The sequence below is a fragment of the Ammospiza caudacuta genome, chromosome 19 (genome assembly GCF_027887145.1).
Source record: "Ammospiza caudacuta isolate bAmmCau1 chromosome 19, bAmmCau1.pri, whole genome shotgun sequence".
NCBI classification, from domain to species: Eukaryota; Metazoa; Chordata; class Aves; order Passeriformes; family Passerellidae; genus Ammospiza; species Ammospiza caudacuta.
Window position 1 is genome coordinate 6,430,130 of NC_080611.1, and position 541,135 is coordinate 6,971,264.

Genomic DNA, 541,135 nt, shown 5'->3' on the forward strand with positions numbered 1-541,135 from the left:
TTTTCAATAAATAAAATTATATATATGTGTAGTTATATATAAATTTATATATATGTGTGTGTGTGTGTGTGTGTGTGTGTGTGTGCACATGCTAAATGCTTCAGGAATCTTTGCTCCTGCTATTTTACTTTTTTTCCTAAGAAGATGAAAATCACTTGAAACAATGTAGTCTTAGTCCATAAAAAAAATGCATACTTCTCATTGCAAGAGAAAAAAAATGCATATAATTATTACCATTCTTCATGTATTTTTTAAAATGCAAATGTAAAAATGCTTTGCTGTTTGATATAATTTTGAATGTGAAGATGAACTGTGTACATGTACTTCAAAAGTAATGAATACTAGAATAAATGAATAAATAAAACATCATAGTCACTGTTCATATGCAAGGGTCTCTAATCTCTTTATTACCTAGACATAAATGATAATTACTAAAGAAAGCAACACAGAGGTTTACACTTTATGCATGCCTCAGGTCACTTTTTAATCTTGGGAACTTCATTCCTCTTCTTCTATCTTCTTATGAATCTCGCGGCTCTTGGCTCGGAGCTTGTTGACCTGTGACTCTGCAATGTCAGCCCGCTCCTCGGCCTCCTCCAGCTCGTGCTGGATCTTGCGGAACTTGGACAGGTTCACATTGGACAGCTCCTCCTGTGTGGGGAAAGGGAGTTGGGAAAACAACAGGCAGCGTGTTGGATGTTTATTACCATAAAACTGGGTCAGCAAAAATTCAAAAGCCACAGCTGGGATAGCAGAGCAGATTCAGAACCAAGATGAGAAGCTGCTCAGGGTGTTATGGGTGTCAGAAGAGAAAAGAATATTGGAATGTCAAAAACATATTATACACAGCATGGTGTATTCAGAGTTCCTGTAATAGTCCTGAATATACAGACTGACTGTACTGTTTCTGGCATCCAGGGCAAGGCAGAAGCAAAGAAATAGCTGGGAAATGAGGCCTACAGCAAAACATATAGGGCTGGGGAAGTGTACTTCCTCCCATACCCGGCAAGTCTTATTCTCACAAACCCCATTGTATCAAAATATCACCATGTTACATCAAAACAGTCAAGGTTTCAAAAAGCTGTGAAAAGAAAAACATGACTACAGAATTCCACCTCCACCAGAAGAAAGTCTGGTTTGGACAAATAGGTACTTACAGCCTCCTCAGCTTGTCTCTTGTAGGATTTCACTTTCATTTGCAGCTTGTCCACCAGATCCTGAAGCCTCAGCACATTTTTCCTGTCTTCCTCAGACTAAAGCAGTTGGTAAACAGATTAGAGAGTCAATTCTTGGTTCTGCATCATGTGAGGTTAACAATTCCCCTTGGGGATGGATTGTGCAAAATGTGACTCACTGTGAGAAAGCCCGGTGAGAGCAGGAGAGCTCCTGCCTTACCTGGTAGGTGAGTTCCTTCACCCTGCGCTCGTACTTGCGCACACCCTTCACGGCTTCAGCGCTGCGCTTCTGCTCAGCATCAACCTCCCCTTCCAGCTCCCGCACCTGCAAGGACAAGCCCAGCCCTGCAGCTGCCCTGCCAATGTCTCTCCAAGGAGGGACACGCTCCCTCAGGCACAGCCCCAGCCCTACACACCCTGGCCTCCAGCTTCTGGATCTGCTTCTTCCCTCCCTTCAGGGCCAGCTGCTCGGCCTCTTCCAAACGGTGCTGCAGGTCCTTCACTGTCTGGTCCAGGTTCTTCTTCATCCTCTCCAGGTGGGCACTGGTGTCCTGCTCCTTCTTCAGCTCTTCTGCCATCATGGCCGCCTGATCAGAACAAAAGGTCAAAGCCATTTTGGGGCTGGAGATATTTTGGGCAGAGTACATTCACCATCAGCAATGCCAGGAGCGCCCAACTCACATCTGTGATGGCCTTCTTGGCCTTCTCCTCAGCATTGCGGGCTTCCTGGATGGTATCCTCCATTTCACTCTGGATCTGGGAAATGTCCGTTTCCAGCTTCTTCTTGGTGTTGATCAAACTGGTGTTCTGTTGAAGAGCATGAACATGACTTTTTGTTTTGTTAGCTTGCAGTATCATATCAAGTACAGCATAAGTATTTCTTTTTAATGTAGATTGTGCCATCAGGTCACATTGGATTCCAAGAGAACTACTGTTGTAGCTATTAATTTCTCAGGTATGATGTATTTCATGAGCATCCTCTAAGAAGTCTTTTCTCAGACAACAAAGAAGGAATTTACGCTGAAAAATGAAAAATAATGTTTTCCTTACCATTTTCACTGTAGTGACCATAAAACTTTGAGACGGTTCTATAGAATACTGATAGTGACATTGTAAAATTACAATAATGACAGAGTTAGTGTAGTCCTATTTTGTTCATGATCAGCCTACATTTGCCTTTAAAGTCCCAAATGGAAATGTGAAAGGTGTTGAACTCAAGTAAAAGAGTAAGAACTTTACAAACTTCTCCGGATTTATTAAGGTATCTATACTGTAGTCTACTTGGAATTCATATTCTATCTACATCTGAAAAAAAAATCTTGATATTATCTATCATCTATCATCTATTACTTCTTATTTACTGTGAAAGATCCTGTATTTAACAAGATACTGTTATAGCTCTTCCAGTCGTAAGTTCATTTATATGTATGGAGCAATACTATAAATATTAACTATGCTTATTAACTGACCTGACTATGGAGGAGCTGAACTCTCTCACTTGCATCCAGAAGCTCCTGCTCAGCCAATTTCCTCGATCGCTCTGTCTGCTCCAGGGCTGCCCGGAGCTCCTCAACTTCAGCCTGCAGCAGGTTTGCTCTGCGCTCCACCATGGCCACCTGCTCCTTCAGGTCATCCTGTGCTCTCACAGCATCATCCAGGTGCAGCTGGGTGTCCTGGAAAGAGAGACACAACAGACTGGGAGGTGTGTGCTTTCTATTTTTGTATTTCATATTTTCCCATCAACTTAGAACTGAAAGACTTGTAACAGAGGAAAAAAAATTAGCTCTGTCAAAAATCAGCACATTGTGCCATACCTTCAGCACTGCCTGAGTGTTTCTCAGGTTCTTCTGTGCCTCTGCAGCCTGGCGGTTGGCATGGCTCAGTTGGATCTCCATTTCATTCAGGTCTCCCTCCATCTTCTTCTTCAGCCTCAGGGCTTCATTCCTGCTCCTGATCTCAGCATCCAGGGTGCTCTGCATCGAGTCCACAACTCGTAGGTGGTTTCTCTTCATCTGGTCAATCTCCTCATCTTTCTCTGCTATCTTCCTGTCAATCTCAGACTTCACTTGGTTGAGCTCAAGCTGCAGGCGCAGGATCTTCCCCTCCTCATGTTCCAGGGAGGCCTGGAAAAGTGGACACAAACATTGTTAAATTGATGAAAGTTCTTCTTACATTCTAGGGAATTACAAAATATTTTGTGAGATTTTAGTTGTCTGCACTCCCCAGAAAGAAGAGAGGCCAACCAGGCCTTGCTAGCCCTATCTCCTCATTTCTTTCCTGCAGACACCAGTGTACGGTCATGTACCTCAGCTTCCTCCAGGGAGGCTTGCAGTTCAGATTTCTCCTGCTCAATCTGCTTCTTCACTTTCTCCAGCTCATGAACTGCCTTTCCTCCCTCTGCAATCTGCTCAGTGAGGTCGGAAATCTCCTCTGCAAGGAAGGGAGAAAAGCGCCATGGTCAGGCACAGAGCTGAATGGAGAAAGGCTCTGGCCTACCAAGGTGCCAGGCAAGATCTTATTCCTGCAGGCCCAGAGCTGTTAAGTGTGGCAGACAGACAAGCTTGTGAGAAAGGCCAGGGAGGAGCAGAGGGCCAGGGACTTACGCTGCAAGTTCTTGTTCTCCCGCTTCATTGTTTCCAGGTGGTCCAAGGACTCCTCATAGGCATTCTTCATCTTGAACAGCTCCGTGCTCAGAGAGCGCGACTCCTTCTGCGAGGCCTCCAGCTCAGCCTGCGTTTCCTCATACTTCTGCTTCCATTCTGCCAGGACCTGTAGAGAAATGGGGGGTGAGTAGGGCTGTGGCCATCACAGGGCCCTGCTCTGGCCAGGAGTGCTGGTGCTGGAGGCCAAAAGACCTTGTCAAAGTTCTTCTGCTTCTTATCCAGAGCAGCACAGGCAGCATTGGATCTCTCCACATCAATCATCAGGTCCTCCACTTCATTCTGCAGCCTCTGCTTTGTCTTTTCCAGGGAGGCACATTTGGAATTGACAGCCTCAACATGTTCCTCTGCATCCTGCAGGCGCTGGGCCAGTTTCTTCCTGGAAAGCAGTAATCATAAGTAAGACTGTGGCATGAAGCATCACATTTTTCACAAGGCTAAACTTAGCCTCTTGGTATTGTGTGATCCACATTCACAGAGAGGTGTAAGACTTTTCCCAGACAGCCACTGTATTTCCATGGCTGAATTCAGGAACAATCTTGCAGCAGTTCCCTCTCTGCTGGCCTCTCTCTGCTATTCTGGATCTTTCTGCTTTTCCCCAATGTGTCCCTGCTTTCTGTCATATTTTGTCTCTTTGTGACAGCACTCAAAGCAGAACACTGATTTCTTCCTGACAATGCCATGGTGGGCTCCTCAAATTTCTATCCTTACTCTTTGCCAGTGTTCTCCACATTCCCCACGTACTTGGCCTCCTCAAGCTCCTCCGTGCGCTGAATTGCGTCCGTCTCGTATTTGGTTCTCCACTGGGCCACTTCACCATTTGCCTTGGACAGGGCTCGCTGAAGCTCTGCCTTGGCCTCCTGCTCCTCCTCATATTGTTCCCGGAGCAAGTCACAGTCATGGCGAGCGGACTGCAGGCCATGGGCAAGGGCGTTCTTGGCCTTGGTGAGAAGAAAATACAGAGGGAAAATGAATGGAAATATCTTGGGAAATCTTAATGAGAAGATCTTAGAAAGATCTTTGATGGGTAAGATGTGTGAATTTGCAAAAGAATTAACATATAGACTGCACGGAAAGAGAAGCAAGGCTTCGATGGGAAAATTTGAACTCTGTTATCTAAGGGGTAATTTTTGTCCCTTTCATCGTTTTGATTAACCGATTTAATATATTTAGGAAAAAGCCTTCTCACCTTTATCTCTTCCTCCAGATGCCTCTTGAGTTCCTCAATCTGCTGGGTGAAAGCCTGTTTGCCTCTTGACAGCTGAGAAACCAAAGCATCCTTCTCTTCCACTTGACGTGAATATTCACCTGAGAAAATTTGCAGATACACAACAGTTTTAAGGCCATTGATGGTGACACTGTAAACATTTGGAGATGTAAAACCAGATAGTTTTCAGTCCATGCTGAAACTTATGATCTCATTTCAAGCACTTCACAGTAGATGTGCTACAAAGTGTGCTGAAAAAACCACTTGCCCAGAAGAGTACTTTTTGCAAAAACTCTGTTACATTATTGATCTTCATACGTAGATGAGGGTGTCTCACCTGACTCTGTCTGCAGACGAGCTCTTTGAGCATTGAGGTCATTGATCATGCGCTGATGCTCCTCTTCCTTGGACTTAATCTCACTCAGCTGATCTTCCAGAGTGCGGCACATCTTCTCCAGGTTGGCCTGTGTTTTAGAATATGGAAAACGATGCATTAATAATCCACACTTAAAAGAAAGCAAGGAGCAAGAGTTGTGCTGTATTCCACTGGGTCAATGAACCAATAAAATAATTGTGTACCTTGGCTTTGGAGACAGACTCCATGTTGCTGGCCAAGTCATCAATCTCCATCTTCAGCTCACTCTTCTCCTTCTCCAGCTTCTGCTTCACGCGTTGCAGGTTGTCGATCTGCTCGCCCAGCTCAGCTGTGCTGTCCGCGTGCTTCTTGCGCAGGGCGGCAGCCGTGGCTTCATGCTGCAGCGTGGCCTCTTCCAGATCACGGCGCATCTTCTGGAATTCTGCCTCACGCTTCTTGTTCATATCAATTTGAGCGGCTGTGGCCCCTCCTGCTTCTTCCAGGCGCTCACTGATCTCCTCCAGCTCCCTGGACAGGTCAGCGCGATGCTTCTCTGCTTTAGCGCGAGAGGTTCGCTCTGCCTCAATCTCCTCCTCCAGCTCCTCAATGCGGGCCTGCAGAACAGCAGGGACCCTTCACAGCCGTGCCCTCCTCCTGCCTGAGCCTGAGCAAGGCAGGGCAAAAGGAACAGAGACTTGCCTGCAGCTCCTTGATCTTCTTCTGAAGTTGCATGCCCAGGGCTTGTTCATCCTCGGTTTTACTCTGGATCTGGCTGATTTCAAAGTCTTTCCTTTGGGACAAGTGAACCGTGTTAGAGCACAAAGAAACAAGACAAGTGCTGCAGCCCAGCACTCAGGTGCCCCAGATCCACACTTACTTCTTCAGTTTCTCATCCAGCTGCTGCTTATCATTCTCCAAATCCATGATGCTGTCCTGGGCCAGCTTCAGGTCTCCTTCCAGCTTCCTCTTTGCTCTCTCCAGGTCCATGCGCAGTTTCTTCTCTTGCTCCAGGGACCCTTCCAGCTAAACACAGCAAGACCATCAGGGCTCTGCCAGCCAGCTTGGGCTCCATACCTGTCCTCTTCCTGTTCTATATCTGTGTGCTTACATCATCCACTTGCTGTTCCAGCTTGGTCTTGGATTTGGTCAGAGTATTGACTTTGTCCTCCTCTGCCTGCAGGTCATCCAGGGTCTGCTGATGCGCCTCTTGGAGGGCTTTCTTCTCCTTTGTCAGCTTGGCAATGGTCTCGTCCAGAGCTGCCATCTCCTCAGTCAGGTTTTTCACCTTTGAGGAGAAGGGAGCAAATATAAATAAAGGAAGTAGCTACAGAAGTCCAGTTATAGCACATGGCTCTTTTCTGGAGTGCGAGTGACAGGTTCTACCTCATACCTTGTTTTCAGTGGCATGTTTTTCCTTTTCCACCTTGGCCAGTGTTAGCTCAAGGTCATCAATATCTTTCTTCAGCTCTGAACATTCATCCTCCAGTTTCCTCTTCTTGGCTGTCAACTCAGCATTAATTTCTTCTTCATCCTCTGCCCTTTCAGTCACTTCCTTAATTTTGGCTTCCAGCTGGATTTTGGTTTTGATGAGCTGGTCGCACCTTTCCTCAGCATCGGCCAAAGCATCCGCTTCCTAGTAGAGAAATGTTCATTTGTTTAATAATCACAACTGTTTGCAAAATGTGAATAGAGAAATGGTATTTCTCACTGAGGAAAAGAAACATGGAAGTATTCTTATTTGTTTTCTTCTAGGAAGTTGGTTCTTGCATAGACTCTTTTAAATCAGAGTAGGGTTTCATTCTATTTCATTTTTTTGCTCTGATCCATTATTCCCTCCTATTTTTCTTATGGATAATATGATAAAATCGAGTAGTACTTTTATTTTCAAGAGTTTTGATTACTTTCTCTGAAAGTTAAATTCTGTATAAAAATGTGGAGAAATTTTTTTTCTTTATTTTTTCATAAGCTTTTCTTGACAAGACTGACATTGAATTAATTTTCTTTGAGTGAGATAAGTTGATATATAGTCAAGGTGCAATTAGAGATTTCAATTTAAACCTGAGTTTATTTTGAATCTGTGTAGCAAACATCTAAATACAAAAGGTAATCTTTAAATATTGAACAATGCCCTGATCTCCCAAAGGACTTAGGAGGTACATATAGGGTTGGGACAGAATGCAGAGGGTTTTTGCATCCTCCTAGAAAAGTGATTGCAGAAAGACAAGTGACATAAAATGTATCATAAAAAATGGCATAGAGGTCTTTAGGCAACTAACTGAAACAGAGAAAGTTGTCAAATAATTGTTCCACAGACTACTAACTGTAAATTCTAACTCTCCAGTAACCACACTTGTATTGCATGCCTGGAGAAACAGCCCCATGTGCATACATGCTTCAAAAGCCATTTCCAAGCTAGAACTCCTATTATAATGGTGACACTGAATTGTCTGAACTCTATCTTCCATTATTCATATTAAAATATTTTATCAGATAATTTATTGTGTAACATGAGATTTGTGTGCTGTGAGAGTACCCAGAAAAATACACTAATGATACTTACAGATTGCACTTGGAGCTGCAGGTCATTCTTCTCCTGCATCAGAGAGGCCATTTTCTCCTCCAGCTCCTTCCGCTTTGCCTCAGACTTTGCAAGCTCCTCCTTGGTTTTCTCAAACTCTCCCTTCATGTTGGCCATCTCCTTCTCAGACTCTGCACTTTTCAGCAAGGGCTTGATCTTGAAGAACAGCTTCATCCATGGCCAGTGTTTGACATTCATGAATGAGCGAACGTTGTACTGGATGCAGAAGATGGACTCTCTGAGGCAAAATTAAAATGTACAATCAATATTCTCAGTCTGATGAGTGTCAATACTTCGGCCCCAAGCAGAATGACACTTCAAGTGAAGAAGGGGAAGGTGTACCTGCGCTCCACCATTCTGCGGTATTCCACCCTCATCAGGAAGCCCCTGCACCTGGCCTGGGTGCGGGTGATGAGCTCTGCCAGCTTCTCATCTCTCATCTCCTCCAGGAGCCCCAGCAGCCCAGCTTTGAAGAACACCTTGAGAGAGACAATATTGCAGCACATCACTGTCAGGTAGAGAGAGCAAAGCCCAGGCAGGCAGTGAATGGGGGGGTTGTACCTTGGTGTGTCCAAATTTATACTGGGTGTGATCCACATCGATTGACCCAAGGAGCTTCTCAGAAGCCTTCTTGCTATCGATGAACTGTCCCTCAGGGATGGCACTGGCATTAAGCACCTTGTATCTGTGGAATTGGAGCAAATAGGAGGAAGACAATGTCCAGTGATAAGAACATTCTCTTCACTGAAACCAAGAGCAGTGTTTGCAGCAGAACCAGGCTGAGGAAACTGGAATTTCATCCCTTTGTTAGAGATACCATTCTTATGAAGTCTTAACCTGGTAACAAAATTTAAGGAAACTTTTCCAGTCTTTAGGTGACCAGCCACAATGAAGAAGACATTGATTTCCAGTGAGTTCAATCCTTATCCTTTTACTGAAACTATTCTCTAGAAAATTGCTTGAGAGAATCATTACCACTTTCCTATACCCTCTGTACTGGAGAAAAACCTCTTCCCCTGAAACTTGCAGCTGATACAATGGCCAAGGAACTCATGGTTTGTAATTTTTCCTGAGTACCTTTTGCTACCAATCCCAGCCTACATTTTATAATCTTGTAATCGCTGGCTCTTGCAGCTCTACTGTGCTTCCATACTCAGATGCTCCTGCAGTCAGTGAGGACACCTGACACTCTTCATTTCTCAACAATTTTTCTTTTCTAAGCAATATATGGTGCCTTTTGTTATGCACCTCAAAATTACCTTTTCTTCTAATTGTAGCCAGAAAGAGCTAGTGTTAAAAAATAGTTGGCCGGAAAGACAGAATGGAAATCAAAAGGGAAACTGACCTCTGTTTGAAATCAGCATAGAGGATTCTGCTGGGGAACCCTTTCCTGCAGATCCTGATCCCTTCCAGCACGCCGTTACAGCGCAGCTGGTGCAGCACCAGCTCGTGCTCCATGGCACCTAAGCAACAAGGCAATTATTTGTTAATTCATGCTAAAACATAGAGAATAATAGGAGCATCACACTGTTTTTTATTTCTGCTTACCAGGTGTTTTAGACTCGTTGGGGATGATGCAGCGCACAAAATGTGGATGGGTGCTCCGCAGATTGGTCATCAGCTTGTTCAGATTCTCCTGTGGGTTCATGAATAAAGGTTTTCAGTTAACACATAGTACCTCCTCAGTTACTCTTTCAGATGTGAGAAAAGTCTTGTAAAACATTAACAGAATTGTAATTCCTAACTATAGCCTATATTAATGTGAGTTTTCTTCCGTCTTTCACTCTTCAGCAGGAGAGAAAGCAACAAAACCTCGCAATGTGCTTTAATGATACTGGGGAATATATCTATGCCTTCCTCAGCTGGCCTCAGCTGACTTGTTGTCAGCTCATTTATGAATAACTAAATAATTATTCTTGATACAGAAAAATGTTAACACCTGCAGTTGAATGGCCTTATTGCAGCTAGAGTGTGGATTTACGATCTTCAACTCATAACAAACAAAAAAAAACCAAACCAGGAAAGAAGCAGAGAGAATGACTTTGGTACTCACCCTGAAAAGAGCTGAGACAGTCTGGAAAGAAGAACCCTTCTTCTTGCCTCCCTTCTTGCCACCACCACCACCTCCACTAGCCTCTGAAGAACACCAAAAGAAAACCAAAAAGATGGCTTTACAACTTGTAAAGACCAAGTTTTTTGTATATACCAGTCATGATAGGAATGGAACAAGGAAAAGAACAATAGCTGATGTTCATGGCTCTGGTAGAGTCAATAGATAAACATGGAAATATGAATTTCAGAGAACTGACCTGCCTCTCCTCCAGCAGAGGCAAAGAGTAAGGCCAGGGTCTTCAGAGATGACTTCTGATACAGCCCCACAACAGTTTCATTCAGAGGGTCCTTGTTCTTGTCAAGCCACCCAGAGATGTTGTAATCCACTGTGCCAGCATAGTGCACCAGGGAGAAGTGGGCCTCAGCCTTGCCTTTGCCTGGCTTGGGCTTCTGGAAGTTGTTGGACTTGCCCAGGTGCTGGTCATAGAGCTTGTTCTTGAAAGAGGTGTCAGTTGCCTTGGGGAACATGCACTCCTCTTCCAGGATGGAGAAGATGCCCATGGGCTGGGAGAAATCACAAGGAAAGAGGGAGGACAAGGTGAAAAGGTTGAAAGACTCAGAGATGAAAAAACTTCCTGAGTGGGACAATATTGCTGCTCTCAGGGATTGTTCTGTTCAGCAAATCATAAAATGATACAAACTGATGGGTCTGCAGTATCATATTTACCATTTCAAGCTGCATTTAGAAATAGATATAAAATAAATGCATTCTGAAAATACCTGACATTGTGAATTACAGAAATACCTTCTCAATGAGCTCAATGCAGGCAGCCAGGTCCATGCCAAAGTCAATGAACTCCCATTCAATGCCCTCCTTCTTGTACTCCTCCTGCTCCAGCACGAACATGTGGTGGTTGAAGAACTGTTGCAGTTTCTCATTGGTGAAGTTGATACACAGCTGCTCCAGGCTGTTGAACTGCACAATTACAAACCAAGATTATTATGAATGTAAATTAAGAAAGTTAGGGATAAAGAACAGTGCTGCCTATTTGTACCAAACACAGGAAGATCTCTAAAAGCTCCATCTTAATTGATCCAGAAGTTTGGAATTTCTGTCCGTGTTCGTCAACCTGAATTTTATTCATATATTCATTACTCTAGAAGCTTAGATAATTGTTATAACTCAGATTTTATCAGCTTTGATATCTACTAGACTGCACTAATTCAGTTACAGGAGAGTCCACAGCACAACACAACCCAACATTCACAAATGTTGATTTCTAATCATGTGCCAAGCCTTCAGCAGAAAATCTGCACTTAGGGATTTCATTGGCCTATGTATAAAACAAAAACCTATTTCCAATTAGAACCCTGTGAGAATCAGAATGCTCTAGATACACTATAAAAGGTAAAACCATTTATTAAAAAAACTAAAACAAAAAATGAAAACAAAAAAACACCAACAAATCAGCATCATTCCTTCTGATGAAATTTGTCATATAGCAATGTGATTTTTACAAGCATGCTAATAAACCCCTGCTCCTTACATCAAAGATCTCAAAGCCAGCAATGTCCAGGACACCAATGAAGTACTGCCTGGGCTGCTTCGTGTCCAGCTGTTGGTTGATACGAACAACCATCCACAGGAACATCTTCTCAAACACTGCTTTTGCCAGGGCACCCACAGAATTGTATACCTAAAATGTAAAACAGAAAGAGTGTAGTTATCATGCAGGACAAAAGAGAAAGTCCAGAGAACCTATCCACAAAACAGGGGGTTGTTGTTACCTGCTGCACAGTTTGGCCTTTGGTCACGTATTCATTCCCCACCTTGACTCGGGGGTAGCAGAGAGCCTTGAGCAGGTCTGCTGAGTTCAGACCCATCAGGTAGGCAGCCTTGTCAGCAACTGAACATCAAAACAATTGGTTGTTAAAGTAGACATTACTATTCCTTTAAAAAATATATCAAAAGGGCAATTCCAGTAAAAAACAAAATATTATTAAAGATAAAAAAAGGATAGGCAATAACGGCAGCACTCTTTGGAAGACACTGGACCTTACAATATGCGTTATTCAAAATAATCTGATTTGGGTTCCTCCAGAGAAGTCCTCTGGGTAGGACCCACTGCTATTCTACAATACTGGCACTGGGGAAATGCACAGGCTGAGTCAATCATTCTGACCCTCACATGCTGCCTTCAACTCAGTGAGTGTTCACTATCTCCTGTGCTCTGGGATGGGTTGTGCTGGTACCTTCGGTGCCATCAGGCTCTGCCTGCTCCTCTCGTTGCTTCTGCTTGAACTTCAGGTTCCCATAGTGCATGACAGCCCCTGTCAGCTTGTAGATGGCTGTTTTCTCATCAGCACTGAAGCCCAGGATGTCTATGGCACTCTGACAAAAGAGTTATTAAGGTGAGTACCCCAGCTGTTAAAGGACAGAGAAATGAAACTTCACATGAGAAAACTTCTGCTACTCACATCAGTGGCCATCAGCTCTTCCTGGTCGTTAATGCTGGGAACTGTGATCTCACCTTGACTCACGTACAAGTAGTCATAGGGGTTGGTGGTGATCAGTAACATCTCTGAAAAGAAGAACAAAACCGAGCCATGTCAAATGTAATTGTCACAGAAAAGAATTCAAAGTTGTTCCATGACATTTGCATGGAGGAGTTAGTGATCTTTCCTACCAATCAGCTCTGGCTTCTTGTTGGACATGATCTGATAAAAGATGTGGTAGCTCCTTTCCGCCTTGAGCTGGAAAGTGACTCTGGACTTCTCCAGCAGATCTGGCAAGGAAGGTAGGACACAGTCAAGCACAAGAAGTGGGGAAGGCTGGAGGGAAGGGGGATCAGGCCAGAAAGGTGTCTTACATGTTTCAATATCAGCAGAAGCCAGTTTGCCTGTGGCACCAAAATGGATTCTGATGAATTTACCCTGAAAGCAGCAGGAAAGTCAAATGAGATTTATTTTACCAATCTGGACAGCAAGAATATTCCAATTGGTGTTGACAGTTGTACCAATTAATAACTCACAAAGCGTGAGGAGTTGTCGTTCCTCACAGTCTTGGCATTTCCAAAGGCCTCCAGCAGTGGGTTAGCACTGATGATTTGATCCTCAAGTGTCCCCTAGAATAGAAGTCTTCTCGTCATGATCTAGTTCATCAAGAAATTGAGTAGTTGCAGGCTTCTAGCCCTGGGACCGCACCTGCATTTTGCCTGAGGGCTGCTCCTCCTTTTTCTTGTCTCCACTGGCTGCAATTGTTGCAAAGTACTGGATGACACGCTTGGTGTTCACAGTCTTCCCGGCCCCGGATTCTCCGCTGCCAAAGCCAAGAGAGAAGCAGAGGGTGCGTGGTCAGGCAGGAGGGGCCCTGGCACCGGGCAGCCCTGTGGGGACCCGCGCAGGGGGGTACCTACGTGATCAGGATGGACTGGTTCTCCCGATCTGTGAACAAGGCAGAAACAAGTAGACTTTGTAAATGAAGAACTCAAAAATACTGAAAATAATGTAAGTTATGTCAAAAAAAAACCTGCATTTTTTTCTCTGTTTACTCCTAAGTAATTTTTGCCATTTCAATTCCTTTCAAAGTTATTTGCACTTGCACTCTTTCTTGAAACATATTCACAAATGTTCCTCCAAATATCATAGGGAAGGCCCATGACATTTTTAAAAATCCCTTCCAGAACAAAACATTCTGCTATTCTATAAGTCTTTGCCATGGACATAGAAAACCCTTGAAGAGCCATATGCTGCTCCTCTATTTTGGTTTATAGTGTTTTCCTTCTCCTGCATACAGGAAATCATTTTAATTTTCTGCTACACAGACTGTTTTTACAGCAGCAGAGAAAGAGAGAATAAAGACCTATGACAAAGGAATCCTGCTCATGGATAACACTTTGGAACTCAACAGCACAGAGGAAGAAAGAAATGAAAAAGGCAGAAGCAAAAGAAGCCACTCTACACAATCCTATTTCATTTTTCATGAGAGGGTTTTTCCAAGACAAAGCAGAAGAGTTGTGCTTATGATGAGAGCCACTCACCAGTCAGCATGAACTGATAGGCGTTGTCAGAGATGGAGAAGATGTGTGGAGGGGCCTCCTGGCGCTTCTTGCCTCGGTAGGCCAACACCACCTCGGGGTTGTACACCGGCAGCCACTTGTAGGGGTTGACAGTGACGCAGAAGAGACCCGAGTAGGTCTGCAAGGAAGGGACACAGCACGTTGCCTTGCCCTGAGCCTGGCCCAGCAGCTCCTGAGGCTGCCCAGAGGAAGCTGCTGCTGCCACTTACGTAGATCATCCAGGCTGCGTAACGCTCTTTGAGGTTGTACAGCACAGCGGGTTCGTGCAGGTGGGTCATCATGGCCATGTCCTCGATTTTGTCATACTTGGGAGGGTTCATGGAGAAGATTTGATCTTCTTTCACAGTCAGGGTCTGTCAGAGTGCAGGAAGATACATGTATGTCAGCTAAGAGCTAGAGTGAGAATGAACTGCTCTTCATAAATTTTGTATTTTACGCACCTCTCCCCCTTCAGTCTTGACCGTGACTTTGCCCGATTCCCTGCTCGTGATAGTGCTCTTCACATAGGACTCCTTTGCATGTACCACGAAGACAGATGACTTGGCATCGAAAGGTTTGTTCTGGGCCTCAATTCTCTCCTTCTCTGACTTTCGGAGGTAAGGAGCCGCCTCCCCAAAGATGGCCATCTCAGCGTCCGAAGACATGGCTGCGGTTTACCGCGTGCTGCAAGGCACAGCGCTGAAATGGAGAGGCGGTTCTGAGTGAAGGGGGAAATTTGTTTTTAGCAGCAACCTTAGGCTGTGCAGTGTTCTGCTGTGCCTGTAATTATAGTCTTCCTGCTTTACCTGCTGTTTACCTTAGATACTTTTCCTTCACTTTAATCTTAAAGAAGCTAGGTGTGTTTGATTGAGGTCAAGTTTTTTCCCCTTTTTCCAGTTTACAGTTTCAGTTAATTAGATCTCATTGTGTTTTAGAAGGCTATGTAGAAAATTAGATTGATTGGCAGATTCAGTGGTAATCAAATATGCAGCAGAAACACCAAGCAGAATCAGAAGAGATAGCAAGAGAAGTCATGTTATCAAAATTATGAAAGCCCACTTCTATTCTTTCTCTCTCTCTCATTTCAGCCCTTGTAATTTGTGCCAATTATAGAGATGGAGTATCATCAGGGAACAGATGTGGAGTAAGCAGAAACAGAGGTCTGAGTTGTCTATGTAAACCTTTTCCCTCTGTAGAGAAATCAGAGTTTTGTTTTCTCCAATTGTTCTGCCTTTTCCTGTTCAAGCTCACCCTTTAATATGAACTTGTATAGAAAAATGAAAACTTCTCAATATAAAGCATTTGGAGGGATTTGACAAAATCTTAACTATATACATGCTCCTCATTCACCTTTTCTTTCCTGGGTTCCTGTTCACAGTCAATCTCCTTTTAAGAGTTCTGTGTGTAAGTGGTCAATTATTTCCCAGCAGGCTCCAAACAAATCATCCAGCACAGTTATAAAAGGAAATTTGCCCTTTTAGACAGCACAGCTCAGGTAGAATTGCACTGCTTTAGCGTGCACAGATGTAAAGGGTTATGGGAAGTGGCCTTAGAAATCATTTAAAAGGCAAACCTGGAGTCTGTTCCTATGGAGTAAGTAAATCAGTCTTACCTCTTGTATCACCAGTAGACTCTAAGCCTGGAAGCTGGTCAATACTGAAAAAGAGAAGTGACAACTTCTTTCTTATCTTTGAACAAACTCCCAAGAATAAGCCACAGGGCAAAAACGTGCCAGTGACTTCAACAGAGAGGGAACATGCCTATTGACACAGACAGTGCTTTGAGGAAAGCAGTTCCACAGGCAGCAGGAATGCTGTGGGGTTCTGCCAGCACCCTACTGTCCCTATTCTTACCTTTAATCCTTCCACAGAGGCAGAACAGGCTTGTCCTACCAGCACTTTTATAGGTTCTGGTTTGCACATTCAATTCCCTCCTCCTCTTTCTTAGGTCAAAAAATTTTTGGCAAAGCATTGTTTGGCAAACTTGACTGAGTGCTTGTGGATATATTTAGAAATATTTGAGGTCTTCCTAGCTATGTGAATAAATCTCCTATAAATATTATGACTAGGAATCTAGGAAGGAGGAAGTGCAGCCCAGCAAAAAGAGCACGACACTGGATCTTGGAATTGTTGGCTTCTCTTCTCCTGTTAATTGCTCTTTGACATATAAGATTTGTGTGTTTCAGGACTCAGCAGAAGTTAGAAGGATTACTATTTCATGAGCTTTGGAGGGAACCTATTCTAAAATATTCTGGAAATAAAGAATAGAAGTAATCTGGTATAATCTAATTCCAAGACTGGATGACCAAGTCCTGCTTGTGTAACTGTACTTATTTACAACTCCTTAGCTTTTTGGTGGGTACTTTCAAAATATCAGACAAGACAGATTATTCCCCTTGATTCATATGTTTAATTACATCTTTTCCCTTTTTCTGAAGTATTACTGAGTGGCTATGATTTGAAATTCAATTTTAAAGGTATTATTTTGTCATTCTCCATCTCTGGCTGTGCTGGTTTGCTCTGATGTGTGTCCATCAGAAATTGCAGTGAGATCACATTAACAGGAATTCCTAAGGATGCATTTTATAACTTTCATCTTTTAGATTTATTGGCAGTTTTAACTCACCAATGTCTATTTTAGAAACCTTGGACAGTGGCTGTGGTTAACAAATGCAAGAATGGGATTAAGATCCCAAGCTGTCCTCCTCCAGCCTTCCCAAGCACCAACAAAAATGCCACTGAAATATAGAGAATTCCTGGAAGGTTTTGCATTTCCTTTGCAAAGAATTAGGAAAGATCTGCTGTTCAAAGTTCTTCCATGGAGCTGGGATATGGTGTTTATCTATCATATTGTGAAGACTTGCATTTTCTCTCAAACATCAGGAAACTGAAACAATGTGAGAACGATGACCAGCCTTCTCAACTCACTTCTTTAAAGAACATTTGTATGCTTATAACACTGCATGCATGACTGAAATATCTGAGATCATGTATTCTTTTAAGAGATTGCCAATGCCTTTCTGAAAAATATATGTGGAGATAATTTCTGTTTGAAAAATAATATTGTGTGTTTGTAGAACTGTCACTGAAGAAAACATCAGCCTCCGGCACACAAAAAATACCTTAACAAAGAATAGACTTGACTGTTCTTTATGTGTCACATGAAATTAAGATGAATTTGCAGGTTTTTGATAAACTTGTCTCTTACTGCTGACTCCTGAGTTGTGGGGACTTAAAGCTCTCCAGCTGAGAGCCATACAGCCATAGGAAAGCTCCCATCCAATATCTCCTTTTACAGTTATTACTGTGTTTAGGTGTCTAGTTGCAGCTGCAAAATGATTCCTCATAATTCAATTTCCTTCCTGGGTTCTCTACACATGTCAGTTAAAGAGGATGACATGGATTCCAGTGCACTGGTTCAAAGGTTACATTTGTAGTATATCATCCTTTCTGTCAGTTTGATATCTTGCATTTTGTTTCACCTCCTAGAGTAATGGGAATCATCTGGGAAGGCAACAGATTCAAGAAGGAATGACAGATGACTTGTTTTTCTGTTTCTTCCAAACCTAGAAGCCTGAGATTAAAGGACTACTGATTTTCATCTGCCTTGTTCAGGAAATAGCGCCTCATCTATTTTTTTTCCTGCAATGAGTACAACATCTGGCCCAAAGCCATTCTAGGACTCTGAGTTTCTCATAGATTGTCTTGCCTCTTCATGTTCATTGAATTTTCTGAATATTTTTCCATCTTTGTGACATCTCATGAGCCCATAATATTTCAGACTTTTACAGAGTATTTTTAACTAGGATGAAATAGTGTCAACTTGTGCTTAAGCTATTTTCTGCTGTTTTTTAATTTTGGAAAGGATTGCATAAAGGTTTTTCATTTGTGGATGGAAAAAAGATTCATAAATACAGAGAAGTGAGGGTTCTACTTCTGTGATTATACAGATGGACTTCATGCTACTGGAAAAGTTATTGACCTCAATCTTCAACTCATCATTTTCCTTTGACAGCTTCTGATTGATGCTTTGCAGGTTTTTACTCACTAAATCCCTCTGTCTTCAGCAGTTAGTTTGTGAAACAAATATTAAAACAACATGTTTTCCCCAAGATTTCTGATACTCCACTTCTTCATTCCTGATCCCTCTGCCTCCAGCTCCAAGCAGTCCAGTTAGGTAGGGAATGGGAAGGAGAAGTGATTCCATGACAGCTTCTCTCTGCTTCTTCTTCCTCTGCATACTTCTCCCTTACTCCAGCATGGGCTCTCCATGGGCTGCAATTCCTCCAGGAAATTTCCACCTCCTCCAGTCCTTGAGCTGCATGTGGGAATTTTGTCTACAGTGGTCCTCTCCATAGGCTGCAAGGAAGTCTCTGCCCCAGTGCCTGGATCACCTTCTGCTCCTTTTTATTTGACAAGATAGAACACAGGATCAAAAGAAGAAAAACACTCACTAAGGTCAAACTCATCAACAGATACTGCTCTTTTCCTATTCACTAAAATGGTAATTTCATCACAGAAAGCTTGATCAGGTAATATTTCTTCTGTTAAGGACTCCCAATGATCTTTTTCTCAGTCAGTGTAGATGAAATAAGTTTCCGTGAAGATTTTGCCTCCACTGAATAAGTCTGGCAAGTTAATTCAGAAACTTGAGTAATATACCACAAAAGCAGATAATGAGGGTAGAGCAGAAGGTAGGAAATGTTGATGGACATTTTACACCTCTTGAGAGATCTAAGGATGATGGAATTGGAAACTGGAATATTGGATGTTGTAGGCTGGATGAGGCCTTCTGCAGCTTGTGAAGATATGACCACCCGTCCCATGTACTGATGTATTTTTCTAGGGATACATGGGATATATCATTCCCCATATGTTTTTTTGGATTTCCTGGCTCACTGGCTGCTTCCCAGATTCAAATGAGCTGTTACAAAACTTTTTTTTTTCTTACACACTATTCTTCACATTAATATTAGGCTTAGGGGTATAATAATGTTGATTTTATCACATTACAAAAATTATTTATACTGCAAAGATGTGTGAATTTGTTGATTTTCATAGTCCTCAGTTACAATTCATTTTCAATGAAAATTTCGTGTTTGATCTGTGCTAGGGATTTGATGCGAGGCTATAGGTGGAAAAATAACTCTTATTAGAGACCATTTGTCTTTGGCGTCTTGTGTAAGGCAAATGTACTCAAGGAGCTGGTGATACCTACTTGGCTGGTCCTTGCACTGTGGACTTTAGAATTCCATATGTTATTAAGGTAAGCTTTAAATTAAATATCTATGAGAAAGGCAAATTTTGTCTGTATCAAGGGGTAGAATGTCTCAGTCCTGGTCAGGAGACCAGTGTCCGTGGAGAAGTCAAGGACCTGCATCCCAGTTAACCTCAGAGTGCCCAGGCCCAGCCTGAGCTCTGCTGCCCATCCTGCACCACCTTAGGGCTCTGCTGTGCACTTCTGTGTGAATCACCTCTTTTCTTGTACGCTCTGTCATTAGCATCACTGATGTTACTGTTGTTTTTCTTATCTCATTGCTATTTCCAGTAAATTGTCCTTATCTCAGCCTGTGATCTTTGCTTTTTCTGCCTCTCCTGTGTGCTGCAGAAGAGGGAGAGGGGGGAAGGGCCCATGGTTTTAGAGGGAGTACTAATCTGTAGAATACATTCACAACACTATCTCAACACTATCTTATTCAACTGGCTGTTTTATTAAACCAGATTTTCTTGGACCTTTCTTATTGAGATCCACAAAAAAACCTGCATTGTCCATCTCCTCCTCCCTGCCGGCTCCCATCCGCCTGCAAATCTGCAGCTTGTTCACACCTTCTCACTTCAAGCCACGATTTCATCTTGAGTTACTGTGAAAATCCTTCTTTGCGGGCGAATTGGAAAGAGCACATCTTCCTCAAAGACAAAAATAACTATCTAACTAGGTGTGCTGGGACAATTGGACAATCTGCTTAACTGCCTTCCCTACCTCTTGTGCAAGCTGGGTAGTGTATCAGGCACTGGGAGCAGGATGAAATTATTTAGATTTGCCAATTTAAATGCAGTTAGAAAAGGGGCTGTGACCTTTCTTGGCTGCTTTATGGTTTGTTGAAGATAAATCCAGATAAAATGAACTGATGTGCTGATGTGATCAGCATTTGTCATGACATTCTTTGGAAAACAGAGCTTTAGAATTCTTGGCTTTCAGTCGAGTTCTTATTAATTCTTTCTCACTCTTCCCTGCTTATATGAGTTTCCAGGGGGATTTGCCTCCCATACAGATACAGCAATGTCATTAGCTCTTCTGTAAAAGTCAGCCCAGAGCCCAATTCCTTTTTATCTGCTGTGAGAAGCATCCGACTCTCACCCACCTCCCTCAACAAATCCATGTGTGAGCACCTCCTAGGAGATTATGACAGGGACCAGGTTGGTCCTTTTAGATATTCCACATGGGGAGGGTTTTTAATGCTTAACACCAAATTTACTTATTTGAAGATGTTTGATTCCTGTTGTTGCATGCAATTTTGCTTCAGCACAATGGCACAGCAGTGTGATGGAGCCACAATGCAAACACAGCAGAGTGATTGCAATATTGAGTGGGGTCACAAATCACACCTGAGTCCTGCTCCACACACCCACCATCACTGAGGGGCCCCAGGAAGGAATGTCCCTCCCTTGCTGCTGACAGAGTTGTCTTTCCACTCTGTAATGGCTGTGAGGGCAACACACAAATGGGTTAAAAGCCCGTCTGGGCAGCCACCTCTGCACAAAAAGAGGCTTAAGCTGGAACTGGTGCATGAAAAAAGTGATTTAGAAACCACTGACTTAAGAAATAGCAAAACCCAGTTTATAAGTGAAGGGTAGTGAATACCAAAGCTGTCAGTGAAAAAACATACATGAAAAACACTTTTCCAGTACAGGAAAGAGTGTGCAGTCTAAAGAACTGTTAAAAAGAAGCACTGTAAACTACCAAGAACAAAACATGGTCACAAACAACTCTGGGTGAGAATTTGGTTTCTTGAGACTGTTTTGTGGCCTTTGGGCCACCAAGAAGGTCAGGGGGCACATCATTGGAGCACATGATGTGCAAGGAAAAGCCAAAAGAAGTGTGTTTATGCAATCTGATGAAGAAGAGGATAAAGGGAGATATTATTTACAGGTATCTGATACAGTGAGAGAGAGTGAAGCACAAGCTGGAATGTGGGAAATTCAGATTAGATCTAAGGAAAATTGTTTTTATCCTGACAGTGATCCAAATCAGAGAGTTTCCATGTTTAGAGGTGTTCAGGATGTGGCTGGACAAATCCTGAGCAACCTGAAGTAATTTGGCTTGCTTTGAATAGGGTGTTGATTAGGTGACCTTTGAAGAGCCTTGAAATCTCAGCTATTCTGGATGATTTCATGATCCCAGCTAAGCAGCACAGCAAGGCTCTTCTACTGAGGGAAGAAGCAGCACACGTCTGGTTCAGGCATTGCTGCCTGGCTTTGCAGACTGTGGTACAGATGTGCAATAACAGCATGAATCACTAAATTAGCTTGTAATCTCATCAGACAGCATTAACACTGAGGTTAAGGGCCAGGCACTGAAGAAGAAACCCAGGATCTATGATAAACTTCAGCAGCTTTGCTGAAGCCCTGCTGGTGTGTCCCACTGCCCATAGCAGCCCAGGTCTGGGCTTGGCTCAGCTGTGAGCAGCCCCAGCTGTGCTGTGGTCATACATTGGCCCCTGAACCCAGTGGGCATCTGAGACTGTGGCTCCAGCCCCGTGGGATGGGCGCAAGGAGCTTTTCCCCTGCCAGGAGTGTGCTCTGCCCAGAGGCACAAGCAGTGCTAACAGAGGCTGTCCTGGCTGCCGAGCAGCAGCACCTGGGCTCCAGGCTCTCCATGGCCTCTTGGCAAGGGGGACATCTCTGCCCTGCTGCTGCCTGCTGGCTTCTTGTGACAGACATGCCAGGGCACAAAGGCCAGCCCAGAGCATTGTCCTGGCAGTGGCTTGGTGGTGGCTGAGGCTGGGCAGTGTGGGAAGCATGAACAGACAGATGTGCTGAGGCTGTCCCTAAACACTGCCCCATTCCTCAAGTGCTCCTGGCTCAGGCACGTGCCAGTCTTGGCGTCTTTGTTCTGTTTGGGATCTGGAGTCTGCACCTGGTTCTGCTCCCTTGCATTTGTGTGGCAGATCTTTGAATTAATGAAAACCTTCACCACCACTGGGTTGGTGGTGATGATCTGATATAACAATGGCTGGTTTGAAGTCTCCTGTCCCTCCCTGCCATTCACCTGATGGCCCTTCTTCTGGTAGAGGGAAGATCAGCAATCCATCCACTCCCTTTCATTGTCCTATCTAGGTTTTACAGACCTTATCTTACATCTGCTGGCTGCCTCTTCTTCAGCTTGAGGGGCACAGGGCTGACGGAGCATTTTCAAGAGCTGACATTTCAGACGCCTGTGTCGGATGACACTGGATGCTGTTTTCAGTGAGAGTGCAGGATGCCTGAAAATATCCCTCATTCTGGTTCATGTTAGTGTTGGAGAGTTGAAAAAGTTGTCTGTCTGCAGTGTGCATAAAGCCTGTGAGATTCTCAAAATGAACCTGCCTATGCTGGGGAAACCACTGGAGCATGATTTGGTATGAAAATTTCTTGGCTTAGCAAATCCAATACAAACACATCTCTGATGACCCCAGCTGATGGGCCTATTTTTAAGACTATTGATATCAGTGCTCTCAGGGGTCAGGTTTCAGAAGAAAGAATCTAATTTTTCGCTGACATTGTAAATTTGAGGGGGAGGTTAGAGGTCTCTGAAGCATTTGACTCCACCAGCTGCAAAGGGAATATGATCTGGGCCAAATATAAGAACTCAGGGATTTATACATTTGCTTTAGACGATAGAATTTTATTTAAAGTGATAGTTCTCCTCACAACCATAGCCACATATGTCTGTCCCACACCATATATGGTATTCTAATGTTTCTGATCTGTATTTGCTTTGCTGTTGCTGTGCAGAGTCTGAAGCACTCCAGGGAGTGAATCTCTGTGTAACTGTGTAGGTGGATTGGTTTTTCCTCATGAAAAAATGTCCTCCATGTTCCTTCCAGAGAACTATGGACACTGTTGAATGTGGCCATACTTGCTCCCTTTTTTTGTTTAGTCATCCCAATTCTCACCTAAGTATTTGCAACAGCATTCATAGCTGTCTCTGATAACAAAAGAGGTTCTTGTGTGTCACAGAGGAAATTTTTTCCTCTTATTAGGTCATAAAATTGCTCAAGAGAGAGCAATATCTCCACTTTTGCATTGGGAATTGGAATTATTTCCTCCTTTGGCAGTAGAAGTGTGGCTGTGGAACTGCAGAAAAAGGGTCTTTGTGTCCTGTTGGACTAACTCCTACCTGTGTTATGCAACAGGAGGGGGGTATCCTATGTGGCATCAGATTTCCACAGGGAACCAGGATCATCATGTGTTAGGCTCATGAGAAGGGTTTGCAGCATCATCTCTGTTCTCTGAGCCTTCAATATCAGGAGTCTCCAGAGGCACTAACTCAGAAAAAAAACAGAGGAAAGTTGTAGACTGCATATCTGAATGTCATGGAAGATTTCACTTAGCAACCTATTTCATGCTCAAATGAGTTCTAATCTCCTTCTGTTCAGCCAGGAATGACACATCAGTGCCAGAGGAAACAGCATGTGCTCCCTGGTCACAGAAGTATTGCAGAAAAGGGAGTCCTGTTATTGGGAACTTGACAATGTCCCACAGAGACTGGACTGTTGGGAAGGATGAAAGTTTGACAAGAAAGTCTCACAGATGTGTGTGTGCTTAGCAGAAAGATTTTTGGATGTAGAATCTGAAGAAGGAATAGAGATGGAAGCAAGTTTTGATATAGAAGAAAAGAATTGCTGAGCCAATCTCACTGGATAACCAAGGAGGCAAAGGGTGTGTTAGTTAGAAGGGGTTTTTATGGCTTAGAGCAAAGGATAAACCCACCTCAAACAAGATGTTTTTACCAAGCAGAAAGATAGCACAGGCAAACAAGGCAGCAAATGTTGCAAGAAGAAAAAAGGTCTCAGAATTTTCCACTGCAAGAAAACTGAAAAACAACTCCTAGCTTAAACTGTAATGTACTGACTTTTAGTGATTGGAGAACAGTAACATGAATATGGTAATTATAGCAGTTATGATAAGCTAGAGATAAAAGTTAAGGGATAGATTGGTTCTACTGTATTAAGATGCTCAGCAAAGAAAAGTATAAAATGCACTGTAACCAAAACCAAAGGGTCTCCCGGCCTGCCTGCAGCTGGAACTGAGAGCTGTGGGCACAGCTCTGTCACCCACGACCCTGGCCTGCTGTGACATCCTGGGTACAATAAACTGCATTTTGGAGAGCTGCCTGAAGTCCCACATCCCTTATTTCAGCTCTTACACTCGACAACATTGGGCTGTGGTTGCCAATGACTTGAATTTAGCTACAGGGAAGGTGCTGGGCTTTGTGCAGTTTGCTGTTGCCAAAGCAGCAGTTCCCTCATGTCCTCACCTGAGATGTCCATGCAGCAATCCTGCCAGTGCCAAGGGGCAGTTAACATGCCCAGGAAATAATCCCATTTATGCAATGGCTGCTTGGGTTGTTTGGGAGCAGGCTGTGGCATGGCATCCATTAATCTGCATAACAAGGAAGATTGGCTTCCACATCATGCAAAGCATTCAGGGCGCTTCCAGCACAGGCAGTGTGTTAGCAGGGAGGCATGCACAGAGCAAGGAGTTCAGAGCAAGGACAGGCACAGGCTGGCTGCTGATAGTGGCACAGCTTTGTCCTCTCAGAAAGGAAACGGGAAATTAAAGGTTTGTCTGTGAGACTCAGAGAAGAAAATGCTGGAAATATGTTCCTTGAATTGCAATGGTCAAATTGCAGGTGATGAGGGAAGCATTTTTGGGCTATATAATTGTGCAGGAGAGTGTTTGTATGTCCGAGAGTTTGTGTCTGTGGAAATGAACAGGGGCTCACACACACCTGCATTCACACACACCTGCATTTTCCATTGCCTTGAACCGAATTCTCTGCCATCTCTTCTACCAGGAAAGATCACAAATAAACAACCCTGGTTTGCCTGTGGCAAAATGCTTTTACTGATGATTCTCTGAGGCCATATTGGGCTGGACACTTTGATCACAAACCCATCATTCTGGTGTTTCTCTCCCTTTTATTTTGATCTATTTGCTTCCCATTAAGCAAATATTTGCTCAGTGCTTCCTCCCTGTCAGCACTGAGCAAGTAACACGTGTGGCTAATGCAGAAAAGAAATAGGGAGGTTGGTGCCTTCCAGCCAGGGCAGCCAGAGGAACTTGCTAAATATGTTTGTCATTCACTTGTTGTCTCAGACACTGCCAGAATATTTTGAGCAGCAAAAGCCCCTGCAGCCCTGCTAGCTGAAGGGCATCAGCTGGCAGAATGGCTGTCTGGTGGGAAGTGCTCCTTTCCCAGTCTCCCAGTGCTCAGTGCCTGCCTGGTTTCCAGCTTTACAGCAGTTTCTATGCAGGATCTGTTCCCCAGGTTTTCTTGTCAGACAGCAAGGCTGAGTCTGGCACTGTGACACAGACAAGACTGCCACAGATCCAGGTCCAACCAAGCAGTGAGGCTGAGCAAGAACTCCCCGAAGGCACAGGCACATGGAGAACACAAATGTACACAATAAACAGCCAACCACATGTCCGAGCAGGTGAACACACAATTGCGAGAATTCCCACAAATAAGAGAGCACAGAGATCTCACCTCATTCCCCTTGGGCAGTTCAGCGTGAAGTCCCAGCAGAGATGCTCATAAGTACAAGGGGAACCTTCTGGAGTCTGTCTGGGCATAGGCACTCCATGTGCCCAAGAGCTGTCCCTGGAGCCCAGTCTCCTCAGGCTACATGGTGTGCTCCTCATGACTTGCACAAAGGCAGCTCTGACAGGTGTTGGATATCTGAAGGAATCAGAGGACTTTCCCACTTCTTCAGGTAACCTACTGCCATTTTACAGAACAAGATTTATGGATATAATTTATACAATTTTTAGAGTGTACTTCAATGTTTTCCTGTTTTCTTTAATGGTCTGTTAACAACAATTGCTCTTTTTTTTTTTTTTTTTTTTTTTTTTTTTTTTTTTTTTTTTTGGTGAAAATACTGTCTTCCCAAGCTCCTGAGTTTCATCTGGTTGAAACATGCAGAAACCTGCAACCTGTGATTTTTTCCAGAAGTGTTTGTATGCCTGGGCTCCAGCAGCTCCAGTTCTCTGATAACAATAATTCTTTTGCAGTTGTCACCAGATTTGTTCTGGGCTTGCCTTTCCAGAGCAAAAGACAAGTGTGCTGCTGCTTAACTGCACTGCATGATGTATCAGCTGCTGTCACATATGGATAAAACTCTTCCACATTGTGCAGCAAGGGCTAAATGGCTGGATAATAAAAAGGATGAAATGAACTGGGGTTACATATTCCTTCCCTTGTGTAGGACTGGACTTCAGTGTATAAATTCCTAATGGGAGACCCCCAAAAATACTATGGCATTGCACATTTCCTCAGCTGAGAAAAGTAATTGGTCCACTTTGACCCTGCTCCATTCCCACATCTGTGAGACGGAAACCAGAGCCATGCCTATATGGGTATCTCGATGGATTTTCTTCCCCAAAGCTTTTGAGATAATGTTATCTGCTTGCAGAAATTTCATAGCAAATTCATGCTGTGGCTGCACTGTGCCCAGTCTTGGTGTCAGAAAGTCAGAAAAGCCCTGCATGCCTATGCTGCTATTCAGCTCTGTACTACAACCTGTACTGTAGTACAGTACTGTGCTTCAGACTGTACTACAGCCACTGATTTCTGTTACATTCAATTTCATAGAGAGTCCTATTCACTATTCTTTTTTTATTTATACATTTTCTTTTTTAAATTCTTTCTTTAGATGAAGTTAATTTTCTTACTCTAATCCACAGTTTGGAACTCTGCCTTCTTTTTTTTATTCAATTTCTTTCTCACTGGCCTACTTATACCTCCATCCTGTCTGGGGTTGTTCTGCTGGGAACCCATTCGTGCCAATCATTCCCATGGGCTAATCAGGATAGAATACCTGATAATGTTTGTAACATTAATTTGAAGATATTTGAAGCTGATCCACACCCAACATTTTGATGTTTCTGATAATGTCTGCAAGAGGGTTTGGTAACAATATTGGTTAAGCAAATTCTTATCTCAAACTTCTTCCCTCCTGTGTGAGAAGGACAAATATTTATGAATCTGTACCTGAACTGAATAAAGGAACAAAGTTAAAAGTAACTATGCCAAAAAGAGGGCATCTCATAGTCTCTCATGTCTCTTCCACTTCAACCTTTCTTCACAAATGAACTGCCTACAGTGAATTCTATCTTCCTAGGAAAGATCTTAGGCCTGGGATAAAACTAACAATGTTGTGGACAAATCTTTGTGATTTAAATAGAGAAATGAGCTACCATCAATGGAAAATTCTGTTTTCCTTGATAACATTTTAAGTATCTTTTTAGCTGTAATTGAGCACAGCTCTGCGCTGGGGCGGTTCTGGCCTCAGCCAGGGGGGCTGGCAGGAAACTTCTGCTGCTGCCACTGAATTTCTCTGCTCCAGCCTGAGCCCTGGAGTGCACAGCACTGATCACAACACCTTTTTGAACATACTTTGGTTTTACTCTACAAAAGCTGTATTGGTAATTTCAGTATGTTTTCCTCCCTAGTGTTTATTGATACATAAATTACAAATGCTGGGATATATTCTAAGGTTCACTCCTGAGTCCCTCTTAAAGCCTGATATTTTGTTCGCAATTTCCATTTCCCTGGCATTGATTTGAGCACTGTTCATACTCACCAGAAAGTAATTCAGTTTCTTCAGATTTTAATTCATTTAGCAATATTGGGTGAGTACCCTCTATTCTTGGTGCATTGCTACTCCTCTATTTATTCCAAAACCTATTGCATTAAAAAAAAAAATAAATAAAAAAGCAGGAACATTCTTAATTGCTCTCTAGTGAAAAATTAGCTTTTCTGTGCTCTTTTTATACCTTGATCATCTGTTGGCTTTTTAGATACTCTTGAAACATTCATTGCTACCAAAAAACTCACAAGCAACTCCCATGGGATTTTTTTGTAATCAAGAGTTAGCTCCACAAACAGCTTTCAGTTAAAAATAATTTTTCTCTTAATCACATTGATAAAAATTATTCTTGGTGTAGCCCTGTTGCTATTACAGCCAGTCTTTGAGTGGTCAACAATAGGACAATTATGTCCCCAGACTGCCATTGCTAATCTTATCATGGAAGCAATTTTATTCTCCTGCTATAAACAGTATTTTTTTTCTTCTTTACACTCAGCTGTGCCAGATGCGAATCTTGTCAAACAAAAAACTAAACTATGATTCACAAGTGCTGAAAACTATGAAGATATCCAGAAAAAAAAAAAAAAAAAAAAAAAAAGAAAAAAAAAAAAGAAAAAAAAGACAGGAAAAAAGGTGGTCAGATTTTATAAATCTGTGGATTATTCAGTGCAACACTATTTGAAAAGCATTCCCCATGGGATTTTCAGCTTGCCTGTGCTGTTGTCAGCCATGCTGTCAGTATGACAGGGCTTGCTGGAGGCATCAGCGTGCTCTGTGAGCCCTCTGACAGGGAATGCTCAGCTCCTGCTGCAGCAGCACTTCTGCTGCCTTCTGTGTAAAATGAGAGCTGCCAGGAATGTTAGCACCAACCAAAGAAACAGAATTGCTGAAACACTGATCATTCAGAGCAAGGCTTCTCATCCCAACACTTCCCAGTTTTAAGATGCAGCTGGGCACTGGACTCTGGAGATGGTAGGACACACTTTCCTTAATCTAACATCTCTTTCTCCTGTTGGAAAATGAAGTGCATGGGTTTGGTGAAATGCATGCTTCCCTGCAGGAAGTGTCCAGTCCAAAGTGGTGCTGTAGTGCTGTGTGGTTCAGAGATTCCATATCAGGTAAGACTGGAAGGGTTAATTGATTTTTGAGTAAAACAGGTTGATAAACAGAACCCTTAGAATCTTATAAATATTCAGGGGGAGAGATACAGAATAGGTACAGGGAAATTTTGGCCATGGCAAAGTTAAGTTAGTATTTCTGGGGTAGAACTTACTTGTGAAGATTGCTCTGTCCCATGCACCAAAACATGGAGGGACTTTGAAGATCCATCTGTCTCCTCATTCTACTCTCTTGAGACTGCTTCAAGGTTAATTTTTCAATTTACTTATGGTAAAGCTTAATGGTATACCATAATATGCCACATAAACCCGTACGATATTTCACACTTGCGTATTTCAGAAAAGAGAGAAGGAAGAGAGAAACTCCAAAGATATCTCAGCATCACTTGACTGTGAAGTGCATCAGAAGGTAAAAACAGAACACCTGGGCAGGTGCTGAGTGAGTATCAAAGCTGCACAGTTACTTAGGCTTCTCCTGTCTTTCCAGGAAGCATCCATGGAAGAGAGCAGGAGAGTGGGTCCTGGATGAGGACACGACCTTCAGGATGGCCTTTCCATCTCTCAGCAAAGCAGCTGAGGAGCTCCTGTTACAGAACAGGTGTGTGGGGTGAGCAGCCTGGGTGGTGCTGGGTGGAACAGTCAAGAAGAAAGGCAACAGGTGGTAGAAGGGGTTGATGGTGGAGAAGGATCTGGATCAGAAGGGAATCAGGGTTACTGAAATTGTGCAATTTTGAAAAGGTGACTGCTCCTCCCAGAAAACATCGGAGAACATGTTGAGCAGTTGAAATCACTGAGAAATAACAGACGCCATGAAGGCATCTGTTTTTGATAACCTTCCTTTAAACGCCATTATTTGAAGAAGCATACATATTATCCTTATCTCAGATGTAGCTATACTTTTCTTAAGAATTGTCACATGCTACTTATGATATAAAAACCAGTTTTAACACCCATAATACCTCCTGCAACAAAGTTCAGGCAGTTACACACAGAACTATTGTGAGTTATGTTGTATTGTGGTTTTCATGCCAGTTTTCCTCCCACTTCCACAAGGGCTCATTCACAATCTCAAATCACTCCTAGGAAAACCAGATTTTTCTCTCTGTTAGTTCTAAGCATCTCCTAGTTTGATTTCAGAAGTTCTGTATTGCAATGTGGATATAGTCCATTCTTCATTAAGGCCAGATTTTTGGCTAACTGAGGCAGGTATTTTTCAGGATGTCACAAACATTAAAAAGTGTTTTGGAATACCAAAAGAGGAGGAAATTATGAACATTTCCAAGAGCATCTAAGGCTGGGAAAGCTTCCTGCCTAGCTTAAATTCTAATATTCTGTAACCTGGCTCGTGTGTCTGCCATGAACACCATCACATTTAGACTCTGTGTCTAGAAGTATTACCAGCTTGCAAAGTAGTTGGATGTCATGCAAAGCCTGCAGTGTGAACCCATTCTCTCCTCTCTCCAATGAGTGTCCCACATTCTCCTCATCCTTCCCAGTCCCTATGAGCACTTCTGCTTTCTCAAGCTGCCCCACTTCAGTGTTTTCAGCCTTTTCTTTTAGCATCACTGCTCACAAGGCCTTGGGAAGTGAGGAGGCTCCAGACACAACCTGCCTGCCCCTCCTGCAGTGCCAGGACAGAGCAGAGATTCAGAGAATAGATTTGTTTATTAAGGCACACTCTTACTCCTCTTAGCAAGGTACCCATTGTAGGGTGTTGTGTGTGATAGGGGTCAGTGAACAGGAGGTTCCCAAGAGCAGTGATCAAAAGCAGCAGAGTTAAGTCCAGTGTCAGTTTGTCAGGTACCAAAACCCAAACAATGCTAAATTGTTTCCTCTCTTCCTTTCTCTTTTTCTTCCTTCCACCTCTATTTTCTGTCTCTTTCTCCCCTGATCTTCATGAATTTTCTTGCTCCCCATCTCAATATTATTTTCTCAATCTTGCTTTCTTTCTCATCTTTCTCAGTATCTTCCTACCTTCCTCTTCTTTCTCTGACATTTTCTGTGCTTCACTCTTTTTCCATTTCTTTCTCACAGTATCTCCCCAACACACTTCTCCTCTACTCTCCCTCTCCTGCTCAACCTGACTCTCCCTCTTTTGCTTCTCTCTTCCTTTCTGTCATTCACTCGCTAGTCCCTTTGTTTTCTGCTGTTGGGGAAGAAAATACTTTGGGGTCAAGGCAATGTTGTTGTGGGCAGAGGGCATAAAAATTCAGTACTTGGAGAACTGGAAAGCTGAGTCGATGGCAAGAAGCCTCTGTGAGGAACCTGTGTCTTCAGGTCAGAAATACTTTCTCAATGTCTTAGTGCCTCCTAAAGTGCTGATGCTTTGGTGCACAGAGGACACAGTTGTCCATGCCCAAGCTGTTGAAGGTCAGAGAACTCCATAGTCCCCATGGGGCAGCAGCTCTGGTGGAGCTCATCAGCTGCATCTATTTTAAAACCCCTCTGAGATTTGTTTCTTCAGGCCACTTATGGGCCCATGTTTCTTCCAAGATCAGTTACCTGTGCATCAGCACATTTCCTATCACACGCAGCCTGTCTCCAGAAATAGTGTGTTGATGCAAAATGACTCCTTGTCCTCCAGCCAAGGCAGCAAATCAAAAGTGAAGAGAAATTGGTTTTCCTTACTCATCCCTTTAATATTCCAGTCTGATTCCAGCAAGACTCCAGCCCTGCTTTCCAGATTGGCTGGTGGCAAGGCCAGCTCAGCACAGTGCAATGTGTGTGATTCCTCTCCCTCTCCCACCTGTGCAGTTGGAAGTCTGGCCCCAGGTGTTGTCTCTAAAGGAACCTGCAATGTTACCTTTCATCAGCTGAGCATTAGCAAGAAATCCTGAGGCTGGAATTTCTTACAGGTGAGAGACAGAAGAGCCCCAAGAGTCTCAGGTGCTTCAAGTGCATCCTGATTCTTCCACGGTCAGAGCAGCTTGTACAATTTGGAGAGTGATTATGATATTGTCCAAAGGGAACAGGGAGTTTTGGCATTGAAACATGGTCCCCAAAGTTGTTGTGATATTAACTACTCTGTCAGCAGGTCTATAAAGGTACCCAGGGTATCTTTTCCTTGTTGCCCATATATCACTGGCACTGATGAAGTTTTCACAGCTTCACACATAGAGATGATGTCTCTGAAGAGCATCACTTACAGTGACACAAGAGTCAACCCGGGGCATCATCTTTTCCTTAAATATATTTAGCTGCTGCCTAGCCAGCTACTTCCATATTTGGTTGTAACATGGAAGGATTCTGTGGGTGTAAACCTCAGTGTGGTTGGGAGGAGGAGGACCTCCCAGTTCTGAACATTGCTGCAAACACACTGAGTGCTGTGGTCAGTGCAAAAGGCTCTGCAGTACGTCCAGCTCCCTTCCCCAGCCATTTCACAGCTCTTTGGAGTGCTCCCTGTAAATGGAGAGGTGTAGACATAGACAGGGACCTGGAGAGACCGCTAAGTGTCCCTGCAGTCAAAGCCATGTCTCATTTACAATTCCCCACATCTGCCTGTAGAATCTTCCCTCAGCAGCTTCCTGATGTGCCAGGCTCTGGTGAATGGTGTGCAGGTTGCCTCTAAACACCTATTCCAGACAAAGGAAGCTCCAATGTCAGAGTCAGTGTGATGTCCCAGTGGGCACTGATCTCTTTGCTTCAGGGTGGAGGTACCTGTGCTCTCCAGACTTACCACCTGCTCAGCCCCCACTGGGACACTGAATGAGAATGCCTGGGAATGGGAAACATCCTTTCTACCTTGCTTTTCCTCATGGTCAGCTTTTCCTCATTTTTGTCCTGCTCATGCATTATATTCTGCAGTGTTACCCAATGTGGGGTTAATAAAGAAAGCCAGGGTCTATCAGCTACTTTTTCCATCCAGTTTTCCATTTCCTTTTACAACAAAGCTCATGCACTGCTGCAAAAGGAAGACAGGAAGCACTGTTTGGCAATGTGGAAACACCATGTTAAGAACTTCTCTGTATTCTCAGGGTGCCAGACTTGGAGATTTCTTCATGGGGTTAACAGACTTGCTCTCAATTCCAGTGTTAAAAAATAAAACCAGTTCGTTTTGATATCTATGCTTGTAAATTTGTAAAACACAGGCTTAAAATTTCTCTTCCTAAAAAGCATTATTTATTTAATATTTATTTATTCTAACTTTAAATCACAATTCCATTTCTGGGAAACACTCTAGTACAGTGTAAAATTTTTTGTTTGCTCTCATGCATATTACTTTTGCTGTAGTTGGAGTTTCTAAATCTTACTCCAGAAAATTCAGGAGTTTACTACTGAATATTGTTTGAATATTGTTTGAACAAAATCAGCACCTAAATAACTGCAAAACTAAAATGTAGCTACTGCTTTTCATGCAAAGGAATCTACGGTCTTTGTCTTTAGACACTGACTAATTCATAAAGCCTTGTTGCAGAAAGAAGTGACAGAGGGCTCACATTTTGTGCAGCCCTCAGGTCACTTTGCTACCTCCTGCAATTTTCACTCTTCCTCTCCTATTTTCTTGCTGTGAAACTCGCGGCTCTTCACTCGGAGCTTGTTGACCTGTGACTCTGCAATGTCAGCCCGCTCCTCGGCCTCCTCCAGCTCGTGCTGGATCTTGCGGAACTTGGACAGGTTCACATTGGACAGCTCCTCCTGTGAGAGCAGAGGCAATCAGGGCTCAGGAGCACAGGGCAGGGGTTTCACTCCTGCTGCAAGTCAGCCTTGTGGGGCTGCAAATCTCCATTCCCCTCCCACCACTGCTCACACATCAGCCTCACACAGAGCTCCTCATCCTCCCCTTCACAGGACCCTACTGGGGCAAGTTTCACCAGGATGATATCCTAGTATTCTTGCTCCAGGTGAGGAGCAGTTTCATAATTTCAATTTGTCATTTCTCTACTTATTCTCCCACTTATTTAATGCTCATGTGCTGGGGGGTATATCTGGATGACACAGTTCCTCTCCTCAGCAGGATACTTGTGTGAAACTCAGAGAAAGCAATGATTTTATTTCCCTGAGCAATACTCACAGCTTCCTCAGCTTGTCTCTTGTAGGATTTCACTTTCATTTGCAGCTTGTCCACCAGATCCTGCAGCCTCAGCACATTCTTCCTGTCTTCCTCAGACTTGAGTGTTAGCAGATTGGAAAGAATGAATTATTGCTTTCTGCACACACCAATATAGCATTTATCCTTGCAGTCCATGAAAATCTTTTTTGATTGATGGAATAAGGGTGCATCAGCCCAAGGAGAGCTCCTGCCTTACCTGGTAGGTGAGTTCCTTCACCCTGCGCTCGTACTTGCGCACACCCTTCACGGCTTCAGCGCTGCGCTTCTGCTCAGCATCAACCTCCCCTTCCAGCTCCCGCACCTGCAAGGACAAGCCCAGCCCTGCAGCTGCCCTGCCAATGTCTCTCCAAGGAGGGACACGCTCCCTCAGGCACAGCCCCAGCCCTACACACCCTGGCCTCCAGCTTCTGGATCTGCTTCTTCCCTCCCTTCAGTGCCAGCTGCTCGGCCTCTTCCAGACGGTGCTGCAGGTCCTTCACTGTCTGGTCCAGGTTCTTCTTCATCCTCTCCAGGTGGGCACTGGTGTCCTGCTCCTTCTTCAGCTCTTCTGCCATCATGGCCGCCTGATCAGAACAAAAGGTCAAAGCCATTTTGGGGCTGGAGATATTTTGGGCAGAGTACATTCACCATCAGCAATGCCAGGAGCGCCCAACTCACATCTGTGATGGCCTTCTTGGCCTTCTCCTCAGCATTGCGGGCTTCCTGGATGGTATCCTCCATTTCACTCTGGATCTGGGCAATGTCTGTTTCCAGCTTCTTCTTGGTGTTGATCAGGCTGGTGTTCTGTTGAAGGAAAAAAGCATGTTTTTTTTCTCCAGTTCCTTCACACTATCCTTAGAAAAATCAAATTACCTATTTTTATTTCTGTTTTTATTACAGTTGCATATGAAGAATACAAATAACTGATAAATGAAAATGGTAGACTGCTGAAGACTATTGTATTTCAATTAAAAAAGGAAAACAGACCTATTGTGAACTTTAATTCTCTAAATACTGTCGGTGCTATATGTCTTCAATTCTAGAATTTACCTGAGTGTGGAGGAGCTGTACTCTCTCACTTGCATCCAGAAGCTCCTGCTCAGCCAATTTCCTCGACCGCTCCGTCTGCTCCAGGGCTGCCCGGAGCTCCTCAACTTCAGCCTGCAGCAGGTTTGCTCTGCGCTCCACCATGGCCACCTGCTCCTTCAGGTCCTCCTGTGTCCTGAGAGCATCGTCCAGGTGCAGCTGGGTGTCCTGAAAGAAAGGTAAGAGAGATTGGAAGGCATATCCTTCCTCTTTACTTTTTTTTTCCATTTTCATATCAACAGGGAAAACATGGAACAGTAGAAGAGAAATATTTGCAGCTGTGTAAGAAACCCATGAGCACCTGGTCTGTAATGCCATACCTTGAGGACAGCCTGGGTGTTTCTTAGGTTCTTCTGTGCCTCTGCAGCCATGCGATTGGCATGGCTCAGCTGGATCTCCATTTCATTCAGGTCTCCCTCCATCTTCTTCTTCAGTCTCAGGGCTTCATTCCTGCTCCTGATTTCAGCATCCAGGGTGCTCTGCATCGAGTCCACAATTCTGAGGTGGTTTCTTTTCATCTGATCAATCTCCTCATCTTTCTCTGCTATCTTCCTGTCAATCTCAGCCTTCACTTGGTTAAGCTCAAGCTGCAGGCGCAGGATCTTCCCCTCCTCATGTTCCAGGGAGGCCTGGAAAAAGCATAAAATCCTGTTAATTATAAAAAATCGCAATGTCAAAAACTTTACATGAATTGCTATTTCAAAGAATAATGTATAACCAGAGGACTGAGATTGAAAGAAAGGAAAGAAAAAAGCATACCTGTGGTTTCAAAGATTTTACTGGTGTGAAGAAAACCTGCTTCCTATGCCTCCACTCAATTCTCAGTGCATAGAATTATTTAAATGTTACCTGAAGTTGCAGAGCAGTGTGGTAACTTATCAGGTAAAAACAGAAGGCTTTACCTCAGCTTCCTCCAGGGACGCTTGCAGTTCAGATTTCTCCTGCTCAATCTGCTTCTTGACTTTCTCCAGTTCATGAATCGCCTTTCCTCCCTCCGCAATCTGCTCCGTGAGGTCGGAAATCTCCTCTGCAAGGAAGGGAGAAAAGCGCCATGGTCAGGCACAGAGCTGAATGGAGAAAGGCTCTGGCCTACCAAGGTGCCAGGCAAGATCTTATTCCTGCAGGCCCAGAGCTGTTAAGTGTGGCAGACAGACAAGCTTGTGAGAAAGGCCAGGGAGGAGCAGAGGGCCAGGGACTTACGCTGCAAGTTCTTGTTCTCCCGCTTCATTGTTTCCAGGTGGTCCAAGGACTCCTCATAGGCATTCTTCATCTTGAACAGCTCCGTGCTCAGAGAGCGCGACTCCTTCTGCGAGGCCTCCAGCTCAGCCTGCGTTTCCTCATACTTCTGCTTCCATTCTGCCAGGATCTGAAGAGAAATGGGGGGTGAGTAGGGCTGTGGCCATCACAGGGCCCTGCTCTGGCCAGGAGTGCTGGTGCTGGAGGCCAAAAGACCTTGTCAAAGTTCTTCTGCTTCTTATCCAGAGCAGCACAGGCAGCATTGGATCTCTCCACGTCAATCATCAGGTCCTCCACTTCATTCTGCAGCCTCTGCTTTGTCTTTTCCAGGGAGGCACATTTGGCATTGACAGCCTCAACATGCTCCTCTGCATCCTGCAGGCGCTGGGCCAGCTTCTTCCTGTGTTAAATGTATCTCATGGTTTAAGAGAAAAGGGAAAGTTGGGGCATGTGGTTAATGGGCTTTTCCCTGTCTTTCTGCCAGTCCCTGTCTTCTACAGATTTGCCTGTGACTTTTTTCCAACACTACTTGCATTATATTTGCTATTCTCCTTTTGCCCCAATACCAAGAGGAACACAAATGTCTTCCCAATAATGTCACAGTGGTCTCCAAGAATTACTGATCTTAATCTCTGCTAATCTTCCTCACTTTCCCCACGTACTTGGCCTCCTCGAGCTCCTCCGTGCGCTGAATCGCGTCCGTCTCGTATTTGGTTCTCCACTGGGCCACTTCACTGTTGGCCTTGGACAGGGCTCGCTGCAGCTCCCCCTTGGCCTCCTGCTCCTCCTCATATTGTTCCCGCAGCAAGTCACAGTCGTGGCGAGCGGACTGCAGGGCATGGGCCAGGGCGTTCTTGGCCTGGAGCAACAAGGGCGTTGGATCATGGAACAGAATTATCTCAGAAAATCTGACTGAAAATAAAGGGACATTGGATCATGCTTCTATGCAAACGGACAACCATTCAATCAATGAGGAAAGAAATTGGGACTGAAAAAAAGGAATAGTGGATAAACTTGAGGTAAAAATTAGCATGAGACGACTTGCACCAAATAACATAAGATTTTTTTTCTCTGTCTCGTCATATAGTTCAGTATTCACATAAGTGTTTGGAGCACCTCTGAGAGCAGGATTCACCTTTATCTCTTCCTCCAGATGCCTCTTGAGTTCCTCAATCTGCTGCGTGAAAGCCTGCTTGCCTCTTGACAGCTGAGAAACCATAGCATCTTTCTCTTCCACTTGACGTGAATATTCACCTGAGAAAATTTGCAGATACACAACAGTTTTAAGGCCACTGATGGTGACACTGCAAATATTTGGAGATATAAAGCCAGATAGTTGTCAGTGCAAACCAAAATTTATTATCCCATTGCAAACATTTAGCATTGGATATGACACAAAGTGTGCTGAAAAATCCACATGCCCAGAAGTGTAATTTTTTCTATAACTCCGAGACATTATTTATCTGCATGTGTAGATGTGAGTATCTCACCTGACTCTGTCTGCAGACGAGCTCTTTGAGCAGTGAGGTCATTGATCATGCGCTGATGCTCCTCTTCCTTGGTTTTAATCTCACTCAGCTGATCTTCCAGAGTGCGGCACATCTTCTCCAGGTTGGCCTGTGTTTTAGAATATGGAAAACGATGCATTAATAATCCACACTTAAAAGAAAGCAAGGAGCAAGAGTTGTGCTGTATTCCACTGGGTCAATGAACCAATAAAATAATTGTGTACCTTGGCTTTGGAGACAGACTCCATGTTGCTGGCCAAGTCATCAATCTCCATCTTCAGCTCACTCTTCTCCTTCTCCAGCTTCTGCTTCACGCGTTGCAGGTTGTCGATCTGCTCGCCCAGCTCAGCTGTGCTGTCCGCGTGCTTCTTGCGCAGGGCGGCAGCCGTGGCTTCGTGCTGCAGCGTGGCCTCTTCCAGGTCACGGCGCATCTTCTGGAACTCTGCCTCACGCTTCTTGTTCATCTCAATCTGAGCTGATGTGGCCCCTCCTGCTTCTTCCAGGCGCTCGCTGATCTCCTCCAGCTCCCTGGACAGGTCAGCGCGATGCTTCTCTGCTTTAGCGCGAGAGGTTCGCTCTGCCTCAATCTCCTCCTCCAGCTCCTCAATGCGGGCCTGCAGAACAGCAGGGACCCTTCACAGCCATGCCCTCCTCCTGCCTGAGCTGAGCCTGAGCAAGGCAGGGCAAAAGGCACAGAGACTTGCCTGCAGCTCCTTGATCTTCTTCTGAAATTGCATAGCCACTGCTTGCTCATCCTCGATCTTGCCCTGGATCTGGCTGATTTCAAAGTCTTTCCTTTGGGACAAGTGAACTGTGTTAGAGCACAAAGAAACAAGACAAGTGCTGCAGTCCAGCAGTCAGGTGCCCCAGAGCCACACTTACTTCTTCAGTTTCTCATCCAGCTGCTGCTTATCATTCTCCAAATCCATGATGCTGTCCTGGGCCAGCTTCAGGTCTCCTTCCAGTTTCCTCTTTGCTCTCTCCAGGTCCATGCGCAGTTTCTTCTCTTGCTCCAGGGACCCTTCCAGCTAAACACAACAAGACCATCAGGGCTCTGCCAGCCAGCTTGGACTCCATACCTGTCCTCTTCCTGCTCTATATCTGTGTGCTTACATCATCCACTTGCTGTTCCAGCTTGGTCTTGGCTTTGGTCAGAGTATTGACTTTGTCTTCCTCTGCCTGCAGGTCATCCAGGGTCTGCTGATGCGCCTCTTGGAGGGCTTTCTTCTCCTTTGTCAGCTTGGCAATGGTCTCGTCCAGAGCTGCCATCTCCTCAGTCAGGTTTTTCACCTTTGAGAAGAAGGGAGCAAATATAAATAAAGGAACTAGCTACAGAAGTCCAGTTATAGCACATGGCTCTTTTCTGGAGTGCGAGTGACAGGTTCTACCTCATACCTTGTTTTCAGTGGCATGTTTTTCCTTTTCCACCTTGGCCAGTGTTAGCTCAAGGTCATCAATATCTTTCTTCAGCTCTGAACATTCATCCTCCAGTTTCCTCTTCTTGGCTGTCAACTCAGCATTAATTTCTTCTTCATCCTCTGCCCTTTCAGTCACTTCCTTAATTTTGGCTTCCAGCTGGATTTTGGTTTTGATGAGCTGGTCGCACCTTTCCTCAGCATCGGCCAAAGCATCTGCTTCCTAGCAGAGAAACACAGATTTGTTTGCAAATCACAACTGTTTGCAAAATGTGAATAGAGAAATGGTATTTCTCACCGAGGAAAAGAAACATGGAATTACTCTTCTTTGTTGTCTTCTAGGAAGTTGGTTTTTGCATAGGCTCTTTTAAACTCTTATCTTTGAGTGAGATAAGTTGATACATAGTCAAGGTGCAATTAGAGATTTCAATTTGAACCAGAGTTTATTTTGAATATGTGTAGCAAACATCTAAATACAAAAGGTAATCTTTAAATATTGACCAATGCCCTGATCTCCCAAAGGACTTTGGAGGTATATATAGGGTTGGGAAAGAATGCAGAGGGTTTTTGTTTCCTCCTGGAAAAGTGGTTGCAGAAAGACAGGTGACATAACATGTAGGTCCTTGGGTAACTGACTGAAACCAGAGAAAATTGTCAAATGAATTGCTCCGCAGACACTGCTAACTAAATTCTAAATCTCCAGTGACTACACTGGATGTTGTATTTTTAGCCTGGATAAACAGACCTATGCACATACATGCTTCAAAACCCATTCCCAAGCTAGAACTCCTATTATAATGGTGACACTGAATGGCCTGAAATAATATTAAAATATTTTCTCAGACAATTGTCTAACATTAGAGTAATGTGCTGTGAGGATACCCGGAAGAAATACACTAACGATACTTACAGATTGCACTTGGAGCTGCAGGTCATTCTTCTCCTTCATCAGAGAGGCCATTTTCTCTTCAATCTCCTTCCGCTTTGCTTCAGACTTTGCAAGCTCCTCCTTGGTTTTCTCAAATTCTTCCTTCATGTTGGCCATCTCCTTCTCAGACTCTGCACTCTTCAGCAAGGGCTTGATCTTGAAGAACAGCTTCATCCATGGCCAGTGTTTGACATTCATGAATGAGCGAACGTTGTACTGGATGCAGAAGATGGATTCCCTGAGGCAAAATTAAAATGTACAATGAATATTCTCAGTCGGACAAGTGTCAACACTTTTCCATGAGCAAAATGATTTTAACTGAAGAAGGGGAAGGTGTACCTTCTCTCCACCCTTCTCTGGTACTCCACCCTTGCCAAGTAGCCCCTACACATGGCCTGGGTGCGGGTGATGAGCTGTGCCAGCTTCTCATCTCTCATCTCCTCCAGGACCCCTATCAGCCCAGCTTTGAAGAACACCTTGAGAGAGGAAACGTTGCAGCACATCACTGTCAGGTAGAGAGAGAAAAGCCCAGGCAGGCAGTGAAGGTGGGAGTTTGTACCTTGGTGTGTCCAAATTTATACTGGGTGTGATCCACATCGATTGAACTAAGAAGCTTCTCAGAAGCCTTCTTGCTATCGATGAACTGTCCCTCAGGGATGGCACTGGCATTAAGCACCTTGTATCTGTGGAATTGGAGCAAATAGGAGGAAGACAATGTCCAGTCATAAGAACGTTCTCTTCACTGAAACCAAGAGCAGTGTTTGCAGCAGAACCAGGCTGAGGAAGTTGGAATTTCATCTCTCCATACTTTTTAAAGTAAAGCCCGGTTGTGTGATGGAGAGCAGTTGGTGAGGACACCTGACTTATCTCTCCATTTCATAGCTCTCACCTCTGTTTGAAGTCAGCATAGAGGACTCTGCTGGGGAACCCTTTCCTGCAGATCCTGATCCCTTCCAGCACGCCGTTGCAGCGCAGCTGGTGCAGCACCAGCTCGTGCTCCATGGCACCTGGCAATGCAGAGCACAAATGAGGGGCACAGATTGCATTGCAGAGGGGAATGGATGTATCAGAGCAAGGATCTTTTAGCTTGGGCTTCTTACCAGGTGTTTTAGTCTCATTGGGGATGATGCAGCGCACAAAATGGGGGTGGGTGCTCCGCAGATTGGTCATCAGCTTGTTGAGATTCTCCTGTGGGATCATGATTTAGTGTGCATTTATAAGAGAAATGGCAAAAATAACCCAGTGCATTCCTTGAATTTAATATAAAAGACCGATCAAAGGAGATACACTTGGCTGAACATTGTCAGCTGAGCACGCCTCAATTGCTCTGTTTCTTCTGATTCCCAGCATTAAACCTCACCTTGTAGGTCAAGAAAAAACTTACCATCAACCTAATAAAGGCTAGAAAGTGGGCATGTTTTATGACAAAATTTTATGTTTATATTAATTGTAAGTTTAGCTTTTTAAAGTGCTATTTTTCATTCCATAAGATTTGATTTTAATTGTGGACTAAAGACAAGTTATACGTAAAATATTTTCTTGTTGGTTGGTTGGTTGATTTGTTGATTGTTGGGGGTGTTTTTTGCCATTTTTTTCTGTGTCTGAGGCAGCTAAAAATACAGAATAACTCTCTGCAGAAATGAAAATTTGTTTACATACCCGGAAAAGAGCTGAGACAGTCTGGAAAGAAGAGCCCTTCTTCTTGCCTCCCTTCTTGCCACCGCCACCACCACTAGCCTCTGATAAAGTAAAGATAATGAGACACCTGTTGCTTTGGGGACCAACCACCATGCATCAAAGAGATGAATTTCAGAGAACTGACCTGCCTCTCCTCCAGCAGAGGCAAAGAGTAAAGCCAGGGTCTTCACAGATGATTTCTGGTACAGCCCAATGACAGTTTCATTCAGAGGGTCCTTGTTCTTCTCCAGCCACCCAGTGATGTTGTAATCCACTGTGCCAGCATAGTGCACCAGGGAGAAGTGGGCCTCAGCCTTGCCTTTGCCTGGCTTGGGCTTCTGGAAGTTGTTGGACTTGCCCAGGTGCTGGTCATAGAGCTTGTTCTTGAAAGAGGTGTCAGTTGCCTTGGGGAACATGCACTCCTCTTCCAGGATGGAGAAGATGCCCATGGGCTGGGAGAAATCACAAGGAAAGAGGGAGGACAAGGTGAAAAGGTCGAAAGACTCAGAGATGAAAAAACTTCCTGAGTGGGACAATATTGCTGCTCTCAGGGATTGTTCTGTTCAGCAAATCATAAAATGATACAAACTGATGGGTCTGCAGTATCATATTTACCATTACAAGCAGCATTTAGAAACAGATATAAAATGAATGCATTTCTGAAAATACCTGACATTGTGAATTACAGAAATACCTTCTCAATGAGCTCAATGCAGGCAGCCAAGTCCATGCCAAAGTCAATGAACTCCCATTCAATGCCCTCCTTCTTGTACTCCTCCTGCTCCAGCACGAACATGTGGTGGTTGAAGAACTGTTGCAGTTTCTCATTGGTGAAGTTGATGCACAGCTGCTCCAGGCTGTTGAACTGCTCAGTGGAAAAAAACAGAACAATCAACCCTTATCAATATGCCCACTTAATCATTCTTCTCCAACCTTTATAAATCTCCTCAGTAAAAACACAACTGTATTACCAGGACCTATGCATAAGAGAACCTATATGCAACTCCAGACAGAAATATCTACTTAATGTGAATGAGGGATTTTTTTTGGCCAGATTTTTTTAGTGAATCTGATAAAATAATACAATACTTTGGGGTTTTTTTATTCAGCAAACAAGATGAGTGAATGCTCTTGTCTCCAAATTGAAAACTCTTGATATCTCTGATTAAAGACATAGCTAATGATTTCTAGGTTCTTTAAACATTTAGAACATCCTTAACTCATTATATATTTGCCAATGCATCTCCTAGCTCTTCTCCTTGAGCTCTTTAAAAATTTAATCAAAATATTTTGTGTTCTTTAATCCTTAACATTAAGCTCAAACAGTTGTAATATTACAACATATAAAATTCTATTTGCTGCCCCTGCACAATCAAAATGACTCTGTGCTTGTACCGATGGAGCTTTTGAGGATTTTGTTTTCTCCTAGAGAAGAAAATGACTGGGGTTTTTCCTACATAAAATCACAAATGACTAGCCTGTTACTTACAAGTCCTCTAATATAATAATCTTTCCCTTCAAGAGAAGCCCTCAAACCTGAAATCCTTACATCAAAGATCTCAAAGCCAGCAATGTCCAGGACACCAATGAAGTACTGCCTGGGCTGCTTCGTGTCCAGCTGTTCGTTGATGCGAACAACCATCCACAGGAACATCTTCTCATAGACAGCCTTTGCCAGGGCACCCACTGAATTGTATACCTAAACCAAAGGAGAATGGAGCAGAAGAAATACAATTTCCAGAGCAAATAGTGATTCAAGTCAGAGGTTCCCAGTCACCAAGTGGTTGTTGTTACCTGCTGCACATTTTGGCCTTTGGTCACGTATTCATTCCCCACCTTGACTCGGGGGTAGCAGAGAGCCTTGAGCAGGTCTGCTGAGTTCAGACCCATCAGGTAGGCAGCCTTGTCAGCAACTATGTACAAAGAGAGAGGGAGGAAGTAGCAGAGAAGAAGTGATAATTGAAAGGGGATACCCTCTAAGATGTAGCCGTTGGTCTCAGTATTGAAATTTTGTGATATCTTGAGGTGAAATTTAGAAACATGAATCCTCTGGAAGCTGAGATTTATGCATTTTTGATACTAAACAGAGGGAAAATACATGATTGCCAACTTCCACCTATTCATATCTGTGATTAGGAGTTCTACAAGGCTTTAATACCTTCGGTGCCATCAGGCTCTGCCTGCTCCTCTCGTTGTTTCTGCTTGAACTTCAGGTTCCCATAGTGCATGACAGCCCCTGTCAGCTTGTAGATGGCCGCCCTCTCATCAGCAGTGAAGCCCAGGATGTCAATGGCACTCTGGCAACAGAAGCACTCAAATAAACCTCCAGGCCACTACAAGGAAATTTCACCAAACCAATATGCTCAGTGACACTTACATCTGTAGCCATCAGCTCCTCCTGGTCGTTAATGCTGGCAACAGTGATCTCACCTTGACTCACAAACTGGTAGTCATAGGGGTTGGTGGTGATGAGGAGCATGTCTGTACAGAGGAATAGGATGTATCTGGATGTGAGAATGAAGATAAATACTTAGCACATTCAGATTTTATCAAACCATTCATAATACTTCATACCAATTAGCTCTGGCTTCTTGTTGGACATGATCTGATAAAAGATGTGGTAGCTCCTCTCCGCCTTGAGCTGGAAAGTGACTCTGGACTTCTCCAGCAGATCTGGCAAGGATGGTAGAAAGAGTTAGACACTTGTGGGAATGTACATAGAAATGGGAATTTGGGAAGGGATGGGAGCAGTCCAGAAGAATCTCTTACAAGTTTCAATGTCAGCAGAAGCCAGTTTGCCTGTGGCACCAAAATGGATTCTGATGAATTTGCCCTGTGAAGCAGAAGCAGCAGCAGGTCAGCCTGGATGTGTTCTGCTGATGTCTCCTCTGCATGAAGAACTCTTCAGGCATCAAGTGTGTTGCCATGAAGGGGCAGATATTATACAAAGCAAGAACTCACAAAGCGTGAGGAGTTGTCGTTCCTCACGGTCTTGGCGTTTCCAAAGGCCTCCAGCAGTGGGTTGGCGCTGATGATTTGATCCTCAAGCGTTCCCTGCAGGGACATCATTATTCAGTCACTGTGTTGGGTTGACAGGGCAATGACAGGCCAAGCATTCAGTCTGTCCTTCCTGACTCACCTGCATTTTGCCTGATGACTTCTCCTCCTTTTTCTTGTCTCCACTGGCTGCAATTGTTGCAAAGTACTGGATGACACGCTTGGTGTTCACAGTCTTCCCGGCCCCGGATTCTCCGCTGCCAAAGCCAAGAGAGAAGCAGAGGGTGCGTGGTCAGGCAGGAGGGGCCCTGGCACCGGGCAGCCCCGCAGGGACCCGCGCAGGGGGGTACCTACGTGATCAGGATGGACTGGTTCTCACGATCTGTGAACAAGGCAGAAAAATGGTATTTAAAACTCAGCGAACAACAGAGGAAGAATGAGACATTGTCAGGTAAGTCTAATGTTTTGCCTGATGTCAGCTGCAATCAATCAAGCAAACCTTTCCAAAGCACATCCCTGATTTTAGAGGAGCCTTTAATTTAAGAGTAGAAACAATGCTATGACGATAGTAAACTCCAACAGATGTGTGTGTGAAATCCAAGAAAGGTTTGAAAAAGCCTCTTCACTTTGCTGAGACAGTGGATCTCTTCAGAGCATTTAATGACCCAATGGCCCAAAATGCTAGACAGAGCCACTCACCAGTCAGCATGAACTGATAGGCATTGTCAGAGATGGAGAAGATGTGTGGAGGGGCCTCCTGGCGCTTCTTGCCTCGGTAGGCCAACACCACCTCGGGGTTGTACACCGGCAGCCACTTGTAGGGGTTGACAGTGACGCAGAAGAGACCCGAGTAGGTCTGCAAGGAAGGGACACAGCACGTTGCCTTGCCCTGAGCCTGGCCCAGCAGCTCCTGAGGCTGCCCAGAGGAAGCTGCTGCTGCCACTTACGTAGATCATCCAGGCTGCGTAACGCTCTTTGAGGTTGTACAGCACAGCGGGTTCGTGCAGGTGGGTCATCATGGCCATGTCCTCGATTTTGTCATACTTGGGAGGGTTCATGGAGAAGATTTGATCTTCTTTCACAGTCAGGGTCTTTCAAGGAAACAAAAGATCCACATGTGTCTCTGAAAAGCTCAGTGTTCAGATAATATTTACCTTCGGCCTTGTTTTTGACTCACCTCTCCCCCTTCAGTCTTGACAGTGACTTTGCCCGATTCCCTGCTCGTGATTGTCCCTTTCACAAAGGATTCCTTTGCATGTACCACAAAGACTGATGTCTTGGCATCGAAAGGTTTGTTCTGGGCCTCAATTCTCTCCTTCTCCGATTTTCGGAGGTAAGGAGCCGCCTCCCCAAAGATGGCCATCTCAGCGTCCGAAGACATGGCTGCACTTTGTGGAGGGGCTTGTCCACAGAGAGCACTGTGGAAGAGCAGATATGTTGCCCAAATTAGTCATTATTTTTTTCCCTGCCGCACACTTTATTGATAGACCCTAAAAGTGTAATAGAAAGTATGATTTGGGAAGAATCTAAGTAGTTCTTAGGTTCACCTTCTTGTGCAACCAGGGCAAATGTTAGAAGCAGGTTTCCACTGCTTTTTCCAGAGAAGTTTTTATTATGTCAAAGAACAGATATTTCTAGTCTCTTTTCATCCCAGTTTCATTTCTGATGACCCTGATGGTGATTTTTTTCCTCTGTTTATTGCCTAATCAAAATTTCTGTGGCTGAAACCTGTACTTTTTATTCCTCAGCCTTTCACTCTTCCCATTTGAGAAGTCTATCTCTTTCTATGATATAACCATCTTCTTTTTGTTGAACATAACTATAAGATAACCACTTTTTAATTTCATCCCAGTGTAGACAAATCTCACCTTTGCAGCCTCTTCTCATGCATCATTTTTTCCTACTGATTTTGAACGTTCTCGCCTGGATTCCATTCAAAATATCATTGTTTGGTCACCAGAAAGCACCAAAATTAATGTAGTGCCCCAGATATCAGAGCTGAATGCAGCGAAAGAATCACTTGTCTTTTCCTGCTGACCATGCTTTCATGAGTATCTGACAATGTGCTGCTGATCTTCCTTCCCACAAAGGCACACAGTGACACTTGCACCCAAATTCATGACCCATTTCTGCAAAGAGATTCTCCAGCCAAAATGAAGTACCACATACTCTTGTCTGGGACTATTCTTTCTCATATGCAGGATTTTTGAGGTTCTTATCAGCTACAGCATGAAGCTTTCTGAGGATCTTTTCCAGGGTAACATTTCTCTTTAGCATAATTGCAAGTTTCTGTTTGTTGTCAACTATAATTCCTGAGGATGCATTCCATGCATCATTTGGGTTGCTAATGGTCCAGAAGGTGTTCTGAGGACTATCATAACATCTTTTGCTGATGCTCTGCATCATTCACTACAGCTGTTTGCTTCTCATCCAAAATTATTTCAGTAGTATGTGAGCAAGTGGCATGTAAGGACACATAATTCATCAGGTTAAAATACTGCACAACCAACTGTTTCTTCTTATGTTAATTGTTTGTGGAAATAACTATAGGCAAAGCTAGAAACCTCAGTTGAAGAATTTATAAATCAAAGCCAGATATCTAAATCCAGTACTGCACATCCAAAGAAATACCACATAGCCAGTAATAGAAAATATCTGAATTCAAAGGAAGTTAGACAGGCAGCTTGGTAAGATGTCATGTCATAACTTTTAGTTAGGTAAATATCCAAAATGTTAACAAACATTTGCAGCTACTCCTAATAGCATGCAGATCTTCCATTTTACTCAGTCTTCTTTCAGAGGAATAGGAGCAGTACCTCCCCCTTTTTTGTTGTTTGGATAGTTAGATAGCTATTTTTGCATTTTTATCAAGTTTACTAGTATGAGACCTACATTATAACCCTGGAGTATCATTTGGAAAGCATTTTCATAACATTTATTGGCCAGTTTCTTATGCAGTAATAATTACAATTCACAAGTCTGTAAGGTTTTGCAACATTCTGTTCTGTTGGCTAGCTCTGTCTGTCTGTCTGGACTTCATGCCAGAATGGATCATTTACCTCAGTGTTCTATAATTAAACATAAGGAATCCCCAAGAAGCATTTCCTGGCATTACACAGTGGCTGTGTCTTCAAGCACAGTCACTAATGAAAACTTGCTAGCTGTGAGCAGCCTGCCCAGCCATCAGCATGCTTTATTAGTTACAGCAGAGCACTGGCCACAAAAACATACAGCAATTGCCTACAACATTTTACAGGGATTTGTCACCATGAAGTAATCTGTTCTACAGAAATCTTCCATCTTTTTCTATCCCTTGAATGCAAGCAAATGTGGCTCTTACCTCTTATGCTATGAGAATATGCCTTGCAGGCTAGGAGGTGATCAGTGCTGTAAAGCAGAATCATGAGATCGTTCATTATTGTTGCACACAGTTCCACAGACAGATCACAAAGTGAAAATGCCAACATGCTTTATGATACAAATATCAAATCCTTGCAAGTACATGTACATACATCAGGACAGCAGGGCTGGAGAGGGACTGCAGGGACAGTGTCCCTTTCTGCCCACCAGAGACGTGCACTTACCATGAATTTCCTCTGCAGACAGAGCAGCCCAGATTCAAGGACTCTTTTATAAGGTCTGGTCAGCGCATGCTGCAGATGCCTCCTCTGTCTTTGGGCAAAGCATTTCTGGCAAACCTTGTTTTTGGCAAAGCATTGTCTGGCAAACTGAATGTACTGAAAACTGGAAAGTGATGTTACTAGATATAATTAGAAAATTTTGGTGTCTTCCTAGCTATGTGAATAAATCGCCTATAAATAATACGAGAAGATTCCTAAGGGGGGAAATACAGCTAATGATGACTAGAGGAATGAAGGTAACCACTAATAACTGTAAGGCCATGGATGCTCCATGAATCTGAGCTAAGGGAGCAAGGCAAAACCATTCCCTGGGCGAGCATAGTGACATTTGGATGCATACTTCAGCTAATTCTGAGGACATCATATGTCTGATGACAGTTGTCCTTTCACAGAGCTCTCTACTTACAGATCTTGGATCTGATACGTGGATTTCACTGTTGTCTGCCTTGCTTACCTTAGTCAGATTATTATATAATTACTCTGTATTCATATTGTTCTGTATACACATATCTCTGCAGGGCTGGATTCTATCAGTGCCAGAAGCAAAACACAGCCCAGCTGAACAAGACAGGGCAGAATGAAGGATGTCTATGGGAACAGTCTGTTTTCCCCAAAATGCAGCTTGGACAAAGCACTGCAGTGCTGATATTCTCCATTGAGGAAACGGGATTCAGGCATCCAGAAGACAGGGTCTTCTTGAGAAGAAGGTCACAGAATGACAGAACCTGGTCCAACTCCTCTTGAACAGGGAAATTTCTTTAATAAATGAGAATATCTGTATCCAGATCTTCGTAGCTCCTTCCTCAGACCCTTGCCAAGAGAGGGTTCCCCATTAGAATATGTAAATGTAACACGCATGTAGTGATCTTGCTGAGAATGCTTCCACAGCCTCTCTGATGTGTTGCTTAGAGATTTGTCTGAGTCAGTGAAAATGTCTTGTTGTATTTTACGTCTAAACCTAAGTTTTATACTATGAATTTGCCCATTGCCTGGCATCAAGTAGTTTTACACCAGAGGGACATGCACATCACTTTGGTGCAAAACCTCATGTATTCCATAGAAATTCAATTATTTATCCAAGTCTGAGGCCTACAGACATGTCTTAATAAATAAAAATATATATATAAAAAGAAAGAAAGAAATAAAAGGGAGCCTGTATTGCTGTTGAAGACCTATAAGTGAGCTTCCTGCTCTCATTGACAGAAAAATCCATAGAGATAAAGGTTGCAGATGGATGAAAAATAGTCATTATTTAGCGCGAGAAATGAATGGAATTTGTCATAAATGTAAACATTACAGATTCAGAGAATGCAACACTGAGGTTGTATTTGCAAAAAAAAAACTGGAACAAGTTAATATCAAGAAATTTGGACTCCCAGGCAATGGCACATTGCCTCCAGCTTGAAATGAGGACATGTAAAAACTGGGTTGATTGGATGTAAATGTGGCTGCAAACTGAGTATGCATTTTTTTATATTTCCTAGGGAGTGGAATGTTAACAATCACCATGCCTGTAAAGTATGCTGGCATGAATAAGGCACAAATCACTTCCTAGAAGCAAAATTCTGGTTTTCCTGAAGTATGTGTGTACGGAAGGCTAAAATGAGAGCACAGATGATAACTTGATGTTGAATCCATATAAGCTCTATGACAATGGGGTAAATATAAATTGCATATAAATTTATAATATAAATGTATAATATAAATTTTATATATGATATATAATTTATATATTATTATATTATATACTAAATAGTATAAATTTATAATACATTTATATGCTAGCTACATAAATTCTGAGGTGGGATGAGAACTTGTTAGAAAAATGGATGGGAGAGAATTCAGATCATCAGATATTGGTTTCTCAAGTCAGGATAGAAGGCACTTGAGACACTAGTTCATGTTGGGACTCAGGTGTTTATTATTTCTTATCAGTAAAACAGCCTCAAAACCATGAGTTCGGTGCCTTTTATTAGCAAGGAACAAAATGGATAACAATCTTGTTACAAGGCCTTTTAAGACTAAACTATCCAATTAAGAAATGACACCCAGATTATTTTCTCTTTTAACCCTATACCTGGTCCCTTGAAGACCGTAATGCAGACGTTTCTGCCCAATTACAAGACATCACCTAAATCTACGAAGAAGAAGGAAGAAGAAGGTCAAGAAGAAGGAAGAAAAAGATTAAGAAGAAGATAAAGTAGAACAACCTGCCTCCACCCTAAAACCTCCATCTTCTTTCACATTTATTACTATGTTCTACAATACCAAACTCTGAGTTTTCCACCCTGTGATATTACACACTTCTAAACAACTACACACCTACAATCCTAGTGCTATTAATCAATTTTGAAAGCCTTCTCCACAGGCTCAAGTCAATTGCAGTGTTTACTGTGGGTCTGTGCCTTTGAGCACAGAACAATTAAAAGTCTCGGCATCCAGGGTTCCAACAATCAGAGGAAGTCACAAGAGTGCTGTAAGACTTCATCAAGAGGCAAGATAATGCTGAGTTCATGAGCTAACACAGTACTGGCATCGGGGAAAGATCCTGATGACACAGAAATACCCTGCACAGTCTCAGCCAAGTCTCTGTAGGGGCAAGACATTCTTGAGCTTCAGCTCACCCAATGCACCAAAGCTTTGCTCTGCTCCTGACCTGAGACAATCTGCTTCAGGGTCACCATGTCTGCCCAGCTGCCACACATTTCTGCCACCCTATTTGCTCTATTTTCTGATATGGCACCTTGCTGGCCCCTCAAAAACCCCAAAGGCAGCTGAAGGTGTTTGAGGCCTGCCATGAGGCCCAGTCATTTGGCTTCTTCCCTCTCCAAAATGTGCCAGGCCTCATGTTCTTCCTTCAGAACTCCTCCTCCCTCTGCCCCTGGCCAGCACCCAAGGGACACCAGTGAGCCACCCACTTGCTTTGAGGTGGGACAGACCTGCCAGGACCTACAGGCCAGCCCAGAGCCTTGTCCTGGCAGTGGCTCAGCCATGATGCTGTCTGAGGCTGTGGGGCAGCAGTGTCTGCCCACACCTTCTCCTGCCTTGAACCAAATGCCCTCCCACCTCTCCTGCCACCTGAGGGTGAGCTCTGTGTGCAAACACATCGTCATTTCGCTCAGGAAAGAACACTTTTCTGTGGTTTGCCCTTTGACAGCCTGTTCTCTTCATTTGGACCTGGGAAATGTCCCAGAGAAACAGATTTGGCTTCCCTGTGCCAAACATTTTACCGATATTTCTCTGAGAACATTCTGAGCTGGACACTTTGATACCAACCCCACCATTCTCATTGGTTACTCTCCCTTTTATTTTGATTTCTTTTCTTTCCATCAAACTTCCTCTCTGTCAGCACTGAGCAAGTAACAAGTGTGGCTAATACAGAAAAGAAATAGGGAAGTTGGTGCCTTCCAGCAGGTCAGGCAGAGGAATTTACCAAATATGTTTGTCATTCACTCGTTGTCTCAGACACTTCCAGATTATTTTGAGCAGCAAAAGCCCCTGCAGCCCTGCTAGCTGAAGGGCATCAGCTGGCAGATTGGCTGTCTGATGGGAAGTGCTCCTTGCCCTGTTTCCCAGTGCTCAGTGCCTGCCTGGTTTCCAGCTTTACAGAATTTTTCCTGCTGGATTTTTTCCAAATCCTGGCTGTTCTGATCCAGCTAGATCAGGAATGCCACAGCTCCTTTGCCTGGACAGTCTCATATGCTGAAGATGACACATTGATCTGTCTTGGCCTGCTTTTGACAAACTGCCTTTATCCACTCTTCCTTGTAGTGTGGACTCTGTTGCAGGTCTTGCAGAAGGTCACAGCCCTTTGGACAGTCATTCCTTCCCCAGACTTTGTCATTCCCAGTCCTCACTGTAGTCCATGCATGGTGTGTGCATGGTGTATGAAGGCAGGTCTGGAAATCCCTCCTGAAGGGGAACTGAGCAGGTATGGTCCCAGTAGAAGAGAAATTCTCCCCAGCTTGTGACCTGATCCCACCAAATGTTGAACTATGTTCTGGTCTCTGAAATGGCCACAGGAGCACTCCATGGCAGCCACTCCAGAATGAGCTTTCAGTGGGCAGAAAACTGGAATCTCATGATTCACAGAGGCATTCAGGGCTGGCATGACTGATGGGAGAAACTTCCCCAGCCTCACTGAAAATTCCTCACCATTCTGGATCATTTAGTCAGTCTCTTATAAATTTGAAACACAATGGCCTTCAGAGAGAATAGGGGATATAGATGAACTTCAGCTTTTTGCTTACAGGCAGGCAATGAAAAGGAACTGCCTTTGTTATCATGAGAGTTTACTTACATTTTTGATAGAGGGCTTTCACTACATGTGCCTGAGCCTTGAACTACCTAAATATAAATCCCAGTCCCGAGGAAACTCCAAAAAGTAGAATGGGATTAATCTTGAAGGTTTCAGGGATTGGTGAGCAGTTATGTTCTCTTTTGATGGTGAGTAGATTTTGTCTTGCCAGAGGAGACCCATCCATGTGTAAGTGAGGGGATATGTGGTGGAAGGATTAGGGTGTTTAGTGTGGATGTGCCCTGAAGGAAGATGAAGAATGTTCCCCCCACCTTGCTCCCCACAGCCCCCACATTGTCAGAAGGACCTGCAGGAGCCTCATGGCCCTTGATGGACTTTTCTACCAGAAATTCACTGGTTTCTCCATTTTTTTTTCTGAGCTTTCCTAAAACATCGCATGTAACACAGACAAACCTACTGCTATTTACAATTACTACTTTAGATTATCTAATCCATTAGGTATTTTATTCAAAAACCTTCCCCATGGGATCTGCAGCTAGCCAGTGCTGTAGTCAGCCATGCTGTCATATGAACAGGGTGTACTGGAGGAATCAGTGCACCCTGTGGACCCTGATTAACTGTCTGGCAGGGAATATTCACACTGCTGCAGCAGCATTTCTGCTGCCACTGGGTAAAACGAGAGCACATGCTGAAAACAAATACTGATGCTCTGATCTGCTGGAGCAAAACTTCTCATCCCTACTCTTCTACTAAGACCTAGCTGAGCACTGGACCATTGCAATGGTAAGGACATACTTTGTATATAAAAACCAGTAAGAATCAGATTAGACTAAAGTAAAGTGTATTTCTTGCAGGCTGTTTGTGTGTCATACTGTGGCTGGCATAATGAGTTGCCCAGCAAAGAAACATGGTTTGGAGATCTATTAGGCATCCCTAATCCATGCTGGTGCAGGGAATGAAAAAAAAAAGTAAGAAACGTGAACTGACCTTGAAGAAAGTTGTTAATTTTCATAATGTAATGACAGACTTGAATGCATCCTTTGGGATGAGAAGCAGTTGAGGATGTTCACTGTATGGGCTGTGAGAGATGAGAGCTAAAATCCAGGATAGTAGAGCACAAAGCCCTTGGTAATGCTGCTGGTGGAATTTGGGGGCAGAGGCAGCTGTTTAGGTGGGGATTTTTTAGAGGGGGGAGAGGGGAGTGAGGCTGGTTTTTTCTGTTTGTTAATTTGTATGAATTGGTGTCTTTTCTCTTTCAAGTTCTTTTCCTCTAGTCTTACTGGTGGCTATGCTTGTGATCTTGCACATGGAAATCAAAGTGGTACTTTTCGTGGTATGGACTGTTGAAATTTACATGTTCGTAAAGGTGATGGCATCCTTTTTCAGTGGGGACTCCAAGTGGCTTCCTGCAAAACTGCAGTGGCAGATTATCTGCTGTTAAGAGGAAGGTGTAATTTCACTGAGCAGAGGAAGGTAAAAGCTGTGACCTGGAATGTCAGGATAAACAGTTCTTGAAATTGCATCACAGTTAGCTAATCATTCTCCTTCTACCAGCAAACATGAGAAGATGATATCTGAGCAGTGTTCTAAATAATATCAGAGTGATGTAGGGGATACTTTTTTCCCCACACACTGGAGCTTCAGTTACAGAGAAGATGAACAGGGTGGAAGGACTGATAAGCCAATGGGAGGAAGATTAGTGCCTCGAAATGTCAGAGATGTTGGAAAGTGAAGCAGAAATGACAGAAATCAGTGTTCAAAGTTCAGTATTAGAAAGTAAAAAAGGCCAGCTTGTACTGAGAAAGGAAAAGGGAAGGATGATGAGGTATAACTCACATATAATGTCTTAGTGCCTCCTAAAGTGCTGATGCTTTGGTGCACAGAGGACACAGTTGTCCATGCCCAAGCTGTTGAAGGTCAGAGAACTCCATAGTCCCCATGGGGCAGCAGCTCTGGTGGAGCTGCATCTATTTTAAAACTTCTCTGGGATTGTTTCTTTAGGCCACTTATGGGCCCATATTTCTTCCAAGATCAGTTACCTGTGCATCAGCACATTTTTTATCACACGCAGCCTGACTCCAGAAATAGTGTGTTGATGCAAAATGACTCCTTGTCCTCCAGCCAAGGCAGCAAATCAAAAGTGAAGAGAAATTGGTTTTCCTTACTCATCCCTTTAATATTCCAGTCTGATTCCAGCAAGACTCCAGCCCTGCTTTCCAGATTGGCTGGTGGCAAGGCCAGCTCAGCACAGTGCAATGTGTGTGATTTCTCTCCCTCTCCCACCTGTGCAGTTGGAAGTCTGGCCCCAGGTGTTGTCTCTAAAGGAACCTGCAATGTTACCTTTCATCAGCTGAGCATTAGCAAGAAATCCTGAGGCTGGAATTTCTTACAGGTGAGAGACAGAAGAGCCCCAAGAGTCTCAGGTGCTTCAAGTGCATCCTGATTCTTCCACGGTCAGAGCAGCTTGTACATTTTTGAGAGTGATTATGATATTGTCCAAAGGGAACAGGGAGTTTTGGCATTGAAACATGGTCCCCAAAGTTGTTGTGATATTAACTACTCTGTCAGCAGGTCTATAAAGGTACCCAGGGTATCTTTTCCTTGTTGCCCATATATCACTGGCACTGATGAAGTTTTCACAGCTTCACACATAGAGATGATGTCTCTGAAGAGCATCACTTACAGTGACACAAGAGTCAACCCGGGGCATCATCTTTTCCTTAAATATATTTAGCTGCTGCCTAGCCAGCTACTTCCATATTTGGTTGTAACATGGAAGGATTCTGTGGGTGTAAACCTCAGTGTGGTTGGGAGGAGGAGGACCTCCCAGTTCTGAACATTGCTGCAAACACACTGAGTGCTGTGGTCAGTGCAAAAGGCTCTGCAGTACGTCCAGCTCCCTTCCCCAGCCATTTCACAGCTCTTTGGAGTGCTCCCTGTAAATGGAGAGGTGTAGACATAGACAGGGACCTGGAGAGACCGCTAAGTGTCCCTGCAGTCAAAGCCATGTCTCATTTACAATTCCCCACATCTGCCTGTAGAATCTTCCCTCAGCAGCTTCCTGATGTGCCAGGCTCTGGTGAATGGTGTGTTAAACTGCCTCTTGTGTGCAGGTTGCCTCTAAACACCTATTCCAGACAAAGGAAGCTCCAATGTCAGAGTCAGTGTGATGTCCCAGTGGGCACTGATCTCTTTGCTTCAGGGTGGAGGTACCTGTGCTCTCCAGACTTACCACCTGCTCAGCCCCCACTGGGGCACTGAATGAGAATGCCTGGGAATGGGAAACATCCTTTCTACCTTGCTTTTCCTCATGGTCAGCTTTTCCTCATTTTTGTCCTGCTCATGCATTATATTCTGCAGTGTTACCCAATGTGGGGTTAATAAAGAAAGCCAGGGTCTATCAGCTACTTTTTCCATCCAGTTTTCCATTTCCTTTTACAACAAAGCTCATGCACTGCTGCAAAAGGAAGACAGGAAGCACTGTTTGGCAATGTGGAAACACCATGTTAAGAACTTCTCTGTATTCTCAGGGTGCCAGACTTGGAGATTTCTTCATGGTGTTAACAGAGTTGCTCTCAATTCCAGTGTTAAAAAAAAAAAAAACAGGTCCTTTTTATACATATGCTTGTAAATTTGTAAAACATAGGCTTAAAATTTCTCTTCCTAAAAAGCATTATTTATTTAATATTTATTTATTCTAACTTTAAATCACAATTCCATTTCTGGGAAACATTCTAGTACAGTGTAAAAATTTTTGTTTGCTCTCATGCATCTTACTTTTTCTGTAGTTGGAGTACTGCAGTTTCTGAATCTTACTCCAGAAAATTCAGGAGTTTACTCCTAAATATTAATTGTTAGAACAAAATCTAAATAACTGCAAAACTAAAATGTAGCTACTGCTTTTCATGCAAAGGAATCTATGGTCTTTGTCCTTAGACATTGACTAATTTATAAAGCCTCGTTCTAGAAAGAATGACAGAGGGCTCACATTTTGTACAGCCCTCAGGTCACTTTGATGCCTCATGCAATTTTCACTCTTCCTCTCCTATTTTCTTGACATGAATCTCACGGCTCTTGGCTCGGAGCTTGTTGACCTGTGACTCTGCAATGTCAGCCCGCTCCTCGGCCTCCTCCAGCTCGTGCTGGATCTTGCGGAACTTGGACAGGTTCACATTGGACAGCTCCTCCTGTGAGAGCAGAGGCAATCAGGGCTCAGGAGCACAGGTCAAGGGTTTCACTCCTGCTGCAAGTCAGCCTTGTGGGGCTGCAAATCTCCATTCCCCTCCCACCACTGCTCACACATCAGCCTCACACAGAGCTCCTCATCCTCCCCTTCACAGGACCCTACTGGGGCAAGTTTCACCAGGATGATATCCTGGTGTTCTTGCTCCAGGTGAGGAGCAATTTCATAATTTCAATTTGTCATTTCTGTACTTATTCTCCCACTTGTTTAGTGCTCATGTGCTGGGGGGTATATCTGGATGACACAGTTCCTCTCCTCAGCAGATGATTTTTGACAATTTAAAAACTTCTGTAATTTCTCTCCTGGACACTTGTGTGACACTCAGAGGAAGCAATGCTTTTTATTTCCCTCAGCAATACTCACAGCTTCCTCAGCTTGTCTCTTGTAGGATTTCAATTTCATTTGCAGCTTGTCCACCAGATCCTGCAGCCTCAGCACATTCTTCCTGTCCTCCTCAGACTAGAGTGTTGGCAAATTGGAAAGAGTGAATTATTGCTTTCTGCATACCACAATAGAGCATTTACCCTTGCAGTCCATGAAAATCTCTTGCGACTGATGGAATAAGGATGCATCAGCCCAAGGAGAGCTCCTGCCTTACCTGGTAGGTGAGTTCCTTCACCCTGCGCTCGTACTTGCGCACACCCTTCACGGCTTCAGCGCTGCGCTTCTGCTCAGCATCAACCTCCCCTTCCAGCTCCCGCACCTGCAAGGACAAGCCCAGCCCTGCAGCTGCCCTGCCAATGTCTCTCCAAGGAGGGACACGCTCCCTCAGGCACAGCCCCAGCCCTACACACCCTGGCCTCCAGCTTCTGGATCTGCTTCTTCCCTCCCTTCAGTGCCAGCTGCTCGGCCTCATCAAGACGAAACTGCAGGTCCTTCACCGTCTGGTCCAGGTTCTTCTTCATCCTCTCCAGGTGGGCACTGGTGTCCTGCTCCTTCTTCAGCTCTTCTGCCATCATGGCCGCCTGATCAGAACAAAAGGTCAAAGCCATTTTGGGGCTGGAGATATTTTGGGCAGAGTACATTCACCATCTGCAATGCCAGGAGCGCCCAACTCACATCTGTGATGGCCTTCTTGGCCTTCTCCTCAGCATTGCGGGCTTCCTGGATGGTATCCTCCATTTCACTCTGGATCTGGGCAATGTCTGTTTCCAGCTTCTTCTTGGTGTTGATCAGGCTGGTGTTCTGTTGAAGGAAAAAAGCATAATTTTTTTTCTCCAGTCACTTCTCACTATTCTTAGAAAAAGCAAATTACCTATTTTTATTTCTGTTTTTATTACAGTTGCATATGAAGAATACAAATAACTGATAAATGAAAATGGTAGACTACTGAAGACTAATTGTTGTACTTCAATTAAAAAAGGAAAACAGACCTATTATGAACTTTAATTCTCTAAATACTGTTGGTGCTATATGTCTTCAATTCTAGAATTTACCTGAGTGTGGAGGAGCTGTACTCTCTCACTTGCATCCAGAAGCTCCTGCTCAGCCAATTTCCTCGACCGCTCTGTCTGCTCCAGGGCTGCCCGGAGCTCCTCAACTTCAGCCTGCAGCAGGTTTGCTCTGCGCTCCACCATGGCCACCTGCTCCTTCAGGTCCTCCTGTGTCCTGAGAGCCTCATCCAGATGGATCTGGGTGTCCTGCAAAGAAAGGTAAGAGAGATTGGAAGGCATATCCTACCTATTTAATTTTTTTTACATTTTCATATTAATATAGAAAAGATAGAACAGTAGAAGAGAAGTATTTGCAGCTGTGTAAGAAACCCATGAGCACCTGGTCTGTAATGCCATACCTTGAGGACAGCCTGGGTGTTTCTCAGATTCTTCTGTGCCTCTGAAGCCACACGATTGGCATGGCTCAGCTGGATCTCCATTTCATTCAGGTCTCCCTCCATCTTCTTCTTCAGTCTCAGGGCTTCATTCCTGCTCCTGATCTCAGCATCCAGGGTGGCCTGCATGGACTCCACAATTCGCAGGTTGTTTCTCTTCATCTGGTCAATCTCCTCATCTTTCTCTGCTATCTTCCTGTCAATCTCAGCCTTCACTTGGTTGAGCTCAAGCTGCAGGCGCAGGATCTTCCCCTCCTCATGTTCCAGGGAGGCCTGGAAAAAGCATGAAATCCTGTTAATTATAAAAAATCGCAATGTCAAAAACTTTACATGAATTGCTATTTCAAAGAATAATGTATAACCAGAGGACTGAGATTGAAAGAAAGGAAAGAAAAAAGCATACCCATGGATTCCAAGATTTTACCGGTGTGAAGAAAACCTGCTTCCTATGCTTCCACTCAATTCTCAGTGCATAGAATTATTTAAATGTTACCTGATGTTGCTGAGCTGCGTTGTAACTTATCAGGTAAAAACAGAAGGCTTTACCTCAGCTTCCTCCAGGGACACTTGCAGTTCAGATTTCTCCTGCTCAATCTGCTTCTTGACTTTCTCCAGTTCATGAATCGCCTTTCCTCCCTCCGCAATCTGCTCCGTGAGGTCGGAAATCTCCTCTGCAAGGAAGGGAGAAAAGCGCCATGGTCAGGCACAGAGCTGAATGGAGAAAGGCTCTGGCCTACCAAGGTGCCAGGCAAGATCTTATTCCTGCAGGCCCAGAGCTGTTAAGTGTGGCAGACAGACAAGCTTGTGAGAAAGGCCAGGGAGGAGCAGAGGGCCAAGGACTTACGCTGCAAGTTCTTGTTCTCCCGCTTCATTGTTTCCAGGTGGTCCAAGGACTCCTCATAGGCATTCTTCATCTTGAACAGCTCCGTGCTCAGAGAGCGCGACTCCTTCTGCGAGGCCTCCAGCTCAGCCTGCGTTTCCTCATACTTCTGCTTCCATTCTGCCAGGATCTGAAGAGAAATGGGGGGTGAGTAGGGCTGTGGCCATCACAGGGCCCTGCTCTGGCCAGGAGTGCTGGTGCTGGAGGCCAAAAGACCTTGTCAAAGTTCTTCTGCTTCTTATCCAGAGCAGCACAGGCAGCATTGGATCTCTCCAAGTCAATCATCAGGTCCTCCACTTCATTCTGCAGCCTCTGCTTTGTCTTTTCCAGAGAGGCACATTTGGCATTGACAGCCTCAACATGTTCCTCTGCATCCTGCAGGCGCTGGGCCAGCTTCTTCCTGTGTTAAACGTATCTCATGGTTTAAGAGAAAAGGGAAAGGCAGGGCATGTGGTTAATGGGCTTTTCCCTCTCTCTCTGCCAGTCCCTGTCTTCTACTGGTTTGCCTGTGATTTTTTCTCCACACCACATACGTTATAGAATTTATTTGCGATTCTCCTTTTGCCCCAACCCCAAGAGGAACACAAATGTCTTCCTAATAATGTCACAGTGGTCTCCAGGCATTTCTGGTCTTAATCTCTGCTAATCTTCCTCACTTTCCCCACGTACTTGGCCTCCTCGAGCTCCTCCGTGCGCTGAATTGCGTCCGTCTCGTATTTGGTTCTCCAGTGGGCCACTTCACTGTTGGCCTTGGACAGGGCTCGCTGCAGCTCCCCCTTGGCCTCCTGCTCCTCCTCATATTGTTCCCGGAGCAAGTCACAGTCGTGGCGAGCAGACTGCAGGGCATGGGCCAAGGAACTCTTGGCCTGGAGCAAAAAGTGCATTGGGACATGGAGCATCAAGATCCCAGGAAATCTGACTGAATATTAGTGGGACATGGGATCATGCTTCTATGCAAACGGGCAACCATGCAATCAATGAGGAAAGAAGTTGGGACTGAAAAAAAGGAATAGTGGATAAACTTGAGATAAAAGTTAGCATGAGACAACTTGAACCAAATTACATGAGATATTTTTCCCTGTCTCATCCTATTGTTCAGTAGTCACATAAGTGTTTGGAGCAACTCTGAGAGGAGGAATCACCTTTATCTCTTCATCCAGACGCCTCTTGAGTTCCTCAATCTGCTGGGTGAAAGCCTGTTTGCCTCTTGACAGCTGGGAAACCATAGCATCTTTCTCTTCCACCTGACGTGAATATTGACCTGAGAAAATTTGCAGATACACAACAGTTGTAATGCTATTCATGCTGACGTTAAAAAAATTTGGATATATAAAGCCAGATAGTTTTTAGTCCATGCTGAAATTTATGATCCCATTTCAAGCATTTTGCAGTGCATGTGATACAAAGTGTGTTGAAAAGATCCTGTGCCCAAGAGAGTAAATTTTGCAATAACCCTGAGAGGTTATTGATCTGCACATTTAGATGAGGGTGTCTCACCTGACTCTGTCTGCAGACGAGCTCTTTGAGCATTGAGGTCGTTGATCATGTGCTGATGTTCTTCTTCCTTGGTTTTAATCTCACTCAGCTGATCTTCCAGAGTACGGCACATCTTCTCCAGGTTGGCCTGTGTTTATGCAGATGGAAAGTGATGAGTTAACCATCCATGTGTTAAAGAAGGCAAGGAGAAAGGATTGTCTTGTATTCCTCTGTGTCAACGAGCCAATAATTGTGTACCTTGGCTTTGGAGACAGACTCCATGTTGCTGGCCAAGTCATCAATCTCCATCTTCAGCTCACTCTTCTCCTTCTCCAGCTTCTGCTTCACGCGTTGCAGGTTGTCGATCTGCTCGCCCAGCTCAGCTGTGCTGTCCGCGTGCTTCTTGCGCAGGGCGGCAGCCGTGGCTTCGTGCTGCAGCGTGGCCTCTTCCAGGTCACGGCGCATCTTCTGGAACTCTGCCTCACGCTTCTTGTTCATCTCCACCTGAGCTGCTGTGGCCCCTCCTGCTTCTTCCAGGCGCTCGCTGATCTCCTCCAGCTCCCTGGACAGGTCAGCGCGATGCTTCTCTGCTTTAGCGCGAGAGGTTCGCTCTGCCTCAATCTCCTCCTCCAGCTCCTCAATGCGGGCCTGCAGAACAGCAGGGACCCTTCACAGCCGTGCCCTCCTCCTGCCTGAGCTGAGCCTGAGCAAGGCAGGGCAAAAGGCACAGAGACTTGCCTGCAGCTCCTTGATTTTCTTCTGAAACTGCATGCCTAGAAGTTGCTCATCCTCGATCTTGCCCTGGATCTGGCTGATTTCAAAGTCTTTCCTTTGGGACAAGTGAACTGTGTTAGAGTTCAAAGAAACAAGACAAGTGCTGCAGCCCAGCACTCAGGTGCCCCAGAGCCACACTTACTTCTTCAGTTTCTCATCCAGCTGCTGCTTATCATTCTCCAAATCCATGATGCTGTCCTGGGCCATCTTCAGGTCACCTTCCAGTTTCCTCTTTGCTCTCTCCAGGTCCATACGCAGTTTCTTCTCTTGCTCCAGGGACCCTTCCAACTAAACACAACAAGACCATCAGGGCTCTGCCAGCCAGCTTGGACTCCATACCTGTCCTCTTCCTGTTCTATATCTGTGTGCTTACATCATCCACTTGCTGTTCCAGCTTGGTCTTGGCTTTGGTCAGAGTATTGACTTTGTCCTCCTCTGCCTGCAGGTCATCCAGGGTCTGCTGATGCGCCTCTTGGAGGGCTTTCTTCTCCTTTGTCAGCTTGGCAATGGTCTCGTCCAGAGCTGCCATCTCCTCAGTCAGGTTTTTCACCTTTGAGAAGAAGGGAGCAAATATAAATAAAGGAACTAGCTACAGAAGTCCAGTTATAGCACATGGCTCTTTTCTGGAGTGCGAGTGACAGGTTCTACCTCATACCTTGTTTTCAGTGGCATATTTTTCCTTTTCCACCTTGGCCAGTGTTAGCTCAAGGTCATCAATATCTTTCTTCAGCTCTGAACATTCATCCTCCAGCTTCCTCTTCTTGGCTGTCAACTCAGCATTAATTTCTTCTTCATCCTCTGCCCTTTCAGTCACTTCCTTAACTTTGGCTTCCAGCTGGATTTTGGTTTTGATGAGCTGGTCGCACCTTTCCTCTGCATCGGCCAAAGCATCTGCTTCCTAGTAGAGAAACATGATTTTTTTTGCAAATCACAACTGTTTGCAAAATGTGAATAGAGAAATGGTATTTCTCACTGAGGAAAATAAACATGGAATTATTCTTTTTTTTTCCTAGGAATTTTTTTTTTGCACAGACTCTTTTAAATCAGAGTAGATTTTTATTCTATTTCATTTTTTGCTCTCATGAATTATTCCCTATTATTCCCTCTTATTTTTCTTATGGATAAGACTCTAATATCCAGCATAACTTTTATTTTCAAGAGTTTAGATTCTTTTCTCTGAAAGTTAAGTACTGTATATAAATGTTAGGGTTTTTTTCCTTTATCTTTTTATAAGCTTTTCTTGGCAAGACTGACATTGAACTAATTTTCTCTGAGCGAGGTAAGTTGATATATAGTCTAGGTGAAAACAGGGGTTTCAATTTGAGCCTGAGTTTCTTTTGAATCTGTGTAGCAAACATCTAAATACAAAAGGTAATCTTTAAATATTGACCAATCCCCTGATCTCCCAAAGGACTTAGGAGGTACATATAGGGATGGGACAGAATGCAGAGGGTTTTTGTGTCCTCCTGGAAAAGTGGTTGCAGAAAGACAAGTGACATAACATGTATCATAAAAAATGGCATAGAGGTCTTTAGGCAACTGACTGAAACCAGAGAAAGTTGTCAAATAATTGTTCCACAGACTACTAACTGTAAATTCTAAATCTCCAGTGACTACACTGGATGTTATACTGCGAGCCTGGATAAACAGACCTATGCCCATACATGCTTCAAAAGTCATTCCCATGCTAGAACCTCCTATTATAATGGTTACACTGAATGGTCTGAACTCTACCTTCCATTATTCATAATAAAATATTTTATCAGACAATGTGTAACATGAGAGTTTTGTGCTGTGAGAATACCCAGAAGAAATACACTAACGATACTTACAGATTGCACTTGGAGCTGCAGGTCATTTTTCTCCTTCATCAGAGAGGCCATTTTTTCTTCAATCTCCTTCCGCTTTGATTCAGACTTTGCAAGCTCTTCCTTGGTTTTCTCAAATTCTTCCTTCATGTTGGCCATCTCCTTCTCAGACTCTGCACTCTTCAGCAAGGGCTTGATCTTGAAGAACAGCTTCATCCATGACCAGTGTTTGACATTCATGAATGCACGAATGTTGAACTGGATGGAGAAGATGGATTCCCTGATGCATAATTAAAATGTACAATGAATATTCTCAGTCGGACAAGTGTCAACACTTTTCCATGAGAAAAATGACTTTAACTGAAGAAGGGGAAGGTGTACCTGCGCTCCACCATCCTCTGGTACTCTACCCTCCTCAGGTAGCCCCTACATATGGCCTGAGTGCGGGTGATGAGCTGTGCCAGCTTCTCATCTCTCATCTCTTCCAGGAGCCCTATCAGCCCAGCTTTGAAGAACACCTTGAGAAAGACAATATTGCAGCACATCACTGTCAGATGGAGATAGAAAAGCCCAGGCAGGCAGTGAAGGTGGGGTGGGGAGTTGTACCTTGGTGTTTCCAAATTTATACTGGGTGTGATCCACATCGATTGAACTAAGAAGCTTCTCAGAAGCCTTCTTGCTATCGATGAACTGTCCCTCAGGGATGGCACTGGCATTAAGCACCTTGTATCTATGGAATTGGAGCAAATAGGAGGAAGACAATGTCCAGTCATAAGAACGTTCTCTTTACTGAAAACAAGAGCAGTGTTTGCAGCAGAACCAGGCTGAGGAAGTTGGAATTTCATCTCTCCATACTTAAAGACCCTGGCAAAGCTCGGTTGTGTGATGGAGAGCAGTTGGTGAGGACACCTGACTTATCTCTCCATTTCATAGCTCTCACCTCTGTTTGAAGTCAGCATAGAGGACTCTGCTGGGGAACCCTTTCCTGCAGATCCTGATCCCTTCCAGCACGCCGTTACAGCGCAGCTGGTGCAGCACCAGCTCGTGCTCCATGGCACCTGGCAACGGAGAGCACAAATGAGGGGCACAGATTGCATTGCAGAGGGGAATGGATGTATCAGAGCAAGGATCTTTTAGCTTGGATCTTACCAGGTGTTTTAGTCTCATTGGGGATGATGCAGCGCACAAAATGGGGGTGGGTGCTCCGCAGATTGGTCATCAGCTTGTTCAGATTCTCCTGTGGGATCATGATTTAGTGTGCATTTATAAGAGAAATGGCAAAAATAACCCAGTGCATTCCTTGAATTTAATATAAAAGACCGATCAATGGAGATACACTGGGCTGAACATTGTCAGCTGAGCACGCCTCAATTGCTCTGTTTCTTCTGATTCCCAGCATTAAACCTCACCTTGTAGGTCAAGAAAAAACTTACCATCAACCTAATAAAGGCTAGAAAGTGGGCATGTTATATGACAAAATTTTATGTTTATATTAATTGTAAGTTTAGCTTTTTAAAGTGCTATTTTTCATTCCATAGGATTTTTTTTCCCAATACCAGTCTAAAGACAAGTTATATGTAAAATATTTTTTCGTTGATTCGTTGGTTGGTTGGTTGGTTGGTTGGTTGTTAGGGTTTTTTTGCTTTTTTTTTTTTCTGTCTGAGGCAACTACAACTACAGATAAATTCTCTGCATATATGAAAAGAAAAGTTGTTTACGTACCCGGAAAAGAGCTGAGACAGTCTGGAAAGAAGAGCCCTTCTTCTTGCCTCCCTTCTTGCCACCACCACCACCACTAGCCTCTGACAAAGATAATGAGACATCTGTTGCTTTGGGGACCAACCACCATGCATCAAAGAGATGAATTTCAGAGAACTGACCTGCCTCTCCTCCAGCAGAGGCAAAGAGTAAAGCCAGGGTCTTCACAGATGATTTCTGGTACAGCCCAATGACAGTTTCATTCAGAGGGTCCTTGTTCTTCTCCAGCCACCCAGTGATGTTGTAATCCACTGTGCCAGCATAGTGCACCAGGGAGAAGTGGGCCTCAGCCTTGCCTTTGCCTGGCTTGGGCTTCTGGAAGTTACTGGATTTACCCAGGTGCTGGTCATAGAGCTTGTTCTTGAAAGAGGTGTCAGTTGCCTTGGGGAACATGCACTCCTCTTCCAGGATGGAGAAGATGCCCATGGGCTGGGAGAAATCACAAGGAAAGAGGGAGGACAAAGTAAAATGGTAAAAAGACTCAGGGATGAAAAAACTTCCTGAGTGGGACAATATTGCTGCCCTCAGGGATTGCTCTGTTCAGCAAATCGTAAAATAATTCAAATGGATCTATCTGCAGTACCATATTTACCATTTCGAGCAGCATTGAAAAAATACATGAAATGAATGCATTTCTGAAAATACCTGACATTGTGAATTACAGAAATACCTTCTCAATGAGCTCAATGCAGGCAGCCAGGTCCATGCCAAAGTCAATGAACTCCCATTCAATGCCCTCCTTCTTGTACTCCTCCTGCTCCAGCACGAACATGTGGTGGTTGAAGAACTGTTGCAGTTTCTCATTGGTGAAGTTGATGCACAGTTGCTCCAGGCTGTTGAACTGCTCAGTGGAAAAAACAAGAGCAATCAGCCCTCATCAATATGCCCAGTTCTTCATCATTCTCCTCCACCCTGTATAAATCTTCCCAGATAAATCATAACTGTATTAACAGGACTACACCATAACAGAAGAACCTATATGCAGCTCCAGAAAGAAATACCTACATAATGAAAATGAGTGAATTTTTTTGACCAGATTTTTTATTGAATCTCCTAATATTAATAAAACACTTTGGTATTTTTTTATTCAGCCAACAAGATGAGTGCATGCTCTTGTATCCAATTTGAAAACCTGTTATATCTCTGATTAAACATCTAGCAAAACATTTCTTGGTTCTTTAAACATTTAGAACATCCTTAACTCATTATATATTTGCCAATGCATCTCCCTGTTGTGCTCCAGAAGCTCTTTTATACATTTATTGGAATTATTTTGGGTGATTTAATCCTTAACATTAAGCTCAAACAGTTGTAATATTACAACATATAAAATTCAATTTGCTGCTTCTGCACAAACAACATGACTCGGTGTTTATACTGATGGAGCTTTGGAGGATTTTGTTTTCTCCTAGAGAAGAAAATGATTGGGGTTTTTCCTACATAAAATCACAAATGTTAAACCTTCAGAGGAATATTACTTGCAAGTCCTCTGCTATAATAATCTCTCCCTTCAAGAGCAGCCCTTAAACCTGAAATCTTATTTACATCAAAGATCTCAAAGCCAGCAATGTCCAGGACACCAATGAAGTACTGCCTGGGCTGCTTCGTGTCCAGCTGTTCGTTGATGCGAACAACCATCCACAGGAACATCTTCTCATAGACAGCCTTTGCCAGGGCACCCACTGAATTGTATACCTAAACCAAAGGAGAATGGAGCAGAAGAAATACAATTTCCAGAGCAAATAGTGATTCAAGTCAGAGGTTCCCAGTCACCAAGTGGTTGTTGTTACCTGCTGCACATTTTGGCCTTTGGTCACGTATTCATTCCCCACCTTGACTCGGGGGTAGCAGAGAGCCTTGAGCAGGTCTGCTGAGTTCAGACCCATCAGGTAGGCAGCCTTGTCAGCAACTATGTACAAAGAGAGAGGGAGGAAGTAGCAGAGAAGAAGTGATAATTGAAAGGGGATACCCTCTAAGATGTAGCCGTTGGTCTCAGTATTGAAATTTTGTGATATCTTGAGGTGAAATTTAGAAACATGAATCCTCTGGAAGCTGAGATTTATGCATTTTTGATACTAAACAGAGGGAAAATACATGATTGCCAACTTCCACCTATCCATATCTGTGATTAGGAGTTCTACAAGGCTTTAATACCTTCGGTGCCATCAGGCTCTGCCTGCTCCTCTCGTTGTTTCTGCTTGAACTTCAGGTTCCCATAGTGCATGACAGCCCCTGTCAGCTTGTAGATGGCCGCCCTCTCATCAGCAGTGAAGCCCAGGATGTCAATGGCACTCTGGCAACAGAAGCACTCAAATAAACCTCCAGGCCACTACAAGGAAATTTCACCAAACCAATATGCTCAGTGACACTTACATCTGTAGCCATCAGCTCCTCCTGGTCGTTAATGCTGGCAACAGTGACCTCACCTTGACTCACAAACTGGTAGTCATAGGGGTTGGTGGTGATGAGGAGCATGTCTGTACAGAGGAATAGGATGTATCTGGATGTGAGAATGAAGATAAATACTTAGCACATTCAGATTTTATCAAACCATTCATAATACTTCATACCAATTAGCTCTGGCTTCTTGTTGGACATGATCTGATAAAAGATGTGGTAGCTCCTCTCCGCCTTGAGCTGGAAAGTGACTCTGGACTTCTCCAGCAGATCTGGCAAGGATGGTAGAAAGAGTTAGACACTTGTGGGAATGTACATAGAAATGGGAATTTGGGAAGGGATGGGAGCAGTCCAGGAGAATCTCTTACAAGTTTCAATGTCAGCAGAAGCCAGTTTGCCTGTGGCACCAAAATGGATTCTGATGAATTTGCCCTGTGAAGCAGAAGCAGCAGCAGGTCAGCCTGGATGTGTTCTGCTGATGTCTCCTCTGCATGAAGAACTCTTCAGGCATCAAGTGTGTTGCCATGAAGGGGCAGATTTTATGCAAAGCAAGAACTCACAAAGCGTGAGGAGTTGTCGTTCCTCACGGTCTTGGCGTTTCCAAAGGCCTCCAGCAGTGGGTTGGCACTGATGATTTGATCCTCAAGCGTTCCCTGCAGGGACATCATTATTCAGTCACTGTGTTTGATTGACAGGGCAATGACAGGCCAAGCATTCAGTCTGTCCTTCCTGACTCACCTGCATTTTGCCTGATGACTTCTCCTCCTTTTTCTTCTCTCCACTGGCTGCAATTGTTGCAAAGTACTGGATGACACGCTTGGTGTTCACAGTCTTCCCGGCCCCGGATTCTCCGCTGCCAAAGCCAAGAGAGAAGCAGAGGGTGCGTGGTCAGGCAGGAGGGGCCCTGGCACCGGGCAGCCCTGTGGGGACCCGCGCAGGGGGGTACCTACGTGATCAGGATGGACTGGTTCTCACGATCTGTGAACAAGGCAGAAAAATGGTATTTAAAACTCAGTGAACAACAGAGGAAGAATGAAAACATAGTCAGGTAAGTCTAATCTTTTGTCTGATGTCAGCTGCGCTTAAACAAGCAAACCCCTAATGCACATCACTGAATACAGAGATATTTTTCATTTAAAAGAGTAGAAACAATGCTATGACGATAGTAAACTCCAACAGATGTGTGTGTGAAATCCAAGAAAGGTTTGAAAAAGCCTCTTCACTTTGCTGAGACAGTGGATCTCTTCAGAGCATTTAATGAACCAATGGACCTAAAGGCTAGACAGAGCCACTCACCAGTCAGCATGAACTGATAGGCGTTGTCAGAGATGGAGAAGATGTGTGGAGGGGCCTCCTGGCGCTTCTTGCCTCGGTAGGCCAACACCACCTCGGGGTTGTACACCGGCAGCCACTTGTAGGGGTTGACAGTGACGCAGAAGAGACCCGAGTAGGTCTGCAAGGAAGGGACACAGCACGTTGCCTTGCCCTGAGCCTGGCCCAGCAGCTCCTGAGGCTGCCCAGAGGAAGCTGCTGCTGCCACTTACGTAGATCATCCAGGCTGCGTAACGCTCTTTGAGGTTGTACAGCACAGCGGGTTCGTGCAGGTGGGTCATCATGGCCATGTCCTCGACTTTGTCATACTTGGGAGGGTTCATGGAGAAGATTTGATCTTCTTTCACAGTCAGGGTCTTTCAAGGAAACAAAAGATCCACATGTGTCTCTGAAAAGCTCAGTGTTCAGATAATATTTACCTTCGGCCTTGTTTTTGACTCACCTCTCCCCCTTCAGTCTTGACAGTGACTTTGCCCGATTCTCTGCTCGTGATTGTCCCTTTCACAAAGGATTCCTTTGCATGTACCACAAAGACTGATGTCTTGGCATCGAAAGGTTTGTTCTGGGCCTCAATTCTCTCCTTCTCCGATTTTCGGAGGTAAGGAGCCGCCTCCCCAAAGATGGCCATCTCCGAGTCCGAAGACATGGCTGCACTTTGTGGAGGGGCTTGTCCACAGAGAGCACTGTGGAAGAGCAGATATGTTGCCCAAATTACTCAATATTTTTTCTTGTCACACAGTTTATTGATAGACCCTAAAAGTGTAATAGAAAGTATGATTTGGGAAGAATCTAAGTAGTTCTTTGGTTCACCTTCTTGTGCAACCAGGGCAAATTTTGGAAGCAGGTTTCCACTGCTTTTTCCAGAGAAGTTTTTATTATGTCAAAGAACAGATATTTCTAGTCTCTTTTCATCCCAGTTTCATTTCTGATGACCCTGATGGTGATTTTTTTCCTCTGTTTATTGCCTAATCAAAATTTCTGTGGCTGAAACCTGTACTTTTATCCCTCAGCCGTTCACTCTTCCCATTTGAGAAATCTGCCTCTTTCTATGATATAACCATCTTCTTTTTGTGGAAGATAACAATAAGATAACCAGTTTTTAATTTCAGCCAGATATGGGAGCTGAATGCAGGGAAAGAACCACTTGTCTTTACCTGCTGACCATGCTTTCATGAGTATCTGACAATGTGCTGCTGATCTTCCTTCCCACAAAGGCACACAGTGACACTTGCACCCAAATTCATGACCCATTTCTGCAAAGAGATTCTCCAGCCAAAATGAAGTACCACATACTCTTGTCTGGGACTATTCTTTCTCATATGCAGGATTTTTGAGGTTCTTATCAGCTACAGCATGAAGCTTTCTGAGGATCTTTTCCAGGGTAACATAGCCCTGTAGGATAATTGCAAGTTTCTGTTTGTTGTCAACTATAATTCCTGAGGATGCATTCCATGCATCATTTGGGTTGCTAATGGTCCAGAAGGTGTTCTGAGGACTATCATAACATCTTTTGCTGATGCTCTGCATCATTCACTACAGCTGTTTGCTTCTCATCCAAAATTATTTCAGTAGTATGTGAGCAAGTGGCATGTAAGGACACATAATTCATCAGGTTAAAATACTGCACAACCAACTGTTTCTTCTTATGTTAATTGTTTGTGGAAATAACTATAGGCAAAGCTAGAAACCTCAGTTGAAGAATTTATAAATCAAAGCCAGATATCTAAATCCAGTACTGCACATCCAAAGAAATGTCATGTGGCAAGTAATAGAAAGGAACTGAATTCAAAGGAAGTTAGACAGGCACCTTGATAAGATGTAATAACATAACTTTTAGTTAGGTAAATATCCAAAATGTTAACAAACATTTGCAGCTACTCCTAATAGCATGAAGATCTTCCATTTTACTCAGTCTTCTTTCAGAGGAATAGGAGCAGTACCTCCCCCTTTTTTGTTGTTTGGATAGTTAGATAGCTATTTTTGCATTTTTATCAAGATTACTAGTATGAGACCTACATTCAGATTATAACCATGGAGTATCATTTGGAAAGCATTTTCATAACATTTATTGGCCAGTTTCTTATGCAGTAATAATTACAATTCACAAGTCTGTAAGGTTTTGCAACATTCTGTTCTGTTGGCTAGCTCTGTCTGTCTGTCTGGACTTCATGCCAGAATGGATCATTTACCTCAGTGTTCTATAATTAAACATAAGGAATCCCCAAGAAGAATTTCCTGGCATTACACAGTGGTTTTGTCTTCAAGCACAGCCACTTATGAAAACTTGCTAGCTGTGAGCAGCCTGCCCAGCCATCAGCATGCTTTATTAGTTACAGCAGAGCACTGGCCACAAAAACATACAGCAATTGCCTACAACATTTTACAGAGATTTGTCTACATAAATTTTCTACAGAAATCTTCCATCTTTTTCTATCCCTTGAATGCAAGCAAATGTGGCTCTTACCTCTTATGCTATGAGAATATGCCTTGCAGGCTGGGAGGTGATCAGTGCTGTAAAGCAGAATCATGAGATTGTTCATTATTGCTGCACACAGTTCCACAGACAGATCACAAAGTGAAAATGCCAACATGCTTTATGATACAAATATCAAATCCTTGCAAGTACATGTACATACATCAGGACAGCAGGGCTGGAGAGGGACTGCAGGGACAGTGTCCCTTTCTGCCCACCAGAGACGTGCACTTACCATGAATTTCCTCTGCAGACAGAGCAGCCCAGATTCAAGGACTCTTTTATAAGGTCTGGTCAGCGCATGCTGCAGATGCATCCTCTGTCTTTGGGCAAAGCATTTCTGGCAAACCTTGTTTTTGGCAAAGCATTGTCTGGCAAACTGAATGTACTGAAAACTGGAAAGTGATGTTACTAGATATAATTAGAAAATTTTGGTGTCTTCCTAGCTATGTGAATAAATCGCCTATAAATAATACGAGAAGATTCCCAAGGGGGAAAATACAGCTAATGATGACTAGAGGAATGAAGGTAACCACTAATAACTGTAAGGCCATGGATGCTCCATGAATCTGAGCTAAGGGAGCAAGGCAAAACCATTCCCTGGGTGAGCATAGTGACATTTGGATGCATACTTCAGCTAATTCTGAGGACATCATATGTCTGATGACAGTTGTCCTTTCACAGAGCTCTCTACTTACAGATCTTGGATATGATACGTGGATTTCACTGTTGTCTGCCTTGCTTACCTTAGTCAGATTATTACATATTACTCTTTATTCATATTGTTCTGTATACACATATCTCTGCAGGGCTGGATTCTATCGGTGCCAGAAGCAAAACACAGCCCAGCTGAACAAGACAGGGCAGAATGAAGGATGTCTATGGGAACAGTCTGTTTTCCCCAAAATGCAGCTTGGACAAAGCACTGCAGTGCTGATATTCTCCATTGAGGAAACGGGATTCAGGCATCCTGAAGACAGGGTCTTCTTGAGAAGAAGATCACAGAATGACAGAACCTGGTCCAACTCCTCTTGAACAGGGAAATTTCTTTAATAAATGAGAATATCTGTATCCAGATCTTCGTAGCTCCTTCCTCAGACCCTTGCCAAGAGAGGGTTCCCCATTAGAATATGTAAATGTAACACGCATGTAGTGATCTTGCTGAGAATGCTTCCACAGCCTCTCTGATGTGTTGCTTAGAGATTTGTCTGAGTCAGTGAAAATGTCTTGTTGTATTTTACGTCTAAACCTAAGTTTTATACTATGAATTTGCCCATTGCCTGGCATCAAGTAGTTTTACACCAGAGGGACATGCACATCACTTTGGTGCAAAACCTCATGTATTCCATAGAAATTCAATTATTTATCCAAGTCTGAGGCCTACAGACATGTCTTAATAAATAAAAATATATATATAAAAAGAAAGAAAGAAATAAAAGGGAGCCTGTATTGCTGTTGAAGACCTATAAGTGAGCTTCCTGCTCTCATTGACAGAAAAATCCATAGAGATAAGGGTTGCAGATGGATGAAAAATAGTCATTATTTAGCGCGAGAAATGAATGGAATTTGTCATAAATGTAAACATTACAGATTCAGAGAATGCAACACTGAGGTTGTATTTGCAAAAAAAAAACTGGAACAAGTTAATATCAAGAAATTTGGACTCCCAGGCAATGGCACATTGCCTCCAGCTTGAAATGAGGACATGTAAAAACTGGGTTGATTGGATGTAAATGTGGCTGCAAACTGAGTATGCATTTTTTTATATTTCCTAGGGAGTGGAATGTTAACAATCACCATGCCTGTAAAGTATGCTGGCATGAATAAGGCACAAATCACTTCCTAGAAGCAAAATTCTGGTTTTCCTGAAGTATGTGTGTACAGAAGGCTAAAATGAGAGCACAGATGATAACTTGATGTTGAATCCATATAAGCTCTATGACAATGGGGTAAATATAAATTGCATATAAATTTATAATATAAATGTATAATATAAATTTTATATATGATATATAATTTATATATTATTATATTATATACTAAATAGTATAAATTTATAATACATTTATATGCTAGCTACATAAATTCTGAGGTGGGATGAGAACTTGTTAGAAAAATGGATGGGAGAGAATTCAGATCATCAGATATTGGTTTCTCAAGTCAGGATAGAAGGCACTTGAGACACTAGTTCATGTTGGGACTCAGGTGTTTATTATTTCTTATCAGTAAAACAGCCTCAAAACCATGAGTTCGGTGCCTTTTATTAGCAAGGAACAAAATGGATAACAATCTTGTTACAAGGCCTTTTAAGACTAAACTATCCAATTAAGAAATGACACCCAGATTATTTTCTCTTTTAACCCTATACCTGGTCCCTTGAAGACCGTAATGCAGACGTTTCTGCCCAATTACGAGACATCACCTAAATCTACGAAGAAGAAGGAAGAAGAAGGTCAAGAAGAAGGAAGAAAAAGATTAAGAAGAAGATAAAGTAGAACAACATGCCTCCACCCTAAAACCTCCATCTTCTTTCACATTTATTACTATGTTCTACAACACCAAACTCTGAGTTTTCCACCCTGTGATATTACACACTTCTAAACAACTACACACCTACAATCCTAGTGCTATTAATCAATTTTGAAAGCCTTCTCCACAGGCTCAAGTCAATTGCAGTGTTTACTGTGGGTCTGTGCCTTTGAGCACAGAACAATTAAAAGTCTCGGCATCCAGGGTTCCAACAATCAGAGGAAGTCACAAGAGTGCTGTAAGACTTCATCAAGAGGCAAGATAATGCTGAGTTCATGAGCTAACACAGTACTGGCATCGGGGAAAGATCCTGATGACACAGAAATACCCTGCACAGTCTCAGCCAAGTCTCTGTAGGGGCAAGACATTCTTGAGCTTCAGCTCACCCAATGCACCAAAGCTTTGCTCTGCTCCTGACCTGAGACAATCTGCTTCAGGGTCACCATGTCTGCCCAGCTGCCACACATTTCTGCCACCCTATTTGCTCTATTTTCTGATATGGCACCTTGCTGGCCCCTCAAAAACCCCAAAGGCAGCTGAAGGTGTTTGAGGCCTGCCATGAGGCCCAGTCATTTGGCTTCTTCCCTCTCCAAAATGTGCCAGGCCTCATGTTCTTCCTTCAGAACTCCTCCTCCCTCTGCCCCTGGCCAGCACCCAAGGGACACCAGTGAGCCACCCACTTGCTTTGAGGTGGGACAGACCTGCCAGGACCTACAGGCCAGCCCAGAGCCTTGTCCTGGCAGTGGCTCAGCCATGATGCTGTCTGAGGCTGTGGGGCAGTAGTGTCTGCCCACACCTTCTCCTGCCTTGAACCAAATGCCCTCCCACCTCTCCTGCCACCTGAGGGTGAGCTCTGTGTGCAAACACATCGTCATTTCGCTCAGGAAAGAACACTTTTCTGTGGTTTGCCCTTTGACAGCCTGTTCTCTTCATTTGGACCTGGGAAATGTCCCAGAGAAACAGATTTGGCTTCCCTGTGCCAAACATTTTACCGATATTTCTCTGAGAACATTCTGAGCTGGACACTTTGATACCAACCCCACCATTCTCATTGGTTACTCTCCCTTTTATTTTGATTTCTTTTCTTTCCATCAAACTTCCTCTCTGTCAGCACTGAGCAAGTAACAAGTGTGGCTAATACAGAAAAGAAATAGGGAAGTTGGTGCCTTCCAGCAGGTCAGGCAGAGGAATTTACCAAATATGTTTGTCATTCACTCGTTGTCTCAGACACTTCCAGATTATTTTGAGCAGCAAAAGCCCCTGCAGCCCTGCTAGCTGAAGGGCATCAGCTGGCAGATTGGCTGTCTGATGGGAAGTGCTCCTTGCCCTGTTTCCCAGTGCTCAGTGCCTGCCTGGTTTCCAGCTTTACAGAATTTTTCCTGCTGGATTTTTTCCAAATCCTGGCTGTTCTGATCCAGCTAGATCAGGAATGCCACAGCTCCTTTGCCTGGACAGTCTCATATGCTGAAGATGACACATTGATCTGTCTTGGCCTGCTTTTGACAAACTGCCTTTATCCACTCTTCCTTGTAGTGTGGACTCTGTTGCAGGTCTTGCAGAAGGTCACAGCCCTTTGGACAGTCATTCCTTCCCCACTGTAGTCCTCACTGTAGTCCATGCATGGTGTGTGCATGGTGTATGAAGGCAGGTCTGGAAATCCCTCCTGAAGGGGAACTGAGCAGGTATGGTCCCAGTAGAAGAGAAATTCTCCCCAGCTTGTGACCTGATCCCACCAAATGTTGAACTATGTTCTGGTCTCTGAAATGGCCACAGGAGCACTCCATGGCAGCCACTCCAGAATGAGCTTTCAGTGGGCAGAAAACTGGAATCTCATGATTCACGGAGGCATTCAGGGCTGGCATGACTGATGGGAGAAACTTCCCCAGCCTCACTGAAAATTCCTCACCATTCTGGATCATTTAGTCAGTCTCTTATAAATTTGAAACACAATGGCCTTCAGAGAGAATAGGGGATATAGATGAACTTCAGCTTTTTGCTTACAGGCAGGCAATGAAAAGGAACTGCCTTTGTTATCATGAGAGTTTACTTACATTTTTGATAGAGGGCTTTCACTACATGTGCCTGAGCCTTGAACTACCTAAATATAAATCCCAGTCCCGAGGAAACTCCAAAAAGTAGAATGGGATTAATCTTGAAGGTTTCAGGGATTGGTGAACAGTTATGTTCTCTTTTGATGGTGAGTAGATCTTTTTCTTGCCAGAGGAGACCCATCCATGTGTAAGTGAGGGGATATGTGGTGGAAGGATTAAGGTGTTTAGTGTGGATGTGCCCTGAAGGAAGATGAAGAATGTTCCCCCCACCTTGCTCCCAATAGCCCCCACATTGTCAGAAGGACCTGCAGGAGCCTCATGGCCCTTGAATGGACTTCTTTCCCAGAAATTCACCGGCTTGTCCATTTCTTTCCTGATCTTTCCAAAAACTTCACAGGTAACACAGACAAACCTACCACTATTTCCATTTCAGCTTTATACTCCTTCAAATTATCTGATAAGCCAGATATTCCATTGAAAACCTTCCCCATGGGATCTGCAGCTTGCCAGTGCTGTAGTCAGCCAGGCTGTCATATGAACAGGGCGTGCTGCAGGAATCAGCGCACCCTGTGGACCCTGATTAACTGTCTGGCAGGGAATATTCACACTGCTGCAGCAGCATTTCTGCTGCCACTGGGTAAAACGAGAGCTCCCAGGAGCATTAGCACATGCTGGAAACAAATACTGATGCTCTGATCTGCTGGAGCAAAACTTCTCATCCCTACTCTTCTACTAAGACCTAGCTGAGCACTGGACCATTGCAATGGTAAGGACATACTTTGTATATAAAAACCAGTAAGAATCAGATTAGACTAAAGTAAAGTGTATTTCTTGCAGGCTGTTTGTGTGTCATACTGTGGCTGGCGAAATAAGTTGCCCAGCAAAGAAACATGGTTTGGAGATCTATTAGGCATCCCTAATCCATGCTGGTGCAGGGAATGAAAAAAAAAAAAGTAAGAAACGTGAACTGACCTTGAAGAAAGTTGTTAATTTTCATAATGTAATGACAGACTTGAATGCATCCTTTGGGATGAGAAGCAGTTGAGGATGTTCACTGTATGGGCTGTGAGAGATGAGAGCTAAAATCCAGGATAGTAGAGCACAAAGCCCTTGGTAATGCTGCTGGTGGAATTTGGGGGCAGAGGCAGCTGTTTAGGTGGGGATTTTTTAGAGGGGGGAGAGGGGAGTGAGGCTGGTTTTTTCTGTTTGTTAATTTGTATGAATTGGTGTCTTTTCTCTTTCAAGTTCTTTTCCTCTAGTCTTACTGGTGGCTATGCTTGTGATCTTGCACATGGAAATCAAAGTGGTACTTTTCGTGGTATGGACTGTTGAGATTTACATGTTTGTAAAGGTGACGGGGACTTTTTCAGTGGGGACTCCAAGTGGCTTCCTGCAAAACTGCAGTGGCAGATTATCTGCTGTTAAGAGGAAGGTGTAATTTCACTGAGCAGAGGAAGGTAAAAGCTGTGACCTGGAATGTCAGGATAAACAGTTCTTGAAATTGCATCACAGTTAGCTAATCATTCTCCTTCTACCAGCAAACATGAGAAGATGATATCTGAGCAGTGTTCAAAATAATATCAGAGTGATGTAGGGGATACTTTTTTCCCCACACACTGGAGCTTCAGTTACAGAGAAGATGAACAGGGTGGAAGGACTGATAAGCCAAGGGGAGGAAGATTAGTGCCTCGAAATGTCAGAGATGTTGGAAAGTGAAGCAGAAATGACAGAAATCAGTGTTCAAAGTTCAGTATTAGAAAGTAAAAAAGGTCAGCTTGTACTGAGAAAGGAAAAGGGAAGGATGATGAGGTATAACTCACATATAATGTCTTAGTGCCTCCTAAAGTACTGATGCTTTGGTGCACAGGGGACACAGTTGTCCATGCCCAAGCTGTTGAAGGTCAGAGAACTCCATAGTCCCCATGGGGCAGCAGCTCTGGTGGAGCTCATCAGCTGCATCTATTTTAAAACTCCTCTGGGCCTTGTTTCTTTAGGCCATTTATGGGCCCATGTTTCTTCAGGCCACTTATGGGCCCATGTTTCTTCCAAGATCAGTTACCTGTGCATCAGCACATTTTCTATCACACGCAGCCTGTCTCCAGAAATAGTGTGTTGATGCAAAATGACTCCTTGTCCTCCAGCCAAGGCAGCAAAACAAAAGTGAAGAGAAATTGGTTTTCCTTTCTCATCCCTTTAATATTCCAGTCTGATTCCAGCAAGACTCCAGCCCGGCTTTCCAGGTTGGCTGGTGGCAAGGCCAGCTCAGCACAGTGCAATGTGTGTGATTCCTCTCCCTCTCCCACCTGTGCAGTTGGAATTCTGGCCCCAGGTGTTGTCTCTAAAGGAACCTGCAATGTTACCTTTCATCAGCTGAGCATTAGCAAGAAATCCTGAGGCCAGAATTTCTTACAGGTGAGAGACAGAAGAGCCCCAAGAGTCTCAGGTGCTTCAAGTGCATCCTGATTCTTCCACAGTCAGAGCATCTTGTGCATTTTTGAGAGTGATTATGATATTGTCCAAAGGGAACAGGGAGTTTTGGGCATTGAAATACCGTCCCCAAGGTTGTGATATTTACTACTCTCTCAGCAGCTCTAAAGAGGTACAGATGGAGCTGGAAATACTTGTCCATGTTTTCACTGTGCCACAGTTGTAACACACTGATTTTTGAATTAAGTTTTTGGGGTTTGTTGATTTGTTTGTTTAAAGAAAGATGGTCTTTAGAACAAAGAAATTCTACTGCTTTATTTCAAGGTGTGGCAGGCAAGGATTTGTCTGGAAAAAAGATACCACCTATGTCTTAGGAGCATATTGTTTGAAGGGAAAAGGAGAGGAGTCATTTCCCTTCTTTGTTGCCCAGATATCACTGGCAGTGGAGCAGTTTCACAGCTTCACACATAGAGATGATGTCTCTGAAGTGCGTCACTTACAGTGACACAAGAGTCAACACAGAGTGTCATCTTTTCCTTAAATATATTTAACTGCTGTCTAGAAGACTACTTCCATTATAAAATGGAAGGACTCTATGGGTGTAAATCTCAGTGTATTTGGGAGGAGGAAGTCCTCCCTGTCCTGAACACTAACTGTTGTGGTGCAGTGCAAAAGGCTTCAATACTGCTCTTTTGTCATCATCTCCTTTCCAACATCTTCAGCTCCTTTCCCCAACAGTTTCACAGCTCCTTGAAGCACTCTCCATAAATAAAGAGGTGTAGCTAGCCAGGAACCTTGAGGGACCCACAAATGCTCTTGTAGTGTGATGGAACCAAGTCTCCTTTACAATGGTAAAATGGAGAATGGTATCTGCATGTGGAATCTGCCCTTGGCATCTGTGCAATGTGCCTGGGTCCAGTAGTGCTACAAGTGGGGTTCCCTATTTTAAATATTGCTTCTTGCCTTGCAGGAAACAGCCCATCATTTAAGACTTCAGACCAGTACACCTTATGTAGATTTTTTTTCTTTTCTGTTCAACTGAAATACAGTTGGTATCTACATTCCACTCCAGTGCTGCAAGAGTCAGAGAGGTAGGACACAGTTTGTCATCGTCTATGAATTTTTGTCTCTGTAAAGTGTTAGATTTTATGATTCCTTTCAAGTTGTAATGCTCTCAGTATTATTTTCACTTGAAGACTTACAGTGCATGATGAAAAACAGCTCTTTTAGCTTTTTGTATTTGTACATTACTCTTAATTATTCCTTAGCACAAAAACTCATACATTTCAGTACTGGAAACACTATACAGTAGTGCAGCTGTTCCCACTTGTTCTGGTGGCTCTACATGTTACACTGCTTGGGGTTTGTCTTCTTATTCACCCTTCTACCAAGCTGTTCATTAAGTTCAATTTAATTTACAACTGGAACATATTAGTATTGGCTATTCTGCCTCACAGAGGAAGTAAGGCACTGCAATATCCTCTTATCCAAATAATACATTATTTGTTTTTCTTTGAAACTTAATGTTAACATCATATTTGTGAAGTTATTAACAAGGTCGCATGATCTTTAAATTTCCTCAGTAAGAAGCCACTTTCTAGAGTTACTGGCCTTCACTTGCCTTGTTCTAAGGCACAGATAATTCCTTGCCTAACTTCCTCCATAAGGACTCGGAGACATACAGATGCTTTTGGTACTACAGATGTTTTCCCTTGGGGAAACTTCCCTCTAAATACCATTTGCCCAAGTGATAATGGGACCATCAATGAGAACCTCTGATTACTGTACCCATGTAGAAACATGATGCACAAAGGAAAACCAATTTTTTCTGTGCCAGGACAGAAAAGGTGCTTGTCCTGCCTTTGTCCTGATCCTCTCCCAGAATGGAAATTAAATTAGTCTTATTCCCATCTTGGTAATGCAAGTAAGACAGAGTGGAGAAATACTGGAGATGGGATAAGTAAAGCTGTACTGTTACGCAAGGCTTAAAGTGAAATAAATATTTCATTTGAAAATGCCCCAAACTTGTGTAACTGCAGAACTGAATTGACCAAAATCACGGATTCTGCTGTGTATGCGACTAAATCTACGTTCTTTATTCTCTACATATAGACATGTTTATGAACACTTGAAGAAGGACAGAGGGCTCACATTTTGTGCAGCCCTCAGGTCATTTTGATGCCTCATGCAATTTTCACTCTTCCTCTCCTATTTTCTTGCCATGAATCTCGCGGCTCTTGGCTCGGAGCTTGTTGACCTGTGACTCTGCAATGTCAGCCCGCTCCTCGGCCTCCTCCAGCTCGTGCTGGATCTTGCGGAACTTGGACAGGTTCACATTGGACAGCTCCTCCTGTGAGAGCAGAGCCAATCAGGGCTCATGATCACAGGGCAGGGGTTTCACTCCTGCTGCAAGTCAGCCTTGTGGGGCTGCAAATCTCCATTCCCCTCCCACCACTGCTCACACATCAACCTCACACAGAGCTCCTCATCCCTTCTCAGGACCCTACGGGGACAAGCTTCACCAGGACTGTGTCACACGTGAGAATCAATTTCACCCCTTTGATTTATCATTTCTGTACTTATTCTCACACTGCTTCCTGCCCAATTGTCAGCGCAACTTACGGGGCTGGGAAGACCAGGAAGCCTTCTGCTGCTGATAAGTAGCAGAGATTCAGGAACTTGTCAGTCACTGGGTGTGGCCCCTGGTTTGTTTACTCTGGCTTCCTGTGTGAAACAGGCTGCAGAGCGTCCCTTAATGAATGCCCTGATTGCAGGGTGCCCAGAGCTCACCAAAGCCTCATGACATGATAACAAAGCAGCACGGCCAAGACAGTTGCGTATTGGGAGATTCCTTAATACCCTTCCTCCTTGTATTCAGCTTCATTCAATGTGTGTCCTGCCCTAATCGAATTTTTGCCCATTCTCCAAGCAATACTTACAGCCTCCTCAGCTTGTCTCTTGTAGGATTTCACTTTCATTTGCAGCTTGTCCACCAGATCCTGCAGCCTCAGAATATTCTTCCTGTCTTCCTCAGACTAAAATGTTTGGTGAATGGAAAGGAGAGTAAATTCTTGATTTTGCATCACGTGAGGTTAACAATTCCCCTTGGGGATGGATTGTGCAAAATGTGACTCACTGTGAGAAAGCCCAGTGAGAGCAGGAGAGCTCCTGCCTTACCTGGTAGGTGAGTTCCTTCACCCTGCGCTCGTACTTGCGCACACCCTTCACGGCTTCAGCGCTGCGCTTCTGCTCAGCATCAACCTCCCCTTCCAGCTCCCGCACCTGCAAGGACAAGCCCAGCCCTGCAGCTGCCCTGCCAATGTCTCTCCAAGGAGGGACACATCCCTCAGGCACAGCCCCAGCCCTACACACCCTGGCCTCCAGCTTCTGGATCTGCTTCTTCCCTCCCTTCAGTGCCAGCTGCTCGGCCTCATCCAGACGAAGCTGCAGGTCCTTCACTGTCTGGTCCAGGTTCTTCTTCATCCTCTCCAGGTGGGCACTGGTGTCCTGCTCCTTCTTCAGCTCTTCTGCCATCATGGCCGCCTGATCAGAGAAAAAAGGTCAAAGCCATTTTGGGGCTGGAGATATTTTGGGGAGAGTACATTCACCATCAGCAATGCCAGGAGCGCCCAACTCACATCTGTGATGGCCTTCTTGGCCTTCTCCTCAGCATTGCGGGCTTCCTGGATGGTATCCTCCATTTCACTCTGGATCTGGGCGATGTCTGTTTCCAGCTTCTTCTTGGTGTTGATCAGGCTGGTGTTCTGTTGAACAATAAAATTATGTGCAGTTATTTCCAAAAGACAACAATTACTTAACAAATTTACTGTTTCAATGTAAAGTTATTCTCTAAATATCTGATATTAGATATATATCTGATAAATATCTGATATCTTCCTGATGTATCTTATCAGGTCATACACAGGTAGACAGCAGAGGATTATTGATGTTTGAAGCAACTCTTCTGGCTGCTCATGCACTCTTACTCATTTTGCCATAATCCATTTCTTTGTACGAGTGTAATAATTCTAGTTCGCATAAAGTACTTTATTACAGGAGTTGATTTAGGAATTTACACAGAAGAAAGACTAAAGGAAAAAAATTGCCCATGAGATTTTGAATCTAACCTGAGTGTGGAGGAGCTGAACTCTCTCACTTGCATCCAGAAGCTCCTGCTCAGCCACTTTCCTCGACCGCTCTGTCTGCTCCAGGGCTGCACGGAGCTCCTCAATTTCAGCCTGCAGCAGGTTTGCTCTGCGCTCCACCATGGCCACCTGCTCCTTCAGGTCATCCTGTGTCCTGATAGCATCATCCAAGTGTATCTGGGTGTCCTGTAGAGAATAAAGAGAAATTATAAGGCAAGATTTTAAAAAATTATAAAAATCAAGAGAAATTATAATATGATGCAGCATTGTCACACAATGGCATTTGCCACCAGTCCCATAATGATTATGGTAGTACAATATATATAATTACAGGGATATATTTATATGTGGACTTATTGTCTGTCTATGCACAGTAACTTAGAAAATTCAGTTGGAGGTTGATTCATGAGAATCTGGTACAGCTGAAGAGTAAGGTTAAGTCCCTGAATTTTAGGAGACTGGACTTGAGTTTCTCAAGGAATTCCTGGATGGTAAACCCTTGAGAAAGTCCTCTCAAGAACAAAGAAGCAAAAACCGAGTTAAGAACGCTTTTCCTGGAGTGCAGGAGCTCTCAATTCACATGTGTAAGCAATCAGGAAAGAGAGGCAGATCAGCATGGCTGAGCAAGGACCTTCAGGTCAAACTGAAGTGTAAAAAGGAAACGCATTGATGGTAGAACAAGCAGCAACTGTCTTTGGAAGAATATAAGGATGCTACCAGGATGTTTGAGGATAGTATTATGAAAGCCAAGGCAGAGCTGGAGCTCAATTCCTGTTTTGTGTGGCCTCACATTAAGTACTGCATCCAGTTCTGGGCTCTTCAGTTAAGGAGAGTCATTAAGGAAATAGAATGTATCTAGAGGACTTCAGCAGCTAGTATTGGACAAAGTAAAACCCAAAGTACACATTTTTAGTGTAACATACCTTAAGCACAGCCTGGGTGTTTCTCAGATTCTTCTGTGCCTCTGCAGCCACACGATTGGCATGGCTCAGCTGGATCTCCATTTCATTCAGGTCTCCCTCCATCTTCTTCTTCAGCCTCAGGGCTTCATTCCTGCTCCTGATCTCAGCATCCAGAGTGCTCTGCATCGAGTCCACAATTCTGAGGTGGTTCCTCTTCATCTGGTCAATCTCCTCATCTTTCTCTGCTATCTTCCTGTCAATCTCGGCCTTCACTTGGTTGAGTTCAAGCTGCAGGCGCAGGATCTTCCCCTCCTCATGTTCCAGGGAGGCCTGGAAAAGTGGACACAAACATTGATAAAATCAAAAATATTTTCAGAAATCTCAACTGCACTCCTCAGCCAGAACAGAGTGTAACTCTGTTCCAGGCCTTTTCAGCCTATTTCCTCATTTATTTACTACAGATACCAGTGGTTGTCATGTACCTCAGCTTCCTCCAGAGCAGCCTGGATTTCAGATTTCTCCTGCTCAATCTGCTTCTTCACTTTCTCCAACTCATGAATCGCCTTTCCTCCCTCCGCAATCTGCTCCGTGAGGTCAGAAATCTCCTCTGCAAGGAAGGGAGACAAGTGCCATATCAGGCACAGAGCTGAATGGAGACAGGCTCTGGCCCACCAATGTGCCAGCCATGATCTTATTCCTGCAGGCCCAGAGCTGTTAAGTGTGGCAGACAGACAAGCTTGTGAGAAAGGCCAGGGAGGAGCAGAGGGCCAGGGACTTACGCTGCAAGTTCTTGTTCTCCCGCTTCATTGTTTCCAGGTGGTCCAAGGACTCCTCATAGGCATTCTTCATCTTGAACAGCTCCGTGCTCAGAGAGCGCGACTCCTTCTGCGAGGCCTCCAGCTCAGCCTGCGTTTCCTCATACTTCTGCTTCCATTCTGCCAGGATCTGAAGAGAAACGGGGGGTGAGTAGGGCTGTGGCCATCACAGGGCCCTGCTCTGACCAGGAGTGCTGGTGCTGGAGGCCAAAAGACCTTGTCAAAGTTCTTCTGCTTCTTATCCAGAGCAGCACAGGCAGCATTGGATCTCTCCACATCAATCATCAGGTCCTCCACTTCATTCTGCAGCCTCTGCTTTGTCTTTTCCAGGGAGGCACATTTGGCATTGACTGCCTCAACATGCTCCTCTGCATCCTGCAGGCGCTGGGCCAGCTTCTTCCTGGGAGGAAACAAGCAGAGTTGCACATCAGAGCCTTGAAGGACATCAGTTCTATACTTGTCATGATAGGTTAGCTGGTCACTTTAAGGGTTTTGAACTGTGCATTTTTCACGGATATGTAAGGATCCATACTTTGCTGTGTCCTATCACCTATTAGGCCTGTCATAGCACTTCTAGTCCTAAAGCCTATATTTTCTCTTCCTATCTCAACTTTTTCTCTGCCTTCTTCTCTCTCCTTTTTTTTACAAATCTATATTATTGCCTTCATCCCATTCTTGATTTAGCCCACTCTCAGAGATTCAAATTTCCCATGACCAGTTTCAGTCTTCTCCCATCATTTCCCATTCTGCTTCCTCATGTACTTGGCCTCCTCGAGCTCCTCCGTGCGCTGAATTGCGTCTGTCTCATATTTAGTTCTCCACTGGGCCACTTCACTGTTGGCCTTGGACAGGGCTCTCTGCAGCTCCCCCTTGGCCTCCTGCTCCTCCTCATATTGCTCCCGGAGCAAGTCACAGTCGTGGCGAGCAGACTGCAGGGCATGGGCCAGGGCATTCTTGGCCTAGATGGAGAGTGGGGTTGCATCAAGGAGTGATAATATCCTGTGAAATATCTTCCAATGAATTAACTTCACAATACAAACATGACAGCTGGAGGAATGTTTGCAATGAAGAACAGATGTAAGACTGGTGACAAAATCCATTAAGCAAACTTATTGCACAAAGAAAAGTGATCTCCCAGGATGGCTTACACTAAGCAGATCCTGTTCCCACTAGGCTGTGTAAAGCTACAAGCATAGTCAGTGGCCAGTGGTAAGAAATCAGGAATAACCTTAATTTCTTCCTCTAGATGCCTCTTCAGTTCCTCAATCTGTTGGGTGAAGGCCTGTTTGCCTCTTGACAGCTGAGAAATCAGAGCATCTTTCTCATCTACCTGGCGTGAAAATTCACCTGGGGAAGCAAACATAAAAGAAAATATTCTAATTGTTATTTATGACCCAAAGAAGCTGGTTTAGGAGTCATGCAAAAACATACTGGAGTCTCTCTAACCTGCTTCTGTCTGCAGACGAGCTCTTTGAGCATTGAGGTCATTGATCATGCGCTGATGTTCTTCTTCTTTGGTCTTAATCTCACTTAGCTGATCTTCCAGAGTGCGGCACATCTTCTCCAGGTTGGCCTGTTGAAATCACAGAGAAGGAAAGAAGATTAGTATCTAGATGCCTTCTTTTGAACAGCAGGATTCTAAACAGAAAAAAGTGAAACGACTTGCAAGTTATAGACTTTTTTTTGGAGTTAGAAGGTTAGAAACAAGTTCCATACAGAGACATGAGTTAGTTGGCAATCTATCCATAATTTTAAAGGATATACTTCAACATTATTTATATTCATGGTTTTTTTTATATTGTTCCATACCTTGGCTTTGGAGACAGACTCCATGTTGCTTGCCAAGTCATCAATCTCCATCTTCATCTCACTCTTCTCCTTCTCCAGCTTCTGCTTCACGCGTTGCAGGTTGTCGATCTGCTCGCCCAGCTCAGCTGTGCTGTCCGCGTGCTTCTTGCGCAGGGCGGCAGCCGTGGCTTCGTGCTGCAGCGTGGCCTCTTCCAGGTCACGGCGCATCTTCTGGAACTCTGCCTCACGCTTCTTGTTCATCTCCACCTGAGCTGCTGTGGCCCCTCCTGCTTCTTCCAGGCGCTCGCTGATCTCCTCCAGCTCCCTGGACAGGTCAGCGCGATGCTTCTCTGCTTTAGCGCGAGAGGTTCGCTCTGCCTCAATCTCCTCCTCCAGCTCCTCAATGCGGGCCTGCAGAACAGCAGGGACCCTTCACAGCCATGCCCTCCTCCTGCCTGAGCAAGGCAGGGCAAAAGGCACAGAGACTTGCCTGCAGCTCCTTGATCTTCTTCTGAAATTGCATGCCCAGGGCCTGTTCATCCTCGATCTTGCCCTGGATCTGGCTGATTTCAAAGTCTTTCCTTTGGGACAAGTGAACTGTGTTAGAGCACAAAGAAACAAGACAAGTGCTGCAGCCCAGCACTCAGGTGCCCCAGAGCCACACTTACTTCTTCAGTTTCTCATCCAGCTGCTGCTTATCATTCTCCAAATCCATGATGCTGTCCTGGGCCAGCTTCAGGTCTCCTTCCAGTTTCCTTTTTGCTCTCTCCAGGTCCATGCGCAGTTTCTTCTCTTGCTCCAGGGACCCTTCCAGCTAAACACAACAAGACCATCAGGGCTCTGCCAGCCAGCTTGGACTCCATACCTGTCCTCTTCCTGTTCTATATCTGTGTGTTTACATCATCCACTTGCTGTTCCAGCTTGGTCTTGGCTTTGGTCAGAGTATTGACTTTGTCTTCCTCTGCCTGCAGGTCATCCAGGGTCTGCTGATGCGCCTCTTGGAGGGCTTTCTTCTCCTTTGTCAGCTTGGCAATGGTCTCGTCCAGAGCTGCCATCTCCTCAGTCAGGTTTTTCACCTACAAATATATGCATGTTTTAAAATTTGGAAGAAAACATGTTCTCTGCTTTTATGTTTGATTTATATTTTGGATGCTCAGAGACGGACAGCTCAAGATTTTCCAAAGTCAGCATGTCTTTTGGTAAGTTGCCTTTGAGTTTGTAATTTCATGACCTTTTATGTGACTGCCAATGTGTGTACCTTGTTTTCAGTGGCATGTTTTTCCTTCTCCACCTTGGCCAGTGTTAGCTCAAGGTCATCAATATCTTTCTTCAGCTCTGAACATTCATCCTCCAGCTTCCTCTTCTTGGCTGTCAACTCAGCATTAATTTCTTCTTCATCCTCAGCCCTTTCAGTCACCTCCTTGACTTTGGCTTCCAGCTGGATTTTGGTTTTGATGAGCTGATCACATCTTTCCTCAGCATCAGCCAAAGCATCAGCTTCCTGGTGGGAAAATCCAGAAATATTATTTAGTACTGAAGGAAGCTATGGGAATTGCCAAGACTTTCAAATTGCTTTCAGGGAAAAACACACTGTGCAATTACCTTGTAACCTAGAAATCTAGAAAAAGGTTTTAGTTAGTTTTCTTGTTGGACCTTTTGCATCTTTAGTACAGCTCTGTTTAGCTACATTTTATTTCAACTTATTTATTTTGGGTATATAAGAAAGTCACTTAGATTTAACTGATGTTTTCCTTTTCTCCTTTAGAAAGTGGTTGTGTCTTATTATACAAAACTCAGATTTATGTGGAAGTGTTGAGAAATGTAAATACCTCTACCTCCAAGGAAATATGTGAAACTCCCTTTCATAGCTTTATACTCAGCCATTGGTGTCAGTGGACAATAGAATGAGATTCATCATTCCCTAAAACAGATATTTCAGCTCCAGGGTATTGCCAAAATATTTTTTATGGTTGTGGGAGGCCAAAAGATATTGGAGACAGACGTATAGTGATGATGCTTGTGTTGTAAGTTGTTATGGGTATCTCTGTTTTCTGGAAGTGGTAGCTGCAGGAGTTGAGATGACATCTGCTATAAGAAATCGTAAACAGCTCTTCATTTTGATGAAAGTTAAGGCAGAGTAGTAGATCAGTCAAGCTACTGTCTCTGCTCCACTAGATAAACTACAGTGACCACAATAAGGCTTTATGTCTCACATAATGTCTCTCATATAGCTCTATGAACTCACATGGACACATGAAGTTATGAAGAATAAAAGCTCATACTTTTAAAATTACAGCTCGCAATAGTAAGATGGCGTGAAAAAAGAATATGGTCTTTAGTTACATGGTATTAGGCTTAAAGTATTTTAGAAGGCTTAGTATATAATTTGAGAGTGTATTAAGAAAGGAGTGTTAGATCATATTTACTTATAAAAGTATAGAAATATGTTACTCACAGCCTGCACTTGGAGCTGTAGGTCATTCTTCTCCTTCATCAGAGAGGCCATTTTCTCCTCCATCTCCTTCCGCTTTGCCTCAGACTTTGCAAGCTCTTCCTTGGTTTTCTCAAATTCTTCCTTCATGTTTGCCATCTCCTTCTCAGACTCTGCACTCTTCAGCAAGGGCTTGATCTTGAAGAACAGCTTCATCCATGGCCAGTGTTTGACATTCATGAATGCACGAATGTTGTATTGGATGCAGAAGATGGATTCTCTGAGACATAATTAAAATGCACAATTAATATCCTCAGTCGGACAAGTGTCAACACTTTTCCATGAGCAAAATGACTTTAACTGAAGAAGAGGAAGGTGTACCTGCGCTCCACCATCCTCTGGTACTCCACCCTCGCCAGGAAGCCCCTGCATCTGGCCTGGGTGCGGGTGATGAGCTGTGCCAGCTTCTCATCTCTCATCTCCTCCAGGACCCCTATCAGCCCAGCTTTGAAGAACACCTTGAGTGAGGAAACATTGCAGCACATCACTGTCAGGTAGAGAGAGAAAAGCCCAGGCAGGCAGTGAAGGTGGGGTGGGGAGTTGTACCTTGGTGTGTCCAAATTTATACTGGGTGTGATCCACATCGATTGAACTAAGAAGCTTCTCAGAAGCCTTCTTGCTATCGATGAACTGTCCCTCAGGGATGGCACTGGCATTAAGCACCTTGTATCTGTGGAATTGGAGCAAATAGGAGGAAGACAATGTCCAGTCATAAGAACGTTCTCTTTACTGAAACCAAGAGCAGTGTTTGCAGCAGAACCAGGCTGAGGAAGTTGGAATTTCATCTCTCCATACTTAAAGACCCTGGCAAAGCTCGGTTGTGTGATGGAGAGCAGTTGGTGAGGACACCTGACTTATCTCTCCATTTCATAGCTCTCACCTCTGTTTGAAGTCAGCATAGAGGACTCTGCTGGGGAACCCTTTCCTGCAGATCCTGATCCCTTCCAGCACGCCGTTGCAGCGCAGCTGGTGCAGCACCAGCTCGTGCTCCATGGCACCTGGCAACCCAGAGCACAAATGAGGGGCACAGATTGCATTGCAGAGGGGAATGGATGTATCAGAGCAAGGATCTTTTAGCTTGGGCTTCTTACCAGGTGTTTTAGTCTCATTGGGGATGATGCAGCGCACAAAGTGGGGGTGGGTGCTTCGCAGATTGGTCATCAGCTTGTTGAGATTCTCCTGTGGGATCATGCATAGTAGTTTAGATGAAGGAAATTTACTTTTGCATGCTTTGTACCTAGATGCCAAGAAACTAATATAATAAATATTAGAAGAAGCTTAAAATTTGACATCTAGATTTAATGAAACTTTCTATAGACTTTTTGTTGAGAAGTATTCTCATTAAAAAAATGTTTAAAATTCTTTGCCTTTTTCTGGAAGAAGTAAAACACTACATTATAAATATATTTACACAAACCCTTTGGGGATAAATATTTATATTTATATTTATATTACATGACAAATTCTGAAAAAAAAAAAAATTCCCAAAAAATGGGAGTGAACTTTTACAAGAAATTCAAAGAGCCAAATGAAGACTTATTCCTAAATTTGAACAAAAAATCACTATGGAATGCACTTCAGACTTAGTATCACTTCTCTATAAAACCAATGCCAGAACACAAACCTGAGTGCATTTCGCTCAGTTTTGACATTTTGTTCATGTTTCTTTATAGAAAATTAATCCATACTTTACCCGGAAAAGAGCTGAGACAGTCTGGAAAGAAGAACCCTTCTTCTTGCCTCCCTTCTTGCCGCCACCACCACCACCACCACTAGCCTCTTAAAATGAAAAAAATAGTTTTTTAATATACCCATATAACCTTTTTTGCTATATCTTTACATATCCCAATTGTTGAAAAAGAAAATTTAGAAAAATAACCTGCTTCTCCTCCACCATAAGAAGCAAAGAGTAAAGCCAGCGTCTTCACAGATGATTTCTGGTACAACCCAATGACAGTTTCATTCAGAGGGTCCTTGTTCTTCTCCAGCCACCCAGTGATGTTGTAGTCCACTGTGCCAGCATAGTGCACCAGGGAGAAGTGGGCCTCAGCCTTGCCTTTGGCAGGCTTGGGCTTCTGGAAGTTGCTGGACTTGCCCAGGTGCTGGTCATAGAGCTTGTTCTTGAAAGAGGTGTCAGTTGCCTTGGGGAACATGCACTCCTCTTCCAGGATGGAGAAGATGCCCATGGGCTGGAAGACAGTTCAAGAAGCAAGAGAGAATGCCTGTAGAATATATGATTATGGCCTGGTCTCAAAGCGAATGTAGTAAAAGACAGGAAGCTGAAAAATAAACTTTGCCATGTAGAAAATTTATTTCTAAAAAGTGAGTTTAAAAGTTTCACCTGCTTGATTGACACTTTGGCATTGTGATTCGGAATGTTTTCTATGCCAATGACGATGTTAAAGTTCATGAGGAGAAAGAATATTTTAAAGTTTTTTTCACAAATGTGTCCATGACATATTAACTTGTGTATTTGAATTTTCAATCAGCGCCTCAAATTATAAGGAACTACAAGAAATCTCTGTTTCTTCCTCTCAGAGGTCAGACACTGTACTTGCTTTGGTGTGAACCATACAGAACCATTACAGATAACTGTATTCATTTCCAGATAACTTTATTCCAGAACCCGAAGAAAATGTTTACAATTTACTTTAGGAACTGCCCTGTGCTTTTGAGGATAATATCTTTTAGCCAAACAAATGAGATGCCTTCCATGCAGAGAATCTGTGAGAATTACTTCTACAGTTTTCAGTGGACTTTCTAATATCTGTAATGCATAATTAGCAATAGTACAGGTCAAGATGTATTTCTGCACTTAAAACCAAATACAAGAATCCAACTACTGGAAATTTAAATCAATGAGACCTTGAATTAAAAACATACCTTCTCAATGAGCTCAATGCAGGCAGCCAGGTCCATGCCAAAGTCAATGAACTCCCATTCAATGCCCTCCTTCTTGTACTCCTCCTGCTCCAGCACGAACATGTGGTGGTTGAAGAACTGTTGCAGTTTCTCATTGGTGAAGTTGATGCACAGCTGCTCCAGGCTGTTGAACTGCCCAGTGTAAAAAAACACAACAACAAACCCTCATCAATATGCAAAATTCTTCATCATTCTCCTCCACCCTTTATAAATATCCCCAGTCAAAACACAACTGTTTTACCAGGACCTCACCATAACAGAACTTATATGCAGCTCCAGAAAGAAATACCAGTATAATGAAAATCAGGGATTTTTTTCAGAGCAGATTTTTTTAGTGAATCTCCTAATATTAATAAAGCACTTTGGTATTTTTTTATTCAGCAAACAAGACGAGTGCATGCTCTTGTCTCCAAATTGAAAACCCTTGATATCTCTGATTAAACAAATAACTATTCATTCCTTGGTTCTTTAAACATTTTGAACATCTTTAACTCATTATATATTTTCAAATACATCTCCTAGCTCTGCCACAGAAGCTCTTTTATAAATTTATTAGAAATATTTTGGGTTATTTAATCCTTATCATTAAGGTCAAAGAGTTGTAATATTACAACATATAAAATTCTATTTGCTGCTTCTGCACAAACAGCATGACTCTGTGCTTGTACTGATGGAACTTTTGAGGATTTTGTTTTCTCCTAGAGAAGAAAATGAGTAGTTTTTTTTCCTACATAAAATAACAAATGACTAGCATGTTAAATATTCAGAGAAGTATTACTTACAAGTCCTCTGATATAACCATCCTTCCCTTCAAGAGCAGCCCTCAAACCTAAAATCTTACTTACATCAAAGATCTCAAAGCCAGCAATGTCCAGGACACCAATGAAGTACTGCCTGGGCTGCTTCGTGTCCAGCTGTTCATTGATGCGAACAACCATCCACAGGAACATCTTCTCATAGACAGCCTTTGCCAGGGCACCCACTGAATTGTATACCTAAACCAAAGGAGAATGGAGCAGAAGAAATACAATTTCCAGAGCAAATAGTAAGTGATTCATGTCAGAGATTCCCAGTCACCAAGTGGTTGTTGTTACCTGCTGCACAGTTTGGCCCTTGGTCACGTATTCATTCCCCACCTTGACTCGGGGGTAGCAGAGAGCCTTGAGCAGGTCTGCTGAGTTCAGACCCATCAGGTAGGCAGCCTTGTCAGCAACTAAGTACAAGAACAAGGAGATAGAAAAATTAAGGCTAGCAAGACATGCAGCACTTTGAGTGATGAACCCTTCGCAAAACAGCTGCAATATTTAATGTTCTTGTGATCAAATTTTGCTTACTGGCTCTCAGAGGAACCATGACATAATTATTCAATTGAAATCATCTTTGCATTGAATGTTTTATATCTAAAGAGTATATTTGTCTTTAAAAATCTTCACAGAAACTTCTAGAAACAATGTATTTATGAAAAATTATTCCAGGAATTAATGAGTAATTTTGCCCTAAAAAGTGATTAAAGAAGTAGAAGTTCTCTAATGAAATATAATACCTTTATTTTCTTTAAGTATCAAGCAGAAACAAGTTTTTTTCAAAAAAATCTTTTCTTTCTCAGTGGGTCTCAGCACATAAGCAAGTTATGCTGATTCAGAATGGTAGCTCAGGAGAGATTTTTGGACATATATGCAGTTGGTAGTGCAGATAATGATGAGCGGTAATTGAAGAAAGAGTGCATTTTGGATGACAGTTTCATACCTATGCACCATCTCACCTAAACACATTTCTACTCCATCTTCCAAATACATATCTATTATTGCCACTTCTATTTCTAACAGGTCAGTCAAAGATTTTGCTGATACCTTCTGTGCCATCAGGCTCTGCCTGCTCCTCTCGTTGCTTCTGCTTGAACTTCAGGTTCCCATAGTGCATGACAGCCCCTGTCAGCTTGTAGATGGCTGTTTTCTCATCAGCACTGAAGCCCAGGATGTCAATGGCACTCTGAAATAGGAACAGTAAAGTAAAACATTTGTCTGGGAGATTCCAATTGTTGCAATACTCTGAATTGCTACTTACATCTGTAGCCATCAGCTCTTCCTGGTCATTAATGCTGGCGACAGTGATCTCGCCTTGACTTACAAACTGGTAGTCATAGGGGTTGGTGGTGATGAGGAGCATGTCTGAAAATAAGAGGATGGGTCATGTAGGCTTAGTTTAGCCTACAAGTAACAGTGTGAGCAGAAACTCAGCAATCTTCCTTCAAGTTAGTAATTCTTCCTACCAATTAGCTCTGGCTTCTTGTTGGACATGATCTGATAAAAGATGTGGTAGCTCCTTTCCGCCTTGAGCTGGAAAGTGACTCTGGACTTCTCCAGCAGATCTGGAGGGGAAATTTGGTTAGAAACAAGAAGAAATAGCAAAAGAAAAAGAAAAGAGAGAAGATGGGAAGAAAACAGGGAAGGCAGTATAGATGATGTTGTATGGATGGGGGAATGGATGGATTGGAAACTGCTGTGAAGTGTCTTACATGTTTCGATATCTGCAGAAGCCAGTTTTCCTGTGGCACCAAAATGGATTCTGATGAATTTGCCCTTTAAAGGAATAAAAGTGTTTTAAGATTTACAACATCGAAAGTATATCTGAAATAAAGAAGTTGGTACAAGTTTTCTACTTAGAGACATTTTCTTAAAATCTCTGTATTTGCACCATAACATAAAGGTATCTTTTTCATTTTTTACCATGAAAATAATCAGCAGCGGCAAAACTGTATTTTAAGTATGCTGAGTGTACAAATGAGAAAGAATGTGTGAAATTCATTCAACAAATTATTCTAACTATATCCCTGCATACAGAGAGGAGTTACCTTGATGATATGGAAATATCAATTTAAGTAGTTGAGTTGCTTATATCTGAATTGTGATCTAATAAACAACTTCATTTCTGATTAATTAAATCTGAAATACAGCAAATATTCAATTAGAAAATCTATTTCTCTCTTTCTTCTTTCTTTCTTTCTTTCTTTCTTTCTTTCTTTCTTTCTTTCTTTCTTTCTTTCTCTCTCTCTCTCTCTCTCTCTCTCTCTCTCTCTCTCTCTCTCTTTCTTTCATCTCTCCTAGCCTTCCCTTTTTTCCTGCAATTTATCTGTCTCTTAGAAAATAAGTATAAATGTAAGTAAAAATAAACAGAGCTCTTTTTTAACATTACAGTATGTTCTAGGAGAAACACCACATAACATGGTATTATTTGCATTTTAATGTAAAACAGAATTAAATTTTTGTGTTGTGAAATCTGGAGAATGATCTTTAGTATAAGCGGCAAAGCTGTGGTAAGAAATTTCAGTTTTACTCTTGAAAACATGATGGCTGAACAGAAAACAATACTGACATAAACTCCTGTTTACTATGTTACAGGAATTATTTTGTTAAGCAACTCACAAAGCGTGAGGAGTTGTCGTTCCTCACGGTCTTGGCATTTCCAAAGGCCTCCAGCAGTGGGTTGGCGCTGATGATTTGATCCTCAAGCGTTCCCTGCAGGGTGATAATCAGTGCTAGTTATCCTTTCCAAAAATCATGTCAGGAAGAAAGGAAAGCATTGATCCCAACATGTATCTAATAAATTACCTGCATTTTGCCTGATGATTGTTCTTCCTTTTTCTTGTCTCCACTGGCTGCAATTGTTGCAAAGTACTGGATGACACGCTTGGTGTTCACAGTCTTCCCGGCCCCGGATTCTCCGCTGCCAAAGCCAAGAGAGAAGCAGAGGGTGCGTGGTCAGGCAGGAGGGGCCCTGGCACCGGGCAGCCCCGCAGGGACCCGCGCAGGGGGGTACCTACGTGATCAGGATGGACTGGTTCTCCCGATCTGTGAACAAGGAGAAACACAGTACATAAAACTCAGTGAACAACAGAGGAAGAATGAAACATAGTCAGGTAAGTCTAATGTTTTGCCTGATTTCAGCTGCAATCAAACAAGCGAAGCACATCACTGAGTACAGAGATATCTTTCATTTTAAAGAGTAGAAAGAACACTATGAAGATAGCAAACTACAACAGATGCGTATGTCAGATCCAAGAAAACTTTGAAAAAGTCTTTTCACTTTGCTGAGATAGGGTATCCCTTAAAATAATTTAATGGCCCAGGGCCCCTGAGGCTAGACAGAGCCACTCACCAGTCAGCATGAACTGATAGGCATTGTCAGAGATGGAGAAGATGTGTGGAGGGGCCTCCTGGCGCTTCTTGCCTCGGTAGGCCAACACCACCTCGGGGTTGTACACCGGCAGCCACTTGTAGGGGTTGACAGTGACGCAGAAGAGACCCGAGTAGGTCTGCAAGGAAGGGACACAGCACGTTGCCTTGCCCTGAGCCTGGCCCAGCAGCTCCTGAGGCTGCCCAGAGGAAGCTGCTGCTGCCACTTACGTAGATCATCCAGGCTGCGTAACGCTCTTTGAGGTTGTACAGCACAGCGGGTTCGTGCAGGTGGGTCATCATGGCCATGTCCTCGATTTTGTCATACTTGGGAGGGTTCATGGAGAAGATTTGATCTTCTTTCACAGTCAGGGTCTGTCAGAGGAAGAAGGATACACATGTCAGCTAAAAATCCAGAGTGGGGATCATATGATTTCCTTGACTCTTATTTTTGACTCACCTCTCCCCCTTCAGTCTTGACAGTGACTTTGCCCGATTCCTTGCTTGTGATTGTCCCTTTCACAAAGGATTCCTTTGCATGTACCACGAAGACAGATGTCTTGGCATCAAAAGGTTTGTTCTGGGCTGCAATTCTCTCCTTCTCTGACTTTCGGAGGTAAGGAGCCGCCTCCCCAAAGATGGCCATCTCCGCGTCCGTAGACATGGCTGCGGTTTATGGAGGGGCTTGTCCGCAGAGAACGCTGTGGAAGAGCAGATATGTTACTCAAACATGCCAGAAAGTAAGCACTTGTTAGGAGAAGAAAAGAGAAGTTGTGGAGAAAAATAAACTATATTAATACAGCTTGTAGCCTTTTGGAAGGAATTGTGAATTTTTGCATTGGTGCAATTCAATATTTTTGGAAAAGGTCAAAATTATATTTAAGGAGATTATTTGGCCTTTACTGAAATCACATTTAAATAATTTATAGATACTTAGAATTCAACTATTTAGGCACTGTACTATGGAATTAAGAACCTCAAAAATCTCTTCAACTGCTGAAGCACTCTTAAAATTAATTTGGAAATATTATAATGCTCTTTTCTCACAATTGATAGTTTTTTACAAAGATGAGAATGCTCATACTCCACTGTCTGAACTGCACACTGAAAACTCTAGCTTCTTAATGACTCAGTTTCAGTATTTATAACTTTTTTATAATGGCATTAATAATAAAATTTTCTCTAATTTTATTGACTGCTTGAATCCATGCATAAATTGCAACATGACTGTCTAAGATTAGTGCTGTTCAAACCACACTGAGATAGATCCTTTTCTAGTACTTTCTTTTGTTTTTTAAAAATTAGTAGAATTTTAGAGAAAAACAAAGTTCAAAGACTTAAAGCTGTGATGAAGTATTTAAAAGTAAGGAATTTAAAGCCTGAATTAATTTATCTGAAATATATATTTTCTTTCCTCTGACCTGAGGAAAAAAAAAAGCAAAACCAAACACTGGGCAGCTTAGGAAAACATTTAAATATCTCTTTCTGTATAGAGTTAGGTACCTGATATTGACACAACATTTAATCTTGTGTTTATTTTACTAAAATGAGAAAACATAACATGATATTTCTTTGTTTGTCTCTGGAGGAACAGGTAGTGGCTTCCAGAGGAGGGAGGCTGTGTCTTCCATTTCTTGTGAGGTAGAAAACAAGCAGAGCAGAGAAAAAAGGGCAGCATTGCCTTTTATAGAGGTGACAATCAGAGCTTGGTTTGTTATGTTACAGCTGTTACTGCTTTAGTGATTCCATAGCAAATTTCAGACAAAATATCTCATTACATATGCTGCGACAAAATGCTGAATTTTGCAGTTTTCCTACTGTATTCTTAGTTCAGTTACACAGCAGTGATGGGAAGGCAGTGCACCTCACTCCCTGTTAGGTGAGTTAAGCAGAAGAAAGAATGTCCCCTTGGGGATTTTCTGGCCTGCTATGAGTAGTCAGGGACTTCAAACACAGCTCCTTAAAGAGTGGACCAGATGACCTTATGAGATCCCTTACAACCTAGACTGTTCTATGATTCAATAATTCACTTGAAAACCATACCAACCTTCAGCATCCCACCACCTTCTACTGTGACTACAGTGGATTTAAGAATATACAGTGAAGCAGTGACCATTCACTCAGCCATACACACACCCCACCCAAAAGGATCTGTCTCTGTTCCTATAAATTGGTAAATCAGCTTCTTACCTCTCGTGACACCAGATGTGTGGCTTGTGAGCTGGCAGCTGATCAGTGCTGTAAAACAGAAATGACAATTCCCAAATTGCTGCTGCACAAAAATCAAGAGTGAAAACAGGCAGATGCCTTGAAAAGAGATTTGTAATGGAGTCCCCTCCTGCACAGGAGCACCAGAGGCAGCAGGAATGTGGGGGCACATTAGGCTGCCATCCCCTTCCTGCAGCCTGCAGACCCCATCCCTTACCTTGGAACTTTCTGTGGAGCCAGGGCAGACGTGTTGCAGGGACATTTTATACGATCTCGCCTGCAGATGCTGCAGATGCCTCCTCTTTCTTCGGTCAAAAATATTTTGGCAAACTCTCTCTGGCTAAGCATTGTCTGGCAAACTGAACTAAGGGCATAATTGTCATTTGACATGAGTAGATATAATTAGAAAATTTTGATGTCTTGGTGGCTATATGAATACATCTCCTATAAATAATGTGACAGGAGTGTTAAGGAGGGAATCTGGACTAGTCAAAGCACTTAAAGAACTTGGATTCAGGACTTATGGATTCTATTGCTGGCTTTCCCACCGACTCACTGCACGACCTGGGATGGATTGCTTGGTATGTCTGGGCTGCAGCTACCCCAGCTGTACAATGGGAATGTCAGCTTTTATCTTTCCCTTGTGATGGTGTGAATCTTGTAAGAAATGCCTTAGAGGAATACATTGGGCAAGCCACTAAGGGGAAGTAAGTATTATGAAAAGCATTTGGCGAATGTGCTGGTAAGATTCTGAAAGCAGAGGAACAATCTCTGTGATAGTGTGATAGTGCTGGTGCCTGAGAGTCATAGACAGGGCAAGATTTTGTCACAGAAATAAGAGCCTGGGGTCTAGCTGAACTACTGGGGTAGGTCTCAGAGAGTGATGTGAGGTCACTTCTGATACATGAAAAGGAGCATACCTACATTAGTGCAGATATACCAATCTGTGCACTAGAAATTGCAAAAGAAGTGGGAGATTCTCCAAGAAAGAATAATAAGCCTGTGCATGAATTTGTGCTAAGGTGAGTATTGTAAGATGTGCTGTGATTTCTGCTATGCAGATCAGTGCAGCTCAAAAATAGATGTTTCTTTCTTTTCTTGATGATGTTTTAATTAATCAAAAAGCACCCATATCCAGGACAGGACCTCAGTTGTTTCTTATATCTTTTTTTCCAAGTTTGACCTGTCAATCTGTACCATAAATAAAAGAAATCTTGAGGTAAAGATTTGGGCTTGTAGAAGTCTATGGCATTTGAATACCCATACTTCTTTCAACAAGGAGCATGAGGTTTGGTGTTGTTGGCAAACTTACTGAGGATGTCCCTGAACCCACTGCTCCCGTTGGCTAAAGAGATATTAAACACCTCTGGTTTTGTTTCCCCTTCTACAGTGGCAACTTCACCAGACAGCCACAACTTTTTAAGTATAACAGATAGTAGTTTAGCCATTTCCTCTGCCAGTTCTCTCAGGACCTGTGGATGGATCTTATCAGGACCCATTGACTTGTGCACCTCTAAGTTCCTTAAATGGTCTCAGACCTGATCTTCTCCTACAGTGGATGGTTCTTCATTCTCCCAGTTCCTGCCTTTGCCTTCTGCAAATTGGATGATGTGGCTTAAGCAGTTGCTGGTTAATACAGAGGCAAAAACCTCCTTGAGTACCTCAGCTTTCTCTAGATCCCAGGTAATGAGGTGACCCCATTTCTTCCAGAGGAGGCCCTAATTCTCCTGTTTTCCTTTTATCACCAACATTCCTACAGAAGCTTTTCTTGTTGCTTTTGATGTCCCTGGCCAAATTTAATTCTATCACAGCCTTAGCTTTTCTCTGCTCTTTGGCTGCTTGGACAATTTCTCTATATTCTTCCCAGGATACCTGTTCCTGCTCCCACCCTCTGTAGGTCTTCTTTTTGCATTTGAGTTCATCCACAAGCTCCTTGTTCATCCATGCACACCTCCTGGCATTTTTAACTGACTTCCTCTTTACTGGGATGCATCACTCCTGAGTTGTCCTTGAAAAGTCCAAAGTCTCCTGGAGTCCAGGGCAGTGAGCTTGTTGTGTCCCCTCACTGCCCCAAGGATCTCTAACCCCACCATTTCATGGTCCCTGCAGTCAAAGCTGACCTTGAGCTTCACATTCCCCACCAGCTCCTCCTTGTTGGTGATAACAAGGTCCAACACAACCTTCCTCCATATTGGCTCCTCTATCACTTGGAAAAGAAGTTAGCATCACAAGAAAGTCCTAGAGCAGTCAGAGTGGTTCCAAAGGAGGACTAAGAACTGGAACATCCCTCCTATGAAGAAATGCTGAGCTACTTCACACAATCATAGAATCATTATGGTTGGGAAAAGCCTACAAGCTCACAGAATCCAACCTTTGACCAAACAGCACCACCACCCTCACTGAACCACAGCAGTAATTGCCATGTCCAGTCATTGGGGTTGTTCAGCCTGGAGATGAGAAAGGTTCAAGGACACCCTCTTGAGGCCCTTCAACTCTTCAATACTTGTGGGGGCTTGTAAGAAAGAGCAAAGAATTTAAAGCACAAGATCAACCAGTTTTAAGCTGAAAAAATGTAGATTTCAGATAGATATGATAGATAGAAATATTTTATGATGAACCCAGGGATGGGATTACCAGAGAAGTAACAAATGTGCCACGACTGGAGGTTGGGTTTGTTGGGGTTCTGACCATTATCCTTGAGGTCTTCTCTGAGTAGCTGCTGTTGCCTTTCTGTTAAGTCCTGCTCTCAGTGGCATGTAGCAAGCCTGTCTTATGCAGTGCTGTCAGGCTGGGACCTAAGGTAGCTTCTCACATGAGAGTCAGGCTGTGAGAAAGAATTCCTTCCTTGCTCCCTAATCTCTTCTCAGTAGTCAGATGACATTTTCTCTAGCTGCAAATCAAGTTTTATTTAGTCAAAGGCCAAGGGTGTTTGGTCAGTGTTCCCAGAAGGACACAACTGTCACCTGTGTTATGTAGCTATATATGTTATTCTGCTATGTATCTTTCCACAGCTATATAGCAGAATAGATCCATATATATTCTTTGAGAAAAAATTTGTGAAGGAATTTCTGAAGTTATTGCAGTAAAGGTGAAGTATTACTATGCTCAATATGTAAAATTCCCAATTTTACTTTAGGAAAAAATACGGTACTGTGTACATTTCAATATAACATCCATAACTGTGATATGCAACAGTCCTACAATATCTAAATGTAAGTATATATGGATATTCACCTCTAATTCTTACTGCTTTACAATTTTTCTGTGCATGAGCAACATACTCTTTGCCAGTATATTTCACAGTCCTAAACTCAGGTGACACCCTCTATCATTACAAACAGAGTTACAGTGGTTTTCTGTCTTTTCAAATATTCTGAATATTTTTATTATCTTTTTACTGAATTTTGTTCTTAAATTCATATTACAGGCAGTTGTGGTTTTTTTCCTGATTGATTGTTTTCTATTGTCCAAAGACTGCAAAAAAAGTCAAAATACATAATGATGAAGAACTTTTGTTTAGTTTATGGACCCTCACACAATTTCTTCACATTGAGTGAAATCGATTTAGAAAGAGTAGTAAAATTTTAAACCTGATGATGCTTATATGCACTCAGGCATAATGACAAATTCAGGTAATTTTCAGTGTGCAGAGAAAAGAATAGAATTATCTATGCTCTGCCAGGGAAGCTGAGGAAAATGCCTATGTACTGAGCTCCTCTAAAATGTGATAAAATGTATGTCATAAAAGAAACTCTCCTGCTGCCTTTTCCATAAGCCACACATCTAGTGCAGCACTGACCTGTGTTCTCAATGTGACCTTCAGGGGAGCCTTTCAGGGTTCTTTTTAGTTTACAGCAACAGCTGAGAAAAGAAGTCGCTGATTCCCATTGCTGCCAGGACTTAATGGAAACTCAGCAGGGGATGGATGGAGAATTTAATTTCTTCTTGTGTGTTCTCTCTGATATCAGTGTCTGCTGCTATTTGCCTACCCTTTGCAGGGTGATATATACCTGAACCCTTTTCCTTGTCCCTCTCAAGTCTCTTTCCATGTACAAGCACAGAAGGAATAACATCACACTGAGCTAGCACAGCAGAAGTTTGCAATGCTGCAGTATATGCTTCATAAGATCCAGGATCCAACGTAGTGGGGATGATCTCAACAAGATACATTAAAAAAACCTGAAATTCTTCAGTATATTTATTCCTGGTCCAGCTCTGGTCCTTCTCAACAGTAGGTAACTTTCGACAAGCATAGCTGGAACAGTACTATGTGTATTCAAGAATGTGGTCTTACATTTGAGTTAACTCAGAAAATTCAGAGTTGAGTGGAGAATTGGAAGTATAATAATGGTGTTCTGGCATGCTCTGTCCACCTGAGTAGCAAGGAGAGTCATAGTTCCAAAGATGTATCATATGACAGAAACCGTGCCATCCCAGTGGCAGTGCTGAAAACATGCTCCTGCAATGCCAGCATCTCGCCAGGAATGGGAAGTTCTATTTCTTTCAAAAGTAGGTGATAATTTAGAGGCAGCTTAACTAATAGCTTGGGAGGACTTCAGCCTCGTGTCTTGTAGGAAATATTCAACTATCTGACGAACTCAAGGACCTATTAAACTCCAACAATCTGTGACTAGATGCATTTCATTATGGAATGAGATTTAAATAATGATGGTTTCAATATCAGAACAAAGTAACAGCATAATTAAATAGCTGGAACAAAAAGCTGAATTCATGTGTCCAGATTTATCTTATTTGACACTGTGTGATTGAGAGATGCTAAAGTCATCATCAGTTCCCTATAAGCTTCAACAGAGCAGGAAGACAAAAGGTATGGGCAGGTAGCATAAATATCTGTTCACTCTAAGCATAATAGAGGGAAAAGGCATTACTCTGAGTGTTTCTAACTACCACATAATTGCATTGCAGACTACAAGAAAAACTTTCAATATAAAAAGACATTTCAATGTCTTAGCTGTTTTGGTGGACTGTCATTAGTCCTTGAAAATCTGGTCATCTTGATCTAACAAATCCCAGCTGACAGCTCCTGGTGATATCTCACAGTATATTTTCTGTTCCAGAGGAAGTCCCTTGTTTACATTAAATTTGGAATGCTGTAAAAATAAAAATGAATATGTTAAAAGATTTATGTTTTAATTTGTTGTCTTCTACCTTCACTTAAATAAGATTATACAAAAGGGACAATTCTTTAGCTGATATTTTAGTGTACTGCTGTAGAACACCTTGTTCATTGGAAGAAAGAGCTACAGGCCCACTGAAAAATGTTGACAGTTTTCGGTATTTTGACTAAAAAAGCAGCAAGTATAAAGGAAGAGAATCTAGATGAAAAATGTAGGTGATTTACATGTCTTGCTTGAAAACGTATTGATAAAATCATTCCAAAATAGCATGGGGCCATGAATGACTTGGATATGTCAGAAGTTTGGCAGATGATACAACCAATGATACTAGCACAGATTTGCATAAGTCTTCCAAGAGAAGATTTATATGTTAGAAAAGGCTTTGCAGGGACCTGATCAGTACTGTCCGTAGTGCTTTGAACTAGGAAAATACACAAAGACAATGGAAGCACAGCTAAGAAATACTGAAGAGTAATTTAGCTGAAAAAGTTAAACTAAAACATATGGAAACAATAACCTGAAAACCTCTTAAGTAATCTTTGACAAAATACTGGTGTGTTGGTTTTGGTTTTTTCCATCTCAGCTCCTTATTCACAGGCTAGCAATTTCAGAAGTAATCTCAATGAATAATATCAAGGCAAACAAACTAAACATTACATTAAAGTTTCAGGGCAAAGTGAGAAAGAAAAAGTAATTTGGACTATGGTTATAGAGATCAAAAATGGAGATAAATGTGAGAAGAACATCACGGAAAATCAGTGGATAATCCAAAGTTTTTGTGTTGTTGAAACTACCAATACTGATAGCACTTCTTTAATTTACTGCAGTGAAATTAGAGAATCAGTTATAGAATAGATTCATTTGGAAAGAGCCTGAAAGAACAATGGGCAGGGACAACTTCCACTATCGCAGGCTGCTCCAATCCCCCTCCAGCCTGGCCTTGGACACTGCCAGGAATCCAGGGCAGCCACAGCTTCTCTGAGCAACCTGTGCCAGGCCCTGCCCACCCTCACAGGGAAGAATTTCTCTCTAATGTCTGATATATAACTCTTTTCCAGTTTAAATCTGTTACCCCTTGTCCTACTGGAGAAAAGCTCATTTCATGTTGCCTTTCCTAGAACACTGCCTCGTGACAGGAAACCTTTGCAGACAGGGGAAGCTAATTACTTCTACTAATAAATCATTAGCACATTTCTTGTCAAGCTTTTGACCTGTGCCAACAACACATCTCCTAAACAGATTTAAAGGCATAACTGGACAGCTGGCATTTTCTGGGACCTTTCCCAATACAGTCTGCATCCAGCCTCACCATGCTTGATACAGAAATAGTTTACTTCTATAAGCACAAACAGTTCCATGCCAATTGGCCTAAGTTCCTGGACATGTTTAATTTACTAGTGGAGCTGCAGTGTTACTCTGGAAAGGTCTGGAGGAGCAACAGCAGTATCTGTCCTTGGAAAAGGAAGGACCTGCTGGAAGAAGCAACAACACCTTGATGGAAAAAGGAAATTAAAATCGATTGTGCCTCTATTAACCTTCAGCCAATGCTTCCATCTCTTCAGGGCTGGGCTGCACTGCAGCTGGATGCAAAACACAGGGAGTCAAAAGAGAAGAGGCTAATTGAGGGTAGACTCCAGCTACAGGCTGGAGTTCAGACTACAGCTACTGCACAGTAGCGAGGAGTTGGCAAGGATCTGCAGTGCTGACATTCCCATGGAAGAGGAATGATTTTATTGTGCTGAAAATAGATCCTTCTTGAGATGAAGATGGGGCAGCTGCCTCACCCTTTGCCAGCTCATAGCCATGGCTTCCCCTGCCCCGTGTTCTGGGACTGGCTGTGAATTCAGGAGCAGGAATTGCAGGAAGGCAGCAGAGTCAAGTGGGAAAGTGGAGGCATCTCAACATTACCAGACGGTATCCTTTAGGACACCTCCTGAGCCCCCATCCATGTTTTTATCTTGGTACCATTCAGCTTGCAAACTAGAAGCTTGATTTGAGTGTGTGGATGAGGAAATAGAGGTGGAAATAACAAAGAACATGAAATACCTTGCTGAACACCCTGAGGTTATGTAAAGTGTTTTCACAGTATATCTTTCAGATGTCTCATTTGGAAGCTGAGGATGGGCTGGACAAATGGGTGGTTGTAACCTTTGAAAATTGTCTGAACTGTCTCAACTGTTCAATCAGCAGCTAATTAGTAGCTGGCTGGCAGTTGTTAATGAGAGCAATACCTCTGTGGCTCACAAGGAGTCTTATCTTTCAAAATCTCCATCAAAGCCCTATGAGTGAGTCACAGATTGCACCTTTGCAAATTTGCCAATAACGTTAAGGGATTGGAGTGACAGAGATTTAATCCGTCTGCAACTTTGAATGAATAGGGCTTGTCAAATAAAGCTTATTGCAGGGAACTGAGTTTTTCTCCTTCCAAAGGCCAGTTTTGGTGATTCAGATACATTCAGACTATTCTCAGACTTTGCAAATGCAATCTTTTGTGCACATCTAGGGATGTGTAACTCCCAGCTCATTCACATTTCCTTTTTGTTGCCCTTGCATTCAGATTTTTTTCTGCTTATAGCTGTGGTGGCAATCCTGTGCCTCAGTGAACATGGAGAGTCCTGGTGGCTTATGTGTCAGTGACACTCTTACCTCTCTAATGGAAGTTGGAGCCAAGGGATAAGAAAACAGACTCCATGGATAGCCATGTCCAATACTATTCTTGAACTACTGTAGTCCCAGATAGACAGGGCAGGGATTATTCATGGTGGCAAGCAAGCCCAAAGCCTTTCCCAGTTGCGAATTCAAGTTCTAATAAGTAGAGAGCAAAAACCTGTCTTTACATGTGACACTATTTCCTGTAAGTATTAATAAATAAAGCCTTTAAAAAGAGCCACAGTATGAAAGCAGGTGTGTCACAGACAAGAAATCTCTTAGCTGAGCTCCTTTATCCTGCAACCAAGAAAATGGGATAGGAAATATACTGCAAATATTTAGGGAAGATTTTGTCAGCATACGGGAACAATGCACCTCCATAATCCAAAGGGCATTAAAAAGCTAAGTAATAGACACATTTTGGCTTGAAAATGGGGGGACTGGGTTGCCTGCTGGAGCCTTTCCTGTCAGCTGCTGGCTGCTTTCTACCTTAAGCAAATGAAAATCACACACACAAAGATAAATTTTTTGATTAAGCCATCAGTAGGGCATGTGGACTGCAGGCCAGAGCTACAAACCACAGACTTACCTCATGGGAATGGCAGGAAAGCCAGCAGGGATGTCAGGATCCAAGAAGAAGTATATTTTTCCCCACGTCATGGGCTGGCTCTCCCTTCACCTCCATGAGCACAGGGCTTCCATAACTGCCAGAGTTATCAGGGTCCTGGCTTCAACCAGCTGCTGCTCTCCCAAGGGAGACAAGTCACACTGAGGAAAAGCAGACAGAGATTGCAAACTCTCTGCAGGTGGAGAAAGGGTCCCTGAGGGATCCCCCAGCATGCGAGTGTGAGTGGCACTGCTGCCCATTGCTAGCTCAGTTTGTTGTCTGAATTATAGGTGGTGAAGGTTTGGTGTAGGTGTAGTCCTGTTCTGCTGAGAAAATTTCAAGTCAACATATCTTTCCTGATCTGCAGTGTAGGAGGATTAAAAATGCAATGGGAAGGAAGAATAGAAGATAATACCTGTGCTTTATACTGGACTAGAAGCTTGCCAGTTCTTTAGCCTTAAAATATATATTGGGTAGTATTCAGTCAGCTCAAGGCTAGCAAAAAGCTCTAATTAAAGAAACTAATAGGAAAATCCAGGGTGAAAGAGCAACAGGAGGTATGATGTCACGTTTTTAATTGGCAGAGTTCTTGCAATAACTCTTCTGAGAAATAGGAGCACCACAAGTCTCCTGGGAGAAGCCTGTTCTACTCATTAAATCCCTTGCATCTAAAGCCAGTCACAGGTGTACCAAGTTAGCTGTGACTGCTGGAAAATTTGCATTATAACATGAAAACCAGGATTGTTTGTTGCTGTCCTGAAAAATGAGATGGTAACTTAATATTTGATCCACTGCTGTGTAACACTGCAGTAAATAAAACAGTCCCCTGTTCAGAGGTAAGATGAGAGCACAGCAGCAAAGAGTGACTGAAAATAAGAGCTGAGAGCATTAGCAAAAATCACGTGTTCTGTGGGTTTCCCAAACAGGCACAGTGATGTGGAGTGAACCAGTGTTGTACTTTGGAAACTGTTAGGAAGCTCTGTATGAAGTTCTGGTGAACCTCTGCTGAAATATTCTGTGTTGTCCCAGCATTACACGTTCAGAAATTAGACTCAAGGGAAACAGGGGCGTTTGTGAGACCACAGGGGAGCAAAGAAACTCCCTTGAGGGAGGAGCTTGGAAGAGTTCAACTTAAAGCTCTTGGGTCTTGGCCAGCACCCAAGAGGCACTAGTGAGCAACCCACTTGCTTTCAGGTGCTTCAGACCCTTACAAATCTATCCTACAGCACGGTGCCTCCCCAGGCTCTGTCTCGTGCACTATGCAAACTTGAAACCCACATCAGCCCGGAGCCAGAATCACTGGGCACAGCACGAGCTGCTCTGCCCAGGCAAGAAGAGGCCCCAGCTGGCCCTGGCTGCAGCAGCTTTCTGTGCCCTCCATGAACACACAGAGAGCTTTGTCTGCCAGGAGTGTGCTCTGCCCAGAGGCACAAGCAGTGCTAACAGAGGCTGTCCTGGCTGCTGAGCAGCAGCGCATGGGCTCCAGGCTCTCCATGGCCTCTTGGCCAGGGGAACATCTCTTCCCTGCTGCTGCCTGCTGGCTTCTTGTGACAGACATGCCAGGGCACAAAGGCCAGCCCAGAGCATTGTCCTGGCAGTGGCTCAGCCTTGATTACATCACAGGCTGAAAAGCACAGGAATGATGAGACTGGCGGATGTGCTGAGGCTTTTCCTTAACACTTCCCCATTCCTCAAGTGCTCCTGGTTTAGGCACATCCCAGTCCTGGCTGTCTTTGTTCTGTGTTGGATCAGAAGTCTGCACCTGGTTTTCCTCTCATGGATTTGTCTGGCAGATTTTTGAATGAATGGAAACCTTCAGTAGTCACTGCATTGCTGGTGATGAGTTGTGTAGATTAATTACAAGTGTTTTGAGGAATATGTGACACTAAATGGTCTCCAAAGGATGGTTCTTCTCACGGGGGAGGTACTCTTTGGGGCATGAACCTTCTCTCCTCTATTTTCTGCCACACATGAACCATAACCTTTCCAGATTTATGATGTGGACATCTGCACTGTCTTGGCCTGAACAATTCTGTCAGCGATACATCCCTAAGGATCCCAGACCAGTTATTTTTATGGATGGCAGTATCATTGCTCCTTGGGGTTGGGTTTCAGAAACAGGGGGATTGTTTTTCACTGACATCTTAAAATTTGAGGGGGAGATTAGAATTCTCCAGGGAGTAAGTGTGACATTTGTCTCTGTCAGCTGCACAGAGTATATAATCTGTTCCTATAAAAAGAACACCAAGATTTATACAATTCAGGACATCGTAAATAATGCTGAAATGTGGGGGTTTTCTGAATTCAGGAAACTGAAATGTAAATTAATGGAAAAATGAAAATACACCCACATTTGCCTGCACACTGTTTATGTTACTCTCATATTTTCTTTCTGTGTCAATCCTGCAGAGGTTGTCCAGAGCTTAAACTCTTCTTGAGAAGAAATTTCTGCATGAATGCACAAAAAGGGGGAAAGACCTTCCTAGGCTGTTGTACTGAAAAAATTCTTGGAAAACAGATTTTTCCAATGCTGATTTTCCATGTAGGTGGGGAGAACACCTTTTCTTTTTTGGCAGGAGGAATGAGGTGATAGAAATGTCCCCCTTCTCTGGTTTCCATAGAATTCCCTTGGACAGACATCTCCTGTGTGGCATCAGGACTCCTTAGGAAATATGTTGGGCACATCACAGGTACCCTGAGAAATGTCTGCATGAGCTTCTCTGTGCTATCCCCAACTGTCCCCAGCCCCTTCTTCAGTATCAAAAATTGTAGTAGGCACTAATGCACCAAAATTGTCAGGGAATTTCCTGAATTTTCCTGTGGAAGATTTCACACAGCAATATGCTCTGTCCTTAGTCGCGTCCTGCCCTCCCTCGATTGCTGCTCAGCCAAGCATTTCCCGAAGTTCTGGGAGTAAGGGTTAGTGAGTGTGCTGTCATCCTCTTCTGCTGTCATCCCAGACCCACTGATCAGGGAGGAGTGGGAGAGCCTGGAACCTGCCTGGCTCAGTCAGCCCTGGCTCAGAACAGCATCGTCATCTCCTGAGGGACAGGGATAGAAGGAAGGAAAAACTGGGTCAGAGAGAAGTATTGGAAATCAATGCAGTGCAGCTGAAGTAACTCACCCTCTCCAAACTATGAAAGAATTGCTGACCCTGTGTCAATCTGACAGTTTTCCCCCTCAGAGAAAATTTCTGGTCCCTGGCATGACAGAACAACCACCTGGTGTGGGTCTCCTCAGAGTTGTAGGGAAACAGGGCTGTTGATGTGCCTTGCATTTAGCTCAGAGGAAGGTGCTGGGCTTCATTCAGTTCCTGCCAGAGCAGCAGTTCCCTCATGTCCTCAGCTGAGATGTCCATGTGGCAGTTCTGACAGAGCAGTCCTGGCAAAAGACTTGTTAATATGTCCAGGAAACAATCCACACATGCAATGGCTTCTTGGATTGTTTGGGAAGAGCCCATGGCATGGCAGCTAGTAGACACTGGATTATCTGCATAACAAGGAAGTTTGGATTTTGTTTTATGCAGAGCATCCAGGGCCCTTCTGATGCAGGCCAACAAAGTGGCATGTGCAGGAAGAATGTGATTCCCCTGCTAGTGTCAGGAGTACAATGTGTCATGAATGAACCCTTTCCTAGCATGGTATTGTATAGCCTCCAGTGAGCAGCTCATCCAGAAGAGAAGGCAGGTGCATGCCAGAGAGCACAGGGAGAGCTAATCTCCTGCTAATAACACAGACAAAGGGAAGCAAAGTAAAAAAAAAAAAAAAAAAAAAAAAAAAAAAAGTGATGTAATATAATGATGAACAGTAACCCTGGAAAGAAGCCATCCCATCAGTCATTTTAGAAGAATAGATATAGAGTCACAACAGTCACTGTAAAATTTCCAGCCCTTGTTACAAATTCAGTATTTACAAGGCACATTGTTCTCCCCCAGAGAATTCTCTCCCAAGTGGTGAGAAATGTTTGGCATGTCATGAAGGCTTTTGTTAAATTATTTTTGTGATTTGCAGATTGTTATTCATGAGTGGGCATTTTGGTATATCATTTGTCTGAGACTCTAGTTTGTGCTTTACACATCTGTCTGGCTAGAGAGGCTTGATAAATATCCCTGTCATTCATTTGCTATCCATGACAAAGCCAAAACTTCTTGAGCAGAAGAACATTGAAACTCCTGGAAGTCCATCTGGAACAAAAAAGAAGATTGAGCCTTACATTAAAAGCAAGACTGATGTAATTTGGAAATGAGGATAGAAACACAGAAACAATCACCTCCCCAGTCTGCCTGTAACAATCAACCTAACTTACAGTCAATTCTGTAATCTCATCAGGTCACAAATTATTGCCAAGTTATAGTGAAAACAGAAAGTGTATGGAGAAAAATTTCTGATATAATGCTGCAGTGACCAGAATTTAATGACAGCTTCCAGATCTTAATTTCTATAGAATTTGTTTACCTCTAAAGTTCTCAAAATATGGATATATAGGTGTTTTAGATCAGAAAACACCTCTAATTTTCAAAATGAATTAGCAAATGGACTCTTTGCATTCATTCATTTTGCTCCTTATATTTTCCTTCAGCCTTTTTTTCTCCTTGTTTTTTTTTTCTCCTCAGCAGAGTTATATAAATAAATCCATCTTGTATCAGTTTCATCTCCCTAGACTATCTTTTCAATCACTCAGCAAGTGTGACCCATCATCATTCAAGCCAATCTTTTCAAGTCTCTCATCATAAAGAAGTTCATCCATTCTCATGAACATTTTAATAATTCTGATGGGGTGGAATAAGAGAGACAGGGAGAGAGAGACATGCAGTATGGACCAGGAGGCAGGAGAAAACAAAAAGCAGTGGAGAGGTGAGTACAGGGAAAGCTGTTTTCAAGCAGTGGGAAAAGGCACTTTCTGCTCAGTACTAACTCTAATAACCACCCTGTTGAGAAATAAGTATTTCTTTCTTCTCAAATAGATCCTTTCAGTAATTTGACAGAAATGGACTGGAGGTGTTTTCCAAGCCACCCAAAACTCACAGTGCTTCTGCATAGGATGTGCCACCTCAGGGGTCAGGCTGGCCTCAGGAGAAGGACCATGATCTCACTGCTCTATGCTTCACAGTTGCTTGCATGAAGGTCACACTCAATCTGTATTTACAAGAGTCACCTGCTTGTAAAGTAGCTTGCCCAGTGAGCACATATTCTCTCAGGAGTATCCTAAATACTTTCTATCCTCCCAGTCACCACCAGTACCTCTTCTTTCCCTTCCCCTTTGATGTTTTCAGCTGTTTCTTTGGGTGCTCCTGCTCACAAGCACTTGTGGTTTGTGAAGGCACCACACACAACCTGCCTGCCCCTCCTGCAATGCCAGGAAAAAGCAGAGATTTTGCAAATTGATCAGTTACCCATGGCCTAAAGAGATAATCATCGAGGTACTGGGCAATAGGCATGAAATTGGGTGGAAAAACACAGAATATACCCAAAGCTGATAGACCTTTTCTTCAGACATTTTCCAGAGATTCATCTTTGCTTTTTCTTTTAAAATTATACATTTGCCTTTAAAGATTGCAAACCTCTACTTATCACTGCTTAAATAATATTTATTCATAATTCCTCTTCATTTTGAAAGAGCCCAGCATCACAGGCAAATGGTGAACATTCCCCACAGTGAATAAAATTTGCAGTATCAAGCCTTAAGTTACATGTCACAAATCAAATACTGGGGTTTTTTGGGCATTAGATTATTCAGAGTAAAGGACTTTAGTTAATCTTAAGGAAATAAAAATGCTCAAGAAAAATAATTTCTGTGGAGCAGAGATGTGTTCATCCACCTCTGATGACAGGAAAGGGAATGGAACTCATGTTCTAAGATATACCTGTCACTCTTTCACATCAAGATTATTATGGACTTGGAAGTCTCTGCAATAAAAACAAGGTATCAGATGCATCTATTTTAAGCTTTCTCTCAGAGGTGTATATTTATGCCTATTATGGATCCATGTTTTTCCCAAGATCAGTTACCTTTACATCAGCACTTACCAGCTGACAGGCAGCCTGACTCCAGGAATAGTGTGTCCCTGCAAAATGATGCCTGTCCTCCATGTATGGCAACAAATCACAAAGTGAGGAGAAATTAATTTTCCATTTCACTGCTATTAATATTCCATTTTGATCCCGATAATCCTCTGCAAGTTACAGGGTGTGCAGTGAAGTTCAGCACAGTGCAATGTGTGGGAATTTTGTGTTGCCCAAATGTATGCTTTATAACAGAAAAGCCAACTATTATTTTTAATTTAAAAAAATTTCAGTTTTTTTTACATTAAAAAAATCCCACAATATCAATAGTTTGTGCAAAGCACTGTAAGATGCAAATTTATTAAGAAAGAAAGAAATAAAAACATTTCATTTAAAACATGTTGTGATTGCTTTAAATAAATATATGTAATCCATTCCATATCTTTTGTGATAGAATCAAAAGCAAAGAGAATGGAGAATGGCTATTTCCAAAGTCTATCTCCCCTTCAGGAAACAGACATAGATTTCAAACTTTTCTACACTTTAATTGCAGTGTTTTTAGGGAAGCCACAAGAGCAGCATGTAAATTAAAGGATTTGCATTCTGATCTTTCTTTTACGGTGTTAGGAAAGACTGTGGGACGGCTCCAATCACTTTCAGTCCCTCTGGTGGACACCAGACTGGTATCCAGATACCAAATATTATCACTAGTGCCCAATAACACTTCACTGGGTTGAACTTGTTTCTATAATCTTATGCAAAACCTCAGAACATTTCTCATCGTGAAACCCAGGATGCTGCTGGCTTTGTGTCTACCAGGTCTTTTCCTGCTTTCCAGCCAGTCACCCCCAAACCTGTGCTGGTATATGGGGTTATTGCTCCCCGGGTATGGAACTATCAGTTTTCATTAACTGAACTTATGTCAACCTGTTTCTCCAACTTGTCAAAATCCCTCTGAATAATAGCACAGCTATGCGGTGTATCAGCCACACCTCCCAGTTCTGTATCATCAGCATATTTGCTGTGTGTGCGCTCTGTTCCAGCATCTAGAATGCTAATAAGGGGTTAAAAGAATGTGGGCATTTGTTTTGATCACCGGAACACAACACCGTTTTTCTGTTCAACTATTTTTTTCCCAACAAGAAAGTCAAAACATGAAAAACATTAATGTAAACTACCTGTGAGGGACCACAAAGTGCAACAAACTGTTGTTTCAGAAATTTTAAACTGTCAGATGCTGAGTTCAGGAAGGCAAAATGTTGTGTTAGCTTTTGCTCTTATGTCAGGCACGGTGTACCCTTCCACAATTCACGGTTTCCCTGCTGAAAAAGTAATATAAACAATTAAAACAGGATTTTTATCTGAAGGGTTTAAGGCTCAATCTGACACCTTGGGAAGGCATTCTAGGTTGCGGGAAGGACAGCCTCCTCGTTCCTTATTAGACAACCACTGATATCCTTACAGAACCTTGTCCTCAAGAGAGAGTGCTTGATAACCAGTTCCCAGGCTCACAGAAGCTGTATCTCTTGTCTTCTAGCTGCAATTATAAATTGCTGGCTATCATGACTGGCAAAATATTCAATAATAGCATTGCATTTCAGAATAGCGGACCCCTGTCCTGGAAGCAGACCAACATACAAATCACAGCCTTTCACTCTCTGTCTATGTAAGTGTTTAAACTGTTCTTCAAACTTCTACCGAGCCAGATCATTTCAACGTTGTAACAAAAATATCTTTTTAGGATTTGTTGTTATTGTTGTTTTTAAACCTAACATGGTAAATGATCAATACACCAAAAGAATAACCATGAACAGGCTGGTTTCCTGGCACAGCAGTCCTTACCCCTGTGCAAGGTCCCACGTTGATGGGGGAAAAGCCTTGTCCATTCTGTGGCAATGGAAATTGTAAATCTCAGCAACAATCCACATCAAGTCCCTGCCATGTTTTCCTGTACACAGTTCCTCATTTAGCCATGAGATTCTCTGCCAGAGCTGAGGGTCCCAGCCTGTTCCCTTGCACACACAGTGCTGCATTATAGTGTGTAGCAGTGTGCCCCTAAATATTTTTTCTACTTTCTGCATAACCATAAGAGATAAGAATTAATATTATCCATCTAGATCGAATAGTTAGGAAATGAAAGAACAGAAAAAGACTCTGGAGAGAAGGAATAATACAATCTGATACATTTAAAGTGTATGCATCAGAGTGCAGTGGAGAAGGATTTCCAGCAAACACGGGTCTTTAACAACACAGTTCATGCTCTGTAGCAGGGGTTCATGCTGGATCAGCAGCAGTCCATTAGTCATGACATGTTAGTAAATCACATAAGAAATTCAACACCATTTTTGACAGGAGCAGGTGCATCACACAAATGTCTTTAGACTTTGGCAAATCTTCAGGAGTGTGTAATTTCATTCCCCAAGAAGCAAAACAAAGCTGAGCATTTTCAGATTGTCCAGTAGCTTAGTTCTTCTTTGACAAGTCTCTTTTAACAACTTTACCTCTGTAGTCACACAATTAGCCATGCTAATAGTTTCAGGGTTAGATTGTGAATGGAACAAAGCAGCTGGCAAAGTACCAAAGCCATCATCATCTGACAGTTCTTCTTCATTTCACAAAAGTGAGACATAAACCTATGTAATGTGCTCTCATGCCACACAGGGACATATCCAGTCAAAAAGACACTGAGAACTAAAAGATTTTGGGCATGCTTACCAAGGAAAGATTATTCTCTGTCATCACCAGATTCTTACTCAACATGGACACTGATTTATGAAGGGCATATAAACAAAACCTGGGGGAAGAAAAAACAAAAAAGACTGAGGACAATCATGAGGAGTTCAGCAGGAGCAAACCATGCAGACCTGTAAAATCTCCTGTGAAAGAGCATTTGTGTGTGGAGAAAAGCCAAAGGGCTGTCTGTAGGGCTATAGCAAGGTCAGAGCTCTCAGAGAACGAGCATCTATAGAGACAGCCTGCAGGAACACTTCTCTGATGTGGGATTTAATCCTAATTTTACCTGCCACTTCTCCTGGGCTGGACCTAACTGCTTTCAGTTTAGCTTTGTTTTGGAGCAGTAAGTGGCTGAGCCATTCGGAAATGTGCCCTTTCCAGAGTATGTCAGACTGCTGAGGATATCAGGAAGCAGCTGGACGCCACAGGAGCCAAACAGGAGTATTTGCACCTACCTTAAGCTCTGTGCATCAGAGGGAAGGTAACTGGCCTTGAATTTTCCTGTTGATTTAGCTCCATGGAGAGAATGTCTCATGCCAGAAATTCCCTCAGACAGGTAGCCAGTGACCCATTTGGCTTATGTTAATACGAGAAGTCATCTGAGAATGAACAGTAATAGTCTAGTGAGAATAAATATACACTGTCTTTCCTAGTGCCTCTAAAACCCTCTAATGGAAATTTTATTATGCATTCAGTAATTATATTATCAAGCTTTCCACTTCTGACTCTTTGAGAAGCGTGAAAAAATGTTTGAGAATGTCTAGAACAAGACAAAGAGCTTGAGAATTTAATAAAGCATTTGTTCTTGAGTTGTTTCTGTAACTCAGAATTACTGTTAAATAGAAAAGAGCTCTTCTGAACTACATTTTTATCTTTTATAACCCAAATGCTCTTTAGATGTCTTCTCCAGCTGCACTGATACCTTTGGGAACAGTTTCTAAACATGACTGCATTTGGCTTAGTAACTCAGAATTTATTCAACAAGACTTAGAAATAGGACACTTTGCCTCCCAGAATCCTATTTATTTTGAAAGATTTTTCTTGTTTCTTCTTTGACTGATGTACTTTCCAACAAGCTTCCTACCTGTCAACATGGACTGGTTAATTACTGGGTTTAAAATACATGAGAAATTGTAGCATTTGTGACTTAGAAGCCAGGCAGACCGTGGAGCTTTCCAAACATGCTTGTCATTCACTAGGTACCTGAGATGCTGCCAAAATATCTTCAGTAGTTGTTATTGCATGTCTTCCAGTCCAGCTAAGGCCAGATAAAATGTTAGCTTTATAATAAGAAAACAAGACTAGGAAAGTAGCATAGGAGCACTGAACCAGCAGGAAGTCTTGCCCTCTTCTTTTATGAGACCCAACATTGCAAAAAGAGGGAAACATCAACCACTTACTTTCTATTAAATACAGCCCTGGGAGCAGTTGCTCTCCTTGGGCTGCTGCAGTGGAGGTGGAAGGGCCACTGACACTGTGCCTTGTCCTTTTGTTAGCCACACACTCACAAGCACCTCCCTGGTTCCCTTTCTGGGCAGAGTACCCAGTGCAGACTGAGGCCCTGTGCCCTGAGCAGTGCCTGATTCTGTCAGCTCAAGGTCTTTTCTTCCAGCATTGATGACACAAACATTTCCAGCTGTTCTTTGGCCCATCTAACCTGTTCTTTGGGGAACACATGAAACTGGCCCACCTGGCTGGATTTTAACCCCTCTGCTGTGATTAGCTCCTAACAGGTAGGCCAGGCAGTTTCAGCATCTAGGTTTTAACAAGATGGGCCCCCCAGCAGTTTCAGGAGGTTTGAAGCACCCAGGTTTAAATGAGATGGGCCAGGCAGTTTCAGAAGGTTTGAAGAACCCAGGTTTCAGGGAGATCTTCCAGCAGTTTCAGCACCCAGGTTTCAACAAGATGGGCCAGAGAGTTTCAGCAGGTTTGAAGTATCCAAGTTTCAGGGAGATAGGCCTGGCCGTTTCAGCAGGTTTGAAGCACCCACGTTTCAACGAGATGGGCCCAGCATTTTCAGGAGGTTTGAAGCACCCAGGTCTCAACAAGATGGGCAAGGGAGATCTCCCAAGTTTCAGGAGGTTCGAAGCACCCAGATTACAGTGAGACAGGCCAGGCAGTTTCTGGAGGTTTGAAGCACCCAGGTTTCAGGGAGATGGGCCAGGCAGTTTCAGCAGGTTTAAAGCACCCAGGTTTCAACAAGATGGACAGGCAGTTCCAGGAGGTTTGAAGCTCCTAAGTTTCAATGAGATGGGCCAGGCAGTTTCAGGAGGTTTGAAGCACCCAGGTTTCAGGGAGATCTCCCTGCTGGTCTGCAGTGGAGCAGGGCCCAGAGGAGGGTCCCCTCCATGGCTCCAGGCTGCCATCCCCTGGCACTGGGGCCTGGTCAGCTGATGCCCAGGAGCTCCCTGTGACTGACAGGAGCCTGATGGGCCCTGAAGCTGAGAATAAAGCTGAAGGAGCCTTGTCCTGATATCAACAGCCTAAATGGTGAAGCAAAAGACATGGCCACAGCCCAACTGATGTCTTTTTGCCCTACACCACCCCTCACCCTGGGATATTGCCTCAGATGTCTGCGCTTTCTTCACAGCACCAAAGGCCAGAGGTAAGTGTGGGAGAGTGGGTCACTGCCTCATTGTACCCATGGTCTGTTCAGGTTCCCTCCACCTGTGGGGGAGCAGACAGGCAGTTTCCTTGCAATGCCTGCCAGTGCTTACCCCTCATCTCAACTTCCACAAAGCTGGTGGGGTGCTCACCTTCCTGCCCAGTCCCCAGCACTGCCTCAGGCTCCAGCCTGAAGCTGATCCCTCTGAGGTGACTTACAGGTACTATTTCATATACATCCATGAATATATCCCAAGATTTCAGGTCCATGCAGAGTTCCCCAAGAACAGACAGGGTTCAAGCATGTATGGCTATCTTCTGAGATAGGGAAGGTATTTGATACACATTTCCAATAAATGGTGCATCTTCTTACAGAAGTGCAGTTTTCCCTTTTCTTTCTATCCAAGGTTATCTTAGAAAACTTATCTTCCTAAGTCCCTGCGTGTAGTTGGTCTCCTTGACCTTGTTTCTTCTTATTTTCTCTTCTGCTACCACTGCTGAAAAATGAGCTGATATTTTCACACAATTACACAGAACATGTGGCAGAACTTCCTCCTGACAGGGGATTCTCAGCCCAGAGTCCATTTCTTCACAAATGACACTGTATTTTGTTTCCGTATCTGTGCAATTTTGTGGTTTAACAATAGTGAATTTAGTGTATTATTTATTGGCACTGTTTGCTGAGTGTCATGGAAGCCTTCTAATGTACATTTCTAATGTATAGTTCCTTGTGCTTCCTTAGTTCCTGAAATAACTAACAGAATTTAATTGGAAATGTGTTCTTCCTATTCAACACCACTCTGACTTACTCAACAGCTGCTTGACCAACACAGGCAACAGCAAAAACAACTTTTCTCTTTCACTCTGTGTCTTTCAGGATCACTTATGTGAGTAAGAAGCTTTCATTACTCATTGGCTAAAGTGTTATTAAAGGGATAATAATTTGGAAATTAGATGATAAAAAGCTGTACCACCACAAAGCTACACAAAGGTTTTATAAGGCAAAACTGTGTCCAAAGACTAATGGTGATAAAGACCTCACCCGTAAAAAACAAAAACAAATAACCACTCATGATGTGAATGCAAATGAATCTACTCTTTATTGCCTATGTATTGAGCTGGTTGCAAATATCAAATCTGGAAGACAGTGACAGAGGGTTCACATTTTGTGCATCCCTCAGGTCACTTTGATGCCTTGTGACATCCTCACTCTTCCTCTTCTATCTTCTTGGCATGCATGTCACGGCTCTTCACTCGGAGCTTGTTGACCTGTGACTCTGCAATGTCAGCCCGCTCCTCGGCCTCCTCCAGCTCGTGCTGGATCTTGCGGAACTTGGACAGGTTCACATTGGACAGCTCCTCCTGTGAGAGCAGAGCCAATCAGGGCTCAGGAGCACAGGGCAGGGGTTTCACTCCTGCTGCAAGTCAGCCTTGTGGGGCTGCAAATCTCCATTCCCCTCCCACCACTGCTCACACATCAACCTCACACAGAGCTCCTCATCCTCCCCTTCGCAGGACCCTATGGGGACAAGCTCCACCAGGACTGTGTCACACAGGAGAATCAATTTCATGCTTTAATTTATCATTTCTGTACTTATTCTCACACTACTTGTCTGTATGAATTATGGGGTTAAGAAGACCAGGAAGCCTTCTGCTGCTTATTATTAGCAGAGATTAAGGAACTTGTCAGTCACTGGGTGTGGCCCCTGGTTTGTTTACTCTGGCCTCCTGTGTGAAACAGGCTGCAGATCTTCCCTTAATGAATGTCCCTGACTGCAGAGTGCCCAGAGCTCACCAAGGCCTCATGAAACTACAGCAAAACGGCATGGCCAAAACAGTTGTGTCTCAGGAGTTTCTTTACCCTCCTCCTGGTATTCAGACTCATTCAATGTGTGTTCTCCCCAATGGAATTTTTGCCCTTTCTCCAAGGGATACTTACAGCCTCCTCAGCTTGTCTCTTGTAGGATTTCACTTTCATTTGCAGCTTGTCCACCAGATCCTGCAGCCTCAGCACATTCTTCCTGTCTTCCTCAGACTAAAGCAGTTGGTAAACAGATTAGAGAGTCAATTCTTGATTTTGCATCAGGGGAGGTTAACAATTCCCCTTGGGGATGGTGTATGCAAAATGTGACTCACTGTGAGAAGGCCCAGTGAGAGCAGGAGAAGATTGCTGCCTTACCTGGTAGGTGAGTTCCTTCACCCTGCGCTCGTACTTGCGCACACCCTTCACGGCTTCAGCGCTGCGCTTCTGCTCAGCATCAACCTCCCCTTCCAGCTCCCGCACCTGCAAGGACAAGCCCAGCCCTGCAGCTGCCCTGCCAATGTCTCTCCAAGGAGGGACACGCTCCCTCAGGCACAGCCCCAGCCCTACACACCCTGGCCTCCAGCTTCTGAAGTTGTTTCTTCCCTCCCTTCAGTGCCAGCTGCTCGGCCTCTTCCAGACGGTGCTGCAGGTCCTTCACTGTCTGGTCCAGGTTCTTCTTCATCCTCTCCAGGTGGGCACTGGTGTCCTGCTCCTTCTTCAGCTCTTCTGCCATCATGGCCGCCTGATCAGAACAAAAGGTCAAAGTCATTTTGGGGCTGGAGATATTTTGGGCAGAGTATATTCACCATAATCAATGCCAAGAGCACTGAACTCACATCTGTGATGGCCTTCTTGGCCTTCTCCTCAGCATTGCGGGCTTCCTGGATGGTATCCTCCATTTCACTCTGGATCTGGGAAATGTCCGTTTCCAGCTTCTTCTTGGTGTTGATCAGGCTGGTGTTCTGTGCAACAGGAAAGACAAGATTCCTACTGTCAAATCAAATGCCTCCACATCAGGCCTGAAAATGTGGCTATGGTTTAGGAAAGACTTTAGTGCAAGAGACTTCTTTAGCACCAGAGCAGTAAACCAGATATTGAGGGCTGGATGGAGGGGACATATTGCAGCACATTTCGTCAAATGTTTACACAGGAATCACTTAAAAGATGAATAACAATTTCAGTCTTTGTTATAACTTGTGAATGGGAAAAATTTTCAACAGCATATTACCTGGCTGTGGAGGAGCTGTGCACGTTCAGTGGCATCCAGAAGCTCCTGCTCAGCCAATTTCCTCGACCGCTCCGTCTGCTCTAGGGCTGCACGGAGCTCCTCAACTTCAGCCTGCAGCAGGTTTGCTCTGCGCTCCACCATGGCCACCTGCTCCTTCAGGTCATCCTGTGTCCTGAGAGCATCGTCCAGGTGCAGCTGAGTGTCCTGGAAAGGGAGACAAGGGGGATTACCAGGCATCAGTGGGTGCTTGAATGGTAAAAATGTCATGAATCGCATTTCTCTTTTTGTAGCTCTGCTGAACGGACCTTGAGCACAGCCTGGGTGTTCCTCAGGTTCTTCTGTGCCTCTGCAGCCTGGCGGTTGGCATGGCTCAGCTGGATCTCCATTTCATTCAGGTCTCCCTCCATCTTCTTCTTCAGCCTCAGGGCTTCATTCCTGCTCCTGATCTCAGCATCCAGGGTGCTCTGCATCGAGTCCACGACTCGTAGGTGGTTTCTCTTCAGCTGGTCAATCTCCTCATCTTTCTCTGCTATCTTCCTATCAATCTCAGACTTCACTTGGTTGAGCTCAAGCTGCAGGCGCAGGATCTTCCCCTCCTCATGTTCCAGGGAGGCCTGCACAATTCAGCACAAAGAATGTTTTACTTTCAAAATAATCTTTCATGCAGTTCCATATGAAAGGAAGGCTTAGATCCTGCTCTCTCTCCAAAGGCCTACACCCATACTCGTGGTGGGGCCATTATTAATTAGCCTTGTCTGTACCTCAGCTTCCTCCAGGGATGCTTGCAGTTCGGATTTCTCTGTCTCAATCTGCTTCTTCACTTTCTCCAGCTCATGAATGGCCTTTCCTCCCTCCGCAATCTGCTCTGTGAGGTCGGAAATCTCCTCTGTGGGCACAAAGATCAATGGCATGGTCAGGCACAGAGCAGAGTGGGAAGGGCTCTGCCCCACCAAGGGGACAGGCATCTCTGCAGACCTGCAGGCACAGAGCCATGAACAATGGTGGGAATGGCTGATAGTGAGAAAGACCAGGGAGGAGCAGAGGGCCAGGGACTTACGCTGCAAGTTCTTGTTCTCCCGCTTCATTGTTTCCAGGTGGTCCAAGGACTCCTCATAGGCATTCTTCATCTTGAACAGCTCCGTGCTCAGAGAGCGTGACTCCTTCTGCGAGGCCTCCAGCTCAGCCTGCGTTTCCTCATACTTCTGCTTCCATTCTGCCAGGATCTGAAGAGAAACGGGGGGTGAGTAGGGCTGTGGCCATCACAGGGCCCTGCTCTGACCAGGAGTGCTGGTGCTGGAGGCCAAAAGACCTTGTCAAAGTTCTTCTGCTTCTTATCCAGAGCAGCACAGGCAGCATTGGATCTCTCCACATCAATCATCAGGTCCTCCACTTCATTCTGCAGCCTCTGCTTTGTCTTTTCCAGGGAGGCACATTTGGCATTGACAGCCTCAACATGCTCCTCTGCATCCTGCAGGCGCTGGGCCAGCTTCTTCCTGGGAGGCAACAAGCACAGTTGTACATCAGAGCCTGGAAAGATGTCAGTTCTATACTTTCATGAGACGTCAGCTGGTCACTTTAAGGGTTTTGAACTGTGCACTTTTCACAGATATGTATGGATCTATACTTTGATTTGTTCTATCACTTTGGAAGGATTAGGCCTCTTTTAGCACTTCTAAAGCCTATGTTTTCTAGTTCCAATCTCTCTTTTTCTCTCTCTCCCTCCTTTTTTTACAACGACAGTATGTACTTGCTTCACTCCCATTCTTATCTTAACCCACCCTCAGAGATTCAAATTTCCCGTGACCATTTTCAGTCTTCTCCCGTCATTTCCCATTCTCCTTCCCCACATACTTGGCCTCCTCAAGCTCCTCCGTGCGCTGAATCGCGTCCGTCTCATATTTGGTTCTCCACTGGGCCACTTCACCATTTGCTTTGGACAGGGCTCGTTGCAGCTCCCCCTTGGCCTCCTGCTCCTCCTCATATTGTTCCCGGAGCAAGTCACAGTCGTGGCGAGCGGACTGCAGGGCATGGGCCAGGGCGTTCTTCGCCTGTGGGGACATTGGGTTTCGCAAACTTGAATACTTATCTTTAAATCCCTCTTGACTCTGAACTTGAAAGTGAAATTGAAATGAATTATTAGGCAAATGTATAGCTTGGAGCTGGTGAAGCACTCATTGACATATTCTGGAGCATCAGGAAGCATTTGTGACTCTTGGGACAGTAATCTGCTGTTTGTATATATGTTCACACATGTGTGGCTGAATCCAGTCTTAGAGGATCTTCAGAATCTCATGGAAGAATCTCATGTGGAATAATTCCTCCAGCACATACAGCATTCTGCTTCCTTCCCTCCCTTGTGGTAGACTGAAGGATTGTGCATTAATACTGTTCCCTTCAGGCTTATGTGTGTTTGGGGAAAGAACACTGAAGCAGTCTAGCGCCAGTCAGTATTCTGCAGATGGTTTTGGGTGTGATGTAGGCTGTGGATGCTAGAGTACTTCCAGACCTTGATTTCTTCCTCTAGATGTCTCTTGAGTTCCTCAATCTGTTGGGTAAATCCTTGCTTGCCCCTAGACAGCTGAGAGATCAGAGCATCTTTCTCCTCCACCTGGCGGGAAAATTCACCTGGAAAAGGAAAGGAAAAAAAGGAAGTAGATTGTTACTCCTAAGACACCTTCTGCTTGTAAAGCCATGTAACCTGTAATGGCCTGGAGAACTTATACCAGCTGCCACTTGTACTCTCAGGGCACAGAGGTCCTGCTGTTGAGCTCTGGGGATGAGGGTGTCTCACCTGACTCTGTCTGCAGACGAGCTCTTTGTGTATTGAGGTCGTTGATCATGCGCTGATTCTGCTCCTCCTTAGTTTTAAGCTCACTCAGCTGATCTTCCAGTGTGCGGCACATCTTCTCCAGGTTGGCCTAGAGAGGATGGAAAGGAAAAGAGGAAAGGAAAAGAGATGATGGTCTATGCTCTGCCTTATTGTTAACGTGGAGATTTTGTTTCTGAGCATGTGTGTGTCAGAGGCAGCTTTTTTGCCACACTTTGTTCTTGTGAGCATTTTCTCCTGCAACTCCATACCTTGGCTTTGGAGACAGACTCCATGTTGCTGGCCAAGTCATCAATCTCCATCTTCAGCTCACTCTTCTCCTTCTCCAGCTTCTGCTTCACGCGTTGCAGGTTGTCGATCTGCTCGCCCAGCTCAGCTGTGCTGTCCGCGTGCTTCTTGCGCAGAGCAGAAGCCGTGGCTTCGTGCTGCAGCGTGGCCTCTTCCAGGTCACGGCGCATCTTCTGGAACTCTGCCTCACGCTTCTTGTTCATCTCAATCTGAGCTGCTGTGGCCCCTCCTGCTTCTTCCAGGCGCTCGCTGATCTCCTCCAGCTCCCTGGACAGGTCAGCGCGATGCTTCTCTGCTTTAGCGCGAGAGGTTCGCTCTGCCTCAATCTCCTCCTCCAGCTCCTCAATGCGGGCCTGCAGAACAGCAGGGACCCTTCACAGCCGTGCCCTCCTCCTGCCTGAGCTGAGCTTGAGAAAGGCAGGGCAAAAGGCACAGAGACTTGCCTGCAGCTCCTTGATCTTCTTCTGAAATTGCATGCCCAGGGCCTGTTCATCCTCGATCTTGCTCTGGATCTGGCTGATTTCAAAGTCTTTCCTTTGGGACAAGTGAACCGTGTTAGAGCACAAAGAAACAAGACAAGTGCTGCAGCCCAGCACTCAGGTGCCCCAGAGCCACACTTACTTCTTCAGTTTCTCATCCAGCTGCTGCTTATCATTCTCCAAATCCATGATGCTGTCCTGGGCCAGCTTCAGGTCTCCTTCCAGTTTCCTTTTTGCTCTCTCCAGGTCCATGCGCAGTTTCTTCTCTTGCTCCAGGGACCCTTCCAGCTAAACACAACAAGACCATCAGGGCTCTGTCAGCCAGCTTGGGCTCCATACCTGTCCTCTTCCTGTTCTGTGTCTGTGTGCTTACATCGTCCACTTGCTGTTCCAGCTTGGTCTTGGCTTTGGTCAGAGTATTGACTTTGTCTTCCTCTACCTGCAGGTCATCCAGGGTCTGCTGATGCGCCTCTTGGAGGGCTTTCTTCTCCTTTGTCAGCTTGGCAATTGTCTCATCCAGAGCTGCCATCTCCTCAGTCAGGTTTTTCACCTTTGAGAAGAAGGGAGCAAATGTAAATAAAGGAAGTAGCTATAGATGTCCTGCAATGGCACACAGCCCATTTTCTGGAGTGTGAGTGACAGGTTCTACCTCATACCTTGTTTTCAGTGGCATGTTTTTCCTTCTCCACCTTGGCCAGTGTTAGCTCAAGGTCATCAATATCTTTCTTCAGCTCTGAACATTCATCCTCCAGCTTCCTCTTCTTGGCTGTCAGCTCAGCATTGATTTCCTCTTCATCCTCTGCCCTTTCTGTCAGCTCCTTAATTTTGGCTTCCAGCTGGATTTTGTTTTTGATGAGCTGGTCGCACCTTTCCTCAGCATCAGCCAAGCTATCTGCTTCCTGGTGGACAGACAGAAATTTGTGGGTTCTGATGTTTTGAACATTCTCTGCTCTGCCTTTTTTAATCACAGAGTAGGTAGGTTTAAAGGTAGAAGCTGAACCTGATCTTCAAGATCAGCAACAGAGGGATCTTGAGTGATGTCTACTGGTAAACCTTGTCATTTGGAATCAATATTTATTCCAAAGATTTTGTGTCTCTTAAATTTGTCTCCCAGGGCAGTTATCTATGACAATGCCTCATATAATAATCACTAATGCAGAACAGAACATTCTAATTCAATTTCTAATTTCAGCATGAGTATGGGCTTGGAACATGTTTTTTTTTTCTCATGGAAATTGTATCTACTCACTTTTTCTTTGGTTGTCTCAACAAAGCCTTTAATTATTTGTTACTTAGAGGCTTTTCAATTTTTGATAACACATTTTTGAGAAAGAAATGTATCACTTTTCTATAGACTACATGGTCAGTAAAGTTCTAGTCTATCAGCTACCTCTGTGGCTTCTTTCCAGGCCACGTCTAGGATCTTCCGTGGTAACTAGCTGATAATTTCATTCAGTGTTAAGAAACTCCCTTTTCCTTTTTGAGTTTTAATGGGAAGTATCCATGTTTCTGAAAATAATCAAGGATTTATTGTATGTAGGAAAAGTAGGTCTTTCTTTGAGTCTCTTTGCAGGACAAGAAGCATTCTGTCAGTATACGATTCTTTTTCCAGGGGAAAATGAACAGTGATACTCACAGCCTGCACTTGGAGCTGCAGGTCATTTTTCTCCTGCACCAGGGCCACCATTTTCTCTTCCAGCTCCTTCCGCTTTGCCTCAGACTTTGCAAGCTCTTCCTTGGTTTTCTCAAACTCTTCCTTCATGTTGGCCATTTCCTTCTCAGACTCTGCACTCTTCAGCAATGGCTTGATCTTGAAGAACAGCTTCATCCATGGCCAGTGTTTGACATTCATGAATGAGCGAACGTTGTACTGGATGCAGAAGATGGACTCTCTGAATTGAAATTTACACAATTATTATATGGATATGGTGTGATTAATTTAAACTTCATCAGTAAAGTTCCATGAAAATCAACTAATTATGAGAAATATCTACCTCCTCTCCACCATTCTCTTATACTCCACTCTCATCAGGAAGCCCCTGCACCTGGCTTGTGTGCGAGTGATGATTTCTGCCAACTTGTCGTCTCTCATCTCCTCCAGGAGTCCCAGCAACCCAGCTTTGAAGAACACCTTGAGAAATTAAATGTTGCACCATGTCATTGTGATGTGGGATAGAACAGAGCACAGAGTCATTCAGATTGCTGAAAGACTTTAATGGCCACGATCAGTATCACCTTGGGCCCTCTCCCATATCCTCTGTCCAAGGCCTTAGGACTTTCCATAATCTCAGCCCTAAGCATTCAGTCCTTGTCTGAGCTATTTGTCATGAGTACTGGTTTCCAATTCAGCCACAGCCTCAGCCACTCCTATGCCTGGTCATGGACACTGGTGAGCTCCACCATGACCTGTTAATTCTAGGTTTGATGTTAGACCAATCTCACTTCTGTGTCTATGTCAATGAATTAATGACTAGGGTCTTGCCTTTTTTACCTACCTATATGTGACCCTGACAAATGTTGAAAAACAAGGTTTTATGGCTTCAACTTAGATCATTCTTATTGTAACAAACTTCACTAATGGTGTGGACTCCCACTTGAGTCTGACTACCATTCCTGGGTCATCCTCACTTGCCTTGATTACAGTGAGACTGGGCACTTGCTGGTAGTAGCCCCTAGTCTGGCAGATCTGTTATGTTATTGTGCTGTGCCTGATTCCCTGACAGAGCCCACTCACGCTGGTTTGGACAAACTTTTAACACAGGTCTTGTTTTTTACCTTGGTGTGACCAAATCTGTACTGGGTATGGTCTACATCAATGGACCCAAGGAGCTTCTCTGAAGCTTTCTTGTTATCCATGAACTGTCCCTCTGGGATTGCACTGGCATTAAGTACTCTGTATCTGTAGGAGAAAGCAGAACATTAAGAAATCTCATTCGTTGAATCCACCACCATAACTTTTCAGACTGTACTATTGAACCAATCTCATGCCTAGAGATATTTCGCCCTCTAAGGAGAGGATATGGGAAATGCTTTTAATAGTAATTCTAAGTACAAAACAATCGTGATCTCAGCACCGCCACATCATCATAAACTGATGGTGAAACATCTACGTGTGTGATCAGTACCAGTTTAAAATAAAAAGTTCAAAGTATATTATAAGAAGATTAGTCTCTTCAGCTTGCTCTGAGTTGGCAGAAAGGTTGAGAGCTCTCACCTCTGTTTGAAGTCAGCATAGAGGACTCTGCTGGGGAACCCTTTCCTGCAGATCCTGATCCCTTCCAGCACGCCGTTACAGCGCAGCTGGTGCAGCACCAGCTCGTGCTCCATGGCACCTGACAAATACCACCATTAGTGACCACCCTGCTGTTTGACACTCAGGAGAAGAGCTTCTGCTGCTCAAGCTTTCCTCCCCTTGGCTTGCCTTACCAGGTGTTTTAGTTTCATTGGGGATGATACAGCGCACAAAATGGGGGTGAGTGCTTCTCAAGTTAGCCATCAGCTTGTTCAAATTCTCCTGTGAGATCATGAAATGAAGTTTACATTATTAAGGGTAAGCAGTAGAATCTTAACAGTGGATGTAACAAACTGATGTTTCAGGATGCAGACCTGTCTTCTCCAAAACAACTTGCAGAACTCCCAAAAGAAAAATTGGAAGCTGAAGGGTCCCAAATTTTGGTTTTGAAGTTATTTTATAGAATAATGGTTAGCATTACTTTTCCTTGACCTCCTCATCCAAATACAGGGCTATCATCTCACAGTTTTCCTTTGAGCTGGTAATTCTTGTGGTATAGTGTTGGGGATATTAAATAAATGACACGCTCCTGATCGAGCATGACTAGCATCTGATTTTTCAGCTAAGTAAGTTGTTTCTAAATGGAGGGGATAGTCCATATAAAATGACTCTTTAATAGTATTCAGTCTCAACCTTAGAAGACAACTGAAAACTGACCTCAGAAGCCATAAATTTGATATAATTTAACCTTTGATCTTTTTCCGCATTGAAATCTAGTCATTGTCTTAAAATCCTATAATGTTGGAGTAATTTCTTTTTGCTTTTTATGTTTGATCTATTATTTTCAAATTTTACTATGAGTCAGTACTGAAAATCTGCCTAATTACATAAAAAAAGTCTAGGAAATATATCTGAATGCTATCGAGATGATTTTAGGAAGTTAGCTGTTAAGTTACTCACTCCCATCTAAGTAGGTGAACTTTAGATATCTTTGTGGAATATTCAAAGATGGCATTAAAAAAGGAATATTGTGTAAGTTACAAGGATGGAAAGGGAAGGGTTTTAAAGGATGACAAGAGTTATATCCAAAATGGAAACAGACCTTTCAGATTCAGAATAAAATGCTTTCTATCTTTTAAGGAGATAATAAATATTCTAATTACCCTGAAAAGGGCTGAGACAGTCTGGAAAGAAGAACCCTTCTTCTTGCCTCCCTTCTTGCCACCACCACCAGCATCTGAAAATAAAAGAAAATAAAAAAGTTTTATAATATGGACAAGATATATTGGATGCTACAAAACACAAAGCCACTTTACATTTCTAGTGTTTACAGCTTTAATTCTAAAAAAAATTTGTCCTACAATAAAAATACAATTTTGACAAAAAAACTGACCTGCATCAGCTCCACCATAGCTGGCAAAGAGTAAAGCCAGGGTCTTGACAGATGATTTCTGGTACAGCCCAATGACAGTTTCATTCAGAGGGTCCTTGTTCTTCTCCAGCCACCCAGAGATGTTGTAGTCCACTGTGCCAGCATAGTGCACCAGGGAGAAGTGGGCCTCAGCCTTGCCTTTGCCTGGCTTGGGCTTCTGGAAGTTGTTGGACTTGCCCAGGTGCTGGTCATAGAGCTTGTTCTTGAAAGAGGTGTCAGTTGCCTTGGGGAACATGCACTCCTCTTCCAGGATGGAGAAGATGCCCATGGGCTGGGAGAAATCACAAGAAGTTACAAGGGAAGGTTAATGGAAATGTTCAACGTCGCATTAGATGGGATGTTCTTCTGCCTGGTCTAGTGGAAGGAGTCCCCCACCATGGTAGGGGATTGGAACAAAATGTTCTTTATGGTCCCTTCCTACCCAAAACGTTCTGTGACTCTATGACAATGACAAGAAACCAGTGCTATGAACATCAAAGTCTGGTTGTACTATTGGCAGCATCTCATCCTGGATGAAAGCCTGGGTTTACCACGAGTTATTCTCAGTCAAGGAGTTAATTTCTGCCATCTCTTGCCTCCCTGCAGCCTATCTTCATGGAACTGGTAGGAATGTCTATCCAGTTCACATGAGAATCAATTGTAGAATTGGGGAAGCAATGATAAAGAGAAAATATGGGGAAAAGCAGCTTCCAGGGGCTCTGTAGATTGGGGAGGTCAGGTGATATGATATTTGTTTCTCAAATTTGTCTGTAGACTTTGGATTTGAGCCTTTGGAGAAGGAAGGAGACTGAATCCAGTTTGTTTTACAAGTCTTTTGCTGGAAGTCCAGGATACTTTTCCATGCTTGAAGACTAGACGAGGAAGATTGATGACACACATGTGCATTTCCCCATTTCTCTTTCCCAGGCTAAAATAAAATACAGTACAAAAGTACTTTCCTTAACCAATGGTATGTATCTGGCTGTGAGTTCCATCTGAGCTGACCGTGCCTCAGAAACATCACAGAATTCCAACAGCCATCATATCATGCAAGGGAAAGGTACCTTCTCAATGAGCTCAATGCAGGCAGCCAGGTCCATGCCAAAGTCAATGAACTCCCATTCAATGCCCTCCTTCTTGTACTCCTCCTGCTCCAGCACGAACATGTGGTGGTTGAAGAACTGTTGCAGTTTCTCATTGGTGAAGTTGATGCACAGCTGCTCAAAGCTGTTGAACTGCCCAAAGCAAGGAAAGGTGCACAGGTTCTCAAGGTGTGCCAAAACACGCAGGCCTTTGCTGCCATTCTCCTAAGGCTGTTTGAAGTTGAAATACTGCTCCCGACCCTACTATACCACTATGTGTTTCTACTCTAACACTCACTGTCCTTGAAGGACACTTTCATTATTACTTTGCAAATCAAGCCAAAAGTGTCAATTCTTTTTCACTGTGGTACTCAGCTGCAAGTCTTTGGTAAGCTCAGTAGCCCCATGGTGTCAGTTCTCCGAGCTGCTGGATGGTAGAAACCTCCCGAGTCTCCCACCCAAGAATTTCCCAGGTCTCAGAACAAAAATCTGGGGGGTTGTGTTCTGACACAGAAGTCCTTGCATCATCACTGCATTCACAGAACAGGAAACACACTGTGAACTTGCCAGACCACTGCCTCTACAAGAGCATCCACCCCTTTGGCTCATAGCTGTGTGAGCCTTAGTGCTCTCTGTGTGTTCCTGTGTCCTCCTGAGCCCTCCTTGCCCATTGCTTGACTGTGGTGTCAAACCCTTGCTCCTTACATCAAAGATCTCAAAGCCAGCAATGTCCAGGACACCAATGAAGTACTGCCTGGGCTGCTTCGTGTCCAGCTGTTGGTTGATACGAACAACCATCCACAGGAACATCTTCTCAAACATTGCCTTGGCCAGGGCACCCACTGAATTGTTCACCTACAGCAGAGGAGACAGGATTGGAATTACCTCTGAGGGGCAAAGAAAAATGTGACATGGTCCTTCCAGCTGTGCATTTTTGACTGTCAGATGTTACCTGTGTCACGTTTTGACCTTTGGTCACGTATTCATTCCCAACCTTGACTCGGGGGTAACACAAGGCCTTGAGAAATTCAGCTGAGTTGAGGCCCGTTAGGTAGGCAGCCTTGTCAGCCACTAGAGGTGGGGAGAGAGAGAAAAGCCTTTGTTCATGGACCATCTCTGTACTTCATGTGTTGTGAACAACTTTGCTGTTCATGTTCTAGGAATGGAAGAGGATTTGTCTCATTCCATATTGAAGGCCTGTGAAGCAATGCAAATTCTGGACACTACTGATGGTGGTCTTTGAAGGCAAGAACAAGTATGGCTTGGATAGGAAGAGCTTGAACCTGGAATTTCCCAGAACAACAACCAAAAGCCACTAGCAGGACATAAGGCAAGGCATATTCTCTTTCTGTGGGAAGGGGATTTGTGGGTAGCACAGCTTGCAGGAGTTATTTCTTAGAAAAAACAATTGCCCATCAGTGTCTATTAGTGCTTGGATGTTTTCAAGAGAGAGAGAGATATCCTGTGTTGAAATTGAAGTTTCTGCTTTCAGGCAGCATGATTCTGGGGAGCCACCATTGAATAAAATAATGGGACTTCCATGACTAGGAAAGTACCTCTGCAGTTAGAGGGAGCAGGGGCAAAAAAAGAAATTCTCTCTGTGGTATGTGGGGACTCAGGCCACTGCAGTGTGCCTCTGGAGGCTAACATATCACCTCTGGAGGCAGAGAAGGGCACAAATCAGCCCCTGGATTTGCTGGTACCTTCTGTGCCATCAGGCTCTGCCTGCTCCTCTCGTTGCTTCTGCTTGAACTTCAGGTTCCCATAGTGCATGACAGCCCCTGTCAGCTTGTAGATGGCCGTTTTCTCATCAGCACTGAAACCCAGGATGTCAATGGCACTCTGCAGTCAAAATAATGAATTCAAAGATGTGTCCTTAGTGGGTCAGAGATGTAACCCTCAAGACGTGCTCTCTAGGTACCTTGTTACTGTGTTACTTACATCTGTAGCCATCAGCTCCTCCTGGTCATCAATGCTGGGCACAGTGACCTCCCCTTGACTCACATAGTGGAAATCGTAGGGGTTGGTGGTAATGAGGAGCATGTCTGCAAATAGGAAAAGGCAAAGCATAGGTTTACTTTTGCCAACAGGTAAGAGAGGGAGCTGTTCCTAAGTGATCAACCCCAAAAAGTCATAATGCTTTTTCCTACCAATTAGCTCCGGCTTCTTGTTGGACATAATCTGATAAAAGATGTGGTAGCTCCTTTCCGCCTTGAGCTGGAAAGTGACTCTGGACTTCTCCAGCAGATCTGGCAAGGATGGTAGAAAGAGTTAGACACTTGTGGGAATGTACATGGAGATGGGAATTTGGGAAGGGATGGGAGCAGTCCAGGAGAATCTCTTACAAGTTTCAATGTCAGCAGAAGCCAGTTTGCCTGTGGCACCAAAGTGGATTCTGATGAATTTGCCCTGTGAAGCAGAAGCAGCAGCAGGTCAGCCTGGATGTGTTCTGCTGATGTCTCCTTTGCATGAAGAACTCTTCAGGCATCAAGTGTGTTGCCATAGGGTGGGAGATTTTATCCAAAGCAAGAACTCACAAAGCGTGAGGAGTTGTCGTTCCTCACAGTCTTGGCGTTTCCAAAGGCCTCCAGCAGTGGGTTGGCACTGATGATTTGATCCTCAAGTGTCCCCTAGAACAGATGTCTTCCTGTCATCATCTAGTTCACGAGGAAATTGGGTAGGTGCATGTTTCTATCCCTGGGACCTCACCTGCATTTTGCCTGAGGTCTGCTCCTCCTTTTTCTTGTCTCCACTGGCTGCAATTGTTGCAAAGTACTGGATGACACGCTTGGTGTTCACAGTCTTCCCGGCCCCGGATTCTCCGCTGCCAAAGCCAAGAGGGAAGCAGAGGGTGCGTGGTCAGGCAGGAGGGGCCCTGGCACCGGGCAGCCCTGTGGGGACCCGCGCAGGGGGGTACCTACGTGATCAGGATGGACTGGTTCTCCCGATCTGTGAACAGGGCAGAAAATAAATTATTATTATTATTATGTGTCATGAATATCCATTGATAAAATTGTTCCTGTGGCTTTTAGTAGGTGCACTAGCACTGGGCATCTATTTCCATTAATAAACCTTTCTACCTTCACCCTTACTTCCTTTTCTAAGATTTAATGTTCCTAGATCCAGTTGGGAAATTGGTGTCATGACCCTGAGGTGATGCTAAGTATAGCACACTTGCACTTCTTATTCTGGCTATTCCCTTCGTGTCATGCTATTCATTTTGTTGGTAGAAATTATTCCAACTAATGATCAATTTTGTAGAGTTACTGATTAAATTGTCTATCAGCAAGCTGAATTGAACTGGAGCATGTGCATCTCATAAACTTTATTACATAGGAGCAACCATTCCTGATCAATCAATAAGTCTCCTGAATGGTTTTTATGTTGTTGGCCAATTGATTATTGCCTAAAGAAAATCAAAGTAACATTATAAATATGTAGTAACCTTTACTGGAGTAGTCTGCCATAATCTAGAATATTCAAATTTTGGTACTTACATAAATAGATTCAGTATTTCTCTTTGCTATATCTTCAGCTGAGTTTGCTTTCCACAATTTTGTTTGGTTGTTTTTTAACCTATGCTCCCATTGTGACTCCATTGACAAAACCTTTGCACTATTAAAACTGGAAAATCTCCAGGAAGAGACTAATCAATTAGGGAACTAACTTTTAGTGGAGCAGTCTGGGTTTGCACTCACAAAGTTTCTGCATTATGAAGATGTCAGCAAGGGTAAATATATTACACTTTTGATCCTGAGAAGACACACTACTCAAACATCAATTTAATATTGTTTGTTTTCATTGAATTCTCTTCCAATTACCTTTCTTAACACTCTGAATGCTACAGATTTAAATACAGTAACTGGGGACAAAAGATGGAAGAAGATTTCTTTTAACAAATTAAAATACATGTTATTATACTGTTATCTATATTTCTGACCAATCTGCTCTTTCCTAAAATCCTGGATATTTAGACAGTGCTAGAAACATTGTCACTACCCTTCTTTGGTGTTTCTTTCCTTTATAATAATGAATGAAAAAGAAGAAATTGATTGAGACAGAGGAAGGAAGTTATTATTTTTCTGAGCAGGTTTCGCTGCAATTTCTGACTGAGACTGCTTCCAGAGGTTTTGTAAAGCTACCATAGAAAACATTGGCTCCAATGTTTAATGTACTTTCCATTTACAGACAGCGTTATTTACAGAAATTCACCCTAGTGATTTTCAGTCCTGCATAGCAAATCATTCAAAGAACAATCCTTTCATATGAGAAAAAGCAGAGCTTTAAAATATATCCAAATTTCTTGAATGGAAAATCTGACAATATTTTCAATGTTAAATCATATCCTCCCAAATACAGTGGACATGAAAATTTAACATTGATTTCTATAAGCTTTATCTAAATTATGATGTTCAGTAAAAAATCTATTTACAGAGATGACAGAACATCCACATTGCCAGCAACATTAAACAGAACTATTGTACAGTGAAAAGACTTTTTTTTCTCCTTTGTGAGTATTTACAGCCAAGTGATTTTAAAGAAAATCATGAAACTCACCAGTCAGCATGAACTGATAGGCGTTGTCAGAGATGGAGAAGATGTGTGGAGGGGCCTCCTGGCGCTTCTTGCCTCGGTAGGCCAACACCACCTCGGGGTTGTACACCGGCAGCCACTTGTAGGGGTTGACAGTGACGCAGAAGAGACCCGAGTAGGTCTGCAAGGAAGGGACACAGCACGTTGCCTTGCCCTGAGCCTGGCCCAGCAGCTCCTGAGGCTGCCCAGAGGAAGCTGCTGCTGCCACTTACGTAGATCATCCAGGCTGCGTAACGCTCTTTGAGGTTGTACAGCACAGCGGGTTCGTGCAGGTGGGTCATCATGGCCATGTCCTCGATTTTGTCATACTTGGGAGGGTTCATGGAGAAGATTTGATCTTCTTTCACAGTCAGGGTCTGCCACAGAATAGAGAGATGTATGTATGTCAGCTAAGAACCTAGAGTGGGAATTAAATTTTATTTGTGCATTTTGCATTTATTTACCTCTCCACCTTCAGACTTGACAGTGACCTTCCCTGCATCCTTACTCTCGATCTTCCCCTTCACATAGGACTCCTTTGGATGTACCACAAAGACACAGGTCTTGGCATCAAAAGGTTTGTTCTGGGCCTCAATTCTCTCCTTCTCCGATTTTCGGAGGTAAGGAGCCGCCTCGCCAAAGGCAGCCATGTCAGCGTCTGGAGCCGACATCGTTGCACGTCTTCAGGAGCCGCAGGCTGCAGGGTCCTCTGTGGGCTACAAGATATGTTGTATCAGTGAATGAACATCTTTATGTGAAAGAAAGGAGATCTCTTGCATTTTGATATTTTGAAATTTTAAAGTAGATATAAGCAAGTCAAAAGTTGGATTTAAACTTCCCAGTCTTGGCTGAGAATACTTACATAGCTCTCTAAAATTAATCCTTAGACATCCAGCTATGAGTCCATGTACAGAACAACAGTTAAGTGTAGAGTATGTTGTGAAGTTTAGCAGTATTATTTCCACTTTGTAACTCTAGCAAATTTGGCTGTTCCCATAACAGACTCTCTGTTTTTGTGGGTTTTTTTAATGCTACTAAAAGTCTCTGAAATAGTTCTTTTTTTCTGATGGCAAGTAGTGGCTTTCTAAAAATTACTTGCTATGGATAATTCATCTTGAATTATCACAGATAAAAATGTGACTATTGTCTGTTATCCTTTCCACAAATCTTAAACTCTTGGATTTTATCCTGTTCCTGAAAAGTTGTTAAATTTTGTTATTTATTTTGGTGGCAGAGGTCACTGCTACTTGAAAATATAAAAACTCATTTTTTGTTGCAGAGATACTCAGATACTCTAATATATAATTTGAAGGAAAACATGCTGCCTTCAAACCTACAATAGTTACTGCTTGTAGAGTTAGTCCATGACAGAAGTGGATATCCAAGTCTTGTGGGAAGTTAAATGGAATAAAAAGGTATATGTTTTGCCCAGCAGTTCACAGGAGCCAAACACTTACCTCGAAATTTTCTGTCAAGACTGGGCACAGCACTCCAAAGAGACTTTTATAGACTCTGGTATGCAGATGCTTTGGATGTTTCCTTTTCCTTCTGTCAAAATATATTTTGGCAAACCATCTTTGGGAAAATATTGTCTGGCAAACTTAACTAATGGCATAATTGTCATTTGACCTGATATATTTAGAAATGTTTTGCATCTTACCATTCCTGTGGATACATTTCCTATAAATAGCCTGACAGGGCTATTAATATTGGAATCTGGACTAGTCAAGGCACTTAAAGAACTTGGGTGTATGATTTATTGGTTCTTCTATGATCTTTACAGGTAACCTAATCTTTGATCCAGATGGGATTCTTTGACATTTCTGTACTTTTGCAGATGTAAAAGGGAAATAATGTAATATATCTTGTACATGTGGTCCTATGAACATAGAGCTTGCCTTTACATCATTAGAAAAGGCAGCTCTACAAAAGATAAATTATTGTTAAAACTCTTTCAGTGATCATTATATATTATAATAAAAAGGGGAAAACCAGACATGTAGTGGTCCAGGAATATCAGATAGAGAAGAATCCAACAGACAGCAAGGTCAAATATGGTTTCAAGTTTGGACGTGTAGTTTGTGCCTTCAGTGTGAAATGTGACTCCTTAGCTATAAAAGCAATTGAGAATGTACCTGAATAAACCCTCACTTGGTATTTTGCAGAAATCAAAAAATTCAAAATGTGCATACTAGAGGAATGTTCATTATTGCAATAGTCAGTCATAAGTGATATAATTCTTCGTAGTTTCAAACAAAAAAAAATTATTCATATTATCTCACACCTGAAAAAAAATTATACAGTTTTTGCAAGTACTTTCAGATTGTGAAAACGTTGATGCTTCTGTTACAGAGCTGATAGAGAAGAAATTTATAACAAGCACATTTATTAATAGGAAAATTATTCCTTTTTTTTCTGTTTCTCAAAATTTATTTAAGATTTTCTAAGGGTTAAGAGAGCCTAAGAGGCAAAAGTAACCTAGACCAGGAAATAGTTTTAACCCCCAGTAGACATGCAGTCAATAACTATACAGTAATATTTCTTGTTTCATCTCACACAAACATGAAGTGCTAACATGTCTTAAAGAGCTCAGGCCTGTGTTGCTAATATTTATGTGCTTATTGTCAATGTATATACCAAGCAATGCTCTCAACCAAGTCACGCCTTCACTACCTACAACTCAAAAAAAACCTCAACCCTTCTGCCCAAACACAACTCTACCCACATTCACACACACAGCATTGGTCTGGGATCCTCTGCACTCTGACACATCCTCAGTCCAGCACTCCCAAATCACAAATATCTTACACTCTTACATATTCATACAGCTCCAACAACAAGAGCTCTCAACACAGTGCTGCCTGGTTTGGAGCAGCATTGCTGTAGGCAATACTCTGAGAAAGGGAGAATTCGCCAGTAGTTCTGGAGAATCAGTGGTCAAGTTCTAGAAAAAGGGCACTGTCACTTGAGCTGCTTTGAACAGCATCAGTTCTGAGCATGCTCTGCTCCTGGTCATGGGCATTTTGATTATTAAAAGAGCTCAGTGGGTAAAGCTCAATGAAGTGCAGAGAGCAAGGTCACTAAATCTGATGCAAGATATTCAACAATAAGCACTGTCATGAAAAGCTTATTCCAAAGATGATCATGCAACTTTCTGGAGTTCCAAACCAGAGCTCAGCCCTGGGCTCCCTGTGCAGGGCAGGGGGAAGCTGGTGGAAACAACCTCTGCCCTGAACAGGACAAGCTCTCTAAAATAGAAACAGCCTATATAGGACTGTGAGTGCAGGGGGGCATCAGAATCCTGTGTCTGCACAATCTCTGACTTCCATGGACATACAGAACTGAGAGGACAAATCAGAGAATGGCTTGGGTTGGAAGAAACCTTAAAACAATCCTCTAGTGCAACACAACTGCTGTGGGTAGGAATTTTGACTGGATCAGGTTGCTTAAAGCCCCATTCAATCTGAGCTTGCACCTTTCCATTGATGGGACATTCCTGTATTCTAGGGTCCGTTTGTTCCTGTGTCCCATTGGGCTCTTCTTAAAAACTGTCAATTTATATCCAACCAGAATCTACCCTTTTTAATTTAAAACTTTTCCCCTTGTCCTATGGCCACAGGCCTAGGTAAAAAGTCTTTCCCCTCTAAAGAGCTGCCTTTATATATTGAAAACTTGCAATATGGTGTTTTCAGAGCCTTCTCATCTCCATGCTGAGCAGGCACAACTAAGTAAGCCTTTCTTCACAGCAGAGCCATTTCAGGACTTGGATCTTTTATTTTGGCTCTGCAACTGCTCTACCTGGTCCATTGTCCGTTTTTTACTGAGGGTCCCAGAGCTGAATGCAGCACTACAGATGACAGCTCTTTAACTGGATGACATTCTTTCCCACTGGTGTATCAACTGAAACATCCAGCTTGATGTTGTCTGTCTTATCAGTAGATTGAGCAACACAGGCCTCAGCACACATAACTCTTTCATTCTGTCTGCATCTGACTAAGAGGTTTGCTTCTTATCTCATGACTTCATCACTTCTATAAAAGCCTCTGTTGGCTTTCATAACCTTGCTGAAAGGTTTTGGAAATCCCAGTCGATGATATTATCTGTATCTCTCTGTCCACATGCTCATCTATCCCCTCAAAGTTTTGTGTGTTTTTTCATATGTAAGGCTGACTGGAATTTAACAGACTGCTCCTTTTGGAAGGACATAAACCACCTGTCCTCAGTTCCCCATACCAGTTCTGTCCCTGGAGGTGTTACATGAGCTTGGTCCAGTGCTCCCTGGGAATTCAGTGTACTCCGCCCTAGGAGGCAGGGCCTGGGACTGAACATGGTAACTTTCTCCCCCTGCAATCAAGTCTTCATGGTCAGTTTATGTGGTTCTCTGCTCAGGCTCAGAATCTGCCATTTAATTGCCCAACTTCTTTATTGCTTCTTTTGCACACTGAATGGAAAACCATTCATCTAAACAGCTACTAATGAAATGAAAGCTACTAATCTGTTTATCTTTCACTGCTGGACTACTGCAAAATGAGTCTTCCCTACTGTCTTCTCTGACCTCTCCTGCCATAGGCTAGTGAGAAAAGGTCCTGATGTGGGTATTGAGTTTCTACGACAAGAAGTAAGGAAAACACCGCATTAAACAGCTGATCTTTCTTATCATGAAAGAAAAATTCCCCAAGACAGGCCAGTGTTTCAGAAAGTAGTGTGGCAGAAATTCAGCTTTTTTAGACACTGATCTAATTTATAAAAACTAAAGGAAATCTCACAGAACTGTCAACAACCTTCTCCAGTTTTAATTCAAGGGGATGTGATACTCTTCATGGTCCTCTAATTACATTAAAGGAAAAAAATTAGTGGAGACTAAAGGCTACTTTCTGTCAGCTTCAGAAAAAAAAAACCATGAACTTTTTTGGGTTATTACCACTCTATAAATCACTCTCAGAGGCCAGCAAAAGGAGTATCTCACACCTGACAATCACAAGCTGGAAAGTGCTGAGGTCCCCTAAGGATAAATATAATATAAGATTTGTCTGGGGTATACCAGTAGGAAGAACTTGCGGAACTCACAATCAGGAATTATTGTCCTTGATTTCTCTTCATATGATGTTATTTTTCTAGTCACACCTCAGTCACTAAGAAAAAAAGAAGGGATAAGTAGTCAGGAACAAGATGACAACAAAGCTGCACTGAGACATAGGTACATGTGGACTGTAAGAAAAAACTGTGCAAAACTGTACCAAAAATGGTAAAAAAGGTTTAACCAATAAAACCAGAAAGAAATGAAAGCACTGCTCATGGTATGCACACAAACGAATCTACAGGATTTATTCTCTAGACATTAAAATGGTTGAAACAAAAATTGCAGAAATAAGGAAATGACAGAGAGTGCACATTTTGTGCAGCCCTCAGGTCACTCTAATGCCTCATGACATCCTCACTCTTCCTCTTCTATCTTCTTGCCGTGAATGTCACGGCTCTTGGCTCGGAGCTTGTTGACCTGTGACTCTGCAATGTCAGCCCGCTCCTCGGCCTCCTCCAGCTCATGCTGGATCTTGCGGAACTTGGACAGGTTCACATTGGACAGCTCCTCCTGTGTGGGGAGAGGGAGTCAGGGGTGAGGAGCCCAGGGCAGGGGCTGCATTCCTGCTGCAAGTCAGCCTTGTGGGGCTGCAAATCTCCAACACCCTCCTGCCACTGCTCACACATCAGCTTCACACAGAGCTCCTCATCCCTTCTCAGGACCCTACTGGGACAAGCTCCACCAGGACTGTGTCACATGTGAGGAGCAATTTCACCCTTCAATTTATCATTTCTGTACTTATTCTCACACTATTTCTCTGTATGAGTTATTGGAAACCTTCTGCTGCTTATTATTAGCAGAGATTAAGGAACTCATCAGTCACTGGGTGTGGCCCCTGGTTTGTTTACTCAAGACTCCTGTGTGAAAAAGGCTGCAGATCTTCCCTTAATGAATGTCCCTGACTGCAGAGTGCCCAGAGCTCACCAAGGCCTTGACAAACAATAAGAAAGCAGCATGGCCAACAAGTTGTGTCTCAGGAGTTTCTTTCATACCCCTCTCCTGGTATTCAGACTTATACAATGTGTATCTTGCCCCAATGGAATGTGGGCTTTGCCCTTTCTCCAAGCGATACTTACAGCCTCCTCAGCTTGTCTCTTGTAGGATTTCACTTTCATTTGCAACTTGTCCACCAGATCCTGCAGCCTCAGCACATTCTTCCTGTCTTCCTCAGACTAAAGCAGTTGGTAAAAAGATTAGAGAGTCAATTCCGATTTTGCATCACGTGAGGTTAACAATTCCCCTTGGGGATGGATTGTGCAAAATGTGACTCACTGTGAGAAGGCCCAGTGAGAGCAGGAGAGCTCCTGCCTTACCTGGTAGGTGAGTTCCTTCACCCTGCGCTCGTACTTGCGCACACCCTTCACGGCTTCAGCGCTGCGCTTCTGCTCAGCATCAACCTCCCCTTCCAGCTCCCGCACCTGCAAGGACAAGCCCAGCCCTGCAGCTGCCCTGCCAATGTCTCTCCAAGGAGGGACACGCTCCCTCAGGCACAGCCCCAGCCCTACACACCCTGGCCTCCAGCTTCTGGATCTGCTTCTTCCCTCCCTTCAGTGCCAGCTGCTCGGCCTCTTCCAGACGGTGCTGCAGGTCCTTCACTGTCTGGTCCAGGTTCTTCTTCATCCTCTCCAGGTGGGCACTGGTGTCCTGCTCCTTCTTCAGCTCTTCTGCCATCATGGCCGCCTGATCAGAGCAAAAGGTCAAAGCCATTTTGGGGCTGGAGATATTTTGGGGAGAGTACATTCACCATCAGCAATGCCAGGAGTGTCCAACTCACATCTGTGATGGCCTTCTTGGCCTTCTCCTCAGCATTGCGGGCTTCCTGGATGGTATCCTCCATTTCACTCTGGATCTGGGAAATGTCTGTTTCCAGCTTCTTCTTGGTGTTGATCAGGCTGGTGTTCTGTGCAACAGGAAAGACAAGATTCCTACTGTCACAAACGCCTCCACATCAAGGCCTGAAAATGTGGCTGTGGTTTAGGAAAGACTTTAGTGGAAGAGACTTCTTTAGCACCAGAGCAGTAAACCAGATATTGAGGGCTGGACGGAGGGGACATATTGCAGCACATTTCTTCAAATGTTTACACAGGAATCACTTAAAAGATGAATAACAATTTCAGTCTTTGTTATAACCTGTGAATGGGAAAAATTTCCAGCAGTGCCTGACCTGGGTGTGGAGGAGCTGTGCACGTTCAGTGGCATCCAGAAGCTCCTGCTCAGCCAATTTCCTCGACCGCTCTGTCTGCTCCAGGGCTGCCCGGAGCTCCTCAACTTCAGCCTGCAGCAGGTTTGCTCTGCGCTCCACCATGGCCACCTGCTCCTTCAGGTCATCCTGTGTCCTGAGAGCATCGTCCAGGTGCAGCTGAGTGTCCTGGAAAGGGAGACAAGGGGGATTACCAGGCATCAGTGGGTGCTTGAATGGTAAAAATGTCATGAATCGCATTTCTCTTTTTGTAGCTCTGCTGAACGGACCTTGAGCACAGCCTGGGTGTTCCTCAGGTTCTTCTGTGCCTCTGCAGCCTGGCGGTTGGCATGGCTCAGCTGGATCTCCATTTCATTCAGGTCTCCCTCCATCTTCTTCTTCAGCCTCAGGGCTTCATTCCTGCTCCTGATCTCAGCATCCAGGGTGCTCTGCATCGAGTCCACAATTCTGAGGTGGTTTCTCTTCAGCTGGTCAATCTCCTCATCTTTCTCTGCTATCTTCCTATCAATCTCAGACTTCACTTGGTTGAGTTCAAGCTGCAGGCGCAGGATCTTCCCCTCCTCATGTTCCAGGGAGGCCTGCACAATTCAGCACAAAGAATGTTTTACTTTCAAAATAATCTTTCATGCAGTTCCATATGAAAGGAAGGCTTAGATCCTGCTCTCTCTCCAAAGGCCTACACCCATACTCGTGGTGGGGCCATTATTAATTAGCCTTGTCTGTACCTCAGCTTCCTCCAGGGACGCTTGCAGTTCGGATTTCTCTGTCTCAATCTGCTTCTTGACTTTCTCCAGCTCATGAATGGCCTTTCCTCCCTCCGCAATCTGCTCCGTGAGGTCGGAAATCTCCTCTGTGGGCACAAAGATCAATGGCATGGTCAGGCACAGAGCAGAGTGGGAAGGGCTCTGCCCCACCAAGGGGACAGGCATCTCTGCAGACCTGCAGGCACAGAGCCATGAACAATGGTGGGAATGGCTGATAGTGAGAAAGGCCAGGGAGGAGCAGAGGGCCAGGGACTTACGCTGCAAGTTCTTGTTCTCCCGCTTCATTGTTTCCAGGTGGTCCAAGGACTCCTCATAGGCATTCTTCATCTTGAACAGCTCCGTGCTCAGAGAGCGCGACTCCTTCTGCGAGGCCTCCAGTTCAGCCTGCGTTTCCTCATACTTCTGCTTCCATTCTGCCAGGATCTGAAGAGAAACGGGGGGTGAGTAGGGCTGTGGCCATCACAGGGCCCTGCTCTGACCAGGAGTGCTGGTGCTGGAGGCCAAAAGACCTTGTCAAAGTTCTTCTGCTTCTTATCCAGAGCAGCACAGGCAGCATTGGATCTCTCCACATCAATCATCAGGTCCTCCACTTCATTCTGCAGCCTCTGCTTTGTCTTTTCCAGGGAGGCACATTTGGCATTGACTGCCTCAACATGCTCCTCTGCATCCTGCAGGCGCTGGGCCAGCTTCTTCCTGAAGGAGACAAGCACAGTTGCATTTTAGAGCTTGGAAGCTTGTCAGTTCTATAATGTCATAAGAGCACAGGTTTTTCTATTTGAGGGTTTTTAGCCAAGCACTTTTCACAGATATTTAAGGATTTATCCTTTTTTGTGTCCTTTCACCTAGGGACGATTAGACATGCCTTATCACTTCTAATGACTATGTTTTCTAGTTCCAATCTCTCTTTTTCTCTTCCTCCCTCTTTCTCCTTTTTTTTACAGATACACTATTATCCTTGCCTTTATACACACATTATACCCTCAGAGATTCAAATTTCCCGTGACTATTTTCAGTCTTCTCCCGTCATTTCCCATTCTGCTTCCCCACGTACTTGGCCTCCTCAAGCTCCTCCGTGCGCTGAATCGCGTCCGTCTCGTATTTGGTTCTCCACTGGGCCACTTCACTGTTGGCCTTGGACATGGCTCGCTGAAGCTCTGCCTTGGCCTCCTGCTCCTCCTCATATTGTTCCCGGAGCAAGTCACAGTCATGACGAGCAGACTGCAGGGCGTGTGCCAGGGCGTTCTTGGCCTGTGGGGACATTGGGTTTGGCAAACTTGAATACTTATCTTTAAATCCCTCTTGACTCTGAACTTGAAAGTGAAAACTGAATGAAACTCTATTTGGGCAAATGTATAGCTTGGAGCTGGTGAAGCACTCGTTGACATATTCTGGAGCATCAGGAAGCATTAGTGATGGCTCCACTGGGGATAGTAATCTGCTGCTTGTTTAAACACGTGGCTGAATCCTGTCTCAGAGAGGATCATCAGAATTTCATGGAAACCTTGTGGATTACTTCCTCCAGCACCTAAAATATTGTGCTTCCTTCCCTCTCTAGAGGAAGAGTGAGAGGCTGTGCATTAGTGCTATTCCCTCCAGTCCTATGTGTGTTTGGGGAAAGAACACTGAAGCAGTCTAGCGCAAGTCAGTATTCTGCAGATGTTTTTGGGGGTGATGTAGGCTGTGGATAGTGGGGTATTTCCAGACCTTGATTTCTTCCTCTAGATGTCTCTTGAGTTCCTCAATCTGTTGGGTAAATCCTTGCTTGCCCCTAGACAGCTGAGAGATCAGAGCATCTTTCTCCTCCACCTGGCGGGAAAATTCACCTGGAAAAGGAAAGGAAAAAAAGGATGCACACTGTTACTCCTACGACACCTTCTGCTTGTAAAGCCATGTAACCTGTAATGGCCTGGAGAACTTATACCAGTTGCCACCTTGTACTCTCTGGCTCACTCAGGGCGTGCAGGTACTGCAACTGAAATTTGGGAATGAGGATGTCTCACCTGACTCTGTCTGCAGACGAGCTCTTTGTGTATTGAGGTCGTTGATCATGCGCTGATTCTGCTCCTCCTTAGTTTTAAGCTCACTCAGCTGATCTTCCAGCGTGCGGCACATCTTCTCCAGGTTGGCCTAGAGAGGAAACACAGGAAAGGAAAAGAGATGATGATCTGCGCTCTGCCTTATTGTCAGTGTGAAGATTTTGTTTCTGGGAATGAGTGTTGCAGAGGCAGCTTTTGTGCCACACTTTGTCCCTGTGAGCATTTTCTCCTGCAACTCCATACCTTGGCTTTGGAGACAGACTCCATGTTGCTGGCCAAGTCATCAATCTCCATCTTCAGCTCACTCTTCTCCTTCTCCAGCTTCTGCTTCACGCGTTGCAGGTTGTCGATCTGCTCGCCCAGCTCAGCTGTGCTGTCCGCGTGCTTCTTGCGCAGGGCAGAAGCCGTGGCTTCGTGCTGCAGCGTGGCCTCTTCCAGGTCACGGCGCATCTTCTGGAACTCTGCCTCACGCTTCTTGTTCATCTCCACCTGAGCTGCTGTGGCCCCTCCTGCTTCTTCCAGGCGCTCGCTGATCTCCTCCAGCTCCCTGGACAGGTCAGCGCGATGCTTCTCTGCTTTAGCGCGAGAGGTTCGCTCTGCCTCAATCTCCTCCTCCAGCTCCTCAATGCGGGCCTGCAGAACAGCAGGGACCCTTCACAGCCGTGCCCTCCTCCTGCCTGAGCTGAGCCTGAGCAAGGCAGGGCAAAAGGAACAGAGACTTGCCTGCAGCTCCTTGATCTTCTTCTGAAATTGCATGCCCAGGGCCTGTTCATCCTCAATCTTGCTCTGGATCTGGCTGATTTCAAAGTCTTTCCTTTGGGACAAGTGAACCGTGTTAGAGCACAAAGAAACAAGACAAGTGCTGCAGCCCAGCACTCACGGGCCCCAGAGCCACACTTACTTCTTCAGTTTCTCATCCAGCTGCTGCTTATCATTCTCCAAATCCATGATGCTGTCCTGGGCCAGCTTCAGGTCTCCTTCCAGTTTCCTCTTTGCTCTCTCCAGGTCCATGCGCAGTTTCTTCTCTTGCTCCAGGGACCCTTCCAGCTAAACACAAGACCATCAGGGCTCTGCCAGCCAGTTTGGACTCCATACCTGTCCTCTTCCTGCTCTATATCTGTGTGCTTACATCATCCACTTGCTGTTCCAGCTTGGTCTTGGCTTTGGTCAGAGTATTGACTTTGTCTTCCTCTACCTGCAGGTCATCCAGGGTCTGCTGATGCGCCTCTTGGAGGGCTTTCTTCTCCTTTGTCAGCTTGGCAATTGTCTCATCCAGAGCTGCCATCTCCTCAGTCAGGTTTTTCACCTTTGAGAAGAAGGGAGCAAATATAAATAAAGGAACTAGCTATAGATGTCCTGCAATGGCACACAACCCATTTTCTTGAGTGTGAGTGACAGGTTCTACCTCATACCTTGTTTTCAGTGGCATGTTTTTCCTTCTCCACCTTGGCCAGTGTTAGCTCAAGGTCATCAATATCTTTCTTCAGCTCTGAACATTCATCCTCCAGCTTCCTCTTCTTGGCTGTCAGCTCAGCATTGATTTCCTCTTCTTCTTCAGCCCTTTCTGTCAGCTCCTTAATTTTGGCTTCCAGCTGGATTTTGTTTTTGATGAGCTGGTCGCACCTTTCCTCAGCATCAGCCAAGCTATCTGCTTCCTGGTGGACAGACAGAAATTTGTGGGTTCTGATGTTTTGAACTTTCTCTACTCTTTTATTACTGAGTAACAGCTGAACATGACATTCAATTCCAGTAACAGAGGGATCTTGAGTGGTGTCTACTGGTAAGCCTTGTCATTTGGAATTCAATATTTATTCCAAAGTTTTTTGTCTCCTAAATATGTCTCCCAGTGTGACTAGCTATGAGAATGCCTGATAACACTCACAAGCAGAATGAAATAGGGGTTACTTCAGTTTCTAGTTTCAGCAGCAGTAATGGCTTGGAGTAGTTTTCTCATGGTAAAAATATGCAATATCTTCTTCTGTTTAATTGACTAGTTAACTTTATAGTATTTCAGCAATAGAAGTTTTATGACAATACTTCAGTGCAGAAAGATTTGGGTTTTTTTGGTCAAATTGTGTTTTCCTTATTGAGTTTGGAGAAAAAGTAGGTTATTCTCAGGTTTGCTTTTACAGTGTTAGACAGAAACACTGGTTTGAAAATTATTTCTCTTCGATCTCCAAGTTCTCCGCTGTTCAATACACATTGTCTGGTGCTACGTGGCTCTTTCCTCACACAACAGTAATGGTGAGTGCCATATGGGTCAGCCAGCAGTCTCACTATTCCCCTGCTGGTGCCTGTTTACTCAACATTCGAGTGCCTCAGAGTGTGTGATTTAGACTGTTTTCTTCTACCCATTAATTCCTGTAAGTCTTTTTGCAGGACAAGAAGCATTCTGACAGTACATCATTCTTTTTCCAGAGGAAAATGAACAGTGATACTCACAGCCTGCACTTGGAGCTGCAGGTCATTTTTCTCCTGCACCAGGGCCACCATTTTCTCTTCCAGCTCCTTCCGCTTTGCCTCAGACTTTGCAAGCTCTTCCTTGGTTTTCTCAAATTCTTGCTTCATGTTGGCCATTTCTTTCTCAGACTCTGCACTCTTCAGCAATGGCTTGATCTTGAAGAACAGCTTCATCCATGGCCAGTGTTTGACATTCATGAATGAGCGAACGTTGTACTGGATGCAGAAGATGGAGTCCCTGAAAACAAATCCACATGGTTATTGAATATCCCGTGTTTGGTGAATTTTGTCTCAATTTGCCAGCTACCATTAGAACATAACAAATGAGGGAGATGTATCTACCTCCGCTCCACCATTCTCTGGTACTCCACTCTCATCAGGAAGCCTCTGGACCTGGCTTGTATCATGGTCATAATCTCTGCCAGTTTCTCATCTCTCATCTCCTCTAGCACACCTATCAGTCCAGCTTTGAAGAACACCTTGAGAAAGGCAAGATTGTAGTACATCAGTGTTGGTAGTGCATTACTGGGGCACACTATATTTTAATACAGAACTTCATTCTACCTTGGTGTGCCCAAATCTGTACTGGGTGTGGTCAACATCAATGGACCCAAGGAGCTTCTCTGAAGCCTTCTTGTTATCCATGAACTGACCTTCTGGAATAGCACTGGCATTAAGTACTCTGTATCTGTAGGAGAAAGCATAACATTAAGAAATCAACAGTTCTGAAACCATCACTGTGATTGAACGTCACTGCCTACTCAGCAACAGCAAAATAATATCATGTTCATGAATAATATCACAAGAATGCATTCTTTCAAAACAGTGAAAGACATGAAAGACATTGCAAGAGAGTGCAAGAACCATTCATACCATTAATTAAGAGTCCAAGTGACTCCTCACAATCAGCATAAAATAAATCATAAATTCCCAACAAAACATGACAATGTAAAATGTAAAGATTGTTAAGATGATTAGTCTCTTCAGCTTGCTCTGAGTTGGCAGAAAGGTTGAGAGCTCTCACCTCTGTTTGAAGTCAGCATAAAGGACTCTGCTGGGGAACCCTTTCCTGCAGATCCTGATCCCTTCCAGCACGCCGTTACAGCGCAGCTGGTGCAGCACCAGCTCGTGCTCCATGGCACCTGACAAATACCACCATTAGTGACCACCCTGCTGTTTGACACTCAGGAGAAGAGCTTCTGCTGCTCAAGCTTTCCTCCCCTTGGCTTGCCTTACCAGGTGTTTTAGTTTCATTGGGGATGATACAGCGCACAAAATGGGGGTGAGTGCTTCTCAAGTTAGCCATCAGCTTGTTCAGATTTTCCTGTGAGATTAAAAGGAAGAGTTCAGGCTTAACCTAGTAAGAACCCCATGCCTATTTATGATGTGCATTAAAAAAATTAGTCTTTCTGGGTCTTCAGCTATAGGAAATACATAATTATGTTGGTGTAAAAATTTTATAAATATGCATCTGACTCTTAGTGAATACAGGTTGTCTTCTGACTGCAATTTACTGAACTCCTATGTTATTTAAGTAGATATTTTAATGAGGAAATGAATTCTGCTCTTACTCTGAAAAGAGCTGAGACAGTCTGGAAGGAAGAACCCTTCTTCTTGCCTCCCTTCTTGCCACCACCACCACTAGCCTCTGAAAGTCACAGAAAAGAAAAAGAAACATTATTTATTATGAGCAATAAACACTGGATACTACAAAACACAAATCCACTTTATATTCCTTGTGGTTTTAGCTTTAATTCTAAGAAAACCATGCCATAATAAAAATAACATTTGCAGAAAACGCACCCGCATCTGCTCCACCATAGTTGGCAAAGAGTAAAGCCAGGGTCTTCACAGATGATTTCTGGTACAACCCTATGACAGTTTCATTCAGAGGGTCCTTGTTCTTCTCCAGCCACCCAGTGATGTTGTAGTCCACTGTGCCAGCATAGTGCACCAGGGAGAAGTGGGCCTCAGCCTTGCCTTTGGCAGGCTTGGGCTTCTGGAAGTTGTTGGACTTGCCCAGGTGCTGGTCATAGAGCTTGTTCTTGAAAGAGGTGTCAGTTGCCTTAGGGAACATGCACTCCTCTTCCAGGATGGAGAAGATGCCCATGGGCTGGGAGAAATCACAAGAAGTTACAAGGGAAGGTTAATGGAAATGTTCAACGTCACATTAGATGGGATGTTCTTCTGCCTGGTCTAGTGGAAGGAGTCCCCCACCATGGTAGGGGATTGGAACAAAATGTTCTTTATGGTCCCTTCCTACCCAAAACGTTCTGTGACTCTATGACAATGACAAGAAACCAGTGCTATGAACATCAAAGTCTGGTTGTACTATTGGCAGCATCTCATCCTGGATGAAAGCCTGGGTTTACCACGAGTTGTCCTCAGTCAAAGACTTTATTTCTGCCATCCCTTGCCTCCCTGCAGCCTATCTTCGTGGAACTGGTAGGAATGTCTATCCAGCTCACATGAGAATTGGTTGTAGAATTGGGGAAGCAATGATAAAGAGAAAAATATGGGGAAAAGCAGCTACAAGGGGCTTTGTACTTTGGTGAGGTCAGGTGATATGATATTTATTTCTCAAATTTGTCTGTGGACTTTGGATCTGACTGTGCCTCAGAAACATCACAGAATTCCAACCGCCATCATATCATGCAAGGGAAAGGTACCTTCTCAATGAGCTCAATGCAGGCAGCCAGGTCCATGCCAAAGTCAATGAACTCCCATTCAATGCCCTCCTTCTTGTACTCCTCCTGCTCCAGCACGAACATGTGGTGGTTGAAGAACTGTTGCAGTTTCTCATTGGTGAAGTTGATGCACAGCTGCTCAAAGCTGTTGAACTGCCCAAAGCAAGGAAAGGTGCACAGGTTCTCAAGGTGTGCCAAAACACGCAGGCCTTTGCTGCCATTCTCCTAAGGCTGTTTGAAGTTGAAATACCGCTCCCGACCCTACTATACCACTATGTGTTTCTACTCTAACACTCACTGTCCTTGAAGGACACTTTCATTATTACTTTGCAAATCAAGCCAAAAGTGTCAATTCTTTTTCACTGTGGTACTCAGCTGCAAGTCTTTGGTAAGCTCAGTAGCCCCATGGTGTCAGTTCTCTGAGCTGCTGGATGGTAGAAACCTCCTGAGTCTCCCACCCAAGAATTTCCCAGGTCTCAGAACAAAAATCTGGGGGGTTGTCTTCTGACACAGAAGTCCTTGCATCATCACTGCATTCACAGAACAGGAAACACACTGTGAACTTGCCAGACCACTGCCTCTACAAGAGCATCCACCCCTTTGGCTCATAGCTGTGTGAGCCTTAGTCCTCTGTGTGTTCCTGTGTCCTCCTGAGCCCTCCTTGCCCATTGCTTGACTGTGGTGTCAAACCCTTGCTCCTTACATCAAAGATCTCAAAGCCAGCAATGTCCAGGACACCAATGAAGTACTGCCTGGGCTGCTTCGTGTCCAGCTGTTGGTTGATACGAACAACCATCCACAGGAACATCTTCTCAAACATTGCCTTGGCCAGGGCACCCACTGAATTGTTCACCTACAGCAGAGGAGACAGGATTGGAATTACCTCTGAGGGGCAAAGAAAAATGTGACATGGTCCTTCCAGCTGTGCATTTTTGACTGTCAGATGTTACCTGTGTCACGTTTTGACCTTTGGTCACGTATTCATTCCCAACCTTGACTCGGGGGTAACACAAGGCCTTGAGAAATTCAGCTGAGTTGAGGCCCGTTAGGTAGGCAGCCTTGTCAGCCACTAGAGGTGGGGAGAGAGAGAAAAGCCTTTGTTCATGGACCATCTCTGTACTTCATGTGTTGTGAACAACTTTGCTGTTCATGTTCTAGGAATGGAAGAGGATTTGTCTCATTCCATATTGAAGGCCTGTGAAGCAATGCAAATTCTGGACACTACTGATGGTGGTCTTTGAAGGCAAGAACAAGTATGGCTTGGATAGGAAGAGCCTGAACCTGGAATTTCCCAGAACAACAACCAAAAGCCACTAGCAGGACATAAGGCAAGGCATATTCTCTTTCTGTGGGAAGGGGATTTGTGGGTAGCACAGCTTGCAGGAGTTATTTCTAAGAAAGCACAATTGCCCATCAGTGTCTATTAGTGCTTGGATGTTTTCAAGAGAGAGAGAGATATCCTGTGTTGAAATTGAAGTTTCTGCTTTCAGGCAGCATGATTCTGGGGAGCCACCATTGGATAAAATAATGGGACTTCCCATGACTAGGAAAGCACCTCTGCAGTTAGAGGGAGCAGGGGCAAAAAAGAAATTCTCTCTGTGGTATGTGGGGACTCAGGCCACTGCAGTGTGCCTCTGGAGGCTAACATATCACCTCTGGAGGCAGAGAAGGGCACAAATCAGCCCCTGGATTTGCTGGTACCTTCTGTGCCATCAGGCTCTGCCTGCTCCTCTCGTTGCTTCTGCTTGAACTTCAGGTTCCCATAGTGCATGACAGCCCCTGTCAGCTTGTAGATGGCCGTTTTCTCATCTGCAGTGAAGCCCAGGATGTCAATGGCACTCTGCAGTTAAAATAATGAATTCAAAGATGTGTCCTTAGTGGGTCAGAGATGTAACCCTCAAGACGTGCTCTCTAGGTACCTTGTTGCTGTGTTACTTACATCTGTAGCCATCAGCTCCTCCTGGTCATCAATGCTGGGCACAGTGACCTCCCCTTGACTCACAAAGTGGAAATCGTAGGGGTTGGTGGTAATGAGGAGCATGTCTGCAAATAGGAAAAGGCAAAGCATAGGTTTACTTTTGCCAACAGGTAAGAGAGGGAGCTGTTCCTAAGTGATCAACCCCAAAAAGTCATAATGCTTTTTCCTACCAATTAGCTCCGGCTTCTTGTTGGACATGATCTGATAAAAGATGTGGTAGCTCCTTTCCGCCTTGAGCTGGAAAGTGACTCTGGACTTCTCCAGCAGATCTGGCAAGGATGGTAGAAAGAGTTAGGCACTTGTGGGAGTGTACATGGAGATGGGAATTTGGGAAGGGATGGGAGCAGTCCAGGAGAATCTCTTACAAGTTTCAATGTCAGCAGAAGCCAGTTTGCCTGTGGCACCAAAATGGATTCTGATGAATTTGCCCTGTGAAGCAGAAGCAGCAGCAGGTCAGCCTGGATGTGTTCTGCTGATGTCCCCTTTGCATGAAGAACTCTTCAGGCATCAAGGGCGTTGCCATGAGCAGGGGGAGACATATTATCCAAAGCAAGAACTCACAAAGCGTGAAGAGTTGTCGTTCCTCACGGTCTTGGCGTTTCCAAAGGCCTCCAGCAGTGGGTTGGCGCTGATGATTTGATCCTCAAGCGTTCCCTGCAGGGACATCATTATTCAGTCACTGTGTTGGGTTGACAGGGCAATGACAGGCCAAGCATTCAGTCTGTCCCTCCTGACTCACCTGCATTTTGCCTGATGTTTGTTCTTCCTTTTTCTTCTCTCCACTGGCTGCAATTGTTGCAAAGTACTGGATGACACGCTTGGTGTTCACAGTCTTCCCGGCCCCGGATTCTCCGCTGCCAAAGCCAAGAGAGAAGCAGAGGGTGCGTGGTCAGGCAGGAGGGGCCCTGGCACCGGGCAGCCCTGTGGGGACCCGCGCAGGGGGGTACCTACGTGATCAGGATGGACTGGTTCTCCCGATCTGTGAACAAGGCAGAAAAGAAGATATTATTTTGAATGCACTGGCAATTGGCAGCTGATTTCTTTCATAAGCCTATATGCCTTCACCCATTTTGAATATTTTCATGTTCCCAGCCTCAGCTGGGATGTTTACATCTCTAACCTCCAATGGTGTCTGGTGTAGCATACATGCAATTCTTTTTCTGGATATTCCCTTCATGTCATACTCTTCATTTTGTTTATGTCAAATGATTTCAACTAAGGATCCATTTTGTAGAGTTACTGATTAAATGGTCTATCAGTAAGCTGAATTGAAGTGGAGCATGTGCTTCTCATAATCCTTACTACATAGGAACAACCATTCCTGATCAGTCCACAAGACCCTCTAAATAGTTTTTATGTTGGATCCCAATTGATTGGTGATGAAATAAAATTACAGGAACATCATAAACATGTAGGAACCTTTATCAGCATAGTCTTCTCTGTAATACTGAAATTTTGGTACTTCCAGAGCTAGAGTTAATGTATCTCTTTTCAATAGCTTGAGCTGAGTTTGTTTCCCACAATTTTGTCTGCTTTCTTAACCCATGCTCATTTATTTTTGTGTCTCATTTTTATGCTCCATTTTTGAACCACTCAATGATGAAGGAAAAAATATGTTTCTGGTGTCGAGTTTGTTTCATAATGTACTCTGTCTTTTTTGTTCATCTTATCTTTGCCATGCATAATTTTATAAAGTAATAAAAATCTTCCTTCTAGACTTACCAGCACAGCCTGTCCTACCTTTGGGAAACCTTTTCATCTTCCTCTTTACCTGTTCCACTTTACTACATTCTTTTGTGAAGAAGGAAGTCTGAAAATGCATATGACACACCAGGTACCAAGACACCCCTTGTATATAGCAATGCTTTCTGTTTTGGTCCCTGTTTCTTTCTCAGTGATCTCCAGGCTTCAGCTTTTTATTTTGTAGATTTATGATGCTTCAGCCAAAATTTTGAAGCAATATTAGAAGATACTTACAAAAATTCTTGGCAGTGAGTTTTTTTCCCCGTGGCATTTATTTTACACTCCTGTTCACAAAAATTTCTTGCAATTTCACAGAATAGGAACTTAGTGTAATAAAGTCCCCCTGAAATTCTTTGTTATTAGACTTCATTTTTGCTGACCTTAAGAACTTAGTCAAATCAGAAATATTTTCATCACTTCCAGATTATTTTTAAAAATGCTGAACAGTTGAAGGCTCAGAACCAGCCCTTTGAGAGTTGCCATTCAGACCAGTCTTCAATCCAGCTCATCATCCACTTGTTTTGCCCTCCCTCCCTGAGCTTGCCTATGAGGATATCAGGGAAACAGCATCAGGACCCTTGCTGAAATCCAGGTAGACAATTTCCATTGCTCTCCCCTCATATCTCAATGCAGTTATCCCATTGTAGAAAGAAATCAGGTTGATTAAGCATAATTTCCCTTTGGTGAAGCCATGCTGACTACTCATGATCAAATTCTTGTATTCTGCATTTTTACAGATAGTCTCCAGGATAAGCCATTCTGAAACTCAAGTGAGGCCGACAGGCCTGTAGTTCCATGGATCTTCCTTTTTGCCCTCTTTGAAGACTTGTGACATTTGCTTTCTTCCAGTCCTCACACACATCTCCTGACTGCCATGACCATTCCAAGGTGAATGAGAGGCCAAGATATGATGCCCTCCAGCACTTGCAGGTGCATCCCAGTTGGATGAACTTGTGGAAGTCAGCTTTGACTAAATGATCTCTAACCTGATCTCTTCACCCAAAGGAAAGTCTTCATCATTTCCAATGACAAGAGAGAATGCACTCCCACAACACTATTATCTACTTTGCCATCAGGAGACTTTTTCTCCTTTGTGAGTGTTTACAGCCAAGTGATTTTAAAGAAAATCATGAAACTCACCAGTCAGCATGAACTGATAGGCATTGTCAGAGATGGAGAAGATGTGTGGAGGGGCCTCCTGGCGCTTCTTGCCTCGGTAGGCCAACACCACCTCGGGGTTGTACACCGGCAGCCACTTGTAGGGGTTGACAGTGACGCAGAAGAGACCCGAGTAGGTCTGCAAGGAAGGGACACAGCACGTTGCCTTGCCCTGAGCCTGGCCCAGCAGCTCCTGAGGCTGCCCAGAGGAAGCTGCTGCTGCCACTTACGTAGATCATCCAGGCTGCGTAACGCTCTTTGAGGTTGTACAGCACAGCGGGTTCGTGCAGGTGGGTCATCATGGCCATGTCCTCGATTTTGTCATACTTGGGAGGGTTCATGGAGAAGATTTGATCTTCTTTCACGGTCAGGGTCTGCCAAAAAACCAGAAAGATCCACACGTGTCACTTAAATCTCAAAGTGGAGATCAAATGTTGCCCTTGAGCCTTGTTTTTCACTCACCTCTCCCCCTTCAGTCTTGACAGTGACTTTGCCTGATTCCCTGCTCTCAATTTTGCCTTTCACAAAGGATTCTTTGGGATGAACCACAAAGACTGATGACTTGGCATCGAAAGGTTTGTTCTGAGCCTCAATTCTCTCCTTCTCCGATTTTCGGAGGTAAGGAGCTGCCTCCCCAAAACAAGCTAACTCAGCATCTGCAGAGGTCATGGCTGCAGTTTACTGAAGGCACATCAGCAGAGAACCCTGTGGAAGAAAACAAATGTAACATGAATAGATCATACTTGTATCTTGCTTGCAAGGACAGCTTTTCTAATGAATCAAAATTGAGCACTTACTAGAATTGCTAAAACTACCAAAAGTTGCCTTCCTTGTGTTTAATGGTTCAAACCCAGAAGAGAAAAATATAGTTTCATCCCTAAATAATATATAATAACCTTGTAAAAATTTATTTTATTTGTGTCTTTCTGTCTTACTGTACAGATTTTACTTTGCCTTTATGAATTGTTGTGTCATATTTGAGAATATGAAATATGTTAAAAGAACCTTTTTATTCTAGTATAAAATAATTTTTCAAAGTATAGATAGAATAAATTTTATAGCCTTAAATGCAGATGGAAAAACTTAGTTGGAAACCAGTTTCAAAGGAAAAAAATATATGCACATAATATCCAATAATGGGAATATCTAGTAGCTAGATCCAGTGCACTTACCTTGAAACTTTTCTAGTAGACAGGGCAGAGCACTGCAAAGACTCTTTTATAGAGTCTGGTTGGCAGGTGCTCTGCATTCTTCCCCTTTCTTCGGTCAAAACATTTTTTGGCAAACATTCTTTGGCAAGGCATTGTCTGGCAAACTGAACTAATGGCATAGTCATTTGATTTAATAAGATATATTTAGAAATGTTTTGTATCTTACCAATGCTGTGAATGTATTGACTAAAAATAATTTGTCTAGAGACATAAGGACAGAAGTTCAGTTAGTTGAGGCATTTGGAAAATTTGGATGTAGGACTAGTGAGCTATACTGCTGCATTTCCAATGGTTGCTTCATGTACTCAAGGCAGATTTTTATTTCATGACTGTGGTGTTACTCTGAGAAATCCTCAGTCCAGCATTTCCATCGCATCACAAATATCACTGTCACTGAAGCTCCTTGAAACACGCTCTTCTCCTGGTCATGGGCATTTTGATTGTTAAAAGAGCTCAGTGGGTAAAGCTCAACGAAGAGCAGAGGGCAAGGTCAGTAAATATGATCCAAGGAGATATCCAACATCAAGCACTGGTGTGGGCATGAAAATCTTGCTCCAAGGATGATCATGCAACTTTCTGTTCCAAACCAGAGCTCAGCCCTGGGCTCCCTGTGCAGGGCAGGGGGAAGCTGGTGGAAACACCCTCTGCCCTGAACAGGAGGAACTCAGAAACAATCTGTGTAAAACTGTGAGTGCAGGGAGGCATCAGAAGTCCTGTGTCTGCACAATGGACATACAGAACTTAGAGGACAAATCAGAGAATGGTTTGGGTTCAAAGAACCTTAAAACAATCCTCTAGTGCAACACCACTGCTGTGGGTAGGAATTTTGACTAGATCAGGTTGCTCAAAGCCTCATTCAACCTGAACCTGCACAGTTCCAATGATTCCAGGGGCATTCCTGTATTCTGGGGCCTGTGTCTCACTGGCATTTTCTTAAAAAACGTCACTCTTTTATCCAACCACAATCTATCTTCCCTCCAGTGTGTTTACTGCAGCACATGGCTTGGTGTTATCAGCAAACTTGCTGACAGCGCCCTAAACCCCACTGTCCATGCTCTTGATAAATGTGTTAAAATATAACACTGGTTTCAAAACAACCTGCCAAGGGACACAACTTGTAACTGGTCTCCACTTGAAATTCAAGCCATTGACCACTGTGGCTTCGTGTGTGATCATCCAGCCAATGTACCATAGCGTATTTTCCAGAAGGATCTGCTCCATGATCTTGCCATGTGGAGAGGTGAAGCTGACCAGCCTGTAGATCCCTGGGTCTTTCTTTTGCCCCTTTTTAAAAACGGGGATTTTTCTGTCAGTGGAACTTATTGGACGACCACAACTTGTCAAGTGTGATGGGTAGTGGCTTAACCACTTCATCTGTCAGTTCCCTCAGGATGTGGGAATGCATCTCATCAGGGCAACTCCCTCATCTCTCCCTTCCAAATATTTCATAGCTGTCACTCACAGCACACGTCAATCATACAGTCCACCCCAACGAGTTTCTGTGCTAGCAATCAGGCCATAGTGCCCGTCTGGGCAGTGGCTACCAGCTCCTTCTGTCTGTTGTCCACAATGCTGCACTGATAGAGAAGCACTTCATCTCGGCTATCAGCCACATCTCCTTGTTGGAGGAGTTTGTCCTTATTCCCTAAGAAAATCCACTGGTTTGGTCACTAATTCATTCCCAACTTTGACTCAAGGACAGCACAGGGTCAAAGCAGCTCTGCTGAGTGCAGAACCATCAGGTAGACTGCCTTGTCAGCAACTGAAACACAAAAGAGACAGAGAAAAAAATTGATCATTGGACAAAGATTGGAATTTGGGGGGGGGGGGGGGGGGGAATGCCATTATTGACTAAAATTCTTCATTGCAAACCTTTTAATCTAGTGTCACAACAAACATTGAATACAGAAAAGCTACAAAAGCTAATATTGGTATTTTTCTGAACATTGTTATCAGTAAGAAAACTTTCCTTGAATATTTTAACTAAATTTATAAACCAAATTACTTATTTTAATAATTTTAACTTTAAAAATTCATTAAGATTTCTTCTCTAGAGTTGGCTCTGTCATATTTAGACTTCTCCTAATGGCAGTACTGACCATGGCCTTTGGAATATAAGAGCTTTCTTAGATCATGACTATGTATGAAACTAGAGAGACTTTTTCTTCTAAAAACTTTGACAAAACCCTGCATATCAAATAGAAAAATGTTTGAAAGTATCCCATCAAAAAGCAAATTGAAGGAGTACCAATTAGTAAGAGAGGCCGGGGTCAGACAATCAGTTTCATATATACTAAAGGAAATATTATTTGATTTTCACATTACGAACTAAAAGCTTTTTTTCCTGTCTGAAAAAAAGTATTTCTCAAAACTGATCTCTTTATTAAAAGGTTAGTTGCTAAGGATTTTCCATGCCATGTGGCAAAAACCTGCAACCGGTTGCAAGTAAGTCCAAGGTGATGTTACTGAAAATAGAAAAGCAGAAACCTATTGCAACTCACATTCCTTCATGGACAATATATCAACTCTTGAAATACAGCTCATGTATAAAGCATTTGAGGTGACCTCCAGAACCTTGGGATACATACCAATGATAGAAAGATGTTACAACGATAAATATTAATATGATAAACATTTAAAGGATATTAAATCAGGTTTCCCTGAAAGATGAGATATAAAAGACATTCTAAAATGAAAAAGTAGTTGCAAATTATAATGGTTTTACATGTACCATGTAAGATTTAAACAGCTAAAAATCCCAGCATCCCCATGTCTGTAAAAATAAGGAAGTGCTTTGCTTTGAGCAAAAGGATGAAATTTATTATTTATAGAATTCAGACAGAGGAAGTATGTAACAACTCTTACTTGAGACAATGAAAGAAAAGTGAGGGATGTCTGATGCTTCTCCTAAGGTAACAGCTGGGGATTCTCTCCCCTCACATTTGGAACTGAAAATCTTTGCTTTTCCAGTGGCAAATGACAAAGCCAGTCTACTCAGCAGAGCACTTTTGGGGCTTTTTTCTGTTGTGCTGTGCAGGATGTGGACCCAGCCTTGCAACAGGCAAGAGTGAGGCACATGGCCAGGCAGCTATTGGGATGCTAGTCCTTAGGAAAGGGTGTACTGAAAGCAGCAGTGATGCCTTAACATTGAAAGAAAAATTAAATGGATCCTGCCCACCACTGTCCCCCAGTTCTGCTGCTGTCACTGCAGGGCTGGACTCTGCTCTATGCATGGCACACTCAAAAAGAGGAGAGGGAGAGTGAGCACAGACCCTGGACACAGAATATCCTGCTCAGCAATGTGAAGTGGGCAAGGTCTTGCAGGTCTGACATTTCCCCTGAAGAGACTGAAGCATGCTGAAAATAGAACCATCTTGAGAAAGACATCAAGCAGCTGACTCACTGTCTGCCAGCCCTTAGGATATGACTTCTTCTATCTCAGACTCTGTGTTAGCAGGCAGAGAGAGATAATACTTAGCAACAAGGAAAAGTATATACATACACAGATTTCCAGCCTATGGCCTGGCAATATCTCACCAATTTTAGATTTACATTGTAAACTGGAGACTAGAGTTTATAACGTTCTATTGTGGAAAACTTTTCACAGCCTGAAAGAGTGGTATTTTCTTAATTACTTTTATACATGTTTCAATACCTTTATTAATGGGTTTCTTCAGTGGAAGAAGCCCCATGGTCCTTGTTCTGGTGTCAGAACCTATTACAAAGAATAAACCTAAGAAAAGAATGATCAGATCTTCATATAATTCTCATCCATTCTGTTATGCAGCTTGAAAAAACTGATTGAAAATGAGCACTGCCGACTTCTCACATTTGGCAAGGAAGGCCTTTTCATCCCGTCTAGGTTGAATCTTACTATAAACAGATTGTCCTGTGGCAGCCAGCAGAGACCACTGTAGTAGAAAACAAACTGTGAGGTCCCATTTCCCCTTGCACTATAGTGCAGCAGTGAAATTATGTTCAATTTATAATTTTTATATGCTCATCAACTATCGCTTGCAGTCTCCTTAGTTTCTACTTTTCACTAGTTTCCCAGTACAATCTGAAATTTCAAACATGTTTTCAGGATGTTTATTTATCCAGTAGGACATCCATTCAGTGAGCAGTAGATGAAAAAGTAATCATTTATAGATTCACAAAGAAACTTTCACATCTTAGGTAGCATCATGCCTCACTGAGATTGTGACTGGGGAGTTTTGAGTCCAGAAACTTTTCCTGAAGGTTGGCTGCTATGACATTTATTTCCAACTGACTGTATCTTTGGAGATAATTCATTCAAGTCAATAAGCATCAGTAGATTCCAATGTAACACTGATTATACTTATATGATAGACGTGTCCTCTGATCTAGGCCTTGTGAGGTTTTACTGCTCACAGAATGGCATTTCATGGGAAAGAAATGTAGAGATTCAGGGGGATAACAAGATGCATTGCAGAGTGAAATTGGGTCTTGATGAGTAATTACTGCCACACTAGATGAAGATTAAAAGCATGACTCCAAAGTCTTACTTATTTTCCTAACAACATGAAGCTCACAGGGTCAAACAAACAATTCTTGGTAGTGAGCCCTGGAAGGTTGGACAGACCTCAGAGATGCTCAGCTTCTGCTCCAGTAGGAAACTTCCTGCTGTGGGTTGAGGACCTGGAAAGCAGGCTCAGGTGCCCTACACAAACAGCTGTGTCTCCTTGTGCCTGGGGACGGGTCATTGCAGCTCCTCCTCAGGTAATTGGGGTCCCTGATGCCCTCATTGGGAACTGGGAAGTGTTCAGGGCCATGGGAGGGACCAGGAATGAGCAGGATCTGCATGGATGTGCTGGTTCCCTGGCAGACCACAGCCCATGTAAGCTAAGCTCAGACACAGCTGGGAGAGCAGAGGAGCAGTGAGCCTGTCCCATCCTGTGCCTGGGCAGGGGCTCCCTGCAAGGGACACGCCTCCAGGGACATGTTGAGGTTAGGTGGGTGAGGGTGAGAAGAATGAGAGCACTCATCGGTGAGGAAGCTGAGAAGGGGTAACGCAGGATAGGGCATGTGAAGAGAGGAGGGACAGGCAGTGGAGAGAGAAGATGCAGTAATGTAGGTGCATTGCAAATGAGAGGTTGATGCAGCCAAAGTCTTGCTAGAATGGAAAGGGCTTGAGCTCTGCTGTCACTCCTATAGGAATCCAGGAGACAAACTCACTACATCATCATTCACTTTAGAATGTGCTAACACTTTTCAACATTTCTTTTTCAGTCTCAAAGAGCAAAAATCTCAAGAGGAGCTTCATACTTTGGAGATGAAAATCAAGAATTGTGATGAAATCCTTTTAATTAATTCTCTCCCTTCTCATTTTAGAAGTAGCTTCATTTCAGTAGACTGAACCAAGAAAACAAAATTAATCCAAATGCTACACCTGGAACACATATACATACTTATTGTGCCAAAAAAAGGTTAATATTACATAGATTTGGAAAATAGACAGGGTTACTAGAATAGTTTATCTTCTAATGAGAAGCCTTTAGCTGTAGGAATGAAATTATCAACATGCAAGAAAAGACATTTTCTCATATACTGACTTGATCCAAAATGCAAAGCTAAGCACTCAGGTTTCTTATTAAAAAATTGAATATGTGCAATACTTTTTACTGCTTCGTGTTAGTTTTACATTAATCTAGAAGGAAAATTTCCAATGGGAATTGCAGCTTGCAAATGCAATGGGATTTGCAGCTTGCAAATGCTATTCTCAGCTATGCTGTTAATATTTTTAAAACATGCCAGGAGGGACCTTTTTGACTGGGGATCCTTAATGACTGAAAAGGAATGTGTAGCCTCTTACTGAAGATCCCTGGGTAAAGTAAGACCTCTCAGGAATGCTGGCATGAGACAAGGAGAAATGCCAGAACATTAATTCTCTGGTGCAAGCTTCTCACTGGGACACTTTTGCTAAGATGTGGCCGAACACTGGACCCTGGAGATGGTAAGAATGAATTTTACATTGAATTTCTATTGAAAGATAGGTATTGGGTTGAATAAAATTAAATATGTTAAGTACTTTTTCTGGTTTTGGCATATTTAATCTGGGTAATTTTTTACCTGGGTAAAATGAGTCCTTCAGAGACTTGAGCTATCATTTCAGATTAGCAGTACTAAAATGATGGATAGAAAGAGTTGGGGATTATGTCTAGCAAAAAAAAAAACAGTGATGAACCTAACAAAGGAGAGATTAACTAACCTGGTGAGGTACTTTGGGCCAGCTACTGGTTTGGCCATTGCAAGAACAGAATGTGAGAGATCCGAGCTTTGTGCCTGCACTGCTTAGAACATCCCTGGATCTCAGGGTAGCTGTGAATGGACTGAGATGGCTTTGAGCTCTTCTGATCCTGCCCCTTCCTTTGGAGATTCATTTCTGCAATGCTTAATGCAGTTATTAGCTGACCTCACAGCAGGGAAAACATGTGGGACTTCTGAAGTTTCAACAGTATATTTTAAACCTAGGAATGTCTTTATTCTGCTTGGTGACATCTAAGTGTCTGCCCGCTGAGGAAAAGTAAGTCTCGCAAAGAAAAGTGAAGAGGGCAAAACCAGCTAGAGATTAGTGACAGTTGACTCACAGAATTTTTAGACTTAATGATAAACTACTTTCTGTGTGTGTGAGATTTCTATGGTTACTCAAATTCCTCCCATCTTCACAGCATATGTCAGAGAAACATGAGCAGCAGGTTCTGGATGAGGAGGTGACATTCAGGATGTCCTTTCCATCGCATGCCAGAGTAGCTGAAAATCTTCAGTTACCAAACAGGTGAGTGAGGTGAACAGGCTCTGATGGCAATGGAAGGAGAAGGAAAAGGCAAAAGGAGCTGGACAATGGCATGGAAAGAGAAGAAATGAGAACAGCAATATGAAATAAAATTAGCTTGATTGATTGGCTTGTTTCTCTGTTGACTGCACTTGCAAGAGAAGCAGAGAGAGGCTACGCTATGGAAATAAATTTGCTTAGATTTGCACTAGCCTTTTTTTCTTCTAAGTGAATGTTGCAATTATATAAAAATGTTTACCACTTTTCTTCATAAAACAAGAACATCAGAACATTAAACCCAAATTGTACAAGGCATTTTCAAGTGCAGAAAAAGTCTGCAGTATTGATAGCAGATGTTTTGGATTGGTAATTACCAGATTCATTATATACATTGGAAGAAGAGGGTTCTCCAAACTGGCTTTCAGTTTTGAGAGGATACACATTAAGAATAGTAAAACTTTGGTTTCTTATGGGTGTTCTACATGTGTTCTAAATAATGTAATATGGATCTTCAATAAAGCTGGGCTGTAATTCCTAGGAGAACATGTAGGACTAGAATAATCTATCTAAAGATGGCTTTAGGAAGAGCAAACCTTGTTTGGAATGATTAGTTTAGACTGAAAATTATAGCAAGTTGTAAGAATCCTGAAAAATCCCCGCAAAATAAAACATTCAATAAGTGTGATATGAGTTTAGAATCCTGAGGAATATGATAATTTTCCAAGTACAGCAGATTATATTTTCAAGATATTTATAATTTATGCTTGATATTTTAATAATTTTATATTGTTCAAAATGTATTATCCGAAATAAAAATGCTGTTTTTCTTATTCATTTATTTACCAACCCAACCCAGTGAATTCTTTCCTACCACAGAATTGTTCTAGGTCTGCTGCAATAACATGCAAACACAAACCAAAGAGTTCCCTAGAAATCTTCAAAAATATCAAAATCTACATTTTTCCCCTCAAAGTTAACTTTTGATGGGTTATAACCTCCCCTTCCTTTTCTTCCTATTTCAAAACCCATAAATCTTTTTGACTAATCATCACAAAAGTACTTTATTTCTCTTTATTGCATTTCCTTCTGAAGATCTGAGACAACTTCTCCGGTTTCTCAGACTTACTTTTAATTCTGATGCCATTTCACCCTGCCAACGTGTTTGGACGTCCGTGTCCCAAAAATCTCTCAGGACCTTCACAAAGTCTGCAATGTGACAACCATGTGAGGTACTCAGGGCAGGGAGTCATGATAGTCACAGTGTGGTCAAAAGGGCAGTTCCTGCGGCAGATACATGATGTGGTTTCCAAGTGTGGCACCAAATACCCCTGCTTTAAAAGGCAACAGAAATCACAGCACAGGATGCTCATATATTCTTTACCTTCCATGGTAGCTCTGGGTATTTTAGGCCAGAGTTTTTTTCCCCTGAAGACCCAGGTCTCTGGCAGACTCATGCTGGGACAGCCTGTGTCCATCTCAGTAGCTCTATCATGATGGAAAAGTCACATTCTGGCCACAGATTCCTCCTAGGACAAGGGATCCTCCAAGCCAAGGACATGAAGCACAACCCACCTAAATAGGGCAATTATCTGTTCTTGGCTTTCCAAAGTCCCTCCCTCCTCCAGCTGTGGGCAACTCCCTGCCACATGCCAGGGCAGAAGGAAAGACTTCATCCCTGTCAGCAAGAGGAAGATGACTGGAGGGCACTGGAACTGAAGGGCACCTCTGTGCTTGCAGCCTCAACTGCACAGAGACTCCCAGATGTCCCTTTGGGACAGAAACAGCATCTTTGCGGGTGGGTGTCTTCCATGCCCTTTCTCACCTGGTTTCTGCACATTCTTCCATGGTGGAATCAGCAGTGATTGCATGGGAAGTCTTTGAGAATGTCCTCATTAATAATTAGTGTCAAGGAGGAAAATCCCTGTTGCCCCACAGTTTGATTTGCATTACAGGTATGATCATGGGGCCCACTGAATATGCTCTCACCTCAGACTGGCATTGACCTCTTGGGATGTCCATCCTTTGCCCTGAAAACCCATTTCAGTCTAGATGCCAGGCCCTCAGCACTTGCTGTTCTGCCCCACTGATCATTTCCTATCATGCTGCTCTACCAGCTGAGGGAGAAATAGCCTGGGTTTGCAGTGTGTGTTAGAAACTGACCCTCTACCTCTCACAGCAGCCCTCTCCCCAGGGAAGCTGGTCCTGCTGACATGTCCCAGGGGAATATGCCCCCTTGGCAGAAGGAAACCTCAGGGCAGGAAAGAAAGACAAAGAAGATGATGATGAGGATTTCTTCTTTGCAATGTAGCTCTGATGTTCTTTTTTATTGAACAGTGAAGGTCAGATGGCCTTTGCTTGGCTTCACAGTGCCATGTTCAAATCTGCTTTACAGGGAAGAATATCTGGATTATTTCTCTGTTTTGCGGTTCCATAGAGGTAGGCCATGGGAATGGCTCATCTGCACTTTAGGCTGCCAAGAGGTTTTTCTGTCACTTCTTCTAGCCTAAAAGTCCAGGTAGTCCTTATGTGTGGCAGCTGGACCTCATCCTAGGAGGAGTGAGGGTGTTCAGAGCCCCAGGCCTCTCCTGGTGCCTGCACTATGAAGGTCCAGCCAGATCACAATTGCCAAGAGAATATTGCAGTCGTCCTCCTTAGGCTGCTCCACAGGGTGTGCAGTGGAGGTGGAAGGGCCACTGACGCTGTGTCTTGTCCTTTTGTTAGCCACACACTCACAAGCACCTCCCTGGTTCCCTTTCTGGGCAGAGTACCCAGTGCAGACTGAGGCCCTGTGCCCTGAGCAGTGCCTGATTCTGTCAGCTCAAGGTCTTTTCTTCCAGCATTGATGACACAAACATTTCCAGCTGTTCTTTGGCCCATCTAACCTGTTCTTTGGGGAACACATGAAACTGGCCCACCTGGCTGGATTTTAACCCCTCTGCTGTGATTTGCTCCAAATAGGTAGGCCAGGCAGTTTCAGCATCTAGGTTTCAACAAGATGGGCCCAGCAGTTTCAGGAGGTTAAAAGCACCCAGGTTTCAACAAGATGGGCCATGCAGTTTTAGCAAGTTTGAAGCACCCAGGTTTCAATGAGATGGGCCAGGCATTTTCAGGAGGTCTGAAGCACCCAGGTTTCAGGGATATCTCCCTGCTGATCTGCAGTGGAGCAGGGCCCCGAGCAGGGTCCCCTCCTGGATGGCTCCAGGCTGCCATCCCCTGGCACTGGGTGCTGGAGCAGAGGCCTGGTCAGCTGCTGTCCGGGAGCTCCCTGTGACTGACAGGAGCCTGATGGGGCCCTGGGACTGGCAACCCCTGCTCCTCTCACCAGGAATAATGCTGTTGGCTTCCTGCCAAGGATCCTAAAGGAACTTCTGTCAAGTGACAAGGCCCAAGCTGAGGAGAAAGCTGATGCCACCTATGCTGTCAGAGCAACAGCCAAGGCCTGAGGGGAATGGCACAGCCACCATCCCAGCTGATGTCCTGGGCTCAGTGTCCTTTGATTGCCCACGGTCACTGTCCCTGGGTGGGACACGGCTTTCCTGAGCTCTCCAGAGGGCCAGGGGAGTCAAGGTGCAGGCAGGGCTGAGTCTCCATAACCATCATGTCAGAGGCACCAGCCCGGCCAGGGCTTCTCCTGCAGCCCTGATACTCCCGGGACACTCCAGGCCGTACTCTGGAGTACAGCCCTACATCCTTCCCTACATGAGGGCTGGGAAAGCACAGCTTGAGCAAAGGGACATGGATAGCAGCTGAACCTCAGAGCAGGCCCTGCCTCAGACTTCATCCTCACCCAGGAACTCCAGGATGGCAGCTGTGAAATGCTAGCTGTTGGAAGTACCTGGGCAGCTGCTGTGCTGCCCATGGAACAGCACATCCCAGCAGGGGATGGCCATGGCACTGGGCTGGCACAGGGCCTTTGCATGGGCTCCAAAGGGGAACACTCTGGATTCAGTCTCTGAGCAGGGAGAGCACGCTTGGGCCCCATTCTGGTGTTTAACCTTTCAGCTGGCAATGGAGCTGTGCTGCACTGAGTCTCTCTGGGACAAGAATAGCAGCTGCTGCCTTGGGACACAGCACATGTGTCCAGCTCCTCCAGGGCAGCACGTTGCAGTGCCACACACAAGGCAGCCTACCCGCCCAGGAATGTCTTCAGGCGCTATTAGTGGAAGCAGATCATCCCCACAAACAGGCACGACCCCGCACAGGAGCCTTAGGAGAGCAGGGCTATTTTGGGCTTTGGCATTGAGCATGAAAGGAGATTGGCTCATCCTCCTGCCATGGGCCTCCTCCAAAGCTCCTTTGGGCCTTGTCCCCTCCTCCAGCAATGGCTCTTGTGGAGGCTGAGGGGCAGTTTTGTGTGGCCTGGGAGTGCAGGAGTTGAGGGCAGAGTGAGCTGTGAGTTTGCTGGTGGGGCAAGGCCAGCCCTCAGTGTCATCAGCAGTGCCCAGCTGTGCTCAGGGTAGGTCCTGCCTGAGGGTGTACACCTGTCACTGATCCCAGGGCATGGGGCCTCCTTTATTCCCAAACACACCTATAAGAGTGAGAGAGATACAAGAGGGTGCATGCAAGAGAAACAGGCAGAAAACTGGAGGAAAAAGCAGGTGATTTTACAAAAAAATCTAAAGAAAGATATAATAGGTCAGAACAGACAGAGTCACACCCACATTGAGAGAAGAGCTTCTTCAGTGACTTGCCAGGCATTCCCCATTGGTGTCCTTTGGGACAGTGCTTTTGGACAAGTCATCAAAAGCTCTCCAGGTGTCTCATGTGACAGTAGGGCTCATTGATCCTCACTAGTGTGTGTGACTTCTGCAAAATGGGGATGGCATGACTGGCTGTGACAGCTTCAGTGGGGGAAACTTCATGAGCTGATATTGCTGAAAGGATTTCTAAATTAACTTCATAGTCCTCAGTTCTCATTAATCTGTTTGACTCAGTGTATACACAGAGCCCTATGGCATTTGAGGTTTCTGGGAAAATCATCTGAAGCTGAGTGTTCTCTCTGTCAATGTCCTGAAGAGGTGTGTTGGAGCCACCTGGTGTATGAGAGCTGGGCACTAAGAGACAATCCTGACAGTCCTTCCCTTACACAGCCCCAGGCAGGCTCAGCTCTTTGCCAACTCAAGAGAAACTGGCAGCAGCTGGTGGCAGCAGCTGAGGAAATCTAGGGTGAGGGAGATGGCACAATGTAGGGACACTATTGGTGTCTTGTAACTGTGCTCTTTGTGACTGAAATAATCTCTGTCAAGAAACTATCAGTCCTTCACAGTGCAGTGTGCTGGAGCTTCTGATGACTCTCTCAGAGATTAATGTTTAGGGTTTATGAGGGCCAGCATCACAAACAAGAGTGGGAAAAGAAAAAGCAAAAGGATCACCCTCTCTTGACTCCCACATGGGAAAGAAGCTATGCTGAAAGGACAATGGGAGAAGCATTAGGCAGGAGCTAAACAAGGAGCTGCTGGAGACAGGAGAGAGCACAGGCTGGATTTTTCAGGAGTCTCCACAGCAATGGTCAGCCTCTAAGTTTGCAGGTCCTCAATCCAGCACTGACCCCTGCTTCTCCCTTGTCCCAGAGAGGAGAAGTAAGGAAACGTCTTCTGCAATGCAATTGCCCAAGGAAGACAAAACCCAAAGAAGAACATACCCAAAGAACAAAACCACTGGCCATAGTGTGTATGCAGAGGAATCTACTACAGTCTTTATTCACTAGACACTGAGGTGGGTACTAAGGCTCATGGCAGAAAAAGTGACCAAGAGGTTCACATTTTGTGCAGCCCTCAAGTCACTTTGCTGCCTGGTGACATGCTCACTCTTCCTCTTCTATCCTCCTATGGAACTCGCGGCTCTTGGCTCGGAGCTTGTTGACCTGTGACTCTGCAATGTCAGCCCGCTCCTCGGCCTCCTCCAGCTCGTGCTGGATCTTGCGGAACTTGGACAGGTTCACATTGGACAGCTCCTCCTGTGTGGGGAAAGGGAGTCAGTGGTGAGGAGCCCAGGGCAGGGGCTGCATTCCTCTTGCACCTTGGCTTTGTTGAGCTGCAGCTTTTCCCTTGGGGGAAGGCACAAATCTCCATCCCATTTCTTCCACTTCTTACATGTCATCATCCTCACACATTGCTCATACTTGCCTTTGAGGAATATCCCTTGTAGAAGGAGCATAATGGGATTTAAACATAATTCTGCTCTGGAATGTGGGAAGGAAGCAAGATGGGCAGCTGGAAATGTGATTCTTTTAGTGCAGAATCAAATATTCAATTACATCTGCAGATCCTTAAGTGGGGTTAGGAATTTATGAGACAATGATTACAAGAGGGCTCCTCTCATAAATTGCCTTAACTGAATCAGAAGCCCTATACTGTGCTGGACTGTTTCTGCAATAAAGAAACCATGCAGAGGCAATCTGAAATTCAGGGGCTCTAGGACTTGTCTCAGGGCATCCCTGACTGCTGCATGCCTGGAAACAGACAAAGGTTCCTTGTACAATTATAAAAGCATCACACAAAGGTATTTGGGAGGGGAATTCCAATACCTTCCCTGTCTGCTATAAAAACAATAAAAATAAGTTTTTTGCAAAATTTCTTAATACACTGTGTTACTGATATTAGACTCCCTATAGGTTGCTCTGTGGTTCTAATGCAAAAAATGCTGGGTGCATTTGCCCTCTTCAGTAGTCTTCTTAGTGATTCATTGGCAAGGCTGATTTATGATCCTTTCAGAGAATTAGGAGAACTCCATTACTGATGAGTGGCATCTTCCAAATTTCTTGTATCTATCTCTGGGAAAGTGATTCTTGCCAAGCACTCAGAGAGATACTTACGGCCTCCTCAGATTGTCTCTTGTAAGATTTCACTTTCATTTGCAGCTTGTCCACCAGATCCTGCAGCCTCAGCACATTCTTCCTGTCTTCCTCAGACTAAAGCAGTTGGTAAACAGATTAGAGAGTCAATTCTTGGTTCTGCATCATGGGAGGTTAACAATTCCCCTTGGGGATGGATTGTGCAAAATGTGACTCACTGTGAGAAAGCCCAGTGAGAGCAGGAGAGCTCCTGCCTTACCTGGTAGGTGAGTTCCTTCACCCTGCGCTCGTACTTGCGCACACCCTTCACGGCTTCAGCGCTGCGCTTCTGCTCAGCATCAACCTCCCCTTCCAGCTCCCGCACCTGCAAGGACAAGCCCAGCCCTGCAGCTGCCCTGCCAATGTCTCTCCAAGGAGGGACACGCTCCCTCAGGCACAGCCCCAGCCCTACACACCCTGGCCTCCAGCTTCTGGATCTGCTTCTTCCCTCCCTTCAGTGCCAGCTGCTCGGCCTCATCCAGACGGTGCTGCAGGTCCTTCACTGTCTGGTCCAGGTTCTTCTTCATCCTCTCCAGGTGGGCACTGGTGTCCTGCTCCTTCTTCAGCTCTTCTGCCATCATGGCCGCCTGATCAGAGCAAAAGGTCAAAGCCATTTTGGGGCTGGAGATATTTTGGGGAGAGTACATTCACCATCAGCAATGCCAGGAGTGTCCAACTCACATCTGTGATGGCCTTCTTGGCCTTCTCCTCAGCATTGCGGGCTTCCTGGATGGTATCCTCCATTTCACTCTGGATCTGGGAAATGTCTGTTTCCAGCTTCTTCTTGGTGTTGATCAGGCTGGTGTTCTGTGCAATGGGAAGTACATGGCAGGAGTTAAATTCTAAAACCTGCCACAAATAAAGACTTTCTCCTTCCAGATTCCAATTCTTACTCTGGAATTATTATTACAATGGCTGTTTACCAAATGTCAGGCATGGGCTTCGGGAAGAGATGCAAAACACACCTCTGTTTGGGGACATCAGTAGTACAGCCTTTCAAGTACTGCTGGCTCTTTAAATTTCAGCCCTCTGTGTTTGGTCAGTGCCAATGCCAACAGAGCTGTTTGCTTCCTCACCTGGGTGTGGAGGAGCTGCACACGTTCAGCAGCATCCAGAAGCTCCTGCTCAGCTACTTTCCTCGACCGCTCCGTCTGCTCCAGGGCTGCCCGGAGCTCCTCAATTTCAGCCTGCAGCAGGTTTGCTCTGCGCTCCACCATGGCCACCTGCTCCTTCAGGTCATCCTTTGTCCTAAGTGCATCGTCCAGATGGATCTGAGTATCCTGGAAAGATAGAGAAAAGAAATTATTAGGTGTCAGTTGCTTGAGTGGCATAAATATCAGGGATCTCAGTTTCTATTTCTGTAGATCTGCTGAACGAACCTTGAGCACAGCCTGGGTGTTCCTCAGGTTCTTCTGTGCCTCTGCAGCCTGGCGGTTGGTATGGCTCAGTTGGATCTCCATTTCATTCAGGTCTCCCTCCATCTTCTTCTTCAGCCTCAGGGCTTCATTCCTGCTCCTGATCTCAGCATCCAAGCTGCTCTGCAAGGACTCCACAACTCGCAGGTGGTTCCTCTTCAGCTGGTCAATCTCCTCATCTTTCTCTGCTATCTTCCTGTCAATCTCAGCCTTCACCTGGTTGAGTTCAAGCTGCAGGCGCAGGATCTTCCCCTCCTCATGTTCCAGGGAGGCCTAGAAAAGTAGACACAAACATTGATAGCATTGATAAACCTATTGTTTGTTTTTTAGAGAATGATAGGATATTTCCAGAGATCTTAGCTGTCTGCACTCTCCAGCCAGAAGAGAAGACAACCAAGGCCTGGTCAGCCATGTTTTCTCATTTCTTTAGTGCAGACACCAGTGATTATGGTCATATACCTCTGCTTCCTCCAGAGCAGCCTGGATTTCAGATTTCTCTTGCTCAATCTGCTTCTTCACTTTCTCCAGCTCATGAACTGCCTTTCCTCCCTCCGCAATCTGCTCCGTGAGGTCGGAAATCTCCTCTGTGGGAACAAAGATCAATGGCATGGTCAGGCACAGAGCAGAGTGGGAAGGGCTCTGCCCCACCAAGGGGACAGGCATCTCTGCAGACCTGCAGGCACAGAGCCATGAACAATGGTGGGAATGGCTGATAGTGAGAAAGGCCAGGGAGGAGCAGAGGGCCAGGGACTTACGCTGCAAGTTCTTGTTCTCCCGCTTCATTGTTTCCAGGTGGTCCAAGGACTCCTCATAGGCATTCTTCATCTTGAACAGCTCCGTGCTCAGAGAGCGCGACTCCTTCTGCGAGGCCTCCAGCTCAGCCTGCGTTTCCTCATACTTCTGCTTCCATTCTGCCAGGACCTGAAGAGAAATGGGGGGTGAGTAGGGCTGTGGCCATCACAGGGCCCTGCTCTGGCCAGGAGTGCTGGTGTGGAGGCCAAAAGACCTTGTCAAAGTTCTTCTGCTTCTTATCCAGAGCAGCACAGGCAGCATTGGATTTCTCCACATCAATCATCAGGTCCTCCACTTCATTCTGCAGCCTCTGCTTTGTCTTTTCCAGGGAGGCACATTTGGCATTGACAGCCTCAACCTGTTCCTCTGCATCCTGCAGGCGCTGGGCAAGCTTCTTCCTGGGAGACATAAGGTCAGGTTACTTTAACACCGAGTATCAGTGTGTGCTTGCCTTTTATTATAGTATGCCTAATCAATTTGCAGTTTGCAGTCACATGGTGCTAAGGGCTACATATGCACTGTCCTTAGGCTTTGCTTTTACTATAGTACTAAATATATATTATAGGATTAAGTTTCTAATTTTCTATTGTTCTTCCACAAATCAGATCCGTGACTTATTTCTCATAATATAGTGATGTTTCCCTTGCAATGTCACCTTTGAATTTTCAATCTTATTTTTCTGCTTTTTCTATCACCCCCTACTTGGCCTCCTCGAGCTCCTCCGTGCGCTGAATCGCGTCCGTCTCGTATTTGGTTCTCCACTGGGCCACTTCACTGTTGGCCTTGGACAGGGCTCTCTGCAGCTCCCCCTTGGCCTCCTGCTCCTCCTCATATTGCTCCCGGAGCAAGTCACAGTCGTGGCGAGCAGACTGCAGGGCATGGGCCAGGGCATTCTTCGCCTGTGGGGACAATTGGGTTGGGACAATTAATTTCCCATGAGATAGTAAAATATTAACTTGATGAATGTTGTTGAAAATTCCTGGATTATAACATTTAATGTGAGACCAAGAAAAATGGCATATTACTTCCATGTTTTGAGAATCTAGAATGCTTTTTCAGGAGAGATGATGGGTAAATTTCAGGTATACAGCTGCGAATCATTGAATCCTTTTAAATATGTTCTAAAGTTTCAGCTGCCACTGTGAAAAAGTAGATTAAGATGTGCAGTTTCTTTTTAGATATGTCTCAATCATTTTTTATATGTCATCATAAATTGATTAAACACCTAAAATTGTTTGTCCCTGTCTCAGTATCCACACTGGGTGGGGGGGGGGGTGTCTTCCTCATCTTTGCCACAGAGGAGGAGGTAAAATTTCTCACCTTGCTTGATCACTCAAGAGTTAAAATGATACAGCTAACATTCTGATATTATGTGAGAGTAGGAAATACAGAGTAAACAGATTCCCAATCCAAATCAACCCCCTACAGGAAGTAACTTTACCTTTATTTCTTCCTCTAAATGTCTCTTTAGTTCCTCAATCTGTTGAGTGAATGCCTGTTTGCTTCTGGATAACTGAGATATCAAACCATCTTTTTCTTCCACCTGACGTGAATATTCACCTAAAAAAGTTTTCAGACAGATTGCCATTTGGAATCAATATTAAATCAATATTTCTTTTAAGCACAGTATACCAGCTTACAGAGAATAGATCAATTTGAGTAAAGCAGCAGTGTTTTTTCTTATTATCACTGGTTACACTTTTTCCATTTTGAGGGAATATAGGGGTGTATTACCTGACTCTGTCTGTAGACGAGCTCTTTGAGCATTGAGGTCATTGATCATGCGCTGATGCTCTTCTTCCTTGGTCTTAATCTCACTCAGCTGATCTTCGAGAGTGCGGCACATCTTCTCCAGGTTTGCCTATACATCAAAGTTATGTAAAACAAGAGGACTACCACTAAGTTCTAGCATACTGTTCTCAAGGTGAAAAACAATGCAATTGGATTTGATGGCAGAATATAATCAGAATCAAAATCGTGTATTAGGAAGTGTATAATAGGGCAGTAACATGACAGAAACTCCATACCTTGGCTTTGGAGACAGACTCCATGTTGCTGGCCAAGTCATCAATCTCCATCTTCAGCTCACTCTTCTCCTTCTCCAGCTTCTGCTTCACGCGTTGCAGGTTGTCGATCTGCTCGCCCAGCTCAGCTGTGCTGTCCGCGTGCTTCTTGCGCAGGGCGGCAGCCGTGGCTTCGTGCTGCAGCGTGGCCTCTTCCAGGTCACGACGCATCTTCTGGAACTCTGCCTCACGCTTCTTGTTCATCTCCACCTGAGCTGCTGTGGCCCCTCCTGCTTCTTCCAGGCGCTCGCTGATCTCCTCCAGCTCCCTGGACAGGTCAGCGCGATGCTTCTCTGCTTTAGCGCGAGAGGTTCGCTCTGCCTCAATCTCCTCCTCCAGCTCCTCAATGCGGGCCTGCAGAACAGCAGGGACCCTTCACAGCCATGCCCTCCTCCTGCCTGAGCTGAGCCTGAGCAAGGCAGGGCAAAAGGAACAAAGACTTGCCTGCAGCTCCTTGATCTTCTTCTGAAGCTGAACACCCAGGGCTTGTTCATCTTCAATGTTGCTCTGGATCTGGCTGATTTCAAAGTCTTTCCTTTGGGACAAGTGAACCGTATTAGAGCACAAAGAAACAAGACAAGTGCTGCAGTCCAGCACTCAGGTGCCCCAGAGCCACACTTACTTCTTCAGTTTCTCATCCAGCTGCTGCTTATCATTCTCCAAATCCATGATGCTGTCCTGGGCCAGCTTCAGGTCTCCTTCCAGTTTCCTCTTAACTCTCTCCAGGTCCACACGCAGTTTCTTCTCTTGCTCGAGGGACCCTTCCAGCTAAACACAACAAGACCATCAGGGCTCTGCCAGCCAGCTTGGGCTCCATACCTGTCCTCTTCCTGTTCTATATCTGTGTGCTTACATCATCCACTTGCTGTTCCAGCTTGGTCTTGGCTTTGGTCAGAGTATTGACTTTGTCCTCCTCTGCCTGCAGGTCATCCAGGGTCTGCTGATGCGCCTCTTGGAGGGCTTTCTTCTCCTTTGTCAGCTTCACAATCGTCTCATCCAGGGCTGCCATCTCCTCAGTCAGGTTTTTTGCCTTTGAGAAGAAGGGAGCAAGCACAGACAGAAAATGGCGCTTAAAACTTTCTAACAAGTTTTTCCAGAGTGCAAGTGACAGGTTCTACCTCATACCTTGTTTTCAGTGGCATGTTTTTCCTTCTCCACCTTGGCCAGTGTTAGCTCAAGGTCATCAATATCTTTCTTCAGCTCTGAACATTCATCCTCCAGCTTCCTCTTCTTGGCTGTCAGATCAGCATTGATTTCCTCTTCATCCTCTGCCCTTTCTGTCAGCTCCTTAATTTTGGCTTCCAGCTGGATTTTGTTTTTGATGAGCTGGTCGCACCTTTCCTCAGCATCAGCCAAGCTATCTGCTTCCTGGTGGGTAGACAAAATTTTGTGGATTCTAATGTTTTGAATTTGTTCTGCTCTGACTCTTTAATCACTGAGTAGCACCTGAACCTGACCTTCAACTCCAGCAACAGAAGGATTTTAACTACTAATTACCAAGCAAAGAGAGGATGGCTTTTCCTACACCTGGATCTACAAGTACAACTTTCAAGTGTGTTTTGCATTTTGCCACAAAATTAATTCATTGTTCTATCTCGTGTCAAGGATCTACATTTGCCTCCTTCCTGTGAAGACAAGAGCACTGACTCCCAGTTGAAACTCTCTGTATCTTTGCACTGGCTGTCAGAGTGCTTACCACATCACTGCCAGAATTTGTTTCCTCAGCTTCATATACATATAATATAATTTCCCAAATTTATTACTTTTGGTCTTCTATAGCCTGATCTTCTGTTTGTAAAGAACAGTCTGAATGTATAGACTTATTTTCTGAGTGATAAAATAAAGGTAATAAACTCACAGCCTGTACTTGGAGCTGCAGGTCATTTTTCTCCTGCACAAGTTTCACCATTTTCTCTTCCAGCTCCTTCCGCTTTGCCTCAGACTTTGCAAGCTCTTCCTTGGTTTTCTCAAACTCCTGTTTCATGTTGGCCATTTCCTTCTCAGACTCTGCACTCTTCAGCAAGGGCTTGATCTTGAAGAACAGCTTCATCCATGGCCAGTGTTTGACATTCATGAATGCACGAATGTTGTACTGGATGCAGAAGATGGATTCCCTGAGGCATAATTAAAATGTACAATTAATATTCTCAGTCTGATGAGTGTCAACACTTCCTCCCAAGCAGAATGACTCTTTAACTGAAGAAGAGGAAGGTGTACCTGCGCTCCACCATTCTCTGGTACTCCACCCTCATCAGGAAGCCCCTGCACCTGGCCTGGGTGCGGGTGATGAGCTGTGCCAGTTTCTCATCCCTCATCTCCTCCAGGAGCCCCAGCAGCCCAGCTTTGAAGAACACCTTGAGAGAGACAATATTGCAGCACATCACTGTCAGGTAGAGAGAGCAAAGCCCAGGCAGGCAGTGAATGGGGGGGTTGTACCTTGGTGTGTCCAAATTTATACTGGGTGTGATCCACATCGATTGACCCAAGGAGCTTCTCAGAAGCCTTCTTGCTATCGATGAACTGTCCCTCAGGGATGGCACTGGCATTAAGCACCTTGTATCTGTGGAATCAGAAGAAGATAAGACTATTTTTCTCCAAGCAACACACAGTAGCCTCTAAACCCCATCAACTGGTTTTGAAAACAGAGCACAGCCTAAATGGACCCATGAATGAACCAACATTGCTTTTTATGATGCTGACAAGAGCAGAGCTCTCACCTCTGTTTGAAGTCAGCATAGAGGACTCTGCTGGGGAACCCTTTCCTGCAGATCCTGATCCCTTCCAGCACGCCGTTGCAGCGCAGCTGGTGCAGCACCAGCTCGTGCTCCATGGCACCTGGCAACGGAGAGCACAAATGAGGGGCAGAGATTGCATTGCAGAGGGGAATGGATGTATCAGAGCAAGTATCTTTCATCTTGGGCTTCTTACCAGGTGTTTTAGTCTCATTGGGGATGATGCAGCGCACAAAATGGGGGTGAGTGCTCCGCAGATTGGTCATCAGCTTGTTCAGATTCTCCTAGAGGAACCAGTTACCAGTGTGAGTTTCCTTGTTTCGAGTGTTTGATGCACCAAGGTAATGATTTTACAAACTTCTCAAGCTGGGTTTTGAGCATTTCAATAAAGTCACAGAAACCAAAAAATTTCTTCTATTTGAAGATACTGAGCACCAGAGGGAAATACAACAGCGCTGCTATTGGTTCAGTGAAAACTTATATATAATTTCACACATTTACAAAAAATAAATTACTTAGATTTTTCACATTCTGCCTTTAGAACTCAATCTACTTTAGTATTAAGAAATAGGGATTTTTTACAATGAGATATCTATCTCCTTGGAAATTATTTTCACCTCCTCAACAGAAATGCAGGAATACTAGTATTACCATTCTAGTTTGACCCAAAGACATAAAAATATGAGTATCTGAATGATATCTGCAAATAAAAAAAAAAAATAAGAAAGAAAACCATCACAAATTAGGCTTCCACAATTTTGAAGAATGAATGCTTATTTTTGAACATATTTGCAAAGTTAAAATTGACTGTGGAAAACCTGATGTGGAATTCCCAAAGAAATTTGCCCCCTTATAGTAGCTCCTTCAAATTTAATATTAGCTCACCCCCTTTCTGCACATTTCAGAGATAACAGATACAGTACTATACCCGGAAAAGAGCTGAGACAGTCTGGAATGAAGAACCCTTCTTCTTGCCTCCCTTCTTGCCACCACCAGCCTCTGCAAATTGAATAAAGAAAAACAACATTTTAAAATTACCATGAAACAACTTTAAATGTTTAGTGTTTATGGTTTTAATTCTTTGACAGGTCTCCCACATTAAAAATACAACTTTCATAAAACTGACCTGCATCTGCTCCACCATAGTTGGCAAAGAGTAAAGCCAGGGTCTTCACAGATGATTTCTGGTACAGCCCAATGACAGTTTCATTCAGAGGGTCCTTGTTCTTCTCCAGCCACCCAGAGATGTTGTAATCCACTGTGCCAGCATAGTGCACCAGGGAGAAGTGGGCCTCAGCCTTGCCTTTGGCAGGCTTGGGCTTCTGGAAGTTGTTGGACTTGCCCAGGTGCTGGTCATAGAGCTTGTTCTTGAAAGAGGTGTCAGTTGCCTTGGGGAACATGCACTCCTCTTCCAGGATGGAGAAGATGCCCATGGGCTGGGAGAGATTATGACAGACAAGAGGGAGAAACAGATTAGAAAGGAGATATCTCTTGGTTGGAAAGTTGCTGAAGTCAGAAAAGGAAGCTGTTCCCATAGTGACTTTAAGTCAGAGAAAATCCACTAAAGTTCAACTTTTTCAGTGTTGCTGTTTCATTCAAAATTATGGAAATGCCTTTGCTGATAAATTATTATAGATATGACAATGTGAAATACTGTTCTCTCCATAACACCTGTTTACTGGTAAGTACTTAGAGAACACAACCTTTTTCACTTCATTTTGTAATTTGGCAATGAATTCTCTAACCAAAAGCCTTCATATCTGAGTAATGATCTCCAAAACCACTTCTACCTGCTTGCCACTTTCACAGAGTATATATTTGAAGAAGTCAAAATATTCTCACATGCTTCTTATTTGTTTCTCTTGGCAAGCATAGAACACCCCATTTCTATTAAACTTGAACAGGAAGGATACCTTCTCAATGAGCTCAATGCAGGCAGCCAGGTCCATGCCAAAATCAATGAATGTCCATTCAATTCCCTCCTTCTTGTACTCCTCCTGCTCCAGCACGAACATGTGGTGGTTGAAGAACTGTTGCAGTTTCTCATTGGTGAAGTTGATGCACAGCTGCTCAAAGCTGTTGTACTGCCAGACATAAAAAGACATACAAGGATTTCAAGGATTAGCAATAATACCAAGGTGTGTTCTTTTACAATCCTAATTCACTGTATCTTATATTTTACATACAAGTCCCCTTCCTGTGTAGTTTTTCTTTGCTATCTCTACAGGATATTTAGAAAAGAGAGGTTTTTAATTTAGAGCAATGAGAAGATTAGTTTTCTATTCTGTTGTTTTTTCAGGATTAAAAACATGATTCCAAAAGCCCTACAAGAAAGTGTAGGGAGATGAAATATGTTTCAAAATTCTCAATTATAGTTCTACAAAAATTCTAGGAAAACTGTGCTCCTTACATCAAAGATCTCAAAGCCAGCAATGTCCAGGACACCAATGAAGTACTGCCTGGGCTGCTTCGTGTCCAGCTGTTGGTTGATACGAACAACCATCCACAGGAACATCTTCTCATAGACAGCCTTTGCCAGGGCACCCACTGAATTGTTCACCTAAAGCATAAAGAAAGCTTTGGAGGTTACTATACACAGCAGAGGACAATCAGTGGGAACCATCACAGCATGCTCCACATTACCATATTTTTTTTACCTGCTGCACAGTTTGGCCCTTGGTCACGTATTCATTCCCCACCTTGACTCGGGGGTAGCAGAGGGCCTTGAGCAGGTCTGCTGAGTTCAGACCCATCAGGTAGGCAGCTTTGTCAGCAACTATCACCAGAAAAGACAGAAGAATAGATATTAAAAAATTCCTAAAAGTTAGCGCTGGACTGTCCTAATAGTATTCTCCACAAGGCTGCACAACAGTATCTGTCATAGCTAAAAAGCTAATTTCTCTTTTTGTGTTCAGGGACTCAGAGTCTATAACTCTTCCTGAGCTTCAAATTCTGCAAACATTCTTCAGGAGACATCATTGTCTTTATCCTCTTGCAGATGTCAGTATGAAACTTTAAACTTTCTAGTCATATAGCAAGAGGATTTATCACTCAGAAAGATGGTGACATGGACTGTCGCTCCTACTGTGACAGAGATTAATGAAGTACACATGTCAGAGTTCTCTCCAGCAGGTAACGGTGAAGAAAAGCAGAACATTCTGTCTTGTTAGGCTCCATACTACAGCAGAGGTTGCAAGGTGTATTTCACCTTAAGTATGATTAGCAAAGTTACAGCAATTGACATGCAAGTCTCCTGGCTTACTGTCAATGTACACTGGATCTCTCCTATAGTAGTCACAGAGTAAAAAGTACAGGTATCATTAAATGAGATAAATGCCTCAAATGGAGCATTTAGTCATGGAGCAATTAGTCATGGAGCAACTACTTTACACATTTAAAGCCTGAAATCTGTTTAAGTCCTTCCGTAATAAAGACTATCTTGTTTGGAAAGGTTGCTGACTCTGCTGATACCTTCTGTGCCGTCAGGCTCTGCCTGCTCCTCACGCTGTTTCTGCTTGAACTTCAGGTTCCCATAGTGCATGACAGCCCCTGTCAGCTTGTAGATGGCTGTTTTCTCATCAGCACTGAAGCCCAGGATGTCAATGGCACTCTGGCAGCAGAAACACAATGTACATACAGCAGGGCTCAAGTGCACCAGATGATCATTTGGTAAAGTTACTCACATCTGTGGCCATCAGCTCCTCCTGATCATCAATGCTGGGGACTGTGATCTCACCTTGACTTACAAAGTGGAAATCGTAAGGATTGGTGGTAATGAGAAGCATGTCTGAAAGCAACAGAAGGAGAAAAACAAGCTTAATTTAGTTTCCAGATAACACAATGAACTATTGCTCAGTGCTCTTCCTTCAAAAAAAGTTAGTGATCTTTCCTACCAATTAGCTCTGGCTTCTTGTTGGACATGATCTGATAAAAGATGTGGTAGCTCCTTTCCGCCTTGAGCTGGAAAGTGACTCTGGACTTCTCCAGCAGATCTGGCAAGGAAGGTAGGACACAGTCAAGCACAAGAAGTGGGGAAGGCTGGAGGGAAGGGGGATCAGGCCAGAATAGTGTCTTACATGTTTCAATATCAGCAGAAGCCAGTTTGCCTGTGGCACCAAAATGGATTCTGATGAATTTACCCTGAAAAGAGCAGGAAAGTCAATTGAGATTTATTTTACCAGTCTGGATAGCAAGAATATCCAAATTGGTGTTGACAGCTGTACCAATTAATAACTCACAAAGCGTGAGGAGTTGTCGTTCCTCACAGTCTTGGCATTTCCAAAGGCCTCCAGCAGTGGGTTGGCGCTGATGATTTGATCCTCAAGCGTTCCCTGCAGGGTGATAATCAGTGCTAGTTATCCTTTCCAAAAATCATGTCAGGAACAAAGAAAAGCATTGATCCCACCATGTATCAACTAATTTACCTGCATTTTGCCTGACGCATGTTCTTCCTTCTTCTTCTCTCCACTGGCTGCAATTGTTGCAAAGTACTGGATGACACGCTTGGTGTTCACAGTCTTCCCGGCCCCGGATTCTCCGCTGCCAAAGCCAAGAGGGAAGCAGAGGGTGCGTGGTCAGGCAGGAGGGGCCCTGGCACCGGGCAGCCCTGTGGGGACCCGCGCAGGGGGGTACCTACGTGATCAGGATGGACTGGTTCTCCCGATCTGTGAAGAGACAGAGGTGAGAAACAGACATAAGAAAAGACAAATTAGAAATTCAAGAACTAGGAGAAAAATAAGAACTGAAGCTTCCAGAGGATCCAGGAAAAGAAAATAGCAAAAAGTGCCCAGGGAATTCTAGTGGGTACTTTTGATGTGGTCAGCAGTACTGCAGCTCTTAGCAACTGGTTCTATATAAAGGAATCACTGCAGAGAAACTTCAGTAGTCTTATGCCTTTCCTGACATTGTCTTATCATCAAGTTACTTATTTCTTTTTTAACAGGCAAGTACAGGTTATGAAAATATTGAAGTTGCAATTGTTTTGTATGTAAATTCTTCTGAAGCTAAAAGTCTCTAGAATAATTTTATCAAAATCTTAAGGCATCATTAATTACAGAACATCTGACCAACATCTTTCATCCTTTTTCACCTCTATTTTTTTAATCCCTATATATACAGAAATTATGCATTCTTGAGATTACACATCAACAACATTCTTTTTTTTTTTTCTATTCTGTATGCACTTCCCAGAGTCTAAGAAAAGAACGGGAGAAGAAGTTCTAAAATCCTGCACACCTTTTGTTTCATTGCATAGATAAGGAAGAGAAAATAAGAGGTGAAAGGAAGAGGGAAAAGTGGCAAGAAATTTTTTTAAGTCGCCCAATTTAAATGCTAAAAGCTTTATTTTTTCCTTTATATTGTTTTACGAAGCTTACTTTTCACTCTACAGTGCAATGGATTTAGAGATGCAGCTACAGACCAGTGCACAAGTTCCAGAGATCATTAAAGGCTGTATGTAATTTACATCACATGGCCATCATCTATGTCATGAAATCCATTTGCATATTAAATGCCTCAGGTGAGGTTTACATACCTCTTTAAGGTACACCTCTCTGTTTTATTTGTCAGCACTGATGCTTGAAGATTTAAATTTATATTATGTATATCATTTATAGGATATGTATCATTTAACCGCACCCTGTACTCTCCATCTGAGACTAATTTAATGATTAACATACACAAGTCCATCCATATATGTAAGATTGCATTATAGGCATAAGGTATACACAACGAAATAGGTGATTTCTTTCCAGTGAATTTACACCCTCTAGGTTATGTCCAGGTCCTTAGTGATTCTAATGAGAGCACTGACACTCAGCTCTCACAGACCATTAGAGTTAAGTGCACTAATCTTCCATTAATTTCACACACACAATTTTTTTTTTTAAGTGTGGCACTGTATTTCCAGATAATACCCTAAATTTTCCTGTACAGATAGACAATTTCAATAGCAGCTCAAAGGAAATCAAGCACTCACCAGTCAGCATGGACTGATAGGCATTGTCAGAGATGGAGAAGATGTGTGGAGGGGCCTCCTGGCGCTTCTTGCCTCGGTAGGCCAACACCACCTCGGGGTTGTACACCGGCAGCCACTTGTAGGGGTTGACAGTGACGCAGAAGAGACCCGAGTAGGTCTGCAAGGAAGGGACACAGCACGTTGCCTTGCCCTGAGCCTGGCCCAGCAGCTCCTGAGGCTGCCCAGAGGAAGCTGCTGCTGCCACTTACGTAGATCATCCAGGCTGCGTAACGCTCTTTGAGGTTGTACAGCACAGCGGGTTCGTGCAGGTGGGTCATCATGGCCATGTCCTCGATTTTGTCATACTTGGGAGGGTTCATGGAGAAGACTTGGTCTTCCTTCACAGTCAGGGTCTGCAAAGAAAACAAAAGATCCACATGTATCGCCTAAAATCTCAAAGTGGGGATCAAATTTTGTCTTTGACTCTTGTTTTTCACTCACCTCTCCCCCTTCAGTCTTGACAGTGACTTTTCCCAATTCCCTGCTCTGGATTGTCCCTTTCACAAAGGATTCTTTGGGATGAGCCACGAAGACAGATGACTTGGCATCGAAAGGTTTGTTCTGGGCTGCAATTCTCTCCTTCTCCGATTTTCGGAGGTAAGGAGCTGCCTCCCCAAAAACAGCCATCTCAGCATCTCCAGAGGCCATGGCTCTCCTCTAATGAAAGCTTGTCAGCAGAGGTGCCTTGTGAAGAGCAAAATGTTATTGGTCATTAAGAAGAATAATACAATTAATACCAATGAGAAAGCTCCTTGCTCCTTGCTCTTTAGCAAATAATTCCTAGTTAGTCTCCAAAATAAACTCTTGAAAGACACCAATTAAATCCACGTTGATTTGAAGTTAAAAGTACCATAGTCTAAACTCAAGAATAAGACTTAGACTTCTACAACATGTAAATCTTGTAATAGTAAACAGACCATCTGAGTATTGAGTACAGTTTGGTAAGTCACCCTGAATTCAGACAAGGTTTGAGTTTTTCTCATAAAAGAATCTAGTAATAGAAAAATCACTCTCTGTTCGGGTCCTTAATTATCAGTCATGAGTCTTCAAGAGAGTACTTTCTTGCTGAAAGGATTACCTTTTCTATTTAAGATAAAAAATTACTTCAATTTTTAGATCTTCCCTATTTCCAACGATCTAGCCTAAGCAAATTCAGCTGGAATATAAGAGGATTTATGAAGAGAATTTGTGCAGCTCTTTAAAAGTTGTGTCATAGAATATAGATTAGGAATGAATTATTCAGCGTATTACCTTTGGGTAACAGCTTGTATCCTGGTATATGGCCAACCCTGTAAAATAGGAATGGCAGTTGTTTCTTATTGCTGAACAGAATTCCATAACATACTGTAGATTCAAAATACAGGCATGCATCAAAATTACACTGAAAATTTTAGTTCACATGGGCACTCCCTCATGGAAAGGGTTGTTAGAGAAAGAAGAAATGAAACAGGATATTGCAAGGATGTGATCCTCTTTCTTCAAGCTCATGAAATGCATGCACTTACCTGGAAGCCTTCTGCAGAGACAGGCTAGGCTTGTCTCTGGCAGATTTTATAGTGTCTCGCCTGCAGATGATGCAGATGGTCCCCCTTTCTTCGGTCAAAACATTTCTGGCAAACCATTTTTGGCCAAGCATTGTCTGTCAAACTAAGGGCATAATTGTCACTTGATTTGAATGATATAATTAGAACATTTTTATATCTTACTGACTATGTGAATACATCTATAAATAATTTGTCAAGAGTGTTAAGGAGAGAATCTGGACTACTCAAGGCACTTAGAGAACTTGCATGGTTCTGTTGCTGCCTTTCTCAGTGATTTGCTCCTTGACCCATGGTAGTTTCCTTGGTATGTTTATACCACAACTTTTAAGTCATGTAATGGTGATGACAACGTCTATGATGCTTTAGGAACATATGCATTGAGAGGAATGGGGAAAATATGTCCAAAACTAGCAAATAATGTTGGGAACCACTTTTCTGTGGTATTTTCTAAAAAGCAGGAAGTAAAATTCTATTGCAGCTGAGTTTTCTGTATATGACACTCTCAATAGCTTAAATTATTTGGAAAAAGTGAGTTGGGAGCCTAATCCCAAGTAATGGGAGACTATTTTCATATGGAGCTCTTGAATAGATTCCTGAGCTGACTGTTGAGGAATCAAATGTTGCAAATGAGTTAAGGTTGCTTAAAGTATCACCATCAAAGGCATTAGTGAAAGAGTGCTCAATATAAATTTGCAAAAGCACAACCAAGTTTGATGTCAAGGTTTGCTCTATTGCTTGCTGCAAAGATCAAGAAAAATCTACTAAGATGAAAACTGGGAAGCTGAATTCCTTACAGCTCTTGCCATGTCCAGCACTGATGTCCTGTGTTTAAATTTCTCCATGCTCATGCTGTTCAGGGAATTCAGGTTCCTCAAGTTTCCTGCTTCAGGCTCTTCCCCAAGTATCTCCTCATTTCTCAGCAGCTGTCCTTTCAGGACAGAAATACCTACTTTAAATAAAGAAGGGGCTACCACACTGCTCAAGCAACTCATATAACACCCATAGGAGACTACAACTGCTCCATACATTATGGGCAGATGTTATTTTGGGTTCTAGTACTCATTGCCAGTGAGTGCTTGTAGAAATCACTAAGAAGGGTGTGAAAGAAAAGCAGTGTTGACTTACCTGGTTTGAATACAGCTGTGGACATAGCTGAAAATAAATCTGTTTTAGAATTGATCTACGACAATACATGTAATGTAGCATTCTGTGAAGGGTTAAAATAGCCCCCAGAAGTCAATATTATTGTGTTTCTAAAGCACATCTCTCCTGAGCAGTCTCTTCACAGCTGCTGCAAAGGGTGTGCTAACTAGCAGTTCCTGGAATGCAATGAATTTCAATCTTACAAAGCCCAGAATGGTAATTTTGTTGCTTATCTCCCCAGATTTCTGCTGGATCCTTCATCCAGTCATGTATTTGCTGCAGTCTGAGGTGCCATCTGGGATCATGTTTATCACAAGTTCATCCCTGCTTCCAATATTCAGTTTTGCCTGTCCAGAATTCACATTGGGCTATTGGCATCAGCCTGCCCAAGAATTTCTGTCAGAGCTTGCCTGATGCTGTTGCCCTCACAGCAGATGTCCACATGGCTGAAAACATCCCTAAGGCAGAGGAGACTTGAGTTTCTACTAATTGTGGAAATCCCTTCAGTACTTTGTCTCTTTCAGGTGGCCCATAACAGACTCTATCACAACATCCTCATTTTCCTCCTGTTTCTAACAGGATGTCTGCAGCCCCACAGTGGAGCACTGCACAAATGAGGAGCACTTTGACATAAAGCATAAAACCTTCTCATTTCCCCTGTGTATTCTTCCTACACAGTCCATACTGTCCCATGACTATGCTGCTGTGATGCACACTGTCCTACATTACCTCCATAATTCTGATCACATTCCCCTTCTTCCTTGTAAAATCCCTCCGCTTGCAGCTATTCCCTTGTTATTTCTCAGCTTAAGTGTTCTTCCCATAATGAAGCTGATTTTAGACCCTTCTCATCAGTTTAGTAGTCTCATGGCAGATTTCTTTCCTTCTCAATCCTCAAATACAGATGTCCAAAAATCATGGGGAACTCATAGATGAACTTGTGAAGCTTCCAAACAGAGTGAAAGCTCCTACTTAAGAATCCATTAATATATCACAGGACTGCCAGGTGACCAATGAAATACCATGGCATTAATAGGGCTTATGGGGAAACCAAGAGAACTACAGTGCAGCAAGGCTGGTGGCTTTATTGACAAATGAATTCAGCACCCCTCCCTCAACTCACTTTTTGAGGGCAGTGCCAATATTTTGCTTTCTTGGTCTCAGTCCTTAAACTTTACAGTAAGCAACAATAAAATGGGAGAAACCCAATAGGGCACCTGTTCTGGTTTCATGAATTGGTTGGAAGCCCACTGCATCCCACTCTTCCTCGAAATTTTAGCATATTTTGGAATAGGGATAGAGACACATTCTCCCCCTCCAACAGCTCCAAATTTATCACACAACAAGCTGCTCTCTGGGTAAGACACCAAGGCTCTTCACCATGTGCTTCCTCCTTGTAAAACTTTATTTCATTCCTCCCATTAGCAAAATTATTAAAACGTTCTCCATTTCATTTTCTTTGGGGTGATTGTTTATTTTCTCCTGTAACTTAAAAAAAACCCAATTCTGTTGCAGAGTGAAATATAATTACTGTGGTGTTTATTTCCTGATAAAAGAATTCTTTTTACAACTGGGCAGAGCTTAGGGTGCCCTGGAGAGGGCAAGTGGTTGGCTTTGCTGAGTCCTCCTCCAGGGAGTGAAGTGACATCGTGTTAAGGAAGTCCAACTCCTTCTTCTCTGAAAGGGTTGTCAAGCCCTGGAACAGGCTGCCCAGGGCAGTGCTGGACTCCCCATCCCTGGAGAGAGTTAAAAGTTGTGTGGGGACATGGTTTAATAGTAGACTTGGTAGTGCTGGGGTAATGGTTAAACATAATGATTTTAGAGGTCTTTTCCAACCCAAATGGAGACCTCATGACTCCGTCACATTTTGGAGAGTACAGGGCAAGAGGAGGAGCAATTGTTCTGATTTCTTTTCCTGCTTTTATTTCTGCAGTCTCTTTAGGGTACTGACACACCACCTTCATCTCTTTTATTTTCCCTGTGTCTGCTAAACTGTTTGGCATTATGCCCAGAATACTGAGTGACAGTCATTGCCAAGTCCTCCCCTTAGTTATTAGCTAGGATTTGCAGGAATCTTTCAAGAAAAGGATATAGTTTCAGTATAGATTGCCTAAATTCACTTCTATTGGGAAATGAGTATTTAGTATCAGTGTCCTTATATTCTAGGAAAAAAAAAAGGTATGTTGTTTGGTGCCTTGATTCTGCCTTAAAAAACATTATTGCAATGTGAGACCTAGCTGCTAGAATATCACTTTCTGGTCTAATGTTTTTTCTTGTCACACTCTGTAAGGAATACTATACCTCCAAAATAAGTGGCAACATTTGAATTCTAGAAGCAGGGCATCAGCATGCAGCACTTTTGAGGTAAAAAACATCGCCATCACCTCAAAACAGCAGAGGCTGAGATAGTGACAGTAGCAGATACAAAAGTCATGTCAATTAGAATCACTTACAACTCTTCTAGAAAGAGCAATGGTGGAGCAAGGAGTCTGACTGACTTGCTCATTATTTCCCCCCACTGCCAGAAAAAAGGGATCTCAAATCCTTGCAGGATTTTTTTTTGTTTGCCGCTGGCCCTGCTGTCATTAAGGTAGGGCCTGCCTAGAGAGGTCAGTTTTCTCTGCAGCCTGTCATGGACAGTCTGAGAGGGAATGCTCAGCCCCTGCTGCAGCAGCTTTTCTGCTGCCCTCTGTGTAAAATGAGAGCTTCCAGGAATGTTAGCAGAAGGCAAGCAGAAATGTCAGAGCACTGCTCTGTAGCAGCACTGCTCACCCCCGTACTTCTGCTGGGATATGACTGGACACCCTGGAGAGGGTAAGAGCACATTTTCCTTATAAAAGATTGGCTTTCAATTCAGTGTCACTCCATTAAGGTTCATGCTTTCAATGTTATGTTGAAAGATGCTCAGTGTTATGAGGAGAACATGCTCAGTCCGTAATTTTGGATGCGACATCTGATTAGTAAATTTGCCATTGAACTAACATATCTAATAAATGTGGCTTAAGGAATAGGCTGAGGCAATTTCTGGAAGCAATAAATGAGTTTTGAGGAAGAACCACTGAGGACCATAACTGGTAAGACTTAAAAGCTGCAGGTAAAGAATAGGCCACCCATTCTCTACCATGGCAAATGTGAAGAAATGTTCAAAATTTCTGAGTGTAAGTGTGAGAACCTGTGGAGATAAGTTGAATGTCACTGGCTGGCCATGGAGGGGCTGTGATGGCCTTGCTGTCCCTTCTGCTCTAGTCAGAAATTAACTTTTGTCGATCTTAATGTGATTTACATCCACTACATGTCAAATAAATGGAATGCACCTGTCCTAGGGGGGGAGCTTTAATTATAAATTTGTTTCCAAGTAGGTTCCCACAGAGTGGTATTCTTGGAAGTCTTGGAGTGCGTTTAAGCTGAACATGAGAGGCAAATAAATTGAATAACTGAACATGAGAGGCAAATAAATCCATAATCTGGGATTAGAGGATGGGTAGTTTCAAGAGCATGCCACTCGTGTGCTGCGATTCACACTCATCTTGTATCCATAGGCACATCAGCGGAAGAGGTCTGGGCAGGAGATCCCATCCAGAGAGGTGACGCTCGGGATGCCCTTTCTATCCCCTGCCAAGCAGCTGAGGAGCTCTAATTACACAGCAGGTGAGTGGGGTGGGCAACCTGGCAGGCAGGAAGAGGTAATTGAAGCAGCGAGTAACTATGACAGCAGGAAGGAAGGGGAAGGAAAAGGAAACAATGAAGGAGCATGGTATTAACCTCTGCAGGAAACTCTGTCATAACCTAAAATAAGATATCCTTGTGAGATCAAAGGTTTGTGTAGCCCAACTTCCTGCCTTTGAAAGTGATGCTCAGGAAGGATCATCAGCATAGAATGGCACTTGTACAGAACTCTCCTACCTCCAGTAATTTGTATTTATGGAATCCCTGAGCAGAATGCAGTGTCTAACTACTTAACAGCTCATGGAGGAATTTTAACTGATTCATTTCTCAAATGTTCATTTGCTGAACTCCTAAGTGTTACCTGAACATAGGTGATGTTACTGTGATCCTCTACTGACCAAGGCCAACCCATAGAAAGTGAGATCTCCCTGCTGGTCTGCAGTGGAGCAGGGCCCCGAGCAGGGTCCCCTCCATGGCTCCAGGCTGCCATCCCCTGGCACTGGGTGCTGGAGCAGAGGCCTGGTCAGCTGCTGTCCGGGAGCTCCCTGTGACTGACAGGAGCCTGATGGGGCCCTGGGACTGGCAACCCCTGCTCCTCTCACCAGGAATAATGCTGTTGGCTTCCTGCCAAGGATCCTAAAGGAACTTCTGTCAAGTGACAAGGCCCAAGCTGAGGAGAAAGCTGATGCCACCTATGCTGTCAGAGCAACAGCCAAGGCCTGAGGGGAATGGCACAGCCACCATCCCAGCTGATGTCCTGGGCTCAGTGTCCTTTGATTGCCCACGGTCACTGTCCCTGGGTGGGACACGGCTTTCCTGAGCTCTCCAGAGGGCCAGGGGAGTCAAGGTGCAGGCAGGGCTGAGTCTCCATAACCATCATGTCAGAGGCACCAGCCCGGCCAGGGCTTCTCCTGCAGCCCTGATACTCCCGGGACACTCCAGGCCGTACTCTGGAGTACAGCCCTACATCCTTCCCTACATGAGGGCTGGGAAAGCACAGCTTGAGCAAAGGGACATGGATAGCAGCTGAACCTCAGAGCAGGCCCTGCCTCAGACTTCATCCTCACCCAGGAACTCCAGGATGGCAGCTGTGAAATGCTAGCTGTTGGAAGTACCTGGGCAGCTGCTGTGCTGCCCATGGAACAGCACATCCCAACAGGGGATGGCCATGGCACTGGGCTGGCACAGGGCCTTTGCATGGGCTCCAAAGGGGAACACTCTGGATTCAGTCTCTGAGCAGGGAGAGCACGCTCGGGCCCCATTCTGGTGTTTAACCTTTCAGCTGGCAATGGAGCTGTGCTGCACTGAGTCTCTCTGGGACAAGAATAGCAGCTGCTGCCTTGGGACACAGCACACGTGTCCAGCTCCTCCAGGGCAGCACGTTGCAGTGCCACACACAAGGCAGCCTACCCGCCCAGGAATGTCTTCAGGCGCTATTAGTGGAAGCAGATCATCCCCACAAACAGGCACGACCCGTACAGGAGCCTTGGGAGAGTGGGGTTATTTTGGGCTTTGGCATTGAGCGTGAAAGGAGACACGTGATGGGCCGATCCTCCTGCCATGGGCCTCCTCCAAAGCTCCTTTGGGCCTTGTCCCCTCCTCCAGCACTGGCTCTTGTGGAGGCTGAGGGGCAGTTTTGTGTGGCCCAGGAGTGCAGGAGGTGAGGGCAAAGGCAGCTGTGAGTTTGCTGGTGGGACAGGGCAGCCCTCAGTGCCATCATCAGTGCCCAGCTGTGCTCAGGGCAGGCCCTGCCTCAGGGTGTGCTCCTGTCCCTGAGTCTCTGAGGTTAATGCTTGTACCAGCAATTACAGTCAAGACATACTCACAGATTTTATGTGCCCTCTAGACTCTATGCAGACCTACCTGAAGCTTTGGAAATGCCCTCAGGTGGGACTGCTCCCAAGAGGAGCAGGCGGCCTCTAGGTGAGGTTGGGCACCCAAACGTTCATGCCAGGAGGGAGGAAAAAGTTTAGGATTCTGCCAAGGAGCCCTGGGGAAAGTTGTACAGTGTCATGAGAAGGAAGTACTAGTCTGGCATCTCTGCAGGGCCTTGGGTGGCATTCTGAAGGGTGTGGGTTGAAACCTGAGGTCTGCTCCTAAAGAACAATCTCCCATTTCTCTCCATAGACAACACTGACAGGTTCTGGTTGTCAATGCATTTTAGTGACACTGGAATCAGGCTGGACTTCCCAGCAAGAGCTGCTGAGGCTGCACTTGGGAGCCAGGTAAGATGAGAGCCCTTGGGACATTGCTGTCATGGGTGTAACAAAAAAATATCAGAGTGGTCAGTTTCAACTTCTCTTCAGTGTTGAGATTGTTGAAAAACAAAACCTAAACCAGGGCTTAGGTTTTGTGACGGCCTGCATCACAAACAAGAGTAGGAAAAGAAAAAGCAAAAGGATCACCCTCTCTTGATTCTCACATGGGAAAGGAGCTGTGCTGAAAGGACAATGGCAGAAGCATTAGGAGGATCTGAAGGCAGGAGCTGGACAAAGAGCTGCTTGAGACAGGAGAGGGCACAGGCTGGATTTTTCAGGAGTGGCCAGTCTCTAAGTTTGCAGATCCTCAATCCAGCACTGACCCCTGCTTCTCCCTTGTCCCAGAGAGGAAAAGTAAGGAAACTTCTTCTGCAATGCAATTGCCCAAGGAAGACAAAACCCAAAGAAGAACAAAACCACTGACCACAGTGTGTATGCAGAAGAATCTACTATAATTTTTATTCACTAGACACTGAGGTGGGTACTAAGGCTCACGGCAGAAGAAAAAAAGTGACCAAGAGGTTCACATTTTGTGCAGCCCTCAGGTCACTTTGCTGCCTGGTGACATGCTCACTCTTCCTCTTCTATCCTCCTATGGAACTCGCGGCTCTTGGCTCGGAGCTTGTTGACCTGTGACTCTGCAATGTCAGCCCGCTCCTCGGCCTCCTCCAGCTCGTGCTGGATCTTGCGGAACTTGGACAGGTTCACATTGGACAGCTGCTCCTGAGAGGGAGAAGGAGGTGTTTGTGAGAAGTTTGGGGTTTTCATTCCTTCTGGGCCTTGGCCTGGCAAAGTCACAAACCTCCAAACTCCACCCACCACTGCTTGTACAAAGTCTCACAGTGAGATTGATGAGATCTCAGGGTCATTCTTACATATCCCCTTAACTAACTCAGAAGCCCTATTCTGTGCAGGACTGTTTCCACAGCTGTGGAAGAAGCCGTGCTCAGACAATCATAAATTCAGGGGCTGTAGGATCCTCAGTCCATCCCTGAATGCTGCATGCCCAGAAACAAGCAAAGTTTCCTTGCAATATTCTAAAAGCGAAATGCAAAGTGGTTTGGGGTGGGACTGCCTACACCTTCCCTTTCTGCTATCAAAAATTCTAAAAAATAAGGTATTTCCAAAATTTCTTTATATATATTGTATTGCTGGTATAATTCATAAAAATCCTTACAGGTTGCTTTGTGCTTCTAATGCAAAAAATGCTATGTGCATTTGCCCTCCTCAGAAGTCTTCTTAAAGGCTCATTGTTTTCATTCTCAAAGGCGAGTCTACTTTGTGAGCCTTTTAGAGAATTTGAAAGCATGTGAAATTGATGAGCATCTCCATTGGCATCTTCTAAATTTCTTATATTTGTCTACTCAATGGCCAAACTACCTTCTGGGAAAGTGATTCTTGCCAAGCACTCAGAGAGATACTTACGGCCTCCTCAGATTGTCTCTTGTAGGATTTCACTTTCATTTGCAGCTTGTCTACCAGATCCTGCAGCCTGAGAATATTCTTCCTGTCTTCCTCAGACTAACGTTTGACAAACAGGAAAGAAAGTAAATTCTTGGTTCTGCATTACATGAGGTTAACAATTCCCCTTGGGGATGGTGTGTGCAAAATGTGACTCACTGTGAGAAAGCCCGGTGAGAGCAGGAGAGCTCCTGCCTTACCTGGTAGGTGAGTTCCTTCACCCTGCGCTCGTACTTGCGCACACCCTTCACGGCTTCAGCGCTGCGCTTCTGCTCAGCATCAACCTCCCCTTCCAGCTCCCGCACCTGCAAGGACAAGCCCAGCCCTGCAGCTGCCCTGCCAATGTCTCTCCAAGGAGGGACACATCCCTCAGGCACAGCCCCAGCCCTACACACCCTGGCCTCCAGCTTCTGGATCTGCTTCTTCCCTCCCTTCAGTGCCAGCTGCTCGGCCTCATCCAGACGAAGCTGCAGGTCCTTCACCGTCTGGTCCAGGTTCTTCTTCATCCTCTCCAGGTGGGCACTGGTGTCCTGCTCCTTCTTCAGCTCTTCTGCCATCATGGCCGCCTGATCAGAGCAAAAGGTCAAAGCCATTTTGGGACGGGAGATATTTTGGGGAGAGTACATTCACCATCAGCAATGCCAGGAGCGCCCAACTCACATCTGTGATGGCCTTCTTGGCCTTCTCCTCAGCATTGCGGGCTTCCTGGATGGTATCCTCCATTTCGCCCTGGATCTGGGCAATGTCCGTTTCCAGCTTCTTCTTGGTGTTGATCAGGCTGGTGTTCTGTGCAATGGGAAGTACATGGCAGGAGTTGAATTCTAAAACCAGCCATAATGCACCTTCTGCCTGAACAAAGACGTTCCCCTTCCAGATTCCAATTCTTACTCTGGAATTATTGTTAAAATGGTTGTTTACAAAATGTCAGAGGTGGGCTTGGCGAAGATATGTAAAACATGCCTCTCCTTGGGGAGAGGAGTTTTAAGGAATTTCTACTGCTGGTTCTCTGGTAAATTCTAGCCCTCTGTGTTTGGTCAGTATCAAGAGAGCTCTTTGTTCCCTGACCTGGGTGTGCAGGAGCTGCACACGTTCTGTGGCATCCAGAAGCTCCTGCTCAGCCAATTTCCTCGACCGCTCCGTCTGCTCCAGGGCTGCCCGGAGCTCCTCAATTTCAGCCTGCAGCAGGTTTGCTCTGCGCTCCACCATGGCCACCTGCTCCTTCAGGTCATCCTGTGTCCTGAGAGCATCGTCCAGATGGATCTGGGTGTCCTGGTAAGAAAGAGAAAAGAAATTACGATGTGTAAGTGTGCACTTGAGTGGCAAAAATGTTAGGCATCTCATTTTTATCTTTCTGTAGCTTTGCTGAATGAACCTTGAGCACTCCCTGTGTATTTCTCAGATTCTTCTGTGCCTCTGCAGCCACACGGTTGGCATGGCTCAGCTGGATCTCCATTTCATTCAGGTCTCCCTCCATCTTCTTCTTCAGTCTCAGGGCTTCATTCCTGCTCCTGATCTCAGCATCCAAACTGCTCTGCAAGGACTCCACAACTCGCAGGTGGTTTCTCTTCATCTGGTCAATCTCCTCATCTTTCTCTGCTATCTTCCTGTCAATCTCAGCCTTCACCTGGTTGAGTTCAAGCTGCAGGCGCAGGATCTTCCCCTCCTCATGTTCCAGGGAGGCCTGGACAAGTGGACACAAGCATTGATAACATCAATAAACCTACTGCTTCCTTTTAGGGCATGACAAAAAATTTGCAGAGATCTCAGCTGTCTGCACTCTCCAGCCAGAAGAGAAGACAACCCAGGCCCTTTCCACCCTATTTCTTCATTTGTTTAATGAAGACACCAGTGATTATGGTCATATACCTCTGCTTCCTCCAGAGCAGCCTGGATTTCAGATTTCTCCTGCTCAATCTGCTTCTTCACTTTCTCCAGCTCATGAATGGCCTTTCCTTGCTCCGCAATCTGCTCCGTGAGGTCAGAAATCTCCTCTGTGGGAACAAAGATCAATGGCATGGTCAGGCACAGAGCAGAATGGGAAGGGCTCTGCCCCACCAAGGGGACAGGCATCTCTGCAGACCTGCAGACACAGAGCCATGAACAATGATGGGAATGGCTGATAGTGAGAAAGGCCAGGGAGGAGCAGAGGGCCAGGGACTTACGCTGCAAGTTCTTGTTCTCCCGCTTCATTGTTTCCAGGTGGTCCAAGGACTCCTCATAGGCATTCTTCATCTTGAACAGCTCCGTGCTCAGAGAGCGTGACTCCTTCTGCGAGGCCTCCAGCTCAGCCTGCGTTTCCTCATACTTCTGCTTCCATTCTGCCAGGACCTGAAGAGAAACAGGGGGGTGAGTAGGGCTGTGGCCATCACAAGGCCCTGCTCTGGCCAGGTGCTGGAGGCCAAAAGACCTTGTCAAAGTTCTTCTGCTTCTTATCCAGAGCAGCACAGGCAGCATTGGATCTCTCCACGTCAATCATCAGGTCCTCCACTTCATTCTGCAGCCTCTGCTTTGTCTTCTCCAGAGAGGCACATTTGGCATTGACAGCCTCAACATGCTCCTCTGCCTCCTGCAGGCGCTGGGCAAGCTTCTTCCTGGGAAGTAGTAAGCACGGTTCTTAACTGAAAATGTTGGTGGACATTGATTATCATACTCAGCAGGGCACTGAGACACTTCTTAGTATTTGGCACTATTGCACGTGGTGCAGAGCCTATCCCTTCCAGTCATTTGTTCCTATTTCATTTCCCCAAAGTCTTCATAGAGTCATAGAGTCACAGAATTTTTTGTGTTATGTTGGACGGGACATCAAAAATCCATTAATTCCATGCCTTGGGCAGCGACACCTTCCAATAGACCAGTTTGCTCCAAGTCCTATCCAGACTGGCCTTGAACACTTCCATGGATAGGGCAGCCACAGCTTCTCTGCAGTCTTGCTATCCCTCTACACTTTGCACAATCCCGTACAGGCCCTTTCCCTTCATTCTTTGTCATATAGCCTGTTTTCCTTGTGTTTTTCCCTTTCATAGAACTCCTCAACCTTCTACCAGGCTTTTGCCTTTGGAAATCTCAGTGATGTCTTTAAGTTTCTCTTATTGACTTATGTTGACCTTCCACAAAAAGCTCACATACTTGGCCTCCTCAAGCTCCTCCGTGCGCTGAATCGCGTCCGTCTCGTATTTGGTTCTCCACTGGGCCACTTCACTGTTGGCCTTGGACAGGGCTCGCTGCAGCTCCCCTTTGGCCTCCTGCTCCTCCTCATATTGTTCCCGGAGCAAGTCACAGTCGTGGCGAGCGGACTGCAGGGCATGGGCCAGGGCGTTCTTGGCCTGGTGGTAAAAATATGGCGATAAGGAGTAGGTGTTTCCTGAGAAATTTCTCTCACTGGTACTTATACACTGATAAAGGTCCCAAAGAGATAGAGGTTAACTGACTGCCTCATAAAAACATGGGAGTCCTGCACTGCAAGGGCCTGGATTGCATCGTCTAAAGGAATGGTTTGAACTTTTAATTAAATCACCTTTTGAAGCCTTGAACACTTTCCAAAAAACAGTATTATGTCAAATATTTATTTCATATGTAATGTGAGTATCTTCACCTTGATCTCCTCCTCTAGCTGCCGCTTCAGTTCTTCAATCTGCTGGGTGAAAGCCTGTTTCCCTCTAGACAGCTGAGAAATTAAAGCATCTTTTTCTTCCACCTGGCGTCCATATTCACCTAAAAAAGTTTGCAATTGAGATAAAATTTTAAGAGCCAAGACAGCAATTTATGGGGTTCTCCATTTCCAAATTACAGATGGAAAGGCTGTACCAGATTCTGTCTGGAGACGAGCTCTTTGAGCACTAAGATCGCTAATCATGCGCTGATTCTGCTCCTCCTTTGTTTTATACTCGCTCAGCTGGTCTTCCAGAGTGCGGCACATCTTCTCCAGATTTGCCTAGATATCAATTGTACATTAAAAAAAAAAAAAAGAGTAAATACCTTGATCCTGCTTTGTTTTAGCAGGAAAATATGTCCAGAAGATGCAGTTGACATCTTGGGACTGTGCATGCACCCAAACTTCTACACATGAGATTTGGAGAAAGCATTTATAATACAACCTGATAAAAATTACACCATATAAGATTAAAGAAAAAATACCACATTGCTATCAAATTCCTAATAAATATAATTGTGTACCTTGGCTTTAGACACAGACTCTATGTTACTGGCCAAGTCATCAATCTCCATCTTCATCTCACTCTTCTCCTTCTCCAGCTTCTGCTTCACGCGTTGCAGGTTGTCGATCTGCTCGCCCAGCTCAGCTGTGCTGTCCGCGTGCTTCTTGCGCAGGGCGGCAGCCGTGGCTTCGTGCTGCAGCGTGGCCTCTTCCAGGTCACGGCGCATCTTCTGGAACTCTGCCTCACGCTTCTTGTTCATCTCCACCTGAGCTGCTGTGGCCCCTCCTGCTTCTTCCAGGCGCTCGCTGATCTCCTCCAGCTCCCTGGACAGGTCAGCGCGATGCTTCTCTGCTTTAGCGCGAGAGGTTCGCTCTGCCTCAATCTCCTCCTCCAGCTCCTCAATGCGGGCCTGAAGAACAGCAGGGACCCTTCACAGCCGTGCCCTCCTCCTGCCTGAGCTGAGCCTGAGCAAGGCAGGGCAAAAGGCACAGAGACTTGCCTGCAGCTCCTTGATCTTCTTCTGAAATTGCATGCCTAGAAGTTGCTCATCCTCGATCTTGCTCTGGATCTGGCTGATTTCAAAGTCTTTCCTTTGGGACAAGTGAACTGTGTTAGATCACAAAGAAACAAGACAAGTGCTGCAGTCCAGCACTCAGGTGCCCCAGAGCCACACTTACTTCTTCAGTTTCTCATCCAGCTGCTGCTTATCATTCTCCAAATCCATGATGCTGTCCTGGGCCAGCTTCAGGTCTCCTTCCAGTTTCCTCTTTGCTCTCTCCAGGTCCATGCGCAGTTTCTTCTCTTGCTCCAGGGACCCTTCCAGCTAAACACAACAAGACCATCAGGGCTCTGCCAGCCAGCTTGGACTCCATACCTGTCCTCTTCCTGTTCTATATCTGTGTGCTTACATCATCCACTTGCTGTTCCAGCTTGATCTTGGCTTTGGTCAGAGTATTGACTTTGTCTTCCTCTGCCTGCAGGTCATCCAGGGTCTGCTGATGCGCCTCTTGGAGGGCTTTCTTCTCCTTTGTCAGCTTCACAATCGTCTCATCCAGGGCTGCCATCTCCTCAGTCAGGTTTTTCACCTTTGAGAAGAAGGGAGCAAGCACAGACAGAAAATGGCGCTTGAAACTTTCTAACAAGACAAGTTTTTCCAGAGTGCAAATGACAGGTTCTACCTCATACCTTGTTTTCAGTGGCATGTTTTTCCTTCTCCACCTTGGCCAGTGTTAGCTCAAGGTCATCAATATCTTTCTTCAGCTCTGAACATTCATCCTCCAGCTTCCTCTTCTTGGCTGTCAACTCAGCATTAATTTCCTCTTCTTCTTCAGCCCTTTCTGTCACCTCCTTGACTTTGGCTTCCAGCTGGATTTTGGTTTTGATGAGCTGGTCACACCTTTCCTCAGCATCAGCCAAAGCATCAGCTTCCTGGTAAGGAGATGCCATTTTTAGGCATATGCTTTTTCAGGGAATATTGAGATACCTAATCTTCATAGTGCATGGTCTTGGATAGCAGTTTTGTAGTTTAAAATTTGATTCACTTTCCAACAGAATGACTTATAATATAAAATTGATTTTTATATTTTTAGTTTTGAAGCAGACAGGTTTAAAAGCTAAAACCAAGTAAATTCCTTTGCAATCTACCTGAAGATATGAGTATTTATGTATTTGTGCAGGGTATAGAGTCCAATATTATCTCATAATATCAAACATAGGATCAAAGTGCATGATAAGCATAAAATATAAGAATATCTCAGTGTGTACTGTAGAAAAGTGTCACTTTTCTACTAAGTAATATTTTGACTGCAGATACCTCGCAGTCCTTATAGAAGCTAGTTATACCTTTTAGAGCACCACTAAAAGAACTACAATTGAACTAAACTAAATCAAAGTTTCTATTTGGTTTGAAAATGTACTTGTAAATAGCAACCTGATAGTCACAGTAGAATTAGGAGAATGCCTGATGGTGGTACTCACAGACTGAACCTGGAGCTGCAGGTCATTTTTCTCCTGCACCAGTTTCACCATTTTCTCCTCCAGCTCCTTCCGCTTTGCCTCAGACTTCGCAAGCTCTTCCTTGGTTTTCTCAAATTCTTGTTTCATGTTGGCCATTTCCTTCTCAGACTCTGCACTCTTCAGCAAGGGCTTGATCTTGAAGAACAGCTTCATCCACGGCCAGTGTTTGACATTCATGAATGCACGAATGTTGTACTGGATGCAGAAGATGGACTCCCTGAAAGATAAGTTAAATTAATATTCCATATTTACACCACGATGACACAATAAACCAAGTACAGTGACCCTGATCTAAAGATAAGTCTACCTTCTCTCCACCATTTTCTGGTACTCCATCCTCGCCAGGAAGCCCCTGCATCTGGCCTGGGTGCGGGTGATGAGCTGTGCCAGCTTCTCATCTCTCATCTCTTCCAAAAGGCCTACCAGCCCAGCTTTGAAGAACACCTTAGGTGAGAACAAGAAAACAGATGCAGTGTCAGTAGCCTGATACCCTGCCCCCATACTCTATGGAAGTTAAAATCAAACCCACAAAGAGTATATGTGGTGGCAGACACTCTTTTATAACTCCAGGCTTCTGGTTACTTGCAGTTGAGGAACTATAATACCCAGATATTTTTCTTTGATTTTTATTCACCCATGATTCTTTTATTCGACAACTTTGTCTTAAATAGGAACTTGATTAACCCTTAATTAAATCATCCTAATACCATGAATTTCAGTTCATTCAGTGTTGAGTAATCAAGAATCTGGTTGATTTATTTTACAATATTTCTTACACCCTATTGGATCATTTCATGTGCTCTCTGGAGTATCTGAGTGTGAGTATTAAACCATGCTAACCAAAACCACGTAGCACTTGAAGCAAACAATCTTTTACCTTAGTGTGACCGAATTTGTATTGAGTATGGTCTATGTCAATCGATCCAAGAAGTTTCTCACATGCCTTCTTGCTGTCAATGAACTGTCCCTCTGGGATAGCACTGGCATTTAATACTTTGTATCTGAGAAAGAAAATGGAAGGACTTGCTTTGAACTCCAGAATATTAAGGGTCTTTTCCAACCTAAGTGATTCTGTGAATATGAAGAGGTCTGTTGTTGAGACCAGCTGGCAGGTACATAGCAAGAAAGAGTCTCAAGAACTGTTGAGAATAAACAGCACTTGTTAAACTGAAACTTTAGGGAAGACTTTAGGCACAGGAGGGGAAGGTTAGATTTCAAAAGCTAAGATGGGTAAGGTGATCCAGTAAGAGAATGAAGTCTGACCTCTGTTTAAAATCTGCATACAGGACTCTGTTGGGAAATCCTTTCCTGCAGATCCTGATCCCTTCCAGCACGCCGTTACAGCGCAGCTGATGCAGCACCAGCTCGTGCTCCATGGCACCTGGCAATGCAGAGCACAAATACATGCCATGTTCTGTAATACAGTGAGGAAGAGCTGCACCACACTGAAAACCTTCAATGTACATGTAAGTCTCTTACCAGGTGTTTTAGTTTCATTTGGAATGATGCACCGTACAAAATGGGGGTGGGTGCTTCTCAGGTTGGTCATCAGCTTGTTTAAATTCTCCTGGGAGAGTCATTAAGAAAAGCTGATATTAGCAAATGTCATTTCTGCCGTAAGCATCAAGTCCTCCTAAATGAGATACTATACGAAAATCAGCAGAACCCTGAACTCAAGCTCTCTGCACCAGTTTTTCTGACTTTCCACAGATATTTGCTATAATTAACTTAGTAATCTGAGTAATGTTTAGGAAAAACTGTACTCTTAAATATAGAATTTTAATACATTTCACTGACTCTAGTGGAATGCCTTCATTTGAAAAGATATCCATTTTCTATTGGATATACCCAGAGAGATAAAGCAGTACCCCTAAAAGACAGTGTCAAGCATTCTTCAGTAGGTATTTAGGCAGGGTCATATGGAGCACACTACCTTTGTGTTTTCCCTACTGAAAGCAAAAGGGACAAAACCAACCAGCTGAGTTTTAAATGTCTAGATTATACATTTGTCTTGTAGGGTGTGCTGAGATGAATTCCAGCCTTAAACAAATGGAAAAACTGTGCATTCAGTGAAATGAAGTATGAGTACATTGACTGAATTTATTCCTAGGAGAATGGGGCCCAAGAACTTCAGAATCTTTTAACAGAAACAAGCCAAAACAAGACTAGCTGTAGTAATTGGTGGGTTTACTCCTTGACTTAGGAGGAAATAATGATTTCTTTACTGTACCCGAAAAAGAGCTGAGACAGTCTGGAAGGAAGAACCCTTCTTCTTGCCTCCCTTCTTGCCACCACCACCACCACTAGCCTCAGCTAAATTGAAAATAAAACAGATTTTAGATTTTTTTGGACTTTTTTTGATTCCTTTTTGCAAGCTGTAAATCAGTGAAAACATGGAATTCAAAGAACCAACCTGCATCTGCTCCACCATAGTTGGCAAAGAGTAAAGCCAGGGTCTTCACAGATGATTTCTGGTACAGCCCAATGACAGTTTCATTCAGAGGGTCCTTGTTCTTCTCCAGCCACCCAGTGATGTTGTAATCCACTGTGCCAGCATAGTGCACCAGGGAGAAGTGGGCCTCAACCTTGCCTTTGGTAGGTTTTGGCTTCTGGAAGTTGCTGGACTTGCCCAGGTGCTGGTCATAGAGCTTGTTCTTGAAAGAGGTGTCAGTTGCCTTGGGGAACATGCACTCCTCTTCCAGGATGGAGAAGATGCCCATGGGCTGGGAGAAATCACAAGAAGAAACCAATTATAATTTATCTTTCAAGGCAATAATGATCTTCACCTAGGCTCAGTAATGGAACATAGACTGAAATACACATAAGAAAGTATTATTATTTAATTCCATTTTCTTCTAGAAAATGGTATTGATCACACTGATACTTACATTTTTGAACACAAAATTACTCATAAAAGAAATAGAAATTAATTTTGTTTGTGTTGACAATGTACCCTGTAAAATCAGAGCATACACAGATGTGTTGGACAAGTTGAACGTGAGCCATTGCAGCAACGGCACCAACACATCCTCAGCTACACCGTGCTGCTAACAGCTCAAGGGAGTTAATCCTTCCCCTCTATCCTTCCCCTCTACTCAGCTCTGAGAAGAAACATCTGGAGTGCTGTTCCAGCTCTTGGCTACCCAGCACAAGGGAAACATGAACATAGAAGATCCCTTTGGAAAATGAGACCAAGAGATTCCATGCATGGAACTGATTTGAAAGGAAGGATACCTTCTCAATGAGCTCAATGCAGGCAGCCAGGTCCATCCCAAAATCAATGAATGTCCATTCAATTCCTTCCTTCTTGTACTCCTCCTGCTCCAGCACGAACATGTGGTGGTTGAAGAACTGTTGCAGTTTTTCATTGGTGAAATTGATGCACAGCTGTTCAAAGCTATTGAACTGGAAATAAAATAAAAAAGATACATATTTGAAGATGCAGGAATAATTGCAAGACCTCCTCTTTTAAAAATAAGGAATGCAGTTAACTTGACTTCCCATGCATTTCTTCAGTCTGTTTCATTACAATTTGAAAAAGAGAAAAGGTTCAAAATAATTGTCCACAAGGAAATTGTTTTCATTCACAAACTTTAAAGATAAATTATACATCCTGTTTAAAATGAGACCATGTTACTGGGAGAAAGAGCCCAAGTTTAGGACTATTGTGATTACATGTCTTTATACTGTCTTGGGCCTGATCATATAAACAATGAACTTTTTTGATTGGACCATATTGTACTTTGATTTTGCACATCTTGAAATAGCACAAGTCCTTTGAAAGGTCCTTTTTTTACTTAAAAAAGACAAATAGCTATAATCATGTGATAATATTATGTTCTCTTTAAAAATGTCTCTCAAATTGATCGTAACATTCAGTTGTCACTTCCAAATAGCTCTTACCAAATCTTACTTACATCAAAGATCTCAAAGCCAGCAATGTCCAGCACACCAATGAAGTACTGCCTGGGCTGCTTCGTGTCCAGCTGTTCATTGATGCGAACAACCATCCACAGGAACATTCTCTCATAAAGCGCCTTTGCCAAGGCACCCACAGCATTGTGCACCTACAGGGAAAAAAATACCTGGAGTTACAATACGAGGCACAGGAGAATCAAAAGGATATTCATTCTACACATGGTTACAGGTTGCAGCATGTCTCTTACCTGCTGTGCTGTTTGGCCCTTGGTCACGTATTCATTCCCCACTTTGACTCGGGGGTAGCAGAGGGCCTTCAGCATGTCGGCTGAGTTCAGACCCATCAGGTAGGCAGCCTTGTCAGCAACTGAAAAGCCAGGGGAAAAAGGAATAATTTTATGTCCAGCAGGCTTTGAATCCTAGAGCATTCCCTAAAGGCTGAATGGTTCAAATTTCTAGTTTTTGAAAACTTTTGATAGACTCTTGTAGAGGGAATCTTTGTAACATCACACTTGCCATTATGCACATTGAGCTTTTCTAAAAATAATCAGTTTGAAATTTTTCACTGCAACATGCAAAAAGTAATGAAGTTTTCAAAAATCTACTGGCACAAAACTGAAAACTGAAGCTTGCTAGTCTGAGTGCAGTACACAGGCAGCTCAGGAGCTGCAGTGATAACAGTCAGGTACTGATCTACATTCGGGTGATCAAAACCAGAAAATAATTAGAGTGGAATGCAGAGATAATATCCCTATTCTCCTTCAAATCCACATCCTACAGCCTTTTCTGAGCTTTTGTTTCTGATATTCAATAAAACTTATTGGGTGCTCCCCACCTGCCTTGTCCTTTAACAAGAGGAGGCATTGTTTACAGAACTGAAGACAGGTTGTAGGCCCTATGCCAACAAAGGCAAGGAATTAAATAACTCCTCTCACAGCTGACTTCCCTGAGCACCTCATAGGTGAAGGTGCATGGGAACATGGTTCCCTGTCATGTTAGAACTGAATCACTGGGCTGTTTCACAATTGCAAGCCATATTCCAGCAAAGGTATGACTAAAGGAACATCCATAATGCCTTACTTCTTGAAAGAGTATGAAGACCAATTTAAAGTATTAATTGTTTATAGCATAAGTTATGTAAGTCCTTAAATCAGGGGATTTCATGTACTAAGGACAAGGGACAGCTGTTTTTTCCTGGATGATTGTTTTCTTTGGAATCTGAAGTCTAACAATGAAAAACTTTTGCTGTCTTCAACATATGTAGTGGCTTACAGAGGGTTAATTATTGAGTTTGATAATACCTTCAGTGCCTTCAGGCTCTGCTTGCTCCTCTCTTGGTTTCTGCTTGAATTTCAGGTTCCCATAGTGCATGACAGCCCCTGTCAGCTTGTAGATGGCTGTCTTTTCATCAGCAGTGAAGCCCAGGATGTCAATGGCACTCTGGTAATACAATGAACAAAGTGAAATATTTGCATGTTATCTGATGCATGACCTGTGTCTCTTGACCTTGGCCTCTTGTACATTACTTACATCTGTTGCCATCAACTCCTCCTTGTCATCAATGCTGGGGACAGTGATCTCACCTTGACTCACAAAAGGGAAGTCAAATGGGTTGGTGGTGATGAGGAGCATTTCTGAAAACAAATGTGTTTGTGGGTTAAATTTAATTAATCTTGTAAAAGAGTTGAATGTTGTTCAGAGATTTTCCTCTCAAAAGCTCAGGGATGTCTCCTACCAATTAGCTCTGGCTTCTTGTTGGACATGATCTGATAAAAGATGTGGTAGCTCCTTTCCGCCTTGAGCTGGAAAGTGACTCTGGACTTCTCCAGCAGATCTGGCAAGGATGGTAGAAAGGGTTCATCACTTGTGGGAATGTACATAGAAAGGGGAATTTGGGAAGGGATGGGAGCAGTCCAGGAGAATCTCTTACAAGTTTCAATGTCAGCAGAAGCCAGTTTGCCTGTGGCACCAAAGTGGATTCTGATGAATTTGCCCTGTGAAGCAGAAGCAGCAGCAGGTCAGCCTGGATGTGTTCTGCTGATGTCTCCTCTGCATGAAGAACTGTTCAGGCATCAAGTGTGTTGCCATGAAGGGGAGAGATTTTATGCAAAGCAAGAACTCACAAAGCGTGAGGAGTTGTCGTTCCTCACAGTCTTGGCGTTTCCAAAGGCCTCCAGCAGTGGGTTGGCACTGATGATTTGATCCTCAAGCGTTCCCTGCAGGGATGTCATTATTCAGTCACTGTGTTTGGTTGACAGGGCAATGACAGGCCAAGCATTCAGTCTGTCCCTCCTGACTCACCTGCATTTTGCCTGATGACTTCTCCTCTTTCTTCTTGTCTCCACTGGCTGCAATTGTTGCAAAGTACTGGATGACACGCTTGGTGTTCACAGTCTTCCCGGCCCCGGATTCTCCGCTGCCAAAGCCAAGAGAGAAGCAGAGGGTGCGTGGTCAGGGAGGAGGGGCCCTGGCACCGGGCAGCCCCGCAGGGACCCGCGCAGGGGGGTACCTACGTGATCAGGATGGACTGATTCTCACGATCTGTGAAAGCAGAACAATGACAGATGTGTTAGCAGCTGGTCTGGGTAATGCTAAGCTGAATGAGAAGTAAAACTGCAAACCAAAGTTGGGGATTCTTCAAAAAGTCCAAGACTACCCAACTCCCTTCTATGTCCTAGTAGTATTAAGCATAAGCCCAAATGGATACATTGAACAGTCAGAGACATCTGGACCTGAGACAAGCTGTGTATCATTTTCCTTCACATAATTTTCCTCAAGAAATGAAACCAAAGTACCTACCCAAGTTCAAATACAAGAAAAAATAACTTTTTCTTTCTTATCAGTGAAAAAATGTAGAAAACTGAGCCAAGTACTATTTCGCAGTAGGAGAGTGTAGAATTTTGTACAATTAAATATAAATAATTCACCATGATAAGTTCATGAATGCTCCTAGGTCAGTTTCACTTGAAATTGTTTACTGCATAAATCGACCAAGTTCACAGTCATGCTTCTTGGTGGCTCCAGCTGGCTTCTCACATGCTCCAGTGAAATCAGCAGCGCTTTTTTGATTAGATTGCTGTGAGGGAGGCCAAACACTCACCAGTCAGCATGAACTGATAGGCATTGTCAGAGATGGAGAAGATGTGTGGAGGGGCCTCCTGGCGCTTCTTGCCTCGGTAGGCCAACACCACCTCGGGGTTGTACACCGGCAGCCACTTGTAGGGGTTGACAGTGACGCAGAAGAGACCCGAGTAGGTCTGCAAGGAAGGGACACAGCACGTTGCCTTGCCCTGAGCCTGGCCCAGCAGCTCCTGAGGCTGCCCAGAGGAAGCTGCTGCTGCCACTTACGTAGATCATCCAGGCTGCGTAACGCTCTTTGAGGTTGTACAGCACAGCGGGTTCGTGCAGGTGGGTCATCATGGCCATGTCCTCGATTTTGTCATACTTGGGAGGGTTCATGGAGAAGATCTGGTCATCTTTCACGGTCAGGGTCTGCAAAGATCCTTATATGTCAGCTAAGAACCCAGTGAGGGAAGCAAATGTTGTTTTTGAACCTTGTTTTTGACTCACCTCTCCCCCTTCAGTCTTGACAGTGACTTTTCCCGATTCCCTGCTCTGGATTGTCCCTTTCACAAAGGATTCTTTGGGATGAACCACAAAGACTGATGACTTGGCATCGAAAGGTTTGTTCTGGGCTGCAATTCTCTCCTTCTCCGATTTTCGGAGGTAAGGAGCTGCCTCCCCAAAAACAGCCATCTCAGCATCTCCAGAGGCCATGGCTGCCCTTTACTGAGGATATCTCAGCGAATGACTCTGAGGAGAAAAAATATGGTACTGATTATTTCTTCTGTAAGATTTGGGGAAATTTTCATCCTGTGCCTTGGTGTCTCTTCATTCTCAGGGTACTTTAACATGAGATAACTCGAAACTTAATTTTATGTCAAAACAAGAGGCTTTCATGGATGCAGTCTAGGTCTTCAAACATTCATTGATGACCTTTTCAGAACTGTGGATTTGGTGCTTTAAGAATACTGTGCCTGTAAGACAAGAGTGAATTTGTTGAACAAGTTTCACTAAGACATCCCTATTAGGAATGGAAATAGAAGAAATTGTAAAAAGGATGAACAGTGAAATAAAACTACTGAAAAACTGTAGTATAGGTGACCTACAGTTTTGGAAAACAATGAATCTGTAAGACATTTACCTATTTAATGGTAGGGTAATTAATAATTTGCTAATGAAGTTCTCCACTGGAAAAAAAAATACAAAACAAAGAGAGCAGACTTTGTGACCTTTTAATATTCTGTCACAATTAAATTGCTCTATGCATTTGTCACACTTCACTACAACATTTAAATAATTTGAGCCCCAAAATTCTGACTTAGGTGAAATAAAATTCAGTCATTGAAATTGGAATTTCTAAGGCTTTATTAATATCTTAAATAAATACTTACTGAAAAAATCTAGGAACATGAGAATTCTCAAAACTTTTGATTTATTAAACATCTAGGGTACCTAAATTTAGCCAACTGCACTTGAAAATCCTCTAGCTACAATAAAATTTTATTCCCTCTTTATTCTTTAGGTAATAAATATATTTTTTGTCTGGAGTAAGAAAATGGATATCTAATAAAGCTGAGAATTCTGGCACTCTACAAAGGTGGTTAGAAGGTCTGTATGTTAGATGATTTAATAATTAATATATTCTTAAGCAGAATACAGGATTTTGCATTTTTTCCCTGCTGTGCTTATCTGGTCCCATTCTCTTCCTGCCATAGCAAAGTTGGGAAGGCAGCACTCCTTGATTTATGTAAGGTCAGTTAAGCAGAAGCGATGAATGTCCCCATGGGGATTTTCTGCTTTTTCATCAGTACTCAGAGGCTTAAAACACAGCCTTGGGCACCCTCATCACTTTTTACTGCAATCCCACCAGGTTTGCATATAGGGCAAACCAGTAAAACCTCTTGACACCCCACCCAAAAGGATCTGTCTCTGTTCCTATAAATTGGTAAATCAGCTTCTTACCTCTTGTGACACCAGATGTGTGGCTTATGAGCTGGCAGCTGGTCAGTGCTGTAAAACAGAAATGACAATTCCCAAATTGCTGCTGCACAAAAATCAAGAGTGAAAACATGCAGGTAGGTGCCTTGAAAAGAGATTTGTAATGGAGTCCCCTCCTGCACAGGAGCACCAGAGGCAGCAGGAATGTGGGGGCACATTAGGCTGCCATCCCCTTCCTGCAGCCTGCAGACCCCATCCCTTACCTTGGAGCTTTCTGTGGAGCCAGGGCAGACGTGTTGCAGGGACATTTTATACGATCTCGCCTGCAGATGCTGCAGATGCCTCCTCTTTCTTCGGTCAAAATATTTTGGCAAACCCTCTTTGGTGAAGCATTGTCTGGCAAACTGAACTAAGGGCATAATTGTCATTTGACATGACTAGATATAATTAGAAAATTTTGATGTCTTAGTGGCTATATGAATACATCGTCTATAAACAATCTTCCAAGGGTGTTAAGGAGGGAATCTAGACTAGTCAAAGCACTTAAAGAACTTGGATTCAGGACTTATGGATTTTATTGCTGCCTTTCCCACCGACTCACTGCACAACCTGGGATGGATTGCATGGTATGTGTCTGCTGCAGCTACCCCAGCAGCACAATAGATAAAACAGGATGCTAAAAGATAAATTAGTGTTATTAAAACTTTTTGACAGTTTTGATTGTTTAACCCTGAAAGAAAAAAAGAGTGCAGGGAAAAAGATGTAGAAGATGTAGAAGAGGTAGAAGAGGTGAGGAGGGTGACAGGCACACCAGGGTGGTCAGCCAAACACTGCAGCAGGGAGAGGCTGGGCTCTACCTGGGCTTTTGATATTGATGGCTCTGACAGATGTGAGGCAGCTTTAGGGGTATCAGGAAGAGTGGGCGCAGACACACACACACACACACACACACACACACACACACACACTGTGCCTGTGTGCCTCTCTGCACACACTCCAGATTGGAAATAAGTGGGAGATTCTCTAAAAACTGTTTTTGTGATGGGTTATACCTGCTGAAACTCCTGGTCTGCGGGTTAGTGCCAATGAGCAAGATGCTCCCTGCTTTTGCTGGCAAATTAACTTATCCTTAACCCTAGGAAGAATAACTGATTTGAAATGCCTTCCAAGTGAAACCAGCACACCTACTTACAAATGGCAGGAAAATCCTCTTTTCAGTAATACCTACTGACAAATAATTGGATGTATGCACAAACACATCATGTCAGCATGCAGTCCCAGATGCTCTCTACCTGATACATCCTCAGTCGGGCACTTCCAGTTCATTACAAATATCTTGCACACTTAATCCAAAACACCACGGGTACACCAGAGCTCTGGGGGTGGCAGACATGCCTGGACAATGCTGATGGAGCAGGGGGGGGGGGGAGGGGAAGGAAGGGGATTTACTGGTCGTACTGGAGAGAAACTGGTCTTGTTTTAGGGACAGAGCACCGTCATGTGAGTTGATTGATATCCTGTCAGATTTAGGCTGAGGTACTTCACACCTTCTTTGCCTCAGTCATCAACAGAAGGAGTGGTTGATGAAGGGCACCCAGCCCCTTTAGCTGTTAGGTAGAGGAGCAGAATGGATTCCCTGCAATCCAGGAGGAATTAGTCAGCAACCTCCTGATTTTAAACACCCACAAATCTGTGAGGCCAGACAGAATTCACCTGAGGCCACTGAGGGAACTGTGGGAAGAATTTGCCCAGCCACTCTCCATCATTTATCATCAGTCCTGGCTAACCAGGACTTTTCCTATAACCAGGTGTGAGAGACTGGAAAGATTGATGTCCTGAGACATTTTGGGATGCATGAGGATATGTCACAAGATGACTCTGAGAAGAAAAAATATGGGAAAACTAAATATGGGAAAAATATGGGAAGGGCAGGTCAGGCCCTGTGAGTGAGGCAGTGCACTTCCCCATGCTCCATCCCACCTAGAGCCATGATTCTGTGATTTTTTAGCTGAGAGTGCTGGGCTAGATCACCTGACTTTGGGGACATTGCTTTCCAGTGGCCAACAACAAAGCCATTCTACCCAGAGAGCTCTTTGGGTTTTTGCTGTTGTGCTGTGCAGGATGTGGCCCCAGCTGTGCAAGAGGCAGGAGTGAGGCACACAGCCAGCTAGCTCTGGGCAGGCAGCCGAGGGAAGGTCTGGTTTGAATGGGAAGCAGTCAGTGAGTTGAGGTGTCTCCAAGTATTGACACTTACCAGTGATTTGGGGATTAAATTTAGTGTCAGTAGGTCCCCATGGACCAGTGGTAGAACATAAAACCTTTTTTGAAGAGGTTCAGAAGAGGGTTGTGAAGTAGAACACAACAATGAAAGAGATTCTTTCATCCGGATGGCTTTTGAATATCTCCAAGGATTGAGATTTCACAATAGCTCTGGGAAACTCGTGCCAGTGCTCAGTCACCCTTCCAGGAAAAAAGCATTCCCAGATTTTCACAGAGGAAAATCTGTGTGCTAGATTGTGCTCATTGCTTCTTGTCTTGTCACTGTGCAACAATAAAAAGGACCTGGTTCCATCCTCTGTGCACCTCCAGGTATTTATATCCATGGATATGATTCACCTGATTATTCTCTTCTCCAGACTCAACAGTCTCTACTCTGTCAGCCTTCCCTTAGGAGATGCTCCAGTCTCTCATTCATGTCACTGGCCCTTTTCTGGACCCTCTCCAGTAGCTCTGTTTCTCTCTTATACTGGTGAGCTCAGCACTGGACATCACTCCACGTGTGGCCTCAGTGCTGAGTTAAGGGCAGGGATTACCTCTCTCTGCAGCACTCCTCATGCAGACACCATTCACTTTCTTCACATAAATGACACATTGTGGGCTCATGTTCAACTTGCTGTCCCCCAGAACCCGCAGGTTCTTTTTGTGCAAAGCCGTTTTTCACCTGGTCAGCACCCAGCATTTACTGGTGCCTGGGCTTGCTCCTCTCCAGGTTCAGGGGTTTGCACTTGTGTGTCATTGGGTCCCAGGTTCACCTCAGGGTTTTGCCTCACCAGTACTCAGCTACACACTATCCTTAACACAGAAAACACAATGTTAAATGGCAATTGTAGAATCACAGAGATTCAAACCTTACTACCATGTTTATATTGCTGATTAAGTTATAAAAAAAAGATAAAATAATAAAATGTCAACTACTTTCATTTGAAAGCTCTAAATTCATACCCATTTCCTTTTTTCCTCTTTTGCATTAACGAAATAAGAACACAGAAAACAAGAACTTCTCTTTCAGTGTTTTGAGTTGCTGTTTTTTAATATCTTTTTGAAGGAAAATAGGGCTAAAGCAATGGTAGCTGTAAGAGCATGCATTGTGTATGCAGGTAGTGTATGAACTCTCAATGTCTACAGGGGAAAGACACTACATTTGTGGAGGCTGGAAGAGGACACAGGAGCAAGTGCAAAAAAAAGGTTGGGCAAATAACCCATCATTCCCTGATGTAGTGTATGACATAAAGCTCATGGAAAGTGAAGTGTTTGGTCAGCTGTCATAAGGATCCCTGAAAAGCAGCCTAAGTTACTGAGCATCTGCTTTGGATTTAGTTTAATTTATGCAGCTCCTCTCTTCCACCAAGTACCATTTATATGACACTGGTATAGTGGTTTCTTACAAAGAAATAGTCTCTAATCTGAAATGGATGATTCAAATTTCACTGTAGTTTCACTCTCTAGATCCCCAAAAATTACTTCAGGAGAAATTTTGCCATGTGTCCTCTATCCAGGTACAGAGAGGAGAAATCTGTCCATCTGTCCAGGAAGGAATCTTTTGAACGAAGTGCAAGCACCTCAAAGCAAAAAAAAAAAAAAGAAAAAAAAAAAAAAAAAAAAAAGACTGCAATGTTTCCTGGGAACCATTAATATTCTGTCCATTCTATTTCCATCTCTTCAGGGTGAACTTCACAGAAGCAAAGCACAGCAGAGATAAATGGCAGGAGGCAGGCTGGAAGCCATCTCTGGATAGACTGTGCTGCACAGCAATGCAGTGTCATCAAGGTGCACATTCCCATGGAGGAGAAAGGATTCAGTCATGCTGAAAATAGATCCTTCTTGAGACAGAGATCAGACAGCTGCTCCCTCCCTGCCAGGGCCTAAGATGTGCATTTTGTTCCCCCCATCCCAGTAGTTAACTGAGAGATAAGGAGTGAGAAGGCACTTTTTAGTCAGGCTGGGGAGGTCAAGGCTAAATTCCTGCAGGTGCTGTGTGTTGGCCACTGGGAACTCCCCCCTCCTTCCTGCTCAGACTCATCAAGTTCATGAACTGGAAACACAAGAATGGCCTGTATGGGCAACAGCAGGAAAAGGAATGGGTTTTTGTAGTCTTTACCCCTGGAAGCTACTCTCAGGCTATATGGTCTGTGATTCCCTAAGACAGACAGCCCTCCAAGGTGTCCCTTCTGGCTGGGGAAGTCCAAGTGTCCCTTCTGGCTGATGATGTGTCCAGGTGGCCACTCCCATGCAGCTGAAGCCATGGCTATCAGTGAAATATTTTATTTCACTTCATTCAATCAACAGACAGTTAATTCCATGGCACTTGCCAAAGCATATCCCTCCAGAGCACCAAATCCATAACAATGCTTCTCATGAACATCAGCTGAAATGTCCTCAGCAGAAGCAGCAGGCTTTGGTTGCTTTCAGTCCTTGAAGAGCAGAGTGACCTGCAGGCAGAGCCAGAGATCTGTGGGGCTCATTGGGGCATCAAAATGCATCACATCACAGCAGGAAGGAGCTCCACCAGGTGAGGAGCAGCAGGGCAGGCAGAGTACAGGAGATTCTTATACTACAGGCTGGACATATTCTCAGTGGTAACTGCATGCTGGTAAGCATTTCTCCTTGTCCATAACAGGAATTTAGGGGTGTGGTTCAAACTTTTTTTTTTTTCATTATGAGTTGCCAGGCATGATTTTTCAGAAATATGTGTATGATAGAGCACTAACATCATCTCTGTGGGTTATTTCTGACAATATCATAACACTGAAGGAAATAAAATAGCATGACGTCCCTGCCCATGTCAGAGAGAATGGATTAGGTGAGATTTAAAGGTCTGTTCAACCCAAACCCTTCTGTGATCTGTGTGGCTCTCTGAATGGCTGTACTGGGTGAGTCCAAAGGAACAGCAGACCCTCACACCCAAGACATTTGTCATCATCCCACTCTCCTCAGACACACAGCCTCTGCATGATTTTCTACTCAGGTGGTGAAACCTTCTAGGGAACAAATCACCCCAAGGTGGTGAAAAATGTCATGTCAGTGAAGAAAAAACAACTTACAATTGGGAAACTATACTGAAAATGACAATGTCCCTGTGTGTCCCTGCCAGTAATAGGAGACAGAAGCACAAGCACATTTCTACTATCTCTATATGAAGCCTAAGAAGCTTTTGGCCTTCTCAGGTCTCAGTGACCTATTTGTACCCCACGTGGAGCCTGTAATGGTCATGGGATAGAGCAGATATCCTCTTCAACAGGGATCCCCTTGCACTCCCTGCTAGTGAGCCCTGGGAGGCTGGAGAGAGCTCAGGGCTGCTCAGCCTCTGCTGCAGTAGGACACCTCCAACTTGGAGAGCAGGCTCAGGTGTCTTACACAGACAGAGGTGTGTTCTTCTGTGTGGGGACAGGTCACTGCAGCTCCTCCTCAGGTGGGCAGGGTCTCTGATGCCCAACAAGGAATTGAGATGTGCTCAGGGCATGGGGGGCACCAGGAATGAGCAGGATCTGTATGGATGTGTCGTAGTTGAGACAGTCACAATACAAAGCAACACTCCATTTTCAGAAGGCTTCAAACTATTTTTATTCTAGCATGCATGCTTTTTATACACTCTCACAAAACTCATATGTTTACACTTAACTCATTGGTCAGGAAAAGACAAAGTGCTAATTGGAATAGGCAGTTCAGGTTTCTCTTGTTTATCTGTGTCAATGACCTTGGTAGGAAATTCTTTCGGGGTAAACATTGATCCTCTTCTCAAACTTCTCTCTGGCTCACATAGGACACTGTAAAACCTCTTCCACATGGATGTGCTGCTCCTCTGAGCACACATTGCAGCTAAGGTGGAAGGAAGGCAGTCCTGCATGTGGTGGGTCACTGCTGGTGATTACTCTGCCCTATTTCAACCACATCAGCTTGCTGGGTGACTGGTGCCCAGACCCTGATAAACCATGGTAGATATTCCATAAGATACAACCTACTTACATCTGTTCATTGTTTATATACATGTTTGAGGTGTATCAGCTCTCTTAAAGCCATGTCACCAGGGAACAGACTTGGTGACAAGCAGCTGTGCTTGAGAATGATTCTCAAGTTGTGTTCCTCTTGGTAGTGTTCAGGAACACATAATCACAGAATGATTATATTCAGGTGCTTTTATTAAGAGCTCTGGGTATCAGGGGACACAAACCCAAATCTGTTTTGGATCGGACATGTTTTATATTCTCTCGTTACATAACTTACATATTAATTATTAAACTTACATTGTTCTATTGTATACATTGATTTCATCCAAGCATGGATTTCTCATGATCCCAAACCTCTAACATACTTTCTCATGATTCTTTAAACAATAATTATATCTAATCACATCTAACAATTATATGATTTATCATATATTGACTACACAGGTGCAGTTTCACATGATCCAGCAAATGCAAGGTCTAACATTTTCCAGAGCCTACTTTTAACATTTTCCCAGGGCTTACTAAGCCTGAATTTCTTTCTAGGTCCCTGAATTTTCTGTGATTTTAAAATCTTTTACTATCACTCTCAATGGCAGTGGGTGAGACTCAGGAGTGGCACAGCCCAGCTCACAGAGCAGTGGGGAGCCAGGTCAAGCAGCAAACTTTCATTTGGGGGTGAGAACTCTCTGTTGAGTATCAGAATTGTGCTGTTAATCAGACTCTTCTTGTTCCCAGCAAAGAGCAGCGGAAGAGCTGGCCCAGGAGGTGACATTCAGGATGTCCTTTCTGTCACCCACCACAGCAGCTGAGGAGCTCCTGTTACAGAGCAGGGGAGTGGGGTGGGCAGGCTAAGACGCCTCCGGGTAAGACAAAGTCAAAAGAAGGCAAGTGGCAAAAGGGGGAGGGAAGGAGAACTAGGATTAAGTGCGTAATATTAGCACAAGCAGCAACTGTAGCCTAAAAAAGTCAGCAATGAGGTGGTGTCTTCCTTGGCTGGCACTCATTTGGGACAGATGCACAAATCCTACTTCTGGGCAGATTTCAGTGCTGTAAATGGAAATAAACTGGTATGGAATTTCTATAAATCTGCTCACTTTAAAAATTAGGCTTTTCAAGACTAAGTCAACCAGTGGATTGCCACAGAATTTTCTGAGTGACACTCACTGTAGTGAAGTTGCCAACAGGATACACAGCAGATTTTTCTAGTGACATTTCATAACTTGTTCTTGCAGAAAAATCCTTAGGAAATTTATAAAGGATTTCATTATTTTATGTTGGAAGACAGATTCCCTTGTGGGTCAGGCTAAACATTTCTTTAATTGATTTCTGCATTCATCTCATGTGCCAAGTAAGAATACATTTTGCTGCTCCTGAAGCACAAATCAGTTGTACAAAGCAGAACACCTCCAGGTTCTTTTTCTTGGATGATCCTAGATAAAACATATGCCACAGGGTGGGCTCAAAAAGAGTGACAAGTCAGGTCCCTGTGGGGTGGGCCACAGCAGCAGCTCAAAACCTGGACCACTCTGCCAAAGAGAAAAGCAGCTCCTTAGGCTGCTGGACCCCAACCTGAGCTACCTGCCCAGCCTCGGGAGCTCAGGTGAGGTTTGGATACTGGGGGCTTCCAGGCTCCACCTGTGAGTAGCCCCTGAATTCTTCAGGCCTCTGGAAGGTCTGGATTTTCACTCTGACCCCCCCAGGACAGTTTGTGTTCCCAGGTTTGGAAAATGCTGCCTTAGGATTGGCTCTGTGCAGTGCAGACAGCTCTGCTCAGCACTTACGCCTCCTCAGCAGTAATGAAACAACAGAATAAATACAGAAAATTATTTCTTCAAAACTAAAATTAGGCTTTAAAAAGCATTTCAGAGGTGGGCTATGAGTTAGTTGTTTGCAGATTACCATTGTAGTGTTGCCCAGCAGTTCCCCTCAGATTTCTGCTGACCTTTCACCCCCGAACCTGTTCTGAGTTGTCATTTCTTCCACCCCCACATCCTCTACTGTCTTATTTCTTTTCCTTGCACACATCCATGTTGTTTTCGTCCTCCCAGACCTTTTCTGATCTCTCCGGCACTGTTTCAACCCCACCTCAGTTCTATGGTTACTCTTCCAAACTCTCAGCAATTTTTTTCTGCAACAAGAGTGACAATATATCAAGTTCAGCTGCTCAACCTCATGCATTGGGGCCTGCATTCTATTTGATCTGAACATGTTCCACAGGCTGCTCCTGCTCCACTTGGCTTCAAGAGGGGACAAGACTTTCTGCAATTCTGCTGTTCCTGGAGCCTCTGCTTTCCTCACCAGGGAAGGGATTCATGATCTGGGGCCTCTTGCTGATCTGCAAAGCAGAAGATGGAGTTCTGGGTCCACAGGCATTGCATTTTTATTTGCAGAGAGGGGATGCCCTATCCACCCCAAGGAGCCCTGACTGACTGCTGGAAGTACCTGGGCCGTGGGACAGCACATCCCAGCAGGGAATGGCCATGGCCACAGTGCTGGGCCCCATTCTGGTGTTTAACCTTTCAGCTGGCAATGGAGCTGTGCTGCACTGAGTCTCTCTGGGACAAGAATAGCAGCTGCTGCCTTGGGACACAGCACACGTGTCCAGCTCCTCCAGGGCAGCACGTTGCAGTGCCACACACAAGGCAGCCTACCCGCCCAGGAATGTCTTCAGGCGCTATTAGTGGAAGCAGATCATCCCCACAAACAGGCACGACCCCGCACAGGAGCCTTGGGAGAGCAGGGCTATTTTGGGCTTTGGCATTGAGCATGAAAGGAGATGGGCTCATCCTCCTGCCATGGGCCTCCTCCAAAGCTCCTTTGGGCCTTGTCCCCTCCTCCAGCAATGGCTCTTGTGGAGGCTGAGGGGCAGTTTTGTGTGGCCCAGGAGTGCAGGAGGTGAGGGCAAAGGGAGCTGTGAGTTTGCTGGGGGGCAGGTCCAGCCCTCAGTGCCATCATCAGTGCCCAGCTGTGCTCAGGGGAGGTCCTGCCTCAGGGCATGGGGCCTCTGCTTTATTCTCAACCACACCCGTGAGAGTGAGAGAGGTACCAGAGAGTATGTAAGGCTCAACCTTTTTGAAATCAAGTATTGAAACACCAATCCTTTGCATCAGCAGGGTATTTGCTTCTTTCCACCTGAAGCTCTCCATTTCTGAGTGATTCTTCAGCACTCTTCTTCCATTTTCCTATTCCCCACCATCACAAATTCCCTCCCTAATTTATTCCCATCCTTTTAAGATCCTCTTTCTGGCGTGGGTTTCTTTCATTGCACATTTTTAATGTCTCATTTATTTATGTTTCATTTGCCTTGCTCTGTGAATGTTTCAGTGATTTGCCAGCACTTAATCCACCACACTCATTGGTGCATTGGCCAGGAAATCTCAAATTAGCAAAGCAAAACCACTACACTGGGGCAAGAGCAAACAATAAACTTTGTCCCAAAAGCAGGCAAGAGGGCTGGGAGGATTGCATGACAATGCCATATTATGTCTGGATACTCTGAAATGAATAATGACAACCTGGTAAGGGTTACTAGACTTGCCTAGCAATTAGTAGTTTTCTGGTGATTTTGCACAGCTACTCCTAAACAAGATACAACTGTTTTTCTGCAGGTTCATGAAGCAGAAATTCATGTTGCACTGAGTAACCAATCATTTGACATGGTGGGCTGGGGTCAGTGACATGGCCTAGGAGCTCAGCAGGGCTTTGGACTGAAACACAGCACTGTGTCATAAGCTGCTGAGAATGTGCTGCTTCTAGGCTACAGGAGCTGGAACAGAATTCCTCCTTTGGAAAAGCAAAAAGCCTGTCAAACCTCTAGGTTTTAAATTCAGGATGAAATTGGTCAAAGTGAAATAGTAAGACTCAGAACAGAAACAGAAGTAGTAAGACTCAAAGCCACACTTTTGACTATAATTAGTAACAAAATGAGACTCTCATTTAAACATTCACATTTGGAGCATTTGAAGTTGCAGATATCTATTTTATTGACACTGGTACAGCAGCAGTGACAGAAAATGTTTGTGTTCTTAAACAAAGAGAAAATTACTTCCTCAGCTGGAGAGGTACCTTGTGGAAGTTCTAGTTATCCCAGAGGAAGCTCATTTTTCAGTTCCTAACACCACCTAGAAAGGAGAGGCTTTGTTTAGTGTACACATGCCAAGATGAGTCTTTTGATTCCTAAAATCATCCAGCTCAGAGCACCATCCAGCTAGGATGGGCAAGGGAGTCTCAGCCAATGCAGACATGTGTGGAACCCTTAAAACCACTGTGTGAATTAAATATATGCAGGTAACACTAAGATGGCCATCATCCACAGCTGAAGCATGAAGAAAATATTAATTACATTGTTTCACTGGCAAAAAAACGAGGACACATGCACTGCTAAGCTTATTCCATTTTAACAATAACAACCCACTCAACTTGCATTTAAAAGGCCCTTCCTTTCCAAATGATGCCTGTACAAGGCACAAATCTGCTGCTAGACTCACTTGAGCAAACAGCACACCTGCAGGAAAGCCTTACCTTTGTAGCAGAGCCTTCTCTGGCCTTAGCTCTGAGTTTATTTGCTTGGCTCTCAGCAATGTCTGCCCTTTCCAGGGCCTCACCTATCTTATGCAGTGCATGTCTCAGTTTGCAGAGATCAGTATTGGCTTGTTCACCCTGAAATTGCAAAACAAAAATTTAAAACCATTTGGCAACATGCTGGGGCACAGAGCCAAGTTTTGAACTGGCAGTCCTATGAACTGGGAAATAACTGTTTGCTTCAATTTAGTGACTCACAGCTTCCTCAGCTTGTTTTCTGTAGGATTTGATTTTCATCTGCAGTTGATCTACCAGATCTTGTAACCTAACCATGTTCTTCTTTTGTTCTTCACACTGTGGAAAGAGAACGTGCAATTTTATGTCCTTGGGAGACAAAACATCAGAATTACTTTCTATTTTTACCCACCTGAAAAGTGAGCTCTTTGAAACGCCGTTCGTATTTGCAGATGTTTTTCATAGCCTCTGAGGATTTTTTATGTTCTTCCTCCAGTTCAGCTTCTAATTCTCGGATCTGGTGAATTAATCAACAATTGGCTTAAGCCCTCACACAGGACTTGGAGAAGAAAGATGTTTCTGGGCTGGTACCCACCCTGGCCTCCAGCTTCTGGATCTGCTTCTTCCCTCCCTTCAGTGCCAGCTGCTCGGCCTCTTCCAGACGGTGCTGCAGGTCCTTCACTGTCTGGTCCAGGTTCTTCTTCATCCTCTCCAGGTGGGCACTGGTGTCCTGCTCCTTCTTCAGCTCTTCTGCCATCCTGGCTGCCTTGGAAGGGAGATGACACAAGAAACTGGAAGAATGTGAAAGAACAGCACATACTGTGCACCAGCACAGGATTGAATCCTGTGTCCTGCTGACCATTCCTGCCACCTCACTCCCTATTTTGTTGTTTTTTTTTTTTTTTTTTTCCCATGACATGATAATGAAAAAACCTGACAGGAAATCAGGAAATAGTAAGGAAAAGGATGGGAAAAGTCTGCCTTACTGCACACAGAGCTGGAGAGACAGAAAGGGAAAATGTTCTGTCCCACTGTGACCTCACTAAGAGCTGGGGAAAACTGCCAGAACAACAGCAGAGTCTGGGACAGGACATAGTACAGGTGAAAACTTCAGTGCTCAACACATCTGCAGTGTGCTGGGTGCTGTGCTTTAGTGCTTGCCCCAACCTCCTGGAGGGTAGTGCCACAAAGGCACAAAATAGTTTAAAATTATCTATGTTATTTAAGACAAGATTTATTTTGCTGTCAAAGGTTGGATTCCTACACTTAATATAATTAAGCACTTCAGTGAAATATTGAGTAACATCATAATTAATGTTATAATTATGTAATTATAATGAATGAAGAATTCAACAATTTGCTTTGGCAGCAAAATATATGAAAAATTGAATTAAAAAATATGACCACTAGAAGTTTTATATAAATATATATGTGGGCATAATTAATTGCAATGTCTTTTATTCAAACAGAATAGAAGTCATTAAAACACAGGAACACCTCAACATGAGGAAGAACGTCTTTCCATGGAGGGTGGCAGAGCATGGAACAGCTGCCCAGGGAGGGCATGGAGTCTCCCTCTCTGGAGACATTCCAAACCCACCTGGACACATTCCTGTGTCACCTGCTGCAGGTGACCCTTCCTGGGCAGAGGGGTTGGAGTAGATAATCTCTAGAGGTCCCTTCCAATACTAATGATTCTGAGATTCTATTTTTTTTTTTTTCCTTTAAATTTTTAAAGTTTTATATTTTAATTCCACATAATGCATCTAAGTGTTAAGATCTTGGTTTAATCCTCTGCATCAAAAATCATTAGCAGATTGAGTCCCATGACACACCAGTCCTATTCCCTGACTGAGGTTCACAGGTCTTGCATGAGAAGATTTAGCAGTAATTTTGAATGGAAATTTACAATTCTCATTTAAAAATGTGATAAAGAGGATTTTGCAAAGATAACTATTCAGATACCTTAGCCACTTTACTGGTTTCAATACTGCAGGATTTCTTTGTGGATTACATTTCCATGCAGCACTGAAGAAAGTTATTTTGTTTTCAACTGACTAAATGTAGGTTTAGTTCTTTATGATGGCAACAGCCCCATCTGTCAGCAGGACATGTTCCCTGTTGCTCTAATCCTCCTCTGACACAAAGCCTTTTCAACCAGCTCACAGATGGTTCCTTGTCCAACATGTGACAAGAGTATTTACATTAACCCCCAGCAGCTATGCCACTTAAAAATTCAAAGTGAAAACCAGAGCAACATCCTCACATCTGTCATTGCCTTCTTAGCTCTTTCTTCAGCACTTTTTGCTTCATTAGTAATATCCTCTATCTCTGTTTGGAGTTGTGACATATCAGTCTCAAGCTTCTTCTTCGTATTAAAAAGGCTGGTGTTCTATGAAGGAGAAAGAGAGAGGCTTTGAGGGTCTATACATCGAGATCAATTCATCAATCCTTCTTCCTCCATCAGTCTCTGGACCCCAAAATACATCAGTCTTAGCAAAGCAAACTACCTGGCTGTGGAGGAGCTGTGCACGTTCAGCAGCATCCAGAAGCTCCTGCTCAGCCAATTTCCTCGACCGCTCCGTCTGCTCCAGGGCTGCCCGGAGCTCCTCAACTTCAGCCTGCAGCAGGTTTGCTCTGCGCTCCACCATGGCCACCTGCTCCTTCAGGTCATCCTGTGCTCTCACAGCATCATCCAGGTGCAGCTGGGTGTCCTGTATTTGAAGAGTCATTTTTGACCTAATGAATTTCTCGAATACTGTGCTTAAAAAATGAATCAACCATAAGGTAAAGCAAGACCTTGAGAGCTCCCTGGATGCTGTGCAGGTGTTTCTGTGCCTCTGCAGCCACACGGTTGGCATGGCTCAGCTGGATCTCCATTTCATTCAGGTCTCCCTCCATCTTTTTCTTCAGCCTCAGGGCTTCATTCCTGCTCCTGATCTCAGCATCCAAAACACCCTGCATGGTCTCCACAGTCCTTTCTTGGTTTTTATTTAGCTGGTTGATCTCCTCATCCTTGTCAGCAACCTTTCTGCTGATTTCTGACTTTATCTGAGTCAGTTCTTGGGTGACACCAAGGATTTTGACTTCTTCATGCTCAAGAGCTGCCTTTAAAAGAAAAAGAAAAACAAAGATGAAGGTAACATTTTAGAGAACATGATTATTGAGATGGTACTCAGTGATTTCACAGAACTTCCTGAAGTTTGTGGCAATCAACTTTGCACACAGCTAGTGCCAGAAAAGGGAACAGAAAGCTGCTCAGCATGCTCTTTACTATCTACAGTAATATTTAAACTAACTCACCTCTGCCTCCTCCAGAGCTGTTTGCAGACCATTTTTTTCTATTTCAGCTTGCTTTTTGGCTTTCTCAAGGTCTCTGATCATTTTGCCATTTGAAGTAATTTGCTCTGTGAGATCAGCTGCTTCCTCTGTGAGAGAAGAATGGCATCAACCAGAGGAGCTGAACTCTGTGCGTTGTTGCTGCAGTCAGCACCCCTTTTGCACACATAAATATGTATACACAAATGTACATGTGTACACAATGATACACGTGTCTGTAAATATGTACAGATACAACCAGACACAACCAACTCATGCAGGCCAAGTGGGGAATTGGTGTGGTTTAACAGCCCTCCTTACAAAGAGCCTGGAAGGGCCCTGCACGTGTTATATCTGTGGATAGGCCATCAGGGTCTAATACAGGTCCTGTCTTTGTGTTCAGTATGTCTGTAAAACTCACTCTCATGAGCTGCTCAGTCTCCCACAGTCACTACCTTTGCCTGGGAATGGCACCTCAATGTCTGCAGCAGATGAGAGAGCCGGGACATTTGCTTTATTTTCTTAATCACTTTACAAACATGCTTGACAGCTTTTGGTAAGGCACTGATATTCTGCATTAAGATGGAGAGCACAGGAGGGACAGAGTGCTGTCCCTGGGTGCCCTCCTGCAGGCATGGGTGTGCTGGTGGAGCACACTTTGCTGTGGTTGGTCTATGAAAGCTGATGGGACACAGAGCCCAGCACGTACGCTGGAGAGTGGAGTTCTCCCGCTTGATTGTCTTGAGCTGATCCAAGGTTTCCTCATAGGCATTTTTCACTTTGAAAAGCTCTGTGTGCAGTGAGCCTGCTTCTTTAGAGACAGCTTCCTGCTCCAGCTGGCTCTCCTCATACTTCCCCTTCCATTCTGCCAAGACCTGGAAGACACCATAGAATCATAGAATGCTTTGGGTTGGAAGGAACATCAAAGATCACCTAGTTCCAAATCCCCTGCCATGGCAGGGACACCTTCCACTATTCCTGCTGCTCCAAGTCCTCTCCAACCTGGCCTTGGGACACTTCCAGGGATGGAGCAGCCACAGCTTCTCTAGGCAGCCTGTGTCAGGGTCTACCCATCCTCACAGGGAAGAATTTAATCTTAATATCCAATCTAAACCTACTCTCTGTCAGTGTGAAGCCATTCCCCCTTGTCCTGTCACTCCAGGCCCTTGCAAACAATTTCTCTCCATCTTTCTTGTAGCTCCCCTCAGGCACTGGAAGGCCACAATTAGGTCACCCTGAAGCTTCACTTCTCTAGGCTGAACAATCCAAATTCTCTCAGCCTTTCCTCATAGGAGAGGCTATTATGCTTCATTTCCTGCTGGTACTGAAAATGTTATTTGATCTCTAACTACATTTTGTACTAGATAAATAATGCAGTCTCTTAAACCAGGACAAATTCCTACTGCCATGCCCTAGTGGCTCTAGTTAGATTCACCTTGGCTTCAGCACTGACTGATGTACAGAGTGTTAGTTTGGCTTTCTGGGAGGCTACACTTGAAAGATACTGTGCTTATTTATGACCTTATCAAAATTCTGCTGTTTCCTGTCAAGGGCAGCTGCTGATGTGTTTGCTCTCTCTATGTCCAGTGTCAGATCCTCCACTTCCCCCTGCAGCTTAAACTTCATCTTCTCCAAGGAGGCACACTTGGAATTCAGCGTGTCTGCCTGCTGCCCTGCTTCCTGGAGACGCTGAGAGAGCTTTTTCCTTTAGGTACATAAATAAAACAAGCATATGATAAAAAAAAATAATTTCACTATGAGTCTCATTTTAATTAAGACTATATGAAAACTCAAAAAAAAAGAAATTTAGGTCAGGTTACTAAAAGTGGGTCTATATTCTGCCCAATATACATCTGAGCAGCTCATTTCATCTATACTTGGCCTCCTCGAGCTCCTCCGTGCGCTGAATCGCGTCCGTCTCGTATTTGGTTCTCCACTGGGCCACTTCACTGTTGGCCTTGGACAGGGCTCTCTGCAGCTCCCCCTTGGCCTCCTGCTCCTCCTCATATTGTTCCCGGAGCAAGTCACAGTCGTGGCGAGCAGACTGCAGGGCATGGGCCAGGGCATTCTTGGCCTGGTGGTAAAAATATGGCGATGAGGAGTAGGTGTTTCCTGAGAAATTTCTCTCACTGGTACTTATACACTGATAAACGTCCCAAAGAAATAGAGGTTAACTGACTGTCTCATAAAAACATGAGAGTCCTGCGCTGCAAGGGCCTGGATTGCATCTTTTAATTGGATCACCTTTTGAGCCTTGAACACTTTCCAAAACACAGTATTATGTCAAATATTTATTTCATATGTAATGTGAATATCTTCACCTTGATCTCCTCCTCTAGCTGCCGCTTCAGTTCTTCAATCTGCTGGGTGAAAGCCTGTTTTCCTCTAGACAGCTGAGAAATTAAAGCATCTTTTTCTTCCACCTGGCGTCCATATTCACCTGAAAAAGTTTGCAATTGAGATAAAATTTTAAGAGCCAAGACAGCAATTTATGGGGTTCTCCATTTCCAAATTACAGATGGAAGGGCTATACCAGATTCTGTCTGGAGACGAGCTCTTTGAGCACTAAGATCGCTAATCATGCGCTGATTCTGCTCCTCCTTTGTTTTATACTCGCTCAGCTGGTCTTCCAGAGTGCGGCACATCTCCTCTAGATTTGCCTAGATATCAATTGTACATTAAAAAAAAAAAAAAAAGAGTAAATACCTTGATCCTGCTTTGTTTTAGCAGGAAAATATGTCCAGAAGATGCAGTTGACATCTTGGGACTGTGCATGCACCCAAACTTCTACACATGAGATTTGGAGAAAGCATTTATAATACAACCTGATAAAAATTACATCATATAAGATTAAAGAAAAAATACCACATTGCTATCAAATTCCTAATAAATATAATTGTGTACCTTGGCTTTGGAGACAGACTCCATGTTGCTGGCCAAGTCATCAATCTCCATCTTCAGCTCACTCTTCTCCTTCTCCAGCTTCTGCTTCACGCGTTGCAGGTTGTCGATCTGCTCGCCCAGCTCAGCTGTGCTGTCCGCGTGCTTCTTGCGCAGGGCGGCAGCCGTGGCTTCGTGCTGCAGCGTGGCCTCTTCCAGGTCACGGCGCATCTTCTGGAACTCTGCCTCACGCTTCTTGCTGAGCTCTGTTTGAGCCGTGGTGGCTCCGCCAGCCTCTTCAAGGCTCCCTCGGGTTTCCTCAAGCTCCCGAGTGAGCTCATCACAACGCTTCTCTGCTTTTGTCCGCATTGTTTTCTCACTCATGGTCTCCTCTTCCAGCTCTGCAGCACGGGCCTGGACAACAAGGGAATAGCACATCAGGAATTAAATAGGGAACAGGTCATTCAGTGCTTAGGTCTCTGCATATTTTTCGCAGTAGAACACTAAGAATCTTGTTTTGGGGACTGTAAGCAAAACAAACATCCTTTGAATTTCACTGTTTGGCATTGTAGGTAAAGACTTACTGACAGAAAGGACCTATGGATCATCTCATTCTAGCTTTAGATCACAGCTTTCTGTTGTTGTTTTGAGTTTTCATCTCTGTATCCCCCCACTACCAGGTTTTGAGTGTGGGGATACAGGGGTGGCTTCTATGAGAAGCTGCTGGAAGTTCCCCTGTGTCTGAGGGAGCCGATGCCAAACTGAGGACAAGCATTATTCATGGTACTATGGTTTAAAGCAAGCAAACAGTAATGATGAAGTAAAGTCTCTTGCCTGCAATTCTCTGATCTTCTTCTGCAAATGAGTACCTGAATTTTGCTGTTCCGCAATTTTATTTTGCATCTGGTTAAAATCAAATTCTTTCCTGTGAAGGAGATGTTTTATTAAAAGAAAATAAGTCCAGTTAAAGCCAAATAATAAATTATCTACTAATTTGTTTCTCATACTTCCTTAATTTTTCATCTAAATGTTGTTTATCATTCTCCAGATCTGCTATGGTTTCCTGTGCAAGTTTCAAGTCTCCCTCAAGCTTTCTCTTTGCTCGTTCAAGGTCCATACAAGCTTTTCTTTCGAGTTCCAAAGATCCTTCAACCTGCAACATAAACATATATAAACATGACTGATGGAACAACTAAAGAATCTGCTCCTTCTCCTTGTGTTGAGCATGCTTACGTGATTCACTTGCTGCTCCAGCTTGGTCCTGGCTTTGGTGAGGGTATTAACTTTCTCCTCCTCTATTTGCAGGTCATCCAGTGCCTGTTGCTGGGCTTCTTGCAGGGCCTTCTTCTCCTTCACTAACTTTGCAACAGTCTCGTCTAAACCTCTCACTACTTCAGTCAGATTTTTGACCTATTGTAAGGCAAAATAGTTCAAGGTCACTAATAATTTTGGCCCTCACATAGGCCATGAATACAGACAATGAACTTCCTGTTAGACTCCCAAAGAGGCTGTAACCATTTTATGGTCACACTTTACAATCTCTCTGCTTTTATATATCAACCCTTCAGAAGTCACAAAGCAATGCTGAACTTTAATTTTAGTGCATTTTTGCACGCTTATGGATTGGTTTTCCTGCACAACAGAGGTGCCCAGGTTCAATACCAGGCCCATAGATCTCCTTACACAGCAGCATGTAAGCATTCAAGTTCACTGAATCTTTACACCCTATACATCCACAGAGCAACTGTTATTAAACATTGCAGAAATAAAAAGCACCTTGTTTTCAGTGGCATGCTTTTCCTTTTCAGCCTTGACCAATGCTAACTCAAGCTCATCCATATCTTTCTTCAGCTCAGAGCATTCATCCTCCAGTTTCCTCTTTCTGGCTGCCAGATCAGCATTCATCTCCTCATCATCTCCCAGCTTTTCCATTACCTCCTTTATTCTTCCTTCCAGCTGGAATTTTAGTTTGATCAGCTGGTCGCATCTTTCCTCAGCATCAGCCAAATTTTCATTTTCCTTTTTATAGAGAAAAGAAATGTGTTTCATTATCACACATTGGCACTGACACTTGCATAAATCACCTGTTTATTAAGTGGCTGGTACATGAAATAACAGAATTTCATTTCAGCCCTTTACTGAACACTCAAACAAAACTGATGTAGTCTGAAGAGCCAAAAATTATTTGAATTACTTACAGTTTGTACTTGCAGCTGTAGGTCCTTTTTCTCTTGCACCAGAGACACCATTTTTTCTTCCAGTTTGCTCCTGGTGGCTTCTGATTTAGCCAGTTCTTCTTTTGTTCTCTCAAACTCTTCCTTCATCATGGCCAGCTCTTTCTCAGTTCCCACACTTTTTAAGAGGGGTTTAAACTTGAAGTACAGCTTCATCCAGGGCCACTGCTTGACTTTCATGAATGCACGGATGTTGTACTGGATGCAGAGGATGGACTCCCTGAAACCAGAGTGATCCATCAGTAAATAAAGCCCATCTTTGAGCAACCAGACCTGGCAGAGGACACACACCTGTGGTCAAACATTTTTTTCAGGTCAAGTCTCCGGAGGTATCCCCTGCACAAAGCCTGGGTCCGTGTGATCATCTGTCCTAAACGTTCATCTCTCATCTCTTCCAGGACACCCAGCAAACCTGCCTTGAAGAACACCTGCAGCCAAAGAACAGACATCACTCCTTGCTGGGTTTGCATTTCAATGCAACGAATTTTTTCGTATCCTATGTCAAAATTAAACATTTACCTTAGTGTGTCCGAATTTGTACTGAGTATGATCTATCTCAATGGAAGACAGCAGCTTTTCACACGCCTTCCTGCTATCAACAAACTTTCCTTCTGGAATGGCACTGGCATTCAGAAGGAGGTATCTGATAAAATAAAGGAAAAAGCTTACCCATCAGTACCATTCTAGTGCACAGGATGCCACAAGAACAGCTGTCAGTTTGAAGATAAAGAGGAAGGCTGAGTCTGACTCACACCTCCAGCCTCAATAGCAAAGCAGTAAGGAAAGCAGCAAATAGCAGCAGGTCAGTTCAGTAGGTACCAAGGATGTGTTACAGCCCTCACTGAGACTGCAGGCATGGAGAGTCTGTTCTCTGGACCAAAGAGACTGCTCATTTGTGTCGCAGTCATTATCACTACTCTAGGGCTCCAGCTCACTGGGTTAGCTGAAAATTCAAAAAATTGATGGATTTTAATAGTAGGGAAACTGCTTTTCTGGACCATATCCAACTTCTCACATTCCTCCTGAACCATGTAACCCAGAATTAGACTTTGGATCCAGCAATGGACTTCCTAATCCTACAGTGAGGGATTATTCCATACCTTTTTTCAGCATTGATACACAAATCTGCCCTCCCACATCAATGGCTGAGCCAATGCCTTCAGGTAGTATCCAAAACACCATTTCAGCCCTGCTCAGTGCCCTGCTCTCCAGCACACCCCGCACAGAGTTGTAAAGAGGGAGTGATTGCTTTGTTCTTAGAGATCTGACCCTACATTTGCCTTTGTTCTAACACAACGAGCGGATGACCCTAGCTGGGTTGCCCTGGATTTATCAACCCTTTATAAATGTCTTATTTGCAGCAGTTCCCATGATAAGATTTTTTGGTTATGTGGTTTTATCTACAAATGAATCTGCTAATGCTGTAGAAATGTTAGCATGTCAAAATATTAACCCACTACAAAATGAAAGGGTCATGTGGAACTAACTTGGATTTCCTGTTGGTGTCCCTTCTGTTACTGCAGCTCTATTTGCCAGTCAAACTTAGCATTTCATCAAGAAGTAGTATTGGATTTAACACAGTTTCTAGTGTTAAATTCATTCTAGTTAGAATTATTTAAACCAAACTCTTCAAGCCTCTACTAGATGGCAGTGAAATACAGAATGTGCATAGACCACCCTCTGTGTTTTTGCTGAAACATGCTTGTGCCTAATTTGAGAATTAAAGCAAAGATTATACAAACATTCAAATTAACAGGAATGAATTAAAAACAGGTTTTGGCATACGGTATTGAGGAAGGCATCTGGGTGGGCACTGCCCACACAGACCATGCTATTAGATATGTCTTTTGCTTTCCATATGTATTAAATATTAAAATAGTCTTTTTCTAACAACTGAATCATGGGCTGGTTTAGCAAGAGTCTTCTTTCAAATGAGTTTGGCTCAATGCAAACACAAGAATGTTATTACTGACCTTTGTTTGAAATCCCCATATGGTATCTTATTAGGAAATCCTTTCCTGCAGATCCTAATGCCCTCCAGAACACCATTGCATCGCAGCTGGTGCAGAACAAGCTTGTGATCCATCAGGCCTGTGACAGAGCAGCATGGGGACACACTGATTGCTCTAGCACTGCTCCTTCTGCCCGTTTCTATTCTATGTCTTAGGAATTACCTGGGGTCTTTGTTTCATTGGGAATGATGCAACGCACAAAGTGAGGATGAGTTGTTCGTAAGTTAGACATCAGCTTATTCAGGTTTTCCTGTAAAACAGAGATAATTTCTAATCTCTATATTATCTCAGTTCTCAGAGTGATTTGACTCTGCTGAACAGCAAAAATTCAGAACTTTTTCCTTACTCTCCTGGTGAATATTCTACACTTCTGTGTAAGCATCAGCAAAGTAAATGGCTTCTACTGAAGAACTTCCCTCCTGATATAAAATGAAAACAGGGCTGTGGAGCCAGGTGTGACTGTCCCTGCCAGAGAACACACTTACCCGAAAGAGTACAGAGACAGTTTGGAAGGAAGAGCCCTTCTTCTTGGCTCCTTTCTTCTTCCCACCACCTTCAGCTGGAAAATGAGATGACAGTGCAGCTGAGGAACTGCTGCAGATCCCTTTGACAGTATTTTAATTGTGCATTTAACACACAGCACACAAGCACTGACTCAACACTGATCCACATCAGGTGAGAGGTGCAGTAGGAAATCCCAAACTGGAAACATATTCCTCCAAGCTTACCTTCATCTAGGGAAGCAAAACTGGCATAAAGATGGCATAAAATTTTCATAGATGATTTCTGGTACAACCCCACAACAGTTTCATTCAGAGGGTCCTTGTTCTTCTCCAGCCACCCAGTGATGTTGTAATCCACTGTGCCAGCATAGTGCACCAGGGAGAAGTGGGCCTCAGCCTTGCCTTTGCCTGGCTTGGGCTTCTGGAAGCTGCTGCACTTGCCCAGGTGCTGGTCATAGAGCTTGTTCTTGAAAGAGGTGTCAGTTGCCTTGGGGAACATACACTCCTCTTCCAGGATGGAGAAGATGCCCATGGGCTGAATATAAAAATGGTGTTTTCAAATAAGATCAATTCAAGCTATAGTAAAACAGAGCGAAAGACATGCTAAAATGAAGTACTGGAGGTATTTTATAGAGAATTAGCCTGAGAAGAGCAGGTAAGCAAGATTTTTTGTGAACAGCTAGCAAGATACTTAAAAGAACTCATAAGATTTTGAACTACCCAGACAGTGTGTGGAAAACAAGAGAAGTCAGGCAAAAACTGCAGTAACTTCTCAGAATACAGTAGTGACTTCTAACTGAGAAGGAACAAAAAGAAAGCAGACATGAGGTTTTCTGGGATTTGAATTTAAGTGAGAGAAAAGCTGAGGAGAACCAATATGGAAGGAAGGAAAAGGGAAGGAAAAGGGAAGGAAAAGGGAAGGAAAAGGGAAGGAAAAGGGAAGGAAAAGGGAAGGAAAAGGGAAGGAAAAGGGAAGGAAAAGGGAAGGAAAAGGGAAGGAAAAGGGAAGGAAAAGGGAAGGAAAAGGGAAGGAAAAGGGAAGGAAAAGGGAAGGAAAAGGGAAGGAAAAGGGAAGGAAAAGGGAAGGAAAAGGGAAGGAAAAGGGAAGGAAAAGGGAAGGAAAAGGGAAGGAAAAGGGAAGGAAAAGGGAAGGAAAAGGGAAGGAAAAGGGAAGGAAAAGGGAAGGAAAAGGGAAGGAAAAGGGAAGGAAAAGGGAAGGAAAAGGGAAGGAAAAGGGAAGGAAAAGGGAAGGAAAAGGGAAGGAAAAGGGAAGGAAAAGGGAAGGAAAAGGGAAGGAAAAGGGAAGGAAGGAAGGAAGGAAGGAAGGAAGGAAGGAAGGAAGGAAGGAAGGAAGGAAGGAAGGAAGGAAGGAAGGAAGGAAGGAAGGAAGGAAGGAAGGAAGGAAGGAAGGAAGGAAGGAAGGAAGGAAGGAAGGAAGGTTGGTTAAAATCAGTGTATTTTTAGAAGACAGGAGACATTTCCAGTCAGTGGATAATTAATTGCACACATGGGTAATATTTAAAGAAATAGAGGAGGTGAAGAGACCTGAAAGCTTCCCAAAGAGATTGTATTGAAAGCAATCAAAGCATACACTCTCAAGAATCCTCTATAGATTCAATTTGTGTGATTGCACAAGATGCTTAAGAAACTCACCTTTTCTATGAGCTCAATGCAGGCAGCCAGGTCCATGCCAAAGTCAATGAACTCCCATTCAATGCCCTCCTTCTTGTACTCCTCCTGCTCCAGCACGAACATGTGGTGGTTGAAGAACTGTTGCAGTTTCTCATTGGTGAAGTTGATGCACAGCTGCTCAAAGCTGTTGAACTAATAGTTGAATAAGTGTGTTAATATTGTTAAACTGCCTCTGATCATTTTTTTTTCACAGGGATGTCACAACAAGGTTAGACAGACTGACCCAACAGGGTTTTGATAGCAGGGTAAAGAATATACCATGGGTGTCCAGGCTTACAGAAAAGTTGTGCAGTGCAGCACATGATTGCTGTAGCCTGCATTGGCCATGTTTGGGTGGCCCTAATGTCCATAAATACAAACTCTTTGGGGAGAGAGAGAGAGCAGGTTCATGGCCATGCTTCTGCCCTCTCTCTTGTCTTACAAAGGGGTGATGGATCTACAAAGGCAGAAGCAGCTTCAGACAGATGTGCTTGATGGCTGCACTGGGGTGAGGAGGAGGAGGAAAGGTCAGAGAAGACAAAACGGAAAAGAGACAGGCAGAAGTCTGAGAGTACTGCAAACCTCAAAGATCTCAAAGCCAGCAATGTCCAGGACCCCAATGAAATGCTGTCTGGGCAGCTTCGTGTCCAGCTGCTGGTTGATGCGAACAACCATCCACAGGAAGAGTTTCTCATAGACAGACTTGGCAAGGGCATTCACTGCCTGGTGCACCTGCAGGGAGATGTCACACACCTGTGTCAGGCACTGCCAGAACAGAACAGCCCTCACCATGCCCACACACACTGCACTAACAGGCCTTCATAACCCCGACCATTCTCAGCTGTGATCTGTGGTATTTTTGGGGTCCCAGAGGGAAGGAAATGATGAATCTCACTCCATGTTCTTAGAAGGCTGATATATGATATGATATGATATGATATATGATATGATATGATATGATATGATATGATATTATATTTATTATGTTATACTATGCTATACTAAAGAATACAGAAAGGATACAGACAGAAGGCTAAAAGATGATAATGAAAAGATAATAATGAAAAGATAATGAAAAACTCATTACTCTCTCCAGAGCCCCGACACAGCTGGACCCTGATTGGTCATTAAGTCAAAACAATTCACATGAAACCAATCAAACAATGACCAGTTGGTAAACAATGTCCAAACCACATTCCAAAGGAGCAAAACACAGGAGAAGCAAATCAGATAATTATTGTTTTCAATTTTTTTTCTGAGGCTTCTCAGCTTCCCAGGAGAAGAAATCCCAGCAAAGGGATTTTTCAGAAAATATGATGGTGACAGTGACCTTAGGGAGAGAGGATGGTCCCTGCTGTTCCTTGATGCTCACCTGATCCACTGTCTGGCCCTTCAGCACATATTCATTTCCCACTTTCACCCGGGGGTAGCACAGAGCTTTCAGCAAGTCTGCTGAGTTCAGGCCCATCAGATATGCTGCTTTGTCAGCCTCTGGAAAACAAAATAATAACTTGAAATACTTTCTTCTTAAATCAGACACACACAGGGCATTGGAACCAGCCAGAGTCACTCTGAAACTTGCAACTGATTGGCTTTACCCCATCCACAAATCTTGCCTAACCTTCTCCTTTACTTTTCTGAACAGCCTCGTGACAGAGTGGCTACAGCAGCCCCAACAGATGTGGTGAAACCCAGGAGGGCACTGTTGATGGGACAACACAGACTTTTTCCCCATCAAGCCACTTCTCCACAATGTCACCCGGGCAGAACAAGTGTGTATGTGTAACCAGAAACTGAAGAACATTACTGTGATGTGCCCCGGGCTCTGGCTCCTACAGCAGAGTCATCAGGAATAAACTGGATGCACAAAGTGCCTCTATTTGATGCAATAAGTTGAAAATCAAACCTCCTTTTTATGTTTATCAAGGAACAATGACATGTCTCCTGGAAGACTCCCTCCATTGTTAGTGAGAAATGGCATGGAAACAGCTGGAAATATTCCTCTCCCTGCCAGGGACGAATTACCTTCTGTGCCATCAGGCTCTGCCTGCTCCTCACGTGGTTTCTGCTTGAATTTCATGTTCCCATAGTGCAGGATGGCTCCTGTCAGCTTATAAATCCCCATCCTCTCATCAGGGCTGAAGCCCAAAGTGTCAATGGCTGCCTGCACACCAGACAGATCAGCTGGGTTTAACAGTGGTGAGAGTAAACTGAGACTGTAAAAGCCTCTCCTTGCTAACTGTACTCACATCTGTGGCAAGAAGCTCCTCCTGGTCATCGATGCTGGCCACAGAGATCTGCCCTTGGCTGATGAAGGGATAGTCATAGGGGCTGGCTGTGACAAGGAGCATCTCTGAAAGGCAAACACAGGAGTGAGAGCCACAGCCTGGCAGGGAGACAGAACAATGCCTCTGCAAGTTTTCACAAGCTCTCCTTCCTCTTTCATCCCAAACTCCTGGTTTGGGGAAGAGACCAGAAAGATAGAGTAAAGCCTTTCATCTGCCTTCCCTGGCTGAGCAATCCTTCCAGTTTAATATTGTGAACTGAGAGCTGAGCATTCAGTGGGCACAGAACACAGGCCATGCACAGAAACAGCTTTCAAGAAAGAGGCTTTCAGATAAAGCTCATTTGTGCTTATCCTCATGCATGACACAGAGTGGGAGGATGGGAGCAGGAGCTCCACCTTGGGAAATGCTCTGTGGAGAGCTGGGAAGGAGGGGCAGAGTGGACCAAGGATGAGCGTGTGAGCAAAGGGACAGATGCGGGATGTGGGTAATATGGGTAGGGAGTGCTGTGGCAGTGGGAAGGGGGAAAAGGTCAGAAAGGTTGCACTGGAAACAGGAAATAACCTTTGCCCACGTGGTGAAAAGCTCAGGTGAATGGTTTGTAGATCAGGGTACCTACCCATCCTGCACCCAGAATTGCTTACCTTTCCATTGAAGATTTTTCACAGGATCTGGCCCACCTCAGCTGGAATTTCCACACCATGGAGAATAGCAAGGTGCAAGGCAGAGTACATTGGCTATCCCTGCACCTCACCTGCACACAGTTTCTGTAAGACCTTACTCAGGGAGGATAAATGGAGGTGGAGTAAAGCCCTAGTGTTATGCAGAGACACAAGTACAGCTTGGGGAACCTGGGCAGGGCCGAGGCTGCAATGCTGAGGACATAAATCAGCACATGATTATTGGAATTACATGATCCTTGCTCTGCAGGGACACAGGGCATTGTGCCACTGGACTCTCTGTCACCGAGCTGGCACAGAGGGAAATGTTTGCCAGGCTGACTTTACTCAGTGTCACCAGGTGGTGGCTGTCCTTACCAAGCAGTTCAGGCTTCTTATTGGAGAGGATTTGGTAGAAGATGTGGTAGCTTCTCTCAGCTTTCAGCTGGAAAGTGACTCTTGACTTTTCCAGCAAGTCTGTAATGTATATGCATGTTTTAGACACTTTTCAGGCTCTTTATGTTCTAGCAAGGCTGTCAGCCCCCCTCAGTTACTCACAGGTCTCAATGTCACCGGAGGCCAGCTTTCCAGAGGTTCCAAAATGGATACGAATGAATTTACCCTGGCAAGCAGACAAAAGTGGTGTCAGTGCAGCAATCTCAGAGTGTTTTAATCTCTTCAGTCTTAGACAGCATCACCAAATCAGTCTGATTGGCTTTGATATATAAAGATAGAGAAAAGGGAACACTTTGCTGCAGCAATGTGAGCATTAAACAGCTGCTAACACATCAGCATTTCATAAAAACCTAGAAATTGGTTAGCAAGAATATTTTTCCCAGCTCGCATGGGGGAGAAATGGGGTTTCAGTCACAGCTAACAAGCAGGCAAAGAGCATGAGAAACACAGAGGGGCAGACACAGGGTGGCTCACAAAGCGTGAGGAGTTGTCATTTCTCACAGTCTTGGCATTCCCAAAGGCCTCCAGCAGTGGGTTGGCACTGAGGATTTGATCCTTGAGCGAACCCTGCAGGAATAATTGAATAATTACTGAAAAACACTGTGAGCTATGTGGTAAGAAAAAGTGGCTCTAAGGAATGATTACATGTGCAGGCATGTGCACTTCATTTCAGCTCTGCGGTGCTACTGCTGCACCTTCTCAACTCCAGCACCAAGAACCAGCACTGGGGGTAAACAACAAATAACTCATTTTCCTCTTATTCAGAATTTCTCCTACAGTCAGAGCTCTCAGGTTCCCTGCCACAAGGACAGATTGATCCATGCTAAGAAACTGGAGCCTCTGATTCTTCCTGTTTGAGTCCAGGTAAAGCTACACCTTGGCAGTGGCAGCTCTGGTATTTGTTGTGGTCCTAACTGCACATCAGCCCCTGCACCTACTGCCTTTCAAAGAGTGGCTGAAGCTAATAAAAGATATTTCGAGGTAAGTGTGTGTCACCAGTGCTGTCCACAGGGGGATAACATCCTGAACTGCCCTCCACCAAGCCCTTCCTCCTCACACCTTCATCGGGGGCTCCTTCTTGGTGGCCGTGTCCCCGCTGGCGGCGATGGTGGCGTAGTACTGGATCACGCGCTTGGTGTTCACCGTCTTGCCAGCGCCCGACTCCCCGCTGCAGGGAGAAGGCTCAGAGTGAAGGATAACATGCCCCCCTCTATAGCATGGACAGGGATCCCCATGGCAGGGAGGACTCCATCTTATAAGGCTAATTAATTACTTTATTATACTACATTATTCTATACCATATTATATTATATTATATTATATTATATTATATTATATTATATTATATTATATTATATTACATTACATCTAAACTGAATCCGCCAAGCACTCAACTCAACTGCACACAACTGCACAATATTACATTATGGTGTAATATAGTACAGAATAATATAGTATAATGTAATTAACTGCATCTAAATAATCTAGTATAATAAAGTAATTAATTACATCTAAACTGAATCTGCCAAGCACTCAACCCTGCACACAACTGCACTGCACTGAAAGCTAATTAATTACTTTATCAGAAGGCTAATTAAATATTATATTATATTATATTATATTATATTATATTATATTATATTATATTATATTATATCCAAACTGAATCTGCCAAGCACTCAACCCTGCACACACCTGCACTCGTGACTGTCACCCAACAGTCCTGACACACACACACACCTGGCCCTGACAGGCCAAGGAAACAAAACACCATCACTGGGGGTAAACAGTCTCCATTTTGCATTCTACTTTGGCACAAACACAGGCACAGCAAATGATAAGAATCGATTTTCCTTTCTCTGAGGTTCAGAGAATGTGAATCTCAGAAATATTCTTGGGAAGATTTGTGCCTTGCTTTTCTCTGTGAGGAGAAATGTGGCTACACAGCTCTTGTTGGAGACAAGTGGCAGATGCACTTACGTGATCAGGATAGATTGGTTTTCACGATCTGTTGGAGGGAAAAATACCTGCAGTCAGAGAAGCTGTAGGGAAAGTGCTGGTTCTCAGTTAGCTGTGACCTGGTGTCCATTGGGGAATGAAACAAAATCTCTGCAGGTGAAACTGAAAAGGTGCAGGGTCTACTCTCCACCTCTCTTTCCCTCCCTATACTCCACTTTTTGTCTTCCTTCCACCTCCTTTGCTCATCCTGTGCTTGTTTTCGCTTCTGTCTTTTTCATTCTTTACCTTTAATACTATTAAATATGGGACAGGACTTTATTCATATCAAAACCATGCGTTTTGGTGATAATATTTCTATCAGCTGTGTTCTGGATCTACCTGCTGTTCCTTGAAGCCCCATGCAGGTGTGCAGCCCAGGGACTTCCCAGGTAGTGTGTCCTGTCCAAGTGCAACTGCCCTTTGCAGGGGTCTCTTTTAGACTTCTTAGCTTAGCACTTAGACCAGAAATACAGATAATGTGCAGCACTACAGCACAGTGCTTCAAAAATAAACAAAATATTCCAGGAGATGGGGAAAATTGTCTGGAGCTGGGTTTGCATCGTTTAGGGCTGATGATAAAAACCAAGCAGATTATCTGCAATGTTACACACCAAGTACAATGTTACACATCGAGCAGATAATCTACAGTGTTACACACCAAGTACTTTGCAAGAGTTGGCAAAGGTGACTGAGCCGTGGCAGCATGGAATGGCATTTGGCAGAAACAGCAGGTCTGACACACTTTTTTACTCCAAGTCTGGTCAAAGCAGAGCCACTCACCAGTCAGCATGAACTGATAGGCGTTGTCAGAGATGGAGAAGATGTGTGGAGGGGCCTCCTGGCGCTTCTTGCCTCGGTAGGCCAACACCACCTCGGGGTTGTACACCGGCAGCCACTTGTAGGGGTTGACAGTGACGCAGAAGAGACCCGAGTAGGTCTGCAGGGAAAAAACCAGGGGGGGCACTGAAGTCCAGCTCCTGCAGCTGTGTTTCCTCCTTTGCCAGAAGAAGGAACTCACATAGATCATCCAGGAGCTGTAGCGGTCCTTGAGGTTGTACAGCACAGCGGGTTCGTGCAGGTGGGTCAGCATGGCCACGTCCTCAACTCTGTCAAACTTGGGTGGGTTCATGGCATACACATCATCAGGTTTGACAGCAACTGTCTACAACCCAGAAAGAAAGAGTCAACCTTGGTTCAGCAGCTCTTGACAGTCCTTCCACAACCACAGAGAAGTAATAACATCTCTAAGCCTTCTCTAATTCATACTTTTCTTTCTGTTTAACTGTGCTAAGCAAAATATGGCTATTTCAGGCAAACACTGCAGCCAGCCAGGAAATCTAAAACACAGGTACATTGACAGGGTGTCAATTTCCTGGCATTGCTGGGACCACACAGACATGATTTGTGCTGGAACAGATCTTTCAACACATTATCCCTGCTTATAAACTTTAGGTCTTTGCTGCTCCTGGCTGTAAGAACCTGGGGCACATCTGCTGGCCAGCCAGGCTCCCATGAAATTGCCAGAGAGCCGGGACACAAACAGCACAAAACTCATCAACAGCAAATCCATCCTTGGGACAGACTTGTTGCTCTCCAGCCTGTGGCCATTCCCAATGAAAGAACAGCTTTGTCTCTACCAAACAGCACTGTCTGCTGTGCTCACACTGTGGGGGACCATCCTGTCCCACTGCCAGAGCCTGTGGATTTGTTGTGGGGGTGGCAGATGTTCACAGCTGGCAGCAGCTTAACTCAGCCACTGCTTTCTAAAAGCCTTGTAGCACCTTCTGCCAAGATGTTGGTCATGGTTGTTCTTTGAGCTGTTGCAGTTATTCTTGCAAAAGGTATCAGGGCACAAGCTGCTGACATTTCAGCCTTTTGGAAGATTAACACCTTGGATGGTCCTCTGGGAAACTGCAGCCAGTGACACTGACAATTTCACATGCAAAGGCGACTTGCAAAGTTATCTGTCTGGTCAGCTACCAGTAAAGGAAGGAATTTATGAGTGGATATGACAGCGTTAGCTGAGAAAGTGTTAAAAACTAAGTTAAGACTGGCTAGGCTATGATCCAACCTGGTTTAGAGCATTGTCTGATTTTCAGAGCCCGAACCAAGAATAATTATCCAACGAACACTTTTATCCCAGCATCTGGAGCTATACTTTCCTGCAGAGGCTGTGCTGGTCCCAGTCAGAGGGCAGGGCAGGGCAGGGCAGGGCAGGGCAGGGCAGGGCAGGGCAGGGCAGATTTCTTGCCTGAGCTAGCCTGGTGCTTTCCCAGTTTGTCCCCAGCAGATGCCCTGGCTCCCTAAGCAGGGCTGGGAGAAGGGTTACAAGGAATGCACTTACCCTGCCATCCTCTGTCTCAACAGTTATCTTCCCATCCTGTGCAGCCTTGATCCTCCCCCTGGTGTACTCCACCTCGGGGTCAGCCACAAAGCAGTGGGTTTTGGCATCAAAAGGCTGGTTCTGGGCTTCTATTCTCTCCTTCTCGGATTTGCGCAGGTACGGCGCGGCCTCACCAAAAATCTCCATGCCAGCGTCTCTGCTCATGGCTCTGGAAGACAGAGACCCCCAGACCCCTGTGTGCTGCTCAGGGCAGAGAGCAGCTGAACATTCACCCCAGCTGGCTGCTCCAAGGTGCCCCCTCCCAGCTCTCAGGTGTGTACACTGAGATCTTGAGGGAGTTTGCTTTTCCAAGCTGGAAGGTACAAAGGCAGTGAAGAAGAGCCACTACCCTCCATGGCCCCAAGGAGAAGAGATCCATGTCCAAAGGAGGAGGAGAGCTCCCCAGGAAAGTGGTCAGATCCGAGGGATTAATGTAGTCCTAGAAAAAGTGAAGCCCTGAAGATTATTTTTCTTCTGTTTTTTAGTTTATTACTTCCCTTGTTCTCTGTCAACATGAAACCTGTCCTAGTCTTCTGGTGAGCAGCCACAGTGGACAGGAATGGACATGTGCTGAAAGGAGATCATGGAGGGGGAAAAACAGGCACTGCCCATGGTGGGCACAGGAGAAAAGCCAGCTCATGCCGGCCTGAGCAAGCTGTTAGTGTTCATGCCTCAAATCCTCACCTGAACAATCAGCCAACAGGAAGCAGGAAGGGACCGGCTGACATCTCGTATCTCTGAAAGAGAAAGAGTCAAAGGTCAGACCTCAACTGAGCTGCAGCCTCTCCAAAGGCCCAACACCTCTCACCTCAGTTAACTGTGCCTTTTGAGGGCCAGCAAAGTTCACCAGAGACCACTCCTTCCCTGCCCAAGCAGTGGCCCAGTGAGGAATCTACAGCAGAATTCCCACCACACTGCTGCAGCCCTGTGAGGCTCCAAGCATGGGGAACAGGACCTGTGGTGTGAGCCTCCTGTCCCTCTGCAGGTCAGTCACAGCTTGGCCAGGACATCAGCAGCCACCAAGGGCTTTCTCCCTGGGCTTTTATAGGCTCAGCTTAGTCCCCCTGGTTCAGCCCCGTCCCTATATTTGGAAGGAAGGGATTGACACTCCCGCCTGCTCACCAATTCATGTTCATTTTTTGCCATATACAGTGTGTAAAGAAAGGACTTGATCTTCTCTCCCCATTTTAGTAACTCTGGGATTTTGTAGGCTTTTCTTTGGTGGAAGTTTCCTTTACTGGGAACGTGCTCTCCTGCCAGCTACAACCACAGCCAGCACTTCACTCTCACCAGCATGTCAAACAAGTGATAGCCCAGAAGGGACCTGCTCCACTGCTGCTGCTCACAGAGTGCCTGGGCAGAGCTGCACAGAGGTGAAGGAACACAAACCAGCTCTCTGTGGGGTGGAGAGCAAGGCCATGGGAAGGAAAAAAGAGGATGAGGATTCATGTAGGATCAGTTATGGCAATTCTTGTGGCTTACACCACTGCATGGGTCAGAGAGAACAAGATGAAGGCCATGACTGAAATACAATGTGACAAACATGGCAAATTAGAGACTAATCAGAAAGAACAACACCCAAATCTGGCCAGAGATGGATGGTTCATGAATGTCAAATCATGAATACACTGCACAAGTTTAGCTTTGAATACAGCTTTGGCTGCCCACAGCATTCACTACCCTTGCTGCCAAGAGGAGCTCCAGAAGCCCCGTCACACCATGCTAAGGAGGTTCTCAGACATGTGTGATGGCAATTCCCACAGAAGGATACTGAGAAAGTGGGCTTTAGATGGAGGTCTCCCAGTTCCAAACACACTGTTTTGTTGGTACAGAGCAGCCAGCAATGGCTAGCAGGGCAGCACTTGGCAGAACAGAGGGAGCCTTCACACACAGCTGCAGTGAGCTCCTGGTGCAGGAGAGGAAGGGTCTCCTCCATCCCGAGCCATTCTGGCTGTTCAGATCATCTGTCACTGTTTAGCAAGCCCTGTTTGCTCCCTGCCCTGCATGGACATCCCCCAAGGCTGCAGGACCAGCCTTCCCTCAGCAGAACAAAGCCCACAAGCCTTGTGTGAAGCCAGAAGCCCCCTCCACCCTCCCCAAACAGCTCCTGCCACCTCCCACAGCCCCACTCCGAGCTGGAGCACCCTGGGGCACCTGCAGCTGCTGCCGCAGCACAGGGGATGTCACCCCTTTGGGACAGGGGCTGACCCTGTTTGTGTTGGCCTGAGGGGAGCCGAGCCTGTGGGCTTGCAGCACAGTCACTGTCCCTGGAGTTCTGAAAAACATGTTTCATGTTGCCCTTAATTTCATTTAAGGTCACTAAAAATGGACACCACAGCCACATATCTCATGAACCATGAATTCCTAGAATCCCCCTAAGCCCGGGGGATGAGGAAAAGCTTATTTTAGCACACATCCCTTGTGATCGGCCCTTTGAACTCAGCACAGGGGATGTGCTGCGAGCACAAAGCTGAGGCACACCAGGCCAGTGAGCAGGCTGGGCTTTGTCCTGATACCAGATTGCCACTGTAATGCAGAAAGGACATTTCCTGCTCCCAGGCATGCTCAGGGCAAGAGGACTGGACAGACTGGACCTCACTCACACAATCATTGGGGTTGGAAAAGACCTCCAAGATCAAGTCCACTTCTGACCAGTGCCCACCTTGTCACCCAGCCCAGAGCACTGAGTGCCACATCCAGCTCTTCCTTGGACACCTCCAGGGATGGGGACTCCAAACCTCCCTGGGCAGCTTCTTCTAGTGTTTGACCACCCTTTCAGAGAAGAATTTCCTCCTGGTGCCCAGCCTGAGGCCGTTCCCTCTCCTCCTGTCCCTGTTCCCTGGGAGCAGAGCCCAAGCCCCCCGGCTGTCCCCTCCTGGCAGGAGTTGTGCAGAGCCACAAGGTCTCCCCTGAGCCTCCTGTTCTCCAGGCTGAGCCCTTTCCCAGCTCCCTCAGCCCCTCCTGGAGCTCCAGACCCTTCCCCAGCTCCATCCCCTTCTCTGGACACACTCCAGCCCCTCCATGTCTTCATTGTTATGAGGGACCCAGAGCTGGACAGAGCACTCAGGTGCCTCAGCAGTGCCAGCACAGGGGGTGGTCACTCTCCTGGTCCTGCTGGCCACACCATGGCTGCTGCAGACACAGCTCTTGTTGCCCTTCTTGGCCACACTGCTGGCTAAGTCCCCACAGCCAGCTGTGCAAGCAGAGCAAAGAGAACCCTCAGGCAGTGAGAGCCTCTCCTGGTTTTCTCTGGCTGGTTCAGGTGTCCAGGAGGGAAGAGAGTGCAGGAAAACAAGTGGCACTGAGCAATGACCCACAGCAGCTGCAGGTACATCTGCTGCTCTGTGCTGCCCACATCACTGCACACACAGAGCTGGCCTGAGGTGAAGGTCACAAGGGTGCTGTCACCACAAGCCACATTGCCTTGCAAGGGTCTCTCATCCCATCCTGGGCCTGCCAGGGAGCTTTTACTGCTGCCCTTCATTCAGAAAAGGGCACACTCATAGCTCAATATACCCCTGCAAATTAAAGGTGGATTTACTGGTTGGTGTCTATCTATTTTTGCACTAAGAACTTTGGGAGAACAAGAAGGTTTTGTAAGCTGCAGCTGAGTAAGTTCCCTGGCACGCTGAAGGAACCTGCTTTATTAAACCAGTAATGCACAGCTTAAAACATGGAATGATTTGGCTCTAGCACAGAGACAGGTGCAATCATTCCTGCCCAGGTCTCCCAAGCACAGATCTTCACAGCCACATGCACAACTGATGTAGAGCTGCTAGGAGTCAGGGGCTAGACACTCCACTGCCAGTATATCTTCCTTTAAAAACATCAGTTTCCAATTGAACAAAAACAAACTTTAAAATTCTCTTCTAGGAGGCAATTAGTCAGCTTTTTGCCTTTGCTTTTAGGCCACCAAGCCTAAAAGCAGTCCAGTAAAAGAGGGACTCGTCAGTCATGTCTAAAGTAAGGACTAAAAATGGACACCACATGTAGCACAGACCAGCACATCTGCTTCACTGAGCACAGACTCCCTGCCCCGAGGCTGGGGAGCTCCTGAGCAGCCCCAGCACACACTGCTGGAGGCTCCAGGTGAGAGCACTGCTTCAGCAGCAGGGCTGGAAAGCCTTGGCTGCAATCAGTAACCTCAGCACATCAGGGCAGGCCGTTCCCAGCTCTGACTCCACTCTCTGTGCTTGTTCCACCTGGCTGAAAACACACAGTGATTTACAGAGGTGGTGAAGAGCCCAACTCAATTCTCAGCCTCCAGCTCCATCCTGCAGTTCACGGAAAACCATGTGAGAGCCTTCATTTGTCCCAGATCCTGGCTGGGGGCTGGTGGAAGCACATTTTAGGAATGCCAGGTCGGTCCTGGGACCAGGCAAGTCTGACCAAGTGAGAAAAGGCTCAGAAAATGTAGATATCTTCAAAAGCACTGCAGAAGGGGAGAAAGAGCAACAGCAACTCCATCCACAAATGACCTTGACCCAAGGTGGAGATGAGGAAGGCTTGCTTTCTTCCTCAGGCTGTGAACAAGGATGAAGAGGCTCTGGGTGGCTGCAGCAGGAGGTTGGACTGCAGAACTCCTGAGAGTCCTTCTTATCTGAGTCTTTCCATCATCTGGACTGAAAATGCAACACATTTTCAGTGAGAGCCCTTCTTATCTGTGTCTTTCCATGATCTGGACTGAAAATGCAACGCACAGCTTTTGCAGTTGTTCAAGGTCACAGTCTCTGCACCTCTTCAGGTCCTGATTCTGCCTGTGCTGGTGCTGAGAACACTCCTAAAGCAGCCAAACTTCACTCGTGTGGCTTAAGTGTCACTCATCAGCTGAGCTCCTCCATGGGCTATGCTGGCAGCACATGAGGAATGTGCTGCCTTCCTTGGGAAGACAAATGGAGCCAATCCTCATTCCTCAGACATCTTGTCACTGGTCCCCAGGCTGGGATGGCAGCAGCCCCTCAGAGGAGATGCTGTTTTCCACTGGTATTGCCAGGCCAGGTCTGTGTGAGCACACAGAGCAGAGCTCTGGTTTCGCCTCTGCCAGGACTGTGCCCTGCCCTCCTCCTGTCCCTGGGGTACCCAGGAGTCCCTGCTGGCCTTGGGGAACACAGGTTCACCATGCACAGCCCCAGGCCCTGACAAATCTGCTTCCCAAATGAAACCTGCACTGGTGCAGCTTCCCAAATGAAACCTGTCACCTGAGGCAGCTTCCAGACACCCACCTGGCCCTGCTCAGCCCCAGGAGAGGAGCCCTGTCACAAACCTTCCCTGCCAGAGCTGAGCTCCCTCCCTGTGGGCTGGGCACTGCACCTGGGGATACAGGGAATTTGGGTACCATGAGTGCAGTTTGCCTAATTTCTAATACTGGACCGGAAAAATACTGAATATCCACTGACAGAGCATCTCCAAGAACCCCCAGCACATTCCCTTCCCCTCCCTGACCAACTCTGCCTCCTCCCAGTGAGCACTTAGCACAACCCTTGGGCCTCCTAAACACACAGAAAACACATGTGTGCTCCCTGCTGCCACTGAACAGGGCAGGGAAATCCTAACAGTTGTGTAAACAACACTTTTTTGTTGTTAATAAACAAACAAAACTCCAAATAAAGAAAAAAACAAATGTCACAGAAAAACAAAACCTCACAACCAACCACAACAATAAAAATAAAACTCCTCACTTCCAAAGAAAGTTTCCCCATGGAAAAGCCAAGGGAAAAGTGATGGGCAAGGTCAAATTGGGAGGCTGAGAAAAGCAGGACATCAGTTGCTCCCACTGCCATGAGGCAAGGGACGTGTCACTCCATCTGAAATCTTCCTGGGCCTTGGCCACACTCCCCCCAGTCTGCCATAATCTTCCTGGGTCAGCTGGTTCTGCCTTTCAGGGCACAGAAAAACAAGGTAAAGGACACAACAGAGCTGCCAAAACATTTGGGAGAAGCCAGGAATCCTGTATTTGTCTCCGTGGTCAGCTGCAAATGAGCTTTAGAGAAATCAGTGTAACAGGTGACTCTTCCCAGGTCATGTGCTGATTTTGCAAAGCCTCAGGACAGAGGTTTGCCTTGTCCAAATTCTGCTTTAACTTGGCTCTGCTGTAACACCAATTCTTTCTTCTGAGCAGGTGCTTCTAACTGATTTGTTTTATTTTTACTTACCATTGCTTCATACAATCATGGTTGTCCAGACTGTCCTCTGTGCAGAAAAGGTATTTGGCCCTAAAAAACTGCTGCAATATTTAAAATACAAGCCTGATGTGACAGCAGAGACCTTGAGAAGGGCACACAAAGGCTGTTGTGCAGGGCACAGCCACAGGTTGGTAAGAGATGGGGCAGAGATGGGCCCTGAGGACTCCACAAACAAAAATAAATCACAAGGAATCAAATAAATACAGACCTGAAGGTAAAACCTATGGAAGAGAGCAAGTATGCAATAAATGTAAAAATGCATGAGAGATGTCACTGCTCTGAAACAGGTGAAATTTAATGGTTTTCACAATTTTGCAATGACAGAATTTTTCTATAGGCTTTGCACCTTCCCTTGGATGGGAACGTTCTCTTCCAACCCCACACTCAGGAGAACACCAGTGCTACCTGCAGGAACATCTGTGCTCAGTCCAAGAGCCTCTGGAACTCACACCAAGAACTGCTCTGGTTTGTCTCCTGTGGGCCCTTCTCTGAGGTTCAGCTTAAAAAAGCACATTCAGCTCCTGATGTGCATGACTAGAAATAAATACTGCTTTCTAAAACAGAGGAAAGCAGAGCAAGAAAATGAAGTTTGACCAGGATACAAAGTTCTTATGACATTTTAGTCAAACCTAAGGAAACAAAAATATATATTTCTTATACAAATCAATCTTTATTTTCAAATGCTGCACTGCATAAAATGTATCTGATTGCAAGCCCTGTGCATGGACACAGCCCCCCTTCACCCTCCCCACTTCCCCTAGCACAAGCAGAGCAACTACACACACCATCATCTGCACCAGAAGAAAAAGCTATTTGCATCCCAATTCTCTTTTCCTTATAAGTGAACAGTGTTCACCTGGAAAAACCACCAGAAAAATACATTTCATTTCTGCATTCAGATGAAAAGAACAGGCTTGCTACAGGGCTGGTCCCATGTGGCAGCAGCTGGTGCTTTCAGTGCTCTTCACCTTCTTAACCTGGATAAAGAAGCACTCTTAAGGCTCCCCTGCTTCTAAAAGGGCAGCTGCCTCTCCTAGAAGGCAAAACAGTGCAGAGAAACCAGAGGGCAGAGCTCCTCTGAGAATGCCATGGCCCCATTCAGCAATGGCTTTGCATCAAGCAATGCTCCTGCAGTGGCTGCTGTCCTTGCCAGACCAGCAATTTTTTTTTTTTTTTACCAGCAGTATTTTCCCAGCAACACACACATTCTTTTCAAGTAAAAAGTGCTTTCCATCATTTGCTCCCAGCATTATTTCAGAGAAGTCTCAAAATTTATTCTGTACCCAAGATCTTTTTGGAAATTGTATCCATGGGGAAGGCTCCGTAGAGATTTTTGGTAATGGGAATTTGCAGAAACAAGGATAACCTTTCTTATTTGGAAGGAGACCTGCTTGATGGGATGTTACACTTGTGTGCTTCTGCTTTAACTCCAGTGTCCAATCACAGCCAAACCCACAGGTGACATTCACAGCAATCTTTGAGGACCACCTGCTTTAGGATCTGTATTTTCTCATGTGTGCAGCAATAGAAGATGAAATCTCAGTACTCTTCTTATTCTGGCCATAGTAGTCCACAAAGTCACCATCAGGGCCGAGGAGGTACATGATTATTGTGTGATCCACCTGCAGGAGAGCACAGCGTGGTCAGAGAGCACAACAGAACAGAACACCAGCTCAGAGGGGAAATCAGGGATTGGGATCAGGGCAGGCAGTGGGATACAGGGAAATGTGGGATCAGGAGTGGGGCTACAGGGAAATGCAGGATTGGGATTTGGGATCGGGACCGGCAGTGGAACACAGGGAAATGTGGGATTGGGATTTGGGATCGGGGCAGGCAGAGGGATACAGGGAAATGCGGGATTGGGATTTGGGATCGGGACTGGCAGAGGAATACAGGGAAATGCGGGATTGGGATTTGGGATCGGGACTGGCAGTGGAATACAGGGAAATGCGGGATTGGGATTTGGGATCGGGGCAGGCAGAGGGATGCAGGGACATGCAGGATTGGGATTTGGGATCGGGACTGACAGTGGAATACAGGGAAATGCGGGATTGGGATTTGGGATCGGGACAGGCAGTGGAACACAGGGAAATGCGGGATTGGGATTTGGGATCGGGACAGGCAGTGGAACACAAGGAAATGCGGGATTGGGATTTGGGATCGGGACCGGCAGTGGAACACAGGGAAATGCGGGATTGGGATTTGGGATCGGGGCAGGCAGTGGAACACAGGGAAATGCGGGATTGGGATTTGGGATCGGGACAGGCAGAGGGATACAGGGACATGCGGGACAGGCGCGCCCCCTGCCGGCGCACTGAAGCAGCCTCACCCAGGCACATCCCGGATTTATATCAAAATTTGATTTATATCAAAATTAATTCCACCGCAAATTTATTTAATGACGCTACGAGTGCTGTCGGCACCTAACCGTGACAACATCTTTCTCAGCAAAGACACAGAGTTCTGGCTCTGGAAGCCATGACTGCTCAGGACTGAAATACAACCGTGCTCTGAGTTCAGCTGCATTAGAAATGAGAAATCACAGCAACTTTGGCACACATAGGGAAAGAGGCAGTCAAATGTTACAGATCAGAAAGAAATCCAACCATTGCCAGGCTTGTTAGTCCCTGTGCTACTGTCTGCATTTCTGGGCTTGTTTAGAACACACTTTGGTAAGGTGCTGAGCTTGTAGGAGGGCATTGTGGTTCTGACAGGTGAACATATCACTGCACATGGGACTTCAGTAAAGATCCAATAGCTGGTTTTAAAATGTTCATGCTGCTCTTATCCAGTCTTTCAGTAAGCAAAGGCTGCTTTTACTCACTATGTAATCGTTGTCCTCATCCTTGGGCCCTTCGCTGTAGTACACACGGTATGCTTTAGCCACTTGGTCAATCTGTGCCTTGCTACCAGTCAATCCCACCAGCTTGGGAGAAAATTCTAGATAGAAAGAAGACATGTACACATTTTGGTGAAAAGAATCCCTTCAAGAGGCTCCTTTTTAGTGCTCTGTACTACATGCTATGACACACAGAGGAACAAAGCAGGAATACCTTTGACATATCTGGCAATGGCTTCTTGGTTGTCCCTCTCAGGATCGATGGTAATGAAGAGTGGGGTCAGATTAGGCAAAGATGGAATTCGATCTGTGATGTTAACAGTTATTATTTATTTTAGAAAACCAGGTATCATCTCTCATCTTCCTTCAAACAAGCTCATAGCCATGTAACATCAATCCAAGCCCACTACAATAACTAAAACATTTTGTGCAGTTTTATTTATGTAATTTGTGAAGGAAGCAAGTGCCATGAGATGCAGGGCTCTGTGTCTGTGCTTCCAGACCCTGAACTCCCTTACCAATTTCATCTACCACTGCAATCATTTTCTCCAGCTCATCAGGGCAGATGTCAGGGCAGTGAGTGAAGCCAAAGTAGATCAGCACCCACTGGCCAATGTAGTCCTTGCTGGTCCTGGGCTGTCCCTCGTGGCTGACGAGGGAGAAGGGCCCTCCCAGCAGTGGCTTCCCAATGCCTCGGTTCCGTTCCTTTTCCAGTTCTACAAAACACAAGTGGGAATCAAACACAGCCATGCCACAAGGCACAATGATTCCCAGGCAAGGTGAGTCAGACACTGCTCAGGGTCATGTCAAGATCCACCAACGCCTGTCATGCAGACACCCAACATGCACATGCCTTCCAGAAAGTGTTCCTTTTGGACAAAATGAAATGTATCACTAAATTCCTTTGAAACAATATATTATCTTTCATTGTTACCCAAATGCATTTTTGTTTAAAAAGGGAAAAAATAAAGACAAGTTACCTGGCCTGCTGTGAAACTGCAAAACCAGCATCCATTGAAAACTGAACAATACCCTAAAAGCTGCAATATCTCTGTTTTCAACTGTAAATGCATAAAAAGGAAATGTGTGGGCAGTTGCTGCAGGAGAGGGCAAAGCTCATGGGCCAGCCCACAACACCCAGCTCCGTGTCTGCGCTGCACAGGCTGGCACAGCGTGCGGCCAAACACAACTATTCCAACCTAGGAGCTTTAAAATGCCGAACCTTGAATCGCTTTTAATTTCTGAATTTTTTCTGCAGCACTTCCATAAACATAGGCAGGCCAAACACGACTATTCCATCCTAGGAACTTTAAAACGCTGAACCTTTAATCGCTTTTAATTTTTTAAATTTTCCTGCGGCACTTCCGTAAACCCAGGCACGGAGCGGCCGTGTGGAAAGCGGTACAGTGACGATGCCCAGGCAGGTAAAATACATGTGAATGCAAAACCAACAAACCCTTCATGTGAACACGAAACGCGCCATCCCTGGTGTAAGAATCCGTGTCTGGACGGGCTGATCGTGTCCAATCCGGCTAGCTATGGACCCCAGCCCACAGGATCATACATGGACAAAAGGGAAATAGAGCAATCCAACACCCCGGCATTCCTCCCGCACCCCGCACTCACTCTCCTCCTTCTGCCGCTTCATCAGCTTCATGCCGGCCAGCAGCCCCCCGCCCAGCACCACGGTGGCCGCCAGCGACCGCCACGACACGAGCTGCGGGGGACAAGGTTGGTGACTGATCGGGGCACGGCCCGGCACGGCACGGCCCGACACGGCCCGCGCTCCCTCCGTCCGTCCTTCCCTCACTCACTCACCCGCTTCTGCGCGCCCGCCCGCGGCCCGCGGCCCGGCGGCAGCTCTGACAGCGGGCGGCTGCGGGGTGCGGACAGCACCGTCCAGCCCCGCACGGCCGGGCCCGGCAGCGGCCACAGCCCCGCGCCCGCCGGCAGCCGCCACAGCCGCGCCGACCCCGCCATGTTCCCGCCGGCCGCGCCACCCCTTCCGGCCCGCCCGAAGCCGCCATGCAGGCTGCGCCGCGCCTCGCCTTCGGGGTCATCGCTGACATCCAGTTCGCCGACGCGGAGGACGGGTACGACTTCGGCGGCTGCCGGCGGCGCTACTACCGGCACAGCCTGCGCTTGCTGCGGGAGGCGGTGTGGGAGTGGGCCGCCGAGAGCCCGCCGATAAACTTCGTGCTGCAGCTGGGCGACAGCATCGACGGGCAGAACGCCCGGCGCGGCGAGGCCGAGAGCGCCTTGAAGCAGGTGCTGGAGGTGCTGGGGCAGCTCTCGGTGCCCGTGCACCACGCGTGGGGCAACCACGAGCTCTACAACTTCAGCCGGGCGCGGCTGGTGCACACCGGGCTGTACAGCCGGCCCGCGGGGGGCTCGGACGGGCCCGCGGACAGGGAGTGCCACGCGTATCACTGCAGCCTGGCCCCGCGGCTCCGCCTCGTCGTGCTCGACAGCTACGACATCAGCACCCTGGGCAGTGACCCCGGCAGCCCCCGCTACCAGGAGTCCCTGCGGGTGCTGCGGGAGAAGAACACCAACGATGATCTCAACAACCCCGAAGGTACCTCCGGCTTGGCAGGGGCGCGGGCGGCCGAAGCTTCGCTGTCCGGAGCTGCCGGTGCTGACAGCGGGATGCCCGGGGCTCACAAGGATGTGCCTCTTTGCTGCCCACTCCCTGCCGTCAGTGCGGGCCCAGGAGATGCTCCCCTGTAGCCTGGTGCTGTGCTCTGTGCCCTGCAGTACCGGGGAGGCGGCTGGTGCAGGGCACCGAGTTGTGCCCACCCTGCCCCATGCCAGGGGGAAACCCAACAGTGGAAACCCTGTTTGGGTACTGTGACCCAAACTCCCAAAACCACTAACGAATAATCTTCTTTTTGCAAAGGTGATGGAGTTCTGATCCAGGAAGTGCAAAAATCCCCAAAGGTTCTGAGAGTAAACCAACCATCAGCACATTTGCATAAGGCAAATAGAGGAACCAGGGGAGGTGTATGCATTTGTGCCTAACCTTCTTCTTCATTGCAGGGCTCAAAGAACCTAATTTTGTAGCATTTAATGGAGGATTTAGCCAAGCCCAGCTGAACTGGTTTGATGAAGTCCTCAAGTTCTCTGATGAAAACCAAGAAAAAGTTATAGTTATGGGTAGGTAGATATGGAGGGGGATAAATAGACAATCAGAATGGTTATAGGATAATATATATTCAGGATAATAATGAAAACTCGTGACTCCTTCCAGAGTTTTGACACAGCTTGGCCCTGATTGGCCAATAAGTCAAAACAATTCACATGAAACTAACGAAACAACCACCTGTGGGTAAACAATCTCCAAACACATTTCAAAGGAGCAAAACAGAGGAGAAGCAAATTAGATAATTGTTGTTGTAATTTTTCTCTGAGGCTTCTAAGCTTCCCAGGAGAAAATCCTGGGTGAAGGGATTTTTCATAAAATATGAATGCCACGCTCAATGAGATGGCTGAACTTCCCATCAATGAGGCAGATTTATTACAGTTTAACTCTCTTTATTTCTTCCCCTCTGGACTGCAGCTCACGTGCCCATCCATCCCTGTGCTTCCAATGGGGTTTGCCTGGCCTGGAATTACGAGGCCGCCCTGTCAGTGATACACACACACAGGTGTGTGGTCTGTGTGCTCGCAGGGCACCTGCACGACGGCGCCTACTGCCAGGACCTGCACGGAGTTCATCACCTCACCCTGGAGGGGCTCATCGAGACCCCCCCCGACAGCAACGCCTTTGCAACTGTTCATGTCTATGAAGATAAAATGGTGCTGAAGGGAAGGGGCAGAATTCCTGACAGAGTTATGCACTTCTGAAACACCAGGCAAAGACACTGTTCTTCTGCAGGAAGGACTTGGATGAAAAATGGACAAAAATGTAGGAGATTCAGCTGTTTGCTTTTAGAAAGCTGTGCTTGGCTGATCCTTATTGCTTTAGCTCAGGCGTTCTTCTCTTGGATACAGAATTTTAGAAACTGTTTCTGTAAGAGAGCACCTGACTTCTTTTTGGAGAATAGAGAAGGACAGTAATTTAAATTAATATACTGGAATGCAGAATGTTGAATTCCAACACCCAATCCAGACTGGATTGCTACTGTGAAAAGATGCAAACCATATAACAAATATTGCTCAAAAAAAGCTCCTAATGCTGTTCTCTAAGACTGGATTGCTACTGTGAAAAGATGCAAACCATATAACAAATATTGCTCAAAAAAAAGCCCTAGTGCTGTTCTCTCAGTGAGCATTAAAGCATGCAGAGTTGTACCTGCCCATCCACATCTCTATTTATTTATTTTCTGTGAACATTACAGTGAGGTCTCATGTCTGGCAGAATATATCCAGCCTGTAGCCTAATTCAGTCTTCCAAGTTTGCTTTAAAAGACTAAAGTAATCCTCAGAGAAAGCTGAGACCATCTGTGCTGCACCATGGAATGCTGCAGATGGCTCAGGCTGTGCTGTGTGTGCACAGCTGGGATCACCTGCAGCAGTGCTGAGAGTGAGCTCTGACACCCATCTAAATAAAAGTGTTGTGTGTTACACCTGGAGCTGTCCTGGCTCTGTCCCAGCCAGATCCTGAGTCCATTTTATCCACCTGTGCTTCTTTCTCCAGGATGAACAGTGGGACGTGCTTGCTGCTGCAGGGCTACTGTGTGGGTCCTGCTTTCCAAGAAAAATGAGGTGAGCTGCAGAGTTGGGACAGTGCCCACATCCGCTGTGGCAGGCTTGAATATGCATCTCCCAGAAAATAAAAGATAGGGAGGCTTTCATTGAGTTTTCTTATAAAAAATAATGTTTATTATTCAGTAAAACCAGTGACTTTCAGTTAATAGTAAAAATATTTTTTCAGATATATTCTACATGTGATCTTAGCACAGAACAAATACAGACTGCTCAATTTTTCAAAAAGTCTGAAATAGGTTATCCAGGCACATTATTGAAAGTTCTATGGCTGTAAATAGTCATTTATTAAAACAGTATTTGCTCTATTTGTTCCTTACATTACAGAATAGATTTCCCAAACTATGAGGTGATTGGAGAGTAATACAGGGCTACAGTGATATCCTGAATATACCATCAGAACAGACATTAGATCAATGGTGTTTGGAAAATGTAAGAAGCAGCAAGGTGAATAGTTTCTGTAGAAAAATTCCCCACTCAGCTTTGACAGTGTTCCTCAACATTTTACCAAATCTCAGCTGGCACTGCTGGAAGCAGACAGGCATTCTTGGGTGCTATCAAACTGACACCCACCTTTCATTAAGCACCAAAACCAAAGGCAAATAAGGTCAGCATAGTCACTGCAGACTTTCTCCCATCCCATTAAATCACAGTTTTGCAGTGTGTTGGCCAAGACTCTCGCACGTCTTTGTTCACATAAATGTACAGCCACGAAACAAAGGGGAACAGGGCAACAACAACTGCAGCAACCAAACGAGCTCCTCCCAGGGGACTCCTGTAACAGAACAAATCCAACAGAGCTGCTTCAAATCACTGAATCTTTGAGGCTGGAAAAGACCTCCATGATCATCAGGTCCAACTTTGCATACCACCACACCCACCAAACCCTACAGTGTAGTGCCACATCCAGTGATTTTTTTGTGAACACTTCCAAGGAATGGTGACTCCACCACCTCCATGAGCAGCCTGTGCCAATGTCTGACCTCTCTTTCAGTGAAGGAATTTTCCCTAGAATCTAATCTCAGCCTCCCCTGGCACAGCTTGAGGCTGTTTCAAGTGGTCCTGTCACTGTTCCCTGGAAGCAGAGCCTCACCCCTACCAGGCTGCACCCTCCTGTCAGAGAGTTTTAGACTGAAAAGCTCCCCCCTGAGCCTCCTTTTCTGCAGACTGAGCCACCCCAGCTCCCCTGGTGACTCCTGGTGTTCCAGACCCTTCCCCAACTCTGTTCCCTTCACTTCCAGTCCCTCAAAGTCCTTTTTGAAGTGAGGTGCTCAAACCAGACCCCAGGATTGGAGGTGCCTCAGCAGTGCCAGCACAGGGGACAAGCACTGACCACAGGGGTCATGCTGACCACACCATGATGGGACAGCCCAGGATGTCCCTGCCCACTGCTGCAGCCACCACGTAACAATCACATCAGCCTGCAGCTGGGAAGAGCAGAGAGCCCTTGCCCAATTTAATGGGGCTCCTATGGATGTATCACCAGTCTTTTCTGGGGAGGCACAAAGAATTTTCAGACAACTCAGGTTACAGAAACTAGTTGGAATTAAATAAAGCAACTTAAGTAATGGGAAAATTCCCCTATGATGGCAGGGGGACAAAAAAAAGTGCTTCATGTAGCCTTACATTCCCCCCTGACCCAAATTTATCTGTGCAAGATCCTCCAGGCTGCTACTGCTTGGGCATCTGGAAGGTTCAGAGGGTCACATGAAACAGCAAAACAAGCTGCCAAAATCAGCTGTGTGTTTTCAAGGAGCTAGTCACTAAATGTGAACATTGGAATGCATTATAAAAAAAGAGAAAATAAAACTTACTTTGCTGAACTGCGACAAAGACTCATCCATATTGTAATAATCACCAGACCAAACAATTCTCTAAAAAGCCAAACAAAAAACAGATCAGAAAATAATACAAACAGATGTTTAAGTTCCTACAATACAAATTTTGCCTCCAAAACAGTAGTGGCTGCTCCTTTGGAGTAGTTACTAGAATTATGAAGGTATTTACAAAGAGTAACTTTGCTTCACACCACAAATCTACAAATCGACATGACAGCTAAACAGCTGCAGAAATTCCTGCCTCCACATTTTGTTCTACTGCTGGATTTATATTCCATAGTACATTTTTCTCATTAACACAGGCAAAGCAGGCACATTTCTCTCATTGAAACAGAGCAAAGCAACATCCCAGTTTTCCAGACTGTGATTAGGTACAGAAGTAGCTGCCAGGGCTTCACTTCAGTACTTTACAAGCACCTACTTTTTACACACCTCAATGTCCAGGTGAGAAATTCTCCCTTGTCCTCAATCCCTTGGAGGACTCAGCAGCCCATGCCAGATAAACATGAATTTGGTATCGCCTCAAGAGTTCCTAAAACATTACCACTCCTTCAGATCCAGGAAAAGAGCACAAAGCTGTTTCACTGCACTTGTGCCCTGGTGTCTGAAAGCCAGACAAGTAAATCCAACTGCTACAATCAGGGAGGCAATGACTGTTCCCTTCCCTGTGCCCAAGCAGTCACTGGTTTGGAGCATTATGGTCCCTCCTCTTTGGTCTGATTCCTCTGGACCAACAGCTCTCACTGCAACAGCCCAGGAAATAAAGTTTTGGAAGGTGACACCAGGAGGAGATGGCCTGGTGAGTTGGATTTGGGCAGGGGCATATAAAACCCACTGCTTACCTGCCTTCCTCTTCATGAAAAATGTTTCCTTGAGCATAAGCAAACAAAGAGCAAGCCAAGGCAATGGTCCCAACAACACAGCCAGCAGAATGAAGGTCACAGAGATTCCTCCAAACACCATTGTCTGCAGAAAAAAACAGACTGTCAACCACTATCATGAAGAATGAAGTAAACCCATCTGGGTCTTCCACAGACCTGAATGGCAAATACCCCTTGGTGAATTTACATAAACATGAAGTTTTACAGAAGTTGTGCTATTATAATCTTTATTTTCCACAGATCTGGGCACAAGGAAAACCCTAACTATGAGTTTAACATGCAGATTCTATTGAACAGCTAAAACCTCCCCAGCAATATTCAAGACTCATGAGTTCTGAACTTAGGAATGCTGCTACTTTATGTGCTTAAGGTGGCCAGAATGCCAAGAGACTGCAATAGTGTAATTTGTGAAATACCATGCACTCCTGAAGGTTTTCTTTTTTAAGTGTGATTTTAGTTTATTCAGCATAAGTATTCATCCAGAACAGATGCAGTTACTTTATATATTTTATGTATATAAAATGGCTTTTAAAAAATTATTTCCACTGAATTAAAATACAAAAATCTTAAATACAAAAATCTTAACTATGTTCTGAAGACTTGAAACAAATCTCATCTGAATGATCCTCTGAACTGCTCTTGGCCCCACAACACACACCTTTGGAAACACAGCCTTTGAATGTTCCTGCCCATGGCTCTGTGGGGCAGATGCAATACCTGGCACTGAACAAGACCTTTAGCACTTTCATGGGACTGTGCAAAGCTCAGCTGCTTTTGCATGAGGTAGATAAACAAAAACAGATTTACAACAATGAAACAAAGTCAATTGATAAGGTCAGCACAGAGCCAGGTTCAGAGCATGCTCCCAGGTGTTCTAGAAGGCTTTAAGCTGGAACTGGGGTGCAAAGGCAGGCCCATCCCAGCAACTGGGTTTTCTGCTGGGCTCCTCTCCTCACCTGCAGCCACCAGCACTAAAGCAATGACCAGCTTCTCTAGAAATAGGTTCTGAACCTTTTTGCCCTCAGAAGGTAGTAGAATGTGTTTCTACACCGCCTGATTTTAATCTGTGACTCAACTTAAAAAGAAAAAAAAAAGCAAAACCTTTTGAGGGCAAAATCTGAGCAGAGCCTGTTTTGCACACCAGTATCATACCTGTTATTGAAGGGTTGATGCTGACAAGCAGTGTCAGGGCAGCTGGCACTAAGTAGACAACCTGTTAATGACATAAATCCACTCGGTATTAAAACTTAGCAAGCTCAGGAAGCAGAAGTGCCCAGCCACAGCAGCACTCTTCCCCTTTGCACAGTTTGTCAGAGGCACAGAGCACATCTCAGTCCCTCGCCCTCCAGCATGCCCTGGCATTGCTGGTGCCCATCTTCACCATCACCACCCAAAATCCCAGGCCATCAGCCCACAGCCAGCCCTTGCTCCTGCCTTACAGAATACTGACCAAGCACTGCAGAGCCCCTTCCCTGAATCCTGACCCTCCCCAGACCCTCCACCCGCGCTGGGGCGTTTTGTCCCCTTTGGTGCCGCTGTCAGCGGGGCTCACACACCGCAGGGCACGCAGCAGCCCCTGTCGCACACACAGCCTGTCCCTGTCACCCGCAGTGCCCAGCCCAGGCAATGCTCAGTGCCCGAGGCAGGGCGGGCACCGGAGCGGGGTCGCTCCCGTTCCTCGGCGGCTCCCGCTGGAGACCCAAGGCGAGCCCAGGGCCACGGGCACAGCGGGGCAGGAGCAGCGGGAGCGGCTCGGGGTGCTCTGCACAGGCAAGCGATGCTCTGCAGGGCCAGATCTGGGGTGAAACAAGGCAGATCCTGGAAGCACGGTGGGATTCCAGCCGTCGCTGCAGTACAGACATCGCTTTCCCGGCTCTGCCCGCTCCTCAGCTGGGAGCAGGGACGTTTCCTCCGGCAGCCCCGCATCGGACGGGCCGTAGCGGAGCGGGGCTGGGACCTCTGGGCAGGAGGTGCCGAAGGGGACGGGAAGGGAAGGGCGGCCCGTACTCACCGTCCACAGCCCCGCGTCGGGGTCGTTCACCTGCAGCGGGAGGCGCGCACTGAGACCCCGCAGCCCCCGGCCTGGCCGGGGCCGCGCTCCGCCGGAGGGGAGCGGAGGGGACGGGAGGGGAGCCCCGGCCTCACCTGCACGGCGGCCGCCAGCCCGAAGAAGGCGGCCATGAGGAGATTGCAGAGCCGCCACAGCCGCGCCGCCATGGCCGGGGCGGGACAGAAGGGACGGACAGAGGGACGGACAGAGGGACGGACAGAGGGACGGACAGAGGGACGGACAGAGGGGCGGGACGCGGGCGGGCCACGGCCCCGATCCCGATCCCAGGGCCGATCCCGATTCCGATCCCCCATCCCAATCCCGATCTCCCATCCCGATCCCCAATCCCGATCCCCGATTCCGATCCCGATCCCCGCCCTGATCCCGATCCCCCATCCCGATCCTCGCCCCGATCCCCATCCCCGATTCCCGATCCTGCTACTGATCCCGATCCCGACCCCAATACCCATCCCCAATTCCCATCCCCATCCCGGCCCCAGTCCCGATTCCGAACCCGGCCCCGACCCCCATCCCCGACCCCCATTCCCCGATCCCCATCAACATCCCCATTCCCATCCCGGCCCTGATCCCCATCAACATCCCCATCCCAATCCCAATCCCTATCCCCATCCCCATATCCATCCCGATCCCAATCCCGCTCCCGATCCCAATCCCGGCCCCGATCCCGATCTCGGGCAGCACTGCAATATTTCAAGGATGAGCAGGCCCTGGCACAGGGTGCCCAGAGCAGCTGAGGCTGACCCTGGATCCCCAAGGCCAGGTTGAACAGGGCTTGGAGCAGCCTGGGACAGTGGGAGGTGCTCCTGCCATGGCAGGAGGCTAAATGAGATGGGTTTTAAAACAGCTTCCAACCCAAACCACTTTGTGATTTTTGTAATGGTTCAGAAATAGTTTTGTGTTCAAGAGATTCAGTCATTTTGTGAAGTCTGGAGAACCAAAAAGGATATTGTTCAGAAGAATAGCATTGTGCCATTGTTCTCTGATTATTTATGATGAAAAGTGATAATAAGTGATGAATTGAAAGTGGGTCCTGTAGAAATGTGATATTTACCAAAACCAAGCCTCTGTGAGATCATGTCTCCCAGCAATTTCATACAGTTTCCTCAGCACCCAACAGAATCAGGTCTTGCTGAATTGTTGTGTGGAGGACATGTAAACGTGCTCACATTTGTGGAGAGGATTCATTCTCATCTTATTTTTAACTGAGTCTTTCCTTGAGCAGGTTACAAGAGATGAAATTACTGCATTTAAAGCCACAGAGAAGCAAGAGTTGTCTTTGTGAGAGTCCCTATCCCTCACCTCAAAAAAAAAGCAGAACTCTAGTAATAAATCACCTTCATGCCTTGTTTCCAGGTCAAAGATAGGCTCTTGAATGTATTTTCTAACAGAGGGGAAGTAATTTCAGGCTAGAAAATGAAAATGTCATGGATTAAAAAGCAACAGTGTTGATAAAAGTGTAAGAAGAATGTAAGAGCATGACTTTCATTAGCATAATAATTATTAGCATAATATGATAGGAAAATAAAAGCAGCCAAGCTTTTCAGGCACACCAGTTCTTTGTGTGGGAAACAAAATTATGAGTCACTGCCCATTTTTTCCGACCATACTAGCTGATCTTCAATATGAAAATTAATCTGTGATGAATCTTTGGATCTTTAATTTGTCTGATCACAAGCTATTGTGCAAATTTGCACAGCCCACCTAGTTTCTGTCATGGCTGGGCTGCTCCTTGACATCTCATGGGCTGCACAGTCAGGAGGGAAGAGAGAGCAGATGGGAGAAGCTGATGGAGACTGGGAAGGAAGCAGAGGAACAGCTGCGCAGACACATCCAGGGCCCTGTGTGGTGTGGGACAGGACTCTGCTGAGGGGAAGGGAGGGCTGGGCTGGCAGAAAGCAGCTTCTAATGGGCACTTGGGAGGCATGGCATGGAAGGCTTGGCAATCCTTGAATCCAAAGTTCAGTGACACAAGAGCAAGGGAAGGCAAAAGGCCCCTCTGTCTCTCCTGAGGATATGGTTGGAAGGAGGGATTGGTTTAGCAACTGTGGTGTTCTTTATTGCTCTAATTCACAGAATCACAGGACATTCTGAGCTGGAAGGAACCCATAAGGATCATGGAGTCCAGCTCTTGAGTGGATGGCCCATACAGGGATCACACCCACAACCTTCATGTCAGCATCATGCTCTGGCCAGTTGAGCTAAATAGGATTCAAAAGCAATCAGGCTGTAACACGTCTTAGAAATAAAAACGTCTTTCAGTGCTGGGTGCGCTTATCGCAAAGAAAAGGTCGGGGCTGTTCCCTTTAAAGCTTTACCAGCTATCCTGAGCCAGCACTTCCTCCGGCACCCGCTGCAGAACACAGCAGGCTGTGTCGGCAGGAGGCAATACTGACTTCTCCCATGAGAGGGAGGCCAAGAACATTCAGTATCCTTGAGTGGAACTTGAGCTACTTGTTCCTCGATATTAGACAAAACATCTTCTCTCTTTATGACTCTCTGGATCTGCTACTCACCCCAGAGCAGCCCGAGTTTATCTTCGCTGAGGCAACTCCACCTGTAAAGAGCAGAGGCAGCAGGGATGGGCCCTGCAGCCAAGCTGTGATATTGAGTCAGGACCTTTCCCAGGAGCCTCTACCAGAGATTTTACTGTACCACAGCCACAGTCACCCATCACAGTGACCTATTTCATAATGGCCCTCATTCTTGTGTCCTGAATGGTCACAGATTAGATCAAAGGTGATTAAAAGGCTCTGGGTGGGCAGGTGAAGGGTTCAAGGCCTTTGGTGAGTTCCTGGCTGCAGAACCCTGACTGCAATTCCAATGGGGACATCTGGAGATAAATGCATGGTTGCACAGCTGATATTGCCAAAGGGGCTCTGGGTTTATTTCCTTAACTGGTGGGTCAGGAGCCAGCAGCAGGGAAGGATGTGGCTCACCTTCCTGAGAATGGGAGCAGCCTTGTGTTCCCTGATTGAACAGCTTCAGAGGACACATTTTTGAAGTAAAGGCAAACCCATCCCAGAGATTGTCTTTGCTCAAGGACATGGGTGCACCAAGTGTGTAATGCAGAAGGACAGGGAAACATGATACGTACCTCAAGAAGATTTGATTTTTGGGTGGGAACAGCCTGTAATGTTGAGTTTCATATGTAATATTTGTTGTTGAATGACAATGCCACTGTATGTCATAGCTACCCTGAGCAGTGAGTATGGACTGCTCCAGATACACCAGCCATGGCCTAACTGAACAGATCCATCTTGGTGGGGATGGCCAGTGACTACTGAAATAATAGCTGTGCTCATGTAGAGTTATATGAATATATATGCATATAACATAGTTGGGAAGTATAAGATATGGGCATGATGTAAATGGTACAGAATAAACCAGGATGATGTTCTGGTTGCAGAGAGAAGGGCACACCAGGAAAAAATGCAGACAAACCATTCTCATGTCCTGGTGTGGCACAATGTTTTAGGAGTAAAGTGATGAGTAACAGATGTCACACCTATTGACTTCAGGAAGGTTTTTAACATTGGCTGTCCTGACCCCTTCTTAAGAAGATACAAGGGCAGGGTGAGTGTAAAACTGGTGAGATCATTGTACCTCAAGTGCTAATTATCAGTGTTTGTCAAAATGGAAGGACATATTCATAGGATTTTTGCAGGGGTCCGTTCTGATGCCAGATCTTTTTAATTACTTCAGTTAACAGCCTAGATGATTAACACCCATGATCGCCTTATTAAATCTGCTAATTACTCCAGATTGTTGAGGACAGCAAAGACAAAAGGATTCAGATGGAGAAACGGCCTGTAAAATCTACAGGGCAATATTCAACAGATACAACTCTCAGCATTACTTTTATGAGCAGTGAGCAACATAGGTTCAGGTGAGGGAACTGGGTGGATGCAGTTTTCAAAAAAAAACCAAAACCCCAGCAACCCAAAAAACACTCCTGCTCCCCAAAAAAGAAGAGTCTACAGTGTACTGGAGAGCAAACTGAACACCAGCAATGGAAAAGGCAAACACCATCCTAGAGCACGTGAGCTGTAGCCTCCAAGGCAAGCTAGCATAGCATGCCTAGCTAGGGATGCTGTACTTCAAAAAATGCAGATGGACAGAGGAAAAAAATCCAAGGAGGTCAGTGAGGAAGCTGAGAGGCTCAGGAAATATGGAGAAAGGCTGAAGGAAATGAATTGATGTAATGTGTAGAAGAGAAGGCTGAGGCAAGGACAAGAAGGGAAACGTTGCAGTTCATCATTGCACATCATCAAGTGCCCAAGGGGTCATTTTGAAGAAGGCTATGGCCATAGTGATCAGGGCAGGATATAAAGGATTTGAAATTTTAAAAAAACCCTGAAGTTAGGCTTTTGGATCATGTTAGGATGTGTGCCAGAACAGATTGCTAGGGAATGGCACAATCCCCATCACTGGAGGTCTTTAAGGAAAGGTTTCACAAACATGTCAGAACAGGTATTGTTGATCCTCCTAGATTTGCAGTGAAGGAAAAGTATGGCATTAGCTAATCGTAAGCAAACACATGTAGGTGGCACACAGCAGAAGTGGAAGTTGGTGTTTGCCAGGAGGCACTGGGTTTCTGCATCAAAGCCTGCAAGATGCCAGCCCTAGACCTGCCCTCAGGGGTTAATGCAGAACAGAAGGCTTAAGCAAAACAGGGAAGAGAAAGCAAAGATACGGAACTAGGGAAGGGAATGTTTTTTTTGTCAGGACTCAACACAAAGGGTGATGGTTTGCAGTTCCTGGAGGCACTTCCAATGTGTGTTCAGGGCTGTATTATCACCTCCATGGTGACCTGGGCAATGGAGAGCAGGGAAAGAGTCTTCATTCTTCTAATCCAGCTCTTTCCTCAGCCCATCTCCATTCATAAAAGGGGTCATATTGTTTCTACTACAAAGATGAGGACACAAGGCCTCCTTTTAGGTGAAGGGACTCCCCTATGTCATGCAGCAGGCTGGAGAGGGACCACAGCAAAATTGAGGCAGCAATTTCACTGCTCTAATTCCGAGCATGTGCTGCCCCTATGACTAGGAGTGTGGAGGAATGGTCAGAAACCATGTGCTGCCATGAACAGCAGCGACCAAGAGAAGAAAGCAAATGAGGGGCAGACTGATGGTGGCAGGAAGAGGCTGATGCCCTGGGTGTCCGGGGAAGCACGGCACGGAGTTGTGCCCTGTGGTCCCGAAGAGTCGGGAGAAGTTTGCAAGGGGCTGCCTGTGTGGGAGAAGCCCTAACCCCAGGGTGAAGATGAGGAATGCTCTAAAGCCGCTCGGGCCGGCTGCGGGGATGCGAGACAGGCCAGCAGATGTCCGGGCACCGCCGGCCGAGGGGCTGGCGGGGCCGAGCGCGGTGCGGGGTCCCCCGCGGGCGGTGCCCCCCGGCCCGCGGGAGCGGACCCGCAGCACCGCCCGGGGATGCCCCGTCCCCCCGCGGGAGGCAGCGCCGCCTCCGCCCCGCCGCAGCGGTGCCGCAGGCGCGGGGCCCCGGCGGGGAGGGGTTTCGCGGCCCCAGCCGGGGGCGGACGGGCGGCGGGGCCGTGTGTCCTGCCCTGCCGGGGAGGGCCCTGCGCAGCGCCGCCGCCGCTGCTCCCGCTCCGCGCACAATGGCGACTCCCAGCCCCAGCGGCGGCTCCGGGGGGAGCGGGAGCGGGCCCGGCCCGGGCGCCGCCGGCAGCAGCAGCAGCAGCAGCATGCAGGGTAAGCACCGCCGGCCCGGGCAGCGCGGGGCCGTGCCGGGCCGGAGCCGCCGCAGGTCTCGCCCTGCCCGGGCCGCGGGGACCCCCGGGCGCTGCCGTTCGCGCCCCCCGCGCTGGGCCGCGGCTGTGCAGCGGCGCTGCCCGCGGGAATCCCCGGCCCCGGCTCGGCCCGACCCCGGCGGCCGCGCTCCGGGCCTGTCCCGCTGGCGGCCTGGCCGCGCCCGGCGCGCTCGGCGGGAGGAAGCGCGGCCCTAGCCCTGCTCGCCGGGGCTGCCGGGGCGCAGGGCCTGCCCGGAGCTCGGCCCCGGCCGCCGGGACAAAGGCCGGGCTGGACGCGGCTCCGGCCTCTCCCGGCGGGGAACGGTTGTGCGGCCGCTCGGGGTGAGCGGTGCAGGCCGCGGCTGCAGCAGCATCCCCGGGGGCGCCGGCCGGAGCCAAGCGCGCTGGGGGCGGCCCGTGCCCGCAGGAGCCCCGCGGGGCGGCCGGGCCGGGGCTGCGGCACCGCGGCACTGCCCCGGCCAGCCCGGCCCTCCGCCTCCGCTCTGGGCTTCTCTCGAGACGAACGTCTAAGTGGAATCAGTTCAGCGCGAACTTGCCGTTCAGTTTCATTCAGTTTCGTTCCGTTCCGATGGAAATTTACAGTGCTGCGGCGGGTCGTGTTGGTTTCCACCGGCACTTGTTGATGGTTGAGCAGCCTTGCAAAAACGGTGGATATTTGTTTTTCAGAAAGGCCTCAGCAAACCCTTTGAGTTTCTCCTTTAAAGTTAAAGCACTGAAATGTACTCTGTGCTTGAAAAAGATTTTAGGCCTTATTAGGCTGAGGTGGCACAGTGCTAGTTCGTTTGTTTGTTTAAATTAAATACAGTGATGGTTATATTAAAGAAACAGTTTACCCTGTTTTGGGACCAGGAAACAGAAAGGTTGCTCTCTCTGTGACAGAAGTGTGGGTACTGTTGTGAAATAATGTTTGTCACTGTTATTTGCTGTATTCTGTGTTGGCCTTGGTATGGACTGTGCTGAGACTGGTGGGGACTTGTTTGGGCAGAGAACTGATGGTTCAACTGAAGAGCTTGGTATATTTGGAGTAAAAAGGTGAATTTTGGCTCCTTGTAGCTTCCTCTGCACGAAGGATTGGGTACCTTTTGGGCCTTGTCAAGGTAGTGTAATGCATCTTTCAAAAACCTGAATCCCAGGCTTTGTGCATTAAATGCATGGATTAAAAACTTTACCATAATATGCTGAAGCAGTTGTGATTTAATAAGAACAAGCTTCGTTCTTGTAGTGCAGTTAAAACTGTCAGAGTTGCCTATTGTATTTCCACCTGACCCATTTCTCATATTTGAGTTGTTCCTCTGAATCACCTGTATGTTCCAAGGCTGAGAGTTGGTTTTGCACCCTGGCACCTGTGATGCCCTATGAGCTTGTGGTGATGCAGCATCTGCATGCTGTGTCCACTGGAAGAAGGGCACTTGGTTCTGCTGTAGCTGGTTAGGGTGGCTGTTTAAATATGGATTCAGGACCATGGGCTAGTGTGATGATGCCCAAGTGCTGGTGGCTTTCCCTAACAGGTGAGTGTTCAGGTGTCCCAGGAGGAGCTGTGTGTGGGATCCTGGCTGGGCTCTGGAGCAGCAGGTTGCTGTGACTGGGATGGTTCTTGCAAGAAGCTGTCCCAGGAGGAGCTGTGTGTGGAATCCTGGCTGGGCTCTGGAGCAGCAGGTTGTTGTGACTGTGATGTTCCTGGAACATGCAAGAAACTGAGAAGCTGAGCTGCCACAGCACCTGGGTGGGATGGGAAGGGGCTGGATATGGCTGCAGGTGGTGTACAGGCTGCTGGGCGGCTCTGGCTGCTCTCCAAGATGCACAGTGCCCTTGCCCACAACACGAGTTCCTGTTGATGCCAAGGCAAGCTGAGCTGGACGAAGAAAACCCCCACAAAAGTGTTGAGCAGTTGGGAAGCCCAGCTTGTGCTTGTGGTGGGGCTGGGCAGGCACTGGAGCAAGGGAGGTGCAGGAATGCATTGCTGTGTGGGGAGAAGCGTAGGTAGGACTGCATCAGTGTCGATTTAATTGGCTTAAACAGCATGACAAGGTGGAGCAGGGAAGTCATTACGCTGGAAACAAGTAATTATATTTAAAAAAAAAAAAGTTTTGCTCAGTTAATTTTCAGCCACAAACACTCGGACCTGGCTTGTGCAACTGCTTTTTTGAAGGAGGTGGGAGTTGGAGAGGGTGGAACTCCTGTGCCAAAGGGCTGTGACAGTGCTCCCCTGGACAGCAGCCTGTTGCTTTTGGAGACCTTGCCCAGAGGCCATGTGCTTGGGAAAGCTCACCTGAGGTGAGAATCCCTTGCAGGAGGTTTCTGTGTTGATGTCAAGGCTGGCAATTTTATAAGGAGTGTCAGCTGTCAGGCCTGGGAGCAGGGAAGAGTTGTGAGGATGGTGGTACAGGGGAGGAGTCTTCAGAGAAATTGATGTCCAGGGCAAGGGCAGCAGATCCAGAAGGTCTCTGCAGGCCACCCAGTTTTGGTTTTAATTCTGTATCCTACAGGATTTTTGATTCACACAGGCTGAAGTCCTCCAGGTGACAATGCAGAAGTGAAGGGACACTGCCCTTGTGCTGGGCTCACTGTGCAGCCATGGCTCTCAAGCCTGATGACCAAGCAAGGAGTTGCTTTAGACCTTGTTATTATTCACCCTTATTCTGCATGTCCCAGCTTCACTCTCATGTCTTCTCTTGGCTACCTGGATCAGCTGCCCATGCCAAAGGACCTGGACCTTTTTTATTTCCAAAGAATCCCCTGGCCAGTGCAATGGTGTTGTGTTCATGGCACAGCTTGGTGACAAAGGAGAGCTGGAATTCTGAGTATTAAAATAGATTCTATTCCATAATTTTTTAAATGTCTGTTGCGTGCACACTAAATGAAGTTTGTCCAATGCTGGTGATGGGTGGTGAAGTTGTTCTTACTCATGTTTAATGTTAGAGTTCAGGAACAGTCCTGAGTATTTAGTGTCCTGGATGTTTTGTGGAGGAAACAGATTCTGTGGGAAGTAGGATGCCTTTGACAGTGATTTAAGGAAAAACCAGTACCCAAATTGTAATTGGAGCAATTTTGTGTTTCTCTCATTGCCAAAATTAGTAATAGTCATTACTGCTAACATTACTCAGAAAATGATAATTTGAAGAAAGGTGGTATGAAATCTAGAAATGTAGTTTATTCCAAGGCATAGGGAGAATTTTGATTCTAATTAAAACCTGTGGAGTCACTCATCCTAACTACAGTGCCAAAGAGGAACTGGAACCACTTATAACTGATGATTATGGAATCAGCTCAGCTGCATTGGGCATTCAGGAGGACTGGAGGCAACTGGGACTTCTCCAAATACTCACTCTCACTGCCTGGTGTGCTCTGGTGTCGTTAAAAAGCAAAGCAGAGCTACTGTGTGTGTCTTCTCAGAGTGTACATCATGGCTGAAATGTGTTGGGTGGGAATTCCTGACCAGAATTTGGGATTCTCAGTTCCCTTTGTGTGTGTGGTCCCATTTGCTCCCTCATTGATGTCTTTGCCCTCTTCATCTGACTCCAGCCATTTTAGCAGAAAATCAGAGGAGGTGTGTCTCTGGTGAGAGTGTCCTTTGTGGGTATGAGGCAGGGAGCCTGGACAGGGAGGTTGTTAGGAGGTGTCTGAGTGCATGAGGAGATGAGCTAGAGCCCCTCTCTTACCCTTGGGTGCCATTCATGACATCAGTGGTTTACTGAAGGTGGGTGATCAGTTCCTATTTACAAGGAAACTCTGTCCTGTACCTTTTTTTCTGGCAGAAAAAAGCTACTGGGAGGCTTTTTTAGAGGTCAGGAATTGTTCATGTTTGTGATGGACTCTGTCAGCCGCTGTGGTCAGGTGAATTTGATGTGGGTGTGTGATGTGCACTGTGTCAGTGGGGTAGTGAACATTGCTTGAAACCATTTGTGAGCTTGCTGAAACTGGACTGATCCTCAGTGTGGGAATTCAGTAAGAGATTCCATGGTTCCCATATCCTCCTCTATTGCTTGCTGCCTTGGTGAGTGCATGGGGTGACTGGAGCTGCTCCCCTCCCCACTCTTGCCCTTGGTGGAATTATCAAACCATGTGTGTAAGCAGGCAGCACTGATGCAGGCTGACTCTGGCAGATTGATGGGTGTATGTCTACTTGGACATATTTGCATTTGTTAAGAGCAATAAAAGTTTTGAGGTGAGCAAATCAGTGTATTTTAGTTCATTTCTGCCCCCAGTTTATTCCTGTGTGGGCCTTATGGCCTTGTCTGCTTTGTGTTTGAGTCTTGGCGTAAGCTTGTGTTTCAATTTGCGTTTGCGTTTTTGCATTTGCGTTTCAATTTTCTTTTACTTTTAATCAACTGATGGTTTTGATATCTCTGTTTTCCTGGTAAAGGGGCAGCCCAAAAGTACTAGTTAGTCTCCTCAGATGCTGGGAGGTTTTTTCAGTTATTTTATGCTGATTTGAGGAAGCCGGGAGGTGTGGAAGTGACTGTTGCCCATCAAAATGAGAGTTATCCTGCAAGAGAAAGGTGAGTTTTGTGAGGAAGCCGAAGAAGCCAGAATGTGTGCTTTCCAAACTTCATGTTGTTGAGGAGTCCCTGAAATGAAATTTGTGTGTATGTAGTGAAGCACTGATTACAGGAATCTTGTGTAACCATATCAAGTTCTCTGTGTATCAAACACACATAAACAGCTTTTTAGCATCATGCAGCTTTGAAGTTGGATGTCTTCTGTTGGATTTAGGCTTGATAAGATTTTGTGTGAAAGAAAATGTGGAGGTCTGCTTCCTGGTGGAGGAAGCAGGCTAACTGTTGTAGCCTTTAGAGACTGGAAGGGAAAACTGTGTGTGGAGAAGAAGCTGTGCAGGGTGTCTGTGTAGTGCTCTGCCCTGTGGATAGGAACTAGCAGCAAATATCCATTCCAGGCTCCACTGAAGTGGTGTTTATAAAGAAGGTATAAAAATCTCTGAATGGATGTGATGCTTCTGGCATCGTCTTAAAGGCTGGAGGGCATCTGGAGCAGCATTGGGCAGGTGCTGGTGGTGTTCCCTGCTCTCATGTACCTCATTTGAAATGGGCTTCATTGCATTTAATTGCCTCCTTAGATGTACATGTGTGTCTTGCCCTTCTGCCTTGTACTCAGACTTGCAGCATCCACTCAGAAAGGTGAGGATTGCTGTGCTGCAGCAGCAGGCTGAGGAAAACCTGCCTGATACTGGCAGTTGAGCCTTTTCACTGTGGTTCAGGAAGTATCACCTTGGAATATTGGCTTCTTCATGGATATTCTGGTCAGAATAGATTACTTGTATTATTGTGCAGTGTTGTCTGCTGCCTTTTGGGAGATGAACAAATGTCTTGGGGATTCCTTTGATGATGCTGGTCATTTATGGTTGCTGGGCTGTAACATCTCTTCTGCATTGAGAAACTGAGTTCCTCCAATGACACTCATTCAAAAGAATCTGTGTATTTAAGTCTATTTGCCTAAGAGTTAATGCATTTTTAAACTGTTTTTATATCAGTTTGGTTGATTTCTGGTTTTGGTTCTGCCTTTGCAGTTCTACTGCTTCTCCTTTGGTCAATGCCTTCAGTAATGTGAATCTTGCACTGTGTTATTCCAGGCTGCTGGTGTTCCCTGCAAAGGGCTTTTGTCTGTCTTCTGGGTACTCAGGTTTCTTTTCATGTTGTGGATTTGTTTGATTGCAGAAGGGATGTGTGAGCAAGGGGTAAATGACAGTACAGTGCTTGTTGAGCACGGAAAAATGTCTTTCAAAAAGGTGTGTTACTGTTGCTGGTTTACTGAATGTGCAATAGTTATGGTAAATCCCTGGAGAGAGACAGTTCACCTGTGTTTCTTCAGTTCAGCTCATAGATAAGTTGAATACTGTGTCTGCTAGGCCGAGAATGGAACAGCTATTGCATGTTCTTTGTCCCTCTGATGTGGAGGATGTCTGCAACATGAGTTTGAGGCTCACCCCTTGCAGTTGGCACTGACTTGGCTGTCAAAATATTGAAATGCTTGATTATCCAAATCAAAGAGAAGGAAAGTGCTCAGAGTTATCCTGGAGGTGCTGAGGGGTTAAGCCATTGTTCATAAAATGTGAAATGCAGGGAGAGTGGGTTTCATCCCATTCTCCTGGGACAGGATTGCAGGAAGGATTTGTGCAGCCTTGGACCTTTTTTTTTTACTCATGGTTATGTTAGTGTCTGAACAAGACAAAATAATTTTTGCTGTGACTCTGCACCCTGTTTTCTACCCCCACCCACGTCTTTGTACTGCTGCTGAGTTGTTGGACAAGTTATCTCAGTTACAGGTCTCTTGCTGAGGTTTGTTAGGTGGATTTATGTAAACTGTATATGCGATGCTTGGAAAACTGCCACTGCAGGTGACACCTCATGTGACAGCCTGTCAAAGGGGTGCTCCTGTGCTACCAGCACTTAACTGACTGCACAAGCTGGATGAATGGACCTTTTATATACATGTACCTTTAACATAAACATCTGTTTGTTCACCTTGTAGGCATGTCCCGTGTTGGACCATGTTTGTCCCCTTGCCTCATGCATGGTCCCAGCTCAGGACCCGTTTTCCCTCTTTGGAGCTGTGTCTGAGTGAATTGGCCTTTTTCCTGAGAAGCTGAAGGGAAGGATAGACTGCAGGGAGAATTGCAGTAGGAGAGACTTGAACCAACTCCTGGGATTTAATATGATAAACTCAGAGCACCCAGAGGACAGCAGAGATGTGTTTTAAACCAAAGTATGTAAAAGAAGACTGATAAACTTTGGCAGCCAAAATACATTTGGAAATAATGATAAGGAGGGAAGGGAGAATTGAAAACTTGCTCTGCCTCAGCAGTGAAGCTTTGTCAGCCTGAGCATTTGCATTTTGGAGCTGGTGTTTTGGACAGTCTGTGGTGCTGACTTTGGTTCTAAACTTTTATTTTATGCTACATTAGTCTGGTTTTTATGGCCATCTGCAATCTTACTGTTTTTGCTTTTGTTTGAAGGGAAGCTTTAGATCTTGAAGCTCCCCATGGTGTGCATTCCTGGTCTGCTTAGGTGGCTGTTTCTTCGAGATGAGTCCTGCAGTTCATGCAGGTGTAACATGTCTGTGTCTCCTCGTGGTTAGGTGGAAAGGTGCAAACGTGATTTTTATCAGATGTCATAGGTTTGTTTAAGCACAGTTGCAGTGGAGCTCTCTGCAGCCCTGTGGGGTGCCTGCTCCATGCCTGCACAGATCCTTTGCGAGGCATGTGAGGTATCATTGGCCTGGATTTGCATCAGGAGTATCATGTGATGCTGCAGAGCATCTTCAAAAATGTGTGACCTTGACACCTCAGGCTGTACCCTGGGTGCCGAGATCTCTGCTATTGCTGTTAGTGAGGAAACACAACACAGCACGGTGTTGCCAAGTATCAGTGCCCATTCCTCTCCTGTTTCTCCTCTCAGGTGAGCTGACCTGCGGTGCACATGGGCGCTACAGTGACAGTGTTCAGTGGGTATGAGCATCAAGGGAGATGCGAGTATGTGTATTGCACAAATTGTGTATTTATTAGCTGCTAAATTGAGTTCCTCTTCTGCAAATCAAAGCCTTTACTGGAGGCAGGGCGAGCCCTCCAGGAAGCAGACAGCTCTGCTGGTCCTGGAGCAAACAAAGAGTCCAAGCACCAGGAATTAGTCTGTGTTTTGAATAATTTATCCGATCTTTCTGAGGTGCTTCGGGAGATGCCCTGTGGCGTAAGGAGGACAGCTGTTGGGAGCAGACAGCTGAGCTGAATGGGAGTTTATCCTTTATCCCTTTTTTTCTAGGCTTTTTTTTTTTTTTTTTCTGTGGACCAGAAGGGTTGTGTGGTTTGCTTTGGACCTAATTCTCTGGAAGTGGGTCTCTGAAGTGAATTAGCTATCACTTTGCTTTTGGACCATCAAGCAAAGTGTTTGTACTTTGAAGAGGTTTGTGGACAGAGATAAAACAGTTTCCTTTAAAAACATATGGCTGTGTTGTTTGACCTGGGAGGGGTTGTGGACTAAGATGAAAGCGGTGCGTTTGGAAATCTCTTTGGGGAGCAGTGGGGCCATGTCGGAGTTTTCCTGTAGAGACCAGTTCCTCTCCTGAGCACTCAGTTCAGGACTTGGCCTTATGCCATACTCTGGAAACCTCATCCTACCTTTGCTACCCTCTTGTTTTCCCTTGTCCCACTCAGAAACCTGCATGGGCAGAAAGTAGCAAGGGGGAGGATGGTCAGAATGGCTTTGTGCAATGCTGGCCAGGAGATGAAGAGATGTTCTTCAAGGTCCTTTTTGCCTTGGGTAGCTGCAACAATCAGTGTGTGGAAAGTGGGCTATTATTTGCATGTCAGCTTTTAGAGCTGGTTTGCTTTGTGATTTGAGGAAGAGGTCAGCTTTCTGATCTGATCTAGCCCAGCTGTTGTCACTAGAAAGTGTGACACTAAGGTGTAAGTTAGTATGCAAGTTTACACAGAGGAGTTGTGAATGAGCTCAGACTTCTGCTGGAAGAAGAGAGGGTTGGATGCAAAGGTTTAGATATGTGCTGTTTTAAGCAGCAGCTTGGCAGTTCTTTCTGCACTGGAGCCACATGTTGTGGAATATCTGAACAAGCCTGCCAGCATTCTCCTGGAAATGCAAAATCTATTTTAAAATGTATTTCTAATTAATGTATTTCTTTTTGAGAGTAATAGCCTGGAGCTTATCTGCCCAGCTGGTTATGCCAGAGTCATAAGTAGCCAGATAGGCTTTTTATGGGTTAAGTTTTGCCACTGTGTATCAGTGCTAGATATCATGGGGCTAAGAACAAAAATTTACTCTCTGGCCTGTTTCTGTGGTTTCATCCCTGCTGATCCTGCTGATGAGGACTGCAGCTGAGCACATGGGAGAAGGATCTTGTCAGCAAGTGTGGAAGTGGCAGAGATTGAGACAGGAGTGGTGGGAGCTGGTGTCTGAGGCCCATGTGTGTCTGTCTGGAGGGTCCTGGCTTCCCCATCAGGGCCGTCATTTGGAATCTTCTGTGAGTTGAAGAAATCCCCAGTCTGATTTGTTAGTATGGATGCTTTTTGCCTGCCCTACAAAAATACGGGAAATGAAGAATGTGTGAATTTCAATGAAGCCCTGTAATGTTTCTAGGTCTGGTAATTTGCTTTAATATAGACCGGCTTTAGTCAGGGCTGACTTGAATGGGAGCCTGGAACTGAACTGGCAGCAGGAACCCTGCTTCACCATGAGCTGCCAAAAGTCTGAGTGGCACCCTGCCCCATAGCAGGGCACTGTGCTGCTCTCACAGCACCTGGGACACAGTCCAGCAGCCACTTGTCCACAGTGTTGTTTCCACGTAGTAAATAACAGCTTTCTGGGAAGGTTTGTGCAGGGTTTCTCTCCAGAGCTGAGTGGTACTCTGACTTCAGCAGCAGAGCTCTGACTGGCCAGTGTTCTCAGAATAATCCTGGGCTGGCATGTCCTGACTCCTTGGGACCCAAACCAAACACAGATAGTGCTTTGTGACAGCATTCTTCAACAGCTTGATGTCCTTGCTGTTGAGCAATGCAGAAATGGAGGGTGTAATAATGCTGGGGTTGTAATCTTCCTGTCCCTCCAGCATTGTGTTCAAGAGTTTTGGGTTTAGCAGCCAGCACAGGTTGCTCCATGGCAGCTGAGCTGGTAAAGAGGAAGTTTGGGTCATCTTCATCCAGGCTTCAGTAGTTGCTGCTGCTTTGCTGCCCAGCAGGAGCATTGACTTGTGCCAGAAGGAAATTGAGTGCTCTTCCAACCTTGATGATTCAGTCCCAAGTATTGCAGTTGTTTTAGATGACTGTGGGTTTGATATGACCTGGTCCATGTTAGGGCTCAAAGAAATGCAATAACCTTTGGAAATCTCTTTGAAAAGAGAAAAATAATGACATATAGCAGCACAGTGGAAGAATTGTGTCTGCACTGCATGGGCACACACACATTCTGCTGGGACCAGCCGGAGACCAGCTAATGCCCTTATCCCCTGCTAAGGGAACTGGCAGGCTGGGTGCCCTGGGATTCCTATGACAAGTTTAATATTTTGTCTCCACTAGTTACTCCTTTTTACCTCATGCATAAGCATATCAGACTCCTCCTTAAAGACAGTTAGGACTCTTGGCTTTCAGTAGAGGATTTCAGTCATTAGCTGATAATACTCTTCCTGTTGCCACACCTTGGTGATTTCATGGCACCTGTGTAGCTGCTGCTCTGGCATCTTCAGCATGCATGTGCTGCTCCCTCTGTAGTGCCTGTGTCTCAGAGGTGTTTTAGGGTATGATGAAATTCCTGCCCTGGTGTGCCTTGGGCTAGGCAAGGAACCATCTCCTCTCTCCTTTCCAGCATGTGGGTGCTCTGTTCCCACTGATGGGATGTTATTTGGGGTATCTTTGGAGTTCACATTGTCTCTGGGCTTTGTTGATGGTCTTGCATGGAGCAGAAAACATGGGCAGCAAAGCCAGGTTGATATACCTCAGCTTCCCCCCTTCTCAGATGCCTCTGAGAGCAGCAGCACCAGGAGCAGAGTGAAGCTGTGCTGGTGCCGCGAGCAGAGATGACTCTTGCATCACTGACACAAAGTCATGCAGCTCCCACCTTCTCAGCAAAAGCTCGGGAGCCCTGCTGTCATGGAGAAGTTGAGCACCATAAACCATTGTGGTGAGCAGGGAACAGGCAGGCAGCAGGGCTGGCTCTGCAAAGGTGGAAAACTTCTTTGTGGTGCTGGGACACCTTGCAGGAGCCAGGAGGGGACTCCTGGTGCTGTTGTGTGGGACAGTCAGTTTGTCTGCAGGGCTGGTGCACTATGTGGGACAGTCAGTTTGTATGCAGGGTTTCCTCCTGGAAGCTTGGAGGGAGAAGGAGTTAATGGGGACAAGGGCAAGGGAAGAAGATAGCTGGATCAGAGTTGGGGCTACTGTCTGGTATTTTTGCAGCGGTCTTCTGTTACCCAGTGAGAGCAGGGGATTAGCTGGGCAGACTCTCAGGCTCCTTCCGGACTCAGGGCCCGCCTGCCCTCTGCACACCAGGAGAGCTTTTTTACACAGACTTTCAAAATCCACTGCACTTGGGGAATTTTTATGGAGAGATTTTATGGTGCTTATTTCTCTAGCAGCGCAATTTTGTGTTTGCTCCTGGTTATTTACCCTAGTAAAAGGGTAAACAGCAAGGTTGCTGCTTCCTGAGAGTGCAGTGGTGCTAAATTCCTCATGCACATTGCTGTAGTGCCTGCATCCCAGAGCCTGCTGGATCACACCTGCCTCTTCCAAATGTTGGTGGCTCGGGTCCTTGTCACTGCTCAGACTGGGAGCTTTGCCATGACCTGCCCCTTATATCAAGCAAGGGATCTGTACCCAGATCTGTAGTGTGGTTATCTGGTGTGATCTCTCTGTGATTGGGAAGAAATTTTTTGCTTGGTAAGAAATTATTCCCTATAAGGGAAATGAAAATTCCCCTTATAGGGAATAATTGAAATGAAAATGGAAAAGGGAAATTATTCCCTATAAGGGTGATGAAGCCCTGGCACAGGCTGCCCAGAGCAGGTGTGGATGCCCCTGGATCCCTAACAGTGCCCAAGACCAGGTTGGATGGAGCTTGGAGCAACCTGGGATAGTAGGAGGTGTCCCTGCCATGGCAGGGAGTGGAATGAGATGGTCTTTAAAGTTTTCTCACCCAGTTTTGGCATTCTGTGAGTCTGGCTTGGCTGCTGGTGAGGGTGCAGAGGGGACTGCAGGCAGTGCTGCTTGCCCAGGTTGCTGTTGTACAGGTGAACTGTCATTGGCAGCACCTGAATTTCTCAAAATTCCTCATATGTATCCTCCCCTGCTCTGGGCAGGTGTCTCTGATGAAAGTGTGGAATGCTGTGCGCCCCCAGGTCTGGTCATTTGCTGTGGTGGCAGTGCTGGATATCTGGGCTTCTCTGAGAAACTGCCTGGGCATGAGCAGCTGGACCATCTGTTTTAAAATATTGTTTAATATGGGCAGATTTGCTGCAAACTTTCAGCTTTCTGGGAATAAAACAATCTCTTCAGGCTTAAAGTTTGTTACTTCAGATGGTACCCGTGTCCTCTCCTTTCCTGCCAGATGCCAGTGTTTGTTCCCTGGGTCCTGATGATGGGACTGCTCTGTATATTCAAAGCAGTGCAGCCTAAAGTTTGATCAAAAAAATCAATTTTTGAAATGATTTTTAGAGTAAATGTTGAAAGATAAAAGGAGATTCTTAATGCTGGTGCTCTCCTTTGAGTGAATGGATGAGAAATAGTCTTTTACTTTAGGCTTTCAAAGAAGCTTCTGTGCCAGAGCACAAAATGAGAAAGCTATGCCTTTTTTTAGCATTATCCTTGCTTTTTTATCAATATTGGTACTGAAAATTTGCTTTTTCTTGCAGCTAACCAGATATTCCATTCTGCTCCTGAGAGAGCAACTGTTTCTCACATTGCTGGTGTAGCAAAAATTAATTAAGATTTCTTAAAAGGTCACCAGTTGTTGAGGTAGATCTGTGCCTTCTGCTTTGCCTGTGACATAAGGGTAGCACTGTTTATTTTACTTCTTGGTTGTTTTTTTTTTTTTTTTTTTTTTTAATGTAAATCTGAATTGTAGAAATCTTGTGCCTTTGCACTTCTTTCAATTAACGTAAAGATTTTTTTGTTTTTGCTCCATACGCAAATTTGTTGCAGCAATTCTAATATCTGAAGAGATAATTGTTAATGCTTTTTAAACAGTATTTTTTATCTCAGTATATCTTGTGATTGCTGTTCAGAGACATTCTTCTGAGATGCTGTATATAGAAAATCTTTTGTTGTCCATTACTTTTCACAGACTGGTGTTTTTCTGTCGTGGAGGAGCTGAAAAGGAGCTATGCTTCAGAGTTCCAGCCCAGAGTGAGCCCATGTGTCAGAATGGCTCCCCTAGGACAGAGTTGGAAAGCATCTATTTATTTTTAATAGCTTTCTATTAGCTCAGGATGTACAGATATTTAGGAAACTTGATGTTTGAAGCTGAAATTTCAAACCTCTTTTGCAAGCTAGAGCTCTGTGGCAGGAATTGGGTGTTAATTTATTTTTTCAAGTACTCAGTCAGTGCTTGGTAATTGTTGATGATGAAACTGGTGGCACTTAGGGCAGGAGGGGTCTGGCCTGGACCTGGCACAGGCTGGCACATACCTGTTAACTGATGGATTCTGCTGTTCCTCCACCTCTTTTCCTCAAGAAGAACATCTTTAATTGGAAGGTAGGGGTTATTTTGTGCTGAGAAGGAAAAGGCAGTTGCTGTTCTCTGTGCTGGAAGATCAAAGGGTTTTACTGGAGAGAGATGCTTTCCACATCCTCTGCTTGTTGTGAATGAAAGGAATGTAACACAGGTTTCTGAATTTCTCTTGTAAGCCATTGAGAAGTGGCAGGATTTGATCCCCAGTGCTCTGCAGCCCTTTCATGGGAAAACAGCAGCAAGTGTCAGTTCAGGATGGCAGCTTTGCCTTAGTGAATAATTCAGCAAAACTGCGCTGTCAGGTGAGGCAGAGGTGTGTTGGTGTTCTGCTAACCTAGATTTGGGAGACCCTGACAGTAAGCAGTCAGGGTGTTAATAAATGGTGAAATGAGGGGGGAAATATGCAATGGAACTGACTTGCTGCTGGCCCAAAGGGAGCAGCTTTCAGCTTGCAGCCTCTGCTGTGCGCTGGGATGCAGCTCTGCAGAGCAGCAGGATGCAGAGCTGAGCTTCCCATGGCTCAGATCCCTGTCCCATGGCATTCCTTGCCAGACAGCAGCCCAGGCCAGTCCCATTTTCTGTGTGTTGGGCTCCTGCCTGTGCCCAGCTCTGCCCTGGATGTGGGAAGGGCTGTTCCCAGGGGTAGATCCTTCCCATTTGTGTTTTGCTGACAAGTCTGTATAAAGAAAATGAAAGGGTCAGGGACTCCTCTCTTTTTTCTATCAGGGTTGCAAACCTCAAAACTGTTTGAAATTTATTTCCCAGACTTTGATGTGAAGGTCCTTTGCCAATGTAATTTCATTAAATTTCACAGCAAGATCCCAGTCTTATGGTCAGGGCCTGTTAATAGTGCTGCAAGATAAACACGAAGTATAAAAAGCACTCTTTTTTTCAGTTATAAAAACTGTAGCAATAAAAAGGCAGCAGGAGTTCCCCTGCTGTGGAAATAAAGGGTTTGTGTGTCCTTTGGGGGAGCAGAACCCTTTCAGCTGGGTGGTGGAAGGAGAGCAGAGCTCTCTACAGCAATTTCAGCTCCTGACTGTGATCCATGTGCTGGAGCCAAGCTCTGCAGAGGCTTGGGTTTGTCCTGGCTGGGAACACTGGGGTTTTACTCATCTGGAACCACACAGAAAAGGAAAACCACAAAACCCTCAGCTTCCTGCTCCACAGGTAACGTGATTGCAGCTTCTCATTTCTCTACTTTCACTTTCTGCAGTGTTTGCTTGCATCAGGAATGGTTGTATTAAGGTCTTTATTTAAAATATTATTTGTTTTTTTTAGATCTGTTCTCACTTCACAGATAGGGTGCAAGGTGTTTGTCTAGAGCTGCATCAGCTGATGCTCCAAAGCCAGTCTGTTGCTCATTGCTGCAGAAATGTCTTGCTGCAGATCCCTTGGCTGTTGGTTTGGAGTCAGAGCTGTTGTGTCCATCTGTGCAGTTCTTCCTTCAGGAAGAAGTTTCATTGTTGTCACACTTCAGTATTATGTTCACTAGCAAGAAAGTGATGATTTTCTGCCACCTAAGTAAATACCCACAGCACTGTTGGGAGCAGCCAGCTGTTGGAGGCTGCTCTGTCAATCTGCCAGGCTCCTGAAGGCAACAGCCTGTGCCCAAATCCCTGATTGACTCCAGCCTGCAGTGGAGCCCTGCGAGAGCTTTGGTACCTGCTGCCTTCACTCCTTCCAGCACAGCAGCAGAGCATTCCTGGCATTGTGTCTTGTGTCACTTGAATGACAATGTTGGCCAGGAGTGCCATCACCGTGTGTCTTTCTGAAGAGGGTTTGATGCTGCCAAGCTGTTAAAGCTGAAAATTCTGTTGGAAACATCACAATGCCTGACATGTCTCAGCAGTGGGAATCAGGGGTTCTTTCCTGTGCTTGTCCTGCTACAGGGTGTTGCTAATTTGTACTGAATGCTTCACAAGACATTTTTATGAGTGCACAAGATTTTTTTTTTTTTTTTTTGTAAGAAAAAAATCAGCCCAAAAAGCTGATGTTCACAGAGCTGTGGTGTGATGTTTAACAAAGCCTCTGAGTGTTCATTAAGTTATTTTGGTGTTGAGAAATAACTGGCCTATGGGTGTTTCTGCTGGATTTCAGCATGAGGAAAGGTTTGAACAAAGTAATGAAAGTGAACCAAAGTTCATTTAAGTAAGCTTTTTAGATTTTTTTGCCCTTCTTTGTTTTTTTTTATTGCTTGCTATGTGAATTTTCCTTCGTTTTTCCACTCTCCAGTTCCTTGGAAAGCAGAGTAATTCAAGTGCTGGGAGGAGAGCTGTGAATGGCAGCAGGGCACCCTGGCCATGGTGGAGGTGTGCTGGGCAAACCCTGGGGCTGGGTTCTGCACATCCCTTGTGGCACTGAGGATCTGCTTACCTGCAGAGAGGCAAAGAATCCAGTGGGAACACCCAGACCTGTTGTGTGGCCATGGAGAGATCTGTGCTGCTGTGCTGGACAATGATGTAAATTCAACAAACTCAGGTTGTGTCCCAAATGCAAGTGTCAGGGCAGGTCCTGTGTGACCAGGAGAGAAAGCAGGGGGTGACAGAGCACCAGGTACAGGTGACAGGTTTTGTCTCTTCTCATAGCTGAGCTGCTGGGTTGGGTTTGTGTTGTTGAACTTGACTTGGAGTCTGAGGGCTTCAATCAAGTGTTGGGTTGAGCTGGGTGAGCTCTTGCCAGCCTGGCATGATGGGGTCTGACACTCAGCAACAAGAGGATGGGATAGGACTGGGGAAGTGAAACCCAGCCACAGTCATTAAATACAGAGATGCCATGGCTGATTGAGGAGGACCTTGGGCTGGAAGTGGTTGGAGGATGAAAGAATAGCTGAAGGAAGGATGTTGTAGCTTCGCTTATCACTCTTTTCATTGCTATCTTGTGCTGTGATGGAGAGCAAGATGATGTGCTAGATGGACCATTACAGCTGTTCTTAGGCTCTTTGTCTTTGGATATAGTCCTTAGCCCTGGAATTAGAACTTTTTTTTTCTGAAATCCAGACTGCAGAAGTACGAAGTACAGAAATAGATCAGATAGACCTATCTACACATGCCACTTCTAAAGCTTGCCTTGAATTTAGTGTCTAAAAGTTCTCCAACCAAGTGCTTTCAAAGATATTTGAAAGCTTTATATACTCTCTAATTTTGCAATTTAATTTCTTGCTTAAGCAACTCTACACACATCCATTATAATTCAGCAGAACTAAGCAAAAATGCCCATTGGTACCTTGTGTTCCAAGGTGTTCTTAAGATCCAGATCAAAATCTTTCCCAGTGTAACTGTGCAGAAAGAACCTTGCAGGTGAGACCAGGTTTTCAGGAGGGCTCAGTTCCTCTCTGAGGCTGTGAAGATACTGATCAGTTGTTCAGAGCAGCACACATGGGCACTCACAAGCAACAGACCAGTTCGTGTGAAGCAGATCCAAACTTGGAAAATTGGCTCAGTGTATTTTTAGTTATGCATAGATGTCAGGCTGGTAGTATTTGGAAAATAACCCCAAAACTCTATATATTAGGAAATTTGGGATTCAGACATGAAGATCTGCTATGCTTGCATTGTGCAAAGGATTATTGCTTGTGGAAATAGTGGTTAAGTGGAAAAGCAGCCCAGTGCTGGGGTCAGAGCATTGTCTCTCCTCAAGAGAGTCTGAAGCTGTTAAAAGCCCATTCCAGTATGGGTCTCCTCACTATAGTACAGGTTGTTTCCAAAATTTTATTTGTACATGTTAGTGCAGCTTGAACATTTTCACACATACACTTTATCTGCTTATCTTTATTTCTCTTTCTAGTTATTTAACTAGTTGCTGACAGGCAACATGAAACTATTCTTATTCCCCTGCCTCTGGAGGATTTCTTATTCAATGATTGTGTCACTGTAGGATTCAGTCTGGGTGCAAGGTGTTTTTTGGACCCAGTGGGATGCAGGCTGTGATTAGTGTTACCACTTTGCTGGCCTAAGGTATCTGGAGGGATGATGGAAACATGCTTGTTGCTTTATCCAAATAAATTAAATCCTTTCCATTGACCTTAAGCAAAGGCCTCAAGGGCAGATTTTTTCCCTTGCTTTTAGTCTGAGTACAGGCTCCTAAAATTAAAACGAAAAGTAATAAAATCAACCAAACTCCCTCCCCAGTCCTCCTTCCTGTGTTATATTTTATAATTGTTGCTGTGCTGTTTCATATTGAAAAAGTATCGTGCATGGCCCTTTGCATAATTTATTATTGTTGTTCACCAGGAGAGGTTCCAGGTGCTGCCCAATAAATTTCCCAGGGCAGTGTCACCCTTTGTTCCTGACAGCTGCTCCATGACAGGCTCAGCTCTGCAGGGTTATGCTGTGGCTGCTTTGGGCACAGCTTGCTGGAATATTTTGGGTGAAGCAAAGTGCTGCTGTGAGAGCAGACACAGACTCCTGGTGTGGCAGCACCTCCTGTGTGGAAAGTTGAGCCCTGCAGGTTTTCTGCAGCAGTGTTCCACCAGGCTTGGTGCTGGGCTGTGGCTGAGCCACGTGTGAAGTGCTGCTCTCCAGCTGGAAATTGCCTGAGCCCCAGCTTGGGCTGGAAGCTGCTGTTTCATCCTAGTGCTGCACCCTCCTTCGGGCAGGGAGCCTTAACCCTCTTTATACAAATGGTGTTTGCATGCAGGGAAATATTAAAGGTTAAATATTAAAGCATCAGGGATAATATTAAAGGTTCCCAGTGGGTTTTGGAGAGTGCAGAGACTTCATTCTCAGGTTTTGCTCCTGGGAGTTTCCAGTCTGAGGGAACTAATCTTAATCCGATTGCAATTTCTTGCCCTCTAAGCTTAACCTACTTTAGCAGGCATTGTGGTGGAGGTATTTATAGATGCTGGAAGTGCTGTTGGATGTAGCCCTTATCCTGCATTGGTGGGTGGGTGTCTGCTGGTGCAGCTGTGAGCTGCCCTTCAGCCCCAAATCATGCAGATGTCTCATTAAAATATTGTCTAGTACGATTGTTTTGCCATGGAATGTGTCTTTACAGTGGTAATCCTTCCAGAGTCCTGGCTGCTCTAGGCTTGGGTGTTTGTAGTCCCTAGTTGGAAGCACACTTGTGGCTGTGGGTGAATTATGGATAAATCCTCTTTCTAATAAGGTGACTCCTAAAAATGAGCATACTTAGCTTACTCCGGGGCAAAATCATCATTTCAGATTCGAATGCTGACTCTCAGATCGTATAAAATTGAAGGTTTCATTGAAGGGCTAAAAATATCATAAGAGATGCACTGAAAATATTTGTACCCTTTAAAGTGAATTTCTGTGGTTGCACCTCTTAAAACTCATAAATCAAACCCCAGGCCACTTCTTTCATCCAGACTCCTCAAATAGAACTGTATGATATGTTGAAGTTCTTCAGGATTTGTTGCAAAATTTGACTAGATTTTCTTGAAAAATAGTTTCTTTTGGATGTAAGACTGGAAACCTCCTCTAGTCTCAAATGAGCTGTGCTGATGTTGGAGTAGATACATGAACAAGACTGGGAAGGAAGGAAATAGAAGTGCAAGATGGTGATTGGAAGGGTCTGTGGGCAGGCAGAGCTGTGCTCACAGCAGCAGGAATAACCAGCTGGAAATCCTGGGAGCCTTCAGGATGTCAGCAACTGCAGGGCTGCAGCTCTGAATGCAGGTAAATGTTCTTTGCTGTCTCTACATCAAAGCAGGGATTTTGTTAGCAGACAAGATACAGCAGTTTGGTTTTTTAAAGCTGTTGGAAGAGCATAGATCTGTGTTGTTTTTGTTTTTTTTGTTTTTTTATTTTCATGTCTCACCTTAGCGTTTGCACTAGTTTTGCTTGGAGTTACCTTGGAAGAAATCAAAACTGATAGTTTTCTATTAAGAAAATTGCCTCAAACATTGAGCTCGATTTTCAAATAGAGGTAAATAATCAATTTTTCCCCATTTCCTCTGTCTTTTTGTTGATGTGTTTCAATACTACAAGGGAGAGGTAGAAAGATTGCACAGTTCATTGCAGATCCATTGACTTTCCTTCCTGCTGTGTGCTGTCACAGCTTGTGTTTCTGTGGTTGTGTCTCTTTTTTTCCTGGTTACAGTAAGGAGAGAGAGTGCAGATTTGATTCTTGGTGTATCATCACTCCACAAGCAGAGAGTGACTTCAGCATCTGCCCAGAGAGAATATTTACCTGTGCACTGTGACTCACCTGAACACTGGGACCTGTGCTCCCTTGACCTTGCTCAATCAAGAGCTTGATCCTGCAGAGTTGAACAGAGTGGAAATATTTTTACAGGGATTATTTTGTACTCTTGGAGGATAGAAACCTTGGAAAAATCCATTAAACTACTGCTGATTTCAAAATTTTGCTGCTTGAAAAGGGAGCATTTTGTTTTGTGTAACCTGAACATGGGAAGCAGTGCTCTTGGGGGGTGGCATACAGGAGTGGTGGTGAGGAAATTCTGGGAAGAGTTGGAATTGCTTTCTCCAACAGGAGGTGACTCAGAGGCTTGGAGAAATGGCCAAGGGCATCCTGTACCAGCCACAGTGTGTCCAGCAGGACCAGGAGAGTGCCAGTCCCTCTGTGTGGGCACCTTGAATCCAACATGACAAGACAAACTTTGAGGGGCTGGAGCATGCCCAGGGAAGAGAGTGGAGCTGGGAAGGGTCTGGAGCTCCAGGAGAGGCTGAGGGAGCTGGGAAGGGGCTCAGCCTGGAGAAAAGGAGGCTCAGGGGAGACCTTGTGGCTCTGCACAGCTCCTGCCAGGAGGGGACAGCCGGGGGGACAGTGCTCCAGGGAACAGGGACAGGAGGAGAGGGAGCGGCCTCAGGTGTGCCAGAAGAGGTTTGGATTGGATATTAGGGATAATTTCTTCAGCTGTCAAGCATTGGAAGGTGCTGCCCAGGAGTGTGGTGGAGTCCCATCCCTGGAAGTGTAAAAACACGTGGATATGCTATGGTTTGATGATGAACAAGGTGGTGCTGGAGTGATGGTTGGACTCAGTGGTCTTAGAGCTCTTTCCAGCCTTTAAGATTTTGTGATTCTGTAAATCATAGAAGTCCTAGGTGAAGTAAAAATAGTAGTACACAATCTAACTGGAGGAAAACTTTTGGCCTGCGTGTGACCTGCTAGACAGCTGTTTCTTGTTTTGTGAGGGCTGGTTGGCTGTGGTTGGTGGTGAAGGAGCCTCACAGTGATGAGAACTTAACTGCAGAGCCAAGTGCTTGGATTAAATCTGGTGACGGATAGCAGCACATAAATAATTCTGTCCTTGGCCTCACACCCATTCACCAGTGCAGCAAGGAACAAGGGCTGCTGTGAGCCCAGATTTTTTTTGGAGTTGTTGTATAGGTGCTTTTCCCAATGTCCATTTTGGCTGTGATCTATGGAATGCCAAGGGCTGGGCATTTGGGGACCCTCCTGGACCTCAGTTCCATGCACAGGCCTGGTGGTGGAATGATGACATCCTTTTAAAAATTGTTTTAGGACACCATCACCATTACCACTTTAAAGCTGGGATGATTTGCAATAAAGATGGTTATCCTTATGGGTAGATGAACTTATTTACAACCAGAAAGCTCTTTTTGGCTTTCTTTTTTCTTTTGGGAGAGCAGCCTTACATAGGATAGAGTCCTGTTTAGATTCCCTCAAAACATAAAGTAGTACCTACCACCTTTGCTCAGCTGAAATCTGGGCCATCCTGGTTTCAAATATGGTCTGGACTTGGTATAACCATTAATGTGCAGCTGAACAAACCCAGTAGTCATGATTGGGAAGACCATAAGTCAAGAAACTTCATAATTTCAGGTCTGGTGTTGAGGATTACCCTAATTTGTGAAAAAGCTATCTATTTCAGAGTTGGTTTTGGTTTCTTCTGAATCATTCTCTCTCCCATAGTCTTTACTGTAAAAGTTCTCAGAGAAGTAGATGCTCTAATGGTTAAGGATTAGAATTATGTGTTAAGTTAGCAGAACCTTTAGAAGACAATTTATATAGGGTGGATATTTCTGCAGCACATTTTCAGGCAGTTTAGGTCACACAGCCCTGGTGGTCATGAGCATTAGTGAATTCCAGAGGCCCCATAACGCCCACCCCTTTTTGTTGTAGTGAGGCAGGGTGGTCTGTAATGAACCTGTGTAGCAAAATCACAGCTAAACTGCACTTAAAGGGGCTCCTCTGCCTCCAGTTAGAAGGATGTGTCTGCAAGGAATAGAAACATGGAGTCAAAAGTCTTTTTCAGGATGAAACTCAAGGTTTGGAGTGCACAGCTGAAGCTGTGGAAGGCTGCTGGGGAGCACAGTTTGCTTTGGCTCTCCTCAGACTTTGCTTCATTTGAGTCTGTTGTTTCACTTACAGTACGTTTCCATGTGATCTGTGCTGGATGGAAATTCCTGGCATTTCTCAGGATGTTCATTTTTCCCGGTCACATTCCTTGTTCATCAGCTGAGCAGAAACAAACCATCCTGTTTGCTTCCCAGGGGCAGCCTAAGCTTCTGTATTTGTTGGATTTGTAGAAAATCCAGCTTCACATGGTGGATTGACATAATTGAAACTATCCTTAGAAACCTACTGAGGTCGAAATCGATAGACCAATATTTAAGTGAGCTACAAAGTGTCCTGAGTAAAAACAAGAAGAAACTTGGTGCATAAAGTTTACAAATAATGAGAATAGGAGCAGGCTGTGAAGAGATTTTGTGATGAGGGTTTGTAGTTAATTGTGTCAATTTTAATCCTGGATCATGTCAAATCCCATGTCCTCCTGAGCTGTATAGATATTGCAGTGAGAAAGGGAAAATCTTCCAACACAATGTAACTGCCCTGGACAGAGGCTGGAGTTTCAGGAGTGTGAACAAAACAGACTCAAAGGATAATAGAAGAAATCTCTGGACCCCAACAGCCATCCTGTGCTTGGAGCTCATATAAAGGACATCCCAAGGTGCCCTGTCCCTCCTCAGAGCCATCCCCAGGCTGTGTGTGGTCGGGCCTCTGTGCCCCATGGGTGTACATGGAGGATGCTCAGCCCTGGGGATGGAGCTGGTGGTTGCTGGAGCCCTGGCAGGTGATCCAGGTGCTCCAGCTGTCCCAGGAGGGGCTGTGGATGCTTTGCTTTGGCAACTGCCTTGGAATGGGCTGGGGAAGATCTTGGTATGAGAGCTGACTCTGTCACCATCCCTGTGTCCTAACACAAGCTGTGATTTGCTAATGTTGTAAAATGTAAAATCCTTTTCTTACAAGATGTCATTTTGTTCCTGTTTATTTCCAGATGCTCTCAATATTTTGTGCTGACAAAAAGTTCACTTTATGTTCATTGTCTCCCAGGTAAACGCAAAGCGCTGAAGTTAAATTTTGCAAATCCACCTTTCAAGTCCACAGCAAGATTTACTCTAAATACTTCTGGAGTTCCTTTCCAAAATCCACACATGTGAGTATAAAGCCAATGGCACAACTAGTGGAACAACTTTGAAATGAATTAGCCAACACCCAGTGTTAGTTAAATGCAATTTGATTAGTCCAGTTATTTGTCAGTTTGTTTAAATCTCTCAGTTTTGAGTCACTGTAAAATATCTTTTTCCCAGAATTAAAAAGAAGGTTAAATTGGGATCATCTTGGTTTACACTGGAGTTAATGCCTTCCAGAATTGATTGAATTGAGTATTGTAGCTGATAATGCTAGATACACCTATAATTAATGTCTAGACTGATTCACTGTTGTTTTCCTGTATCTTTATTCAGCTTATTACATTTTGTTAGAATTTCTTGTTTCTGTGTTACTTGTGAAACTCATAACTGTGATAGAATTGTTTTCAGCCCTAAAACAGACAAAGGTTGAGGATTATCATTTTAGCAGCAGGGAGATGTTAGTTATGCAGAGATTAGGTCTCAGTGAATTTTCTAGCCAGTTTAGCCCCAGGATATCCCTGTCCAAAGTCTGACAGCAAGTGTGGCACAGAGCTGTTCCTGACTCTAATAAATACCAGGGTACATCAGCACCAAAAAGATCAGCTTTGTATCCTCAGATCCACCAATCTAGCTGGACAGTGCTGCTCTGCAGCCAGTCCCTGTGGCAGATGCAGCAAGCATGTAAAACATGTCCCACATTTTTCTTCTCGAAGGTCTCAGGGGTTTTGTCAGTGTCAGGTCTCAGAATCTGCAGCTGCAGCCTCCCTGCTGCCTGGGCTCTCTGAGTGTCCCTGTCACAGGCTGCTCCTGCTTGGCTCTGCATGTCACTGCCTCCCTCCTGGAGCTCAGGGCTTTCTGCTTCCCCATGACATACCTGCTGGGCTCTGTTCCTGGGAGCTTTGGGGATTTTCAAACAAGCTTTTATCTAGTTAGCAACATGTTTCTGATGAGTTACTGATGGTAATTACAATATAGAGAAATTTTATAGAGTACTTTAGATTATTCTTAAGATCTTGAGTGACCTGTCCAGCAAGTTCTCTTCTTTCCTTCTCTCTCCTCTCTGAAATAGAGTATTTTATTGGTTATAGAGTTCACATTTAGAGACTTAGTTTTTCTGTCTCAACACATCATCAAACTCTTGTAAAGATTTTCTGTAAAACCTCTTCTGGGGCTCTTTCATCTCTCTGATCTTGTTAGTTCATTGAATAAAGGACTTAGTCTCAGCTAGTGAGTCCCCACCATCAGCCATCTATAGCGATTTGAATTTTCTGTGCTTATCTGTGTGGATTTCTGTCTCAGATTCACTGGAAGTCACAGTGGCTCCTGTCTAGCACAGAAGAGCTTTCATTGTTAGTCTGTGACATCTTAAATTTCATGTTTGTGCAGGTGATTGTCAACCCTGTGCAAGACAGGTGCTGCTCTTTCTCTGTGGGAGCTGCAGTTGTTGGCAGGGATTGGATCCTGGGCTGGTTAATGCTCTTAGGCTTGCAGGGTTCTGGGTTGGGTGTGTTAGCTGTTCAAGTGCCACAATTGATGGTGATGTGTCTGTGCTAAAGCTTTCCTGGGAGGCTGCAGGCTGTAATGGCCATTTCTGTTTGGAAGAGATGGATGCTGTTGGCTTGGTTGCTTTCTCTGTGGTGAGGCTGGCTGAGCTTGGGTGCAGCAAATTGTCCTCGTTTCCTTTGTGTGGCCTTAGCAGATGCTGTTCCTCAAAAGCAGTGTTGACATCTTCTCATCATCACGCTTCTGTCCAGTGTTTGTCTGGCAGCTGATGTATCTCTGTCTCCTGCCTTCTTCCCTGAGATGCTGCAATGACATTTTCCTCAGTAGGCTAGAAACCTTTCCTAGACTTTGGATTTTAGCCGGATGTTTCAGACCTCCTCTCCCAGATGAGTTCCTGATGCAGTGTGTTTCTGTTCACCAAGCCACTACTCAGCCTGGGTGTCCTCCTGAAATGAGCACTGGCTCCACACTGCTGGGGATTGTCCTGCTCCAGATGGGTGGATCTGAAGATACAGAGAGGTTTCATTTCTCACATGAAATTTGGGGTTCTGTGGTTTGGATCCACCAATCCAGGGGTGTCCTTCTGCCTGAGATGGTGTGTTGAGCAGCAGAAAGCAAGGCAGGGGTTTGGAAGGAAGGTCCATTCTGGTTCTGTGACTGCACGTGATGGAAGAGGTGTGTTTGGGTCTTGCTTGGTTCAGCTGGAACTGCTGCCACCAAATCTTCTTGAGAAGTGCAAAGAGAGAGATTTTCATCTAGGCAAGATGTGTGTCCTGCCTGTCTTTAGGGCATCCAGCACAGTTGTAAACATAATTTTACATGTGACCTGTACAGGATAAGGCAGAATAGAGCCTCAGTTACAGACAGAAGTTGGGGAATATAATTCATACTTGAAAGGATGGGGTCTAGAGAAGAGGTAAGAGTTGTACTGATGGAAGGATGGAGTCTAGAGTAGAGGTAAGAGTTGTACTGATGGAAGGATGGAGTCTAGAGTAGAGGTGAAAGTTTTACTGATGGAAGGATGGAGCCTAGAGAAGAGGTAAGAGTTGTACTGGTGGAAGGATGGAGCCTAGAGTAGAGGTGAGAGTTTTACTGATGGCTGGTGCCTGGTCAGGCAGTGAGGCTGTGTGATCACCATGCTGTGCAGGCTGGGGAGCAGTTGAGGCTGTGGAGATCTGCCAGGTCAGCCCACAGCTCCTGTGAGTTGTTCAGGCTGACGTTGTCACTTAGACCAGATTAACAGCTGCTAACTTTGTTTTCCCTGCAGCAGACGTTGCAGGGGCTGGAGGACACAAGCTATGGTTAGGGTGAGCTCTTCAAATTCCAACCCATTATACCAACTGGAAAGCATCCCCCCTTTTACCTCATCTGTCCTGTGTCCAAGTAGGATTTAGGTCAAAAACAAAATTAGATTACTCCGTTATCTGTGTGGAAGCTTTACAGATCTGCTTGTAGCTGGTTGCCTTTGCTAAAAGGAAATTCAGATCACACTACCAGGAGTGATGTGAGGTGTGGTTGTGGCTGTGCATGGCAGGATTTCTGGCTGGGCTGTGCTGCCCATTGCTCTTGAAACCAAGATGGAAACCATTTGGCTGTAGATGAGATTTTTGGTTGTCTGGAAAGCTTTGTATTCTTGTGCAGTGGTACCTGGATGTTGAGGATTTAGATTGATCTGCCAGGAAATGGGCAAGCACAGAGGATGTTGTTTGGCACGTGGTTGGCAGCATGCTGCTTCCTGAGTGTTCTGTCTGCTGGCTGGGAAGTCTCTTGACTCTCAGAGTTGCCACCTCTTGAGAACCTGATTACCAGAGCATTGCAGTTCACCTGGAAAGGTGACAGAATGAACTCATCTCTTTTACTGTACAAATCTGATGTTTGAAGTGTCTGGTGTCCAGTTGAACTCCACAGTCTCCCTATAGCTTGTGTCTTCCTGGATTTATTGGGATTTAAGCTTTCCAGAGCTGCCCTGCATGGAGCTTCTCCTTGTGACACCTGGGAGAGTCACACACTTCCCAGAGAGCTGCCCCAAGAGTGTGTTGGATGTTCTGCTGGATTCTTCAAAAGCCAGTGGAGGTCCAGTTGCACATCAGACTGTGCTGCTTCCTTTTTTCTGTATAGCTCAGGGACTGTTATTCCTGGAGAGGCTTTTTCTGGCTGTTCCAAAGCCTCTCTGAGGTGTCTGTTGCTCTTTTAATCTCCTCTTAGGCTTTCCCATACCCTTCTGGCATGTGGGGTCAGGCTCTGTAGCTGCATAGCCTGCAGCTGGTGGACTTTTTTAGGAAGTAACCTGAGAGAGTTCCTACCATTTTTGAAAAAAACCCCAAAACCTAAACCCCAAAGGGGAATATCCTAAACTGGCATGCTTCCTACTACTCGTGTGAATTTTCCTGTAAATATTTCTCTGTCTCTTCCTCATTTCTGTAATTGTCACCTCACATCTTTATTATTACTGATTTTTGTTATCTTTCTGCTATGTGATACTTTCCTGTGGCAGGGAGTGCTGCCTGGAAGCCTTGGAGGCAATATTCAGAGTCAAAGGTACCAAGAATTTGAATTTTTTTCTGTGACTGATTCTGTCCTGTTTCCTGAAAGTTGCAGAATCTGGATATAATCACTTGTATTTTCAAGTCAGACAAGTAAAATGCACCCTCTAAAGCCTCAGCAGAGACATCTCAGTGTCTGAGGGAGCCTGTGGTAACCAGGCTTTAATTTCTCATACAAACATCACTGTAGGTTCAGTGCTGGAACAATGTTTCTTCTGTAATTTTTTCAGGAGCAGTTTTTGCAAATTGATGAATTTTGCCTTGTGTTTAACCTTCCTCTTCCTTCCAAGAGTTTAGGAGTTCATTTGGCCAGTGATCTCTGCATGACAGAGATGATGTGGTCTGTAACACACTTGAGTATCTCTGGCTTTGAGCAGGTCACTGCTTCAGAGAAGGTGCTGCCAGAGTCAGTGTGAGATTTTCACTGAATGTGCTGCTTTAAGGTCTGCTTTATTCTTTTTTTTTTTTTTTTAACTTTCTAAGTTTTTAGTATTTCTTAAGTGCAAATCCTCTCTGCAAAGGAGCTTTTTGCTGTCTGCAGCTTCCAAATTAAACTTCTCCAGCAGCTTCCACATCCCTTGGAGCTTCAGTGCCCTGGTAGGACTGTTCTCTTCTTTCTGTAAGGGTTTGATATCCCAGCACTCTGCTTCTCACTTTAGTCCTTCTGTGTCTGGAACCAAAATTTGCACCTTGTATATCTCCATTAAGCCAATTCACATGCATTTTTCAAGGATGTTGATCACCTGCTTTCCTGCCACACTGCAGGGCTCCTCAGAACTTTTGAAAACTGGTGAGCCACCCTTGGGTGGCTAAATCAAATCCAGATGTTATGTAATGACCTGACTCCCATGGGTTCCAGGTGCTTCACAGGTGCTGAGTGATTGAGCTGTGCAATTATAAATTGTTGCACAAATCTCTGCATTCTCCCTCCTGTGGATGGGACATGCCGACTTTTGGAAGAGGCAGAGGTTAGGCAGAGAGTTCATCAGGGATCTCTGGTCTGTGATCACAGGTAGCTCTGTGCTACCTGTCCCACCTGGGCATGGTTGGGAGCTGCTGTCCTGGTTCTTGTGCACACAGCCATGGCCAGAGCTCCTCATTTGGGGGCAGAATTTGAACCTTGCAGCTCAACCCTCTCAGTGTGATGCATAACAGGACCCCCACCCAGGGCTGGGGCTGGCCTGTCCCCTCCATGGTGGGAAGAAAAATGATGGGTGAGAGGATGGGGATGGTGCCAGGTCACCTTCCAAACGCTGAGACCTGGCCTGTCCTGCCCAGACAGGGACAGCAGCTGGTTACTGGAGCGACAGAGGAGCTGTGGTGGCAGAGACATTGGGTTATCCAAGGTGGGAGAGGCTGGAGGCTTCTGTGCCCGTCCCTGTGGGCCCTCGTGGCAGCACAGCCATCCTTGGCCACTGAGCTGGGACACAGATGTCTCACACACCAAGGCATGAACCTCCTGCAGTTCCTAATTCAAGGTGCAATGGCTGATGCTTGGGCTGCCTCCTCAGGGCTGTTTTCCATGGCATGTTGGGCAAAAGAAGTTGGGATGGGGTAGTGGCAGAGCTGGGTTAACTGTAAAGGTATTTTTAAGTGTTGTCCTCACTTTTCCAGGGACATTAAGGTGGTGTCTGGGGTAAGTCAGTCAAGAGCAGTGGTTTTGAGTTGACTACCAGATTTTTTCCTACTGAGTTGAGTGGTGTGGATGGGGGTGAGGTATTCTGGGTCAGTGGGGATGACAAAGGTAGAGCAAGGAGCTGGAAATGTTCATTTTCAAACTGAACTTGACTTCACTGAACATGAAAGCTCCATCAGTGTGGCCTGCTGGGACACAGAGTGTCTGGACAGAAGAGCAAAGCTGGGGATGTCCCCTTGGGTAGGAGTTTCCTATGGGCTTTCCTTCTCACGCCTGGCTTTTGGTGAGCTGTGTTGCCTCCCCTTCATCCTGGTGGCTTGTTTCAAAGCAAGGAAAGTAGGTTGAGGAGTTTCAGAGTTGACATCAGCTCTCGCCTTCATGCTGTTGTGTTACCAGAAGCAAAATTTTCTCCCCTTCTTTCCTTCCCTTTATTTTGAGGTGCTGCATCCACTCCCAAGGACAGCTGCACACATGCTGGCTTCCTGTGGTGATGTTTGGAGAAGAAAATGGGATGAAGCAGAATGTTATGTGTAACATCTCTGAATACATGTGTGTAAATATATTTGTGTGTACACACAGGTTTGGTACCCAGCCATATTTTTGATAAGTATCTTTTTAAAATAATTATTTACAAGTAGCAAAGTAGAACATGGCTTATGCGTTGGGCTGAGCTTGGTGCCTGTGTGTCTGTGCTGTGTTGAGCAGCTGGTGGAGCTGGGCTCTGGCCCTGAGGGGCTGCCAATGTCACTGTTCATCTGACAGGTTCACGCAAGGACCACCACAGTTTGCATCTGATTGGACTCCAGCCCTTTGACTCTAGATGGAAAACCATGTTCCTGCAGGATACCCCTATAAACCAGCTCTCAGAATAAACTCTGCTCATTGCTGCTGTACTTGGGATCCCACATTTCATCAGAGCAGGACTGGCACCTCCTTTATCTCTTCAGACTTTAATCAGCACCTCTTAGTAAAATGTCTTTTGTTTTCCCCTGGCTAGGGGAAAGTGAGTCAACTCTTCTACTTTGTGGGTTCAAACTGAAGGAATCAGTCATTGCTTTTATCTTCTGTGCACATTGAGGAATGGAGAATAAAGAGAGAAGAGTCTTCAAATTCAAAGACTGCATTGACCCCATGGGTCTTGGTTGACAACTTCTCATTCTTTGCACAAATGAATGACTTCCAGCATGTGCCATGGAAACCTTGGGTCTCAATGGACAGGATTCACACAGGAAAATCAGCTGTTGAACAGAGTGGTCATGGAAAGTATCTTGTGGTGGACAGGATGGATGTGATGGAGGTGGGGGTTGGCCTGTGGGACTGAACTGGTTTTGCTGTTCTGCTTGTTTGGGGAACAGGCTCCTGAACGGGACTTCAATTATCTGGGTTTGCTGGGTATTGTGTCTGTGAAAACTACAGACATCCTTGATATCAGGTGAATGTTCTTGCCTCAAACCACAAACACCTTCTCATTTTGGGAAACTTCAGTAAAAAGAGAGCAAATCATAGCATAAACTGAGTTGGAAAGGACTCACAAAGAATCACTGAGTCTCCTGGCCCTGTACCCTGCAAAAATCCTCCCCTCTGCTTGGGATTGTTGTCCAAATGTTCCTTGAGCTCTGTCAGCCTTGGGGCTGTGACCATTCCCTGGGGAGCCTTTTCAATACCTCACCACCCTCTGGGAGAAGAACTTTGTCCTAATATCCAACCTAAATCCAAATGACCAAGCCAGTCTCCAGTGGATTATGGCAACGTTAAACACTCTTCTTTGTTGAGCCTGTTTTAATTCCTTCCTTCCTTCCTGAGATGAGCTTGGAATAAATCCAGGTGAGCAAATGATTCTTCATGCCTGGCATAAGTGGTGCCTTTGCAGAGACAAGTGTGGATCAGTTGGAAGTGATTCTTTCTGATATCTCTTGTTCCAGCAGTGTGAAGGTGGTTGTCCTCTCTGAGGAGCACAGGCGCTTTGCTATAGCATAGCTTCTATTCTTTTCTCTTTAATATTCTAGGTGGATATTTCACACCAGAGAAAAGGGAAAAGGTGGTTGTCTAGGAACACTGGTTTAGCTCCTTACAGCACTCTCAGTTTTCTGTTAGCATCCTTGCAGAGCTTACAGCAAACCAGCTCTTGGCTCTGAAGGGTTAGTGAGGGCACCGTGCCCCAGCAGCCATCACAGAAGAGCCCAGCATGGAAAATCTCACCATACTATTGGAGCCTGGGAATCTTCACCCGATCTGCACAAATCTTTTGTTTTAGAGAAGGGACATTTTAAATAAAAGTCAAATTTGCTCTGCTTGGTCTTGTTACGAGCTCTTTTGGTCACCACATTGAAGTAGCTGCATCTCTGAATAAGCAGTCTCTGTCTTGCAGTCAGGTGCTTTCTGTGTTTCCCATCTGTCCTTGTCTGCCACAGAAAGAAATACATGACCAGGTGCATTCTTGGCAATGAATTTCAGGTTATTTCAGGCTGTGGTGCTGCCCAGAGTTTGCGAGATACTGTTTGGTTGTATTTTTTTCTAAGTTCCAAAAGAGAAGTTGGACTTTTTCACACTTGGGTTGTAATTTTTTTGTCCTACAGCAGTTTAAATTAGAAAAATCACTTCTTTAGAGTATTTGAAACTAAACAATTTCTTATATTTGAATTAGCAGTGCGCAGTATCTGCCCCTCTCAGGTGGTTCCCACAAGGAGCTGAGCAGAGCCCCTGGTTCCTGTGCTGGCTGCACTGGTCAGTGGTGCAAGGATCCAGGACTTGTTCTCCACACAATGCTTAGCAGAAACACCTCTCATCCAAGCTCCTCCAACTGCTCTGAGATAACAAGTCCTTATGTTGAGAAAGATTTCTGGAGCTGGACAGCTTGAGGGACTCTGAGATCCAGAATACAACTTTTGTTCCTAGAGAAGTCTCATGGTACAGAGTGGTGATTAACTCTTCTCAGTTGTAGGGCTCTGGAGGGAATAAGTAAGGATGTAGTTGTTCAATTCCTTGAGAATTATTTGGGAGAGGGAATCTGATGAATGGCGAGACCACCAGTCCTAGATTGGTGGATTCAGGATGGAAGCTTGATTTTAAATTTTTTTAAGGGAAATAAAATTGTTGGTAAGATCTGTCTTAGCACAAGAAAAGCAGAGCAGGGATGGACAATGTGCCTTGAGGGAAGTAGCATGTCACTAATATACAGGTATTTGGCTAATAAGTTAATAATGCATGTTTCTAATTGTAGTCATAATACAGTTGGAAGTAATAATTCTCATTGCTGTAAAAAAAACAAATTGCTTGCATTAAAAGGAGTTCAAATCATTGGGTGCTGCTTTGCCCCCAAGGAGGGGAGGTAGCTTAGGTGGAAATTGGAAGGAAAAGACCTGGCTGTGATTTGTGCTGCTGAGTGCTCAGTGGGCAGTGTGACTAGCTGAGTATTGTGTTGTACGTTATTGTGTCATGTGATAACAGCACCATGTTTTCCTGTCATTTCCACAACTTTTCCTGGCTGAAGTGACACACAAGCAACCCCGGGTAGTAATCACATTGTCCCGTTCAGTTTCAAAAGGAGAGAAGCGGACCTCATCCAGAAACTGTCCAGCAGGCTACAGTAAGCTTTCCTGTCTGTTAGCCATTGTCAAATCTTCTCCATCCCCCAAAAATGGCATCTCTGAAAGTAATGAAATTGTCTCCAGAATAGTGTCATTCCATGGGGTGATTGCTGTGTAATAATGATTTTGCAAACTATTTATGGTCTGTATTGAGGTTATTTTGTTGATTCTTATGGCTGTGCTCTTGTCTCTGTTTGCTGTTTTCTCTCTCAGGGAGCTGCCCATGACCCAGGAGAGGAAATAAAAAGAATCAGCATTCTCAGAAGGGTTATTTAAATTAATTAGCTCAGAGTTTTCCTGTATTATCCTGAAGTTCTTGAATCCAGTTAAGCTTTAAAATCCCAGCAATGGTGGGTTCAGTGAATGTGCTGCAGTCTGACTCATGGCTGAATCAAAATGAGTTTGAGATCAATGTGCTCAGTTAAATTCAGCTCAATCTTCACCACTGTGGCTGGAGAGGTTTCCTTCATGTAAGGGCAGGGTTAATCAAAATCCATTATAACTCAGTACTTTACCAGGGGAGCTTAATACAAAATATTGACATTTTAAAAGCCTCAGCCAAGCACCATTGAATCCAGGGAGACTCTGAGCACATGCTGGGCTGAGACTTGTGAACTCTGGAAGGGCTGTGCCATCTTCCACTTTCTGTTCTTATCTTTATCTTAACATTTTGGAGGAACATAGAAAGCCAGAGCAGTGCTAGGTTCAATTTCAGCCTCTTGGTCACAAGGAAAGGGAGCAAATGTGCTTTCCTTTAATCTGGGTAGGTCACAGGTGCAAAACTATTTCCTTCCTTTGCCATATTTTCTGTATCTCTTCTTCATGTCTAGGAATGTATTCCTGAATGTAATGAAGCCTCAGGACACCTTACATGGATCAGAGCAAACACAAATTAGTTCTGCCCCTCTTGCAAGGATGCTGTTTGTTTATGAAAAACAATAATTTCTTCTTTTGAGAATCCAAAAACTTTGTGACAGCACCAACATTTCCACCTCCCTAGAAAAAAAAAAGGAACATTTCTTTTGGAGGCCTTTTCTAGTGAAATTCAAACTAGGGTTGATATGGTTTTAGCATTGCCCTGCAGGGTCTGAAAACGGTTTTAGAAATGACACAGACTTTGAGACAGAAGAAACAAAGCTCTCCAAAATCTCTCCAGGATGCCTGAGAGTCTTGGTAGGAACATGTCAGCCACTAAACTGTGTTTCTACTCTGAAGTTTCACAGTGTCATTTGAACCCTGCAGTTTGCCTGGAAGTTTTTTTGTTAGGATTTACATTTTAGCTTTGGCTGATGGACCACAAATCAGTTTTTATAATGTCAGCCTTTTTACCAAGCGTGTGGAGAAATAGAATATATTCTCATTAACCCTAGTGAAAATAGGAGCTTTAGTGAAAGACTTCTGAGCAGAGTGCAGCACCAGGCAGGCTTGGGAAGCACAGCTGGTTTGCTTGGATCTTTCTGCTTCTGCAGATTTTATTCATGTCAGCTGTACCATCGAATATGTCAGATTTTGGGCTCTTTTGAGTCCTGCAGAGCTCCCAGAAAAGTGAAACAGAGGAGATAGGCAGCTACCTACATCCTTTTGGCCTTGCTTCATGTCTGTTGACTTTAAATTTTGCTTAAAAAACCCCACCACCTTTTCTCTGCTTCTTACAACATTCCTCCTTTTCCATGCCAAGGAAATGCTTGTTTTTAAAAGCTGTGGCTTCCCCGAGGCAGGGCTCGGGGACAATCAGGCTCAGTTCACAGCCTGTCAGGGAACTTCCCAAGGTGTCTGTGGGTCTGCACGGGAGATTTTGGGGTGCGCAGACCTTGCCATGTGTGCCCAGCTGTGCAGCTTGTGGCGAGCAGCCCCGTGGCCGTGGCGGCGGTGCCTGGCGCCAGCGCCCGCCCGCCTCCTGCCAGGCTGGACACAGCTCTGACAAAGGACAACTGTTTGCAGGAGTTGTTGTCCTGCTTGGTGCTCCTAATCCCTGGGATAACTGCTGTGACAAGCATAGTAACCATCTGCAGTGAGGCTGACACATTGGTGCCTTTCAAGTGCAAGGATCGCAGCCACTTCCTCGGCCCCTTTTTTCTTGGCTTTGCAAAAATTTTCAAAAGCAAGATGGGCAGTTGGAAGCTCAAGCCCTGGATGAGTTGTCAGGATCTGTGGTCCCTCTAAGGTGACCTTTGGAAATGCTACTTTTAACTGTTTGAAGAGTATCAAGCCTACTTCAGCTATTTATACTATTTTTAAAATCATATATGAAGCCCCACAAGTCCATCTTACACATGCTGGGCATTTAGAGAATATATGTCAAATTTTGCCCAACATTCCGAGCCTTAGAGAAGGTTAGATTTCACAGTCTAAAAACAAAATGGTAGCAGAAGGCACATGTGTGCTAATTTCTGTGCAAACTCTGATGTGCATTAATCCCAGGGACTGGGCATTAACTTCTTTTTACCTTCACTAGAGCCTGGGCTGTGTGGTTGTCTTGCTGTTCCCTGAAGCAGGCTGCTGTAGTATCCAGAGCACCAGGATGTAGTACAGGGTTTAGGCAGGCTTTTTTGCATTTGGAGGCACATCCATCCTGTAGATTTATGTGCTCATACATCTGCAGCAGTACAAACAGAAAGATGTCCTGCATTGGCAGTTTAGTTTTTATTGCCTCACTCAAAAGTTCCCAATTTAGATCAATGCAGAGAGTCTGTGTTCTAGATTTGCATTTTTGGCATGGTAATCCTTTGGGATTTTGACTTACACTGAAAAGTTTCTTATAAGTGTGATTTTTTGACATTAAAAGCAATTATTGCATTCCAGTTATGACTCTTGAGGTGGGCCATGCTACCTAAAGGAAAACTGCTCTGCTTGCATCTGGCAAATTGGCTAAATGAGCAAAACCTCTATTCAAGTATCTGTCACTCTGTCAGACTGGTAATTTGGTTATTTGACCATTTCCCTGGGTATTTGAGAAGAGCTAAGCAGGAGCTGTGGCTGCGAGACAAGGCAGATGGCATCATAAATACATAATGGAAATGAAGCCAAGCTCCAGGAGGGGAGGCTTTGGGGGTGGATGGTCTTGGTCTGTCTGCATGCAAAGCCCTGGAGAGCAGCAGAGCCCCTGGTGCAGCCCTGGAGAGGAGGGAAATTCCCCAGCTCCCACCTTCTTCCCTGCAGCTGTGGAACAATGGCCCAGATCTGCTTTCACACCACAGCTGGGGACACACAGGCTGCTTGTGTGACAGGGAAATAATTAATTCCAATTCCCTTTCTCTTCTGGGGTAGGGTCAGAAAAGCAAAGTTTCCTACCCTGAAAAACAGAGGGAAAATGGTTTAATTGCTTATTTGAATAAACTGCCTCAATGTTTAAATTTTTCACTCCATGAGAATTTTGATAGGGAACATTGTTTTCAAACAAGAGCTGAAAAGGGAGCTCGGTCTGTGAGAACTCTGTATTTCACCTCTCTGCCATCTACCTCCCAAATATCCTGCTCCTTCATGCCCACCAGCTGGCAGGAGGTGAGGCAGGAAATGCCCATTTGTCTGTGCTTCCTTGGCATGGTGCTTCTCACCTCCCTTCCTCCCAAAAACAAGAGCTGTTTTTATGGCCCTGACAGAACAGGATGGTGGAGCTGTTAGATAGAAACCAGTCAGGAGCTCCCAACAGAAGCTGTCAGTGAGACACTTGGCACATGTGGAGGTCATGTTTCTTTTCTTTTTTTTTTTCCATTTCTTATTTCCTCTGTTCTTTTCTTTTTTGTCATTTTGCTGCTTTTTTTCATTCCTTGCTTTTTAGTAAGCAATATCCACGGAGAACCCCACAGAATGCAGGGTTTGTTGTGCACAGAAGCTCTGAGATGGCATCCATCCCACCTGTGCTGTGTTGTAGCTCCCAAAATCATTTCTAAATGCAGTGTAGGGGCACTGTAGGGAACAGAAGATGGAAATCTTGGGCTGGACAGGTTAGAGAGCAGGAAACACCACGGCAGACGCAGCCCAGCAGTGGGAGAGGAGCTGCTCCCAAATGCTTTCACCAAACAGCTCAAGGGTTCAGGACGTGCAGCTGCCAACCCAAAGTGCAGCAGAGGAGGAAGCCATTTGAGCTGTAGCTGCTCCAGTCAATTGGCCTTTTGCCCTCTCAGAACCTGGGATCCCAATAAAACCCTGCCATGGTTGGGTCCCCAGCTGGGTGATGTTTGCATCTGCTGGTGACCAATGTGGGATTTATCAGCGTGGAATCAGCCGTGACCTGTTTATTCCTCGGCTGATAAACTCAATAAGCTCCATGTGTTTGGTGGAATCCTCCATGTGTGTTCTGCTCCCTGGCCAGGAAAGTGGGGGCTGGGTCAAATATCCACAGGGTTTGATAGATCTCTCCTGTGACAGGGGGGTCACAAGGATTTGTGTGCTTCAGAATGTGAGATCAGTGTGCCCTGCAGTGGGAGCTGTCTGCATTGCTCTTAGTGCATCTTGAAAGTGGAAAATGTGGGCTTTTGGCTTACTTTATGACTCAAGATGTGTGAATCAGCTAATTAACTGATGAAAACCTGAAATTTTGCATGGCATTTTAAGATGAAAAGTGTTGCAAATACTTGTGCATTTCCTGCTAATTCAATGGTAGCATTGCTGCATGTAAATGAGCCATTGGGGGGCACCTTTGAACTCTTATGTTCACAAATTTTGGACATTCATCTGCTCCTTAGCAAATCCTGGTGGCTTCAGTAGGGACAGGGTTTGCTTGAGAAAGTTAATTTAGGTTCTTGGTGAAGAAACACCTGAACAGGCAGATTTTGTTTTCATACGTCACAAAGAACTTGTTTTGGTTTTTATAAATTATTTGCTCTTTATTTAGTTTTGGATAAATTAAATTATTATCTATATGTATTAGATTTTGGGGGTTTGGGGTTATTTTCTTTTTTAATTGGAGTTTTCCAATAAGGGTAAACTTTTCCTAAAGTCTCACTGGTTCACCCAGAAGAGCTTTGCCTGTATTGATGGAATCCCAGCTGGAAGGGAGGCAGGTGCTGGGATGTGGTGGTGTAGAGCAGCAGGAGCTTTGGGGAGATGGGCTGGGAGAGCTCTTCAGGCTCTTGGTGCTGCATGTTACCAGATCCTGCTCACACCCTGATGAATTTTGTGCAAAGCAGAAAGAACTGTGCAAATGAGTGCTTAGAGTGACTCTATGAGACATATTGAATTTTATGCTGCAGCTGGAGAAACTTATCCTTAATTGAAGCTGTGGGCAAGTGTATGTCATTTTTGATTTAACATTTTCCCTCACCCCTCCACCCCCACCCCAACCAAAAATCCTCTGTGGAGTCAGATTGTTGCTGTAGCTTTGTAAACCCCTCTCTTCTAATGTTTAATCAAGTGCTGAAAAGAGACATTTAAAGACTATTTAAAATGTGGAAAAATTGCTTCCCAATATTTTTGACAGAGAGAGACTGAGAACACACAGCATTGAATCATCAGGAAAATTGAAGATTTCCCCTGAGCAACATTGGGATTTTACAGCAGAGGACTTGAAAGACCTTGGAGAAATTGGACGAGGCGCTTATGGTTCTGTCAACAAAATGGTCCACAAACCAAGTGGGCAAATTATGGCAGTTAAAGTAGGTGATGCCCATCCTTACATTTGTACTTTAGTCCGTTGGGATGCAGTGTGATGGAGAATTAAGGTTCTTCCATCTAGCACCCATCTGCTGCTCTGTTCTATTTATTTCTGGTGTAAAGGCTGCTGTTTGCTGAAAATGCAGTGTATAATGGGCATGTTTTCAGGTGATTTGTGAAGTTCTCATAATTGCTGTGCCCTTTTCAAAATGTCTGTCAGGAGCCTGCTGTTCTGAGGGGATCACACGTCTCTGGAGACTGATGATGGGGCACGGGCCTTTCACCTCTGGGTCACTGGTTCAGGTACAGCCTAGGCTGGTGGTAGGCACAGCTTGACATCTCATAGCTTCTTGGTGTCTTTTGTGAAATAAGGTAATGGCTTAAAATTAGCTGTTTATGTCAGCATGTGGTGTGGCCTCACCAGGAGGAACTGGAATGGAGTGGCTGTCCTCTAGGGAATGTTGTGCTCTTGCTGATGTGTGATGGAGTGTCTGCTTTGTGCTCACCATGTCAGACTGTCCTGGAGGTGGAAAGTCTAGCAGGTTTCTTGACTGTCCATTTTCTACTTTATGCTACCCCAAAACTCACCTTAGAACCAGGAACAGCCTCCTCTCCCAGCAGGGCAATAATTGCCTGTCGTGCCACAGCAGTGCTGCTCACTGGGCATCTTTGAGGAGCTGCTTGTCCATGGAGGTGGCAGCAGCTGTTCCCTGTCTCTCTGGTCCTTTGCTTTGCTCACTGCAGGTTGCTAATGACATCTGTCTTTAACTCTGTTGATGATATTAACTGTAAGTGCTCTTATGGCTCCCAGGAGAAAGAAAAAATGAGCTGTGTAGGAGTCTGTGTTGCTGTCTTTTCTACTCTCTGTCTTCTTCAGAATATTCCCTGGAATCTGGAGACATTTGCCCCTGCTGGTCTCACATGCCAAGCAGACACATCTCAGCCCCAGCTGCTCTGAATGTAATTCCTACCTGTCTCTGGTGTGTCAGGTTACTGGAGTAACCCTCATCCCTTGATCTGCTCCAGTAAATACTGACTTCCTCACAGTGCTGGCATCACTGCTTAGGTCTCTTGAGTGTTTTTGATCACCATGCAGTGCTGTTTCAAGCTGGGTTTGAATCCCTGAAAGTCTCCAGTGATGCCAGAGGTTGCCTGTAGCTAAATGCTGGTTTCTTTCAGTTGCCTTTGGCAGAACTCATGGGTGTAGTTTGCAGGTGACAGGTTGAAAAATGTTGGTGTAGTGCAATGGTCCCTGGACAGCTCCATCCTCTCAGACTCAGGATGTGTGGCCTGGGTAGCTGTAGTTTTGCTGAGGGTGTGAACCCCCAGGGCAGAGTGGCTGTTCCCTGGAGCTCTGCAGTGGCTACAGCCATGTGGAGAAGGACTTTGTTGTATTACCTCGTGTCATGGAGAAGCTGTGTCTGCTGTCACAGGGCTTCTCTTGTCCCACACTGTTTGCACAAGGGCTTTTCAGGACCCTAGGTGAGTCTTGTTTGAGGGCCCCTGGTGCAGGTACAGCCTGTGGGAGGCAGAAGGCACCAGTTCTGTGTCCTTGAAGCACATGGCTGGAGATGGCACAGTGCAGCATGTAAAGCTGGTTTTCCCAAGGGATGAGGTGTGTTCTGAGCCTCGGGGTTGTGGGCTTGGGGGCTCACTTTTAAACAAGTAAATCTGATTTATTTACAGTGACTAAACTGTGAAATGTTAAAGTTACTGGCTGGGCTGGTGCCACCTTCTTTTCTCTGACCCTGTTTCTTTCAAGCTGGGGAAGAGAGGTTGGAAGGTTTGGGCAGCAGCATCATTTCTACAACAGTAGTGGTAAGCAACTGTTCTGTTTGTCCCAGCAGGGAGAAAACACAAAATTGAGCAAAGGAAGATCTGTGGGTGGAACAGTGAGGCCTCCAAGGCAGCAGCAGCAATTCCCCAGACTGGATGGTGCAGTTCTTGGAGATGAGGTTTCAGGATGGGGCTGAGCTTGACCTAGTGACTAGTTCATCCCACACTCCTCAGATTTTCCATTCTCAGCCTCCTGATGCTTTTGGGGCAGCCATGGCTGTGCATTAATCTTCTGCTCCTTCTCTGTCTTCATTTGTCCATGTTGAGGACTGTCCCCCTCCTGCTCTCTCCTTCTCTCAAGCTTTGTGGTCTCTTCACTGTGGAACTGTTGCCTTCAGCCATGTGTTCTCCTTCAGCATAAAGCTCTTCTGAAAGAGAAGTTTGAGAAGGGAAGTTGTGCTTTGTGAATCTGTGTCAGTTTAGTGAGGTCTTGGCTATGATCTCTGTGGCAGGTGCAGCTCTGAGGTGTGGCACTGTGTTGGGGGCAGGTGACAGAGTACCCTTACAGCTGGATGGTGCAGCCAGTGTCTGGTTATTTGGTTGCTGTTATTCCTGTGCTTCCCCAAGAGCAGCACCAGTGCAGCAGGCCAAGCATTCTTGGAAGGACATTCAGCACAAGGAAACAGCTTTATGGAAGCTGCAAGCCAAAAGTTAGCTGTTCTGTACTGCTCACTAGATGCAGAGAAAATTGGTTCAGGGGCCTGTCCCAGCTGCTCCTCCATCCTTCTCCACCACTCCCCAAATTTCCACTACTGTTGCTGCAAATTCCCAGTGCAGTCAGGAAATTCCTACCCCACTTCTGGAAGAGCTGTGTCCTGCTTGCAGCTACCATGACCAGGCTTGTCACCCTATTCTACCACAGGGAGATTCAAATCCTCCTTGTTCTGCAAGTGTGGAGCTTGAAACATTGCTCATTTCCTCTGGCTGGAGTCTTCCTCTGGCTGAAGGCAGCTCCTGCTGTGCCAGGCCAGCTGGGCACCTCTGGTCACTCATCCTGCTCCCCTCAAAGGCTGTGGCTGCCAGAGCATATCTTCAAACCCTCTTCCCACCTCTTTTTTCTTGCTTTTTGTAGCCTGTCCTGCCTTTTCTTAAGGAACAGTTCCTTGAAGCTTCCCAAGCTTTCCCCTGCTTGGGAAAGTTCAGTGTCACAGGGCACATGGGCTGCTGTTCCTGAGGGCTGAAATATCAGCGAAATAACTTGAGATCTGCAGGTGGAGACTGTTTTCTTTCATTTTCCCCCGTAACTCATTTTGGACTATCAGCCTGTGCTGATGGTTGTAATTTCTGTCCTGGCAGATACAATCCTGGTACCTTTAATGAGTCTCCTGGAATGGGCAGGGCTGCCAGGCCCTGGGTGAGTCAGGCTTTTCATCTGTGCTCCAGAGTCAGTAGAAGAGGAGGAAAATGAACCTGAAATGAGCTTTGTTGTGTCACTGGCTAAAACTGCTGCAGCAAAGCTTGAGCAGGTGAAGCATGGCTGGGATGATGATGATGATGAGCTCTTGTGCCCTGTCCTGCTTTTCCCTCTCCTTTAGCCTTGGTCATTCTCTGTGAATGCTGGTTTCAATGACAAAAAGACATTCTGTACCTCTTTGGGAACAGGCTGGAGTGGGCTGCAGAGCAGGGACCTGGTCCTCCTGTTTCTGCCACCTCAGTTGTTTGTGCACCCCTTATGTTTTCTGCCATAGAGAGCTGCTTCCTAGAGCTATCAGGAGGAGGGGGAGAGGATGTAGGAAAGAGGGGGATTTGTGTTCAAACCTTTCTCATTTTTGCCCCTAGAAAATGTTGCATTATGTCCTCCTAATCTTCCAAATTTTTATTTCCAAATAGAAACCAATCCTTTCATTCTTTAGATCACTTCCTTTCAGATCTTCCTGGAGATGCACCTTTTTACTCTGGGTCAACTGCCATCACTGTCTTCCTGTTACTGGAAATACCCTTTTCATTTTCTTAGGGATTTCTTTGGCATTTGAGGTCAAGACTTTTCCAAGTGGGAAAGAGAACAGCCCAGTTTTGTCCAGTGCCAGATCTGGCTATGCAAACCAATAAATGCAAGGCCAGTTTGTATGCTGAATCCTCACCTTGTCAGGTTTCTCTTCCTGGCTCCTCATTTTACTGGGAGAAATCTCTTTTCCTGGCTGGTGTGTGTCTGCTGCACCAGCTCTCTGTGATCTTGCCTGGTCAGGCTTCCAGTTTTACCCGCTATCCTTTGATTTTGCTTCTGGTTTCTTGTTTTTGTGTTGGTCTGGTTTTTCCCAGTCCATAAGTGACTTGTGACCATTGTCCTGGGCTTCCCACAGTGCAGAGATCTCTGGTTCCTCCTCAGGATCTGCTCCAATGCTGTCCTGGTTTTGTCTGAGAGGCTCCACAGTATGTGCAATTCTCCAGCCCTTTTTGTATTTGTCCTCCAGCATCACCACAAGGTGTTGTCCCAGCTGCTCCAGGGACTGTCCCTCTTGTTCTGTGAGGGTACCACAAATTAGAGGCACATGAAGAAGCCCCATTTATTTGGAGGAAATGTTTTCTTGAGAAACTCGCCCAGCTGCTAGGGGTTGTCATTTCTAGCCTGAGGTTTCCTTCTGGTCCTGGTGATAGTTCACACAAAAAGGATGCTTTAAAAGATCCCTGGAATATTAATTTAGTAAAAAAATAGCCCAACCTGGAATGAAAGCTGGGGAGCATTGCTCCAGTTAGAGCAGGATGCTCTGCTTTGTACTGAAATGCTGTACATGGTGTGGGTTCTGTTAGCCAGGGGACTTCACAGTGCCTCTGGAGGCCTGGAAAGCTGCTTGTTTGAAAAGTTCATAAAAGAAATAAGAACATATTTAAACCAGTCAACCTTTGATGTGTTGGGTGGCTCCTGTGCAGGTCAGGAGCCTAAACACAGCAGTGGTGTCCTGAGCATCTGGTGTTCCTGGCAGTGATGTCTGAGCCTCAGGCTCAGGCAGGAGATCTTCACCTGCTCCTCACCTCTTCTGCCCTGCAGCAGGGAACACCTCAAACATCCATCTGGGGTTCACCACCAGCAGCTTCTCCCAGTTTTGTTTCAACCAGTTCAACTGGCTGGGATATGCATCACCAAGAGATGAGTGGAGTGGTTTGTGCTTTGGTTGGCTTTCAGGCTTCTTATCACTGCCCCATGGAAGCATCTTGCATTTCTTTTTAATTGAATTATTTTTCTGTCAGAAATAAGTTACAGCTGGGAGAGTAACCCAGCTGGAGAAGAGGGTGGTTTTGTCCACAGTGTTCAATTTTCCCCCACCACAAAAGAAAGTGATTTTCATCTGTAGGCCAAAATTTTCTGTATCTTCCAATATCCTCAGCCTGGCTGAGGATACAGCCTGGCTACATCTCTCTGCAGTATTGCCTAGTCCAGCCTCCAGGTACAGTCAGTGTCCTCTACAGTCAGTGTTTTCTTTTTAGTTTAACAATATTTTTGACGTGCTCTACTTTTTCTCTAAACTTTTGCTAAGGAAATCAGAGGCATTTTCAAGATCAGTTGGGTAATTGGAAGTGTCCAACCCACGAGCCCATGAAGGAACCCTGTTTATCCTGGGGAGGCCAGCAGGCCATGGAGCTGTTTGTTGTTCTGAGCACAGTGTCTCTTGTACATCATTTGGTAGTCAGGGCTTGTTCTCTCATCCACAGCTTTAAACCAGAAGTTCCTGTCTGACTTTCTCAGGTTTCTCCATGGCAGTCTCACAGCAGAAGGAGGTTGCTAAGCATCAAATGCCCCTGAGAGCAGAAATGTAACATTTATTTATGCCTCCATGGTCCCTCCATCCTTTCCTGGATGCCTGATAGCCCATAAAGGCCCATCAGAATGATACATTAGTATATTTAGCTCCATCCAGGGGCAAATTTCTCTGTTCTTTCCATGTCCATATGACTTCCAAAGAGAAGTCTTGGGGTTTTATTGCCAAACCCTTATTGTAATTCTTCACACAATTGAGTGACACCTTCAGAATTGTCTGTTTCAGTCATTTGTTTAGGTCTGCTGGCTGAGAGTTGGGGAAACCAGTGTTCCCAGTCCTGCTGTAGGAGGGGAGTGGATGAGTAAGAGCTGGAAAAGAATGGTAAGAGAGAGTTAGAGCCTCATCACAGGAGGTGAGAAGATGGTTGTGATCTGCTTCAGTGTTTCAGATGGGGAGATAAATATTCCCATCCTCAGCAGTGACTGGGTAAACCCTCTTTTTGCTGCTGGTTTATTGTCCCAAATCCCTGCCATCCCATGGAAGGACACTTCTCCCATGGCACTGCCAGGCACTGCTGTGCTGAACTTTCACCTGAGGATGAGATGAGCCCCATGCTCAGGGCAGTTCTTGTTTCTCTCACAGCTCAAGGAGTTGAGTTTCAGTTTGGTGTTTACAGCTTTTTTTTTTCTTTTCCTTTTTTTCTTCTATTTTTTTTTCAACCAGTCACTTCACGCTGCACCTGAACCTTTCTGTGTGCATATTGGGCTGGATGATGTCTCTTCTATTTTGGGTCAGGTTTCTGGAATCTGCCTGGTTTTAGGTGTCAGGATGGCACAACCCACAGCCCAGACTGTGCTTTTGCTGTTGATGCTACTCAGAGCATGGCTTCTTCTTCCTGGAAGGCTTTGTCCTAACCTGTGCTTGAATAAAAAGGACTGGAGAATTTCTCCTAAGAGGATTTGATACAGTTTAAATTGGAGGCCAACAAGGAATTGTTAAAAAGGAAACTCCATAAGCTTCTACTACAAATCCCCCCTTTTTTCTATCTATGGCTTATTTGGCTGTGGAGTCACTTAGCAGTGACTTATCAGTGGGTGCCAGGAAGGTGACTGGGCTGAGATCTGTAAGGCCTGAGGTGAAGTCAGCCCTGTCCATCCCTGTCTGAAATGCTGCCCTCAAGGAGCTGCCTCACCCTGTGTCTTCCTTCTCTGTCCCCTGCCATGTCCCCTGTTCTTGGGGATTGTGTCTGTGGGAGCTGCTGCAGAGCTTTGCACCATGCCTGGGGTTTAGGAAGCAGGCTGTCTCATGGCTCAGGTGCTGTTTGTGTACTGACTGCTGTTGGCTCTCCTCTCTTCCCTGTTCTGCTGCTGAACTGGGAGTGCTGGGCTGCAGCAGGCTCCCTGGCACACTCAGCTGAGCAGAGCCACCCTGTGCAGCCTGACCCTGTCTGTGTGCTGTTCTGCATGCTACTCCTCAGAGTTCTCCTTTCTCTTGACTCTGCCGGTCTCCAGCACTGCTCTGAGACCTCCCAGTCTTGTATCACAGCATTCCTTTCACTCCCTGCAGCAGTATTTGTTGTAGTGTCCACGTTGGCTTCTCAAGCCGTCCTCTGCCCTGCAGCTGACCCACTGTCTGTGCTCTGGGTGCTCTGCCAGCCCTTTCCTGCTGGGGAGCTCGTGTTTGAGAAGAGGAGTGTTTGGGTTTGGTGTTCTGGAGTGCCATTAAAATCATCTCCACCACAGTGTGTATTTCACATGGTTTGCAGTGCTGGAGAAGTAGCAGCAGAGGAGCAATGTCAGAGGTGGGAGGAGATGCTTTCAGGAGAAGAGGTGGAATTTGAGGAGGATGCTGTGGGGCTGGCTGTGACAGGATTGTGCAGGGGCAAGGGGAATGCAGAGCAGGGCTAGGACAACTCTCAGATGACCAGGAAAGAGGCTTTTTGGAGACAGACATGGAGTGGGCACAGAAGGAGAACACAAGTTATGATACGGAAAAAAGCTCCTCGTTCCTCACCAGAGATGACCCACACATTTTCAGTGTGGGTCATGTCTCAGTGAGAGGCTGAGCTACTGGTCATAGGTCTCACCGTGGTGGCTTTGGCATCCATGACCTTCTGTGGAGGTCACAGCAATGGCTTTATGGCATTTCCATTTCACACAGTGCTGCTGGTGTGTCACTTGGAGAGAAACATTCACTCTGCTTGGCCTTCAGCCTCTGGGGGGATTGCAGAGCTTTGAACAGTGAGGGCACAAGAGCAGGGAGCAGCCAGTGGCTGGCTGAGCTTGTGACACAGACCTGAACCAGTGACCTGGAGGTGAAGTGCTTCAGTTCCATTCCTGGCCCGTGCTTGCTCTGTTGGTGGCACAGAACCCCACGTGCTCAGCACATCATGGATATTGTGGACTGTGGGTGCTGGACAAGTCTCCTGACAGGTCCCCAAGAACTCTAGAATTCACAGGATGGGAAAAGGGCAATATAAACATACTATTTACTGGTCTAGACCAAACTAGAGGTACTAGAACATAAATACCAGGATACACCACAGGTAAGGAAAATTACAGTGTTGATACTGTCCTTGTTTTGTATGGGTCATCAGAAAATAAGTCCTAAAGTACATAATGGTGCACTGTTTCACATGTGGTGCTATATAAATGGCCAACCTTGAAAGTACCTTCATTCACCTGGCCTGGGCTGGCTGATGTGTGTGGTCCTGATGCCACCAGCAGTTGCCCACAGGGCCATAGTATTGGTGAAATGGGTGCTATATCTTGCAGATTTTTTCCACAAGTTTGAATAATTTTTCTTTCTTGGGTAGCCATGTAGGGACCTGTGGATGATCCTGGCTACCTCTGTTGCTTTGGACTTCTTGCCAGATATTTTTTCTGGGCTTTTTTAATGGTTTTTAAACATGAGTCACAGCTTCAGGATCACGATTTCCTCACTTGTGATTCAGAGAAAGTATTAATTAGTGCAAGATGTTAAATATATCTGTAAAATCACATGAAAAACTGTATGGTCATCTATATCCTTCATTTAACCAATTTCATGTTTGAAAATGGACAGTTTTCTGTTTTCAAATGTGCATTGTTGTTTCAAGCCCAAATGAAACTTTTCGTAATATATAGTGTATATACAAAGTATAGTGTGTGTGTGTATACATATATATCTCTATATACACATTGGGTATGTGTCTATATAAACTCTTTTATACAGTGTTGATGTTCCCTCAGCCAGTACTAGGTAAAGGATTGTTAGTTTTATGAGAAGAGCTCAGAGGACTGCTGCCCATCATTAACATTACCAGAGAAATGTGTTGCCTGGGTTATGTGGCAGTCCCTTTTCCCCAGCCATGGAGGAGGCTGTGGAAGGAGCTTTTATGGCTTCTTAGACATTTTAAACATAATGTTCCTTGGTTAAATTTCAAACCAGTCCTCAAGCCCCTTCCAACATGGCTAAGAACTGTGTGGGAATTTGTTTTGAAATGAAAGCCTGGATGTGGCATTTTGCTGTAGTTTTCAATGAAATTTGAGCTCTTTAATTTCTTCCTGACATTTCATCTGAAAGTGTTGATGCTTCTGTGAGGACTGAGGGCTTTACAGTCTGATTAAACAGCTTTAGAAGTGTTCAGTTACATTTCCTATTTGAGAGCACTGCTTGATTCCCCAGAGTGTTTTTGAGCATGCTTGGCTTTGGGATCCTGGTCACTTGTCTCCAGCAGCAGGGCTGAGGGTGCAGTAATGGCATGGAAATGATGAAGTCTCTGCCACTCTTCCTCTTTCAGAGAATTCGGTCGACAGTGGATGAGAAGGAGCAGAAGCAGCTTCTGATGGACCTTGATGTGGTGATGAGAAGCAGTGACTGCCCCTACATTGTTCAGTTTTATGGCGCACTCTTCAGAGAGGTGGGCACCCCAAACTTGCTTCACTTGCAGCAGAGTTTGGGTTTTACCTTGGTTTTTTTCCCCTTTGTAATTTTAAATTCGTGCTAAGGAGGAGAAAATTGATTTAAGTTAGGTTTCTTGGTTCTGCACTTTTACTCAAGAGTGTTTAGCCAGGAGACCCCAGTGTCTGGGCACGCTGAGCAAGCATTTGGTCCCTTTGCAACAGGAGTTTTGGAGGAGATGGATGTTGAAACCTGACTGCTGCTTCTCCTTCCTCCTGTATCTCCTCGGCAGGGTTGGATTATCCCTGCTCCTGTAATTGCTCTGTTGTTGAAACTGCCACAGTGCAGGGGGACAGACATGGAGACCTTGCCTGTTTTCCATTACTTCAGCACAAATGCAGTCCCTCTCCTAAAGGGAAGGAGGAAAACAGAGACCTAAGGGCTGCAGGTGGTCCTTGGGGGTTATTAGGCATAGCACCCTGTGCAGAGTCCTGTGGGGTTTTACTGGAAAACATTCAGAGAGAGGTCAGTGTTGTAGGTAAAACCCAAAACTGTGTGTGAATATTTAATTCCTGCTTCTAGAGAGTCTGCCTCTGTAATTTTGCCAGATCACTCCTCTGGCTTTAAATCTGATTCTCTAAAATCAGCATAATAATCCTTCCTTTTCCCATGCTCTGCTTTTTCTGATCTTTTTGAACACAGAGCCATTTTGGGCCCTCAGGCATTGTCCATGTTCACACAGTACAAGCTCCTACCGTGTGTGGAGCCTCAGCTTGGCTGGAGATTTCCAGCTTTGCTGAGATAAAGGTGACAAAGCTGGTGTGAGGAAAGGTCTGTGGACAAAACAGTGTCTTACCAGATGCTGAGGAGCAACATGCTCAGGGCTGTGCAAGCCTCTCACCTCCCTTCAGCTCTAGACACATTCCAGGGTGTAAATGTAAATACACAAACAACATAAAAACTTACTTTAATCAGCACCCAGATGTCAGCTTGGCTGCACTCTTTGTCATGTCCAAAATCTCATCATCCTGCAGCCAGGCAGGGCTCCCAGGGCTCCTTGCCTGCTCTGTCTGGGAAAGGTTTCATTGGTATTGCTCTGGTTGGAGTGAAATCCCCTTTTTCCCTTCTACATAAGTGGTGTTTGCTTCAGAGATGAAAGCAGCTTTCCCCTCTCCTTGGTCCCCACTGCCTAGGGATGCTCTAGGTCACCTTCCTCAGATGTACCCAGGGTGGCCTGGGAGGCTTCCATGAAGTTTTGTGTCTTGTCTCATTAATTACTTGTTCCAATATTAAGTAGAATCTTAATATCTTAAAGATAGCAAAGTATGGCACCAGAGAAGCACAGGAAGAGAAAAAAGTAATTTCACCAGGATGTTTGGATCTGTCTGACCCCCCCCAGTCTGTTTATCAGATCTGTTCTCAAATAACTGTGAAAGATCCAGGTCACTGCTGCACCATCCCCTGAGGTGTAAGAGCTCATGGAACATTGGGAAAGACCAAAACTCTCTCAGGAAATCTTCAGCAAACTAAAACAAAGCTCTTTGTTGCAGCATTTCAAGTTGAAAAGTAAGGAAATCATTTTGGGGTTACCTGCTCTGAGCTAGGATTCAGCTGTGGATGGAGCAACCAGAAAGACATCCACGTGAGCCTCTTTACAGGGGTTTAGCAGGCTGAATTGTGCAGAGGGTTGGCAGGATCCAGGCAGCTCCAGGAAAGCAGCAGGGCAGCTGGCACAAAGGGAAGGCAGGCAGCCTCCCACAACAGGGAGTGCTGGATGTGGAGGGGCAGAGCTAAGCTCTGGGATCCTGACAGTTTGGGAATACTAAACCAAAAATTGGATAAAGTTATGCAAGGTCTTACTTTGTAGCCAGACAAATGTCCCAGCATGCAGTCAGGGAAGTGGCTGTGAACACAAGTTCCTGTGGCAGCTTCTGTGAATACCAGCAGTTTGATTTGGAAAGGCAGGAAATACTCCACAGAAATTTGTATTTTCTCTTGCTTGTTCCACATTTTGTGACAGGGAGAGTCTTCTCTGGGTCCTGCTTGTCCCTCAGCAAGCAGCACCTGAACCTTCATCGTTTGCTGCCTGTTCTTCAGTCAGGAGGGACATTTCTGTCCCTGTATGTCTGTACATGTGATGGAATGTGTAACAGTGCACAAGCACAGGTTGATTGTCAGGTACAGGACTTTGCTTCAGCTCATTGGAACCACTGGATGAGATTAAATTGCCTGGTCAATGAAACAAGAACAAAGCTGAAAAAGTAAAAGACTGTTTCAGTCTATGCATGCAATCAGGGGCTTCAGTACACCATGGCTGGCTTTTTGGCCTGCCAGCTCATGTCCAGTTTTTCATCCATCAGTATCTCCCAGCCCTTCTCCTCAGAGCTGCTCTGAAAACCATCATCATTGTACTGGTGAGTGCCCTGAGCCAAGTGCAGGATCTGACACTCATTGAACTTTGTGGGGTTCCCCTGGCACCAGGAGACCAGCTGGTTTGTCCATGCTAAACCCAGGGCAGCCCAGAGCTGTCCACATCAGCCATCACAGCTCTCATTGGAGAGGGTCTCATGCTCATGTTTCCTCTCAGGGCTGTACTTGATAGATGGGGGAAGAAAAAAATAAAAAAGTCAGTTGACAGGGCTTCTGCAAACATTTCACTTGAGTCTCTCCTTGTGAGAAGAGAGGAGCTGTGGGCTGAGCCCACTGGGACCCCCAAGACCCCCCTGAGCATTGCTGTTTTAAGAGGTTTTAAGGTCTGAGAAAAAAACCCAGGTCTTTTTTTGCCTGTCTGCTACAAGCTTTGCAGCTGCTCTGGTTTAAAACAGTACCTATAAAGCTGGGAATGTTTGTGTAGTTACCATGACCACACTAGTGGCTCTTCAAGGTACCTGTTCTGATTGTGTTTCTTTTTAAGAGAAGAGTAAAGAAGCCTTATCTGACTTGGAATCTCAGGAGTGACTCCTACATGGTGCAAGTTTAAACCAAGGAGCCAAGTTTAAACCAATAAGTTCAATACTTGATAAAATTATTCAATGAAAAATTCATTGCAAGTTGCAGAACATGCTTAGGAAGCTGGGTAAATCAGCCCATGGGGAGCTTCTGCTGGCAGCAGAGAGGAGCTGGGATAGATGTGCTGGTAGCACAGAGCTGGGCTGGTGTGAATTGCTGACACAGCCTTGCTCAGTTTGATCTCTTTGCTGTTGATGCACCTCACACTGTTTTTATGGAAATCCTTGACTGTGCTGCCATTCCTCAGCACATCTGTCCCTGTTGTCCGTCCCTGGTCTCTAGGAAAAGTGTCCTGTGTGCCATGTAAATATATGATGGTGGTGGTGACATTTGTCAGTCTCTGTCACTGGTGTAGCTGCATGAAGAGCTGGCTGCCCCTGCAGTGAGCAGGTGTGATAAACCTTCAGTGTTTGTACAGAGTGGTGGGTGTGGGCAGGGACCCCCGAGGGCACCTTTTCCACCCCCATGATCAAGTGGGGCCACTTGACCAGGATTGTGTCTAAAAAGCCTTTGAATCTCTCCAGGAATAGAGTCTCCACAGTCTCCTGGGGCAGCCTGTGCCAGTGATTAATCCCCTCACAAAAAGTGTTTCCTCATGCTCAGGGGGAGCCTCCTGTGTGCCCTGCTCATGTTGCTCAGCACCACTGAGCAAACCTGGCTCCATCCCCTGTGCAGCTTCCCCTTAGGTTGATGAGGTTCCCCTGAACCTTCTCCAGGCTGAGCAGCCCTGTCTTTATCAGCCTTTCTCATGGGGAGGATGCTCCTGTTGCTCAGTCATCTTAGCTACCTTTTGCTGGAGTCTCTCTTGCCCTGGGGAGCCCAGCACTGGTCACAGCACTCCAGGAGTGCCTCACCATTGCTGGATTGAGGGGAACCTCATCACCTCCCTCCACCTGTTGGTGATGTTTTGCCTCATGCTGTGATCCTTCAGCCCAGCAAAGATGCATTGTAGGCTCATGTTCAGTTTAATGTCCACCTGGAGCCACAGGTCCTTTCGTGGTGAGCTGCTCTCCAGATGGGTGACATCCTTGTGACACTTGCTCCCTTGTCAGTGGGAGTTCTCTGCATTCAGAAGCTGAAGCATCTCCATTGCTTGTGAAGTGGCTTTTGTGTCTGTCCTGGACAGGGATATTTTGAATTAAATGCACAGGGTGTTCCTGGACATTTTTTGCAATGTCTATGAGATGGGCATTAGCATCTGGTAATCTAATACCCAGTAAGGACTAAAATACATTCTTTGGAAGAATAGCTCTAACAGGAAGAGAAAATTTAAGCTCTTTTGTCATTTTCTGATCAGAAATCAACCTGACTTAAGAGGCAGAAGGTGAAGTGAAACTCCCATTAGGGTGGTTTTTCCTCACAGTTCACAATGGAGCAGGACTTGCCCATGTACATCAGGGCTTGTTGGTATTTGGTCAGGAAGACAGCTGAGTCCCCAGCCAGCCTTCCTTTTCTTCCTGTTAAAATGCAAGTGCTTCATCTGCACTTTGCCTTTGTTGCTAATGCAGAAAAGAGAAATTTTCTACATGTGTTGCCTAATTTCATTTCTGTAGTTGAAATCTGAACAGTTCCTTAGCCAAGTTCCTCCATAGCCAACCTGTGGTCTGTACACCTTTTTCCAGGCCCCCTGAAGTGTGCTGGTCATGCCCTCATCCTGCTGTGCTGCTCTGGCCTCTTTCAGTGATGTCCCTGCTTCCATGTCTGTCACAACACTTATTCCATCTTCTGCTTTTTTTGGGTGCAGTGAGAGTTTTCTGTGCTCAGGCTTGTAGCAGCCCTTGAGAGGATTGCATCAGCTCCTGCTGTGCCTTGAGCTGATGTGAAAAGCTGATGCCATATGAGCAGTGTAAGCTGGAGATGCGCAAAGTCTTCTTCCTCAGCCACACAGCCCTTCCTAGGAAAGCAGCTCCCCTCTTCTGTGTGTTCCCCTGTGCCTGCAGCCTCCTGGAGAGCAAAGCACTCTGTGAGGCTTGGATTCACCTGGGTTCAGGCATCTAAACTGTAATGTCAGATGTCAGGTGTGAGCTGGGCAGGTAAATGCCTCTGCTGTGAATGGGAGCAAGTCTTTCATTGCTAAAACGAATCAAGCTGAATTCTATCCTTTCTATAGAATACATGTTGCTATTTATGTATTTCATAGGATTCAGTGGATCTCTGTATGCTCTCTGGATTGGTATTTCTCATTTTTATCTCACATTGTTTTCTCTTTCCAGGGTGACTGTTGGATCTGTATGGAGCTCATGTCTACCTCGTTTGATAAGTTTTACAAATATGTATATAGTGTATTAGATGATGTTATTCCAGAAGAAATCTTAGGCAAAATCACTTTAGCTGTGAGTATTTTGTTAAACCTTTTTGTTGAAGATAATTGATAAGTTCAGATCCTTGTTCAGATCCCCCTCCCTGTGAAAAGCTGGTTGGTCTGTGGAGCAGAATTGCTGCTGCTGTTTGCACCACACTGGGAATGGTTCTTCAGGGTGCTCATGACTTTTCCAAAGTATGTTGCATGGTGTAAACAGAGCTCCTGGGGTCATAAACAGACCCCAGCGTCATTTTCCTGCTCTGTCTGCTTGAATATGAGCACCAGCAGCACAGGCACCAGCCCAGACCAGAGAAGCTTCTGGAATTCTTGTGCAAAGGCTCCAAAAGCACTGGAGAACTTGGCTGATGTTTTCTAATATAACCCGGAAGTTTTGGTCTAATGAAAAGTCAGATAATTGAAACAGTTGTGACCTGTTGAAAAAAATAAAGCATAGGGCTTGAAATAAGTGATTGCTGAGGATAGTTAACATCAGAGGTTGTTCTGGCTCCACCTCTGGCTCCCCTGTCCCAGATAGGGATCTTTGCAGGTCACAGGGAATGTGTGTTCACTTAAGCCCACACTCTCTCTTATATCACCTTCTGTTTGCAGAAGAGGTTCAGAGAAAAATGTTTTATTACATGGCATATTACAGCATTGATATCTTAATGTATTAAATGCTTTTTACACCTGTTCTTGGAGTTCCAAAATTGTAATAACCACAGGACTCTTAAGGCATCTGCTTATTTTTCATCTGTTTTTCTTTCCTAGACTGTGAAAGCACTAAACCACTTAAAAGAAAACTTGAAAATCATTCACAGAGGTGAGTTCTTCATGTCTTTTTTTTAACTTAACAGTCTTTTCTTGTCTGTTAAAATGATTGCAAGAATTGTTAGTGGCCTTTGGTTGACTCCAAGTGTAAGCACAGCACATGTACCACCATGAGTCTGAGTGCAGGTTTTGAACAAATGTCCCAGTGCCTGTCCTGTTGCCCCTTCATGTGCTTTTTCCATGTAAGTGTGATTTCAGGGTGGCCGGGCATCTGCTGCTGCCTTTGGGCATGTGGCACCTCTGGGGCTGGCTCCATCCCCTTGTGCTCCCATGCAGGATCCAACCCCAAGGGTGACAGCGATGGCACAGCACTGCTGCCCTCCATCCCCTGCAGCTGCTCTGCTTGAAATCAAAACCTCAACCATGACTTACTGCTTTAAATTTCTTCCCCCTGCAGACATCAAACCTTCCAATATTCTTCTGGACAGAAATGGGAATATTAAACTCTGTGACTTTGGCATTAGCGGACAGCTCGTGGACTCCATTGCCAAAACGCGGGATGCGGGGTGCCGGCCGTACATGGCGGTGAGTGGGACGGGCTCTGGGGGATCCCACCCTGCAGGAGTGACAGAGATGAGAGATCTCTGAGGCCAGGGCTTGGAACTTGTGGTTTATTGCAAAGGGCCAAGTGCAGGGCCCTGCTGGGAGCTGCCAGCCACAGCTCAGATAAGTAAAGAGAGTGGTAAAGAGAGAGAAGGCAAGAGAGTGGTAAAGAGGATGAGAGGTCGAAGTTCCAGTTACAATACCACAAATCTTCTTGTGTATTGAATATTCTAATTGTCACTAACCAATCTAATACAAGATACAAATCCTATAGCTTTTACATACAGCCTATAAGAATCATTACATTGCCATACTTACCCTAAAAAAACGTAAAAACTACTCTTTGGACCCTTTCTGCTAAGACTAAAAACTACTCTTTGGAAATCCTAAAAACCACTCTTTGCAGTAGTTTTAAACCCTAAAAACTCCTCTTTGGACTCCTTCTGCCAAGCTGTAGGGTCTGCTCTGGGCCTGTCTGCAAGCAGAGGGTGTTGTTCCATCAAAAGGGGATTACCTTCAGCTGTCCACACCATTGTTTTCCAGCTGTTCAGTAACTGAGGTATCTCAAAGCTTGCTTTCATTTCAATCTCGCTTATAGTTTCCATATTCTCAAAATCTTTTACCAGGCAATCATATTTATAAGGCTTTTCTGTTTCATCTTCCCCAACACACCCTCCCTGTGGGATGAACACCCCTTTCATGGATTAAATTGAGCTCTGGATTGAGCTTTGCTGTGACAGTGTCATCCAGACTGTGGCAAAGTGTCCCAATTCCTGGGTTTTTGCTGGGTTCCTCTGCTGCTGCCATTGCTGTGCTGCTGGAGTGGAGAGGAGCTCTGTGCCTTCCAGCAGCTCCAAAACACCATTGCCCAGGGGAGCAGGGCTGTCAGAGTGTGGGTTTGTCTTGGTCTGCAAGAAATCCATTTGCTCTGGTAAGATTATTTCACAGGAGTTATTGCAGAGCAGAATTACAGTGATTTTTGTAAACCACTTTAATTCCAAAGTGTGCCAGAACTTCATTCCAGGAGAATGTGATTCTGGAGAGCAGCAGTAGCAGAGCAGCTGTGTGGAAATTGCTGGGGCTGAGCTGTGGCTCCTGGGAGTCTGTCCTGCTTGTTTGCTGCCCTCCCCCTCCCAGAGTGAAAAGCTGTAGTGGTGATTTTGGAAGCTGTCTGAGGGTTTTAAACACTTCAGTGCTTCAGGGTACTTTGAAAATGCATCTCTGTTCTCACTTGAGCCAAGGGTACATTGTGCAGGGAGCTGTGCCTTTTGCTGCTCATATAACTTTAATTTTAGTGCCTGGCTTTAATTTTTGTTACATATTCATGGCTCTGTATGCTGAAAAATACTGTTTTCTGAACTCTTTTTATCTACCACCAAGTAGAAAAAAGGAAAATATCTGTCTTCCAAGACATGGTTTCCACCTGGCTCAGGCCATGGCTCTCAGATGGCTTTTTCTGACTGTGGTGTCCAAGGTGAAACCTGTCTGCCCTGACTCTGACCTTTCTTTGAGCCATGGGTGGGTGGCCAGTTCTGCTCAGGCTGTTGGTGTAGTTATGCCATGACAGTTCCTGAGATGACTGCAGTGACAGTTAATGAGATGACTGAGATGTCTGTAAAGAGCTGCAGTGCACCCTTTCCCCTGGGATGTGGTGAGTGAGTGCTTCCATAGCCCTTTGGTTTTCCTTTCTCCTGTCTGTCTGTCTGTCTGTGTGCACTCAGATTTGTGCAGCTCCATTGGCAGCTCCAGACTTGGGTGGACTTTTAAGTGAGCAGAAGTGTTGCAGTTCAGTTTGTGTTTTTCAGAGCCTTGGCAGGGCACAGGTTTTGTGGGGCAGCCAGCAGCTGGCAAGTGATGTGGGAGATGATTGGCCTCTTCCCTGCTGCTCTGCAGCCTCAGTGACTCCTTTCCAAGTACATGAGCATTTCCACGTACAGAGAGCCTGGGAAATGGGGAGGTGTCCCCAGTGGGCAGGCACATCTGCCAAGCCAGCAGAGGCTGATGTCTGAAGGGATGCTGTGATCAAATTGGATATACCTGGGAAGGAGTCAGGCTGCCACACTCCTTTCAAAAGGAAAATAGTATTTTTTTAGTGTAAAGTAGGCCAAGAGTAGTAGCTCTGTTCAGCCAGGAGGTTCTCCTTAGGGCTGCTGGATGATGGTGTCTCATTTTGCAAGGCTCACCAACCCCGTGGCACTCACCCCTGAAGGAGCCTGGTCCCCAGGGAGCTGTTGGTAACAATGGCCCTGGATGTCAGCCAGTCTGGCTTTGAGTGCTCTGAGGAGGCAGCAGGAGCCGTGTCCAGCTGCCAAGCAAGTGCTGTGGGCTTGAACCAAGATGGTTGGAGCTGTCAGAGCGAGCGGCGCCTCAGCCTTGGAGCTGCGGTGCTGGGAGCTTGTTTTGCTTTTGGCTTTCAGTTCCCCTGCAATTGTTACAGTGGGAAAAGGCCTCTGAGTGTGGGTACCTCGTGTTCTCTGGAGGAAAGAAAGGCAGGACTGAGTTCCCAGGCAGTCTCTGACCCCTGGAGCAGCCTGGGCTGTTCTGAGCCCTCCTCAGCCCTGCCCAGTGCTGCTGCCAGCTCTGGGGTTTGTTCCAGGTGTGGTTGCACAGCCCTTACCCAGCAGTGGGTGCTCCTGGCCAGCCCTGCATCCTCCCTGAGTGCTGCTCCCTGCCTTGCTCTGGCTGTGGGGATGCTGCTGGGAGTAATTTTTGCTTTTTGCCTTCTGAGTGCCCCAGTGAACCCAGTGCCCGTGTCAGAGAGGAAGGGTGAGACTGGAAGGGCTTGGTTTGGGCAGGGGTGGAGGGGCAGGCCCAGCCATTGTGAGGATGGACATCCTGCCCTGCTCCTTCCAGAGCTCCACAGCAGTGGAGTATGATGGTGTCACCTCCATCCTTGGTCACTCAGGTCCTTTTCTCAGGTCAGTTTGGAGCCTTTGGCTGCAAACTGTGGCTTCTCACTTCTCCCTGGTGAAGGTGGACAGTTGGTGCTGGCATTGCTGTCAGGGCCAGCTGGATGTCTTATGTTCAGGTGGTTCAGGCAGAGATCAGGCCAGGTATGGCTGTTTGTGTAGCTGGGGTTTGGAAGAGGGAGGATCTGTGCTCATTTTTCAGTCAAGATGCTGGTGCTCATGTGGACACTGAACTGGAGGAGCCCCATGGCAGCCTGTACCCTTCTCTGATGCATCCATCCCCTGTCTCCTCACCCCATCAGCACATCCAGAGCTGGGTCTCCACCTCAGCCATTTCCTTTCCTGCTTGCACTTGGCATCAGGACACCTGGCCTGAGCCAGGCTTTGTCTGCAGCCCTGAAGGTCCCCAGAGTGTGACATGGTGACTCTTCCTTCCTTGGTGTTAGTTGCTCCCATGTGATCTACATGGAAAATTCTCAGCATTCTTCCTGCTCTGTATTTAGATGGGATTTATTTTGGGTCCATCCTGCTTTCCCTTTAACTGTGCCACCATGGTCTGGGGCCAAACCCCTGTTGCTCTGTTTGCTGACAGGAGCAGGATGCCCCTCATGGGTGCCTGAGACAACCAGCTGTGTCTCACCAGTGCCACCCATCCCACCAGTCCCTCTTGGGCTGCTCCCATCCTTCACCTGCAGCCTGGCAGCTTTCTCTGCTGGGGCACATCCCCGTGGGTCACAGCCCTGGCCAGGCCAGCATCCCCAGCATTTGATGTGTTCTGAGCTGGTCCATCCCTGGTGGCAGCTCCAGACACCAGTGGTGTGTCCCCAGTGGAGTTCAGGGCTGGGCCACCTGTTGCTGCACTTCTCAGCTGTGTCTGCCATGAAATTGTATTAAAACGTAGCTTACAAAGCAACCAGGGCTTTCAGAATATTTCCTGTACCCCATAATTTAGGATTTGTTGCTATGCAGGTATGTTTATTATTGTTGTAGTCAAAACTGAATGAGAGTCTCTTTCTTTTGACATGTCAGTTATTATATTTTTAATTGAAGAAGGCAGACTGAGGTTTCACATAAAGATGACATGCAAGGCATAAAGATGTTTTTGCTGGCTCAGCTCTGCTCTTAGGTGTGAATCACCCATGTCTGGCCCAATATTGCTTTTTATGAAAAGCATTTTGCATGTCTTAAAGCCTTGTAACATCATAGTTGCCTTCAAGGGATGACTGAAACCTTGTTCAGAGGAGCTTTGCTTGAAGCACATTATAATAGTGTGCTTAGTACATATATATAATATTATAATGTGTTTATAACAAATGTATAATTTATATTTTAAATTATAAAAATTATATTTATATAAATATTAATAAAATAGTTATAATAGTTTATAATAGCTTCTTAGTAGCTGGCTGGGGAGAAGAGTTCTGGTAGATGCTGCTGAGCCTCAGTCCCCAGGGTGGGGGTGAGATGTTGATTCCAGTTCTTATCATCCCTTGGGTGTCAAAACAAAGTGAGACTTGGTGCTAAAGACATCCCAAAGTTGAACAAAACTAAATGAATAAGACAGTCACAATCATTCAAAGTGTTTGTGCAAAAGGAAAAAAAAACCCAAACATTGCACTGTGATAAGTTGCCATTTCTGATCACCTTTTATGCGACACCTCCATAAAACCAGTGCTTTTAGTGATACCTTGAGATGTTTCTCTGCTGGGGTTGGATGGCTGCCCTGGCCTGAGGTTTTGCTTGGGGCTGTGCCAGGCTCAGGGCTCTCTCTAGCTTTGCAGAGGCTCCCTGCATGGCCCAGAGCCTGACACTCCTGTTGCCGTTTCAGCCGGAGCGGATAGATCCCAGCGCCTCGCGGCAAGGCTACGACGTGCGCTCCGACGTCTGGAGCTTGGGCATCACACTGGTGAGTGGGCGCTGCCCTGTGCCAGGGGCAGCACTGCTCTGTGCCAGGGGCAGCACAGCCCAGCTCCTTCCTGGGCTCTGCTCACAGTGGGCACTCCCTGCCTCCGGAACAGCCTGGGGGCTTCCCACGTCCATGGTTCTCCTGAGCCCCCGTGGATGTGAGCACGGAGGAGGTGTGTTGAGTTTGCTGGGTCCCCAGGATGAGGAGGAAATGAGTGAATCTGACTCCATGTTCTTAGAAAGCTAATGATATATGATATGATATGATATGATATGATATGATATGATATATGATATACCATATTATATATTATACCATATTATACCATACCATATTATATATATATTATATTATACCATATTATATATATTATACTATATTATATATAGTATACTATATTATATATATTATATTATACTATACTAGAGAATAAAGATACAGACAGAAGGCTTAACAAGAATGAGAATGAAAACTCGTGACTTCTCAGAGCCTCGACACAGCTGGCCGTGATTAGCTATTAAGTTGAAACAATTCACATGAAACCAATCAAACAATGACCAGTTGGTAAACAATGTCCAAACCACATTCCAAAGCAGCAAACACAGGAGAAGTGAATCAGATAATTATTATTTACATTTTTCTCTGAGGCTTCTCAGCTTCCCAGGAGAAGAAATCCTGGCGAAGGGATTTTTCAGAAAATATGACAGTGACAGAAATGTTGGATTGTAAAATTGTAAATGAATTTTGTGTTCAGAATCTGAGGTGAGGGTGCTGAGTGTGGTGATGCAGAGCAGAGCACCCAGGCTGTGTGAATAAGCCTCTGGCAGCTGCTGTGCTTTGGCTGCACAGAGGCCTTGGTTAATCCTGGATTCTGGGGTTGTAGTTCCTCACTGGCTCAGCCACAGCACTGCTCGCTCTACACATTGAGAAGCCCTTACTTTCTTCAGGTTGTGGAGCAGAAGAGAAAGCAGAAGCAATTAAGTATGTACCAGTAGCTTCTGTTCTCACTACTGATGTTTAAAAAAACTCATTTTCATTATCCTGGAGTTGGATTCAGGGATCCTTATGGGTCTTCTCCAACCTGAGATATCATGTGATTGTCTCATTCTCATTATTCATTTTCTCTAGTGCTTGTTAGGATGCTTGGGGAGGGACTGGAGGATTTTACTCTGCCACACTGGTTTTATTTATAGTCAGTGGAGGAGCAGACATGGCACAGAGGCCTGGTCAGGGTAGATCTGGCCATGCCCCTCACACAGCAGCAGAACTTACTGCTGAGTAAAACCTTCCCTCTACTTAGAACCATACAGGGCATAGGATGAAAAATCTCATCTCAGTCTTCCTTCTGGGGTGGTTCAAGTTTGCTGCAGGCATTTTTTTCCCTGACTGAGCTTCCCTGGTATAAACCTGCCTGGTTCTGCTCCTGTCTCCTGCAGTACGAGCTGGCCACGGGGCGATTCCCCTACCCCAAGTGGAACAGTGTGTTTGACCAGTTGACACAAGTAGTGAAAGGTGACCCACCACAGCTGAGTAACTCAGAGGAAAGGGAGTTTTCCCCAAGCTTCATCAACTTCGTCAACTTGTGGTGAGTGTGTGCTGCTGCAGGCACTGGGGGTGGGCTCCTTTTGTTGGCTGGTGTTTGGCAAGGGTCGTGTGTCCAGCACTTCCCTTTCATATTCCTGCACCAGCATGAGGGGAGGACCTCTCACATTTCAGTGGTTTGGGACTGAAGGAAAGGAATTAGGAGAAAAGCTCTGAGAGGCTGTGCTAGAGACAGGAGACGTGGTAAGGAGGGAAGTTTCCATGGCAGGAGGTTTGTGTCAGACTGAGCCCCAGCCCCTGCCTGCACAGCTGGGATGGCTGCAAGGAAGGAAGGGAAATTACTCCTGTGGTCACTCACAGTGCAAGGATGGGCTTTCCAGAAAACCAAAGGTGGCGTATCCCACTCTGACACTTTCTGTAAAGTCTGTAACTTTCCCTGATCCCACATTCTCCTAATTATCTCTATGCTTTCTTTAGCCTTACAAAGGACGAGTCCAAAAGGCCAAAGTACAAAGAGCTTCTGGTGAGTTCTCAGTGCTGCATCTTTCAATGTCTCCAATACACAGCTCACAGGGGGCTGGGCTCAGGCAGAACTGAGATCTGGAGCTGGGCAGCAGCAGGGCCTGTCTGTGGGGAGGTGCTAAAGAAGAGAGCAGCAATGCTTTTGGCTTGGGTCAGTCACATGTGGCAACTTCAAGGAGCTCTGGGCACCTGGAGGGCACCTCTTGGAGGCTGTGGTTCCACAGTCAGCCCTGGGTTTCACATCACCTGATGTGAAAGGGATTTGCCTGATGTCCTGGCCCAGAACCTCTCTGATGTTCTGTCCCAGCTCTCTGACCTGGCTCTGGCCAGTGCTGCCTGCTGGGCAGAGCAGAGGGTGGGGGCTCAGGAGAGCAGAGCTTGGCTTTGACCCCTGCAAGCCACTCCCTGTCACTCCTGTCACTGTCCCCACTGTGACAATGCTGCTGATGAAGCCCCTCCTGAAGGGATTTCAGGAAATGTCGGTGCTGCAGAGGAGCTGCTGATTCTGCACCCTCACTGCCTCCTGCCTGGCAGCTCCTGAGCTCTGCAGTCCTGTCCTGCCCTGCCTCAGAAACCTCCCATGTTAAAGACATGGATCTACCAGGCTGTGTCCTGGTGCCCTAGAGCCACCACAAACCATTTTCTTGCACCAGACAAATTCCCCTGCTCAGTTTTTATCTGAGAGGCACATGCCAGGAGGGTGACCATAACTTTGTTGTTTTTATTTTTATCTGCTTCCAGAAACATCCCTTCATCCTGATGTATGAGGAACGCACAGTGGATGTTGCATGCTATGTTTGTAAAATCCTGGATCAAATGCCAGCAACTCCCAGCTCTCCAATGTACGTGGATTGATACTGCTGCTACATCAAACTCTAGAAAAAGGGCTGAGAGAAAACAAGCTGTAAAGAATTTTCATCACATATTGCAGTGTTTTTAATGCTCGCCCAGACACCATGTGCAATAATATTGGTGTTATTTCCATCCTGTCTGTATACTGTTGTCACATATAAAGTGCATCCCTGTAATACCTGATCACACAGTGTTAGTGTTGGTCACAGAGAGACCTCATCTTGCTCTTTTGTGGACATATTCATGAAATGTGGAAATAAGTACATATATTTGTTGACTGTGATTGGATAGCACCTAAAATTCATTTCTAGACTCAAAACTTGGAGACTCCTCAGCAGCTACTGGAAAGATTTTTCTCTCAAACTCTTCCGATTGTTGTTTCAAGTAATAATAAAAAGCAAACAAACAAAAGTTAGGCGTTGTCTGTCTGAACATTAAGAGACTTTGCCTGGAGGGAGAAGAACTTGCTTAACCAACGAGATGCTTTGCCTTCTGGAGCTGGAAAGGCAAAGGAGAATTTTATTCTTCACAAAGTGCAATAGATTTACTGCTATGAAATTCTGTTGCTTTACAGTCGCAGTGTACTTTCTGGGGACAGTGTGCTCAGCTGAACTTCCTGTTAAAGAGAGATCATGTTAAATATAGTGAATATGTCTTTACCAAAAATATGTTGCGTTGAAAGAGGCTAACATTAAACTATTGAGATGGGACATAATGTATTCTTCCTCCTTTTACCAAGCCAGCCACTCTTCACTCTTAACTAGGTGTCCTGTAAATTGTTACCTGGTAAGATAAGACCTTTGACCTGAAGAATTATTAAACTACTTGATTGAATTTAACCTGCTTGTTGACCTGGTTTATAGTGCACAGTGCTCACCACCCACTGGCTTTGCTTTGCCTTCACCCAGAGCCATCCACAGAGGCTGCAGCTGCTTGAGTGGGCCACCAGCTGATGGCTGAGAGTCCTGGCCAGTGTTTCTCGTGTCCCTGCTGTCCCCAGCCCTGCTGCTTGCACCTGTGGCACGGCCCAGCCCTCCCAGCCCGTGTCCTGAGCTCCTGAGTCTCACCACAGACCCGAGCTCTTCTCCTTGCTGCTGCAGGCAGGACTGGGGGCGTGACTCTGTGCCCAGCACACCCTGTGCCCAGCACACCCTGCTGAGCTGCTGGAGACACTTCAGCACCATCACCTGGAGACTGAACCTCCTTGGGACCTCCACAGCTCCTGCTGCTGCACCCTGAGCAAGTCTCTGAGGTTGTGGGGTGCAGAGGGAGATGAGGTGGAGGTGAAGGATCTTCCAACTCCTCTCAGCTGGCCCAGCAAGGCCAGGCAAGCTGTGATCTGTTAGTCCATTGCCAGGCAAGCTGTCATCTTCTGGTCCACTCCTAGGTGAAACAGCACATCAGGCTTTTCTGTTTGCTTAATTGACATATTTTTCAAAGATTAATTTTCCCCAAAACCTTTTTTTCCCCCCCAAATGCTGCAGTTTTCAGGTGTTTAGTAGTACACCGGGGATAAAATGGAGGCTGCAGGGTCTCTGCTTTCCATTCTGAGCTGATTGAGGTGCTTGGTAGGACTTCATCAGTGTTAGAGCAGCCTCCCATCAGAGCTCAGCAGCAAGCTGGACACAGAGGGAATGAAAACACCGTGGTGCTGGCAGGATCCCCAGGAAGGGCTCCCCACATCCACCAAAGCCACCATGCACAAAGCAGCCCGAGGCTGAGTGAAGAGCAAGCAGCACAGCCCAGCTGGGAAGGAGAGCTGAGGCCCTGGACACAGCTGGTGTCTGTCTGTCTGTCTGTCTGTCTGCCACGGAGGTGACAGGTCCTGGGGCTCCTGCTGGCTCCCTTGGTGCTGCCCTTCCTGGATTGTTCCTCTTGGGCTGCTCCTCGGGCAAGGCAGAGCTTTCTGCAGTCCCTGCTCCTTCCTGACAGCTCTGGTGCCTCTGCACGGAGGTCAGTCAGACCATGCCTGCCTAAAGCAGCCATTGTGTGCCCACCCCAGAGCCTTTCTCAGGCAGATCCCCGTGGAGCTGGGGTTCCTCTCTCCAGCCTCAGCCCCTGGAGTGGCACTGCAGGTCCCCAGGGCTGCTGGCTGTGGGGATGGAGAGACCCAGACCCAGCAAGGGCAGCCACAGCTGGGGCTTCACCCTCCCTTTGGTGTCAGTCTGACTCCTCCTGGCAGCAGGGAGCCCAGAAACCTCTCAGAGGGGCAGCACTGTGATGGAACCTCCTAAAACACACAGGACTGCCTTGCTCTGCCCTGTGGGGATGGCTGGGTCTGTGCTCTGGTGCTGTCCCATCTCCAGCCCAGAACCAGCTTGCTGGGAATGCTTTGAGCTGCCAGTGACAGGAGGGAGGTGCTGCTGTACAGGACAGGTTTAGCCTATTCAACACAGATTCTTATAAATTACTAAGGGTGCACCATTTATTGCAATGTATCTATTAAAGAAAAAAAAAGAAAAAAAAGGTGTATAGTGTTCAGAAGCTGTGAAAATAGTGTAAGAACTGTACATTGTGAATTCTGGTTATTAGTTTTTTTTCCTTGTACCATAGAAAAAAAATGTATAAAAATATCAAAAAGCTGATGTGCAGGGATGTTGCCTTATTGTCTGTAAAACGAAGCTCAGGAACATAACGGCTTCAAAGAGCTTCCGAATATTTTATCCGGTCTCCTGGTTTGACTTCCTCCTCTATTTAAGCTATTCTACATGGATCAGAGTGTTTATGTAATAGTTCTATCCTTTTGCCTGCAGGTCAGTTGTAATAAAACTAAGATGCGACTGTGACCTTGTTATTTTCATTTTGTAAGGTCAGACATGAAGGGGAAGGTTCATAAGAGCGGTGGAACACCTGCCTTCCAGGTGGAAGAGGAAAGCAACCTTCAGATCTTCTTGTGCCAAATGAAGGAGGTGAAGGGAGCTCTGGATGGGTTTTGGAGCTCTGGAATGAAGGAGGTGAAGGGAGCTCTGGATGTGTTTTGGAGCTCTGGAATTCTGCTGGGCAGTGTTTGGGCTCCTCTCAGACAAGCAGTGTTTGCAGCACAGGGAGGTCCTGGTGGCTCAGGACACCTTGTCCCTGTCAGGAGGGCAGGGGGCTGTCACTGTAGGACACGAAAGAACACAAGCACACACCGCTGTTCTCAAGGTGAAGAAAAAGGAAGTTTATTTTCTGACTCCAACATTTATAGTTTTCCAAAAGTGACCGTGGATTGGAGCGTGACAATGCCACCTCTCCAATGACACTGGACAAACCAACAGTCCATCAAATTTCTCCTCTTCTATAAAGGAATGCAAAACAATGAGTTATTTACAGAAAGTGTGTGAGAAAGTTCACTACAAGAATGTCAACATCAGAAGGCTTAGAAAATCTTAAAAAACCAGGGTGAGAGGGGGCTGTGCCCACCCTCCAGGGAAAGGGCAGGTGGAGCTCCCAGCTCTGATGGTTGCAAGGTCTTCAGAACCCAGATGGACTCAGAGTCCTGGGTAAGTCCTGGTGCTGGGAGGTCTCTTCTGATGGAAGCTGTGGAGGGTTTGAAATCTGCCCAGTCAGAGCTGGACCCCAGCAGCCCCTCTGGGAAGGAAGAGGAGCTGGTCAGGAGTGCCAGTCCTGCTGCACTGGGCTGGATGGGACAGGCCAGGGGTGCCCAGCCCAGAGAGGGAGAGCAGAGCACCTGCAGGGATCCCTGCTCATGGCAGAGCTCAGGATCAGGAATAGCTGTGTGGGAATGTTCCTCACTCGGAGTCACCAAATGTAGAATTTGCAGGCAACCCCCACAAGGGAAGAGATGAGAATCTTGACTCCATGTTTCAGAAGGCTTTATTTATTATTTTTATATATATTATATTAAAAGAAAATGATATATTAGAACTATACTAAAAGAATAGAAGAAAAGGTTTCATCAGAAGGCTTGAAAGGAAAAGGAATAGAATGATAATAAAATCTTGTGACTGACCAGAGAGTCTGAGACAGCTGGACTGTGATTGGCCATTAATTAAAAAGAACCACATGAGCCAATCACAGATGCACCTGTTGCATTCTACAGCAGCAGATAATTATAGTTTGCATTTCATTCTGAGGCCTCTCAGCTTCTCAGGAGAAAAAGTCCTGAGGAAAGGACTGACACAAATCACTCCATCTTTCCCTGGGCTCAAAGCGAGGTAAGGAAAGGTTCCTCAATGCTCTGAGGAACAAGGAAAGGAAAATGCTGTATTTTGCCTTTATGTTTACAGCTGTGCAAGTGCTTGGAGAACGAGATGAAGCACAAACTCCCTCTCCTGGAGACACACGGCACTTTCTGCTGGAAAGAGAACAGTAGGGCAGGCTGGGCTGTTCCGGGAGACATCTGCCAGAAAACTTTTGTCTTGGCATAAATCCATGCCTCCCATCAGGAGAACGTGGCGTGGCCAAGCAGGAAACTCCTGTTCAAATTGAGCAGAAGAGCTGGGTGCAGGGGTGTCACCCTGCAGGTGTGGCTGTGCCTTCCTCCTTCCCTTCCCTTCCCTTCCCTTCCCTTCCCTTCCCTTCCCTTCCCTTCCCTTCCCTTCCCTTCCCTTCCCTTCCCTTCCCTTCCCTTCCCTTCCCGCAGAGGTTTGGGGTGTGTGGGAAGGCAGATGTGGACACTGAGAAGATTTTCTGGCTTTCAGGACTGTGTGTGGTAAATCCTGTGGTGCCTGTGGGGTTCCATGTGGAGGGAAACTCCCATGGTTTGTCCTGTCCTGTGGGCTGCTGGGGAGATGCTGAGGATGTCTCAGTGCCTGTGGTGGGGGAAGCACTGCATGGTGAACTGAGACAGGCAGCTCATATTTTAAAAAGCTTGCTAAAGGCATGAAAAATGTTAATTTGACTCTCAAAACATTGTTTGTTTGTTTGTTTGTTTTGCATTACTTCTGGTGTGTTTGTTTTTTTGTTTTTTTTTTCTGGCAGGAAGATGAAGGGAGAGCAGGGCATCACTGGGATCCTTCAGCTTGGTGTTGAGAGAAAGGAAAATCCCAGACCCCCAAATTCCTTGGGACAGGCTGTGTGGGAAGATCACCTACACATGGAAGACTGAGTGAGGGCTGACTCAGGGCAGTGGAGGGGAGGGGTCCCATCCCACTGGCACACCCTCTGCTTTCCCTGGAGGCTGCTCCAGGCTGGCTGCAGGACCAGGGGTCCAGGCAGAGCTGGGCTGAGTTCTCCATGCAGCAGAAAATCTGGGGCTGTGATCCCTTTCTCTGCCAGCAGCTGCAGCCTGGTCTGGACTCAGCCTCCCCAGGTGCTCTGCTCCAAACCTTGGCACCTGCCAGGCATCCCTCCTGCCCTCAGAGCTGCACCATTCCCTCTGCTCTTTGCCTTTTGCCTTTCACAGCAGCACGGGCAGGCTCTCCCCAGCAGGCAGACCGGGCAGGGGAGTGCTCCACTCCATGGTCATTCCTGAATTAATCCCAGGCTGAGGTTTGTCTCCTCATCCTCTGAGTGACCGCAGCCAGGCTGTTCATCACAGCACTCCTGGCTGCAGGGTGTGGTTAGACATTAAAGATGTTCATAGGAACTGGTTAATTGTTCATCTGCATCTTTTCAGGTGCACTTGAGCCATGTCTCAGGACCATTTCACCTTTAGCCCCCCTGGGCAGTCCCTCCTTGCACACAGGTGGGCAAATGCCTGGGAAACTTTTCTAATCAAAGGGAAGATGTGACAAATGTGGAAACAGACACTCAGGGCTGCTGTGGAGAAGGATCCAGGGTTCCCCAGGTCCCAGCCCTGCTGTGCCTGTGGGCAGGGGAAGGTTTGGCTGTGCAGAGCTGCACCCTGCAGCCACCAGCCCAGTGCTGACACAAACACCAAGGGATGTGGGCAGGGGCTCAGCTCTGCCTGTAGGGGCACACAAGGAGTGGGGGCTGCAGGAAAACAGCAAAGCCAGAGCCAACAGAAGAAAAACAGGAGGCTCTGGTGGGTGTGTTCAGAAATCTTCCAGGAGAAAGTGCTGCCACGAATGAAATTCATCTGGCCTTGAAGGACTGTGGCTGTCCCAGGGCATGGAGCTGGTCCCAGGGGGTGGCAGCTGGGATGGCTGTGGCTGTCCCAGTGGTGAAGTCAAGCAGCAAACCATGAGCAGACAGAGTGGCAAGACAAGGGTTTTAATAATGAAGGTGTTGCTGGTAACATAGGTAAGGAAATGTGCTTGCTTACAGGTTTGAAGCTGACAGCATCCCTTTAAATAAGGAAATACAATTGCTGAGAGGAGAAAGTTACCTGGAAAACTCTGTACAAGGCCACAGTGGAGCAGCTAACACTACTCTGCTTCAAGTGCTCTGAATATTCTCCACAGACTGGCTTCAAAAAAATGTCTCACTTAGAAAAAGAAATTCTTTAAAAAAAATGCAACCTGTGATTGTCTATGCTAGCAGTGCCCTGTAACATTTGTACAATAGAAAAATGGTGCTTTAAATAGTGACTCGAAAGCTACTGCCAGGTGCTTTATACAGCATGCAACAAGGCCAGGGCCTGGGGACACTGCAGGGCTGCCTCCCACAGCTCCAGCATCCCTGGGGGAGCCTCCCAGCAGCTTCACCTCCGTGTGCTGTCCTTCCAGTAACAAATATTAAATACACTCAGTCTGTAAATAGTTTAACAATCTTTGTCAGCAACAATATTTACTTTGGCAAAACCAGAGTTGCGACGAACGGACGGTGCCCGTCGCAAAGTCTGCAGCGAGTTCTTTGGTGGAAGCCAAGAAGTGAAGCAAAAGGCTCCTTCTTGTGAGAGCCTGAGGAAGAATATTGCACAGAGACTCCGAGGAGAAATGCTGGTGATTCCCAACGGGAGCATCACTGCGGGAGAGCTCCCTTCCCTGCGGGCTGCGGGAGAACGGGCTCCTCCCGGCTCGGTGATTCACAGCTGTTCTCCGGTAGCCTTGCTCTGGGCTGGGGGGCAGTGACGCTGGATAACCTTGGGAGGAGGGGAACGCTGCTGGGCACGGAGGAGGGACGGAAGGGAGGGTGGCAGGGGCAGGCACTCACACAGAGCCTCGGCCAGGCGAGGGCTCGCTCGGCTCTGCCCCCCGAGATGTCACCGAGTGTCCCGGCGCGGCTCCCCCTGCTCCCGGATCATGCAAGGGCTGGAGATCACCCCGACCTGGCTGTGCACGAACAGCCCCTCCAAAGCCTGGCTGGTCCTTTCTCACCACTTGCTCCTACCTTGGCCAAAACACATCACTCATCTCTTTGTGTGCACGGGGACACGGCCGGGCTGCCACATCCCCCATTCCTGCGCCTGCATCCTCAACATCTGCTCCAACGTTCAGAGCTCTCTGCTCCCAGGCTGCAGCCTGATCCAGCTCAGAATGCAGCCAGGACAGTCCTGGGCTCTCAGCCCCTCAGGACATGCCAAGGTGCCACCGTGAGCTCGGTGATCTCCATCTCTCATCCACCTGGAGCAGAGCTGTGCTCGATGGGGCAGTGCAGCTTTGGGCAGGAGGGAAACGAGAGCCCAGCTGTGCACAAAGGGTGCTGGGCACCTGGGCACCTGGCTGGGCACAGCCCCTGCTCCTCACCCTGGCATGGGCATGGCCAAAGTGAGCCCAACAGGTCTGCGAGAGGAGAGGAGAGGAGAGGAGAGGAGAGGAGAGGAGAGGAGAGGAGAGGGCGTTTCCCTCTCCATGATTTCCTGTTGCCACCCAGGTGAGGTCACCTCACCACACAGTCTTGTCATGAGCTGCTCCAGTTCTCACAAGAGTGACTGCTAAAACTGGGAGGGGGAAAGATAAAGGAAAGAAAATGGAAGTTCTTGTCAATCAAAGGAAGTGTTGTTTCAGGCACTGGTGTCCTCTGTGGGGTTGTGTCAATGGAGGAAAACCAAAGTACCAGAGCTGTGTTGTCAATTTTCAGTGACTGGAAATCCAAACAAGTCTATATGCTGGGAAATGACTCCAGTTTGCCCTGGACGAGGCACACGTTAGCCCTGCACGTTCTGTGGCACGGCAGGAGCGCTGTGCTGCCTGCTGCAGGCCCACAGCCCCCTGCCCCAGCACGTGCCCTCACCACTGCTGCAGGTGCAGGTCCATGCTGGTGTTGAGGTTGAGGTCAGCCACGTCCAGGAAGTCGATGTTGAAGATGCTGGGCCCCGCGGGGGTGAGCGAGCTGAAGCCGCTGGCCGAGCTGGGGGGGGTCAGGTCCAGCCACTCCATCGTTTCCCACGGAGACTCAGTGAAGCTCATTTGCAAGGCAGAGCCCTCGGCAGGGGAGGGGGACAGCTGGGTGTCCATGGGCGACAGGGGAGTCTGTAAAATCTCCTGGGAGTTGAGCAGTTCGTCGGCGGCCTTGCCAGAGAATCCCTCCATCATGCCCTCGAAGGGGGGCTCCTCTGCCCCCAGCTTCAGCAGGGCCATCTCGCTGACCCTGCCCAGGGGGCTGTTGAGCAGCACCTCCAGGTGGGCGTCGCTGCTGCCCGGGCAGTGCTCGAAGGGCAGCGGGGCCGGGGGCCCCGGCTCGAAGGGGGCAGAGCCCTTGGGGACAGGGCCAGCCGAGCTCCCCGCAGACACCATGATCTGAGGCACCTTCTGCAGGCAGGAACGATCCTCCTTGGCATTGGCTGGGATTTCTGTCAACAAAGGAGAAGGGTTTGAGGTGCCCTGGCAGTGCCCACCACCACAGCCCTTCAGCTGACCTCCTGGGCATCCCTCTGGAGACCTGCTCGATCCCAGTGGCACTGCTTGCCCACCCTCCCTCACACATTCCTGCTTTCTGACCTTATCCCCTGGGTTTGGACACAGTCCCGAGGGCACAAGCACTGGCAGCAGTCCCCAAGGGGCTGGGGAAGGGCACAGGCAGCACTCTGCACAGGGCAGGGCAGCAGAAGTGTGGGAGATGGCACTGGCAGCCCTGGGAATGGGGGGCACTGGGGGCTCTGTGTGGGCAGGGGCTGGCAGTGCTATGCACAGGGCTCCTGTGCTGCTGTCCCCTCTCTCTGCACAGGTGACAGCCAAGCCCAGACCACCCCAAAGGGTTGGCACACACAGGAGCAGAGTCCAGGAGGGCCAATGTGCTTTTGGGTTCAATCTCAGTGGCTGCTGGCACAGGGAGGGCAGGGGAAAGCTGTGCTCGACTCAGGCAGCTCTGCAGGGGTGCACTGAGCTGGAGGGGGAGCCCCAGAGGGGAAGAGGGAAGCAGAGCATACCTCCACTCTCAATCAGCACGTCCAGGAGCTCATCCATCTGCTGACTTCGTGTCATCTGCTGCAGCAAACGACAAAGAGGAGAGGAGAGGCCATTAGGAGCTACAAGCCAGCTGGATGCTCTATACCCCAGAAAGGATGGCTCTAGACCCCACAAATGGCTTCCTCCCACACAAAAGAGAGGCCACACCAACACAGGGCTGGCAGCAGCATTCAGGGCACTGCAGGGATGTGGCACAATGAGCAAAGCACCTTCCCTGCTGCCAACCTCTGCCCTGTGGCCACCACAGCCTGCCCTGTCCCAGGGCCCTCAGGACACAGCATTTTGGCCCCAGCACCTCACACTGGCACGTGCCTGCCAGCCCTCCCTGCACTGCCCAGTCTCCCTCCTCTCCCTGGCCAGAACCTGCAAATCTCCTGCACGCTGGCATAAACCCATTTTCAACCTGCTAACAGTATCACTCCACTTTCTCGAAGGCACCAGCAGTCCCAGCACTGAGGCTGCTCCCAGACTGATGGGAAGGAAGGTGTTCCTGGGTGTTCTGGGTGCTCCTGGGTGATGGCCAGTCCTCCCTGCAGGAACAGAGCTCCAGGGTATGGCTCAGGGGCAGATGGATGAGCAGGATGAGCTTTCCTAGTGACCTGGGAACGCTCAAGGGTCTGTCTCTGACACAGCACTGAGCACCCAAAGAGAGCACACTGGCACCCAGGGGAGCTGGGGGGTGTCAGGAGCCCTGACAGGGGACACCATCCAGCCCAGCAGGGTGTCCTCCTTTGTGGCAGCTAGCCAGCACCAACCCTTCAGGAAAGCCCATTCCTCATGGAAACAGGTCTGTCCTGCCCAGAGAACAGAACAGGGTGGGACTCCTGCAGCTGAGTCCCACTGACTGCAGACAGACAGCAGGGGCAGCCCTAGGCTGGAGAAAACAGAAACCATGCAGTTACCTGCTTCACTGCATCCTCATAGGGTGGAGGCTGCTTTACCTCTGACAGGGCTGGGCTTGACTTACAAAAACTTGGGGATGAAATAGAAAACTTTTGGCCTGACTGCGCAGCCATCTGCATGGGGAGATACAGGGAAATGGAGTCAGTGCATGGCAGGAGCCCTGGCTCTCATCCTGCTGAGGTTGGTGAGGGAAAATGACAATTTTGTGGGTCAAACCAACCCAAAATGCCCGGCTTTGAGCAGGACAGAGGCAGGTAAAGCAGCCCCAGAGCTAGCTCTGAGAGCCAGGGCCAGGCTGGCCCCTTGTCACTGCCAGACAGGTGGCACAGGACAGCCTGGTGTCCTGGGGACATGCAGGACAAGGGGAGGGCAGAGATGCTGCTGCTGGTCAGCTGTGCTTGGCCAGTGATGAGGTGTGGGATTCACATTCTCTGAGCCCAAGAGAAGCAGAGAAAAGAATGATCAAAACACTCACACCAGAATCCAATGACCAATTCCCTCCAGGTGAACAATCTCCACAATGCATTCCACTTGTGAACACCACAGGTGCAGCAAATGAGATAAGAATCGTTTTGATCATTCTTTTCTCTGCTTCTCTCAGGTTCAGAGAGTGTGAACCCCACATGAGGCACCTCCCCAGCCACCCCAAGCCCCCCCCATCACCACCTAAGGGGACATCTCACAGAGCTCAGGCCAGGAAAGGTCACTGGGAAGAGGGAAATCTCTGCCTGTGCCAAACATCTGCATGTCTTTGCCAGCTTTTTGCCAGGCTCCCTTTCCAGGATGGATGGCATGTGAAGCCCAGTGCCTGTCAGCTGCTGTCCCCATCACCTCCAGCCCTCGTGTGTCCTTCCCTGTGGCCTGGCCATGGCCTTGTCCTACAAAAACCAGCCCCAGGGGATTGTTCCTCCAGGTGGGTTGGATCCAGGGCAGCAGTGGGGTCACTCTGCCTGGCCATGCACATCCCGGCCACCTTTCTGTGGAGGGAGCCTGAAGGAACACTGCCCCTGGCTCATGGGGAACAGCACTGCAGTGCTGGGCACAAAGGAAGAGTTCTTGCTGAAGAAGGACCCTCACCCCCAGGAGCCCCTTGCAGGCAGCAGAGGGATGTCCAGGATGGGTGATGGTGGAGTTGGGACGAGCTGCAGAACACAATGGGACGATGCCCCTGCCCTTGGGCAGTGAGGGAGCAGCTGGAGATGCCCCTGTGGTGTCACAGCTCCCTCCTGAGCCTCACTGCCCACTGTCCATCTGTCCAGAGCAGCCCTGGTGCCTCTCTTGGGTATCAGCTCACAGCCCTGTGTCCCACTGCCCCCAGAGCTCTGCTGCAGTGCCCAGTGCCAGGGTCACCCCCTGCATCCCCTGCTCTGCTCCCCAACCACTCAAACCAGTGTTCCCATCACTTCCTCACCCCTGCACAGCCCCACTGCCCTCCCTGCCCATTCCACTGGCAGCTCTGCCTGTGCCCTCCTCACCCTGAGCTGTTGCCCTCTGCCACCTCCCTGGCTGTGCTGTTTGCCAGCTGCCCATGGCACCTACCTTGCCATGCTCCTGAGCCCCACTCTGTGCCACTGTGCAGGGCTGCACCCCAATGCCTGCTCAGGGCCACTGTGCAGGGCTGGGAGAGCCCTGCTCTGGGCTGGGCTGTCCCACACACCCAACCTGCCCTGCCACACCCCTGTGAGGGCACTGGGGTTGTTGTGATCAGAGCCTTGTGCTGTTTTGTGCAGCATGTCCCCCTCCCCAAGTGTTTGTGCCTGTCCAGGGGGCTGAGTGAGCAGTGGTGGCTGCTGAGGACAGCTCTGTGCTGGCCTGGTAGGGAGGCACAAGCTCTCTCTGACTGCAGAGCTCAATTGCCAGCCCTGCTCCAGCTCCCTGAGAAAAGGCTTCCCCAGGGGAACTGCTCTCCTCCACCTCAGTGGTGAAAATCCCTCACATACTGCTGGGAGCCACAATGGCTTGGCAAGCTCCTGGGAAGGCCTGCAGCCCTGCAGTGGGGTCTCCCAGGGGTGTAGGAACTGTGCCAGGGCTCTCCCAGGAGCTGAGGGATCCACGCTGGGGTGTACCTGCTGTGTACAGAGCTGTGCCAGGCCTCCATGGGGCACGGCTGTGCCAGGACTCCCCCAAGGGCAGAGCAAGCTGTGCCAGGACTCCCCCTGAGGGGAGAGGCAGCTGGGTTTGGGCTCTTTTCGGGTAGGAGAAGCTGTGCCAGTGCTCCCCCAGGGAAGTGGGAGCTTGCCAGGACTCCTCCAGAGGCAGAGAGAGCTGTGCCAGAGCTCCATAGGGCAGAGAGAGCTGTGCCAGGGCTCCATAGGGCAGAGGATGCTCTGCCAGGATGCTCCCAGGACACAGGCAGCTTTGCCAGGGCTCACCTAGGGGCAGAGAGAGCAGTGCTGGGGAGGAGGGGAGCTGTGCCAGGGCTTCCCCAGGGCAGCAGGAGCTGTGCCAGGGCTCCATGGGGCACAAGAGCTGTGCTGTCACCCCTCCAGGACAACTGGCCGCGGTGGCAGAGCTCCCCAGAAGAAACCCTGCACTGGACCCTGCAGTGCTCTCAGCCTCCATCCCATTGCCCATGTGGGACACTTGCAGCAGGAATCTGCAGGGCCTCCCCCGCGTGGTGTGAGCGGAGGGCTGCGGGCTGGGCTGGCACTCACCGGGGCCGTGCGGAGGCAGCTGCTGCCCGGGGGGGACCCGCTGCGGCCCTCGGGGGACACGGGCAGCAGGTAGTGGCTGTTGGGGGACGGCGGCAGGCTGATGTGCTGGGGGCTCTTTGCAGCGCCCAGGGGAGAGTGCTGCGGGGAGCACTGCGGGCTCAGGAATGTCGAGGAGGTGATGGTGCTCTGCCCTGCGGGCTCCAAGCAGTGGCTGTTCACGATGTGGGGCACCTGTGGCACTCCACAGTTACTCAGCTTATCCGAGCTGCCCGCCTGGCCTTTCAGGGCCATTTGTTTGGATGCAAATGGACAGCTGGACACTGTGTTTTCCTGCTTGATGGGGACACCAAAGAAATGCTGAGCAGGCTGCTGCTTCTCCTCAAGGCCGTTGCTTCTCTTCCGCTTCTGGAGCTGCATCCTCAGCTCTTCCACCTGCCTCTGCTCCTGCTGCAGCTTCCACGTCAGTTCATTGATCACCTTCTGCTTCTCCACCAGCATCTTGTCCTTCTCCGTGTCTATCCCTTCCAGTTCCAGCTGGATGCTCCCTCCGTTCATGCTGCTCATGAGGCTTTCCTCAGCGCTGCCCTGCACTGGTGATGGCTGGAGGCCAAACTGTGGGGAAGCCATGGGCCCATCGTTGAAGGTGTCGGGCAGGGAGCCGCTCACAGAGAGGTCAGAGGAGGCAGGAGAGATGGGCGGGGTGGAGCTGGTGCTGCCAAAGTGGTAGAAACCATTGGACAACATGCTGGTGGAGGACTGGGACTGGTAGCTGGACAGGGTGTTGGTTGGGGTGACGGGGAAGGTGACGGTGGTGATCTCACTGAAGCTGGGCACCGTGCTGCTGCTGCACTCCTGGAAGGGCCGCAGCCGCTCCATCAGCGCCGTCTTGGTGCCCGACACGGGCAGGCCTCGGATCCGGAGCTGCTGCCTCAGCTCTGACACCTGCAAGGGAAATCACTTGTGGTCAGTCTCTGTAGGGATGTGCCCCTTTATTGACAGAGTGATCAAATTATCCTTTGGCTCCTTAAAATGTCTTGGTGCCCGACACGGGCAGGCCTCGGATCCGGAGCTGCTGCCTCAGCTCCGATACGGGCAAGAGAAATCACTCGTGGTCAGACTCTATAGGAATGTGCTCCCTGTCGATAGAGTGACCAAATTATCCTTTGGCTCCTTAAAAAGGATAAAAAAAGCCCAGAAGTTTCTCTCCTCAATTTGGTAAAAAGGCACCTCATAGGAGCTTTGGGACTTCACCTCAAACCTATGGCGGCTACCCAACTGGACAGAGGCCAAGAGGTCTGACCTAAGCAATTCACTAGAAAAAGAAGAGAACAAAGGAAATAATTGCTTTTCTGGAGTGTTTTAGAACCTCTTACCCCTGGCTTGGTTTTTCTCTGTAAGAACTTTGTTATTTTGCCTTTTATTAAAACTTTTTCTGTTTCCAACACTACCTCAGAAGCCATCCTGCTAATTTTATGCCATTTGGGGTAGCTGAGCTATCTCAGGTGTGATGAGTTCCTCTGAGAGCTCATAAGACCTGGCTCAAAGAGAAAACCCATCAAGGCTCAGTGGCAGATCAGCCCTTTAGAAACCCAGTGCTTCTAACAAGGAGTCTCAGATCACAGCTTCCAGCTTTAACCTCTGACCTCCCAGGTGCTCCCTGTCTCACCTGCAGTCACCACACACCATGCACACGCCTGACCACTGCCCATCCTGCAGAATCTCAACCTTTCCTAACAGGAAATCTTTCCTCTGAGAACTGTGACTCCTCCACGAACCAGCAGTGGTCCTTGGGTATGGGAAGCAACTCAGGATTCCCTTCCTAGCAGTGGATTTCTCCATGAGCAGAGGGCTCTAGCCCAGACCAGGAGCCAGCTGATGGCTCACAGACTGTGACACCTTGGAGCCACATGTTCTGTGCTCAGACACGATTCAGTCACCTGAGCTAGGGCAAACTCATCTGTTTCTACCTCAGGGCTGCCCCCAGGTCTCTGCTCCTAGAAGGATTTGGCCTTTCCCATGACTGAGGGTCCATTAGCAAAGAATACAAGAACAGCTGATATGAGGGATTCTCCCCATGCCCTTTCTTGCCTACATGAGAGGGGCTCAAAACAGTGCATGGAGCAGCAGATATCTGCTTATGCAGAGAGCTGAGCTGGCCTGGCTGAGAAGCTGAGTCACTGAGGGGGGTCATGCTGCTCTACTGACCCCTGGCAGGTCTGTCAGAGCATCCACAATGCCAAAACCACACAGAGATGGAGGCAGGAGCTGCAGGAGCAGCAGCTCAGATCATCCTTCAGCCTGACCTGCAGCCTCCCCAGGCTGCACCTTTGGTTTGCTGCTGCACAGGCTGGAGCAGCGCACCCCTCACCACCTGCAGAGCAACCAGCCCTGGTGTTCAGAGCCTCCCCAGTGACCAAGCCCTGCCCAGGGTGCTGTGCTGCTCTCCTGGGTGGCTCAGAGCAGGGGGCTCAGGTTGTTTCATCTCTAACACGGCCCCTCCCAGCCTGGGGCACTCCCTGGCACACTCAGAGGCAGCACAGCACACTCAGGCTGTGACATTCTGCTCCTGCAGTGACAAAGTTGGCACTCACTTTGAGATCATCCAGGTTGGAGGGCAGAGGGCCTGGCTTGATAGATGAGACACAAGTCTGGCCTGAAAAGGTGGTTTTCACTGGAGAAAGAGGGGTGTTGTTGCCAGAAGTTGATGAAGGATTTGAGCTTTTGACCATTTGCTCATTTGATTGCCTGAAATAACAAAGGAGATTTGGGGTAACTTGTCTGTTTCCCCAAGGTCTTTGTGCCCAGCATCCCATCCCTCTGCTCCCCTGGGTCTGCTGTCCCCTATGTGAGACTTCAGGATGGCCAAGGAAAACCAGGCTGGGCTGCAGGGGATGGCTGGTGTCCCACCACAGGTGCCTCAACCAGACTGCAAAGCCAGAGTGGTTTGGAAGGAGTCTGTGCTGTTCCCAAGTTTTTCTGTTTTGGTGGTGTGCCTCTATCCACTTACTCTGGCAGAAATGGATACAGAAGGGAAAGCCTGGAGAGAAACAGGACCAAGTCCTGCTGCTGGCACAGTGCCACTCACTTTAGCTGCCCTTGGTGCATCCCAGGATAGCTGAAGTGCTGCTGCTGCTGCTGCTGCTGCTGCTGGCTGAGGATCTGGAGCTGCAGGAAGAGCTGCTGCTGCTGGAGCAGTCTGGCATATGCAGAATCCATGGGTGGAGGGGACTTCTCTGCTTTCTGGTCTGGAGGGATGTACTGGTGGTACTTGAGCTTCTTCACTTTGGGCTTGGTGTCCTTGGGCTTTTTGTGACGGTTCTTGCTGTCACTGGATGATTTGGACTGTTGGAAAGAAGGAAAGGAATTAGGGGTGAGAAGAGCTCCTGCCATCCCCATGGGACCCCAGAGGCCTGGGACAGAACAAAGGCAGCTCCTGCTGGCACTGTGACACTCCAACTCTGAGCTGCTGATCCTGGCTGTGGGGCACTCCCTTGGCACTGTGTCCCATCTCAGCTGGGTTGGAGAGCACATGAGATGGGAGAAAGACCCTCCCTGCTGGAAGGTGCTCCAGTGTGGCCTGGTATCTCCTCCTGCTCCAGCCCCAGGGGATGTTTTCAGTGCAGGACTCAAGCAGCTGCCTCTAGCAAGGTGTAATGTTGTATCTTGTACCATAACACAATTCATTAAATTAGTTTTTGACACAAGGATGTCTGCCTGAATTATTCAAAGCCTTTAAGGCCAGAACCAGAGTTTTCACACATTTGTGGCACAGCACATGGGCACTCCAGGCTTGTTTGCCCCGGGCTGGTTCCCATCCTGGGCAGCCGGAGGCACCGGCATTACCTTCACGGCAGAGGGCAGCGGCAGCGTCGGGCTCTCCTGCCCCGCGGGCTGCTTGGGGCTGTCGCACTGGCTGCCCTGCCCCGGGGCAGCGTCCGCAGCGTGCCCATCGGCACTGGGGGGACGATCCTGCAAGGGAGAGGGGACAGGGGCTGTGGGGCCGGGTCCAGGGCTGTCCAGCCTGGATTAGGGCTCCTGGTGCCCCGTTTCCTCACCCCATGTTGTTCCCAATCCGCACAGATGCCTCAGTGCATCCTAGTCCCATCATGTCTATCCCAGTCCTTTCCCAGTTCTCTGCCTCCTCCTTGGTTTTCCAGCCCTCCCAGTTTCACCTGAGCCCTGTATCCTCGATCACAGCTGGCCCCTCAGTATCCTCCAGACCAGCCCACTCTTCTCAGCTGACCCGTGGATGGCCAAAATCCTTTTGGTCCTCCCCCACTCCAGCCTGCCCCAGTTCCTCCCTTTACTCCCCGTCCATCCCAGTCCCTCCAGTCTGCCTCGATCCACTCCAGCTCCCCCATTCCCCCTGTTTCCCCAGCCTCTACATTCCCCCAGTTTTCCAAAGTCCCCCTGTTCCCCCAGCCTCTACATTCCCCCATTTTACCCCCAATTTCCTCCCAGTCCCCCTGTTCCCCCAGCCTCCACATTCCCCCAGTTTCCCCCAGTTTTTCCCAGTCCCCCCAGTCCCTCTCTCCACCCCGGCCCGGCGCTCCCCGAGGCTGCAGTTCCCACGCCGGCCGGCAGTGGGCGCGCCGGCCCCGCGCAGCGCGGTCCCCCCGCGGTCCCAGAATGACAGAACGACACAGAATGACAGAATGACACAGAATGTCACAGAATCACACAATTAACACGGCTGGAAAAGACTTTTGTCCCCATCGAGTCCAATCTGTCACCTAACACCACCTTGTCAACCAAATCATGGCACTGACTGCTACATCCAGGCTCTTAAACACCTCCAGGAATGATGACTTCACCGCTTCCCTGAGCAACACATTCCAATGCCCAACCAGTCTTTCAGTGAAGAATTTCTTCCTAATGTCCAATCTGAACCTCCCCCTGGTGCAGCTTAAGGCTGTGTCCTCTTGTCCTGTCGCTGTTTCCCGGGAGAAGAGAGAAGAGCCTGACCCCCCTGGCTGCACCCTCCTGTCAGGGAGTTGCAGAGAGTGATGGGTCTCCCCTGAACCTCCTCTTCTCCAGGATAAACAATCACAGCTCCATCAGCCGCTCCTACAGAACTTGTGTTCCAGACCCCTCACCAGCCTTGTTGCCTCCTCTAAACACGCTCCAGCATCCCCACATCCTTCCTAAATTAAGGGATCCAAGACTGGGCACAGCACGGAAGGTGCAGCCCAAGCAGTGCCGAGCACAGGGCAGGAATCACCTCCCGGCCCGGGACCCCGCGTGTCGCTCCCCTGTGCCATCCCCCGTGCCATCCCCTGTGCCGCACGGGTCTCTCCTGTCCCCCGGGCCCAGGAGGCCTCTCCGTACCTGAGGAGCCTCGGCAGGGCCGGCGGGGGGCGGTTCCGGGGCCTGGGAGGCGGGGGGCGGCTCGGCGGGCCCCGGGGAGCCGCGGCTGCGGGGCCGCTCCGGGGACAGCCCGTCGTTGCTGCTGTCCTCCTCGAAGGCGAAGGCGTCGCTCTGCCGGGGAAAGGAGCCCTGGGAGCCTGTGGGGGCAGAGGGGCCACGGTCAGAGCCTGCGGGGAGCCACGGGCACGGCGTGAGCCGGGTCGGGCCCGCCGCCCCCTCCCCGGCCCTGGTGAGGGCACACGGGGGGCTCGGGCACCTCCGGGGGTGCCCCGCGGCTGGGGGAGAGCAGGGGGATTCCAGCCATGCACAGGGCACTTGGGACAGGGAGAGAGGAGGGGATGGAGGAGCTGGGATCATGGCCCTTGTTCCTTGGGACAGGGAGAGAGGAGGGGATGGAGGAGCCCATTCCACCAGCACAGCAGGGCTGGTGCAGAAGGTGGGGCTGGGGCAGGAGGGGCTCTGCCATCCTGCCCCTCTGCTGGGCTGGGATGGGAGAGGGGCACAAATCGCCCTCCCTGAGCTGAGCACCCCAGCTGAACACCCACACCATGCATGGTCTCTGTCCTGAGCAGAAGGAGTGAGGTTGAAATCAGCTCGGAATGTGATCCATCTGCTCACAGCACAAGAGCCAACAAGGGTGGATGTGGCCGCAGGTGCACAGAGGCTCCCACATGCTGTCTCTGTGCACAGGTTTCACCCACAGGACATAATTCCAACCACTTCTACTGCCTGACAGCCCCAGGCTGCCCTCCCTGCACAGCTCCTGCACTGCTGTCTGCTAGTCAGATGGGCAAGGGCTCTTGACCCCGAGGTTTGATGATAAATAAAGTGCTGAGGAAAAAAGGTCTCATGTGAGCCTCAGGAGAGCTGCAGGTGGGGGTAGAGGAAGGAGCAACATGGCCACACTTGTAATCTCCTCGTGCTCATGTCTGGCATTTGTCAGGCAGCTTGGCACGCTGATAGTGAGGTGACAAATGGGGAAGTAGGAAGGGCCTGGGGACAAGCTTCCACCTGTCCCTGCTGCTGCCCTAGCAATGTGCACCTTCTCAACGACACGCAACTCTGCTCTGACCCCTGGCCCTATCTGAGAGATAAGGGTTATCTCCACTCCCTGTGGCTGCTGGTGCCAGGGTGGGCGAGGACAGAGCCCTGGCTCCCTGCCTGAGCTGCTGCCCAGACATGGGCTGGGGAAATGAGAGCAGCTGTGTTCAAATTGCTGTCCCTGGAAAGAGGGTCTGTGTCCTCTCCATCAGAGGCAGCACCCAAACAGGTCCCTGAGCAGCTGCAGCATTGCATGGGCCACCTGGGCTGCATGGGAGCTGCAGGCCAGCATGGACATCCCCTCTTGGGACAAGTTACTCCAAGCAATGGGAACTTGTGGATCTGCAGGGCTCCTGCTGCGCTGACAGGGGAGTGTGTGTTGGGAAGTGGTGCCAAAGCTGGGAGCACAAGGGACCTTCAGGACACAGCGACAGCCCAGAGCACGACAGGAATGTGCTGCATCCTGCTGCTTGATACCACAGGGTTGTGCCAATGGGGAATGCTTCCCTTATCTGCCCTGCTCTCACCCAGCCTGGCCTGAGCGTATTGTTTCTGGGTCCCATGTCCCTGCTGTAATCTCAGGCAGGATGGTGTTTGCTCCAGGCTGTTTCTAATGCACTGGGTATTGTCCTCTGGAGCGCATTGGACAAAGTGATGACAAGGACCTGGTAAAAAAAGTTCCTTGTATCACTGCTCAGCTATGCAGGGCACTGGCGGCCTCCTGTCACTGGGACGTTGGGGCTTTCGGTTGGGGTCTGGCACTTTGTGCTTGCCCTGCCGGAGGTGATTAGAGGAACACGTCAGCTGAACTTTCCACTGTATAAACAGTTGAGATTCCAAGGTTAAAGTAAAATGATTTTAAACCCTGTCATCTTTCTGGTATTGCAAAAACAAAAGGCTTAACGTTCAGAAGTGCCGGTACTCATCTCCGCTATGTGTTCAGCCCTTTGCCCCAAATTGTGAGTACCACAAGGTGCCTCTGACTCCAAAAATGAGCTTGAGGATCCTTCAACTTCTGCAGAAACCTGAGGGATGGTTTCTGCACCATCTTCTTCTCATGGCACCCTATGGTACCAAGCAACCTAATGCTGGACCCTAATGAGCTGCATGTTTGACCCTAAATGGGATAGAACTGGCTTACAAGGACACGTTTTTCCCCAGCAATGTGATAGAACAGCATTGTGAAGGGGAGAAATTTAAAACTGAACAAATCATTTTTAAGCCAGACTTTTTAACAGTTTGGTCCTGTAAATCTCTGTTTACCACCAGCTCCTGACAAGGCAGCTGGAGAGATGCTCTGTTTGAGACTCAAGCTCATTTCTCCTGTCTCCAAACCTCAGCTCCAGGGGATAAAGTCATGCTCACGCTGCCTCAAATGTTTATAAAGGGGGGGATTTTTTGAACCTTTTTTTTCCCACTGTACTCTCCTTTAGTAAGTGGCTGGGGAGATTTTACTTGAACTCTCCTTAAAAATTCCTCTTCAGGCAGAGTCCTGGAACATTTCACCTTCAAAGAGGAGAGCTGCAACACGCTGGGAATGGAGCAGCTCCAGGGCCAGGCTGGAGAAGCTGCTGTACATACACAGCCTGCCTTTCACAGCCCCAAACCAAGAGCAGGAATAGTTGTGGGGCAGGACAGAGCAATATCTGAGCCTGGAGTATTTAATGTCATTTAATATGGTTTCTGAGATGAAATAAAAGTCAAAGTGCTTCCTGTTTCAACTCTCATTTTTGGCATCTCTCCTGTCACTCCAAGACCCTTTCTTCCCCAAAACCTTGCCATTGTCCCCTGCCTGCTCTGAGCTTCAGAACAGACCTTTTAAACGGGATTATGGAAATGGAAATGATCCCATTAATTGAGGAACTGTGAGCAACAGAACAGAGCAATTCTCAGTGTCTCACTGGAGACCTGAGTGTCAGTTTGGACATGTGGACACAGCCCCAGACTTTAAAACTAAGAGTTGCTGCCATGTCACTGCAGGACCCTGCTGGCTTTCCTGCTCCTTTCTTTGCTTTTGGATCTCCCTGTCCTGGCACTGAGCCCTGGTGAAATTTGAGTCACCTTTCTGCTCTGTGTTGGCTCCCACAGCAGCGTGGGGGAAGTAATTGTGGATGATTCTTCCTCCCTCCTCTGGTGGGAGGAGGTGATGGAGGAAAACCGAGCTTAGGAATAAGAGAAGTGCTGGCTCTGGCTGGTAGGAGTGTGCCCTGTTTATATTCTCCAGCAATTTAGCACCCCAAGGGTGCTCCACACCCCAGGGATGCAGCATCCTGCTCTGCTGGGTCCTGGATACCACCAGAGGTAAAAAATAAAAGAGAACCCTCAGCCTTCCTGAACTGGCGCCACTCCACCCCCATTTACTGGGATGTGAGAGCTTGGCAGGGCATGAGTGGGAGAATCTGGGCTGCTCTCACCACCAAACCCTGTTGGGTTCTCTCCCATGCTGAAGGAAGGACTGTCCTCTCTCCAACATCACCACTGCTGTGCTCAGAGCCTTGGGGAGGGAAGGGGTATAAGAAGGGAGGTTCCTTCTGGGGGAATGTGGCTGAGCACTGGTGCATGTTTGTGTCACTGCTCTAAGATGAGAGCTCTGTGCTCCCAGGCTGTGCTGGACTGGGATGTTTACTCTGAAAATAATTCAATTTAAGCAATAAAAGCAGCTCTTACATCCAGGCTGGTCACTTCCTGCAGTCACTGTGGCAGCCCCTGCCCCACTCCATGCACACACACAACACCCACATGCACTGTCAGTACCTTTTATGGCCTCTTTCACAGCTGAGTCCACTGGAATAATATTCTTCTCCACCAGCTCCAAAGGACCCGGCCTGAGCGCAATCTTCTCATTGAGGTCATCTGCCAGTCGGGCTCTTTTCAGCTTCATTTGGGTGGACTGTATAGACCCCTCTGCAGCTGAGTCTGAAAGGCCAAACAGAGGCATCAGGGTCAGGGGCTCCTGTGGGCACAGCACTCAGGATTCCCTTCCCAGCAGTGGATTTCTCCATGAACAGTGGGCTTTGGCACAGAGCAGGAGCCAGCTGACCATGTGGTGCCCTCCAGCACAGCCTCTGGGGCTGTGGTACCTGAGCGTGACTCAGCACAGCAGGGTCTGCTCTGCCAGACACAGGTCCTGAGGCTCAGAGAAGGACCCATGTCCCCAATCACAGCAGGATCTGCTCCTGAGGCTCAGAGAAGGACCCATGTCCCCAGTCACAGCAGGATCTGCTCCTGAGGCTCAGAGAAGGACCCATGTCCCCAATCACAGCAGGATCTGCTCCTGAGGCTCAGAGAAGGACCCATGTCCCCAATCACAGCAGGATCTGCTCCTGAGGCTCAGAGAAGGACCCATGTCCCCAGTCACAGCAGGATCTGCTCTGCTGTGATTTGGGACATGGGTCCTTCTCTGACCCTCAGGCCCAGCTTCTCCATTCCCAAACAAGAGCCTCTCTCTACCATCCTGGGCTTGCAAACCCTGCCTACAGCTGGACCAGCCTCTGCAGGGACCAGGAGTGATCTGTGATGGAAACTTCGTCAGCAAACTGCCACCAAAAAGGGCCAAAGGGTCTCCAGCTCCTCTCTCTGCCATTGGCCCCTTTTGGGTTAGTGCAGATGGGAAACAGCTGGAGAATAGAACCACTGGCAGTGCTTGACTGGAGTAAATGGCTTACACTGGAATTTAAAATGCTGAGCCTTTGGCTGTGCACTTTTGGAGGTGACATGACTACAGTGCTCCAGGCCTTCAGGGAAAAATGAGCTGGGGAGGAGCAGAGCAAAAGGTAGATCTGGAAACTGCAGCCCTACCAAAGCCAGCTGAGAAACCCCAAGCTGTTAAATGGTGACAGAAGAATATCAACTTAAACAGAAAGATTTCCTGAACAAAGCTGTCTGGCTCCTCTCTTGGACCAGGCATGAGTAGTGAGGGAATGGGATCCTAAACCAGATCATTTCTGAACCCTGGAGGGTCTAAAGTAAGAGCAGCTGCATTAAGGTTGTTCTTTCTTCAAAGTCTGGACACTCTCTGGAAGAGATATTATAGGGAACATGAGCTACAGGGCTTGGCACCATGGAAGTTCTCTACAGGAGAGCTGCTCTAGGGCCATTCACATTATACAGACCAGTGAACACAAATGAGCTCTTCAAGGTGAACTGTAACAGAAGGGAGGCCTGTAAAGCACTTGGATGATGCCAACTGTGTCACCTGCTCAGTTCCAATCACCTCTAGGTCCAAGTGCAAACTGTGTCACCTGCTCAGTTCCAATCACCTCTAGGTCCAGTTGTGAACAAAATGGATTTGTAAGTCAAATCCACAAAATTGATATGGCAAGACAGAGCTCTGAAATGCAGAGCAGGATGGACAGATGTGTGAGCAGAGGGTGCAGGTAAGGGGTTGTGGGGCAGCACATGCATCTTGCTGAGTGCACAGCCAGGCACTCTGCTCTCTGCAGTCTCTATCCCTCTGTCCCTGTCCATGCCCAGGGACTGAAGCTGTCTCCATGTCTGGTAACAGCCCCCCAGCTCCATTATTTAACCTAAGGGAATCACACTCTCCATCTCTTCACCAAGCAATGGTGCTAGCTTTTTTTGGGATGGAAACCCGGGGGAAAAGCAAGGCAGCAACACTGATCCAGCACTGGACCCAGGCTCAGCCCTCCTGCCTGCCAGAAGGAAAAAGAAATACAGATTGCATCCATGCTGAGAGCAGAGGGCAGCAGTTACAGCTGCCAGAGAGTGATCTGCTTCTTCCAGGCAAGTGACAGGACTCAAGGAGGGAGGGAGGCTGCACATCCTCTCTGTCTCTAAGGATCTTGTTATCTCTGGAGATAACGAGGGACACTGTGGTGTTCTGCTGTCTGTGATGGGATCCAGCTCTGCCAGCTCTGCCTGAGAGGCAACACCAGGATGGGAGAGTAGAGGAGAGAGCTGCTGTGGCTCACAGACTGATAGCAGGGCTTTTCATACTGCCCTGCCTGGGTCACTGACTGCACGGGCTGTCACACAGAATATCCAGAATTACAGCAGAACAAAAGATGTCCAGCTTGGGAAGGTGCTACAATGGTCTGCTATAGGAATTTCAGTGCCCTGGACAACAAATTCCCTGGGTTTGCTCTTCATGATCAGATATTGGCACTGGTGTGTAGCAGAATTCTCTCTCACAGCTGTTCCCTACAGCATCTTATACTGCCAGAGATGGGAGAAAGCCTGGGTGGCCTGGGGACTGTGTCTGTCAGGAAATAAAAGTGTGTCCTGCTTCCTAACACCAGCTCTGGACACAATTTCATACAACATGTCCCATTTGAGTCTGCCCCCCATGAGCAGCTGGAACAAGGTAATGGCAATGATATTCCTGAAGGAACACAAGAAGGGCAGGAGGAACACAAGTCCCAGGGCAGGAGACACAAGGAGTGTGTGGGAGAAACTCTTACCTTGCAGAATGTGCATATTGACCAGGTCTGAGCGCTCAGGCCTGCTTCTGATCTTGTGCTTGAGATAATCTTCAGTCTGCAGAACACAAATGCAAAGTTACCTGCCTGGAGCAGCACTAAGGTACTGAGAGCACCTGCCCCTGGGCCATCCCATGATTCTTTTGAATTTATCACAAGCTGGGTTGAGTGAGCTCCTAAATGACATTTCTCATCCCTGAAACACTGTCCTGTTCTTGGGCAGAAGCTCCTCAGAAAGAGAACAAGGTACATGAAGCTGCTGACTGTTCACTGCACCCACTCTGTGCCCTTTGCCATCACTAGTGGGCTTCTGATGCCTGAAGTGTTATGAGAACACAGGAAGGGTGACACTATTCCCTGGGAGTGGTGGCCCTGCCCATCATGTCCCCTCTGAGATGCTCAGAATGCCCTGGCAGCAGTGGCTTCTGTGGGAAGCCCAGCACTTTGGGGTGAGACATCAGGCAGAACAAGTCCTGAACCCACTCAGATTCTGAACCCAGGTCAGCCACCAGGGTTAACCTTCCTGCAGCCCTGCAGGCCTTGTGCTCTGTTCCCCACCCAAGCTGTGATGTGGGCTTGGGAAAATCAGCTTTGCAGTCACTGCAGCTGGGCTGGTGCTGGACACGGTCCTGGAGCCTTGTGCCAACTCCCTCATGGCTTTGGGAACAGAGAGGCACACAGAGCTACAGGAGCACCATCCATAAGGGCCAAGAAAGAGCCTTGAGGGCAGATTACCTCAAAAATACAAATATAATCTTATCCCCTGGTGAAGAAAAGCTAGAGCTCAACTTAGACAAGCTCTTAGCTAAGCTGAGCTGCAAGAAGAAATAGCACATAGAAATTGTACATAGTTCAAAGAGACTAAAATCTTAAGGATAAATATAAAAGAATAATACAAGCAGCTGGAACAAAACTGGAAATCCACAGTAAAAAATGTACAGGATCATAAGAAAAAGATCTTATAAGGATTCTGCAGCCAGGATCAGGCAATGGAAAGTGCTGTCTGTGTTCCATAAACAGGAGAAATAATTCTCAGCATACTGCTGAGATGGCTACAGGATTTAATGCCTTTTAGAAACCATCCCCACTAAAAAGACAAATGGCTCTTTATCAAACAGGTGACTCAGCCAAGAACCTTCAGCAAGAAAAGAGAAGAAGCCCCAGTTGTCACGTTGGAGAGAAGGTTAGAGGGTACTCAGAGGAGTAAAATGTTCCCAAACAATTTGGAGACACATAAGGCTGGAGAAATAGCAGCTATCTATGGTTCTCCAGGAAACTGGGCAAAGGAGAGTAATTGCTGGCTTTAAAAGAGATGGGAAGAAGAAACCAGACAGCAAGATATTGAATCAAGCCATCAAACAATCTATAGAAATGAATTTTGAAGATAGCATGGAGGTGAGCAACAGCCAGGATGGATTTATCAAGAACAAATCCCATCACACCAACCAAAATTCCTTCTATGGAGAAATGACAGTTTTCTGGTACAGGAATAAACAATGAATATCATGCAGCTTGACTCAAAGCATGTTTTGACATTATCTCCCATGGCTTTCTCACATGCAAGCCAGAGAAATTTGGTCTGGATAAGACTAATATAAAAAAGGATCATAGCTTTGGATCACCAGAGGAATTGGAAATGGCTCAGAGTCTAAACAAGAATAAATCAAATCCTGTTACAAAGCAATTTTTCCTGCTAGTCAATATATTAGTTAATGCCTTGAATGATAGAAGACATACTCCCTCATTCTGAATCATTCAAGGCTAACTGATTACACCACACCAGGGTTTGGCACAGCTGATGATCTGAAATACATGTGCTGCAGATTCAAGGAGGACATTTGGGAAGGGCTGTGGTCAGGACACAGCCACAGCTAAACCAGGAGATTGGGCACTGCAGTGGATGAAGATTTAATGCACCAGAGATGCTCCTGCAGTGGTCACTGGACAGGGCCTTGCGCAGAAATCAGTTACTCCATGCATTGGGAAAGTATAAAAGGCTCTGGAGAATCCAGTGGTCAGCAGCTGACCCACAACTCCAAACCCAGAGCACAGGGTGTCAGCTCAGCCCTGGTCTGTGCCCATGGAAGGGTCTGGGCAGCAGCCACAGACATCACCCCTGGGTCAGAGATGAGACCAGTGAGGGGGCTGAGGGGAGGGGAGGTGGGTCAGCCCAGAACTGAGATGCCTATTGGGGCACAGGATGTAAAACAGCTTTTAAAGTGCTACAGAAAAAAACAGAGACCCAGCTCTGAATACACACAGTAATGTGCTCAAACCTCAGCAGAACAGCTTGGGCTGGGTTTCAGTTCAGAGAGCACCAGAGCAGCTCATGGCAGTGGGTGTCTGTCAGTGCTCCTTAGTCAGGACCTTGTCACTCTCACAGCTCCTGAAAGGTGCCTGTGCTCAGCTGGGGCTGGGCTCTTTCTCCAGCAGCACTGACACAACCAGAGCACACAGCCTCAAGCTGCACCAAGGGAAATACAGGTTGGATAGCAGGGAAAAGTGTTTCAGAGAAAGGGTGATAAAGTTCTGGAATGGCTGCCCAGAGAGGTGGTGCAGTCCTCATCCCTGGGTGTGTTTAACAAAGCCTGGATGTGGCACTGGGTGCCAGGGTTTAGTTGAGGTGTTTGGGCTGGGTTGGACTCGATGAACTTGAAGGTTTCTCCCAACCCAGTGATTCTGTGAATTCTGTGGATTCTGTGACCTGCCCAGTGGGGCTGTTCTGCTCTGGGGCAGCCACCCTGCAGCCTCTGTGTGCTGAGCCAGACAGCCCCAGGAAAGCCAGCCTGCTCTCTGTCCTCCACCCCAGGAATCTATTACAGAACATCAAAGTCTGCTGTGCTGGCCTGGTGCCAGCCTCTAACATAGCCAGTGACATGTTTAAACAAACAATAGACATTTTATTTACTAAAGTCTTTACAACGCCTCACCCTTCCCCCATTTTTTTCACAGCTTTTTTCCACCAACACAATCCTGTGCTGGGACCATGTGGGTTTGCCTGGTTCCTGTGCCAGGTCAGAGCAAGCTGGTGTCTGCACCTGAGTGCATTTAAACTCCCATCATGCATGTCCAACTAATCCTTAGATCAGGTCCTGCCTTGGGCTCAGCTCCAGCTGCTGTCCCACAGCTGTGTTCCTGCTGTGACTCCAGTTCCTTTGGACCCTGGCTGTTAATGAGCTGCATTTGTGTCTCTGGGGTGCAAATGATGAACCCTTCAGATGTGAGCTTTGTTAACATCAGCTGAAGCAGAGGAGCTTTCACAACACATGAACAGTTATCTGCTTTCTGTTTGCACAACATCAGCTTGGGGCAGTATCTGCTAAACAACAAATGTCTTGGAGTGACTGTCTGGAAACAGCTGCTGATCTTCCCTTTCCCAGGTCTAAGCAGGGCAGCTTTGCAAGGGAATAATGTTTATTATGGGCTGAGCTCAGTGTCTTCATTAGCACTTTCTAAACATGCTCATGGTTTGGGATGGACTAGACCATCCTTCCCCTTTCCCCAGGCAACTAGCCAGTGAAAGCTTTTGAAGAGAAAGGCAAAGAGACACAAATGTATACTTTAACTGTAAAATATATGACACTTCAAGGATACTTTGGATTGCTTGAAATTTTTTAAGCATACTAATCTTTCAGAGTCATGCTGTATTTCTTATGCTCGCCATTTATTACCACAGGAGACTTGGGGCAAGTGATTTGGAGTGTGTTTAAGTTCAGAAGAGCACTTCCCTGTGTTTCACAATCATTCTTCCTTGCAAAGGTCCTTTCCTATGTGACTGCAAGCACATTTTGCAGATTAATGGAACAAATTCTCGTGTTCAAGCAAAACCTGCATGATGAATTGCTTCCCTTTCTAGGATCATCCCTCCAGCTTGAGCAAGGCTGCATTGCTGGTGATTGGAAAACCAATGTGATTTCCCAAAAAGTGATCAGATCACGGAGTTTCAAAGTTTCCTGGAAATGGCTATTTCAGAGCTGAAAGGCAGAGCTCCTGCCTGGTGACAAGTGTGAGTTCCCTGGGACAGGGTGAGGTGGCCCCTGCATTGCCCTGCACCCTGTCTGACCCTGTTCCCTGCTCTGAGCTGGCTGCCAGGGGTGCAGAGCAGCCAGCACAGCAGGAGCAGCTGTGGATGTGACCTGGGGGGGAGCAGCAGCTCCACTGGTTGGAATTTACTGCAAGGACTGACAAAGCCATGCTGAACCCTGCCCTGCTTGAACCCTTTTGTAAAACCCCACAGCTCAGCACACAGATGCCCCATCTGCCCTTTTTCTAAACCATCCCTGCTCAGAGAAGGGGATTTGTGAGCCTGGCAGCATTTCTGGAGGCAGAGCAGTGCCCTCATCCTTGGCCGCTGGGCCAGCGTGGAGGGTGCCAGAGGAGGGGACAGTGGTGCAAGGTGCTTTCAAACCCCGTGACCATGCAAAGCAAGCCCCTGGGTGTGTTCCCTCTTTGGGAACTTCCCTCTGCAGGAGTTACCTTGGCTCTCTCCAGACTTTTTCGCTGTTCATGGAATGCAGATGGGCTTTTCAGTGCTGCAACAGGAAAGAGAGAGGAGCAGTCAGCACAGGAGCGGAAGCAAGCAGCTACCAGGATATTCAGCAACAGCATTTTAATGAGTGCCATAAAAATAGCAACACAAACTAGCTGTTCTCTTTATTGTGCTGACTAAAAATAACTCAGGAAAGCTCTGGGAAATCCCATGCTCTCAGCCAGTCCAGGAGAGCATGGGGAGAGCAGGAGGCACGTGGGCAGGGAGGGGTGCAGGCTTTGAAACACAGTGCTCTGTGGGACACGGCAGAGAGCAGAGAAATCCTTTCCCTGTCATGTGCCCTGCAGGTGTGGAAGGCATCACAGCTCCAGAAGACAGATCTGGGAAGAGCAAACACCTGTGAGCGACCTCAGCTGAAAGAAAACCTGCAGGTGGCTGAGGCTTGAGGCCAGAAGGAGGATTAACACCTGCCTCAGCTCCTGGGGTCTGTGTGCAGCCTCCAGTGGGGCACTGCCAGTGCTCCTTTATCCCTCTTCTGTCACTGACCATGGCTGACATTTGTCCTGTCCCCTGCTCAGAAGCAGCTGTGACATCTGGGACCTCCCATGGCAAGCAGCAGAGCATGTTCTCAGCATCTCCTGACTTCAAAGAGGATTTACCCAGTGGTGCTCCCAAAAATAATCCCTGGTGACTCAGGGACCAGTGAGCACCAGCCCCATGGAGCAGCCTGTACTGCAGTCATGGGGAATCTTGCACATTCCCCTTTTTACTGTGGTGGAGTGGAAACTGAGGCAGAATTTGCATGGTGAAGGGGTTAATACTTCTCACATCCTACAAAAATTCTTTTATGTCTGTGTAAGCAGACAAAACTAACTGTTCCCATTGGGACAAGGAAGGGGAAGGTGCCCTGACCCACAGAAACAGTGCTGCAACTCTGTCTGGCAACAGAAATTCTCTTTTCATCTTCTGAATGGGATCCAATAAAGACAGAAATTATTCTCATGCAGGCCTTGTTATCCTCCATCAGTCTAGGGGAGGATGGAAAGAAGACTGGGGAGAAACAGGAAAGCTTTGGGGGCCCTCTGAATTGACTTTTGGTAGTCAACACCCAGGCAACCCCTGGAACATCCAGTGAGTGACAGAAAGCCACAGAGGGCACATTTCTGCTCCTGCCATTTGGAAAGCAGACAGACAGACAGACAAGCTGGTGTTGCTGTGCCACGCTCCAGTGAGCAGCCACCAGCCCTGGTGACAGCTGGTTTAACCAGAAGGAAAATTAAACAGGGCACACGAGAAAATGGAGTTAGCAAGAGAGAGGAGCTCCCCAGCCCTGCTGATGTGAGGTTCTGGTGTTGGCAGCGTGCTGCAGGCACTGACCATTGCTGGGCTATTCCAGAGGACAGTGCTGCAGAGTTCAGTAATTTACCAAGGTTTTTGGAGGAATTAGGGGGGTGCTGCACCTTGTATCAGCCTGCAGAACAAATAAAGACATTGCTAGCAATGCCAGGTCAGAGAAATTGTCAGGGGATGACATTTCAGCATGAGATGGGTGAGGGCTGGGGGCACAGGGCAGAGGTGCTGTGTGTGGTGCTGATCACCTGGGGAAAGCTGTTTTAAGGTTTCAGTGAGGATGAGGGGGTGGCTGTACAGCAGCAGGGCCTTCAAGCACAGGTATTTCTGCAGTCCATCACAGCCAGGGGGACTCACCTGCTGGTCCTCAGAACCAACATGGCATGGGAAGATACAGATAACAAAGCCTTGTTTTTCCTAAGGAATGTCTGCACATGCCCAAGCCGTAGGGAAACTGGCTGGGGCTCCCATGTATGAAATGCTAACATCTGACACTTCCTCTTGATGTCAAATTCAGCAGTTAAATTCTGCCTGTTTGTTTTTATAATGGCATAAGTGCCTTTTCTTCTATTACTTTCAGTGAGTGAACCGTGCTCAAGTTTCCCAAAATGGTCTTCTTGGACAGAAACCAGACTGCAAAATGTCAGCCTAGAAGTTGGGAGTGCAAAGAAGCTGTAAGTAAGAGGAAAATACCCTTCAGTTGCCATCAGAGAGATTTGGCTGAACCCTTTGCAGTGTGTCAGGTTGGAGGTGTGGGGTGCCATGTGTGACAGCACAGCCTCACAGAGCACCCCAGGTGCACAAACCTCTCAGGGGGCACTGCTGCCCCATGTTCCTGCATTGCTCTAACAAATATCACAGCATTTTGTTTAAAGCTTCAGCCCCTGGAGTCTTGTGATCAAAGCATAAAATCTATATGCTTAAAGAAATAAGCAGGTGAAAAATGGAGAGTGTGCATTTATCAGTCTTAAAATCATTGATATATTTTTGTCATCCTGCTCAAGTTTTCCTGGTGCTTGGTGCTGACCAGAATGTCCTGAGAAGGTGTCTGGGGTTCAGGACAATCCTCCAGCAGGGACAGGAGAGGGACAGGGTGCAGCAAGCAGTGCCAGGGCCATGCCTTAGAGAGGTGGTGTTCTGCTGCTTAGGCAGGAGCTGCATCACAGCCTGCAGGGGCAACCAGAAGAGACAGAAGTGCCACAGCCTCTGGGAAATGGTGATCTCAGCAGTGACCCCAAGGGTCCTTGATGAGACAGAAAGGAGAATCCTCTACCTGGGTCCCAGGTAAGCACAGATTTGCACATGGAGCCTGAGCTAGGTCAGGATGGAGTGTTCCACTGAGCAGGGCTGAGCTCCCAACATCCTTTCTCCAGTGCTGCTACAGCTTTCATGATGCACCTGCAGGTGCAGAAGGGGATGGTGTTCATTCTCTGACTTTTTGGGCTCTGACTTTCTGGTGCAGAATGGTTTCATGATAACGCTGTACTGGGGTTTGTCCTTCATCTGGAATGCCAGGTGAGCAGGGCTGGGTGGGCGCAGAGGGGGAACACATCTGTCACTGTGCAGCAAGCAGCTCCCATGGCCTCAGGGGTGCACTGACAGCTCTGCCCTGTGGGGTCCTGCCTGGGCACACATCTGGGGATGTCCTACTCCTCCAGGGGTTGGTGTGTGCACTGGGGTCAAGGCAGTTCCCAGAGCTGCCTGGAATGACCCTCCTCATCCTCTCCCTTGTCCTGTCACAGAGGTTCCTGGCCTTTACAGGAGCACAGGAAATTCTCTGCCCTTGCCTTGTGCACAGCTCTGTGACTCCCCTGCTGGAGCTGGATTTGCTTGTCCTGCTAAGTGACCTCTGGGACAGGGAGCTCTGCAGCTGAAATTCTGGATGGTGTAAGGCAAGCATCCCTCCTGACTCCAGCTTGAGCAGGGCCATCACAGTCTGTGTGATAAATGCACAGCACCAGGGATCACCACATCTCTGCAGCCTATGGAAGCTCTGAGCAGGCAGCTGGTGCCACACAGTGCCCCAGCAGTGCCCAGGATGAGCCAGGATGAAGAGGCAGAGGAGGTACTCACGTGGCATGATGCCTTGGTCTGCCAGCTGCTCACGGGTCCTTCTCTGCTGGAGCCGGAGCTGTAAAACTGTGAGAGAGAGAGAGAGAGTCAGGGACAGGGGCAGGATTACACAGGGACAACGTGTGCAGGGTTTGTGTGTGGCACACAGCTCTGGCACTGCTGGACCAGCCTTGGCAACAATTCAGCTCATCCCAACAATTCAATTCATCCATCATCCTGGGAACCATGCCTGTACTTTGAGTTAGTCAGATTCTACACCTTTGCTTTGCAAATTTGTCTTCAAGAAAACACAAAGCTCATTCCCTGCTGTCCTGCTGGAAGCTCAGTACAGCCTGCCATGACTACAGACACCTCAGTCACAACAAGCACAAACTTCCCTGCCCACCAGAACAGCCCCAGGCTGCTTCTCCTCAGCTCCCTGGACTGAGCTGGGCTTGGAAGGAAAAGAAAGGCAAGAACAGCATTTTTGTCCTTGGGAGCAACCTGCTCTGCCAGCAGCTCATGTCCACAACACAGCTTTCCTGGGATGTGGGATGGAGCTGAAAAATAATCCCTCCCAGAGCAGTCCCCAAAGCATGGGGCTCCCTGGGATGCCAGTGCTTGTGACTTTTCCATGTCCTCTGGACAAACCATGTTTCACATTCAGGGCAAATGTTTAGTGAAGGCTTCCTATGGGACAATGATCTCCTGCCAAATTCCAGCACTTCTTTGGACACCAAAGATAGATTCTTGCTGTGAGGGAAAAATGCAGCCTTCAGTATGTGGTGAAGTCTGTGTGTGTGCTGCTCTCTGAACCCAGGGGGAAGCTGGTGGCTGAAATCACTGGCAAACCTTGCTGCCGGGGGTTTGTAACCCTCCTGTGCCCCATGGCACCACCCTCACCACCTTTCCCATGGAACCAGTGAGTGCTGGTTCTGCCTGTGGACATGGATTTAGCCCCTCACTCTCTGAGTACCTACACTGCACCCAGTTATCTGCAGAAGTCACCCCCTGATGGACCCTCAACAGCAAATGGGGCAGTCCCTGCTCTGGGAATGCCTGGGTTTCCTCCTGGGCTATGCAGGCAGGTTAAAGGTGTGAGCTGTACCCCAGTTTCTCTGCACAGAACCTTCTCTGTGACTGCTCACAATACTGTGCACTTTCCCTGAGGAAGAGATGGATCTTTATTGGATAGGTGAGTTCAGGGAGGTCAGAAACTGGCCAAGAATAAAACCAATCTGCTGCTCACCCAAGAATGGTTCTCTACTCTCCTAGTCCTGGTCCAGTGTCCCAGGAATTAGAGAAGCCTGCCTTCAAGTGAGGCAATTTACACAATACCACATTATGGACAGGAACCAGAGACAGCAAAGCCTTCTCCAGTCACACACAGCACCTTGCCAAGGCCACAGCAGTGCCCCAGCAGGCTGTAAAATATCTGAGTGAGGATCCTCCATCACTTCCCTTCACAGCTCCCACGGGTGCCAAATTATTTGCACCATTTCACTCCAACTTCCCACACAGCCAGACCAAGTGCTGTACCACATCCACACAGGCAAGGGGATTCCAACAGTCTGTGCCACATTCCCTGCTGCTCCTGCTTATTTCCCAGCCCTTCCTAGCAAACAAACAATTCCCCAGCCCCCTGGAGCAGCCAGCTGCCAGCCAGGCTGGTGAGGAGGAAAAGGAGAGGGTACAAATCCTCCTGGGGCATAGCTGGGAGGGTGATGATGATTTCCCCTGTGGTGGGTGTAGGATTCATCATCTGCCCTGCTGCAAGAAGTGATGGAAACCTGGGGGTCTCACTGCCACAGCTCTGCCACTGCAGGAGCAGCACCTGGGCACCCAGATCCCCCAGATCCCACTGCAGGAGCAGCACTTGGGCACCCAGATCCCACTGGAGGAGCAGCACTTGGGCACCCAGATCTCCCAAGATCCCATTGCAGGAGCAACACTTGGGTATCCAGATTCCCCAGATCCCCCTGCAGCTGGTCCATTCTCCACCTCACAGCCCCTCCTCTGCCTCCTGCCCTGTGGTGAGACTGTCACAGAGGGGTCTGGGCCTATGGGATGACGATGAAAAGGTCTCCAGCTTGGTTTTTGTGCTGAGGGGCAGAAAGGCTGTGAGCCAGCAATGTCACCCACTGCTCTGGGGTGACAGAGAGCTGAGCAATTCCTTCCCTAAGCAGGGAGTTCATCATGGGCCATGCTGAGCTTACAAATCTCCTAAATCTGGCCCATCCTTAAGCTACAGGGCAAGGAGGAAAATGTGATGCTGTCAAATAACGTGAGGACAGGCCAGTGCAAATAGCAGCCACCTCCAGGAGCAGCACACACTCAACAGATGAAAGAGTTACTTCAGCCACCAAATATTCATCCCATTCTGGACCTCCCCATGCAGTAGGATGCGTGACTTTACTCTTAAATATTTCTGTGGACTTCCAAGGCCTGTTGCAAACCATTTGAAGAAATGTAGTGGACAGTGTTAGACAAAAATGCTGAACATCCCTGAACAAGAGGGGAGCAGCCTCTGAGGCAGAGCTGGAGCTTGGCAGATGCCAGCTTAGGGCTTGCACCTTTCTCTTACAACCTACAGTGCTTAAAACCAGGGCTGGAGGAGCCCCTGGCACCATCCAAACCACCCTGCAGCTGCTGCTTTCCTTGGAGCTGTGTCTGACCCCAGCTCCATTCCTTTCCTTTTCCTTTGCTCATGTCTGCAGGCCTGAGCGCTGCATGGGAATTAAACTTTCATGAACATTCTTATTTTTCAAGGGAACTGCTCTGTTAACACTTCAGAGGAACATTTATCATATGAAAAGTGGTGGCTGGAGCACTGAAGAGACAATTTTGGTGCCACCCCCCATCCTTGTTGGCTGCCTGCAGCAGTTTGGATGGTGAGAAGTGGCAGTCAGGGAGCAGCCAGGCACACTGCTCATCCTGTGCCACCACCACCTCCCTTTCAGCAATCCTGCTCCCTGCTGGGGTACTCCACGATGAGAAACCCTCCTGGGATGATGAGAGACAGGGCAGACCTATCCCAGTGAATTTTCTGTTAGAAATAAATACTCCTCTCTTCTATGCTAGCACCAAGCCCCATCCAGTGATATTGGCTTGCAGAAATGTCCTGTGCAGTAGGGCTGGGGTGCAAACAAGACCTCCTGGCACCAGCTCCAGCTGCCTCTGGTGGCACAAGCTTTGAGCCCTGTGAGTTGCAGTCCTGAGTCATCCTCCTCTCCCGGAGCTGAGCTCAGAGCTGGAGGAAGCTCAGAGAACAGCTTGGGCCTTGCCTGGCCTGGTGATGCACAGAAAAGACATGTTCACATCTTCTCCCCACCCCAGAACAGGCAGATCTGGCATTTCCTTCAGCCTCTGAGGACACTGAGTCTGGTGCTCAGCAGATAATCAGGGTGGGATGGGATTTTATCACCTCCATCACTGGGGCACTGCCAGAGCACTCCAGCACCATCCTGTCCTTGGGGAATTGGCTGAGCAGCCCAGGGCTGTGTTATCCTTAACATGACCTCTGTGGGACCTGTGTGAGCAGAGATGAAGCTGGAAATGGCACTGCTCAGCCAGGACAGCCCTGGTCAGTCCTTTCTTAGGTGGGCACTGCTTTATCTCTGCCTGTGATGATTTCAGAGCTGGGAACATTTTACTTCTAACAGATGTGCTACAAATGTGTGTGTTAGCTGGGAGACTGCACTGAAAAATCTCTGCATGGGTGAGAACTTAATTTCTAACCCCAAGTCTTCAGGTACCTTGGAAGAGATATTAGGCTAGCACAGCTGGCTAGCAAGGAGCCCAGAGCACCAAATGGGCACAACCAGCTGTGAAATCCCTCTGAATCCATCATGATGTGCAACCCAACCTCACCATGGTCCTGAGAACAGGCTCTCCCCTTGGAGTCACCCTTTCAGCACCCCCATGAGCAGCCCAGACAGATTTGTGCTACAAGATCTTTGATTGACAAGGAAACATTAAAACTGACTGCCCATTAAAACACCGAGGGACAAAATGCCAGAAAAATGAAACTAAGCACAAACTGATCTACATCAAGTCAGTGTTTTACAAAAACTTCACAAAATAGTCTCATCAGCTACAGCAAGGCCATGTTTGAACACACACACACTGACTGTGAGCTGCATGAGTTCATGATCTGAGAGGAAACACAGGCACATGCTTTATCTTTGGACACCAGGAAAATCAAAATAAAGATTCTGCCAAAACGCCTGGCCAAACACCCTACCAAGACCTATTCTCTTCTGCCTTTATTGACCTGCTGATTTTGGTCCAAATTGCTCTGGCCACTGGAGGCAGACAGAATAAATTCCTCTCCCATCTCAGTTTCATTCAAGCCCTATGTGTAAGCAGGAATTCTTTCCTCCATGGAGCCAGGCAAGTCCTCTCTGCAAACCCACACCCATGTGTCCACAATTAGGTCTTGGTACCCCATGCCAAGCCATGCAGAGCCTTATTTATAGTGTTAAACTTTCACTTCTCACCAATTATCTGAGTTACCACTGAAGTTAGGCAGATGTTGGCTTTGTAAGCTCTCTCCATGTAGCTGCAAAAAAAAGGTCAGGGCTAAGGTTGGATCTGCATTTGTCAGCTTTGTTTGCTTTGTCTGATGCCAAAGCTTCTCCAGTGCTGGAGGACAACTGGTTTTTACTCAGAGCAAGAGATCACATAAATGATCATCTCTGGGAAGAGTTAAATGTGTTTCTGGAACAGCCCTTCCATGTCCTGTTGATTTAGTGCAATCCCATTGATAGCTGGATCGTATGGGACAGCATGGCAGACTTGAAGAATCATCATTCCTGCAAAATTTGTCAGGATGACCTCAGATCAGAATATTTCTCTTTGGCCAAACAGACAAAATAAAGAGGCACACAGCTCCTTGAGGAAGGGAAGCAGGACCCTGCAGGACTGCAGTGTGGGAGTGATTTTCCTTCTCTCCTCAATGCCTGGCACTGGGATAGCCACTGTCCCTCCTCACGGCTGTGTCTTCACTGGGACCACTGCAAGGACAAGAACAGCAGAAACAGCTCTGGCACTCAAGGCATCATGGCTGGGCATGCTGAGAAAAGCCACTGCCACCACCAAGCAGCCTTTCCTGCATAAGCACACTTGTGCTTGCTGCTGGATGGAAGTGAGGGACAGGAGAGCTGGCCCTGGAGCCACACCAGTGCCACCATCTTCCAGCTGCCACCTCCTTGCTCCACTCTCTGCCTGCTGCTTAACACAGAGATCAAAGGGACTCTGGGAGGAGGAAACACCAAGTGATGTATGTCCAGCTCCCCTAAACACACTCACATTGCTCCTTCAGCTGCCCAGCCTGTGCAGGCCAGGGAGAGACAGCACAAGTTCAGTTATTAAGATTTACTTCAGCCCTCTTTAATATTGGCCTGGAATCCTTCAAAAGGGATTCAGACTCATCATGAGTCATGGAGCACAGCTAATCCTTCCCAAACCTGGAGCAAACAGAGCCTCACACCTGCTGGCTGAGGAGCATTCCCAAAGTGATGGAGCACAGCTCAGTGTGGCTCCTTGGGGCTGATCCCTCCTGCCTCTGTGCAAGCCACACAGCTCTGGAACTGCTGCTGTCCCCTCTCACAGCCCCTGAGCTGTGCATGATGGTGTGGGGCACAGCCATGGGCTGTTTGAGGTGTTCAACTCTCTTCCAAGCGAATGGAGGATGGAAAATCAGAGCTCTGCACCTCCTTCCATGCCTGTAGAGCTTTACAGCTGACAAATCCTGCACACAGGGCAGGGACACCACGGGAAACTGTGCCACAGAGACTTTGCAAATAAAAGATATTCCATTAAATATTTGCTTTTTCTTCTCTGTTCCCCATGTTATTAAAAATCCAGCACAGACTGAAAGCTGCTTTATTGACTTATTTGGGTTTCTCAGCATCCTGATCTCCTCCCTCATCACTCTGTCACAACCAGGGCTGTGCTGTGGCCATGTCCCATGTTAGCAGTGGTCACAGCCTTGAGGAGAGCGAGGTACAGACAGCATTTGGGATGTTGATGAGCCCAGCTCTAACAAAATCAACAGGCAGAGAAACCCTGTCAAATGGGAAGCCTGCCTTTCACCAGGCCATAGCAAGGGATAGCAGTTGTGGGAATAAATCATGAACCAAAGAATGCCCCACAAATTAACTGTCCTAGAAATGCTGAAAGGCACGAGAATTTATGGATGCAAAGACCCACAAAGTTTACTTTTCCTGGAGAATCATTTGAAAAATATGTTTAGAGAGCTCGCTGTTGGTTCCATAATAAAGCCAGCTTACAAATAAACCAGAAATGAGCCTTAAAAACAATCCTGGTTCATTTGAAAAGAATGCAGGGACAATGCACAGCCCGTCCTCCACTCCTCAGGGAGGTGGCAGTGTTGCTTTGTACATGCTGGAGGAATTGTTACAGACTGAGATGTTTTTTTCAAATGAACAGCAGTGTACCATAATATACCAACAAAATTTAAGGAATGACTTAATCTAATGAAATGTAAGATCAGAGCGATATGGAAACCACACCAAAGACCTGGACCAAGGCTTTGTATAATTCAGCCAGACTAGGACACTTGTGTTTGCACACACACTCTGGGGTTTTCAACCAATTGCCAACTTTGTATTTGCTGAGAAAACAAAGTTTAGTTGACCACCCAGCTATCTAAGAGATCCTGATAACACCACTCATGTCTCCCATCAGTACCATAAATCTCCCATTTCATTATCTACAGTGAGTAAGGAGGCAGAAACACACACGGCGTGGGTGACATGCCAGAGCGGGTGCACGCTCCAATGTGACTGCCCTGCCTGCATTTAAAGCATCCCATGCAGCACATGCAGCTGATTTATCTGCACACCTTCACAGATAATATCCCCAGGGAGAACTTCACCTCTGGGAAGGTCAGAGAAAGCACCCTGAGAACAATTTTTTTTGGCGTTACTGTTAAAATTTGCAAAACGACAAGTCAGGATCCCCACTCCCCAGGAGAGCATACTTACTATAGATGCAGCCAGTGACTAGAGGCATGAACATCCAGCAGAGGGGCTGCTCTAGGAGAGACTGTCCCATAGTTCACCTTCACTCACCTTCACTCAGTGCCTGTCCTCAGAGAAGCCCTGCCTGGTGCTTCCCCTGCCTCACGAGCTGGAGGCATGTTTTACTGCAAACCCTCCGCCAGCGGCAATCAATTGTGTGTGCCTCTGGTTTTATTTCTCTGATGATGTCACTTTAAATACTTTTCATGTTCCATTTGTTATTTTTACTTCTAAAAATGACGCATTTCTTCAAATTCATTTTTCTCCAATTAGTCACAACTTAATGGAACAAGCTCGGCTGCCTGCCTGTCAGAGAGGGTGTCAGGCCCGTGCTCCCCATGGTTATCCCACCCAGACCCACAGGAGCACCTGGAATATACACACAGCAGCAGGCACCTTGTTTATCCCAGATGCCCTTTTGGCTTCCTGCCCAAATCCTTCCCAGCAGGGCCAGAGCAGGAGAACCGGGAGCTGCAGTTTTACCCAAATCAACCACGGACATAAATCAAAGACAGCAAAAAACCAGGAGGCAAAAAAAGCAAGAGAGAGGAAGGAAGATGAGTCTCTCCACTTGTGGAACAGCCTCTGGAAGAGCAAAGCCGTGACAGCTCTACAACCCCTCGAGTCTTTTGCTCACATGCTGCTTCCCAACATTTAATGCAAAACACTCTGTGCCTACGGCTTGACAGAGAGAGAAGTTTTAAGAGAAATCTCAAGGTTTTCCCTACCTGATCTGAACTTGCTCCGAATCAGCAAGGAGTGCTCAGACCCCAGGAGAGTCATGGTGACTCGGGGAGCAGATCCAGACGCCCCTCACTTAAACCATTAACTTCCTCCACAGGGAAAAGCCGACCAAAGCGTGCCTGGTGCTCAGCATTCATCCAGCTCTCCTGGACTCTCGGGGCGCTTTTACAGCCGGCTGGCAAGGAGCAGCAAGTGGCTTTGTAAGATTTGGTCCCATCCAGCAGTGACCCTGCACAGACACCGACTGCTCCCCCTGTGCTGTGTTGAACTAATTAACGTGGAGCCAGCGGGAGCCTCCTCCCGCTCGTAGTTTACTACCAGCAGCTGGGTGTCCTGGCTGATGTCATCGTCTAGCGGGGAGCAGCGACTATCGGAAAGGGTCTTAGCAAAGACAGAAGTTTGATATCTGATCCTAATTACTACCGGCCGTACGCAGCCAATCCGGGCGCTCCCCGTCTGCGCCGACTTTGGGAGCCGCTGGAAATATCAACACAGCCAGGGCTTAACTCTTTGCAGCGTGGTGGGACACGGGTCCCGCACCTCCCTGGGGCTGGGGGGCTCAGCTCCCGGAGGCGAGGGAAGGGCTGGGGTCGGGATGAGTGTTCCGGGCAGAGGATGCCTTTGGGAAGGTCCTTCCACCTGAGCGCTGCCTTGGGTGCGCTCCCGGCCAGGGGCACAGAGTGCCCGCAGGGATCAGGGGTGAGCACGGGGCTGCTCAGGTGTCACCTGGGTGTCCCTGCTGCCGCACAGGTGTGCCAGAGCCGGGCTGCTCTGTGCACTCCTTTCCCGAGGGTTTATCCACCTGGGATGCTCCCGTGTGCTGCTGTGGCACACGGACACGGGATAGGAAAGGCAGGGCTGGGCTGTGGCACACGGACACGGGATAGGAAAGGCAAGGCTGGGCTGTGGCACACGGACACGGGATAGGAAAGGCAGGGCTGGGCTGTGGCACAGGGACACGGGACAGGCAGGGCTGAGCTCTTGGCACATGGACACGGGATAGGCAAGGCAGGGATGAGCCTGAGCACGTGGACATGGGGCATGTGAGGCAAGGCTGAGCTTTGGCACATGGACATGGCTTCTGCAGGCAGGGCTGAGCCCTGGCACACGGACATGGGAGACACAAGGTATGTGAGGCAGGGCTGAGCTCTGGCACAGGGACACGGGACAGGCAAGACAGGGCTCAGCTTTAGCACACGGACACAGGATCTGTAAGGCAGAGCTGAGCCTTGGCACATGGACATGGGATCTGCAGGCAGGGCTGAGCCTGGGCACACAGACACAGGATCTGCAGGCAGGGCTGAGCTTTAGCACACAGACATGGGGCATTGGGGCAGGGCTGAGCCTTGGCTCCAGGTTCCCTGTGCCACAGCGATCCCAAGGAGGCTGAGATGCTGTTGTAGTGGAGGATCCTTCCCCACGTAGCAAACACGCTCCCAGAGGAGAGGAGCTGGTTGCAAACATGCAAAATAAAGAGAAGCAGACCCTTTGAGGCTCCCCTTCCCTGAGCCCACATCTGTTCATTGGAGTGGGTGATCTGCTGGCACCTTTTACTGTGCAAGTAGCACAAACCAAACTAAGTCAAGGAGATCTCAGCTTCCCTGACATGTGGGTCTCACCTAGGAAGCTGCCTAAATTCTCTCTAAGTCATAAAAATACTTCAGGACTGGTTTGAAGTTTTCTTGGGATTGTTTTTTGGTTGTTGTTGTTTTTTTTTTTTTTTTTTTTTTTTTTTAAATTTTACTTTATTTTAATCCCATGGTTTCTGGGAAGTACTCTTAAACAGTTTCGGTTGGGGATAGGAATTTCAGGGCTTCTACACTCATCTCCCCAGAGGCTCTGATTCATCAGAGTCCCAGTACAGCAGAGAAATTCTGGGGTGTCTCACCCTCATGTAGTCCATGGGACACAACCACAGAAGCACAGAATCATTCAGGTTGGAAAAGCCCTCTAAGATCACCAAGTCCAGCTGCAAACCCAGCACTGTCAAGCCCACCCCTGCCCATGTCTCTCAGCAGCCAATCCACACATTCATTGAACATTTCCAGGGATTCCACCACTCCCCTGGCTGGCCTGTTCCAATGCCTGAACAGCCTTCCAGTGAGGAAATTTTTTCCTAAATGCTGGCACAACTCCAGGCCATTTCCTCTTGGCCTATTGCTTGTTACCTGACAGCTGAGGTTAATGGGGCTGTCCTGAGCTGAGCTCCCTGCTTGCCATGGCCTGGATGTGATTTCCTGCTCATGCTACAGCTGATGGAGTGGATTTTTCTAATCACTGGCAAGAGAGAGATGATTTAAATAAATTGATCTCCAAGCATTGAGCTGAGCTGGTAAATAGAGTTCTACTGTATTGTCCAACAAGGTGGCCAGAGTCTTGTTCCTTACTAATTTTTCCTAATGTTGAGTCCACTGTACTTGAAATGTCCTCTCTAGTGGAGTTAACATCACAATGACAACAATAAACAAACTCCATCCCTCAGCAGAACCATGCCATGAACAGCTCAAGACAAGGCAAGACTCACTGACAGCCTGTGTCTCAAACTGCAGGGTTTGTACTTTTTGCTTTGCAAACTCCTGTTTGATTTACTGCTCCTGCTGGCACAAGCTCCACTCAGGCATTCCTTTTCCTTTTCCTTTTCCTTTTCCTTTTCCTTTTCCTTTTCCTTTTCCTTTTCCTTTTCCTTTTCCTTTTCCTTTTCCTTTTCCTTTTCCTTTTCCTTTTCCTTTTCCTTTTCCTTTTCCTTTTCCTTTTCTTTTTCCTTTTCCTTTTCCTTTTCCTCCTTTTGATACCAGAGGGGGATGGATACACATCTTTCTTAGGAGGTGACACAACCTCTAACAATCTCTAATTTGTTGACTCATCTCAGCAAATTTCTCAACTGCTGAACTCAGTCCTGAGCTGGTGTTTCCCTGTGATGGTCCTTGTGTGAGAGTCAGCCCTGGCCACGCTCTCTTGGTGTCCTCAGGAAACAGGAAAGTTGTCTCTCAGAAACCTCAGAGGCAGGGGCAGGACTGAGATGCCACCACAGATTCTGAGCCATTTTTCTGGGCTTAATAAATAGTCCTGCTGCCTGCATTAGGTAGCCCAGAAATATTTGTCCCCCCACAAGGTCCTCAGGAGTTTCCAGAGCTGACATTGCCCAGCCCTGGTGTCCTGGCTGTGTCTGCACTGCTGCTCAGCTCTGAAAAGGGCCTCACCAGCAGCTTCATCATCACCTTTCTCTGGAAGGTGACACAGGCACACAGAGACCTCTGCTGCTTCCCATCCCCTGTTCCCAGCTCTACTATAAGCACCTCTGTTGTAAACGAGGTCATTTTGCCTGCACAGAGTGAAATTGAGCCTTAAATGCCAGAATAAATTAGTCATGGCAGGGAATTCCTTTGAACTGAGAAGTCACACCCCAGAGTTACAGGGATATCAGCTCTGAGCTGCTCACCAGATCCCAGGAAGCCATCCCTTCTAATCTTCCAACCCTATTGTTTATAGAACGGATTTATTTTAAAGCAGATTGTTTGTTTGTATGTAGATTTGCCACTCTGGGAAAAAGAACAAGTAGAGCTGCAGTTCCAGTGAAACCCCAGTGGGGACTTGGAGGGGTCAGTGTGTGACATGTCTGTGCCAAACAAGGGGAGTTTCCCCAAAGCTGGTGTTCTGCCAGCCATGTCTGCTCAGACTGTCCTCTCCTGTGGCAATGACACCGGTTTGTCTTTGATTTCTTTTCTCCAGCACCTGGAGCTCCATTTGGAAAAGACCCCTCCTGCCATGGCCTTATTTCTTGAACCTTCCCAGCATGTTTTGGAAAGGCAGATCTGATGGTCTGAACCCCATCCCATGTGCAGATCAGTGATAATTTGCTGTGTGTCTCAGAGCAGTGATAATTTGCTGTGTGCTCTGCAGCTGTTGGTGTCCAAGGTCCCCGGGGAGGCACAGCTGTACTGGCACACAGCTCTGTGCTGAATGTCCCCAGGCTGGCATAACCCTGAGCCCTGAAGGGGTGGGAAGGCTGGAAAAAGAGTTCATTTTACAAATATGTTGCTCATTCCTCCATTCATACCCAATACAGAGTATGGAGCAGTAACCAAGAGCACAGGGAAAACAGTAGCCAAGTCTCACAAGGAACTCTGGACATCCTTTGAAGATCCCTACAGCCAGGATGTCATCATTGTGGTAGAGAATGGAAGAAGAAATCTTTCCCCGAGAAAAAATTTTCACTGAACTGGCCATTAGTGGATCTGAATTCAGGGCAGATATGAACCAGAAAAGCTCCAGCTCCTTATGGCCTTTAGGAACCTGGAGAGAAATTATCTTCTCTTTGCATGCCTGAGACTTGGGGGTCTCACCTGGGGGTGAATTGCACAGAAAAGATCTTGTGGCTTTCACAGGATATTCCTCTCCAGCACCTGGGACAAACAGAGGCTTTCTGAGCTGGAGCTGGCGAGGCAGCAGTGTCTCTGCCACTGTGGAGCAGAGGGGGCCTCAAGGGACTAGCTCAGAAAGATCCTGCCTGTGTCCCATGCCCAGGACATGGTCAGGGAGCTGGGAGCAGGGATGGTCCAGTCCTTCACTTCTGAGAGCACCTGGTGAGCACCATCACAGCAGCATTCCACTGAATATCCTGAAATATCCTGAAATAGCCTGAAATCTTCTGAAATATCCCGAAATATCCTGAGATATTCTGAAATATCCTGAAATATCTTGAAATATCCCGAAATATCCCGAAATATCCTGAAATATCCCGAAATATCCCGAAATATTCTGAAATATCCTGAAATATCCTGAAATTGCCACTGTCTGCCAGGCCTTTAAGTGGTCTGTCCCCTCCCTATCACCCCACAGAGCTTCAGGGCTGGAATTTATGGCAGAGATGTCATGAGCTCTTCCCGTTCTGACAGCAGCCAGCCTTGCTTGAATTGGAGCTGTGAACTATTTATCACAGTGCTGCAAGCATCCAAGCAAGGTTCCTCAATTTATGAAGGTCCAGAAGATATTATGCAATTGACAACATGAACACAAAAATACTTCTTGCACTTTGCTAAAGCTACTATTAAGCTGCCTGATGTTTTTACCATAATATTTATTTCTTTGTAAATACACTAAATTCTCCAATCCCGACTGAAAACAGAAAGATCAGAGAATGAATATAGGGAGATGACATAGCTGTTTAAAGATTATGTAAAATGTTTTTTTTGCTAGCATAAATATTTGATTGTGAAACTCTGGCTGTTGTGTTTACTGAGCAGGGATGTGCAGTGAGGGTGGAGAGCTGCCACAGCCGGGCACTGTGCTGGAGGCTGTCCATGGCCCATGTCCCATGTCCCTGTCCCTGTCCATGGCCCATGTCCATATCCCATATCCCATATCCCATGCCCCATGTCCCATGTCCCCTGTCCCTGTCCATGTCCCGTGTCCATATCCCATTTCCCATGTCCCATGTCCCATGTCCCATGTGTCTGTCCATGTCCCTGCCCCATGTCCCATGTCTCATGTCCCATGTCCATATCCCATGTCCCATGTCCCCTGTTCATGCCTCATGTCCCCTGTGCCCTGTCCATGTCCCATGTCCCCTTTTCACGTCCCATGTCCATGTCCCATTTCCCATGTCCCATGTCCCCTGTGCCCTGTCCATGTCCCATGTCCCATCTCCCATGGCCCATATCCCATATCCCATATCCCATATCCCATATCCCATATCCCATATCCCATATCCCATATCCATGTCCCCTGTCCATGTCCCATGTCCCAAATCCCATATTCATGTACCCTGTCCACGTCCCATGTCCCAAATCCTCTGTCCATGTCCCATGGCCCTGCCTGTCCCTCCATGTGTGCTCTGGGCTTCAGGGACCCTGGGGGGACTGGCACTCATCCCTGATTGCCTGGCTCTGGGCAGATTGTCACTCCTGTCACTCCTTCAACCACTCCAGGAGCCTCAGGGCAGAGGGGATCAGAGCAGGTGAAGGAAGAGTTAAAGGCTCAGGGTCTGAGCTGGTTTGAGGGAGGTCAGCAGGAGGGAGGCGTGATGCTCTCCCTGGGGCTGCAGCACAGTGCTCAGGTCAAGTGGGCTGTGCTGGCAGCAGCTCAAGGCACTCCGGGACCTCCTGTGTCCATGCAGAGCAGAGGGAAGGGCCAGGCCAGATACAGCCCATGCTGGCCAGAGGATGGGATGTGGGCTGGGAGACACCAGTAGCTGCCTCCTGACTCATGGCTCTGGTGGGACACCAAGGTCAGGGCTCTGGCCTCGCTGGGAGGTCCAGCCCAGCAGCACTGCACGCCCTGAGCGGGGGCCTGGGGAGCACTCATAGGCAGTGGAGAGTCTGGTCCCCTGTCCCTGTGGGGGGGAGAGCTGGGACAGGCTCTGTGAATTCCCTGTGGGCACAGCTGAGGGGGTGTACAGTGAGCGGGACTGTGAATTTCTGTTTTAATCCACTGGAGATGACATTCTGGGCATGGTTTCCCATTGGAGCTGGGGACTTGTTCCCTTCAGGGGACTTCTCTCCCACCCATGGCTGTTCTGGTGTCTCGTGCTACCAGCAGGATGCTCCCAGGTGCTGAGCTCCCCTTCAAGGGGTGCTTGGGGCCAGCCTCAAATGCTGCAGACCAGCAAAGCAGGAGCTTCCTCCCTCACCTCCCCAGTGCCTCGTGCATGGTGCAAACCAAGCCTAGAGCTGGCTGCCTGTGTCCTGCTCACTCCAGCAAGGGTCCAAGCACCCCCCAGGCTGTCCTGCTGGATGCCTCTGAGTGATGTCCTGTGGCTCTCCTGCCTTCACTGCCAGCCAAATGTGCTCCCCACCAGGCAGCCCTCACCCCCCAGGCTCAAGAGCCTCTGCCAGAGGATGAGGAGGGTGAGGCTGGGGCCAGGGTGATGTCCCCAAGAGCAGGGTGATGTCTCTACAACTCCCCAGCCAGCTGGACTGGTGAGAGCAGCTGCATGACCAGTGCTGAGGGCAGTGAGGAATGTGTGAGGCCAAGCTTGGTGTGTTTTGTAGCAGTGAGGAGCCCTTGGCTGCTCTCTGGGTGGCCAGTGCAGGCAGGAAGGGTTTTGTGCCTGGCCTGGCTGCTCCAAGCACTGGTGACTTGGTGGCTGCCTGGAAATGAGGGAGAGGAGCCATGGCAGTGCCAGTATCCTGCCCAGGTACCAAATAACCCATTTTGCTGAGCTGTGCCCCCTCACCCTTCACTCTGTGGCTGCCTGGAAATGAGGGAGAGGAGCCATGGCAGTGCCAGTGTCACCCCCAGACCCCAGATAACCCATTTTGCTGATCTGTGCCCCCTCACCCTTCACTCTGTGGGTGTTTACAGAGCTCCTCTTCCAGATCCCACCTGGTGCTCTCAGGTGCCAGAGGGGCTGCCTGGATCCCCTTGGTCCATGGAGCAGCTGGATGTCCAGGCAGTGCAGACACTGCCAGGCTGTGGAGCTGAGTGAGATGAGTCTGCAGCACCCTGAGAGCTGAGGAGGCTCCACAGGGCCTGGCCAGGGGTGACCTGGCTTCTGTTCCCTCCACAGCAGGACTCTGAGCAAGTCACGTCTCCCTTCGGTTTCCTTATCTCCAACTGGCCATAATGAGGCTAACCCCTCTGTAAAGCTCTTGGAAATCTCCCACTGAGCAGGGCCTGATAAGAACTGTGTTGCTCTAAGCCCTGCAGCAGCTCCAGAGCTCCAGGCTTCCCCACAGAGCAGCCTGCACTGCCCCATCTCAGCTCCCACCTGCGTCCCCACCTGGGCACAGCCACTGTTCTGGGGGCTCAACCCCAACCAAGGACAGGGACAAGCACTGGTGAGGGACACAAAGCAAAGCTGGGTTAGTGGTGAGCAGAGTTAAAGCCCCAGATATCCATGGGATGGGCTGGGAGCATTATGTATTCCTGGAATGCCTTCTGGTCTTTATTAAAATGAAACCACAGCCAGCCCAAGAGAGCTCATCGCCCAGGCACCGGGCCAAGTATAAGTTACTTCTACAAATATTTATTTAACCATATCAATGACAAACTCTTTTGTATAAATGTTTTTATTTAATCATAATTTACCAATTATTTTAAATCAATTGTTTGCCTGCTTTCTAAACACTAATCAAGAGGCTTGCATTAGCATTACTCAGGCGGATTAGATGCATTATTTCCCTGAATCTTATGCCATTGCTTGCCTGCCTTGGCCATGGAAGAGGGTACAGATGGATCCCAAATTTCACTCAAACTGTCAGATTCCTGGAGGACTGTGCCTGCAGCACTGCCAGCCCTCCCCACCCAGGTGACCTCTGCACTCAGCTGAGTGTCTCAGGCACGGGGATGCACAGACACTGATCCCACCTGCTGCTCTCAGGACAGGCCTTTCTTCTGCTCACCCTGAGCCCTGTTGTCATGGAGATGTTGGCCCCATCACTGATGCTTTGAGTGCCCTTTCCCTGTTTCACCCTTATACCTGAGCCCAGAACTTTCACTGCTGTTCCTCAGTGTCCCCTCAGCCCAGCTCTGGCAGGAATACATGAGCATGGCCATGGTGCTTTGGGACAGAACAGGAGCCAGCTCCCTCTCACACACAGACCTGCTGCAGCCCAAACCTCTGCTCCTGACATTAGACCATGCTGAAAACCAGAGAATCTGCACTTCTGCAGGGCTCTGCCTGCTCAGCAGGACAGCGAGCAGTGGTGAGGGCACCAAGCAGAGCTCACAGCACACAGCAGCCTTGGGGATCATCTGATCCTGCACAGCCCTGCAGACCTGGGGCAGGAACAGGAATCTGCTTGTTGCCATCTGTGTGTGCTGTTTATTTATAAAGTTCCAGGCTGCTACTGTCCTGCACCTTGGCTCGCTGCTCGGCGAGCTCCGCTCACGCACGGCTCTGTTCAGCATCTGCCTTTCCAGCCCAGGAGCTGCCAGCTTCCCCAGCACCCATTCCCCCCACAGCTCTCCACAGGGCACTGGCTTTTTGCTGCCAAAATCCCCCTCACAAGCCTTTTTTTTGCAGCCAAAATCCCCCTCACAAGCCTTTTTTTTGCTGTCTCCCTCCACCAGTCACTGTCTGCTCAGGAGCTGTGAAGAGCTGGTGCTTTACCCCACTTCCAGAAGCCTCCCCTGGGGCTGTGCTACTCCAGGAGGAGAGAAAGCAGAGATTTTGAAATTCTCCCTGATGGGGAGGGGCATGGAGGTGCCAAACTTTGCAAAAACACAGACTTGAAGATGAATAACCCAAGCACAGTCTTGGTTGCGGCACTGCAGCAGAGACCCAAAATCTCCAGCACGTTTCTTCCAAGATAATTAAACCCCAAACAAACAAAAAGAGGAATTGGGCCAACTTGGATAGAACTATGGGACTTACCTACTATTTTAAAGATGACAAAAATAGAAATCAGTGCTGTATATAACCTTGGGATGTTTATGTTTGGTTTTTTTCTGACTGATGAGAAATAGAGGTGCTGCTAGAGCCCGAGCAGTGCAAACACGAGCTGTGTGTTGAGCTCTGCAACGAGAAAATATCACAGGGGACAGGGGGACAGGAGCTGGGGGAACACACAGGGAAGCTCTTTGGGCAGGTCTCTGAGATGCTTTGTAAACACAGATCTGCCACTCTAAAGCAGGTGAAGGGGAAACTCCAGGAAATAAAATCATTCTGCACATTGCGGTAAAAAGCCTTTCAGTTCTGAGGGAAAACGAGCCAAATGTGCCTGGTTTATGATCTCTTATTTCTTACAAACTTCTTTTTTAGAAATTAGCTATTTTCTTTTTTCCTTTTTATTTTGCTTGAAAGTACTGAGGGATTTTTCAGAGCCTCACATCTCTGGCTGAGAAGGAAGAAACTCCCTGAGGAGTCCACAGAACTCGTGCTGGCTGTGGGATGTGGCTCCTCCCTGGGCAGGTGGCAGTCATGGAACAAGCAGGGGATGCCTTTAGCCCCTGCTGGAAGCTCTGTGAGAGCCTCCAGCATTCCTCCTTCCTGACTGGACTAAAAATCAGATTAAAAATTACATTAAAAATCAGATGTGGAGTTCAGCTTTCATCTCGTGTCACAGACTGCACGGTGTGACATTTTTTTCTGACAATGTGACAAAGTGAAGATCACTGAGGCCCCCAGTCCACTGCAACATCTGAGTCTGTTCAGTGTGAACACCAGAGGACCAGGTGGTCCAAAGGGATAAAAGAGTTGGCAGCCACAATAAGGAAAGGAAACTGCCTGGCAATGATCTACAGGACAGGCAAAATCCAGTGAAAGCCATCTCTGTTGTGAAATAGCAAATGCTTGTTCAGGACAGGGACAGCTGTAGAAAAGTAGAATTATTTATTTATATATATATATAGGACTTTTATTCCAATTTATTGTCTCTGAGGAGTGGGCCCCTAATCCCAAACTGGTCATCCAGACACATCTGGAAATGTTAAATATAGTGGGGAGCAAGGAAGGATTCCTGGATTCTGGATTCATTTTAGGCTGAGTATTTACGTAAGATACTTTTCTTATCTTCCTGAACTATTTATAGTTTTGTTTGTATGTTTGGGACACAGACTATCCTACTATGCTTCAATAAATCTGAAATGTCTTTGCTGACAAAAAGAAATGTTGTCTGCTGTTCATGGAAAGAGGGAAATCTTTGTATTGAGCTACTTGTACAGTTAATATTTAGCAAATGCTCTCTGGGCAGATGTTGACTCATACAAATTCTTAATTTTTATTTCTTTTATGAAGAAAAAGAAGCTAAAAGTTAAATGTTTGAGTAGAAGCACATCCATACAATGAATACCAGGAATAAACTAAAATAAATTTAGGAATAATAAAATAAAACTAGGAATAAACTAAAATAAAACTTCTTAATACATTTGAAAATAATAAAATAAAACTAGGAATAAACTAAAATAAGACTTCTTTCTCACATGGTCACTATCACTCCCCACCACATGATTAAGACAATGTAAAATGGCTTTCAAAGGGCTGCCATCACCAGAAGGGTGCTGGTGATGTTGTACAAGGATGAGGCTCATTCCCACATGGAATTTCAGGAGTTAACTCCCAAACAATTCACCTGCCACCGAGCTGGGGAGCAGCCCTGCCACTGGGTAACCTGGGCAAAGGGGTGAAAAAGGGGCAAAAGTGAGTGAGACGAGCAGAAATAAAGAAACACATATTTTTTTGTCAAGTGAGGGAAGTTTTTTGACATTTATATAAGGTATGGGATTCTGCAAGCGACAGGGTGCTTTTATTTTGGGCTCAGCACAGGTAATTTTGTCAGGCTGCCAAGCAGGGTGATTTAAATATCTTCTTCCAAGCCTCTTTTAATAAAACCATCTCTAAACACATCCAGTTTCTGCACACAGAAGGTACAGAGGGAGCTTCACAGAGTCCTTGGCTTAGTGTAAAATGAGATTTATGGATTCCCTCCATCTCAAAGTGGAGATAGGGAAACATTCCCATTTTAGAGAGCATTGAGAAGACAAGGTTGAACGTTAAAAACCATGGTTTTTGTTTTTATATATGTTACTGATTTTGCCTATTTTCTTAGTCATGTAATATATATATTTGGCAGTTTTTTCTTTTTTTTTTCTTTTTTTTAATTCTTCCTTGAGATTAAAGCATAACACAGAAAAGTATTGTAAGGTTAAAATACTTTTGAGATGCCTCATGTGAAAAACTTGTAGCTACTGCTAAGGCCCATTGGCCAATTCCTGCTTCATTTCTGAGAAGCTATAAAATTCCCATCTGTATTTTAGTTCTAAGGATCTGTTGTTACGGTGGAGATGCAAATTAAGAACAACAATTTTTGAATCTGTAGGGATGTATTTACCATTTTGTAGCTGCCTTTTCAGTTTCTGAGCCACTAATGAAAAAAAGGGGAAGTATCTACACTGTTTTCAACCTCTGGGACTTTCCACTACTGTGCACGTGCTCAGATTCAAAGCCAAACAATCCTGTCTGGCCTCATCCAGATTATTTGGATTCAAAATACTAGACTAGCACTTGATTTCCACCAGCACAGTCCATTGGGCAGCTTCTATCACCTGCATTTCAATATTTAATCCTCCTGTGGCAGTCAGAACTTCTCTCCTGGGGTGGTTTCAGGGCTGTTGGTGCAGAGCATGAGGGAAATCAAAGGTGTGCTCAGCCCTGGCTCCATCCCACAGGCTCAGAGCTCGTGAGCTACCTGACCCCCCTGGCAATGAAAACAGACAGGCTCTGCTCCTTTATTATGCCTTAAATATTCTGGAAATGAAAGGAGGCAGGTTAGCTTGATTTCATTTACTCTGAGATTTTATTTTAATGGAGGTTTGATAGCTAAATGGAAAACAAATGTGGGATATTAAAGGGAGCGGGCCCAGCCCAGCGGCGGGAACGGGACCGGTGCAGGAACATTTTTCTAAAGATCCCTTCTGGAATGTTATTTTGAACTCCTTGAAACTCCAAAGGTTTTTAGACATTGTGTGTTTTGTTAAATGTCCCTCGGGAACGCTGGGTTTAAAATTAGTCAAACTCTTTCACTTTTTTAAACCTTACCCTAAAATAGTTGATACAAAATTTGGTGGGAATTCTGCTGAGAGCTTAAATTGGCTGAAGCAGACGACCTAATGGAAATGACATTTGGGGAAAAAATGTGAAAAACCTGGTTTTCTTTCTGGCTTCCAATGACATAATCAGGACATGGCAGGACTGCCTGCTCCTCTGAGCATGGCCCTGACCCTGAGGCTCTGGTCACCAGTTTCCCTCGTGCAGGAGAAGGAGGGAAGCAGCTGGGAAGAGCTAAAAGAGGGAGATGACGGCTCGGGTACGGTACTGCCCGTCCTCTGTGGCTGGATTCCTCTGTGGGCTGACGTTCATCACCCGCCCAGGGCAGGGCCTGGAGAGCAGCTCAGCAACTCCACATCCCTGGCCAGAGATGTGCCATGGAGCCTTTCCCTCTGATGGGACACCTGGTTGATTCTTTTGGTCAGGACAGGAGGAGCAGATGGAGTTTGACCAAAAAGGAAAGCTGACAGTTGTCTGGGTGACTCCTCCAGGCTCATCTTTCTTGACCTTTGCAGTGCAGGGCCTGGAGAGCAGCTCAGCAACCCCACATCCCTGGCCAGAGGTGTGTCATGGAGCCTTTCCCTCTCATGGGACTGGCTGGTTCTCATGCTCAGGACAGGAGGAGCAGATGGGGTTTGACCAAAAGGAAAGGTGAGAGTTGTGTGGGTGACTCTTCCAGGCCCATCTTCCTGACCCTCCATGAGCAGGGCCTGGAGAGCAGCTCAGCAAGGCCCACATCCCTGTGCATCCCTGTCCCACCATACAGAGGGTGTATGGTGGAGCCTTTCCTTCTCATGGGACACCTGGCTGGTTCTCATGATTGGGACAGGAGGAGCAGAAAGGGTTTTACCCAAAAGGAAAGGTGAGTGTTGTCTGGGTGACAGGGTTTGACCAAAAGGAAAGGTGAGAGTTATCTGGGTGATTCTTCCAGGCCCATCTTCCTGACCAACATCTTTGTGCCAGCCTCTGGATGAGCCAGTGTCACCCTGCCCTCCAAGGGGTCACTTTGGCTCTGTGCCCTGGTCCTGTTGTGCTCTGTGGGCTGTGAGGAAGGGCTGCACTGCTAGGGCACTCCACTCTTCCATCAGCTCTGAGCTGTGCTGGTTCAAAACACGTCCCAGAAACACATCTGGGACCTTCCCCAGCCCAGTAGCTTACTTATTGGAGTCATTTTGTCACTTTGGGAGATAAAGCTGCCTTCACACACCTCAGGTTCCTCTCAGCAGAGTGGGAGATAAGGGCTAAGGGCTGCTGGCTCCTGCTTGCCCTGAGCCTGGGACGATTTGGAGGACAGGCCTCTTTGGGAAGCCACCTCTGCTATCACTTTGACAGGTGACAGCTGTGCTCTGAGCAGCCAGCCACAGCCTGAGATTAGCCAAATGTGTCTCAGAGTGCTCAGACTCTCCAGACATGGCTTCAGAGCCCAGAATGGGAAAGGATTTTGAGTTGAGATAGGGGGCTTTGTTCAGAAATGGCCTGACCTAAGGGCCTCACTATCAGCTTCCCAGCAGCCCCCACAAATGGGGTCCTTCCCTAGAGCTGATAAGAGGGAGGAGGGGCTGTTCTGCTGCCACAGACCCCAGTGTGGTGTCTGGAGTGCAGGGGATGAGAGAGAGCCCTTGGCATTCTGCTTTGTGCCCCTGAGTGTGCCAGCTGGGCAGCCAGCTGGAGAAGGGGGAGCCCTTTGAAGGAGCAAAGCTGGGTGAACTCTTGCTGTTCACACATTGTTTGGGGGTATCCAGGTGCTGTGCGAGCTATATCAGCCAGCCAGCCAGACACTGGCCCTTCACAAACACAGCCCCAGCAGCCAGCCATGTCCTGAGCCCTCCAGCCTGGTCCTGCAGGGTGTGGGGGGGCTCTGAGAGGTGGATGTGCTGTGGGGAGGGGTGAATCCGTGTGTGGAGAGCAGGAAATTCCAGCAAAGGTGCAAGAAGAATTGGCCTTGCCCTGGAGAAGGCAAGGGCTGCAGGAGGGCAGATCAGAAAGCAGCCAAGAGTCACTGCAGATGTGTGGGGCCACGGGGTTCTGGGGCATCTCCAGCTTTAGGAATGTTTTAGGAGAAAGCAGTGGCTGGCACAGAGGCTCAGGAACCTGCCTTTGTCCCCTGCCAGCTCAGGGAAGTCCCTCCCCAGCAAGTCTCTTCTTGGCCTGCTGCCCCTCCATCTCCTGAGATGGGAATTCCTCTGCATGGGGGTGTCCCCCGTCGTGGGCTGACTCCTGTTTGTTACCTCACTGCAGAAGGCATTTTTCTGGAATTTGTGAGCTGTTGCCTGTCCAGTCAGGCTGCCTGGAGCTCCCTGCAGCTTTCTGCAGAGTTTCCTTCCCAGGCATGCCCAATGTATGGGTCAGAGAGCACAGGCAGGCACAGGAGAGGCAAGGCACGTACTCTGGGCAGGAGGTTTGAGCCCATGGCATGCATCTACTGCAGGGCCCCTCTGGTAGCACTGAAAAATGGCATTCCTCATGGTACCCACATTTCCATGCCAAGCTAAACTTTCTTGTCCTTTCCAGAGGTATTTATAGATGGGAATCTTGACAAGAATGAGTTTCTGTTTTGAAAGGAATAGTTTTATTTATTACTAACTCTGATTTGAGTGTGTGTGTGTGTGTGTGTTTGTGTGCTCAAAGGTGGAAGCAAGTGACAAAAATGCCACCTAAAGAATGTGCTAAGTGAATCCTTAGGGAGCATGAGGAGGAGGAGAAATGAGACAGGATGAAAATGCAGCTCTGGAATGCATTTCTTATTATAATTCTAATCATGTCTTGTATTGCTCTGGATTTTTGTAGCTATTTCTAATATCACAAATATTTGCGTTGCCCTGATTTTCTGAGACTCATGTCCCATTCTCAGCTGCCATCTGCTCATGATGCCACCTCAGGGAGTTCACTAGGTGGAGAACCAGGAGCTCTTGGAGGATTTACATCAGATTGGGAGTCCCATGATGTAGGACTCACCTTTAGCCCATCCATCTGGATCTCATCCTCCTCACTGGCACACAGCAGCAGCATGAAGGGCTGTGGAAAGGGATGGGGCCATGATCCTGTCCCTCAAAGTTAGTCCTGCTCCTGGAGAAAATCTGAGAGAACCTCCCAGCAGGTCTCAGTGGGCCAAGGGCATCTTGTTTGCGATGTCTGCTGCTTTCGACTCTGTCTCACATTGAAATTCCTGATTTATTTGAGAGAATTGAGGGCTGGGAGCCCTCTCCTGCTCTGAGATGGGTCATTCTGCACATCATCCTGCTCTGATGATGTGCAGAATCCAAAGTCCTCAGGACCTTCCCTCTCACCAGGGAGAGTGAGACACTCTCAGGACAGAGATGATTGAATTCCCTTCAGAGGTGATTTGACACCAGAACTGGATCTTTCCTTGTCTCCAGTGAAAACCCAACCACTGTGACCTGGCCCTGCTCTGCCCTCGAGTTTCCAAGATGTGCTGCTCCCCCACCTGCAGGGTGGATGTGTCAGGGGTACAGAATCACATGCCTGAATGCCCCAGGGTACAAAGCCTCCCCTGAATCCTCTGCCAATGAAACCTGCCTCAGCAGATGGCAAACACAGGCAGGGTTTGCAAGGTGCTGATCCCCTGAGCACCTGGGAATAGCAGGGGGAGCCCTGTGAGCCCAGGCTGCCAAGGGAAATGCCACAGTGACACAAGTGGGGACTCACAGCCCCTCTGTCGGCTCTCTGTGCAGCAGCTGCTGGGCCATCCCACGCTGGCAGAGGCAGCCCAGCCCCACCTGCTGCTGTAGCTCCTGCTAAAGGGCAGCTTTGCCCTGTCCCTGCAGCCCTGGGAGGTTCAGCTGGCCCTGGATTGCACATTCTGTCCCAGGAGTGCAGCAGCTTCATGGACACGCAGCAGGGTGGGCAGGATAAACCCCACAGCTGACCCAGCCCTCAGCCCTGAGCCCAGGTGTGAGTTCCTGCTGCTGCCTGGGCACCAGGAGTGCAGGCACAGGCAGCTGTGAAGGGCAGTGACCCTCAGAGAGCTGCACCCACGGTGTGCCCAGGGCTCTGTGCTTACCTGCCCTCCTCACTCACCCAAAGCCTCGCTGGCTCAAACCCATCTTAAGGTCAAATGCTGAATTAGGAGGCATCCACCAGTGAAAACTGCTGGCCAGCCTCTCCATGCTGCTCTAGGAAGATGCTGAGATGGGTTTCTTGTCCCTGGCTATGCTGAGGAAGATGCTGAGATGGGTTTCTTGTCCCTAGGTATGCTGAGGAAGATACTGAGATGGGTTTCTTGTCCCTAGGTATGCTGAGGAAGATGCTGAGATGGGTTTCTTGTCCCTGGCTATGCCGAGGAAGATGCTGAGATGGGTTTATTGTCCCTGGCTATGCTGAGGAAGATGCTGAGAGAGGTTTCTTGGCCCTGGTTATACTGTTGGAGGTGTTTGTGATTCCCTTGCCAGCCCACGTCTGTCCTGTGTCTGCACTCCCTCTGAGCAGAGCCTGTCCTGAGGATGTTCCACAGCAATTCCCAGGAACTCACACAGCACTTCCTTGGAAAGTCAGCACTGTTCTGCTTCCTTTCCATGCCTGGAGAGGAGCTCTGTGCCACAGCTGGACCATCAGCACGCCACTGACCACCAAGCAGGACTGATCACCAGTTTGAGCCTATGCAAAGGTGTCTCTCTCCCTGTTCTCCCTGCCAGGACCCAGAGCTGCAGCAGGGACCAGCCCCTGCTCCCTGAGGACCTCAGGAGACACAGACTGGAAGATGATGGTGAGAGGAGCAGGGCTCCTGGCACTCACTTTGCTGTGTCACTGCCCCATGACTTCACCTTCCCACCAAGCCCTTTTTGCCCCCTCCAGCTCTGAGTGGGATGAGCTGGGGCACTCTGCAGGTGCTGCAGCAGGCAGTGTGTGGTGTCCTCCTGTGTGCTGGGCACCCTGCATGCAGAAATCTGACAGTCATGAGTGAATGCTTTGCTAAATCCACGATTTCCACCTCTGCTTGGCAGCCCAGAGGAAAGAGGTGTAGAGGCGGAGTCAGGGGATTGGGCAGGGAGTGTGTGATAGATGAGTAATGCAATGATTGACTCTCACAATTAATGGACAAATATCATGTCCATTAATATATAAATTAAGAAAATAATATATATATAGGTTAAGAAAAGTTTCATAGATTTATAGTTATGTTGTACCCCATCATATGGTTATCAAGGGAAAACTGGGAGGGTCAGATTGTCACTATGGTGACACTGAGCTCCAGTCAGGATTTGAGGAAGAGATCTCCACACTGGACAGTGAAGAAGGGGTGGATAGATAGAATTTTGGGAGGGGTTAAAGGGTTAAAAAGGAAAAAAAACCACCATTGTGTGGCTGAGCACATGGTGGGGAAAATCTTTTGCTGCCACCACCGTAACTTTTTTTCTTTCTTCAGTCTTCTGTTGTATTTTTGATAAGGTTTAATAAACCTTCCTAAACTATGAAAAGTGAGGAGCTATTTCTCACATGTCACACTACAGTGACACGAGTTATGGCAGCACAAAGCTCACAGCAACCCTCCAGCCATGGGGAGACGTGCTGCTAGCAGAGATCACAAAGCTCCTAAATAAACCAGGTCAGCTTTTGCAGAGTGCTTCACCCCCTGGTGCTCAGAGCAGTTGCTCAGCACCCCTTGGAGGCAGTGAGGGAGGGGGGAGAGGAGCTGTGCCAGGCTGTGTGCTCAGCATGGCGTGCTGTGCAGCTAGCTGGGATTGCTGGCAGTGCTGGGGTTCCTGGCGAGCACTGCACGCCTGCTCCTCGCTGGGACAAGTGGCTGCAGCAAGGCGCAAACGTGCACACTCACCCCCAAGTGAATATTGCTCTATAAAGCCCAACCAGAGTGTATTTTTGGGTGTCCTGTTGAAAAGCCATGCAGGCAGGGAGCAGGAACAATGGCAGATGATTTAAGCTGTCAGTCACACGATGTGAACAGAGCAAAGAGCCAAGTGCAGGGAGAGTGGTTTCAGCTCCCTGCTCGTGAACAAGGGCACATTGGCAGAGCTCTGGGGGAGCAGCTGGATTCCTGGCTCTGGGAGCTCCGAGCTGCCCCTTGCCAAGTGCTTGTGTGAGGAGACTTGCTGGGTCCCACCAGGAGAGGGGGGTTAAAAGCTCCTCAGCGTGAGAGAAGCTGTCACTACCCTGCACTGATGTGTCACAAGCACATCCTTCTTTCCCCCTGCTCCAGATGTGTGATAAGGAGGATTTGCTGAGCTCCCTTGTGCTTGTCTCTCCCTCTATCCATTGCTGAGTCTGGGGCTGAGCCCTCTGCACACCCTGGAGGTGAAGCTCAGATTCCCTGGGCTGTGCATACCTGGGATGCCTGGGATGCCCAGGGGATGCCCAGGAGATGCCCAGGGGATGCCCAGGATGCCCAGGGGATGCCCAAGGGATGCCCAGGAGATGCCCAGGGTTCCCAGAGGATGCCCAGGATGCCCAGGGTTCCCAGAGGATGCCCAAAATACCCAGCTGCAGGAGCTGCATGTGGCACACACATCCTGTGTGCCCTGACAAGGACCATTGTGTGCCTGTGGGGTACAGAAATTAACTCTGAGACACCACTTGCTGCTTTTGAGGCACGGAGAGCTGGAATGTCAGTCCTGAGCGAAGTCTGTTCCTCTGGCTGCAGCCTGCATCTCCTCAGCCCCCAGCAACTCCTGGTCTGGAAAAACTGGACTTCAGAGTGTGCTGGGAGACCAAACACTGAGCAAAACAAACACAGCATTTCAGAGGAAGGGCTGATAAGCAAAGCCTTTGCTTCACCTGTCCTCAGCTCCTGGTAATCCCTTGTGCCCAGATTGTCAGAACTCAGTACATCTCCTCAGAGTCGCTGAGGACCCGTCCAGGGGGTTCGGAGACCCTGGCACACAGCCCAGAGCACCTGGGGATTTGATTTTGACCCCTGGAGCAAGTTGCCAGCTTTGTATGAGGATGTGAAAGTCACACAGGATTAAATAGTGTAATAACAAAATGATCACAGGGTGAAAATGTAGATTTTGGGATTTTTGGTATGGGGGTTATGGGGACAAGATGGAGGAATCAGGGCGTGTCCAGCCTTTCTTCTTCTTCTTCTTGTTCTCCATTTTCTGCAGTGATGTTGGCACTTTGGGATTGGTTTAGAGTAGAAGTGCACTGTCTAACATAGGTGATAGGTATTGGGAATTAAGTGTAAATATGTTATATGTAGTTTGTAGTATAAAAGGACAACACAGAGTGCCTGTGGCTGCCCTGCTGAGCAGATCTCGGCTGGGCAGAAAGAAAATTTTATAGATAAGAATTAATAAACAACCTCAAGACCGAAAAGTGAAGAGTCCAGACTCGTTCTTCAGCCACGTGGGCCAAAGCAGAGACATCCTGCACATCTCGGGGCAGCAATTATCAACCAGAACCCGAGAGCAGATGAGCCAGACACGGGGCTGCTGCAAAGAAGGGATCACTGAGCTGGAGCTGCCCCTGCACACAGCAATGTGCTCCTATTCTCCAGGCCATGGTGTCCATTGTCAGGGGATTGGAGCAGCCTCCTCTGTTTGTAGGGAACGATGTTCCTGTGTCTCACTCCTGACTGTATTTCCTTATTTTCAGGTTGAATCCATAACAACGAGTTTATACCCATTTGTTCTTCTGCCAGCAAAGATCTTTAGCTTAAAGAGTCAAGAACGGGTCTTCTTAATCCCTGGAATTTTCCCCAGATTTATGTCCAGAGAGCAATGAATGTGTCTCTCCTGAAGCAGGCAGGAGGATCTGCATGCACTTTTCCAGCCATGGTCTCTCTTGCCATCAGTTTCTCCATCCTGGGACATCCTGGCATTGCACTTGTCCTTTTCACTGTGACTGAAATGGGGTGGACTCATGATAAACTCATGCTCTCCACTCTTGCCTGTGGTTCCCAGCTGCTGAAGTCCCAGCCTGGAGCAGGAGCCCACTTCCCATGGGCATGATTGATTCATGTTCAGGTGTCACACCCAGCACTTCAAAATCAGCTCAAACTAAGATTTAATCCCATTCATCCAACCAACAGTGCTATTTCTGCCAAAGTCTCTCCTGTCATGACCAGCATCATCACCACAGCAGCACCAGTAGTGCTCCCAGGACCCAAATTTTTGTAAATTGTATGAATTATTGCTGTGTTGACTGCATGGGGCAATATTTTACAGGGCATTCAGAGCTCCAGAGAGAAGCTGAGGCCCAAATCCTGCCCTAAGACTGTTCCTCAATGTGATGGCTGCTGAACCCATGCGGTGCCTAGCTGGGAGACTGTCACTGGTGTATTTTATATGGTGATTATTCTGCTAGGAAAAGAAAAAAACAGAATTTTTTGGTCTAGCAAATTTAGTTTCCATTCTCTGCAGGCCCCAAAATTTCCTAAGACTGGAAAAAATGGAAACCACAATGTTCCTTGACAATAATGCAGAGAACTCACCACCTGAGGAGTCAAACCCCAATCTCTGGCTGTGAAATGCACTGCAGCAGACATGAGGTTTGGCATCAACCAGAGGCTTTAGCACAGAAAGTGGCAGAGAACTTGTGGGAAAACCAGGCAGGGAAAGGGAGCCAGGAAAGGCCAATTGCTGCTTCTGGAGGGTAGTGCAACCTCAGAGCTTGAGAACTGGTTTTCTTTGGCCCCAAAGAACTCTGCTATTTATCTGCTTCAGGGAGATGCAAACTGCTCCTAAGGTATCCCTGAGAATCCTGAACACACTCCTGCTCTGTTTTATCCCTTCCCCTTTCCCCTGAGTGCTCCTGGGGTGGAGATGAGAGCTGAGGCTCTCAGAGGAATGGGGCTGAGCTTTTCCTGGGGCAGGCTGGGGGGCTGGACCACAGAGAGTGCTGCTGGCAGGGCCAGGTGTTCCCTGCAATGGGGAGCAGGTTCCAAACCTCCTCCCTCAGAGCCTGCAGGGCCCTGTGGGGCTGGAGGGAGGCTGGGAAGGTGAGAAAGGCAAGCCAGGTGAATAAAACCAGAGCCATGGGGCTGGGCTGAGGTTGGGAAGGTGAGCAAGGCAAGCACAGGTAAAGTCAGTGCCAGACCTGCCTGATCCAGCACCACTGAGAGAGCTCTGCCTCACTTCGCAGAGCTCATCCCAAACCTGGGTTGCCTCAGTCTCCATGCAGCACCTTGGACTTGGTTTTGTGCAACCACATGAAATTCCCACTGGCATTTCTGAGCCTGTCCAGGTGAAATTTGGGATCCCTTTTCCTGTTTCACCACTGGTTATGTCACTGTCAGTGCACAGGTGACACTGTATTTTGTATTTCAAGCACAATTCAGTCTGCAGCCTCTGTGATGGGGCCAGGAGGGTTCCAGAGCTTTGAAACAGAGGTACCAAGCTGCCCTTTTCTTCATGAGCAGCCCATGAAGAAAAAGGACCTTTAAAAACAAAAGTATCTCAAATAAATCCTGGAAGTCTGTCGCAGACATTTCTCCACAGAAATCCTTTTCTTTCATATTTCTGTGTCTTCGGGAGCCAGAGGCCCCCGAAGAGAAGGTAAACAATTATTATCAGCTGCTGTGGAATGCAATAGGATTTACCTTGATTGGCTCATTTTCTATGTTTATAATTAAGGGCCAATCATCAGTGCAAGCCAGGGGACTGAGTCCCTGGACACAACTTTGTTGTGGATTCTTTTCTATCTATTCTTAGCTTAGCTAGCAGCTCTGCAAACCTCTCTCTATATTCTTTTTAGTATAATTATAATGTATTATATATCATATATTAATAAATTCAGCCTTCTGATCAAGATACAAGATTCACCGTCTCTCTCTCACCAGCAGCGACCCACTCAGGCCGCTGTAATAGAAGTCCACTGCAAGGACCCTGCAGGCTCAAGCAGGTGCAGCCTGGGATGGGGCAGTGCCCTCCTGTCACTGTCACATTTTCTGGAAAAATCCCTTTGCCCAGGATTTTGCTCCTGGGAAGCTAAGAAGCCTCAGAGAAAAAAGGAAAACAGTAATTATCTGATTTGTTTCTCCTGTGTTTTGCTGCTTTGGAATGTGTTTGGAGACTGTTTACCCACAGGTGATTGTTTCATTGGTTTCATGTGAATTGTTTTGAATTCTTGACCAATCAAGGTCAAACTTTGTCGAGGCTCTAGAAAGAGTCATGAGTTTTCATTATTATCTTTTTAGCCTTCTGTAAATATCCTTGCTGTATTCTTTAGTATAGTGGGGTTTTTTTTAAAGGAAAGAAGCTTAGAAGTTTTTCTCTTTGATTAAGTGAAAAAGGCATTTCATAGGTTTGAGAGACTTTATTTTAAACTTAAGGCTATCTAATTAGACAGCAGCTAAAAAGTTTTGTTTAGGCAATTTACTAGAAAAAGAAGAGAACAAAGAAACTAATTGCTTTTGTGAGGTGTTTTACCAGGAGCAAGGACCTCCTGCACCTGGCTCAGTTTTTCTCTGCTATTTTGCCTTTTATTAAACCTTTTTGTTTCCAACACTGCCATAAAACCATCCTGCTGATTTTTATGCCTCCAAAGGTAGCTGAGCTATCTTGGGTGTGAAATGGACCTCCAAGAGCTGGTGAGACCTGGCTGGAGGAGGCTCCTATTTCACCCTCCCTCCTGGGCAACTCCATGCCTGGATGCCCTCGCCGTGGTCTGTGATGCCACAGGGAGCCAGGGCACAGCTGGGGAGCAGAGCCAGGCTGGCATCTCCCTCTGGAGGCTTTTCCTGCCAGAGCCAGGCTGGCATCTCCCTCTGGAGGCTTTTCCTGCCAGAGCCAGGCTGGCATCTCCCTCTGGAGGCTTTTTCTGCCAGAGCCAGGCTGGCATCTCCCTCTGGAGAGTTTTCCTGCCAGAGCCAGGCTGGCATCTCCCTCTGGAGGCTTTTCCTGCCAGAGCCAGGCTGGCATCTCCCTCTGGAGGCTTTTTCTGCCGGAGCCAGGCTGGCATCTCCCTCCGGAGGCTGCTCCTGCCCAGTGTCAGCGCTCTCGGATCCTGCTCTCCCATCATCGCCCCAGGGCAGGGAGCGAGCTGAGCAAAGCAGATAAAATCAGTGCGAGTAGACACCTAGCAGTGCTTCAGGTGGAGCTGAAGCACGGTCAGGAGGCAGCTGTTTGTGGGGTTTGGATAGGGATTTCTCCCTTCCTGAGAGCACATGCCATTGTGAGCACACAGAGCCCTTGCTGGGGAGGGCCCTTGTGCAGCTCATTCAGTTGCACCAGTGCCAGAACTCAGAGGGGGCTCAGGAACTTTCCCCCTCACTGCCTCAAAACCCAGAGAAAATATTCCTGAGTGCTGCAGCACGAAATCCCAGAGCTGCCTGCTGGGAGCCCTCAAGAGAGTAAACACAAGTGCCTGGGCACATGTGGGGCTGGATGGGAACAGGCAGGGACTCCTTTTCCACTTCTGTTGCTCCTTTTACAAATAAAGAATGAAACACGGGTCAGATAAATTAAAGCCTTGCTTTTGCCCCTTTGGAGAGCCCAGGGAAATTTGGCAGCTCCATGTGCTGAGAGCACGTGCAGCTAAAGCCAGATGAACAGGAAAAACTGACCCAGCATCTTCAAAGGATTAAGGCAGCAGGAGCAAGCTATACACCATGTAAGGCTCTGACAGGGGGAAGCAGAGCTTTTTCATGAATCACTGCATGGTCTGCTCTCATCTGCCTTTCCCTGTGGGATGAGGCACAGTGATAAGCATTCCCTGACCTGCCTTGAGCACTCAAACAGCGTTCCATCATTCCCCTCCCCACGCTGCAGACAAGCAGGACGGAGACACCAAAGATGAGAAATGAAGCTGACATCCTCCCCTTGGCCTGCTTCATCTGCCTTTGCACCAGTAAAGCTGATCCCTCCCTGCCCTGTGCAAGGGCATCTCCTTCTGGGCAGCCTTTGCAGCCTCTCATCCCTGATCACAGGGAGTGGAGAAGTGACTCTGGCTTGAGATCCCACATCCTGCAGGCCTGCAAGATTTAGGTGATGCTGGAAGAACCATGACTACACGAAAAGGGGTTTAAAAGCAATCAGGGAATTGAATACAGAGGAGATCTTGTCAACTTTCTGGTTCCATTAGCACTGTCAGGAACACTAAGAATATAGACATTACATGGTTTGAAAATGTTTCCAAGAGTTCTGTGTATTATTATGTTATCTCTGATCTAAACCCCTGTTAGGGATTTCATGGTCTTAGCCTGTGTTTGAGATTCAGCACATTAATCAGTGAGATCTCTCTGAGATGTGTCAACAAATTCAACCCTCTGTTCTGCGTTAGCTGCTCGGAGTAAATGAGCTCCATGTTCAGGAACCTGCAGGGGCTGAGTCACCGTGCAGGACCTCACAAAGGAAGGAGAGGCACCAGAACACCTTTCCAGTGGAGATTGCAAAGAGACACACGAGGGACACAATCCTTCATGTGCTCCTCTTCACAGTGCTCCTTCTGAAAGGCGCAGTTTCAGAAAAGGGCAGCTAAATATGAAGAATTTGTGTAAACGGAGCATTTGAATGTGTTATAACCCATGGAGGAGAATGCTCCATATGCCCCCCAGCCTGCACACAGAGCAACCAAGCCCAGCCTTTGCCCAGCCCTGAGTGTCTCTGGAAAGTGGGGATCTGTGTCCTGTCTGCTGTGTCCTTGCATGGGAGGAAGAGGGAATCTGCAAAAGGGCAGTGGCATTTGGGAGAAGGGAGTGCCAGGTTTCTGCAGCCCAATGGTTTCAGTCACACAGCAAATGGAGGCGTAGCCATGCAGCCAGCAGAAAGGAGGGTGGCAAATCATGGAATCACAGCATCACAGAAAGGTCTTGTTTGAAAAACTTTAAAAATCATCTAGTTCCATCTCCTGCTAGATGAGGTTTCTCCAAGTCTGTCCAACCTGGCCTTGAACACTTCCAGGGATGGGGCAGCCACAGCTCCTCTGGGCAACCTGTGCCAGGGCCTTACCAGCCTCGCAGTCAGAGCTTTTGTTACCATGATATTTTCTGAAAAATCTTTTTGCTAAGAGTACTTTTCTTGGGAAGCTAGGAAGCTTCAGCTTCTCCTTGTTTTGCTGGTTTGAAGTGCCATTTAAAAATTGTTTACCCAGCATGTGAATTATTTCGATTTAATGACTAATCACAGTCCAACTGTGTTGAAGCTTTGAGGAGTCACAGGTTTTTAATGTTCATTTTTGTGAAGCCTTCTGATGTATCCTTTTTCTTTCTTTAGTATAGTTTTAGTATAGCATTCTTATAATAAATATATCATATCATATATATCATATCATATCACAATAAATCAGCCTTCTGAGAACTTACAATCAAATTCTCATCTCTCACCTCATCCTGGAAACCCTCACAAACACCACAAGCTTTCTCCCTAATACCTAATCTAAACCTACTTTCAGACAATGTGAAGCCATTCCCCCTTGTCCTGTGCCCCTCCATCCTCCCTGCATGCTCCCTGCATGACAGAAGGAGGTGAACTGTTTGTTTATCCACAGCTTGTGCTTCTACAGCTCAGCACACAGCAGGGTCCATGAGGATTTACAGCTCAGGCTCTGGGGACACAGCACTGTCATCTGCCCCAAGAGCTCAGAGCACCCTGAGGCTCAAAACATTAAGGGAGAAACTTGGCAGTGGCACATGAGAGTGGGGCTGGGCTGGTGTGAGCTGGGTATTATTATATTTGTAGGGCTCCCAGACAAAGGAAGGAATGATGGATCTGACTCCATGTTCTCTGAAGGCTAATTTATTATTTTATGATGCTATATTATATTAAAGAATACTAAACTATACTGAATGCTAAAAAGATAATAATGAAAACTCGTGACTCTCTCCAGAGTCCCAACACAGCTTGGCCAAAATCTCCAAACACATTCCAAAGGAGCAAAACACAGGAGAAGCAAATGAGATAATTATTGTTTTACTTTTTCTTGGAGGTTTCTCAGCTTCCCAGGAGAAAAAAATCCTGGGCAGAGGGATTTTTCCAGAAAATGTGACTATGACAGGGTGTGTGAGCGAGGGGCTCGTGGTGTGGGCAGCCCTGAGCACACCCTGTGTCCCCCTGCAGCCATCTGAAAGTGTGGAAGGGTGTGAATGTTTGTGTGAGAGCCTTGGCACTGAGTGCTACATGTGTGCTGCTGCTTGTGCAAACGTGCAAGGCAGACACTGTGCCCTGAGGTTTGTTTCATTTCCTCCCTAATGCATCCCATGCTGGCAGCATGGTTTGGGGTTTGGTACCCCCATGCACATCAGAAATCCAGCCCAGGATTATTCTCCCCTGTTGAACAACGTTTCTGAGACAATAGAAAGATGAAATTAATTGCAGAACTCATGGTTTTAGAAGTAAATGGAATTAAGCAGAATGTTGTCTGCCAAAATCTGATCGAGTGAGAGTGAGAGTGAAAGGGAAAATAAAGGGAATGTTACTGGAAACGCTACTTTGCAACACTGCATTTCCCTGCAAAGATAACCTTGGGTACAAGCTCTGATCAAATCCACATTGTCCTAACGAGGTACCACTGCACTAATCAGCTCTTTGTGAGGGCTGGAGCAACCCTCAGCAGCAGACCTGGAGCAGCCCTGTCACTGACTCAGGTGCTCTGCAGAGCCCTGGACCACTTCACTGGCTGCAGCACCAGTAAAGATTTACATGAACACATTACCTGGCTCTTGGGGATGCCCACCATAGGGTGTGCAAGCTCTGTTCCCCAGAGACTGTCTTTGGGCAGATTTTTGCCATCATAACATCATCCACAGTGCTGGTGCAGAGCAGCCCGTGCATCCTCCACACAGTAACAGGGCTGAGTTTCTTACAAATTAATACAATCAGTTAACAACACTGCTTTGGGTGCAAAGAGATCTTTGCAGTTGACTTGATCCTCTGGTTTTGTTACATCCTTCTCAAAGATTTTTTGACAAGTTTCTATGCTTCACCTGATTGTGGCTGGTGGTGCTGGGGGCCCCTTGCACTTGACATTATTGAAACTCAAAGGGTAAAATGATGCCAGTGTTTCCCCTTGCCCCTGGGAGCTCTCAGGACTGGCATTGACCCCATGCAGAGGAAATTTGTGCAGCACAGCAGGCCGAGGCAGGATGCTCTGCCTCCTTCTCCTCTGGGATGCAGCATGGTCCCTTGTCACTCTCTGTTGTCACCCACCTTGTGAGGCCTCCAGAGAGGAGGAGCTGGGCAGAGTGATCACACCTCATGGACAGGGACACCCCAGGCTGGCGTGTGGAGCAGGGCTGGCTGCTGCCCACCCTGCACAGACCCAGACTCCTGCATGGCTCAGGAGTGAGCTGTGCTCAGCTCCAGGGCTCAAGGCTTTTGCAAACATGAAAGACAGCTCCAGCAGTGTCCAAACTGCCTAGCTCCACCTCATTTGGGAAAAAGTGAGAAGAGGGGGATACCCAAAATAATGAGTTTTCTGAATATTTATTCAAAACATGACAACAGATAAACTCCAATCATATGTTGCATTCAAATTTTGGGATACTTATTCCAAATATGGTCCTGTTGCAATTGTATGATAAACATGAAAGCGAGAGTGCAGTTATTTATGTCCTGCCTTCAGCTCCTCAATAGCATGTTTAAGTTTAGGGTATTTATGCTCTTTCATCCAGCTGTCTGACTTTATCAAGTCCTGTACGAGTTGTGAGAGGCAACCATGCCAGCAGCAGAACAAGCCCCAGCAGACCTTGGTAGAACGGGCTTCCCTCATGGAAAGCACATTGTGTCCCTCCTGCTTCTCTCCTGGCCCCCATGGAGCAGTTCTGGCACAAAGCTCTGGGATTACATAGTCCCCTGGAAGCAGGGAAAGCCTTTCTCCCTGGCTGGGGCTGGAGGAGCTTCCAATATCATTGAAATGGAACAATAACTTGATGGTAGCGAGCGAGGGTTATTTGGTGCTCCAAGAAGGCACATGCTGTGCCCAGGAGCAATGGAAATTTAGGCAAAGGGAAGTTTTGACTAAAGAGCCAAGAAAAGCTCTTGGCAGGACCTCCTGTACTCTGTGGAGCCACCTCGCGTGTGGCAGGATGGGTGCCCTCCTTCACTGCTGATTTAGAACTGCATTCTCCCTTGCTGCTGGGGTTTTGTGTTTATTTTCAAGCCCTGCTCTGCTCTGGCCATGGACTGAAACTGTCAGGAGTCCCCTGAAGAGACAGGGCTGGAGTTGTACCCAGCACAGACATTCTCCTGGGCTTTGGACAGGCTCCAAGACCTCAGGGCCAGGGGTTCCACATCTTCCTAAGAGAACCAACCCAAGAGCATCCACATCAGGAGTTCCACATCAGGGATTCCACATCTTCCTGGGAGAACAAACCCAAGGGCATCCACATCAGGGGTTCCACATCTTCCTAAGGGAACAAACCTAAGGGCATTCACATCAGGGGTTCCACACCAGGGATTCCACATCTTCCTGGGAGAACAAACCTAAGGTCATCTGGGTGGGGCAATGGAGACTGGACAAGCCATCCCCTGAAGTGAGTGCAGTGCCAGGAGAACAAACACACCCCACATCCCGGTCCTGGGTGAAGGAACTCAGAAACCCACTGCTGACTGACTAATTTGAATTGTGGGCTCCAACACTGGGATTCTGGGCTTAATCAGAGACCTCAGGGCTCTTTGCAAGTACAAATCTCCTAAGGAAAACTTACTAGAAGAGTTGTCAAGACAAGAGATATTCCTCCTGACCTGCCAAGCCATGAAAACAGCCACAGCTGCAAAATATTCCAAGGATAATCCAGCTTCTAGCAACAGAACCAGGGGATGGGTGTCCTGCCTCTCCAGGGGATGGGCAAAAAAGCCACTGAGTGCCACCAGTAATGGCAAAGAAATTCCACCCAGAGTGACCTTGTGACAGCCACAAGCCCCATGTTCCTCTGAGTTTAAGTTATATCCCAAATTTCCAAATTTCACTGTCCCTCACCCTTAAATTACAGACAGATTGTTACATCGGCTTTTCCAAGTGCTTCTCAGCTTTATGATCTCCTGAGGGCTCCTTGGGGGCTCAGCTCTGGACCTTACCTGTCGGTTTCTCGGCTGTTTTAATGACCTGGAAAGGCCCGGGGTGGCCTTGGGCAGCCCGCGCTTCAAAGGACGAGAAGAGGCTTCAGGTTTTTTCTCGGTCTTCAGTGTTTATTAGTTGTTTATCTAAAAGATTTTCTCTTGGCCCGACAGAGGTCTGCACAGCAAGCCAGCCATGAGCACACTGAGCGCCCCCGGGGCGGTCACCTATCTTTATACTCAAAATTACGTATACAATATTTACCTATTTCCCCCAATACCTTTTGCCCTTATTGACCAGTGCACTTTTAGTAATAACCAATCCCAAAGTGCCAACACCACCACAGAAGATGGAGGCTAAGAAGAAGAAGAAGAACAGGACACGCCCCAATTCCTCCATCTTACTTCTTTAGAGCCCCCTGTACAGAAATCTTAAACCGTGTGTTTTACACTCTAACTAACTTATCCCTTCACCATTTACCCCAGTGAAATCCTCCTATCTTCATACAGGTGTCGTCTCCCGTGTAGGATCAAAGTCCAGCCACCAGACACTTCTGGCAACATTCCAGGACCTCCGAGCCCCCCAAGGGTGGTCTCGGTCACTCTGCACATCAGTCCTGAGGTGCTGAGATCCCACACTTACCCACAGCAGAAAGTCCTGTAGTGGTTGCTCTGCACATGATAGAGATCTTCCAGGGTAAATTGAACAAATTCCGCAAGTGTCTACTTTGCACTTGAAAATTAGTGTTGGGTAATGCCTCCAAGCCTTAAATTCATCCTCTGAAGCTTTGTGGCTGGAGATTTCATATGCACATGAATGCACAGCATGCTCAGAGTCCATGGGATTTCTGCATTTACAGCATCCAGGTTCTCCTCCACTTTCACAGGGTCCAACCCACTGAACATGTCCCAGCACTTGAATGATGTGAACAGTGAAGCTCAGCACGTTCTGATGTTTCTTTGCTGTCCCTCAGGGTTTGTGTCTCTATGTAATGCCATGGCAACATCCTACCTTGTCTCAGATCAGACACTCTCTGTCTCTCCATCTTATCCGCTCTTGGTTCCCTCTGTTTGTCTTCACAGAATCACTGAATGCTTTGGAAGGGACCTTAAAGCCCACCCAGTTCCCTCCATGCCTTGGGGGGACACCTCCCACTGTCCCAGGGTGCCCCAAGCCCTGCCCAGCCTGGCCTTGGGCACTGCCAGGGATGCAGGGGCAGCCCCAGCTGCTCTGGGCACCCTGTGCCAGGGCCTGCCCACCCTGCAATCTCCTGGGACCAGCTGGGTGATGGGCACATCAGCCTTTTACACAAGTGTACCCCAATAGGGGTAAGAACCTACCCCTGGGGAGCATTTTTTGGTTGCTTTTGACTTCACTTTTGCATGGATCTCCCATTGGGATCAGCAAATATAATTCCTTGATTGCAAAACTTAGCCAAAACCAGCTCAAAAATCCACTTGTCAGACTGATCTAAGTTTAGCTGGGTTCCTTCCATTCTTCACTGATGTCATATAACTTTCCAACACCTACAATACTTTTTACTTCTCAGTGTGAAGCCATTAGTGTATTACTGAATATTAATCTCATTAAAGCTGTTTCTTGCTCATATATGTCCATTTATTTTCTGATTTTGTATTTTTTTTCATAAAGACAATAGTGGATGAAGAGATGGCTTTATTATTAGTTTGTGTGTGTAATTCAGAGAGCAACAAAGCAAAGAGGCTCATGCTAAGATGCATGAGCAGGGTGCTTGCTCTCCAAAATCTCTGAGGGTTGGTGAGATGGTCTGAAAGACACAATCAGGCTCCAGAACCTGAAAATGCAAGTCCAGACCATAAAACAGATGTTTGTAGAGACACTTTTCTGGATGGGGAGGGGGAAGCATCAGAGGCACTGATTGTAGGGGGGCAGGCCAGGACAATCCCAGCTGTTCTGTTCCTCAGAGCACTCCTTTGTCCTCCTCAAAAAGGAATGATCACAGCACCCAGCCATGCTCCAGGTGGCAGAGTCCATCCTACAGAGGGTTTCCTGCATTTTCTGCACTCACCAAACTGAGCCTCGACCCCTTCCAGCAGCCCCCCTGGGCTGTGCTGCCCTGTGCCACCCCAAGCTCCTGCCCTGGCACCTCCCAGGTCACAGCACAGCAGAGGGATTGTGCCGGCGTCTCCAAGGCTGGGATTTAGCCCAAGCATCACAAAGTCCTGCACAAAGCCTGCTGGTCCTGGTGGTGGCATCTGGAAGGAGCCCAGCATGCTCTTTGCAGCCTGGGGAGCTGCAGTGCCAGTGAGAGGGGATGGGCTGTGTTTGCCATCCTCATCTGCTCCTCCATCCTCTCCTCCTGCAGCCCTGCTCACCTGGGAGCTCTCTCTGGAGCAGGGGTTCCTCAGCAGTGGAAATCAGCCCTCTTTGGCTGAGCTAAAGCCAAGGCTGGAGGCAGGGAGATAAAACCAGTTCTCCCCCTGTGCTGTGCTCAGCAGAACTAATTGAGGGGAATATTGGGAAACAATACCCAGCAACATCCACATTATGCAGCCCTTTGTGCAGGCCAGAACCACACTTAAAAGCATCTTCCAGTTCTTTTGCCACCCATGTTTCATTTCCAATCTAGGAAAACTGAGCAGCAGGGAAAGCTGAGAAATTGCTGATTGCCTCAGACTGCTCAGTCTCCCATTATCTACCCTCCATCCCTGCTATCCCAGGGCATTGCTAATATATTGCACATAGGGAGGCAAGCAAATTGATTTTTCTGACAAGTTTTCTGCTTGAAGGCATTGCTCAAGCAGGTTTTTACACTCTGGGTCAAGCAGAGCATTGCAAACCCTTTGAGCATGATTTATCTGCAGCAGCACTCCCATTGCCTGAACTGTACTGCTCTCAAGAAAATAGCTGACAAGGAGCTTGGGCAACTTGGAGACAGAATTTGGCTTTGACATATGAGAATTTAGGCTTCAAATTCAGTAAAGATTCAGCTGATTCTGGGAGCAACAGCCTGAAGAGGAGGTTGGCGTGTGATGTCCATTGATTGTGGGCTGGAGTTGCCAAGGGATTCCCAAGGCTGAGCAGGAGAAATTCAGGTGAGAGATGGCCAAGTCCCACACATTGCTGAAGGAAGCAGCATGTTTTGGTCTGGGTGTTAGCAGGGCAGGCCACTGATCCCTCTGCAGCTTGAGGAACTGTGACCATGTTCACAGGGGTTTTCAGATTGGGGAAGAGACGAGGATCTGACTCCATGTTTCAGAAAGCTGGATTTATTATTTTATGATATATATTACATTTAAACTTTACTAAAAGAATAGAAGAAAAGGTTTCATCAGAAGGCTGGCTAAGAATAGAATAGCCAAGAAGAATGATAACAAAGGTTTGTGGCTCAGCTCTGTGTCTGAGCCAGCTGACTGTGATTGGCCATTAATTACAAACATCCAACATGGGCCAATCCCAGATGCACCTGTTGCATTCCACAGCAGCAGATAATCAGTGTTTACATTTTGGTCCTGAGGCCTCTTAGCTTCTCAGGAGGAAAAATCCTAAGGAAAGATTTCTCATAAAAGATGTCTGCGATAAGGAACAAACCACCAGGGCAGAAATGCCTCCTCAGAGCACCTGGCTGCTGCAGATGGGAGCAGGGAGAGGGAGCAGCAAGAGGGTTTGTGCTCAGACAAGCTGCCAGGAGAGCAGAGCACATGCAGTTGTGTCATCAGGCTGTGCAGGAGGAGCAGCAGGGCTTAGAGATAAGGAGGAGTTATGGATACAGTTCAAAATAATGAATGGACTTCACCTAGGCAGGAAAGCAGGCAGAGAATGAAATTAGAGTTTGCAATCATATGACAGCAGATAAAGGAAGTGAGCCTGAGGCTGTTAAGAAAGCTTGTCCTGAGTCCAAAAATGCCATTCCAGCATCCCAGAGGGCTCATCCCTGCCTCTCCCAGTCCTGTGTCACCCACTGGTTCAGGGCAGGACACAGTCCAGCACAGCAGCCCCTCACCCCTGCTGTAGCCCCACCTTTCTCCTCACAGAGAAAAGCAAGGCACAGCTCTTCCCAAGAATATTTCTGGGTTCCACGTTCTCTGAACCTCAGAGAAAGGAAAATCAATTCTTATCATTTGCTGTGCCTGTGTTTGGGCAAAAGCAGAATGCAACATGGAGATTGTTTACCCACAGTGATGGTGTTTTGTTTCCTTGCCCTGTCAGGACCAGGTGTGTGTGTGTCAGGACTGTTGGGTGATAATCATGAGATTCTATGCAGTGTGAGCAGGGTTGAGTGCTTGGAAGGTTCAGTTTAGATGTACAGAATAAGATAGTATAATAAAGTAATTAAGTACCCTTCTGATATCAAGGGAGTCCTCCTTCATTGGGGCCCTCACAAACCAGCAACACCATGGCCCATGAGAGCCTTGGAGCATCATCCCAGAGGAGCTGGGGCTTTGTGCTGCCACTGCAGGGCTCGGGTTCTGCTCTGGTTCTGGGCTCTGGTGGCACAGCAGCTCAGCAGGGCTCCAGGCAGGGCTCAGGCTGCAGGGGAGGGTGGAAATCACTGCACCTGAAAGGCCCCCATGGCATCAAAATTCCTGGGGCACCTTCTAGGAAAAACAGCACCAGGGTGGGACATCAGGCCATGAAAGAGATTAAAAGAGATAGAAGAGATTGCAATCACTAAGGGTGGCAATTTGGAAGGGCAGCTCTGGAGGGAGCCCAGAGATGCAGCCCTAGACTGAGATCATGAGCTAGAAGGTGACTGAAGTGAGCTGAGGTGAATCCCAACCTGAAATCCAGCATCACCCTAAGGGAATTGCTGTCTATGAGCCTTTCTCATTTTATTTGTAATGCTAGAGCAAGGAGACAAATATTTACTGGGATGTTTATTTGAGAACAAGTTGGTGGGAAGAAGAGCATGGCTGATATCAAAGGAATGCTCATTCGTGTCACAGCCTTTGGGAGCAGTGTTTATGATTAATTCATCTTTCTATGATCAGCACTATCCACAGAGTGTTTGCTATTTATTTACTCATTTATTACCCTTTTCTGGATCCATCAGGGTGATTTATAACATATAATGAACTGAAGATCATTAGTGCGTGACTGAAGAACTGGTACAAGCTTATCTTCAGGACATTGCTCGGCAAAGCACCAAATTCTCCTCTGAATTTATTTTCCCCCATCAATACATCATCTAAGATGTGGTGTTTTCTTGAGCCTGGCCATTCCAAAGATGTTATTTCCCTTTGGGAGGCCCTGGTTGTTCAAATGTTCAGCAGTTGACAGCTGCCTGGAACGCACTACAAACGAATTAAAGCCAATAACATTTCTATCTTTTCATCTTTCTAGACTTAGACTGAATCAGGCACTGGCTGCTACTTGTTGCTGCTATTCACGACATAGCTGGTGTTGCTGTGACCTTTTCTCTCTGATGGTCTTATCTGATGTTTGCAGGACTTTGTATAATTGAGGGGTTTATGTGTAGCCATGTTTCTGGGTCGTTTTCTCTCTGTTTCTGGAGGAATTTATCATTGGTGAAAGGTGCTGCAGAAGTGACATCACAGCATGAAATCCCCCAGGAAGCAATGAGTCAGTCACAGGAAGGAGCAGCTCTGAGCAGGTGGCCTCAGCCCTGAGCAGAGGGGCCACCCAAGCCCAGCTGGGCAGTACCAGGTCACAGGAGCAGGAGCAGAGGCAGCCAGAGCAGCTTTTCCTGCTCCAGAGCTGTTCTCATCCAGCAGAACCTGGGCAGTCCAGCCAACAGAAAGTGGATTCAGCACAGGCTGGAGGGTGTTTCAGTGCCAGAGACCATTTCTGACAGAGTCCTGCCCTGTTCAGGCTGCACAGCTGCACAGAGGAAGGACCATCCTCTGCTCTGGCAATGTTAAACACCAGCTGAAGTACCAGGCAAGGGTGCCCTAAACTGCTGCTGCCTGAAATTTTAGCCAAATGAACAGACCCACTTTGAGTCTGTGATCCCATCTGTGATCCCTTCCCAGCTTCCAAATCCAGTGACAATGCTGCACACCCATCATGGTGTTCTCTCATCACTCTGGGCATGGCTGCAGTTCCTTAACCAGAGCACATCTGCCAGCAGATGGGCACAGGATCTGAGCCTGCAAGGAATCACTGGGCAGCAAAACACACCTGGGCATGTGCTGCACCCACAGCTGGGCAGGCAGGAGCTCAGACATGCCAGGGTGGCAGGGATGGACACCCCAGTGCTGCCAGTGCCATGTTGGGGTGGCAGGGATGGACATGCCAGCGCTGCCAGTGCCACACCAGTGTGACAGGGATGGACATCTGGACATCCCAGTGCTGCCAGCACCACACCAGTGTGGCAGGGATGGACATCTGGACATCCAGTGCTGCCAGCACCACACCAGTGTGACAGGGATGGACATCTGGACATCCCAGTACTGCCAGCACCACACTGGGGTTACAAGGATGGACATGCCAGTGCTGCCAGTGCCATACCATGGGATAGACATCTCCACCCCCCTCAGTGTCATGCTGGGAGGACTGGCACTACCCAGACAGGATGTGGTCTGTGCCAGAGGGTGAGGGAAGCTGCTTAGAGGCAGAAAGAATGGAAAATGTTCGCTGCTGTTTCTGTTTAGCTTTAGGAACTGATCCAGCTGAGATAATAACAGACGAGTTCACTTTGCCATGTCAAACACGCAGGTACTTTGCAGCATTAAGATTTGATGTCCTGTTCTTATAAAACTGGCCCCTGCTGACTATGGGAAGAGAAAGTTGCCCATAAACAATGTTTTATTTCTTATTTAACACAAATTCTTGGGCAAAAGGAGTCAATCAATTTTTCATAAAGTATAAAACAGAGATAAGTGCTTGGGATCATGTGTGACTCCCTGTCAAACAGGACTGATAAGTCCATGATGCAGCACAGGGAGTGCTTTGCAGGAATTGTCCAAGTGACCTTTTCATTACTTTGCCTTAAGCAGTTAATCTCTTTTTTCCAGGATAGAGACTATTTTAAGTCCCATTACATCATGCATGTATTTTAAATATTAATTTTCCTCCCATGTCATGCCTAGGAGGATTTGGTTGTTTTTTACCTCATTTTAATGCAATCCTCCTCCCCATCTTGCTGAGTCTTCCAGCAGAGTCAGAGTTAAGGAGCTTCCAGGCAAGAGCTGGAAATGCTTGTTTTCAGGGAGTATGTGATGCCTGAGGGGCAGGATCTGAAATCCTGTGATTTAGCAAAGGCTGCCAGGCCAGAAGCAAGGATTGGACCTCTCCAAAGCAGCCTGTGATGGCAAGGGAAATATAGGGCCAATGAGTGGAGGCATTTACTGCCTGTGTGTGGGGTTCCATAAACGGGAGAAATGCAGGGCTGAGCCAGTGCACCTCAGCAGGGCTCCAGCTTCTACAGAAAAATACTTGAAATTCATTTAGAAGGAAAAATAAGGTCCTCAAAAGTGTCACAGGCATGCTGTTGTTCCTGACTTGTAAATCAGCCACCTGCCAAAGGAGCTCAGAGCCTTTAAACAAAGCTGTTCCCTGCCTCACGTTGACCCTTCAGTGTAAAAAATGCCTCGACAACACCTTTGGTGTGTTCGCATCTCCCTGTATTTGGAGTCACTGATCTCATAACAACAGAGCCCAGCTTTATGCAGGGTTCACACTTTATTATAAGCCACAGTTGAAAGAACAAAAATAAATCAACTTTGTTCTTTGGAGCTGTGGCTAAAGCAGAGATCGCGGCATTTCCAAGCGAGGTTGCACAGGCTGCAGCAGGACCGTGTTTTGTTGATATCCAGGGGTAACACACAGTGCTCAGCAAGTGTCTCCTCTCCAAAAAGGGCTGTTTTCCCTGCAGGGGGGAGCTCCTGCCAGGCTGTCCCTGCTCTGCACAGCCACACAGGCACTGCTCTGCTGCTGGAGCAGCTCCACGGGATCCCTGCACTGCTGCCAGGGGAGTGCGACCCCTGAGCATCCAGGGACCCTGGAGAAAGGACAGGGACCTCTTCCAAGTGCTGCTCTCAGGCCTGGAGACAGATTGTAGGTGGGAGCCCTTATTTTTGTTGTTTTTTCTGCTTCTCTTCAAGCAAACTTGCTGTGAGAGAGAGCATCATGGAAACACCCCCCTTCAGATGGATGTAGCTTATGTAAGTTAAAAAAATGTGTCAGGGTTTTTGAGAGCAGTCCAGGGAAGCCTTGCCTGGGTTGATGACTCTTTCTGAAACTTTCTGGAGGCCTGGAGCTAGTGGAACAATCACCTGGCACGGACCCATCCACAAAAAGATCACCCAGCCAAGGTGTTCCAGCCTGCTGAAGCCAAAGTGAGGGGTCAGGGGCCTGATGCCACCACCATGAAACAAGGAAAGCAAGGAGCCAGAGCTGCACATCTGCTTTAGCCTCATCCCCTGCCCTGCCATCTGCTCTGGTTCCTCTGCCACACCTGTGGGACTCTGCAGGACTCTCTTCTCTGGGTCTCAAGTATTTGGGATTGCTCCTGGGAACCTGCCAAGGGGGTCACCCCAAGCCTAGATCCCACTCCAAACCTAGATCCCACCATCTCAAGGACAGAACCTTCTAACTGGGTCACTCCCCAGCCTAGATCCCACCATCTCAAGGACAGAACCTTCCAAGTGGATCACCCCAAGCCTAGATCCCACCCCAAGTCTAGATCCCACCATCTCAAGGACAGAACCTTCCAAGTGGATCACCCCAAGCCTAGATCCCACCATCTCACACACAGAACCTTCCAGCTGGGTCACTCCCCATCCTAGATCCCACCATCTCAAGGACAGAACCTGCCAAGTGGGTCAACCCAAACCTAGATCCCACCATCTCAAGGACCAGAGCAGATCAAATCTGCTCCAAAGAGGTTCTTCATCTCCCCAGAGTTTCCCTCATCTTCTGCAGGGCTGAAGAACTCTGCAGAAACCATTCACTGAATTCCCTCAGTGTATTCCCTCAGCTGGCCTGGTGTTTCAAGGTGAGAAAAGGGATTGTCCCAGGTACTGACTGGAGGAGAAGGAGCTGGGAACAATTCCTCTCCATTGTCTTCTGCAAGAGTGGCAGGTGGCCGAGACCGTGACAGAAAAGAAGAGGAACCTCCCTGCTCCCACATAGCCTTGATTAGCTCCTCAGATCTAAAGTCTGACTCAGCTCTATCTCAGGAGGAGGGAAAAGGGGGCAGGAAGCTGCTCTGGAGAACTGGGCTGAGAAAAAAGCTTCCCTGCAAGGTTCATGAGTGCTGAAACTTCCCATGTCCTCATTAGTCTTGGTCATGGCCATGCTGCACTATTACTACACTCCCTGCAGAGCCAGAGCAAGAGCAAGGAATTAAAACATTTGTGTTATTTCTATAGTCATGAATTTCTGAGTTTTTTTATGCAGCACTTCTGTATTTTTCCCCTCCTTCTCATCAGTAACACCCAGGTTCTTCTTTATGTTCATATTATGCAAACAATTTCACAGTTCCAACAGCACTTGCTGTGAGAGTCCACCTCTCCTCCCATTGTGCCATATCCTGAAGTTTCACTTATAAAATCCTCACCCTGGACCATTTTTGGACAGATTTTTTTATTCTCAGCTTCTGTTGCAGCCTTAATAAATAATATTTCTTTTTCAGCAATGGCTTTTACACTTTTTATAATTCAGAGGGACTACCTTGCTTGATTTTCTGAAGGGAACTTCAGTCCACAGCCAGACTAAAACAGCAGAGGTTTAAAAGGTAAAGAAAAGAGGTTTAAAAAGGAAAGAGAAGAGGTTTAAAAAGGTAAAGAAAAGAGGTTTTAAAAGGTAAAGAAAAGAGGTTTAAAAGGTAAAGAAAAGCAATTTTTGTGTGGGTGAGGCTGTGCTGGGCTGGTGGCTGCCCCCTGGATCCTGCCCAGGAGTGTGAACACCATTCAGCCAACAGGGGAGAGACTTTAACTGAGAGGCACTTCAAAAGCCAGAAATACTTTCTGAACATGCAGGAACCCCGAGGAGTGTAATCTCAAACTAAAGAGCTAAACAGCGTCCGTGGCTGTTTGATGAATTGTCAGCAAACTGAACTTTCTCCACCACTCTGTGTCCACAGCCTGCACAAGCACCAGGCAGGACCTGGAGCAGCTCAGAACTGCTCTGTGCCCCGGGAACACACGGACACGATCTCTGCAGACTGTTGTGGCTGCTCCAGCACGGGAAATGTAAATGGTGGCAGTGAAATGGCGAGGGGAGCCGAATTAGACAAAATAGCAGCGCCGATAAGCGCGGAGCGGCCGGCAGGAGGAGGTCCCACATTCCGCCTGCCTCAATGGAGCCTTAAAATAGCACTTCCCAATGGAATAGTTGAAACAAAGACATCCGAGGGGTTGTGAATGCCACGAGCCGGAGAGCGGCTCCGTGTGCTCCAGGCAGGAGGGAGCGCTGCGGGCTGAGCCGGGAGCGCTGCCTCGGGCTGGGCAAGGAGCGGAGCTGCAGGTGCTGCAGGGATGTGCCAGCCCTTCTTCGGGGCAGAGAATGATCTGCCAGCCCTTCTGCAGCTTTACAGGGCAGCAAATAACCTGCCAGCCCTTCTGCAGGGCAGAGAACGACCTGCCAGTGCTTCTGCAGCCCTGCAGGGTAGGAAATAACCTGCCAGCCCTTCTGCAGGGCAGCGAACACGAGCTCCAGAGGTTCCTCCCAGCATCTCATGGCAGATGCCGTGGGATGAGGGATGAGCTGTTCCGCACCCTGCCCCGTTCGGGGGATGCAAGCTCGGTGTGTCCCACAGCCTGGGTGGCACACGGGGTTTGGGACATGGCTAAATCCAACAGGGGCTTGGGATGTGTTTTTTCGGGTCCCCTCCTGCTCCTAAAAGTCCTGTGGGAGCGCTCCAGTGAGCAGCACCAGCAGCTCCTCTGCGTGCGGCTCTGCCCTTGGTGCGGAGCTCTGAGCTCTCCACCCGCCCACACTCCCTGCCCTCCTGGCAGTGCCACCTCTCCGTGCCCAGCCCTGTGTGCCCTGTCCCTCCAGGACAGCCCTCACTCAGCCCCGCAGCCAGCCCTGCCCTCTGCCCTTTCTCAAAGGGCAGGAGAAGTTTGGCAGCAGAGCCCTCTCTTTTTTTCTGGCCATCCCTTTGCTGTGTCTGACCCCATTCTCACCATTCCCTGGAGCCCCAGGTTCCCCAGCTGCCATCTACATCTCCAGCTGCCAAATTTACATCCGCCTACATGTAGATTTTCTTCATGGAGTATTTTTTATCTGGGTCTCAGGACAGACAAGAGCAGAGGAGGTGTGTTGCAGACATCCTTTATGAAAAATCCTTTCCTTAGGATTTTTCCTCCTGAGAAGCTGAGAGGCCTCAGGAACAAAATGTAAACAATGATTATCTGCTGCTGTGGAATGCAACAGGTGCATCTGTGATTGGTCTCATGTGGTTGTTTCTAATTTTTGGCCAATCACACTCAGCTGGCTCAGACAGAGAATCCAAGCCACAAACCTTTGTTATCAGTCCTTTCTATTCTTAGCTTAGCTAGCCTTCTGCTGAAACCTTTTCTTCTATTCTTTTAGTATAGTTTTAATGTAATATATATCATAAAATAATTCAAGCCTTCTGAAACATGGAGTCAGATCCTCGTCTCTTCCCTCATCCAAGAACCCCTGTGAACACCGTCACAGAGGTGATGAGCACACCTTCCTAAGTTTGTTTTCTGTGCTGCAAAGTGCTGTGCTGAGAAACCTCTCAGCTTTTTGTACCTCCATTCCTGCACACCATGAGCAGCACCAGCCTGGGATGTGCATTTGCAGCACCCTGAATGAAATGCCCTGGTGCACTGATGTCCTGCTGCCACCACAGACAGTGACCCTGCAAGACTGTCCCTGTCCCCATGGTGACCCTGCTGTGGCTCTGCCAGGTGTGGCACATCCTTGTCCCAGGACACTGCATCTGCCCAGCCCCACTGGATTCTCCCAGTGGGAGCAGCCAGAAACACGGGGGAAATCATAAAATATCAAAGATCTATCATCAAAAGCTGTGTGAAATGTCCACGTTGTGCTGTCATCTGTGCTGCCAGGGAAGGGGAAAGGAAACAGAGGGGCTGCATTAGGGGATTGAACTAAATGGGCTGTTTTACCCAAAAAATACCAAGTGGTGAATGCAAAAAGCAGGAAGGTTTCTCATTTATCTGGATTTTCAGCCACTGTGAGCTGACTTTGCCAGAAATAAATAAAATGAAATTTGGTCTTCTTGTTTCATTACAGGCATTTTTAATAACAATTTGCAGTTCCTTTGCCTGTCTTCCCCTCTTGCCAGCAGAACCACTGGGATGAAAACACAGAGGTCAGGGAAATTGTGCAGGTTTAAAAAAAAAATTTCGTGTGTTTTTGTTTGTTTATTTGTTTAATATTAACCTCTAAATCTGTGTAAAAATCTAAGACAAATAGATATTGGATTATTTCTTTCAAGCCTGAAGATGAATCCTCCCCATCAGAATTCACAAGCCTTTGTGTTTATCAAACCTTGTACAATTAAACTTCACTGAAAAAAGCACTGCTGAGAGAACTGGGATGAGACTCAACAGGCAAGAAAGACATGTTATCCCACTCCATAGCAATTAATACACTTTATAAGATGAAATTAATAGACCCACACATCTGAACGAGCCCTCCAGCTTTTACAATTTCTAGAGATGTGAATATGATGGGAGAACACAAACCCAGCCTACAACACAGCACTGGCAGGACTGTGGGAGCAATGTAGCATCTGGCAAAATCTGTGATGAACCAAGAATTTATCCTGGCTGGAAGTTTCCTGCAGGCTGTTTCATCTCAGTGCAATGTCCTGAGGACTGGCTGGCAGGAGAGCTTCTGCAGGCTCCTCTGATCCTGCTGCTGGTGCCCAGGGCTCTGCAGTGCTGCCTGCCCACTGATTTTCCTTGGTGGGGGGCAAAAAGGTTTGATTCAGTTTGGCTTTAAGTACCAGGTTTTGATGGAATGTCAACAAGGACTGTCAAATGTTAATCTGGTACAGGTGCCTCACAGCCAGGCACAGATACACTGGTTACTGTCACAAAATTTAGCAAAGTTTTTGGAAAGTGATTGATTTTTTTCTTGTTCTTCACCTTTCAGTGTTTGGGGTGAGGCACTTGGCCCCATAGTTCTGGTTCATATCTCATCCAAAAATATGAATAGTGAGGATGTGATGTTTTCACATAAAAATAATGTTGTCGAGTTAAAATAGAGGGTCTGTTACTACCTCAAAAACATCCAGAAAAGACAGACTATTGTAAGCAGACAAGCAGAAGATGATTTATAATGAACATGCATCAACCCAAAACTTCCTGTCAGCTCTGCTGTGTGTCCCTGCAGGGCTGTGGCAGATTTAGCACCCTGGGCAGTGCCCGCTGTGCTCTGACCTGCCCAGCCCGTGGGCACTGCAGGCTGTCCCTGCAGTGCCTAATCTTCCAGAATGCACACTTTTTCCAGCTTGAATTCCTGACACCGAGCACACTCCTGGGACACAGTCCAAGCCCAGGCAGAGTGAAATCCTAAACTGTCCATGAGACAGCATTCACAGAGCAACAGACTGACAGAAACCCCGGCGAGGAGTTTCCAAAGCAAACACGCTGTGTGCACTGATAGCATCTGAGAGGGAAGGCTTTTTTTTTTTTTTTTCTGGAGTCAACCTTTCTTGTTTTCCTTATGGCAAATACTAATGAACTCAATGGTAAAATATGGCATTTCCCAAGCAGCAATCTCCTCCCTGAGATGCACCATCTCTGCTACGGGGCTGTCATCAAGCCTTCGCCTTTAATCACTCAACACATGTTTCCAATCCACATGTTCATATGGTAATAACTTCACTCTCTTAGTTTGCATTTGTCAGACCAAAATGCCCTTTAGGTTGGAGCATGCTGTAGGACACTGTCCAGGCAGGTTATTCTTAGCAACAGATGAATTTACAAAGAAAAGGCAGGTCTACAGTTCAGCATTTGCTTTTGTTGCCTGCCCTGCTCCTGTCACACCTGACCTCAACCTCTCCTCCAGCCCCTTCCCACCCAGCAGCCACCATCAGCTGCCCACTGTGCTTTACACCACTTACTAAAAAATGACAATGAGACCATCAAACCCAGCTTGTTTGGGCCTGGAAATTCTCTTTCTGCCTCTTTCCACTACACCCGTGGCAAAAAAATTAATCATTTCTCCCAAGATGCTGACCAATCCAACAGAAGTGGGCTGGTGTAACTCTTCCCTGTGAGGGTGGGGACGCCCTGGCACAGAGCAGCTGTGGCTGTCCCATCTCTGGGAGTATTCAAGGCCAGGTTGGAGCTTGGAGCAAGCTGAGATGGTGGAAGGTGTCCCTGTGCATGGCAGGAGGGTAAAACAAGATGAGCTTTGAGGTCCCTTCCAACCCAACCCAGTGTGTGATCCTGATTCTGTGGTGGGTGCAGAGGAGGGTCTGCAAGGCAGCTTCCCTGTGAACAAAGGCAGCAGGAGCCTGGAGCTGAGCTCAGCCACCTCACCCACCTGGTGCAGCAGCTCTGACACCCCAGCCAGGCCCTGGCTGCTCCTGCTGCTGCGGTTAGTAGTGCTGTTTTTCTCCTGCACAGGAGAAAAAGCAGTTTTTGGGAGGCAATTGGAGAGCAGAGGTTACTCTGTCAAGGAACTCTGAGAAAGCAGCTGCCATGAAAGCAGCACCATATCAACACTGGATCTCTCCTGTCTGCTCTCCTTTGGGACATTGCATTTCCAAGACGTAACTCCGAGCTCAGGTTCATGCTCTGAGCTCTGCACCCTCCCCAGCAGATCTTCCATAAAAATTAATTCATGGCCTCTCCTGAGCAGGAGGTGTTCTTGAAGATGACACCCTCCCCACCCAAGGAAATAGTTTGAGGCTGCCCAATAAATTACTGGTAAGATGTTTCATAATGGTTCCTAATTGCTCTGTGATGATCACAGATATCAACCATATCTTCCAAAAGGCTATTTCAGCCTATATATGGTCAGGAGATCATTGGGCCAGCATATTTGTTTTGTTGTGCTAGAATCAGATAGCTAGGGCCCATCTCTGGCTGCAGTGGGGTGGAGAGAGAGCACTGCAGAGGGTGATGCTTCTGGAATTAGGGAGCCTATCAACTTGAATATGAGTTATCCAAGTTATTGTTCCTTCACAAAGAACAAATGCTGGGAAGAAGGAGGAGAGCAAGAAACAGCAGCAGAAATATTAGGGGTAATAAAAAACCAAAGAATCACCACCAGCCATCTCTGTTCAGGGTACACTTGCTCCCTTGGAAGATTTTGCTCACTGCTTGAATGACATATAATTTTCAAACTACTGCTACCATTTTATTTTTGAATTTCTCTAAGACCTCTGACAGAGGCTGCAATGACTGTATTTCAAAGTGGATTCCAGATATGAGACCAAAATCACTGTAAAATTAAGAGAACTGTGACATGGTTGGTTTACAAGCTTTACTGCTGATTTCCATGAGCAGAAGTACAAGTTAAGGAATGAAAGTCTGTTTGTGCTGCTAATGCTAATAATTTGCCACAAGTTTCCACTGCTGAATGAAAACCCAAATCAGTCCATCATGCTAACACAATATGTGCTGTCAGGATAAGCATTTCCCTTTACCAAAGGGACTCAGTGCACACACTGAAACCAAAGTCTCTGCAGAGTAAATCCACTATTATAGATATTGTTATAGCACTGCATCAAAACACAGATGCAAACCTGTCTCTGCACTGCCCCTGACATTACCACACAGCATAAATGTGGTTTTTTTTCCCTGTGTGTTAACAAGCAGAATTTTCTTTGAAGGACATATAATCCTGTGATATATTCCTACTATTTTCTGAGATGCAATTACACACAGACTTAAAGCAGTTCTATATTCTTATAAAACCTGAAATGCAACTTTGCAGAAGAATATGACAACTCAGGGATCCCAAAGTTCCCACAAGTTGATGCAATACACGTTTATACTTGTGAATTGCCCAGAGCTGCTTTGCAGTGTGCAGGGAGAAACCATAAGAAAGAGAAGATATTTAGATACCTCTCTATGCTTTAAAAGAGCCAGGGTTGATTATTTCAGAAGTCATCAGTTCAGCACATTTCCCAGGAAGATTTCTGAGCTGAATTTGGGTAGCAGCTACCTGCTGGCACCTCAGTGTTGAACTGCAATCCTTGGGACAGCACTTGCTCCAGGGCTGTCATCTGCTGCATGGAATTGCTCTCAAAAGCCAAAAGACCAGCTTCTCATACTGCCCTGGCTTTTCTTCAGCCTGACAATGTCCTGCCTCTTGGGACACTCCATCCCAGCCCTCAGCCCTTGGTACACTCCTGTGCTCCAGAGAGGATCCCACTGCAGCCTCTGCCTCCCTCCTCTGATCCCCTCCCTCTTGGTCTCAGATGAAAACTCAATTGTCACATTCACATTTTCTGAAAAATCCCTTCACCCAGGATTGTTCTCCTGGGAAGCTGGGAAGCCTCAGAGAAAAAGGAAAACAATAATTATCTCATTTGCTTCTCCTGTGTAATGCTCTTTTATAATGTGTTGGAGATTGCTTACCCACAGGGGATTGCTTCATTGGATTAATGTGAGTTGTTTTAACTCATTGGCCAATCAGGGCCAAGGTGTGTCAGGATTCTGGAGAGAGTCACAAGTTTTCATTGTTATCTTTGTAGATAATACTTTTTAGATAATACTATTTAGATAATACTTCTGTAAATATCCTTTCTATATTCTTTAGTGTAGTTTAGTATAGCATTCTTTAATATAATATAGTATCATAAAATAATAAATCAGCCTTCTGAGAACATGGAGTCAGATTCATCATTCCTTCCTTTGTCAAAGCACCCTGCAAATACAATACCCAATAAAAAGGACACGGCGAGTGTTACAACCTTGACTTCCAGGATGATCCAACAGCACCTCCAAACCAGCCTTGGTGACAGAGAAACCCCCCAGCCCATGTCCTGCTGGGGGTTAAGGGCTGCCAAGAGCTCAGTCAGAGCAGGCCCTTGGCAGAGCTCTGGCTCCTGTGTCTGGGGCAGCCCGGAGGACACAGCTGTCCTGCAAGCAGACACATTCTGCAAGCCATGGGATACCCTGGCAGCCAACCAGTCACTAGGGCATCCAAATAATGTCTGGGTTTCCTTGTAAATTCAGAAAAAACTGCCGCATTTCCATGAAACATTTTGATGTCTATGAATCAGCATTTTCCAATAAAACCGAAAATTCCCAGGGAGATGCAGCCCTGATAAGGCCCAGAGCCCTGGCTGCAGGCCAGACCAGCCTTAGGCTTGGGGCAGTTGTGCAGAGTGATCTCTCTGGGCGATGACGACTCCTGCTGACCTTTCCTGCAGTGTGACTGTGTGGCCTGGGCATCTGAAATGTTATTTATAGGCAGGAGCAGCAAGCTCTGCTTCACAGAGGCTGCTGCAGACAGACTCCAGCAGGCCCTCGAAGCCTGGGCAGGCAAGAGCTGCTGGAAAGGAGCTTTTCTAGTGGAAAAGACACTTTACAGAAACACAAATAGAAATAAGCTATTTTTTTTGTGGACAAAGGGAAAGGGAAAAGCCATGCAGAACTGAGCTCTTCACAGGTATTTTGGGGACCAAAATGGGGAAGTGTCTAAACAGCATCTGTGATAAGGAGATGCAGGAAAGATTATTGCCAAGACAGCATTCCTGAACTGATGGGAGAGGAAAGCTTTCTAAAACAAAATAAACAGAAAGAAATTCAGACCTGACAACAAGGTTTCCTCTGAGCAAGGTAACATTCATTAGTTTTGCACACATTGCAAACCATGAACTGTGAAGGGCTGGAGAGGCAAAAAGAAGCAAGCTTGTATTTTTATTTTCTTTTTCCGAGACAATTAAAGATTAAACTGCAGATTTCTTCTATTTTTACAGAAACAAACCTAAAGTAATTAATATGCTCTCAGTCAGCTGTGGTGGGTTATGCTATATATGGTGAACAAACTGACCTACATCCACAGCTTGGGGAATTGGATTTCTGTACAATTTACTGTAATTATTGTATCAGCTCTGGCTTGAGGATGCCATTGGGGTGGGATCACACCTGGTGCTGGGAGGGCTGTGCAGGTGGAAGCTTTCCATCTGATGCTGGATGTGTCTCATACTCATCTCTGTTTTGCTGCTTTCCCCTGTTTTCTGTCCAGCAGGAGGGGTGCTGGCAGGGGAGCTGCCCCAGGCTGGGTGAAGGGAAGCAGAGGAGCTGGAAGGGCTCTCAGTGCTGCTGGTGTCTCTGCTCACACCCTGAAAGCAGCCCAGGCTGGCTCTGGCAGCCAGCAAGGAGCAGTGCTAGCCTCTATTTTCCACTGCCTTGATCTTCCCCAAAAATTGTAGTATAGCCAATTTCAGAGCCTGAAACATTGCTTTTGATGCTTCCCAAGATATAACTCAGCATGAGAGAGAGAGAGAGAGAGAAAAAAAAAAAAAAAAAAAAAGCTGGGAAGGAAAAGAAACCAGGACTGTGCTCCTGGGTCAGATGGAGAAAGAGATGTCATTCCTGATCCTCATATTTCCTGAGTCATTAGTGATACTCATGCTCTTCTTAGAGGTGGTTTAGGCACATGCTCCTTCTCTTCCATTGATCCTGGAGCTCCTCACTTGCTTTTCCTGGGAGGGGGAAGTGGGACACTGGAGTGTGGGTGTGTGAAATCCATTTCCTTTCCTTCCTTTCCTTCCTTTCCTTTCTTCCACAGAAAAATTTATCTAGTGAGATATTCAGAAGTTCTAAGCTTAATAACAGAGCTCTGTACATTGTGTTTTAAGGCTCACAAGCAGGTATTGTATTTGAAATAAGCAAACATTGTTTAACCAAAGGTACCTGTGCTTATAGTGGTTGGATGGAACTGCTGTCAATGTGCTTTTGCTTTGTGTGATTGGTCAAAAAACTTTTAAAGTAAGTTGTAACATTAAGTTCTGTGTCTGCTGCCTGGGATGTGAGCTGATTGCATCTTCCCATTGTCATAATCATGTAATGAGACTGATGCTGGAAAATAGAACAGCTCAAGGCACGTTCCCAGCAGTCCTGTCCTGTTTGTGATTTGTACACAGACCCCCAGGTAGTGATAACACCTCTTTGTGCAGAACATGTCCCTGAGCAGCTGCAGGTGCCCACCAGGCCAACCAGCCAGAAAGGAGCAACCCTTGGAACTATCAGCCAGGGTAAAAATGAACAGAATTCTGCCTTCTATGCACTAAGTGTCAGATATGCATCTCCTATACCATCTAGGACGTGCTGGCAGCTTAAACAGATTTTTAAAGACACAGGCAAGCACAGAGATGTAACAATCCTTATGGCTTTCAAAAATGGTAAACAGAATATCTGGTTTTGAAAAAGGGAAATTATGGAGCATCTACATTAACTTCCATTTCCAGAAAAGTACTGAGACAACAAATGGAGCCAACAAACAATTACTGAAACAAATCAGGGAAAAGAAATAAAAATCCAGCCATTATGCATGTGTCAAATCTAATCCTTCTGTAGCACTTGTGGATAGGGAATAAGCTGTACATGTCATCTATCTTGTGTTTAACGAGGCTGTTGACACCTCCTGACATGACATCGTCTAAAGATTTTTGGGAAAGCTGATGTGTATTGCCCAAGGTGGTGTGAAACACTTAGAAAAGCACACTCAGAGAGCAGCTCCCAGTGGGTCACTGTGTCCCTTTGTCTTCAATGTTTCCTCTACAAAGAGGAGTGAAAATCACTTTATTTACTAGGACTGGAGTTGGAATGGGGCACATGCATGCAGCAGAGCAGCGTCAGAGCGAGATAATGGCTTTAAAAAGAAGTGATGATGTGAGGACAGTTACAGAAACAAACCCAATGAGAATCAGGGATTGCACATACACAGTGTACAGAGCAGAATGTTCTGTGACACAGAGCAGCACCACGAGCCAGCTCAGGACCACTGGTGATGCTGAGAGTGAGAGAAGGGGGAGCAGGGCTGGCTGCAAACCACATCCCTTCACCTGCCTGCTCTGCTCTGCTCTGCTCAGCATTGCTGACTGCTCTCAGCCATGCTCAGTGTGAGAAACAACTGCTCACTTTGAAAATTTAAAAAGTTTAAAAAGAGGCGGAACAAAGTGGCGGAAGTGGCAGAAGAAAGTGGCGGAAGGAAGGAAGTGGCGGAAGGAAGGAAGTGGTGGAAGTGGCGGAAGTGGCGGAAGGAAGTAAGGAAGGGGTGGAAGGAAGTGGCGGAAGGAAGTGGTGGAAGGAAGTGGCGGAAGGAAGTGGCGGAAGGAAGGAAGTGGCGGAAGGAAGGAAGGAAGTGGCGGAAGGAAGGAAGTGGCGGAAGGAAGGAAGGAAGGAAGGAAGGAAGGAAGGAAGGAAGGAAGGAAGGAAGGAAGGAAGTGGTGGAAGTGGCGGAAGGAAGGAAGTGGCGGAAGGAAGGAAGTGGCGGAAGGAAGTGGCGGAAGGAAGGAAGGAAGTGGCGGAAGTGGCGGAAGTGGCGGAAGTGGCGGAAGTGGCGGAAGTGGCGGAAGTGGCGGAAGGAAGGAAGGAAGGAAATGGATTTCACACATGGATTTCAGAACACACTTTTATTTAGCACTAAAGTTTTCAGATGCAAATAGATTATTGAGTTGGACAAAAGTCATGGCAAGAAGTGTTACTTTCTAACTTCACCCTACAAAAATATCTCGGAATAATAGGATTGTGTTTTTCCAAAAATGTTCTGTATTGATTTACAGCAGTATCACATTCAAGGCCAGTATTAGAGTTCCTTCATTAATGAAATAAGACACAAAAGTCTGGTTATATTAGCGATTTTCACAGAGTAACTCAGTAAGCTATTTTTAATATTCTCATGGAGGCATGCCAGAAGGATAATATTTTTATGTTCTATAGCAGAGAAATATACTTTAAGACAGTTTTGATTGACTTCAAAGTGTGCTTGAAGGCCCAGGCATGTTTTCCATTCCTACAAAGTGACCAAGGAAAGAGGAGCCTTATCTGCAGCACCGAGCAAAACCCCAGCAGAACGAAACCTCAGTGCCAGCAGCGTTTCCCACGCACTGTACCAAGGTTGAAAATAAAACACAGCTCCTCCTCCCTCTCTGAGGGCATTGGACTGAATCACGTTCCTGCCAGGAGCACTGCACTTCACCCAGGTAACTGAACAAAACCCTCTGGCCTTTCTCTGCAGCTGTATAAAGTGGGAATCTTGATTTCCTACTTTCCAGACAGCACCACTGCACATTTCCAGGGCAGTTTTCCTTCCAGTGCCTCTCTGCTCTTTCTGTATTTCCCCCTGGTGTTCCAAGTGGGGCAGAGGGAGCACCAAAACTTGGTGGGTGAGGCACAGCAACACCTCAGAGCAGCCAGAGCACCTGTGGCTGCAGCCAAGGGCATGCATGAGCTCAGCCTCCTTTCTGCTGTGCTGGGACTGTTGCTCTTCATCTGATACCTCCTCCAGCCAGCCCCACATTGCAAAGGGCTATTTCAGGCCTAACCAGGGGCTCTTATCAACTTTCAGGCTCGTTTTCAGTGGAGCAAATCTCTACTGAGTGAACAGGTTCACACCACACATGTCAGGGAATGCCTGGGGCTTTTAAGGCAGGTTGACATTTAGAGGCAGCTCCAAGCCCTGGTGCAGTGCTGAGGAGCACAGCCTCCCTCAGGGATTTCTGAGTGTACAGCACCACTGCTGGCCATCCCCTCTGAGTGCAGGGGCTGCACAGTGCAGCCCAGGCTTGGACAGAGCACGGCATCTTTCTGTGGCTCTGTGACCCTGATACCTGCTGGGGGGAACTTCTTGGCAAGACAAGACACTCCTTGCTCAAAAAGAGTCTCTTGGCAGCTCTCTCTTCTGCCTCCAAATGGCCTCAATTGCAAACAGATGGTCAGAATTCTGCAACCCCAAGAACCCCAAGGAGGAGACTGCAGCATCTTCAGGAATCCCTGGCGAGATCTCCGGTGTGACAATGATGTTTACAGACCACGGGAAAGGACCTGACCTGTTTGTGTTGATGTTACAATCCCTCTCCTGCCCCTCACATCATTGCTAGCAACCATCCTCCTCCTCAGCAGGGCTCTGCTGGTTTGCAAATGCACTCCTGAGTGCAGAACGTGCAGTGCTTCCCCTGCTGGCTCCACGTCAGCCTCTCCTGTGAGCCATTTGGACACCACCACTGTGACAAATCCACCCCACCTTGGTCTCCATGCCTGTCACTGTGCAGCAAACCATGGCTGCTCGTAGCTGGAGGCCACAGGAGTGCTGGCAGCCCAGCTGCTGCTGCTGGGGCAGAGCTCCTCTGGCTGGGAGCAGCCCAGAGCCTGTCCCAGCCCTGCTCTGTGCTCCTCCAGGAGCTCCTCATCCTCTCACGAGCACAGAGGTTCCCTGTGTACAGCCCTCCTGGTGCCACCCCATCATTAACAGTGCCTTTATGTCCCAACTCCTCTCCAGGAGCTCCTTGTCCTCTCACAAGCGCAGAAGTTCTCCATGCACAGCCCTCCTGATGCCATCTCCTAGTTAACAGTGTCTTTATTTGCAATGTTCCTCACTTGGGGTCACTAAATGTGGAATTTTCAGGCAACTCTGACATGAGAAGAGATGAAAATCTTGACTCCATGTTTCAGAAGGCTGATTTGTTATTTTATGACATATATTAAAAGAAAATTATATACTAAAACTGTACTAAAGAATTGAAGAAAAGATTTCATCAGAAGGCTTGAAAAGAATAGAAAATAATAGAATGATAATAAAATTCTGTAACTGACTAAAGAGTCCGAGACAGCTGGACTGTGAATTAGCTATTAATTAAAAACAACCACTTGAAACCAAACACAGATGCACCTGTTGCATTTCACAGCAGCAGATAATCATTGTTTACATTTTGTTTCTGAAGCCTCTCAGCTTCTCAAGAGAAAAGATCTTAGCAAAAAGATTTTTCATAAAATATGTCTGTGACATCCCAGTCCTCTTTTCCTTCTCCTCTTTCCCTCCCCTGAGCACTGGGAGCTGTGCTTTGGTCCCAGCACTGCTGCTCAGGGTTTGTGTCCCATTTCTGTCACATCCTGGCCACTTCAGCCATCCTTGCCCAAGCTGTGTGCCACCAAGGACAATGGCTATTGTCCTGCATGGCCAGAGCAGCACTCTGTGGCTTTGGGAGAAGCACCCATAAAAGGAACAAAGCAAAGCTCTGAGATGATTAGTGTTTAATGTTCACTGCTCACAGCACTGAACTGTACCCCTGAAGCCACCAGCCCTGCAGCTCTGTGAGTGCTGCTGACTCCCAGAAGGTTTAACAAGTGCTTGAGAGCTCCCAGCCAGCCCTGCTGCATCAGGGAGATGCAAACACTGGATGCAGAGAAGATGGGAGAGCCATGGGGGCCACAGACTCACACGGGCTTTGTGCTCAGGGGTGCTGGGTCTGCCTGCTCCCTGTGGAGCTGCAGCCATGCCCATGATGGTGGTTTGGGCATGAGATGAAGTGTTTGGCTGCTTTTCACACCAGACAGGAACCACCACCCTGTGCAAGGCTCAGCCAGCCCCTGTGTCCTGCCCTGGCTGCTGGAGCTCAGGACACTCAATCAGAGGAGCAGTTTTTGGTCTCACTGAGTTTTGTTATCCTCATACTTTCCATGAGTAGCTTCCCAAGCTTAGGACACTCAATCAGGGGAGCAGTTTTGGTGTCAGTGAGTTTTGTTATCCTCATGTGTGCCCACCTGGAAAGCCCAGGAGCTCTGCACTGGCATAATGGGTGAGGGGCACACTGAGCTGAGCCCAGCTCCCAGCTGGGGCAGGAGGGTTTGTGGGGCACAAATCTCAGCGGGATGGGAAGGAAAGGACAGGTTCAGCCCCAGGGGGCTGGAAAAGCCCAGGGAATCCACATGGATCTCCTGTGTCCCCACTCTCAGCCTCCAGCATTGCCTGTCCTGGGCAGTAGGAATTAATGGGGGAATGAGGATGAGGCAGCAAAAGCTTTCTGAACCTTCTAGGAGATGAAATTCAGGGGAAATAGGGGTGTGCAGACCCAAAGTTGCAGCAGTAGCTCTGGAGAGATTTTGCTGCTGCTCAGCAGCCTCTGAAGGAACAGCCCCTCTCCCTGCAGAGTTTCACACCAGAAACAGGCCAAATTTGGCCCTAAATGTACATATAATAAAGGCACAGCTGTGAATTTCTTCTCTTCTCACTTTAAAATATATGAGCTGGCTTGCACAGCCCCAGTGTGATGCAGCTTCTCTCATCCATGGAGCTCTTCTGCACACAGCACCCCAGGCAGCCCCAGCAGCAAACATCTGTGCAGACACGCTGTGCCAGATGTTACCAGGAGGTTCTGCAGCAGGAAATGGATTCCTGGAAGTGCCACCCCAATTATTGCCCAGAACCAGCCCTGGGAAAGCAGAAGCTACAGCAAACATGGCAACAGAGCACAAGGGCTGCAGCCTCTTTCCTTGGGGAGGTTTTGCCACCAAGAGAGCATTGGGCACACAGGGGAGGGCAGATGGAGCTGCAGGGACAGGAATGTCACAGGAAGGGAGGAACCAGCACCACATGACCAGCAGGCCTCCTGGCTGCTGGTTAGCTGCTGGTTAGCCCTGACAGAGCTCTGCCTGGCTGCTGGTTAGCCCTGGTTAGCTGCTGGTTAGCCATGACAGAGCTCTGCCTGGCTGCTGGTTATCCCTGGTTAGCTGCTGGTTAGCCCTGACAGAGCTCTGCTGGCTGCTGGTTAGCCCTGGTTAGCTGCTGGTTAGCCATGACAGAGCTCTGCTGGCTGCTGGTTAGCCCTGGGTGCAGGCTCACTTCTCTGGCTCTCCCCACGAGGTCAGTGGCTCTGGCTGCAGTGTCATCACACCAGTGTGGACCAAGCAGTGGGATGGATCACGGGGTCCTGCACTGTGTCCTCCCAACCCCAGAGCAGTCAGGATCCCACCCTGACTGCTGAAACTTCTCTGGGCTTTGCCAGTGAGCCCAGCACTGTGCTGGAAGGGCACACAAACCACTGCACCATCCCCTGTGCAGCAAGGCAGAGCCAGCCCCAGCTCCCAGCTCCTGGCTCACCATGGAGGGTGGAAATGGCTCCTCCAGGAGCCTGGAACCCTGTGCCAGTGCCCTCCCAGATGCCTTTGTGCCATCTAGAAAGGGAGAGGGATGGAGTGTAGGAGGGAGGGATGTCATAATTTGCAGGTGAGCTTTGTCATCCTTTTGAGAGGCATAGTTTGTTGCCTGGCTTTTCAGGAAAAAAAAAAAAAAAAGAAAAAAGGCAACAAACCAGCTTTTGCATAGAAAGTGTTATTTAAGTTTAGATGCAAGAAGAAACACTTCAATTTTTCATGAGTGGGAGGTGAAAAATGAGTAATTAGGTAGTGACAATAAGATTTTCACGTTCATAAAGGTGAATGGAGGTATCTTTTTCCAGGTGAGATGTGTTGCTCAGTGCAGCAAAATACTGTATAACCTGTCCCAGAACCTGACCCTCCCCACACTGGGAGCCCCTGGTCCCAGTCCACTCTCCCTTCCCACAGCAGAGGGGCTCCCCAGGCACTGATGACAATTTCCACAAAGTCAGATAAAAGAAGAGTTGGAGAATGTCCTGAGGATTCACATGGTGCCATGTGGTGGCTTTGCCAGGGCTGCAGGGCAGGGGCTGTGCCCACTCACAGATATTTGCACACACAGACACGCACACACATCTCACATCCTCTCTTCCCTCCTTGCCTCCTCGTTTAAAGAGTCATTCAGAGTGAAAACATGTTTCCTCTTTGTGAATGGGCAGATCTAACCCAGATGCTGCATTAACTGGAAACATCTTGTGTTCCAGTCTGCTCAGAGATTGCTCTGTTCAACAACACAAGGCTCCATTTATGATCATCCCTTCAGTGTTCCCAATCTTTACAGCTTGGAGATGCCCAGCTAAATGCTGTGTGAAATTATCACCTCTTCCCCTCTTCCTAATCCTACCAGAGCAGAGCTTTCAAGGCTATCAGTGTCAGGCACTGGGTGTAACCTGCTGGTGTGGAGCAAGGCTGCCTTGGCATTGAAATTAAACCTCCAGTGCTTTGTGTCTCTGAACTTTGTGTTTCTGTGACACCTGCGGCCTTGCTGCTCAGCACCTGAGAGCACTAAGGCAGCTGAGCATGAACCACAGGCCATTTCCTAGATGTTTCTGCATGAAGGTGTAATTCTCTTTTATATAAGAAAGCATCTTTTGAAGGAATAAGTACATCCCTCCTGAACGTGCTGGAGATTGCAAAAAGTCCCCAGAAAAACTGGCCTAAGAGACAAATTACCCTGAAGAGCTATTTAAGCTTCATTTCTTAGGCCATTTTTCCATGAGGCTATCTTAGCTAGGGGGCTCCTGCAATAGGTGTCTCTCCCTGTTGAAATCTCTGCTTGGATACATGCAGCCTTCCTCACTGTGATGTGGTGGATAACCCCATTTTACATGGGATTCTATGGGATTCTAATGGCATCCCATAAAAATTCCCATTATATATGGGATTCCATTATACATTGTATGGGGGCATATTTTATATATATATATATATATATATATATATATATATATATATATATATGCCTCCAGAAATAATTTCTTTCTAGAATCCTCCTGATTTTCTGGTGCCAACAAGCCTAATGTGCTCCCAAGCCCTGCAGGTTAAATGTTAAATGCTCATGGAGATAACTTGGTGTTATTCTTGCAAGAGGATGTTTTCTTTTTATCATTTCAGGGCTATCAGGTCTCATGGCACAGATCACAGTTTCAGCCCCAAGTTTCACGTGTCCAGATATCACTCACATGCCCTTCATCAGGCTCAATCATGAATTAAGGACTGTGTCCTAGGTTGAACTTCACCCTTCACCAGCCACCTCTGAAAATCAGCTGTAAAAGAGGGGGAGATGCTGAGCAGAACCTGACTGCAGGTGCTCTGAGCAAGGGCCTCAAGAATGTGCAAATCACTGAAGCAACACAGAAATAACCACAAATATAAACAAGATGAAATAAAAACTCAAACTGTGCACAGAGCTACAAGCGCTCTTTCCCCAGTGCAGCAGGGAGAGGAAATCCTGTAATCACTGACACACTCCATTTAACCACAGGCATGGTTACAGGGGCAGGACAGCAGCAGAGCCTGGCTAAGGAGTGCTAGGGCTGCATGGGCAGTGAGGGGAGCACTCCCAGTCCTGCTGGGTGCTCAGCAATGCTCTGAGCAGTGGGGATCAATCCCAGCCCATGAAAAAACCCACAGCAGACAATGGGACCCCTGTGCTGCAGACCCCTGCAGGCAGCAGGATGGGGTCACTCGTGGAAGGGTTGTAGGACCTGCCTGAAAGCCCAGGGAGATGGAACAAGAAGGATCATGACAAACAATTATCCCTGTCTCTATTTGATTTCTGAAAGAGGACACTAAATAGCAGCTTAGACTCATAATGAGGTGGAAATTAGTTTTAGAAGCATCTCAAAACATACCTGAAAAAGAAATGGGAGTGACTCACACGTGTCCCTCCACAGGAGGTGATTACAGAGCTGGGCACAGCCTTAGGTTTGAGGAGAGACCTGGGTGTGAGCAGAACCAGCCAAGGGATGGGGAGAGAGGACCTGACCCAGTGTCCCAGGCACCCTCCTCACCCTGCAGGTGATGTCCCCATCCAGCAGGGAATGTGACCCTGCCTGGGGAGCCCACACAGCCAGTGGCCTTCTGTGCTGGAAGCTGAACTTGGGGCTTGACACAGGAGAAAATTCCTCCCTGTGAGGGTGGGCAGGCCCTGGCACAGGGTGCCCCTGGATCCCTGGAAGTGCCCAAGGTGGGATTGGACAGGGCTGGGAGCAGCCTGGGACAGTGGAAGGTGTCCCTGCCATGGCAGGGAGTGGAACTGGATGAGCTTTAAGATCTCTTCCAACCCAAAGCAGTCTGTGATTCCATGAAAATGAGATTTCAGGTGACTGTCAAGGCTACTCAGGAGGCAAAGATCAATCTGTCCATGAGAGAACATGTCTGCAGGTTCTCTGCCATTTCTGTCTGAACACATCCTGGTGTGTCAGAAACTGGGAGAAAACAATTCTGCAGTGTACCCCCTCCTTGACAAGGCAGTTCCTTTATCCTGCAAAGTGCAGCTAGCAAGGGCCAGGAGCCAAGAGCCATGCCGATCATGAGGTGTCAGGAAATGTTTGCCATGACTTCATCCTTAAAATAACCCCTGCAGACATTCTGCTCAGCAAAGGAAGGTCCTACTCAACCCCTTGGTGCACAAAGGAGCACAGACCCCTGAGGAACAATGATGGGTCTGACAATGAATTCCTGGGAAATGATAACTAAACTCCAACAGGGAATGGAGTGGGGCCACAACTGAGCCCAAGGGAGAGCCTTTGTCCTCTGCCACCACTTTGATTGCTCAGCCAGACTGAAAGTTTGGGAGAGCTTGGAGGCATGTAGGCAAGTGGGGTTCTTCCCTCCAGCTGGCTAAAAGAGAAAAATAGATCCTTGGAAACAAACAGACCTCTCGGTGTCTTAATAGGAAAGTGATGTGTGTGGTGCTTGTGCAAGTGAGACACAACTCAGAGCTCTGTTATGGAAATTTTCCTCTGTGACAAATATGTTATGAATGACTTGTCTTGAAAACATGCCAGCTTGTAGGTGCTGCTATCACAACATTCAGTGACTTTAACTTACTGTGAGCGTTCCTGTGATAAATCATGGAAAACCTTGCTTGGGCTATCTTTAGTCACTGCACTGTTTCACTCTCACAAGTCACTCACGGCTCTAAAAATACAGTTTATATCATTGGATTCCTGGAATTCCTTCAGTTCTTACATTCTGGTTTAAGTGGCATTAAAGCTGGGCTGTGCAGTCCGAGGCTGCAGGCTGATGTTTCACTGTGGATTAGAAATCACCTGGGTTCAATACAGGGTTTGCAATATTTATTTGATTTGGATCTAAAGCCCATTTGAAAAATCTTCCTGTAGATACACCTCTTACCTGGCTATGTGGAACAAGGGCTAGATTTTGCTTGGGACTAGATAGTAATTTAATAACCATTCCAATATAGAATTAAACTAAAACACATGCTCGCCACAAGAACTGAGTTGAGACTGTGGGGTTTTCTTCTCAAAACCTGGAGGGATCTGCTCTCTCCTGGCCTCTGCACTGTGATCTTGTGTTGACTTCTGGGTCACACATCTCTCTCTCTCTTCTTTTGGTTTCATTTACATGTCTTTCATAGCAGTTATTGATTCAGAAACACCAAGAACAAGAAAGTCTTGACCTCCCACCAGCCCCTCTGGATTTGATTACCAGCTCACCAGTGATGGATAGTCTGAGCAGAATTTAATGCTTTCTAATTTTCCTTGATAGGATCCACGAAGCATGTTACTTCTTTTTTTATCCTAACTGGCAGCTCAACAAAGCCCAGCAATATAAAGCTCCATTTGTGTAATAAACTGTTGTACAATCTACTACTTATGAACACAGGCTCTGAAAATGTGCAACCTTTCTGCACATTACATTAAACACAAACCAGATGGGCACTGGAAAATCCTTCCCTTTGTTGCAGTGGGCTAAAGGGGCTGGTGGTCAGAAGGTCTGCTTCACTACACAAATAAACTGAAGAGTTTAACTGCATTATTCTCCAAAATCAGCAATGGCAAACCTGTGTGGAAACATGAGGAGTTTGCAAACCCACTACTGGAGTGGTGTAGACACAGGGGAGCCCTTCATGGCTCCCACCTGCAGTAGGCAGCTCATGACCCAGAGCCTTCACCTGAGCTGGCACCCACACTTGGAGCCACATGGGGGGAGGCAAATAAGTGAAATCCATCTCTTCTTTAAAGGTTGCTGGGTCAGCACTGGACATTTAAACTCTGATAATCTCTACAGAGAAATGGAGCCCTCCAGAGTGGGCTGAGCTCATACTGAGCAGTTTCTGATGGAGAGAAACCCCATCAGGTAAGACAGGATGTTTCACAGTTCCATGAGTGAAATCCATCTCAGTCTCAGAGTCCCAGGACAGGGAATGAGGGAATTTGCTGTCTCTGGGCTGTACCAAAGGACACATCACTCTTCCCTTTGAGCACAATGCTAAATTACCTCTGGAGGAGCTGCTTTACAAAGCCCCTGCGTGTCCTGTGGCCCCTTTCCTTGTGACTGCAAACATTATCACAAAATTGATGAGACACAAAAATGTTTCTGAAATCCATCTGGCCAGATTGGGACAGGGAGGGACCAAAGGCACACACAGAGCCTGCATCCTCACTGTGCAGGGAAATCATCACCAGGGAATGATGGTAAAGACAAGGTAAAGACAGTCTTGATGCAAAACAAGAGAAATATGTTCTGCTGCTGCTCCCAGGGCACAGCATGCCCAGGTAAAGAGCAGGTGAGCAGCACAATGGCATGGGAGGGATGAGATGGGATGGCATGAAAGCTGCTACCAGCTGAAGAAATTACCCTGGCTTGGGCATGGGGGTACACTGGGCAGGCAAAGGTCAGAATTCCTGCTTGTTGTAGAGGTAACAATCCCCATTTTCATGCATGCAGTCCTGAGATTTTGTAGGCCCTGCCAAATGGGCTTTCTGCTTGCTCAAAGGTGATTTATTTATACAAATTTAAATGAAATCCCCTGTGCCATTTTTGAATAATACTAGAGTTAAAAAGACTATTTTCCTATTTAAAAATATTCTAGCTACACTGTTTTCATTAAATCAAAGTTAAGTCAAATAAAGGCGGCGGTTTGAAAGTTCAGGCTTGGGCAGGAGCTGGTGCTCACTGAGGAGCTGTGCCCCTGACAGATGGCTGTCTGTCTGTCTGTCTGTCTGGTGGCCACTGAACCAGCACAGAGCCCAGCCCAGGGGTGGAAAGAGCAGGGAGCAAAGGGAAGGTCCTGCCAGGCTGAGCTGTGCAATCCTGAACCCTTGAGGGGTGGGATGCCACAGGGCAGGAGGAGGATGGGGCGTGACACACCTTGCACTTGCTTCTTCTTGCCATGCCCTGGAAGATTCCTAAAGACAACAGATGGAACCTTCTTCCCTTTCACCCAAGTCATTCCCAGGCATTGTGTCCTTGAGTGGCATCATGGTGGGAGGGGGGTCCCTGCTGTCCCCTCTGTGTGTGGGATGGTGAGGGTGCCCTTCAGCAGGGTAGGCTGTGAGGAGACACTGATACCTTGGTTTTTACCCCAAATCACTCCCAGCTACTGATCCCCTATGGAGAGGCTTCACAGCTGGCCTGAAAGCAGAGCTGAGTTCATAGAAGAAATGACAATTGATGATTTTTGAGTGTATCCATAGCAAGGAAGAAGACAAGGCCGTTAGCGTGGAAACAGATTAGAAAAGACACATGAAAATTTTTGTAAGCCAAACTACATGCATAAGTAGATGTGTATATGTGCCTTTATATCATATATATGATATGCTTTTTGTAAGCTAAACTACATACATAAGTAGATGTGTATATGTGCCTTTTAAAATTTCTGTAAAACTTTTGCCAATTATATTGATGCTAATTACTTTGCACCAATGAATATAATAAGTTATTATATGTAATTGTGATGTAATAAGTTATTGTGATATAATTAATGATTTAATATCACGCTTTGTTAAGAGTATATAAGCTAGAGAACATGCAGAATAAATAAACTTTTTTCTTCTTCCACCCTAAACATGTGTGTATGTCATGACTGACCTAATGGTGACAACCACCCACCAAAGGATGGGTAAAGGTTCTTGTGACACACCCACAGTGGCACTGAGGGGGACAGGAAGGCTCTGTCCTTGGCAGGGACAGACCTGCTGTAGGGCTCTGTGGAGGGCAGCCTGTGGGATGTCCCCTTCCCTGCTCACCCCCAGCCCATCAGACCCTGCGGGAGCTGTCACACCACAGAATGTGACATCAAAGGCAGGCCCGGGTGCCACATGACGTGTGTGACACTGGGCAGGCATGCCAGCCCCTGAGATGATGTGACATGAAGGGAGCCGGCTGTTCCCACACGGGGACCGCAGCAAGAGCCCAGCCCTGGGCTGGCTGAACGTGCTCAGGGAGCAGAGCAAAGCCCTGGAGGGGTGCCCAGACTGTGGGGGGCTCTTAGACAGGGCTCACAGCCCAGTGTGGAGGGGCTGCACCATGTCCTGGTGGCCACCAAGCCTGTGGCACAGAGCCAGCTGCCAAGCAGGTGCTGGCACTGCTGCAGGGCTTACCTGCACGTCTGCAGGTTGTGCTGGGATCCCCTGGGCACTTGGAGATGTTTCTTTGCCTTCCCATAACACAAAATGCATTGAAAATGGATTAAAAAAAAAAATATGTGAAAGCTACAGAGAAAATACGATTTTCTTTAATGTCACTGAAGAGTTTCACTATTTACAAGTTGTTACTGCATTATCTTAGGTACACTTTGATATCTGGGGCTGGAAGGGGAGTCCTCTGGTGTGACTGAGTCTGTGTCTGTGTTTTACTCCAGCCTGACACCAGTACATTGCCATGATGACATCATTTGGATTATTTCTGATTTATAGTGATTGAGAAAAATTGGGTCCCGTACAATAATGCAAACAATCAAAGACACAAAGCAAAAATAGTGCCTTTGGGCTGCACTTTCACACTGCATGATGTTTTGAGGACTTAATGTTGAAAGCTTCAGAGTGCACAAAAGGAATTTTCTTCATTTCATATATTATACAATTGCCTGAAAGAAATGGCAAACAACTCCTCAGGCTGAGCATGCTTTGCACAGGCTCATATTGGGGTTTTTCTGTCCATCAGCTTTCTACCAACAGATCTCCACTGAAACTCAAAGCAGGATCTGACGTGGGGATCTGTGACCCCACAAATGATCCTTGCAGAGGCCTGGGCCAAATTCTGCTCTCTGTTATATGAATCTGAAGCAATTTTGGTGAAGAGCAGGTTTTCTGGAGCACTCAGTACTCGGTGAGAGCAGAGCAGTCTACTGGGGCCTTGGCAAACCAAATATCCTTCCCATTTCTTCTCCACGGATCAATTTCACATCACCCAGAAATTCCATTGGTGTGATCAGAACACCAATCTCTTCTAAGAGGCTGAAATCCCACATTTCAGCCAAAATCACACCAAACACTTGGATCACAAAGAACACGCCTCAGTGATGACAACAGCATTTAAGTCTGTCCCAGAAATAGTGAGATCAGGCCCCACTTCCATTAAACCTTAAATTTGTGCTATCTGATGGCAAAATACCCATAGCAAACACCCTCAAAAGCACCACACATAAAACTAGCAGTGAACCAAAACCCCAGCACACGTCAGAGTTGTTATAAATAAGTTATAGTTGTTACAAGTAAGTTATAACTTGTTATAAATAAGTTACGGTTAAGTTTCATAGGTGGGGTTATGAATTGTAAGTATAATCAATATGAGTTGATATGAATTAATTTATATAATGAATTGTCATGTATAATTAAAATAATAAGTTATGAAGTAATGAGTTAAGCTAAATCTAGTGTACTGTGAGTATGGCCACTGGGGGGGCGGGGTTTAATGGAAGGAACTTTCTAGAATGTTGCCTCATGTAGTGGTGACAGCAACTTGAACTGTGATTGGAGAATGAGCCAACCAGTAAGTTCGAAGCATTCCAGAATGATTAGTCAGGATTGAACCCCAGCGTGGACCAACCAGTGGCCAGAAGAGAGATCAATCAGCGGAAGGATTGAAAAATGCACCAATCCAGCAGCTCCAGAGGCTTTAAAACTCCAGGAACCTAGCATGTGGGTCCTTCAGCAGAACTCAGCTTCCATAGAAGTGCTCTGTGTAGTGCACAGTTATTTCTTCCTGACTTATCATGTGGGCCTTAAGCTTGTCTTAAGGCTCCGTTTTCAATTGTTCTCAGTTCTTTATAAACAGACTCACCCTTTTTAATGGCTGACAGCCTGATTTCTTTTTAACACGACATGCCAACCCAGCACAGATCCCATCTTGTTCTCAGTTTTTCACCCTATTTAAAGGTAGACAGTGGAAACCCAGAGCACTGGGAATATTTCTCTGTGTGCTCTGGCATGTCCAGACCCGCAGGGGAGCACTGACTTTGACCCTCATTCATGCAGAAAGTTTCCACAAAAGTATGAAATAGATTATAGAGAATAGTGTAGGTGTATCACTTGGTGAGAAAATGAGGTTTTGGGATTTTTAGTACGTTGTGGATGGAAGCAAGATGGAGGGCACAGAGTGTTGTCTTGAGTTTCTCCATGGGTTTGGGTGGCATTTTGTAATTGGGCAGAAAAATCTGCATTGGGGGCTCTTTGGGCTTAGTTATTGGGTTAAAAGGGAAATAATCCAAGTGTCAGTTCTTAATTAGATAGTTTAGTCTTAAAAGACCTTGTACCAAGAGATTGTTGGCCATTTTGTGCCTTGCTAATGAAAAGCTGCCAAACTCATGGTTGTGTGGATCTTTTACTGATAGGAAATAATAAACACCTGAGTTCAAACATGAGCTTCCATTTCAAATGCCTTCAATCCAGACCCAGAAAAACCAATGACTGGTACCCCACAGCTGACGCCCTCGTTTCGTTTGAACAAGAGATGCCAATGCAGCACAGATCCCATCTTGTTCTCAGTTCTTAATAAACAGGCTCCCCCTTTTTAAAGCTCGACAGCCTCGTTTCTGTTTAACAAGAGGTGCCCACCCAGCCCAGATCTCATCTCCATGCTCATTCTTGCCCCCTCCACATGAGGAACTCAACTCACTCAACTCACCGTTCTTGCGCTCGGCAAAGGGCGGGGGCTGCAGCTTGGTGCCATCCCTCAGGTCACTGGCAGGATTTTCCTTGGCTGCCTTTTCCTCCTCATTGACAGTTCCGTGCTCCGAGCGCTCCTGCTTGGTCACACCATTCATCACCGAGCCTGCAGGGGCCGTGCCAGGTTCTGGCTGCTCCACTTTGGGGGGGTCAGGGAGAGGAGCAGGCACCAAATGGGCTCTGGAAAACAGGAGGAACGGGTAAGGACAGATTGCCAAAGCAGTCTGGGAAACAGAATGGATGATGGATGGCATTTGTGAAATGGTCAGGCCACAAACAACTAATAACTGACAGTTTGCATATGAAAACCATAGGATTCCCTATTGTCTACTTGATTCTCCTTGTCTGCTGGATACCTGGCTACTTTTTTGGAGGAATTTCCACCCATGGGCACAGAATATTTGCTGAAAGTTTTTCTTCAAAACACACAGCCCTGAAGTGCTCTTGAACTGTTAGAGATCCACGAATGAAAGCAATCTTCATTTATATGACTCTGGTTTGCTGAGAAAACTGGAATAAATGACAGGAATAATTCTACACAACCCAGAGGAGGCTGCTAATTACGTGATACAGCCAGCAAAGGAAAGAACAAACATCAGTCAGCTTTTACACCAGGAAGTGCACAAACACCCTGCAAAGTATGTGCAAAATCTTTGACATCAAACTTAATGATTAGCACCCACCAGAGCTAAAGGCTTCATCAGGAATTCAACCACGTTAGGTACAAAATGTTGAGCGTTTTTGAAGGATAGAGGAATTGGTTTTTAGCACATTGTTCTGTTCCATGGTTTATGTGGGGTTTGTGGTCAAAATATATCACAAAAACTCTTAAAAGTTCTGCAGCTTCAGGTTGTGCTTCTGCAGATCTCAGTCCCATCTCAGCAGAAAGATGGATGGAAAGGAAAGGATTCAGCTTACACCAAACTTCTTTGTGGGATGCAGGCAGATGGCCCAGGAGGGGCTGTGACACTGAGCACATCACAGGAAAGCTGCAGGGACCATTTCAACAGAGCATTGTCTGAAAAATCTCCAGATGCTGAGTGAAAGTGAATGCCTCTAAGAATCAGCACCAGCCCCTAATGAGTCCCATCAGGAAAGAGCTGAGGAGAGCTAAAAAAGGTCATTTGTAGAGAACAAGAATAGAAAAGTGTAAGATTGATTCAGTGATAAAATCTGATTTAATACAAAAAAGTTACCAATTTACTGTATAAGGAAGTGGGAGTCGTGCATTGCACATGATACCATCTCCTCCACACTGCGAGCCAGGACCCTCACACCCCTCTCCCCACCCTGCACCAGCAGGGAATTTGCCATCTGCTTTCTCACCCACCTCGCTGTCAGCCCCACCTGCTGCAGCTTTTTGTGCCCCAGCAGCTGCAGCTCAGCCCTGTGTCTGTCTGTCCTGCCTCACACTGAGTTTCCCTGCTGCCACCTCTCACACGGGGTGCTCATGGGGTGGCTGCACTGCCCAGGAATGATGTCCTGGGGTGGCCTTGTCACATTTTCCCTTTGTAGGAACCACAAAGCTGTGCCCAGTGCAGCACTGGGACAGGCTGGGTGTGCAGCCAGGGCTCAGAAACACAAAGCAGAGCCAGCCCTTGCCCCCAGCCCTTCCATTCTGCTGTGTGCTCCTCATCCTCCTCCTCACTGTGCCCTCCTCATCTCCTGACCCCAAGGATTCCTGCCAAAGCCTGGCATGCTGCCACTGCCCATGCCAGCATCCCTGCAGGCACCCAGACAGGCCAGGCTGCATCCTCAATCATACAATTCCATCTGCCACATCTGCTTTAGCATTTCAGCTCCCTTGAGACCTCCTTTCTAGGGTGTGACTGCTGTGCCACCCCTTCCCACTGTGGTGACCCACCCACTGCTGGCTGCAGGGCTGCACACCCACTTTGAGCCCCTGAACTCTTTATTTAATTCATCACTGGCGTGGAACATTCAATAAGTGTTTACATTGCTGTTTTAAAATGAACTATTTTTTTTTTTTTTTAACTTCTTGAAGTTGCTGATACGATGCATCTTTCCAGTGGGAACAGAGGGTGATGACAGGACAATCCAGCAAACTGCATCTGCTTACAAAAATGAGACTTTGTTCAACCCAACACTAAATCTTTGATAAATTAGCCAGGGCTTTGGTGACGTACATGTTGAACCAATATGACAGTTTTATATGGATTATGATTATTAATGTTTTTCAAAAATAGAGAGTGTGAGCCAGACATGCAGTGTCGGAGCTGCAGGACCACCAGCCGAGGCTGAAGTCTTTCAGGAAGGCTTCTGCAGGCTCTGTGTGCAATCTCTTTTTACTCTCAGAGCATATGCAACATTTTAATTTGCAGTGAGGGTCCCTGTGTCTGAGCCAGAAGGTCACACTGTGACCCTCAGACACAACTTCACAGCACACTCAAGCACCACTGGCTCAGTTCTGCTTTTTTTTTTTTTTTTTTTTTTTTTTTTTCTGGAGTGAAATTTGGCCTGAAAACATTCCTCATTGTTCCTCATTTAGGCTGAACTGATTGTATTTACAAAGCTTAGACACAGTTTTGAGCCTCAGAGCACATCTCCCATCAACCACTGCTGCCAACACATCAGCTGCAAGGCTGTGCACAGCACAGGTCATTTCCATCTCTCCCTGCCTGTAAATTTGAAATTCCTCAAGCTGGTCTATCATGGTACATTATGGGTTCTTCCTTTCAGGCTCCATCATTATGCTTCAACCTTCCTAATATCTTGCTAGATAAACTTTTATGTAGCTTAGGGAGTTATTCTAGACAAGCATTGTACACAGACCATTGTTCTATTTGCCCTTGCTTTTCTACAGTTTAAATAATTTTTCTGCTGACCAATCTCATGGCTGCTGCTTAGCTCTAATCACAGTTCTGCTGTCTCTGAGGCCTTTTGCAGCTTTCCCAAAACCCTCTGATTTTGTGGATTCCCACAATGGTATATCATAGGTTCTTCCTTTCAGACACTGGGGATCCTCTGGAGGACATGCCTGGTTTGGAAGGAGCATGGATAAGGTTCAGACTTGGGAGACACAGCCTCAAGCTGCACCAAGGGAAATACAGGTTGGATAAGGGAAAAAGTAATTTACAGAAAGGGGGGTAAAGTTCTGGAATGGCTGCCCGGGGAGGTGGTGCAGTCCCCATCCCTGGGTGTGTTTAACAAAGCCTGGATGTGGCACTGGGTGCCAGGGTTTAGTTGAGCTGTTGGGGATGGGTTGGACTCGATGAACTTGAAGGTTTCTCCCAACACAGTGATTCTGTGAATTCTGTGATTCTGTGAATTCTGTGATTCTATGAATTCTGTGTGAATTATTCTGTGAATTCTGTGATAATTCTGTGAATTCTGTGTGAATTATTCTATGAATTCTGTGAATTCAGTGATTCTGGGATTCTGTGAATTCTGTGATTCTGTGAATTCTACGAATTCTGTGACTTGCTTCCCCCTTGCTCACTAAGGCCCAGGCGGGATTTGGTTGATTCTGCCAAACTGCTGAATTTTAACAAAGACAAATGCCAGGCTGCACTGGGGTGGGGCAGTGCTGGATGGAAGGACAGACTGGGGAGGGAGAGGCTGGAGAGCAGGAAAGGGACTGGGACTGCTGGTCTGTGGCCAGCTAGGTCTGTCCCCTTTCCTGCTCTCCTGTCCCCTGTCCCCTTCCCCTGTCCCCTGTCCCCTTGCCCTGTTCCCTGTCCCCCAGGCAGCCAGTGCAGTGGCCACAGACACCACAGACTCTTTGGAGCCTGTCCTGCTAGGACAGATAATTGGATAATTCAAAAATATTTTCATTTTTTAACATTTTTAACTTTTTCTTAAGGAAAAATGAAGTGAACCATTGAAATGAAAAATTATTTTTAGAAGTGGGGAAAAAACTTTATCTCCCTGAGAAACAATTTTGGCTTCAATAGCTCATCTTCCAGAAAACTAATTTTTTTAAGACCTAGCTCAAGAGAGCTAGGAATGCTCCTCATCTTCAGGAATGACACTTGGATGAGGCTGCTTGGGTTATGGTGATGCAGCTTTGAGGGTCTGTACTGTTCTTCCCTGCCCAGCATCTCAGCCTCACCTTCCACCTTCTCACCTTTCCCCTGTGCCTCTCCTGCATGCACTGAGCTGGGAATGGGCATAGCTTGCACTTTCCCACACCTGATCCACAAAATCTGCCCCTGTTTTGCTGTTTGCAAAGCTTATTTTCACTTCTCCTGCAAGTAAATTCATTTGGCTTTACTGCATCTGCAGCTCCTCTTAAGCAATTGTGACCTACCATAAAAACTTTAAATACACAAAGAGAAAAACCAGAGGAGAGATGCCCAGAGATACAGTCCAGCCTTATCAAATTCTTCACGTGTTTGTTGTGCTGTGTTTTTGTTCCTGGGCTCCTGCTTGCAGGAATGTGGCTGATAAATCCATCTCACTAAACATGGCCTTGGTGTGTGTTTCAGGAAGTGAGAGTGGCTCTGGGGGGCAAACACCCCATGAGCATTTTGAACATTTTGAACATTTGCACTGGCTTGTTGCAAATGCTGATCGAGTTCTGCTGTGCAGGAATCCTGTCTGGTCCTCCTGAGAGGTTTGGCAAGGCACAAGGCAGCTCTGACCACTGGCCCTACACCCAGAACAAGAGGTCTTCTCTCCTCTGAGACCTCCCTGGGCTGCCAGGGCACGCTCCACTGCTATTATCTCATGGTTTGCCTTGCAGACTGTGTCCCTGTGGGATGATTCCCCTCCCTGAACCCCTTCCTCCTCCTCAGGGATGCAGAAAGGCCCATCCTGTGAGCCCTCAGGCCATTTCCCACAGATCTGCACATTCCTCCCATGCCCTGGAGAAGTGACCTGCTCACACTTCAGCTCCAGAGAGGAGCTGCAGGGCAGGGGGGTGTGGATGCAGCAGCCTGGTCAGAAAGTGAGAAAATCGATTTAGTTTTCTCACAGTGGACTTGTGAGACTTTTTAGGGAGTTGTAGAGGATCCTAATATATAATTACTCTATATATATACTAATATACTAATATAGCATACTATACTAATATAGTTAGTAGAGTATATTAACTATGCTTCTTAATATAAACAACCTGCAGGTGGTGTTTTCCTGTTGAGTTTGTGAGGGTCCCCAGGATGAGGTGAGAGATGAAAATCTGACTCCATGTTCTCAGAAGGCTGATATATTATATTATTATATTATATTATATTATATTATATTATATTACATTACATTACATTACATTACATTACATTACATTACATTATATTATATTATATTATATTATATTATATTATATTATATTATATATCCTATCCCATCCCATCCTATTATATATTACCATAATATGCTATACTAAAACTATACTAAAGAAAGAGAAAGGCTTAACAAGAATGATAATTAAAAACTCATGGCTGACTCCTCAAAATCCCACACAGCTGATGGTGATTGGTCATTAATTAAAAACAATGCACATGAAACCAATAAAGATGTACCTGTTGGTAAACAATCTCCAGCCACATTCCAAAGCAACAAACACAGGGAGAAGCAAATGAGATAATATTGCTTTTTTGTCTGAGGCTTCTCATCTTCCCAAGAAAAGAAATCCTGGCCAAGGGATTTTCCAGAAAATATGACAGTGACATTTTCCTACTCTGTTTTCCTGTTCTCCTCAAGGACAGTTTGTGAGAAAGATGTTTTTGTTAATTAGCCAATTAAGTAGAATGTGTTGTATCTGTCTGTAAAAGAGAGGATTTTCATATTAAACCTTCCTTCTGCAAACCAGCCTTTGAGTGAATTTGTGTCATTTCTGGCTCATGGGTGACATTGGAGTGCCTGGACCCTCTGGGATCTGGCGCTAATTCTCAAACCAATCAAGTACAAGATACAAATCCTATAGCATTTCCATACAGCCTATAAGAATCATTACATTCCCATACTGTGTTACCCTAAAAAACCCTACAAACTCCTCTTTGGGCCCCTTCTGCCAAGCCTAAAAACTCCTCTTTGGAAACCCTACAAACTCCTCTTTGGGCTCCTTCTGCCAAGCTGTAGGGTCTGCTCTGCCCCTTGGGCCTGTCTGCAAGCAGAGGGTGTTGTTCCATCAAAAGGGGATCACCTTCAGCTGGCCACACCGTTGTTTTCCAGTTGTTCAGCAACTGAGGGATCTCAGAGCTTGCTTTCATTTCAATCTCACTTATAGTTTCCATATTCTCCAAATCTTTTACCAGGCAATCATATTTATAAGGCTTTCCTGTTTCATCTTTCACTGACAGATGATTCTTGTGCAACCCCTCCCTGGGGCAGGGCCAGGACCCAGCAGAGCTGTGAGAAGCAGAAAATCTTCACTTGAGGCAAGCCCAGCCTTTGGTCACAGTGTGACCCCCACGCTCAGCAGGCTTTGGCAGCTCTTTGCACCCCCAGGCCTTTCAGGATAGGATCTCCTTCCCAGCCTCCAAAGTCCCAGCTAGATGTGGGACTCTCTGCTCCAAGCTGCCCACAGGCCTTGGACAGCAGGGAAGAGCCCAGTGATGTCCTGTCCTCATCCTGGCCCCCAGCCTGGGCTGGGTGATGAAGGACAAGGGGCTGTACTCAGGGGACAAGCTCAGCTCTGGCCTCAGCCCCCTCCCAGTGAGCTGTTTTGAAAAGGAGTCATTTCTACTTCATTTATTTTTTCATAGAAAGAAGTTTTAAGTAGAGGAATAGTGATCAGGACCTGTTTTTACTATTGATCTTCCCAAGGCCTACCTCTCTGTCACTGCTCAAATGGGCTCAAAATCCAGGACAAAGTCAGGCTGTTTTAAAAAGGACTGATTTCTACTTCATTTATATTTTCATAAAAAGAAGTTTTAAGTGGTGGGAAACAGTAGAGGAATAGTGATCAGGACCTCTGTTATTACTCTTGATCCTCCCAAGGCCTACCTCTCTGTCACTGCTCAATTGGGCTCAAAATCCAGGACAAAATCAGTCTGTTTTAAAAAGGACTGATTTCTACTTCGTTTATTTTTTCATAGAAAGAAGTTTTAAGTAGAAGAATAATGATCAGGAACTCTGTTATTACTCCAGATCCTCCCAAGGCCTACCTCTCTGTTAGTTCTCAAACGGGTTGAAAATCCAGGACAAAACCAGACTATGCAAACCACAATTGTGGAGTTGTAAAATAACTCATCTTCAGTTATTTTAATCAAAAACTGATTCCCTGCTTGTGCATCCATGTCCACAGCACATCTGCTGGCCCTTCCCAGCACAAGGACTCCCTCCTGCTGCCCCATGAGCATGGTGGGAGCTCTGCAAGGTGATTTATTATGTTCTAGCAGCACCCAGAAGATATTGTGGGGAATTCCTGCCACATACAGCACTGCAGATGTGGTGCATAAGGTGGAGAGAGAAGACAGATAAATTTTTGGAGAATAGAGGGCTCTGGGGATACCTTCAGTGCCTGAAGGGCTCCAGGAAAACCAGAGAGGGATTTGGGATGAGGGATGGACAGACAGGACAAGGGAAATGGTGTTAAGCTGAAGGAGAGTAAATACAGATTAAATACAGGGACAGATATGTGAGCTGGTGTGAGGCTGTTCAGGCCCTGGCACAGAGAAGCTCAGGCTGCCCCTGGATCACTGGAAATGTCCCAGGACAGGTAGGACAGGGTTTGGTGTAGTGGTTTTGCACTATACCACACCACCTGCAGCACCCTGGGACAGTGGAAGGTGACCCTGCCATGGCAGGGGTGGAAATGGATGAACTTTAAGGTCCCTTCCAACACAAACCATTCTGTAATTATATTATTCTATGATTAGGAGCATTTAAGGATTGCAGTTCTTGGGCTACCTGGCATTTGCCACCAGTCCTTAGCCCTGCTCTGGTGCCCAGGGTTATTTCTGTGGTGCTAAAAATACTGTTAGAACTTTACAGGACAACACATGCAGATAGTTCTGAGTTAGATAAAACATTTTATGAATCTGGACCATACTTGTAATTTCTAAAGTAATCTTAAAATAAACTTAAAAATCTTAAAATAAGCAGTAACATTCTAAGTATGCTGAAAAGGCTCAAAAAGCAGTTATCAGCCTCAGATTTGCTCTTGCTGCTTGCTCTGTTTGCAGAACTGCTTTCAGGCTATCTGGTGAATTTCCCAGGTCTGACTCATGACTGCTGGGGTTGGTGGGGCTTGGATCACAGCAGGTCCAGGGTCCTGCACACCTGGGGCAGCCCTACTCCAGCAGCCTTGGCAGAATGGAGATTCTGAGAGAAATTGCACTTTTTTCCTAAATTATGATTTTTTAAAAATTGATTTATAAATCCTGAACAATTTGCTGTTTCTGCTGGTAGCAGTGCAACCCGGGCTGGTTACAAATGACAAACCAGGATTGTTTTCAGAGTTTGGTTTAACTCCAGCCTCAACCAAAAACTTGTGGTTTTCAGCTTTGCCAGTGGAATGGGAATCCCTGGAAATGACCCTGTTCCTGTCAGCATCACTGCTGCCATTAACATTGGCACTGCTCTTACACCCAGTCATGGCTCTGGCAGTACAAAATGAGGAATTTTCTCATCCTAATGAAGTGTGGGGGATTCTTGAGGCCAGGTCCTACCACAGGCTTGCCCATCCTGCTCTGAGATACTGGAGTTCATGGGCACAAATATCCAAAAATTCCAGGCTGAGCCTGAATAGCACTGCATTGGACTCGGGAAAGATCTTACTAATATGGAGAGCTTTTGTGGGCTCATCAGCCTGGTCCAAAACAGATAGGTGGTCCTGTCTCTTGCAAGGCTGTTTTGCTTATAAGGGGCCTGAGGAGAGACCCCAGGTGAGGTCCCACAGGTGTGTGTTGGGCAGAGCAGACCTGTCCCAGCCCCACCTCTGCTTGTCCTGCTCACATGGAATTACCCAGCTCTGGGTTTTTCAGCTCCTGCTGGAGCCCAGCTCTGAGTTCAGGACCTTCCTGCACATGGATGATGGCTCTGTGCTCTCCAGACAGGTTGAGCTGTTGCTGCTCACCCCAAATTGGTTCTCTTGTGTCCCTACCAGAGCTGCCTCCCCACATTTCTGCAGGAAAACATTGGCTTCTCCTGCAGGTCACATTGATGTCCTCAGTTATGGCTGCAGCATTAAACTGTGTCCTGATTTTGAAGCATTTGTGGTTGTGCCTGATCTTTGTCTCCATTATTCTGTTACATTTTAGAAATGCAATAAACAAAATCTTTCTGAAAGAGAGAAAACATGGCAGAGATCTGAACTGGAAAATGAGCACAGACTGGAGCCATGCCTTTTCCTCAGATGCCAGAGGAGGAGAAGGACCAAAGGGCACAAGGACAAACACCATCTATAAAGGGATGAGGGGGGACAGGAGCAAAGGCAGGAGCAGCTCTCCAGCCTCAGATGGTTCTGCTGCCCAGCACAGGGGCCTTGCCAGCTGGAGTTGGCACAGGGAGCATTCAGTGGGTGAGAAAGGCCACAGACTGACCCAGCAGGGCTTTGGGAAAGATCCCAGACTGCTGGCAGAGGATCTGTGCCCACGGGGTGTGTTCCTGCTGCAGCAGGGACCAACCTGAGCCAGACTGGGGGGCAGTGGTGCCATGTCACCCCTGCAGCCTCTGAATCCTGAATAAAAACATGTCTGGTGACAGGGATCACATCCAGCTCTGCCCAGTGCCTCTGAACACTGAATAAAATCATACCTGGTGGCAGGGGTCATGTCCAGCTCTACATTTCAGGCTGGGGACCTACAGCCTCTCTTCCTTTGGCTGCCCCAGAAAACAAGTGGCCAGGAAAGGAGGAGCAGGTGCTGCTGTATAGAACCTGTCCCCCCTTGCTCTGAGTGTAACTGCTCATGGCCAGACCTCTGCCTCTTGCCCCTGACATAGGCAGCAGATGGACAGGGCAGAAAAGCCCAGGGATAAGTGGGAGAGACCCAGGCAGATGTGTGGTGGCATCCTGTGCCAGCCACTGCCACAGCACACCAGGTAAGAACTTATGATAGGAACCCTCCTGAGAGAAACCAGTGCCCAGCCTGTCTGCTTGTGTCCATTGATGACCTTAAAATACACTTTAATGTGGAGAACACTTAATAGAAAGTGCTCTGGTAGCTCCAAAGGGAGTGAGAAGTGAGAATGTGCAGTTCAGATCTGCTCCACAGCACTTTGCTCCAGTTCCTTCATTCTCCACTAAGCCCACAGAGGTTAGCTGTGCTGGGAGCAGGGCCCTGAGTGCAGGGCACACCTGGAATAGACCAGTGTTGGGAGAGGATTCCCTCTCCAGTGTCTGTGCTATCATGGATCAGCTCAGAGCCCTACACAGCTCTCCAGAGCAGCCCATTTCCTGAAAAATGCATTGTTGCAGCTACCCTCACCATCCTCACAGGGAAGAATTTCTTCCTAACAGCCAATCTAAACCTACTCTTTGTCAGTTTAAGGTAATTTCTCCTTGTCCTGGCACTCCAGGCCCTTGTAAACAATCTCCCTCCATCTCCCTTGCAGCTCCTCAGGCATTGAAAGGCCACAATTAGGTCACTCCAAAGCTTCTCCAGGCCCAACAACCCAAATAGTGTCAGGCTGTAATTAAACATCCACCTGTTCTCCTTGCACCCATAGGACTGCTAAAAGTGAAACTCCTGGGTCTCCATCCCAAAATCCAAGGCTGCACCAGAGGAAAGAAAACATGTGGTTACTTTAGGCACCCTGGAGCTTGGGATGGTAAACCATAGAGCAATAATGAGTATCAAGAATTAAAGAACCTCTTTTATAAAACATGCTTCCAGAGACACAAACAAATGAAACATTCAAGGCCCATTATCCCATGACTTAATTTTTCATTCCAGGATCATTTCTGTCATGTCATGAAATCCCTTCCATTAACTTATCAAGCTCCATCTACAAACAGCCCAAGCTCCTTGCCCCTGCTTTCCTGTTGGGAAGGCTGCTCAAGAACGCTGCTCTCCTACTGGCTGGAAATTTTAATATATCCTGCCGCCTCAATTTATCTGCAAAATCACCCAGACTCAAAGCAGCAGGCCTGTGACCAAAAAGGGCCATGTTTAGGGAAGTACAGGTGGGGTTGCTGCAAGAGGCAAGGCTTGGCATTAACTGGGACCCCAGGTCCAGTTGCAAATTTATATTTTTTTTTTTTTTTTTGCAGGGACCCTCTTGGCAGGAAGGAATAATGGATGTGACTTCATGTTCTCAGAAGGCGAATTTGTTATTTTATGATACTATATTATATTAAAGAGTACTAAACTATACTAAAGAATACAGAAAGGATACTTAGAGAAGGTTAAAAAGATAATAATGAAAACTTGTGACTCTCTCCAGAGTCCTGACACAGTTTGGCCTTGATTGGCCTAAGAGTCAAAATAATTCACACCAGAATCCAATGAAACAATCCCCTGTGGGTAAAAAATCTCCAAACACATTCCAAAGGAGCACAACACAGGAGAAGCAAATGAGATAAAATTGTTTTCCTTTTCTCTGAGGCTTCTCAGTTTCCCAGGAGAAAAATCTTGGGCAAAGGGATTTTTCTAGAAAATATGAATGTGACAAATCTCATGACTGGTCCCTCTTATTTCACTGACCATGAGCCACAGCACCCAAGAAATCACTCCCTGGCTGTGTGGGCAACGAGCAGGGGACCGAGTAAAGCTGCACGGGAGTTACAGATCTCTTCCTTCCTGAGCAGCATTGGTGACAGAAAGAGAAAATAATCACTGTCCCCCAGATGTGCAAGGCCAGATACCCAGTACCAGATTCCTGGTGGAATATCCTTTCTGCCAGAGCTGAGCCTGGAAAGGACACACAGGATGTGGTGAAGTGTCTCCATTGATGGTTTTGCCAACCTGGGGTGTGGCACAGTGGAGAGTGTCGTTATATTTTCTGGAAAAATCCCTTCACCAGGGTTTTTCTCCTGGGAAGCTGAGAAGCTTCAGAGAAAAGGGAAAAGAATATTATCTCATTTGCTTCTCCTGTATTTTGCTGCTTTAGAATGTGGTTTGGAGATTGTTTATCCAACAAGTGATTGTTTCATTGGTTTCATGTAAATTATTTTTACTTATTAGCCAATCAAGAGCCAAACTGTGTCAGACTCTAGAAAAAAAGTCACAAGTTTTCGTTAGTATTTTTCTAGCCTTCTTTCTGTATCCTGTCTGTATTCTTTAGTATAGTATTCATTTACATAATATAGATCACAAAATAATGAATTAACCTTCTAAAAACACAGAGTCAAATTCATCATTCTTTCCTTCCAATGACAAGAATCCCAGAAAATACAAGAGGAGAGCAGGCAGGGAGGAGGAACATGGATCAGGGAAGGATGGAGATTTGTGGCCTGGCTGACACTCAACCTGCCCACCAAATGCTGCAAGGCTTCCAGGAGCTCTGTGGCCCCACTGCAGGTCCCTGCTGCCAAAGGACATTCCTCTGAGCTACTTGCTAAATAATGGGATCTAAATTTCCTCCTTCTTGTGGCAAAGTTAAAAAAACCAATAACATTAACCAAATTATACCCTGGTCTAAACAAAGGAGGGTCAGGGCTGCCAATTTCACAATTATCCCAAATGGGACTTAATATGACACAGATAAATACTTTGCAATTATCCAATGGAACAAGGCTGCCCTGGGGGAAATGGAGAACAATATCTGACAGGGGCCAGGGGATTCAGGAGTCACACTCCACTGCTCTGCTGGGGTGCACACATGGCAGGGGAGGGGGGCAGCCCATCCTCACCCATCCTCATCCATCCTCTCCCATTCTCACCCATCCTCACTCATTCTCACTCATCCTCACCCATCCTCGCCCATCCTCATCCATTCATACCTATTCTCACCCATGTTCATCCATCCTCACCCATCCTTACCCATGCTCCCTCATCCTCACTCATCCTCACCCATCCTCACTCATCCCCACGTGCTGGGACTGCTTTTCTGGCAGGGGACAGGAGGGTCACTGAGGATGTTGAATTTTCTGCTGCCAGGGAAGAAAATTCAGGGCCAGGGGCTGCTGCAGGGTGTCAGGGCTGCAGGACAGCTGCAGGACAGGGTGATCTCTGTCCCTGGGGCCATGACAGGTGCTGGGGCTGGTGGTCCATGTGTGATGCTCACCTTGCTGCCCACAGCTCTGGATCAGAGTGGGCAGGAGGGCACACAGGTCCTTTTTGCTGCCATCAGCTCCAGGGGTGTGCACAGGGCTCATCCCACTCCCTGTGCAGCTGAACACCCTTAACAAGCTGGGAACCTCTACAGGGAAATCTGTCATCCCAAATGCCCCTGTGCCAGTTCTGCACCAGCTCAGAGCACCCACAGCCCCTTCCAAGCACATGGACAGCTGGGACAGGGAGGCACAACCTTCCCAAATTTCCCTGCTACCTTCCTGTGCAGCCTTTCTTTCCCTGGGACAATCTGCAGGGCAAAGCCAGGCTGGTACTTGGGGCTTTTCCTGTGTCCTGACCTCACGCCAGCTCCTGGCTGCAGAGGTTCTGGCTGCTGTCCTGAGGCCAAGGGTGCTGGGACAGGTACAAGAAGTGCTGAGGGCAATCTGGGACTGTCCTGGGGGATGCTTTTGCATTATTTAGTGCCTCCCAAGAGTCATGCATGTCCTGCTCAGGGCTGGTTTCTCCCTGCAGGGAGATGAGATTAGGGTTGGATGCAGAGAACTGAAGAGTGAGCAGGGCTGAGAGGAACACATAATCCTCTGCAACATCCTAAATCCTTCTGAACCAGAACCTGTGATGGAGTTTTGAAGTCCCCAGCCTCTAGCTCATGTTGTCAGGAATTTCTGTGCCCCCTCATCTTAGGTAACACCCACACATGGCTCCTGACCCCAAGGAACTCAGCTGCAGAGTGAAGCAGAGAATTGTGTACACTGTACAGTGGGACACTGAAAAGGCAAGTGGAGGAAAAAGGCAATAAAGAAAAGAGATGAATCCATCCCTGTGGTCACCACCTCCCTCAGTCCCTCAGCTGGAGAAGAAGGCAGACACCCTGAACCTCTGCTCCAAGGATGCTGCTCTGTGTGGCTGCCCCTGCACCTGGCCCAGGTGTGCCAGAGCCCCCTGTGCTGTGCAGGAGCTGCTGGGCAGCCTCTGTGCCAGCCCAGGGTGGTTTTCCAGCAGAATTAGGGACAGATATTGAGGGATGAGCCTGGGGCTGCTCAGTGGAAACTCCATTGATTACTCTGTGCTGTACCTTCCCGACATCATGAACACCTCAGCCCCTGGGGAAAATCTGGGTTCTATCAGCTCTTATAAGCAAGTGTTTCGAAAGGTTTACAGAAAAGTAAAGTAAACAGAGCTCTGAGTAACAAAAGAGCCCCGTTTATGCATTCTTTGATTCACTGTAAAGGATGGTGTAAACTGACTTTTTAACCAAGCATTAGGCAAGATTTGGGCCCCCGCCATTATATAATAAACAGTGACATGGCTATATTAAAATATTTACTTAATGCACTGAAGTGACTTATAGTATGAGTGGCTACTCAATAGGATGGCCTAAGTGTTAAGGCGTCAGGTGCCATCGCCTGTATAAATATTCTGTGTGCACTTGTTTATAGGAAAACCCCATCTGGATTTGGCTAAAACAGCAGACACCCTGCTGACCCCAGTTTTTGCTATTGGAAAATATAACACAAGTGTTCACTCATCTAGAATAACAGCGGTGGTTAAGTGCCAGCTGACAGACAGAAGGGTATTGGCTTTTCTCAATAGACAGCAGGCTGGGTGCTGTGCAGGGGCTTCACAGCAGCAGCTCCCCAAGATTTACAGCATCCTGTGGGCCATCCGTGAGGGCTCTGCCTGCCTGCTCTCAGCCCTGGGCAGACAGGGGACATTGGGATGTCTGGGTGTGCACAAAAAGGCTCAGACACCCCCAAACCCTGCTGAAACACCCAGGTGGGCTGTGCCACTCTGGGGGCTGACAAAGAAGCTGGATTATCCCTTGTATCTGGATCCTTTCTCCCTGCCTGGGGACAGACAAAATCTTGTCCCTGCCTTGTTCTCAGAGGTTGCTGCCAGGAGCTGTGAGATGGCACCAGTTCCTCAAATGATCTCGACAAGTCCAGCAGAATTTCAGCAGACCCAGCTGAGGTGAAAATAAGTGGATTTAATTTATGTAAGCACTCTCACACTGATTCTTCTCTTATTCAATCCACATTTCTCGCCCTTTGTAGTCAGTTAATTGCATTAATCACTTCATTAAAGTTAATCACTCTAGGAGCAGTTGAAGCAGAGAAAGCACTGAATTCTTCAGCCCCACCATTCCCTCTGTTATTGATTTTCCTTCTGGACTGAGCAGCCCTTGCTTTTGTTGACCTGCCCAGCATCTTTTTTTTAACCAGGAGGAAACTGCAGCTGGGCAAGCTTGCACCTGACCTGGGGAAAGCAGGGAAAGCCCTGGCCCAGTGCAGTGGGTGCCTGAGGTGATGAGCAGGTGATGATCCCCTCATCCACCTCTTCCCCACTGCCCCAAGGTCTGGGTGCTGCTCCTGTGGCTCTGCTCACCCTCACTGCTTGGCAGAGGGATGGAAGCTGTAAAAGGCTCCCAGAATTGGAGACAACAGGAATCAGGAGCATTATTGGTTTCTCTGGGTCTGGATTGAAGGCACTTGAGACAGTAATTCATCTTGGGACTCAGGTGTTTATTATTTCTGATCAGTAAAACAGTCTCACTACTGTGAGTTCTGCAGCTTTTCATTAGAAGGTACAAAATGGCCAACAATCTCTTGGTACAAGGTCTTTTAAAACTAAACTGTCCAATTAAGAGCTGACACCTGGATTATTTTCCCTTTTAACACAATAACTGATCCCAAAGAGCCCCCAATGCAGACTTCTCTGCCCAATTACAAAATGCCACCCAAACCCATGGAGAAGAAGGAAGGAGAAGCATGAAGAAGAAACCCAGGACAACACCCTGTGCCCTCCATCTTGCTTCCATCCACAACATACTAAAAATCCCAAAACCTCAATTTCTCACCTATGTGACACACCTACACTACTCTCTATAACCTATTTCACACTTTTGTGTATTCTAATCTATTCTGGAGTTTAGGAAACTTTCTCCATGAATGAGGGTCAAAGTCAGTGCAACTAAAACACCACATACATCCGCAACATAGTAAAAATCCCCAAACCTCAATTTTTCACCTCCACTACTCCCTATAATCTATTTCACAATTTTGTGGATTCCAGTCTATCTTGAAGTCTGGGAAACTTTCTCCATGAATGAGGGTCAAAGTCAGTGTTCCCCTGGAGGTCAGGGCACCCCAAAACAGACAGAAATATTCCCTGTGGTGCCCTGGGTTTGCACAGATGGCAGGTAGCCATGGAGGGGGATCAGGGCACCCCAGAACAGACCGAAATATTCCCTGTGGTGCCCTGGGTTTCCACATCTGCTCCCTGCTTGGACCTAAAGACACCCACAGAGGATGGGCCCTGAGGCTGGAGATGGAATCCACCCAGCACACAGATTAGATGAGGGTCAGGAGGGTGGGAAGCACAGACATTGTGTAACATTTTGGTGCAGAACTGCAGCATTTCCTTCACTGCAGGCACCACACAGGACCGTCCAAGCTGGGTGTGGTGGCCTTGAGGCCAAGACTGGAGCTCATGGAAGTGGTGGGAAAGGTTGAGGCGCTGGAAGGACTGACATATAAGGGAAGGTTGAGCCTGAGTGCTGTGGGCAGTGGAGCACAGCGAGCCCCTCATTAGTGCTGCCCTGTGCCTCCCGTGAGAGCCCTCCCTGGGAAGGGAGCAGTGATAGCACTGGCTAAAATGCTAAGAAAATATCCTAACAAGATTTTCTGCAAATATTTCTGTGGAAATAAAAAACAGAAGCAGAAAACAAACATCTGCTAATAGTGCAGTTTTGGTGTTTAGAAGCAAATAAGATTTTTTTTTAAATTAGTGTTGGGTTGTTTGTATTTTTTTTTTTATTTGCAAGCTATCAGCTTAGCCAGGAATCAAATGTCAGGGTTAAGTTTTCCTAGAATTGCTAATATCTCAGCAAAATCAGCTCAGCTCCTTCTAAACAGGAGTGGAGAACAGCTGACACCTCTCACCTGTTCACCTCTGGAAGCTGGAAGAGGAAACTGGTGTTTGTGTGAGAGCCTGGGGAACCAATGGCCTCTTGCAAGTCACCTCAATGCCACCCACATCTGGGTGAGCTGCAAATCACCAGGCATGAGGAAACCTCTGTGCCATCCACATCTGGGTGAGCTGCAAGCTGGAAATCACCAAGCATGTGCAAACCCCTGTGCTGAAGCTGCTCTGGCAGGAGTTGGGAGTGTGCGTACAGCACTCCTCCTCTCCTCTCCTCTCCTCTCCTCTCCTCTCCTCTCCTCTCCTCTCCTCTCCTCTCCTCTCCTCTCCTCTCCTCTCCTCTCCTCTCCTCTCCTCTCCTCTCCTCTCCTCTCCTCTCCTCTCCTCTCCTCTCCTCTCCTCTCCTCTCCTCTCCTCTCCTCTCCTCTCCTCTCCTCTCCTCTCCTCTCCTCTCCTCTCCTCTCCTCTCCTCTCCTCTCCTCTCCTCTCCTCTCCTCTCCTCTCCTCTCCTCTCCTCTCCTCTCCTCTCCTCTCCTCTCCTCTCCTCTCCTCTCCTCTCCTCCTATTCACACAATAACTGAGTTCCTCTCTGTGCTCAGGGGATGGGTGACACAGATGGAACAGATTCCTGCAGCCTCCAGTGCATTCAGTCACCTTGTTCCCTTTCTACCTCTCACCAGCATCACTCATTCTCACACCAACCCTAGCTGGATCCCCATAATTTTTTACTGCTGTCCCCACTGGGTTCCTGACTCCATTTCCACCCCAGGATCCTTCTCCTGTGCTCCTCATCTGCCCTCCAGACTCTGAGCTGTTTCCCAGGACTCCACATCCATTTTCTGCCCCTGCCCTGAGCCTGTCCCCAGCAGAACTCACAGAACAAGCCACAGAGCAGAGCTGCAGCATGGCCAAGCACACAAATGCTTGCAAGGTTTTAGGTGCTAAACTCCAGCTAGCTCCCATTGAGGCTGTGTGAACCAGGGCTTTTCAAACACTTTTAATGTTCCCAAATTTGGGCATCTTTTCTCTAGGATAGCAGGAGGCACATCCTGACATACACACCAACCACCTCTGCCAAATGTCATGTGCAGCTCCACAGCCTGCATGGGCTGGGGCTTCTCAACATGAAAGTTGTAAAAATTTTGGAAAAAATGGGAAAAACCAACTGGTTTTCTCTAATCTCCCTCTCTGATGCAACTGCACTGGTTTCAGTGTGATGTTATAAACAAATCCAGGACAAGACAGATCCATGGCATGAGGGCTCCTGGTCCTGGGCATTCATCAAAGTTATTGACAAATGGAAAGAGGCCCTTGAGATGAGAAGTGTTGAGTGACCTGAACCACAAAGATTATTTCTCACTTGCTTGTCATTAACAACAAATGCCACTTCAATCTTGACCGTTAAATTTCATTTATAATTGCCCTGGACTCACATTTGGTTTACTTCAGAGGTACCAGTCATTTTGAAAAGGGTGATGCTGATGCCAAAACCCAGAACATTTTGTGTAAGATGAGATCAGAGGAATTAAAGCTGTCAAAACACAGTTCTATAAAGTGCCATTGAGAGCACACTTGGTGCGCCCAGGTCAGCCCTGCACCCAGAGCTGTGTTTGCCAGCCCTCTGCCCATCCTTGATGATCCTTCTTTCCTGGAAAGCTCTTCCATCCTCCAGCTGGAGTTTGTCCTGATAGTCAGAATAACAAACATGTGTGATTTTGACCAGGAACACCACAGTACTGGGATTGTTCTTGGCACATGAAGGTTCTTCTAAGCACTCCCTAATGCCCACTGGGATGTTCAAGCAGATCCACATCTACCCCAGTAGCCCACTCCTACCCATTTCTCACTTGATTTCCTTCAATGAGCCAGAACAGGGACACCACTACCAGGAATAATTAAGAGAGGTGATCTCTGAGCTTAAACATCCCCAGTGCAGCTGGTGGACTGAAGTATAATATTTAAACTTCTCCCTGTGAGGGTGTTTCACACACATCCTGTCTGAGACCTGAAATCCTCTGCTTCCCTCCCAGCCTGGGAGAGCAGACAGAGAGCAAGGACCTACCTGGAGCTCTGTCAGAGGGCACAGCCTTGGATTCCTCAGACATTTACAGCAAGCAAATGCTTCAGGGGTCAAGAATTATTCAGTGACAGACGCTCAGTGCAGATCACAGACAGATTCAAGACAGTCCCCACCTGGCCACAGTCAAATTGTAGGAAGATGCAGGCGAAACTGTCCCATCTGTTCAATAATTAATGATTGACCTTTGCTGTGCCTGAAGCCCCTGAGCAATCCCTCTGCCTGCAGCACATAAACACCCTGATGGTCTGTGTAGACTGCACCTCTCACTGCTGTTTAGCTCAGCACGACATGCCATGTTTCAAACTGCTCCAGGCTTTGAGTTCCTACACCAATTTACAGGAGTTTGAGCAAAACTCAGCTTCTCCTGCTGCCCCCAGCCAGGCACCAGGGTCTGCTCTCCCCAGCCCCTCTGGTTCAGCTCAGTAATTCCCAGGAATTGTCACTTTGGAGCCACCTCATTCCCAGCTAGGACAGGAGGATGTTTTTTCAGCCAAGGACAGCACACACAGCATTGCCAAGATCCGTATCACACACCCAAGGAAACTTAAGATAGATTTTGTACTTACTGAAGTTTGTTGGTTTCCCTTCTCCTCCTGTTTTCTTTCCTACCTCCACGGAGATCTTACATTTTCCTGCCTAAATTTCTTCTCTGCAGCCCTTGCAGTTCTCTCACCTTGCTGTCAGCACCAGGCTGGCTCTGGCACCATGTCCCCTCAGCAGGAGCTCTGAGCACTCCTGTGGGTGCTGCAGGAGTGGGCAAGGAGCAGATGGGATCCCCCAGCAAGCAGGGCTGGCCCCAGGTGCCTGCACCAGATCACCTCCAGCCTCCTGCCCACAGGTCAAAATGTGCTCTTCACCCTGAGGGAAGGCTCAGGGCTGGGCAGGAGCAGCACAGCAGCTTCCCCAACAAACAGGGAAGAGCTGTGAAGGAGTCAGAGGGTGCAGATCACCCCCAAATCTGGTCCTACTGAGATAGAGGATTCCCTTAATCTGTTAATCCCTTCTCCAGTTCTGTGGTACCGTGGGGTCAGTGCACACTCAACATGATAAAAGTGCTGCAGGAACGAAGCGCTAATAAATAACTTTTATATTCTTCATTTCTTCAGTTGTGACATATATGAAGGAGATAAAAAGGGCCCTCTGAGAATCCAGCCTTAGCTCTTATCTTCTGTTTGAACCGTTAAGTGCCAGCTTGGTTATTACTCATGCTCTTGACATTGAAGTTTTTCCTTCAGCAGTAACTCTTGTGCTGAGGTTGCTGTGAGTAATCTCTGGGATTTAGGCAGCTGCATGCTCAGGCAGACACTCACCAAGCCAGCTGATTCCTGATTCCTGCTCCCTTCTCCTCTGCTGAGCCCCAGAAGGGCTGGCTTGGACCATCCCTCCTCCTGCACTTGGGATGGGCAGCACCAGTGAAGGTGTGCAAGGAGAGATCACCACCTGCATCAATCACAGAATGTCCTGAGCTGGGAGAGACCACCAAAATCTCCCAACCCACTCCTGGCCATGTTCATACCCCCAACAATCCCACCCTGGGCATCCCTGGCTGTCCAAAGGCTCCTGGAGCTCTGGGGCTGTGCCCATTCCCTGGGGAGCCTGGGCAGTGCCAGCACTCTCTGAAATCCATCCCAAACTCCCCAACAATCTCACCCTGGGCATTCCCGGCAGCCTCGGGGCTGTGCCCATTCCCTGGGGCAGTGTCCAGCACCTCTGGGGGAAGAACCTTTCCCTAAATCCATCTTCAAGCCTCCCTGGCCCAGCTCCAGCCATTCCCTGGTGCTGTCCCTGCCCATGACAGGTAGGACAGCAGGTCACACACACAGTGTCCTGTTCTGCTGGCCAGGGGACGGCACCCTCCCCAGCCTGTGTCCCTGTCCCCAGCAGAGCTCTCCAGCCTGTCCCAAGGCCAGGGGCTGTGCTGCTGGGGACACAGCTGTCCCCTCCAGGGGCTGGGGGCTCACTGGGCTCTCAGGCTGTCAGGAGCAGGTTCAGGGTGGGTTGTCCTGACAGCTGGTTCAGAGGAGTCCAACTGTGTGGGGTTCACACCCTGTCAGGATGGTACCAGAATCCAAGATGATGCAACAGAAATAGGATTACTTTAGCTCATTTCCCAAGACTTGACACAAAGTCTGGGTTGTTCAGGCTGCACAGGGACAACAGAACTCACTGCAAGGGTCTGGCCTCCCAAACCCAGCTCCTCTGACATTGGCTTACAAGGGGGAGCAGCAGCATTGTATCCCCAGTGTAACTCAGCCCATAGGGATTAATCTTTACTACACATTTTCCACAGCAGTTTCCCAAAATAATTATCTCTTTCAATTTTTAAAATAGACCTCCTTGCTAGTCAGAAAAGCAGTTTATTGTACACCTGGCTGCTGCTAAAAGCCTTTCTGAGGATGTGGCTGTCCCTGGTCAGTCACCACAGCCTGCTCAGCCTCTGGTGACAGGAAACCTGTGGCTGTGCTGCCCCTGTCAGGTACAGCTCTGCTACAGCCTGCCCTGGAGAGCGAGCCCACAGGGCCTCCTGAAGGGACCCCTCAGTGTAACCATCCTCCAAACCTGCTAGTGGGTGTGGGACAAGTGTGTCCCACCCCAGGTGTGCAGCTGAAGGCCTTTCCTCACCACAGGGAGGAATTTGGCCAGATTTTAATGGAGCTCAGTGATGGTTTGGTGTGGGAACCCAGGACATCCCTCTGGCTGTCCTGAGCAGCCCAGACCCCTGCCAGGGGGCTCAGAGACTCTGCCAGGAGCCCAAAACACCTCAGGGTTTGATTGTGACCCATGGAGCAAATTACCAACCGTAGATGAAGATCAGCAAGCCACAACAGTTTAGGTAGAATAATAGTGAATTTATCATGAGGTGAAAAAGTAGATTTTAGGGTTTTTGGTATGGGGTTCAGGAGGCAAGATGGAGGGATCTGGGCATGTCCAGCCTTTCTCCTTCTTCTTCTTGGCCTCCATCTTCTGCTGTGATGGTGGCACTTTCAGATTGGTTTAGAGTAGAAGCTCACTGTCTAACACAGGTGATAGGTATTGAAAAGTAATTGTAAACATTGTACACGTAGTTTTTAGTATAAAGACATAACACAGCCCTGTGGGCAGGCAGAGTGCCTGGAACTGTCCTGCTGGACGGATCTCAGCAAGACAAGAGAAAATATTTTATAGATAAGATACAATAAACAACCTTGAGACCAAAAACTGAAGAGCTCTGACTCCTTCTTCAAGCGCCAGGCTGGGAAAAGAGACTTCCCAACTTTTCTTGGGGTCACTCTGACAAACTAAACATCCCGACAGTTTGGCTGGTTCAGCTGAGTGTGGGCACCAGATCTGACCCTGCCCAAAGAGTTGATGAGTCAGCTTGAGATGGATCCTGCCTTGTGCAGAGGTGCTGCTGAGGGCACAGAGCACCTGTGATGAGTGTGAGGTGTGACCTGTTGCTGTAAGGATGGTGATATTCATGAAACTTTGGGAATGTCCATGATATCCATGCCTGAGATCTCTGCTTGCAGTCACCAGCTGAGGTTATGAATACCCAGAGCCATTCTGATCCAAAAACCTTAGAGGAGAAATTCACCTGTCCTTTCTGAGCCCCACCTGAGCACACAGCTCTCCTCCAGCCCCAGCCATTGTCCAGCCTGATCAGAGCAAACCAACAAACCAGACCAGGTCTCCTCTACCTCCAGACTCTGCCTTGTTCCTCTGCAAACTCTCTGTGTCTCCTGTCCCAAATCATTCCTGTCCCACCCAGTGCTGCTGCAGTCACAAAAGGAGCTCAAACTGAGACCCTGAGCATCCCTCTCTGCTGAGGAGAGGACAGCAGGGCCCAGCATTGCAGCAGAGCAGGGACACAGTACCTGTGCACAGCACAGCACAACCCAGACCTGCCTGTCCTGGAAGCTGTGCTTGCCTCCAGAGTAAAATCTCATTCAGAATGCACGAGAGTTTAATACAGAATATTAGAAATTAACATTCTGCTTCCTCCCCTGCAGGGAGTGAGGCCAGGTGTTTCTTTCTGAAAATGGTTCTGAACCAGACACGTGCTTTTCCAGCCAGAAAATTCCAGCGTGAAAAATCTTAAGAGTTGCAGTAAAATTGATCTTTCATCCAGAATAGACAAAGCCTGTCTTACTCTGCTGCCTTCCCCCTGTTATCAGCCCTGGCAGGAGGTGGTGGGTCCTGCTGACCTCATGTTTCATGGACAGGACAAATGGCTTCTCCAGCAGCTCTGTGCTGGCAGGTATCCCCCTGGCCCCTGCTGTGCTGGGAGATTGGTCCTTGCAGACCCTGTGAGTGCTGTCCACAGCCAAACAAACTGCCTTCCCTGCAGCCTTTTCACCCAGCCATTGTAAATCCTGCTGGCCTGGTGCCAGGCACTACGCTAGACACAACCATAATACAGTCATTTTTCTTCTGCATGTTGGAGAAGGAAACAGCAGAGATGCTGTTCTTTCAAATAATTTAACAAAATACAGATCCCAGCTCAAGGTAACTCTTTAACCTCTTCAGTGAGAGTGCTCACTGCTGCCAGGGCTGTGCTGTCCTGCAGTCTGTCTGCCCACAGCTGGGGTTTGCAGGGCCAGGAGCTCTGGGCTGGTCTCAGATCTGGTCTCAGATCCACTCCCAAGTGGGCTGGGAGGGAGCAGCCTGGATAAATGGAGCCTTAGCAGCTGACCCTACAGGGGATTTGATGCACAGATAGCTTAGATGGATGATTTGCTTCTGGGCAGAGTCATTCCTGGTGACTGGAGGAAATCAGTAAGAGGAAATGCTGTTCAGAAAATGTTTGTGTCTCTCAGCCCTTCTGCTCTGCAGCAGCACCCACAGTGTCCCAGGCAGGCTCTGCTCCCTGTGCATGCTCTGATGTGCTCCAGAACTTTGAGTTTCTGGCCATGGATGGTCCTGCCCATGGATGCTGAGCCCAGTGATGCCACAGAGCTGAGCCAGTGGAGCTGTAGACACACAGACACACAGACACACAGACACACAGACACACAGTCAGATCAGGGCACCATGGAAACTTCTCTCACTGCCAGATAAGAGGGCAGGTCCTGTGCTCCTGCTGCTTGCATTAGAACATAAATTCTCTAGAAGCTGAGCTTAAACATTAAACCTAAAGCCACTGTATGGTGGCCAAACTCTGAATTTCCCTCTGCAGCATGCCAGGAGTCCATCCCCAGCTGTATTTCATTGCACACGAGGTGTGGGGACATCCCACATGAGCAGTGCCCAGAAAAGCACCAAGCCAAGCAGATTTAGGCACTGGGCTCCTGGAGCTGTGCATTTAAGGGGAGAGGGGTAGAAAGAGGGTGAAGTTAAACACTCACCATCGTGGAGAGCTCTAGGAACCACTTCAGTAAAAGAACTGTCTCAACTGTAGGCACTTTAGCAGTTGCTCAGTATGTAAATATTTCATAGAAGGCATTAGCACGAGGATGAGATTTTTAAAAAATGAAACATTGATTTTTAATGAATGAATGAATGAAAACAATGAAATATTGTTTTGTAAATAAATTCTATTGTCTTAAATAATATACATGTTTGTGTTCATATAATGAACACAAGCAATATCCCAGTATCTTTTGGGATATTCTAGAACTAGAAACACTGGGCTAAAAGTGATGAATACCCTTGAAAAATGTGAATTGAGATGGCAGCTGAGCCAAGGGCCACCTCTTGGGCTCAAAGAGGAGCTCAGGGGATGGTGACAACTTCCCTGTGCTTCACATCTGAGTCCCAGGTGCTGCTCTGTGGTCAGTCAGGGGAAGCTGGACAGGTCACACACTGTGGGCAGGTGGCTTTGCCAGCAGCAGTAGCTCTTGGAGCCCTCTGCAGGGCCAAGGTCATTGTCCCCTCTGCAGGGCCAAGGTCATTGTCCCCTCTGCAGGGCCAAGGTGCTCATTGCCTCTGCAGGGCCACAGTGATTGTCCCTTGTGTAGGTGATTGTCCTCTCTCAGGGCCAAGGTGATTGTGCCCCTGCCACCACAGCCATGCAGGCGTCAGGACAGAGCTTTCCACAGTGGCCCAGAGCTTTACACTGCCCAGAGATGCTGCCTGGCCCTGCAGACAGAGAGGGCTTTTCCAAGGAGGAGCAGGCCAGGAAGGAGCAGTAATCCCCCAGAGCAGCAGCAGCAGCAGCAGCAGCAGCAGCACATTCCTGCTGGAGGCATTACGTGACGGGCTCCAGGGACGCTCCCAAGGCCCACCAGCTCCATGTGTGGAAATTCCAGCTCTGCAGCAGGGCTGGGAGCATGGAGGAGCCCCTGCCAAGGATTTGGGGCTCTGCTCTGCTGTCTGTGACCTCTGCCAGAGCTGTCCCACGCTCAGGGTGCACACTGAGGGTGCCCAGGGAGCTCCTGGCTCTGTGACGGGCTCCTTGCATGTCCTGCTCTGGTCCACGGCTCTGGGGAGATGGAACTGGAGGGGAACTGCTGGGTTTGCACCTCTCCATCCTGCTGGAGATGGGGAGGAGCAGCCAGCCAGCATCCCCATCCCTCCTGCAGCCTCCGTGCAGCAGCACAGAGGAGAAACATGTCACAGACATCTTTTATGGAAAATCCTTTCCTTAGGGTTTTTCCTCCTGAGAAGCTGAAAAGCCTCAGGAACAAAATGTAAACAATGATTATCTGCTGCTGTGGAATGCACCAGGTGGATTTGTGATTGGTCTCATGTTGTTGTTTCTAATTAATGGCCAATCACAGTGAGCTGCCTCGGAGTCTCTGTCTGAGCCATAAGCCTTTGTTATCATTCCTTCTTTTTCTATTCTTAGCTAGCCTTCTAATGAAGTAATTTTTTCTATTCTTTTAGTATAGTTTTAACATAATATATATAATAATATAATAAATCAGCCTTCTAAACATGGAGTCAGATCCTCGTCTCTTCCCTCATCCTCAGACCTCTGTGAACACCGTCACAGAAACTCAGATTATCGTGGGGCGCAGCAGCAGTTCAGGAGCTTGAGGGTCACCAGGGAACACCAGTTCCATTCACTCCCTGCAAGAGCCACTGGGGCCACACAGCCTGGTGGCACTTTGGGACGGGAGGTGTGGTGGCACTGGGGCTGGCACAGGAGGGGTTTGGAGCTTGGAGATGTCCCAGCTCAGGTCCTGCACATGCAGGGAGCTCCTGAACACACAGCCCAGGCTGGGCCAGCTCTGAGAGCACAGAGAACAGGACACAAGGTGACCAGGACCCATGGAATGTTCTCTTTAGGACACATAATCAGAGAAAATCTGGAGAGCAGGGATGGGAATGGAGAAGGGATGCAGGTACCTGCCCTGGAGAGCTGCAGGAGGAGCCAGCAGGGCTGACAGACTCTCATGGATGATGGGAACACCAAATGCTGTTGTTCCCCCAGCCCTGCTGTGCTAGAAGCAGGACAAGAGATGATCCTGTCAGGGCACCAATTAGCAGCACATGAAATCACACTGTAATATGTAAAACACTTCTTCATACAACCACTAATGAATATCTGAGCAGGGGCTGCCATGAGAGGCTGTAAAAACAGGTGCTATTAAACAAAGTTAGAGAAATATATCAAATATATTAATAGGACAAATGAGTTAATTAGAATGTTAAATGTTGATACAGCAACAGAGGGGTTTCAGTGTCAGAGGGGAAGGAGGTGCCTGGGACTGGGTGTGTTGGGACAGTGACAGGGCTGAGTCTCATGGGCTGGGCCCAGCTGCTGCAGGAGCATTTCTGTGCCCCTGGAAGAGCATTTCTGCGCTTCTGGGAGAGCATTTCTGTGCTCTTCTGTGCATTTCTGTGCTGGGACATCTCGCGTGGGAGTGCCGGGGTGACGGTGCTGACGGGCAGCAGCAGCACCAAGGGCAGGCGAGCAGACAGACAATAAAGAGGCTCCTCTTCCTTTCATGAGCTCTCATCCCCCTGGCAGGTTTATAACAGTTGACTCCAGCAGAGCTGGGCCTGTGGAGCTGGCAGGGAATGGGAACATTCACCTGGGACGGGGCCCAGAGTGTCACCTTTGCAGAGCCTTGAACTTTGTGGGTGAATGACTTGGTTTAGATTAAAGGAATCAACAAAACCAAGGGTAAGGCATTCTGTGCTGGTAAAATGGGATCAGCACTGCCTGCACTGCCAGAAGGCTCCTGGGAATTCAAAGGAGAAGCAGGCAGAAAGCAAATCCTTGGAAAGGCAGAAATCTCAATTTCTGGGTGATGTGCTGGGGCCAGGAGGATGTGCAATCAGAGAAGTTTGTTGTTTTTTTTTTTTGGTTTTTTTTTTTGGTTTCAAAGACACACTCATGTTTTCATAGCTCAGTTACTTTTTTTCCCCAATAACTTCCAAGGAAAAAAGAAACTGTCTCCTCAGAGATTATCTCTGCAGTGATATGTGGAAAGCAAAGCAGAGCTGTAAAATATCTCCAGTTAGGGATCACAATCTGGAAGGAGAAAACAGGAAACATGAACCCAGTGGAAACCCAAAGATAAATGATCATCCAGCTAAGGAGATTTCGAGACAGGGAGATATTTCCTGCTAAAGAAAGGAGGGTTGGTGGAAGTTACACCTCATCTTATACATCAGGAGAAGACTTTTCCATCCAGGAATGAGGCAAAGAAATTATTGTCTCATTAAATAAATAGGATAGGGGGAGCATTTCAGCTGTGCAGACAGCACTGCCGTGCATGTGACACGGAGAGCTGTGACACAGGGAGCAGACCCGTGACAGAGCTGGCAGGAGCAGGGTCCTGGGCAGAGTTATTTTGCTCTGGAGTGAGCTGAGGTCAGTGAGGGGACAGCACTGCCCATCCCCTTGTGAGAGCTGAGCTGTGAGAGCTGCAGGGAGCCAAGGAGGGGACACAGCACAGCCACTCAGCCCTGCCTATGGCCACAGCATCCCCAGCACCAGCAGCACATGGATGTGTCTGCAGGAGTGGGCAGCTCAGGGAATGGCAGATCCTGGCCAGCCCAAGGCAGTGATTTCCCATCCTGAGGCAGTGATTTCTCATTCTGGACCCCTCAGTCCTTCTGGGCTGGCCTCTCCAGTGGCCCTGGGAGCTTTCCCTCCATCAGTGCCTCTCTGCACCCTGGCATTTCCCAGCTCTGCCATTGTGCCAAGGGAGCATTTGGAGAATAGCTGCTTGCAGTTTTTCCATCCAGTTTCATCTCTGTGGGGCCTAAATTCACCCCAAATTACTGTGCACAAACTGTGTGTGCCCACTGACACCTCAGCCAGGGGAGAGGCTGGGAGAGACCCTCACCCCATGACATGGGAGGCAGAAACCCCACTGGCCTCAAGGGTTTCACTTGCTCCTTTGGGTTGCACTTTGTCATAGATCTGCTTTTCAAAACAACATCCAAGGGAGCTGCCATGAGCCAGGAGACTGGAATGTGTCCCTGGGAAAGCCTCCCTGGCAGTGCCAGCACAGGGCACAGCCCTGCTGAGGGATGAACCTGCCTGAGGGAACGTGACCACGGTCCCCACGTGGGCTGGCACAGCTGCCGCCATGCCCGGCGTGTTTGCTGCCCTGCTGTCCCCTCTGCCTCTGGGTGAAAATGTGCTGGGCCTGTATTGGTTCCTCTGGGTCTGGATTGGAGGCACTTGGGACAATAGTTCATATTTGGACTCAAGTGTTCATTAGTTTTTATTAGTGAAACAGTCTCATTACTGTGAAGTCAGTAGCTGTTTCATTAGCAAGGCACAAAATGGCCAACTGTCTTTTGTTACAAGGTCTTTTAAGGCTAAACTATCCAATTAAGAAATGACACCTAAATTATTTTCTCTTTTAACCCAATAACTGATCCCTTGAAGCCCACAATGCAGATTTTTCTGCCCGATTACAAAACATCACCCAAACCCATGAAGAAGAAGGAAGAAGAAGGTAAAGAAGAACAATCTATCTCCACCCTAAAACCTCCATCGTGCTTCATATTTATTTCTATATTTGAAAATCCCAAACTTTTTTCCATCCAGTGATATTACACACTTCTAACCAACTCCACACCCATAATCTCAATGCTATCAGTCAATTTTGGAAGCCTTCTCCACAGCCTCAGGTCAAATGCAGTCTTCTCTTGTTCTCAGCACCCAAAATTCCAACATCCCTGGATGTGGATCCCACCCCAAGGACTGGATCCAGCTGGGTTGGGAAGCCAGCCCATATTTATGGCACAAGCTGAGTGGGCCATGCCTTGCAGTGCCAGGAGTGGGGGGCTGTGGATGCCTCAGAGATCCCATAAATGCTCCCCAGAAGGAGCTGCCTCTCCCCATGGCAGTGGGTCCATGGCTCGCAGCATCTGAGCACTTTTAGAGCAAAGAGACATCGCAAATCTCAGAGCCCTGGCAAGACCCAATGAGTGGGATTGAATACCCAATGACTGACTGTGCAGGGCACCAAAATTCAGCTCTCCCTGAAACATCTCTCTGAAACTCAGTGTCTGGGTCTGTGCTTGGTCCCCTGCTCTCCTCCAAGCCTGCCTCCATTCCTGCCCACACCTGCAAAACCTGCCTGGTTTTACTTGTGCATCTGGCTTTGCACGTGTTAAAGGCAGAGCAGGACTGCATGAAACCCCAGGGGAGATGCAGCTGAGGAGGGTTCCCTCATCAAGCTCCTTTTGGATGATTTAGAGCCAAAGATGCTTGTTCTCTCTCTGTGTTTTGCTTTGGTATCTCGTGGGTCATTTTTTTTCTTTGCTTGAGTGTGTTATTTTAACCTCATGCCACTAAATAATACCAGAAACATCATGAATAATAGTGCCAGGCTCTTCAGCTATTTGCTCAGTGTTTCCCTGGGGTTTGGCACTTGCCTGCCTTCCTCTCCTCATTCCCTGTCAGTGTTTTCCAGCCAGGCAGAGCCTTGCTCTGTGCCTGGGCAGGAAGGACAGTGCTCACATCCACCCTGAGTGGCCCTGGCAGGGTCAGAGATGAGGCCAGAGCACACAGTTCTGCCTCTCTTGGGTTTGCTCTGCAGGGCAAGCCACAAAAGAACCAAGAGGAGTCTCCCACATCCGAGGCAGTCCCTTCTCTTGGGTCTCTGCCAGGTGTCCATGCTCCCCCTCTTTCATGTACTGGCCCATGTGCCAGTACAAAAGTGGAATTCAATCTTGAAAGCAGATTGGTGGGATACCTCTTTGGAGGTGTTTGCTGGAAAAAGTTAGGGTTCATGTTGTTATGTTCAGTTTTGGGGTTTTTGTTTCTGCCTTGTATGATTCCGTGTTTTATTAGGCTAATTCACTCAGTGATTCAGGGGATGCAGATTACAACAATGCCTCTGGATTCAGAATCAGCAGTAAAAGGAAAACCAAGATCTATAATGGTACTAACAGCTAAACTGACCTGTGTTAAAGAACAGGGAACTGATAAACTGTGGGCAGGACCCAGAGAGATTGAAATAGCCCAGGAAATGCTAACCAAATTTGAAAAAGGGCTCTTTAAGGGCTCTCTGCTCTCTTGTGCCCAGGGGTTGGGCCTTACAAGGGGTGGCCAGTGAACACTTGACCCCACAAACTGCAGCAGCCCCTCTGCAGGGAGGCACTGACCTCCTGGACCAGCTCTCAGCATCCTCAGCTGGGATTGCAGCCCTGGTGTCCAGGGAGAGGAGAACTCTCAAAGAACTGCATTCCACTTTCCCTTCTGCATCTTTGGGCTGCTCAAACAGATTTGGAGCAAGCTTGAGTGTCTGGGGAGGTGACAGTGTCCATGGACAAGAAGGGGGGAAGAGAATTAATTCCCTCCCTGGATTGAAGCCAGATCAATTTTATATTTTCAAGCAGGACAATGATGACGCTGTGAGCAGGACAAAGCATTGTAACCTGGAAAGCCACGGCCTTAAAAGTGAATTACCATGGACATTCATTGGATATGAATTCCCACATTCTTCAGGTTAGTGTGGCAAACTCAGCACTCAGGGAATGCTGCCTGAGCTTCCCAGGCTCACTCAGCCTTTGTGCACAACTGGAGCTCTGCATTTTGGCATGAGATCCTAACCAGTGACAAAGCTGGGAAAAGCTCAGCCCCGAATTCTGACAGCTTTGGAGGCCAAGCTTTCCCTCTGCCTGCATATTTGACACCGCAGAGCTCTCTCATCGTCAGCCCCATCCCTCATGATGTTCTGGCCACCTCCAGGAGTTCCCACCTGTGCTCTCCCCTGTCTGATGCTGACCCAGGCTGCAGCTCTCAGCTCCTGGCAGTCTCTTTGTGGAAGCTGAGCCTTGAAAAGCAACCTGGGAGTGTGAGGAGTCCCTTGGGTCAGGATTCTCAGCTGCAGAATGTTCATGTCCTTACTGCTGTCCCCACCCCGAGGTGGCATCAGCAGCCACTCATTTAACTGCTGTCCCATGTCACAATCTGGGAAGCTGAGACATGGAAAAGAGTCTCCCTTACAAATGCTGGCACCTGAGAATCAGCACACAAGAGTTTATAAAGAATTGCTCCCTGAGCTCCGCCCCGTTCGTGTTTATTTTTAATAAAAGTTGGAATATTGTTCCAAAGGACTGGAAGAGGCCAACAGTGTACAAATATTTACAGAGCATTGAATAAACTGTCAGCCTCTTAACTTGACATCAGTCCCAGCTGAAATTGTGGCAAGCTGATACCAGACTACTCTGAGAGACAATCAAAAGCTGTTTCTGCTCTCAAAGCATGAATTCAATAGATAATTTCATGGAGTTTGGCCTGTAAACACCCCAGCCTTCTCTAAAGGCTGAAACTTGGTGATATTTTGTTCTTGAAAGTCTCACTGACCAAAAATGACATTTGCATGGTCAGATCCTGAAGTGTGCCTGCTAATTGTCACCCTCAGATGCTGCTGCAGGAGTTTCTGGGGAGAGGAACATTTCTGCCTGCTCCAAACCCCTCAGCACCAGCTCTTTAATGTGAGCAGGGGAGAATTGTTCTTGTCGGGGAAAAAATATTTGCTGCTGTGTTTTTTCAAAGCTGAAATGCTCTCCCTGTCCTTTTTATCCTTTCCAATGTGTTGTAGTAGAAAAACACCAGTATTTAGTGCTGGCAGCATTTGAAGGAGGTCAGGGAGGGTTTGGCTAGCTTGGCATTGCAGAAAATGCATTTTGATATAGAATCACAGAATCACTGAGGTTGGAAGAGCCTTCCAAGACCATGCAGGGCAACATCTGTACCTTGTCCCCAGCCCAAAGCACTCAGTGCCACCTCCAACCCTTCCTGGGCATTTCCAATCCCTGAGCTCCCTTTCCATGGGGAAATTCCTGCTGTGCCCACCCTGAGCCTGCCCTGAGGCCGTTCCCTCTGCTCCTGTCCCTGTTCCCTGGAGCAGAGCCCAACCTGGGGCTGTCCCCTCCTGGCAGGAGCTGTGCAGAGCCAGAATTTCCCCCTGATCCCCCTTTTCTGCAGGCTGAGCCCCTTCCCAGCTCCCTCAGCTGCTCTATAATTGATTCTCCAGCCCTTTCCCCAGCTCCATCCCCTCCCTGGACTATAAATATAAAATTAGCCAGATCAATTTTATATTTTCAAGCAGGATGATGGTGATGCTGTGAGCAGGACAATGCATTGTACCCTGGAAAGCCTTAAAAGTGACTTTGGGGTTACTGCTGACAGCATCAGCAAATATTGCCCCAGTGCTGCTCTGTCCCCCTGTGGGAATGCAGCCCTGCCTGCAGAGCCTGGGTAACACTGGCTCTGAGAATGGTGTCAAAGTTGTCTGTTTATGACATTGATAAGACTGCACTAGAAGAGCCTTCCCATTTTTAGCCTCATGAGTTTCTTTTAAGATCCTGAAAAATGAAGAAATGAAAGGGTTCTGAAAGGAGCTACAGAAAAACATCGTGTTCAAAGGGCATGTTGTAGTGGGAGATTAAAGTAGGTCAATTAATTTAACTTCTCCAAGAAAATATGATGAAGTGACTGAACAGTGTTTATAAGGCCACATTTCTACAAGCAGAATCTTTGATTTAGGAGAAAAATAAGGAGCCGGGCTTATGGCTGCTGCTGGAAGTGAGAGGGTGCCAGCTGTGACAGAGGTGGCCAGATCACAAAACCCAGGGATATATATCAGCCGCCCAGGGGTATGGTGGCTGCTCCTTTTGTACCAGGAAAGAAGCACAGGAACATCCCTGGGCATGATCCCCACCCCTGGCTGCCCCTTTTCCATCAGGAGAGCAGCATAGGGACATCCCTGGGATGATCCCCACCCCTGGCTTCCCCTGCCTTGCAGGGATTGCTGAACCTGGCCTGAAAAGCCAAGGCTTGTTGTGCTGCCTGTTCCCTGGAGCTGTGCTGTGATGCTGGGAAGCATCTGGAGGAGTCACCACCCTGATGCATCAGACACCAACAGGGATGGCTGGGGGAAGTATTGGCTGCTCTGAGTCCAGGGATGTGACAGAATCTTAAATTAAGACTCTGAATTCATCTTTTGCTGCAGTATAAGGCAGCAACTGACTTCACTGTCAAGAGGATTTCGTCTCAGATAACAATAAATAAGCATTCCTTCCATGCCAGGTTGTACCTAAGCATGGAAACCAACACAGGTTGTCAAAAATAATTGGGATCCACCCTCAGTGCTGTAGTTTGACAGCTTTTGAGCGATGTGGAAACACACAGGGTAGGAAAGCAGCTGGATTTTCCTGGCTGGGCATTCCTGGGCAATGACAGCAGCTGGCATTGCACAGAGGAACAAACAGGGTGCCCCTGGCAGAGCTCAGGATGCTTCTGAGCTGTGGCTGGCCAGAAGCAGAGAGCTGGGTATGATCCTGGAGGCCCTTCCCTTGCATGTCAGTGGCTGCTCTGAGCAAATGTGCTGGCTGATTTGTTATCTTGACCTCCAGCAGCAGAAAGATTGCTGGCACCTCTTCAGCCCCAAGCACACAGGGTGAATGCTCTCAAACTGTGCAGGGTCTGTCCTGGAGGTGGGAGCCCAGCATCTGCCCCTCAGGTAGCTCTGGGGGGAGGCACAGGTGCTCTGCAGGGCAGGGGACAGCTCTCCCTGGGGTGTGCAGCACTGCCAGGTCCTCCTCAGGCCAAACCTGTGACTGGCAGATCCCCCCTGGCCCTCCCAGCTCCCCAGCACGACATGACAGGATGCAAAATGAGCTCAGTCCCTTTGCTTGGTGGCCAGAGCAGATGGTAGGAATCTTCTAGAGGCAAACACGAGGCGTTTGGACTCTGAATCCTATTTTCTTCTCACTCTCTTGAGCACCAGGGATTATAGGCTTAGGCAAGTCAGCTGGGGATAACAGAGCTGTGTCCAAGGGCACGAGAAGAAAATGGGGAGGAAAATCTCTCCAAAACCTATTCCTCAGCTCCAAAGAAAACATGAAGCAGCAGCAGCATATAGCATCAGTTAATTCTCCTGCCACTGTTTTGGAGCCTGCTGTTTACATTCATGTGCTGGCTCACAGAACACAATGTATGGCTCCTGACTCCAGCCCTGAGGACAGGACCCAGCTCAGACAGGCTGTGCTTACAAAAGAGAGAGCTCAACAAAAGAGGTGCTTGGGCTGCCCTGGGCCTGCAGCTCCACTGCAGAGCTCTCCCTCAGGTGCTGGGTGACAGAGGAGCTCTTCCTCAGGTGCTGGGTGACAGAGATGTGCCCACACTGGCCCCTGTTTGAGGACCTCCTGTTCCACAGCCCTGACCTTCCTCCACCTCTTCACTCCACCTCTTGACTGAGATAAAGCCCCAGGACAAGGACTGAGCCAGCTCCTGCCAGACTCCTGTCACTGTCATATTTTCTGGAATGAAAGAAACCCTTTGCTCAGGATTTCTCTCCTGTGGTGCTGAGAAGCCTCAGAGAAAAAGGAAAACAATATTATCTTATTTGCTTCTCCTGTGTTTTGCTGCTTTATAACGTGTTTGGAGATTGTTTACCCACAGGTGATTGTTTCATTGGTTTCATGTGAATTGTTTTAATTTAATGGCCAATCGGGGGTCAAGCTGTGTCAGACTCTGGAGGAGAGAGTGGTGAGTTTTGCATTAGTATATGGTAATGATAGTAGTTATGACAGGCTAGAGATAAAAGTTAAGGGATAGATTGGTTCTACTGTATTAAGATGCTCAGCAAAGAAAAGTATAAAATGCATTGTAACAAAAAGAAAAGTCTATAATGCACTGTAACCAAAACCAAAGGGTCTCCAGGCCTGCCTGCAGCTGGAGCTGACAGCTGTGGGCACAGCTCTGTCACCCAGGACCCTGGACTGCTGTGACATCTTGGGTACAATAAACTGCATTTTGGAGAGCAGCTTGAAGTCCTGAATCTCTCATTTAGGCTCTTACACAGGATGAGTGACAGGACTTTCCCAAACTGCAAGTTCAGTGAGTCACCTCAGGGGCATCCCTGGGTCAGACTGCCTGGATTTCAGCCATCCTGCCCTGCAGTACCGTGGGCTGTGGGTTTCCACTAGAAAATAAACATTATTCTAGAGGAATGAGAAGCCTTCTCTGAGCACTGCAATCACCCAGAGCTGCTCCTGGGGCTGCCCATCCCTGCTCCAGCAGCTCTCATAAAGGAGGGATGGGTGTTTGCTGGGCTGCAGCTGTGTCTGCCCTCCCACAGCCCCTGATTTACACACCTGCAGCTATCAGCAGCTTTTCACCACAAAAAGCAGGATGGGTTAGTTATATTAGTTAGTCAGTACATTACAGTTTAAGCTAGAAATTGTTTTTCAGTTTTCTTGTATTGGAAAATTCTGAGACCTTTTTCCTACTTGCCACATTTGCCCTCCTGGGGAGATGTGTAAAATCCAGGCTCTTAAACCTCACCATGGCTAATAACTGCTATTACCACCACCATTGCTAATTGCTGTCACCATTTCCCCATTCATAAAAGTTTAGCTTTGCAGAAAACCAGGAAAGCTCTTGCCCACAGTGCTCATTCCTTTGATGATAAAGGTCTGGATGGGCCATATCAGCCCTTAACCTGCCTGTGCCAGGGAGCCTTTATTTAGCACCAGCATTTATCACTGCTAAATGTATAAATAATCCCATTAGCCACTCTGAGCAGTGATAAAATTAGCAGTGTAAACAGAGAAAGTGAGTGACCTTAGTGGAGAACCATTGTTGATTTTGACCCAACACCTACCAGCACCATTAGTCACAGCAGAAGAGCTCAGGGAAAGGGGCCATTGGGGCTTGTTTGGAAATTAGAGACGCGTGCTGTTTATTTTATGGAACAGATCTAATTCCTGCTGCCTTTCTCCATGAGCACCAGGTCACGGCCCTGCCGTTCCCTGGGGGCTCATCAGGCTGGGGTGGGGAACTCCTGGAAGCTGGAATGTTCTCCAGAGCAGCCCTGCTGCTTCCTGTAACCTGGAATGTCCTCCAGAACAGCCCCTGGTGCCTCCTGGAAGCTGGAATGTCCTCCAGAACAGCCCCTGGTGCCTTCTGGAAGCTGGAATGTTCTCCAGAACAGCTCCCCAGCCCTGCTGTTCCCTGGGGGCTCATCAGATTGGTATGAGGAACTCCTGGAAGCTGGAATGTCTTGGAACAAGATGGGCTTTAAGGTCCTTTCCAGCCCAAACCAGTGCTGCCATTGTGTGATTCCATGAATTACAGTGCACTGGGAATGTTTCTGGATCCAAGGAGCAGAAGCAGAATTCAGGCTTCAGGATGCCACTTCTTTTCCTGCTCCCTATCTCCCTGCCTCAGCCTTAGCTTAGTCCTGATCTCAGCGCTAACCTGGCCAGCTGGGACATGTGAGCTCTGCTATCTGAAACAAATCCTCCTTCTCTGCTTTCCTGTCTCCCTCACACTGATAATAGCCAATAAATTATATTTTTAATGCATATAAGACACAATTTTTCACGCAGGTCTGTCGTTGGACTGTGAAGTGTGACATCCTCTACTCTTTGGGGTTGGTGCGCACAGTGGTAGGTTAAGGCAGGAGCTGGACACTTCCATCCTGCTCTGGCAGCTTCGCCCTCTGGAACAAATCCTTCCTCTCTGCTTTCCTGTCTCCCTCACACTGATAATAGCCATAAATTATATTTTTAATGCATATAAGACATAATTTTTCACGCAGGTCTGTGAAGTGTGACATCCTCTACTCTTTGGGGTTGGTGGGCACAGTGCTGGGTTTAAGGCAGGAGCTGAGCTGAGCTGAGGGGTCCCAGAAAAGCTGCAGCCCATGCAAAGGGTTGACTTTGACTCTTCTAGGACAAGCTATTAATAGAAGAAATGTTGGTTGGAGGGACTTCAGCAGGGTGTCTGGTCCCAAATCCCCATTGGATTGGAAGAGACACAGCTAGTCAAATGAGAGCTGATTTGGGAGGTTCAGAGCTCAGCAAGATTGATGTCTTTCCAGAAAGATGACATGGGTATGCTGCTTGATTTACCATAATTTGATCAAGCTGATCATTAGGTTAATTTGAAGATCTGATGTAGAATGAAATGCACTGGAACAACTCAAACATGGGAGGAGTTCCTCCTATTGCCAACTGAAAAATCAATACAAAACAAGCCCCAAAATACGTGCTCTGCAAGTACTCACTGGGGAAGGGCTCTGGCCTGCTCTGTGCAGGAAGACAAGCCAGATGACATCCCTCTTCTTGAACTAACCAGTGAATGTCTGAGCCCCCTCCCCAGCCATCTTCTGGCTTCACTTCATCACCTATTTCAGTTCTTAATTTGCATTATATGGGTGAGGTTTATATTATTGCACTGGTGAGGTTTGATGGTTATTATTATTATATATTGCACTGGTGAGGTTTGATGGTTCCCTGCCTCACTGTTAGGGTTTAGATGCATCCCACAGTAATAAATGAGAAACCAATCTTGGAAACTTTGGCTGTGGTCCTGTTATTGTCCTACCTTGGGAAGAGGAGCATGGCTGGTTTTGGAAGTGAACTGGGTTCCATGCAGAAATTCTCTTCCCAAGAGCAAGGTGAGTCCCCAGACCTCAGGGAGAGAGGGCACAGGTTTTGCCCAGATCTCAAAGAATCTCACTGATTGTGAGACACTCAGGAGAAACAAGGAAAATGCCCTGACACACCTCAGGGTACCCAGAGAAACTGTTCTGCTGTGGTTTCTTCATCTCACCCCTCTGCAGCCCTCCTGCCCATCACCCTGCCAGTGCTTGTTCATGCAAGATGCTCCTCATCCTCAGTCTGCCTGTTCTCCTTCCAGCAGAAAGTGCTTTTCTGCTCCTCTCACCATTCTTGGGCAGACCCTAACCTGACCCCTCTGTTCATCCCAGACTTTCTAACGTGCTGCTCTTTCCCCTGCAGACAGGCTCTGGGGAGTGTCTGTGCCCTAATGAGAAGCAGGTTCTGGCCAGCCCTGCTGTGGCAGGAACCCTGAGCGAGCTCTGCCACGTGTGTGTGTCACATTCTCTTTCCTGCTGTGCTGCTGATGGGTGTGTGTGACCCAAAGCAAACAGCACCTGTGCCATGCACTCACAGCACTTCCCAGGGCTGGCCAGTGCAGCAGGGGAGGTGCCAGAGCTGCCCCCAGCTCATCTTGGCTTGCAGGGAGCAGCAGAATTCTCAGCAGGGACAGCAAACCGCGTTCCCACCCTGCTTCCCTGCTTGCCATTTGCTCCCTGCCTGAGTTCCCATCTCAGCTCTGGCCCCAGGCCGTGTGGGATCCATTTCTCAAGGGCCTTCCCTGGTTTGGATCTCCTCCTGCTGCCTCACAAGCTGGGATGAGCTGGGATGAGCATTCCTGCAATCCCACTCTGGCCATGCTCTCCCACACTCTGTGCCACCCGCGCTTTCTTTTGCTTCCCTTCACTGGCTGCTGTCACAGCTGGGTGTTCTGTGTGTCACCTCCACACAGGACAGGCAGTGGGGCTCTCTGAGGCCCTGGCACTTGCTCACATGCCAGGCTGAAGTTAGCAATGGCTTAGGAAAAGCCCCTTTGGCTTGGAAATGAGCCTGGGTGAGGTTGCGTTCACAAAACGAGAAATTCTGCAGGGAAAGCAGAAGCAGGAAAGAGAGGTACACTCCGGGATGGATCCAGGGGCAGCTGAAGGGAGCAGGAAAAATGATACAGACACTTCTCTCCAAGGGACAAGGGTGGCATGAACACAGAGACACTGTCCTGCAGGAGGGACCCAGGGTTTGGTGGCAGTGGGATGGAGGAGAGGCTCCAGTCACAGAGCAAAGAGCTCTGATGAACCCAAAGCAAGGATCAACATGAGTGAACTCTACCTTCCAGACTTATCCTCCTTCTGAATCTGATATTGGGTGATACCTCCCACCTGTCAGCCCTTCTGGTGTGGTTCAGGACAGTGTCCAGCACATCTCCATCCCACCTGGGTCCCCCACCCAGCCAGGCTGTGCCTGCCTGAGACACAGCTCAGCTGTGCATTAACGAGCCCTGCTGTGCTGATGGGGATCTTGCAGAGCTGCCAGTTGCATTCCAGCTCGTTATGTTTTAATTTATTCAATCCATAGGCTGCCTATTGTGAGGATATCAGCGTTGAGAAGCAAAATCCAAATCCAGAACATTGCAGAAGAACCAAACTGCCAAAATGCAGAGACAGAGAGACAAAGTAAATCTGTCACGAGGCGGTCCTGACAGACCTCCCACCCCGAGAGGAGCCAGTTCCCAATTAGCACAAAAGAACTTGGGCAAAGAGGAGGAACAGATTCAAAAACAAATGAAAGGGACCAAAAATGGTCAAGAGAAGGCCAGTGGAAATACTCAGGTCAGCGCTGTGCCATGTAGCACAGGGGGTGTCCCTCAGTGCCTCAGAGCCCTCCCCTGGCACAGACCTGCCCCTGATGGTCCCTGCACATTTTCCAATGATTTCAGGGCTGAGAGCCTGTCCAAGAGAAGCTCCTGCCCCTGCCTGGCACTCAGGATGTGATCTCAGCCATGATGGCAGCTGGAGATGGGCAGCAGATGGGTACAGGGGAGGCTGGGTGGGCCATGCGGTGTCAGGGGTGCCACAGGGGTGTCACAGGGGAGTCACCGGAGCCCGTGGGACAATGAGCACAGCTCATGGGGAGATGGGTGGGGATTCTGGGAGCATGCACAGGAAGGGCACTGACAGGAGCCAAACTCCCTGCCAAAGTCACTCTATGCCCAGTCACACCTGCATTTTGTCCCCAGGGGCTTCTGAGGACATGGCCAGCAAACAGCAGCTCATGAACCAGCAGGGAAGCTGCTGTGTTGGTGCTTGAAGGGGACAGCAGGGCCTTGGTGTCATTGGGGTGCCACCAATGAGGTGCCATTCCCTGTGCCACCTCTGGGCTGGGGCCCTTGGATGCTCCCACAGCCCTTGGCTGCCTCTCACTGCTGCTGGAACAGGAGGGACTCCAGGGCACAGGGGAGGAAGAAGGGGAACAAAAACCTCTTGTAGCAGCATAAATCACTCAGGTTCCCTGGCTGCAGCACCGTTCCAGCTGAGCATCTGCCTGCAGAGCTGGAGGGATGGTGGCTGTGACCTCCTGCATAGCTCAGAGCTCCTCAGGCCTCTCTCCCCATGCCAGCCAGAGCCAGAGCAGGGAGAGTGTGACCCTGCTTCCCGTAAGAGAGCTCCCCAGCCCCTCTGGCTTCCAGCAGCCTGCTCTGATCTTGCTGTGATAAAATAGTTTCCGACTCACTTTGAAGCTCCAAGTTCAGGCCACGTTTGCTGGCTGTCTCAGCAGGGATGCTTGGGATGCTGCAGGGGCAGGAGCTGACACCCACAGGCTGTGGCCCCTCCTGGGGAGCGCTGAGGGTCCCTGTGAGGATGTGGGACCCCCACATCACTGCTGAGCCCAGCCCTGAGGCCTGGCTTGTTGTTAGATTGGTTTGTGCAAACACCAAACTGGTTCTCCAGTGCTTGGGCATGCTGGAGCGGCCAAAGAAGAAGGTCTGGGAGAATGGGGATCACCAGCTGCTGTCAGATAAATCCATTAAACTTCCAAAACCAGCCAGACACCGAGCATGACCCCTCCCCAACATCATTCCAGTCTGGCTCATCCCAATCTTCCTCCTGGTGGGCTCCTGCCCCTGCCCTCCCCCTGCCCGCCCCTTTCCCTGGGCGCCCTTTGGCTTTCTGCGCTCCCTGCAGTGCTCTCTGTTCCTGCCTAACCTAAACAACTCCATGGACTTTATGAATTTTTTCCCCTTGCTGCTCATCCTGGTTTCCAGAGCATTGCAGACTATGCAGATCATAACAGCTATATTTAAGGTTGCCTGACAGTTTCCATGATATGACCCATTGTTCGGTTGCTTGCAGCGCTGCCAAACTTTAACCCTTCCAGCAGAATAACTCAGGACATCTTCAGCAAGCCCAGTCCTTTAGGAGAGAAAAACAAGGGGGAAACACTTGATTTCTTATTGAGGCTTTGCTGGGAAGCCTTTCCTTTAGAGCTTTGCAGGACAAATTGGGGAGGGTCTGTGGGGAGGGTCTGTTCTTGTGTGTCTTGTGACAAAGCCACCCAGGTACAGAAGGGTCTCAAAAGCAGATTTTCCTGCTGCAGAGCTGTGCCAGGGCTGTCCCCTGTGCCTGCTGTGCCTGCCCCTCTCCCTCAGCCCAGACACACACCAGTGGGGCCACCCCACAGCCCCTGGCACTGCCTGCATGGCAGAGGTCACCTTGCCCCTGAGCCCTGAGCAACTGTGCCAGGCTGTCACTTTGTCCCTGGGCTGGCTGGCAGGGACACTGTCCCTCCTGGCTGTTGGTGCTGGGACACTGCAGTGCTGGCTCGTAGGTCCCCACATTCCTCTGCTGCCAGCAAGTGGCACCAGGAGATGCCCTTACCCACACCATGCTTGGGACACTGACTCTACAGTGACCTTTTGTGCATCGCTCTAAGGCAGATCTGCTGGTTTTACAGTCTTTTTTGGAAAAAAAAAAAAATCCAGCATTTAGTTACTGAGATTTCCCCCCTGCCTCACTTTTAAACATATTGAACATGTGTTGCAGTGTCTACGTGATTGTGTGTGCAATGTCACCACAGCTTTGCCTTATCTAAGCACAGGATCTCAGCGAACAAAGCAAGATTGTGCAATTAGTAAAGCTGGTTTCTATAGAAAAAATACATAAATTGTGTTTCCATATGCCCAAAGCTCTCTCAGGGATCATACACATCAGCCCAAGCCAAACCACACAGGCACGTTCAGATGGCATTTTCACACTGCACCTTCATGGCATCTCCCTCGGTTTTGTACAAAATCCATGAGAGCTGACAGCACAAACCCAGCAGGAAACCTGGCAGCCCTGGTGTGGGTCTGCCCCCAGGACAAAGAGCTCTGAATTTCCATCCTGCCTGTAGGTTTTGAGCCCTGGCTGTGCTGTGGATGATCCAGCCACTCCAGCCACCTCTGACAAGGGAATTCTGAGCCATGCAGGCTCTGCCAGTGATCCCTCTTTGCCCACTGTTTTGAAATGTTCAGAGAACATCAACACCAGCTCTGTGCAAGCAGTGCCAGGCACACTCTGTCCTACCCCTCTGTCCTGCATGGCCAGCACACGTGGGGCTCCTTGATCTCCACGGAATTTGTTATTCACAAACCCCACACAAGCACCAAAGGCCCAGCCTGGATGGGGCCCTGAGGTTGTTGTCAATGCCAGTTATGCCCTGTTCATCTCAACACAGTGGAATAAAAACAAATTCACACCCCCAGGCACTAAAACAAGGACTCAAACCCTGGCAGTAACTGATGGGCCCCTGCACAAGCTGCGTGCTTATCCCATGTGCTGCAGAAATGTCTGCATTGCTGGGGGGAGGCTATGGCTAGCAGGAATACTCAGAATTCATCAGAGATTTCCATGCAATTCCCTAGCCAAAAAGCTGACACCACTGATATTTCCAAATTCTGCTCAAGCTCTTTCCTCGGCAACGAAACGCCCTTGAAGAAAGCGGAGGAAAAAGTGGAGGCGAAAGTGGAGGAAAAAGTGGAAGCAAAAGTGGAAGAGAAAGTGGCAGCAAAAGCGGAGAAAAGGGAAGAAAGTTCTCGTTTGCCTCCAAATTTTCCTTTTAATTGCTGGAGAGCCCCTCCCACATCACCCACCAGTGGTGCAGATGACATTTTTTATGACCTCCCTCCACAAGTGTTACACTGGAGACCACCATGCACTTCTGCCCCCCAGGTGTCCCTGACAAGTCCTTGGAGAACACAGGACCAGCACTGGCTCTTCCTGTCCTCTCAGGAGTAATATTACACAACTCACTTCTAAAGAATGATGGCTTTCCTTGCAGTCATTCTGAAACTTGAATATTTTATAACGACTGAAATGATCCCAGCAAATTCCAAGGACAGCCAAGGAGCTCAAAATGATCCGATCATGTTTCCAACCATGAGACCTTTGGAAAGAGCCCCAGAAAGAGGGGGAAATGCATTAATTTTCTGTTTTAATATTCAACAAACAGAGCAGCCTCTGCAGAGCAGCAGCGTCCAGTTGAAAGTGTTGAGGAGTTTATTTTTCTTCAAACCTGCAATGGGGCCGAGTTTGGGACTCTCTGTTTAGCTTTTCAGCCTCTAGTTACATTGTGTAAACAGTTTATTTAACATCATTTTTGGCACTTCTTCAGTAAACCCACCATAATAATCCTACTGGCAGACCAAACAGATCACAGATTAGCAGACAAAGCTGCTGTAAAACACCAAATTACCCATCCCCTGCTTTCCTGTTTTCAGGAGATGTGAAGTCCTGCACTTAGCGGTGTTTATGCCTCGATCCGTGGCTGCAGCACCAGGTCATGGAGCTGCTCCAATGAATGCTCCACCTCAGCAGCACTGAAACAGGGAAGCGCCGTGGGGGAAGGATTTTCAGCTCTTTTAGAAGCTCATAAAACGTGCTGGGGTGCTGGATGTTGCTTAACAGGGAAGGTATGCTGGCTTGATCCAGATTGGAAAGGACTCTAGACTAATGCTAAAGTCACCTATTGCTTACATTTCATTTTAATGTGCTCGAGTTCAATAAAAGTTTATCATCTCCATTAAAACGGTGCCTATTGAAACTGATTTAATCTCGTTAGCACAGAAAACCACATGAAAGGAATCAAACCCATGGACAAGATTGAGCACAGTTCCTTTTGGAGCATAAATTACATAAAAGCAAGGGATAATCAGCCAGAGCCACAGGCAGGGCTGTCACCTGCATTACTCACATATTTATACCAGTACACTTTGCTGGGGAAGGTGCTGGGCACGAGCCATATCTCAGCAGGGCTGAGCTGCTGCCAAGCACAGGAGGGATGCTCAGTGTCACAGCCTCACACAGCTCCCAGGGAGCCCATGAATCCTGTCACAAATCTGAACAAACAAATGTCACGGGCAGGGGTGCTGCTCAAACCTCAGCTGGCAACAGTGCAGCTCCAAATCTCTGCCTTCCTCCAGGGAACACCAGCTCCAGCCCTGGAGGGGTGCCAGGCAGTGCCCTCTGTGCAGAAATGGGCTCCTGGGGTGGGCATGGGCGCAGGGAGGGTATGGGGAAGGATAAAAGTTTGACAAAATGTCTCACAGATGTGTGTGTGCTTAGCAGAAAGATTTTTGAATGTAGAATCTGAAGAAGGAATAGAGATGGCAGTAAGTTTTGATATAGAAGAAAAGAATTGATGAGCCAATCTCACTGGATTACCAGTGAGGAGGCAAAGGGTGTGTGAGTTAGAAGGGGTTTTTATGGCTTAGAGCAAAGGATAAACCCGCCCCAAACAAGAAGATGTTTGTACCAAGCAGAAAGAGAGCACAGGTGAACAAGGCAGCAAATGTTGCAAGTAGAAAAAAGGTCTCAGGATTTTCCACTGCAAGAAAACTGAAAAACAACTTCTATCTTAAACTGTAATGTACAAACTTTTAATGATTGGAGAATGGTAACATGACAATTCTCACAAGGGCCAGGCAAGCAGAGGATGCTCAGGCATGGGTGTGATTCTGTCACTCAGCTACAGGAAACACTGCAATAATTTATTTGCCTTCATCATTTCTGATATGTGCACACAGCTGTGTCAGGAGAGATTTAGGTGGGATATCAGGGAAAGGTTCTTCCCCCAGAGGTGCTGGCACTGCCCAGGCTCCCCAGGGAATGGGCACAGCCCCGAGGCTGCCAGAGCTCCAAGGACCCTTTGGACAGCCAGGGATGCTCAGATTGGGATTGTTGGGGGTCTGAGCAGGCCCAGGAGTGCATTGGGGATCCCTGTGTGTCCCTCCCAGCTCAGGACATTCTGTGACTGTATGCAGACAAGACAGGCTGGTGATATGCCCTTGCACACCTCCTTCCAACTCACCATATTAGTTTATGAAAGCATTTCAGGATACAAGGATTGCTCCCAGAAACATTTATGAAACAAAGCTCTTCCTCATCAACATCCCATGCTCAAAGGGGTCTGAACAGGATTTACCCACTATTAAAAACCTCACTGAATGTAGGAAAGTTCAGAGGGCTTGAACAAGATTTTCCCCCTTTCAAGTGACTGCCTGTGTACACCACTTCAGAGGGAATGAACGAGCATGAAATTCAATTATACAGCACTCAAACACTTGAAGCAGAACTTCTTTCCTTAATCTTTATGTTGAGGACAGGGTAAGGCTGTGTAGCCATTCTCAGCATGACAGCACTTTGTTTCAGCTGCAGGCCTGGTAAGATACACAATTCACTTAACTGAAGAGCAGGGATTTTGAGCTGTGGGCTCTGTAAGCAACAGAGCCAGGATGTGCTGCCCATCACTGTCAGACTGCCCCTTGGAGAGGGAAAACAGCCCTGATCTAGAGAGACAGGAGCCTTTAAAGTCCCTACAAACACCCAGGAGCACTGGCGTGGCCTGGTGAAAAGGCAGAGCCCAGAGCAGCACACACTTGTACAACACACACCTCTATCCACAGGAAATTTTTGCTTCCACCTTGTCGTTCAAATGTCTTGGAGCTACAGAAAATCATTTATCACCTGGCTTATAACTTGTTTTATTTCTGGGCTGGAGTTTCAGTCAGAAAACTGAAAGAGCAGGGATTTTGAGCTGTGTGCTCTGTAAGCAACAGACCCTGGATGTGCTGCCCATCACTGTCAGACTGCCCCTTGGAGAGGGAAAACAGCCCTGATCTAGAGAGACAGGAGCCTTTAAAGTCCCTACAAACACCCAGGGATCCTGCAGACATCCAGGAGCACTGGCGTGGCCTGGTGAAAAGGCAGAGCCCTGTGCTGCACACAACTTTACAACACACACCTCTATCCAAGGAAATTCTTGCTTCCACCCTGTCCTGCAAACATCTTGGGCTACAGAAAGTCATTGTTCACCTGGCTTATAACTTGTTTGTTGTTTTTTTCTGGACTGGAGTTTGATTAGTACAAGGAAAAACAGAGCTGCGTCAGTCTGGATGTATCAGGGACACCAACTCCCTGCCCAAGCTCCCAAGTCTGCAGCATTAATGAGGTGCCTGAGTGTCCCTGAGAGCTCCAGCAAATGTGATTTGTGCTGACATGCTGGGTATTGAAATAGTGTTTTATAGAATCATGGAATAATTTGGGTTGGAAGAGACCTTAAAGATCATCTCATTCTGTCACAGACATGTTTTATGAAAAAATCTTTACATTAGGATTTTTTCTCTTGAGAAGCTGAGAAGTCTCAGAAGAAAAGAAAAACAATAATTATCTGCTGCTGTAGAATGTACATCTTTGATTAGTCTATGTGAGTTATTTCTACTTGATGACCAATCACAGTCAAGCTGTCTTGGACTCTCTGGTTAATCGCAAGATTTTATTATCATTCCATTCCTTTCATTGCTAGCCTTTTAATGAAATCCTTTCTTCTGTTCTTTACTATAGTTTTAGTATATAATTTTCTTTTAATGTAATATATATCATAAAATAATAAATCAGCCTTCTGAAACATGGAGTCAAGATTCTCATCTCTTCCCTCGTCCTGGGACCCCTGTGAACACCATCCCATCATTTATCCCCCTCCATGGCAGGGACACTTCCACTGTCCCAGGTGCTCCCAGCCCCATCCAGCCTGGCCTTGGGCACTGCCAGGGATCCAGGGGCAGCCCCAGCTGCTCTGGGCACCTTTGCCAGGGCCTGCCCATTCTCACAAGGAACAATTCCTTCCCAATACCTCATTTACACCTCCTCTGTGTCAGTTTGTCCTGTCACTCCATGCTCCTGTAAACACCCTTTCAGTTTCTGGAAGGATGCAAGTGTAAAGCACTGTGCTGTGATCAGCAGGAATTTACAAACCCCTAAAGATGACAGATGTGTTTGAAGCTGCTCAGAATGGCTTTCCTGACGTGATTTACCAGGTCACAGCACTCGTGGCAGTGAAGTGCTCTCAGAACAACGTGTTATCCTTCAGGCTGCCCTCAGCAGCAATGAACAGAGATTAAAATGCACAATGATTAAAATCATGGTCTTTTCCTTTCACAGCTGCTCAGTGGGGCAGGTCCCAAAGCTCTGTGCCAGCTCATGGCAAGTAAATGACACCATGACCAGAGTCCCCTTTGGCTGAACTCCTGCCAGGGCAGAGGCTGTGCCACACACACAGCCCCATCCCAGCGACCCCAAACTGTGCCACAGACACCCCAATGACCCCAAACTGTGCCACACACACCCCAATGACCCCAAACTGTGCCACACACACCCCAATGACCCCAAACTGTGCCACACACAGCCCCATCCCAATGACCCCAAACTGTGTCACACACAGCCCCATCCCAGCGACCCCAAACTGTGCCACACACAGCCCCATCCCAATGACCCCAAACTGTGCCACACACAGCCCCAATGACCCCAAACTGTGCCACACACAGCCCCATCCCAGCGACCCCAAACTGTGCCACACACAGCCCCATCCCAATGACCCCAAACTGTGTCACACACAGCCCCAATGACCCCAAACTGTGTCACACACACCCCAATGACCCCAAACTGTGCCACACACACCCCAATGACCCCAAACTGTGCCACACACACCCCAATGACCCCAAACTGTGCCACACACAGCCCCATCCCAATGACCCCAAACTGTGTCACACACAGCCCCATCCCAATGACCCCAAACTGTGTCACACACAGCCCCAATGACCCGAAACTGTGCCACACACAGCCCCATCCCAATTCCCACCAGCTATGTGCCTACAATATCCTCCAACCTTCCTCTGTAAGAAGCCATTCCCTGTGTCCTGTCCCTCCATCCCTTGTCCCCAATCCCTCTCCAGCTCTCCTGGAGCCCCTTTAGGCCTGGGCAGGGGCTCTGAGGTTTCCTTGGAGCATTCCCTTATCCAGGTGAGCACCCCCAGCTCTCCCAGCCTAGCTCCAGCCCTGAAGAATCTCTATGGGCTCCTCTGGGCTCTCTCCAGCAGCTCCAGCTCCTCCCTGTGCTGGGGCAGCTCTGCAGGCTTGGTGCACCACTAGATCCTCCTCAGTTGTGTTCTAATGATTATTTACCCATTTCAAGGATGGTAAAACACATTATTTACCCTTTCAAGGATGGTAAAGCCCATTTTTGCTGAGCACAGCCCCAGCTGAGACCCACACATCTGGCTGAGCCCATGAGAAAAATCAAGGTACTGTCAAATCTGGTTTCTGCAGGGGAGAATTCCAGCAGGAACCGGGTTTCCTGCACAGAACTGGCTGTTCCTGTAGCAGACAGTACAAGTGACCTTAAATTGAGCCCTACAGCCCCTCAGTGAAGGTCCAGTACGTGTAAAAAGAAATATCTCCTGGGCAGAATTTTGTAAGATGTTTTCCTAAGCAGAGAGCACAAAGTATTCAGAGCTGGGTGTGCAGAGACAGAAGAATTTAGTCATTCCAGCTTTCTGACCATGGCTTTGAACCATCAGAATTTTTTAGAAAGGGCAATAAATGTGTTTCCTCTGTTTGCATTAAACACTGTGCAGATTTCTGTCATGAGGAATGAAAACAGGAGTTGGGTCAGCAGATGATAATGAGACTTTCAGGGGGTCAATGCCAGATCACAGAGCCAAGAATCCGAGGGAGGTTTCCTGGAGAGGCTCAGAACATGAACAACCTCGACATGCTGGTCCCACTGCCCCAACCTGGGAATTGCTGCTTGTTTGCAAACGGGGAGATCTGTCCTACAGCACCGACCCCCAGCTCTGAGCATGGTTTGGTTCCTCACTGCAGGGAGGTGTTTTTGCCAGAGCAGAAGTTTTAATGAAAAAACAAACACCTCATCTTGCTTCCCTTGACCTCTTTGGGAGGATTTTCAGGGAAGAAAACCAGGAGAACACTTTAGAAGTAAACAGCTCTCAGTTATTAAAAGCAAATAAATAAACAAGCCTCGCTGCATTCCCATGCAAACAGGAACACTTCATTATAAAGATGAAAACACGATGTTTTTGGGAAAGAAAAATGAATTCCACACAAGCTCCCCACAGCCCCAGAGGCTTTTGGCCTTGGCTGGATGTGCCTCCCTGCTGCAGTGCTGGAAAAGCTGCATTGCCACCATGACCTGTGGGTATGGTCATGGCAGGCAGGGAATGATTGGCATCTGACTCCAGGGCTTGGGAATGCTGAATATTCACTTTATTAAAACTGTATTAATGTGGCATTCACATGATCTAAAAAATCCCTTCACCCAGGATTTTTCTCCTGGGAAGTGGAGAAACCTCAGAGAAAAAAGAAAACAATTTTATGTCATTTGCTTCTTCTGTGTTTTGCTCATCTGGAATGTGTTTGGAGATTGTTTACCCACAGGTGATTGTTTCAGTGGATTCTGGTGTGAGTTGTTTTCACTCTTTGGCCAATCAGGGCCAAGCTGTGTCAGGACTTGGGAAAGAGTCATGAGTTTTCATTATTATCTTTTTAGCCTTTTGTCTGTATCCTTTCTGTATTCTTTAGTATAGTTTAGTATAGTATCCTTTAATATAATATAGTATCATAAAGTCATAAATTACCCTTCAGAGAACATGGAGTCAGATTCATAATTCCTGCCTTCATCTGGGAGAAACTCAAATACAATCTATTACATTACATTATACTATATTCTATTACTATATATTATATTATGCTTTATGAAACTATATTATATTACATTATACTATATTATATTACTATATACTATATTCATGCTTTATTAAAACTAAATTATATTACACTATAGTATATTACTATATACTATATTTATGCTTTATTAAAACTTCACACCTTGCAGGAGAGATCCTGCTCCTGACAGGACAGCAAGGTGGTGACTCAGTGTGGGAATCCATAAAATCAGAGGGTTTTGGGAAAGCTGCAAAAGGCCTCAGAGACAGCAGAACTGTGGTTAGAGCTATGCAGCAGCCATGAGATTGGTCAGCAGAAAAATTATGTAAAAAGTAGAAAGTAAGGACAAATAGAACAATGGTCTGTGTATTAACCCTTATCTAGAATAACTCCCTAAACTGCAGAAAAGTTTATCAGCGAGATATTAGGGAGTTCTAAGCTCAATAATGGAGCTCTGTGCATTGTGTTTTAATGCCCACAAGCAGGTATTATATTTGAAATAAGCAAGCATTGTTTAACCAGAGGTACCTGTGCTTATAGTGGTTGGATGGAACTACTGTCAATGTACTTTTGCTTTGTGTGATTGGTCAAAAAACTTTTAAAGTGAATTGTGACATTGAGTTCTTTGTCTGCTGCCTGGGATGTGAGCTGGTTGCATCTTCCCATTGTCATAACCATGGAATGAGATTGATGCTGGAAAATACAACAGCTCAATACATGTTCCTAGCAGTCCCATCCTGTTCCTGATTTGTACAGAGACCCCAGGAAGTGATAACACTGCCAGTGCCCTCTGCTCACCCCCTGAGGTGTCCAAGTCCCTTTCACTGTGGCCTTTGGGTGACTTGGGTGCACTGACCTCCTCCTTGCTCAGCCCTGGAGAGGAGCACGAGCTCACTGCTCGTCCTGCAGAGCAATTCCAGCCAAGCTTGTTACTCATTTTGGTGTTTAACATTCCCCTGGATTATCCAGCTCTGCCTGAGAAAAATGTGCTTGGACTCAGTGGAGTATTGTGTCTGGGGGGAGCAGTGGCTGCCCCGGGGAGCTCTCCTCCTGCAGACCTTTCCTGCCAAGTTTCAGCTCTGATTTTATTGCTGCTGCCAGCTCCCAAAGCCCTGGGGGCCCCATCCCTGCAGGAGGCTCAGATGGGCACATCCCCAAACCTCGCTGTCCCCGCAGAGCAGGGGAGCCTCCCACCCACGGCCCCACTGCAGGGGCACAGCAAGGCAGCCCTGGCACCCTGGCACCCCAAATCTGGGGGTTTGCAGGGCGTTATTTGGGCTTTGGCTGCGTTTTGGCTGTAAATTTTTGTCATCTTGGAGCTGCAGTTCAGGAGTCAGAGCCCCACTGAGCCCTGCCAAAGCTCCAGGCTCTGCTCCAGCCCACAGGCACCAGCCCAGGCTGAGGAGAGGACACACCAGCCAGCCCCTCCTGGTGTTGCAAGGCTCTGACCCTGCTGGGATCACAAATGTGCTGGGTTCAGGGTGAATTATTCCATTATTCCATCATTGCTCAAATAGCAATAGCCCCTCCTGGCACAACCAAGGCTCTGACCCTGCTGGGATCCACAGATGTGCTGTGTGCTGCAGTCACATTTCACAGAGAAGAGCAAAGCACGACTTCACAAGAATATTCCTAAGTTTCACAGTCTCTGGACCTCAAAAACAAAAAACAAAAAACAAAAACAAAAAAAACCCCAAAAAAACAAACAAAAAAAAAAACCAAGAAAATCCCAAAACCCCTCCCGATTCTTATCTCATTTACTATACAAAAATAAAATATAATACAAAAATTCTTTACCTAAAATAATAGTAGCTTGTTTCCTTGGCCTATCAGGGCCAAGTGTGCATGTGTGTTGAGACTGTCAACTGACAGTCATGAGATACTGTGCAGTAAAATACAATTAAATGCTTAACAAATTAATATAATATAATATAATATAATATAATATAATATAATATAATATAATAATATCATATCATATATACGATAATATGTGGACAGGAAACACTCCTGTCCACGTTAGAAAGTTATTTAATATAATAATGAAATAACCTTTTAATAAAATAAAATCCTCCTCATCATTCCTCCTTTGTCAGGGGTGAAAATAACCCCTTTAGTGTGGAGGGTGCATTATTCCATGGGCTCAAGCAGCAACAGCCCCTCAGCAGCAGGAGGAGCCCAGACTGCTGCTCTGCATTTTCCCAACGCCATTCTCTGTCCTGGTGATGCCCAGCCTGTCTTTGACTCCTGTAAAATGTCCAAAATCAGGAATTATTTGAAATGGACACTTCTCCCTGCCCTGTCAGCACCTCCTCACTGTCCAGGCCATGGTGTGCTCTGCTCGTGCAGGAAGATAGAAAAAGCTCCTGTGCTGATTTCTGATTTCCATCATGGAATTCAGAAGAATTACCAAAAACTAAAAGTGGAAAACAAGCTCTGTGATTGACACAGACAGGTAATATCAATTCTCTGTCTCAACCCTACATGGCTGAGAGGTTGCCAGAGCCCAGGTTTGCCTGCCAGGATGTCTGCTTCCACTCCAGGATTGTGCAAGGACTCAGCTTCAACAGGTCAGAGATTCCTTCAAACAGACTTTGGGGAAAATATTTCTCTTTATCCACGATGAAAAGCTCCTAAAAGCCACCATTCAGAAGTTCAGCCAGCTTCATTTTGGAGCAAGAGCTCCCATCCAGCTGTCTTTGGGAAAACTCACTGACATTTGATCAATTATATCTCCAGAATTCTGGGTTTTCACATCCCATGGAAAAATAATACCTGATCATGTAATCACACATAATATCAGAGTGCAGGAAAATGAAATTGTGCAGGCAATCAGAAAAGTCTGGGAATTAATCCACAAAATTTGATTAAAATATTTTGGCTTTGGAAAGCACGAATCTGTTAAAATTTAAACTTGCAAGAACACAAAACTTTCCTTTGCTACCACTTCATGTGATTCTCTGCTTTTTCCATCAGCCTCTGCTCAGCCTCAAGCCTGTGCAGCAAGAACAACTCTGATCCATCCTCTGCCTCACAGCAGCTCCCCACTCACACCTCCAACACAAATAGGGACAGCAGCCCTGGGGGTCACAATGGCTCTATCCTTACTCCTAAAGTAAAACCTGATTACTTATTTTATTTTACTCCTAAAGTAAAAGCTATTTACTTATTTTGCTCCTAAAGTAAAAGCTACTTACTTATTTTATTTTATTTTATTTTATTTTATTTTATTTTATTTTATTTTATTTTATTTTATTTTATTTTATTTTATTTTATTTTATTCCTAAAGTAAAACCTATAGCCAGGGCCTGTTCCCCAGCCCTGTGGCCAAATGGCAGCACCTAAAGTCTCTAGGAATGATGACTCCATTTATTGATCCCAGAAGAGATTCCCTGCCTTAAAACCAGATAAAGTGGCTGAGCTGTGCCTGCACCAGGGCTGGGCACAGGCTGGCGAAGCCCAGCTCAGCCTGCCCAAGGCCATGGAATGATCTCCTGGCTCACCTGGGCACAGTGAGGAGCTCCCAGCCACCCTGCTATGGCCATGGAGAAAGTGAGAGTGAATAGAACATCTCCAGGAGTGATTATTGCCCCCTTTCCACCTGCACAAAGCACTTATTCCCATGCAGCAGGAGCTGATCCAGCCTGGCATCCTCCAGAAACAAGAGCAGCAGCTCAGCACAGCTCCAAGGCTGAACTTTCAGGAAAATCTCCTGTCCACGAGCCTAGCAGCAAGCCCTGGCTGCCTTGTTCTCATCCTGCTCCAAATTCTCACAGCGTGGGTGGGTGGGAAGCTCCCTGAATTGCTTCCCCACTTGCTGGAATGAGCTGAAATTCAGAGCTGATCACATTTTCCCCTGTGCCTGTCAGAGCCCAAAGGGGAAGCCCAGTAACCGACACATAAAGCTACTACTGATAGCTGCACACTTGTTCCAGACAAAAGATCAGGAGATGTGTGTCATAAAAGGCAGAGATGGCTTCCAGATGTTTTGGTGTGTTGGGTCTGCACAGATGTTTTCGATGTCTGCCCATAAATGTAAGAAATGTAAAACATTTGTGTCCCACAGATGTAGAGATTAAATTATGCAAGAGATGTGATAAATCTCTGGGTAATGCGAGAAGACCATGAACTATTCACATTCATTGTTTTCAGGAAAATCAGCCCCATTTTCCAGAACGCAGCTGTGAAAGGAGAATTTTATTGTTATTAAATGGGACTAAACATTACGTAGGAGGGTGAGAAGCAGCACTCAGGGATCTGCATGGACCCACACGCTGCAGACATCCTCAGGGTGAGGCAGGAGGGGATGGCTGCTGCAGCTCAGGGACACAGGGGCTATGGGAACCCAGAATATCCCTCTGGCTGTCCAGAATCCCCCTGCCAGGGGCTCAGAGACCCTGGCACAGAGCCCAAAACACCTGTGGATTTGATTATGACCTATGGAGCAAATTACCAATCTTAGATGAAGATCAGCAAGCTACGACAGTTTAAGTAGAATAATAGTGAAGTTATCACGGGGTGAAAAAGTAGATTTTGGGGTTTTTAGAATGGGGGTTCAGGGGGCAAGATGGAGGGAACTGGGCATGTCCAGCCTTTCTCCTTCTTCTTCTTCTTGGCCTCCATCTTCTGCTGTGATGGTGGCACTTTTGGATTGGTTTAGAGTAGAAGCTCACTGTCTAACACAGGTGATAGGTATTGAAAAGTAATTGTAAACATTGTACACGTAGTTTTTAGTATAAAGACGTAACACTGCCCTGTGGGCAGGCAGAGTGCCTGGAACTGTCCTGCTGGATGGACCTCAGCAGGGCAGGAGAAAGAATTTTATAGATAAGATACAATAACCAACCTTGAGACCAAGAAATGAAGAGTTCTGACTCCTTCTTCAAGCTCCAGGCTGGGAAAAGAGACTTTCCATCTTTTCTCGGGGTCACTCTGACAGGTTAGAGATCCTGACAAGGGATGAGGTGTCAGAGCCATCTCAGCCCCTCTGAGGGCAGGACAGACACTCACAGCTCACAGCACAGCCTCTCCTGCCCCAAACCACCTCTGTATGGGAGAGCTCAGCCAGAGCAGGCTGGGACAGGCAGGTTTGAGACAGCAGAGCTGGAAATGGCCCCAGTGCCCAGCTCTGCCAGGGCAGGAATTCATACAAAGATGCTCTTTGAACAGCATGGTTTATTTCCTGTGGTGTCACATGCCAGTCAAGCACTTTATACTAAACCCCAGCTGAAGCTTGTGCTGCCTTCAGGACACGCATCCTGAGCATTTCCAGCCCTGCTCAGTGCCAGGGTGGGCTCTGCACCTGCCCAGCACAGCCCTGCCAGCTGTGGGGGCAGCTGGGGGGGAAGAAAAGTGCTGCAAAATCCTGAGGTACTGCTGGGCAAGATGACACAGGAAAGCCTTATAAATATGATTGCCTAGCAAAAGATTTTGAGAATATGGAAACTATAACTGAGACTGAAATGAAAGCAAGCTTTGAGATACCTCAGTTACTGAACAACTGGAAAACAATGGCATGGCCAGCTGAAGGTGATCCCCTTTTGATGGAACAACACCCTCTGCTTGCAGACAGGCCCAAGGGTCAGAGCAGACCCTACAGCTTGGCAGAAGGGGCCCAAAGAGGAGTTTTTAGGGTTTAAAATGTAACACAGTATGGGAATGTAATGATTCTTATAGGCTGTATGGAAATGCTATAGGATTTGTATCTTGTACTAGATTGGTTAGTGAGAATCAGAATATTCAGCACAGAAGAAAATTTATTGTATTGTAATGGGAACTTTGCTCTCTTACCCCTTTTACTTTCTTATGCTTTTTCTCTCTTGCCTCTTTTACCCTCTCATCCTCTCTCCCCCTCTCTTCTCTGGGGCCTGCTCTGAGCTGTGCCTGGCAGCTCCCAGCAGGTCCCAGGCCCTTTGCAATAAACCCCAAGTTCCATGACCAGAAGAAGATTCACTGTATTGTAACGGGAACCTCACCCTTTGATCCTCTCTTTTACTCTCTCATTCTCTCTTTACCACGCTCTTGCTTTCCTTCTCTTTACCTCTCTCTCCCTCTTTGGGGCCTGCTCTGAGCTGTGGCTGGCAGCTCCCAGCAGGGCCCTGCACCCAGGCCCTTTGCAATAAACCCCAAATTCCACAACCAGAAGAAGATTTATTGTATTGTAACAGGAACCTTGCCCTCTGATCCTCTCTTTTACTCTCTCATTCTCTCTTTACCATGCTCTTGCCTTCTCTCTCTTCCTCTTTGGGCCTGCTCTGAGCTGTGGCTGGCAGCTCCCAGCAGGGCCCTGCACCCAGGCCCTCTGCAATAAACCAAAAGTTCCAGACCTGGCTGCAGAGATCTCTCGTCTCCGTCCTTCCCAACCATCCTAGCCCCCCATTGCTCCTACAAGGTACCTCTCCGATCCCAACCCCACACCCCAGCAGCCTCCTTCACTGCCGGGAACAGGGGACACAGCCCCTGTCGCAGTCAGGAGTGTCACCACACAATTCCAGATAGCTTTTCCCAGTGTGGAGAAAAGGAGAGCAGAGCAAACATTCCCAAACCCTCCTCCCTGCCCAGGCTGGGAAGTGTCAGAGGCTCTGGCTCTCCTGCCACTGGGAAGAGCTCAGTGCTTCCCCATGGCACTGCACTCAACCCTTGCTTGCATCAAGGAGACATGACATGTTCTTGGGAATCCTCTCTGCTAAGAATATCCTCTATTTACACATTCACCCATGAGGGGGTGGATGGGAAGCAGGGCAGCGAACTGAATGTCCTTGGAAGATGTGTGTGTTGGTTTCCATGGAGCTGCCTGCCTGGCCAGGGCTCTGTTTGCACTGAGCACGTGTGGCTGCAGCACTGGGGACAGCCCAGGGACAGTGCTGCCCTGGCACCTGCCAGCCCAGGGGACTCATCCAGAGGGCCTGGAGCAGGAGTCAGGGCTGCAGGTGTTCCTGAGTGTCCCTGTGTGCTCCTGACCATTCCTGGGTGTCCCTGTGTGTTCTTGGGTGCTCTTGTGTGTCCCTGAGTATTCCTATCTGTTCCTGACTGCTCTCCTGTGTGCTCCTGTCTGTTCCTGAGTGGTCCCGTGTATTCCCGAGCATTCCTTTGTGCTCCTGTGTGTCCCTGTGTGTTGTTGTGTGCACCTGGGTGTTCCTGGCTGTTCCTGTGTGCTCCTGAGCATTCATGAGCATTCCTCTGTGCTCCTAAGTGCTCCTGTGTGTTCCTGTGCATTCCTGTGTGCTCCTGTGTGTCCCTGAGCATTCCTGTGTGTTCCTAAGTGTCCCTGTGTGCTCCTGCATGTTCCTGAGCACTCCTGCGTGCTCCTGTATGTTCCTGTGTGCTCCTCAGTGTTCCCATGTGTCCCTGTATGCCCCTGGGTGCTTCTGTATGTTCTTGTGTTCTCCTGCATGCTCCTGTTTGTTCCTGTGTGCTCCTGGGTGTTCCTGTGTCTCCCTGTGTGTCCTGGATGCTCCTGTATGTTCTTGTGTGTTCCTGAGCATTCCTGTGTGTTCCTGGGCATTCCTGTGTGTATCTGTGTGTTCCTGGATGTTCTTGTGAGTTCCTGGGTGCTCCTGAGCATTCCTGAGTGTCCCTGGGGATGTGAGGCTCACTGTGGTTCCCCTGCTGTTTTGTGGTCACCAACACACACACAGACAATAACAGAGTCCCAGAATCCCAGAATCAACCAATCCCTGGGGTTGGAAAAGAGCTCCAAGGCTGTCAAGTCCTTGTCCCCAGCCCAGAGCTCTCAGTGTCACCTCCAGCCCTTCCCTGGGCACCTCCAGGGATGGGCACTGCAACCCTCCCTGGGCATTTCCAATCCCTGAGCCCCCTCTCCATGGGGAAATTCCTGCTGTGCCCACCCTGAGCCTGCCCTGAGGCTGTTCCCTCTGCTCCTGTCCCTGTTCCCTGGAGCAGAGCCCAACCTGGGGCTGTCCCCTCCTGGCAGGAGCTGTGCAGAGCCACAATTCCCCCTGAGCCTCCTTTTCTCCAGGCTGAGCTCCCTCAGCCCCTCCTGGTGCTCCAGCCCCTTCCCCAGCTCTGGATGTATTCCAGATCCTCAATGTCCTTCTTGTCATAAGGAGCACAAGAACTGAGCCCAAGGCTTGAAGTGTGGCCTGTCCCCATGTCCCCAACACACACAAGTGCCCTGTGGCACAGCACAGCATCAGAAAATGGCATTTGCCCCTCTGGAAGGGCACCAGGTTCCCTCCTGGGTTTTATGTTTATGGTTGGACTTTGATGATCTCCAAGGTCTTTTCAAGCCTGAATTCTGTTGGGCTCAGAGCTGGTCAGGGGCATCCTGTGTAGGGGGATAGAATAGAAGAAAATAAAGATAGGTAGAAAGTGATCTTACCCCTAAGGAGCTGCAGCTGGGCCAATTATCAAAGATCAGGAGCAGGCCTGGCTTTAACAGGCCACAGCTGTGAGCAATGAGAAGAGGAGTGCTATAAAAGAGTGGGGTGGTGAGATGGGAACTGGGGTTAGTTGGGTGCTTTGTGGAGAGGAAAGAGTCAGTGCTCTGAGAGAAACACCAAGAAGGAGTGACACTTCTGTGACAGGAGATAACACTATGGAACCCCTGCAACCAGGTGACAACATCCTGAGCAGTGCCATGGCAGGGAGGTGCTGTCTGTGCTCCTGCAGACACACTCATCTCCCCTGAAGGCCATGACAGGTAAGACTGATCCTCCTGGGGGTTAATTCCTGTTCCTGCACCAACCTCAGAGGGCAGAGCCTAAAACAAGCTCCTGATGTCTGCTAAGAGCTCCCAGCATGTGCCTACATGTGTGTTTTGGCCTCACAGATGTGTTGCTAAGGAGAGAGGATGACTCCTGCACACCTCATGGACATTCAGGGCCCGAGGAGATCCTGTTTGTGCAGAACAAAAGGTCAGGCAGAACTTTGTCAGGAGGAGCTTTTCCAGCTCCTCTGCAGAGCCCTGGGGCATGGCCATGTGTGCACCCAGCCAGAGGAATCCTGCACTGGAGAGGCTCTCCCTGATGGGCATGGCTGTCCTTGGGGTGTTTAAAGAGCAAAACTGAAGGGGAAGATAGGAATGAATTCTCCTCAGGATGAAAGTTAGGCAGCAAAGGAGTTGTCAGTGTGTCCTCTCCAGCTCTGGTCACCTGTGGATGTTGGATCTCTGCTCTGATGCTTGGCTTGGATCCCCCTTGGATCTGGGGAGCTTGAGGCCATCACCAGACCCTTGTGTTTCATAGTCTCAATGATTAAATCACTATAATTCATGTTTGTCTCCCTGAATGCAATTTCTTTTTGAGACCAGTTACAGTTTTGGCCTTACGCTGCCCCATGGAAATGAGTTTTGTGATGAATTACAAGTGGTCTGTAAAACTGCTTCCTCTTGTTTGTTTTAATTCTGGTGCCTGGCAATTCCATGGGCTGCATTCTTGAACAGAAAGGAGCAGGAACTGTCCCCAGCCACTCACAGAGGCTCCAGGCTCTGCCACCCTGCCCCATCAGCCCACTCGGATGTCTCCTGCTGAAGCCTGGTATATATATTGTACAATAATTCGTGCTGAAGGAAATTAAAACCACAGCATCTTGTGTACCAAGCCAGTGTCAGGCAACAAGCAGTAACAGAGTACGTGATAAAGAATGGAGATTCAAGCACTGTCCCCAGAAATGGATATTTCAATAGACTTCTTTCCAAGACTCCAGCAGGAGGCATTTGAGAGGCATCATCAGAAGTTTATGCCAGGAAGCTTTCACCTGACAGGATTCCAGGAATTATCCACCAGAATATCCAGGAATTATCGATTCTGGGAAATGCAGCAGCAAGAAAGAAAAACTACAATAATATGTTAAAATATGCTAAAGAAGGGCCCCTTCCAGAGCCCAAAAGACTGTATAAAATGGATCCCTTAGAAATGGCATTTTGGAGACCCACAGGGACTTTGGTCCTGAGTCTCCCCAATCCTGATTGCCTGGCTCAGAGTCAATTAGCTTGTGGCTTTTTCCAAATTTATACTTTGATAATTTAATCCATTTCCTGAATTGTTAAATTGGAGTATTCATTTATAACAAGCCCAAAAGCCCTTGTCTATTTTATGGCTCTTGTGAGCACCACTAAACACTTGTGCTCAGACCTTTTCTGGGTTTCTGAGCTCCCCTGAGGATGAGGAGTGGATGCACCAGCCAGCTGGGGCTCTGGGGATGCTGCAGGCTCACCACAGTAGAGCTGCATTTTCTGGTTTGCTCCCAGTTCCTCTCCTCATCATTCCCAAGACTTGATTCCATTTCTTGCCCCCTACAGAGCCGATGTTTTCCATGATCTCTCCCAAGAACCTGGATTTCTTTCCCCAGCGGTAATGGCTAATTCAGAGCCCAGTGCTCAGCCAGCAGGGAGTCCAACCACTGCGTGTTTTTCATTCTGTTCCACTTTGGGCTTGGCTGGGACAGGAGCTATTGCAGCTCCAGGCCAGGCCAGCAGCAGTTTGTTACCTGTTTATGTGCAAAGCCAGCCTGGGGTCACACAAGGTGCCCAGAGCACGAGCCCTTGGCTTGTCCTCCTCTCCTGGCACCTCTCTGAGCCCACCACAGCCTTCCCTGTGTCCCTGCCAGGCTGCCAGGGCACTGCCTGGCTCTGCTGTGCCAGCAGGAATGGGGACAGAGCTCAGGGACAGGCAGTGAGACAAACCAGGGGGACCCACAGGGTTTGCTGGGAACAGCATTCAAATCCCCCACTGTGGAAAAAAGGGAATCACAGCATGCTTGGCTGGCCAAAGACAGAGCAGAGGTCAGCAAGGAGGGGCAGGAAGCTCCCACACTTGGTGGTGTGACCCCGTGGAGGTGTCACAGGAGGGTTGGTGGCATTAAGGGTGGGAGCTGATGGTCCCTGGGGCTGTGAGTGCCCGTGCGCACTGTGGGGTGCAGGGTTTCAGGCCAACCACCCCCCCAAATGCTCATTATCCAGAGCATCTTCAGGTCAGACATTTCTGCCAGAACTGTCACTGATGCTCCTCATTCCCTGCCTCTGGGATTTGGGTGCACCATGGGCACAGTATGGGACATTTCCTTCCCCTTCCCACCAAGCAGCACTTTGGCTTTTCCTCTCAACATTCACCTTCTTCTGTCTCCCCTTACACAGATCTGCGCCAGGGACAGTTTCTGATGAGCTTCCTACTATTTATCCTTGGAGAAGTGTTTTAATATTGGCTTTTATGCTTTTAGCAAGTTTTTCCTAAAAATATTTTTGGCCTGTCCTTATGGGTATTACATCTCACAGACATACTTTGTACTCCATTCTATCTTCCTTCTTTGGAAATTATTTCAATTTTGATGAATCTCTCATTCTTCTTGTAACTTCTTTCACTACTAAAGTATGGCAGATTTTTTTTTTTCTGGGTATTTTAGCACATTCTAGATTAGTTGTATATATTTATTCCCAGCCTCTAATACTTTGTCTTTAAACAGTTTTTATGCCTTCTGTAAATATTTTACCCTTTTAGCTTTTCTTTTGAATTCCTTTTCAACTACTTTTGTATTTCTGTCTTGTTCCCATTCTCAAAATTAGACTTTGGGTTAGATTTTGTTTCTTTTTCTTCTCTTTTCTCTTTCAGTCCTAAAAGGACTTGGCTCTTTGGGTGAAGTTCTCTTTGGTCATGGGCCCAGCAGGGTCCAACAGAGGGTGACTGCAGAGATTTTGTGGTGCAGCAGATCCACCATGGGAGATGGAGCCAGAAAGTCCCTGCAAGTCTTTGACAAGAGCTCTAAGAGCACACGTGAGAGGAAAAGAAACTGGGTGTATTAGAAACTCTCAGCCTGAATTAATAAGTGGGACAAGGAGTGACCCCAGAGCCAGAACTGGTGGCCAGGCTGCCAGGGGAGCCCTCCTGGCACACAGGGACCCCAGACACAGCTCCCAGAGCTGGGAGGGGACACCCAGACAGGCAGGAGGACATCCCTGGGCAGCCCCTCTAATGCCTGCCCATCTTTGCAGGCAGAAATTCTTCCTGAACTGAAAGACGCTCTGAGAAGGAGAGCACCACAAGATAACACACAGATCTTTTGTGGGCTTCACCTAGATGCCAAAAGCAGAAAGGTGCATTTGGTGAAAATCCCTTTGCACCTTGTCCCTGCAGACCCCCCTGCTCCAAACCTCAGGTGCCAAACACCTGCACCTGGCACAGAGGTGGAGCAGCTGGAACAGAGGCCAGGAATCCACAGGGGGGTCTGCACAGCTTGAGGGCACAGCAGAGCCCCAGCTGGCTCTGGCCCTGTCCCATTTCAGGTGCTGGGCTTGTCCCAGCTCTGGGGCTGCTGTCCCTGTCCCATTTCAGGGATTGTCCCAGCTCTGGGGGCTACTGATGCCATAGGGAGCTGGAAGAGAGGCTAGACAAAGTTAAAGGAAATAAAGAGAATTTATTGAAGAGCCTTAATAAGCTAAAACTTGTGGCATCACTGCTGTCCCTGTCCCATTTCAGGTGCTGGGCTTGTCCCAGCTCTGGGGCTGCTGTCCCTGTCCCATTTCAGGCCATGTCCCAGCTCTGGGGCTGTGTCCCTGCTCTGCAGAGCCCCAGGAAAGCTGAGGGGTCCAGCCAGCAGCATCTCCCCCAGCACAGAGCCACCCAACCTGGGAGGAGCGGGTCCCCACGGGCTGGGGCAGCACGAGAGGCAGCCTGGCAGCCCATTCCCAGAGCCTGGGACAGCAAACCTTAGAATAGACACCCTGGAGGATCCCAAACAGGCTTATCCACCCCCTCAGGCTCTGCTCTGTTCTGAGAAACATCAGGCTGCTGAGTCCCAGAGCTGCCCGTGGGAATGAGGAGCAGCAGCCTGGCAGGGCTGGGCTGGACATCTCACCCTGGGCATTTATCCCTGCCCAGCCACTGCCAGGCTTTGCTCCTGCTGTGTCTGTCTGTCCACATGTCTGTCTGTCTGCATGTCCACTGAGGATGAGGCTGGTGAGATGCCTGGACAGGTGGTTGCATTAGTAAATTTTATTTATCTATTTACTATTATAAATTTGATTTATATATTTATATACTTATTATTTATATTTTATAAAAGTTTCTGGGCTGGACTTTGACCACTGCAATGATGTGGTTTGTCTCTACACATGAAAGCTTCAGCACTCTTTTTCTCTGAAAACTCTTAGTCCCACACAATGGGACAGAAGAGAAAATGACAAAAAAACATACTCTGTTCTTTTGTTGGATGGTGTGGTTTGTATCTACACATGAAAGCTTCAACACTCCTTTTCCCTCAAAAAAAATCCCACACATTGGGACAGAAGAGAAAAAAACCATTTTCTGTTATTTTGCTGGATGGCCAGCCAGCTGAAGAAATCAAGTATCAGCTCAATTACTACCAAGGCCATTATAATTCTAATTTAAGGTGCCTTATGGCAATTGCTTGGTGCTGACTTGTGCTGGGTTTTGCCATAGCACATCCTATATCTTCTGCATACTTGCCAATACTTCAAAAACTGCAAATGGAAATCTTCAGAGAAGAAAGTAAGGACAAACCTAAGGAAATACACTTTTTAGGATTTATTTAAAAAGTAAAAGATGAATGCAAGTCAAAACTTCTAAAGAATCATAACCTGTGCCTACCAATTATAAGGGTTGGTAATTACTTGCTTGGAGGCAGAACCTTACCCTAATTTTTATATACATCTATGGCACAGTTCTGACTCCATTTGAGGGAAGTGTCAAAAACCTGTGCCTTTGATTTTAGCCCATGGAAACAATTCCCAACTTTGTGTAGATTTACAAGCCACAAGAGTTTGAGTAGAATGATAGTGAATTTGTCACAGGGTGAAAAAGTAGAATTTTGGAGTTTTAGAATGGGGGTTCAAGAGGCAAGATGGAGGAATCTGGGCATGTCCTGTCCTTCTTCTCCTTCTTCTTCTTGGCCTCCATCTTCTGCTGTGATGGTGACACTTCTGGATTGGTTTAGAGACAGACTGTCTAACATAGGTGAGAGGTATTGGAAAATTATTGTAAATAAAGTACATGTAGTTTTTAGTATAAAAAGCCAACACCACCCCAAGGGTGGTCAGTGTACCATGAACCAACGTGCTGGATAGATCTCAGCAGGTAACAGAAAGAATGGAATAGATAAGAGAAAATAAGCAACCCTGAAAAGCAGAGCTGATGAATCTCAACTTCTTCTGTCGCAGGGCTGGGACAAAAGAGACTTTCTAACACCTCAGGAGCCACTTCAAGCACAGGAAACACAAGAACTCATTGATGGTTTGGGAAGGTTGCAGCTGCAAGGGCACAGATCTGCATTAGAACAGGTCAGCAACCCCAAATCAACAGTGGCAGTCAAGGAGGGAGATCTGAGGAAGGAGCACAGCTGGGCTGGGTTTTCTCTGCTCCTCCAGCTCTTGGAGACATTGGGAGCTGCTTGTGGGGATGATGCTGGTGAACGTGGCTATTTCCATTTCCGTCAATTGGAAACTTCTCATTACAACCAGAAATCTGACAGAGATCTGATAGAGATCTCCTATTCCCTGATAGAGATCTCCTATTCCCTGATAGAGATCTCCTATTCTCTGTGTTCACACTTGAAGGTTCCTAGAGGGCAAATCACTCATCTGCAGCAGCATCTGGACTATGCAACACCTTGCAAGCTCCCATTCTTGAATTACTTTTCTGCAGGTTACAATTTTCAAAGACTTCATAGCAAAGGAGCAGCTCAGCAGAAAAGCAGAGCTTGTGTGTCCCTGGCGGGGACAGGGAGCCCTGTTCCTCCAGCCCAGGCACATCCTGCAGGATCCCCCATCCCACCCCAGGACAAGAGTGAGGAGGGGATCACCTCCCACCCCACAGGCTGCTAAAAGCCAGGATGTCCTGCTCCTGTGTTTGCTAGAAACACTGTCACCAAGCTGGCAGCACCCAGGAGCTTTAACCAGAACAAAGAGAAATAACTGCAGGGCTTTGCAGCTCTGAATTATGGACACAAGCTTTTGGAAGAGGGCCTAGATCTTGTCCCCTTGGCTTAAAGGCTGGAAAGTCTCAGCTGTAAGAGCCTAATCTCCCTGACATATTCCATCTGCATTTCCTTCTCAGGTACCACAGGCTGGGAGAGCTGGGGGTGGAGAAGGCTCCAGGGAGAGCTCAGAGCCCCTTCCAGTGCCTAAAGGGTCTCCAGGAGAGATGGAGAGGGACTGGGGATGAGGGATGGAGGGACAGGACACAGGGAATGGCTTCAGAATGACACAGGGCAGGGATGGATGGGAGATTGGGAATTGGGAATTGTTCCCTGGCAGGGTGAGGAGGGGCTGGGATGGAATTCCCAGAGCAGCTGGGGCTGCCCCTGGATCCCTGGCAGTGCCCAAGGACAGGTTGGACAGAGCTGGGAGGACCTGGGACAGTGGGAGGTGTCCCTGCCATGCCAGGGAATGGGAAAAGTCCCTTCTAACCCAGCCCATTTTGTGATTGATCCATGATCAGCATTCCATGGGTCAGGCTGTGCCACCCCTGGCACTCTGCTGCCCAGCACACACAGAGCCTGGTTCCTCAGCTCCCTCCTGTCCCTGCTGCCACCACCCCAGCAGGGTGACAGCCACAGCCAGGACAGCAAAGTGGACAGGCCAGCAGGCCTGTAAACATCCACCCTGAAAATGTTTCCATTTTCTCAAAATTTTATAGTTTTGGAGAAGGTTCACCCTCTGTTTTTTGGATTTTTGCAGCTTTTTCTCACAGCTCTTAGGGGAGCAATGTCGATATTTAGTGTTGGTGAACAGGGGGACAGGAGAGTTTCAAAACACACAGTCAAAATCTATTTCACCAATAAAATAATAATAATAGTAATAATAAAACAAAACCACCAACAACTAGCAATATAAAGGACTGGCAGTGCTGTCTCTATAAAATACAAACAAGCACCTCTCTACATGTTTGCTATTTGCTGCATATTTGCAATTAGTTCTTGTCTGCAGAAGGCAAAGTGCACTGTTTATGGTTTTACTGCAGCATCCAAGTACTTGATATGCTTATTTTTCATAACAAAATTACTTTGCTCATAAATCAGGCTAAGCTCACAGGCAGCTTTGACCCCTTGCCTCAACCTTTTTGCTGTAGATCAGCTGTTCATAAACTGAGTGCCCAGACTTGGTGTCCAGGGCTGCATGAAGAATAAAATATTTGGGAAACACAATTTGCATCACAACTCTCTAAGTAAGTATTTGGCTTCCTGGAAATGATGACTCACGCTTGGGATGTGCAGAAATGTACCAATAACATAACCTTTGGATCCTCTAATGCCAGACAGCTCTGTGCAGAGCCAGCCTCTGGGCTGCCCAGATGGCTGGCACAGCAGCCTGTATATATAGCATCACTTCAGGCTCTGCCTTTTTTGCAATGTGTGGGAAAGATAAAAAAGGGCAGAATGTGACACCGAGGTCAGGCAGCTCCCAGAGCCACGTTTTATTGGCCCATCTCTGACCAGCCTCTTCCTCTGCCACTCTGGTGGTTTAATAAGCAGCAGATTCTGGAATGAGCCCCATGTCCTGGCATATTTTATGGATCTTTCCAGCCTAGCTGTATTAGGTATGAAGAGCTTTACCAAGAAACCTTTGCAGTGTGTAGCTCTAGTCTCTGGAAAGGTGAAGCACTGCACTGTTATTGCTCAGAAATGTATATAAAATTGTCACTGGAGAAGCCTCATTTATTCCCTGACACAGGCAGAGGGTGAGGCTTCCAAACAGGGCCCTGGCAAGGGGCAGAGCCAGGAGGGGCCTGTGCCAAGCTCTGCCAGCCCCAGATGTGTGTGAGGCCACCCTGCTCAGAGCCACCTCGGGGTACAGGGATGTGCCCCCTGTTGATGGAGTGACCAAACCATCCTTTGGTCCCTTAAAAAGGAAATAAGCCCAGAAGTTTCTCTCCTCGATAAGGTGAAAAGACACCTCATAAAACCTGGGAGACTTCACCTCAAACTTAAGGATAGCTAACAGGACAGGAGCCAAAAGTTCCCACCTGAGCAATTTGCTAGAAAAAGAAGAGAACAAAGAAACCAATCCCTTTTGTGAGGTGTTTCACCAGGAGTAGGAGGACCTCTTGCACCTGCATTGGTTTTTCTCTGTAAAGAGTTCTGTCATTTTCCCTTTTATTAAAACCATTTTGTTTCCAACACTGCCACAGAAGCCATCCTGCTGGGCTTGTCCCACATGTGGGGTGCTGCCCTGTCCCATTTCAGGCCATGTCCCAGCTGTGATGGTTACTGATGCCTTAGGGAGCTGGAACAGAGGCTAGATAAAGTTAAAGGAAATAAAGAGGATATTTATTGAAGAACCTTGATAAGATAAAACCTGAGGCACCACTACTGTCCTTGTCCCATCTCATGACTTGTCCCAGCTCTGGGGGCTGCTGTCCCTGTCCCATTTCAGGAGCTGGCCATGTCCCAGCTTTGGAGCTGCTCTCTCTGTCCCATTTCAGGCCATGTCCCAGCTCTGGGGGCACAGGGATGCTGTGGGAGCACAGGGATGCTGCCCTGCAGGCCCTGCAGCTCCCTGGGCTGTGCTGCATGCAGCATGAGCTGCAGATGCATTGCACAGCTGTGAGGATCTGGGAAGCAGCTGCTGCCTCCCCCTTGTCACCAAGGAGAGCTGAGCAGGGATGTGCTCTCAGCTGCCTGCCCCAGCACCCTGCAGGGTCCCTGACAGGGATCTCCCTCTGCTCCATAGGGGACTCAGGGCAGTGGGGATCTGCCCCAGTTCCTGTGCTGGCAGTGCCACACAGGGATGTCACCCAGCTCTGTCCTGACAGGGATGTCACCCAGCTCTGCCCTGGCTGGGAGAGGGTGGGGAGATGAACACAGACAGCTGGGTTTGGGGGATTCCTGCAGGGTGTTTACTGGGAACACTGGGCCCATTCCACATCCTTGATGAGCCCTGACAGCCACAAACACCAGCCCCATGTGCTGGCAGTGCCAGCTTGCCATGGCACAGCATTTCTAACAGTGGCAGGAGCTTCTCCTGGCTCCCTCCTGTGCTGCCTGCTGAGGAGGGTGAGGGTCCCTTTGCCAGCCTTCCTCCTGCTTGGCCCAGCCTGTCCCTGCCAGGCAGGGAGCCAGAGCACCATCACCTCCAGCAGGCAGCTTTACAGGCTGACACTATAAATGTTCTGTGCTCTCATGGATTTGATGCTGTTTTTATGAACTTGGAGCTCAGTGTGGCTGTTTAGTTTGAGATGAGCGAGGAATGTATTAATAGTTGGGTAAAGCGCGCTCCGAGCTTCTAATCTGACCGGGCTGTTTGCTTTAGGGAAAAAACACTTCACTTTTTCCATTCATTACTGTTCCTGCTCCTCAGAGGCTGCAGCCCCCGCCCCCAGCACACCGGGGCTGCTTTAACCCCTGTGCCACCCCACCCCAGCCACCCACGCTGTCCCACGGACAGGAGAGTGCTTGGCACAGTGACACAAAGGGTGTCATCCCCTCAGATGGGCACAAATCCTAGTGCCAGGCACAGTGACACAAAGGGTGTCATCCCCTCAGATGGGCACAAATCCTAGTGCCAGGCTCAGCCAGACCCAACCCCTGTCCCACTGCACCCCAGCCACTGACACGAGAGTGCTTGGCACAGTGACACAAAGGCTTCAATCCCCTCAGACCATGCTGAAACACAAATCCTAGTGCCAGGCACAGTGACACAAAGGCTTTAAATCCCCCAGACCCTGCTGAAACCCATGGGCACAAATCCTAGTGCCAGGAGCAGTGACACAAATGGTTTCATCCCCTCAGAACCTGCTGAAACACAAATCCTAGTGCCAGCTCAGCCAGACCCAACCCCTGTCCCACTGTCCCATCCACGCTATTCCCCGGAGAGCAGAGCACTTGGCACAGTGACACAAAGCCTTCAATCCCCTCAGACCCTGCTGAAACCCATGGGCACAAATCCTAGTGCCAGGCTCAGCCAGATCTGTGGAGAGGCCATGGCACCTTGTAAAGGTGGGCACTGCCCCCTCATAAAGGTGCCACTACACCCCAGCCACCCACACTATCCCACAGACAGGAGAGTGCTTGTCACAGTGGCACAAAGGCTTCAATCCTTCAATCCCCTCAATACAGTAGAAATTGGTTCTACTGTATTAAGATGTTCAGAAAAGAAAAATATAATTCATTGTAACCAAAACCAAAGGGACTCCAGGCCTGCCTGCAGCTGGAACTGACAGCTGTGGGCACAGCTGTCACCCACAACCCTGGACCTCTGCGACATCTTGGGCGGAATAAACTGCATTTTGGAGAGCTGTCTGGAGTCCCACATCTCTTATTTCAGCTCTTACAGTCACTAAAGTCATCAACATTTGAATTTGAGGGGACATCTCACGTGCCAGGGTTTGTCCCGCTGCTGCCCACCAGCCCCACCATTGATTTCCATCCAGATGAGGATCCCAGCGTCCTGCAAAGGCTCCTATCCAACATGAACTTTCCATAAGCAAGGCTCTATTTTTAACTCTGCCAGGCCTAGCAGAGGGGGGGGGGGGGGCAAGGAAGTCCTGGTACAGGCTGCAGCTGGGCAGGGTGAGCCCAGGGAGCTTTGGGTTTGCCAGGGAGAGCAGGTTCCACCAAACCCTGAAGCTCTGGTGTCCTGGCAGAGCCCAGAACAGCTTTTGGGTTTGGTTGGTGGGGAAGATGTGGGCACAGGCAGCGTGGGGCTCTCCTGCTGGCCACCACAGAGGGGAGATCCCATGGCAAAGCTTTGTGTCCAGCCCAGGGCAAGCATGGCAGGGCTGTGAGGGGTCTCTCCTCCATGGCATAGGGCGCCCATCCCCACCTGGGTGAGGGACACCACGGTTTGAACCCACCCCTGATGACCCAGTGGGTGCCAGTGTGGGGCACAGAGGGGCCTCCCCCACCCCAGAGCCCACTCTAAGCCTGGATTCAGCTGAAGGACACAGCCCTGGCACCAACAGAGGGCATGGGAGGGTGTCTGCATCTCCCACTCACAGGGTCCCAGGTAGGGCCAGAGCTCAGCCAGCACCAGGCATAGCAGCCCCCCAGCCCTGCTGTTTGTTGTGGGGCTTGAAAGAGGAGTGCAGAGCCTGTAAATCAGGACAGAGCTTGTCACAGAGCCTCTTCCACAGGAGAGCAGCCAGGAAAGTGAAGCGGCCATCCCTCTGTCTGTCAGCTGCCAGGGCGGGGTGAGCAGAGCTCTGGGCAGAGATCACACCTTCTCCCCAGGTCATGAAAACCCTCCAAACTCCTCCCTGGCTCAGAAACACCAAAACCCCCCAGGAGGGAGATGGAGGGACTGCACAGACCCTCTCTGCAGGGTGGCAGGAGGAGCAGTGGAGCCCCTCAGGGCACTGCCAGGCTCTCAGCAGGGACCAGCACCCCATGAGCTCATCTCCCCCAGACCCAAATCCTCACCCCCTGAGCTCATCTCCCCCAGACCCAAATCCTCACCTCCTGAGCTCATCTCCCCCAGACCCAAATCCTCACCCCCTGAGCTCATCTCCCCCAGACCCAAACCCCCTCCCCTGCTCTGTGTACTCTGATCCTTGTACTCCTGACTGATCACCAGACAGATCCCTCTGCAGCAGACTTTTCTTTTCCACGCATGCCAGATTTTCACACAGTCCAAGCCCACAATTAGCCTCTGCAGCCTGTTCCCAAGCACTCTGTCCCATCCAATTTTAAATTACTCCAGCAATAGAGTGCTTGCTCTGTCCCCTGGGAGCCCACTCTGCTCCCAGAGATCTCAGTGCCTGCAAGACAGGGTTGTGCTGATACCCAGCCCACGTTTTCCTGCAGTTCAATTCACTGGGGGGCTCTCAGCTGTGCTGCCCCAGGCTGTTACATCTCCTCCACTTCCCTGCTTCTCCCATTTGCCTGTTTGCAGTGACCTTTCTGCTCAGCTGGTTTTCCCACTTTTAGCTCTTGTGCCCTTTAGGCTTGTCAGCCCCTTATCATTTTGTTTGGCTTTCAGAAGGGATAGGATCTCAGCAGGGTTTGGCAGAGGATTCCTGGGATTGCTTTCCAAATCCCTGTCAGGGCCTTTCTGCTCCAGCTTTGGATTAAGGAGGGCTGGTCCCTCCTCCTGAGGGGACCTGCTGGTGATGCTGTCACATCTGGAAGGATGTGTTTGCACCTTCTGTTTGCACCTTCTCTGCTCCAGGCTGTGTTTTCATCTTTCTCCTTGCAAAACCTGAGTTCTCCTGAGCTTTCTCCTTCCAAAACCAGCCTTGCTTTATTGCAGAGAAGTGAAGAATTAATACTGGGTTTAGCACAACAGGCATTTGGAGCAGACACTGGTTTACACACGTGTACAGGTCACTTCAAACTCTCCCTACCCTAATTTACAGTGGGGATTAATGGCTTAATTAATGATTAATATGTGCTGGCAGATCAGAGCTCCAGTAAATCAGACTGAGAAGGCAAGCACAAGAACGCCATCAGAAATGTCAACACGGAGAAGTTTCTTCTGATTCTCATTAAATTGATGTTTAAAAGTTTCAACATTTTCTCAGCATGGCGAGAAAGGCAAAAAAGTTACTTCCATATTGTCTGATTACTGTACAAAAGGTAACAACATGATGCCTTGTGTACAGTAATACCTAATGTCATATTATAAGTTTAAAAAAAACCCAAAACATAAAATTACAGCAAATTAATGAAACAGCACTTTTGCATTGAAGTGCCTCTAACACTTCATTTGTGCACATAAAGCACGCAAACTGCAATTATTCATTTAGACATTTTTGCAACAATAATGAGCATGGAAACTCAGCCAGTTGTGGGTGCTCTCCATAGAGCATCCAAGGAAAATGCTCAGCCCAAAACTCAACCCCATGATGAGCCTTGAGCCCAAGCACCCTCTGCGCACCCAAAGCACAAACCTTTCCTTGCCCTATACATTTCATGGGAGGAAAAAGTACACCTTAAAGGGGGAAGAATTATGGTGATGCTGAAAATCTCAGCCTCATTTCCCAGTATATTTAACTGGAATTCTTTTTTTTACTTGTCTTGTGTCAGAATTCAGGACATCCCTCTGGCTGTCCTGGATGGCTCAAACCCCTGCCAGAGGGCTCAGAGACCCTGGCACAGAGCCCAAGACACCTGAGACTTTGATTTTGACCCATGGAAAAAATTACCAACCTTATATGAGGATCTGTAAGCCACAAAAAATTAAGTAGAATGATAGTTTGTCACAGGGTGAAAAATAGATTTTTTGGGGTTTTTAGAATGGGGGCTTGAGATCCCAAGATGGAGGAATTGGGGCCTGCCTTGTCCTTTTTTCCTTTTTCTTCTTGGCCTCCATGTTCTGGGTGATGGTGGCATTTTTGGATTGGTTTAAGGTAGAAGTTCACTGTCTAACATAGGTGATAGGTATTGGGAAGTTATGGTAAATAATGTACGTGTAGTTTTTAGTATAAAAAGATAACACCACCCCAAGGTGGTCAGTGTGCTGAGTGGACCTTGGCAGGCCAGGAGAAAGAATTTTATAGATAAGGAACAATAAGCAACATTGAGAATGAGAAATGAAGAGTTCTGACTCCTTCTTCAACTGCCAGGCTGGATTTCTGCTGCTCACAGTGACATCTCAGAGTCACTGTGGGCAGCAGAAATCCCAAGACTCTTGGTTGGTTTCCCCAGCTCCCCTCATTTTCCTTGTGAACAAGCACCCAGGTTTTGGGAGAGGTGAGGAAGGTGAGCAGCCTTCCTCAGCAGCACCCTGATGTGCTGAGGGTGTTTGGGATGTGTAGGATTGATGGGGGCAGGACGGTCGGGACGGACAGAGATGAGAGATCTCTGCAGCCAGGGCTGGAACTTGGGGTTTATTGCAAAGGGCCTGGGTGCAGGGCCCTGCTGGGAGCTGCAGCCACAGCTCAGAGCAGGCCGGAGAGAAGAGAGGGGGAGAGAGGGTGAGAGGGTGAGAGAGTAAAAGCATAAGAGGGTAAAAGGCAAGAGCTAAGAGACAAGAGTAAGAGTATAGAAAGCAGGTAAGCGAAGTTCCCATTACAATAAATCACCTTCTGTGTTGAATATCCTGATTCTCACTAACCAATCTAGTACAAGGTACAAATCCTACAGCATTTACATACAGCCTATAAGAATCATTACATTGCCACACTGTGTTACATTTTAAACCCTACAAACTCCTCTTTGGGCCCCTTCTGCCAAGCTGTAGGGTCTGCTCTGAGCCTTGGGCCTGTCTGCAAGCAGAGGGTGTTGTTCCATCTAAAGGGGATCACCTTCAGTGGCCACACCATTGTTTTCCAGTTGTTCAGTAACTGAGGGATCTCAAAGCTTGCTTTGGTTTCAATCTCACTTATAGTTTCCATATTCTCAAAATCTTTTGCCAGACAATCATATTTATAAGGCTTTCCTGTTTCACCTTCCCCAACAGGGATGCTGAGAGGAGCACAGGTGTGCAGGGTCTGGCAGGTGCAGAGCAGGTGCAGGGCCAGGAGCACTCAGAGGTGCTGGCTGAGGTGTCAGCAGCTCCTGCTCCCCTGGAGGGATGGATATGGCCCTGATAAGCCCTTTGCCAGCACCCTGCCTGTCAGGAGGCTCAGAGCCTGGCTCTCACGGCGTTTCTACTGGCACATTGCACCTCTAATTTGGGAGAAAATCTGGCATCCCATCCCTGCAGGGCTGCCAAGGGCTGCTCCAGATAATCTCTGCAAATAGAACGATGAGAAGGCTCCACTGGGCTGATGTCATGGGCAGAATTGCTGCCAGACTCAGTGAGACCCCAGCCTGCTTCTGGCCAGCCCAGCAAAGAGGGGACAGTCCTGGCCTCTGGGTGGGGACAGGGCTGGCAGCTCTGTTCCCATGGTGCCAGGGCTGTGCCCGTGTGTGTGTGTGGCACTGGCTGCTGGTGCTGGGTGGAATTTCACCTCAGCTGAACCTTCCAAGCCCTCTGGGATCGTGGCCCTGCTGATAAACAGCCTGTGGTGAATGACACTGATGCCACCGCCCTGCTCTCCATCCTCCTCATATCTGGAATGACACCAGAGACAACAAACTGTTCCTGCAGGGCTCATGGTGAGATGTCCCCATGCTCCAGGCCCAGGGAGCTGATGAGGACCCCAGGAGCAGCTCCCTGAGCAGCTGGGGCCACCCTCCAAGCACAGAGAGCTGTTCCTTGGGCATGTGGTCACTCTGCAGCCCAGCAGTGCCTGCACAGCTCCTGGGTGTTGGATTTGCTGGGAATGTCCTGATGAAGGCAGGAGTGATGAACCTGACTCCATGTTCTCAGAAGGGTAATTTATGACTTTATGATACTACATTATATTAGTATTATATATATGATACTATATATATTAGTATCATATTAGTATATATTATTATTTTTTGATACTGTATTATATTATGATACTATATTATATTAAAGAATACTATACTAAAGAATCCAGCAAGGATAGTTACAGAATGCTAAAATAATAATAATGAAAACTTGTGACTCTCTCCAGAGTCCTGACACAGCTTGGCCCTGATTGGCCAAAGAGTGAAAACAACTCACAGCAGAATGCAATGAAACAATCACCTGTGGGTAAACAATCTCCAAACACATTCCATGTGAGCACAGCACAGGAGAAGCAAATGAGATAAGAATTGTTTTCCTTTTCCCTGAGGCTTCTCAGCTTCCTGGGAAAACAATCCTGGGCGAAGGGATTATTCAGAGAATGTGGATGCCACACCTGTGCCATGGACAATCAGCACAGAGAGGGACCAGGGCCTCTCTCAGGTGTGGCAGCAGCAGCCAGAGCTCCCTGCCAGGCTGGACCACTTGGGGAGGGAGGAAAGATCTTCCTATAGCCCCGACTTGGGGTTTGGGGTGGCAGACTGCAGGAGTTCAGTGCCCACATCCAACAACCTCTTTCACCGCTCTGTCCTGCCCCACCTGAGCCTTGGCCCCAACCTCAACCTCTTCCCAAACCTCCTGACCCATGTCCTGTGATAAAGCAGCTCCCAGCCGTGCCAGACCAACCTGAGGGAGCTGGATGTTCCTGGCCCTCAGGAACACACCCTGAAACTGTTTGGAAGCTTTTCCTTCATTCTCACAGCAAGTTCAGATTCCCAGGAAGGGATTGATGACCAAAACCTGCAGCTCCTGTGCTGCCCTTGGCCAAGGGACAGCCCTTGGAGGAGGATGGGATGGGCACGGGGAAATCCAAGCAGTGGATCTGCCAGGAGATGCACTATGAGGGGCCAAACTTCAGCTCCAGCCCATTCACACTTTGATCAAAAATTGGCAAGATTTAATGGAAAAACAATTCTTTCTCTCAGACCATGTTTTCTTTACATGCAGGGATTTTTTCCCTGATTTCCTTCAGCTCCCTCCTAAGCAATGAGGTAAGAGCCATGGTGCTGTCTGTCCAGCCTGTTTGTGTGGGACAGAATCCAGAGCAGGGCCTGTCTCTCCCTGGGGCTGTTCACAGGGCTCAGCACAGCACCAGCAGCAGCAGAATTCCCTCAGGCAGCTCCTGGATTAAACACAGCCAATGCAGGAATAAACTCCACAGGTGCCTCCAAAAATGACAAATACATTTGCACAAAAAACACACACACAGTGCACAAATAAATAATAAAAGGGAATCCTAAAAGGATAATAACAAGGAATAATAAAAGGATAATAACAAGGAATCCCTGGCTGTGGGATAAAAGCCATGCTGCACTTGGGGTGGATGTGCTGCTGCAGATCCCATCTGAGCCATCCTAAATAGAGGTGGCAGTGCAAGGATCAGGGTTTGTGCTGGCAGAATGTCACAGAATCACTCCAGGCATTTCCAGGCCTTTCTCTGAGCTGGGGTGGCAGCCAGCAGGACATGGGGCTCCTCCTGGTGCTAATGAGAAAATTACCCCCAGATCTGCTCTGCTACTTCCAGCAAGGAGCCAGCTCTGAGCAAAGGGGGTTTGGCAGGCACAGAGGATGGAGGGTGGCTGCTGTGTGGTCTCTGCTTTTGGAACACCAGGGGCTCCCCAGTAAACACTTCCCACATAAAACCAAGCTGGTCTCCATGGGGTGGCTGCTGCTGGGAGGTTCCTGTGCCCCAGGATAGAGGAAATGTCCTTTTTGTGGCTGTGGGAATGATGGATGAGCCTCTCCTGCAGCAGTGCCACAAGCACCAAGTTCATCCTTTCTTCTCTGCAGTCAGGCCCCTCCAGGCTCTACCTTGGCCAGTCTGTGCTGTATTGGTTTTTTGAGGTTTGAAGGTACTTGAGATGGTAGATCACACTTGGACTTAGGTGTTTATTATTTCTTATTAGTGAATACATTGATACATATTTACAATTATTAATTTGGTAGTTTTTTAACCATAAAGTACAAAATGGTTAACTAGTTTTTGTTACAAGGTCTTTTAAGACTAAATTATCTAATTAAGAAATGACACAGATTATTTTCCCTTTTAACTCGATAACTGATCCTTTGAAGCGCGGACTTTTTTGTCTAATTATAAAATATGACTTAAACTTATGAAGAAGAAGGAAGAAGAAGGTGAAGAAGAAGGAAGAAGAAGGTGAAGAAGAAGGAAGAAGAAGGTGAAGAAGGTAAAGAACAACTTGCTTCTACCTTAAAACCTCCATCCTGCTTCATATTTATCACTATATTCTAAGACTCTAAACTCTAAGTTTTTTACTTTGTGATATTGCACACTTCTAACCAACTACACATTCATAATCTTAGTGTTATTAATGAATTTTGGAAGCCTTCTCCACAGCCTCAGGTCAAATGCATTGCTCTCTTGTGGGTCTGTGCCTGTCAGCAGAGAAAGTTTAAAATTCTCAGGGTTCCAGCAGTGCTGAGGGGCTGGACAGCAGCTGCTGTGTCCTTTCCCTTTCCTGGACCTTGCAGTCAGGGAAACTTTCTCCATGGATGAGGGTCAAAGTCAGGGCTCCCCTGGGGCTCAGGGCACCCCAGAGCAGACAGAGAAATATTCCCTGTGCTGCCCTGGGTTTCCACACCTCTCCTGCTGAAGCAGCAGCTCTGGGGGCAGAATCAATTCTCAGCTCCTCTGGTGGCCTCAGGCTGTGCCAGGGCAGGGTCAGGTTGGGAATCAGGCAGAATTTCTTCCCTGGAAGGGTGGCCAGGCCTTGGCAGGGGCTGCCCAGGGAGGGTTGCAGTGCCCATCTCTGGAGGTGCCCAAGGAATTCCTGGAGGTGCCCAAGGAATTCCTGGAGGTGGCACTGAGTGCTCTGGGCTGGGGACACGGTGGGGATGGGGAACAGCTGGGATGGATGATCCTGGAGGTCATTTCCAACCTCAGTGACTCTGGGATTCTGGGATTCTAAGATTCTGGGATTCTGTGGTTCTGGGATTTTGTGATTTGGGGATTCTGGGATTCTGTAATTCAGGGATTCTGTGACTCTGTGACACTGGGAGTCTGTGATTCTGGGATTCTGTTATTCAGGGATTCAGTGATTCTGGGGTTCTGGGATTCCAAACTCAGTGATTCTGTGACTCTGGGATTCTAAGATTCAGTGATTCTGTGACTCTGTGACACTGGGATTCAGTGATTCTGGGATTCTGACCCAGGTGAGGAAGGCTGGCACATGGCCATCCACCCCTCCCAGCTCCCAGGGAGGCACTGAGTCACTCTGCTTTCCAGGGAGAGCCAGGGCAGCCCCTTGGGCTCTTCTCAGTGTCTCAGCAGTGTCTGAGCCTCAGCAAATCCCACCCAGCTGGGAGAGCTGGGCTGGGCTGGGCCAGGATGCTCCTGCAGGTGAAGAAATGCTGGGATGCAGCCTGGGCATGGGGCTGGGTGGGCCCTGAGGGCTGCAGGAGCTGGGATGAATTTCCCAGGCTGACTGTAGAGGTCATCAGCCCTCAGCTTTTACAAGCAGGGCCTGTCAGCTCCCTCCTGCAGCCCTGGGGATGCTGCTGTCCCCACAGGCCACCCAGCACCCAGACAGAGGATAAACAAACCCGGGTTTGACTGAAGGACACAAGCCCAAATCCAGGAAGGGTTTCCCCCACAGCTGCATGGTGCAGGCTGGGCAGCAGGAAAGCACCCAGCACTTCTGCTCAGGGCACAGAAAGCAGCTCTGAGAGGAGCCAGTGGGACAGGAGTGGCACCAGAGCCTGTCTGGTGATGGGGACCTGTCCTGGGAGCTGGGAGGGGTGGATGGCCATGTGCAAACCTTCCTCAGATGGGTCAGAATCACTGAATCATTGAATCACTGAATCACACAGTCACCAAATCACAGAATCCCAGGATCCCCAAATCACAAAATCCCAGAATGCCAGAGTCACAGAATCACTGAATCTTAGAATCTCTGAATCCCAGAGTCACAGAATCACTGAGGCTGGAATCCCAGAAACACTGAATTCCAGAACCACAGCATCACAGAATCTCAGAATTCCTGAATCCTAGAACCACAGAATCCCAGAGTCATAGAATCACAGAATCACTGGGTTTGGAATCGCAGAATCACTGAATCCCAGAGTCACTGAGGTTGGAAATGACCTCCAGGATCATCCAGTCCAATCTGTTACCCATCCCCAGCCCAGAGCACTCAGTGCCACCTCCAGGAATTCCTTGGGCACCTCCAGGGATGGGCACCCCAACCCTCCCTGGGCAGCCCCTGTCAAGGCCTGGCCACTCTTCCAGGGAAGAAATTCTGCCTGATTCCCAACCTGACCCTGCCCTGGCACAGCCTGAGGCCACCAGAGGAGCTGAGAATTGATTCTGCCCCCAGAGCTGCTGCTTCAGGGCACATGGGGAATATTTCTATGTCTGCTCTGGGGTGTCCTGAGCTCCAGAAGAGCACTGACTTTGACCCTCATCCATGGAGAAAGTTTCCTAAACTCCAGAATCGACTGGAATCCACAAAAGTGTGAAATAGGTTATAGAGAGTAGTGTAGGTGCATCACTTGGTGAGAAATTGAGGTTTTGGGATTTTTAGTCTGTTGTGGATGGAAGCAAGATGGAGGGCACAGGGTGTCATCCTGGGTTTCTTCTTCATCCTCCTTCTCCATGGGTTTGGGTGGCATTTTGTAACTGGGCAGAAAAATCCACATTGGGGCTCTTTGGGATCAGTTATTGGGTTAAAAGGGAAAATAATCCAGGTGTCAGCTCTTAATTGGATAGTTTAGTGTTAAAAGACCTTGTACCAAGAGATTGTTGGCCATTTTGTGCCTTCTAATGTGAAGCTGCAGAACTCATGGCTGTGAGGCTGTTTTACTGATAAGAAATAATAATCACCTGAGTCCAAACATGAATTACTGTCTCATATGCCTTCAGTCCTGACTCAGAGAAACCCACAGCTGGTACCCCCAGAGAGAGGGGGGATTGCTGAGAGCATCAGCCCTGCCCATGGGGGCCCCTCTGTCCCTGCAGCCCCCTCAGAGCTCAGCCCCATGCGCAGAACACAAGGTGCACACACGTGGGTCATAATCCCAATCCAAAACAAATTTTGCCCTTTCAAGATTGGGTTTTGTCCCTAATCAGGATGAAAACAACAAGTTTTCAACTGGCCAGTCTCGTGTAATGTGAAGAATGGCACTAGAGCCAACTGAAGTAATTCAGTTTGAATTTTTTTCATTGTTTTACTTCTTATTTTTATGAGGTATACTGGAATAACAAAGTCAGTAGGATACAGAAACAAAAAAGTCAAAACAAAAAATCAGGGCATTTCACCAGCTAATGCAAAAGCCAAGTATCTTGACATCAGCAGAATGTTTCATTTCAATGTTTTTTCTAAACAGTTTTAGACTATGGAAAGTTTCCATTGAGTGGAATTGGCAGGAAGGTGTGACCAGCTCTCCTGGCCGGGCTGTGCACAGAGGAATGGGGCACAGCCCACCTCACATAGGCACACATGGGCACCCTCCTGCCTTCCTGCAGGGTGTTCCTCAGATTCAGGCCCTGCAAATCCCTGTGTGCCTGTGATGGACCTGAGCTTGAGCTCTCTGAGAGCCCTCTGTGAGATTTCTCTGTGAGCTCTCTATGAGATCTCTGTGAGCACTCTCTGTGAGCTCTCTACCTGGCTCTGGGCACACTGTGCTGGCTGTGGAGCCCCCAAACCAGTGCTCCCAGGAGAAGCTGTGGTGTCAGCCAACATGGAGATTTGTCACCTTATATATTTACAACAGTTCTATTATCATTATGGTGCAAGGATTCCATACTGCCAGAGTTTCATACCTCCTCAATGTTTCTCATAGGCAGCTCCTCCAAGCATTTCCTGGTCCTTGCAGCAGCCACCCAACCCCTCTGACTTCTGTTCCCACCAATCCACTCTTTTATGCCACTTGTTCTTATTTGCTACAGGTATTGCCTGTTATCATCCGGCCTGCTCCTAATCTTTAGTAATTGGTTTCAGCTGCAACTCGTTGGGAGCTAAGATTACATTCTATACCACCTTCATTTACCCATCCTGTGTTCCCCACACCGTCTGGTGGGTTTGGATGCCCCTGTTGGGTGCCAACCTCTGTTCTGCCTGAGTGACAGCCAGCCAGCCCCCCTGGCAGGGGCAGAGAGTGCCCAGCTTGCACACACACCCTGGAGAAGGCAGAGCTTCCATGTCCATTCTGCATGGGGGAGGCAGCCTGAGTGTCCCCTGAGGCACAGCCATGTGTCCTTGTCCCTCTGCAGGCTGCTGCTGCCCCAGCAAGGGGACAGGGCTGCTGTGGCACTGTGAGAGCATCCCTGCCCTGCTCCACACTAAGCCCTGGGGCAGGGGAAGGGCAGGAGTGTTCCTCAAGGCCTGGAGTTGCTGCTGTGGGCATGGAGCACCTCTCCTGTGAGGGAAGGCTGGCATTGTGCAGCCTGGAGAAGTTCCAAGGTGACCTAATTGTGCTTGAAAAGGCTACAAGAAATATGGGGAGGCACTATTGATGAGGGATGGAGTGACAGGACACAGGGAATGGCTTCCCACTGCCAGAGGGCAGGGCTGGGTGGGGTGTGAAGAAGAAATCCCTCCCTGGGAGGGTGGGCAGGCCCTGGCACAGGGTGCCCAGGGCGCCCTGGAAGTGCCCAAAGCCAGGCTGGATGGGGCTTGGAGCAGCCTGGGACCTTTGAGATCTTTAAGGTCCCTTCCAAGCCAACCCATTCCACGATCTACCTGATAACCCAGGTGTCAGTGGCAGAGCCCTGAGCTCAGCTGAGCTCCAGGCTGGAAACAGCAGTGCCCAGGCAGGGATGAGCCTCTCACAGTGCCAGGCATTGCTGCAGGATGGGATGAGCCTCTCACAGTGCCAGGCATTGCTGCAGGGCTGTGCAGGATGGGATGAGCATCCCAACAGTGCCAGGCCTTGCTGCAGGATGGGATGAGCCTCTCACAGTGCCAGGCATTGCTGCAGGGCTGTGCCATTGCTTTCTGCAAAGGTCACACAGGAGCTGAGGTCTCCTGGCCAGGTCACAATGCTGGGCAGGAAGATCCTCCCCATCCCAACAAAACCTCTGCAGGAAAGCAGCAGGAAATGTTCCCACCCCACACCAGCATCAACCCAAAAGCTCGAGACATTTCCATGAAAAACCAAAGATGTTCCCCATGGGTTGCCATGGCTCGGGACCAGCTGGGCTGTGGGAAGGAGGACCAAGGTCCTCTGCAGTGCTGGCAGAGGGGGGACTTGCCTGGAAGTGTCCCAGACCCCAGCTGAGCTGCAGCCCAGCGTGTTTGTACGGCCTGTCCCACTGCAGCTCTCCACAGCATAAATAAAGGAATGAGCACTTGAACCCCAGCCCGGGTCAGTACCTTAACGAGCAGACTGCAGTCCAACTTTCCCTTTGCCTTAATGAATATTAATTAAGCAGACACAATTGAGCAGCCCCAGCAGGACAGTTGAGGCATGTGCTGGTGCTGGGGTGTGCCCAGGGCTGTGTGTGCTCCCCTGGCTCTCAGGGCTGGCTCTGCTGTCCCCTCCCAGCTGTGACCCCAGACCATCCCTGCAGGGTGGTCTGCCCTGCCTGCAGGACACAATCCCTCCCCAGCACCCCTGACCCTCCCAGATAAGACTTTGACTCAAACTGCTGCATTCCTGGGTGACATTTTCCTCTTGATTAACAAACGAGTTCAGTTTTTTCCTCCAATGAAACTCCATTGTGATGGAAAATTCTGATGCAGAGGTGAAGCTGCTGCTCCTCAGTTCTGTGGCTGTTGGCTGCTGCTCTGCTGGATCCCCAGGGTGGGTGGGCACAGCAGCCTTGCCTGGCTCTGGCACACATGTGTGACCATGTTCTTGCATGAGGGAAGAGATGAGAATGTTGACTCCATGCTTCGGAAGGCTTGATTTATTATTTTATGATATATATTACATTAAAACTATACTAAAAGAATAGAAGAAAAAGTTTCATCAAAAAGCTAGCTAAGTTAAGAATAGAAAAAAAATGAAAACAAAAGTTTGTGGCACGGACAGAGAGCCCGAGCCAGCTGGGCTGTGATTGGCCATTAATTACAAACAACTCTATGAGACCAATCACAGATGCACCTGTTGCATTCCACAGCAGCAGATAATCATTGTTTACATTTTGTTCCTGAGGCCTCTCAGCTTCTCAAGAGGAAAAAATCCTAAAGAAAGGATTTTCCATAAAAAGATGTCTGCAACATACATGGGCACACAGGATGGGTGGGCACAGCAGCCTTGCCTGGCTCTGGCACACGTGGGCACACAGCTCTTTATCTCCTGCACCACCAGCAGAGTCAGACATTACAGACATTGCTCTGCAGTGAAGCAGGCAGGTGAATTCACGTGGCCCAGGGCAGGGGAAGTGATTCTCCACGGCGCCCTGGCACAGCTGGCAGCACAAGGATGTGCTCCAAGGCTGGGATGGGGTTTGGGGAGTGGGGATGAGCTGCTGCTCTCACGCTGGGGACTGGGGAGGGCTCAGCCTCCCAGGAACAGCCATGCCAAGAGTGCATGATGCTCTCCAGATGCTCCCTCTTCTGCTCACAAAGGCAGAGATTGACACAATAAACAAACAATTTGTAAAATTCTTTAGTGAGGGCAAAAAACCCCACATTAACTGGAAACATGGATACCCCCTGAAAGAGTGCAGGAGGGGGGAGCATTCCCAGGACCTGATGTTATAGCAGTGGGTATGGAAATGGAAAATGCTCAGCCCTGGATCTGCAGGCGGGGCAATTCACCAGAGAATAGCAAATCCCCAGGCCCCAGTCCCCAGGCAATGCTGTGCCTTGCTCAGCAGAGGGGACAGGATGTGTCTGCACGTGCCTGGGGAGCTGGGGGTCTGTGCAGGGGGCACTGACAGCTCCCACACCTCACACTGCTGGGCTTCTCCTCATGGAGCCTTCCCCTGCCCCAGGCAGCTCCAGGTGATGTGAGCACCATCACCACCTCATGAGAAGGTTCTGATCACTCACTTTGGTCTTAGCTGACTTTAAATAAAGCCCTGTGTGTCAAAGATTCATCAGCAAGAGAGAAGCTTCTCTGAAACTCTGTAAGTTTCCCTCCTCACCCCACACTGCTGGCCTGGGCTTCTCCTCATGGCCCTTTCCCCTGTCCCAAGCAGCTCCAGGTGGTGTGGGCACCATCACACCTTGTGAGAAGGTTCTGATCACTCACTTTGGACTTAGCTGACTTTGTTTAAAGCCCTGTGTGCCAAAGATCTGTGATTATGTGAGAAGCTTCTCTAAAACTCTGTTTCCCTCCTCACCCACACTGCTGGCCTGGGCACCAAGTACATAAGAGAAGTAGCTCCTCCTTAGCTGTGAACCTCAGAGTTTTAAACTGAACCATTTAATCCTGTGTGAGTAACAACTGTACTTCTGTAACGGGAGGTACTGAACCCCTCTACTCATCCACTATTTAATTACTGACTGCCCCTGAAATATTGCCCTTTCTTGCAAACTCTCCATGACAGGAGAGGCTCTGGAGCAACACTGGAGCCTCACACCAGAGTCCTGCACTGGGCAGGAGATGAGTAAGGGCTGGAATCTCCATCTTCTCCTGGCTCTGCTGAAGGGAGCCAGCACAGGGCAGCAATTCACGGGTCTGGCTACAAGAGGCAAGGAGGCCATGGTACTGAAAAGAGGAGTTTTGGCTTTTCTTGGTGAGACTCCTCAAGGAAGCATTGAGATCCTATACTTTTCTTCAGCCTCTTGCTAACAAAGAATGTGGCCTCTTGCAGCCAGACCCATGAACTGCTGCCCTGTGCTGGCTCCCTTCAGCAGAGCCAGAAGAAGATGGAGATTACAGTGCAAGCCTCAGGTGTGAGGCTCCAGTGTTGCTCTAGAGCCTCTCCTGTCACTGCAGTGACCAAGGAGAACCCCATCACTGTCCCCAGGACACTTTTCTCCATCCCCCAGAGCTGGGACAGAGGTGGAGGAGCCCCTTGTGTAGGAGTGATGGGGGTGGGATGGTCAGGACAGATGGAGATGAGAGATCTCTGAAGCCAGGGCTTGGAACTTGGGGTTTATTGCAAAGGGCCAAGTGCAGGGCCCTGCTGGGAGCTGCCAGCCACAGCTCAGAGCAGTAAAGAGAAATAAAGAGAGAAGGCAAGAGAGTGGTAAAGAGGATGAGAGGTCAAGGTTCCCATTACAATACCATAAATCTTCTTCTGTGTTGAATATTCTAATTCTCACTAACCAATCTAGTACAAGATACAAATCCTATAGCATTTCCATACAGCCTATAAGAATCATTATATCACCATACTGTGTTACATTTTAAACCCTAAAAACTCCTCTTTGGGCCCCTTCTGCCAAGCCAGCAGGGTCTGCTCTGACCCTTGGGCCTGTCTGCAAGCAGAGGGTGTTGTTCCATCAAAAGGGGATCACCTTCAGCTGGCCACACCATTGTTTTCCAGTTGTTCAGTAACTGAGGTATCTCAAAGCTTGCTTTCATTTCAATCTCGCTTATAGTTTCCATAGTCTCAAAATCTTTTGCCAGGCAATCATATTTATAAGGCTTTTCTGTTTCACCTTCCCCAACACCCTTGGACATTCCCTGTGCTGTGCTGGGATGGGTGGCAGTGCCCTGGATGCTGCAGGATGGAGCTGAGCTGAGCTGAGCACAGCCTCCAGCCCAGAGCGAGCATGGCCTGGCCAGGAGCAGCTCCAGGGATGGTTCAGAGCCAGAGTGAGGATGCTGCCCCCCCAGAGCCCCAGATTTCACACGACCTAGGTGGGCTGTTCCTGCGAGGCGCAGCCAGCAGCTGCTCCCTGCTCCTATCAGATAAAGCACCCAGGGCTCGTGTCAGGGACTCTCTAACAAGCAAAACCTGGAGAGGGAAAGGGAAGGAAGAAAGAAAAGCTTTGGGTTTGCTGCACATTCCAAGGGGCTTTGCAGAGGCAGGGAAGTCTTTCCTGGAGTTATTTCTGTCTTTCTGTTCCTTGTGAGGGGGGAAGTGGCATTGTCACTGCTAACCACAATGTCACTGGGCTGCTGCCTCTCCCTGATTCACCATCCCCAAATCCCTCAGCTGGCCCTGGCCAACTGTTACTTTGGCACTTCAGGAGGAAAAAGCACGAATGTCTGTGAAAGTCACCAAAATATTCCCCAAGTTTTCATCACTTGAATGAATGAAAAGAATAAAAAGCAGAGCAGGGGAGGGGGAGGGCTGGGCAGGGTGCAGAGAGCAAACAAGCTTGGTTTAGAGAAGCATGCTGTTATTCCTGGAAGCTGATTTGTGGAAAGACAATTTACAACGCCTGGGAAAAGTCTGGCTGCTCATCCCAGTCCCATTTGGGGCTGGTAACCACAAGGGCAAGCTCCCCTTTGCCATGCAATTACACAGTGTGAGCTCCAGAGCCAAACAGCTTCACCCAGCCCCAAGTGCTGCTCTCCAGCTCTGCTGCTGGCCTGGATGAGCTGCACTGAGCAATGGGCAAAACTCAGCACTCTAAGTGAGGCCACTACAGAAAATCACAATAAAATAAAATAACTTTCAATTTTTTAACTTTTAAAATATTTTCTTAATTTAAAAAAAGTTTTAAAACTTCTTTTTTTTAACTTTTGATTTTTTCAAACTTCTTAACTTTTAAGTTTTGTTGGCCCTTTCCCCTTTTTGCAAGTTCTGTTTGCTCTTCCCCCTTTTTCCACATTTTGTCATTTGCTTTCTGTTTGTTTTCTACAAACCCAAAAGGAATTGGTGATGCTGAGATTTGAAGGGGGAAGGGTGAATCAGAGAGCAACCAGTGAGAAATAGAGTTGAAGGTCTCGAAGAAGGTAGTTTTAAAATTGTATTCCTCACCAAAAAAAGAAAAAAATGTTATATATATATATATATATTATATATATACATGTACATCATATATGTGTGTATATACATATATATATATATAATATACATATATGTAGGGGAGACATGGAAAACCCTACTAGTTGTTGTAGAATTGTTGTTCCTCTCAGTACAGAGCTGCCTTTCCTGTGCCCCAAGGCAGGCAGGAGGGCCTGGGTGATGTCCAGAGCTCTGTGCTGGAAGCCTCAGCACTGACCCAGGGTCTGGCTCTGTCCCTCCTCCAGCCCAGTGACACGCAGTGCTGACCAGACCTGGTCCCTCCTCTAAAAATCCCTCTGGCCTGCCATGCTCAGCATCCCTCAGCCTGGAGAAGCAGACAGACAGACAGACAGACAGACAGACAGACAGACAATTTCATCCTCCAGACCCCAGGGCTGTCCCCCCCTCCTATGGCTCCATCCTGGTCCCTCTCCTAGGGCATGGGAGATTTCAGAGCTCCTGGCACTGCCTGTCCTGCCCACCTGCAGCTGCTGTCTCTGGAGCCAAAGCAGCTGGGTTTGGGTGCACATCAGACACCTGAAAGGCCCAATTTCCACCAGAATAATCCAATAATCCAGAATCCAGGCCCTTGGCTGCCTTCTCTGGGTGGGAAATGCAGAGAAGGAGTTTGGCTTTGCCTCCTCACACAGCCTGGAGGTCTGTGAAACAATTCCAAAGAGCTGGGCTCTAATGTGCCTGTTTTTCCCATCCTATGTCCCTTTCCTGTTCACTAGAGCAGGGAAAACCCACCTGGAGAGCTTTTCTGTGCTGGTTCCGCAGCCCAGAGCCAGCAGCTCTGCTCCTGCCTTGCCCTGTGGGTGAGGAGAGTGGGTTTGTGAGGAGGGGGCTGCCCTGGGGGATCAGGGTGGGCAGGGGGCATCTCCTGGCACAATGTTTGCTAAATAAACAGCGCTTTAAAATAAACCCCAGAACATGCATGTTCCTGAACTCAGGCCCATACTATTTAGGGACTCAGCAAAGCAAATAAAATGCCTATTACAAAATAACTATTTAGAGAAAATGCGGCAGAAAGATCCAGAGAGAACTCTGTGTTTTAGCATGGTCTGTTTACAGTGCATCACTGCTGCTCTGTGGAGAGCTGTGCTGTAACCCAGCAAAAATGCATCTGCATTCCTTCCCTGCAAAAATACCCATGCCCAGACATCACAGCAGCATCACAGCTATTTCCCTTTGTCCCTGCCTTCTTGTTGTGCTGTTGTTGTTTTGGTTCTGTTTGCTTTTTGGTGTTTTCCCAGCTCCTAGAGGATTGACCTAACATATACTTGTGCTGTCAGTCAGACTCCTGGTTCTGCTCCAGTGCTGCAGGCTGGTGGCACTGCTGGAGCTGGGGACACTGGCACAGGACATGGGTGGCACTGAACTCTGCATTTGGGGCTGTGCTGGAGCTGGGGACACGGGCACAGGGGCTGAACTCTGCATTTGGGGCTCACAGAATGATGATGCTTTCTGAAATGGTAGAGTGTTGCTCTGTGCATTCACAGAATGACAGGGTTGAGAGAGACCTTCAAGAAGTCAGAGAATTTACAGAATTCTGGGTTGGAAGAGACCTTCAAGATTGAGTCCAACTAATCCCCAACACCTCACCCAAACCCTGGCACCCAGTGCCACATCCAGGCTTTGTTAAACACACCCAGGGATGGGGAGTGCACCACCTCCCCGGGCAGCCATTCCAGAACTTTATCACCCTTTCTGTAAATAACTTTTTCCTGATATCCAACCTGTATTTCCCTTGAGGCTGTGTCCTCTGGTTGTGTCAGTTCCTGCAGAAAGAGCCCAGCCCCAGCTGAGCACAGGCACCTTTCAGGAGCTGTGAGAGTGATGGGGGCACCCCTGAGTCTCCTTTTCTCCAGGCTGAGCACCCCCATCTCTCTCAGGGGTTCCTCACAGGGTTTGTGGGGCTGCCTCAGCAGTGCCAGGGGCACCAGGCACAGCCCCAGCCCTGTCCCTTGTCCCTGTCCCATCCCTGTTCCCTGTCCCTGTCCTTGTCCCTGTCCTTGTCCCTGTCCCTGCCCCTGTCCCATCCCTGTCCCTCTCCCTGTCCCTGTCCCTCTCCCCTTTCCCTGTCCCCTTTTCCTGTCCCTGTTCCCTGTTTCCTGTCCCTGTCCCAGCCCTGGCCCTGTCCTGTCCCTGTCCCTGTCCTCCCTGCCTGCCCCGGGCTGGGTGGCCGTGCCTGTGCACAGAAGCTCCCAGGGAGTGCAGCTGCATCACCCTGTGCTTTCCCACTTCTCATTCCTCCTCCTGGCTCTACATCTCTCTGACATCCAGACAAGATTTTTTTTCCCTTCCCTTTTGCTGTTTATTGCTCTCCAACCCTCTCTGGGTGAGCTGAACTCTTCTGGGACAGATTATTTACTAGAAGGTATTTGGTACATTGCTTTAATAATGAGAACAATTTTTATTTTTTTTTCAAAGCCCTACAAATATGTATAAAATCTAAATACAATGAGGCAATGCAACATCATTTAATAGTTCCAATAATATGCCAAGCCTGGGAATGACAAAAGCTGCCAGCAGGGTGCTACAAAGCAGGGTTCAGAACCCCACTGCTTCCCAGCTAAGCAGAAACAGATTTCCAGCAGTAAGACATTTGTGAACCATTGTGGAGGCTGCACGATGGGGCGTGGAAGGAGCCTGGCTGCCTCTGTGTCACTGCCTTGCAAAATCCTTGGCACAGGCGTGCACCAGCGTCCTTGGAATTAAGGCCCTTGTGAAGACTTAAAGGCTTAGTGGACTAATATACTTAAGATGGATTTTTCCAAATATTATTCTAAGTCATTGAGAAACACCGTGTCCTGGTGCTGGTGTGAATGAGCAGAGCTGCAGGAGCAGCCACGTGTGCCAGCCCTGCTCCCTCAGGGAGGAGGCACCCGGCCCTGGGGGGCTGGGAAATCATGGAATTGGCATGGAATTGGCACGGAATTGGCATGGAATCACACAATGGGCTGGGCTGGGAGGGAATTCAAAGCTCATTTCATTCTCACCCTCCCTGCCATGGCAGGGACACCTTCTCCTGTCCCAGGGACACCTCCCACTGTCCCAGGAGCTCCCAGCCCTGTCCAGCCTGGCCCTGGGCACTGCCAGGGATCCAGGGGCACAGGATGGCAGGCAGTGTGGCATGTGCCATCTCTGGGGCTGCAGGGTGTCCCCAACTCAGTGCCACGGTCACTGCCAGCTCCAGGAGGGGCAGGGACAGGGGACACAGGTGCTGTCCCTGCAGGGCACCCAGTGGGGGTCATCTGCACCCACAGATGAAAATCCACTGATGAGCACCTCAGGGAGAACCAGAGGGGTTTGGGATAGAAGGGACCTTAAATCCCATCCAGTGCCACCCCTGCCATGGCAGAGACACCTCCCACTGTCCCAGGCTGCTCCCAGCCCTATCCAGCCTGGCCTTGGACACTGCCAGGGATGCAGGGATGGGCACCCTGTGCCAGGGCCTGCTCACCCTGCCAGGGAACAATTCCTAACTCCCAATATCCCATCTCTGCCAGTCTGACTCTTTCTGTCCCTGGGGAAGGGGCAGCAGAGGTGTCAGAGCATCCTTGAGCTCCTGGGATGCTCCCCCAGGGCACACGGACACCTCAGCTGTGCCACACCTTGCCTGGTGACACCTTGGCTCAGGGAAGTGACACAGGCTGGGCTCCTCCTCACCAGCTCTGGCTCAGGGGATGGGGACAACAAGCCCAGCTCCCTCTGCACCCCATCCCTCCTGCTCCTGCCCCATTCCTGCTCCCACCAAAGGCAGAGCTGGAGCCAGCAGAGCCCCACCAAGGCTGCAGAACTGCTCCCAAGCTGGACACTGAGCCTCATTCCCAGGAGAAAAAGGGTGAGAAAATCCAGTTTGAGAGCAGGGTAAGGATGGAACCATCAAAGGCAACCCCAGCCCCGGGCTGGCCTCACACACCAAAAGCCCTAAAAAGCTGCTAATGGGAAAAGAGATCATGTTCATTACAGGAAAACAAGTTTATGATTGCTGCAGGAATGACATCATAACCCCCTGTGCCAGTTTAAACAATATTTGGGGAATTCATTTGTTTTGTGCTATTTAAAATTACAGTGTGGGAGCCTATTTAAATGCACTTGTGAGAGTGAGAGTGTGTGTGTGTGTGTGTGTGTGTGTGTATGTGTGTGTTGATGTAGCCATGCTAATGTTTATTTAAATCTTTTTATTTATAAAATTGATGTTCCTACACCAAAAATGGAAATTTTTCTGCTCTAAAACATCTCTGAAATTGTGGAAAACTATGGTATATATTTACATTTTCCCTCACATCCACATCTGTGTGTTTTATCATCGGGCATGGATTTTCACGGTGACACCCAAAGGTGCTGCCACCTGTGAGAAATCCCCTGAAAATTGGCAAAAATGAGGAAATGAGCTGCAAAACTGCATCACTGCCCACCCCAGACACCAACCCTGGTACTGCTGCATCTGCCACCAGCCCAGGGGGCAGGGGACAACCTGGGGCAGCAGGGCCTGTCCCTGTCCCCTCTGAGCGTGCCCTGCTTGTCCCACACATTGTGCAGCCCTGGGTACCACAGCCCCTGCCAGAGATCTGCTGGCACCTCTGGAAACCCACAGGAATATTTCTGTGTCTGCTCTGGGGTGCCCTGACCCCCAGGGCAGCACTGACTGACCCTCATCCATGGAGAAAGTTTCCCAGACTTCAAGATAGACTGGAATCCACAAAAGTGTGAAATAGATTATAGAGAGCAGTGTAGGTGTATCACTGAGTGAGAAATTTAGGTTTTGGGATTTTTAGTGTGTTGTGGATGGAAGCAAGATGGAGGGCACAGGGTGTAATCCTGGGTTTCTTCTTCATGCTTCTTCTCCATGGGTTTGGGTGGCATTTTGTAATTGGGCAGAAAAATCCACACTGGGGCTCTTTGGGATCAGTTATTGGGTTAAAAGGGAAAATAATCCAGGTGTCAGCTCTTAATTGGATAGTTTAGTGTTAAAAGACCTTGTACCAAGAGATTGTTGGCCATTTTGTGCCTTCTAATGTGAAGCTGCAGAACTCATGGCTCTGAGGCTGTTTCACTGATAAGAAATAATAAAGACTTGAGTTCAAATATGAATTACTGTCTCAAGTGCCTTCAATCCAGACCCAGAGAAACCCACAACTGGTACCCCCACAGGCATCCAGATTTTTGGCTCCCCTGTGGAATGGAAGTGCCTCCTGCTTCTGGCACCACCCACAGCACCACTGAGCACCACGGGTGGGCATCCCTGTGCCTCCAGGCTGAACTGCCTTCCTTTCCCCTGAGTGCATTTGCTGGGAGTCCCTCCCTGCTGGTCTCTTGTCCCCTTGGCACAAGGGCAGCCTGGGGGTTTCACCTGCTCCAGCCCTCCCAAAGCACTGTCCATGCTGTGCATCCAGCCGAGCTCTGCTCCCGTGGGGCTGAGACCCCAGCGGGGATGGAGCAGAATCAGAACCACAGAACCAAAGAACCATGGAATCATAGAACCACAGAAATAGAGAACTGCAAAATCCCAGAATCCCAGAACCACAGAAATCACAGAATCCCAGAACCACAGAATCACAGAATTACACAATCCCAGAACCACGGAATCTCAGACACATGGAATAACAGGATCCCAGCAATACAGAATCTCAGAACCACAGAACGACAGAATTACAGAATCCCAAAACCATAGAATCACAGAATCCCAAAACCACAGAATCCCAAAACCACAGAACCACAGAATCCCAGAACCACAGAACCACAAAACCACAGAATCAGAGAATCCCAAAACCACAGAACCACAGAATCCCAGAACCACAAAACCACAGAATCAGAGAATCCCAAAACCACAGAACCACAGAACCACAAAACCACAGAATCAGAGAATCCCAAACCCACAGAACCACAGAATCCCAGAACCACAAAACCACAGAATCAGAGAATCCCAAAACCACAGAACCACAGAACCACAAAACCACAGAATCAGAGAATCCCAAAACCACAGAACCACACAATGAGCCAGGTTGGAAAAGCCCTTTGTGATCATCAAGTCCAAGCTGCCCTAACACCTCCTTGTCAGCTGAGTGCCCTGTCCAGGCTGTGTTTAGCACATCCAGGACAGTGACTCCAGCACCTCCCTGTGCAGATGGTTCCAGTGCCCAAGAGTCTCCCTGCAGACCCATCCCAGGGCCAGCATCCAGCCCTTGGTTCCAGTGCCCAACAGGCTCCCTGCAGACCCATCCCAGGGCCAGGATCCCACCCTGAGTTCACCCCTGTGCTGCAGAGGGGGAAGTTTAAGCAGGGGTGATCCCTGCTGTCCCCAGCAGGCAGCACACCGGGGTGACCTGATGGACAATCCCCCGTGTCCCAGAGGGATGCTTCAGCGCTTTTTGGCAAGTTCCCCCTGCTTGGCTCTGAGGTGAAGGGCCAGAAGGCCTACTCCAGCCTTTCAGGAGGATGTACCTGTCCTCCCAGGCAGGGCAGAGCTGGTCTAGACAGCCAGGCCATAAATCTGCTGGCTGCTGCTCTGTGCAGCACTCCCACCATCACTGGGACAGAGGGAGGCAGGCCTGGCACGGCCTGATGGGGAGCTTAGTGTCCAAAAAGGCTTTTGAACAGCCTGTCTGGAAATTTTGGCAGGATCCCACAGGAATACATCCTAAATCCTCCCCTTCTGGGCACCTGGAAAGCTTCAGTAGCACCTTGGGGCTTCAGGATCAGGGCTCATGTGCATCCCTGATGGTGGGGGCATCCAGCAAGTTTTCCTGAAGTTTTCAGAGCACTCCTCTTCCTTTTTTAGTGGGGCAATGAGGCACAGCCCAAGCCAATTTCTTCCTCTGGATCTTGCCAGACTTTGAATCCCAGCCTGGCCCTGGCTCCTCCTTGTGCCATGGACCAGAGTGGGGTCAGTACCCTGACACTGGGAGCTGCCAGGGGACGTGGAGCACGGCACCCCTGAGAGCTCAGCACCTGCAGCCTGGTGGCTTCAGGACAGCACTGTCCCCTCCTGTCCCCTCTCACCACTGCCAGGGCAGGGGCATATAGGAATATACCACTATTTATATAATAAATATATAATATATAATATATAATACATTATATAAAATATTTTATGTATAATATATATTATATATAGTGGTATATAATAATTTATATTATATTATATTATACCACTATATATATGTATATCTTATATATATATAACTATATATGCCAGTGTTATAGTCCTTGATAATTCTATAATTTCACATCTGGTATTGATTGTGTAATTATATGAATAATTTCTGTATATGTATATGTATATATGTATATATGTATATATGTATATATGTATATATGTATATATGTATATATGTATATATGTATATATGTATATGTTATATACATATATATAAAAAACTATATATGTCAGTAGTATAGTACTTGATAATGATATAATTTCACATCTGGTATTGATTGTGTAATTATCTGAATAATTTCTAATTGCTATCAGCCTCCTCTACACCACATGCCTTGCTTTGCTCTGCTGTTTCCTCACCCTCACAATAAAGAGATGTGAGAAATAAGGGCTGGGATGGGCTGAGGAGGAGTCTGGCCAAGCTGGGCTGCTCAGCTCTCTCCCTGGTGGGTGTCAGTGCTGGGAGGGCTGGGCCAGGGTCCCCAGGAGCTCCCTGGAGCTGCAAACCCCATCCCTGGCCAAGCCCTGTGGGATCAGCATCCCCCGGGGCTCGGTGGGTCGCGCTCGCACACGCTGCAGCCGAGCACTGCTGGCACAGCACGGCTGGAGCGCTGAGAAACACTGAGTAAACGTTGTTTAAAGGAGACAGCTGTGCACTGGAATGAGCTCCACATGAGTGAGATTCCCAGTGACGTGGCTGCAGCTCTGCTGGAGTCTCCCACCGCCCACGGCGCAGTGCTGTGAGGGCTCTGTCCCCAGAGCAGCCTGCAGCAGGGATCTGCCTGGGGTTTTATTGGAATTATTGCCAATATAGCCAGAAGGGGCTGCCTGAGCTTGGCTGGCCCTTGCTGCTTGACCAAAGGTGGCAACTGTGGTGATTTCACCCCAGACACACCTTTGGCTAATTGGATGTGTGGTGATTTCACCTGAAGCACTTTTGCCTGGCTGGGTGTGTGGTGTTTCACCCCAGAGACACCTTTGGCTATCTGGATGCTGCAGCTGGGTGCTTGGAGACAAGTCCAGGCTTGCAGGAGCTCGGGTTTACCTCTGGTGGAGAAGCTTCAAGGTGATAGTGAAGGAAAGGAACTGGTTCTGATGGAGGGTTTGGATCCAGAGGTCAGAGGGTCAGAGTCCCTGAGGATCAGAGTCCCTGAAGGTCATAAACTGTCCCTGAAGGCCAGAGGGTCAGAGCTCCTGGAGCTCAGAGGCTCCTGTCCCCTCCCTGAGCTCACAGGAGAGGAGCCAAGGGTTAATCATCATCTTGGGGGGAAGGAGAGCCTAGGGGAGCACTCTTTGCCTGTGGGTGTGTTTGAATGAGTTCAGCTCCAGAGATTCCTGGCATTGTGGTGTTATCTCTCACGGCAGGGATGGGGACTGCACCCAGAGCAGGGTGAGGAGCAGCTCCAGCAGGGCTGGTGCCTGGGAAGGGGCGAGGGAGAGGCACCAGCCTGGGTACCATGCCCATTCCAGCCTATAAAAGGCTCTTTGCGTGTCAGAGACAGAATTGACTTCCACCCCTGACAGCTCCTAAGCTCCAGTGTCTCCTAATAAACTCCATATCTTTATGCAAAGGAGTTGCTTCATATATACAAGATATGCCGGAGGATGAGGCTGGGAGCCAGGCTGAGGCTTCAGGACAAGGGAGGGAACAACTTCTGCTTTGGGGACCATCTTCTGCTTTGGGAACATCTCCACCCTGATGGCAGGGAGCCTGGAAAGGGACAGCAGGGGTGTTTGGAGGCTCTGGGCAGGGCAGGTGGGTTGGGAATAGCTGGGTGCCTCCAGGGAAGCTGCAGATGGATAGATGGACTTTGTGTGGCCAGAGTTGGAAGTGACCCGAGGGAACCTGCCCTCAGGGAGGGGTGGCAGAATGCAGCTGTGACCCCAAAGTGCCACCAGCAGTGGCTGTGCTGGCACAGAGGCCTGGGCACCCCAAAGAGCTCAGCCCCACCTCAGTGCCCACAGAGCTGCTCTTCCCCACATCATTCCTCTTCCCCAGCCCTGGCACTCCTGGCATTTGGGCAGCTTTCCTCTCAGCTGGATTTATCCCTCATCAGTCCCTGTTCACTGTGCTACAGACTTCTCCTCATGGCTGGGTACCAGCACAAAAATAATTAGCTACTGTCCCCCCTTGCCTTGGATTTCCCTCCAGAAATGAGCCAAAAGGAGGAAAGCATGGAAGAAAAAGGATGGATAACCCTGGGCACCTGGGATCACTCCCTGCCAGGCCTCCTGGAGCTGCAGCCTGCTCCAGTTTCCATTTTCACAGCTAAAAGAGGAGGCAGTGACATTTTCTGCTCTGGATGCTCACAGCCCTGGGCAGAGCTGGGCAGGGCACAGGTGGAGCTGGTGGCATCTCCAGGGGATTCTGGGCTTGTCCTGGCCGTGCTGCCTCCACCCTGGGCAGGAACAGGACCCTGTGGTCACAAGGTTTACCTACAATGTCACAAGCGTCACCAAGTGCCAGGGTCTGTCCTCCACATGCTGCACCAGGCTGTGGTTGGTGTAATGAGGTTGTTCCCTCTGGCTGGCACCACCTGCAGCCACCTGGAGGACAATTTTCAGCTGCTGGATGTTGAATCTTCCCTGGTTGAGCCATGGGACCCAGTCTGGCTCCCTACAGCTGCCCTGTCTGCCCCTCTCCAGGGGTTTGGATCCTCTGCAAGCATCAGCAAAAGGAACATTTCAGTGCTGGGTCAGCAGAGCAGCACTGGCTGAGCAGTGACACATTCACAGAACCCAGAACCACAGAATCCCAGAATCCCAGAATCCCAGAACCACAGAATCCCATAACCACAGAATCCCAGAATCCTAGAACCACAGAACCATTCACAGCCCTGCACTGCCCCAGGACTGGGATGCTCCACTTCAGGATTGATGATAAAATCACAGCTCCCCACTCGTGCTCCTCCTCCTCCTGCCAGGCTGAGCTGCCCTTGCCCTGGGATTTATTGAGCCCACCAGCTCCTCACTGCCCATGGTCCTAGAATGGCACTGAACAGCAGCTGGCAGGGACAGATATGCTGATGTTCAGTGCCACAGACCCTCCTGTCTCTGCCTGGCCCCTGGTGTGACCACAGGAGCTGTGGTGGCCCTGCTGGCCCAGTCCCACTCTGCTGGGGGCCAGCAGGAACCCTCTGGGGCTGGGATGTGCTGCTGGCAGCCAGCAGACAAAATGTCCTTAAATCTGAAATCCCCAGGGAAAAGAAAGCTCTCCATCTGCTGGGACAGCCGGGGGCTGCTGTGCCAACCCACACTGAGCTCTGGCCATGGCCTGGGCCCAAGGTCTCCTGACACCAAAAGGCAATGAGCAGAACCCAGTGGGGAAGAGTAAACACAGCCTGAGATCCCCAGTTTGGGCTGGGGAGGGCTGGGACACTTTGGGTGCATTTCACAAGCCTTTAGATCATTTCTGCTGGGGCGCTGGGTCAGGGCTGTGGGAGCTGGCCCAGGGTGAGCTGGCCCAAGCAGGGCCTTGCACAGCCCCTCTGTCTGTCCCTCCCTGACCCAGCAGGACAGGCCAGGGCTACCTGGAGCTGCAGGGGCCAGGTGTGGGCACGAGAGCCACAGGAGCAGCAGCAATCAGGCCTGGGGATGGGGCAAGGGGCTCAGCAAGGGGCTGATGCTCAACCACTGCTGCAGCATAACTTATCAGGCTCTGGGGTCACTTTTAGGGAGGAGCTGCTGGCCTGGGCGAGCTCCCGTCCCTCTGTCACCATCCTTGGGCTGGCCCAGGCAGGAACCTTGCACAGCCCCTCTGTCTGTCCCTTCTGAGCTAAGAAGGTCCAGCAGGACAGGCCAAGGATAAACTGGAGCTGCAGGGCTCAGGTGTGGGCAGGACAGCCACAGGAGCAGCAGGCAGGGCTGACATGGCAGCAATCAGGTCTGGAGATGGAGCAAGTGTCTCAGCAAGGAGCTGATGCTCAGCTATTGCTGCACCACAATTTATCAGGCTCTGGGGTCACTTTTGAGGAGGAACTGTTGGTTTTGGTGAGCCCCCATCCCTCTGTCACCATCCTTGGGGGCTGGCAGGCCAAGGGCAGGCCCCATGACCTGCCCATCTCCCAGCACCACCTGTAAAACACATTTTTCCTGAGCACCCCAAGAGCCTTTCCTTTGCAAAGCCACCCAGATAAACCCAACTTATTTAGCTGGTAATGTATAAACAGTTTATCAGCTTTGTGCATTTGCAGTGCAGCGGGATGGATGTTGTTCTTGGAATTCTGTTTGGTCATAATATTTAGAAGAGGGCTCTGATAGCACAGATAAGCAGCTCGCCCACAGCAGATGGCTCGTGAGACACTCAGTGGAGCCAACATTCTGTGGGGAATGAATAAACTTGTAATGCAAGTTGTTTGTAAGTGGTTTTAGCTAAATGTCACATGTAAGACTGCACAGACATGCTCTGTCCAAGGTGTTTGAATTTATAGGAGCGAGGATTCAAAGGCAGGGGCCAAATTTGCTTTTAAACTTCCTTAAACAAATGTACAGAGGATAAAATACCTCTGGGTTTGCTCTTGGAGCAGGGGTGTGAGCACGACACAGTCCATCCCTCCCTGCAGGTCCTGGCCAAGGGCTGTGCTGCCCCTGTGCCCAGCCTGGGCTGGGGTGAGCCAGGGCTCTGTGACCTCAGCAGGTCCCACAGCCACTTCATGAATGGCCTCTTCTGGGCTGGCTCATTCACCTTCCTGCAGAAGGGAAGCAGGGAAACCCTCTCCTCCCAGGGAGCTTCTTCTTTATTCTCTCTTTATTTTCTTTATTATCTCTTTATTCTTTTTATTCTCTTTTCCTTTATCCTCTTTTTCTTTATTCTCTTTCCCTTTATCCTCTTTTTCTTTATTCTTCTGTTTTTTGCTTTAAAGGTTCCTGGCAAGCAGAGCACAGCCTGTGCAGTGTGGTGGAAAATCAGCCAGCACCAGGAGCATGAGCTGCCTGGAGGGACTCAGCCCAGAGCCTCCTCTCACAGGGCACCTCAACACCCAGAAGGGACCCCAGGAGTGGCTGCTCAGGACTCAGAGCATCCAAAAAAGGAGAGAGGTTGAAGCCAAGGAGTGTTTGTCTCGTCCTGTGCTGCAGGAGTTAATGAATGTGGTGTTTGCAGCCCTCTCCATTCATCCAGCCTTCCCCTTCCAGATCCCAGAGAGCCACCCAGGTCACCCTGCTCTGGGATGTCCTCATGCCAGAGCTCCTTGGAAACTCTTTTGTTTCCAAAATCTCCCTCCTGCCCCAACATAACAGTGTTGGGCTGCTCTGAGTGCATCTCATAATTGTCCAGATTTATGAAGCCCCTACTGAAGTGTTGAAGACAGCATTTAGAGTCCCTCAGTTCTTGGTCTGTTTAATCCATTCCCCTTTTCCCTGGGTTGTGATTCCAGCTCAGCATGTGAAGCTCTGCCATTGCCAGCAGGCTCTTTCATTTCCAAAATGAGGCAGCTCAACCTCTCTGTGGTTCTGTTCCCTTCCCTCTCGTGGTCCCTCGGCACCTTTTTTACAAATTGTTTCATTGGCACATTGACTGCAGGCTGGGCACAGTGAGCAGGGATTGAAATTCCTGTGGCCAGCAGCAGTGATAGTCTGCTTGCCCTCAGGATGAGCCCAGTGTCCTGACACATTCAGAAACCTTAATCTTCTCTGAGGGCTTCTCAGTGGCATCAGTCCTACCACCTTCATCTCCACTCTGGGGCACTCTCTGAAGGACAGATCCAGGGTGCAGGTCACATATTTATTGATTTTGGTGAAAGGGCTTGAACTTTGTCTTTACAGCCAGAGAAACACCAAAGGCAACAAATTGTGGGAGCCCCAGGATTGATATTTCACCCTAAGGCTCCCAGGGAGCAATTTCCCTTGGCACAGTCTGGTGGATCATTCACTCAGGGTGTGGGTTATCCATGACCCTTCCCCAGAAAAGGTTTAATTGCATTTATAGCAGCAAAATTGCATTTATAGCAGCAATTTAACTGAAGGAATGGGACTGATTCACCTCTGAAATGGGATTGGATTCTCTGAAATGAGAATTGACAAAGGATGCTCCTATACACGATTCCTACCCATGTTTGTTTTTTCTGCAGCCAATCCTTCAGTCAGTGGTCAGAGGGATCTGCCCACTCCCCTCTGGCCCTTCAGCCCCACCAGAACCCTCTCCAGGTGCAGCAAACAAGGGTGGGCAGAGGCACAGGCTCTTTTGGGACTGTGAGTGAAGAATTCACAGCTCCTGGGCTGGGTGCCTGCAAGGGACACTGCCCAGGACACCAGGGTGACCCTGCCCAGGACACCAGGGTGACACTGTGTGAGTCCCTGCAGCTCCAGGAACAGGCTGGTGACCTCTGAGCAGCCACAGAAGCTGAAGCAGCCCCAGCTGTCCCCTCCCCTGTCCCAGGGGTCCCTCCCCAGATGGGGTCCTGCCAGCAGCTCTCGCTCTCCATTGAGAAGCAGCCATCGAACAATCCCTCTCTAATTGGCATTGTTTGCTAAAATTAAACCCCTGCTCAATGAAACACAGCCAGGAAGACACAGCTCCCCCAGGGCTTGGGCCCTCCCCATCCCTCAGAGCGCTGCCCTCGTGCTTGGTCACCATCCTGCTGTGGGAATGGTGGTGGTGGCATGGCCAGGGACAGTCCCTCATTAGTGCCATGAACCCTGCAGGTCCCCCAGGTGCCCAGATGTGGCACAGCTGTCCTGGCAGAGGCTGTGAGCACCCAGCACAGAGCAGCTCTCCCTGCCCAGCAGTGTCCTTGGGGTTTGGGTCCATCCAGGATGTCCCGTTCCCCTTGTCCCCGAGAAGTAACCAGCACAGAGATTCTCCTCTCCAGAGCAGGACAGGAAGGCAGATAGCAAACTTTGCATGCTGAATTTTCTGAAACTAACTATAAATGGTAAAAACTCAAAGTCTTGCTTTCTCTGGAGGTTTTCAAGCAAAATAACCCCAAGAACGGCAGCTTCGACTTTTACTCGGATGAGAAAACATTCTTTTATTTTGACATCATCTCCGTCCGTTTTTATCATAGGGATAAAGTGTCTTTTATCTGGACACAATGCATCAAGTTGCAGGGTGAGTCATGAAGTGAATCTATACAATGGAGCCAAGGTGCTGCTCTGGGGTGAGGCTGGCAATGTCCAAATGTCACCCTCGAGGTAGGAGGCAATAAACAGCCCTGTCTGCTCTCCAAAGAGAGGGGAAATGTCACTTCAGAGACACCCCCATGGGCTGGGCAGGGAGCTGAGCCCATCAGTGAACCTTTCTCACACCTCCTCAATCCAGCAGGGTCTGTCCATGTGCCCTGGATTGCCTTACAGGGCCTGGCACGTGGGCAGCTGTGGGAGCTGCTGTGGGGTGATGCTCTGTCAGGCAGGGATCAGGGTTTATTCAGGGTTTCCATCTGCTCTGTGTTCACTGTCACACTCCCAGAGGATTAACTCAGGGGCTGGAAGGTTCCTGCACACTTGTAAGGGAAGGCAGCCCTTGCAGAGGGGTGCCAGGGGTGTCAGAGAGCTGGGAACAGCCTCATCCCTTCCTGGCTGCTGCAGACCCGCGGCCAGAGCTACCCTAGTGACAATTGTGCCCCACAGTTTTTGGGGAGGGAGAGGGATGTGTGTGAATCACTTTGGCTGTCATGGAAAGCCTGTGTGACCTCCCTGGGGGCAGCCGGGCCATCTCACCTCCTCTGCTCCTGGAAGGGCTGCTGAGCCAGCTGGGGGTGAGGAGGAAGAGGGTCCCAAGACATACCACACACAATCACAGAATAATAAATGATAATAAAATGATAATAAAATCTTTTGACTGACCAGAAAGTCTGAGACAGCTGGACTGTGATTGGCCATTAATTAAAAAAATCTACATTAAACCAATCACAGATGCACCTGTTGCATTCCACAGCAGCAGATAATCATTGTTTACATTTAATTTCTGAGGCCTCTCAGCCTCTCAAGAGAAAAAATCCTGGCAAAAGGATTTGTAATAAAACAGTCCGTGACAGGCTGGGGCTCATAGGACAGGAGCGGGTCAGTAATGGTAGGTCAGGGTGGAAATGTGTTCTGATCCAACAGCTGGTTTGAGGGTACCCCCCCATGTCTGCTGAGTGCGAGGAGGGCACAGGGAACACCCAGAGCTCCCCAAGGAGCCAGGGCTGGGTGAGCAGTCGCACTGCACTGACTGCAGCCACAATCACAGCCCAGCTCAGCCCAGGGGAGGTTTCCTCTGGCAGGGACACTAAAGCATCTCTGCACCTCTGGGGGACACAGTGGGACTCAGCTTTCACCCTCTCCCTTCTCAGAGGGGTCTTCTGCTCCACAGAGCCCTTGCCCATCCCCTCTGTCCCCTGCACTCCTCCAAAGCCTTGGATTAAGATTCAAAGGTGAAAGCGCAGCAGGAAAGGCTTTGATACCCAGAGAGGGACCAGCCCAGGAATGTTACAGGATTTTTCCGTGGCTGTTTCTTCTCAAGCATGCACACTAGCAGCAGCACTGGGTTGTGCAACTTTGCCTCAGTGCCTTTAGCAGCTCCAGGCAGGGAGAGGAGAGTGTTATTTAGAATTACCCCTCCTTAAATCAGGCTGAGAAATCAGGACTGGCACGAGCAGCAGGACGATTCCAAATGTTCCCACTAATTAGCACAACACAGCATCTTTCCAAGAACAGGGGAAGCTCTGAGAGCTGTGGCAGTGCAAATTCAGGCTGATGGAAGTTTGTGTCCTGAGGGTGGGTGGCCAAGCCCTTGTGGATGTGGCCTGGCTTGGCTCACAGCATGGCCTGAGCACGTGGCAGGGCTGGAAAAGCACTCTGATTAAGGCACCCTTCAGCAGCCTGATGCATTTGGGTGTGCTTTCCCTGGGGATACAACTCCTCTGAGCCTTCCACAGATGCTGAACTTCCACCCTGTGCTCCAGGGACACCCAGTGCCATCAGCTGCTCTCAGACCTGCAGGACACAGCCGTGGTGCCACAGGAACTGCAGGGCACCTCAGCCTGGGGTGGGATAGAAATGGAGAGAAGGACTCTTCACAGCTCCTTCCCATGTACCTGATGGTCAGAGCCAGGCAGAAGTGTGTCCTTCAGCTTCGAAGGTCTCTTTGAAGGCTTTCCTGCCTGGCCCTCTCCCTGAGGCTGGGCTGTGGGAGGCGGGGGCCTACCTGGATCTCTGGGTACACAGAATCACAGAGAATCCCAGAATCACACAGAATTCACGAAATCACTGGGTTGCAAGAGACCTTCAAGACTGAGTCCAACCCAACCCCAACACCTCAACTCAACCCTGGCCCCCAGTGCCACATCCAGGCTTTGTTAAACACACCCAGGGATGGGGACTCCACCCTGGGCACGGAAAGGAAGACTCTTCACAGCTCCTTCCCAGAGCATTCTGCAGACACAGCACCAACCCTCTGCCAGGTCTGCAGTGCTGGCCAGGAGCTCTGAGACAGGTGGGATGGATAAAGCATTTCAAGGAGGCTCAGGTAGCTTCTGCATCACCTCCCAGATGTGATGGCCCTTGGAAAGTCATCTTCTCTTCCCACCACACCCTGCTCTGGGCCAGCCTGAGGAAGGAAGGGAGAAAGCTGAAACCCCAGTGAAATCACAGGAGGTCCCTTGTGGTTCCTGGCTCGAGCTGCTGTGGATCCATTTCAGCTGAATAAAGGATTATCTTGACAGCTTGAAAGCTGCTCTTAACCACAGCTCGTGCCCAACGCCCCCCAAGGCTGGGGGAGGCTCTATAAATCAGCAGAAACCAAATCAGTGAGAGGAGATAAGGGACAGAGCAGAGGTGTGACACTCTCTGACAAATGTCTGTGAGGTGGCAGCCCCAGGGCTCAGTGCTGCAGCCACGTGGGACACCAAAGCTCTGGGCTGATGGATGGCTCTGTGGGGTTGGCCCTGCTGCCACATCCTGCAGCACCTCACAATTCCTGCCCTGCTGGCCTGATGGGTAGGAGCTGGGCTGCCAAAATCAGAGGGGTTTGGGAAAGCTGCAAAAGGCCTCAGAGACAGCAGAACTGTGAGCAGAGCTAAGCAGCAGCCATGAGATTGGTCAGCAGAAAAATTATTTTAAAAAAAGTAGAAAAGCAAGGACAAATAGAACAATGGTCTGTGTATAAACACTTGTCTAGAATAACTCCCTAAGCTGCAGAAAAGTTTATCAGTGAGATATTAGGGAGTTCTAAGCTTACTAACAGAGCTCTGTGCGCTGTGTTTTAAGGCTTACAAGCAGGTATTGTATTCGAAATAAGCAAGCATTGTTTAACCAAAGGTACCTGTGCTTATAGTGGTTGGATAGAATTGCTGTCAATGTGCTTTTGCTTTGTGTGATTGGTCAAAAAACTTTTAAAGTGAGTTGTAACATTAAATTCTGTGTCTGTTGCCTGGGATGTGAGCTGGTGGCATCTTCCCATTGTCATAACCATGTAATGAGAGTGATGCTGGAAAATACAACAGCTCAAGGCAGTTCCCAGCAGTCCTGTCCCATTGGGGCTTTGTACAGAGACCCTGGCTGGTGATAAGAACCACAGAGGCTCTGGGGCCACAGTCAATTCATCCTGGGCTGAGAAGAAGCACAACTTCAGGAAATGGGGCAGAGGAGCTCCAGGCAGAGCTATCCCCAAGTTACTGTTCCAGGTTATTCCCAAGGAACCTCAATGGGAATCTCAGGGTGGACTCCAAACCCTCCTGATAGCCTGCACCACCCAAAGGTGGCAAAAATGCATCAGCTCAGTCCCTCATCCCATCCCTTGTCTCAGCCTGACTTTCTCTAACTGGCAGCTTTGCCATGGCCCCATTCCTCAGGAAAAAGCAAAATGCTGCAGGAGGAGCAATGTCTCTGCTCTTCAGGGACTGAGAGGCAGGAGAGGAGGAAGAAACAGGCAAAACTCTGACCCCTCACTGCATGTTTGATCCTTTCCTCCTTCTCCTGTGCTCAGGATTCCCTTTCCTTTGCACCTCTGCTGGTCTGGACATGAGAGAGAAGGAGGCAAGAAAAATCCTGCTGGGAAAGCAGAGTAGATGCAGCATTCTGATGGAAAACTGACCGAGTAGATGGAAACTTGGAATCCTCAGGGAAGCACTGCAAAGCCTGCAGAGACAGCCTGGTGTCCCTCAGGAGTTAAGGATGTGCCCTGTGTGGGGAGCCCAGATGCATCCAGGAAGAAATTGGCCCCTATAATGGGATCTGTAAACCTACAGAACTTCCAGGGTGACAATTCTGGAGGCAAATAAGTGTTTGAGTCCCCAGGGCTGCCCATGCAATGTCCTGCAGGATTTGCCTGAGGGGTGTGGACACTAAATCAGGTTTGTGTTCTCCTCAGCTCACAGATAGCAGCAGTGCCTGGGCTGGAGACAGCTCTGATGGTCTCAACATGGTGACAGCTCTGATGGTCTCTGATGGTGACAACAGCCAGGAAATCCCAGCCTTGGCAGGGCCAGAGCTCCCTCAGGTCAGCTTTGGACCATCCCTGCACACCAGAAATGGCCTTTAAATGGGGAGTTTTGAAGGTGCCAGCATCTAATTTCTCAGCTTCTCTTAATTTTTGCCTTCTTGCCAGTCCTCTTGCTTTACAGACAGGACATATCACTTCTTCAAGTGCTCCAGGACTCCCTGGCCAGGGCCTGTGTGAGGCTTTGGCCATTAATAACAGCCATGGTTCCATATCTCAACCAGCGTCCACCTCCCTCCCTTGCAGGTGAGCCCCTGCCAGAAAAGATTTGGGATCTGTGGCAAACTCCAAGGCTCTGGAGAGCCCTTGGCCTCCTGCACTGATCTCCAACCCCAACAGAGTGCAAGTTTATCCTGGAAGCTTTCATTGATACCCAGCCACGTTCGTCACTTGAGTCTCTGCAGACCTTCTGCCAGTTCAGGTGGGGTTTCTTGCTTCTCCCTTTTCCCCCAGCTCTCAGCTCTGCTTGGGCCAGCCCTGAGAGGTGCCTGGCTCCCAGCCACACATCAAGGGCTGGTATCAGATCTGGAGCTCAGAGTTTCATTTTTATGGGGAGAACTTTGGCAGCAGCGGGTCCACCCGAGCCGGCTGCTGAAACCTCTCCCCCTGTCTGCTGCTCCAGCCATGCCTGCACCAGGGTGTAAACCAAGCCAGGGGCACCTCCTGGGGACATTTCACTGCAGGCTTTGATGCCAAACCAAGCCAGGGGCACCTCCTGGGCACATTTCACTGCAGGCTTTGATGCCAAACCAAGCCAGAGGCACCTCCTGGGCACATTTCACGCCAGGCCATGGTCTCTGACCCCCTGTGAGAAGAACAGCTCTCCACGTCCTGCCCAGTACAACCCTAGGTCCTGCCCATGCCCTTCTCCTTCTTTCTGGCATTCAGGCTGAAATCAATAAAATTGGCATATTCATTCTTTTTTTTTTGGAAATGCAAGGATGGTACTCCTGGCTTCAGGAAGTTAGATCAGCACATGGAGATGTCCTGCTGGAGGAACGTTCCCTTCACCTTTCTTGTTTAATGTTCCAAGGAGGTTTTTATTATTTTTAATCAGTACAAAAATCAGACAAAAGCCACACTGTGCTGCAGTACTGAAAGTACATCCCAATAATTCAGAGTAAAATACCGTATGAGACAGGAGGACTCACTCCCCAAACAACCAAGAAAGAAATTCCTGCTTCAACTCCTAAAGACCTGGCCAATGCTGAGGATGCACGAGTTCCAAATGAGCCTGCACCTTAATACACTGCTGCACAGGTGGCTGAGAAAGCATTTAAAGGGTTAATGGCATCTTTCTAGTCCTTTATCCACTGCCTGTGCTGGGGGCTGCAGCTGGAGTGTCTTGAAGGTCCCATCCCACTCAATCTCTGCAGGGGAGGCAGAATCCCCTTGGATTCATGGTGATACCAAAGGATCCCCCATTCACTCCCCCTTTGTCTCCTCAGGGAGGGGTGCCCTGTCCACATGGCCACACAAAGCTTGGACAACACTTTGGAGAGTTCTGGGCTAGAGCTGGCCAAGAGACAGCCCTGGGCTTGTGCTTGGAGCAGTCTGCTGGCCCAGTATGAGGAGTCACAGAATCATGGCAGCTCCTGAGCTGGGAGGGACCCCCAGGATCACACAGTGCAGCTCCTGGCCCTGCACAGACACCCCAAAATCCCACCCTGGGCATCCCTGGGTGTCCAAAGGCTCCTGGAGCTCTGGCAGCCTTGGGGCTGTGCCCATTCCCCGGGGAGCCTGGGCAGTGCCAGCACCCTCTGGGGGAAGAACCTTTCCCTAAATCCCCCCTGGGCATCCCTGACACAGCTCCAGCCATTCGCTGCAGCCTGTCCCTGTCCCAGAGATCAGAGCTGTCCCTTAGGAGGAGCTGCAGCCCCTGGGGAGCTCTGCCCTCAACTCCTCTGCACCAGCTGAACAAACCCAGCTCCCTCAGCCTCCATCTTCATCACCACCACATGCCTGGTGACACCACAATGCCACCTGCTCTGCCCAGGTGCTTTTAATGACCAGAATGTCCTGATGGGCACATCTCTGGCTGCTCTGGGCAGCCACCTCAGCCTCCAGCAGCTCTGAGGGTTCCCAGATGGGGCAAAGGAGACCATCACTGCTCGTGCCAGGGGCTGCAACTGCTTCAACTCTGAAAAGACCTGGCCAATGCTGAGGATACACAAGTTCCAAATGAGCCTGTACCTTAACACACTGCTGCACAGGTGGCTGAGAAAGCATTTAAAGGGTTAATGCCATCTTTCTGATCACCTGGGCACACTGAGGCAGGGACAGGCTGGGAAGCACATTCCCAGCTCCATTTCCCCAGCAGGGCATGCTGGCCCCAGGGAAGGGCTGGCCCAGGGTCCATCCTGCTGCTGTTTTGTCTCTGACGAGGGGTCAGGCAGCCCCAGGAGCTGTCAGGAGCTCCCTGCGCCAGCAGGCTCCGTGTGAGGCCTCAGGGAGCTTGCACAACACAGCAAAAAGGGATTTTACATTTAGAACATTCATTGTTGTAAATGTAAAACACTTCATGTTCACAAAAACGTGAACACTTCATGTCTTCTTGTGCTTAGCAATGAGTGGGTGCTCTCTAGACTGGCTGGAAAAGCCTGTAGGGAAGATGAAAGAGGAAAGCCTTATAAATATGATTGCCTGGCAAAAGATTTGGAGAATTTGGAAACTATAAGCGAGATTGAAATGAAAAGCAAGCTTTGAGATACCTCAATTACTGAACAACTGGAAAACAATGGTGTGGCCACTGAAGGTAATCCCCTTTTGATGGAACAACACCCTCTGCTTGCAGACAGGCCCAAGGGTCAGAGCAGACCCTGCTGGCTTGGCAGAAGGGGCCCAAAGAGGAGTTTTAAGGGTTTAAAACTACTCCAAAGAGTAGTTTTTAGGGTTTCCAAAGAGTAGTTTTAGGCTTAGCAGAAGGAGTCCAAAGAGGAGTTTTTAGGGTTTAAAATGTAACACAGTATGGGAATGCAATGATTTTTATGGGCTGTATGTAAATGCTGTAGGATTTGTATCTTGTATTAGATTGGTTAGTGAGAATCAGAACATTCAGCACGGAAGAAGATTTATTGTATTGTAATGGAACCCTCTCTCTTTCATCCTCCTTACCACACTCTTGCCTTCTCTCTCTTTACCACTCTCTTTACTGCTCTGAGCTGTGGCTGCAGCTCCCAGCAGGGCCCTGCACTTGGCCCTTTGCAATAAACCCAAGTTCCAGACCTGGCTGCAGAGATCTCTGGTCCCCATCCACCCTGACCATCCCACCCCCTGTCACTCCTACAAAAACCTTTCAGTCCATGGCTGCTCCACAGAGCTTCTGAATGAGGAGCTGGCTGTGTGTGCTGTCCTTCAAATCAATCTCCACCACTGGAAACATCTCTGGAAAGCTGATTTGGCAGAATTTCATTGAGAATTGCCAGTCTGGAAATGACAGGTGTATTTGGCAGTGTCTTGTACAGCTGTGCATGGTTCCCACCTTCCAGGAAACACTCCCTGGGGAGCACTGGTCAGAGAGCCAGGCTCCACCAGAAACTCATCCAGAACTAAAGCTCAGCACAACCTAAGAGCCATTCCAAATATTTGTTAATAGACAAAAAGCAAACAGAAATTACACACGAGGAATTTCAGTCTGAATCAAACTGCACATCATCATTTCTCACCATCCTTGTAAAGGTCTGTTGGTTTCCAAGTGAAAAATGCCACTGATAAACCACTTGCACTCCAACAAAGCCACCTGGCTTCCATCCTGACACTTGTATTCACTTGGCTGATTTTTTCCCCCCAAGAACACACTTTTTTCTGTACAAAGCAGAACCCTCTTGTTCAGGAGAAAATTCAGAGGAGCTCAGCAAGGCTCTCAAACACCCAGAGGGACACTTGGGACTGTGTAGGGTCAGAAGTTGGGCACAATGGCCCTGTGGGTCCCTCCCAGTTTGGGATATTCTGCAATTCTGTGATTCTATGAAACGTTTGTTGGTGTTTGCATTCAGACAAGAGGCTGGGGAGGTCTGTGTGTGTCAGAGCAGCCCAGCAAGATGAGGGATGAGCTCATGGGAGCTGCCATGACATCACAGGGCACGGCACCCCAGCCTGCTGGAAATGCCTGTGCATGACAGAACCTTCCTGCGCAGAACTGCAAACATTTATTCTGGAAGGCTCTGGATGCTCGTGGCTAAGAGCAATAAATACAGATTTCATTTCATGGTTAATACCCTGTCCAGGGTAAAATGCTCATTTTTAATATCGCTGCCTGCGATCTGACATTACCAACGAGATGTTGCAATGCAATCTCTGAGTCACTGAGCAGCAGATAATGGGATTTTCTTGAGTTCAATCTGGAGGAGTTGGCCCCATTCATCAAGCTCAACAAAACGATGCCAGAGAGTCTGCCAGAGAGTCTGTCTGGGCTGTGCTGCACGAGTTATGTGACCCAGGGCTGCGAGGAGAGGGGGGAGAGGGAGCAGACCTGGATGTCACCAGGGGGATGTCCTGGGAGGGTGAATCCCTCTCTCCTTCCTTGGGGTCAGCCAAGAGTTTGGGGTATGAGGGAGTCAGGAGTGACCACATCGCTCTGCCTTGGGTTTCAGGCTGCCCCAAGGGAGCTGCTGTCCCACAGCTGAGATGTGGGGTCTGGGCAGTCCCTGTGATATGGAGAAGTGGCTCAATGTGAGAGGATCCCAAGGGTGCTGCTGTCCCACAGCAGGACCAGGCACACCTGAGATTTGGGGTCTGGGGGTCCTGGAGGCTCCAAGCATCTCTCCCATGGCATAGGGTAGGTTCATGGGCACCTCACTGTGTCCGCAGGAAAATGAAACCTGTGGCCAGGTCTGGGCAGTCCCTGTGACATGGAGAAGGTGGCCAATGTGAGAGGATCCCAAGGTCATGCTGTCTTCTCCTTCCTTCTTCTGCCTTCCCCGGCCTCCTCCTTCCTCCTTCTGCCTCCTCCTTCCTTCTCCTGCCTTTTCCTGTCTCCTCCTTCCTTCTCTTTCCTCCTTCTTCATCCTCCTTCCTCCTCCTGCTTTCTCCTTGTTTCTCCTTCCTCCTCCTTCCTCCTTCTGCCTCCTCCTTCCTTCTCCTGCCTTCCCTTGCCCTCCAGCCCAAGCTGCCCAACGGGATCTCCCTGTCCTGTGGATAAAATCCCCATCCAGGCTCTGTTCAGGGTTGGCACTGAGGGATCTGTGTCTGGGACAGGAGCTGCTGACCCACAGGAGACCTCCCAGCTCTGAGCATCCTCCCCAGAATGAGTCACCACTGCTTGTTCAAATCCTTGTCAGTGAAATTTGGCATTCTGGGCATCAAATTTGTAATTTCAAAGAGAAACTTAATTTTCCTACAAAAAAAAAAAAAAAAAAAAAAGCATAAATTTTATTTCCAATTAAATCTGGAAAAACTCAAAGTAATTGAAGAATTTCTGGTTTTAATTGCCAAATGCAGAATGTTGAGGAAACTTGGAGAATCCAAAAAAAAATTTTGGACTCAACTTTCATTTGCCAAAGGAGGGATGATGCCATCTTAAAGCTGCCAGATTTCAGATGAGCTTCAGTTTAATCGAATTAATCTATATGTTGACAAAAAACACTTCATGAAAACAACTTTTCTCAGGAACAATTTCCATTTCCCAGTTTTGTGACCCGACAATGCATGCCAAAAGTCTCTAAGAGTGCTTTAGTTTATTTAACTGAAAAGCAAAATGACAATAAAGCGAATATTTAAAGTGAAGCTCTGTTCTGAAAATACATCCACTTAATTCTTAAACGATTCAGCTTCACAGAGCTGGAAACAATTATGAACCAAATCAATTGGGAGAAGGAATTTAATCATAAAAATGTGAATGCTAAGTGGGAATTGTTGAAAAACATTTTACGCGTTACCCCAAAACCACAATCCCACAATTGAGCAAGAAGGCAACACTGGTTACAAAAAAAATAGACAACTCTGGCTCGTGAGGGAAGTGAAGACAACAGTGAAAAATAAGAAAACCATATATAACTTAAGAAAGTGGAAACTGATCCTAATGAATGAGAAGTGAGGAGCTGCAGAAAGCTGATAAGGAAAGCCAAGAGCTGAGAACAACGTTTGGGCTGCAAACCTGAGCGAAGGAGCAGCACTTCTGTCAGTGAAAAGGGAATAATTATTGCTCTGGGAGTCTGTGGCTCATGTTAGACTCAGGGTGGGTGCACCAGAGGCAGCAGCTGCAGCAGAAATCTGATTTATTCACCAGGGGCTGGGCATCACCTCCGGGCAGGGCCCTGCCAAGGCTGCCACAGACAGCAACAGAGAAATTTAGGCGAGAGAAATTGGGATTAAAGCTAACTCACAGACCTACAGAAGACAGAACGTGTCAAACTAAGGCTCACCTTTTCCCTGGAATTGCCATTTTGATTGATAAAATGATATTGGTGCTGTAATACACTCAGACTCCTGCAGGGCCATTGCACTGCTACATTTTGGTGAAGGAACCAGAACAATACCCAATTAACACAGGCCATATTTAACAGATTAAATCTGGCTGTGGGGTGTCCCAGCTGTGCCTGTCAGTGGGAAATCCGCACCCAGAGGGGGGAAAGGAGTTCCCTGGGGGTCAGGGCTGGGCCCTGGGCTGATCAGCTGCCTTATCAATGATCTGGAAATAGATTCAATCATCTGTGCTGGCACTGAGACAAACAAATGGATGGAATGGTCACTGTGTGCAAGCAGACAATGCAGCTACACATCCAGGAGCAGATTACTGGCCACAGAGACAGCCCAGGGTGCTCTGTCCTGGGAGGGGTGGCTGTGGGACCCCAGAGAGTCTGCAGAGTTTGTGCAGGCTGTAGCTCCTCACAGGAAATCCCAGTGCCCTGAGTGCCCCTGGGTGTGCCAGCACCCAGCTCTGCTGCTCACTGCGCACGGGAATGTTGAGAGGATGAGGAAAAGCTGGGAATTTGGTTATAGAGAAGCAGCCCTGCAGTGAGAGTCCTTCAGAACACATCAAATTCACAGTGACCCAAACCAGCTCTTCATAGAGTAACAGAATCCCAGGTGGTTTGGGTTGGAAAGGACCTTAAAACCCATCCAGTGCCACCCCTGCCATGGCAGGGACACCTCCCACTGTCCCAGGCTGCTCCAGCCCCAATGTCCAGCCTGGCATTGGGGTCCAGGGGCAACCACAGCTGCTCTGGGCACCCTGTGCCAGGGCCTGCCCACCCTGCCAGGGAACAATTCCTTCTGTATATCCAATCTAAACCTGCTTTCTGTCATTGTGAAGCCATTCCCCCTTTTCCTGTCAAGCCCTTGTGGGTTCCCATCAGGTTCTGTAAGGCCACAATTAGATCACATTAAAGCTTCTCCTGTCCAAGTGAACAGTGCCAGCTGTGCCAGCCTTTGCTGCCAGCAGAGCTGCTCCATCCCTGGCATCATCCTGGAGCCTCCCTGGGCTCTCTGCAGCAGTTCCAGCTCCTCCTTGTGCTGGGACCCCAGAGAGAGACAGAACTTGCCCTGTGGCATCTCTCCCACTGTTTATTTCTAGTGGGGAATGAACCTCAATATGGAAATGGACAAAAACTCATAAAAGGGTGAAAACTCCTGA

At 47.0% G+C, this 541,135-nt stretch overlaps 12 protein-coding genes, 4 long non-coding RNA genes and 2 pseudogenes across 20 annotated transcripts; 6 read left to right on the forward strand and 12 right to left on the reverse strand.

Annotated features, from left to right (window-relative positions):
• Window positions 1-378: 378 nt before the first annotated feature.
• On the reverse strand, window positions 379-15,741 carry LOC131566103 (myosin-1B-like). Its single transcript, XM_058817311.1, has 39 exons — window positions 15,698-15,741; window positions 14,547-14,784; window positions 14,316-14,459; window positions 14,068-14,224; window positions 13,444-13,471; window positions 13,232-13,346; window positions 13,060-13,152; window positions 12,898-12,961; window positions 12,715-12,813; window positions 12,506-12,609; window positions 12,281-12,419; window positions 11,816-11,934; window positions 11,575-11,724; window positions 10,833-11,003; window positions 10,285-10,591; window positions 10,029-10,111; window positions 9,524-9,611; window positions 9,321-9,438; window positions 8,537-8,660; window positions 8,318-8,454; window positions 7,958-8,213; window positions 6,788-7,030; window positions 6,506-6,682; window positions 6,275-6,420; window positions 6,097-6,187; window positions 5,622-6,011; window positions 5,380-5,506; window positions 5,025-5,143; window positions 4,580-4,776; window positions 4,031-4,214; window positions 3,779-3,944; window positions 3,481-3,605; window positions 2,990-3,298; window positions 2,645-2,848; window positions 1,857-1,982; window positions 1,592-1,762; window positions 1,396-1,500; window positions 1,158-1,253; window positions 379-651 (listed from the first exon to the last, which is right to left on the reverse strand). The coding sequence occupies exons 2-39, from the start codon at window positions 14,748-14,750 to the stop codon at window positions 499-501; spliced, it is 5,829 nt and encodes a 1,942-aa protein (XP_058673294.1). The 5' UTR covers window positions 14,751-14,784; window positions 15,698-15,741; the 3' UTR covers window positions 379-498.
• Window positions 15,742-29,394: 13,653 nt separating this feature from the next.
• Window positions 29,395-50,624, forward strand: LOC131566115 (uncharacterized). The gene is made up of 4 exons (XR_009275523.1): window positions 29,395-29,464; window positions 29,543-29,653; window positions 35,128-35,349; window positions 49,091-50,624. It is a non-coding gene; the product is annotated as an uncharacterized LOC131566115 (long non-coding RNA).
• LOC131566108 (myosin-1B-like) lies at window positions 33,152-48,529 on the reverse strand (annotated as a pseudogene).
• Window positions 50,625-53,416: 2,792 nt separating the features above from the next.
• LOC131566113 (uncharacterized) lies at window positions 53,417-72,870 on the forward strand. 2 transcript variants are annotated; one of them, XR_009275521.1, is made up of 3 exons: window positions 53,417-53,613; window positions 58,503-58,725; window positions 72,609-72,870. It is a non-coding gene; the product is annotated as an uncharacterized LOC131566113 (long non-coding RNA). The 2 variants fall into 2 exon arrangements; XR_009275522.1 differs by lacking the exon at window positions 53,417-53,613 and adding an exon at window positions 57,777-57,987.
• Window positions 56,485-71,813, reverse strand: LOC131566109 (myosin-1B-like). The gene is made up of 39 exons (XM_058817316.1): window positions 71,791-71,813; window positions 69,769-70,009; window positions 69,539-69,682; window positions 69,291-69,447; window positions 68,945-68,972; window positions 68,733-68,847; window positions 68,555-68,647; window positions 68,363-68,426; window positions 68,168-68,266; window positions 67,971-68,074; window positions 67,752-67,890; window positions 67,388-67,506; window positions 67,143-67,292; window positions 66,268-66,438; window positions 65,720-66,026; window positions 65,562-65,641; window positions 64,989-65,076; window positions 64,780-64,897; window positions 64,446-64,569; window positions 64,221-64,357; window positions 63,864-64,119; window positions 62,687-62,929; window positions 62,405-62,581; window positions 62,174-62,319; window positions 61,996-62,086; window positions 61,516-61,905; window positions 61,279-61,405; window positions 60,924-61,042; window positions 60,451-60,647; window positions 59,998-60,181; window positions 59,746-59,911; window positions 59,448-59,572; window positions 58,866-59,174; window positions 58,510-58,713; window positions 58,133-58,258; window positions 57,868-58,038; window positions 57,672-57,776; window positions 57,437-57,532; window positions 56,485-57,017 (listed from the first exon to the last, which is right to left on the reverse strand). The coding sequence occupies exons 2-39, from the start codon at window positions 69,970-69,972 to the stop codon at window positions 56,862-56,864; spliced, it is 5,829 nt and encodes a 1,942-aa protein (XP_058673299.1). The 5' UTR covers window positions 69,973-70,009; window positions 71,791-71,813; the 3' UTR covers window positions 56,485-56,861.
• A 4,243-nt stretch (window positions 72,871-77,113) lies between the features above and the next one.
• Window positions 77,114-97,199, forward strand: LOC131566116 (uncharacterized). Its single transcript, XR_009275524.1, has 5 exons — window positions 77,114-77,145; window positions 79,777-79,897; window positions 87,428-87,655; window positions 95,542-95,785; window positions 96,516-97,199. It is a non-coding gene; the product is annotated as an uncharacterized LOC131566116 (long non-coding RNA).
• On the reverse strand, window positions 79,138-98,279 carry LOC131566110 (myosin-1B-like). Its single transcript, XM_058817317.1, has 39 exons — window positions 98,232-98,279; window positions 96,502-96,742; window positions 96,273-96,416; window positions 96,025-96,181; window positions 95,690-95,717; window positions 95,478-95,592; window positions 95,292-95,384; window positions 94,385-94,448; window positions 94,139-94,237; window positions 93,934-94,037; window positions 93,720-93,858; window positions 92,964-93,082; window positions 92,715-92,864; window positions 91,831-92,001; window positions 90,827-91,136; window positions 90,641-90,726; window positions 90,039-90,126; window positions 89,828-89,945; window positions 89,494-89,617; window positions 89,269-89,405; window positions 88,912-89,167; window positions 87,715-87,957; window positions 87,356-87,532; window positions 87,125-87,270; window positions 86,947-87,037; window positions 86,478-86,867; window positions 86,115-86,241; window positions 85,897-86,015; window positions 85,431-85,627; window positions 84,885-85,068; window positions 84,633-84,798; window positions 84,336-84,460; window positions 83,875-84,183; window positions 82,934-83,137; window positions 82,445-82,570; window positions 82,179-82,349; window positions 81,984-82,088; window positions 81,746-81,841; window positions 79,138-81,156 (listed from the first exon to the last, which is right to left on the reverse strand). Exons 2-39 carry the CDS (start codon window positions 96,703-96,705, stop codon window positions 81,001-81,003), a joined length of 5,838 nt encoding a protein of 1,945 aa, XP_058673300.1. The 5' UTR covers window positions 96,706-96,742; window positions 98,232-98,279; the 3' UTR covers window positions 79,138-81,000.
• Window positions 98,280-119,059: 20,780 nt separating this feature from the next.
• LOC131566102 (myosin heavy chain, skeletal muscle, adult) lies at window positions 119,060-136,374 on the reverse strand. Its single transcript, XM_058817310.1, has 39 exons — window positions 136,363-136,374; window positions 135,370-135,621; window positions 135,139-135,282; window positions 134,891-135,047; window positions 133,255-133,282; window positions 133,043-133,157; window positions 132,871-132,963; window positions 132,679-132,742; window positions 132,484-132,582; window positions 132,275-132,378; window positions 132,037-132,175; window positions 131,286-131,404; window positions 131,039-131,188; window positions 130,316-130,486; window positions 129,234-129,543; window positions 129,004-129,077; window positions 128,035-128,122; window positions 127,823-127,940; window positions 127,384-127,507; window positions 126,603-126,739; window positions 126,245-126,500; window positions 125,265-125,507; window positions 124,982-125,158; window positions 124,751-124,896; window positions 124,573-124,663; window positions 124,093-124,482; window positions 123,806-123,932; window positions 123,521-123,639; window positions 122,866-123,062; window positions 122,324-122,507; window positions 122,072-122,237; window positions 121,776-121,900; window positions 121,320-121,628; window positions 121,015-121,218; window positions 120,623-120,748; window positions 120,358-120,528; window positions 120,162-120,266; window positions 119,922-120,017; window positions 119,060-119,344 (listed from the first exon to the last, which is right to left on the reverse strand). Exons 2-39 carry the CDS (start codon window positions 135,574-135,576, stop codon window positions 119,189-119,191), a joined length of 5,829 nt encoding a protein of 1,942 aa, XP_058673293.1. The 5' UTR covers window positions 135,577-135,621; window positions 136,363-136,374; the 3' UTR covers window positions 119,060-119,188.
• Window positions 136,375-140,210: 3,836 nt separating this feature from the next.
• On the reverse strand, window positions 140,211-155,680 carry LOC131566105 (myosin heavy chain, skeletal muscle, adult-like; annotated as a pseudogene).
• Window positions 155,681-168,724: 13,044 nt separating this feature from the next.
• Window positions 168,725-183,513, reverse strand: LOC131566106 (myosin heavy chain, skeletal muscle, adult-like). Of its 2 annotated transcripts, none has more exons than XM_058817313.1 (38): window positions 183,307-183,513; window positions 183,075-183,218; window positions 182,827-182,983; window positions 181,486-181,513; window positions 181,274-181,388; window positions 181,088-181,180; window positions 180,926-180,989; window positions 180,743-180,841; window positions 180,533-180,636; window positions 180,321-180,459; window positions 179,507-179,625; window positions 179,260-179,409; window positions 178,763-178,933; window positions 177,976-178,285; window positions 177,778-177,848; window positions 177,046-177,133; window positions 176,835-176,952; window positions 176,554-176,677; window positions 176,335-176,471; window positions 175,976-176,231; window positions 175,243-175,485; window positions 174,971-175,147; window positions 174,740-174,885; window positions 174,562-174,652; window positions 174,082-174,471; window positions 173,789-173,915; window positions 173,496-173,614; window positions 172,757-172,953; window positions 172,269-172,452; window positions 172,018-172,183; window positions 171,722-171,846; window positions 171,227-171,535; window positions 170,924-171,127; window positions 170,529-170,654; window positions 170,264-170,434; window positions 170,068-170,172; window positions 169,830-169,925; window positions 168,725-168,971 (listed from the first exon to the last, which is right to left on the reverse strand). In XM_058817313.1, the coding sequence occupies exons 1-38, from the start codon at window positions 183,511-183,513 to the stop codon at window positions 168,819-168,821; spliced, it is 5,823 nt and encodes a 1,940-aa protein (XP_058673296.1). In that variant the 3' UTR covers window positions 168,725-168,818. The 2 variants fall into 2 exon arrangements, with proteins under 2 accessions (XP_058673296.1, XP_058673295.1); XM_058817312.1 differs by having other exon boundaries at window positions 177,961-178,285.
• A 4,817-nt stretch (window positions 183,514-188,330) lies between these two features.
• Window positions 188,331-213,112, forward strand: LOC131566112 (uncharacterized). Of its 3 annotated transcripts, XR_009275520.1 has the most exons (8): window positions 188,331-188,366; window positions 189,092-189,200; window positions 191,346-191,443; window positions 199,215-199,556; window positions 200,394-200,573; window positions 204,382-204,468; window positions 206,610-207,696; window positions 211,970-213,112. It is a non-coding gene; the product is annotated as an uncharacterized LOC131566112 (long non-coding RNA). The 3 variants fall into 3 exon arrangements; XR_009275519.1 differs by lacking the exon at window positions 211,970-213,112 and having other exon boundaries at window positions 206,610-207,776; XR_009275518.1 differs by lacking the exons at window positions 204,382-204,468; window positions 206,610-207,696; window positions 211,970-213,112 and adding an exon at window positions 202,207-204,364.
• LOC131566111 (myosin heavy chain, skeletal muscle, adult-like) lies at window positions 191,935-206,831 on the reverse strand. The gene is made up of 38 exons (XM_058817318.1): window positions 206,596-206,831; window positions 206,374-206,517; window positions 206,126-206,282; window positions 205,539-205,566; window positions 205,327-205,441; window positions 205,149-205,241; window positions 204,956-205,019; window positions 204,761-204,859; window positions 204,556-204,659; window positions 204,327-204,465; window positions 203,274-203,392; window positions 203,025-203,174; window positions 202,342-202,512; window positions 201,521-201,830; window positions 201,338-201,420; window positions 200,587-200,674; window positions 200,371-200,488; window positions 199,985-200,108; window positions 199,415-199,551; window positions 199,069-199,324; window positions 198,277-198,519; window positions 198,000-198,176; window positions 197,769-197,914; window positions 197,591-197,681; window positions 197,111-197,500; window positions 196,742-196,868; window positions 196,530-196,648; window positions 196,064-196,260; window positions 195,345-195,528; window positions 195,100-195,265; window positions 194,804-194,928; window positions 194,310-194,618; window positions 194,003-194,206; window positions 193,598-193,723; window positions 193,333-193,503; window positions 193,138-193,242; window positions 192,902-192,997; window positions 191,935-192,199 (listed from the first exon to the last, which is right to left on the reverse strand). Exons 1-38 carry the CDS (start codon window positions 206,800-206,802, stop codon window positions 192,047-192,049), a joined length of 5,835 nt encoding a protein of 1,944 aa, XP_058673301.1. The 5' UTR covers window positions 206,803-206,831; the 3' UTR covers window positions 191,935-192,046.
• A 5,091-nt stretch (window positions 213,113-218,203) lies between the features above and the next one.
• On the reverse strand, window positions 218,204-239,350 carry LOC131566107 (myosin-3-like). The gene is made up of 39 exons (XM_058817315.1): window positions 239,147-239,350; window positions 237,821-237,964; window positions 237,583-237,739; window positions 236,785-236,812; window positions 235,864-235,972; window positions 235,279-235,371; window positions 234,907-234,970; window positions 234,727-234,825; window positions 233,654-233,757; window positions 233,430-233,568; window positions 232,777-232,895; window positions 231,987-232,136; window positions 231,387-231,557; window positions 229,959-230,268; window positions 229,716-229,789; window positions 229,393-229,480; window positions 229,192-229,309; window positions 227,738-227,861; window positions 227,510-227,646; window positions 227,183-227,438; window positions 226,761-227,003; window positions 226,218-226,394; window positions 225,992-226,137; window positions 225,819-225,909; window positions 225,009-225,398; window positions 224,638-224,764; window positions 224,426-224,544; window positions 223,982-224,178; window positions 223,626-223,809; window positions 222,814-222,979; window positions 222,090-222,214; window positions 221,586-221,894; window positions 221,297-221,500; window positions 221,053-221,178; window positions 219,382-219,552; window positions 219,199-219,303; window positions 219,030-219,125; window positions 218,772-218,909; window positions 218,204-218,371 (listed from the first exon to the last, which is right to left on the reverse strand). Exons 1-39 carry the CDS (start codon window positions 239,348-239,350, stop codon window positions 218,348-218,350), a joined length of 5,826 nt encoding a protein of 1,941 aa, XP_058673298.1. The 3' UTR covers window positions 218,204-218,347.
• Window positions 239,351-245,753: 6,403 nt separating this feature from the next.
• On the reverse strand, window positions 245,754-250,186 carry LOC131566154 (protein SCO1 homolog, mitochondrial). Its single transcript, XM_058817364.1, has 6 exons — window positions 250,025-250,186; window positions 249,833-249,923; window positions 248,725-248,922; window positions 248,421-248,513; window positions 248,192-248,307; window positions 245,754-246,989 (listed from the first exon to the last, which is right to left on the reverse strand). Exons 1-6 carry the CDS (start codon window positions 250,184-250,186, stop codon window positions 246,861-246,863), a joined length of 789 nt encoding a protein of 262 aa, XP_058673347.1. The 3' UTR covers window positions 245,754-246,860.
• A 39-nt stretch (window positions 250,187-250,225) lies between these two features.
• On the forward strand, window positions 250,226-252,742 carry ADPRM (ADP-ribose/CDP-alcohol diphosphatase, manganese dependent). Its single transcript, XM_058817395.1, has 3 exons — window positions 250,226-250,784; window positions 251,246-251,362; window positions 251,766-252,742. The coding sequence occupies exons 1-3, from the start codon at window positions 250,232-250,234 to the stop codon at window positions 252,050-252,052; spliced, it is 957 nt and encodes a 318-aa protein (XP_058673378.1). The 5' UTR covers window positions 250,226-250,231; the 3' UTR covers window positions 252,053-252,742.
• Window positions 252,743-253,176: 434 nt separating this feature from the next.
• TMEM220 (transmembrane protein 220) lies at window positions 253,177-257,849 on the reverse strand. The gene is made up of 6 exons (XM_058817457.1): window positions 257,778-257,849; window positions 257,644-257,673; window positions 256,785-256,845; window positions 255,594-255,717; window positions 254,728-254,787; window positions 253,177-253,688 (listed from the first exon to the last, which is right to left on the reverse strand). Exons 1-6 carry the CDS (start codon window positions 257,847-257,849, stop codon window positions 253,556-253,558), a joined length of 480 nt encoding a protein of 159 aa, XP_058673440.1. The 3' UTR covers window positions 253,177-253,555.
• A 5,395-nt stretch (window positions 257,850-263,244) lies between these two features.
• Window positions 263,245-325,721, forward strand: MAP2K4 (mitogen-activated protein kinase kinase 4). The gene is made up of 11 exons (XM_058817198.1): window positions 263,245-263,414; window positions 285,934-286,036; window positions 300,702-300,876; window positions 310,187-310,306; window positions 315,510-315,629; window positions 316,367-316,418; window positions 316,824-316,951; window positions 321,707-321,784; window positions 323,221-323,369; window positions 323,804-323,849; window positions 324,590-325,721. Exons 1-11 carry the CDS (start codon window positions 263,321-263,323, stop codon window positions 324,701-324,703), a joined length of 1,179 nt encoding a protein of 392 aa, XP_058673181.1. The 5' UTR covers window positions 263,245-263,320; the 3' UTR covers window positions 324,704-325,721.
• Window positions 325,722-332,715: 6,994 nt separating this feature from the next.
• MYOCD (myocardin) lies at window positions 332,716-365,136 on the reverse strand. Its single transcript, XM_058817353.1, has 12 exons — window positions 364,963-365,136; window positions 357,210-357,275; window positions 353,774-353,829; window positions 349,280-349,355; window positions 346,614-346,775; window positions 342,780-342,955; window positions 341,295-341,420; window positions 340,537-340,793; window positions 340,043-340,196; window positions 337,452-338,393; window positions 333,855-333,912; window positions 332,716-333,278 (listed from the first exon to the last, which is right to left on the reverse strand). Exons 1-12 carry the CDS (start codon window positions 365,015-365,017, stop codon window positions 332,716-332,718), a joined length of 2,691 nt encoding a protein of 896 aa, XP_058673336.1. The 5' UTR covers window positions 365,018-365,136.
• Window positions 365,137-541,135: the final 175,999 nt, after the last annotated feature.

Excerpts from the sequence above, each read along its gene's own strand:
- LOC131566110 (XM_058817317.1), bottom strand. The coding sequence starts at position 96,705 with ATGTCTACGGACGCGGAGATGGCCATCTTTGGGGAGGCGGCTCCTTAC. Across the intron at positions 94,449-95,291 it reads ACGACAACTCCTCACGCTTT|GGCAAATTCATCAGAATCCA; the intron begins GTGAGTTGCTTA and ends ATTCCTTTAAAG. Across the intron at positions 83,138-83,874 it reads ACACCCAGGCTGTGCTTAAG|GACACCCAGATACACTTGGA; the intron begins GTATGTTACACT and ends TATTCTCTACAG.
- LOC131566106 (XM_058817312.1), bottom strand. The coding sequence starts at position 183,513 with ATGGCCTCTGGAGATGCTGAGATGGCTGTTTTTGGGGAGGCAGCTCCT. Across the intron at positions 175,148-175,242 it reads AACATGCCACTGAAAACAAG|GCAAAAAACCTGACTGAGGA; the intron begins GTATGAGGTAGA and ends TTCTTCTCAAAG. Across the intron at positions 173,615-173,788 it reads TCGTCTACAGACAGAGTCAG|GTGAATATTCACGTCAGGTG; the intron begins GTAATACACCCC and ends AAACTTTTTTAG.
- LOC131566102 (XM_058817310.1), bottom strand. The coding sequence starts at position 135,576 with ATGTCGGCTCCAGACGCTGACATGGCTGCCTTTGGCGAGGCGGCTCCT. Across the intron at positions 135,048-135,138 it reads ACGCAGCCTGGATGATCTAC|ACCTACTCGGGTCTCTTCTG; the intron begins GTAAGTGGCAGC and ends CCTTCCTTGCAG. Across the intron at positions 121,901-122,071 it reads GGAGAACAAGAACTTGCAGC|AGGAGATTTCCGACCTCACA; the intron begins GTAAGTCCCTGG and ends TTGTGCCCACAG.
- LOC131566107 (XM_058817315.1), bottom strand. The coding sequence starts at position 239,350 with ATGAGCAGAGACGCTGGCATGGAGATTTTTGGTGAGGCCGCGCCGTAC. Across the intron at positions 227,439-227,509 it reads AAAAAAATGTTTGACCACAG|GGAGTCCATCCTCTGCATCC; the intron begins GTGTGTGTCCTC and ends CTCTGGTTTCAG. Across the intron at positions 227,004-227,182 it reads TACAGCTGCAAGTACAAACT|GAAAATGAAAATTTGGCTGA; the intron begins GTAAGTAATTCA and ends CTCTATAAAAAG.
- LOC131566111 (XM_058817318.1), bottom strand. The coding sequence starts at position 206,802 with ATGGCCTCTGGAGATGCTGAGATGGCTGTTTTTGGGGAGGCAGCTCCT. Across the intron at positions 200,109-200,370 it reads TATGCAGATTTTAAACAGAG|ATACAAAGTATTAAATGCCA; the intron begins GTCAGACTTCAT and ends TTTCTTTCTCAG. Across the intron at positions 192,998-193,137 it reads TGAAGGAACTCACCTACCAG|TCTGAGGAAGACAGGAAGAA; the intron begins GTAAGGCAGGAG and ends GTCAAACGTTAG.
- ADPRM (XM_058817395.1), top strand. The coding sequence starts at position 250,232 with ATGCAGGCTGCGCCGCGCCTCGCCTTCGGGGTCATCGCTGACATCCAG. Across the intron at positions 250,785-251,245 it reads TGATCTCAACAACCCCGAAG|GGCTCAAAGAACCTAATTTT; the intron begins GTACCTCCGGCT and ends TCTTCATTGCAG. Across the intron at positions 251,363-251,765 it reads AGAAAAAGTTATAGTTATGG|CTCACGTGCCCATCCATCCC; the intron begins GTAGGTAGATAT and ends TCTGGACTGCAG.
- LOC131566109 (XM_058817316.1), bottom strand. The coding sequence starts at position 69,972 with ATGTCTTCGGACTCGGAGATGGCCATCTTTGGGGAGGCGGCTCCTTAC. Across the intron at positions 64,358-64,445 it reads ATAAATTTGGAAACACCAAG|GTGTTCTTCAAAGCTGGGCT; the intron begins GTACAACTCCCC and ends GTCTTTCTCAAG. Across the intron at positions 61,406-61,515 it reads AGTCTGTCTCCAAAGCCAAG|GCCAACCTGGAGAAGATGTG; the intron begins GTACACAATTAT and ends GCATAAACACAG.
- MAP2K4 (XM_058817198.1), top strand. The coding sequence starts at position 263,321 with ATGGCGACTCCCAGCCCCAGCGGCGGCTCCGGGGGGAGCGGGAGCGGG. Across the intron at positions 310,307-315,509 it reads ATGGCGCACTCTTCAGAGAG|GGTGACTGTTGGATCTGTAT; the intron begins GTGGGCACCCCA and ends TTCTCTTTCCAG. Across the intron at positions 323,850-324,589 it reads CAAAGTACAAAGAGCTTCTG|AAACATCCCTTCATCCTGAT; the intron begins GTGAGTTCTCAG and ends ATCTGCTTCCAG.
- LOC131566154 (XM_058817364.1), bottom strand. The coding sequence starts at position 250,186 with ATGGCGGGGTCGGCGCGGCTGTGGCGGCTGCCGGCGGGCGCGGGGCTG. Across the intron at positions 248,514-248,724 it reads TGCAGTGGTAGATGAAATTG|ATCGAATTCCATCTTTGCCT; the intron begins GTAAGGGAGTTC and ends TTAACATCACAG. Across the intron at positions 248,308-248,420 it reads CATTGCCAGATATGTCAAAG|AATTTTCTCCCAAGCTGGTG; the intron begins GTATTCCTGCTT and ends CTTTCTATCTAG.
- TMEM220 (XM_058817457.1), bottom strand. The coding sequence starts at position 257,849 with ATGGCGGCGCGGCTGTGGCGGCTCTGCAATCTCCTCATGGCCGCCTTC. Across the intron at positions 256,846-257,643 it reads CCGACGCGGGGCTGTGGACG|GTTGTCTACTTAGTGCCAGC; the intron begins GTGAGTACGGGC and ends TGTCATTAACAG. Across the intron at positions 253,689-254,727 it reads CTTTGTCGCAGTTCAGCAAA|GAGTCCCCTGGGAGGAGCTC; the intron begins GTAAGTTTTATT and ends GTTCTGTTACAG.
- LOC131566103 (XM_058817311.1), bottom strand. The coding sequence starts at position 14,750 with ATGTCTTCGGACGCTGAGATGGCCATCTTTGGGGAGGCGGCTCCTTAC. Across the intron at positions 1,763-1,856 it reads CCAAGAAGGCCATCACAGAT|GCGGCCATGATGGCAGAAGA; the intron begins GTGAGTTGGGCG and ends TGTTCTGATCAG. Across the intron at positions 1,501-1,591 it reads TCCAGAAGCTGGAGGCCAGG|GTGCGGGAGCTGGAAGGGGA; the intron begins GTGTGTAGGGCT and ends TTGTCCTTGCAG.
- MYOCD (XM_058817353.1), bottom strand. The coding sequence starts at position 365,017 with ATGACTCTCCTGGGGTCTGAGCACTCCTTGCTGATTCGGAGCAAGTTC. Across the intron at positions 349,356-353,773 it reads AAAGTCTGGAGAGAGCCAAG|ACTGAAGATTATCTCAAGCA; the intron begins GTAACTCCTGCA and ends TGTGTTCTGCAG. Across the intron at positions 333,279-333,854 it reads CGTGCTGATTGAGAGTGGAG|AAATCCCAGCCAATGCCAAG; the intron begins GTATGCTCTGCT and ends CTTTGTTGACAG.